The sequence below is a fragment of the Perna viridis genome, chromosome 10, assembly GCF_037379345.1.
Source record: "Perna viridis isolate PV_CMFRI_1.1 ecotype Kerala chromosome 10, ASM3737934v1, whole genome shotgun sequence".
NCBI classification, from domain to species: domain Eukaryota; kingdom Metazoa; phylum Mollusca; class Bivalvia; order Mytilida; family Mytilidae; genus Perna; species Perna viridis.
This window is the reverse complement of record NC_142454.1, coordinates 24,934,085-25,418,935: the sequence shown is the minus strand read 5'-3', so window position 1 is coordinate 25,418,935 and position 484,851 is coordinate 24,934,085. Positions and strand designations below refer to the sequence as shown.

Here is a 484,851-nt window from a genome sequence, read left to right as displayed (position 1 = left end):
TGCTTAAAAGTCATCTAGTATGTGACGGTCAAAAAGAGAACGTTACAAATATTTTTTTTGTAAATGGATTATTTCAAATAAAATCGGCATTTACTATCATATAGACCGATGAAAATTTTCCAATGAACGATTTCACTTAAATCAGTTATCAAAGTGTATTGGGGTCGATTGATCTTTGACCCCTCCTCTAATTAATACAAAATAGCAGAAAACTTTACTACTTTTCACTTTAAAAAAGAATGATATTCAAAAACCACATGGATTTATCTTTCCATTGATAAATGATATAGCCGTAAACCCTCTCGGCCTATTAAAGTTCGAAAAATCCTTAGCCGTCCACAGCACTAATAGAAATGAATAAATTGTTTTATTCATTTTGACAAACTATATGCAAGTTAGATAACCAGTAATAAATCAGTTGGCTAAATAGTCTTTATGGAGCACTGACTCTTATATCAGTACACAAATGAGAACGTTTAAATGAATTATATGTCTTCGTATTTTGCAAGATAATAAAAGTTATATAATCAAGCTGTATTCAAATTGAACACGCCTCATATTTTTACACTTTATGATAAAATTAGAAAACGTGATACTACAGATACTGCGAAAACATCCTTATATTTTAGCCTACACTTAGCGATTGGTCGTAAACTATTCATCAACCTATACGACAAATGCGTTTTCTTTTCATTCTGTATTGTCACCTATACGACAAATGCGATTTCTTTTCATTCTGTATTGTCACCTTTCTTGTCATCAGTGGCAACACGCCATCAGTATGGAGTTTTCATACGTTATGCCAGAGCTTGCCGTAACTACGCAGACTTTTGTATCGCGCTAGACTTCTTACAACTATGTTTCTGGAACATGTTATGTTGCCACTAGATTGAAGTAATTACTATGGAAGTTTTATGGATGTCATCATGAACTTGTGGATCATTACGGTGTTTCCATCTGCACCATGAAAACTGATTGTTAGAAACTAACACTTGTTATGCCAGTTACAAAGGCTTCAAGTGTAATTTATGTTTGACTCGACTGCTACATGTATTCGGCAAGTTTAAATGTAATTTAATATGTGAATATCGGCTGACATGGTATCATTTATTGCAGAAAATGTATCTAAAATGTAATTTAGGTGTCAAAAATCACATGTAATTTCATAACTTGATATTGAAAAAAAATTGTATTGGCGTTAAAAATAAAAATGTCAATATAAGGCTTCAAATATTCTATGGATCCAAGCTCATTAAAATAACAGTATGAAGTATAAAAAACTGCACTCATGTTTAAAGTCGTTGATCGTTACACGGTGTATCCATCTACACCATGCAAACTTATTTGTTCAACGTGTCATAGTTTTACTTTCCTCTTTTACCTATCCTGGACTTGCTTTTTTATGAGCCTTTTGGTTTATATTTTGTATTGATTTCTTGATCCATACTTCCTTTGACACCGTTGCTTCTTTTAAATGCTTTTGTTTTGTTCTACGCGTCGAATTTTTCATAAGAAATTGTTTTGCAACTTGCAATGTAATAAAACAAGTTGACTTTTCCTGTAGTGTATATAGAACATGTTTAACTTTAATACGACTTTTATTTACATAGTGGGGTTATATACAATCATGAAAAAGTTATAACAGTTAGATAATTTTTTTTATCAAAGCTGGGAAATCTGCCTGGCATGTTCAGATAAACAGTTAGAAAACTTATAAAATAAAGTATATATACATATGAAAACAGAGAGGAGGAAACAAACCTGTAATGATACACAAACGTAATCTATGTTAGGAGAATTGATAAGGTGAATATGTCAGAGACAACAACACAGCGGGATTAAAAACGTCAGCACATTGGTCTTTAATGAACGCCGATTTTTTTTTCGAGGAAACCCTCAAACCACAGGACAGGCTGTAGCTGGCCCAAAAAAAAACATTATAAACAGATACAACAAAATAAATGCCTCTTTATATCTCAGCAAAATAAATGTAAACTGAAACAAGACATAGAGAGAACAGATATTTCTTACTTGGGAGAGGTGCAAAAATGCAGCGGGATTATATTTTAAAATACTTTGGTGTGTTCACAACCTTCCCATTTTAAAACTGGCCACTGTTGAAAAAAATATTACAAAACTAAACATACCTAATTATCCGTGCAAAAAAATTCTGAGTCTCTTGTTAAAACAAATAAAGAGACGTATTAAAAGTTACACCAATGCACAAACAAAGGACTACAGCAGTTAATGACATGCCAGCTCCAGACCAGTTAGAATCTACAAAAAGTTATATCTTCGTCGTACGTAATATCAATCCCAAAATCTTCCCCTTGTGGTGTTGAGAACCACGTTTCATCATTAGTCATACAATAAGGACACAACCCATGTCATACCGAAAACGTCTTTTGAATATAGTGTGTTAGTTTCTATGTACCGTCCCTATCAGAGAATCAATGTTAACAAAAAGATGTTATCTTTAACAATTTGATTACAATATAAGTTATATCTCTTACGAATTAGCCTATTCAGGGTTTAAAACTTTTTTGATAAGTATTAAGCGTTCAATGTTTTGTGAAGAATGTTGTCATAAAATATGGGGTGGCAGCTACCAGCACGTCCTATTCGTTTACAGTACATCTGTATTTGAGAATTAGTTTCTTGTATCGGTTGAAACAAATTGTGAATGTTTTTACGAAAATGTGATATCGAAAACCTTGATATAAGTTCTCGGCTAGGATTTCTTCCATTAAACCGAAATATTGTTACAAATACGAACAAATCGAACCAATTATGATATTAAACATCATATGATGTCGTTATCTAAAAACGAATATTAACATTAGGGAATGAAAAATCATCCCTTTTCATAAATTGTGAACAAATGTCTAACGTTCTTTTATCAATGTCACCAATTTAATCTACAAAAACAGAAAACGTCTGCCCTGGAATTTAGTCCAAATGTTATCTTCATATAGGCGACTTTTATAAAATTTTAGTTTACTTTGGGAACTTTGGTCTAGTACACTTTTCCTTGAAATTACGTCTACGAGCTCAGCTTTATACATCGACTTTCTGAAATTGAAGGCTGAATTATAATAAAAAAAAATAGCGTATTTTTTTAAGTTCTCCATACATAGATGAAGGTTTTAATATTAAAATAATAGTACAGTGTTTTAATGAAAGTGTTATCTTATTTTACATTGAAAGAATGGAAAATGTACTAGATGAAAAGAATGCATTCATTTAATATTTGAAGAAGTTTAAATACTTTTTATTTTATTTTATTTTATCTTTCCACCAAACGGAGAAATTATTCTAATGTAGTTCTTAAAAAATAATTTAGAATAGTTGATTAATGAAAACTTCTTACTACGAATTTATTGAGTACATTCTTTAACATCCATCGTGCATAACTGTGAATTCCGGTTTCCGTATCCACTCTGTCATTGTTGATATCAACCCCCAACAGGTAGGCAATCCCGAGAGGAAGGAATCCAAGATGGCCTATTGTATGCGTTGATAGCATATCGCTTCCAAATATTTTGAAAGTGTTTAAATATACGTCGCAATAGCAACTAACAGCAACACCATCAAGAACGAGTCGGCCACTATAAGTGAATGGTGCTTACAGTCCGGTTCCTTGCTTTGCATTTACTGACAGGACTGTCACTAGTGTGGACATTTTTTTGTTGTGATTAAAGTCGACAAAACTTATTTTTCTCCAGGATTAAGATCCCCTGCCCGACATGATACTCTTCTTTTCCAACCAAGATGATATGCTCGGACGACATTGTTATTTTTCCAGATTCGTGATATGTTTCTAAGAATGTGTATTGGCCTCTCTCTACCCGATGTTACCAAGTCACCATTGTATCTTCTTTGACAAAGCCATTCTCGTCCAGAGATAGAATTCCATCCCCGGGTTTTATATCCTTTACATGTTTATTTTTTCCATTCATAAGTGTGATCATAGCGTCTTCATGGAAGCATTTAAATAGGTCCAGAGACTTTCCAACAGTTTGTCTGTTATCGTCTTCCGGTACAATAAATAAATCCGAAGTTTCATTTATCGCATGTTTCCATGCCTCTTTCATTGCCCTACCCTTGGTGTTATCAATCTTCGATACAAGTTCATATGTAGGGAATAGCGTTAACTTCTGAGAAAGCGAAATCGGGGCAATTTCTAAAGAGTTAACCCATTCATTCCAGTTTTGTGTATCTAAATCATCAAGAGTGGTCTTGCAAAAACTTTGGTCTCCTCCCGTCCACTCCAAGCACGTGTGAACGTTTATTAAACTTTCCTCAAGTATGGTATGAAATATGTCTGAGTCATCACCTTGATTCAAGAAATAGAACTTAGACCATAAATACTCCAAAGTTTTCTCAAAAGTATTCTGATCTAAAGTCTTTTCGTCAGTGTGAATATTTCTCTTCAAATATCCACCTAAGTATGCATGAATGACAATATGAGTTCCCCATTTTCGCATAAATGCCCTCCAACGTGTTATGTTTGTTGTATCTGATAAATTGAAGGTTGGTGGGAGTGATTTTAATTCATCCCGAAAAGATTTGTTAGTTTTGTAAGGCGTTTTAAGTTTCACCTCTTTTATTCTTTGTTCAACTAAAAATGAGGATTGGTTTTCCTTCTGATCAGGTGACTTTAAATTGTACCCACATCTGACTGGCGTTTTGAATTCATTATAATTTTGTACATTTCCTACAACTGACAGTTGTTGCAGCCTGGCCTCTACATATTGTACCGGGCTTTTAATTTTGGTATACACTACTTCATTACTTGAACAACTATTGACGTCAACCTCAGGTGGTAAACAGCAAGTTCCTTTACATTCAAGTAGCATTAGTGGGGACAATTCTGTTGAGGAGTCAGAGAAAATATCATACCCTTTTCCGACCAATGTGTTAAAAGGAAACCAATTCTTAAATTCATAATCAAACACTTCTTTCATTATTGTTTGCATCTCAAAGGTAATTGGAATTGGATATAATTTGTTTTGCAGCTCATGGGGTTTCATTGTCTGTACGTCTTTGACCTTTGAAATACCACATTCCTTAAACTTCACCTGCAATATCAGGACATTGTTAAAAAGGCCATTGTTATTCTGTTTGGATTTGAACTGTTCAAGCTTTTGAATCACCTCGGATTCTTCATCAGTAGTTAAAGACTTTTCCATGGCTTTACGCATACAAATAACTTCTCGAGCATCTAATTTTGAGGTGTCAACTTTGTTCTTTTGTTCCACTTTCTTGTCTTTGCCTTGTCGAAAACATACAGCAATTGCTTCGTGTCCTATGTAATCATGTGATAATTCGAGGAGCTTTGCGTACGCCAAATAAAGGATCTTTGGTTGTTTTTCGATATTGGGTAAATAAGCCAGTCACCCTCTTGCTTAAGATCGTTTTCTTGTGGTTTATTTTCCTGTATGATAACCTCAGGAGAAACTCCTAAGTGAATTTTTATGAGTGCTTGACCTTCTAGTTTCTTCTTATCAACCTTCTCTTGTCAGATTTGTGGATTCCTAGCAATAGAGGATGCATGCGTTAAGACAACTACAACATTAGATTTTTGCGCATCAACTACATTTAAAGTTCGTAGCCCTTTCAGCATTTTAGCAAAATTTGAATTTTGCTCACTCAACCGATTTTCCATGATGCTTAATACTATCATAACAATGTTAGGGTATTTGTCTTCCGAAAATGATTGCAGATTTAAAAATTCCATGATTGACACCATGTTTCTTGCATCTTGCTCTAACCGAAGGTATCGTTAAAACCTGGTGTATCGATGAAGGATAATTGTAAATCTTTGTATTCATCAGATTTCATATTAATTGAAAACTCTTCTGTATATCTAGTTTTAGATTCTGTCTCGCATGTTTCTGCAATATCCCTTTCAAATACGTAGTTGATTGTAGAACTCTTTCCTCCACCTGTCAACCCAACAAGTAATATGAAAACTTGGTTTGGACATCTCTTCATTTTTATAGCATCATAGACAATCTTCATGACAGGATGCCTTATTTCCCTTAAAAATAGCTCTCTAATACCCTTTTTATTTGTTGGTAAAGACATCCATATTGATAATCTGCAAATAAAAAATAAGCCATGTTCATCAGCTGAAATTTGACTTTAATTCAGATAAATGTATATAAGGACTTGACATACCCAACGAAATAACCTAATACTTACAGCATGTTGAAACAGTCCAAACAATGAATAATAAAATAAAATCCTCTTGAGGATTGATGCGGGTTAAATAGAATACCAAAATACAAATATGTAAAATAAAGTATAAATTTCGAAGTGATTTTGACCAATATTTTCTCATCAAAAAATTAATTTGTATATTTTTACACACTTCAACATTCATAATGTTATTTTAAGTTTAATCTGACATATTTTAATGTACATATATACATTACAAACTTATTTCCCAATCCTCCCTATTCTTAATCCTTATCACCCAAACCCTATCCCCATTTCCAATCTCTTCATTCCACATTCATCATCTCCCATATACCATAAAATTAGAAGAATTCTCCATACACGTAACATACAATGTAAATGCAAATTTAAAACTTTAGTTTCTCTATGAAGTCAGAATATTCTCTTGGTATCAGCCAAATAGTAAAATGAGTTTTAAAATTAGTGAGTAGCCTGTGGCGATAATGAACATGTCACTATTCAGTGTTTCAGGAACAAACGCAAAAGGAATTATTGATTGACTAAATTCGCCCAACACGTACATCATTGGTTATCTATGGGGTTTACTCTATACGAGTCGTATTTCAAAAAGGATGTGGAACATCATACATTTAGTTTATAGGATTATAATATGTTTTCTATAAACTTAATAGAAATACGTAGATGCTGCAACAATCTGGGAGCTTTCATATTATATTTCATTTTAACCTTTTTAAGTGATTTAGTGTTTTCGTGTTCTATAAGATTTTATTGTTGAATGGTGGGTGGTGAAAAGGTTTTACTAGTTTTATTTTTCAGTCTACAAAATGGTATAATACTATCGTCGATAAGCACTTTGGTTCTAGACTTTAGAGTATTATAAGCGTCGACAGATACTTAGGAGCTTTGATGTAGTAAATGATATATTATATTATTAACCAAGTACCCAAAGTACGTTAAAATATGTCAAAAACTGACCAATAGATATGAATTCAAACCGGGCATCTATACGGGGCCAATACGAAAAAAGAAGGCCAATATGGATCAAACCAGGGCCAATACGGCATCAGAACTTCCGGTCGTTTGAAACCGCCAGTGCGAATTAGATATTCTCACTTCATTATCCTGCTGGATTATTGATGCATATGTACCTTAACATGTATATAATTTACCAAACAAATAAGAAACTTAGAATAAGGTAAGAAAACTTTATTTTGATTTGGCTTATGATTCAAATACAATCACAAGCTTTAAGTAGCTTCAGACCAAATATAAAAACATACATTATGTAACATAAACAAGACAAACTAGAATCAAAGGATGTGCACATAGAAAACCCCCCAAAAAAAAGGAATCCAAAGTAATTATGATGTGCAAACCAATAATTTATTACACATTGCAAGCCTATTGTAATGTCTAAAACAAAAGAGCATGATATATCTTCAATTGCACATTTGTATATCTAAAATGTGCTTTCAGAATTGTGTTATTTCGGGAATTTAGTTCATAATGGCCCCGTATTGATGCCCTATTTTGAAATTCGTAATTCATGGCTGTGATTTCATAATGACCGGCTGTAATAATTTCCGGTTCGTAATGATCAGTTGTCGAAATTTTCGGTTCATGAAAGATGGGCATTTCTATACATACTGTAGTAAGTTGGTTAATAAAACATTTGTAATGTGTGTATTCTTCTTCCAACCTGACAAAGACTCCCACCGAGCCAAAGATTGAATATGTTCAGATTTAGTAAAAGATAGAAGACATGTTACAAATTGGGCTGGCTCATGTTGTATTTTTTGTTTAATTTCAAGCAGTTAACACGTGATGGATTTCAGAAACTTTAAGAACATATTTAAAGATTGATCTGGCATTAACTAGTTTTATTTTCGGAGGTCTTTTCTTCATAATTTGTATTTAAGATTTCAGAATACATTTAAATGTTTCGTTACACTTTAAATAATAGTCATAAATAAATAAAATTGACATAAATATTCCGGTTACCATTAATATAACATGTGACACCAAAACGTTTGCCGTAAGTTTGTATTCAGACGTTTTGAAATGGAACGATGACAAAACTCAAAACATTTACACCTTTTCTTTCTATGAGATTAAGAGTACAGTTTCAAGTTAAGGTTAGATATGGTAGCAAAATACATTGAGAAGAGTACGCACATTAGGTATTTTTAATCTGTATTACATTTAATATAGTTTTCATATTTTTCTAGTTTTTTTCTAAAATTATATTGTCCTTTTTTAAAATCTTTTCCTTTCTGTCTTTTTTTAAAATTATTTAAATATGCTTTATCGTGTTTTCTGAAATAATTTTCTTTGTTTGTAAGCTTTCTCACAATGCGCATGAAATTATTGTTAAACGTTTTCTGGTAAAAATTCGAACTAATCGAATTTCGCATTACTATGAATAATTGTCTGTCAAATCCATACTTCATGCTGTAAGGTTGATGAAATCAACGTCTCCAAATAATGATTAAACATACAGGACCCGACTGACCAATAATTGTATAAGTTGGTAAGAATATCCGAAAATGGGCTCATGAGTATGTCACGTATACTTTGTACTAAGAATGTGCTACTATTGCCAGTCAGTCTAGTAGGTTTTTAATAAGGTTTCTTAAATTGAACAAATCAATTGTTGGTTAGATTACTTTTAATGGTCAAAGGTCAAACACCCGCGCCCACACCTTAAAAAATCTGAATTCATAGGTGGAATAGAGATAGCTCAAAGAGGGGCTGTTGCCCATAGGATGACAACGGTGTGCTTTTTTCTATAATGAAATTTATTGAATGATATATCAATCACCAATCACAACACTGATCTATTAAAAAAAAGAGATGATACAAACTCCACTTTACTTGGAAAACATTCTCGAAAAGCGGAGTTAGTTACATGTTCTCAATGTTCTTAATTTTCCATTGCAAATAGCACAGATAATATATAACATGGAAGTAGACTAATTTTCCTTGTCAAAAAGAAGCTGTTTTTTTTGTGTCAAACTGTAACAATACAGTGTTTACATAATTTTCTGGCAGGAAAAAAAATCATTCGGAAATATCAAATTTTGCAAATTTGCTTACATGTAGCTATTAAATGGTCACCCATTCAAAGACTTTTTGCTATCAGTTGAATATCCTTTTTATCTACTTTCCTATCTATCCATCTTCAATTTCAATACATATTCTTTATTCAACCCTTACATTTCCAATAGATACTTGTATCAAAGATACATAATTATACAAGAGCATGCTATTATTGTCTTAAGATAGTTCTTTGTTTATTAGGAGACGGATCAGCATAAGCTTCAACTTGTTACGAATCATTGTGTTGTATTATAATATCGTCATATGATATATTGATGTATTCTTTGAAATAAAATAATTTTAAATTAAAAGAAGATATTCCAATGATAAAGAGTAGACAGGGAAAACAAACACACAAAACACAGAATAATCAAAATAACGCATACAAAGAAGCAGCAGAAGCTAATGACCAACTTGGACTACTGAAAAAAAAAAAACAGGATTAGGATCAGATGTACCTGTGGCGTAATCGTATTTTGCTATGCTAGAAACGCCCGCCTAGTAGCTATTAAAATGTCACGTCCGGTGTAGAGGAAATAAAAATAGTAAACTATAACACAGTGAACAGGACTGCTCTCACGGTGCAGATGGATACAACATAACGATCCAAGGGTCCATGATGACAATAAAACCTCTGTATTATTAAGTTCAATTTTGTAGTAACCGTGTTCTGGAGGCCTAATCGGAAGAAGTCTTGCATGGTACAAAATGTCCGCGTAGTTTCGGCACCCAATGGTATAATGTATGTGCTGTGATATAAAATGTCACAATTCATTTTTGAATTAATGCAAATTTTAAGTTAAGAACAATAACTCCTTTGCCATTTAAGACGATTCGGAAGAACAATCTACATATTACAGTATTCATTCCTGCTTTAATAGAAATGATTGATTGACTTACAGGCGAGCTTTTGTGTCTCTTTCATAAATATCATTTCCATCCTGTTTCGAGTTCCCAATGGGGAAGTTACTGCAATCATAATATTAAAAAAAAATAAACAAGCATGAAATGTAACCAAGTTCTTTAATCATAGCCCTCTGTTGAGCAGACAATAATATATTAAATGAAAATATAATCATGGGTAAAAATATGATATGAAATAAAATAACTTACTTGTAAATTTCAATGATTTTTTTTTTTAATTTGAAAGTGTTGTAGCTATCTTTCTGCTTACCACCGCTGGTAGATTTTTAAAGCAAATTATTATTTTACAATTTTTACAAACACGGTGTTATACTTCAACGATTATGAAATCCACCTGTACATTAAAGGCCTGTTCAGATGTTAAGATGTTAAGAATTAATTGTATTTTGCCATTCAGGACAACTTACATATGACAACAAAACTTACTGTATTGATAATTCCTGCTCGAAACGAATGCTAAATTGACTTACTTGTGAGTTTTTATTTCATTTTTCTCAATAGTTTCAACGCCAGAAAATACGAAGTCGTAGTTACTGCAATCATATATACAACAAATCAAAAAACAATACGTATGAAAGAATACTACATTAAACTGAAATAGCTTAAGTGCGTATTCAATCTTTTCTTTTGGATTTTGGTAAATCTAGACCTTTACAGAGAGCATCATTGATGGTATTTCTTGTTAATAGTAAACAGTTATTGACTGAGTTTAAGGATAATAGCAGTTTTATTTCCCCGAGGTAGTAACTATTGTCCAAGGCAACGCCGAGGACAATAAATAGTACAGAGAGGGCAATAAAACTGATATTACTCTCGCATCAAGTTGTCCTTTAGCAGTCAAGGACGTTAAAAACCCTAAGTGGTGTTTTTGTAAATGGGTAAATTTATATTTTGGAAGATGATTAGGTTGATATACAATTGAAAAGAGATACAAATTAACTAAAAGCGCCTTGCAAGTCGGTGAAGAACATATATATATATATATATGTTATTCGGAATGTTGTCCTAAAGTACGTGTACAAGTAAAACACATACAAGCACATCTTTCTAAAGTGCATAGTAGAAGGAGTAATCAAGGGAACCAAGGTTATAGCGGTAATCAAAAGAATATAATCCAGGGACAAAGACTTGACATGGAAAACAGATACACACAACAAAGAACATAAAGTAACTAAAATCATACATACAAAGTAACAAAAGTAAATGAGCAACTCGGACTCCACTAAAAACTGGGAGCATGGACCATGTGCACCGGTAGGGTAAGCGTCCTCTGCTTTTCTAGAAACATCCGCCGAGTTTCTCATAAAAAGTCAAGTCCCGGGTAGACAAACGAGGAAAGGTAATCTATGACCCGTTGATTAAATCAGTTTTCATGATGCTGATGGATACATCATAACGATCCACGAAATCATGATGACGACCATAAAACTTCTGTAGCGATGTATTCAATCTTGTAGCAACATAACCCTGTTCCAGAAGCCTATTTGTTAGAGTTCTAGCGCGATACAAAAAGTCTGCGTAGTTTCGGCAAGGTCTGGCATAACGTATGAGTTGTGATATGAACAAGCCATATGCAGGTGATGAAGGGATGTTGCCACAGATGAAAGGAAAGTTGACAATTCTGAATGAAAAGTCATCACGTTTGTCGTAAAGTTTGGTTAATAGTTTTCCTTTACCATCGATTTCTAAGTGTAGGTGAAGATATGAGGCTGACTTCACAGTGTCTGTAGTATCCTTTATCTCACGTTCTTTTGGGTACATGCGATGTATCAAATCTGCGAAATTAGGATTGTTTAAAGATAATACGTCATCAATATAGCGGAAACTGAGATTGAAGGATCTAGCCAAACGGTATTCTTTAAAGTCAGCCTCATAAAGTCAGCCTCATAAGAGTGAAGAAATAGGTCAGCAAGTAAAGGAGCACAATTTGTTCCCATTGGAATGCCGACCATTTGTTGAAAAACACGTCCACCACACTGGACAGATATGTTGTCGATTAAAAATTCCATCATTTTGTAAACATCTTCCTCTATATATTTGGAAGATGATTTGGAATTATTTCTAATGCGGAATCTCTACCAAGAACTATATATTTGTATCTAGGTGTACCATCTTTTTTCGAAAAACAACGATGTATAATGTTTTTAAGTCGGGATTTTAACTGAGTATGGGGAATAGAAATATACAGTGTTGAAAATTCATAAGTTTTAATGCTATTATATTCAGATAATAGTCTTGAACTGATTGTCTCCAAAAGATCTTTCGAATTTTTCAGGATCCACATTGAATTAATACCACTACGGGAGTAACAAGTGTTGTGGTAGGACTGCGGACCCTCTTTGACAGTTGTGAGTATAGAAGTTAAAAGTTTTGAAAGAGGTTTGGTGGTACATTTTGCAGATCCAGCTACGAAACGTTGTTTGTATGGATTCTTGTGGAGTTTAGGAATCCAGTACATAGACGGTAAATCACAATTATCGTCCTTGGTAGAGAGACCAAAAGAGGATAGCACAGATTTATGATTTTCCACAATCTCTTCTTTGGAGAGAGTGGTAGCAGTAGAGGTCTTATCACTGCTATTATTTTCTACGTCTCCCTCTTATAATAAACATTGGATATAAAACGTTTTGCAGACAAAAACAATGTTGTTTTGGGCTTTGTCTGCTGGTACGACAACATATTTGTCATGTATAGTAGACAATGTTTTTGCTACATCGGGGTCTTTGAAAACTGATGTAGCCTTGGCACTCATTGACCTACTTAAAACTTTCATTCGTTTCAAAATTAAAGACCTCACAGCCTTAAACCACTCTGACAGAGAATCAATGTCTTCTTGTTCTCGTTTTATCCATTTTCTTGCATAGTCCTCGACGGCATCCATAAGAACTTTAAAGTTATAAGTCCAATTTATGGAGCGTGGTTCACGGTACTTGGGACCTTTAGAAAGGATATTACGTAGAGAATCGTTTTCGATAATGGTTAAATCTCCCGTAACGACGTGACCAGAAGGACCATATTTGAATGGAGAGGTTTTGCAAGAACAGTCAGGTGGTTTAGCCTTGAAGTCCTCAATCTCGAGGTTCTGCAATAGCCTTTTATAATTGAAAATTTTAGATGCAATGGGTGAAGTATAGAAATATGAAATAATTGGTATGGATTTGTCTTTGAAATATAGGGGAATTTTGTTGGTAACGTATTTGTGATGGAGGATGTTAGACAAATTAATTACATCTATACCTTTGTTGACAAACGGTAGTGGAGGAAATGATCGTTTTTCGTCATCTTGACTTTTCACACAAACTGGTTTAAAGAGTCTGTGGAAACCAATATCCAAAATGATGGCAACAAGTCTGTATAATGATGAGGTGGAGTCAGAAACAGGAGTGTCAAGACTTGTTTTGTAAAGGGAGTGTAGTAGAGTGAGAGGTATAGAATAAAGTTTGGTTCTAATGCGATGACGTCCATGATGTTTTTGTATGAAAGGAAGGAGACCATCTATGGAGACATCATGTAACTTAGGTGACGTATAGTGGCGATGGCCATGGCTCCTTTCCCGTCTTGGATTTTTTTCAAATAAATTCATCACATTCATGTTATTGTTGTATTGGCTTGAAAGGTTTCCTATACTTTTGATGTTGTCATTGCATCCGTAAGGTATTGCAGTACCTAGTCTGCGTATCCAGTACTCCTTTCTTTCCCTACGATAGTTTTACTTAGAACGGGACTGTTCGTAGGATGGTATTTTTTTTTCTAAAATACGAACTTTCATGGAGAGGATTGAATGATCTTGTTGATTAAAGTGTTGATAAACTGTCGGGAATTTGGTGGTGTTAATACCCGAACGATGACCGCACATTCTTTTATTTAATTGTTCTTGCGTTTCTCCAACATATATTAAACTACATAGGTTGCATTCTAATCCATATATTAAGTTTGTTGATTTGCAACTTAAGTCATCGTGACTTCTTGTATGGAAGGTTTTGTTTGTAAAGGAACTGGAGAAGTAAGGGTCGATTATAAGAATGTTGCATGTTTTGCAATTTTGAATACCACATATTGATATGGTACAATGTGGTTCGTCATCGTTGTAGTCAAATATATCGTTTAAAGTGATGGAACATGGTTTGATTATTTTAAAATAGTCAGAATTTTTGTACTGGAATAGATGGTCTGCAGACTGAACGTGTGATTGGGTACTTTTAGTTGAATTGGTCGGGGCACTTTCCATACCAGATGTGACTGTGCTAAGAATCCCATCTGGGGACACCACATACTTACAAGACAACAGAGTGTCCGATCTGCTGTCAGGTTCGGACCTTTTTATACTGGGCGACGTCCGAACCAGTTTTTCTTTCATTCCTCTTGTTAAAACCATTAATTTTAGAAATTGTATTACTGGGTTGATGATACCCTCGGGGACAAAATCCACCAGCAGAGGTATCGACCCAGTGGTGTGAAAGAGTAATCAAGGGAACCAAGGTTATAGCGGTAATCAAAAGAATGTAATCCAGGGACAAAGACCAGACATGGAAAACAGACACACACAACAAAGAACATAAAGTAACTAAAATCATACATACAAAGTAACAAAAGTAAATGAGCAACTCGGACTCTACTAAAAACTGGGAGCATGGACCAGGTGCACCGGTATGGTAAGCGTCCTCTGCTTTTCTAGAAACACCCGCCGAATTGCTCATAAAAAGTCAAGTCCGGGGTAGACAAACGAGGAAAGGTAAACTATGACCCGTTGAATAAATCAGTTTTCATGATGTTGATGGATACTTCATAACGATCCACGAGAAGGGATTGAAATACATGTATCACATCTCACGACATTTTGTTGTACGGGTCCGGATTATAGGAGGCCGGACCCGGAGAACACTCTAAGATCGGACATTTTCTTCGCATGAGTTCTTGATTTATGCTAATTGTCCCGTATAATCATGTTTCTGGGTATCGGACCCTTCATTACTAGCACTCTCAGACTCGAAGACCACATTTCTTTGACTGAGCTTAACCAAGTCATGCATTCAGGATGTCTCACCCTTTTAGTATTACTTAAATTTACTATTATGACTGTGATAATTGGTAATTAATTGTAAAAATTACCGTCGGTTTGATTGTATTTTAGACACATTAATGAGTCAATCAACTTCCAATCGTCTTTCAAATTGTCATCATGTAATTAAGAGTCAGCAAGTCATTTATAATATTTTTAATATACATTTATTATTTCTGTAAAACCATAGTTATGAATAATAAGTTATATCATTTCATATAAAAATATTTTTTTTTTTAAATTTCATGAATACAAATATATCAATTAACATATATTTTAGCAATGTACAAATGGTCCAAAAAAAGAACAAAAACAGAAAAAGTGCAAATTTATTTTTCACGATAACAACAGCTTGTATATTTCGGCAACATCGACCTTATCTTGTTCAACTAATTATTCGATTTTTAGATTATGTAGTATTATGGAGAGTTTTACAAGAGCTATCTCAGTGATTGTGATGCCATAAACATAAAGAATGGCGGACGAAATCGCAAAAGAAAAAAGCCAGTATTCTGTTTTACCTTTTCTTGGCGATGTAATACTTTGCATAGTTACTTTTTTCGAATCCCTGAATCAATTTACCCTACCTGTGAAAATCGCGAACTTACACTTTAATATTCCTGTCATAACTTTCGAAATAGGAACTACAATACAGTGATAAACTTAAATCAATGTTTTTGCATGTATTCAGGGATCTTCATGGATCAAACTAAATACATGGCTCACTCTCCTGTCGTGTCGCGAGTCATTTCACCCAGAAAATAAATTGCCAAAGAAAGTATGATAAGGTTGAATGAGACATATTTAATAGCACAAGCTACAACATAGAAATTAACAATCAACAATGGTAAATCTTTCTATCTGTATTGTTTATTTTTATACCAAGGTAAAGTTTTGTCTTCCCTAGGCTTGACCATACTTTCACAGCTCTGGTAGGTGCGATCATTTTGTTGATACAGGCATACCATTAAACAAGTTTTGTTTATAATTAAAGCACAAGAACTTACACAGTCAAACGTCGGTTCGTCCGAATCTGTGTCAATAAACAATCTTTTAGAGTTTCTGGGAGTCGATCCATCGCCCTTTCAAAAACGTTTGCTGATGACAGGTATAGGTGGTTAATAAGCTAGAGTAATTAGGAAATACAGTGCCGATTTGTAATGCATGACACAAATTTGAATACATGACACACACCAATTGAACACATGACGCTCGTTTTGAATTCTTTGCTCTAGGAACGAAACACATGGCACAGCGCCATGCAAATAGAAGTCATTGAGAATCCTGGTGTAAGGGTTTGTATCCACATCATAAGAGAAGAACATTTTCTATTTTCGTTTACTTCGTAGACTTGATAGCTGTTATAAAATGCATTAAAAACAATATTTAATGTTAAAACGTCAAACTGTTATCAAAGAGATGATGACCAATGATACTGAACAGAACTTTCTCTAGAGTTGTGTTCGCATATAGAGACAGACTAGCCATGACAGGGGCATAAATAACTTTTGAATCTTAAACCTTAGTTGATTTGACTTGAAACATCGGATCATATTGATTATAGATAAATATTTTACCGTCCGTTTTCTGATACTTTAATTACATCTTACAATAAATTCATAAACTTTGATGATTTAATTATTATATTTCTTAATAATTATTGCATTCGCCTGGCATATAATTTGAAGTTATTACTTTGTGCCTTTCCCGTTTTCTCATTTTGGTACTTTTTCCTTCGAAATCCTTTCCTCTTGCTCTTTTTTCTGAATACTACCTTTGGAAGGATACATATGACAGTTAAGAAAATTATTCATTATTTGTACTGAAACATAAGTCAATTAGTCATACTTTTTACAGCTCACGTTAATATACTGGTAGTTGTTTCAGGTTTTATATAATAAGTTTTTAAGCGAAAAAAGTATATAATATTATTATGTTTATTGTCTTTTTGTGTGTTTGCGTCAGTGATAGTATATTTATTGCACGACATTTAAAAGGACTTACTTAATAATGAAAGTAATTAAAATACTAAGGCTTAATATCATTCGGATTTAGCGTTTGGTTGTTTTTAGTTCTTAGTTTATTTACTTATAAGTAATGAAGCATTTTATTTTATCACCCTCTATCCTATCATTTCTCATCAACAGCTGAAGTACTGTTTAAATATGGATCTTCATCAGATGCTGGTTTTTTTCAAGAAAAATAGAAAACGGAGGTATCATTACCTAAATTTAGGTCAGGATAATGCCTACTATGTTTATTGTAACTCAAAATCCCAAAATATACAAAGATGATGAAATAATCATAGTGTACAATTTCTTTATTGACAATATATATTTTCAGTATTTTTCAAAAGAAAATCAGAATACCAATAAGCACAATTTGCGCAACTTTTCTGGCCAGATTGCTTCTAAATTCCTACGAAGCCGAGTTCATCTATAGTTTACTTCATGTAAGGATTAGATGTTTCTGACAGAAACTATTTCACCAAGAATGTATTGTCAAAAAATCTTAAGAAGTACTTCTCTGTCTAGGAACAATCAGTAAAAAATCGTGTTATAATGGAAAAAAAACTGTGATTTTTATTGCATTATCCACGTATTTTTACCGCATACCATCATAGTACTTGTAAAGTTTGTTTTCCTAAGATATTTAACAGTCAAATTTAGCTGAAATTCCCCATGGATAATTGGCGGGAAAATTTTCCCTACACTTTTCACCATATAAGCAGTCAAAAATATCTACATCATTGATGCTTCAGAATTCATTGAAGTAGATTTCCTGTTGTTTTCTTCGTAATTGAATATATTTGGACAAAAAGGATCAAATAGAGGAAATGGTATGCAACCAATTGGCTGATTCATAAACAATTTGGTACTTATATTTTAGTTTCAAAAGCTTGATCTAGGTGATCGTTTTGTCGTATGCGTTACTTAAATGACCACTAAACAAGGAAAGAAAGGCAGGTGTCTTGAAAAAATAAGGAACTGTTCACTCTACCAGAGCTTCTGAATACTCAACCAGTTTTTTGTATTCCGTGTTAGATTATATGTTCTTGAACGTGTTTTCATTTATGAATTTCCTGCTTCTTTGATACCCCTAATTTTCATTGCGCGTTGACATCTTCGATTTACCTTGCTAAGTGTTATGAACATCTTAACCACCGTATTATTTACACATACTATGAGCATATGCAATAAGCTTTACAATTTTGTTAAGAAAGATGCTCCTCGAAATGTTCTACTAATGGAACGGTCAAGTTGTTAAAGGGCTTTATCTTAAAAATTTAATTATCCCGTAACACACATAATGGTACCTGAGGATACAATCGTGCCAAAATTAAGGGATGTCGTAAATGATTTATATGCTCCATTTTGGGTTATCCTTAATCAAGAGACTATAAAATTAATTTTGGAATGAGAATAATATTAAGATACAAAATATCTCAGTAGTATGACTTGAAAATTTTGAGTTGTCATTTATTTGTGAAACAAACAAAAGATATTTCGATTTCAACATTTTAAACATGCTTGTCTTCACAATCAGACCTGAAGAATGATTTATCACATTTTAAAGTCTTCTGTGATACAGGAATAAACTATGTGAACATGGCAAGAAAAAGGACCATTTACTGCATAAACCAAAATAGAATATCTTCCTTAAACTATTATTTTAAAGGGAAAGACCACCTTTGCATTAAGTTAGGCTCTTATGATAAATCATACCCACGTTAACAAAAATAAATAACCTTTAATGCAAAATGTTCAAGGCTATGCAAAGTTCGACATCCTTGAAATATAAGTGGATAGACGTCTTGCAGAACTCTCCTATCTGAAGAACGAGCATAGCCAGATACTTTTGATTTTTACCGATAGCTTCCGATTGGCTTGTGACGTCACTAAGTCGATTTGGTACTGTTACAAGTACTGCAAATATTATGTAAACAAAGAATATTCCGTAAGTGTTTCTACGATCATGTTTATCTAATCACTAAAACACAATGACTTGTCAAGCTTACGATTGCACGAATGATAAAAGAGAAATGTTCTAAAAGTTTTTTTTTTTTTACATTCTTCGGAAGTAGCCATAAGATTTTCCTTACAAATACTAGTCATCTGGCAGCAAATCCCGTTGTTCGTCAATGAAGTCTGACATTTGCTTCCATGTTGTGCCTCAATTTCTTCTTATTTATTTTGGGTTGAAATTATAGGAAAAGTCCCAAATTTGCGATTTCTTCGGACATTCTAATCAATTACCTATGTACTTTCACTTAACAAACCGACTTCGTGACGTCACAGTTCAACCGATCAGGGTGAAATTCAAATTTCCTAATTATAAATCTTGATTAATTAATTAAGAAAAGGAAATTATTTTGTTCCAATTTAAGTTTCATGAATATTTAACAGATTAGTTTCGTTATTTATGACTTGCACAATAACATGGTCTTCTCCTTTAAATTTGTGTACCTGTTTTACAGTTCTCTACAAGTTACATCTCGAACATCAATTTTCAAATTTATTCGTACATTAGTTACAATGTACCACTGATTGTTCGAATCGTTAAATTTAGAAAATATTCAATATCATTCACAATGATAGATATTTTGTTTCGCTTACTATTTTAATTTTTAATATATATCTCACTTTCAACTGTTGGAAACGCATGAAAACTATTCTTTAACTAGGTTTTTGTACGATTTTCGTGTTGGATGTCTTTGATTTGGAGTTAAAAATCGAAATGTGTATCAAAATAAAAAGAAGGTGTATACAAACTAGAGGCGCCAAAGGGCCTGAATCGCTCACATGATACGATAAGCAACATTCTATTCTTGTAAAAGCAGCAAAATCTTTCTTGAATAAACATTCTCATGCCTATGAAACAATCACATCACTGTCCAGTTTGTGAGAAGATTTTTGAAAGAAATTTAAGTAGGGAAAAAAGCGTCGAAAATGTGCAATTACTCCAATATGGCTGTACAGACTAAAACAATAAATTAACCATAAGTAGCTATCACCATGCAATGTACTTGTACCTATGCCATAATTTTGCTAAACATAAAGGTTTGAAGATATATGCGAAAAAATTTTGTCTGACCCCTTATGTTCTATTTTCAGGAAAAGCGGCCATATTTTTCGACAGATAAAATTAACCACTATTGTTCTATGCAGAATACCATTGGGAACAGTCATACCATTTCATTCTATTTGTCAAGTAGTGTCAGAGGAGAAGATTTTTGAAATTGAATAACTTTTTAACGTGAGCAATCATAATAACTCTGAAGTCATATAGTGTCTAACACATTCCTCTATTTTCGAAACTAACAATTTTAATCAATAATGTCTAACCACTGTCCTATCACAAAATCGATGTCTGAAAACAAGAATTTCATTTTGAATTATTTTCCCTCAAACATATAATGTAGCCAGCTGGGAATTTAGACTAACAAACGTAGACGTGTCGTATTTATGGCATAGTAGCAACTGTAAATAAAACTAAAAACTAAAGAGAATAGAGTGTAACGTCGTCAAATCAAAATAATAAAACGTAGAATAGTTTTTACTTTGAAAACGTAATTGACCATTCAGTTGATTTAAGGGAGAGCTAGCTAAATGGACGTCTACTTTGACGTGCTTCAAATTGAAAGTTTGTGTTGTTTGTACATGCAGGAACAGTATAAATACTATAATTCAACTCCAATCTTAGGGAGAGATAGCTAAATGGGCGTCTACTTTGACGTGCTTCAAATTGAAAGTTTGTGTTGTTTGTACAATTCAACTCCAATCTTATTATTGAAATGTATTATAAATGATACTTTAGACATTTATTTTCAATACTATATCTCAAATCTCGAGATTAGATTTGGGGCGATTGCCTTGCCATTGGACGTTTAAAAAGTGACAAAACAAGAAAATTTACTTTTAACGGCATTTTAGAATTTGCATTACGTCATTAAAAGGGACAAAATAGCCAGTGCTTCATAAAAATCTGCTTTATTCTATACAACATAACCAGTTAACAGCCATTCTCTGTATGCATTTGATATTTTGAATAGGGGATGTGGCATGCATGGTCTCGGATTTTCTTTTAACTTGCAAAAATAGTAAAGACCTATGAGTATATAAGCAGTCGACTTTCTTTTCATTTTTTTTAAACTGATGGTTGCCATGGTAACGTACATCCGCTTTTTCCCGCCCAAAATATTTCACCTGAAAGTTAAGGTATTTTAGCCTTTATTAACTTTAAATTGTTCTATGATATGATCATATTATTTCCTAATTGCTAAACTGTAACGTTTCAAGCATGGATTAAGAACAGACATATTCTCCATCAATAACATATGATAGGTGCATCTTGAGATAAAAAAAAAGTCGGATCTGAGCCATGCGGCAAATATCTCATTTGTGCATTTTTTTTAGATCCGTTTACATTTATGCAGCAGTTTAGCATCTAAGAATGACTACAGAATTGTGATATGATATCTATTCTTCCGCAAAATGCAAAAACATGTTTGGGAACGTTGGTTATATTTGTTTTTGACGCATAACGAAACATATGGAAAACTTGTATAAATGTGTGTTAGAATGAACACATGCATTTGCTTGTCAAGCAAACCACAAAGTTTTAGTGCATGAAAAAAAAAATCAACCCTCCCTCGTCTAGACGAATTTTTGCAGACATTTGTTAAATGTTTGTTTCTTCGAAACATCAGTGTGTCATTTTGCCAAAACAGTGCAATAGTGCAGCGTTGTCAAGGGAAACTAGGATAGAAAAGTGTGAAAAGGTTATTTCTTGATATTTGATTGCGAAATATTTTTTCTTAATTATTTTGCTTTATTTATAAAGAATAATCAAGGGAACCAAGTATATAGCGGTAATAAAAAGAATTAACCCAGGGACAAAGACCAGACATGGAAAGCAGACAAACACAACATTGAACATAAAGTAACTAAAATCATACATACAAAGTAAAATACCAAATATAGCAACTCGAATTCCACTTAAAACTGGGAGCATGGACCAGGTGCGCCGTTAGGGTAAGCATTCTCTGCTTTTATAAAAATACCACCCGAGTTGCTCATAACAAGTCCGGAGTAGACGAAAGAGCAAAGGAAAACTATGGCACTTTGAATAAATCAGTTTTCATGGCGCAGATGGATACACCGTAACGATCCACAAGTTCATGATGAAAATCGTAACACTTTCTTCTCCAGAAGCCTATTTGTTAGAATTCTAGCGCGATACAAAAAGTCTGCGTAGTTTCGGCAAGCTCTGGCATAACGTACGAGTTGTGATATGAACAAGCCATACGCAGGTGATGAAGGGATGTTGCCACAGATGAAAGGAAAGTTGACAATTTTGAATGAAAAGTCATCACGTTTGTCGTAAAGTTTGGTCAATAGATTTCCTTTACCACTGATTTCTAAGTGTAGGTATATATGAATCAGTTGGGTACCCCAACAAATTATTCAAACCAAAGCGTAGATGAGAACCATTATTTTTTTTGGCCAATCAACCTATTTGACCCAAAGTATGATGAACTATTTGCTATACAATACCTTTTGTATGTAGTTTACTCTAAAGTATGCATGTGGAAGAAGCGAGAAAAACATACATGACTTTTTTTTAATATAGACATAACATTCTTGATTTGACAGTAGGGCAGTCAATATGACGTTATATGGACAGGCAGAAATATCGTCAAAATTAACAAAACTCATTTAATAAATTTATATTTATTTATAGTCTTAAAAATACAAAATACGTTTCTAGAATGATAAAGAAAAAATACACTTACAAATAAAATAACCTATGTTGTAACTTACTACATTTACTTTATGAAAAAACTCTTGTTTCACAAACTAAGTAGTCAATTGGTCAATTAAATGGTATGTTACGTGTTAAAATAAAATGATACGTTTTCAGAAAACACCTGGTAAAGACAGGCCTCTGATTTGTTTCAGAGCTCAATTATAACAAGATTCATCGTAAAATGCACTACTTCAATTTAAAAAAATATATTCACTTCTTCTTATGCATGAACAAACAAAGAAAATAAGAATTGAAAAAGAGCAAGTGAACAATTATAATTGGCAAATGCCATAATCAAAAGTAGTATGTCTAGGGTTGAAACTGACTGGACAAACATTCGGTACTACAAGTGTATATCTCCACTTTTTCAAAAGGGCATGAAATTCAGCCAATTCCCCGAATTTTCAAGTCCTTAACTTTTAGTAATCTTTGTAGAAAAATCTGACAACACATGACACATACCCACTCTTTTCCCAACAATATATGCAAATGCCTCAAAACAATAACAGCATTTACAGAATAAGATTAAAATGATTCAAAAAACAAATTATCATGTACACTTTATGTGCCCAGATTTTGTTGAAACAGCATTGAAAATGCAGCAGTTATGTGTTTGAGCTTTCCTAAGCCGATCCTAGTTGATATGCGCCCTCTTTTCGCATGCAGTTGCTGAAGTAAGTTTATTGATTGAAAATACCTAACGCAATATCCACGATCTGAATACGTTTTAATCAATATGTTTTTTGTTCATCTGCTCTGGGAAATATTACATCAAAGTGAGTTCGAGTTAATGCTCGAACCAGTTTCTAAGTAGTCTGGCGTTAGTGCGGCAGCAATGGAAACGACAAATTGAATCATGTGTTCGTAAAAGGCTGCTGACACGGTGACATTTGATTCGATGGCCGTGGTATGAATTTCCTAGCAGGATCTTATATGAAACCAAATTCAGCACAAATATTGGTAACTGTCTGACCTTTTGCAACATTATACTAAAAAATTCAACATGACCGCCGGTTTAAGACGAAAAAAAGGCATACAAATAGGTCAAAATAATATTTGGTTGGAAAATAGGTCACTTCAAGGACTTCTGAACTGACCATATTAAAAATGAAAAAAAATGGTAGGAATAGCCATCGGTCGAAAGATGTTTGAAAAAAATTAACGCATAGTCGTAGGAACAAATTTTCGGATCCCTGTGAAAATGGGGGCCATCTGTGTTAGTGACAAACACAAGATAAGCACTAGTTCGAGATTAACATAAAGTGAAAAACAGGAAAAAAAGAAAGTTTAAAAAATACAATTTACAGTCTCAATAAAACTTTAGATTTCTATAGTCATTCTAATATTCATTTACAAAATTTTATCAGTTGGCGTAGATTAGTAAAACACGTGTTTGGGTACTGCGGAAATGTTTTAAAATTTATCATAAAGTTGTTATATTGTTTACTTAATGAAAATCTATATAAGTAAATGGATATTTATAACTTGTCATCTGAAATGACAGGGTCAAGAATGAAAGTGTAATGTACTGATAACCTATGTATTTTTTTTTCTTTTTCATTTACATTTTTAAAATGAAATCCTTCGCAGGTCACAACTTGAAACGACCGCGGAGGTCAAACCCTGAATAATTGGAACAAGTATGGACACACCTTTCAAACTTTTTGAAATTTTGAAAACAATAAAACATCTGAAACAGGATATGAATTTGACTAGCATCAAGATGGTCAATTTGTTTTACTGAAAACTGTTATACTATACTTTAATAATAATTTCTCTATTCACAAATCGGTATTTTATCTAGATATTTTAACATTTTATGTACTATTCTTGATATTCTTTAGACTTTATCCTTTTGAATCAACATTTCCAATAATTAATCGACTTTTTCATAGTATGTTTGTGTGTGTTGAATACTAGAAAGCTACTGCCATTCTACCTTTGTTTTATTTTTTTTATTTACTTGCTTAGTTTTGTGTATGTTTGTTTATTGTCTGTTTGTTTGGTGTGTGTTTATTTATTTTTTTCATAAGTCTTGTAATTGTGCTCATTTGAAAAAAGTCTATCCCTTCCACCAATCACATCGTTTGATGTTTTGCATTTCTGTATTTGAATTTTACCTACTTATACTTTGCTAGTTCAGAGAAACCTTTCTAAATGTAATGCAGTCATACCATCAAGTATATTACGTCATGCATGTTTATCTTCCCACATTAGTAAGGAGATGCCCACAAAATCAAAGAAAAACTTGAAACCCTGAGATTTATAGGAGGTTTTTGGTCAAAATTACTATATTTTCTGTGAAAAATACTTAAAGTTAAATTTTTACATAGAAATTTTTTTTTTCATTGATATCCCCCACTTCAGACAGTGTCAATGAGGGAGAACCTCCCACATAAACTTTTCCCAAGTGTAAACAGTTACATGTATATTAATGTTTTAGTGAAATAAATCAACTTGACTATCAGGTTGAAGTCATAGTAACTGCAGGACTTTGATTGAACGTAAGACTTGAGATGATATTCCCTAAAGCTTGCATGTTGAAATTATAAATTCTACAATCTCGAGTGGTGTACGAATTTGAACCACTCACCACTAAAGGAATTTTTAGTGATTAATTTGTAAGAATGTAAAAAGTAAGTTATTTGCAAGGTTCATACTATGAAATGCTTAGGGGAAAATAGAACTAACATTACAACTTATGTTATTAATTGTACCATACAGCTATTAAAACAGTCACTGCTTTCATAGTTATTCTGCATTAATGAAAATAGAAAATACATTTCTAATATAGCAGAGTCAAATTAAACATATAATATAACCCATGTTATAATTTTCTACATTGTCATTTAATATATGAAAAAAAATATCATTTCACAAACTTTCTGGTCTATGGAATGGTTTGGCATATGAAAGTGAAACCGGTCAAAATGCACGAAGATGTGGGACTTCAGGAGACTGGTTACTGCTTGATTCTGCGAGCAATATTTGCATGATAGAAGCATTCGTTTCAACCCACGATAGGAGGGTTCGTTTAAAGGAACAATAGAAGGTTTCTTTTTAAAGCACGATACAAGCGTTTGTTAAAATGCACGATATTTAAACTCACGGTAGAAGCTTAATATTTGCTTTTTTCTAATATTATTTGCTTTTATTCAACTATAACTTTTTTGTAATATTTTTGTAAAAATATTTTTTATTATTTTTTGATTATTTTTCATTAATTGTAATTATCATTTTTTTTCATCGTTTGTCTATCGTGCTTTAATTGCACACTTTCAGCTTTCGTTTGAATGTATGCTAAGAGAGTTCATTTCTCGTGTCTTTAAACGCACAATAGGAGCGTTCGTTTATATGCACGATAGGAGCATTTGATTATCGTGTTTGGTGTACGCTTTGTGTGTGTATCCTACGAGCGGGAAACCTCAATTTTACCTTGAAATGATAATGAAAGGATAATCAAGGAAACCAAGATTCTAGCGGAAATAAAAAAAAATGTAATCCAAAAGTAAATGAGCAATTCGGACTCCACTAAAAAACTTCAGTAAATTTAATGAATTTTCAAATCTTTAATAATCAGTAAACACAAGATCTAAAAGCAACACATGAAACATGCCTACTATTGTCATATTATTGATACTGTTTTATAGAAATATTTATTAAATGTAAATATGAAACTGACAAAAAAAAAACACATGTACCAATAAGACCGAAATGATTGATTACCGGTAATGTTTTGGAACCTTAAATAAATAGATATGTACAAGGAACCAAAATTTATGTTCGAATGCCTCATACCTTTAACATAATTTAATATAGAAGATTAAAGTTATTTAAATCTCAATGATCTGCCAGAATGAAATAAAAGAAAATAGAGAAAGATGACCAACAATACACTAAAACAACATTTACAAGATGAAATAGCGGAATACTTACCACACTACAACAACTATAAATGCAATATATCACATCCAAACTGACATCAAAACAAAATAATGTACATTACAATACAATATTTCACTCAATACATTTCTTTTTCATTTACAGTAATAAAACCTACAATTATAATACATGTATACCAATTACCAATTAGATAAATTCGTTTGTTTCTGTAAAGATTTCCTCTATCAAAATTTTAAAGTGGTTTATTCCTCTTTGCCACTTTCCGTCCCTGTAAGGTAGTAAAAAATAGCTAAGCCACAGAAAAGACTTACTGCCATATTTCTGTGTAGAAAAGATGACTTGATAAGGACAAACACAAAATTTGTGACAACATTAGGTGTCAAAATGGATCACTAAGTATCAATTAATGCAATTTAATGCAACTTAATTAAACAACATCTAATGAAATGCGGAGGTGTGTAGGTGTTTTTTACTGTCCTTATATATTGGCAACATGCTGCGACAAACTTAATATTTTGTCAAAACATTGATATAATCGGATTTTCATTGTTGGAATATCAAAGTTGTCTATCAATGTGCTCAATACGAGTATCTCCTTCGATGAAAAATGTAATAACATTCAGTGTTTTTCGCCGGTTGGCAGAATGAATAAGTTTAGGTCCACTTTGCACATGCATTTCATCTATGGATGAACACTCAAAAAAAAAGTTTTGTTAGCAAAGTATGCATATATTTACTTATATCGTATGTAAAATACATGCTACTTGTAGAGACTAATTTGATATATTCCAAACATATTACTTCAATAGGATCTATACTTATAATGGGTGGAACTATCATTTTTAAATCTGCAAAAAGCAGATTTTTCTGCTATTTAATATAACTTAGTTTATATAAAAATTGTTCTCTACATATGTTATGCAAGATGTATGTTAGTCAGAACTACTTCTCATGGCATCAGAATAAATATAATACAGGAATTCCTTGTGACTTCAATGTTGTTGAGGACTTTTTTTTACAAAAGAACTTATTTATATAAAGATGCACTGTATATTACTTATAAAGTCCCTGATATAAATTAAAAACTTTTTTTTAAATTTTAACTATTCCACAGAATATTGACATACAGAAAACTGATGAAGCAACTACATTCATCATTCTCAATGTGAAAATGTTCATCAAAAATAAAATAGAAAAAGTACTGTAATTTGCGTCATCAACATGAACACGTAACTACAATAAACAAAAAAATATATATATTGATATTTATTAATACTCAAATTTAAAAAGTACAAAATACAATTCTAGAATAATGCAGTATAAAAAACACTTATACAATAATCTAAACTATGTTGTATTTTCCTATATTTATACTAGATGAACATTTTGTTTTACAAATGTTTGTGGTCTATAATATGGTTCCGCGCATTATGATCTATGAACTACTTGAGGTTTTCTTTTTAATGTTTTATAGCGCTTAAAACAGTTTACTTTAAGTAGACAATTGAGAAAGAAATTCATACTTTTTACCAGATATTGACTTCATTTTTTATGGAAGATCTCTCTTGAACTGTCCAGTTAGCAACCTGTGGAAGTAAAAATCGCCCTTTCAACTGTCCAGTTAGCTACCTGGGGAAGTTCGTATGTAATGGTCATTCAATTGAAAGAAGATCAACCTTTGTGAAGTGAATGGTTTTTTTTCTGCTATTTTTTAAAAAATTCATATTTAAAATCATTTAAATATTTCAATCATTCAAGTTCAGGAACAAAAATCAACGAAAAGGCGTTCATTATGAAATCAAGGTCTACACAATAGCCAGATGTATCATCTATAACTCAGGGTCAGTTCTTAGTACAAATGTTACCGACTTCTGTATGTGCAAGGCAATTTAGTCCACTGTAAATACATTATTTCTAGACCAGAAGTTCAGTAGTACTCCAGATTAGAATCATGCAAAATGTGTTTCATGGTTGGAAAGTCTACATATTTTTATTTTTGGATGTTTTGTCTAAAATATTAAAAGTTAGCAGAAACTAACATGAGGCTTTTCATTCTTTTTATTGTAGATTCCATTTGCTTATAAATTAACCTAATTAATTAAAAATTCTAGAAATATTGTTTTTAATCCACCATACTTTCTTGAACAATTATACCTATGAAAAGTAATTGATGCAAGTGCATATCAGTTCAAAACAATTGTTAAACACATTGCAGAACCAAACACATATTCTGGATGGCAAAATATTTTAACATATACCAAATCATAAATTAATTTTCAGAGTAATCTATGCAACAAACTCAATTATTGAATAAGATGGAACTAATTAAAATCTAAATAATCTGCAAGAATGAGAAGATATCTAACTTCTTATAGAATTGTGAAAACATTATGCTATAACAACATTCTAAGGCTAAATACTTATCACAATGAAACAACTATAAATGCATTTTTTAACATAGCAAGGGAATATACTGACATCTTAACAAAATAATGTACACTGCTCTACAATATTTTACTCATTACAATTTAATTCATAATAATAACAGTAATAAAATAAATGATAATCCAAACAATATACATATTAACCTAAAACTAATTGCAACAGAAAATGTTTTAATACAAATCCATAGCATTTTGCCTTCTACGTTCAAAGAAAATAAGTCAAAAAATATTTGTAGAAAACTCAAAACGAAAATTTCAAAATTCCTATGGATATTTACCAAGGGGAGATAACCAAATAAATCCTATTCTTGTCAGGTTTTTGTTCCATTTTGTTAATTTCAAGTATTAATTGATGCTTTGATGTAGCAATTTGTTTCTTATTGATTATCTCACAATTTATGCTGCCCATTATTTGAAACACATTTGAAAAAAAAAATGGGTACATTTAAGTCTTGGGTAATTTCCAATTGCAGATAAAGCTTATTATATGGCACTTCGATCATCTTGACTTTTTTATTTGGCATTGTTACTGTCTGTAAATAATTTATCAACATATTACTTTTACCGCATAAAGTAGAATATTTATTTCATCATTTTTATCAAAAATGGATTCCTTGGACTTCATTTTTCGATGAACATAAGGTTTACTATTCAATATCTAAATACTAAATCTAGGTTATCTTGAAAAATAGATATGAAAACTCTGTTTAAATCAAAGATGATTCTCTATGCAGCGAAAAATCAACAAGTAGGTACCAATCCCAAACCATATCATATCAACAAGTAAGTACCAATCCCAAACCATATCAAAATCAACAAGTAAGTACCAATCCCAAACCATATCAAAATCAACAAGTAAGAACCAATCCCAAACCATATCATATCAACAAGTAAGTACCAATCCCAAACCATATCATATCAACAAGTAAGTACCAATCCCAAACCATATCAAAATCAACAAGTAAGTACCAATCCCAAACCATATCAATTTCAGACATGCTAAAGGTTGAAAAATCCACCAAATAAAAGGTGACTTTTTTTTCAGTCTACATATGCTATATTTTATGAATCAATAGATCATAGTTCTTTCAGCATACAGATTTGTATTTGTGAGAAAACTATATATTCATCTCACACAAAAATCAAGCAATTCAAGAACAATAACTCTTGCAATTTCATACAGAATGCTTAAGATTTTTTATCCCAAAAGTGCAATAACAGAATGACAGAGACTTGTTATTAATCTGTATCCATTTTCTGCGAGAAATAAATATAAATTCTGTAGGTTTCTGCATTATTCACCTCCTGTCTGACTTTTAAAAAGACTACTACTTAATTCCCTTAAAGCATTTTTTATTATTCAATGGTGTGTAAAACACACTTGTTTAAATAAGCAATGGCATACTATTCTTCTCAAGAATTATAAAATAATGGACAATGGAACAAAATGATGATTATGGTTTTATTGGATTTTTTTATTTTTTTTCCAGAATAATCAGAAATGTGTTTTATTATTTTATTTGTGAAAATGCCATGTTTGAAACTTAGATGAAATATTTAGGCATTTATTCCCTTTATTCTAATGGTTTCTACTACTAATGTAAATAAATGCATGCTCATACAATACTTTCAAAAAAATACTGTATAAATGAAAAACATGACATTATTGGAATGTAAATGTCCACTAAATAAAGGACAATATGTACCACAGTTACTTGGTAGTAAATAATGGGATGAATGATGAGGTTTGGGAAATACAATTTGCTTTACTTTGTTGGAAAAAAATGGTGTATGTTGCCATGACAACTGACAGTTCAAATAATGAAAGAAAAGTTGATTGCTAATTTACTCATACATAATATTTCTGCAGGTTTAAAAAAAAATCTTAAGACAATGCATTCCACATCGCCTATTTTAATAAAATATTAAATACTTCCAGAGAGCTACCTTTCCAAAATGACCATCCAGGATAAAACAAATGTTAAATAGGTGGTCTCTTTATTTTATTTTATTTTAATTGATAAAATTTGATGAAATTAAACCACCTTTATGTTTATTTCTATATATTTTTTATTAGAAGCATTTATATGTCATTTTGTTTGTAATTTGTCTTTGAAGTTATTAAAATTAAATTTGAGATTAATGAGGCAATATGTGTTTAGCTTATTGACTAGAAAGGACCCAGAAAGTCAACTTTTCATTTTATTTGTTTGAAAATGATAAAAACAAGTACACGACTAGGCACCTAAAAACTGACGTGGCTGGATTAGAGGAAACCGAAAATTATTTATGTTTGGCTTAACTACTCTTATAAAGCCAACTCCACAAGAAAATTTAGAATATTTTGAAAATTAAAGATTGACAAACTACAAAAGATTAATACCAGTTATCATTTATCACAAAAAAATCATTATTTTTTAAAAAAAATTCATAATTGCCATTTAATCACTTTTGACATTTTTAAGATAGTTCTTCCTTTTGTGATCCATTAAAAAACGCAAATGAAAAATTAGTTCCAAGTCATCACTGAAAAATCATAGTGACATCATAAACTTGCAATCAATTGTTGATCAGAAGTTCAAATAACGTCTTGTCCTCAATCACAAAACTATTGATGCCATATTATAGCACTACAGTATAACACTACATTTTCTTTTCATTAAAACTATTGTTGAGTTAGTTCATTGCCAATTTTATTGTCAATTTAGAGTATTGCAAATATATCTGTAAGATTTTTAAATGGGTTTTGATTAGCAAATTACAACAAATAATCACAACATTAATTAAATCAAACTGCTCCTTATTTACAGGGCAATTTAGTACATATGCCCTTGAATTCACATTCACTTCTTTGGAATAGGTTGCACAACCCCTTTATTTAAAACTGGTCCATCTTTGTGTAGATACAACACAGGCCACACAATAAAGTCTACAATCTCTCCTGCTTTTGTGTAGGACCTTAAAATGTTTGTGTCTATTTTTGTCTCTTTTGGAAATTCCCATTCTATAAATACAGGTGGATCCTGTAACTGCATCATCCAGGCATACTTGATACAATCATTGACAAAGTCCTTACAACCATTGAGTTGTTCATCTGTTAGGTTTCTTTTCTCCTTCAGATAATTTGGTAAAATCTGTAAAAAATGAAAGAACTAGGAACAGTGAACACACTTCCATACCCCATGCCCCTATATTGAAGGAGGAGCAGTTTTAAAGTTGTTTTTTATAACTTGATGATGAAAATAAAAACACATTTTGGCCAACTTTGAATGCTAATTGCAGGAGTTTTCCTAAAGAAATGTCTCTGTAGAGCATTTCAAAAGGGGCATAACTACTATAAAATAATATATATTGCTTCCATACACAAAAGACATGATATTTTGTCTGATAGTTTGATTAGAATTGTGATCCAACGATATTTCAATGGTGCACTCTAAGAAACATGTCAAAGGACATAATTCCAAACAAAATTTGGGGGATCAAATTTTTTTGCAATATCCACAGCTACATAGTGTGCCATTACTACATACCAAGTATCAAGAAGATCTGTTTAGTGGTTTGAAAGATGCACTTCTGGAGAATTCTTTTCAGGGGCATAACATGAACAAAATATGAGGGAAACAAATTTTCTGGTAAAATGCAAAATTACATATCTTGCTCTTACTACACATCAAGTTTCATGAAGTCATGCCAGTATTTTGAGAGGAGTAGTAATGATAAGTTGTTTCAGTCACAAAACTCAGTTCAAGGGGTACAACATGATACGACCGCAGTGGTCGATCCCTAAACAGTTTGGGCAAGTGTGGATACAATATTAGTTTTTGACACACTTGAGCATAAGGGCTTACAATTGATTATGGACACATCAGATGGTTTGGACACTATATTGCACAAAATTTTGAATTAAATTGAAAAAAAATTCAAAATTTCAAAATCATACCAAAAATTTTTGTCAGGTTTGCCCCCTTCAACCCCTTGCAATTTGAAAACTGTAAGAGATATCTAAAATCTGATTAAAACATGCTGGCAGGAATTTTAATGGGAAAACAAATTGAAAAATTTCGAAATCAGACCAAAAATAAAAAAGTCCGGTTTTTTTGTTTGTTTTTTTTTTTTTTTTGGCATTGCACATTTTTGATCCCCTATAACTTAAAAATGGTCTAAAACATATAAAATCTGCTGATACAAATGTTTACCAGAATTAAAAAAGGAACACAATGAAAAAAATTTAAAATCAGAAAAAAAACAAACATTTTACATGGGGTTTAATAAAACACCTCTTTAATATACTTTTTGGCTGCTTTTTCTAAGATAGTAGGGGCCACATGGCCTTATTAAATAGGAACCCTCTTTTAGTGGTTAGTAAAATAATATTGAAATTTCCCTTGATTACTCTTTCAAGTTTCAAAAATACATTGACGAATTTTGAAAATATTTGGTTAACATTATTTTTCAAGTATAAACTTAAAGTGACAAATGGAAATACATATAACCCTTATCACTCAGCTAGAATACCAAACAGAAAATCACAAAACAAAATAAAAAGATACAACTAAGATATATAAAAATAAGACCTTTTGTAACACATCAATGTTATTTTGTGTTAACTTTCTCCTCAAGTCTTTAATTGGTTTAGATAGTTCAGCAGGAATGTCTTGACTTTCATCACTAGCATCACCAGATTCTGTAGCCTGAAAGAAATTGTAACATCTAAATACATGTGTATCATATTTTAATATATAGACAGCAGTGTTTTATCGAATGTTCCCAGTGTAATTAATTTCGATAATTCACACTGTGAAATAATATCTGTAATTTCACTTTTGGACTTCCTCCCACAAAAACGCCACAACTTTGATATTAATTGACCAATCACAGAATTTATAAATTCATGTTGAAAATATCAATAAATTATAAAGAAAATCTATATAATAAACAGGATAATCAATTGGTTATCGTGAATTACCAAAATATGATCACTCATGCCGAGAATGCTTGAAGATTTAATTCATAACAAGTTCCTCACACCTGTTCAATCTAGACATTATTCAGCACTCCTTATTATATTACGGTTATTCACTCTTTCCAGTCAATTACCCTATTTATCATGTTTGTAAACTAATACATGAAGTTGCATAAGATACGCTGCTACCTTCACTCATAAGTTGCCATTGGACAAAATCTTTTACAAATTGTGTGCCCCATCTATATAAAACAATTTGAATTAAATCCATTGAGTAAGAGCTTGGATTTTTGTAATGAAAATTTTTCCTATCAATCCATGTAATGAAAAATAGCGAACACCCACAAAAGAGGAAGTTGATACAGGAGGACACCTAAAATTGCAAAAAACAATACCTTATCTATATGAAGCCACACACCAAATTTGAAATATATTCGGGAATTGGGAACCAAAATTTTCATATAATTTTGCCAGTTGTCTTGTAAGTCAAGGCAAGCAATATCACCTCAAATGCAGGCAAAACCATGTCATTAGTTATACCAACTCTGATTAGGCAGTAACAATATAAGAGCATAGTATTGCTGATCCATGGCATGATTTTGCCTGCGACTGACGTGCAGTATCACAATACTGACTGGAGAATTTTGGAGAATTTCACTCATACACGTAGAAGAAATACTGCAAAAATAATGTAAGTTAAGTTATCACCACTACTAAATCATTAATGTTACTTGTATTTACTTTGATATGAAATAAACATAAATATAAGGAATTGGGAATGGTACACATTTTGGTTTAATACCTACAATTAATGTTATATGTGCTCCAAAGGAAAATACCAAGAAAATTCAGCAAGATGGCTGAATATGGTTTTAAGTACATGAATTTTCTCCAACTCTTGGATATTAAGACTTCTACTCCAGCAATGCTAGAAATTGTCTGGCAAGCTATTTTCTTGGTGTCATCATAAATATATAGGAAAAGACCTCACTTCTTACATTTTAAGAGTATTCAAAGAATATGTCAAAGGTAAAACCAAGACTTGATTAGACTGCAGCTGTGAGGAAATTTGGAGTATTTTGAAGAGTGTTCCAGGTTTTACCCATCTCATATGAATCACTATACCTGACTAACACATTTGAAAGAGTAATCAAGGAAACCAAAGACCTGACATGGAAAACAGACATACTCAACAAAGAACATAAAGTAACTAAAATCATACATACAAAGTAACAAAAGCAAATGAGCAACTCGGACTCCACTAAAAACTGGGAGCATGGACCACGTGCACCGGTAGGGTAGTTGAAGTAACTTTTATACACACCTTTGAATCAGCTGAAGGCAGTAAAACAGCTTGTCCTATGAAGTTGTCCAATTGAGTCACTCTTCTTCCACATTCTTCATAAGAATCCTTGAAGATAAAACAATGTAAAAGAACTTTATTTCATTGTGTATCTATTAAAACCATTTTTGCTAGTTTTCTGAGCAGGCTCAGTTAGTACTCCAATGAGCTAAATGCTACTATCACATTAAAGCCAGTTTTCAATCAACTTTTTACATGAATGTGTTTCACCTTCCCCATCAAAGTACCAACTGAGGCCAGAAAATTAGCAATTTTCTGAGCTGAGTTTGAATTTCTGTTTACTATGGCAATTTAAACAAAATATCAAAAATAAAAATATGTACGCTTTTCAGCCATGAATCACATTTTGCATGATTCTTACCTGGAGTGCTACTTCAGCAATTAAAACAGGACATTCTCAAGATATGGTTCAACATGTGAAAAACCACATTTAGGTGTAAGTATTTATAAGAATCAGGCAAAATGGGAAAAATCAGAAACATGCATGTCAAAAACCCACCAATCTGACAATGAAATATTACTCAAGGATGATTTATTTGAAAAGACCATTATTTGACATTTGCATCATTGGATTTACACAGAAATTTTTCAATAGAATCTTAGAAAATGAGGTTTTTGACAGAGTTATTTGCCCTTGAAATGTCCATTTCAGTGCATTTCAATGAAATTGTTACTCAATGGTCCAGCATGATATGGAAAATCTTGTCTGTTTTCCTTGATTCTGATGGTGCAAATAGTCAAATTACACTAACAAACAGATGTTTTTTTTCATAACATGTTTCACCGACTGCCTGATTCTGACACTTAAATATTCAATATTTACCCTAGAAAGATAATAAATGGTAATTTCACCAAAAATACAGACCTTCAAACAATTATAATGAACAACTGTGTAAAGATTGGTGCAAATACAAACAGGGCATTCATGATATGATACGACACATAAAATCATAAACCTCTCCATTTATTTAAGTATATTTTCATAACTCTGAAACTAAATATAGAAGTTTCTACCAAAGTATACGTGAAACAGAATAGCGATCAGGTGACTTGCGTTTCCATAGAAGAGCGCATAGGCTTCAAAATTATCAGTAACATCTATTAGTCCCAAATAACCTAATACTAGTATGGAATGCTGAAACTTACTGTTAGAAAGTGAAGTAAAATCTCCACACATTTTTCCTCTTCCAATCCCTGATCTTCTAAAGCCTCCATGGCATCTGCCCAATCATTGTCGTACATCTCTGTAAACTTTTCTGCTATTTTCATTGGTCGATTAGGGTCACATAAATCTGTAATTCCAGGGTTGTTGTTCCGCAACCTGTCTCCAGCTATGGCACTTAACCTATAAAATGATTTAAAAAAATACTGCCATGAAGATAAGATTTGTTCTGTTTTCCTTATTAAAAACTTCCTCTTTCTGATAAAACATGATTTGTCTCCCTTTTAGAAAATTTTGTGTATCCATTAGTACATAATATAAACAACTCAGCTAGTATTATCAAAACAATGACTTTGAACAGACTTAAAATGATACCAATTTATTTCATTACGCTCATAACATGACAAACCAAAAGCAGAATAATCTTCCCTTGCAAAAGCAACTGTCGAGATTCATCTTCCTTTATATGCTTTCTCATGCGATGCCTTACAATAATATGAAGTTTCATCAAAATCAATTCAAGGATCTTTGCTGGTCTATTTAAGAATAACAAAGATTTCAAAGGGTTGTAATATCTTTTAAGATCTTTCATGCATGAACAATATAAGAAGAAAAATAGATGGGGCAGTATGCTCATATATGAGATATAAGTATTTGAAAATTTGGCAGGAAAAAAATTTAGCTAGATCTTACATAGGACAGGTCTTGGTAGCTTTTATCTATTAAAACAACTGAAGAAATAACAAGAATATCATAAAAACTTTCCAAATAACATTTTAAGGTGGGTTTAATGAAACTATGAAAAGAAAAGTGGGGATCACTGGGTAAAAATGCTATGAAATGGATAAAACCAGAAGAGTCAGAAAATCTGACAAAAATGGCTGAACATGACCAGGTAAAATCCTTATTGAGGTTAAAGTTTAAACAAGAGTGATGGAAAGATAGTCAAAAAGATGATGTTTCCAATTCATCCTGTTGACATTTCAATTGCTTGTTTTCTAATTTTCGCAGATTATATCAAAAAACCTCTTTTTGTGGGAGGGAGGTTTACAAATGATAGCAGCAGTTTTTAAGGTACAACAAGGATCACCAGTTTCATGTCCAGCCAAAATGAGTGAGATATTACACTTGTGTAACTTGGTATGAAGATATTCTAATGTAACAAGTTGGAATTGTCCTAAAGGAGACACATTTTTCTGATTTTGTATGGCAATCCAATAAAACAGGCAACTGATATCAGAAAGCAACCAAAATGACAATGTACATGTACATGTATGCCCATGATTTGTCTATGTTTTGTATACATGTAATTGGTGAATAGGTTGTATTTTACAGATTTCAAGTGAGGTTTTCAATTTCATCTAGAAAAATCATGTTCAATATCAACATTGCTGATTAAAATAAACTTCTATGATTCAATCTAGATTTTTTTTTACCAAATTACTTGTAATCCATGAAGTGAGAATACATAAACAAATTGATTTTACCAACCAGGAGTTACCTATCTTGTTAGAGCTTCATCTTTTTGTTTGTTTTTTTTTCTTATTCTCTACCAACCAAGAGTTACTTACCTTGTCAGATCTTCATCTTTTTGTTTCTTCTCATCAGTTACCAACCAAGAGTTACCTACCTTGTTAGAGCTTCATCCTTTTGTTTCTTCTCATTCTCTACCAACCAAGAGTTACCTACCTAGTCAGAACTTCATCCTTTTGTTTCTTCTCATCATCTACCAACCAGAACTTCATTGATTTTTTTTTATCTTATCATCTACCAATCAAGAGTTACCTACCTTGTTAGAGCTTCATCTGTCTGTTTCATCTCATCAGTTACCAACCAAGAGTTACCTTCCTTGTTAGATCTTCCTCGGTTTGGTTTACCTTATCGTGTACTACTCAAGAGTTAGATCTTCATCGATTTGTTTTATCTTATCGTCTTCCAATCAAGAGTTACCTACCTGTTACAACAAGAAATCTGTGAAATCAAGTGATACCCCCATTTTCCATCATGATATAATGAAATTAAACAAATAAAAATCCATGGTAGGCAGGATTTTGTTGTATTTTTTTCCAAAAATAGATCCCACCATATAGGAAAAAGTGTTAAAAAATTTCAAGCCACTATGATGAGTAAGTTGCTAAGAAAAGTGTGGCAAAAAAATTGTAACACACAAACAAACAGACAAGGGTAGAACAGTCTACTCCTGCTCCAATGGATATCAAAAAGTGTGATGGACAGACTGAAAAGAGTAAAACAGTATACCTCCCCACCACCCTTTTCCAAGTGGGGGTATAAATAGTGATTATTGAATTTGTAAACATCACTCATACAAATGTGATAACATACCACTATTGAGTAAAGGTATGAAAGGTGAATGTATGTTTGGTTATTTTCAGTGTGAACTTTCGTTTTCATTCTTAGTTGCTAGTATTTCATATTGAAAACAAAAATGGTATGGATAGAGAAATAAATGTTTGATAAAGACACAACTTCTCAGGGTTTTCTGTATAAACTGAAATGTAACTGTTTCAATGATGAAAATCAGTGTTTTTATATTATTTTAAATTGGTGTTGGTGTTCATGAAAAATTATCATCTCAATATAGACATGTATGAGAAATATCAGTACCTGCAAAAGACTGAGTATCTTGTGTTGACTGTGACTTTGCCAATAAACAATTTTTAACCCTTCACAAAAATTATGGGTGTTGAAGTATTAGATTAACTGTTATACCCAGATATTGCCAATACAGCAAGCACGGATCCAATGACTGGCATGCTGTGTGTACACCTCCTCTTAATCGGTAAGAAAAAAAATTTTTACCACAAGTTTCACCCCATAATATTTTTTTGCCTTGCTCTGCATGGCATTTAATTCAAATAACAGCCCCCTAAACTCCAATCCTGGATCCGCCCCTGTATAGGGCTTGTAAAACTGTAGCCCAATTTATTTTTTATCCAGAATTTTTACTGTTCAAAAAATTCAAAAATGAAGTCTGATTTTAGTTAGCTACTTCTGGGTACATAAACGTGATGCATATTATCACTTTTCTATTATTTGTTGTTACTGAACTCATTATAGTGTAGAAATAGTTAATCATCATATTTTATTATCCTATTTATGCAAAAAAGGTTTTGTTAATCAGATTGTAGTCTTTATCCCATAACAACCACTCCCTATCCTTTTTAATGTTGTAATTAACTTCTGGTCAAATGAACTTTGTATGTCTAACTCATATAACTGCATTTGGATATTTATATATGATCTGTTGAAAATAACAGTGAAAAAAAATGTTAAAATTAACATGTATGGTTAACCATGTAGCTCTTTTTGGTATTCGATATTCGGTACTGCTTACATTTAATTGGTTAACCATTTCCCTAATTTCATCGCTTTTATTAAACTATTTGTTTACAATACCTCTGCATCTGTGTAGACTGTTCTTGGTATGCTCTTTGGAAATTCCCAAAGTCATTTCTCAAACTGAAATTCAAAAAGAGACATACAACTGATTTATAACCACAACATACCAGTATTACAAACTGATTTAAAAGGTGGGACATTCAAGTACAATAAAACCTGTCTAAACCAAACCCTGAATAATCTGACAACATGTCTTAACCAAACCCTTGATAATCTGACAACCTGTCTAAACCCAACCATAAAATAATCTGACAACCTGTTTAAACCCAACATGAATAATCTGACAACCTGTCTAAACCAAACTGAATAATCTGACAATCTGTCTAAACCCAACCCTGAATGATCTGACAACCTGTCTAAACCAAACTGAATGATCTGACAATCTGTCTAAACCCAACCCTGAACAATCTGACCTGTTTAAACCCAACCATGAACAATCTGATAACCTGTCTATACCAAACTCTGAATAATCTCAAAACCTGTCTAAACCCAGCCTGAATACTCTGACAACCTGTCTAAACCCAACCATGAATAATCTGACAACCTATCTCAACCCAGCCCTGAATACTGACAACCTGTCTAAACCAAATCCTGGATAATCTGACAACCTGTCTAAAGCCAAGACTGAATAATCTGACCTGTCTAAACCCAACCCTGAATAATCTGACAACCTGTCTAAACCAAATCCTGGATAATCTGACAACCTGTCTAAAGCAAAGACTGAATAATCTGACCTGTCTAAACCCAACCCTGAATACTCTGACAACCTGTCTGAACCAACCATGAATAATCTCACCTGTCTAATCCCAACTATGAATAATCTGAAAAACTGTCTGAACACAGCTCCCAGGAGCCTGAATTGCTCACCTTGTTGAATTTTGTCTTTCAAAAGCAGTAAATTTAAGAAGAATTTCTATCATAGTTTTCAAGGTATCAGCTGAAAACTGTAAAAAAAAAAATGGCATTTTTCATTTTTCAAGGGCAATAACTCTTACAAGGAATTGTCTGACTTTTATCCCTGAAGACTTTTGTAGTCTAATAATATGGATCATTTAAGCTATTGTAAGAATTTGGCTAAACCTAATGGTTTTGGAGATTTATGCACAAAATTACTGTCTGACCTCTATGTTCTATATTTAGTAATTGTGGTCATGTTTATCAACCAATCAAAAATCTCCACATCAGTTCTATGCAAGATACCCAAAGAAAGTACTATACTGAGTTTGGTTCCAATGGCCTTCATGCAGATGAGCTAAAAAGGCATGAAAAAATGTGACAGGAAAAATATTCAGTTTTAATTAGTTACCTATGAGCTTCTTTTTGACTGTTGTGCATATCCCGTTCAATCTTAGCAGCATGCTGCTTTAAGGCATAATACTCCTGATCTTTTTTCTGGTTTTCCTGTCTTAGTTTCTCATTTTCCTTCTCTAAGGCAGTAATTGTATGGTTTGTACTGAAAATATATATATATATTTTTTTTCAAAAGGTCAAATGCATCTTTCAATTTCAATAAGTGACTATCATCTGCAAGTATACACTTTAAGTGTAAAAGTTTGTAGGAATCAGGCAAAATGGGAAAAATTATAAACATGCATGTCAAAACTCCACCTATCTGACAATAAAATATCACTCAAGGATGCTTCCTCTATTTGAAAAGACCATTATTTGATCTCTGCATCATTGGATTTTCTGAGAAATGTTCATTTTTAGTGCATTTCAATGAAATTGTAACTCAAAGGTCCAGCATGATATTGAAAATCTTGTCTTGTTTTCCTTGATTCTGTTGGTGCAAATAGTTAAATAGGGTATGTAATTCTTGTTCTAGTTTCATTTTCTTTACCAGAATTTCCGATGTAGAACGTATTGAAATCCGGAGACCGATCTGTATTTTACTGTTTATTTCCGGGTACTCGAAACTCTGTATAACAATGCAAAATCTTCCAATTTATGTATTTTCTTACTTCATTTATCGTGTAGAAATAGTTATTTGTCATTTTTATTAGTATTTTTTACACAGAAAGTTTTTACCCTCAACACTGAACCCAATGCTCTCTAAATGAAAAAATCTCTATGCTTTTGAATGGTAAACTATGACCCATTCTTGTGAAATCTCGGGGTCACATGCCGAGACTTACACACCCTATTACACTATCAAAATGATAGTTTTTTCCACACCATGTTTCACCTAATGCCTGGTTCTTACAGGGACTGACACTTAACAACCAAAAATGGTTCATACAAGAACAAGTTACACAAATCTGACATGGATGAGGGGCTTAAATATAGAACATTGTTCAAGTCTATTAAGTATAGAAAAATTATGGCATATTCTGCTGATTTAGCTCAATTTGATGATGCAGCTTAAACATATTTATTGCACTGCTTTAAAAAGTTTGACCATACTTTATCTTATACTTCTTCTTAGAAGTGTTTGAAAGACGGAGATCTCTCACGTGATGACTTCAAAAGGTTAACAGGTATGCAGCCTAATTTTTTTCAACTATTTCCAAGATAAGTACAATTCAAATTTTAAGATGGAAAGTTATTCATAATAATAAATACAGGTACATGGATTGTAATTTACGCAGTAAGACCATCCATAAAAATTCTTGGTTTATCAATCAACTTACAAAAAAAATCCATATCCCTGTTAAGGTATAGATAAGGTCACAAGGCCCTTTTTAGTCTTAGAAAACCATTACGTCAAAAAATGGGAAGTTAATGTCACTTGAGTCTGAAACTGATTTCCACAATATGGCATACTTATATAAAGCTTTCTCTCAAAATATCAAATGGCTGTGACAAGTACTTGCAGAGACAACTGTTACATGAAAGGTGTAGACTGACAAATGGACAAACAGATGTAGAACAGACAGACAGACACCATAATAACTATCAACCACCCACTTCCTAAGCGGGGGTAAAATAATGTTCACCTAACTGTCTTCTGAAATCTGAATGAACGGAAACAGCAGATCAACATTTTTTAAAGAATTGCATAGTAAATATAACATGGTATAGTGTCCAACACCCTTTTTGACTGGTTGAACCAGTACACCAAACAATACTATTATTCTGTCTAATTGTGCAAAATAAATTCTACAGTTCTTTCTAAACTTGGCTTTGACTAAAGGACTTACTTTTTCTCTTTTTCCTTTGTAACATTTTCCAACTCTGCACTCAGATTTTTCACCTGGTTTTGCCTGAATAAAGAAAAATATGTTATATTCTAATTATTGGCATGTTCCTTACAATGTATTTCAACTTTTCACAATGAGTGAGAATACTATTCTGTAATAAAGATTAAAATTTGGTGGTGGGCAAAATAACATATGATATCTGTAGGAAAACTGGCTGGTCTAGTTTGGCCATATCAGCATTCACAAAGAAATATCACCAAAAAATTTCAATTTTAAAAACCATTAATTTGACAACTGCAACTTTAATACTTAACAGACAAACAACTTAACATGAAGAAGTTGGTCTATTATCAAAGTTCAAGAGGAAAAAGTGATAAAAAAACAGGGATCATTCCTAATATAACACATTTTAAAACATACCCAAACATTTTAGGCAAGCTTGCTGCAATCACTCACTCTAAAACTTAATATTCTGTCCTATATGCTGCTATTTGTCAATATATTTCTTTCATACAAAAATCACTTATTTCTTTTGGATAAGAATTATGTATTATTTGGTCTAATCCTTATCTAGCTCCTCCCCTAAAACACGATTGGTATTTTTTACCATGGTACATACATGTAACCCCTATAATCACCCTCATAACAATATATCTCCTTCTTTCACAGTGAATTTTCGTTTAAGATTCTAATTAGAAAAATGAAGAGTTGAAGTGTTCATTTTTCTTCTATGCTATAACAGCATAAAAGAAAAATGAACACTTCCACTATTTCCTCTTTGAAAATGAAAAACCATCATTTTTCAACTTACAAGGGCAATAACTCTAACAAGGAGTCATCCGACAACTTTGATCCCACTGCATACTTTTGTATACTTTATTATAAGGATCAATTCAGCAATGGAAAGAATTATGCTAAACCTAACGGTTTTGGAGGTATGTGCAAAAAAGCTTCTGACTGACCCGTTTGTTCTATATTTAGTAATGGCAGCCATGCACGATAACCAGAGGAACATTCATACCAAGTTTGGTTCCAATTGGTCAAGAAGTGTCAGAGGAGAAGAGTTTTGCAAAATTGTTGACGACGACAGACAATGACAAAGTCAACGGACGTCAACGATGGGCAACGATGACAACAACTGATGCAAAGTCATAGCAATAGCTCACATGGTCTTTGGCCAGGTGAGCTAAAAAGTGGATCCAGGTTTAAATAAAAGAAGTCAATGAAGCATCACAGTGAACCTCTTCGGTCAGTCAGCATGCCCTCCCATTCTTCAATTCCAGTATCTACCCAGATAAATACTCTACAAATATTTACCTTTCTTTCACTTTCTGTTTATAGTTTTTCATTTCATCATAATGTTCCTTTCTAATTCTGTCTATTTCAATTTTGTGTCGTCTATTTAAGTAATCAATGTCATCATTCAGTTTAGCTATTTCATCACTATGTTTAACCTTTAATCTCTCAATTTCATCTTCCAGTTTTTTTCTTTCCTCCTTAACTTCATCAAATTCAATGCCCAGTTCCTGGAAGAAAATAACATGCTTATACATGAGAAAAATGTCCATGGTACAATAACCCCAGCAGTAAAATTATCTTATAAACCAGAAAACTAGATGCCTCCCCATTCATTATTAATTGAAGCATGCACCTTAAATTAAAACTAGAAAAACTGTGAGCAATGCTCACAAACTTGATACCTCCCTGACTCCCCCATTTGACAACATGCCCCTTTTTAACCTCCATTTTAATTTGGATCAAAATCAAAAATAAAAGGTGCACAATTGGAACATGTAATAGATTCTGTGAAGGTTTCATTCAATTTAATTCAGTGGTATAGGAGAAATAACTAATGAGAGATGAGTCCCCTGTCCCCATATTGACAAATGACAAATACCGTGTTTTGCTACGCAAAAACCCTCAAATTGACCGAGATCAAACTAAAAAATAAGAGGTTTTCAATGGGAACATGTAATAAAGATTCTGTGAAATTTTCATTCAGTTTCATTCAGTGACAGAAGAGAAGTAACAGATAAAGATGGGTTCCTACATTTGCCCATATAAACTAAAGTCCATGTTTTTATATGTGAAAGCCCCAAATTGATTAATATCAAATTCTAAAATTGGAGGTGCACAATGGGAAAATGTAATAAAGATTCTGTGAAAGTTTCATTCAATTCTATACAGTGGTGTTGGAGGAGTAAGGGACTAGAGATGTGGCCCCCATGTAGCGGAAGGACAGACGAACAAAAGGACAGATGGAAAGAAGGACAGGCGGAAGAATAGATGGGCACCCCACCACTATATACTTTGCAAGTGGGGAGTATAAAAAACTTGTATTAAGACTGTATCATGAACCTGTTTCTGGTATGACCATATTTGTATAATATAATATACTTTATCAAAAATAGTGCATTTATGCCATGTAACCTTATAGAATACTGAACTTTATAATTCTAAATATTCTTTATTTTTTGCATGTTTTTAAACAATCATCTTTGGCCCTACACATCTCCATTACATGCTTTTAAAAACATCATACAAAATTCAAAATTTAGTTTAAAAACTGTGGAAAGAGGTAGCTGGACAAACCATGTACCCCCTATTTTGCAATTTTTAAGTTCAACATTCTATCACTTTACCATTTTATTTACAAAATCCAACTTCATAGGACCTACACATATCCCCATAATGAGTTTAAACATCCTACAAAATTTCAACCTTATAACTCAAAAACTGTGGGAGAAGATACCTGGACAAACCCTGGATCCCCTATTACTCCTATGGAGTATTGAAAGGTTGAGGTACCTTTAAGGCTGAAATTCTCACCTTTATTTTTTGTGAAATTTGATGTTTGAATCATAGAAAACTTTTAATTGTTGAACTAAAGTGATAAGTCTAGAAATTTCCTATATTTATAACTTATCTGTACTGCACATTTTGATCACAATCATCGGTCAAAATAGCTAGTGTGTTTAAATTTGACAAAAACAGGAAGTAATGTATACAGTCCATATGAAATACAAATGTCTGTGCCAATAAATGCCCAGGTAATATCTTGATATTCTGAAGCATTTTTGTCTCTTTTATCGGAATTCCTGAAGATTTGGTGGGTCTACATTGGTGCATGTATCATATTTTGTACCAAATTTAGCTATTTTTGCCAAACCTTGAGTTTTCAACTACATTCAACTTAACATTACTCAACCAGAACTAACTACAGAATTTAATATGGTAAAGTTGTTGTAATTCATTAAGTCCTGAACAAAAATGCAGATTGGTAACCTTCTATTGCCATATTTAAAAATTCAACCTAGTAGGGAGCCCAAAACACTCCTAAGTGTACCCAGTCCTTTCTAACAACCTTTTATGTCATCAAATCAAACTCCTATGACCCTACACAACTGTAATATCTGTATAAACAAGCTACAAACAATATTGAATGTGAAATTTTGAAATGTCATAGTTTGACAATCTCTAATTTTACACAATATTTTACAAAAATAAAACTCAATTTGCCCCTGCAAATCTCCATTGTGCACATAAACATCCTAAACAATTATATAGCTGTAGCTAAAAATAGCTGGATGAATCAGGTACCCCTATAAGGATGAATGAATAAATGGACAGGGGTAAATTAATATGCCCCTTTTTTGGTTGCAAGGGCATTTAAAATCTAGCCGTCAAAAAGGGAGAAAACTCACAATAAAAATGGATTAACAACAACCTAACACAGATACTGCAATGCATTTCTTGTATTTACTTCTGACCAAAATTAACTTTTCAAGTAAACCTACCACTCTCTATAAGTTCTCAACAAATTGCTGGCTTGGGAATACCTTGATTTCAAGGGGTATATAAAGATATCCACACAATCTTCATTTGGCATGCTCGGGTCAAACAATTAGCAAAGTATATTATGATATACACAGGCTAATATTGTTCATGTGAAATTCATGTGAATTGAGCTTCACATGAAATACACTTAACTTGAATTTCATGTGATACTTTAATTCAGATGGATTTCAAAAGTGTTGCATCCCCTCATAGGAATATATAACCAACTTTTTGCTATTTTAAATCTTTTTAAGTGTCCTGTCAAATGGGTCATTTGTCAATTAATTTAAGTGTTACTCAATTGGAGCTGGGGCAGTTCTAACAATCTATTGTTCAATCATTGTTCATTGACTTAACTGTATGAAAAAAATACTATGGAACCTGACTAAGACAATCCATGCTATATATTTGTATTTATGACTATACATATACATACCAGTTAACCACTGGATAGTTCATTTTGGAAATTCTCCTCCATTGACACGATCTTATGTGGAATATTTTTACTTCAGAGGATCTTTTATGTAAAAATTTAATTATTTAATGTGCATTCAAAGAAATGAATTAATTTTATCCAAAAACTTCCAACAAATCTTATATTTTTATATGGGAGATTCTAAATTTTTCATTAATTTTGTGCCATTCTCCCCAATCCCCAATGGGGGAGGGGTTAACAGGTATGTCATATACCTTCATGTGCTTAAACTCTAGTTGTTTGTTTTATGTTTGAATCAAGCTATCATACAAGAAAAGTATGACTGAAGGGTTATCTAAACTGTTAGCAAGAATAGTCAAAATTTATCAGAGGTATTTTTCGATTGCAAAGTAACTTTCTCAGCAAAGGGATATATTCTAACATGATGCTTCGAAGTTCTTTAGACCACAGCCATGGTGCAAAAGTGATAAATACATGCCAAACATTTCGTGCAGCACATAAGCAGGGTAATTCAAAAATATGAAGAAACTAGTCCTATTAGGATTGTGGTAAAACAACGATAAAATGGAGTTCCTGTGATTTGTTTCTGAATTTGATTTTGATTTCGGAAAAAGCCTCTACAGTAGCTTACATGATTTAATTTAGATGCATGCTTGAGATAAGCGTTTAAGACATATGCTAGGACGTCCTGAAGATTGATTGGCTGTTCTGGATTACGTGGTTTACAACTTTTTAGTAGTTTTGTGATCACTTTCATATCTTTCCAAACTTCAAAAAATGCATTCTTCAAGTCATCATATTTCACCTCTTTATGTTCTTCACTGCTGGGATTCTTTCTACAAAAAAATCAAACTTTTATTAAATATATCTATTAAATTACATTTAATTGACCAAAAAATTTATTTAAGCACATAACCTTAAAATTAAAAGTTTAAATTCCATAGCCTAATCAAATATATAAATTAGAAATACTGTGAGCAAGCTCACAAAGAGAATACCCCCACTTAAGAAGGAAATTGCTGGTTGGAATATATCCTTCTGGAGTCATTCAACAGTACTTTTATTTCTTTATGCACAGCTACATATGACACTCAACCTATCTATCAAATTTCTTAAAGATCCCTTCAGTGATTTTGGAGCAGTTACATTTACAAGGTTTAAACATGCACACCCCTTAATATGGATTATCTCCCTTTGAAGTTCTCCAACAGTAATTATATTCCTTCATGCACATCTGCAAAGATACCCAATCTATGTATAAAATTTTATCAAAATCCCAGTCTTCGAAATTTAGCCAGGGACCCAGTGGGCCAGGCACTTTAAATCTGCCTCAGGCTCCTAATATTATGTTCTTAGGAAGCCAGACGGACTCCCAAAAATTTTGGGGTATTGTAGTGTTCTGTTTATTTTGGGGTTCTTAGACATATCTAAATAGTCTGAATCGAATGAGCATTTTTTGTTATGTAATTTCATTATAACAGATATTCTTATTACACAGATTCAGATGATTTGGGAAATTTATTTCGGGCCACTGAAAAATCATTCGGACTTCCAATTTGTGTAACTTTGGAAGTCCAAATGGCTTCTGTCTGAGAACTTAACCGTAAAGACTGAAATCCCTTGAGCGATTTACGAGGAGTTCCACTTATGAAGTTTTAACATGTAAAACTCTAAATTTGGATTATCTCCCTTTGGAGTCCTCTAACAGTAATTATATTCCTTCGTGCACATTTATATATGATAACCAACTTACCTTTAATATATCATTAAAATCTTTGAGCGGTTTAGAAAAAGTTGCACTAACAAGATTTTAACATGTAAAATCCTTAATTTTAATTATCTCCCTTTGAGTTCTCCGATAGTAATTATATCACCTTAAGCACAACTGCCTTTGATACCCAACCTTCCAATAAAATTTCATCAAAATCCCTTAAGCACTTTAGGAGGAATTGCGCTTACAAGAAATGGAGACAGACATATGGACAATGGACAGACAGACAGACAGGGTGATTTTATATACACCCCAACTTTGTTTGCGGGGGTGTTACAAAGTTTTGTATTACTAGAAGTTTGAATTTAAACAGTTGCCAAACCAGTTAACTCTCCCACATTAGGGGAGACTTCACAAATTCAATAAAAATTCAGAATCTCTAACATAAAAATGTTGCACCTATGGAAGGTTCTTGGTCAGAATTACTTTATGTTCTGTGAAAATACTTTAATACCGGTAATTGATGTTTTACATACAAATTTTGCTTTTACACATAGAAGGTGTCAACAGAGAAAAATCTCCCAAATGAACTGTTTCAAAGGTTAATTAGCCTTTGGTACTTTTGTATTTATTGTGCTTTGATATTAGCCCCCAAAATTGAACATTTTGATACAATTTTAGATCCAGTTTAAAAAAGATCTATACACTTTTGTTAAGTTCATAAAAATCTTATTGTCAGGAAACATGTAAAATTTTTCTTTTAGCCCTTTTCAGTCCCTATAAATTCCTAAACTGTACAGGAAAAATCCTCAAAATTAATCAGTCTGACCTTTAGAACCTTATGGTACAATTTCACAGAAACCCATACTTATTCACTCCCCGAGACCATCATGTTTCCTGCACACACAGTACCTAAACACACACAAAACACTCACTAAATGCACAATAAACGACCGCCCCTTTTGTGCGTTTAAAACAAACACTCCTATCATGCTTTAAAACACACAAAATCGCTTTTAAGTTACTTTATGTTCTTTGTTGTATATGTCTGTTTTCCATGTCTGGTCTTTTTCCCTGGATTATATTCTTTTTATTACTGCTATAACCTTGGTTCCACTGATTACTCCTTTTTACCAGTATAGCTCATGCCCATGCATCTTTAGACTTGAAGTTAATTCTCAGCTACACTTAAAATAGGAGCTTGGGTGTGCTGATTGTTCGATTCAAAGCTTGCTTGTTTTTATTGAATGGTATATGCACCAAATAAACCTAAACTGTGAGTAATTAAGAGACTCAGCGTTGTGCACTTTTTTCTACTTTCGTTTTCAACCGAATTATCGAAAGTTCATGTTCACAAGCATTTTATCGTGCTGTACAGAAATTACCTTTCCTTTGCACTTTTTCTAAGACCATTTGCCCGGAAGAAACTCATGATTACTGTTCTCTGTGAGGATGCACTTTGTTCATTCGAAATAAGGAACTGAAATACCGCTTCAAATTATAATTATCCGATCTCGTTCCGGAAACTATAATTCTGAGTTCCGATAAGTTCAATGTGAAAAGATTGAAAATATCGATGTGAAAAGTCAGGTAATTTGGAACTTAACGACTTAGAATCATTTCAAGCGTTTGCTTTTATATTTTTGATTTCATGCATGTACAATTTTGTTGTCATTAAAGTTGCATATTTGTAACTTTGAAATTCTACTTTCACTTTCAACAATTTTTATCATACCCCATTTAACCCTTTGAGTGCCAAGGCTATTCCTTTATTTTGCCAAGGAAAAATTTGAAGATTCAAATTCAACAGTCCTGCATATGACGTTGACAATAACCTTACGTCACCAGAAAGGGCGGGGTGACAGAAGGCAGAAAGAAATAGACATAAAATATTCATCATTTGGATGGTTTTTAATATATATTATATAAGTTTTAGTACATATACGCATTGATGTACTTACTTACATAAAAATGTACCCAAAAGTCAAGTTTTAGTACATATCCGCATTGATGTACTTATATAAAAATGTACCCAAAAATTGGAAGGAAAAATTTTTTTAAATATTGTAAAAAGAATATAATTAGACATTTCATGAGAAATGTCTTCAACTTGTCGATTTTTTCTAAATAAATCTAATTTACCACACTAAACCTTTTTAATGCTTAAACCTATAGTTAGAACACAAAAAGATTTCACAAGCCGCTATATTTACACTGATAATGATTTGAAAAGAATATAATAAGCTATTAAAACATCTAAAAAGAAGTAACTTGAATTTCATACACTCATGTATCCATTCTCCTTAAACAAGTACAGTTTAAAAAACAAATAGAAGTAAAAGCGTACGTACTATCAAGATAAACAACCTAATTATTGTATTACAAATCCTACACCCCATGCAGGTCCGGGTCTTAAAAGAATAGGCCTGCAGCAGCGCTAAGCTTGTCGTATAAGGCGACTAAATAGTGCTTAGAAACCTAGCCGGGGGCTAGGCGCTCTGCCCACAGAGCAACTGGGATGTGTGCCCCAGGTGGTGGAATGGGGTACCCCTGGCGTATTACATGCTGGGGTTGTCAGGCTATAATACGGAAAACCTGACCGCAAACCATAGTGGTGCACCGTGTTGGGAAAGATGCCACGTTCCTCGCACGTTAAAGAACCCTGTTGTGGTATTCGATAGGAGTAGGAACCTTTGCGCTCCGCCACAGGAGGCTAAATTGCCCGACCTTACCCACCTCTCCCTATTTCCAGTGGCAATCAAAATTTGTCGACCCCATTGTCCTTGTGTCCCATCCCTTTTTCATTTCATCATCATTTCATGTTCATTTTATCATCAATTTCATGTTCATCGTCTGAATATAGCTGAAATATTGCTGCTCGGACGTTAAACACCAACAAACAAAACAAACAAACTTTTTATTTTATATGTTTTATTGTGATGTTGTTGTTGTTGTTTCTGTTGTTTTGTTTTTGTTTGAATGCTTGTTTTTCATGTTTTTTAAGCCCTGACGTTTATATTGATAATTCATTATTAGAATGACTAAATATTCCATGTATTTTGATGCAAATATTATGTAATTTTATGGAGGGATACTAGATTTGATATGTGTCAAAGTTTTCTTTTCTCTCTTTCTACCCCGGACTTGACATTTTATGAGCAACTCGGCGGGTGTTTCTAGAAAAGCAGAGGACGCTTACCCTACCGGTGCATCTGGTCCATGCTCGCAGTTTTTAGTGGAGTCCGAGTTGCTCATTTGCTTTTGTTACTTTGTATGTATGCTTTTAGTTACTCTATGTTCTCTGTGTGTGTGTGTGTTTTCCATGTCGGGTCTTTGTCCCTGGATTACATTCTTTTGATTACCGCTATAACCTTGGTTCCCTTGATTACTCTTTGACAAAAGCCACATGCTTTACTTTATTATCGCCTATCAAACAGCTTTAATAAAACCGTTAATGTCAGAAAACAAATGATGCAGGACAAGACAGTTGAGAGCCTAAACCAAGTCATGAAAACGTAAACAGCCTTGATGCTCCCAATGTTGTTTTAGTCTCTGCAATGCAACTTTGCAACCAAATGAATATACATGTACATGTAAGTGTGGCGGAACATTAAAAAATACAAAAGCTCTTTTAAGAACGTCGCTATGGATAATATATCTAACTAACAGATTTATAGTTTGTTTAATCTAGGAGAGGGAGCATTAGTCTACGTTTTAAATGGAGAAAGTTGGGACGATTAAGCAATAAGGTGAATATATAAATTATTCTTGGTTCCATTTAAGCCCATAGTGGGTATCTACAAATATAATATTATATAATACTAATAAAAACCGAAGAAAAGCAAAAAGGATCAATTTGTTATACATGAGAAAAATATTTTCAGCGAATGCATTCTTTTTTAGCTTAAATAAAAAAAATGATGATCTGAAGGAGGACAAGAAAAATCTTCAACAAGAAACCAGACGGAAGGATAAAGATTTGGATGCTCTTAGGCTTACTGCTGCTAAGACAAATCAAGAGTCACAGAACAAACAGAAAGAAATTGTCGCGTAACCTTTTTACTTGAGTTCAATTTTTATGATGAACAACATAACCAAATGAGATATTAAACAAAGCTTACATTTATTTTTTTTATTGGAATGAATCATATTGCTAAATCATAAACAAAGCAGCATTCATATTGTAAGCTACATCGACGATAAAGAAATTAACTACATGTAATAACAATTTTATGCGTATATCAGAAGGCTTGCAAACATCAATCATTAGGTTATGACTTGCTAGAACCGCGACGATAACAGTTTCTTTTTCCGCCGCAGTCGGAATAGTTTCGCTTTTTACCATTTGACCTTAAAGACACTATTCCATGGAAACACAAGTCACCTGATCACAATTCTGCTTCACAATTGGCCAAATACTGATAACTTAGTGGTGTTCGAAAAAGTGATATCAAAAATTAAAATTGCGTGCCATGTGTTATGTTCTGAATAAAATGTAGAAAATCATAAATAAAAAGATAATACTTACTGCGTCGGCTATCTTTTTTTAAAGACAGTACCTGTTTTAATATATCAACAAACTTATACATGTATCACGTGTTCAAAAGCAAATTGTTATCAATACAATTGCACAATTGCAGAAAGCAGTTCTAGTTTGTCAATATCTATAATTTGACATTATGTTAACTTTTCACTCATTTTAAGAACTAACTTCTTATTGAATAAAATAATATTGATTGAATAATCAGTTATAGAGATTTCTTTTGCAGTTTGAGACGAGAAGTCCAGTGGTTACGTTTGGAAATTGACGCCTTAAAACAGCACTCTAATAAAACAAATTAAGAGTAATAACGCTGATAAATTCGTTAGATACTCACTTTTAGTCTTCCTTCTTCAGTGACTTTTATAAGGAGTTTTCAGAATGTACTATAGATTACAATAATTTAACAACAAGACATGTTTGAAATATTTGTATGTATAAAGAGTTTTTTTTTATCAACTTTTCTATTCTTCTTATTCAATATTCATTTTTTACTAGACACAGACATACACAACAAAGAACATAAAGTAACTAAAATCATACATACAAAGTAACAAAAGTAAATGAGCGACTCGGACTCCACTAAAAACTGCGAGCAAGGACCAGGTGCACCAGTAGGGTAAGCGTCCTCTGCTTTTCTAGTGATGTTATTCAAAATAATACTAGTATGTTTTAATATTCCGAACAGTTGTGGTATCCCCGTTTCCACCCACCCTCTCATTTAGAAATGTCAAACGTTATTATCCACCGTCTTTCAGAGTGTTATGATATTGAAACTGGAAAACACTCGCCTGAAATGAGAATATATGTTGAATACATTGATAATTAAAACAATAGTACCCAACATGTCTATTATACACCGTTTATATGCCAAAAATTAATATTTTAGTTCATGTTGAGGGTTTTTTTCAAGGGTATGGGTGGCAGTTTTTTGACTTGGAAAAGTTCAAATATTTATTACTTGGGCTCATTTGAAAGCTAAGACAATATGTTAATGTACATGTACCATATCTTACAAAAGCTTGTTTAAACTACGGTATTCTGAAAAAAATGATTATAACGGGGACTATAAAAAAAAACTAATAGTAATTGTCACACCTAAACGAAAATCTAAACGCCTGAATTGATCAGGTATGTTGGGCACACCATTATCTTAATTAGGAATGCCTAATTAAAATTATGAGTTGTACGGTATCAGTATGCAGAGAATGAGGATTCTGCTTGATACTGAGATCATTTTTCTATGAGTATATGTAATATTTTTAATATATTTTTTAAAATTTTTTTATTGAAAATTAGTTTTTCGTGGTTCATTTATGTAGAAAATTAAATTATCTATCGCATGACACCAAATTTGAGACGTTTAAGTTGAGACATAACTTGAAGAGTCGAATTTATATGACTTTTTTCGGAAAAATCGAAAATCTAATTTTTCGCAAATTTTTTTTTTTTATAAATTCTGACTACGAAAGTCGTCAACATTCATTGAAAGAACCCCAGAAGTATTAATTGTGATAATACTAAACAGAAAATACCAATTTAGCCATTCTTTACTGAAGCATACATGTAAATACTCTAGGGGTTTTGACATGGAAAAATATGACAATTAAAGCAATTATTCGGAGGAGTAGGGATTTTTTTTCATTTTTCTTTCAAGCTCAAGTGTTATCGCAATTTTCTGGGTACAGTTGTAACGCGAGTTATTGGGCTATATGATGATAAATTTTTTTAGTCTGTTCCCCAGGAAGACTTAGACAGCTTTTTGACCCAGTGGGGTACAAATATAGGCTTATACGAAAAAGAATTCGAGAATATTATTTCGCGACAAAATAAAGTAACTTCAAATCACCATGAAGTTGATGAGTGGGGGTGCACGGTGGACCATCTCAGCTCATGGACTAATTGGTTTGGATGAGAATAAAGTTTCTATTTTATCTTAATGTATTATTTGTTACGTTACTATTTCAGTTAATTCTTCTGCAAACTCGTCCATGATTTTTTCGGACTTTAATAAGAGAAAAGGAAACAAACTAAAGAAAAAACTGTTAAATTGTCAAGTTATTCTTCAACCAAAGCAAAATTACGTTTTTAATCTAGTAAAATATTATCATCCATAAATTTCCTTCGTAAATCTTTGATTGATTTTGAAGTTTCAACAGTAACATTCTCACAATCTTCTACAGCATGCATATGATAAATCTTATGTAAATCTTAAACAATGAAGCGCATAGTACATTAATTAACTACATCTAAGATCCTATGACGCATTTCGAATCCTAATCTGCTTGTGAAAGGTTTTAGCTTGAAACACGTGAACAGCATAACGAAATTTTCAATACTAATATGAGTGAAATTTTGTATGTATTTAACCATTGCCATAAAATGGTATGTCAAGAGTACTGATGGATATTTTCTAATTGTGACTAATATGCGTGTAAATTATTCTTCCTTACAATGACAGCCCTAAAACAAAAAACATAAGATGTTACAAAATTTGTTTTGATCTTTTTTTCTATGATTGTTACTTTCTTTGCCTTTTTAAACCTAGTTTTTTTTTTGTTGTATATTATGTATTTTGTTACCTTTTTACCATTTTAAGATTTGTTTTTTGGGGTTTTTTTTGTTTTTTTTTTTTTTGTTTTGTTTTTTTTTTTCTTCTTTTTTTTTTGTATATCAAATCATGTATTTTGATTGTGCTACACTAAATGTTATTACATTTTACATTGAAGCAGATACTAGAATTGAGAAAATAGACAGACAACGTAGATATTTCGACAATGAAATCCGTTTGTATCAGACAAGACAATTTGTGACGAAATATTTAATGTGTCGCAGCATATGGCCAATATATATATGTATCAGGATAGACAAAACACTTACGAACCTCCGCATTTCATCAGAAATTATTGTATGTTGCATTAAAGGATACTAAGTACATGTAATGCCATTTTAACACCTAATGTTGTCACAAATTTGTGTTACTGTGTCCAGATTAAGTCATCCTTTCAACACAGATATATGGTAATAAGTCTTAGTTTTTCTTTAATGTTATTTGTAGTGATGTGACCACAGATTTACCGATTATGACAATAGCATGAGAATGCTATTTAAACACCACCGGTATTCACGCCAGAGCGGAAAAGGGGGGGGGTCTAACACGCTGTAAAACCTAGATTTAACCTACCGTTTTGTTTGAAAAGCCTGTACCAAGTCAGGACCATTGCGGTAACGCTTGTATAAAATGAAAATTTTTCAATATATTTCTTTTTTTCGCCCGAAATATATGAAACTATTGTTGTTTTTTTTCTGGTACATTTATTAATGTGATTTTTCCCTAAAAAATGCACTGGCAAAAATATAAAAAATGCGTATTATTTCGCAGCAAAATATATATAAAAGTCTCTCTTAATATCGTATTGAGGACCTCCCAATGTTAGATTAATAAAAATATTGCATCAATATAAAATAATTAGATATTGTTTCTTATGTTTCTGCAACGTGGAAATGTACTACCTGCCCAAATTTAAATGTATTTCCCCATACAAGAAGATCGTCAAGATATCGACAAGATATCAAAGGATCAGCTAGCTCGTGAACTAACTATTCCCCTTGCCTATGTATTTAAAAAGATCTAGAATGACTAAAACTTTATGTGCATGAAAAAAACAATTTTACACCTATTTTTGAGAAAGTCAAGAAATGCACTATGGAGTATGTAACGTACGAACATTTTCAGTGAGGAAAATTATGTAAAGAAAAGATTATTGTTCTTACGACTTGAACAATGAACATATAGTGCTGTGGACAGGTATCAAAAAGTGCTCCATTTTTCGAGTTTAATGGGCCTAGTGGGTATACGGCTGTAACATATATCAAAGGAAAGATAAATCAATGTAGTTTTTGAATATAGTACTTATCAAAGTGAAAAACGGTAAAGTTTTTCTGCTATTTTGGCATTTATTAGAGGAGGGGTCAAAGATCAATCGACCCCAATACACTTTGATAAGTAATTTAAGTGGAATCGTTCATTGTAGGTACTGGGAAACAAATAACATGTAAAGATCACATGTATACAATTTCAAAAAGGTTAAAAAGAACTTTTGTCGACAAAAGTTGACTATTAAATCACAGAACAAAGTTGCCCCTCAAAATGGTTGCATTTTAGCGCATTTTCAATGATTAAGAGATAATATGACACCGTAGAATATTACAATGTATATCTAAATTTTCTTTTACTGAATAACAAATAAAATAAACACAACGTTCTCGATTCGACCTGCAATATGGGCTTTGCAAAATGAGTTTGAATTTGCAAAATTTTCACAAATTTTAACTACTAATTATACTAAAATTGTAAAATACGAAATCATTTACCGGACAACCTGTTCTGTTTCCGAACTGTTGGTACAACAGAAAAAGCATGAATATCATCCAGTTTAAAGTGATTTATTTTTTGACATGATCAAGATTTTAAGTGCTTTTTAAGCAGATATGTAAAAGTTTGACAAATTTTTTTATGTTATTCAATAATCGAGCGCTCAACAATGTTCGTTTTCAAGAAAATTGGAAAGAAGAATAAGATATCCATATAGTAAAGACAAAGAATTAAATAGACCAAAATAGTCATTAGGATTAACAAATATAAATTTAATGAATTAACTAACAAGCCAGGCTTGATAAAAAAACTGGGGATTTGGACCAGGTTCATTGCTAGGATATTAATTTTAATGCCTTTTCTCTGTTTTTCCTTAAGCGCCCGTCGATCTGTTCATATAAAAGTGATGCCATTCCAGTTTAAACGAAGGAGTGAAACTCTGGCATTGCTTAAAAGTCATCTAGTATATGACGGTCAAAAAGAGAACGTTACAAATATTTTTTGTAAATGGATTATTTCAAATAAAATCGGCATTTACTATCATATAGACCGATGAAAATTTTCCAAATTATGAATGGCTTATTTCCGATTCCTATATTTTACAGCATCTTCGTTATGCAAGGGTTACAGTCCTGCCCCTCCCATTGGGTGAAGAGAGGGGGCAAGACCGTAACCCTTGGGTAGCGAAGATACTTTTACAGTTGTGATCCCATATTCAGTGTAATTCTTATTGGTATTTAGAATATAATAAACAGGGGCGTAGCTGCCTACACGCAAATACGCAGTTGCGTACTTCCGGAAAAAGTAACAAAGACAAAAACACACATTTTAAAGATGAAATAAAGGTTTTATGCAATGACAAATCCTTTTTACTACATAATGATACTCCAATATACACCATGAAGTAATTCGCGATATCAAAAACCATCAATTCCGGAAATTTTGTACTTTTCCACATCGCAAAATTTATCACATATGCAAACTATGAACGTAGTGTAGGCTCTGAAAAACTGGCTCCAAAATCGTTAAAATTCAGGAGTTTCCCTCAGGGCTTTGCCTTGCCGGACTCACTGGGGGTCTTGAGCGACCCCCCCCCCCAAAGACCCCTCGCCATAATTTTGTGTACAACTAAAACAGGCCTAGCTACGCCCCTGATAAATCAGAATTAGAGTGAACCATAAAGAGGCTCACTTATTCATTCTTTGCGTGAAGTATACAGACATGATTACCTGACCGAAAATTAAAACTATGATATTGTAAATGTTCAAAACAACTTTTCCAAATTGTCAACATATGACGCACAATTCAATGCACAAACCACTTACTGCAACTGTTCTGTACATGTATATTTACGCCGCAAAAAAAAAGAAAGTTTATAACAACTTACAGACAGTAAATATAGCAAACGATAGATTGTATCCCCTGTTTTTAAACGTCTTGATCAGAGCCCCTCTCTTTTTTTTTTAATATTCTTGATCCGCCCCTGGCCTGGACAATGATGTTTCCTTTGAACTAATATTCTATAACAACTATTATGAATGTGTGTTTGATAAAAAAATCTACATACCAAAAAGCACTGATATAGAAATTAAAAAAGCAGAGATTACTATTTAATACATTGTAATGTATCTATCAAGGTTTCTCACTTTCTGTTGGCTACTTCTGCTACCACTGGGATATGATTATTTTTGGCAGATTCATCCTTAAATATCTGTATTTTACTGTTATGATTTTTTATTTGACTCATTATTTACTTCTGATTTAACCAATTTCCACTTCCATATTGTTCCCCACTTGAGTATTTGAGGCATATCAATAAGTACTAGCAAAATCAAGCTATACTTTCTTAGTTTTATTCATAATTTTAACATATAACATCATATGATCTCTTTACGTCAAAATATGATCAATCAACTATCATATAAATAAGAATTTTTAAGCAATACAAATTTCTTAAATACAACCTTAGAACATGAGATAAATTTCAAGTGGACAATTATCTAAATAGGAGAATTCTATCTGAGCATTCTCCTTTTTGCCTACTAATTTAGCAAAGGAAAGTTGGTTTTTTTTCTGGAAGAGTATTCATCTACAATTTGCAATAATTGTCCTATCCATACGGCTACTAAAACTGGAGTCTTTTTGAGAGGTAAAAATAAATCTTAGAAGTTTTTATTGCGTCTGAACTTCTTACTTATTTTTGCGCTAGAATTAATATTTTTACAAGGAATCTGGTTTATTTCTATCATCTAGTTTAGAATAATCCGTTCAGAGCAGCGGCGGATCCCGAGGGGGTGCATGGGATTAGCTTCCCGATTTTTATTGGAAAATTTGTCATTTTCATGTGTAAAATTGACAAAAATACTAAATAATATCCTAGCACACACACCCTTTTCTGAGGAACCCCGGCTGGAATCCTCCTTTTTACAGTGTGGTTCCGCAGAGGATATTGCATTACAACCATCAGCCTGGCGCACAGATAAACATCATAAGACATTAAATGTTGTGACATGATAATGTACATGTTTGCTTCCATGTAAAGTTCAAAGTTCACAGTTTATGTATTGACAAATTTATTCAGCCTTATCATGAACCCCCGAGTCGCATTTTTTGTTTGAGAATCCCTGATTCATGGTTAAATCTTGAAGGTTTCATTTGAAGTCTAAGCATATAAAGACAAATGCAACCAATATATATATGTGTGTGTGTGTGTGTGTGTGTGTGTGTGTGTGTGTGTGTGTGTGTGTGTGCAAAAATAACCCTCAAAACCTTAAGTCTTTTCATCGAAAGGTAAGGTAGACTCGATACTTTACATGTGTCTGTTCATAAAACAGTCCGGAAACTAGACCTATTGCACGGAAACAATTCCGTGTTATATAATTTTAGTGCAATTAATAGTTTACTATGATGCAGATCGAATCAAGAACTTTGTGTTTATTTTATTCCTTATTCAGTAAAGAATACTAAGATTTACATTGTAATTCTCTACGGTGTCTTATTATCTCTTAATCATTGAAAATGCACTCAAATGCAGCCATTTTTAGGAGCATTTTGTTCTGTGATTAAATAGTCAACTTTTGTCGACAAAAGTTCTTTTTTATATTTTTGAAATTCTATACATATCATTTTTACATCTTACTTATTTTCCATTACCTACAATGAACGATTTCACTTAAATCAGTTATCAAAGTGTATTGGGGTCGATTGATCTTTGACCCCTCCTCTAATTAATACAAAATAGCAGAAAACTTTACAACTTTTCAGTTTAAAAAAGAATGATATTCAAAAACCACATTGATTTATCTTTCCATTGACATATGATACAGCCGTAAACCCTCTCGGCCTATTAAAGTTCGAAAAATCCTTAGCCGTCCACAGCACTAATAGAAATGAATAAATTGTTTTATTCAACATTTTGACAAACTATATGCAAGTTAGATAACCAGTAATAAATCAGTTGGTTAAATAGGCTTATGGAGCACTGACTCTTATATCAGTACACAAATGAGAACGCTTAAATGAATTATATGTCTTCGTATTTTGCAAGATAATAAAAGTTATATAATCAAGCTGTATTCAAATTGAACACGCCTCATATTTTTACACTTCATGATAAAATTGGAAAACGTGATACTACAGATACTGCGAAATCAGCCTTATATCTTAGCCTACACTTAGCGATCGGTCGTAAACTATTCACCAACATATACGACAAATGCGTTTTCTTTTCATTCTGTATTGTCACCTTTCTTTTCATCAGTGGCAACACGCCATCAGTATGGAGTTTTCATACGTTATGCCAGAGCTTGCCGTAACTACGCAGACTTTTGTATCGCGCTAGACTTCTTACAACTATGTTTCTGGAACATGTTATGTTGCCACTAGATTGAAGTAATCACTATGGAAGTTTTATGGACGTCATCATGAACTTGTGGATCATTACGGTGTTTCCATCTGCACCATGAAAACTGATTGTTAGAAACTAACGCGTGTTATGCCAGTTACAATGGCTTCAAGTGTGATTTATGTTTGACTCGACCGCTACATGTATTCGGCAAGTTTAAATGTAATTTAATATGTGAATATCGGCTGACATGGTATCATTTATTGCAGAAAATGTATCTAAAATGTAATTTAGGTGTCAAAAATCACATGTAATTTCATAACTTGATATTGAAAAAAAAATTGTATTGGCGTCAAAAATAAAAATGTCAATATAGGGCTTCAAATATTCTATGGATCCAAGCTCATTAAAATAACAGTATGAAGTATAAAAAACTGCACTCATGTTTAAAGTCGTTGATCGTTACACGGTGTATCCATCTACACCATGCAAACTTATTTGTTCAACGTGTCATAGTTTTACTTTCCTCTTTTACCTATCCTGGACTTGCTTTTTTATGAGCCTTTTGGTTTATATTTTGTATTGATTTCTTGATCCATACTTCCTTTGACACCGTTGCTTCTTTTAAATGCTTTTGTTTTGTTCTACGCGTCGAATTTTTCATAAGAAATTGTTTTGCAACTTGCAATGTAATAAAACAAGTTGACTTTTCCTGTAGTGTATATAGAACATGTTTAACTTTAATACGACTTTTATTTACGTAGTGGGGTTATATACAATCATGAAAAAGTTATAACAGTTAGATAATTTTTTTATCAAAGCTGGGAAATCTGCCTTGCATGTTCAGATAAACAGTTAGAAAACTTATAAAATAAAGTATATATACATATGAGAGGAGGAAACAAACCTGTAATGATACACAAACGTAATCTATGTTAGGAGAATTGATAAGGTGAATATGTCAGAGACAACAACACAGCGGGATTAAAAACGTCAGCACATTGGTCTTTAATGAACGCCGATTTTTTTTCGAGGAAACCCTCAAACCACAGGACAGGCTGTAGCTGGCCCCAAAAAAAAACATTATAAACAGGTACAACAAAATAAATGCCTCTTTATATCTCAGCAAAATAAATGTAAACTGAAACAAGACATAGAGAGAACAGATATTTCTGACTTGGGAGAGGTGCAAAAATGCAGCGGGATTATATTTTAAAATACTTTGGTGTGTTCACAACCTTCCCATTTTAAAACTGGCCACTGTTGAAAAAAATATTACAAAACTAAACATACCTAATTATCCGTGCAAAAATGTCTGAGTCTCTTGTTAAAAAAAATAAAGAGACGTATTAAAAGTTACACCAATGCACAAACAAAGGACTACAGCAGTTAATGACATGCCAGCTCCAGACCAGTTAGAATCTACAAAAGGTTATATCTTCGTCGTACGTAATATCAATCCCAAAATCTTCCCCTTGTGGTGTTGAGAACCATGTTTCATCATTAGTCATACAATAAGGACACAACCCATGTCATACCGAAAACGTCTTTTGAATATAGTGTGTTAGTTTCTATGTACCGTCCCTATCAGAGAATCAATGTTAACAAAAAGATGTTATCTTTAACAATTTGATTACAATATAAGTTATATCTCTTACGAATTAGCCTATTCAGGGTTTAAAACTTTTTTGATAAGTATTAAGCGTTCAATGTTTTGTGAAGAATGTTGTCATAAAATATGGGGTGGCAGCTACCAGCACGTCCTAATCGTTTACAGTACATCTGTATTTGAGAATTAGTTTCTTGTATCGGTTGAAACAAATTGTGAATGTTTTTACGAAAATGTGATATCGAAAACCTTGATATAATTTCTCGGCTAGGATTTCTTCCATTAAACCGAAATATTGTTACAAATACGAACAAATCGAACCAATTATGATATTAAACATCATATGATGTCGTTATCTAAAAACGAATATTAACATTAGGGAATGAAAAATCATCCCTTTTCATAAATTGTGAACAAATGTCTAACGTTCTTTTATCAATGTCACCAATTTAATCTACAAAAACAAAAAACGTCTGCCCTGGAATTTAGTCCAAATGTTATCTTCATATAGGCGACTTTTATAACATTTTAGTTTACTTTGGGAACTTTGGTCTAGTACACTTTTCCTTGAAATTACGTCTACGAGCTCAGCTTTATACATCGACTTTCTGAAATTGAAGGCTGAATTATAATAAAAAAAAATAGCGTATTTTTTTTAAGTTCTCAATACATAGATGGAGGTTTTAATATTAAAATAATAGTACAGTGTTTTAATGAAAGTGTTATCTTATTTTACATTGAAAGAATGGAAAATGTACTAGATGAAAAGAATACATTCATTTAATATTTGAAGAAGTTTAAATACTTTTTATTTTATTTTATTTTATCTTTCCACCAAACGGAGAAATTATTCTAATGTAGTTCTTAAAAAATAATTTAGAATAGTTGATTAATGAAAACTTCTTACTACGAATTTATTGAGTACATTCTTTAACATCCATCGTGCATAACTGTGAATTCCGGTTTCCGTATCCACTCTGTCATTGTTGATATCAACCCCCAACAGGTAGGCAATCCCGAGAGGAAGGAATCCAAGATGGCCTATTGTATGCGTTGATAGCATATCGCTTCCAAATATTTTGAAAGTGTTTAAATATACGTCGCAATAGCAACTAACAGCAACACCATCAAGAACGAGTCGGCCACTATAAGTGAATGGTGCTTACAGTCCGGTTCCTTGCTTTGCATTTACTGACAGGACTGTCACTAGTGTGGACATTTTTTTGTTGTGATTAAAGTCGACAAAACTTATTTTATCTCCAGGATTAAGATCCCCTGCCCGACATGATACTCTTCTTTTCCAACCAAGATGATATGCTCGGACGACTTTGTTATTTTTCCAGATTCGTGATATGTTTCTAAGAATGTGTATTGGCCTCTCTCTACCCGATGTTACCAAGTCACCATTGTATCTTCTTTGACAAAGCCATTCTCGTCCAGTGATAGAATTCCATCCCCGGGTTTTATATCCTTTACATGTTTATTTTTTCCATTCATAAGTGTGATCATAGCGTCTTCATGGAAGCATTTAAATAGGTCCAGAGACTTTCCAACAGTTTGTCTGTTATCGTCTTCCGGTACAATAAATAAATCCGAAGTTTCATTTATCGCATGTTTCCATGCCTCTTTCATTGCCCTACCCTTGGTGTTATCAATCTTCGATACAAGTTCATATGTAGGGAATAGCGTTAACTTCTGAGAAAGCGAAATCGGGGCAATTTCTAAAGACTTAACCCATTCATTCCAGTTTTGTGTATCTAAATCATCAAGAGTGGTCTTGCAAAAACTTTGGTCTCCTCCCGTCCACTCCAAGCACGTGTGAACGTTTATTAAACTTTCCTCAAGTATGGTATGAAATATGTCTGAGTCATCACCTTGATTCAAGAAATAGAACTTAGAACATAAATACTCCAAAGTTTTCTCAAAAGTATTCTGATCTAAAGTCTTTTCGTCAGTGTGAATATTTCTCTTCAAATATCCACCTAAGTATGCATGAATGACAATATGAGTTCCCCATTTTCGCATAAATGCCCTCCAACGTGTTATGTTTGTTGTATCTGATAAATTGAAGGTTGGTGGGAGTGATTTTAATTCATCCCGAAAAGATTTGTTAGTTATGTAAGGCGTTTTAAGTTTCACCTCTTTTATTCTTTGTTCAACTAAAAATGAGGATTGGTTTTCCTTCTGATCAGGTGACTTTAAATTGTACCCACATCTGACTGGCGTTTTGAATTCATTATAATTTTGTACATTTCCTACAACTGACAGTTGTTGCAGCCTGGCCTCTACATATTGTACCGGGCTTTTAATTTTGGTATACACTACTTCATTACTTGAACAACTATTGACGTCAACCTCAGGTGGTAAACTGCAAGTTCCTTTACATTCAAGTAGCATTAGTGGGGACAATTCTGTTGAGGAGTCAGAGAAAATATCATACCCTTTTCCGACCAATGTGTTAAAAGGAAACCAATTCTTAAATTCATAATCAAACACTTCTTTCATTATTGTTTGCATCTCAAAGGTAATTGGAATAGGATATAATTTGTCTTGCAGCTCATGAGGTTTCATTGTCTGTACGTCTTTGACCTTTGAAATACCACATTCCTTAAACTTCACCTGCAATATCAGGACATTGTTAAAAAGGCCATTGTTATTCTGTTTGGATTTGAACTGTTCAAGCTTTTGAATCACCTCGGATTCTTCATCAGTAGTTAAAGACTTTTCCATGGCTTTACGCATACAAATAACTTCTCGAGCATCTAATTTTGAGGTGTCAACTTTGTTCTTTTGTTCCACTTTCTTGTCTTTGCCTTGTCGAAAACATACAGCGATTGCTTCGTGTCCTATGTAATCATGTGATAATTCGAGGAGCTTTGCGTACGCCAAATAAAGGATCTTTGGATGTTTTTCGATATTGGGTAAATATGCCAGTCACCCTCTTGCTTAAGATCGTTTTCTTGTGGTTTATTTTCCTGTATGATAACCTCAGGAGAAACTCCTAAGTGAATTTTTATGAGTGCTTGACCTTCTAGTTTCTTCTTATCAACCTTCTCTTGTCAGATTTGTGCTTTCCTAGCAATAGAGGATGCATGCGTTAAGACAACTACAACATTAGATTTTTGCGCATCAACTACATTTAAAGTTCGTAGCCCTTTCAGCATTTTAGCAAAATTTGAATTTTGCTCACTCAACCGATTTTCCATGATGCTTAATACTATCATAACAATGTTAGGGTATTTGTCTTCCGAAAATGATTGCAGATTTAAAAATTCCATGATTGACACCATGTTTCTTGCATCTTGCTCTAACCGAAGGTATCGTTAAAACCTGGTGTATCGATGAAGGATAATTGTAAATCTTTGTATTCATCAGATTTCATATTAATTGAAAACTCTTCTGTATATCTAGTTTTAGATTCTGTCTCGCATGTTTCTGCAATATCCCTTTCAAATACGTAGTTGATTGTAGAACTCTTTCCTCCACCTGTCAACCCAACAAGTAATATGAAAACTTGGTTTGGACATCTCTTCATTTTTATAGCATCATAGACAATCTTCATGACAGGATGCCTTATTTCCCTAAAAAATAGCTCTCTAATACCCTTTTTATTTGTTGGTAAAGACATCCATTTTGATAATCTGCAAATAAAAAATAAGCCATGTTCATCAGCTGAAATTTGACTTTAATTCAGATAAATGTATATAAGGACTTGACATACCCAACGAAATAACCTAATACTTACAGCATGTTGAAACAGGAATAAAATAAAATCCTCTTGAGGATTGATGCGGGTTAAATAGAATACCAAAATACAAATATGTAAAATAAAGTATAAATTTCGAAGTGATTTTGACCAATATTTTCTCATCAAAAAATTAATTTGTATATTTTTACTCACTTCAACATTCATAATTTTATTTTAAGTTTAATCTGACATATTTTAATGTACATATATACATTACAAACTTATTTCCCAATCCTCCCCATTCTTAATCCTTATCACCCAAACCCTATCCCCATTTCCAATCTCTTCATTCCACATTCATCATCTCCCATATACCATAAAATTAGAAGAATTCTCCATACACGTAACATACAATGTAAATGCAAATTTAAAACTTTAGTTTCTCTATGAAGTCAGAATATTCTGTTGGTATCAGCCAAATAGTAAAATGAGTTTTAAAATTAGTGAGTAGCCTGTGGCGATAATGAACATGTCACTATTCAGTGTTTCAGGAACAAACGCAAAAGGAATTATTGATTGACTAAATTCGCCCAACACGTACATCATTGGTTATCTATGGGGTTTACTCTATACGAGTTGTATTTCAAAAAGGATGTGGAACATCATACATTTAGTTTATAGGATTATAATATGTTTTCTATAAACTTAATAGAAATACGTAGATGCTGCAACAATCTGGGAGCTTTCATATTATATTTCATTTTAACCTTTTTAAGTGATTTAGTGTTTTCGTGTTCTATAAGATTTTATTGTTGAATGGTGGGTGGTGAAAAGGTTTTACTAGTTTTATTTTTCAGTCTACAAAATGGTATAATACTATCGTCGATAAGCACTTTGGTTCTAGACCTTAGAGTATTATAAGCGTCGACAGATACTTAGGAGCTTTATTGTAGTAAATGATATATTATATTATTAACCAAGTACCCAAAGTACGTTAAAATATGTCAAAAACTGACCAATAGATATGAATTCAAACCGGGCATCTATACGGGGCCAATACGAAAAAAGAAGGCCAATATGGATCAAACCAGGGCCAATACGGCATCAGAACTTCCGGTCGGTTGAAACCGCCATTGCGAATTAGATATTCTCACTTCATTATCCTGCTGGATTATTGATGCATATGTACCTTAACATGTATATAATTTACCAAACAAATAAGAAACTTAGAATAAGGTAAGAAAACTTTATTTTGATTTGGCTTATGATTCAAATACAATCACAAGCTTTAAGTAGCTTCAGACCAAATATAAAAACATACATTATGTAACATAAACAAGACAAACTAGAATCAAAGGATGTGCACATAGAAAACCAAAAAAAAAAAAAGGAATCCAAAATAATTATGATGTGCAAACCAATAATTTATTACACATTGCAAGCCTATTGTAATGTCTAAAACAAAAGAGCATGATATATCTTCAATTGCACATTTGTATATCTAAAATGTGCTTTCAGAATTGTGTTATTTCGGGAATTTAGTTCATAATGGCCCCGTATTGATGCCCTATTTTGAAATTCGTAATTCATGGCTGTGATTTCATAATGACCGGCCGTAATAATTTCCGGTTCGTAATGATCAGTTGTCGAAATTTTCGGTTCATAAAAGATGGGCATTTCTATACATACTGTAGTAAATTGGTTAATAAAACATTTGTAATGTGTGTATTCTTCTTCCAACCTGACAAAGACTCCCACCGAGCCAAAGATTGAATATGTTCAGATTTAGTAAAAGATAGAAGACATGTTACAAATTGGGCTGGCTCATGTTGTATTTTTTGTTTAATTTCAAGCAGTTAACACGTGATGGATTTCAGAAACTTTAAGAACATATTTAAAGATTGATCTGGCATTAACTAGTTTTATTTTCGGGGGTCTTTTCTTCATAATTTGTATTTAAGATTTCAGAATACATTTAAATGTTTCGTTACACTTTAAATAATAGTCATAAATAAATAAAATTGACATAAATATTCCGGTTACCATTAATATAACATGTGACACCAAAACGTTTGTCGTAAGTTTGTATTCAGACGTTTTGAAATGGCACGATGACAAAACTCAAAACATTTACACCTTTTCGTTCTATCAGATTAAGAGCACAGTTTCAAGTTAAGGTTAGATATGGTAGCAAAATACATTTAGAAGAGTACGCACATTAGGTATTTTTAATCTGTATTACATTTAATATAGTTTTCATATTTTTCTAGTTTTTTTCTAAAATTATATTGTCCTTTTTTAAAATCTTTTCTTTTCTGTCTTTTTTTAAAATTATTTAAGTATGCTTTATCGTGTTTTCTGAAATAATTTTCTTTGTTTGTAAGCTTTCTCACAATGCGCATGAAATTATTGTTAAACGTTTTCTGGTAAAAATTCGAACTAATCGAATTTCGCATTACTATGAATAATTGTCTGTCAAATCCATACTTCATGCTGTAAGGTTGATGAAATCATCGTCTCCAAATAATGATTAAACATACAGGACCCGACTGACCAATAATTGTATAAGTTGGTAAGAATATCCGAAAATGGGCTCATGAGTATGTCACGTATACTTTGTACTAAGAATGTGCTACTATTGCCAGTCAGTCTAGTAGGTTTTTAATAAGGTTTCTTAAATTGAACAAATCAATTGTTGGTTAGATTACTTTTAATGGTCAAAGGTCAAACACCCGCGCCCACACCTTAAAAAATCTGAATTCATAGGTGGAATAGAGATAGCTCAAAGAGGGGCTGTTGCCCATAGGATGACAACGGTGTGCTTTTTTCTATAATGAAATTTATTGAATGATATATCAATCACCAATCACAACACTGATCTATTAAAAAAAAGAGATGATACAAACTCCACTTTAGTTGGAAAACATTCTCGAAAAGCGGAGTTAGTTACATGTTCTCAATGTTCTTAATTTTCCATTGCAAATAGCACAGATAATATATAACATGGAAGTAGACTAATTTTCCTTGTCAAAAAGAAGCTGTTTTTTTTTGTGTCAAACTCTAACAATACAGTGTTTACATAATTTTCTGGCAGGAAAAAAATCATTCGGAAATATCAAATTTTGTAAATTTGCTTACATGTAGCTATCAAATGGTCACCCATTCAAAGACTTTTTGCTATCAGTTGAATATCCTTTTTATCTACTTTCCTATCTATCCATCTTCAATTTCAATACATATTCTTTATTCAACCCTTACATTTCCAATAGATACTTGTATCAAAGATACATAATTATACAAGAGCATGCTATTATTGTCCTAAGATAGTTCTTTGTTTATTAGGAGACGGATCAGCATAAGCTTCAACTTGTTACGAATCATTGTGTTGTATTATAATATCGTCATATGATATATTGATGTATTCTTTGAAATAAAATAATTTTAAATTAAAAGAAGATATTCCAATGATAAAGAGTAGACAGGGAAAACGAACACACAAAACACAGAATAATCAAAATAACGCATACAAAGAAGCAGCAGAAGCTAATGAGCAACTTGGACTCTACTGAAGAAAAAAACAGGATTAGGATCAGATGTACCTGTGGCGTAATCGTATTCTGCTATGCTAGAAACGCCCGCCTAGTAGCTATTAAAATGTCACGTCCGGTGTAGAGGAAATAAAAATAGTAAACTATGACACAGTGAACAGGACTGTTCTCACGGTGTAGATGGATACAACATAACGATCCAAGGGTCCATGATGACAATAAAACCTCTGTATTATTAAGTTTAATTATGTAGTAACCCTGTTCTGGAGGCCTAATCGGAAGAAGTCTTGCATGGTACAAAATGTCCGCGTAGTTTCGGCACCCAATGGTATAATGTATGTGCTGTGATATAAAATGTCACAATTCATTTTTGAATTAATGCAAATTTTAAGTTAAGAACAATAACTCCTTTGCCATTTAAGACGATTCGGAAGAACAATCTACATATTACAGTATTCATTCCTGCTTTAATAGAAATGATTGATTGACTTACAGGCGAGCTTTTGTGTCTCTTTCATAAATATCATTTCCATCCTGTTTCGAGTTCCCAATGGGGAAGTTACTGCAATCATAATATTAAAAAAAAATAAACAAGCATGAAATGTAACCAAGTTCTTTAATCATAGCCCTCTGTTGAGCAGACAATAATATATTAAATGAAAATATAATCATGGGTAAAAATATGATATGAAATAAAATAACTTACTTGTAAATTTCAATGATTTTTATTTAATTTGAAAGTGTTGTAGCTATCTTTCTGCATACCACCGCTGGTAGATTTTTAAAGCAAATTATTATTTTACAATTTTTACAAACACGGTGTTATACTTCAACGATTATGAAATCCACCTGTACATTAAAGGCCTGTTCAGATGTTAAGGTGTTAAGAATTAATTGTCTTTTGCCATTCAGGACAACTTACATATGACAACCAAACTTACTGTATTGATAATTCCTGCTCGAAACGAATGCTAAATTGACTTACTTGTGAGTTTTTATTTCATTTTTCTCAATAGTTTCAACGCCAGAAAATACGAAGTCGTAGTTACTGCAATCATATATACAACAAATCAAAAAACAATACGTATGAAAGAATACTACATTAAACTGAAATAGCTTAAGTGCGTATTCTATCTTTTCTTTTGGATTTTGGTAAATCTAGACCTTTACAGAGAGCATCATTGATGGTATTTCTTGTTAATAGTAAACAGTTATTGACTGAGTTTAAGGATAATAGCAGTTTTATTTCCCCGAGGTAGTAACTATTGTCCAAGGCAACGCCGAGGACAATAAATAGTACAGAGAGGGCAATAAAACTGATATTACTCTCGCATCAAGTTGTCATTTAGCAGTCAAGGACGTTAAAAACCCTAAGTGGTGTTTTTGTAAATGGGTAAATTTATATTTTGGAAGATGATTAGGTTGATATACAACTGAAAAGAGATACAAATGAACTAAAAGCGCCTTGCAAGTTGGTGAAGAACATATATATATATATATATATATATATATATATATATATATATATATATATATATATATATATATATATATATATATATATATATATATATGTTATTCGGAATGTTGTCCTAAAGTACGTGTACAAGTAAAACACATACAAGCACATCTTTCTAAAGTGCATAGTAGAAGGAGTAATCAAGGGAACCAAGGTTATAGCGGTAATCAAAAGAATATAATCCAGGGACAAAGACCAGACATGGAAAACAGATACACACAACAAAGAACATAAAGTAACTAAAATCATACATACAAAGTAACAAAAGTAAATGAGCAACTCGGACTCCACTAAAAACTGGGAGCATGGACCATGTGCACCGGTAGGGTAAGCGTCCTCTGCTTTTCTAGAAAGACCCGCCGAGTTTCTCATAAAAAGTCAAGTCCCGGGTAGACAAACGAGGAAAGGTAATCTATGACCCGTTGATTAAATCAGTTTTCATGATGCTGATGGATACATCATAACGATCCACGAGTTCATGATGACGACCATAAAACTTCTGTAGCGATGTATTCAATCTTGTAGCAACATAACCCTGTTCCAGAAGCCTATTTGTTAGAGTTCTAGCGCGATACAAAAAGTCTGCGTAGTTTCAGCAAGCTCTGGCATAACGTATGAGTTGTGATATGAACAAGCCATACGCAGGTGATGAAGGGATGTTGCCACAGATGAAAGGAAAGTTGACAATTCTGAATGAAAAGTCATTACGTTTGTCGTAAAGTTTGGTTAATAGTTTTCCTTTACCATCGATTTCTAAGTGTAGGTGAAGATATGAGGCTGACTTCACAGTGTCTGTAGTATCCTTTATCTCACGTTCTTTTGGGTACATGCGATGTATCAAATCCGCGAAATTAGGATTGTTTAAAGATAATACGTCATCAATATAGCGGAAACTGAGATTGAAGGATCTAGCCAAACGATATTCTTTCTTTCTGATCAAATCAGCTATAAAGTCAGCCTCATAAGAGTGAAGAAATAGGTCAGCAAGTAAAGGAGCACAATTTGTTCCCATTGGAATGCCGACCGTTTGTTGAAAAACACGTCCACCACACTGGACAGATATGTTGTCGATTAAAAATTCCATCATTTTGTAAACATCTTCCTCTATATATTTGGAAGATGATTTGGAATTATTTCTAATGAAGAATCTCTACCAAGAACTATATATTTGTATCTAGGTGTACCATCTTTTTTCGAAAAACAACGATGTATAATGTTTTTAAGTCGGGATTTTAACTGAGTATGGGGAATAGAAATATACAGTGTTGAAAATTCATAAGTTTTAATGCTATTATATTCAGATAATAGTCTTGAACTGATTGTCTCCAAAAGATCTTTCGAATTTTTCAGGATCCACATTGAATTAATACCACTACGGGAGTAACAAGTGTTGTGGTAGGACTGCGGACCCTCTTTGACAGTTGTGAGTATAGAAGTTAAAAGTTTTGAAAGAGGTTTGGTGGTACATTTTGCAGATCCAGCTATGAAACGTTGTTTGTATGGATTCTTGTGGAGTTTAGGAATCCAGTACATAGACGGTAAATCACAATTATCGTCCTTGGTAGAGAGACCAAAAGAGGATAGCACAGATTTATGATTTTCCACAATCTCTTCTTTGGAGAGAGTGGTAGCAGTAGAGGTCTTATCACTGCTATTATTTTCTACGTCTCCCTCTTATAATAAACATTGGATATAAAACGTTTTGCAGACAAAAACAATGTTGTTTTGGGCTTTGTCTGCTGGTACGACAACATATTTGTCATGTATAGTAGACAATGTTTTTGCTACATCGGGGTCTTTGAAAACTGATGTAGCCTTGGCACTCATTGACCTACTTAAAACTTTCATTCGTTTCAAAATTAAAGACCTCACAGCCTTAAACCACTCTGACAGAGAATCAATGTCTTCTTGTTCTCGTTTTATCCATTTTCTTGCATAGTCCTCGACGGCATCCATAAGAACTTTAAAGTTATAAGTCCAATTTATGGAGCGTGGTTCACGGTACTTGGGACCTTTAGAAAGGATATTACGTAGAGAATCGTTTTCGATAACGGTTAAATCTCCCGTAACGACGTGACCAGAAGGACCATATTTGAATGGAGAGGTTTTGCAAGAACAGTCAGGTGGTTTAGCCTTGAAGTCCTCAATCTCGAGGTTCTGCAATAACCTTTTATAATTGAAAATTTTAGATGCAATGGGTGAAGTATAGAAATATGAAATAATTGGTATGGATTTGTCTTTGAAATATAGGGGAATTTTGTTGGTAACGTATTTGTGATGGAGGATGTTAGCCAAATTAATTGCATCTATACCTTTGTTGACAAACGGTAGTGGAGGAAATGATCGTTTTTCGTCATCTTGACTTTTCACACAAACTGGTTTAAAGAGTCTGTGGAAACCAATATCCAAAATGATGGCAACAAGTCTGTATAATGATGAGGTGGAGTCAGAAACAGGAGTGTCAAGACTTGTTTTGTAAAGGGAGTGTAGTAGAGTGAGAGGTATAGAATAAAGTTTGGTTCTAATGCGATGACGTCCATGATGTTTTTGTATGAAAGGAAGGAGACCATCTATGGAGACATCATGTAACTTAGGTGACGTATAGTGGCGATGGCCATGGCTCCTTTCCCGTCTTGGATTTTTTTCAAATAAATTCATCACATTCATGTTATTGTTGTATTGGCTTGAAAGGTTTCCTATACTTTTGATGTTGTCATTGCATCCGTAAGGTATAGCAGTACCTAGTCTGCGTATCCAGTACTCCTCTCTTTCCCTACGATAGTTTTTACTTAGAACGGGACTGTTCGTAGGATGGTATTTTTTTTTCTAAAATACGAACTTTCATGGAGAGGATTGAATGATCTTGTTGATTAAAGTGTTGATAAACTGTCGGGAATTTGGTGGTGTTAATACCCGAACGATGACCGCACATTCTTTTATTTAATCGTTCTTGCGTTTCTCCAACATATATTAAACCACATAGGTTGCATTCTAATCCATATATTAAGTTTGTTGATTTGCAACTTAAGTCATCGTGACTTCTTGTATGGAAGGTTTTGTTTGTAAAGGAACTGGAGAAGTAAGGGTCGATTATAAGAATGTTGCATGTTTTGCAATTTTGAATACCACATTTTGATGTGGTACAATGTGGTTCGTCATCGTTGTAGTCAAATATATCGTTTAAAGTGATGGAACATGGTTTGATTATTTTAAAATAGTCAGAATTTTTGTACTGGAATAGATGGTCTGCAGACTGAACGTGTGATTGGGTACTTTTAGTTGAATTGGTCGGGGCACTTTCCATACCAGATGTGACTGTGCTAAGAATCCCATCTGGGGACACCACATACTTACAAGACAACAGAGTGTCCAATCTGCTGTCAGGTTCGGACCTTTTTATACTGGGCGACGTCCGAATCAGTTGTTCCATCATTCCTCTTGTTAAAACCATTAATTTTAGAAATTGTATTACTGGGTTGATGATACCCTCGGGGACAAAATCCACCAGCAGAGGTATCGACCCAGTGGTGTGAAAGAGTAATCAAGGGAACCAAGGTTATAGCGGTAATCAAAAGAATGTAATCCAGGGACAAAGACCAGACATGGAAAACAGACACACACAACAAAGAACATAAAGTAACTAAAATCATACATACAAAGTAACAAAAGTAAATGAGCAACTCGGACTCTACTAAAAACTGGGAGCATGGACCAGGTGCACCGGTATGGTAAGCGTCCTCTGCTTTTCTAGAAACACCCGCCGAATTGCTCATAAAAAGTCAAGTCCGGGGTAGACAAACGAGGAAAGGTAAACTATGACCCGTTGAATAAATCAGTTTTCATGATGTTGATGGATACATCATAACGATCCACGAGAAGGGATTGAAATACATGTATCACATCTCACGACATTTTGTTGTACAGGTCCGGATTATAGGAGGCCGGACCCGAAGAACACTCTAAGATCGGACATTTTCTTCGCATGAGTTCTTGATTTATGCTAATTGTCCCGTATAATCATGTTTCTGGGTATCGGACCCTTCATTACTAGCACTCTCAGACTCGAAGACCACATTTCTTTGACTGAGCTTAACCAAGTCATGCATTCAGGATGTCTCACCCTTTTAGTATTACTCAAATTTACTATCATGACTGTGATAATTGGTAATTAATTGTAAAAATTACCGTCGGTTTGATTGTATTTTAGACACATTAATGAGTCAATCAACTTCCAATCGTCTTTCAAATTGTCATCATGTAATTAAGAGTCAGCAAGTCATTTATAATATTTTTAATATGCATTTATTATTTCTGTAAAACCATAGTTATTAATAATAAGTTATATCATTTCATATCAAAATATTTTTTTTTTAAATTTCATGAATACAAATATATCAATTAACATATATTTTAGCAATGTACAAATGGTCCAAAAAAAGAACAAAAACAGAAAAAGTGCAAATTTATTTTTCACGATAACAACAGCTTGTATATTTCGGCAACATCGACCTTATCTTGTTCAACTAATTATTCGATTTTTAGATTATGTAGTATTATGGAGAGTTTTACAAGAGCTATCTCAGTGATTGTGATGCCATAAACATAAAGAATGGCGGACGAAATCGCAAAAGAAAAAAGCCAGTATTCTGTTTTACCTTTTCTTGGCGATGTAATACTTTGCATAGTTACTTTTTTCGAATCCCTGAATCAATTTACCCTACCTGTGAAAATCGCGAACTTACACTTTAATATTCCTGTCATAACTTTCGAAATAGGAACTACAATACAGTGATAAACTTAAATCAATGTTTTTGCATGTATTCAGGGATCTTCATGGATCAAACTAAATACATGGCTCACTCTCCTGTCGTGTCGCGAGTCATTTCACCCAGAAAATAAATTGCCAAAGAAAGTATGATAAGGTTGAATGAGACATATTTAATAGCACAAGCTACAACATAGAAATTAACAATCAACAATGGTAAATCTTTCTATCTGTATTGTTTATTTTTATACCAAGGTAAAGTTTTGTCTTCCCTAGGCTTGACCATACTTTCACAGCTCTGGTAGGTGCGGTCATTTTGTTGATACAGGCATACCATTAAACAAGTTTTGTTTATAATTAAAGCACAAGAACTTACACAGTCAAACGTCGGTTCGTCCGAATCTGTGTCAATAAACAATCTTTTAGAGTTTCTGGGAGTCGATCCATCACCCTTTCAAAAACGATTGCTGATGACAGGTATAGATGGTTAGTAAGCTAGAGTAATTGGGAAATACAGTGCCGATTTGTAATGCATGACGCAAATTTGAATACATGACACACACCAATTGAACACATGACGCTCGTTTTGAATTCGTTGCTCTAGGAAAGAAACACATGGCAAGGCACCATGCAAATAGAAGTCATTGAGAATCCTTTCCCGTTTTCTCTCCAATCCTCTTGCTTTTTTTCTGAATACTACCTTTGGAAGGACACATATGACAGCTAAGAAAATTATTCATTATTTGTACTGAAACATAAGTCAATTAGTCATACTTTTTATAGCTCACGTTAATATACTGGTAGTTGTTTCAGGCTTTATATAATAAGTTTTTAAGCGAAAAAAGTATATAATATTATTATGTTTATTGTCTTTTTGTGTGTTTGCGTCAGTGATAGTATATTTATTGCACGACATTTAAAAGGACTTACTTAATAATATAAGTAATTAAAATACTAAGGCTTAATATCATTCGGATTTAGCGTTTGGTTGTTTTTAGTTCTTAGTTTATTTACTTATAAGTAATGAAGCATTTTATTTTATCACCCTCTATCCTATCATTTCTCATCAACAGCTGAAGTACTGTTTAAATATGGATCTTCATCAGATGCTGGTTTTTTCAAGAAAAATAGAAAACGGAGGTATCATTACCTAAATTTAGGTCAGGATAATGCCTACTATGTTCATTGTAACTCAAAATCCCAAAATATACAAAGATGATGAAATAATCATAGTGTACAATTTCTTTATTGACAAAATATATTTTCAGTATTTTTCAAAAGAAAATCATAATACCAATAAGCACAATTTGCGCAACTTTTCTGGCCAGATTGCTTCTAAATTCCTACGAAGCCGGGTTCATCTATAGTTTATTTCATGTAAGGGTTAGATGTTTCTGACAGAAACTATTGCACCAAGAATATATTGTCAAAAAATCTTAAGAAGTACTTCTCTGTCTAGGAACAATCAGGAAAAATCGTGTTATGAAGGAAAAAACTGCATTTTTATTGCATTATCCAAGTATTTTTACCGCATACCATCATAGTGCTTGTAAAGTTTGTTTTCCTAAGATATTTAACAGTCAAATTTAGCTGAAATTCCCTATGGATAATTGGCGGGAAAATTGTCCCTACACTTTTCACCATATAAGCAGTCACAAATATCTACATCATTGATGCTTCAGAATTCATTGAAGTAGATTTTCTGTTGTTTTCTACGTAATTGAATATATTTGGACAAAAAGGATCAAATTGAGGAAATGGTATGCAACCAATTGGCTGATTCATAAACAATTTGGTACTTATATTTTCGTTTCAAAAGCTTGATCTAGGTGATCGTTTTGTCGTATGCGTTACTTAGATGACCACTAAACAAGGAAAGAAATGCATTACAATTTTGTTAAGTAAGATGCTCCTCCGAATGTTCTACTAATGGAACGGTCAAGCTGTTAAAGGGCTTTATCTCAAAAATTTAATTATCCCGTAACACACATAATGGTACCTGAGGATACAATCGTGCCAAAATTAAGGGATGTCGTAAATGATTTATATGCTCCATTTTGGGTTATCCTGAATCAAGAGACTATAAAATTAGTTTTGAAATGAGAATAATATTAAGATACAAAATATATCAGTAGTATGACTTGACAATTTTGAGTTGTCATTTATTTGTGAAACAAACAAAAGATCATTCGATTTCAACATTTTAAACATGCTTGTCTTCACAATCAGACCTGAAGAATGATTTATCGCATTTTAAAGTCTACTGTGATACAGGAATAAACTATGTGAACATGGCAATAAAAAGGACCATTTACTGCATAAACCAAAATAGAATATCTTCCTTAAACTTTTATTTTAAAGGGAAGGGCCACCTGTGTATTAAGTTCGGCTCTTATGATAAATCATACCTACGTTAACAAAAATAAATAACCTTTAATGCAAAATGCGCTTTTATAAAATGCTCAAGGCTATGCAAAGTTCGACAATGAAATATAAGTGGATAGACGTCTTGCAGAACTCTCCTATCTGAAGAACGAGCATAGCCAGATACTTTTGATTTTTACCGATAGCTTCCGATTGGCTTGTGACGTCACTAAGTCGATTTGGTAGTGTTACAAGTACTGCAAATAATATGTAAACAAAGAATATTCCGTAAGTATTTCTACGATCATGTTTATCTAATCACTAAAATCCAATGACTTGTCAAGCTTACGATTGCACGAATGATAAAAGAGAAATGTTCTAAAAGTTTTTTTTTACCAGCAACACGAACATTCTTCGGAAGTAGCCATACGATTTTCCTAATAAATACTAGTCATCTGGCAGCAAATCCCGTTGTTCGTCAATGAAATCTGACATTTTCTTTCATGTTGTGCCTCAACTTCTTCTTATTTATTTTGGGTTGAAATTATAGGAAAAGTCCCAAATTTGCGATTTCTTCGGACATTCTAATCATTTACCTATTTACTTTCACTTAACAAACCGACTTCGTGACGTTACAGTTCAACCGATCATGGTGAAATTCAAATTTCCTAATTATAAATCTTGATTAATTAATTAAGAAAAGGAAATTATTTTGTTCCAATTTAAGTTTCATGAATATTTAACAGATTAGTTTCGTTATTTATGACTTGCACAACAACATGGTCTTCTCCTTTAAATTTGTGTACCTGTTTTACAGTTCTCTACAAGTTACATCTCGAACATCAATTTTCAAATTTATTCGTACATTAGTTACATTGTACCACTGATTGTTCGAATCGTTAAATTTAGAAAATATTCAATATCATTCACAATGATATATATTTTGTTTCGCTTACTATTTTAATTTTTAATATATATCTCACTTTCAACTGTTGGAAACGCATGAAAACTATTCTTTAACTACGTTTTTTTACGATTTGCGTGTTGGATGTCTTTGATTTTGAGTTAAAAATCGAAATGTTATCAAAATAAAAAGAAGGTGTATACAAACTAGAGGCGCCAAAGGGCCTGAATCGCTCACATGATACGATAAGCAACATTCTATTCTTGTAAAAGCAGCCATATTTTTTCTTGAATAAACATTCTCATGCCTATGAAACAATCACATCACTGTCCAGTTTGTGAGAAGATTTTTGAAAGAAATTTAAGTAGGGAAAAAAGCGTCGAAAAGGTGCAATTACTCCAATATGGCTGTACAGACTTAAACAATAAATTAACCATAAGTAGCTATCACCATGCAATGTACTTGTACCTATGCCATAATTTTGCTTAACATAAAGGTTTGAAGATATATGCGAAAAAAAATTTGTCTGACCCCTTATGTTCTATTTGCAGGAAATAATAACTCTGAAGTCATATAGTGTCTAACACATTGCTCTATTTTCGAAACTAACAATTTTAATCAATAATGTCTAACCACTGTCCTATCACAAAATCGATGTCTGAAAACAAGAATTTCATTTTGAATTATTTTCCCTCAAACATGTAGTGTAGCCAGCTGGGAAATTAGACTAACAAACGTAGACGTGTCGTATTTATGGCATAGTAGCAACTGTAAATAAAACTAAAAACTAAAGAGAATAGAGTGTAACGTCGTCAAATCAAATAATAAAACGTGGAATAGTTTTTACTTTGAACACGTAATTGAACATTTACTTGATTTAAGGGAGAGCTAGCTAAATGGACGTCTACTTTGACGTGTTTCAAATTGAAAGTTTGTGTTGTTTGTACAATTCAACTCCAATCTTATTATTGAAATGTATTATAAATGATACTTGAGACAAGTTTATTTTCAATACTATATCTCAAATCTCGAGATGAGATTTGGGGCGATTGCCTTGGCATTGGACGTTTAAAAAGTGACAAAACAAGAAAATTTACTTTTAACGGCATTTTAGAATTTGCATTACGTCATTAAAAGGGACAAAATAGCCAGTGCTTCATAAAAATCTGCTTTATTCTATACAACATAACCAGTTAACAGCCATTCTCTGTATGCATTTGATATTTTGAATAGGGAATGTGGCATGCATGGTCTCGGATTTTCTTTTAACTTGCAAAAATAGTAAAGACCTATGAGTATATAAGCAGTCGACTTTCTTTTTATTTTTTTTAAACTGATGGTTGCCATGGTAACGTACATCCGCTTTTTCCCGCCCAAAATATTTCACCTGAAAGTTAAGGTATTTTAGCCTTTATTAACTTTAAATTGTTCTATGATATGATCATATTATTTCCTAATTGCTAAACTGTAACGTTTCAAGCATGGATTAAGAACAGGCATATTCTCCATCAATAACATATGATAGGTGCATCTTGAGATAAAAAAAGTCGGATCTGAGCCATGCGGCAAATATCTCATTTGTGCATTTTTTTTAGACCCGTTTACATTTATGCAGCAGTTTAGCATCTAAGAATGACTACAGAATTGTGATATGATATCTATTCTTCCGCAAAATGCAAAAACATGTTTGGAAACGTTGGTTATATTTGTTTTTGACGCATAACGAAACATATGGAAAACTTGTATAAATGTGTGTTAGAATGAACACATGCATTTGCTTGTCAAGCAAACCACAAAGTTTTAGTGCATGAAAAGAAAAATCAACCCTCCCTCGTCTAGACGAATTTTTGCAGACATTTGTTAAATGTTTGTTTCTTCGAAACATTAGTGTGTCATTTTGCCAAAACAGCGCAGTAGGGCAGCGTTGTCAGGGGAAACTAGGATAGAAAAGTGTGAAAAGGTTATTTCTTGATATTTGATTGCGAAATATTTTTTCTTAATTATTTTGCTTTATTTATAAAGAATAATCAAGGGAACCAAGTATATAGCGGTAATAAAAAGAATTAACCCAGGGACAAAGACCAGACATGGAAAACAGACAAACACAACAATGAACATAAAGTAACTAAAATCATAAATACAAAGTAAAAAACAAATGAGCAACTCGAATTCCACTTAAAATTGGGAGCATGGACCAGGTGCGCCGGTAGGGTAAGCATTCTCTGCTTTTATAGAAATACCACCCGAGTTGCTCATAACAATCCGAGTAGACGAAAGAGCAAAGGAAAACTATGGCACTTTGAATAAATCAGTTTTCATGGCGCAGATGGATACACCGTAACGATCCACAAGTTCATGATGAAAATCGTAACACTTTCTGCTCCAGAAGCCTATTTGTTAGAATTCTAGCGCGATACAAAAAGTCTGCGTAGTTTCGGCAAGCTCTGGCATAACGTACGAGTTGTGATATGAACAAGCCATACGCAGGTGATAAAGGGATGTTGCCACAGATGAAAGGAAAGTTGACAATTTTGAATGAAAAGTCATCACGTTTGTCGTAAAGTTTGGTCAATAGATTTCCTTTACCACTGATTTCTAAGTGTAGGTATATATGAATCAGTTGGGTACCCGAACAAATTATTCAAACCAAAGCGTAGATGAGAACCATTAATTTGTTTGGCCAATCAACCTATTTGACCCAAAGTATGATGAACTATTTGCTATACAATACCTTTTGTATGTAGTTTACTCTAAAGTATGCATGTGGAAGAAGCGAGAAAAACATACATGACTTTTTTTTAATTTAGACATAACATTCTTGATTTGATAGTAGGGCAGTCCATATGACGTTATATGGACAGGCAAAATATCGTCAAAATTAACAAAACTCATTTAATAAATTTATATTTATTTATAGTCTTAAAAATACAAAATACGTTTCTAAAATGATAAAGAAAAAATACACTTACAAATAAAATAACCTATGTTGTAACTTACTACATCTACTTTATGAAAAAAACTCTTGTTTCACAAACTAAGTAGTCAATTGGTCAATTAAATGGTATGTTACGTGTTAAAATAAAATGATACGTTTTCAGAAAACACCTGGTAAAGACAGGTCTCCGATTTGTTTTAGAGCTCAATTATAACAAGATTCATCGTAAAATGCACTACTTCAATTTAAAAATTTATATATACACTTCTTATGCATGAACAAACAAAGAAAATAAGAATTGAAAAAGAGCAAGTGAACAATTATAATTGGCTAATGCCATAATCAAAAGTAGTATGTCTAGGGTTGAAACTGACTGGACAAACATTCGGTACTACAAGTGTATATCTCCACTTTTTCAAAAGGGCATGAAATTCAGCCAATTCCCCGAATTTTCAAGTCCTTACTTTTAGTAATGACATGACATATACCCACTCTTTTCCCAACAATATATGCAAATGCAAATGCCTCAAAACAATAACAGCATTTACAGAATAAGATTAAAGTGATTCAAAAAACAAATTATCATGTACACTTTATGTGCCCAGATTTTGTTGAAACGGCATTGAAAATGCAGCAGTTATGTGTTTGAGCTTTCCTAAGCCGATCCTAGTTGATATGCGCCCTCTTTTGACCATATTAAAAATGAAAAAAATGGTAGGAATAGCCATCGGTCGAAAGATGTTTGAAAAAAATTAACGCATAGTCGTAGGAACAAATTTTCGGATCCCTGTGAAAATGGGGGCCATCTGTGTTAGTGACAAACACAAGATAAACACTAGTTCGAGATTAACATAAAGTGAAAAACAGGAAAAAAGGAAAGTTTTAAAAAATACAATTTACAGTCTCAATAAAACTCTAGATTTCTATAGTCATTCTAATATTCATTTACAAAATTTTATCAGTTGGCGTAGATTAGTAAAACACGTGTTTGGGTACTGCGGAAATGTTTTAAAATCTATCTTGTTTACTTAATGAAAATCTATATCAGTAAATGGATATTTATAACTTGTCATCTGAAATGACAGGGTCAAGAATGAAAGTGTAATGTACTGATAACCTATGTATTTTTTTTCTTTTTCATTTACATTTTTAAAATGAAATCCTTCGCAGGTCACAACTTCAAACGACCGCGGAGGTCAAACCCTGAATAATTGGAACTTTTTGAAATTTTGAAAACAATAAAACATCTGAAACAGGATATGAATTTGACTAGCATCAAGATGGTCACATTTTTTACTGAAAACTGTTGTACTATACTTTAATAATAATTTCTCTATTCACAAATCGGTATTTTATCTAGATATGTTAACATTTTATGTACTATTCTTGATATTCTTTAGACTTTAACCTTTTGAATCAACATTTCCAATAATTAATCGACTTTTTCATAGTATGTTTGTGTGTGTTGAATACTAGAAAACTACTGCCATTCTACCTTTATTTTATTTTTTTATTTACTTGCTTAGTTTTGTGTATGTTTGTTTATTGTCTGTTTGTTTGTTGTGTGTTTATTTATTTTTTTTTCATAGGTCTTGTAATTGTGCTCATTTGAAAAAGTCTATCCCTTCCACCCATCACATCGTTTGATGTTTTGCATTTCCGTATTTGAATTTTATCTACTTATACTTTGCTAATTCAGAGGAACCTTTCTAAATGTAATGCAGTCATACCTTGAAGTACAGTACGTCATGCATGTTTATCCTCCCACATTAGTACGGAGATGCCCACAAAAACAAAGAAAAACTTGAAATCCTGAGATTAATGGGAGGTTTTTGGTCAAAATTACTATATTTTCTGTGAAAAATACTTAAAGTTAATTTTTTACATAGAAATTTTTTTTTCATTGATATCTCCCACTTCAGACAGTGTCAATGACGGAGAACCTCCCACATAAACTTTTCCCAAGTGTAAACAGTTACATGTATATTAATGTTTTAGTGAAATAAATCAACTTGACTATCAAGTTGAAGTCATAGTAACTGCAGGACTTTGATTGAACGTAAGACTTGAGATGATATTCCCTAAAGCTTGCATGTTGAAATTATAAATTCTACAATCTCGAGTGGTGTACGAATTTGAACCACTCACCACTAAAGGAATTTTTAGTGATTAATTTGTAAGAATGTAAAAAGTAAGTTATTTGCAAGGTTCATACTATGAAATGCTTTAGGGGAAAATAGAACTAACATTACAACTTATGTTATTAATTGTACCATACAACTATTAAAAACAGTCACTGCTTTCATAGTTATTCTGCATTAATGAAAATAGAAAATACATTTCTAATATAGCAGAGTCAAATTAAACATATAATATAACCCATGTTATAATTTTCTACATTGTCAGTTAATATATGAAAAAAATATCATTTCACAAACTTTCTGGTCTATGGAATGGTTTGGCATATGAAAGTGAAACCGGTCAAAATGCACGAAGATGTGGGACTTCAGGAGACTGGTTACTGCTTGATTCTGCGAGCAATATTTGCACGATAGAAGCATTCGTTTCAACCCACGATAGGAGGGTTCGTTTAAAGGAACAATAGAAGGTTTCTTTTTAAAGCACGATACAAGCGTTTGTTAAAATGCACGATATTTAAACTCACGGTAGAAGCTTAATATTTGCTTTTTTCTAATATTATTTGCTTTTATTCAACTATAACTTTTTTGTAATATTTTTGTAAAAATATTTTTTATTATTTTTTGATTATTTTTCATTAATTGTAAGTATCATTTTTTTTCATCGTTTGTCTATTGTGCTTTAATTGCACACTTTCAGCTTTCGTTTGAACGTATGCTAAGAGAATTTATTTCTCGTGTCTTTAAACGCACAATAGGAGCGTTCGTTTATATGCACGATAGGAGCATTTGATTATCGTGTTTGGTGTACGCTTTGTGTGTGTATCCTACGAGCGGGAAACCTCAATTTTACCTTGAAATGATAATGAAAGGATAATCAAGGGAACCAAGATTCTAGCGGAAATAAAAAAAAATGTAATCCAAAAGTAAATGAGCAATTCGGACTCCACTAAAAAACTTCAGTAAATTTAATGAATTTTCAAATCTTCAATAATCAGTAAACACAAGATCTAAAAGCAACACATGAAACATGCCTACTATTGTCATATTATTGATACTGTTTTATAGAAATATTTATATAAAAAACACATGTACCAATAAGACCGAAATGATTGATTACCGGTAATGTTTTGGAACCTTAAATAAATAGATATGTACAAGGAACCAAAATTTATGTTCGAATGCCTCATACCTTTAACATAATTTAATATAGAAGATTAAAGTTATTTAAATCTCAATGATCTGCCAGAATGAAATAAAAGAAAATAGAGAAAGATGACCAACAATACACTAAAACAACATTTACAAGATGAAATAGCGGAATACTTACCACACTACAACAACTATAAATGCAATATATCACATCCAAACTGACATCAAAACAAAATAATGTACATTACAATACAATATTTCACTCAATACATTTCTTTTTCATTTACAGTAATAAAACCTACAATTATAATACATGTATACCAATTACCAATTAGATAAATTCGTTTGTTTCTGTAAAGATTTCCTCTATCAAAATTTTAAAGTGGTTTATTCCTCTTTGCCACTTTCCGTCCCTGTAAGGTAGTAAAAAATAGCTAAGCCACAGAAAAGACTTACTGCCATATTTCTGTGTAGAAAAGATGACTTGATAAGGACAAACACAAAATTTGTGACAACATTAGGTGTCAAAATGGATCACTAAGTATCAATTAATGCAATTTAATGCAACTTAATTAAACAACATCTAATGAAATGCGGAGGTGTGTAGGTGTTTTTTACTGTCCTTATATATTGGCAACATGCTGCGACAAACTTAATATTTTGTCAAAACATTGATATAATCGGATTTTCATTGTTGGAATATCAAAGTTGTCTATCAATGTGCTCAATACGAGTATCTCCTTCGATGAAAAATGTAATAACATTCAGTGTTTTTCGCCGGTTGGCAGAATGAATAAGTTTAGGTCCACTTTGCACATGCATTTCATCTATGGATGAACACTCAAAAAAAAAGTTTTGTTAGCAAAGTATGCATATATTTACTTATATCGTATGTAAAATACATGCTACTTGTAGAGACTAATTTGATATATTCCAAACATATTACTTCAATAGGATCTATACTTATAATGGGTGGAACTATCATTTTTAAATCTGCAAAAAGCTGATTTTTCTGCTATTTAATATAACTTAGTTTATATAAAAATTGTTCTCTACATATATTATGCAAGATGTATGTTAGTCAGAACTACTTCTCATGGCATCAGAATAAATATAATACAGGAATTCCTTGTGACTTCAATGTTGTTGAGGACTTTTTTTTACAAAAGAACTATTTATATAAAGATGCACTGTATATTACTTATAAAGTCCCTGATATAAATTAAAAACTTTTTTTTAAATTTTAACTATTCCACAGAATATTGACATACAGAAAATTGATGAAGCAACTACATTCATCATTCTCAATGTGAAAATGTTCATCAAAAATAAAATAGAAAAAGTACTGTAATTTGCGTCATCAACATGAACACGTAACTACAATAAACAAAAAAATATATATATTGATATTTAAAAAGTACAAAATACAATTCTAGAATAATGCAGTATAAAAAACACTTATACAATAATCTAAACTATGTTGTATTTTCCTATATTTATACTAGATGAACATTTTGTTTTACAAATGTTTGTGGTCTATAATATGGTTCCGCGCATTATGATCTATGAACTACTTGGGGTTTTCTTTTTAATGTTTTATAGCGCTTAAAACAGTTTACTTTAAGTAGACAATTGAGAAAGAAATTCATACTTTTTACCAGATATTGACTTCATTTTTTATGGAAGATCTCTCTTGAACTGTCCAGTTAGCAACCTGTGGAAGTAAAAATCGCCCTTTCAACTGTCCAGTTAGCTACCTGGGGAAGTTCGTATGTAATGGTCATTCAATTGAAAGAAGATCAACCTTTGTGAAGTGAATGGTTTTTTTTCTGCTATTTTTAAAAAAATTCATATTTAAAATCATTTAAATATTTCAATCATTCAAGTTCAGGAACAAAAATCAACGAAAAGGCGTTCATTATGAAATCAAGGTCTACACAATAGCCTGATGTATCATCTATAACTCAGGGTCAGTTCTTAGTACAAATGTTACCGACTTCTGTATGTGCAAGGCAATTTAGTCCCCTGTAAATACATTATTTCTAGACCAGAAGTTCAGTAGTACTCCAGATTAGAATCATGCAAAATGTGTTTCATGGTTGGAAAGTCTACATATTTTTATTTTTGGATGTTTTGTCTAAAATATTAAAAGTTAGCAGAAACTAACATGAGGCTTTTCATTCTTTTTATTGTAGATTCCATTTGCTTATAAATTAACCTAATTAATTAAAAATTCTAGAAATATTGTTTTTAATCCACTATACTTTCTTGAACAATTATACCTATGAAAAGTAATTGATGCAAGCGCATATCAGTTCAAAACAATTGTTAAACACATTGCAGAACCAAACACATATTCTGGATGGCAAAATATTTTAACATATACCAAATCATAAATTAATTTTCAGAGTAATCTATGCAACAAACTCAATTATTGAATAAGATGGAACTAATTAAAATCTAAATAATCTGCAAGAATGAGAAGATATCTAACTTCTTATAGAATTGTGAAAACATTATGCTATAACAACATTCTAAGGCTAAATACTTATCACAATGAAACAACTATAAATGCATTTTTTAACATAGCAAGGGAATATACTGACATCTTAACAAAATAATGTACACTGCTCTACAATATTTTACTCCTTACAATTTAATTCATAATAATAACAGTAATAAAATAAATGATAATCCAAACAATATACATATTAACCTAAAACTAATTGCAACAGAAAATGTTTTAATACAAATCCATAGCATTTTGCCTTCTACGTTCAAAGAAAATAAGTCAAAAAATATTTGTAGAAAACTCAAAACGAAAATTTCAAAATTCCTATGGATATTTACCAAGGGGAGATAACCAAATAAATCCTATTCTTGTCAGGTTTTTGTGCCATTTCAAGTATTAATTGATGCTTTGATGTAGCAATTTGTTTCTTATTGATTATCTCACAATTTATGCTGCCCATTATTTGAAACACATTTGAAAAAAAAATGGGTACATTTAAGTCTTGGGTAATTTCCAATTGCAGATAAAGCTTATTATATGGCACTTCGATCATCTTGACTTTTTTATTTGGCATTGTTACTGTCTGTAAATAATTTATCAACATATTACTTTTACCGCATAAAGTAGAATATTTATTTCATCATTTTTATCAAAAATGGATTCCTTGGACTTCATTTTTCGATGAACATAAGGTTTACTATTCAATATCTAAATACTAAATCTAGGTTATCTTGAAAAATAGATATGAAAACTCTGTTTAAATCAAAGATGATTCTCTATGCAGCGAAAAATCAACAAGTAGGTACCAATCCCAAACCACATCATATCAACAAGTAAGTACCAATCCCAAACCATATCAATTTCAGACACTGCTAAAGGTTGAAAAATCCACCAAATAAAAGATGACTTTTTTTTCAGTCTACATATGCTATATTTTATGAATCAATAGATCATAGTTCTTTCAGCATACAGGTTTGTATTTTTGAGAAAACTATATATTCATCTCGCACAAAAATCAACCAATTCAAGAACAATAACTCTTGCAAAATGGCAATTTCATACAGAATACTTAAGATTTTTTATCCCAAAAGTGCAATAACAGAATGACAGAGACTTGTTATGAATCTGTATCCATTTTCTGCGAGAAATAAATATAAATTCTGTAGGTTTCGGACATGCATTATTCACCTCCTGTCTGACTTTTAAAAAGACTACTACTTAATTCCCTTAAAGCATTTTTTATTATTCAATGGTGTGTATAACACACTTGTTTAAATAAGCAATGGCATACTATTCTTCTCAAGAATTATAAAATAATGGACAATGGAACAAAATGATATGATTATGGTTTTATTGGGTTTTTTTTCCAGAATAATCAGAAATGTGTTTTATTATTTTATTTGTGAAAATGGCATGTTTGAAACTTAGATGAAATATTTAGGCATTTATTCCCTTTATTCTAATGGTTTCTACTACTAATGTAAATAAATGCATGTTCATACAATACTTTCAAAAAAATACTGTATAAATGATAAACATGACATTATTGGAATGTAAATGTCCACTAAATAAAGGACAATATGTACCACAGTTACTTGGTAGTAAATAATGGGATGATTGATGAGGTTTGGGAAATACAATTTGCTTTACTTTGTTGGAAAAAAAATGGTGTATGTTGCCATGACAACTGACAGTTCAAATAATGAAAGGAAAGTTGATTGCTAATTTACTCATACATAATATTTCTGCAGGTTTAAAAAAAAAATCTTAGACAATGCATTCCACATCGCCTATTTTAATAAAATATTAAATACTTCCAGAGAGCTACCTTTCCAAAATGACCATCCAGGATAAAACAAATGTTAGATAGGTGGTCTCTTTATTTTATTTTATTTTAATTGATAAAATTTGATGAAATTAAACCACCTTTATGTTTATTTCTATATATTTTTTTATTAGAAGCATTTATATGTCATTTTGTTTGTAATTTGTCTTTGAAGTTATTAAAATTAAATTTGAGATTAATGAGGCAATATGTGTTTAGCTAATTGACTAGAGAGGACCCAGAAAGTCAACTTTTCATTTTATTTGTTTGAAAATGATAAAAAAAAAAAAAGTACACGACTAGGCACCTAAAAACTGACGTGGCTGGATTAGAGGAAACCAAAAATTATTTATGTTTGGCTTAACTACTCTTATAAAGCCAACTCCACAAGAAAATTTAGAATATTTTGAAAATTAAAGATTGACAAACTACAAAAGATTAATACTAGTTATCATTGATCACAAAAAAATCATGATTTTTAAAAAAATTTTCATAATTGCCATTTAATCACTTTTGACATTTTTAAGATAGTTCTTACTTTTGTGATCCATTAAAAAACGCAAATGAAAAATTAGTTGCAAGTCATTACTGAAAAATCATTGTGACATCATAAACTTGCAATCAATTGTTGATCAGAAGTTCAAATAACGTCTTGTCCTCAATCACAAAAATATTGATGCCATATCATGGCACTACAGTATAACACTACATTTTCTTTTCATTAAAACTATTGTTGAGTTAGTTCATTGCCAATTTTATTGTCAATTTAGAGTATTGCAAATATATCTGTAAGATTTTTAAATGGGTTTTGATTATCAAATTACAACAAATAATTACAACATTAATTAAATCAAACTGCTCCTTATTTACAGGGCAATTTAGTACGTATGCCCTTGAATTCACATTCACTTCTTTGGAATAGGTTGCACAACCCCTTTATTTAAAACTGGTCCATCTTTGTGTAGATACAACACAGGCCACACAATAAAGTCTACAATCTCTCCTGCTTTTGTGTAGGACCTTAAAATGTTTGTGTCTATTTTTGTCTCTTTTGGAAATTCCCATTCTATAAATACAGGTGGATCCTGTATCTGCATCATCCAGGCATACTTGATACAATCATTGACAAAATCCTTACAACCATTGAGTTGTTCTAATGTTAGGTTTCTTTTCTCCTTCAGATAATTTGGTAAAATCTGTAAAAAATGAAAGAACTAGGAACAGTGAACACACTTCCATACCCCATGCCCCTATATTGAAAGAGGAGCAGTTTTAAAGTTGATTTTCATAACTTGATGATGAAAATAAAAACGCATTTTGGCCAACTTTGAATGCTAACTGCAGGAGTTTTCCTAAAGAAATGTCTCTGTAGAGCATTTCAAAAGAGGCATAACTACTATAAAATAATATATATTGCTTCCATACACAAAAGACATGATATTTTGTCTGATAGTTTGATTAGAATTGTGATCCAACGATATTTCAATGGTGCACTCTAACAAACATGTCAAAGGACATAATTCCAAACAAAATTTGGGAGATCAAATTTTTTTCCAATATCCACAGCTACATAGTGTGCCATTACTACATACCAAGTATCAAGAAGATCTGTTTAGTGGTTTGAAAGATGCACTTCTGGAGAATTCTTTTCAGGGGCATAACATGAACAAAATATGAGGGAAACAAATTTTCTGGTAAAATGTAAAACTACATATCTTGCTCTTACTACACATCAAGTTTCATGAAGTTATGCCAGTATTTTGAGAGGAGTAGTAATGATAAGTTGTTTCAGTCACAAAACACAGTTCAAGGGGTACAACATGATACGACCGCAGTGGTCGATCCCTAAACAGTTTGGGCAAGTGTGGATACAATATTAGTTTTTGACACACTTGACCATAAAGGCTTACAATTGATTATGGACACATCAGATGGTTTGGACACTATATTGCACAAAATTTTGAATTAAATTGAAAAAAAATTCAAAATTTCAAAATCATACCAAAAATTTTTTTCAGGTTTGCCCCCTTCAACCCCTTGTAATTTGGAAACTGTAAGAGATATCTAAAATCTGATTAAAACATGCTGGCAGGAATTTTAATGGGAAAACAAATTGAAAAATTTCGAAATCAGACCAAAAATAAAAAAGTCCGGTTTTTTTGTTTGGTTTTTTTTTTTGGCATTGCACATTTTTGATCCCCTATAACTTAAAAATGATCTAAAACATATAAAATCTGCTGATACATATGTTTACCAGAATTAAAAAAGGAACACAACGAAAAAAAATTAAAATCAGAAAAAAAACAAACATTTTACATGGGGTTTAATAAAACACCTCTTTAATATCCTTTTTGGCTGCTTTTTCTAAGATGGTAGGGGCCACATGGCCTTATTAAATAGGAACCCTCTTTTAGTGGTTAGTAAAATAATATTAAAATTTAAAAATAATTGGTCAACCACAACTTAAGTTATTGCAGGGAAACAAAGTGTCCCCTGATGACAATGATGCTACTGACAACTGCACCATTACATTATAGGACCACAATATTTTTGCAATAGTATAAAAATGAAATTTGTCATATCATACTTTAAAGTATTTAACAAGGCAGCAATCATTACAGAAAGAAAATGGAGATCAAGCATTTAAGGATTTTACATAATGATAAAACTGTCAATAAACATTTTTTATCAAATTACTATTATAAATGTACATGACCTGAGTTGCTCATTTACTTTTGTTACTTTGTATGTATGATTTTAGTTACTTTATGTTCTTTGTTGTGTATGTCTGTTTTCCATGTCTGTTCTTTGTCCCTGGATTACATTCTTTTGATTATCGCTATAACCTTGGTTCCCTTGATTACTCTTTCAAGTTTCAAAAATACATTGACGAATTTTGAAAATATTTGGTTAACATTATTTTTCAAGTATAAACTTAAAGTGACAAATGGAAATACATATAACCCTTATCACTCAGCTAGAATACCAAACAGAAAATCACAAAACATAATTAAAAGATACAACTAAGATATATAAAAATAAGACCTTTTGTAACACATCAATGTTATTTTGTGTTAACTTTCTCCTCAAGTCTTTAATTGGTTTAGATAGTTCAGCAGGAATGTCTTGACTTTCATCACTAGCATCACCAGATTCTGTAGCCTGAAAAAATTGTAACATCTTAATACATGTGTATCATATTTCAATATATAGACAGCAGTGTTTTATCGAATGTTCCAAGTGTAATTAATTTCGATAATTCACACTGTGAAATAATATCTGTAATTTCACTTTTGGACTTCCTCCCACAAAAACGCCACAACTTTGATATTAATTGACCAATCACAGAATTTATAAATTCATGTTGAAAATATCAATAAATTATAAAGAAAATCTATATAATAAACAGGATAATCAATTGGTTATCGTGAATTACCAAAATATGATCAGTCATGCCAAGAATGCTTGAAGATTTAATTCATAACAAGTTCCTCACACCTGTTCAATCTAGGCATTATTCAGCACTCCTTATTATATTACGGTTATTCACTCTTTCCAGTCAATTACCCTTTTTATCATGTTTGTAAACTAATACATGAAGTTGCATAAGATACGCTGCTACCTTCGCTCAGAAGTTGCCATTGGACAAAATCTTTTACAAAGTGTGTGCCCCATCTATATAAAACAATTTGAATTAAATCCATTGAGTAAGAGCTTGGATTTTTGTAATGAAAATTTTTCCTATCATTCCATGTAATGAAAAATGGCGAAGTCCCGCAAAAGAGGAAGTTGATACAGGAGGACACCTAAAATTGCTAAAAACAATACCTTATCTATATGAAGCCACACACCAAACTTGAAATGTATTTGGGAATTGGGAACCAAAATTTTCATAACAAAAAATGTTTCATATAATTTTGCCAGTTGTCTTGTAAGTCAAGGCAAGCCATATCACCTCAAATGCAGGCAAAACCATGCCATTAGTAATACCAACTCTGATTAGGCAGTAACAATATAAGAGCATAGTAATGCTGATCCATGGCATGATTTTGCCTGCGACTGACGTGCAGTATCACAATACTGACTGGAGAATTTTGGAGAATTTCACTCATACATGTAGAAGAAATACTGCAAAAATAATGTAAGTTAAGTTATCACCACTCCTAAATCATTAATGTTACTTGTATTTACTTTGATATGAAATAAACATAAATATAAGGAATTGGGAATGGTACACATTTTGGTTTAATACCTACAATTAATGTTATATGTGCTACAAAGGAAAATACCAAGAAAATTCAGCAAGATGGCTGAATATGGTTTTAAGTACATGAATTTACTCCAACTCTTGGATATTAAGACTTCTACTCCAGCAATGCTAGAAATTGTCTGGCAAGCTATTTTCTTGGTGTCATCATAAATATATAGGAAAAGACCTCACTTCTTACATTTTAAGAGTATTCAAAGAATATGTCAAAGGTAAAACCAAGACTTGATTAGACTGCAGCTGTGAGGAAATTTGGAGTATTTTGAAGAGTGTTCCAGGTTTTACCCATCTCATATGAATCACTATACCTGACTAACACATTTGAAAGAGTAATCAAGGAAACCAAGGTTATAGCTGTAATCAAAAGAATGTAATCCAGGAACAAAGACCTGACATGGAAAACAGACATACTCAACAAAGAACGTAAAGTAACTAAAATCATACATACAAAGTAACAAAAGCAAATGAGCAACTCTGGGAGCATGGACCAGGTGCACCGGTAGGGTAGTTGAAGTAACTTTTATACACACCTTTGAATCAGCTGAAGGCAGTAAAACAGCTTGTCCTATGAAGTTGTCCAATTGAGTCACTCTTCTTCCACATTCTTCATAAGAATCCTTGAAGATAAAACAATGTTAAAGAACTTTATTTCATTGTGTATTTATTAAAACCATTTTTGCTAGTTTTCTGAGCAGGCTCAGTTAGTACTCCAGTGAGCTAAATGCTACTATCACATTAAAGTCAGTTTTCAATCAACTTTTTACATGAATGTGTTTCACCTTCCCCATCAAAGTACCAACTGAGGCCAGAAAATTAGCAATTTTCTGAGCTGAGTTTGAATTTCTGTTTACTATGGCAATTTAAACAAAATATCAAAAATAAAAATATGTAGGCTTTTCAGCGATGAATCACATTTTGCATGATTCTTACCTGGAGTGCTACTTCAGCAATTAAAACAGGACATTCTCAAGATATGGTTCAACATGTGAAAAACCACATTTAGGTGTAAGTATTTATAAGAATCAGGCAAAATGGGAAAAATCAGAAACATGCATGTCAAAAACCCACCAATCTGACAATGAAATATTACTCAAGGATGATTTATTTGAAAAGACCATTATTTGACATTTGCATCATTGGATTTACACAGAAATTTTTCAATAGAATCTTAGAAAATGAGGTTTTTGACAGAGTTATTTGCCCTTGAAATGTCCATTTCAGTGCATTTCAATGAAATTGTTACTCAATGGTCCAGCATGATATGGAAAATCTTGTCTGTTTTCCTTGATTCTGATGGTGCAAATAGTCAAATTACACTAACAAATAGATGGTTTTTTTTCATAACATGTTTCACCGACTGCCTGATTCTTAGATGGACTGACACTTAAATATTCAATATTTACCCTAGAAAGATAATAAATGGTAATTTCACCAAAAATACAGACCTTCAAACAATTATAATGAACAACTGTGTAAAGATTGGAGCAAATACAAACAGGGCATTCATGATATGATACTACACATAAAATCATAAACCTCTCCATTTATTTAAATATATTTTCATAACTCTGAAACTAAATATAGAAGTTTCTACCAAAGTATACGTGAAACAGAATAGCGATCAGGTGACTTGCGTTTCCATAGAAGAGTGCATAGGCTTCAAAATGATCAGTAACATCTATTAGTCCCAAATAACCTAATACTAGTATGGAATGCTGAAACTTACTGTTAGAAAGTGAAGTAAAATCTCCACACATTTTTCCTCTTCCAATCCCTGATCTTCTAAAGCCTCCATGGCATCTGTCCAATCATTGTCGTACATCTCTGTAAACTTTTCTGCTATTTTCATTGGTCGATTAGGGTCAGATAAATCTGTAATTCCAGGGTTGTTGTTCCGCAACCTGTCTCCAGCTATGGCACTTAACCTATAAAATGATTTAAAAAAATACTGCCATGAAGATAAGATTTGTTTTGTTTTCCTTATTAAAAACTTCCTCTTTCTGATAAAACATGATTTGTCTCCCTTTTAGAAAATTTTGTGTATCCATTAGTACATAATATAAACAACTCAGCTAGTATTATCAAAACAATGACTTTGAACAGACTTAAAATGATACCAATTTATTTCATTACGCTCATAACATGAAAAACCAAAAGCAGAATAATCTTCCCTTGCAAAAGCAACTGTCGAGATTCATCTTCCTTTATATGCTTTCTCATGCGATGCCTTACAATAATATGAAGTTTCATCAAAATCAATTCAAGGATCTTTGCTGGTCTATTTAAGAATAACAAAGGGTTGTACTATCTTTTAAGATCTTTCATGCATGAACAATAAAAGAAGAAAAATAGATGGGGCAGTGTGCTCATATATGAGATATAAGTATTTGAAAATTTGGCGGGAAAAAAATTTAGCTAGATCTTACATAGGACGGGTCTTGGTAGCTTTTATCTATTAAAACAACTGAAGAAATAACAAAAATATCATAAAAACTTTCCAAGTAACATTTTAAGGTGGGCTTAATGAAACTATGAAAAGAAAAGTGGGGATCACTGGGTAAAAATGCTATGAAATGGATAAAACCAGAAGAGTCAGAAAATCTGACAAAAATGGCTGAACATGACCAGGTAAAATCCTTATTGAGGTTAAAGTCTAAACAAGAGTGATGGAAAGATAGTCAAAAAGATGATGTTTCCAATTCATCCTGTTGACATTTCAATTGCTTGTTTTCTAATTTTCGCAGATTATATCAAAAAACCTCTTTTTGTGGGAGGGAGGTTTACAAATGATAGCAGCAGTTTTTAAGGTACAACAAAGATCACCAGTTTCATGTCCAGCCAAAATGAGTGAGATATTACACTTGTGTAACTTGGTATGAAGATATTCTAATGTAACAAGTTGGAATTGTCCTAAAGGAGACACATTTTTCTGATTTTGTATGGCAATCCAATAAAACAGGCAACTGATATCAGAAAGCAACCAAAATGACAATGTACATGTACATGTATGCCCATGATTTGTCTATGTTTTGTATACATGTAATTGGTGAATAGGTTGTATTTTACAGATTTCAAGTGAGGTTTTCAATTTCATCTAGAAAAATCATGTTCAATATCAACATTGCTGATTAAAATAAACTTCTATGATTCAATCTAGATTTTTTTTTTACCAAATTACTTGTAATCCATGAAGTGAGAATACATAAACAAATTGATTTTACCAACCAGGAGTTACCTATCTTGTTAGAGCTTCATCTTTTTGTTTGTTTTTTTTTCTTATTCTCTACCAACCAAGAGTTACTTACCTTGTCAGATCTTCATCTTTTTGTTTCTTCTCATCAGTTACCAACCAAGAGTTACCTACCTTGTTAGAGCTTCATCTTTTGTTTCTTCTCATTCTCTACCAACCAAGAGTTACCTACCTAGTCAGAACTTCATCCTTTTGTTTCTTCTCATCATCTACCAACCAGAACTTCATTGATTTTTTTTTATCTTATCATCTACCAATCAAGAGTTACCTACCTTGTTAGAGCTTCATCTGTCTGTTTCATCTCATCAGTTACCAACCAAGAGTTACCTTCCTTGTTAGATCTTCCTCGGTTTGGTTTACCTTATCGTGTACTACTCAAGAGTTACCTACAATGTTAGATCTTCATCGATTTGTTTTATCTTATCGTCTTCCAATCAAGAGTTACCTACCTTGTTAGAGCTTCATCTTTTTGTTTCTTCTCATTCTCTACCAACCAAGAGTTACCTACCTAGTCAGAACTTCATCCTTTTGTTTCTTCTCATCATCTACCAACCAGAACTTCATTGATTTTTTTTTATCTTATCATCTACCAATCAAGAGTTACCTACCTTGTTAGAGCTTCATCTATCTGTTTCATCTCATCAGTTACCAACCAAGAGTTACCTTTCTTGTTAGATCTTCCTTGGTTTGGTTTACCTTATCGTGTACTACTCAAGAGTTACCTACAATGTTAGATCTTCATCGATTTGTTTTATCTTATCGTCTTCCAATCAAGAGTTACCTACCTTGTTAGAGCTTCATCTTTTTGTTTCTTCTCATCCTCTTTTAAGTCTCGCTCTTCATTTAATTGTGTTGTTAACTGTTGTATGTTCCTGTTTTTCCTATTATTTTCATCTTGTAGGCTTAAAAGATACAAGTGTTTCATGTAGATCATAGTAAGCCACTATGTATAAACAAGAATGTGCGAGTCATTTCTAATTACTACTGCACCCCAGTTTTAGTAGATGGTCCAAAATATAAACTTAGCCCTCAAACAGAAATTTGTTGATGCCAAAGCTGCATTAAATCAAATCCCAAAATATCACACACATATGTAAAGCTTGTGTCAAAATATCGTCCGACTGTGAAAAGTAGTTGCAGAGAAAACTGTTACAAATTTTTTTATATTCAAACCGTATGATCAAAATATAAACAAAGTCATCAAACAGGAATTTATTGTTGCCTTGACCTGAAATGAAATCCCACAATATGGTACACCTATATAAAGCTTGTGTCAAAATATCTAGTGGCAGTGACAAGTAGTTGCTGTCACTGTTACAACAAGAAATCTGTGAAATCAAGTGATACCCCCATTTTCCATCATGATATAATGAAATTAAACAAATAAAAATCCATGGTAGGCAGGATTTTGTTGTATTTTTTTCCAAAAATAGATCCCACCATATAGGAAAAAGTGTTAAAAAATTTCAAGCCACTGTGATGAGTAAGTTGCTAAGAAAAGTGTGGCAAATTTGTAACAGACAGACAAACAGACAAGGGTAGAACAGTCTACTCCTGCTCCAATGGATATCAAAAAGTGTGATGGACAGACTGAAAAGAGTAAAACAGTATACCTCCCCACCACCCTTTTCCAAGTGGGGGTATAAATAGTGATTATTGAATTTGTAAACATCACTCATACAAATGTGATAACATACCACTATTGAGTAAAGGTATGAAAGGTGAATGTATGTTTGGTTATTTTCAGTGTGAACTTTCGTTTTCATTCTTAGTTGCTAGTATTTCATATTGAAAACAAAAATGGTATGGATAGAGAAATAAATGTTTGATAAAAACACAACTTCTCAGGGTTTTCTGTATAAACTGAAATGTAACTGTTTCAATGATGAAAATCAGTGTTTTCATATTATTTTAAATTGGTGTTGGTGTTCATAAAAATTATCATCTCAATATAGACATGTATGAGAAATATCAGTACCTGCAAAAGACTGAGTATCTTGTGTTGACTGTGACTTTGCCAATAAACAATTTTTAACCCTTCACAAAAATTATGGGTGTTGAAGTATTAGATTAACTGTTATACCCAGATATTGCCAATACAGCAAGCACGGATCCAATGACTGGCATGCTGTGTGTACACCTCCTCTTAATCGGTAAGAAAAAAAATTTTTACCACAAGTTTCACCCCATAATATTTTTTTGCCTTGCTCTGCATGGCATTTAATTCAAATAACAGCCCCCTAAACTCCAATCCTGGATCCGCCCCTGTATAGGGCTTGTAAAACTGTAGCCCAATTTATTTTTTATCCAGAATTTTTACTGTTCAAAAAATTCAAAAATGAAGTCTGATTTTAGTTAGCTACTTCTGGGTACATAAACGTGATGCATATTATCACTTTTCTATTATTTGTTGTTACTGAACTCATTATAGTGTAGAAATAGTTAATCATCATATTTTATTATCCTATTTATGCAAAAAAGGTTTTGTTAATCAGATTGTAGTCTTTATCCCATAACAACCACTCCCTATCCTTTTTAATGTTGTAATTAACTTCTGGTCAAATGAACTTTGTATGTCTAACTCATATAACTGCATTTGGATATTTATATATGATCTGTTGAAAATAACAGTGAAAAAAAATGTTAAAATTAACATGTATGGTTAACCATGTAGCTCTTTTTGGTATTCGATATTCGGTACTGCTTACATTTAATTGGTTAACCATTTCCCTAATTTCATCGCTTTTATTAAACTATTTGTTTACAATACCTCTGCATCTGTGTAAACTGTTCTTGGTATGCTCTTTGGAAATTTTCTAAGTCAATTCTCAAACAGAAATTCAAAAAGAGACATACAACTGATTTATAACCACAACATACCAGTATTACAAACTGATTTAAAAGGTGGGACATTCAAGTACAATAAAACCTGTCTAAACCAAACCCTGAATAATCTGACAACATGTCTAAACCAAACCCTTGATAATCTGACAACCTGTCTAAACCCAACCATAAAATTATCTGACAACCTGTCTAAACCCAACATGAATAATCTGACAACCTGTCTAAACCAAACTGAATAATCTGACAATCTGTCTAAACCCAACCCTGAATAATCTGACAACCTGTCTAAACCAAACTGAATAATTTCAAAACCCATCTAAACCCAGCCTGAATACTCTGACAACCTGCCTAAACCAAACTCTGAATAATCTGACAACCTGTCTAAACCCAACCATGAATAATCTGACAACCTATCTCAACCCAGCCCTGAATACTCTGACAACCTGTCTAAACCAAACCCTGGATAATCTGACAACCTGTCTAAAGTCAAGACTGAATAATCTGACCTGTCTAAACACAAACCTGAATAATCTGACAACCTGTCTAAAACTAACCCTGAATACTCTGACAACCTGTCTGAACCAACCATGAATAATCTGACCTGTCTAATCCCAACTATGAATAATCTGAAAAACTGTCTGAACACAGCTCCCAGGAGCCTGAATTGCTCACCTTGTTGAATTTTGTCTTTCAAGAGCAGTAAATTTAAGAAGAATTTCTATCATAGTTTTCAAGGTATCAGCTGAAAACTGTAAAAAAAAAAAAAAAAAAAAAAATTTCATTTTTCATTTATCAATTGTCTGACTTCTATCCCTGAAGACTTTTGTAGTCTAATAATATGGATCATTTAAGCTATTGTAAGAATTTGGCTAAACCTAATGGTTTTGGAGATTTATGCACAAAATTACTGTCTGACCTCTATGTTCTATATTTAGTAATTGTGGCCATGTTTATCAACCAATCAAAAATATCCACATCAGTTCTATGCAAGATACCCAAAAAAAGTACTATACTGAGTTTGGTTCCAATGGCCTTCGTGCAGATGAGCTAAAAAGGCATGAAAAAATGTGACAGGAAAAATATTCAGATTTAATTAGTTACCTATGAGCTTCTTTTTGACTGTTGTGCATATTCTGTTCAATCTTAGCAGCATGCTGCTTTAAGGCATAATACTCCTGATCTTTTTTCTGGTTTTCCTGTCTTAGTTTCTCATTTTCTTTCTCTAAGGCAGTAATTGTATGGTTTGTACTGAAAATTATATATATATTTTTTTTTCAAAAGGTCAAATGTATCTTTCAATTTCAATAAGCAACTGTGACTATCATCTGCAAGTATACACTTTAAGTGTAAAAGTTTGTAGGAATCAGGCAAAATGGGAAAAATTATAAACATGCATGTCAAAACTCCACCTATCTGACAATAAAATATCACTCAAGGATGCTTTCTCTATTTGAAAAGACCATTATTTGATCTCTGCATCACTGGATTTTCTGAGAAATGTTCATTTTTAGTGCATTTCAATGAAATTGTAACTCAAAGGTCCAGCATGATATTGAAAATCTTGTCTTGTTTTCCTTGATTCTGTTGGTGCAAATAGTCAAATAGTGTATGTAATTCTTGTTCTAGTTTCATTTTCTTCACCAGAATTTCCGATGTAGAACGTATTGAAATCCAGAGACCGATCTGTATTTTACTGTTTATTTCCAGGTACTCGAAACTCTGTATTACAATGCAAAATCTTCCAATTTATGTATTTTCTTACTTCATTTATCATGTAGAAATAGTTATTGGTCATTTTTATTAGTATTTTTTACACCGAAAGTTTTTTACCCTCAACACTGAACCCAATGCTCTCTAAATGAAAAATCCCTATGCTTTTGAATGGTAAACTATGACCCATTCTTGTGAAATCATGGGGTCACATGCCGAGACTTACACACCCTATTACACTATCAAAATGATAGTTTTTTCCACACCATGTTTCACCTACTGCCTGGTTCTTACAGGGACTGACACTTAACAACCAAAAATGGTTCATACAAGAACAAGTTACACAAATCTGACTTGTATGAGGGGCTTAAATATAGAACATTGTTCAAGTCTATTTAGTATAGAAAAATTATGGCATATTCTGCTGATTTAGCTCAATTTGATGATGCAGCTTAAACATATTTTTTGCACTGCTTTAAAAAGTTTGACCATACTTTATCTTATTCTTCTTCTTAGAAGTGTTTGAAAGACGGAGATCTCTAACGTGATGACTTCAAAAGGTTAACAGGTATGCAGCCTAATTTTTTTCAACTATTTCCAAGATAAGTACAATTCAAATTTTAAGATGGAAAGTTATTCATAATAATATATACAGGTACATGGATTGTAATTTATGCAGTAAGACCATCCATAAAAATTCTTGGTTTATCAATCAACTTACAAAAAAAATCCATATCCCTGTTAAGGTATAGATAAGGTCACAAGGCCCTTTTTAGTCTTAGAAAACCATTACGTCAAAAAATGAAAATAAGTCATAAAATAGGAAGTTAATGTCACTTGAGTCTGAAACTGATTTCCACAATATGGCATACTTATATAAAGCTTTCTCTCAAAATATCAAATGGCTGTGATAAGTACTTGCAGAGACAACTGTTACATGAAAGGTGTAGACTGACAAATGGACAAACAGATGTAGAACAGACAGACAGACACCATAATAACTATCAACCACCCACTTCCTAAGCAGGAGTAAAATAATATTCACCTAACTGTCTTCTGAAATCTGAATGAACGGAAACAGTAGATCAACATTTTTTAAAGAATTGCATAGTAAATATAACATGGTATAATGTCCAACACCCTTTTTGACTGGTTGAACCAGTACACCAAACAATACTATTATTCTGTCTAATTGTGCAAAATAAATTCTACAGTTCTTTCTAAACTTGGCTTTGACTAAAGGACTTACTTTTTCTCTTTTTCCTTTGTAACATTTTCCAACTCTGCACTCAGATTTTTCACCTGGTTTTGCCTGAATAAAGAAAAATATGTTATATTCTAATTATTGGCATGTTCCTTACAATGTACTTCAACTTCCAAGATCTTCTTAGATATTTTTCACAATGAGTGAGAATACTATTCTGTAATAAAGGTTAAAATTTTGTGGTGGGCAAAATAACATATGATATCTGTAGGAAAACTGGCTGGTCTAGTTTGGCCATATCAGCATTCACAAAGAAATATCACCAAAAAATTTCACTTTTAAAAACCATTAATTTGACAACTGCAACTTTAATACTTAACAGACAAACAACTTAACATGAACTTCAAGAGGAAAAAGTGATTAAAAAAAAACAGGGATCATTCCTAATATAACACATTTTAAAAAATACCCAAAACATTTTAGGCAAGCTTGCTGCAATCACTCACTCTAAAACTTAATATTCTGTCCTATATGCTGCTACTTGTCAATATATTTCTTTCATACAAAAATCACTTATTTCTTTTGGATAAGAATTATGTATTTTATTTGGTCTAATCCTTATCTAGCTCCTCCCCTAAAACATGTTTTGTATTTTTTTACCTTGGTACATACATTTAACCCCTATAATCAACCTCATAACAATATATCTCCTTCTTTCACAGATAATTTTGGTTTAAGATTATTCTAATTAGAAAAATGAAGAGTTGAAGTGTTCATTTTTCTACTATGCTATAACAGCATAAAAGAAAAATGAACACTTCCACTATCTCCTCTTTGAAATAAAAAACCATCATTTTTCACCTTACAAGGGCAATAACTCTAACAAGGAGTCATCCAACAACTTTGATCTCCCTGCACACTCTTGTATACTTTATTATAAGGATCAATTCAGCAATTAAAAGAATTATGCTAAACCTAACAGTTTTGGAGGTATGTGCAAAAAAACTTCTGACTGACCCCCCTTGTTCTATATTTAGTAACGGCGGCCATGTTTATCGACAGATCGAAAATTCAATAAATCATTAAAGGTGACAACAACACAAGACAAAAACTACAAGGAAAACAATGACAACAGAAGCCAGATGATGGTAGTAGTTAACAACTAATAAAAATGATACATACAAATTACCAATAATATTGTATTATTCAATGTGAAAATAAATCCATTGTAGATAGGTTTTTAGTTTTATATGGGAGCAAGTTTTTGTGATGAAAATGTTCTCTATCATTCCATATGGTGAAAAATGACATAATCCAGGACAGCACCAAAATTGCTTACAATGTATTCCCAATCTGTATAAAGCCTCTCACCAAATTTGAAATTAATCCACCCATTGAAAACCAAGATAATTGCTACTAAATTCAGACAGATGGAATGACAGACTGTGATTGAGGTGTATAATTATCACATCTAACAAAATATAACAAATTTCTATATAAATGTTGTGGTACAGGTGTTCCAAGACATTACGTCTGATCAGTAGCATTTGAACCAAATACAGTGTACATATGATTTATATCTAGATCCAAACATAAATTGTATTCTAGAAGAAGTACTCTAAACAAAAATTAGAATCAAATCCAAAATCTATTAAAAAACACTTATGAAGAATTTCTTAACTTCATAAAAAGATTACTATTGTCACAGTCTCTCACTTTTTTGCAAAAGAAAAAGAGATTATTTTCTTGATATTTTCAAAAAAAAACTTTTGTAATAAAAATTTCCATTAAATTTCTTTAGGACTTTTTCTCACCAATTATCTCCCTCTTGACAAAGGCTATCTACATGATCTAGAATAAATGTTTGTAGTATTACCCTATGTAGTTTTATGTTGAAATTTCTCTTAAAATTATTTAAAAACAAGATTGCTACGCATAGCCATATGTCCTCCACTGCCACAAAAAAATAGATGTGCAAAAGCCCCATATCTCCTGTAAAATTTAAGACTTGTCAAAACAAAATTGCCGAGCAATATGATCATATATGTATGGTGACTATTAATCCTACAAAATTTTAACAAAATCTGAAGAGCAGTTTCTAAGAAGTTGCGACCACAAAGTGTTCCAATAGGTAACATGTAAAAAATCAACAGTCCCATAACTCCAATAAAATATGCCAAATCAAATCTCCCATGCAATATGATCAACTACATATGGTTACTAACAATCCTAAATAATTAAAACAAAATTAATTCAGTGGTTTCCAAGAAGTTGTGACCACAATTTGTCATTATAGTAAACCATGTAAAAAATCAACAAAGTCCCATAACTACCCTAAAATATGCCACAACAAAATGGCAGTTCAATATAATCAACTACATATGTTGAATAACAACCCTAGAAAGTTTGAACAAAATCCATTCAGCAGTCTCCAAGAAATTGCGCCCATCAAGTGTCCCTTAAGTGAACCATTTCAAAATCAACAAAATCCCATAACTCCCCTAAAATATGCCACATCAAAATGGTAGTTTGATATGATCAACTACATATGGTGACTAACAACCCTTTAAAGTTTGAACAAAACCTGTCCAGCGGTCCGAGAGGAGTTGCATCCACGAATCGTGAACAAAGTAAAAAATCAACAAAGTCCCATAACACCCGTAAAATTTGCTGAATCAAAAATGGTGGTTAAATATGATCAACTATATATGGTAACTAACAAACCTACAAAATTTGAACAAAATCCGTTCAGTGGCCTATAAGGAGTTGCATCCATAAAGTGTTCCTAAAGTGAACCATGAAAAAAAATCAACGAAGTCCCATAACTCCCATAAAACTTGCTGAATCAAAATGGCGGTCAAATATGATCAACTATATATATGGTGACTAACAACCCTACAAAGTTTGAACAAAATCCATTCAGCCGTCTCTGAGAAGCTGCATCCACAAGGTTTGGACGCATGCCTGCACACAGCACAGACACTGGTTTTTATAAGTCCCCTCTCGTGTTGAGGCAGGGGATAATAACATTTTATACCATAACAAAAACATTTAACTCATGAAAAATACTTGTGTTACCGGCTGATTCTGCCTTGGACATGGTATTAATTCAAGTACGGCTGTATAGGTCCCAAGATCCTTATGTCCAAGGGTCAATACAGCGAACCAGGATTCAATACAAGGCCAAAACAGAATCAGCCAGTCAGTAACACTTTTATCAAATAATTCAACAAGTCTGTACACCTGGTTGGTATAACCATTTTGTGTGGAAATCCATATTTGCCCTTTGATGAACCAGACACAGGAAGTGGATATAAAAAAGGCCAATGAATTCTTGGGTATTGGACAGGGCCAAAAATTGGGAAAATTATTAACCAGGAAGATTTTCATGACTATTCACATATCTATATGGACTAGGGCAACTTGAAACATATTTGTATAAATATAAGTATAATCCACCTTAATGTTACTGTAATATTTAAGGTTATAAGGCTATCCATGCATATAGAGTATTTTAATTGAAATAAACATAATAATCATAATAGGTTTACATTTATTTCCATCTAAACTTTGCTTTAATTAAAGGACTTACTGTTTTTCTTTTTCATCTGTTACTTTTTTCACCATTGCCTCAAGACTTTTTATTCTTTCTTGACTGAATAAAAGAACATAGTTTGTTACATTTTTACCATATGCAAGAACCTCTTCTTTACCTCAATTCTCTACACACTCCACAAAGAATGAAATTTTTATAACTTAATCTACAGAAAGAACTATAATTGTTGAGATTAAACAAGAAAAAAATATTACATTAGGTTGACTATTCCCAGGACAGAATTAGTATACACCACCTGAAATTGGGAAACCACTTCTGTTTTACATGAAATCTTGATTATTCACCTATACAACCCTCAAAAAGCCTGGCTTCACTTGACCTTAAATTCTATCATTTTGTAATGATACAGTTACATACAGGACTGTTTCAATGTAGAGGTAAAAATACTCCTCCAATCTGCTGCGATCTAGACCAACAGCGTATGACACTTTGAAGCATTTGAAGAAACATAAACATATACAGTACCAAAATCAATCCATGCTTCCAATAGAGGACAAAAATATTGATTTGATTTATACAATCGAATTTACATATGATATCTGTAGGAAAACTGGCTGGTCTAGTTTGGCCATATCAGCATTCACAAAGAAATATCACCAAAAAATTTCAATTTTAAAAACCATTAATTTGACAACTGCAACTTTAATACTTAACAGACAAACAACTTAACATGAAGAAGTTGGTCTATTATCAAAGTTCAAGAGGAAAAAGTGATAAAAAAACAGGGATCATTCCTAATATAACACATTTTAAAACATACCCAAACATTTTAGGCAAGCTTGCTGCAATCACTCACTCTAAAACTTAATATTCTGTCCTATATGCTGCTATTTGTCAATATATTTCTTTCATACAAAAATCACTTATTTCTTTTGGATAAGAATTATGTATTATTTGGTCTAATCCTTATCTAGCTCCTCCCCTAAAACACGATTGGTATTTTTTACCATGGTACATACATGTAACCCCTATAATCACCCTCATAACAATATATCTCCTTCTTTCACAGTGAATTTTCGTTTAAGATTCTAATTAGAAAAATGAAGAGTTGAAGTGTTCATTTTTCTTCTATGCTATAACAGCATAAAAGAAAAATGAACACTTCCACTATTTCCTCTTTGAAAATGAAAAACCATCATTTTTCAACTTACAAGGGCAATAACTCTAACAAGGAGTCATCCGACAACTTTGATCCCACTGCATACTTTTGTATACTTTATTATAAGGATCAATTCAGCAATGGAAAGAATTATGCTAAACCTAACGGTTTTGGAGGTATGTGCAAAAAAGCTTCTGACTGACCCGTTTGTTCTATATTTAGTAATGGCAGCCATGCACGATAACCAGAGGAACATTCATACCAAGTTTGGTTCCAATTGGTCAAGAAGTGTCAGAGGAGAAGAGTTTTGCAAAATTGTTGACGACGACAGACAATGACAAAGTCAACGGACGTCAACGATGGGCAACGATGACAACAACTGATGCAAAGTCATAGCAATAGCTCACATGGCCTTTGGCCAGGTGAGCTAAAAAGTGGATCCAGGTTTAAATAAAAGAATTCAATGAAGCATCACAGTGAACCTCTTCGGTCAGTCAGCATGCCCTCCCATTCTTCAATTCCAGTATCTACCCAGATAAATACTCTACAAATATTTACCTTTCTTTCACTTTCTGTTTATAGTTTTTCATTTCATCATAATGTTCCTTTCTAATTCTGTCTATTTCAATTTTGTGTTGTCTATTTAAGTAATCAATGTCATCATTCAGTTTAGCTATTTCATCACTATGTTTAACCTTTAATCTCTCAATTTCATCTTCCAGTTTTTTTCTTTCCTCCTTAACTTCATCAAATTCAATGCCCAGTTCCTGGAAGAAAATAACATGCTTATACATGAGAAAAATGTCCATGGTACAATAACCCCAGCAGTAAAATTATCTTATAAACCAGAAAACTAGATGCCTCCCCATTCATTATTAATTGAAGCATGCACCTTAAATTAAAACTAGAAAAACTGTGAGCAATGCTCACAAACTTGATACCTCCCTGACTCCCCCATTTGACAACATGCCCCTTTTTAACCTCCATTTTAATTTGGATCAAAATCAAAAATAAAAGGTGCACAATTGGAACATGTAATAGATTCTGTGAAGGTTTCATTCAATTTAATTCAGTGGTATAGGAGAAATAACTAATGAGAGATGGGTCCCCTGTCCCCATATTGACAAATGACAAATACCGTGTTTTGCTACGCAAAAACCCTCAAATTGACCGAGATCAAACTAAAAAATAAGAGGTTTTCAATGGGAACATGTAATAAAGATTCTGTGAAATTTTCATTCAGTTTCATTCAGTGACAGAAGAGAAGTAACAGATAAAGATGGGTTCCTACATTTGCCCATATAAACTAAAGTCCATGTTTTTATATGTGAAAGCCCCAAATTGATTAATATCAAATTCTAAAATTGGAGGTGCACAATGGGAAAATGTAATAAAGATTCTGTGAAAGTTTCATTCAATTCTATACAGTGGTGTTGGAGGAGTAAGGGACTAGAGATGTGGCCCCCATGTAGCGGAAGGACAGACGAACAAAAGGACAGATGGAAAGAAGGACAGGCGGAAGAATAGATGGGCACCCCACCACTATATACTTTGCAAGTGGGGAGTATAAAAAACTTGTATTAAGACTGTATCATGAACCTGTTTCTGGTATGACCATATTTGTATAATATAATATACTTTATCAAAAATAGTGCATTTATGCCATGTAACCTTATAGAATACTGAACTTTATAATTCTAAATATTCTTTATTTTTTGCATGTTTTTAAACAATCATCTTTGGCCCTACACATCTCCATTACATGCTTTTAAAAACATCATACAAAATTCAAAATTTAGTTTAAAAACTGTGGAAAGAGGTAGCTGGACAAACCATGTACCCCCTATTTTGCAATTTTTAAGTTCAACATTCTATCACTTTACCATTTTATTTACAAAATCCAACTTCATAGGACCTACACATATCCCCATAATGAGTTTAAACATCCTACAAAATTTCAACCTTATAACTCAAAAACTGTGGGAGAAGATACCTGGACAAACCCTGGATCCCCTATTACTCCTATGGAATATTGAAAGGTTGAGGTACCTTTAAGGCTGAAATTCTCACCTTTATTTTTTGTGAAATTTGATGTTTGAATCATAGAAAACTTTTAATTGTTGAACTAAAGTGATAAGTCTAGAAATTTCCTATATTTATAACTTATCTGTACTGCACATTTTGATCACAATCATCGGTCAAAATAGCTAGTGTGTTTAAATTTTACAAAAACAGGAAGTAATGTATACAGTCCATATGAAATACAAATGTCTGTGCCAATAAATGCCCAGGTAATATCTTGATATTCTGAAGCATTTTTGTCTCTTTTATCGGAATTCCTGAAGATTTGGTGGGTCTACATTGGTGCATGTATCATATTTTGTACCAAATTTAGCTATTTTTGCCAAACCTTGAGTTTTCAACTACATTCAACTTAACATTACTCAACCAGAACTAACTACAGAATTTAATATGGTAAAGTTGTTGTAATTCATTAAGTCCTGAACAAAAATGCAGATTGGTAACCTTCTATTGCCATATTTAAAAATTCAACCTAGTAGGGAGCCCAAAACACTCCTAAGTGTACCCAGTCCTTTCTAACAACCTTTTATGTCATCAAATCAAACTCCTATGACCCTACACAACTGTAATATCTGTATAAACAAGCTACAAACAATATTGAATGTGAAATTTTGAAATGTCATAGTTTGACAATCTCTAATTTTACACAATATTTTACAAAAATAAAACTCAATTTGCCCCTGCAAATCACCATTGTGCACATAAACATCCTAAACAATTATATAGCTGTAGCTAAAAATAGCTGGATGAATCATGTACCCCTTTAAGGATGAATGAATAAATGGACAGGGGTAAATTAATATGCCCCTTTTTTGGTTGCAAGGGCATTTAAAATCTAGCCGTCAAAAAGGGAGAAGGACTCACAATAAAAATGGATTAACAACAACCTAACACAGATACTGCAATGCATTTCTTGTATTTACTTCTGACCAAAATTAACTTTTCAAGTAAACCTACCACTCTCAATAAGTTCTCAACAAATTGCTGGCTTGGGAATACCTTGATTTCAAGGGGTATATAAAGATATCCACACAATCTTCATTTGGCATGCTCGGGTCAAACAATTAGCAAAGTATATTATGATATACACAGCTAATATTGTTCATGTGAAATTCATGTGAATTGAGCTTCACATGAAATACACTTAACTTGAATTTCATGTGATGCTTTAATTCAGATGGATTTCACTTGAATATATAATGTTTGCCAAATTCAAAAGTGTTGCATCCCCTCATAGGAATATATAACCAACTTTTTGCTATTTTAAATCTTTTTAAGTGTCCTGTCAAATGGGTCATTTGTCAATTAATTTAAGTGTTACTCAATTGGAGCTGGGGCAGTTCTAACAATCTATTGTTCAATCATTGTTCATTGACTTAACTGTATGAAAAAAATATTATGGAACCTGACTAAGACAATCCATGCTATATATTTGTATTTATGACTATACATATACATACCAGTTAACCACTGGATAGTTCATTTTGGAAATTCTCCTCCATTGACACGATCTTATGTGGAATATTTTTACTTCAGAGGATCTTTTATGTAAAAATTTAATTATTTAATGTGCATTCAAAGAAATGAATTAATTTTATCCAAAAACTTCCAACAAATCTTATATTTTTATATGGGAGATTCTAAATTTTTCATTAATTTTGTGCCATTCTCCCCAATCCCCAATGGGGGAAGGGTTAACAGGTATGTCATATACCTTCATGTGCTTAAACTCTAGTTGTTTGTTTTATGTTTGAATCAAGCTATCATACAAGAAAAGTACGACTGAAGGGTTATCTAAACTGTTAGCAAGAATAGTCAAAATTTATCAGAGGTATTTTTCGATTGCAAAGTAACTTTCTCAGCAAAGGGATATATTCTAACATGATGCTTCGAAGTTCTTTAGACCACAGCCATGGTGAAAAAGTGATAAATACATGCCAAACATTTCGTGCAGCACATAAGCAGGGTAATTCAAAAATATGAAGAAATTAGTCCTATTAGGATTGTGGTAAAACAACGATAAAATGGAGTTCCTGTGATTTGTTTCTGAATTTGATTTTGATTTCGGAAAAAGCCTCTACAGTAGCTTACATGATTTAATTTAGATGCATGCTTGAGATAAGTGTTTAAGACATATGCTAGGACGTCCTGAAGATTGATTGGCTGTTCTGGATTACGTGGTTTACAACTTTTTAGTAGTTTTGTGTTCACTTTCATATCTTTCCAAACTTCAAAAAATGCATTCTTCAAGTCATCATATTTCACCTCTTTATGTTCTTCACTGCTGGGATACTTTCTACAAAAAAATCAAACTTTTATTAAATATATCTATTAAATTACATTTAACTGACCAAAAAATTTATTTAAGCACATAACCTTAAAATTAAAAGTTTAAATTCCATAGCCTAATCAAATATATAAATTAGAAATACTGTGAGCAAGCTCACAAAGAGAATACCCCCACTTAAGAAGGAAATTGCTGGTTGGAATATATCCTTCTGGAGTCATTCAACAGTAATTTTATTTCTTTATGCACAGCTACATATGACACTCAACCTATCTATCAAATTTCTTAAAGATCCCTTCAGTGATTTTGGAGCAGTTACATTTACAAGGTTTAAACATGTAAACCCCTTAATATGGATTATCTCCCTTTGAAGTTCTCCAACAGTAATTATATTCCTTCATGCACATCTGCAAAGATACCCAATCTATGTATAAAATTTTATCAAAATCCCAGTCTTCGAAATTTAGCCAGGGACCCAGTGGGCCAGGCACTTTAAATCTGCCTCAGGCTCCTAATATTATGTTCTTAGGAAGCCAGACGGACTCCCAAAAATTTTGGGGTATTGTAGTGTTCTGTTTATTTTGGGGTTCTTAGACATATCTAAATAGGCTGAATCGAATGAGCATTTTTTGTTATGTAATTTCATTATAACAGATATTCTTATTACATAGATTCAGATGATTTGGGAAATTTATTTCGGGCCACTGAAAAATCATTCGGACTTCCAATTTGTGTAACTTTGGAAGTCCAAATGGCTTCTGTCTGAGAACTTAACCGTAAAGACTGAAATCCCTTGAGCGATTTACGAGGAGTTCCACTTATGAAGTTTTAACATGTAAAACTCTAAATTTGGATTATCTCCCTTTGGAGTCCTCTAACAGTAATTATATTCCTTCGTGCACATTTATATATGATAACCAACTTACCTTTAATATATCATTAAAATCTTTGAGCGGTTTAGAAAAAGTTGCACTAACAAGATTTTAACATGTAAAATCCTTAATTTTAATTATCTCCCTTTGAGTTCTCCGATAGTAATTATATCACCTTAAGCACAACTGCCTTTGATACCCAACCTTCCAATAAAATTTCATCAAAATCCCTTAAGCACTTTAGGAGGAATTGCGCTTACAAGAAATGGAGACAGACATATGGACAAATGGACAGACAGACAGACAGGGTGATTTTATATACACCCCAACTTTGTTTGCGGGGGTGTTACAAAGTTTTGTATTACTAGAAGTTTGAATTTAAACAGTTGCCAAACCAGTTAACTCTCCCACATTAGGGGAGACTTCACAAATTCAATAAAAATTCAGAATCTCTAACATAAAAATGTTGCACCTATGGAAGGTTCTTGGTCAGAATTACTTTATGTTCTGTGAAAATACTTTAATACCGGTAATTGATGTTTTACATACAAATTTTGCTTTTACACATAGAAGGTGTCAACAGAGAAAAATCTCCCAAATGAACTGTTTCAAAGGTTAATTAGCCTTTGGTACTTTTGTATTTATTGTGCTTTGATATTAGCCCCCAAAATTGAACATTTTGATACAATTTTAGATCCAGTTTAAAAAAGATCTATACACTTTTGTTAAGTTCATAAAAATCTTATTGTCAGGAAACATGTAAAATGCTTCTTTTAGCCCTTTTCAGTCCCTATAAATTCCTAAACTGTACAGGAAAAATCCTCAAAATTAATCAGTCTGACCTTCAGAACCTTATGGTACAATTTCACAGAAACCCATACTTATTCACTCCCCGAGACCTTCATGTTTCCTGCACACACAATACCTAAACACACACAAAACACTCACTAAATGCACAATAAACGACCGCCCCTTTTGTGCGTTTAAAACAAACACTCCTATCATGCTTTAAAACACAAAAAAACGCTTTTAAGTTACTTTATGTTCTTTGTTGTATATGTCTGTTTTCCATGTCTGGTCTTTTTCCCTGGATTATATTCTTTTTATTACTGCTATAACCTTGGTTCCACTGATTACTCCTTTTTACCAGTATAGCTCATGCCCATGCATCTTTAGACTTGAAGTTAATTCTCAGCTACACTTAAAATAGGAGCTTGGGTGTGCTGATTGTTCGATTCAAAGCTTGCTTGTTTTTATTGAATGGTATATGCACCAAATAAACCTAAAATGTGAGTAATTAAGAGACTCAGCGTTGTGCACTTTTTTCTACTTTCGTTTTCAACCGAATTATCGAAAGTACATGTTCACAAGCATTTCATCGTGCTGTACAGAAATTACCTTTTCTTTGCACTTTTTCTAAGACCATTTCCCCGGAAGAAACTCATGATTACTGTTCTCTGTGAGGATGCACTTTGTTCATTCGAAATAAGGAACTGAAATACCGCTTCAAATTATAATTATCCGATCTCGTTCCGGAAACTATAATTCTGAGTTCCGATAAGTTCAATGTGAAAAGATTGAAAATATCGATGTGAAAAGTCAGGTAATTTGGAACTTAACGACTTAGAATCATTTCAAGCGTTTGCTTTTATATTTTTGATTTCATGCATGTACAATTTTGTTGTCATTAAAGTTGCATATTTGTAACTTTGAAATTCTACTTTCACTTTCAACAATTTTTATCATACCCCATTTAACCCTTTGAGTGCCAAGGCTATTCCTTTATTTTGCCAAGGAAAAATTTGAAGATTCAAATTCAACAGTCCTGCATATGACGTTGACAATAACCTTACGTCACCAGAAAGGGCGGGGTGACCGAAGGCAGAAAGAAATAGACATAAAATATTCATCATTTGGATGGTTTTTAATATATATTATATGTTATATAAGTTTTAGTACATATACGCATTGATGTACTTACTTACATAAAAATGTACCCAAAAGTCAAGTTTTAGTACATATCCGCATTGATGTACTTATATAAAAATGTACCCAAAAATTGGAAGGAAAAATTTTTTTAAATATTGTAAAAAGAATATAATTAGACATTTCATGAGAAATGTCTTCAACTTGTCGATTTTTTCTAAATAAATCTAATTTACCACACTAAACCTTTTTAATGCTTAAACCTATAGTTAGAACACAAAAAGATTTCACAAGCCGCTATATTTACACTGATAATGATTTGAAAAGAATATAATAAGCTATTAAAACATCTAAAAAGAAGTAACTTGAATTTCATACACTCATGTATCCATTCTCCTTAAACAAGTACAGTTTAAAAAACAAATAGAAGTAAAAGCGTACGTACTATCAAGATAAACAACCTAATTATTGTATTACAAATCCTACACCCCGTGCAGGTCCGGGTGTTAAAAGAATAGGCCTGCAGCAGCACTAAGCTTGTCGTATAAGGCGACTAAATAGTGCTCAGAAACCTAGCCTGGGGCTAGGCGCTCTGCCCACAGAGCAACTGGGATGTGTGCCCCAGGTGGTGGAATGGGGTACCCCTGGCGTATTACATGCTGGGGTTGTCAGGCTATAATACGGAAAACCTGACCGCAAACCATACTGGTGCACCGTGTTGGGAAAGATGCCACGTTCCTCGCACGTTAAAGAACCCTGTTGTGGTATTCGATAGGAGTAGGAACCTTTGCGCTCCGCCACAGGAGGCTAAATTGCCCGACCTTACCCATCCCCCCTTTTTCCAGTGGCAATCAAAATTTGTCGACCCTGTTGTCCTTGTGACCCATCCTTTTTTTTTTTATCATTTCATGTTCATTTTATCATCCATTTCATGTTCATTGTCTGAATATAGCTGAAATATTGCTGCTCGGACGTTAAACCCCAACAAACAAACAAACAAACAAACAAATCCTACATCAGAGAGTTTATTCATTACTTTCATGTATCCAAACTAATGGGACTATGTATGAAATGACACCTTCTGCGTTCTAAAGCTCGAAAAATAGGAGCTGTTTCTTTTTCTTTCTGTACGATGTAGCTTACAATGTTGTGTTTGGTTAAATGGTTTGTTTATGTTAGCAGTAATAAAGTTAATAATCTAATTTTGACAGTCACATTCATTGATTTTATATTTTATTTTGTGTTAGTGGGAGGGGATGAATCTTGCATAGTGCATTCTCTTAGAATCACGTTTTTGATCTTGAACTTAATGAATTAAGCTTATTATTCTGACATTGAAAGAAATCCTGCAAAATTTTGTAAAACCTCTAGGAAATAAATAACCTTCATGCCAATGTTCTCTTTTGCCTAATTAGTGAATACTTGGCGCTAGTACATGTGTACATGTGAGAAAATTAATTATCATAATCACATGATTATGTTCAGCTGACAAAATGTTCCGTGCAATCGATGTCAACTTTGAGAGAAATCATTGTGCATTATTTGCAATTTTATCAATAATAAATACATGTACATAATGTATTATTGAAATTATATGTTTATATACTTTAAAATTTATCATTATTTTTTTCCTTTTTTTTCTTTTTTTTTTTGGTTATTTCTTTTACACGTTTTTCTATTTTTTTCCCTGTATGAAATACTTAAAGAATACATATTGATTTAAGTAGATTGCACTAAAAACAAAGAGAAGTAAGTAAAATGTGAATATTTGATAAATAGATAACAACGAGTAGAAATAAGAACAAAATTTGCAAGAAATTTTGTTTATGTTGTTTTAATATGTACAGTCTACCCTGTGAAGCAACCCACGCATCATCACGTTCAGAACTGTGACATCAATGACATTATTGCAGAACAATCGATTTGCTGAATGTGTATAAAACAGTTGCTAAGCCTATGTATAGGCTCTTGGCAAAATATGGGAGTATGAAAAGCCTATTTATAGGCTCTTTGGCATAGTAAGGGTTAAAAAAGAGACTCCCTCACCACTTCTCAATAACAATAAATACTTTGTTTTGTTTTGTTTTGTTCATAGATAAAAGCATAAACCGTAAACGTATTCTGTTTTTCATGTTCCATTTTCAGTTAAATTTACGGGAAATGTTAGAAATTAGAATTTGTGTGTGCACGATCTGTCACCAACAAGAATTGGTCTTTGCATACATGTTTTCAATCAGCATGTGAAATCAATCCCACATTTAAAAAAAATATGTGCGGGTGCTGAATTACTTTCGTAATTACTTTGTGTACGATTGAAAACACTGTAATGCAGCAGATTTTGTTACTTTATGGCCTTATCAAAGAAAATTTTAGAAATAAAGAGGTTAAACACTTACTGTGAAAGTACTTTAATTCGTGGATATCAATTATGGTGGATTAGGGAAGAAACACATGCTCTTGGATCCTTGAATTTGTGGTTTTGAGGTTTTCAGTATACACATCAATGGAATTCTCCTTTACGCTGAGAACAAAATTTCATTCCTTGGTCTACCCAGGAAAACCATAAAAATTGGTACCCTATGAACAATAGTTAACTTTAACAGTATTTTTATTCTTCCCAAGTGTTTTTACCTCAGTTTACATTAACTGGGTAATGGTATCATAAAATTGTTTTCACCACTCTTATCAGTGAAATTTTCTTTTTTCAACGAGGATCTAAAGGAGAAGAATTTAGATGTGTATACTGTAAACATACTAATTTTCGCTATTTTCGCAGTGGATAGAAAGCTGTAAAAAATAGTACTTTCGAAATGATTTTCAACACCATATAGCACTAAGAATTTTTTTGTAACCTTGAAAATTGATACCCGCAGAAATGTTTATTTGACAGTATCCATTAAAAATTAATTAATAACAGCATTTTATTTGTTTTTGTTATCATTAAATCAAAGTTCATTTTTCAAGTTTAAATGTCAGGTTTCTAGTGAATTATGAGTTACCTAACTTTATTCAAATTTCCTTTATCCTGATCTTAATCCCTAGAAACAAAACAATCTTAATTTAGAAATACAGAAAATTCAAAATAAAAAATTCTTTTATAGTATTTTTGAATTAAAAGACATCTTATTTTGATATCTTGATATTCACTAGACGCACAATTATATTGATTGCAAGTTCATTGCTATTTCAATTGAATTGATGCTAAATCAATGTCTGTTTTTGTAAAATGCCTCATATGGACAAATGGACAGACAGACAGACAGACAGGGCGATTTTATATACACCCCAACTTTGTATGTGGGGTGTTATAAAGTTTTGTATTACTGGAAGTTTGAATTTAAACAGTTACCAAACCAGTTAACTCTCCCACATTAGGGAGATACTTCACAAATTCAATAAAAATTTAGAATCTCTAACATAAAAATGTTGGATCTGTGGAGGGTTCTTGACTATTCATCAGAACCACTCTAAGGTGTTTAAATTCACATTTCAGCAGTATTTGACACACGTTCATATGAGATCCAGGTTGTGTGAATAAAAAAAAAATCATATGCACTAATTCTCATCAACCTATGCAGAAATACTATAAAAAATCTTTAAACAGTTGGCCTCAAACAGGAATAAAATCAATGAAATGCCAAATTATGAAAAAATGATACATTAACTGCTGTTAGGTGATCGAAAACCCATACAACCACCATACATGGTAGTCCACTATAAAAATCCTTGTTTTCACAAAAGGTTCAGGAAAAGTTACACTATGAACCAAAGGAAATGACAGTACCTATAAAGAAGAATTTGCTTAATCATACTTATATATAGCCATCTTTTCTTTCCTATAACTCCCATTTTGTAAAATGATTAAAACAAGTCAGAAGCTAATCGGGTCTGAAGTCTTGTTCTAGTTTCATTTTCCTAACAGGAATTTCCTATGTAAAACATATTGAAATTCAAAGACCGATCTGTATTTTATTGTTTACTTCAATGGTTACAGCAATCTGCTGGATTACAGTAAAAAATCTTCTATTTTTGCTTTTCTGAACGTTTTAAACCTTTTTATCATATAGAAAAGATATTTGTGATTTTTTTATTGGTGAATGTACACAGAAAGATGATTTGTTTTTAATTCTGAACTTAGAGCTCTTTAACTCACAAATTTCTATGCTTTGAACATGTTGAAAGATACATGTAGATCAGGACCCATTCTCATGAAACAACACTGTCACATTACAAGACTTACATACTGCACCCTATTGCTTTGTAAAAAAGTTTTTGTTCTGATGTCTCAAAATTTCAGTTATTCCAAACATAAATAATCTTTATAATACATGGTTTAATTTAATCAGTAAAATGATTATTATAAGTGACTGTCTTCAAGGTTTATTTCTATTATTGAGCACTGGTTAAGTGACACTCTAATTTTTTTAAAATTTTTATGGTCAGGGGCAAATTCAGGCGGGGGCGGGGCGGGCGTGCACCCCCCCTAAAAATTTGCAAAGCATGGGTTGTCATGGGTAGATTTTAGGCGGTTTTAGGTTGAAACTTTGATTGCACGCTAATTTTACCACAAAAGATATTTACATTGCACCCACTCTAGAAGAATATTTCAAAAATATAACCTCAAAAAATTTTGAAGGTACATTTACAAGTGGTAATTGTCTTCATATTATCAATGGTTCTTACACTTCTCTCATAACTGACATTGAATATAGTTCACTTTACTTAAATTACTTGTATGAAAGTTAACAATCTTATTAAAAATAGCTCATAAGATTTGTTCACTGTGTTCCCTTGGATATGGAAATGCAGTGAACAAATTAGAAGAGCAAGTTTAAATTTGATTGGGATATGTTAATGAAGAGGAGGAAAGATTACAAATAAGATATAAGCTTTAAAGTTGTTCAAAGAATTTGAAGAACAACTGAAAAAAATATGAGCCAATTCACAACATATGCTTTTAGAATGCAGGTTTATTGTGGTTGAGGAGGAATCTAGCAGTGGGAAACTGTAGCTGTAGTAACAATTTACAAAATCATTAGTTTTCAAACAAGAAAAAACCTTTTACAGGAAATATCTGTATGGAGTAACAGTAAAAAAAAGTATTGTTACTTGTAAGAGCCATCCAAGTCACTACCTATAAATGTAGAAGAAAAATTACCTGGTTCCCCATTTCCCACATCACTGAGTGCAGGGATAATAGAAAATATTCTCATCCTTATTTCCTAAAAACTTTATTATTTGTAAAAAATACAAATTTATCAACATGTACAGCATACTTTCATAAATTCTTATCAATTAATCATTATTGTGGGTCCAATTTGTTTTGGTATATGTACTCAGTCTAAATAGACTTTGACCAACTTCTCTGTGGGTCAAGTTTGATCATATTCTGCAAAAATAGTTTACATGATAAAATGTAACCTATCGAAAACCAAATCCAAAAATAAATTTATCCAAATCCTGGATAAATAGAAAACTGTGTAAATCGGACATTTTCTGTAGTTCCTTCATTTCAGTATCAATATTTTATTAACGTTTGTAAACCAAAATCCTGTCTTGACCAATCAAACACCTCAGTCCAAAATGGGACCAGTCAAAACATATTTCACAATACATCTTTAACTCTGCCATTGTATGCATCATGGCTTATACAGATCATACCATGCATACGTATAACTACCATTTGATAAATATTGACTGAGATCAGTGCTTTTGAAAATTCTAGAAAATGATGTATACTTGATATTTTCAATGTAGTATTCAAGATTGGATAATCATTTAATTTTTTTTTAGATTTTTTCCATTACCTAGGTTCTTAATGGTATTTTCATTAAGAGCTCTGAATGAAGAGGACTGTTTTCATTTATTTTAAAGGTGGTTTTGCACAGTGAGGACTGAATGTGGCCTGAAATTTCCAACACTGTGAAATTTATATGTTTATAGGGTATTCAAAATTTATTAATACTAACAGCTTTATAATTGTTTGCATTTTATGCTGTAAAGAATTGTTTGAGACCCTCACTGTGTTCTTATGAATTCTGTACTTCATAGAGGGCATTTAACTTTTCATTTAAAATTTGTTGTGACATACCGGTACTATTTAGTAGATTTGTACATGAGATTTGTGAATTCAACAAGGTTTAGGGATTTGAAACAGCTTGCTTCCATAACTCCTGACTATGTGCTGTAATGACTTTTTTTTTATTTTATAGTGACTTTTATGTCCTTGTTGAGTTAGGGAGTCAAAATGAGTCGACTCAATCGAAGTAACTCACAGTCAGGAAAACTTCTTGTAGCAGCTATTGACTTTGGCACGACCTATTCAGGATATGCGTTCTCCTTCCGTCATGATTTTGCGACAGATCCATGTAAAGTATCATCACATAACTGGACTGCAGCTTCGAGAGGCCTGGTTTCACTGAAGACACCAACATCTATTCTAATTAACCCACAACAGGAATTTGAATGCTTTGGATATGATGCAGAGGATCGTTATACTGCATTGGCAAACGAGGACCTCCATCATGATTGGTACTATTTTAGAAGATTCAAAATGATGCTACATGGAAAACTGGTAAGTAATATCATAATGTGTAGTATGATAGGTGTATCCAAGCTACATGGAAAACTGGTTAGTAATACCATAACATGTAGTATGATAGGTACGTTGTATATCTTCTTATACAATTTGTAGAGTGAAATGATAGTTTCTCTTATATATTTGACCTGTTGATATTCTCTATATTTGATAAATATTCAAGACAATTCCAAGGGTGGTTAGTGTAACCCATCCCACCCCCTAAAAATATATAAAATCTTTTTGGCATAAAATCTTCATTCATCATAAAATTGTACTTTGTTAAACTGAGGTGCTTTGGATTTTCTTTTTTCTATTTTTTTTTTTTTTTTGGATGATCCAAGACTAATAGGACAATGAATTGGAGAGAGTGAATAACCAAAATGTGATCATGATTTCTACCCACAAGTTAAATCTAAATGTGTTCTTGGCATGGGTGATTATATTTTTGTTATTCACAATAACCAATTGATTATCCTATTTATTATATAGATTTTTTTCATTATTTGTTGCTATTTTCAACATAAACTTCAAATTTTGTGAACAGCAGATTGACATTCATGTTGTCATGTTTTGACAGTGTGAAATAAATCAAAAAATTATATACAGGGATCTTTGGTAAATCATTGCTATCTATATAATAAAGAGGTATACTTATCCTCTTTTTCTTAAAGAGGAAACAGGTGCTGTTTTTTTCTGGTAATGGATGAGCCTTTCAAATGGTTGATCGTAAAGAGCTACTCAAAGTTTCTTTTCGTCTTCCAGGGTGTAAAGAAAGATGTAAATGTCAAAACCCATGATAACAAAAAAGAGTTGCCAGCTTTGACAGTATTTTCTTTGGCTATACGCTACCTCAAAGACCACCTTTTGACTGCACTCAATAAAAGCAGTACAGGGATTGGAATTTTAGAATCAGATATCCAATGGGTACTAACTGTGCCAGCAATCTGGAATGATTCTGCAAAACAATTCATGAGGAAAGCAGCCAAGAAGGTAAGAACCGCAGAAATCTCAAGTACATTTGAACTTCAGTGGTTAGATAACTACGTACATGTAACTTAAGCAATTGTGCACACTAACCCAAAATTGATAGAATCTACAGAAAAAGCTACATTGAAAAAAAAACGATCTTATTTGGACAAGACCTACTAATTGTTTCATTCAGTCGATACATGTAGGATCTAATAACATACCATTCTGCTTTCTGTTAGGATGACCTTTTCAGATTTCTTGCATTATACCGTTTTCAGAATGTTTCAGAATCAGGAAAGCTGAAATGTGATTGGTTGATTAGAAAGGTCATCATATTTGCTCTGGACCTAAGCACTTAGTGCAACAGTAAGCATCCGCCAAAATTAGGATGGCCAAAATTTGTTTACACCTTTTTACATCAAAATTCCAAAATTTTCCTCCCACCAAAATAACTAATCATAGAGTATACCTAGTATCTGTGTATATGAAACATGTATTTTTTTTATTATATCCAAGGAACATTATACTTGTTGATACTTATTAGGTTGGAAAGTGGATGAAAAATATCAGGATTCATTATTTTCATGATAATTACCCATATGTTTATAGTTGTTAAAAAATCATTTCAATATTTGTTGATTTCAGGCAGGTATAGAAGATAACGACTTACTGATAGCATTGGAACCAGAAGCTGCATCAGTATTTTGTAAACACATGCCTGTAGAGAAGGGAGATAAATCTTTCAAAAGCTTTGGTCCTGGTACCAAATATATGGTTCTTGATTGTGGAGGTATGTCATAATGATAGTATTTGAAATTTCAAAGATGGATCCTTGGACCCCCCCCCTACCTTTTGTTTGAAAATTTTGTAAAATTGACCAATAATAGCCTGGAACCCTCTCAGGCCCCTCACAGGATCCGCCACTGAATTACTTCTCCGAGTGAATCTCTGGCTTTTAATTCATTCTTGTGCCTTTGAAGCTTTTTTGACATCCTGATTTGGTCTTAGTTATTCAATAAGCCTTCTTCTTAGTAATGAATTATGTCCTTTTAAGATATAGTTTGATGGCAGTTGCTTTTATGTTTTTCGGTTCAATATGTGTTTTGAAAATGAATTGGGATAGCAACTGCTTTTCACCAACAATAAGAATGAAAGGTTAAGATTCCCATGCCTTACTATAAATTTGCAAATTTTTGTTCTTTTTTTTAGGATTGAAAAATAATTGTGAAACAGTGAAAATAGTACCTTCACATTTGATTATTTGTATTATGGAACAAAAATTTAATACCTACAAAGATGTCCATGGAACAGAGTCCACAAAAATTAGCAACTGTGAACATTTCTATACTTACACTTTTCTACATGTATTCAGAACTAAAAAATAGTAGCCTGCATGGCAGCCCGAGACTTGCTATTTTTTGGCAGGGCTGGCTAATTTTAGCAAAAATTGATATAGCCATATAGTAAATATATTGCTATAAAATTGTATTCAGGACGGGCTAGAATTTGAGTGAGTTTCTTACCCTGATGTATTTAGGAAACATGTATTTTGTCATTATCAATAAGCTTGTTAGACAATGTTTAAAAAAAAGTAGAAGAAAATATTTTTTTTTCAAATTTAAATCTCTTATAGGTGGCACAGTTGACATTACTGTACACAAGGTAGGACAGGACAATTCCCTGCAAGAGCTTTACAAGGCAAGCGGTGGAGCTTGGGGCGGAACCCAGGTTGATGAAGCCTTCAAACAACTTATCATCAAAATAATAGGCAACAATATCTACCTTCAGTTCTGTGATAAAAATGCTGCTGACCTTGTTGACATGAATCGAGAATTTGAACTGAAAAAGCGAGAGTTTAAAGGGGGTGAAGGTGCTAAACTGATTACAATCAAAGTGCCGGTGTCACTGAAGGAGACCTTTGAAGAAGAAACAGGAGAAACCATTGCTGAAGCCTTAAGAGATACACCTTATTCCACAAAAATGAAATGGACTGCTGATAAGTTGAGAATTAGTAGTAGCATTTTTAATCAGCTTTTTGAAAATGCTACTATAAACATTATAGAACATATTAAAAAGCTCCTCAAGGAGCCAGAGGTCTCAGGAACAAATAATATTATCATGGTCGGTGGATTCTCTGAATCACTTATGTTACAGGCAAAAGTAAGAGAAACATTCCAAGATATGACTGTGATCATTCCAGCTGAGGCTGGACTTTCTGTTCTCAAAGGAGCTGTGATTTTTGGACATTTGCCTAAAACAATTTCGTCCCGAAAGGCTAAATTTACATACGGCTTGGCAACCATGACAAATTTTGTGAAAGGTAAACATAGTGATGAAAAGAAAGAAATGGTAGGAGGTCAGTTGAAATGCAAAGACATTTTCAGTGTTCATGTTGAAAAAGGACAAACTTTAGAAGTTGATGAGGCACAAAGTGAGAAAACCTACACACCAGTTGAACCTGACCAAGATGTAATTGACTTCCAGTTTTATACTTGTGAAGAACAATATCCAATGTATGTTACAGATGAAGGGTGTCAAAAAATTGGTAAACTATTGGTAAAACTGCCAGACACAGGTGGACTTGACAGACCAGTAACTGTTCAACTCATTTTTGGCGGAACTGAAATTCAAATCAAGGCTATTGAACAGAAGACAAAGAAAGAAACTACAGCAAAGTTAAAGTTACTCAATACGGACTAGTGAATTTCTAGAACACTTGTTCAAGTTAAGTAAACTATAGAACAGTGTGATTGCTGCTAACAGCAGAAATACTGATGTAAAAACAGGTTTATTCAGAGTTGAAACAGGTTTCTGTGCAATGCCCTTTTTTCAAAACAAATTTATAATCAACGATTGCTCACTGTATATTTAAAATTTGTAGAAAAAGTAAAAAGCAGTTTCTTTATTTGTTTATTTGTTTTTCATTTTATCCAAATAAGTCTTTAATTGTATCTGTATGTATTTTTTAAAAAAGAAATGAAAGTTGTGCATCAGCAATGCAGAATTTTCATGGTGTTTTTAAGATGACTGCCAAAGGCTTTTGATAAACACCTGGCAGAGTTATCCCTTAAAGTTGAAAGTCACTGCTTATCACAAGACAAAGATTTAGGATACTAGGAGATTTCCTTCCTGTTAGTTGTTGCTTCTGTGACAGCAAACCTTTTATTGGATATTATATTGGAATAGGCAGTAATACTTACCAAACCACAAAAATTGATACTCAGAAATGATCATATATTTATCTCAGTAGTACACTGTTTAAAAGTTATGGTATGATAAAATTTGTGTTGTTTCTTATACAAGTTCCAGTGCCATAATTAAGTGAATGTTTTTGTAAGAATCAGGTAAAATGGGAAAAATCTGAAATCCCACCAATCTGACAATATGATTTTATTCAAAGATGCTTTCTGTCTTTGAAAAGATCTGCATCTCCGGATTTGCTCAGAAATTTTTCAAATGACAGAGATATCTGCCATTGAAATGTTCATTTTCAGTGTATTTCAATGAAATTATAAAGCAGTTTACTAAAAGAATATGGAAAATCTTGTCTTTTTTCCATGATTCTGATGTGCCAATAGTCAAATTAAACTTTCAAAATGGAGGGTTTTTTTTCATGCCATGATTCACCCACTGCCTGACATGTAAGCATAATATCCTCTTGTATTATTGTTTACTATGACTGGTGTTTTAAATTTCCTCATTATTTTTCCTGGCTACAATCAAACCAAATATTCAATGTTTCTATCTATTTTTGTCAAATTGTTGAAAATCTGAGGAATGCCCTTTTTGGCGAATTTCACAGGGGTTCTTGTTTTGTTTTGTTTTGGTGGGGGGGGTTGGTTTTGTTTGTTTGTTTGGTTTTTTTTTTTTTTGTTGGTTTTTGTACGGCAAAATTTTACTTTTTGGTCAGAAACACTTTAGGAAGGAAGCATACATTTTACTACAAAATAAGTTAAGAGGTAATTCAAGGCCTAATTGTAATTTTATACTCATAGTAAAAAATGGCAATAGATGACTTCATCATATCAACATATATTGTGTTTGATATTTGAATCATGTAATAGTACATTCCTGTCGTAAAGTCCATTATTTTAGTGCTACTCAATAAAAGAATATGGCAGAGAGATATATACATGAAATCTTTTATATTAGATTTTATGTACAAAGATCAAATCCATACAAGTGAATGTTGCATCGAAGTGCAATTTAGTCATAGTTTCTGGATGAGAATATAAAAAATACTAAATGCTACATAAGTATTGATTTTTAGATTTTTTTTTTTTTGTAGTCATTTGTCTTTACTTTAAACTAGGCAAAAGTTATTCTTCATGGCATTTATTTAAAAAAAAAAAGATAACTCTGTACAGACAATTTTAATAGATTTATGTTAAAGCTGAAAAGAGATTTGATGTGTCACTGTTTCTGTCATGGGCACCACAAAACGTTAGAATTTTCTCAGTCTTCAAATATTCTAAATTTCCATGGTAACTTCAATCAAATATTTGTAAAAGATGACATTACAAAAACGACGAGTAAATTTCAAGTTTTGTGGCAGTGGGGCCAGATTTTTACATGGAGAAGTATTCAAAAGATGATTGACCTATATATAATCATATTCATTATATACATTTACCTTAAGTAGTAGTCTTTCTAAAAATCAGACAGAAGATGATTCATGCTTATCAAAAACCAACCGAATTCAGTTTTATTTATTGTTCAGAAACAGTTACTGATCACATAACCAGTCTTACTTTTTCATTTCGCTGTTGCACTTTTGAGATAAAAATTGTATAGATTGTACATGAAATTTTTGCAAGAGTCATGATTCTTGATTTGGTGTGAGTTGGTTGATTTTAGTGGGGGGATAAATGTATGATTTTCCAAAAAGTGCAGATCTGAATGATGAAATGATTATTGTTATATGAATGTATAGCATACGTAGACTGAAAAGGCATCATTTGTTTGGTGGGTTTTTCTTGACCTTGAATCACTTTACCATTGGTAGTGTCTGAATTTTATGTGGACTGGTACCGGTACTTAAAAGTTGTTTCATGGACATTAAAACTGAGTACTGTCTTATTTTGGCTAAGTTGGACAATAACTCTAAAAAGTTGACCTCTGATTCAAACCAAACATTAGGATATTGTTACATGCCAGACAAGTGAGGTACCTATTGATTTGGGAGAACTTTTGGTCAAGGTCAAGGTCAAGTATGCCAAAAAGAATTACATTTTTGCATAAAAAATAGGATTTGACAAGAACTTAAAAGTTTACATCTGAATGAAATGGAACCCTGGGATATTGTTACATACCAGTTAAATGAAAACACTATTGATTTTGGGCGAATTTCGTCTACAATCAAGGTCACAATTTTCACAAAGAGTTTCTTTTTTTTTTCTGTAAAAATTAAGTTTCTGGACGATAACTCAGAATGTTAGCATCCGATTCAAATGGAATTATGGGATATTGTTACATATCCGGTACATTACCTGAACTGATCCACTCTACTAAAATTGGTATCAGTAATTGATCACCAATCAGATTCCGATCAGTCATCAATCCGTCAAAACAGATCCATTAAACCGGTGATTGCATCACGTGACTACAAAGTGGTCAATATATTTTCAGATTCCGTTGTTTCATTTGTGAATTTTTACACATATTTATATTATGCCATAGATTTAAACATTAAAATCATTTAATCATTTTTATTTTACATTTGTTTTATTTTTATCAAGATACAATATGTGGATTTAGTAACTTAAGTCTAAGGCAAATACAATATAGTTGTATATTGCATTTGTTCCAATGGAAACTCTTGAATTTACAATAACTGATAATTTTTCATTTTACATAACAAAACTGCAATCAGATCGATCATAAGTCATCACTTATCGATTTATCAGCGATCAATCAGTCATCGATCTGTCAAATAGTTGCGCGGATTGCTTCAGGGACTGTGTATGAGAACCCTATTGATTTAAAATATCTAAAATATTTCTTTTTCTTAAATGGGGCCGAGGGGATGCAACTTGGCTTGTTCTCCCAGGTACATTTCGATTTTTTCAATTAGGTTGATATTTTTTATGCTACTTGTTGTTTTCTTAACCTTGAAAATGGACTTTATATTGTTATATAGGAGTTTTAAAAAATGGGGAAAAGATGTATTATTTGATATGTAAATCACAGACTTTGAGAAAAAAGGCATAACTGCTTGTTACATTTTTGTTTTTGAAAGTGATCTGCAAGAATGCTATTATCATGAGATATTTTTTTGATGTTGAAATTTTTAAAACATGTAAAATGTCAGACTTGTCATAAAATTTGAATAAATAGAATGTGAAAATAAGTACTTCAATATATAATAAATACTGTCTGAATTCTTTTGAATACTGGCTGAAATATTCTGAATAATTATTGGCTGAATATTTCTGAATAATAGCTGAATTCTTCTGAATACTGACTGAATTCTTCTGAATACTGGCTGAATTCTTCTAAATTAAGGCTGAATATTTCTGAATACTTAGTACCTGAATATTTCTGAACACTTGATGAATACTTGCTGAATATTTCTGAATACTAGCTGAGTATTTCTGAACACTCGCTGAATACTGTCTGAATACTTGCTGAATGACATAACAAATGCTGAGGCTCCATATTTCTGAATTCTGAATAATGTCTGTATTAGTTGGAAGTCAGTAAAAATTCAGAAATAAGTTCTATGTTACCTTCAGACATAATTCAGACAGTCATTAAGACATTCTTCAGAAAAGTGTCAGACAACTTTCAGACATAACTATGATAGTATCCTTTAATTTAATTGTATTTGAGGTAAATAGCAATTAAATTATTTTCAGTATTATATTGAAACTTGTAATGATGTTAGTTTTGTATGATTATTCATTGTAATTTTGTATAGCAGTATATCTTTGTTGTTGTAACTCTATTGCAGATTTTGGCATGTCTTTTTTTCCATGTCTTTATCATGTTTAAATCTGGAGTGGACAAGTAATCACAATAAGCAGAGATGAAATTTTAAAATTTTAAAATACTAAATTTTTTTTCAAATCAGCTAAAATTGATTTCAACAAATATGTTCACTAGCCTGAAAAAAAGGTACCTGTGAAAGTTACTATGTGTACAGTATTGTAAATTGTGAAATTTTCACCTTATTTTTATTTTCCCTATTTTCAGAGTTAGATGCTAAAATTATCACATCAGCTGCAAAAAAAAAAATGGTGTGAAAATTTCCCAGTTTAAAATCATCTCAATATCATTAACTGCAATTTGTTTTTTCTGAAGACTAGTAATAAGTTTGAATTAACAAAAATCGTCATGTTTCTACAGTAGTTTTATATTTTTCCAAGACATTTTTTGTATTTTGCATAAGTTATGACTTATTTGTTTACATTAACTAGAATTGTCATGATTGTATAGTTTTCTAGAAAAGCAGAGGACGCTTACCCTACCGGTGCACCTGGTCCATGCTCCCAGTTTTTACTGGAGTCCGAGTTGCTCATTTACTTTTGTTACTATGTATGTATGATTTTAGTTACTTTATGTTCTTTGTTGTGTGTGTCTGTTTTCCATGTCTGGTCTTTGTCCCTGGATTACATTCTTTTGATTACCGCTATAACCTGATTCCCTTGATTACTCTTTCAAATACATTTTTGCATTAGTTATGACTGAATTACTTCCCTTTAGAAAGATACTTTGTTATTAACATAATTTGTATGATTTGACACAACGGTAACAGTACTATTATGTACCAGTTTAAAAAAAAGGTCAGTTTATTGATTCTTGAATTCATATTTTGTTCTCTTTCTCTTATAAGTTTTTCATTTTATTGGAATGAAGCTTCACACAGTAATTCAATACAATGTATACATATACATGTGCAGGGTACATTTCAATTCTTAATATGACTTAATTGCCGCATAGTATTCACAAGTAATATCATCCCAAATCCAAAATAAAATAGGTTTTTGAGGCAGTATTAGATAAATGTCTTAATTTCTGAAAAGGAAAAGGACTCAAATTAATGAATTGGATATCCATTTCCGGGAAACAGACCATGTTCTCTCATTGCACTGACTTGAAATAAGAAAATCTTCAAAATACTACATCAAACTTTCTTTGAAAAAAAAAGCAAGATTGCTAGAAGAGAGTATATTAGTTTATCAGATGCCTTTGTTATGCAGTGAAACCTAGCTAAACCAAACATCTTTTGGACTGAGAGATTTATTCCTTGAAGGCAGGTGTTCCCTTTATACAGGTTCAAAATGTATTGAATATATAAGATATGAATTTACTACAGAAGTCTGTGTTATACAGGTTACTGGTTTACCCAGGGTTGATTTAGATAGGTTTCACTAGTCTGTGTTACACAGGTTACTGGTTTACCCAGGGTTGATATAGATAGGTTTCACTAGTCTGTGTTACACAGGTTACTGGTTTACCCAGGGTTGATTTAGATAGGTTTCACTAGTCTGTATTACACAGGTTACTGGTTTACCCAGGATTGATTTAGATAGGTTTGACTAGTCTGTGGTACACAGGTTACTGGTTTACCCAGGGTTGATTTAGATAAGTTTCACTGTAGTTGACAGGTACTCCGTATGTTAGAAAAACTATATCAGATACTCATATACCCGTTAACTTTGGAACAGTTCATATGGGAGATTGTCCCCCATTCTCGCTGTCTCATTTCAGGGATTTTTTTATAAAAGCAAACTTTTTATGTACCACAGAAAGTATACATGTAGTAATTTTAACAAAAAATCTTCCACAAATCTTACATTTTTATGTGGGAGATTCTTAATTGATTTTGTGGGAGTCTTCCACTAATGTGGGACATGGGCTAACAGGTATGGATACTCTATCAAAAAATAAAATATATCTATACATTTTTCACTGAAACAAATTTCTGTGATAATAAGGTCAAAGAATTAAGCTTATTTTGCTCTCTCCATGTGAGATATTGCAGCCCTTTTCACAAAAAATCATAAGATAAAATTTGTCGTAAGTTATGACTTAACAATACTTTGATCCGTTATTACATCATAAGTTACGACTTACTTTACATTTACCTTTTTTTTGTGAAAAGGACTGCAGGTTTTTCAGAAAATGGAACCATTTTTTAATATACAGCATTTATGATTACATGTAGTCACTCAAATGTAATTCTTATGAAGTCACATATTTTCATTACTGTCACTGAAAGAAGAAATATTACAGTGTCATGTATATGTATATTACATGTATTGAGAATTATTTTTTTCTGTTCTTTTATTTTTTAAACCCTACAAGCGAAGTTTGGGAGGAATATAGGAATTACCCAGTCTATCCATCCATCTGTCCATTCCTCCATTACTGATATTATCTCTTCAGAAATTCATTGAAACTACAACAGTTAGCTCATAGAAGGCAAATGTGAATTGTATACCGGTAAAATTCAGGCAGTTTTGAGCCGCTTGTTTATATGTTTCATTGTAGTAATATAAAACATGAGAAAAATATTGAGATAACCTAAAAAAAAGATTGTTTTCAATAGATGCTGACAAAAAATATTTGTTTTTGATTGGCCCTGGCAAAAATTACAAGTTGTTTATACTCAAGGTAATTTACAAGTTAGTTTTGCTCAAGATAAAAGAAAAAAATCCATAGCCCCACCCCCTTACCCCCAAAGAAAATCAAATGGTTGCGGCCTATTGCTACCTAACTGAACTCCTTTGTTCCGTTAGACAGATGATTGATTTACTCAGGATCAAAATATATTTAAACTAATACATGTACAAAGGTATTCAAAAAGTGTCTGTTGTAGGGAGGTTTTTGGTTTATTCAGAGTTCAGTTCAGGTTTGTATTAAATAAGTGAATGGATTCTAATGCAATTGAACTACTCGGCCATTTCTGCTACACTAAAAAATAATTTTGTGTAACTAGAGAGGCTGAGGTATTCCGATTGGATTCTAATGTACTTTTGGAATACAATAATAAGTATATGTACATGTCTGTTTATTGTCATGAAAGAGAGTTACACTTCTGATTTAATGACAATTAGGCAAAATTACGGCAGTGGGTCTGGGGGCCGCTTAAGGCCCCCAGCAGGTCCAGGGCAGAGCCCCCCCCCCCCCCAAAGCTCCGTGGAGATAGCGTTTTAGAGCATCATTTATGCCTCTCCTGGATGTATTTCATTTAAAAAAAATGGCAAAATTAAGTGCATGCAAAAGTGCATGCAATCTGTCTGATCTTAGGAGATAATCCACATGGAAAACCCAACAGTCTTTGATTGAATTTTAGTGTCATTTACAGAGTTATTTATCTTAATTTTGAATTCTACGGTGCATTCTATATATTTTTTATCTCATAAGAACATGGTTTCTATGAAAAGCCATATAGTATTTTCTGTTTACTTCAGCATTTTAAATAAAATATCAGAAATAAAAATCTGCAGATTTCCCAACCATGTATCACCTGTATGATTCTTAGCTGGAGTGGTATACACTTAATATTAAGGGCCTGTTTTTCATACTTATTCAATACATTTTGTACTTTTCAATGTCACAAAATGAATTTTTGATATCAGAAATTCAATTTTGATGTTGTAAAAATTATTATTTGATATCATAAATGATTGATATAAAATAAACTTTTAAAGAATGACTTTTATTATTCAATCGCATGCAATCTCATGTTTTCTAAAAAATGAAAGATTAGTTATTTGGATTTTTTAAAGGGAGTATTCCCAGGTCCCCACTCAAATCCATTTCCTTCATAATAAAATAAATGCCTTTTTAAATTGATTGATGAGTTGCTTATAAATGGACACCCAGTCATCTCTGTCCGTGGGTCGGGGCTATCGTAATTATCAGCAAAAAAAAACACTGAAGTATAAAAACAGGACAACTTGAAGCCAGAGATACATGGCCAAATCATAAAAAGAAGAAGCAGGAAGATCCACATACACAACAAAATACAAAATAAGAAAAAAAGAAGACAACACATGGAAAAAACATTTTGCAATATCAACAGGGAGTGACATCATTTTGCACCAAAAGGGTAATTAAGATCCGTTCGAGTGTTGCGTGGAGTTTGAAATCCGCTAAGCATCAAGTTTGGTGCGTTGTGAATCCGGCAAGATGTGAATTATTTTCTCATCTGTGATAAATTAGATAGAAACTTCATATTGTCGAAATCTAATTGTGATTTTAGCGCGAAGGCTGAGCTTATCCCTGTCTCAAAACTTATTTAACGTTTACAATGTGAAAGTCAAAATAATCACCTGTCTCGTGGAGTGGCCCTGTTTCATCATTGTATAGTTTATGGAGCAGGTGAATGTGTATCACTTGTCTATTGTGTAGTTCAAATCTAAGTAATCCTTTAAAAGTTAGTAATATTCTGAGACAATGCATCATCGATATAACGAAAAATGAAATTGAAAAACTGCATGGGCTAGTCGTTTCTTGTTTTTTTTTTCCTGTGCTAAAATATACGAATATAGAAGAAGATTGATCAAGAGTGGAGCACATTTTGTTCCCATAGGTTTCCTGGTGGTCTACTGGAATATTGGTCTTTTAGACAAAAATATTGTCGACCAGAAATTCCAGCATTTTACCAATACAATGATACAATCACGCAATCATGCACACACAATTCATTTTAACATGATCTTAAAAAAATTTAAATGAATACTGTTTGAAAATGTGATTATACAACTTCAATTAATTTAGAAAAAAATCCACTAATACATGTAAAAGGGGTCATATTTAAATAAACCTGCATATGCCTGCCAGGTTAAAACAGGCCTGTATAAGAAAAGCATATACCTGTAGCATAAATATTGTGCTTTCTGTGAAAATAATGTTATATTAGCATAATAAGATGCATTTTGTTGAAATAAATTATACTTTCAGGAAAGGCAGCTGGCGTATACATTTCTTCTACAGGCGCATTTAAGTAGGAGCAAAGGATAAAAAAGGATACGCAATAAAATTTTACAATAAATTAGTACAATTTTGCAATATATAAACTAGAATTTAAAAGTATACTATAAAAATCCTAGATATAATCAAATCAGGGACATATAGTACGAAGTTATTATATTTTCTTCAGATATTTAATAATAAAAGTATCCTTGAAAGGGGATGTTTGGCAGCAAACAATGAAGAAAACTAAGAAAATTTGATTTAAAAGGGGGAAAAATCATATTTACTTTCATTCCCCATCTTTGAACTTAAAACAAAAAAAGGAAAAAATGGTTTTCTTTGAGATGGCCCAAAATATTTTCCGGATAATCAAACAGCGCCGTCATGTTTCTTTTTTCGTGATCGAACTGGATACCACAGGTACCAGATACTGTCAAAATAGACAAGTTCGTCTTTTTTTAGTTGATTCAAGTAAACTTACCAAGACCATCAGGGGCTAAATGAAGACTGGACAGATATACATAAATTAAAAGGTAATGTTCATTTGGAACTAACTAAGTTGTCATTTTATGTTGTACTCATAGACTGTCATAGTTCTTGATCTTTTTCTTTTTTTTTCTGATTTTGCGGATAACGTTAAAATCACAAAAAGTAGTTAGTGCGACGTTTCGCAGCTAGTTCTCACAATGCTTTTACAGGATCGTTGTTTACAGCAGTTGACACTGTGCAAGAGTATATTTCTACAAAAAAAAAAAGAGAAAAAAAGGGAATTTCCATCATGTAAGTTTGATGGAAAGATCTTGAAGTAAATGTATTGAATTGTCAAATAACTCGTTTTTAAATATTTTGCAAATGTGCCTCCCACCATAGGTGCTTGTGTACAGTGAATTTTCAAGACCACCAGATCCAACCTCTCTCCTCTTTCAAAGACAAAGAGGAGAGGGAGGAAAGGTTGCAATCTTGAATACTCACTGTACACAAGCCCCTGTGCTCCAACCTAGCTGATACAAATCTAAAAATGAAAACTGCAAAACTATATAAGTTTTATAAAATTAATTTTTATCATGCAAGATTGATGCTTGTTTTAGTAAATAAAATAATTGATGAAATATGATGCAGAGTTCTCGACAAGGCACATACACACGTCCTGGACACGCCAAGTTAAAACTTTGTGCGTTTACTTGACGCGTCTTCACATTGTCAGCTGCGTCCTAACGTCGGTAATTTATTTAAATATTTTTGCAATACTCTGTTTTTTGACAACCCGGACAACTGGAAGTTCACAAAGTTATTCATCATACGATTTTTTTACAAAACGAAATTAAGTTACGAAGTATATGATAAAAACTAGTGACAAATAATTTCAATCTCATTTCTTTAATTAGAAGAGACATAAATCTGAAAAAAGGTTAATTGCTGCCTTAACAGGTAAGGGTATGTTTCATGACGGGTAAATAATCTCCGAGGAGCAATCAGCTGACTAGCCCCACTAGGGTTTGACAATTAGAAAATGAATCCAGATTGGATATACCACTATTTTGTGAACATCCAATCATTTTCTAAAGATTAATTTATACTCCAGAATTAATTTGACAATACTGTCATTTTAATAGGTCTCAAATTGTGTAAACCGATTTTAAAATTATCATTGTTTATACAAAATGAGTTACCTCCCCTGCAGTCATCACATTTCCTGCAATTTCAACAGTGCATTATTTTGCCATGTTTTGTTTGCAGTAGTAAAAGAAATATTCTTCCTTTAAAATTGGGAGGATTTTGGAAATTCGGTATCAACATTCTTGAGTTTGTTACATTTCCTCATACATGTACACTGCACCTTATGGTATGCATTTAAAGAAAAGTAAGATTTGCCCAAGTTTCCTTCTGACTATTTTCAAGGATCTAAACAGCAACACACTGTCACTGTAATTCTTCAACTTCAAAACTTGAATACTAACTCCTCTTCATCTGACACCAATGGAATGAAGGAAATATTTGCTCAATGTATTTTCAAATAGTAGAAATGAATTTGAATGTAAATAAAAGTTTTCTCATTTACTTTTGTTGAATTTGATGAAACTTAGGAATTTTAATAAGGTTTGGAGGAATCCAACGCAAAAAAGGGGACTTACAAACTTCAATCTATTATAGTGCATGCACATGTTGTTCAACTGAAAAAGGTCCTTTAATGCTATAGAGATTGTTTCATTCATGTATTACTACAGTTAATATTCCATGCAATTTGCAAAATATGTCCCGAAAATGTCGGTTCACACATTGTCCCGCATAAAAACCCCCATAGAGATTTTCAAAAGTTGGCAGGTATTAAGTATTATAAAAGTAGTTACAGTACATGTAGGTACATGGAACTAAATACACATTATGTATTAAGTTATGTCATGAAGCCAGCAAACAGGATAAATTTGTTTTCAGATAAAAAAAAGATGCTGAGTTTACTCTACACAAACTAATATGGATGACATGTATAATTGCAGTCAGATATGGTTTTGTATAATTGTACATATGTGTATGTAGTTCTGTTTACACACTGAAATAATGAATGTAGCATTCAAACCGGTTTTAAATCAGGAAAAGGGTGGGACCCACCAAGTTCATCTGGGACTCACCTTTCCAAAAGGTGATGAGTCCCAGGACTCTTCATGTAAAAATCCTAGTGAGAACCCTTATGATGGGCTTAAAAGGATTATACAGGTAAAAAAAAAAACTGTCAGAGTGCCCTGAACCTATGTGTATTATAATACTCTTTTCTGAACATCTTCATGTTCAAAAACTAAGAGATATAGCTTTGTAAATTTATGCATCTACCTACATTTGTAACTTTCGTAGAATTCTGAAAGCTAATTTAGAATCAGTTAAAATCTATGAATTTTTCTGCTTGTGTCATCTGTAACCATCATATAAGAAGAGTAAACATATTTACTGTGCTTTTGAATGATTCATTTGTATACATTTGTATTTGAAGATACATTGGCACTGTATTTACAGTGTGCAATTGAAAAATAAGGATTTATACATCATTGCATAAAGCCTTGCTATTTTCAAGTTGATTCTGGTAATTTTGAATTCCCTTGATTTACCAATCAAATACAATTGTGATGTCACATTGAAAAGTAGAATTTGCTAAACTATACATGTACATGTACAATGTATAACAAGACTGAAAATAGTGAATATGTCAAAGAGACAACAACCCTACTGGGATTAAAAATGTCAGCTCAAGGCCACTCATTGAATGAATGAGGAGGAAACCCTCACACCACAGGGCAGGTGACAGCTTTCCTCAAAACATCATTATACACAAGTACAGCAAAATAGTTGTCTCTTTATACTCCAGCAAGATAAAAGTAAACTGAAAGTGATTACAAAACATAACATACAGAGGCCATAAATTCCTGACTTGGGACGGGGGCAAAAATATGTGGCAGGGTTAATTTTACTTTTGCCTGATCACAATCCTCTCCTTTTAAATCTAGTTACTGTGGAAAAAATATAACACATTTTAATCCTGCCACATATTTTTGCCCCTGTCCCAAATCAGGAATTTCTGTCCTCTGTATGTCTTGTTTCGTTTTCACCTTAAGTTTATTTTTATGTTACTTAAGTATATAAGGGCAACACTTTCGCTGTACCTGTGTACATGTATGATGTTTTGCAGCCTGTTCTGTTGTATGAGGATTTCCTTGTCATTCATCGAAGACTAATGGGTGGCCTTTGGCAGATATTTTTATCCTGGTGGGGTTGTTGTCTCTTTGAAATATACAGCATACCAGTTCTCGTTATATGTACATGTACATGGTATATCTGTTTGACAAATTTAAAAGCTTTAAGAACAGTTTATATTTATTTTACGGTCATAACATTTTTATAAATTTGACTTTTTAATATGATGTTTAGGTTGAACAAACATCTAGATGTACACTTGGTAGATGGTAAACTTGCAAAAATACATACATGTACATGTACAAATAATCATACAGCTGCAGCCTGCCCTGTGGCGTGAGAGTTTCCTCAACGTTCTTTGAAGACCCATGAGTGGCCATGAGTTGTCTTTATTCATCCTGGTGGGGTTGTTCACCATATCCATTCTTATTATACATGTACTAAATTGTCAAGGTTTCTGCTCAATGTATAACATACAGTGTTCTAGCTAGGATTTGAAAATAGAGGGGCGCAGGGAGGAGGGCACTTTAACATGTAGCATTTTTTTACAACCAAAAAAAGACATTGATCTTGTATGTTTGCGTTAAGTCAGAAATATCTTCCTTCATTCTTGTCTTTCCTCGTATGTTTGTATTCTTATTGCATACCTGCAATGTGTGAATGGACAGTGTCCTGTCATTTTTAGCAAACTGAGTAAGTTTGTCTTCATTAATATATGCATGACACCCTTATTGTATTAAATAACCTTTCTCAGTTGACCAAGAAAGCACATGCATGTTATATAAAAATTAGAAGTGTGTATGCCATAAATGTTTTACTGAAGTTTTAAGTTCCTGTGTCCACTTTAAAATAGTTGACAACACATTTTCAAAATGATCAGACTGACCTGTAGATGATATTTTACACACTCAGTCAATATCTGCATCCTCTTGTTAATATTTTATGATTAATGAACAGGGATTTCAACCAAGAAAAATTGATGGGAAAATTCAAATTGATAAAAAGTGTCTAAATTTGGAAAATTTTGTGTTCATTGAGGAAATTATTTTCTTAAGTACAATATATAATTGTTTTTATTTGAGTATAATTTAAGTGTAGGAGAAATACTCAGTAAGAATAGTTTTTGAATGTAAATGCAAACTACTTGGACAGGTTTAAAAATTTAGGAGAAAGGTAAAATGGAACAAAATTATGTAAATGTGTGTGAAGTGGGATACTGTTCAATTATTGATTGCATTCAATACTTCAGAAATCACATTCAGTTCTTAAATATTAGAAAAAAAATAGTTCCAAATAATAAGGGAAACACAATGTATGATTACAGTTTTATTTTACATCGTGTTTCGGTAATCTTTGAAAGTTTGTTGATGCTACAATTTCACCCGAATTATAAACCTTCAGTGCTAACAGCACATTGATTTCATCCCCTGCTGGTGAAGCCGAAAGAGACTATAGTTTTATGTTCTGTCTTATCAGCTGTCCGTTACGTTGATTGTCCAGACTTTGTTTAAAAATCCTTTGAGATTATAATTGACTTGATTATTGTTAACACTTGTACATGTAGCTACATGTATAAGGAAACGAGTTACAGTTGAAGACTTAAAGTTTAAATTATGCTGCAGTTAAACGATTTTTAGACCCAGCCACTCAAATACGTTGTTTACACTTATTGAAGACCTTTTTGGGATCTTTGAAAGCATATTCTATTTTGTACGCATTGTATTTATGTTAAACGCTGGTGCATTGGTTACATTTCACCATGTCCATTCTTTTCTGTTGTCTATAAATACTTGTATTACATCACTACAAGTATATATTAAAATTCTATTGAGTCATTACATGACTACAAATATTAAGTTAATGTAGGCATACAAGTGCTTGTACTTTGATGTCACTGACACTGTTATCATTTGATGAAACATTTTGAATTAAGGTCATTGACTCATGACCTTTAGAATCTTGTATCCTGTTATAAAATTTCAAAAAATCAAGACCATACAATTTCTAAAATATTTTCTCTATAAAGAAAGAGGTTTTACAGTTCTAATACCTGTATTAACCTGACTCTTTTATATAAATAGCTTTCACTACATGTACATGTATAAATGATTGTACAGTATACATGTACATACATCTACATGTATTTGTACTCATCTTTAAATATTGTGATGTCACTGAAATTAATTATCATTTGATAAAACATTTTGTTATCCATTTTTTTTTTTAATTTAAAAAAAAAGATGGATGTACTGATATATGGTGGTAATAAAATGAAATTTGCAGATATATAATGGTATGATGTGATGCTGGCATTCATGTTAAACTTATATAAATAATTTAGTTATATGCAGATGGATTGCTGTGAAATTTTATCACAGGGTTCCATGCGATGAAATACTCAATTATTACATATCTATTTGATACACCTTGTTTTGACAGGTTTTATTGTGTATTTTATAGCAATGATGGAAGAGGATGAATATCAGAGAATAGTACCATCAGGGGATGGAGATAGTGATCAGAATTCATTAACACAATCAGGGATGATGTACAGTTATATGGCTGAAGATGTACCACACAGCAGTCAAAGCAACCAGAGTGCTGAACAGGAAAGAGTTGGGTAAGTCCGATATGTTATTTTGGGTTTTGTGCCTACATGTAGCTTTATTGCTTAAGAATTGAGTACTCTGTCGTACTCATAGCAGCCAGGATGCTGGTAGGGGAAGAGTTGGGTAAGCTAGACATGGCTGGTTTAGGTTTGATGTCTTTCACCTGGGTTGCCACAACAGGGTTGAGTAATGAAGACACAAGTTAGGAGTGTTGTACACCTTATTGTAACTATACCTCAGAGTAGCAAAAGTAATCAGAGTGCCAAACAGGAAATAGTTGGGTAAGTCTGACAATTATTCAATAGTGAGGATATTGGGTAAATTGTAAGTCAGACATTACTCTCTAAGGAGCGAGGGTAATGGGTAAGTTGTAAGTCAGACATTACTCTCTAAAGAGCAAGCGTAATGGGTAAGTTGTAAGTCAGACATTACTCTCTAAGGAGCAGGGGTAATGGGTAAGTTGTAAGTCAGACATGCTAGTTTAAGAGATTTGTACAGCTTGTAAACAGTAAACCACAAGATTACAAAAGCAATCAGAGTGTCAGACAGGAAAGAGTTTGGTAAGTTGGAGCTGCTTTTCAGTGGTTTTATGTTGAAATTAAACACTGAATAGTTGCAATAATCAAAGTGCTGAGCAAAAGAGAGTTTGGGAAGTTGAACATATCTTTTTTTGTTCCTTCAGCTTAATTCAGAGGACTGCCAAAGTCTTCTGATAATTCATGAAGCCTCAGGCTTCCTCTTAACTCTTTCACATCTTGACACACTACCATGTACTTAATAAAACAGATTTAAGTTCATGCATACTTAAGATTAAGCTTAAGAAATTAATTAGATACATGTTCAGTTGAACAAATTCTTCTTTTGTAAAAAATTATGCCTCATTCTTATATCCCCTTTATGTTGTAGTAGCACTCCAGCCAAGAATCTTGCAAAATGTGATTCATGGCTGAAAAGCCTACATATTTTTATTTTTGATATTTTGTTTAAATTGCCGTAGTAAACAGAAATTAACATTTTGTTTTTCATATAACCCATGCTCTTTGGAGATAAAAATTATATAGAATGCACTATAGATTTCAAAATTAAGGGAGATAACTCTGTAAGTAACACACAACTACAATAGAATCTATTGAATTTTCAATGTTGATTATCTCCTAAGAGTCAACAAATTTGAATGAATAGTTACATATTTCATAATATAGACTCATAAAACAACTTAATTGCAAAAATAAAAATATGTAGCCTTTTTTTGGGTGTATCAGATTTTTCAGATTTTGCATGATTCTTACAAAGACTACTACTTAAGTATTACTGTTTGTATGCAATAAATAATTCTTTCTTTCAGAAATTGTATGAGTTTGATGCACTTACTTAAAGGAAACATTGGGACAGGAGTTTTAGCTATGCCATCTGCTGTAAAGAATGCTGGATTATGGGTAAAATATTACAACTTATCATTGCAATGGTTGATTAGGCTATTCTTTGTTCAAAAAGTTGACAAGAGGCTATTTTATAATTAGGGGAGGTTGTAAAGATAGAATTCACTTTGCCTTTTTCATTATCATTGTGTTACATATAGCTTTTGTACATTTTTAATGTGTCGTACTTGTATGTACAGATTACAAATGACAACAAATATTCAAGTATTCGAGTACTACTTGTTTGTGTTTTAAACATCTTAAAACATTTCCCTGTGCAATGTACCCTTCATTATACTAATTAATATCTATAAGCATCTTTAATACATTTTACACATTGATCAGAGATTATGTAACAGTTTTTATGCTTGAATCAACACTTTCATAGATCATTTACTCACTAGCTGTAAACTCATGTTTGGTTGTAAATCAACGTGGTTGGTATGAAATGAACATTTAAAATTCTCTCATTTTAGATGAAATCTCACGTAGTACACGTAGTAATAAGTTCTATTTGTAATGAGACAAGTTGTAACAACCATAACAACAAATAATATTTTATTAAAGTGTTACCATCATTTAAATTACATATTACGCATCAAAAAAGAAAACAGTAATCATAAAAGATGCCAGCAGATAATGGCTTATGAGACACTACGAATAAAACATACCACAGAAAGCATGATAAAAAATATATATATACTATAACGCTTCAAACATTTTACTAAATGAATGCATGTTTTTATTGTCTATAAAACATTTTATGTACACAAGTGGCTAAAATTGGAACAATTTCTTTGTTTGAGTTTGTTATTGATATCTGAAAGGTAAAAGTCTGTATTAAAAGCGCAGGCATTGGTGAATAAATCTTCTCGAAAATCTCATGAGAAGTATTATCAAAATAAGAATTAACTCCACAGTACAAACAATACAAATTGTCTATCAAATCTAACTGTATTAACTTGATGATTACTTTTTGTCGTGTGCCTTATTGGTACATAAACACACTGAAAAAAGTTGCTTTTATGAAGGATAATTTTTAAAAACAGTGGTTACCAGTAGTTATTTATTGTTCATTTGACACAAAAAAAGGATAGTGATACACATGCCAATGGTCATGATGCAAGTTCTATTTTGCAGTCATCGGGGTTGAATTCTACAATGCTGTGAAAGTACTATTGTTCATGGGATACCAATTTTCGTGGTTTTCGTGGGTAGGCCAAACCATGAAAAATATAAGTGTATACCACAACCCCTCCAAAAAAAACAACAACAAAAAACAATCAAATGATTCTTACTTTTAATAGGAAAGATGCAATAACTTCACATTTAAATTAAAAAAATCAAAACAAGTTATTTGTAACCCTTTAACTTTTTCTATTTATATTTTAGGTTGGTAGTATAGGGATCCTGGCTATTGGTGGTATAGCTATACATTGTATGCATATGTTGCTAAAATGTAGTCATATTTTACGGGTTAGGTAAGTTAGTACTATACAGTATTTAACTTTTAGATTATAACTTTCACCTTATTTTGATAGAATAAATCTGTTTTTTAAACATTCAAAAAAGTCTATCAAATTGTTTTTCTGATGACGATAGATGTTTTGAATAGCTTGAAATGTGGAAATTAAAGAATGGAGATTATTTTCTAAGGCAAACTAAACTTAACTTGTAGATTCTCATCCAACCTTCACAAAAAATATGGGATGGTTGGGAGGATTTTATTTTTAGCTCACCTGGTCATAGGCCATGTGAGCTATTACCAATACATCGCATCCATCATTGTTGTCTTTGTCGTTAAAATTTTTTTTAAACATCTTCTCTAAAACTACTGAATGGATTTGAATGAAACTTTATGTGATTGTTTTTAAAGGTATCATGCACAAAATAGTTGTTTGGATTTTTGATCTGTGAAAAAACATGGCCACAGTTATTAAAAATGGAACATAGGGGTCAGACAGCAGTGTTTTGCATATATCTTCAAAACCATGAGGTTTAGCCTAACTCTGTCATAGATAAATGTTTAGCATGATGAGATCAAATTTTGGTGAAAATATGTTGAACTATGTTGGAATAATTGTCCTTTTTGGGCATTTTTTTTGCTGTTTTTGATGTTATTACTTTAAAAAATCTTCTCCTCAGAATCAATGATTTTTCCTTGTGATTATGATTATGAATATTTTGGTGAAAATGTGTTAAACTGTGTTGGAATTATTGCCCTTTTTTGACATTTTTTTTTTGCTGTTTTTTGTTATTACTTTAAAAAATCTTCTCCTCAGAAACTACTGTACAGAATTCAATGAAAGTTTGTATGATTGTTCCTTAGGGTATCCTGCACAAAATGGCCATTTGGACGTTTCTAGAAATAGAACATGAGTGGTCAAGATACAGATATTTTGCAAATAACTCAAAATTGTTGAATTTAGCAAATATCTGATGCCGGTAATATAGTTCACCATCAGAAGATGGACCTATGCTGAAATTTTCAAAATAATTTGTTGCCCGATGTACATTATATGTAGGAGTTATGGCCCCTGTAACAGATTTTTTTGTCATTTTTCCATGTGTACAACTTTGAAAAAGCATTGTTTAAGTCACTGAAAATGAAAGATTTGTGTGTTATAGTTTCCCAATATTAGAAACTGAAGCCAAAAAAGTCCTGATTTTAAATTTCCCACCTCAATTTTTTTTTATTTGTCAATTTTTTAGGTGCAGTAGGGGATGAGAATCTACAAATTAATTTTATTTTGCCAAATTCAGACCCTCCCTTATCTCTTTTCCTAATTACCCATTTGTACTAACATAATCTAACAAAATAAAACACACAAACAATTTGAAAAAAACACCTTGTTACTTGTTTGGGCAATAATGAATTGTGTGCCTCCTTAATTGATCTAAAAAAATTGCCCAATAACCAAGAAATAAACTTTGAATAGCCTTGATAGTTTAAAAAAAATATTACTTTGTAGGGCAAATAGATCTAGCCTAGATTATGCCAGTATACTTGAAGTAGCATTAGAAACAGGACCAGAGAGGTTAAGGAGATGGTCAAAGGTTGGAAGGTATTTTATTAATATTATTGGTTTTAGTTTTGATATGGCTATGTCTAGTTTTTCATAGTTGATGCCCTTAATTGCCCCATTAATATTTTTTTTAAAAAATGTTTAAAAGATAAAGGTTGTTTTTTTTTATGAACTACTGTACATGCTTACCATTTATAATTCTCCTGCAAATCAAGTTAGGGGGTACAGTCATGGACTGTAACCCCCCCCCCTTTTTTAGCATTCCTGGCCTAAAAGGCATTGTGAGCTTTTCTCATCACTTGGCGTCATCTTCATTGTCATCATCCGTCATTAACTTTTCTTTGAAAATCTTCTCTAAAACCACTGAACAGAATTTGATAAAACTTGGTGACAATCATTCTTGGCATGTTTCCTCCCAAAATTGTATCCATAATGGTCCATCGCCAAAACATATTGCCGCTGTTACTAAAAATAGAACATAGAGGGTATTACCATACATTTCTGTTTATATCTGAAAAACTCCAGAAAGTGTCATTTTGACCATTTTCCATGTTTTTGCTTGTTGTTAACAACAAGATAGCAGATTGATAATTGATGTTAATTTAAAAAAATATATATGTAAAAGCATAGACCTGTAACTAAAGAGATTTGCAGCTAACTGAAATCTCACATTATCACTTGACGGGAAACGAAATCTTGCACCGGTACTTAATTAATTGACAAAGACAATTTGATTTTAAACAATCAAAACCAAAAAACGTATTGCAAATATTGAAATAAAAACTTCAATTTCCTATTCTACAATATCTTAGCTTTATGTTCATACCACGTTTTTCCTTCTACCAAAACAAACAAAAAAGAAGTATTGAACACCTACCACCAATTTTTACAAAAACGAAAATAATTCAAAATTAATTCCATTATTTTCACATTAACCTATCAGAACAATTTTGTTTTTAAAAATAATTGACTAAAATCTTCAGGTTCCCATTTTTAAGTCTTCTGGGCTACAATTTATTTCAGATCATTTCATCCAAAGTGGAAAATGTAGTTTGATAAAAAGTGGAAAGGTCAGGGAATCTTGTTCTCCACCGCATGATAATTTCATCGAAAAATTGGCTAACTAACTAGATTCCTTTCTCTTTAAGTATAGGTTTCTGGTAAAAGTATGTAAAGATATATGATTGCTGCAAATTCGGGGAAATCTGTTGATTGCATTTTTAATGATTTTTTGCACTTCAAACATGTTATTCGGTTAACATAAGTAGAATTATGATTAATGTTTAAATGTTAAGTTCAATAACAAATATCATCATAATTGGTCTTGAGAGTCTTTTGTTCTTACTTCTATGCAAATTTAGAGAAAAATGAGTAAATTATAGCCTGGATGTACATGTAGTTTCCATTTCAAAATATTTAGATCTATGTCAGGGATATATTGGAGTAAAATGTCCTCCTGACTCTCTGTTCTGCTATCTGTCCTCCCATGTACATGATGTAGAGTGTAAATATGGGAAACAACCCAACTTCAAGATTTTCAATGTTCAAAAACTAAGTGGATATCACTCAGTGAGATACATGTTGCATAAAGTTCTTGTTTACATTAAATAAGGGAACCTCCTTGGAAAGGTTTTTGTATTCATGACCAGCTTTGTCAAAAATTTTTCTTCTTTATGCCACAAGTTTCCTTTTTTTAAAACATTTTTTATCAACTTCAAAATTCTCATTTTTTTACATTGATGAAAAGCTATTCAGCTTTGGGACTTGATATGGCTTACTATAGTAAATAAGGAAATACATGTATCATGAATATATCATTGTTGTCTCTTTGACCCATTCCCAGTTTCCATTTTTTTCCTTATTGTGGTACATGTACTATGTAATATACTTAACTTTCCTTTTATCCATATGATACAAAAATTACCAGGAAGCAGAATGCTTAACAACCTTTATTCTGCTGTCAACAAGCTTGATTTTGGACGATATTAAAAATTTATTTGCTTGCTGTTTGTTTTACTTCTTATAAAAAGCCTCCTACTCAAAAATGTAATCAGCTTTTTAATACAAATTCTATTTTATTTTTCTGCCCTTGGTGTAATTGCTAGTACCCATGAATGATACTGTTTTAGTGATTTAAGGAGGTGGACCTAGGGTAAGGGACATAACTCATGAAGTCAGTGATATGTTTGTATCATATTGAATTTCACCAAAGGCTGTCAAGCTTTCATTTGACACAGAATGAAATCAATATAAGTTTCTTTGATGCTTACATGACATTGATGTAAAATGCTGAATACAAACGTTCCAATGATTTGTAAGGGTTGTGTCCCTTACCCTAGATCTACATCCTTAAAAAGTTTTGGATGTTTGTTTATCAAGTAAATTTTTATTCCTTCTTATCTACCCATGTTCTGAGCTTTTAGTAGAAGAACATATAATTAACATATTATCATGCTTCCTCTGTCTGTCTGACTGTTCATTCTACTGTCCCCATTTCCTCTTAGTATTTATCAACTCAAGGGATTTTGCTGAAGCTTAATAGGAGGAAAAGGTATCATATCTAAATAAGAATGAAGGAATATTATTTATTTATGAGGATTCCAAAGGGAGATAATCCACTTAAAGGGTTTTACATTTTATGAAGAATGCAGGACTACCAGCAGTCCCTGACAATCTGTTTTACTGTATAAAAATAGTGGGTGGAGTATTGGAATAATTAAATGTACTTGAACTTACAATGAACAATTTTAATTTGCACTAGTGGGCTCTAGATGCCTGAATTCATTTACATTATCTCATTGCAGAATGACTGTAAATGTCTTCCTAGTGATGACACAGATTGGATTCTGTTGTGTGTATCTTGTGTTCATAGCTAAAAATGTTAAACAGGTAATTGCCCAGTAATGTTTATCACAGTATCTTGGCAAGTTTTAAATTTCAAAAGTCTTAAGAGAAATTTATTGAAAATTTGTTTGTTTTATTGAGTTTATTTCTCTAATTATAGTTATTTTCATGGTTTAAAGAAGGAAGTAGGTACACTTGAGGATGTGTTTGGACCCCTTATTGTCTGAATTTCAAAACATGATCACAGATTATTACCTATTTACATATTTGTAAAGGACTTGATCTTTCACAACATTATCATATTGGAATTTATTTGTTAGTTATTTTAGTAAATTAAGATGAGTTGAATATCTTGTCATCAGGTATGATTAAATTTAAAGAAACGCTGAAGAATATTGAGGTACTGTGAAAGTAATATTGTTCGTGGGGTACCAATTTTCGTGCTTTTCGTGTGTAGGTCATACCACGAAATTTGGTTCCCAATGAAAAGTAGATCCCCATTGATGTGTGCACTGAAAACTTCCAAACCACAAATTCAAGAATCCACGATCATGTGTTTCTTCTCTGATCCACAAAAATTGGTATCTATGAATTCAAGTACCTCCACAGTATTACATTAGTGTACTTTAGTGGACACTTATGGTTTACTAATATATCAAAAGTTGTCTATTTTGACTGGTAACTATGACCAAATAATCATTTCAGATAGTTCTTAAGTACAATCAATTTAACTTCAAGTTTAACATATTTATTCAGCATTTGAAACCTTGCTTCAACACAAAACATTAGTTTTCAGATAAATAAAGGGGACATTTTTTATGGATAAGTGTACCTTAGCCTTTTGTTGATTCACTTGGTATTTCAACTTGCAAATTTAAAGATGCTCTTTGCCAACTTCATAAACAGTTTGAGTTTTTTGTTTCTTTTTAAGTAAGTTAGACTTAATTTATGTAGCTCATCATATTTAGTAGCATTTTTACTCTTTCAAATACTTCTTTTACAGGTGATAGATAATTTCCATCCAGGCAGCCTCTCACAGTTTGTTTACATTGTTATCACAACAGCACTGATCATACCCTATACGTTTGTTAGGGACCTGAAGAAATTAGCACCATTTTCAACCTTTGCTAATGTACTCAATTTTGTTGGACTTGCAATAATTTTTCAAGATCTCTTCCAAGGGCTACCTGATACCAGTCATAGAGATGCATACAAGCCAGTAAGGCAATTGCCATTGTACTTTGGTACTGCTATTTATGCCTTTGAAGGTATTGGATTGGTAAGTCATTTTAGCTTTCTGATATTTATGCTTTGAAGGTATTGGATTGATGAGTCATTTTAGCTTTCTGATATTTATGCCTTTGACGGTACTGGATTGGTGAGTCATTTTAGCTTTCTGATAGTTATGCCTTTGAAGGTATTGGATTGATGAGTCATTTAAGCTTTCTGATATTCATGGCTTTGACAGTATTGGATTGGTGAGTCATTTTAGCTTTCTGATATTTATGCCTTTGAAGGTATTGGATTGGTGAGTCATTTTAGCTTTCTGATATTTATGCCTTTGAAGGTATTGGATTGGTGAGTCATTTTAGCTTTCTGATATTTATGCCTTTGTAGGTTTTGGATTTCTGAGTCATTTTAGTATACTCAGTGGCAGATCCAGATAATCACCTAGGATTGGGGGAGGGGGGTGGGGGCACAAAAAAATTAAAATACTTTTTAATGTGCGCATATACACACAAAAATATTTTATTTTTATGAATTTTCGAAGTCATACGGGTGGCCCCTCTTGGACTTATATATATGGTGTGAAAAGATGGCCTGGGCTTGCTCCCATTAAAACTGAATAATTCTTAATACTGAAATTCTAGATTTTGAACATTTTTAAGTTAACAAAAACTGTAATTTGCTTGGTTTTTATATTTATATATTTTACTGCAAATATGTTAACAGTGGTCCTCCATAAATTGGTAATTGTTATGATAAACATAATAAAACCATGATAATTTTGTGTATGCACCAAATATTTTGCTACATTTTAAACCCTGTTTTACCTGATTTATAGAGTTAATAGCATTGTCAAATTTGAAGTCTTTGTTTTGGACCAATAAACAAAGATCAAGCTTGTGTATTGTGTATTTTGGAGATGTCATTCAGGGTTGGGACACTTTTTTCACTGAAAAATTTTAGAATGCTATGGAGACTGTGATCATGTGATCAATCACTTGTCAACTTTTATATTATTCATGACCTATTAGTGGCTGAGTGCCACAAAACTTGAAAATTATGTAAGTCTGAGAAAAGTCTCAACTGAGTTGGCATCAATTTCAAAGACGCTGATTGGAGTTACCGTAGAAGTTAAGAATATTCTTTGACTTAAGATTTTTTTAAGTATTGTGGCGCTAAAGCAATGCTCAGACATAAAAATGAAGGTTTCATTTCCAAAACGTATTGTGCTTCAACATTTTAACCTTTACCTATCCAGCTGAGAATAACTTTCCTTTCTTAATATCAGGTTATGCCAATAGAAAACAGAATGAGCCATCCTGAAGATTTTGGTGGGCACACAGGTGTTTTAAATTTAGGGATGGTGATTGTTACATGTCTGTATACTGCCACTGGTTTCTATGGTTACCTCAAATTTGGTGATGATGCTTTGGGGAGTGTTACTTTGAACTTGCCACCAAAAGACTGGTAAGTGTAATAATAGCTGTGTAAATAATTGCATGAAGAAGACAAGGACATGTATATGTAGTGTGTTACATGTATATGTACCTGTAATATAAGGACTATTCAACATACAAGTTAAGCAAGTTGAAAACATTCACAAAGCAACTGTAAAATGTCAATGATTTACCATGTACATGTACCATGCCATTTTAGTAGTAAAAAATTCTTTTGATGTTTGGGGAACATATTGTTTTCATTTCTGTTTTAAAATTCTTCTTCCTTCTTACCTCTGTCTTGTCTGTGCATCTATTCAGAAATTACTATATGGATTGAAACCAAATTCAGCACAAAAATAGACCACCATTTGTAGATGTGCACAAATGTTTTGAAATTTCAAACATGACTGCTGTCCAAACTTTCAAAAAAATTTTCGAAAAATTACATTTAATTTTGGAAGGTCCATGCTTGGTTTAAAAATAGGTCATCGCAAAGTCTTCCCATTGGCTTTATGAAAAATTAAAAAGTTGCCGCCATTCCAAGATGGGCGCCACTCAAGAATGTTAAAAATTTTTTAAAAAATCATAAAATTCATAGAACCACAGAAACTAATTTAAATGCTCTTGTGACAATGGGGTGGTGGCTGGGAGAACATCCTGTTATGTTGTGCGTAACAATTATATCTAGTTACATGTGTATTTTACTTAGGAGTCTTACTGACATTTTATTCTTTCTATATCCACAGTTATTGAATTATTTTTTTTCAATGAACTATATTTTTTTTTAAATTTTTATCACTTATGAACTACGGTTTTTGTACTCATCAGAATTTAGTAGTTAGTGATGTCATTTGCTTACTGATATTTTGTTCTATAGATATTAATGAATACCCGGTAGGTTTGAACCAATTTACTAGACCACCTCAGAGGTGATTTGTTAGCATACTCACCTGGAGTGTGGCAAGTCATGGGTTCTATGCCTGGCTAAGTCATACCAAAGACTTTAAAATTAGTAGTCAGTGCTTCTCTACCAAGTATACAGCATATATAAAATAGAGTGAGGATTGGTTGGCTTAGAGTTAAAACAATGTGTCCAAGTGATGTGACACGCCTCTTTGTGGGCTGTTGCTTCAGTGAGCTAGCACCTCGAAAATCTTGTTCAGTGTGTTGGACTAATATGAAGCAGGGTCTGTTTGATAGAGATGACATTCTTGTCCTGAAATCCATGAAATATCTACCATAGCAGGGTTGTCCTCAAGGGCCTGTTGCTACAGATTTTTTTCTGCTACATGATACTGAAAAACCGGCTGCTTCATTATTTTACTGGTGATGTATGTGGTATTGATTCATACAATTTCCAGTTTCTTTCATCTATCACCCGTCTGTCCCAAAACTTGAAGAGAACCCTGCCATAGAACAAAACTATAATTAAACAATCAATAAGTTTACTATATTTCAGGCTGTATATATCAGTGAATCTGATTTTCTCTCTGTCATTATTCATCACCTATGGGCTACAGTTTTACGTTCCCATCAAAATCACATGGCCATATATAAGAAATAGAATTGAGGCAGAAAGTTGGCAGGATTATGCAGAATATATTTATAGAGTTTTATTAGTACTTGTGACATGTAAGTATGAAGGTTTATCATATTTTGTTATTGATTGATAAATTAATTGTTAGTCAGATTATCTTTCTGGTTCTTAAATTAAGTTATAAGCCTGATCTAACAAGTCCAGGCCCCATTGCCATACAACCTGAATAATTACTTAAGTATGAGAAAATTCTTAACAGTTTGTGACATCGATAACTCTGAAGAGTTTGGTTGGAGTTAGCTTGGAAACAAGTCCCTGTTTTATTTTTGAAAAACATATGAGCAAAAATGAGTTAATTTAGAAATTATTGTATGCATTTATTTACAAAAAGGTGAATTTTTACCAAATACAATTTTTTTTTGTCATATCTAGTTGAAATATTAATTATTCTAATTAGAAAATCTTTTATTAAAATATCAACTATTTAGATAACATATTTTGATTCTTTAGATGAAAATGAAATGTTTAGTAAAAATCCTACTTTAATTCTCAGTACATATATATACATACAGGAATGATGATATGCGACTGGTATGTTTATATCTTGATCCTCCCCCTAATCCTAACACTTTTCTTTCACTTAAAGCTTTCAATATTAGTTTAATACTCCACAAACATTTCCTTCACCATGAGCAACCCAATAAAATTCCTTTATCTTGCAGCAGTCTATTTGTATTTATCCTGATTTTTGGCAGTAAGCTAGGCTATTGATTGAAACAGGAGCTCCTGTTTTCGGCTGTGAGCTAGGCTATCGATTGTTTGAGAGCTCCTGTTTTTGGCAGTGAGCTAGGGTATTGATTGACTGGGAGCTCCTGTTTTCGGCAGTAAGCTAGGCTATTGATTAACTGGGAGCTCCTGTTTTTGGCAGTAAGCTAGGTTATTGATTGACTGGAAGTTCCTGTTTTTTGGCAGTGAGCTAGGCTATTGATTGCCTGAGAGCTCCTGTTTTTAGCTGTGAGCTACGCTGTTGATTGCCTTAAAGCTTCTGCTTTTGGCAGTGAGCAGGACTATTGACTGACTGAGAGGTCCTGTTTTCGGTAGCTTGTCAAGAATTATAAGAGTGTGTATCTTAAATATTCAGTCTTCATAGTATACTTTTTAAACCACACATTTAAACCATATGGTAAATTTTTCATATACAATACATAAATGCACACTATACACACCAAAATACTGTAGATATAACTAGCCTGTAAGTGAATTTTAACCGGTCCACCAGTATTTTAACCAGTCTTTTAACCAGTCATGGGCTTTTGACTAATGATTTATCGTGAATTCTGTCAAAAGATTTTAACATTCCTGGAGTTTCTTTGGCCGAAAGGTGTCTTACGACTCCTTAGTTTATTAAGGATTAACCATTAATGGATATGATATCTTTCTTCTATTTTCAGTTGGAATAGCATCAGCAGTACCACAGTTAGATCTTCTTATTTCATTTGTTGGAGCTTTTGCAAGTTGTGCCTTAGCCCTGATGCTGCCACCTGTAATTGACCTTTTGACCTTGTCAGTAGAAGGTGGAAGATTAAAATGGTGGATAGTAATAAAAAATGCATTAATTATGATTTTTGGTTTAATAGGATTTTTGACTGGTTCTTACTCCTCTCTTAACGCAATTGTTGAAAAGTTTAAAAATGGAAGTTGATCGTTTGTGTCGATAGTCAGAAGATTATTTTTGTCGATATGAAGTGAACCATTAATTGAAGGTTATAATTCAGAAGGAGAAATACTAATTGATTCAGATTGAAAAATTGTCTTCAAAGGAAAATGCATGTACAAAAATTTGAAGCAATGTATTTTACTCACTTGTCAAAAATTACTATGTATTTTTTTTCAAATTTTTATTGCCAAAGATATTATAAATGACATTTAAAGCTGGTAAATAATAACTTTTTTAAGGCATGTTTAAATTGATATTCTTGTAATTAAGTGTCAGTCCCTGTAAAAATCAGGCAGTCAGTGGTATGAGAAAATCTCATTTTGATCATTGAATTTGACTATTTTCACCTTCAGAATCATTGAAATGCACTGAAAATTAACATTTCAAGGGCAGATAACTCTCTCAAAAACCTCATTTTTCTAAAATTCTGTTGAAACATTTCTTAGTAAAGCCATAATGCAGAGATTAAATAATGGTCTTTTCAAATAGAGAAGGTATCCTTGAGTGATATTACATAGTCAGATTGGTGGGCTTTTGACATGCATGTTTCTGATTTTTTCCCATTTGCCTGATTCTTACAAACTCTTACAATTAACGCATGTTTAAAATTGATATTCATGTAAATAATGAATATACTGTTTTTTATAATTCTGTGAGCTAAATTCATATATTTTAAGTGTAGAAAGAAAAATTATCTGCTGGCAAATACCAGGTAGATTCTACAAAATCTGTTGTGCCATTTTTTCTCCCACTGCTGAGAATAATAGACTAATTAATAAAAAATTGTTGTTGTAATAGGCGTTATAAAAATAATTTATGATTCTCAGGCTGATCCCTTCTCAGGAGGTTTTATTCCCCTTTTTATCAGCACACATAAAAAATAATACAATTATTTTTCTGTCTATGAACAACGTAAATTCATCATCACATCATTTTTTTTTTTTTTTTTTTTTTTTTTTTGGGGGGGGGAGGTCAATTAGTTGGTATAGAGAAAGGCTTTCCTGTCTCATTGGTTTTAATGAAAATAGGCCCTAGAACCTATAAATCAACTTCCTTCTCACCAGATAACCACCTATGGAAATTTATGAAAGTCTAACTCAATCCACTTAACATCATCATTGTGACCCCTGAAAATTTCAGTATTAAATTTTTGCCTATAAACAAATAATTTCATAATGCTAATGTTCAAACTTGTATTTTGAAGAATAATTAGAGCTATTGCATTAAAATGGAAATTGAAAAAAAAAATGGTTAATATGAAAATTAGAATTACTATCATTTGAATTTGAATAGGTTTGCAATAAAACCTTCATTACTTGTGAACAAGTTTGCAGATTTGAATTTGACTTCAATTTCCACTGAATATGCATTACCAGTACATGTATGTATATAAACAAGGCATTACCTGTAGTTGCTAGGACATTTTTATACTTGTAACCCTCTTACATCCATTTTAAAGGGAATGCCTCTCCGTGAACACAGTGTTTGATTGATTTGACTGTGGGCTTGTGCAATTTTGATATTATTTTTGACCACTGCTCAAGCTCAATTTGGTTTTTTTGTCCTTGTTTCTTGTTTTCACATGCTGGCAATGTATTTGGATTTTTACATATATGAATTGTCCCATTGATCACTCAAATAACTTTACAAATTTTTGTATGACTTGTTATGAGTCACTGCATTGATATTTAAGTGTCAGTCTCTGTAAGAATCGGGCAGTCAGAATGGATAGGGCATATGGGTATTGGATGTACATTTTGGTGAAATAATGATGCTATGCCTTTTCAAATTTTTCTTACTTTCTGGAAGCACTTCAGAGTGGATAAATATGGATTCTCCTTTAGTCTCAAGGGGATTACAAGTTTTCTTCACTCAAGATAGTTAAAGTTTAGATTTTAACCCACAAGCTTGTAATCCCAGAGAGCAATAATAATCTATTTCTCCCATGAAATCTACAAAACTCTGAAATGTAAAATAGAGGGAAAAACTCTCTTCTGAATGACAGAGGTACTGATGAAATGGAAGGATATACACTGTGTCTTTTATTTTCACCTACATGTAGCTGGGACACTGTTGACTGTTATCTACAATACATATATGTACATATATTCTAACGAGTTAACCCTTCCATATGAGGATGAAGACTCTCACACAATCCATAAAAACTTCAAAAACCTCCATATTAAAATGTAAGATTTTTGGAAGGTTTTTGTTTGAAATTACTCTATTTTCTATTAAATATACTAAATAATTGTATTTTTACAAAAAAAAAAACTTGCTTTAATTAAAAAAAATCTCCACATGTTACAGTTTCAATGGGGGATAATATTCAATATGAACTGTTCCCAAGGTTAACAGGTATGGTTTAAGTTACCATTGTATTGTTGTACATGTCCACTTAAGAGTCATGCATAATTTTATTAGTAGTGTATTCACATTTATTGTGTATTGTAAAAGTATTAGTTTTTGCGATGTATAAATTTTGCTATTTTCTTGGTGGACAGAAAAGCAAGAAAAATAGCATCCACAAAATTGACTTATAACACTATATTATTCTTATCATATTTTGAAACCTTGAATATGTTCACTTGACAGAATTCGCAAAAAAATAGCAGTGGCATAAATTAATATGTTTACAGTAAGTCTCTTAGTAATTTGAGAACCAATGAAAGGAATCAAAAGGAATGTCAAAGTGGAGGAAAAAACCTGACTGATGATATATTGATCTAACATGAACAAATTTGGCCTAAAAATGTATTTCAGTGGAATTCAACTATAAAACTGATCAAGGATTTTTATTTTTATTTTACATATTTCTGTATGTATCTCCTTGAACTGATATAATTGCTTGTATTACTGTTCCAACTGATGGCTATTTTTCTCATTAATGTGACTTTCAAGATTAAGATTACTTAGAAAGTTAATAAGAAAATTTACTTTTATCTGCATGGTTCTTAGGTGAGGCTGTATTAATTGGTGCAGGCTTTTTATGTGATATAATATATGTTATACATTTTTGTTTTGTTTTTTTTTCAGCTTTTTTGTATGATGAGAGAATAATGTCATAATAAACTATTCCAATTTTGTCTTGCTCTGATGAAAGTTATTTAATTTGATTTCAAAGTCATATTCATTTTAGAATGTTTCCAAATTTTTAGCTCACCTGGCCATTGCCCATGTGTGCTATTGCCATCACTTGGCAACTGTTGTCATTGTTAACAATTTTTTGAAACTCTTCTTCTCTGAAACCAATAGACCAATAAGAATCTAACTTGGTATAAATGTTTCCTGGGTATTCTGCATAGAACTGATGTATGGATTTTTGATCCGTCGAAAAATGTGGCCGCCATTACTGAACATAGAACATAGGTGTAAAACAGAAGATTTTCACACATATCTCCTCAACCATTAAGTTTAGCCAAATTATGACATGGGCTAAAGGTGATCAGCGTAATCAGATCTATCTGAGGGTAAATTTTTTTTAATCAGTTGTTGTCTTTTTTTAACATTTTATCCCCTTTTAATGTTATTTTTTTCAAAAATCTTCATAACTACCAGACCAATTAGAACCAAACTTGATGTAAATATTTCTTAGGGTATTCTGCATAGAGCTGATATGAGGATTTTTGATCTGTCAAAAAACATTTAATCTCCAAAACTGTTAGGTTTAGCCAAATTTTGACATGAGCTAAGTGTTCAGCATGATGAGATCTATCTGTGGGTAAATTTTAATCTGTTTAGCCATGTAAGAGTTATTGGCCTTTTTCGACATTTTTCTTTTTCTTTGTAAGTTTCTTCTCTGACATTATTTGACCAATTGATAAGTTAAGCCAAATTCTGACATTCGATAAAAGTGTTCAGCATGATGAGATCTGTCTCTGGTCAATTTATAGTTTAAATCTGTTTAGCTATGTTGGAGTCATTGCCCTTTTTCAATGTTTTATCCATATTTCAATTGTTATTTCTTTCATAAATCTCCTCTGAATATTTCATAGGATATTCTGCATAGATCTGATGTTGGAATTTTGATATGTCGAAAAACATGGTGCTGTTACTAAAAATAGAACAAATGAGTCAGTCAAAAGTTTTTCTTACATATCACAAAAACTGTAAGGTATAGCTTTAATTCTTTCAATTGCTGAAATAATCTATATTATAAGCCCTACTAAAGTCTGCTGGGAATCAAAGTTTTCAGACAACTCCTTGTTAGAGTAATTGCCCTTAAAAGGTCATGAAAACTGATATATAGAAAGAAACTTTCAATAGCTGAAATGATCCTTATGATGAGTCTTACCAAAGTCTTCTTGGAATCAAAATTGTCAGATAGGCTTATTGTCATTGAAAGGCAAACATTTAGCCAAATGAGCAATTCAGACTTCTGGGAGCCTCTTTTTTATTTGAATTTTACAGATTAAATGCTCAGACATAGCTTTAATTTTGTTGGCCATACATTCTTACCATAAATTGGTATAAAGTATAAAAAAGGCAACAAGTTCAGCAACATCTCATATGTATATTTTCATTTATTATACCCCCCTTAAATGAAGTTTAGGGGTATATAGGTTTCACCCTTTGTATCTATCTGTCTGTCGGTCTGTCTGTCTGTTCAAACTTTTTCCTAAAAAGCTTGTAGCATTGTTATAAAACTTTTTGGTATGTAAAATAACCACATGGAAATGTTCATACTGTCAAGAATTTGTGTTTGGACAAAAATTGTAGAAATGGCAGCCGCTGAATATTTTTCAGCAACTTTGGTCTTATGCACTGTACACAACTCCTCCTCAATGACTTGGAGGATTATTATGAAACTAAATGGGGTGTTAGATTACCATATTGGGATTTGCATATTGACAGGAATTTATGTTTAAAGTAAATTTGCAGTCATATTCTGTCATTGTGTTGTCAACAACAAAAAAGTACTGATTGTGGCATGGAGTTCAGTGTTTTCAAAATGGCAGCAAAGTTACTTGTTAGGGACAATGTCTTCTTGTCTCTGTAGCTCAAACATTTTTTTTATTTGAATCTGGCATCAGGTAACTCAACTAAATCTATATCACTTAGTTTACCAACATTATTCAGAGACTGTTGTGGACATTGCCAAAATAGTCAATGAGGAGGAATCCCCTGGATGAAACGAGTGAAAACACTATTACGGTATTGCTTTAGTTCAGTTTCTGGTGGTAAAACTATATTCATGTAAATCATCAACATTTATTTACAAAAAAAAAACATTTATTTATAAAAAAAAAACATTTTACTTGCAAATAAAAATGAACATTAATAAAGCATCTCACTTCACATTAGAATGTATTAATAATCTCTTTCAAAGCAGAATAAGTTCCGGTCACAAATCCTAAAAATCCAAATAGCACTATTAGTACATCTTTAATAAGTTTCCACCATGGCAGCTGGTTGTCTTCCACAGATAGTGTCAGTATTTCTATAATGGGAGGTAGCATAAGAGCTAGGGAGCAGCTGGCAAAGGCACCCAGTAGGGAAATGAGTAAATCTAAATGTGGAACTAGCGCTGCTACTCCAACTAAAAAAAAACAACATTTGTTTTCAAGCCATGTAGTCAAAGTATTAACAGAGTTGTCAAACAGGACGTTGATATCTATACACTGTGGGTTATTCATTCCCACAATATGGCATGTCCGTATAATGATAAAAAAAAATCTGTGAGATATATTCACATGAATTGAAATACATTTTTGTATGGTTGTAACTAAGCCGTTCTCTAAATTTTTTAATCCCAATTCCCTCTTATTCATTTGATAGCTTCCTAAATGTTTTATGTAACTCAGTGGCAGATCCAGGAGTTCCCTTTTTGTTAATTATGAGCCAACATTTTTCAAATAATAGCTTAAAATTCACCAATGTTTCTTGAACCTCCCTTTTGATGGAAATTGTGTTCATTTCATGCATAATTTGGATGAAATCCTCGAAACCCCCCTTTTTTCTGGAAACCCCACTTTCTAAAGTTTCTGGATCTCCCCCTGTAACTGGTTTCCATCACCTCTTTAAGAACTAATATACTTCTATAATAACATTTTTAAGAAGTCCTTCTAATACAGATTTTTTTTATTTCAAAAACCTGTGTAATTTAAACAAAATTTGGAACATTAGGTCTCACATTCATCAAAAAATGTTTACCCTTTATTAATTCCACTTACACAGGAACTACTTACATGTAAATATAACTATTGCAATTCTGTAGGGATATTCTGCATATAATCTCAGTTTTCTAGAGCTGATTTTCTGTGATATGTATGGCCATGTTATTTTCATCGGAACATAGAACATTAGCCCATATGATATGAAAAGTGAAACTGCAAACATCAAATTCACTGACAAATATAACCTACAACATAATAACAAATGAACACTTTAGAGAGTACAATGCAGGTGTGGATACAAGGACAGACGTACCAGGCGTACGCCCCCCTCCTAAATCAATAAGAAAAAAATTTTTAATTCAAGTTTCACCCCATAATATTTTTGCCTTGCTTTGCACTGCATTTAAATCAATTAATAGCCCCCCCCCCCCAAACTCAAATTCTGGATCTGCCCCTACAATGTTATCAATAATATATGACTTAAACTGTAAACTGTCCTGGGAAATCATGAAAAAATGTGAACTGATTGTAATCTACAAGTAAAAGTGAATGAATCTGTTTCTAAAATGGCAAGGTACTGATACATAAATATAGTTTTCTATTGTTATTTAACAAAAATATGAATTTTTAATAACTGTATTACTGTCGTGATTAGCTTGGTTAAAGTATTTGTAACTCCTTTCTTTCTAAAATCAGTATTTTTTCTAGGATCACTTTAGTCACTTTAGCATTAGATTTTGTTTTTGTTTGTTTTTGGTTTTTTTTATGTTTTTTTTTCTTCTTTTTGTTTGTTTTGTTTTGTTTTTGTTTTTTTTTATGTTTTTTTCTTGTATTTTGTTTGTGTGGGATTTTTTTGGGGGGGTGTTTCTTGTTCTGTGCCTGTTTTTTTGTTTTTTGGTTTTTTTTTTTACTTTACTACAGTCCTATCTTACTTGTCCAAACTTACCACTCTTTCTGAGGCAAATTCAGTGTAATGCTTCCAAGTGCCCCTTCTCCAAATTTTAGGTACCCATAAAATCCCATTGATGTATAGAGGCTTGTAACTATGGCCATTCCTAAGTTCATTACTCCGGCTAACCCAGGAAAGTCCTCAGGTGTTCTCATTTTATTTTCTATTGGCATTACCTAAAGTTATCAGAACAATTAAATATAAAATGGAGAACATGATATCTTAAAATATAGTTTTTATATTTGTTTACTAAATGTCATGCTTTTGGGTATTGAAAAAAAAACGACATTAAAGCATCAAGTGTTTTTGATGCAAACTAGTACTTCGAATTCCGAATATAACAAATCACGGTCATGTCAAGTCCTTTGAAGCTTCATACATAATCCCATTTAGATGTGCTTAGTCAGAATAGACTATTGTTTTACATAACCTGTTTGAGGGTCGTTAGGAAATAAATCTTAAAATCTCTTCCTTGTCGGGTCATTAGATCCACTGGTTGCATTGTGATGTAATAGTTTTGGTTGTTACGTCTTGTGCTCTACCTTTGTTTGCCAATTGCTTTAACCATTTTAACCAATTCACTTACCAATTAATTAAAAGGACTAATCGAGCATAATTTCAAAATGATTGTTTCCTTAATCATTTAATTAATTACATTGCTTTTCGTAACATCAACCAAAATAATTTGCAAGGTCATAAATGGTTACTTACCAACCCTATTCCTTCATAAGAAAATATCACAGTTCCAAAATACAATGGCAGGTTAGTAAATGAACTTGTTACAGACGGACGGACGTCAGTATTAGGTAGTCCACGGAATAGATATTGGTATATGATAGCTAGTCCAAAAAAATTCATTATGTTCGCTAGCACAGAAAATGGAGCTAAATGTTTCAAGTCCTTAATGAATGTATATGGTATCAATGATACTGTCACTATGATGATATAGACAAATGTTGATAAGCTGTCTGGATGGAAAGAGTCTACAAACTGAAAAATGTACAACTCGTAAGGAACTTTTGAACCTGGATAAACAATGGATAAAAATAATGGCCTATCAATTGTATGTATATGCAAGGGTATAGTGTTTGAAAAAAAATTGTTATTGAACTTTCTCTATTCTGACTGTCCCAAATCATTTATGCATACTTTTTTTTCTATTCTGACTGTCCCAAATTATTCATGCATTTATTTTGCTGTGCCGGATATGCAGTGATTTCAGGTTGGCTTGTGGAAAATGAACATTACTCTCATGATTATTATGACTTGTTTTATTTATTAAGTATTATTGGATTGCTTTTCTGATTTATTTGTGTTTGTTTTTTTTTTTGTGTCGCGTGGGGCGGGGGTGGGGGTCTTCGGTTAATTTTTTTTTTTTTTTTTTTTTTTTTAGTTACATTGTTGCAATATAAAGCCATGCCGTAATATACATTTTAGACATTTTGGAAATTGTAAACATTGTCACTTCTAAATAAAAAATAAGCCAAAAAGATAACCTTACATGCTTTATATTCTGTGCTACAAATAACAGGTATATACAGCAGAATCCCAGCTGAGTGATTATGAGAAATATGTTGACAAGAGCACTACAAAATAATTTTTTCAAGTGATAAGTAGTTGCAGAGAATGCTCCTCTTGGTCCACAAAATTAAAACGTTCGAGTTTGACATTAAGAGGCATCACGTGACAAAGAATGTTTGACAATTTCAGCGAGTTTTGAACAGCGGTTTCAAAGAAGCTATTGGATGGGAAGATGGTCTCCCTCGGTCAACGAATGACAAAATCTCCGTTTTGCATAAGGAAATCCAAATGTCATGCAAAATGGGAGGAACACAACTTCATCGTTTGAATAAGTCTTAGAATAAGGTATGAAAGTTTCAGCGAATTTTATTCTGGGCAGTTGCAGATGGGAACTATATAAAGCATCAAATGACATTGTAGACTATCTTCAAAAATTTTGGTATATTGTCGTCTGCTATTTCTTTGATTCTTGTATAAAAAAAATCCGCAAAATCACTTATGTATCTATATTAAAGAATAATAAACCTTCCCCCTCCGGCAAAGCGTTGAAGCTTCTTAGGTCCAGTCTTTATGGAGATTTCTAGAGTTCTTGCATAGTCCAATGTTGATATATTCGACCTGTGTTTAATGAAAGTTAATATCAAAGTGAAAGTTTGTAGCACATTCTTTGTTAGTTTTTGTCTGTAATTTCGTTCACATTACAATGCAGTCATGGAACCGAACAAAAAGGAATTTATTGGTACATTTTAACCTTAATGTCTTTTGTACGATTAAAACTAAAATATGCTTCCAACTTGAATCGGGTGTTTTTGACAAAGCAGATTACATACCACTGAAAATTTTTAAATTGTGAATCTTTTAGAAAAAAATCTTAGTTTGTGCTCCTAGCGTTTGTAATGGAAAATTACACTATTGTTTGTTCGAGTATCGATATAGCAGCATTTTGTTGAAATTACTTTCGTTTCTTCTTTTTTTCTACATATTTGTATGATGTAAACAAGAGTATATTAAATTGAGGTAGCAGCCGATAGAGTCGCCGTACCAATATTTTTTTCGTGCCTAAAATGTACATTAAAAATTGGAATAAAAAGATTTTTTAACCCAGCATGTATGCATTCGGACTTTCCTTTTTTAGCGAACTGAGCTGAACGCGATGCTTTGTTTGGTGTAATGATAATTTACCTTTTTCGTAAAATGTGGCTACAGTTTAACAACATGTGCATACAATGAACTGCTATCCCACCAATCAGTAAGATACCTACTGTTCCTAACTTGAATAAAATATATGCATGTAAGTCTACGATAAATATACCGACAAAAATTATCAGAATCAAGAGGTTGAGGTCCAGGTGAGGGCGTAATGAGCGTACCCTTCCTTTTTTCAAAGCAAAAAAAAAACAATAAAAACTATCATAGTCACTAAATATTGTATTGAATATGCCATTTTATCATATTCATTAATTAAGCATGTCATAATCTGGTTTCCTTTTATACTGAATCTTGTAATTACGCCTCCCCTTCATAAAATCCCGGATCCTTCATATAAAGACGTGGCGCGCGCTACCGGCAGTTTCTCTTTTCTTCATTTGTTTTTTTGCATATTTTAGCGTTCATTGTGATGTTGGTGGTAGTTCGTTCGCTCATGTTTTTATTTTTATTAGTGCTCATAATATTAGTATAAATATGTTATTTCGTCGTTTCTTTGTGTGTTAATCTGTTGTCATTTAAAAAAAATAAGAGGCATATGTATCCATTAATGTTCATCTTAATGTGATATAATAAATTACACTTTCTTGAATAAAACGGCGTTCATGTATTATAAATAAACAAATTCTCATGGTGTACGATTATCGATATTCTCCCCGGCGAAGTCAAGGTTCTGATTCCATCTTTGCTTCCTCAAAACGACCCTAACTTTGGAGAAGGACGCCAAAGTTCGGGACCAAAGGCAGAAAACTTATCATACTTACCCATAGACCAGCATTGTTAACAGCATTTGGCATAGCCAATATTCCCGTGCCGACATTGCCTTTTACAAGGTGCATTAAACTGGCCATATTTCTAGAAAAAAAAGAGTCAGAATATCTGATACTTAGATAAGTGGGTGTCCGTCTTATTTTTGGATATCATAGAAATGTATAAAAGAAAAAAAAAAAGAAAATTCTAGAAATACCATCCCTCCGTATAGTCGGCGAATACCGTTACATACATGATAAAGTGAGAATTTTCTCAATTGTTCTATTGCATATCAACAGTTCAAATGTAATACTTTCATTTCCATTACATCGTTTAATAATGTGGGTTCAGATTTATTTATACTGAGCTTCTTCACACGGAGACTTACCCAACTTTAAGATTTTGAGGTGTATCACTCTCTGTATAGACCGTGCTTTGGCTGAGGGGAACATAGTCTGTACGATTGGCCTGTATTTCTGTCGATGATGTTAACGATGATGTTAACGAAGATTGATTTTTTTCGTCGGGAGTGTATTCGCTGAAAGATCTTAAAAGTTTTGTTTGTTCTTCGGGTTCACCCATCTCCTGAAACAAAGGTATCCTTTTCAAAATTTTAAACATGGACTGTGCCTTGCGACAGAGGATGTGTCCTGTAAAGCCCATATCATAGTGTGTATAGCCGAGGTTTATATTTTAAAAAATGTTCAAAGGAAAGGGGTTGAACAAAAATTGCAGGCTTTACCCCGACCGTTGCCCAAAATTTCTCAATACAACCTGATATACTATTGTTCAAAGTCAAATTTCATTATTCCAACCATGGATTCTCAGGGGGCATTTGCATTCAACATTAATATATCATTATTTTATTTCCTTGAATATGAATTGTAATTTAAAGACGCTGTGCTATTTCTTCCGCTGTATGCTATATATACTGGAATCTGAGTCGTTTACCGCAAAAATTCAAGTAGATACAACTTAATTATTACATTGATTAAAATAAAGTATACATGTATGAGTATCAAATTTTAAAATTCACCATTATAACTTAAGAGTGAACTCAATTCTTTTCCTACAAACCCAAAGCATGAACGTGGTACATAATCGCAGTTTCTGTCATCCATATGATGTCATAATGTGTGTTTTTTTTCAATTCTAATCTGTAAAAAAATATATATATAAAAAGTAACTTACGAGCTAAAGAAATATGACTGGATAGATCCATATGACTATATATAGGTAGGTCAAAATGAAGCTCGTTGTCAAATATTATGTAGGTAGAGTTTATCTGTTCGACGATGCTTTGATAACACACATCGAGTATATCAGTCTTTTATATCAATAAGTAAATACAACCATCCAAATATACCACATCTGAAATTTGTCTTTAAATTTGCTGATAGCGACCGAGGGCCATATTTCGCGAGGTCAGTATGCCCTATTGTTATTCTGGTAGTAAAATAATCGCGAACAGGTATTTTTTTTGTAATATTTAGAAATATATCAAGTATATATGATTTAAAAATTAGAGCAAGTATGCATTTTAAATGTTTTTAGAGTTGAATACGGATACAAATACTTTATTGGCACAAACTCGTAAAGGAAATATGTCTATGACCCAATTGCAGCATATACAAATAACTTGGTATTCAAGGGAACCAAGATTCTAGCGGAAATGAAAAGAATGTAATCCAACGACAATGACCAGACAGGGAAAACAGACAAACACAACAAACCACATAAAATAACCAAAATAATACGTGAAAAATATATAGGGTAAACATCCTCTGCTTATCTAGAAACACCCACCGAGTTCCTCGAGTCCGGGGTAGACGAAAGAGGAAAGGAAAACTATGACACATTGAACAAATCGGTTCTCGTGATACAAATGGATGCGTCGTAACGATCCACGAGTTCATGATGACGACCATGAAACTTCTGTAATGATGACTTCAACTTTGTAGCAACATAGCCCTGTTCCAGATGCCTGAATGTAAGGAAAAAAACAAAAAATTCTTCGTAGTTAAAGCATACTTTGACAACGTATGAGCTGTGATATGAAAACCCAATATGCAGGTGCTGAAAGGATGTTGCAACAGATAAAAGGAAAGTCAATAAAACGGAACGGAAAGTCATCGCGTTTGTCGTGTAGATTGGTCAATAGTTTCCCTTTGCCATTGATTTCTATAAGTGTAGGTCAAGATATGAGGCTGACTTTACAGTGAGGTATTCTTTATCTCAAGTTCTTTGGGGGTAGATGGGATGTATAAAATCCCCGGAACTATCATTGTTTAACGATAATACGTCATCTATATAGCGGAAAATGAGATCAAAGGATCTTCCTTTGGATCGGACCAGTCATAAAGCCAGTCTAATAAGAGTGAAGGAAAAGGTCAACGAGTAAAGGAACACAATTTGTTCCCATTGGAATGCTGACCGCTTGTTGGGTTTTGAAAAACGCGTCCACCACACTAGACAGATATTTTCCCGATAAAAAAAATTCCAGCATGTTGAAAACATATTCTTCGGTATATTTGGAAGATGATTCGGAATCATTTTTTATAAAGTATGAGGAATCTCTACCAAGTACTACATACCTGTATCTAAGTGCACCGTCTTTTTTGGAGGAACAACGATGTATAATGATTTTGAGCCGGTATTTTAACTGAGTATGGGGAATAGAAGTATATAGAGTTGAAAAAATCATAGGTTTTAATGCAATTTTATTCTGATAATAGTCTTGAATTGAGGGTTTCTAGACGATCTTTCGAATTTTCAGGATCCACAATGAATTAATACCACTACGGGAGTAACAAGTGTCGTAGTAGGACTAGTGACCCACTGTGACAGCCGTAAGAATAGAAGTTCAAAAGTTTTGAAAGAGGTTTGGAGGTACATTTTGCAGATCCAGTTATGTAGCTTTGTTTTTATGGATTCTTATGGAGTTTAGGAAGGAATCCAGAATTCTTCTCTTAAGCGTAAGAGGTTGGAATTTCGTTCCTCCAGGATGGCACCAAGTCAGAAAATAGCTTGCCTGACAACCTCTAGCACTGCTGGAGTACCAGAACATAGACGGTAGATCACAATCATCGTCTTTGGTAGAGAGACCAAATATGGTTTTCCACTATAACAAGTTACAAATATTATAAATGTTAACATAATATTATACGGCATAAAATCAAATCAATATGTTTCTTATTTCGAAGCATTTTAATACATATAAAAAAAGTCATTTTTAGGCAATGTACTGACTTAGTATTATTAAAACATGATCTTTTCAGTTAAGATGAAATTGTTGTTTTTGTATATTTTATTGTAATTATTTGTTTGCGTTAGAGTTAAGCTGTTTACTGTGTGTGTCAATTGTTTTTCTTCTTCTTAATTACTTGCAAATTTTGGGCTTTCTATCTACTTTTTCTATGTCAAGATCTTTGTCCTTTTCTATCATTATGAGCGCTAATACGAATCTTAGCAGTTGCTCGATCCTTTAAAAGTTCAGGTGTATAAGGTGGTCTATAACACAGGTACTTGGGTATTAGGAAACTTCATATGGACAGTATAAGTGCACTATTCGCTGTTAAAACACATGATTTCGTTTTTTTTTCCTTTTTAACAAAAAAAATCCCAACCCCAAATACCTGTGGGTTGAACCGGTCCATTCATTCATCTTCATGTAAGATCCTTGTTAAGACTAAATGGCCTAATCAATGTTATATCCAGTAACTTCAATTTATTTAAATTATATCAACTGCACTAAGCCACATAAATGATAAACGAAAACAATTGTTTTGAGATTGTCCAATAAATTTTCTTCCAAACGGAAGTTTACAAGAATTATCTCCCTTGGATTGGAAAAACGTCAACAAAGAAGAATGGCATCAGATGAAGTTAGTATTTCAATGTTGTTGACCACCTATTCATAAAAAATGCATATTTGTTTCAGTTTATGCAAAACTTTACCTTTATTTTACTTCATTTGTGGTGTCTTGATATGTTCTACCAGTAAATAATTCGATTCTGTTGCTTTTGACAGCCGTAATGACTATTGAGAAAGTACAAATACATGTTACATCCTAACTTACGTTTCTATATCTACTGTATTTTAGTGTATACTAGAACTAATAATGTAAAATGCCATTTGGATGGTTTAAAAGATCACAGAATCATGCCATATAAGATGTTAATGGGTGAGACTACAGGGTCGTAGACTCGTAGCCAGGTTTTCTGAATGGGGGTACGAACTGATCACTGATAAGCAATTTTACTTGGTTATGTGGTATGATTTCTCTTTAATTACAGGCTAAGATATAAATAATTTCTTTTTTATTTCTAAAGGGGGATGCACCCCCTGGCTACATGGTCTTGGACTACACTCGTTTCTATTTTAAAATCCTTGTGAAACAGTACATATCATAGGTTTAATGGTTGATACATATACATTTTGTACATTGAATCGGAGCAACTTTTATGCACATAGGTTGATTTTATTCTGCTTCAAATGAAAGCTTGAGAGGCTTTGGTGAAATTGAATATGATACAAACATCACTGATTTCAGGAGTTATGTCCCTTACCATAGGTCTACCACCTTAAGAACAGTTCAAGGAAAAAAAAGTACAGATTAAGTTAAATTTTAAGCAAAATTCAAAATGTTGTTTTAGAGTTAGGCCATTTTGAACATTTTGCCATCTCCCTTTTTTTTCACCAAATACTTTACAGATTTTCACTTAATGCTCCAGTAATGTTTCTACAAAATATCTTATTTACAAAACCAAAAAATTAATATTTTTAGCATGACTGAATTTGAAAACTTTTTATCTTTGATTTTAAGTATTTACAAATTCCAATGAACTGAACTAAAAATTGTAAATATGTATACATGTGTGGCACATTTTTTTTTATTTTTCTGAAGGGTACTAGATGTTAGCAACTGCATCTCATTTTTGTTTGGCTACCTTAAAGACTAATCATGACGTAAAGTTGAAAATTTGTGTCAGCTTGTGTTAGACACACCATGTTCGGTTTTATCCTACAGGCCTTAAGTTGTAGCATTGGTACAGTGACCCAAATTATCTTGTTTTCAGTCTTTCTCCAATGGGGACTTTAGGTATGATTTCCATCTGTCAGTCAGTCTAACAAATCATTTTTTGGTACATTGCTTTCAAATACATGTACCATTACAAGTTAAAAAAAACAAGTTCTAATTTTGTTCAGGTCAGTTGATTGTTTGCTGAGTTAATGCTCTTGGGTTTTGACGAAGTGCAGACTTAGTTTTCTGCACTTTCTAATTAACAAATTATGCATGAAGTTTGCATTCTGTTCTCTTCAACATAATTTTCTTCCAGTAAAGGACTTGGTATCACTATGCAATACTCTCAGAATGCTTGTTACATTGTATGTAGTAAAAGAAATGTTTCTTATCTTACCTTCAGATTTTTTATCATGGCATACTAGTACTGAAATGTCTGTAGTAAAATTTAACTTAGACAAAATAGAACAACTAGAGCTAAAATTAGCCCACTTACATGATGCCACCTTACTTCATTTAGAATTTTCCAACAGTATTCAACCTTCAGACATTTCTACATATAAAGGTACAAGGCATAACCAACCTTCATATAAGGTTTCATTAGAATCTGTTCTGTAGTTTAGGGGAATTTACATACATGGTACATTGACAGACAGGTCAGGAAGATGTAAAAATTGTTAATTTGACCTGAATTGATTCTCTGACCCCTCCCCCCCAAAAAAAAAGAGGGGTCACCCAGTTTACATCTTGGCACCATGTGTTTCTATTTCAGTACATGTACATTTTCACAGATCATATAATACATGTAATCTTACCTTTTTCAATCAATAACTCTTTTGTTTAACCACTACAAAGTATCTATTGTGTGCCTTATTTTTTCCCAAGATGGCTGGGATGTTACGAGATCTTGTGGGCACCATTTTTTTTTTCAATTAAGAGCACTTGCTCTACCTTCTAGATCAGTTTATCTTATCATCTATAACATAGTTTCAATAGTGACAGTACAAAAAATGTAGCTGAGTGTCTGTTGAGTTTTCCTCCCAAAAATTGAGAAAGCACCACTTCTTCTTTAAATTGCAGCATCTCCACCATAAAGTTAAGATAATACTAATCTTATTGTTGTCTCTCAATAACACAGTTGTTAATTTGACTATAGGAGAGTGGCTATTGATTCATCATCATGGTAAAGTAAAACCTGTCGAAACAGAACCCAAAATAAACGGATTATCTGTCCAAGCCAGATTTCTTCTGAAGTTTGTTCACATCAATTTCAATACATTTTGAATCTGTATAGACCAAACAACTCCCTAAACCAAACAGCTCCCTAAACCAAACCAATTTTTAAATCCCAAAAGGTTCAGTTCATTGAAGTTTCACTGTATATGTCTAATATAGGTTTGTATTTCTTTGTTCCCTATAGGTGGACCATGGCTATGTTATAATTCTGTCATTATTAAGAGCAATTTGATGGAAAAGTAATCTAGTTTGCTATGTAGCTTATTGTAATTGTATCAGAAGACTAAACTAATAACCTTGGAATTATTAATTGATTCAGTTTTATGAGGAAAAAAATCTCAATTGTTGTCATGTTATTTGATAATCAATGAAGTATCCGAAAGTATATGGTTCCATCAATTTTAGAAGTACAGTGTGCTGCCTTGATGGTTTAGTGGTGGCATGTTGGCCTTAGAGGGGTCATTGGTTATCTCCCATGCTGCATCTTACCAGAACCAGAAGTAGATAAATGACAAACCTGAAAAAGGGATGCACTGTACAAGTCGTAATTGCAATGATTGTGCAAAAGCAATCTACCAAATATCTACGCAATATTACGGAGAGTTTAGTGTTTGAACTTACTGTTTGTTTGTTTGTTTGTTTGTTGGGGTTTAATGTCCGAGCAGCAATATTTCAGCTATATTCAGATGCTTGAACTGACTGAAATAAAAGGCAAAGTAAATGTATTGGTACTAAATACATGTCACAGTATACTGTAATACATGTATAATGAATAATAATGTCTTAATGTAAGACTTTTTGATGTTTCTTGATTACAAAAAATAACTCATTGGCAGAACCTGGATTTTAGTTAAAGTCAGATAAAATTGATTAGTAGATTTTTATCCCTCTCTTCCCTAAAAAATTGACAAAAATAAAAAAAAAATTGGGAGGGAATTTCAAAATCAGGACTTCAATTTCTAGTATTTAGGTACTATAACATATATCTTTCTTTTCTTGGTGAATTAAATGGTGTTTCTTCTCTGAAACTGATGTGGCTATGGATTTTGAACATTTCTTTATTTCAAATAGCAAAAATTAGGCTAGCAAACTAAATAAAAAATAAAAAATAAAATCCACCAAACCACCCCATATTTTTTATGAAGGTTGGATGAAAATCTACCATTCAAGTTTACTTGACCTAAAGGTTGGCATAATATTGAATTAAAGGCTGAGCTAAGCAAGGCAAGACAATTTTTATGGAGTAGAATTTGTGAGGAAACATTTTACCCAATTTTAGGGTGTGTATGCCAGGTACACTCCCATGAATCAGCGCCTATAACTATTCATGAGATACATACTAATGATGGTATAATTTAGTGCTCATGTACTTAAAAATGTAGGTCATGTTTTAATTGGTCTAGACCTTAAAATACTGGGTCAATGATTAGTGTCACTGTGATACATTGGTACATTTTCTTTTTTAACAAACATATAAATAAATAATGATCCAAATCGGGTAATAATGACCTAAATTGAATGAAACATTTTATATATGTACAAGTACATCTTTGATTAAATAAGAGTGAAGAAAAAACCATGTTCCCCTCTGTTCAAAATTTGGACCAAGGTCATCACCACATATCGAGGATTATATTGAACAAAGGTGGTCAAGTTGTTTCTCTTGAGATGTGCCATTATTAACCTCTAAATGCATAATTTATAATGTTGTTCCACATTCCCATCTGTTACATAACAAAAACATATATTTGTTTGGTTTGCCTGGGGTTCTAGAAGGGAAATTATAAAAATGTTGTTTTGATGTTTTACGAAGGATTATGATACATGTCATTGAAATTCCTCGAAAGAAAATTAATTTAACAAAAATTTTTCTCAATTTATTTATTTATTAAGTTTTTTTTTGTTTTCAGTTTCATTTTTTTTATTATTAAGCTCCATGTACATGTTTATGTGAACTTACTAAGCACAAATATTTTTTCAAATACAAATTTTAATTTACTCAATATCTTTCTTCTTTTTTCTTTCTATATACAGAAAGTGCACAGTTTTATTCTTATCTAGGTTATATTTAAAGAGAACCATGTGAAATTGTCGCATTGGGATAGAAAAAATCAAAATCCCCCCCTGTGTACGATATATTTTCATAGAACTCACTTTTATCAATATTTACAATTGAATTTAAAATTTATGAATTCCTATCTCATGTTGACACTGACATAATGAAATTTGTTTTTATGATGTACATGTAGAAAATTACATGAATAATTTAATAGTACATGTAGTGCTAATGAGATCATATAATTTTTGTTTAATTTCTAAACCAATCAACACAAATCCAATGAAAGGTTGATAATTAAAAAATAAAAAAAAAGAACGATCTGATTTCTTGAAACCTATCATTATATTGACATGTACTTTTATCAAATTTGAAATTGATGTGAATTTTAGTTTGACATTTAACAGAAATTATGATTGATGGTCACACTTCTTATACATACCCTTAATATCCAATCATTACGCCCATGTGACTTTATATTACATCGCCCATAAAAGTAAAATGAATTATAATTACCCTACAGCCGTGAAAGGCCTCAGCAATTGTTCGATAGATTGACAACACACAACATATTTTTATAATCAGCTGAAATGTTGACAGGTGCTAACTGTAGAAGGTAAGACAAGTTTAAAGTTTTTCTTTTGTTATTTTTTACAGGATGCTGACGTGTTTGAAATTACGGATTTTACAACTGCATCGGATTGGGAGAGGTAAAATGTTAATTTAGTAAAAAAAACTGATTTTATTGATAGGGATTCATTTTTTAGAGGTATAGAAAAAGAATGGAAAGTGGTGGGGGAGGGGTAAACATCCGAAAATGATTGTAAGATTTATTGGGCAAAACTTTATAGATTTGTTGTTTGGAAGAGTAATCAAGGGAACCAGGGTTATAGCGGTAATCAAAAGAATGTAATCCAGGGACAAGGACCAGACATAGAAAAGAGACATACACAACAAAGAACATAAAGTAACTAAAATCATACATTCAAAGTAACAAAAGCAAATGAGCAACTCGGACTTAAAACTGGGAGCATGGACCAGGTGCACTGGTAGGGTAAACGTCCGAAGAAAGGTATAGTGAATAATTTTTAAGTTTGGCAATCTTTTAGGTGAAAGGGTATATATAATGTACTGTGGACCCTAATGGTGTTAAAAGTCCATTCAGTAGACCTAAAACCATAGACACTTACATGATTGAAGAATATAATGAAACCAAGTCAAGAATTTGTTTATGAAGCAATAGACCCTTTTTTGCTAACATTGGGGTAGTCAATGAGCATGCGTAGAGCATGCTCAATATACACTTCTGCAAGGAAAATTCTTTTGTTCTACCCAAGCTCTACTTGGCAGAAGTGTATATTGAGCATGCTCACCAACTTACCACAAAAGGGTCAATTACATCATTGTGAGTTTCTAGGATTATTGTTTAATCAGTTTTTTTCACTTTTTGACTGTCTTATTAAACATTTTTTGTACTCAAAGATTTTATATGGATGCATTGTTTCAAAAGACTCTACAACAGGGTCTTTGTCAGCAGTTATATTTAAAAATTCTACTTGTATTACTGTGTAATCAAGTCATTACTGTGGAGGCATTATTGTTCATGGGTTACCAATTTTTGTGGTTTTCATGAAAAAGAAATTTCCATTCATTTGTAGGACTTGTTTGTCCAATATATGAGTTTAAGAATCTGTGAACTGATGCTTTAACCATGATGTAATTGTATGGATTTGTTTTCTGTCAAATTCTGGAGCTCATTTAATTTAAAATAATAAACTGTTGAAAAAAACCTTTGATTTTGGAATTCGGTACTTACATGTTCATACAGAATAAACAAGTCGAACTTTTTTCATTTATTCCAGTAATTTCATTGCTTCTCATCTCTAGCTCTTTCCTCTTTAAAAGCCATTTATTAGGCAAAGAAATGAGTAGGAGCAAAAAAAAGATTCATTCATGTTAGTCTTGAATTTTAACTTTTTCTGGATTAGGCCCTTCAAAGTCAATTTATTGGTTCTCAGACCATTTTTTTATGAAAACCATTGAGGGAGTGAGGCATTTTTTACCATTTGTTGCTCCCAGTATGTGCTGAGGGTGCTTTTTGTATTGTTCATACATTGAAAAAAAGGAATGTTGCTTTTTTTTAATCATTTTATTGTTATGGCAATAAAATTAGGAAATGAGGCACTTTCAAGAGAGATGAAGAAGTGCATTAACATTGATTGGCCTTGTATGTTCATCAATATCCATATTATCTATGAAATGGTTACATCTGCCTTTGAAGTGAAAAAAATAGTATTAAGTTCTCTTTATTTACAAATAAATTTATTCTGAGGATATGTTTTTTATGATTTTATAGGGAACAAAGTAAATGATGATAAAAATAGGTTATTCACAAGAAGCTTTTGGTAAACGTTGGGGCCAAAAATGTTTTCCTATTGTCAAGAAAATTACTTTTTTCTTTTTGGTCCGATTTCAATTTTTTTTCATTGGATTCTTTGATATTCTCTGACTGCATTTGTCAGATTTCAGATAATTCCTCCAGTTTTCTAGTTTTAAAGGGTCAAGAGGCCACACCCGGGAATTCAACTTTTTTATTTTTGGTCTGATTTCAAAACTTTTAAATTGAATTTCAAATTTTTTGCTATTTTGTATGCAAACCAGTTGTTGCATCCATAGTGAATTGAAAGACCCTATGCTTAAGTGTGTCAAAAACTAATATTGTCAGGGGCTTAGCTAGGCCTAAATGATGTGTACCCAAAGCAAATCATCAGGGTAGTGTCCACCTCAGAGAGATAGCATTACGACAGGGGGGTCCGGGGGGCCCAGAAGCTCTGGAAAAAGTTGTTAAATCCCACACTCTTACCATTTTCTGGCACTTCAATTGCTGTTAGAAAAAAACATATTTCATGAGGCCCATTTTGAATTTTGACTGATACTGGTATATTAGTATATTAAGGCTCTGACTGAACTGAATGTTATCTTGTCTATACGCACAATTTCAATGACTTTGCCTACCTTGTCCAAGAGGCTCCAATGAGCTTTGTTACTTTTCCATCAATCCATGTTTTAAACTATGGGTCACCTGTAGCTGCAAACAACCAGGGCAAAAAATATTAATCAATGGCAACAAACATGACATGTCATCAATGAACAGCGGCTTTGCCAATGATAGTTTCATGACAAAGGATAACATTGCACGCAGGCCCAGCAAAATACTTGCACATGCATTTTCAGACTACATTAGCATTTTTAGACTCTATTAGCAACGTGAAAGAAGACTGAAGTAGTAAAAAAGACTAACAGGGACCAGACAAACCTGATTTGGGACAGGTGTAAAAAAGCAAATACAACAGGTAGATGGACCTATGCCGGCAAAACTGAGAATGTGACTTGTAGGTCCTACAAAAGAAGCATACGTCTTTCATGTAATAAATATCTCTATCTGTATTGGGCAATGATCCAATGATATCCATCTCATGAATGAGTTGTATTCTACAGCAAAAGAAATTCTTTCTTATTTTTTGCTGATTTTTTCCATGTGTACGCATGTGCATTTTTGCGTATAGAGAGGTATGCCCCTGATTGTGTCCACACTTGCCCCAACTTTTGCTGATTTTTTCCATGTGTACGCAAGTGCATTTTTGCATATAGGGAGGTACACCCCTGACTGTGTCCACACTTGCCCCAACTTTTGCTGATTTTTTCCATGTGTACGCATGTGCATTTTTTGCGTATAGGGAGGTACACTCCTGATTGTGTCCACACTTGCTCCAACTGTTCAGGGTTTGACCTTTGTGGTTATATCATGCTGCGCTCTTATTTTTTTTATTTCAATATATGTACAGTGTAATGTGAGATGAACCTAACATATTTAATCCCTGAACTATTCCTTCTTTGGTGATTTAGTTGTTACTGGAACACTAGTACTATCTTTAAAAAAAGATAGCTGATGCATTTTCTTGTTTTGTCAATTACAAAAATAATATGATAGCTCCAGTTCAAATGTGTGGTACTTAACAGAAAAATAAATCATATTTACACCTCAATTTACCAACACTTACTCTATAAAAGTGAGCCAAACATTACAACAGTTTGTCATAAGTGTTAGAAATATGAACTATTTATCACATTGTTGGCCAAGTGTCTGTCAAAATATTATAAATTTTTCTCTGGATAGGTATTTAAGTAGAATAAAATTCTATAAATGTACGTGAAAAATAAACTGATATCATTTTCTTCTAACACCTTTAAATTACTTCTACTGGTTAAAGTTGAAAGAAATTCTATACATGTACAAGAAAAACAAATTTATATAATTTTTGTCTAATTGGATCAGAGCACTTCATCATTACCTTTATTGTCTTTATTGGTTATTTAGGGACATTTCATCTGATATTATCATGTCGCCTATTATGGATAATTTGAAAGAAAAGTCAGAAATTTGATACAAACAGGAAAAATACCATCACTATTCTAAATTGACAAGATGAAAAGGTACTTTATGAAGGTTTGATCAGATAAAAACAGGATTGACATTGCTGTTGTCAATGTTGGTATTGATTGAGCTGCTGCTGTGTTTCTACGACAAGGCTCCATGGACAACACGCCTTTTGCTCTCTGATGCATTTCATTCATTTTATTGCTAATAAAGATTCCTGTAAACTCTCATTGCTATCAAAATGTCAAGCCAACATTACCATTATTGACAAAGTGATTAATATGGACCTCCAATGAAACAAAATAGAGGGGAATCTAAATTGAGATTGCATTTTAACTGATGCCTGTAACCTTATATAGAATGTCTGTATATGTTACGTAATTTTTTTTTGCGTCATTAAAAACTGATGCTGTGAATAATGTGATATAAATTAAAGTTTATTGATTGAATTTGTGAACAAATTGAAATTAGTCATTCAACACTAGGATACTGCTAATATGCAAACTATGATTTTTGGAAAAGAGGTAAAGTGGATTCTGCATAATCATACATCTGTTAATTGCATATTCCTTTAAATTGCATATAAACTCAAAGAAAAAACGTTTCCCATCTTATCTGTGTAAAAAATTTTTTGCATAATATTAGACCAAAATTTAACAAATTCCTCTTAATTGCATAAATATTTTTCTAAAATTTATTAAAAAATGTACCTAAATGGATAAAATAACAATACATCATTAGTGAAACACCTCAGTTTCTTAAGAAATTCCTTTTACAACAATGTTTTCTCTTTCTTTTAACTGGACACTATGGCAGGAATCTTAAAGACATGAGACAGGAATATAATACTTAAATATTGAATTTCTTGAAAATGATAATTTCTGTTAATTGCATATTCCTGCTTTTTCTGACAAATACACTATGTGATTAACAGGAACCCACTGTACATGTAGAAAATATACTGGTACTTATGAAGTCATAACTGCACCTTGTGACTTAGCAATCTAATGAGGATTGAAGTCATAACTTCACCTTGTGACTTAGTAATCTAATGAGGATTGAAGTCACAACTTCATCTTGTGACTTGACAATCTAATGAGGATTGAAGTCATAACTTCACCTTGTGACTTTGCAATCTAATGAGGATTGAAGTCATAACTCCACCTTGTGACTTGGCAATCTAATGAGGATTGAAGTCATAACTTCACCTTGTGACTTAGTAATCTAATGAGGATTGAAGTCATAACTCCACCTTGTGACTTAGCAATCTAATGAGGATTATATCTTTTGGTTTTGAAGTATATTGTTTGATTTTGAAAATTAAAATATTGTCTACATATAGACTGACAACTTAAACAACAAATAGGTACTTGTTGAAAACATTTACTTTGATTTTAGATTTAATCCCTTTTTTTTTTTTATAATTTTATAAGCGGAACTACAGAAACCTAGTATGGGATCCAACCATATTTTTAGCAACAATTCATTTTTTAGTGATGGATGATAACCCTACTGCATGGGAGGTGGTGTAGGCTACGTTAAAAAAATATGAATAAGTTTAGAAATATTTGAAGAAAAAATTTGAATTAAGAAATTTTTTTATGAAATTAAGGCCAGCACTCTTTAGTGTACGCTTCTGACCAAGCATCAGTTTTACCATACTGTACAACATCTATATACCCCCAGCACCCAAACCCAAACCTGCTGATAGCAAACAAATTTTGTTTGCTATAAAAAGCCCATCTTGTCCTCCTTACCATCTTTTCATATACATACAGGCACAGCTCCATCAAGTATTACGAAGTTAAATATAATGAAACTTGATATGAAGGTTAGGCCTGATGTAAGAAGAAGAAGATAATCCAACTTGGGTGTTTTACATGTTGCAAGTAGGGGGCATAACACTTAAAATGAGCTGAATCACAATGACAGTTCTAGTTTTCTACTTGGCTAAAACTTTTCAGTTTTTGTTAGACAGAACAGATGAAAGCTTTTCTTTTTCTTACTGTTGATCTATTATTCAATGTGACATTAAAGAAATTAAAATTGTTTGAAGCAAATTAGAAACAAGTTTGACATTTAAGTTAAAATTTTATTATAGCTTTCTTAACCTGGAGCCTTATAGAATGTCAATTAACACATGGAAACATTGATCTTAAGGTACAGTTTCTATCACAGTTTTAAGTCCTTATAAGACTCAAGCTTGAAATCTTGTTTATAAATAAATTTGTAGATATGTTAACTCTACATTTATATGTAAATGTAGATGTAGGCCTCCATCCAACAATATTCAAAGAGGATAGAGGATGTACATGTAGTTTTAAAAAAATTGGGGGATTAGTTTTTATATCCCATGCAAACAAAAGTTGGGGTATATAGGAAATCCCCCTGTCTGTCTTTCTGTCTGTCCTTCCTTATTTTTTGTTAGTGCAACTCCTCCTGAACTGCTCTAGGGACTTGGAGAAATTTTATGAGAAGGTTGAGCATCATTAAAAGTTGAGCATGAAGAATTATAATTACCGGTACTGCCAGAGGACTTGTAAGGGATAATTGAACTTAAGGGTAATACATTGAACTCCATTTAAATCAGGGGTATTCTCTTTGTGACCTTCCTCACAGTGTTTCATTTTTATAACTTTGACAACAAGGTCGAAGGAAATTGAGGAGTTTTCAAAAAGAGGGGAATGCATGGTTTCATCTGCTTATGTAGGAAGCAGGAAAATTTTTCTATGGTGCATTTTAACCTAAACTGATCAATATCAATATCTGAAGAAGGCAAATTTTACTAACACTTTTATTGTTTTTTTTCTGGAAATTATGAGATTTAAATTCTTGGATAATGCAAAAAAATGTCTGTTTTTGTCTCTACGGTGCGACACTGTATACATATTTTGCCCGATTAGTACTTAATACCGCAATTCATTTTGGTTGAAATCTGAACTTCATTTTGCTTTATGAAATTGATAAGGTTGTATATGTCATATATGATGTGAACTTTGGTTCAACCTATATCAAAATGTTAATTACTGTTATAAGTTGCTTGGTATACTGTGAAGGCAATCTTATACTATTGATTTCATCTATTCAGTAGTAATATAACAAATGGAATATGATTTAATTCTTAATAATTGTATTCATTTCACCTGATGATGGTTCTTACAAGGAAATATTGAAAATTATGAAGCCAAACATCTGTCCATGTGGTATTAGAGTTCTAGAATGTTTTTATAATGATAATAATTAGTAGATTTTTAAAAAAAATATTGTATTCCCTCTCATAAAAAACATCAGGTATTAATGTTTCTGTTTTCATGATAATTACATGTAACCATGTTTTTTTTTCATTCAAATAGAGGACTAAGTCCTCATAACAGTAATCAACACTAATTTAACCTTGGACCTTAGATGCACTAAGAGCCCGAATTTAGTAGATCAGGAATTGATCTTGTAATACAGAGCAAAGATCTTAACCTAAGTTTTGAATCTTTGATAAAAATAATTTTTTTATCTGTTAATAGCTCACATCTTAAAGTTTTGTTAAATTATGAAAAATAATAAACACTAGTTGATATAAAATTATATAAGGCATGATTATTTTTTAAAATATCAAATATATTCTAGTTTGTCGTCTGACATGTTATACCAGCCATATGTTAATAATAACACATGCATTTTTTTCCGTTTACATGGTATATGCACTGGTACATGTATTGCTGTGTTTTGATATACTATTTTATGGTTTAGAAAAACAGTCTGAGTTGACACTGTTAAGAGCTAATTTTACTATGCATGAAAACTACATCCATGTCTTCGAATACCAAATGTCATACTTTATTGTACTGTTAAGACTAACTTTTTTTACCTGTAATCCTTATTTTTCTCCTACATGTACCCATCGTGTGATTTAAATAAATACAGTGAAAAAATCATGAGAAAACATCCATATATAATTGCGAGATCTCTTGTCATATTTTGGGTGTCAGATTGTATTTTTTCATGTTGGCAGGTACCGATATTACTTCTTTAAATCTAACAATAATGCATTGATCAGATATTGAATTCTCACTACCTTTTCAGATTTATTGCCAGATTAGAAGAGGTCTTACATGAATGGAAACTGGTCAACAACAAACCCAAATCTCCAGCACCTAAGGTAAAGTTTTATTATAATCTCCTTTAGTAAGAGGGGCCATACTATGACCATTTCGTACATAATGTCAATCACATTTTTCTCAGCCTTGGTAGACAATATAATATCATTTGATGTATGTAGTTTTGAAAGTTGGAAAAAATAAGTTGTATGAATTCTATCATTCAGAATTATTCAGGGTCTTCAGCTTCATATTTGATGAACTTAATAAGATTAAAACCCTTGAATTAGGAAGGTTGTCTAAATATACTAAGTTGTTTTTCAGTTTTGCGATCATTGTAGTTAGAAATACAACAAATGTTAAATTTTCTGTAAAATGTATTAATTTTCCATGGACTCTTTTAAATGAGCAGATTCACATTTATCAATTTTCATGGTTTTAAAAATAATAAGCATCTCATGGCAAATAAAATCAGTTTTTGAGTAAGTTTTTTCCCTCTTGCTTATTAAGTAGCACACCAGCTAAAAATCTTGCAAAATGTGATACATGGTTGATAAGCCTTCATGTTTTTTTATATAAATAGATATAAATTATATAGAATGTATTGTAGAATTAAGAATTGAGATAGACAGATCTGTAAATTACAATAGAAACTATTTTATTTTTTTTATTTGAACTATCTTTTGAGACCAGACAGATTGGAATGAATAATTATACATTTTATCTTATAGACCCATAGAAGCAATTTAATTACAAAGATTAAAAGGTGTGGCTTTTCTTGCCACGTATCACATATCACAAAATATACATGATTCTGACAAAGAATGCTACTTAATATCGGAAATAAGTTTACAATAATGATCTGCTATGAAAATTATGGTACCACCCAAAGAAATTTAACAGAAAAAAGACATGATGTTTGTGTTGTCTTACTGAGTTCAAATGTTTATGCATCTTATCTGTTTTACAAGTTCTCACATTTTTGTTTTCTAATATTTAGAAATCCACATGTTATTGGTGCTGGATTACTAGCACTTTTTATAATCTGTGAAAATTGTTTACGGAAAAAAGCAAAATATATCCGCAATCATGTATGACCTGATTAGATACCTTTTTAAGCAGTAAATGAGGATTACAATATCTGTGAATTATTTAATACTTCACCCACCCACCTACCAATTAAATAAATCATGACTAATACATGGTCTTAAATGAGGTCTAATTATCATAGATTGTGTTAGGCCAAATGAAGTAAATTTTTATGTTTTCACTTTTTAGAGCCTCACTAAGTGTTATCAGCATCTAAATTATTTTGTTTTCGTTCTTTTTGGCTTTTAAAATGGTGAATGGTGGGTAGGCAGGCAAAATATTTTCGTACTGTTTTTCTCAGCAACTATAATTCACAGCCACTAGATATTTGGTACACAATTTCAGTATAGGGTTCCATTTTGTGGGATGCTATTTTAGGTTGTCACTGTTTGGCTTTCCTGTTTTCTGGGACCTTGCCATTTCTGTCTTTGACAGATCTTTTTAAAGAATTGTATCATAGGAATCTTGAATCCAAACTAAGCTGTACTAGATATTATGGCCTTTCCGAAGAGTTGCATAGGGTTTAAAAGTAACAAAATAAAAAAACATAACACATATTAAAATTTCACATAAACTTAAAAAATATTTAGCAAAGATATCTATTATACTATGCAGTAATTAAAATCAAGACATGAAAACTATTAATTTTGTAAATCTAAGCACTGAGGTACTGAATCAATAAAGATCAATTAAGCAATTTATGAATAAACTTATTGACTATTGCACTTGATTTACCATAATTAAATTATTTGTCACAATAAGATGATGAGATAGGTTTATTGGTAAGTAAAGTAATTACTTTCTGTCGATGAATTCAGAATGAAAGAAGATACTTGGAATAGAAATGGGGCATATATCAAAGGTTTTGGTTGATTGATTATGTTTAAACATTGTGTGGCAGGTATTTCATGTCTTTCAGGATAAGAATGATTTACTGATCAAACAGACCATGCCTTGTGATAATCTAAGACGCTGAGCCGGATTTTAATTGTACTAGCTCACACAAGCTATAGCCAGCAGATAGCTGTAGCATACTCTCTCAGACACATTACTTTGACTCTGAGCAAACCAATTGTCACTCTATTCCCTTAAATGTGGGCTTGGTGGAGAATCCCCTTAAATGTGGGCTTGGTGGAGAAGCAGTGACTACCAATTTTAATGTCTTTGGTTTGATTCAGTAGGGGTCAAAGCCAAAACCTTTTGCACTTGAGGCCAGCGCACTACTAGGCGGTTCATATTTCAAAGAGACAACAAACCAACCAAACAGCCAAAAGCAGTCTAAATGTCTCCAATGAATGCTGAAAAATCTCAACACTTGTAGTCTCCAGCTTACATCAGACACTGTTATAAAAGCTTCAACGGGAATTAAACTTTTTTAATGTACCAAAATTATACAAAGTCTTATTATAAACATCATGACAATCTGTTAATCTTTTTTCTAGGATGAATTTTCTAAAGGAGTTTGGTTAGAGAAAAAGGAGGGGATTAGTTTTGCTGATTTTAGATTTCTGATTACTTACTTTTATCTGAATGTGACTGGTAGTAAGACTAATTCTGTAGATAGACAGAGTCCAGACAATGATGTGGAAGAGGAAGAAAGGAGAGAGGGTAAGAAAAGATCTTTTATGGACATAAGAAGGAGGGAAGGGGGTATATGATAATCAAGTTCAGATAATGATTTGTAGAGATGGAGGAGGAGGAGGAGGAGGAGGATAGAAGTAAGGGTATAATAAGCTCCACAATGAGAGAGATAGATTGGGGAGGGACTTATAATAATTAAGTGGATAGGCAGAATCCAGATGATGGAGAAAAAGTGGACGACTTAAAATTTGAACATGGAATTAATAATCATGTTTAGAATAAAGGTCAGTTTGCATTATATAAATATATCTTGCATTAAAATAGCATTTGAATTTTTTATTGGAGGGTACCTATAATTTTCTCATAAATCCTCATGCAACATGAATAAGTCCTCTGTTTGAATCAGGTTTAATATATTTTTTTTATCAATTTTAAATTAAGTCCTTCAATAATTCAATTAATGTCATGGTTTTGTAGATGAAGTACCAACAGTGTTGACTGATTTAATGAGTACAGATAATGACTTCCCATCTAAAGCTCACTGTATCAGCAGGCTGTAAGTATACTGTTATCTAATGAGTACAGATAATGACTTCCCATCTAAAGGTCATTGTATCAGCAGGCTTTAAGTATACTGTTATCTAATGAGTACAGATAATGACTTCCCATCTAAAGGTCATTGTATCAGCAGGCTTTAAGTATACTGTTATCTAATGAGTACAGATAATGTCTTCCTTTCTAAAGCTCACTGAATCTGCAGGTTGTAAGTGTGCTGTAATCTGTATTTCTGTATGATTTCTATTAAAGTCATGTTAAATTAATACCCCACACAAAGCATTGCAGAAGTGTAATATTTTGACCTGTTTGTCCATCTCTCCATGCATCCATCATATCATATTGTCACTTGGATAGCACCTCCAGTTTTTTTACCTATTTCTTTTAAAGTTTGCTTATTGGTTTTAGGCTAAAAACCACTAATTCCACTTCCCATAGGCTTCTATGCTAATTTCACAATATTCAATGGCTTCTCTGGACTTTACCTTAACTTTAACCTGCAGAGAACTATATATCAGCATGATTCTACATATGTCAGCTCACAATCCTCAGAATGGCATGTGGGGTTAGCAGACTTGCAGTGCAGTACTGGTCACTGGAAGTGAAGTGTCTATAAATAGCATGGGAAATCCCAGTGTTTTCACAAGATAGGGGTATATTTAGAAATCATTATGGAGATTAGGCTTCACATCACAAGAAGCAAAATGCACCTATAAAATGTACAGAAATGTTTTTCCTTTCAGAAACTGTTTAAATTTTTTAAATGAGATGAGAACTTTTTTCACAGCACTATGAGGAACAGGGGTAATTTCTGTGTAGGACTATTTTTGCGTACGTTCCAAATGCTCATTGGTTGAATTGGTGGTCTGTAACCTTTAAAAGCTTGGATTGGATTGATTTTCACAGAAACCAGTCACAGAGGACCACTTTTTTGGTTGGGGACTTAATTAAAAAATAAGATTTAGGCTTGTCGTCTTCATAGCACCTCCATTTTTTTATGGATTTCCTTCAAATTTGGTGAATGGGTATAGGGAATGGATAAAGTTGTTCTCATGTATGTTTTTTTTAAAGATTTAGGAAACACCCTGAGTTCTTTTTCATTTTAAAAAATATATCAAGATGATATATTTTATGTAATGTTATACATTTGTATATGTATTGTGGCTTTCTATTCAGATATGGTCTACAAGAATTTATGGTGATATCACCTGCAGACAGAAACAAGATCATAGATAATGAGAGCAGAGCCAAAGTTCTACTTAGTTCAGTTTCCATAGCCCTTGCCAATGCATCAAGGTACAAAACTAATTTTAGGAATAAGCCTTTACAATATCTTTTAGGTTCTCCTTTGTAGAAGGCGTCAAAGGAGATAAAGAATGCCTTAGTTGTTTATCAAGTAAATATGAGTATACATAACACATTAGTCTGACCTTTCTTACTGCCAGTGTTTATGTAGGTTGAGCGACTGTGGTGCTGGATGTATTTTCTGATCAATGTGGAGTCTATTTGACCTTACTTTCACTTTCTACTTTCAGTTCACTTCCAGTGTTTATACAAGTTCAGCAACCATGGCGACAGATGTATTGTGGGACCAGTGTGATGCCTGAGATGTCAATAGAGTTTGATGTATTACATCTTAGTAGAATACCACAGCAGTACTCTCACTTAGCTGGACTACTGGATGTGTTCAAGTCAAAATTGGTAGGCTGCAATTCACATTGACGTATACTTTTCATTGTTTTAATGAGATTAGAAATCTTAGTAAGATGTGGTTTGTCATATATGTACAAAACAAATACAAATGCACATTGTCATCACAAGTTGTTTTTATGTAACAAATAGATCACAGTGTTGAGAGTCTTACGGCAGTTTATGAACTAGCTGGTTGTCTCAAAAATTATCTGGACAGAAGCATAGCTGAGGCTAGCTTAAAAAATATTTTTTGGTGACTAACCAGTCCATATATTGCGGTATGACCCTGGGCATAATGATTTTTTTGTTATATTATACTTTTCAAATGAAGCTTAATCTGGATTATTTAGATTAAAGAAAAGAGAAAATCATACATCACTTCAAGTTCTTAGCTTGTAAGCAATTCAGTCCATATAACATTACCGGGTTTTACAGTTTAGCAGTTCTAGAATTAGCAAAAAAAATGCCTTTTCTTACCATAACCCTACATAGATTTTTTTGAAAATATCTGAGGAGATCCAACCAAATAACATCTGCATCTTTGAAATGTTTTTCCTAGGTGGTGTTTTGATTACAATTCAAAGCTTCATTGGTTAGAGATGTAGCATTTTGCCTTGACAAAAGTTTCTCAGTTGGTCAATATGAACATGAGCTTCACTCGTTTATAATTTTTGTTTTTACTTGTATTATTTAAAACTTACAGGCCACCCAGGCAACACCAAGACCAACTGTTGATGTGGCTGTCAGATTTACTTACCAGTTGCAGGAGTGGGTTAACTCCCCTTGGCCACAAGAACCACCAGGTTAGTACATTGTATTATTTATTATAATCAAAGCTCATTTTTTTTTTATAAAATTTTAACATACAAATAACTAGAATTATGATATTTACTTTGTATTTATATGCACTAACAAATATATGATATGTTGTCAATGTTCTTTGTGAGATATTATGTAACAGTCTTTATAAAAATCAGACTGGAGAGGATATATGCATATCAAAAACCTACTGAATTCATTTTTAGTTTCTCATTTAGAGGCAGTTACAGACCACATAACCAGTCTTAGTTTGTCATTTGGTTGTTGTACTTTCAATATATAAATTATATAGATTGTGTATGGAATTGACACTTTGCAAGGGTTATTGTTCTTGATTTGGTTTCATTTGGGAAAATAATGTATGGTTTCCTCAGAAATACAGATCTGAATACATAAAGAACTATTATTATATAAAATATTAGAGAAAAGTATCATTTTTTGTTTGGTTTTTCTACACCATAGGTTGTGCCAGAACTTTATATGGACTGGTACATAAATTTGTTATAGGTTTTGATGTTACATGTAGTCAACTTGAAAATCAATAAATTCATTCGGTTTATCAAATCTATGAATCTTTGACTGTACAATATAGTAGCATCAAATTTACAAGCTGTGACTTATTTACGATGATGAGTAAATAGGAGAGAGCAAAATTGGAATAAAACCGGACAGATGACATCCCATAACTGTAAACCATGTAAAAAATAAAAATTTGTTTCCCATGAGCTGTGAATCATATGGTTATTACATCACTATTACGTGATGACATGAAACCATTTTATTTATGCTATTTGCATATGAAGCCAAAACATGTTTTGAAATACTGAATTGATAAAGTGGCACTTTAAAGAATGAAACAAATTAGTTTGATTTATCATTACATTATATTATCTTGTTGATACAGTGAGAGGAAAGGATGGTAAGTTGTGATGGAGAATGGCTGAAATACATGTTAATTAACATTCCCTAATGATAACACTGGCCAACCAACTAACACTAACAATTTCAGATAAGCTATAAATTTATTTTATAACCATTGTCAAGGAATGTGATTTTATATCCCCTGTTAGCATGTGTTTTTTTTTCAAATTACAGCAAAATTTGGCCTAAAAGTTGTTTTAAAAGTAATTAATCTGAATGCTGTACATACATCCTGCAATGCTTATGTAAACAAATTACCGGTATGTTGTTTATAAGCATGACCGTGATACTAAACTTTTTTAGGTTGTAGGTAAAATTTATTTAGGAAAATAGATTTAGTTTCCTGTCATTTACAAGGTTGGGTAAACATTGAAAAATGTCTGGTTAACCTTGGTTGGTTAGGGAAAGTTATTCAACAGCTGTAACAATTTAATATTAACTTATAATGACAAATTTACTATTCAAAAAGTTCTTGGTTTTTAAAATTATTTTTGATTTCTCATTATGGAAATGGAATGATTAATGAGTGGAGTGTGTTTCTGGTACACCCTCTTTCCATTGAATCTGTAATTGGTCTCTATATTAAACTGTAGGCGTCTTGTACCCTATCTTAATTCCTGGTTAATTACAGTCTTTTTGGTGGTTTGCAGATTTTATATCTGGAAAAAAATAATACTGTCAACCCCATTTCTTAAAAAGGAGTTCATGCTGAAAACTTACCTGATTAAAGCCTTGATCTTTCATCATCTCTTAGATATGTAGTTGTGCAATTCCAACTTTCAGATTAAAATGAATGAGATTTACTTTTTATTTTTTTGTGACAGACCTATCATCACCGATGGAAGATGAGATTGGTTGTTCATCATTTGGTTGTCTCCCCTTTGGCGCCACAGAAGATCCCATTAGGTTTGTTATAATTAAAGGTTTTGTCAGTGATTTAGATATTTTTGCTTTCATACAGGATGTTATTACCTGCCTGATATTTAACATTATCAGGTTAATGTACATGGTCTTATGCAATATCATCAACTTATATTGAGCACATATCCATTAACATTGTCAGCAATTTTACATTGAGCACACATCCATTAATATTGTCAGCAATTTACATTGAGCACACATCCATAAACATTGTCAGCAATTTACATTGAGCACACATCCATAAACATTGTCAGCAATTTACATTGAGCACACATCCATAACATTGTCAGCAATTGATATCAAGATTAAAGCACACTTTAATAAAGATTGTCGGCAATTTAGGTTGAGCACACAATGTCATAAACTTTTCAGCATTGATTTTACATTGATTGTGTAAAATCTGTCAGATTGTGACCTCACCCATTACTTAACTTATGTTTATATTCCTGAAGGTATTGACTGAAAATGTCACAAGTTTTACATATCACCTGTTAGGGCTTGCTGCCATAATGAAGATTTACTTATATTTTCAGCTGTTTGCAGTTGAATTGTACATGGTCTAGTTTATCAGAAGATATGATTGTTGAAAATCAAAACTACAGGTAATTTATTTCCATCCATTTCCTAAGAGACAGTGCAATTGAGTGTATTTTGAAACAAAATACGAAATTTAGTGAAGTATTTAACTAAAACTTTGGACTTCAGTAGAATGGAAGTAGCATATTGATTTTTTCCAAAAATAGTGTATGATAGTTATCTTTAAAAAATGATGCAATACCTTCATAATAGCAAGGACACTGAAACAAATAAACACCATTATTTAAGTCCCCTAATTATTGATATGATCATTATACATGTACATAATTTGAATTCCGTTTTTATGTATATTTCCAGTGATTTAGATCCACTGCAGGCTCCTCAATGGACTGCTAAGATCCAGAAGACAGAGGATCCAGATTGTCTACTTGGTAAAAATAAGGATATTTTATATCTTTTTTGGGGGGTAGTCCACATTAATACATACATTAATACCAGTATTGTTATTGTCTCAAGTTTTAATTAAGAAATAAATCATGAGAAAGATCCCTTTTATCCTTGTTATACCACAGGCTGGCCATTTATGTTGCATTGTTTTACCCTGAGCAATACTGAGGTGTTAAATAACAACAGAAATGGCCAGCCCATGGTAAAACAATGATAGATAACAACAGAAATGGCCAGCCCATGGTAAAACAATGATAAATAACAACAGAAATGGCCAGCCCATGGTAAAACAATGATAAATAACAACAGAAATGGCCAGCCCATGGTAAAATAATGATAAATAACAACAGAAATGGCCAGCCCATGGTAAAACAGGGATAAATAACAACAGAAATGGCCAGCTCATGGTAAAACAATGATAAAATAGAGTTTTTGTGAATTATTTCAATTCTAATTGGTCTAGTTTCTTCATATTTTTTAAAAGATGCAACTTATGAGTGGCATGAAATGTTGGTCATCTGTTTACCATTTTTTGCCATGGATGTGGTCTAAAGAGCTATGAAGCATGTCACATTAGAATTTAATTTTAATTATATTTAGATCTGTCTTATCTAACCCAATAATTTTCCTTACATTAGTGTTGTTTTCAATGCAGTTATAGAATTTTTTGACATATGCCAGTATCATGTAGAACAAACCATAGGATGTCATTCACTTCAATATATTGTACTTTTTCCTGAAAAATTCTGGTAATTTAGTTTAATCCACTTGTATTGTCCCTTTGAAACTTGTCTGTTATAATAGGGTTTGTAAGTCTCGTTCTAGTTTTAGTTTTCCTTCCGGAATTTTAGATGTAGAACGTATTGAAATTTGAAGACCTGTCTGCATTTTATTGTTCACTTCCGGGAAATGAAAACGCTGTATCACTATGCAAAATCTTCTCTTTCTATGCTTTTCTTAACATTTTTATCCAGTTTAACTAGATATTTTTCATTTTTTATCAGTATTTTTTTCACCAAAATATATTTTGCTTTTAACATTGAACTCAATGCTATGTTAATGACAAATCTCTATGCATTTGAATGGGAGATGAGGACCCATTCTCATGAAATCACGGAGTCACGTGATGAGACTTATATACCTTATTTACATTGTACAGTGAAACCCTGAATAAACCAAAACTCTGTCTAAACCAGATACTTTTAAAAGTGTCACTCCAGCTAAGAATCATGCAAAATGTGATACATGGTTGGAAAGCCTATATATTTTTATTTTGGTATTTTGTTTAAAATGTTACAGTAAACTGAAAATAACAAGTGGATTTTCATACAACCCTTGTTCGTAAGAGATATACATTATATAGACTGTACTGTAGAATTCATAATTAAGGGAAGTAACTCTGTAAATGACACTAAAATACAGTAGAAACCAGTGAATTAGGTCTCACTAACCACTTCTAACGTTTCCATTACTTTACATGTTAAAAAAGTAATTTTCAAAGTCTCACTGTGAATTCCCAGGACAAATGACATCTTAAAGCTGCATACCGTTGCGAAGCTTGGAAAATAAGGCTTCCAAAATCATTATGCTAATGGTACGATCATAGTAGAAATTCTTCACAAAATTTACTTGAATAAATAATACTGAAAATCCACATTTTTACCTGTTCTGCTAACTGACAGCATGGAGGCAAATTACTCACACATGTAAACAATATTCATACACTTTTGTAGTTAATTACATATATGATTTTAAAGTACACATTCTCAGCTTTATTTTGACTACTTTTAATCATAATACACACAAATAATGCACTTACAATGCATATGTCTAGGTTCAGTGTGTTTTTGGTACTACATAGGGGGGTGGCCATTTGACCCGGAAGTGGTTAGTGAGACCTTAAAAACATTTTATGAGTTTTTATGTTTTTCTGTTTTTACATTTTATGAAAGCTTGTGGTATTGTGAGTCTAATAAGACCAAAACTATCAAAATCAGACATAGGACTACAAAGAAATGGTCATTTTTATATCATGCCCCTCAGTGATATTTTCCCTAAATTACTAAAAAATTACAATTTTAACTAACTTGTCACACCAAATTGATACCTATGATAATTCAAGAAGTTGTAATAGTAAATATCATTTATCATTATGAAAAAAGAACAGATTTCAACAATTTATATCATACCTATTTCATTACTGTGTGATTCTTAGTCTGTGCTGTGTGACTATTTGAGTACTTTGAATATCCCAAGCAGTGACGTTGTGTATTTCATGGATGACGTCAAGTTATGAGTCACTGTTACTGATAAAAATCTTGTTGCTATGGTGTTTTTTAAATTACCTTGCACAATGCACATCTTAAAATATAGCCAGATTACCAATATCACTATACTGATTTTATGGGAAAATGGAAATAATGACCAGGAAAGGCAATTTTCCTCAAATTATGCATTTCTCTGAAATATGCCATAATTTAATTTATGGTCTCACTAAACACTTCTAACGTTTCCATTACTTTACATGTTAAAAAAGTAATTTTCAAAGTCTCACTGTGAATTATCAGGACAAATGACATCTTAAAGCTGCATACCGTTGCGAAGCTTGGAAAATAAGGCTTCCAAAATCATTATGCTAATGGTACGATCATAGTAGATATTCTTCACAAAATTTACTTGAATAAATAATACTGAAAATCCACATTTTTACCTGTTCTGCTAACTGACAGCATGGAGGCAAATTACTCACACATGTACACAATATTCATACACTTTTGTAGTTAATTACATATATGATTTTAAAGTACACATTCTCAGCTTTATTTTGACTACTTTTAATCATAATACACACAAATAATGCACTTACAATGCATATGTCTAGGTTCAGTGTGTTTTTGGTACTACATAGGGGGGTGGCCATTTGACCCGGAAGTGGTTAGTGAGACCTTAAAAACATTTTATGAGTTTTTATGTTTTTCTGTTTTTACATTTTATGAAAGCTTGTGGTATTGTGAGTCTAATAAGACCAAAACTATCAAAATCAGACATAGGACTACAAAGAAATGGTCATTTTTATATCATGCCCCTCAGTGATATTTTCCCTAAATTACTAAAAAATTACAATTTTAACTAACTTGTCACACCAAATTGATACCTATGATAATTCAAGAAGTTGTAATAGTAAATATCATTTATCATTATGAAAAAAGAACAGATTTCAACAATTTATATCATACCTATTTCATTACTGTGTGATTCTTAGTCTGTGCTGTGTGACTATTTGAGTACTTTGAATATCCCAAGCAGTGACGTTGTGTATTTCATGGATGACGTCAAGTTATGAGTCACTGTTACTGATAAAAATCTTGTTGCTATGGTGTTTTTTAAATTACCTTGCACAATGCACATCTTAAAATATAGCCAGATTACCAATATCACTATACTGATTTTATGGGAAAATGGAAATAATGACCAGGAAAGGCAATTTTCCTCAAATTATGCATTTCTCTGAAATATGCCATAATTTAATTTATGGTCTCACTAACCACTTCTAACGTTTCCATTACTTTACATGTTAAAAAAGTAATTTTCAAAGTCTCACTGTGAATTCCCAGGACAAATGACATCTTAAAGCTGCATACCGTTGCGAAGCTTGGAAAATAAGGCTTCCAAAATCATTATGCTAATGGTACGATCATAGTAGAAATTCTTCACAAAATTTACTTGAATAAATAATACTGAAAATCCACATTTTTACCTGTTCTGCTAACTGACAGCATGGAGGCAAATTACTCACACATGTACACAATATTCATACACTTTTGTAGTTAATTACATATATGATTTTAAAGTACACATTCTCAGCTTTATTTTGACTACTTTTAATCATAATACACACAAATAATGCACTTACAATGCATATGTCTAGGTTCAGTGTGTTTTTGGTACTACATAGGGGGGTGGCCATTTGACCCGGAAGTGGTTAGTGAGACCTTATCAAGGTGAATTATCTCCCAAAAGCGGACAGATTGGAATGAATGATTATACTGGTACATTTCATCATATAGACCTAAAAAACTACTTAATAGCAAAAATGATATGTAGCCTTTTTTTTTTGGGGTGCATCACATATTACAGAATTTGCATAATTATTACTAAGACTGATACTTAATTCCTTAAAACCAGTTAAATTGTATTTTGAACCTGAGAATAAAATTAAATATCTGTTTACCAGTAAGCTGACAATTTTACAGCCCATTAGGAGGTCAGTCTAGACAGGTTTCACCAATGAATGATTATACTTACATACTTGTTTTTTACCTACAGGTACCTATCTACAAAAGTTCTTGAAACACTGCTATAGTAAAGAGACTACTAAAGATCTTCTGTGGAATATTCTCTCAGATGAAGTGGAAAACGGTAAGCATTTATATTAATCATGATTAAAAATTATTCTACTTGAAGTAAGTAATTGAATATCTTTCGTATACTTTAATTTGAATCAATAAGAAGATCCATGTTTATAGTTATGTTTTTTATTTACATGTACATGCACATGATGCCACCTATATATAGTATTATTTTAATCAATGAATGGCTTGCAAGTGCAGGGAAACTTAAAAAAAATACTTTTATTTAAGATTTATGGTGAAAGGATATGCATTTCAATGTATTAACCGGAATCTTTTTATCTCAATGTGGTCTTCTGCTGGTGATTTGTCCTTGCTTGCCAATAGGCATTGTACAAGGAAAATAGTTTTTTAATTTTTTTTGTCAATCTCTCTTGCTAAGAAGGGGTGCACGGTTTACACAAATGCGCAGAAAACACAGAAGAATACTGAAATCTGTGGTCTTTCATTGGTCAATATAGAACTGTGCTTTACAGTGCTTTCATTTTTAACACAGTAATAAATGCAATTGAAATCAATGTAGTTAGAATGCACTATTGCTAGTATTGCATAAGTTTTTGAAAAAAAAAAATGTTGAAAGTTCATTAAGGAGGTAGTCCGAGGGTAAGGGACATAACTTTTGAAATCAGTGATATGTTTGTATCATGTTCAATTTCTTCAAAGCCTATCAAGCTTTCAATTGAAACAGAAATCAGTCCAAATTACTTTGATGCTTACATGAGATTGATGTAAAATGCTGAATGCAAATGTTCCAATTATTTGTAAGAGTTGTATCCCTTACCCTTGGTTTACTTCCTTAAATTCATGGGGATCCCATTGGTTTTCATTTTTGAGTTTGCAAAAGCTCAAATCACTATGATATACTTGTTAACTTATCTTTTTTAAGAATAAAAACAAATGGACAAAAACCAGCAAATTTATTGTATGAATTTTCAAATGGCTTTTCCCTTTTGATGCCTAATTCCAAAATGATGTGGCAACACACCCTTAAGCATTTCTTTTGTAGTTTTAAACCTTATATTAAAACCTAATATGAATCCATTCACTGCTACTTAGAGTAATGAGAAATAAGTTGCATATTTACAAAAAAAATTGTTAAAATATGGCTACAAAGTATTGAGATAGCAAAAACTGATTTCATGATATGTTATTGCAATTTTCTTTCCATTTAATTTTAGACCACTCTGCTGATATAAGTCAAGCATTACAAAGACTGACAGAGAATAAAGTTGGCTATAACATACCATCCCTGAGTAATGTGGTGTCTAAAGCAGGAAGTAGATTAGCTGTCAAACAGGAGGAGGCACCAATCTCACAAGACAACATCAGTGATATCCTACTGGTAAGTGCAATAATAGAGCATGATGTATCTTCTCCTATGCTTAGTTTTATAAGTTCTACTAGTAAGTACAATAATAGAGCATGATGTATCTTCTCCTATGCTTACTTTCACAAGTCCTACTGATAAGTACAATAATGGAGTATGATGTATCTTCTCATGTGTAAGTGTCAAAACCACTATAAGACAGCTGAACGCTTTTTGAAACTATAAGAAACATAAGAATTAACCAATACTTTAATTTTCGGGCAGGTTGTACTCATGCATATCAGCTTACAGAATGGTTAATGTTGGTTAGGCTGGCAGGGAAAATATTTTGTAACATTTTTCTCAGTAACTATAAATCACAGCCACTAGATATTTAGTACACGGCATCAGTATGTGGTCCCATATCATGGGGTACGATTTCAGGTTTGTCACCTTTCTGTTTACCAAATTTATTGCAGTCAGCCATTTCTATCTTTGAACCATTTTTTAATGTTTTTCATAGTTTTGGTTGCAGATTGAAGTGTTTGTATTTTTTTTCTACTTTCAGTTTCTGTTTCCAGATGCTAAAGATCCATTAGAGAAAGCCAATGATGAAGTGGATATTACTTGTGAAAATAATAATAATCCTAAATTTGCTGAATTACTTGAGGTTCATATATGTAAAATTATAGTATTGCATACTTTTTGTACTTCCAAATTTCCTGACTTTTTATTTTAACATAAACCTATAAAATCAGGTTTCGAGTTGCAGTGACAGAGCAAGGTCCACGCAGCGGTAGTTGTTTGTTTCTTCTCTTACTAACTGCTGCAGACAGAAATTCTCTGACATAATTCAAATCAAACATTGTTTGACAATTGAATTAAGTCTCTTAATCATTAAATTTTTCCTGACTTTTCAAAATTCTTGGAATTTTTTAGAAAGGCTGGCTGCAGCATCTAGAGTGAATTTCAAACGTCAGATGCTGTTTTGAAGTTTGGTGAAGGAGCTGTAGTTATTATTGTTTTGTTTCTCTTTTGGAAAGGATTTTTTATTTTAGGCCATTCAAAGATAATTTGTATGTTCTCAGACCACTTTGCATAGAAACCTTTAAGAGAGGGAGGCATTTCTTTTTCTCTTCTATTTATCCCCCCAAAAAACTTATGAAGGTGCTCTTTTTATTGTTCATTGGCAGAAGGAAAAAATTATTAGGGGTGAGTTTTGTTTTTGTTTATATGGCAATTAAAAAATGGAAGTGATGCTACATTAAAGGAGATTTGGGAGGGCCTAGAAATAATTAATTAATTATAGTTTGCTTTATTAATCAAGGCTTTTAGAGTCTGGAAAATAAAATATGAGCCAAATTTGTAAACTTTTTGTCAAGTCAGTGTACTGTTATTGTCTGTATACTGCATTTTTGTTTTAAAAGAATGATGTTTTAAGTTATTGTCTTTATACTGCAAAATTAAAAAAAAAAAAGAATGATGTTTTAAGCAAGAAAACCATGGGCAACAGTCTGGCAACTTCAAAACAATGTAACACTTGTGATATCACATCTGAAAATTATATTCAGTCAGTGACCATAGAGCACTAATATCAGTGTATTTTGACTGTTGCAGTATAAAGATGCACTAGTATCAGTGTATTTTGACTGTTGCAGTATAACGATGCACTAATATCAGTGTATTTTGACTGTTGCAGTATAAAGATGCACTAGTATCAGTGTATTTTGACTGTTGCAGTATAAAGATGCACTAATATCAGTGTATTTTGACTGTTGCAGTATAAAGATGCACTAATATCAGTGTATTTTGACTGTTGCAGTATAAAGATGCACTATTATCAGTGTATTTTGACTGTTGCAGTATGAAGATATTTTAAAATATTTTTTCAATGTAACTAACAGATCATTTACATTAGTATTGATTTAATTCTATTTTTAGTCATTACCAAAGAGATTGAAAACAGCCCCTACGGACAGTCTTGTGTATAGATTAGCAGTGTGTTTGTGTATACTTAACAAAAATTATGGAGGTCTCAAAGGGATAGCTCAAATGTGGCAGGAGTTTGTTCTAGAGATGAGGTACAGATGGGAGAATAAATATGAAATAGAAGGGTGAGTTTATTGCAATCAAATTTGAAAAACACATATATATAATTTTACTGTCTTTTACTCTCTTATCAGTGTAATCATATTGTAATATCTGTACATACATATATTGTAAATTTTAGAAATTGTACATGCTTGAATCATTGCAGTTTTGTCATTTTCATGAAAAATGCAATTTCAATATTTTTAGCTGTAGAAGTTATACTTCAAATTTATTGCATTTTTCACAATAATTTCAAAATTAAACAATAGATCTTTTATGCAATTCTGCCAGATAAATGATAATTCATGAAGGAGATAAAAAGAGACTGTGTAAGACTAGAACAAGATCTCCTGTTTTATTTCTTATGTTTGTATAACTCACCTCCCCTGTAAAGAAGTTTGTGGATATATGGGATGTTATATATACATTTTTCCCGTAACTGTTGAACAGAAAATAGACTACTACTCGTGTTTCAGTTGTTTGATTTTCATGAACTTAATCAAGAGTTAGGTTGCTCAATGTAGAAGGGCATATTTTCATGAATTTAGATTTTAACAAGATTTGTAAAAAAAATTTGTTTACGGACTTTGTATCACTGGTGCAATAGTGTGGATACAAGTTCCTATAGGGATATAACTAACTACTCTTGTGTCATAGGTTCAAGACACATTGTCCTTTGATTATAATGCTTTACTGTCACTGTATTAAATTAAATTTATTGGTATATTACTGTGAAAGTACTACTGATCAGGGGATACCAATTTTTGTGGTTTTCGTGGGTAGACCAAAGCAAAAAATTTGGTTCCCAACATAAAGAAGATTCCCATTTATGTGTATCCTGAAAATCTCAAAACCATGAATGCAAGAATCCAGGAACTTCTGTTTCTTCTGTAATCCACGAAAATTGCTATTCATGAATTAAAGTATTTTCACAGTAAAAATTTGAATCCTTCTTCTTAGAGTCAACAAAACAGCACCACATCTGGGATCATGTTTATTATACCAAAAGTTACAAGTAAGTATGTTTACTGGCTATTAAACTTTAACAGAAAGTATTTACTGAATGAAAACAGACCTGTTTTTGACAAAACCATCTTTGCAGAGGTGATTCTTGCACTTTCTGTGTCAGAGAGTTGTTTAGCAGATGGATATTTGGACTTAGAAGATAGTTTTCGAAGAAAAAACAGGGCTTTCAGTAGTTCACAGTATTCACAAGTGGGAGTCAGCATGGAAGTTTTACTGCTGTCCATTGTTTGTTTGTTGGATAGGTTTTTTACTACTATGGGGTCCTTTTAGGGAATTTTTTGATTATTGGTATGCAGCTTGATCATTCTCTGTGTACCATATTGACTTGCATTACTTCAACTTTGTGTTTTTACAATGTATACTTTAGCTTATTGATTTTAAGAGGCAAGGACATTTATATTTTGTAGATACATTTATTGCAGCTTTAGTTTGTTTTACTGAATATCATTTTTTTCTCTTCAGATGCTGAATTGTTGTATACAGAAAAAAATTCAGAGAGAAACATTATACAAAGGTTATACTAGTCAATCTAACTTAGACTTGAACTCTTCTGAAATAGAGGCAGAAAACAATAGTGACTCAAATGATCAAAGTGAAAGTAGAACTAGGTCATCAAGTGAAAATACAGGTCAAAGACTGAATAGTGAAAGTAGTTCTGCTGATGAAGAATTTTATGAATGTGAAGATTCACCTTCAAAATCTCGAACAGAGTTGGAAAAAGATGTTGATGAGAAAGAAAGTGAATCAATGGACACATCACAATCTTCAGAGTTTAGGGATTCTGTGTCCCACAAGCCTGAAGGGAGACTTTCTCCATGTAGCAATATAAAGTTGTTGAACCATAATGAACCTTTATTTATTCCTATTACACAGGAACCAGCTCCCATGACAGAGGATATGTTGGAAGAACATGCTGAAATCCTAGCTAAGTAAGAACAAATTTTAAGTATACTGTTTATGGAAGGTTTATTGTAAAGATTCATTGGCAAAACACCACCTTGGTTGTCTTGAGGAAGCATGCTGGTCTTGAGTATTGAAGTGGGTGGGTTCAATCCCAGACCAAGTCACACCAAAGACTTTAAAAAATGGCAGTCATTGCTTCTTTGCTTCGAAGCATGCAGCATATAGAGGACGGATAACTGGTTGGTTCAAAGTCAGAATAATGTGTCCAAGTGAGGTGGCATGCCTACCTGCAGGCTGTTGCTTCTAGCACTGTAAAGATCCTAGTCAGCGTGACTCACTAGTATAAAGCAGGGTCTGTTCAATTAGTCTGTCTGCCACAGGATATTAAACCTTAATCAATCAACCAATCATTGGCTAAACAAAACCAATCTTGCTGGTTAATCTATATGTACAGTCATAACGCTGCATCTTCATCTTTTAATTTTAAACAAGTATTTACATTATACTATATTTCAGTACTTGCTGGGGAGAATTTTTAACTAGTCTTTTAATCTGTTTCTCTAATCCGAAGTGAATTATCCTCAATTTTCAGAAGTTGATGATATTTGGAGAAATTTTCACTTGTTCAAAAGGGGATGATAAGTACAAAACAAAACTAGCTTGAAAAACTATTATACATGTACATATTGTTTTAAAGCAAAAAAGCTTGAATATTTCTTAATTACACATGTTTGTTATTCTAGACTTGGTACTTCTGCAGAGGGAGCCCAGCTCAGAGCCAGAATGCAAAGTGCATGTCTCATATCTGATATGGAGTCTTTTAAAGTAAGGAATTCATCAATTAGTATAGGACAAGGACTTTCAGATGCATAGCATTAGTATGATTTACTGCTTTTTAAGTAGTACTCCAGCTAAGAATCATGCAAAATGTGATTCATGGTTGGAAAGCCTACATATTTTTATTTTTAATATTTTGTTTAAATGTCATATTGAATAGAAAGTAATATGTGTCTTTTCACATAATCCTTGTTCATAGGAGATAAAAATTGTAAAGAATGTACTGTAGAATTTAAAATTACGGGAGATAACTCTGTAAATGACACTAAAATACAATAGAAACTATTGGATTTTCCATGTGGATTATCTCCTAAGAGCAGATACATTGGAATGAAACATTATACATATCACCATATAGACCTACGAAGCAACTTAACAACAAAAATAAAAATATGTAGCTTTTTTTTTAGGGGTATCACATTTTACAGAATTTGCATAATTTTTTAAAAGACTGGTACTTAAGTATAGGTTCATCTTTTTATCATAAATTTGACTGAATTTTTAAACTATCAGTTTGTAGAAAGTTTTTAAAGATGTTGACTGATCACCTTTTTCTTTGTTTGCATGATTCTTAGTTGAGCCTGTACTTAGAAAGATTGCCCTGTGAAAAATGATTTTTATGACTTTGAAAGCAATCATTTTTTGAGGAATACTGAAAAGCAGAGTATTGTTCTACAACTATAATCACGACCAGATTGTGGTGTCTTAAATGTAAAATACCTTTTTGAAATATTTAATTATCAAAGTCCTTTGATAATATAGGTTCCATAATGAGTGAAAGTTAAATATAGCAAAATCTCACCTCTAGTGATTAAATTGCAACATCATAACAGTTGTGGAAATTTTAGCAATGGTCCATCTATGATGTCACCAATTGTTACTGGAGAACGAAACAAAAAATGTCACAATGTGGATTTCGACCAATCAGGTGTTTATCAACTGATATGTCACAATCACACAACAACCATTGATAATTGTAAACTTTAATTTCACTAGTTCATATTACATTGCCTAATCTGTCATATCAATGTAAAATTGTACTTTGAAAAAGTTAATTATTTCACAAACACTTTTTTCCTTGTACAGGCAGCCAATCCAGGATGTGTACTAGAAGATTTTGTACGATGGTACTCCCCTAGAGATTGGATAGAAGATACTTCTAATGATAACTCTCCAAGTAAGATTATTATAACTCACCAAGTACAATAATGATAGTTCACAAAGTAAGATAATAATAACTCACCTAGTAAGATAATGATAACTCACCAAGTGAGGTAATGATAGTTCACCAAGTAAGATAATGATAACTCAACAAGTAAGATAATGATAATTCATTATGTAAGATAATGATAACTCAACAAGTAAGTAATGATAACTCACCAAGTAAGATCATGATAACTCAACAAGTAAGATAATGATAACTCACCATGTAAGATAATGATAATAACTTCACAGACGACTTTTCTTCATATGAATAATACATACTGAAATAAAAACTTAATAAGTGCTTCGATGATGACATTGTCGGAGAGGAAGGCTTATTTTCTCTTTGATATTTCTTCATTATAGAAGAAAAAAGCATGTGACTATTTATGTAGAACTCAATTTTAAAAATGTTTTTGTGATATAAAAATATTTTAATGGGAATTTAAATCCTTATTTCCCTTTAATAATTCCACTTAAGTCTGGGATATGTGTACACATATTTTTACGTACTTCAGATCAAGGCCACCTTAGCCAGAGAATGCTGATTCCAGGAAATGTTTGGGTAGAAGCTTGGCAGAGTGCCAAAGCTGTCCCAGCTCACAGACAGAAAAGATTGTTTGATGATACGAAAGAAGCTGAAAAGGTAATTACAAATTCCATTTGATTTTATTTTTAATGTTCTCACATACTTTAACTGTAATGGTACTTATTTTCACAAGTATATGAGCTCACAGTATGTTAAAAGTTATCATAAATTTAACACTTTACATGCATATTTTTGTAAGTGCTTTGACATTGAACACAGTTTTGCTTAATTACGTGTCAGTATCTGTTAGAATAAGGCGGTGGGTGAAACATGGTATAAAAAAAAAAACATCATTTTTAAAGTTTAATTTGACTATATTCACCATAAGAATCAAGATTTTCCATATCATGCTGGCCCATTGAGTTACAATTTACATTGAAATACACTGAAAATGAACATTTCAAGGGCAGGTAACTCTGTCAGAAACCTCATTTTTCTATCATTCTATTGAAAAATTTCTGAGCAAGCTAGTGATGCACAGGTTAAATAATGATCTTTTCAAATAGAAAAGGTATCCTAACATTGTCAGATTGTTGGGTTTTTGACATGCATGTTTCTGATTTTCCCATTTTGCCTGATTCTAGCACACTTACACTTAACTGCTATTATTTATAAAAAAAAACAACAAAAAAACATTGATTTAAACATTAGAAGATACCGAACATTTATCAAATGTTATTGTTAATGTTATTATGTCGTTTTTGATTTTAGTTTTTTGTTTTGCCTTTAAAGTTTACCCATATTATATATGTATTTCTTAGAAAATTGAAACAAATAAGATCTCCCATGTGAAATCTTCAAAGGATAATCAGTATAAAAACATTGAAAACTGAATCACCTATACATGGCATAACATACATCATTAGTACCACATGCCTTTATAATCAAGTCTAATGTGCCTGTTTGTTTGTAGGTATTACATTTTCTGTCTGCAATGAAGCCATCAGAGATCATACTTCAGCTGATGCCCTGTTTAATTCATGCAGCTGTTATAAAAGTGGTAGAAAATGGTGAGCAATTTATTCCTGTTAAGAGTAGTTGATAGTTTGACTTCAAATAGGAGGGCTTTTACACTGTTGTTTTGTGGCAAGATTTTAGGGGAAAATACCATAGCTTATGGTTTTCACAGATTTTCCATTATGGAATTTTGTGCTTTCCTCCACCATGAAATTCTGGGACAGATTAAGGCCTAAAATTTTAAGTGAGATCATCATCAGCCACCTACTACATGAACTGGGTGATTTACAAAAGGACCTATTGTAATTCCTTTTAAGGGTTTAATATCATAAATGTATTTCCCACTTTGGATAAATATAGTAATGCACAAACACTGATGTTGGAATCTGTTTCACTACTGACATTTGAGGTGGATTGAAAGTTGTATTTGATTACATAATGCATATCTTTTCTGTTTCAGATGATTCAGACATACCCAGGCTAAAGGAAATCTTAGAACAAGTGATCACTAGGGCTTCAAAGGTCACGAGGGCATTCAATCAGAATGCTAAACAGTATGAGGTAAGCTCGTTTAGAAGTAGCTGTTTATGGCAGAGAAAAAGCATCAACATTTTTTTGTTGGTATAACTTGATATATGTGAAATTTTGAATTCCTTTGCCCAATAGACAAGAATACATTAACTAAGCCAGTGAAGCATTAAGGCCAAAAAGTATTTGTGTTTCAGTTTCCCTATGTACCTTATTTTTGCTTTCAACTGTAATGTTTCTATTATCATTTTTTAATATGCTCAGATGGAAACAAATAAATGTGCTATAGAAACAAGGTAAAATGATTTGAGGAAAATGTTTCTACCTACCTCTTCTAATATTTGAAAGAATGGCCCTAATTTTTTTATAGGTAAATTTTCTTGATTTGTAAACAGATTTCAGCTGTTTCTATTGCATTTTAGGATCTTTTGAGACTTATAACAATGCTTGAAAATATGATAGCACAAGCTAAATCACTGAGGTCGAAGTTCACAAAAGATTTGCTGAAGGGAAATAATGCAAGTAGAGAAGAGGAATTGTCCCAGTTTTTGACACAAATGCTACAGAAACCTGAGGTGGAAATAGATGGTGGTTCCCAAGGAACTGTTGGATCTTGTCTTCATCAGTTGTTTATTGCTCAGCAAAAGGTGAGGTTTTACATATTCCAGAATTTACTACTGTGTGAAGGAAATTATAGGCAGATCTGAAGGGAATCGTCTCCTTATAATTCTGAATAAAAGACAGGAAATCACTGGAGCATGCCCACCTTTAAGCCATTCCACCCACCACCCCCCAAATTGGAATTTATGAATCCACTACAGACACAATTTTGTTTTTTGAAGGGTAGTTAATAGTTACTTGCCTCTGAATTGTGCAATTGCTAATCATTTAAATCAAGACAGTAAAAGAGTAATCAAGGGAACCAAGGTTATAGCGGTAATCAAAAGAATGTAATCCAGGGACAAAGACCAGACATGGAAAACAGACACACACAACAAAGAACATAAAGTAACTAAAATCATACATACAAAGTAACAAAAGTAAATGAGCAACTCGGACTCCACTAAAAACTGGAAGCATGGACCAGGTGCACCGGTAGGGTAAGCGTCCTCTGTTTTTCTAGAAACACCCGCCGAGTTGCTCATAAAAAGTCAAGTCCGGGAAGGCAAACTATGACCCGTTGAATAAATCAGTTTTCATGGTGCTGATGAAAAAATATGGCATCAAGTTACAATATCCAAAGTCAATTGGTACTAGCCAATTTAACTACATTGCCTGGTGTTCATGGGCTTTTTTTCCCATGTTTAATCCTCTTGTCTTGTTCTATAGTGTCTGGCAAGTAAACATTGTATCTTCAATAACAGAATATTTTGTTTGATTTCAGGAAGTGAACATGATAAGCGAAGAAGAAGCTTCACCAGAAAATAAAAACAGTGCAATATCAGACTTTCCACAGCCATCGGCTAGGGAATATATTTTACGGACAATGGCACCGCGGCCTGCACCTTACTCCAAGTCACTGCCACAGAAAATGTTCTGTAGTATTGTGATTGGTCATCACTTTCAGTTAGCTGGGGCTTTCACTTCAGATACACTGTTTCAGTAATTTATGAAACCTTAGGATCTTCAAATTAATTGTTATGTCTGCTAATATGTTGTTATCGTCTTTCTTCTATTTATGGATCAATTTTAAACTTAAAATAAATGATGAGACTTATATACTGTGTTACAATTTGTGAAATAAAATCATTAAATTGATATTTTACCAGGTCAATTGCAACAAGCATTCAATATAATACATGTACTTACATTTTATTTTTTCTTATTACATGTAGTATATTTAGAGTTAATGTAAGCATTTTTTGGGTTAAAACATGTTGAAATGAGATATGATTAGAATACTTCAAAGACGCAATACCCTACCAGTGCACCTGGTCCATGCTCCCAGTTTTTAGTGGAGTCCGAGTTGCTCATTTGCTTTTGTTACTTAATATGTAGTATTTTAGTTACTTAATGTTCTTTGTTGTGTATGTCTATTTTCCATGCTTGGTCTTTGCCCCTGGATTGTTTTCTTTTGATGTCCGCTAGAACCTTAATTTCCTCGATAACTCTTTGGTTCAACCCCCGAGCTTCACCCCAGAACACATGGGGCAAATATGGATGCACCTTTCAAGCTTGGTACAGCTCTAAATGTTGATTGTGATAACATATTTGACAGAAGGAAAGAATTTGACAGTGGCCCCTTATTCCTCAATAAGCACAACCTATTCTTTTGAGGATATGGCACATTTGGTACAATTTCAAGAGACCCATTCACTTTCACTGAAGTTGATATCTGTACACTAGTAAAATGCTAGCTTCTAGCCCTTCAGTCGGTATCAGTTCAAGTTACAATACCCAAAATCAATCCCAGCTATCCTTTCATGGTATGGCACCTTGTGCAACAATTTCAGATCTATTTACTTAAAGTTATTTTCTGGACACCATGAAAATGGTGGTCTCTAGTCCCTAATTTATAAACAGTTCAAGTAATAACCCCCAAAACCAATCCAACCTTCCTTTGATGGTATAGCACCCTGTGGTATCATGAAAAAAGCTTGTTTCTGGCACCTAATTCCTAAACTGTTTGAGTCGCTACTCCCAAAAGCAATCTCAGGCTTCCTTTCATGGTATAACACTTTGTGTTACAATTTTAGAGATCCATTCTTGTTTCTAGCCTCTAATTCCGACGCAGTTTTGAGTCACAATCGCCAAAATCAAGCCCATACATCCATTAAGGCATGAGACTTTGTGGTACAATTTCAAAGAGATCCATTTACATTTACTCAAATAAATGTCCGGATGTCATGAAAATGCTTATTTTTGGCCCTTACGGTTCAAGTCAAGATTATTTAAAATGAAGCCCTTTTTCTACCCTGCATATGACAGTGTCCTCCTATCAAAGTGTAATCTTTTAGTAGTTCTGCCAGCCCCAGCTTTCATGATCACCCTCTCAATACATATGATGAATGTGCAAAATTGTGAAGCAATAATCACTGTCAGTGTAACCAGTCACTACAAACCCCTTTCAGATTTGAGAGTGTTTGAAGATCAACAGCTTGTGGTTTAATATCGGAAGTAAGATTTTTCATGCGTTTCAGGACAGGAACACTTAACCAATTGAACAGACCATGCTTTGTAAATTCTACTGGTCTGACACACTGTTTGTTAGCTCACTGAAGTAGATAGGCATGTTTACCCACTTGGATTCTAAACCAACCAGTCACCACTCTATCCTCTAGCCGACAAAACCACACACATTACCTACATGCTTCCCGGTGATGATTGAGAGGGCTGTCTGATCAAGAATTGTTTTTTAATGCATTTAAAAAGTTTTTTTTTTATTCTACGAAGGTACTCCAGAGTATATCTTGGTATTGACAGTTGTTAACTTTAATCAGTTCAGTTTAGACATGTTCGACTATTGCCACTTCAAGTAAACAGTTTGAATATTGTTTTATCATCTTTTATGGCTCTTTCGGATGTTCACAATCATTCTTAAATCATGTACATTGTACTAAATATGGTTTTCCTACGTAAAATCTCCTCACTGTTTGGATTATGACTGTGATGGTTGTCTTTTCTAATAGTTAGTATACTACATGTATTTCAATCCATCACTAAACTACATATTTCAAGTGAAATCATTGATTTAACTTTAAAAGGAGTTTGAAGTTATATTTGTTAAGCTAATGGATCAATTTCTTTTGAAACGGGTTCAATTAATTGTTTTTCTTGTAATATTTAAAGTATAATAGATAATTTTGTGCACTTTGACTATTTCAGTACTGAGAATACATACATGTACACCTTAATTTCATGCACTCCCAAATGTTTATTACCTGTATTAAGGGAATCCGATAATTATTCTGTGATTTAGATTTTAGGAAGAGATAGCAGTTAAGGTGTATGGATCTTAATTCCAAGTCACTCAAATACACGTTAAGTTCCCTTTTCAACACTTTACCAGAACCAACATTTTTTTCCCTTATACCCGAATAAGCAAACAATTTCATTCCATTTCTACCACTATGAATTAACGTTTACTGTCATAAATAAAGGGTAAGGCTCAAAAATGAAGAAAAACAATAAGATTTGAAGGTAAATTATATTAATTTACAGACAGTTAGTTTGAATTTTCTTTCAATAAATAACAATAAATGCCAAGCATTCCTGATAAAACCATTAATCTACAGATACACATGTAAATGATGTTTAGTACCCTTGCATGTACAATTCATAAATAAAAAGACCTAAAAATGAGACAAAATGGCATAAAACCTACATGTAGTTCAAAATTCATTAATAAAAATTAGTACACACTGAAGGGACTACTAAACAGAGCTCCTAACATGTGAAGTGAACTAGCAATAAAAATCTGATAAGTTAAAGGAAGAAATTTGCTCCAAGATAAGTTTTACATTTCTGATGGCAATTAAAAAATCTAACAGAATAATTTATAGGGCAAACAAAAAACTAATACATCCCTCAATTAATGCCACACAACTATCCAATGGAGAATGAGAAATTCACAATGAAATAGGTTGATTAGATATTTACATTTTTACAAAGGTGAAAGTTCCACACACAATTCAGCACACGCACATACACACTACACATATACAGTGAATAGTCAGTCACAATAAGAACGACACTAAGGAGAAGCACTATTAATGACTCTTTTAAATGAAAGATGATGACTTATGTCCGTGTGATGTGGTCAACTTCCTCCCCATTTTCATATTTCCTCCACATTTCTTTGAACAGTTTTTCCATATTATTGGCATAATGTCTACAACTAAACAGTGGACTTGATGTTCTTGCTTTCCACACTTTTGCTCTCATTTTTCTCAAACTGTAAAAAAGAAAAAACATTTACTAACAGTAATGAATGCATTTTATCATTACAGCATCTGAAAGACATACGCATTTAAAACAAAAATATATATCAGCCATGATGTCAATGTCAAAATGTTTCAATTAAAAGAGTGGATTTTCTTCTATCATAATTCAGATTATATCAATCCCTACCAAATACAATGAATAAGGCCTCCTATCATCACACAAAAAATGCTCCAACTTAAAATCATGTAATGATTTACAATCTACAATGTATCATTCTTGGCAGGGCATTGGAACTAGACAATATATAATAGTTGACCTGCATGAAATATCATATACATGCAACTTTACTTACTATTGTGCATCATTTCCTAGTCTAGTTGCAATTTTGACATATTCTTCCCTTGTGTTTGCTACCAATTCAGGACAGCCTAATGTATGGAGCTGTGAGGAAGCCACTCTAGATGCTAAGGTTTCTCCTGAAAAAAAATTCATATTAAGTTATAGCCCATTAATATAAACAAACATACTGAAGTTCTTTAATGCTGAATAAAGCAAACTATGGACTTGTTCAATACACAAGATGCATCTCAGTTATTCTAGTTTCCAGTGATTGTTACTTCAAAATGCAAGTGCATGTCTTGTTTAGTTTATTCTCTATCAATGCCTTTTCAATCATCTGAAGTAGACAATAAGGAGTTACTTTACATTTCAACAATTTATGTGGAAATAATACTACTCAATTGGACTGCTTCACATTATAATAAAAAAATTTTCTGAACTTCCATTTCTATTCCAAAAATAAACGTATGGAGGGTCAAGAGGCACTTTTATTTGACCCCACCATGCATACAATAATAATTTATAATTTTCTTAAATTGTACTGGCTAACTATTTTAAATAACCACTCATCAAATTTTATTAGAGATGCCTCCTGCTCCTAACCCATCCCCTTACAATTAATTCTGGGATAGTCCTTAGATTGGTACACACAAATCTTTTCAAAACAACCACCACAGCAAAGAAAGTTCATGTTTATTTACTGCTAAAAATTCTCTTATCTGAACAGTTTTGGCAAAAAGTTTAAAATCTGACATATCAAACAAAATATCAGTTAAGGAGAAATTTTCATTATATTAGAAATTTTGACTTGTTGCAAACCAATTTTGCCAAGACTGCTTAATCTCTATTTTGTTGTTTTCTCACCATTTAAATACAAACCTGGCAGAGTTATCATAGGAGTACCAGCCCACAGTACATCCATGCCTGTTGTATGACCGTTACATAATGGGGTATCTAGACATAAATCTGCCAACTGTCCTCTCCTTACATGCTCCTCCTGAAATATAGCACATTTGTTATAACCTCCAAAATACACTTGACCTTGCAATGATACAATTTTAGGATAAGCTTCTTTGTTAGAGTACTTGATAGGATAGGAGTGACAGGAGACAGCATTACATACACAAATATAAATATGATCCATTTTTACATTTTACAATTCCGACAGGGCTTATGAGAATGACAAATGTCTATAGCAAGACAGTTTACAGATAAGATATTTCCATAGAGCATACCTTTGGAGCAACATGAGAGAAGACAATCCTCTCTGATGGAAGACCACTAGCAGCAGCTCTTTTTACAACATTAGCCTCTCCAACAGCTGGAAATCTCAGCAGCCATAAAACACTGTTGGGAACATTCTTCAGAATTTCAATCCACATGTCAAGTGTTGCTGGATCTATCTTATATAGTTGGTTAAAGTTACAATAGACGATAGCATCTTCAGGCAAATTATATTGACACCTAGCACTAATGATAATGTTCTGTGGTATTTCCTCACCAGTAGCCGCTTTGTTGTTAGTCTGGTTAGTGGTGACACCATTCTGAACCACGACATCATTGATCATAGAATGAGACAAACCGGTCTGGATCATTGTCTGTATGATGTTCTGAACATTGAAGTCCATCACATCAAATGTGACCTTGGCTGGAGATCCATCAGCTTCATCAGTTGTCTCACCATGTTCAGCCTCATACTGAACTCTCTGTAAATAGTGAATGTTAATTTAGAATAACTTCAATTGAAGCTGACCTTTGTTGTCATCTGAGTTAAATAAACAAGGTTTTATGATTACACAAAGGCAAGCTTCTATCTAAAAAAAAAATATCTTATTAGGTCATACTTTTCAAACTAACATACCTGTGGATATGTAACAATGGCAATTGTGTTTTTTTAGTTTCAAAAGAAAGTTCAGGGAGGATTTGCCATACTTACTCCTGCTATCACACTTGTGGAAATACAACAAAAGGTTTTTAATTTAAGTTCAGAATATCATTCTCAAAATATCAGAGATGGTTTTACGAGGTCTACAAACAAAGCAGAAGTTGGCAAAATCTGAAGTAAATATACAGTAAAAAATAATCGTAATGGTAAAATAAGGACTTGAAATAGCAGAATTAAGCTAATAAGCGGAAAAAGATCATGTCTGAAATATGTAGCTTGTAATTATGGGAGTATTACCTTTATTTCTCCAGTCCTCTTTAAAACATCCAGATCAACACCATTTAACACAATGTTATTGTCAGATATCTTGCCATTAACTTCAATTAACAATTTCTCTTTAATATGTGGGAACATTTGTTGATGGTCTCCAATGAAGAAGGTGTCTGCCATGAATGCCAATTTCTCTGAGTATTGATCAGCCAGCTCTATGGGTGAAGTGATCTTGTCTGTCAGGATGTAGTCCATAAACGAAGCACCGCTTGTACCAGGGTATCCAAGCCACATAACCTTTTGAAGCCATACAAAAAATGAACTTGACATTCAAATTCTTTGTACATGCAATATTCTTTAGAAAAACACACAAAATACACAATTTTATCTTTGACAGCTAAATTCTGTTCTAAATCAGAAGAAAATGATATCTAGGTACAGAAATTAATGGTCGTGTACATGGATTAAATTAAAATAAAAAACACCTGCTTCTTAGTGGAGGTATAAACCTTCAATGAAAGAAAATTAAAAAGTAGCATTTCATCCAAGATTGCAAACACAGAAACCATACCTGAACAGGTGCAGGTCTGAGGGCAAACAACTCATTTCTTGCTCCCTTTGTATAACCATTCATATTGACTAAGATCTGAATACCATCAGCAAATATTCTATCAGCAGCTTTTCCATTACATGGGACCTGTAAATTTATATCAACAATTTTACGAACTTTCAAGAGTCATTTCTATCCTAAGAGTTGTTAAGATCTAGTTACTTTTGAAGACATTATGGCTGTAGATTCAGTTTACAACGTATAGATATTTTAATAAACATATCTAAAAAAGAACGACTATCAAACTTCATTTTGTTTTGGATGTTTACAAAAATGCTTTTAAACTTCATTTGACATAGCAAAAACAATAATCTTTACCTGTGACAGATCTATGAAGTGTTCTGCTTCACTTGCTATCTTATTTCTGAATGTTGTTCCATCATCTGGACTTAGTGAATAACAGAATATCTGTAAAAATTTCAAAATATGAACATTTAGTCACAGATAGCATAGGGTTTCTCAAGTAAACCTTTGGCTACCTAAGGGCTATTCCGGAATTAATTGTGAAAGGGGGAGGGGTCGGGAGGCACATCTAATAAAATTTGATGGGTGGTTTTTATTTAAGATTGTGAGCCATATAGCATAGGGTTTCTCAAGAAAAATCTTATTGGTACTTAAAAATTCAAAGTTTATCAACAACTATTTCGTAAACACCGGTAAAAATTAACACCACTCTGATTCAAGAATAACAAAATGTACAAAGGGAGTTAATCCAAAATACAAAACACTTACCTCTACTTGACTCTTATCGTGCATTCCAGGTATACTCTGCATTAGATGGGATGTAGGATGATTACAGAAATCAGAGCTGACATATCCAACTTTCAATCGTGCTGTAGGGTCAGCTTGAGTGTGGGGATGTTCAAATGGGGGCTTATGTAATACATTTATCTGAAGAAAAAAAAAAATCACTCATAAAAATGTATATGAAACTGAATTTTTACTTTGCAGGTTTAACATTACCTTATACAAAAGATATTTTTCTTTTCCTTTCTCTGTAGTATTTTTAGTTCTCTATTTTTTTCCTTGTATCACTTTTTTTATGTTAACTGTCAAATAAATCATTTTTGTTATCATTTAATTAACTAATTCATTGTACCTTTTCTAGACAAAGACTGGCATGTCTAGCTGCAATAGCTTTCCTCATGGAGTGAGAAAGTGGGTATAACATGCTGTGATGTGGATGAACTGATGGTAATCTGTTCTTCTCCAGCTGGTCTTGGACAATTGTAACCAACCGCTTCATTCTGGCAGGGTATTCACTCCAGTCACATACTATCTGTAAACATTTGATAATCATTCACTAGAAGGAAATTTGTGTTGCATGTAAAATGGTCATGGCATTTCATTAAGTATTCAAAAATAGCATAATATTGCAAGTTTATAATTAAGCTAATATTAATTAAAGATAGATTTCCTTTTTTTAACATATAAGATCTTTCTTACTGTAATAAGTTCATGCCAGTATTTTTCACCGAACTATTTACAAGTAGAAAAATTAATGGTTAACAATCACTGAAACAAGGACACTATAATGTACATCGTAAGAAGTTCTCAATCTGTAATAACACCAGAAAGGCAATTTCATAAGATTATAATAAGATCATGTTAAACCTACCTGTAAGCAGTGAGCCAAGTTACAGTATGCATCAGGGAAGTCAGGTTTCAATTTTAGTGCTGTTCTATATGATGAAATAGCTTCTGGTATATTTCCAGAATCCTAAAAATACAGAATTGTACTATTAACTTTTTCACTTCATATTGAAAACAAAATCAAATACTAAATACATTCCGTTTAAATCATAAATACTTTGAAAACAAACAGAACTGGCTCATTTGGTAGGATTTGGGATATAAAATTGCAAAAGTATCATTTACAGCAAGATATGTGTTTTTTTTCTTCTTCCTATATTCATCAGTACACTTACTGTCTCAATACTTTAGTAACTTTTTAAGTATACCTTGTGAATAGATGCTAGATTGCTATGTGCATCTGCAAAGGCTGGGTTAATCTGAATAGCTCTGGTATAACACTGTAATGCTCCTTGTATATCCTGCATTTCTTTTAATGTGTTTCCCATGTTAGAGTAGGCATCAGCAAATGTCGGAGAAATTCTGAAATAAGTCAATTATACACATATAAATAAAATTTGAAATACAGAAGATTTTTCACAATTCCAAAATATTGAATAAGATACATGTAATTACAAGCTACTGTTGACTTTAATAGCTTATCCTGATCTCAATATCATTTTACTGAAATGTATTAAGTCTGTAAATATGACATTTTACAAACTTTAATCAATAAATGTGTTAAAAGACCCCTACCTTAAGATGTACTTCAAATATCATTGTGTGACTTTAAGTTCCAGAGAAAAAAAGCCAAGAAATATTTTTCAGAGATATCGGGGTTTATGAGAATATTAAAATATATCACAGGGTTCTCGAGTTTCGTTGCTTTGGCCTAACAGAAATAAGGTATGGAAAAAAAAAACACACACACACAACAGAATAATAATGAAAACAAAAATATTTCTGAAAGTAAAAAAAACATTTTCAAAACATATTTTTATTGACATTAAAATTGTGTATAATATTAACCTGATAGCCTCCTTGTAATGTAGTAAAGCTTCATGAAGCTTCCCTTGCTGTTGAAGAACACTGGCAAGATTAGAATGGGCAACAGCAAACTCTGGGTACACTTCTAAAGCTTTCAAATATAGTCGAACAGCCTCTTCTGTAAAACCCTGCTCCCTTTTGATGTTAGCCAGATTGTTGAGGGAATCTGCATGGGTTGGACATAGCTTGAGGGCCGTGTTGTAACATTCTTCAGCATCAGCAACCTGATCGTGAATAACTAGTATTAACTTGGCATTTGGCTAAGAATAGTTAGAGCTAAAGAAGTATATCTCACAAAGTTTTAAATAAAATATAATTTCATATCTGTAGTTTACAATTCAGACTGAAGAACTATAATAATATTTGACTTCACAAATTTTGGGAAATCAACTTTGACAAGAGAAAAGCTCGCTTACTTTTCCTTTTTCTTTCAAGGCATTTGCTAAATTACAATATGCATCTGGGAAGTTAGGTTGTAATTCTATTGCTCTTTTGTAGGTATCAATGGCAAGATCTATCAATCTGAAACAGAGAAAAATAAAATAACCAATAAAAAAATAAAATCAAAAATTGAAATCAAAAATTTGTGTTGAAACCTAATATTTCCAGATAAATTTGTCAAAAAAAAAAATGTTTAACGAGTATTATTCTAATATTTACCATTATTTCTGTTTTTAGTCTCATAATTTGGCTATTTTCCTTGTTTTTCTTTTCTATCAATAAGGAATTTTTGAAAAGGTTGTTTCAAAATGAATGACTCGTGACATAAGAATCAATGTTAAGGACTAGTTCCATGGGAATCAAACAGAATGACTTCTGACATACCCTTGTTCATAGTAGACACAGGCAAGATTTCCATGAACAACAGCATGGTTTGGACTCAGGTTCAGGGCTCTCAAATAAGCTGCAACAGCTCTGTAAGAAACCAGATTAGATTTTAGAGAACAAACTTGTACAAGTATAAAATAAAAATGATATCTGGTAAAAAAAAACTAGTACACTTTTTTAAGTTTTAACACTACTTTAAATACTAGTTCTGAATGCACGAAAATAAATATTTTTCAATAATATCAATTATTTATTTAAGATATTCATATAAGGTAATTAATATATCTTTTTTTATTAAGTACCAGTAAGCTGCATATGTAATGATTGTGTTAAAATGGGGCAGCTGGAAATATTCCAATGTCATTCTCAAAATATTTATCTAAATCACTGCCTGGAAATATTTCCATAAAAATACCACCATGTTGTATTTCCTTTAAATATGTTTCCTCATACCTGTCAAATATCCTAGCTTCTTTCAGTACATTTCCTAAGTTAATGTATGCATCCAGGAAGTTGGAATCCAGTGCAACAGCCTGAAAAGTTCAGTGATCTACATTGCAAGTATTTGAATTAACTGTACAACTTCTTATAACACTTCATTGTCATTTATCCTAAAGTGCAGTGCCATTCCTTTACGATTTTCTAGTGAAAACAAGTATGTTACCAATTTCATATGAGGATTGGAACAACAAAATAATCTATAAATTGAGTCGCAAGCAGACTTACCTTTTCAAAATGGTGGATGGCTAACCATATTTCACCTTGTGCATTGAACACACATCCTAAATTACTCCATGCAACAGCAAAATTTGGCTGAGTCTCTATGGCTTTCAAATAGCATGCCTAAAAAATCAGAAAATAACATTATCCAATTCTGTGTCAACACCAACGCTATCGCCTTGATTTGCCATGTGCCAGCTCTGCTGCGCTCCTACGCTAGCGCTGGATGTGGCATGAATTTCTGACAGAGGAACCCCGATGCTCATCATCTCATGTAGTCATAAATATCAAAGTAAAATTAGGTCAAACATGTCGCAAGTTGAAATACTTGCAAGAGAACAACACTTGAGATTTTATTATAATTTTTAACAGTAGCACATGATTTTGAACCACAAAGTTTCCTTGTCAATGAAACTGCAAGCAAGACATAAAATCCCTTCAATACTGATAGCATGTCTTTCAAATAACACAGCCAAAGAAGTAAACATAAATTACATATATATCAGCTACTATCATGATTGTTGACAGTCAATCATGACTTTGCCAAACTAATTCAATTCTTTATAATAATTTTGTAACGAATTCATTTGGTTTGAAGTTTTTGCAGCAGTGAAGTTCAATTATTCATGGTCAGAATTCCATTTTAAAAATTCAGCCACCTAAGATATATTTTTCAGTGAGTGACTTTCAACAATGACAAAACATTTTCATATCATTTAAAAGCTTAATATGCAGATGAATTTAAGACAATTTCATACAAGACTTTGCTGAAAGTAGCATAATGTCTCAATATAGAAGGAGCATTAAATCTAAATAACAGTCAACATATCTGAAAGTCTGCTTGAACTGAAAAATACATCTCTGCAGCGACCGCAAGCGCCCGCAAAGCGCGTGCTTGGAAGCGCTTCCAAGACTTCAACATGAACCTTTCAAAACTTCATCTTCCAACCTTTTACAGTGTTGATAAGAAATTTGATTTCAGGCCAAAACTTCCATTATTATTTTAGTAAAATAGAAAACTGTCAATTTGGAACAGTTGAGTTCAAATAATGGAGCCTTCCTGTCAAACAGTCAAGCTTAAATAATTTTCATCCAAATGTTCTACAGTATTCTTCATTATTCTAAATCAAAATTGGATGCCAGATACTTGCCAAAGTCAGTATAGAGCCTAATGAAAGTTGATGAACAACTTTTTTTAGAATTCCCTTTATACAATACCTCATTTTACCTCAGTGAATTTGCCGTATTTACCATTGAAAGGTCACACTGAATTCCAAGTGTCTTGTTCCATAAACTGTGCCCTCGTGGTACGATTAAGTTACCAGCATTCTATTTCTATTATAGAAATGATAAAAAAGATGATTCATTAGTATCTAATAAAGTAAGTATTAGTAGCTCTTGTTTAGTAATATAGTCTCAAGCATGAGCAGTTTGTACAAAGATGCAAAAGTTCTGTACATTTCAAACAGCTTCATAATTACTCCATTCAAAGCATGTCTACTTTTAGCTACCAGTGCATAAACACATGTGAATTTTTTTACATTAATAATGAAGATTTAAATTCATAACTGAATCTTTAACATTGCACAATACCAGTAAGCTATTTGAAACATACAGTAAATATTCAAAAAAATCTACTTCCCCAAGAATCAGCAGTTAACTGCAATGCAAGAATAAGAAGGCATTTCACAGGTTACACATCAATTAATATCTCCACCTAAAAAGATCATTAATTTTGTACCATGCGTAGCTAACTGTTTATTTGTCAAAGCTCACATCTCAATTTGATTACTTAAAAATTGATTCAAACAAATTGCAATTACTCATGAAGAACACAGAATTGACTACTTCATAAAAATTGATTTTTAATAAATTGCAATTACTCAAGAAGAACAGATAAATGTGAGCTATAATTTTTCTTATATACAACAAAAATTCATGCATGGAACTGTATTACTGAGCTTTTTATTTTCTTTGATTCTGTAAAAATGAAAAATTCTCCAGAAAACAGAATGTCAAATACAATCGACAGAATTTTGTACACATATCTCACTAATTGTAATAGTACAGCAGTGTTTGATATACATTTCTAGCTTCTCCCTAAATATTTCACCTCATAGTTCTGTACAATGACAACAGGAGAGAATGTTAGGAAAATTCTATGTGTTCTATTGACATTTTGTTCATTCTTTCTGAAATATGTTGCATTTATCACACAAATAAAGGACGCCTTAAAAGACAATCTCTTGCAAGTTCATGCTTCTATTTAGCTTTAAAAAAAAAATCTGCCCCATGCCAGAAGAGAAAGTATTGTGAAAAACCATATTGCTTTCTTGATTTCTTCCACATGAACTTGCATTTAAAATGTCTTCAAAGGTATAAATACCTGTAAAAATGCCTTTTTATTCCTTTATCCCCTGACACTTACTAAAGAGATTTTCTTAAAATGTTCACCATTGCTCATTAAATATTTTATAATCTTTATACCTTAGCTTCATCCAATCTTCCAAGAGCTTTTAATAAATTCCCAAGATCACTTCTCACACAGTAAAGGTCCTGAAAGAACACAAGTATAATGAAATTTAATTGAAAGTAAAGAATAAAATAAGACATAGTGATGTTAATATCAAAACTAATGAAGGTACCTTGTATTTTTATGTTTAAATACAACCACATTTCAAGTTTATATATAAATATAAGCAAGTATGGTAGCAGAATTAAATTTGTTATCTTACAAACAACCAAGTCAGGTAAATGACATCAAGTATATTAATGTGCAAAAAAAAAGGTTTACATTAGAGGGTCTGAGATACGTGACCTTAATCATATGCAGACACCCTCTTGAAAGTTTGAATTTTTATTAGGTGCTTCATTCACTTAATCCTAATCTTAACTGCTTCTGAACTGATCTGTCTTGGAATCCTATTTGAACCCCCAAAACATTGATCAGCTACATTATGTAGTTTTTAATGTTCAGATCAGAGGGTTAAGAAGTACCAATAATACTTACAGGGTTATACTGAAGAGCTGTAACATAGGCTTGAACTGCTTGTTCCAAATCACCAGCTGCTACAAGGGCTGCTGCTAAGTTGATGTATCCATCAATGAAGTCTGGCTTTAACCTAACAGCATGTCTGTAATTTTCTAAGGCTTCCTGTAACTGTCCACGTTCTTTGTATACATTTCCTAGATTTGAATATGCTTCTGCCAACATTGGGTTTTGTTTAATGGCTAACTGACTGAAATAAGCTGACCTGCAATTGAAAAAGAATCGTTTTTATATAGAAATACAGCATTGGAACAGTAAGTTACATTCAGTCAATCAGATTCAACATTTTCCTAACAAAAACTTAATTCACAACTCACTAATGAAAAAAAGCTGTTGTGATTTTTGTTAGAATTGTTGTACATGTAATTTGTGGAAATTCCCAATCAGGAAGGGCAAAAATTCCAAAATACAAGTTTTAAATATAGCTATCAAAACTTAAAACTGTGCAGTTTTCTGTAATAACTTAAAACTATAACCTGTAGTTTTTTTAAAATTTTGCCCAAATGAGAAAATGGCTGCTCACATACAAAGGAAATCTGACTTTTCAAAATGAAATATTTTGACATCAAGAAGAGCTACAATACCTATCCAGCCTTCTGCACTGAAAATGTGTAGAACTGAGTAACAATAGAACACCCGTGTTATCAGGCTCTTGTCTCCACAACTGCATACATAACTGTTCTGCATTTTCATAATTTCCTGCTTGGTATTCTCTATGAGCTAATTCAGCAAGACCTGTAATGGAATCACACGAACTTTTACATTTAGGTCCATAATATTCAATAGAATCACGTTTAGGTTCATGCAATCCCATTTCGAAATCATCAACAAGGAATATAACAGCTTTAGTCTTCATAGATACAAAGTTAAAAAGAACACTGTGCAGATTGCATTATATTACTGGAAGTATATTTCTAGTTGATAAACCAGTATTTTCTAGTTTTATAGAAAACTTCCACCAAGTTTTAACTGGTTATAACTGGAATTTTACCAATAAGGGTTTTAAATAAAAGCACCCATTTTATCACGTGAAACTAGTTAAAGACACCCTTTAATACTAAAGGGTGTACAATCATATTCATTGTATCGGGAAGCATAACTTCTTGGACGGAAAACGAGGGATGAACTGTAAGGAAACATTTTTTTAGACTTCTGCTCTTCAAAGTCGTTAAATCAGCAATGATATACTGTGTCATCGATTTTGTCTTCATGATATTAAAAGAAGTGTATTACCTGTAACGTCTGACACTGTAATATGTTGTATCGCTGGAATTTCCTTCATCTTTTCAACTTCAAGAACAAATATGGCGTGGCGAGTCTTTCTCTTTGTACAAAGAACGACTCAATTTCGCCGTTCGATCCGTATTTGCTTCCAGTAACTACTCAGCGACAAAAGTGCAACTTACAAAATTAAATAGCTAATTATTTAAATAAAAGATTGACGCGTTCTCAATGATAAAGCACAGTTTTCGGGCACATCCCAGACTGCCCGACAAAATTTTCCTTGATGACGTCAATCGCACTGAGGCGGATCGGCCAAGGTCGTTTAAAAAATTCACACTTCGATTGGTCAAAACCAATCAGTCAGTGTGGGGCCCAATAAAGGGTGATTAGAAGAGAAGAATTTCGTAGCATAATATTAGCCCTTTATTGCTCATTTACAACATAAATTGTTTATGATAATTTATTTTCCATTGATAAAAGTGTTGATAGCAAAAAAAAATAGCCAGTGTAATAAGTAAGCATTCATTCGATGACAAGATAGCAATGATTCCAAAAAAAAAACAAACTAAACATTCAGATCTATGACAAGCCAAAGTGGACAAATATACCTATTAATTAATATTTATAAATAACATCATCATTATAAATATTTATAAATGAATTATAAATAGTTATAATTAGGCATTTTTGTACACTTTGACTTACCATGCAGATCAACAATTTAATTTAGTCAAGGATTTGCTACATGTAAAGCTGTCACAGTTAAAAACACATTAATGCATAAGCTAAACAATCTTTTTTAATTTTAAAATACAATTTATTTATTTGGAATATTGATGCTCATTTTTGGAGATTTAGTATTCCAATTATTTCAATCATTTCATAAATGTTAACATTTTACAATAAGCAGCAGTTAATGCACTGACCAGTTTAATTTACCAGGACTTTTTTTCAATTTGTTTAATTTGTTCTCATTCTTCAACTGTATCTCTGTAATACGACAAAAAGCTTTTTTGTCCTGTTAATGTCGCATGTTCTGGTTCCATCTTAATTTCAAAATATACATTTGTATTAATACAGTCCCAAATAAATGAAATCATTTTGACTTACTAAAAACTTAAATGTTTAAGTTTTTCCTTCCTTTTTATTTGATAGACAACCAAGAGAAGATAGTATATCCATAGCCTATTCATATGTGGCATAGTACATGCATTTATCAAAGTGCTGAAAGCACTGTAGGGGTGAGATTAATTAATAAATTTCGGTTCACATTGTAAACTTTACCAAAACTTTTTGTAAACTTTATCATAATAGCAAACTTTATACAAATGCAGTCCCAATGATAAGTATAGTTAAAGAATCAAGTATGAAATTCTTTTTTTTTTTCACAGCAAATAATACTTATTAAACATAAGATAATTCAGGGTTCGCCTAACTCATCCAAATAAGTGACAATAGCAAATGTCTGTTTAGTGATCTGATTTAATAGTCAAGTAAATGCCATTATGCATCAAGGCATTGGTTAAGTCTGAATGGCATATGGTTTTCTTGTCACTATTTTTTTCAATTGCTTAGCTGTTCACTATCTGCCTAAAGACTACTAAGATGCACTGTTTGCCAATTGGTTGTAGTTTGATGTCCTATGGCAGGTTTTTCATGCATTTCATAACAGTATTTGATCAAACACTGTTCTGTACTTGTCCAAAATGCTTAGTCAAATCTGATGTGCTAGCACACAGAACCAACAACAAGCAGAGGGCATGCCACCTTGTTCAGACTGATTATTCTGACCCTTAAGCAACCAGTCATCATTCTATTTACAAGCAGTGAGTACCAATTTTAGTATTTGGTACCACCTGGCTGGTGATATAATTCATGATCCATTCTGTTTAACTTTTCTTGCTTTTCTTTTCTATTTCTTGAATTCAATTTTATAATTCATGCTAACATGGCATCTCAAGTGAAAAATTAGTATATCTCAAAGTAACTTGCCATCTGGACAAAAGATTTAAAATTTTGAACATGGAGCAAATATTAAAAGTGGTTACACCATTTTACGGCAAGTTGAAAATGATCAACTTGTGACTTAGTCACCTATAACAAAAAATTCTTATTAACACTGATTTTGAAGCTTTAAAATTGTTCCATTCACTTTCCATATGATACATTAAAATTATTGATTAGCATTGTTGATCTTTGAACAATGTAGTGACATAGTTATGTGTTTCAGTCTCCATTTCTTTTGATTGGTCAACATCTTAACTATTAAAATCGTTGTACATGTTTTGTTAGTTCTCTGTAAGACACATTCATTTTAAATTGTGATACACATATTTTCCCTTCAGAAACTACACACTGCATGCATGGATACCAGGGTTAAAGATTTAGGGTTGAACCTTTACAAAAAAAATCTGGGTAGCTTGACTTTTTCATAAAATTCTGTATTTTTTCTGCTTATAAACTTCGGCTTATACTAGTATTTTTAAGCTTTTGGGCAACTTCATACATTCACACCTGTTTAATCCTGCAAACACTGTCAAAATAATCATATCAAAAAGATAGTGTAACACCACTTGCTCTTTCCAAGAAATCTGATACATGAAGTACTGAATGGAGTAAAATAAAACAGCATAATCATGTTTGTATAAAGAATTTAATTTATCACTGATTTTATATACAATGGATTTTGAATGTGAAAAAGGCAAAATAATCTTAAGGAGGTAGACCAAGGGTAAGGGACACAACCCTTACAAATCATTGGAACGTTTGTATTCAGCATTTTACATCAATGTCATGTAAGCATCAAAGTAACTTAGATTGATTTCATTCTGAGTCAAATGAAAACTTGATAGCCTTTGGTAAAATTGAATATGATACAAACATATCACTGACTTCATGAGTTATGTCCCTTACCCTAGGTCTACCTCCTTAAATGATAATGACTGGCCACTGTACAATATTTACAAGTAAGATATGCAGTTCTGAACACAAGATGGAAATTAAAAACACATGATTTATCACAGAATAACATAACCCTTAGGTTTTTCAAAACGATACATATAAAGCAAAATTTACAGATTCATGGATATGAAATAGATGAAATGAGTTTACAGCAAAAACAATAGCTAACTTCAGGGGATACAGTAGGTCTTCCCTTGATTGAATTGCCACTACATGATGAACTGCCTTGGGTAGTTATATGGACAACTGAAAAGGAGATTTAAATTTGCTATTATTTCATAGGTATTTCAACCTATGTCTGGTGGAAAATTTAAATCTCCATCTTTGTTGACCAATTAACTACCTAAAGAAGTTTCATCAGGTCAATCAGTCAAAGGAATATGAACTATATGATCTAAAGTTAACTGTTTTATTCACTATAATATTTGTTATCCTGTTTCAAAATCAACATCCCTGCAAGTTTCAGGAAGAAAACTTCATAATTATTATTGACATTTTCAAATCTAAAGGACTTAGGTAACATGCTACAACATGAAAATTTTACAAGGTTCGGATAATTTTGCAAAGAAAAAAAAAACAACAATTATTTAAAGGTATATTATATGCATCAAAAACAGTGCGCTATTTTTTTCCTGAAAACATCAAAATACATGTCATGTATTGACAATTCAAATATTTCAACATAATCAGATTGATAAAGACAACTGGAATGATAATATATTAACGAGTTAACATTTCTCCAAATTAGCAAGCCACACTCAGGGATCTGGGAAAATTTTTTATTAATAGTCAACTTCATGACCATTACTATAAACTATATCTCATCAGGATCTCATATAAATGTATGCAAAGTACATAAATTTTGAAAGCATTCATGAAATTAATTTTTAAGTCCTTCCAGAAATTACTATAATTATACCAATATTTTGCTCTTAAAATTTCTGTATGTAAAATAAGTTGCATGCTAATTTAAAAAAGGAAACAATTTGCATGTACTGAGTCAAATAATTGACTGAAATTGATAAATGCAATGCATAAGGCCATCCTAAATAAAAAAAATTAGGCTGCTACTAAGGTCATATAAATTGGTTGGTCTATGCTGTCATTTCATAAAATATATATTCATTTAACGCAAATTTGAATTTAAAACCAAAAGAACACTTCGTCTCAATGACAAAAAAAATATTTCCTAATTGGGACAATGATATAATAAAAGTTGTATAATCTCAGTTATGTACCAGCACAAAATGAACTTGGATATAATTAGGACTATGTATACTTAAAGTGCTATTATTGAACAGATTGATTTATTATAAACTAAAGAATCTCAATGCTGCTTAAACTATTTTCTGTTTTTCCAACAATCTAACATCAATTGTTCCATTCAGTCACTGCATGTAGGATCTAACAACATTTTATATTTCTTTCTGTTCAGCTGACCTTCCTGATCAACCCATCAGAATTAATCTGACATGATTTTGATAGTATTATTCAAAGGGAAAACACCAGAGGATTCCGAAAAGATCATCTGAACAGAAAGTAGAATGGAGTGTTGTTAGATCCTATGTGCAGTTACTGATTGAAACAATTGATGGGTCTAATTTTAATTAGATTGTTTCTCCAACAGAATAAGGACTACTACCAAAACACTGTACAAGAACACAGGCTTTCATAACACACAAATCCAAAGGGCAAAACCTTGTAAACAAACATCAAAAATGCATTCTAGATTCAGAAAAAAAACTTACATACATGAAAAATACTTGATTCTTACTACATGAAAAGACCAAATAATAACTTGAAACATAAAAATTAACAAAATCTCATGATTAATATCTGCTATGCAAATTATTTACATATTTTAACAAAACTAAAAATCTTAACAAGAACTTAATTTCAATAGACGCTATGAAGATTCACTGTTTTCTCGTTGATTTGTGTCATCAACATCACTAAGATTACTGGCGATGACATCAGAAATAGACATTACAGAGACAACTTTAGGACTGCGTGGCATACCAAGATTGTCATCTATATCGCCAGCTATGCTGACATTTCCGTCAGAGTCCTCCATGTAAACGTTTGTTCTAGCACTATTATTAGAATCAGCATCCGATAGGTTTCCATGATTACCTATTTCTTTATTGTCAGGTAAGTTAAATAGGCCACCATCAACTTGATCAAGTTTTTTATCCTCCAAAGTTTCTGTACATGACAGTTCAATCTCAGCTTGTTTTGATATATCAACCCCAGTAAAAGATTTTGAAGGAGAGATTTTAGCATCACCGTCATCCTCCTGACTTAGTGCTCTTATGTCATCAAGTAACGATTCAATATTTGGTTCATCATCTTTAGCCTCAGCCTCATTTGATTTTGAATTAGTCTTTTCATCTTCTTGTAAAGTTTTTTCAAGATTATTTGAAATTTCCTCAACTTCCATGCTCTTTAAGTCATCATCATCATTGCTAGAAGCTTCAGAGAAATGATCTTTGACCTCCGAAGTATTAGAACATTCAGAGTTTTTCTCAGAACTATTGCTATTTTCATTTCCCTCATCATTTAAGACTACATTAATTATTTCACCCGTTGTGTCATCAAGAATTTGATCTTTTAAAAGATTTTCATCAAATGATGGAAAATTATTCTCAAAGTGCTTTTCAGCTTGACTCTGTTGTAGGCTAGAGCTACCGGTACTATCTTTTTCATCTTGAGATGCGATAACATTTTTCTGGATTATTTTTCCAATAATGGATCTAAAATCGGTTGGTGATTGCTGCGGTGAAGAATGAGCTTCTGATGATTTTTTTAAATCAGTTTGCTGTGATGAGGATGTGCTGACGGTCTTTTGGGATAAGCTACTCAGTGAAGTAACACTGTCTTCCAGCAATACAGGAAGAGATTCAATGGGTGAAGATGGAACATTGATAGGTATTGAAAAGGACTGAACATTGCTAGATTTAGAATTTCCAGTACTACTTGTCACAAGCTGGTTAACACCCTTATAATAGGAAGTCCCTTTGATGACTTGAGGCTCTAAAATAAGAGATTGAACAGCGGGCTTTATTCCTCCAACAGGCACATTGACTACTGTTGGCCCAACAGCTCGGATTGGGGTTTGGACAAAACTAGGAGTGTTCTGAACAGAAGAAATAGGACATCTCACCACCCTCATCGGCACTTGTATAACAGGTTGTGACACCATATTGGCAGTTGTTGGTTTAGGTCGTATATGTACCGGAGAGGAATATGTGCCTGGTAGCGAGGACAATGATGTACCAGTAGCAATTCGAGTTGTAGGCCTAGATGATCCCTTATCATAATCTTCAGGGTTATCAATGTATACATCTGTCACCTTTGGCAATGATTTAGTCCGTTTTCCCTTCCTTGCTTGTTGTCTTTGGGACATGTTTTGATAAGGGGGTTTCACCTGCCCAAGTTGGGCAACATGAGGAGGTGTTTTGGCCCCAACTATTCTAGCAGGTCTAGGAGATTTCTGTTGGGGAGTTCCATCCCCTTCCTTTTTACTTTTTATGTGCTGTTTTATCTCTGGCAAGTGATCATAGATTCTATCACAAACAACTGCTATTTTATCCAACTGGAAATCTAGTTTCTCCTTACTGATTCCCCTCTGAATATGGAAGTCTGAATAAAAAAAAATTAAAATCAATTTACTGTTATACATGAATAACTTTTCTTAGTTTTAATGAAAACTTTTGTCATCTCTATTGTTACCTTTATCCTCTAGTATAGACTATCTACACAGTTCTCCTAGGTGTAATAGGTTACCTTTAACCTCTAGTATAGACTATCTACACAGTTCTCCTAGGTGTAATAGGTTACCTTTAATCTCTAGTATAGACTATAGGTGTAATAGATAAAAGAATACTTCATTGCAAAATAAATCCTTTACAGGTTAGGCAAGTAAACAGGACATACAATAAAATTGAAACAAATTACAATGAATCTAAAATAATTATTACATAGATCACATAGATACAATGTAAATTTTTTAAAAATGTTCACAGAGATAGAAAATTAATTCAAAAATAATCATGGACCCATAAGAGCAGTCAAACAGACAAACAGACGAGGATTTGTGCCCTTTGTTTATACGGGATATAATGAAAGGGAGCATCCATCTATCAATTCATTCTATCAAAATATATTAAAACCCACACTGTTTTCAATTTACGGGTTAATATGTGGACAGAGTGACAGACACAAAGACAAAAACAAGCATGCAGATTGTAATTTACTATAATATGTTAGTCACTGGACAGATGTGTGGTAAAAAATCAAATACTGGTAATCATTTCATTTGACAATTTCTCTAATTTTGCACTAGATATATTGACAGACCTAATTGCACTAATTCAATATAGCAGAAATTGACCAAAATTCAACTGTAAAGCAGAGGAAATTTTACTCCCGGACTTAAATCAACAAGTTCCAGACTTCCTAACTTCTCAATTATATCTTTATCAGACACCACTACCTAATAATGCAATTTGTTGTATTCTGCTGTAGTTAAATTTTTTACCTTTAAGATCTTCTAATTTTGACTGCAGCTTTTCTTGATATTGTTTAAATGTTTTTACTTTATTCTCCAATTGTTTTGTTTTTGGAACTTCAGCTCGTAGGAACTCTAATGCCTAAAATATAAACCAATGGCACAAATGGTAAATTTATATTAAATAATATATCTTATGAAAATGTATTTCATTTAAGTATAAGTGATGACCAAATGAAATTAAACAATTATCGTGATCAATGTACCAATAGTTTAAGGAGGTAGACCTAGGGCAAGGGACATAACACAATGGAAATCAGTGATATGTTTGTATTATATTCAATTTCACTAAACCTTTCAAGCTTTCCTTTGAAAAAGAATAAAATCAGTCCAAGTTACTTTGATGCTTACTTGAGATTGATGTAAAATGGTGAATACAACAAACGTTCCAATGATTTGTAAGAGGCATCCCTTACTCTAGGTCAACCTCCTTAAGAAAAACTTTCGATTGTTTCATACCAAATTTTTTGCTTATAGTTAATCAATCATACCATGAATCAAAGTTCCCAACAATGAGTGAAATTTCTTTCCATGAATTAAAAGGCGTTAACTTCTTTTTTAAGTGTCAGTAATTTGAGATATAAATAATATGAAATGCATTGCAGTTTTATCATCAAAGGGAAATAAATCACTTTCCCCCATCATTCTATTGTAACTTAAAATTTGCTTTTCTGCAATTGACACTAATAAGAAGAACAAACTGTAAATTCATGTTCATTAGACCACAAGTTATAAGACTGTCTGTTTCTTTTGAGCACGATTCATTATTTTCCAACTTTGCCAGATTCTCACAGATTCCAGCACTTTAATACCAAGGCATGAAGTATCTTCCATGCCCTGTATAAATATTCACCAAGTTATTGTAAATGTACACACCATTTTTACATAGTAACATCATCTACAGACAACAAGAATGTCATATCATAATATGACCATAAACTTTTGCAGTCATAAAAAATGGATGCCATGCTCTGATTTTGTTGCCATGACAATTAAAATTGGGAATATGGTAAAAGGACTCTGAGAATCAAGAAATTCTTTTTCTTGGCCTTATGTTTAAGATTTACTAACCTTATCAAGAACAGCAGTTTTAGAAATCCCAGGTAAAGCTTCAGAGCCAGGTAAAACTACTGATGCTATGTTTTTGAGTTGATTGTGTTCTTCTAGTCTCATTTTCCTATTACTAAAAAAAAAAAAAGAAAAAAAACATGTTCTGTAGGCAATATATTTTTGATAAATATTTTGATTTTTATCATAATGTTTCTGCATAGGTAGTTGTTCCATGGAAATTTTTCCTATACCAATGAATGATATATAAGATAAATATTAATCTTCCTAAAATACAAAGTTTTGCTACTTTAATAAGACATTGGTGTAACATTATTAAATTAGTCAATATGACAACAGAGGTCCAAATTTTACTTCTGAAAGTGAAACGTTCTGAACTTTTTTCGCATCCTTAATGCAAGATCCACCAGAAAAAAGTGAAAGGTCCTCAATAGGAGTAAATGTTAAGTATGGTAAGGTCAGGACCTTAAATAAATGAAATAACAATGGTCCTGCATCAGATATTGAGTGTTCCAGATCTGACTGACAATAATAAACCAGATAACGGTGAAGGTAAAATAAATGTGCAAATTCATTACATTGTATTTAAAAAAAAAAAAAAAGAAAACAATACATCAGTCTTCTCTTGGCCACTTAATTTTTCCCAGGTTTTTTTTTTACTATTTTATAGGAAAATACTTCATTCTTCAGTAAAATACATGTATATCAGTTTCATTCATCAAAAATCAGAATTTTATCAGTGGCAGAGGATAAATTACTTGAACACATAGTTTTTGCCACCAACTTAACAAAATTTTGCATTACAGAGTATGGAAAGGAAACTCCCTAATTTATGTTTGGCTACTCCTAGAACTTTTGAAAGTAGTGCACTCATACATGAAGGAGAATGTATATTTAATTAAATAATTGTGCATATCATTAGATATCTATGGATTATCAATTTCAAACATGTACTCATTAAAAAATACATTTATTTTTTTACTTACTTTTCCTTTCTGGACTTTTTGCTCACATCAGCACTTTTATCATGTTTGTGATTCTGAAATATGAATAATTATTCAATGTAAAAGTTCTACCATTTATTGGTTTTCCATGGTAATCAAGATCAGAACCCCCTTGTATTGTCAATGTTCTAGGATTCCATCTTCCTGTCACCCGGAGCAAGTGCAATTTCAGTATGGGAAAGTTGATTATTATGCCCCACTTTCCCTTTGGCAAGTAGAAAGCTTGCATTTTTTTTGGAAGCAAACTTCAAGCACAGGAAAGTTAATCTTCATTTAGAGTTTTCCAATGGAAACCTAAAATTTTTTAAAATCCTAGAACATGACTGTAAAGAAAAATCACCATGACCTTGACCTTTGAACAAGTAGATATACAGTTCATTTTCCTGTTTGTACCCAGTTTTTATTAATCTATTGATGGGTGTTAATTTGAGAGTGTTCACCAAGGTGCTGAATATTTCAAAAGTCACAGTTACTCTGACCTTTCACCTTTTGCAATTGATAAAAATACACACCTCTCTAATCTCCACTTGGTTGACCATGGAATTATAGATAATATCTAACTCAGCCTTTCTTTTCCTTCTTGTTATATTGTTTAGTGAACATGACCTGCTGTGCCACTTGGATGTAGGTAAAGGGTCACTGTCTGGGACAATGTTAATGGTGTCAGTCTGAAAAAAAATTGAATATATTAGTTATTGAATCATGTATGATTTAGTTAATGAGATTAAAAAAATGCATCAGACTGTTCAAAATCAATAGTAACTTGACAACTGGTGCAAGCTTAAACTAGAAATACTATACACAAGTTTAAATAGAGAATCAACCCTACCTGCTTCAAATGGAGAATCAACCCTACCTGCTTCACATGGAATTAAATCAAATGTAACCCTTAAGTAAAGGTAATCAAGGGAACCAAGGTTACAGCGGTAATCAAAAGAATGCAATCCAGGGACAAAGACCAGACATGGAATACAGACATACACAACAAAGAACATAAAGTAACTAAAATCATGCATACAAAGTAACAAAAGCAAATGAGCAACTCGGACTCCACGAAAAACTGGGAGCATGGACCAGGTACACCGGTAGGGTAAGCGTCCTCTGCTTTTCTAGAAACACCCACCGAGTTGCTCATAAAAAGTCAAGTCCAGGGTAGACAAACAAGGAAAGGAAAACTGAATAGCTCTCTTTCTTCATACACATCTACATATGATTCCAAACCTTCAAATAAAATATCATTAAAATATCTAGACCTGTAAAAGAGAAGCTGCACTCACAAGAAATGTGGTCAGACCAGACCGTGTGAATCCTATGTACACCCAAACTTGGTTTCTAGGGATATCATTAGTTTTGATATTATCTATTCCATTCAAATGACTACAATTTTGTAACCAACAATTATATCAAAAGCCAATATTTATCACACCTCCAAAACATACAAGCTATTTAAATGGTAGTCTCTGTAAGAATCAGGCAGATGGTGAAACATGGAATGAAAAAACCCACCATTTTGAAAGTTTAATTTGACAACTTGCACCATTTGAATCAAGGGAAAAAGACAAGATTGTCCATATCAGTTTGGTACATTAAGTTATAATATCATTGAAATGCACTGAAAATGAACATTTCAACAGCAGATAACTCTGTCAAAAACTTAATTTTTCTAACATTCTATATAAAAATTTCTGAGCAAATCCAGTGATGCAGAGATCAAATATAGAAAGCATAGTTGAATGAAACTATATTGTCAGATCGGTGGGATTTTGACATGCATGTTTCTCATTTTCCCATTTTGCATGATTCTTACCAGAACTTATACTTAACTAGCTTGAAACAGCTCTTTCCAAAAACTCAGTAAAAATAGCAAAAAAGTTGTCCATCACCAATTTTACAAGGAATATGCAAATTTAAGGTACACCAATCTTATTGAACTATTTTCCCTTTGTTCCGTTTAAGTGGCTTTTGATGTTCCAATATATTACATAAATTCATTTTCAAAATTTGAAATGAGTCGCATTAGAAGAGAACTTGAATGAGTTGTTTGTAAATTTCAAACACATACCTCAGAAAAGCTTGTAACATCAATATCATCCTCTTCCTCCATATTCTTCTCATTTTCAGCAGTAACTCCATCATCTTCATCTTCAATAACAATGACATTAGATTTCTGTGATGCAGCATCCTGCATGTCGTCATCACTCAGACTATGAGCAATATTATCCTCATCTTGAGCATCAAGTACAGCAGCTTCATATTCATCCTCAGTGTCAGCTTTTAAATTAATATCTTTATCACTACCCTCGGGCTTAGACTCGGACACTTTGGTTATATTGCCTAAACTGATATCACCTTCTGCCTGAGTATCTGATGACTGACTTGATTTGGCACTCTGAGAGTCTTTTGCACAAACATCTGAGTCATCAACTTTAGAGAGGACAGATTTGTCCTTGTTATCCTTTTCAGTACATTTCTCCGTTTTTAATTGAACAATAATAGATTCTGTTTCATCAGCGCTATTTTTTCTATCATCAGCTTTCAACTCATCATTGTTTTCATCACTTAAATCAATAATAGGCTCAGAAACTGGGTTTTGACTTGATGAATCTGATTTGCTGCATTCCAAAGATGTGATAGATGAATCATCTACATCATGAACAATATTCCTTATCTTATTCGCTTCATCTTCAACAGATTTTATTAGTTCAGATCCATCCGTAAGGTCTATACATGGAGATTCTGAACTTTTTGTAATGTCACTGGATTTATTCATAGAAGTGTCACTATTGCCGACCCCTTTATGTCCAGCTCGGCTCAGTTGAGTTATAATTTTTGGCTGAACAATATTTGGTTTCACACCACGACATTTAACACATATTTTTTCTGATATGCTATCTTGAGAGAGAACCCAGCTAGTTATATCCTCAGTTGTTAAGATTGTATTACATCGCACACAACGTAAAACAGCAACTGGTTCAAGTGGATCACCAGGAAGAGGAATAGGTTGAGCTATTATACCTTGACCTTCAACCCCTTGTAATGAACTATCAACTTTTGACTTTTTTACATCAGAGTTCACAGCCTGCCAAGAAGCTTTTCGTTTTGCTTGACCATCATTGATCTGCCCTGAGATAACTTGTTGCTGCTGAGTTTCAGGTTTGAGAACATTACCTGTATGTTTTGGATGAATGGGTTGAGCTACGGCATTAGTATTTGATACATCTCCTTGGCTTCCTACTACGGAGGTAGATCCCACTCCAGGTAATGGAACACCTACTAGCGATGTCTTCATGCCAACAGTATTACCTTTGAGAACATTACTGGACTCCTGGACAAGTAGAATTGATTGATTTGCCATGCTGGTAACAGAAGTACCAGTTGTATTTGACGAGGAGGCAGCAACATTAATTGGTTGACTGATATTTATTGCTGTTGTGCTGCCAATAAAACTAGTTTGTGTATGGGGCACAAGTAAAACTGATCCAGGAGGTATTTTTGACTTATCTACAACCGTAAAAACTTGACCCGTAGTGATTTTTGGAATGACTGGCCCAGATACCAAATTTTGTTCAGAGGAATTTTTTTCTTGTCCTGTCGGGCAAGAAATCTGTAAACGACTGAGGCCTGAGATTCCACCAGGTACAATTGAAGTTGATGATGGTGCACTCTGAAGACGTTTAGCTAGTTCTGACTGGTGAAGCTCTGCTTTAACAGCAATCTCCTTTTTCTTTTTCTTTGTTTCTGCTTTAACCTCAATAACATCATCATCATTGTCATTGGTAAGATTTATAACAGGGGATTCCCTTTTTGAGGTTTTAGGTTGCTTGATAATTTGTACTCTGATAGAATAAACAGAGTCTGGGAGTTTTGCCTTTACTTCGGGAGGAATGATGGCAGGAGAATTAGACTTCGGTAATATAGAGACACAGAAATTCCCAATGTTGAAAGTCCTCAATGGTGGATAGTTTGAAAGAGCTATGCAAGTTGTTAAGCTTGAGAGAATTTTTGCTTTCATGTCCTCGTAATCACAGTTTGATATTACTTCTAACAGACGGAGATTCTCTAAATATTTGTCATCCACTGAATGTCCTTTGCTGCGTAAACATATCCACTGAGTATGCCACTTTCCACTTAGTAAAATCTGAAAAAAGAATCAAAAGTCATTTAAGCACATCAAACCTTTATATTTTAAGATTCATATAATATGAAAGTACTTTATTGATGGTAACAATTGCATGGTTTGGGAAAGAAATAAAAGTTCACATTGGTTTCCACAAATTCCTATCAACCAAATTAATGGAAAATTATGTTTTTGTTGGGAACCAAATTTCGCCGTTTTGCCAAACCAATGAAAGCCATGGAAGGAAGTCATGGAATTTTTTACCCCAGGAACAATAATACTCCTACAAAATCCATTTTCAAACTTTATGGATCAATAAAACTTAAAAATGTCACGAAAATCATCCTTACAAAATGACATTATTGGTTTTACTTTTTCCTTAAAGTCAATGCTCAAGAGTGTAAGGTTTAAAACATAATCTCTCAATGTCCCATCATGCCAGACAGGTCCAGATTGTTTTGTTTATGAATGCTGGTGAGATCTATCAGTAAAATAAATGTTAAAACAATTACTTTCATCCCTTGTGACAACATAATTAGTTGTTAAGACTATTAAAGTTTCATCATGTTTTATTTGAATTTGATTGTAGTCAACTACACATGAAGTGTTTTCTTGCTTATCAGACAGATGTACTATAAAGTTTAAAAAATCTCATGAAAAATTGAATTCCATAGAAAACAAAAGTGAGCATCCTTTGATTAGAACAAAAGAAACTATCAAAACATTATTTAAATCCCTCAAAGCCCTTTTGAGTTATAATATTAGATGAGACAGACGGAGGACAACTGTATGCCATAAAAGGTCCATGAAGAAATGGGCACAAAAAATATCAAATGAATATCTGAATACATGTATATAAAAAAGTACAGAAATTTAATTTGCTGGATGACGGACAGACTGTCAGGAAAACTATATTACTCTTCCATGAAAGTTGCAGACATGGGACTACTAGTTGACAGATGGCAAGATACTGTACACTCCATGTCTTTATTCTAAATGACGGAAAATAATAATGAACTGATAATGAATAATAATGAAAATAATAATTAATTACCTCTTTTGGTATGTTAAATTTGCCGTCTTCATGAGTACTGTGTTTAGTGCTGAATTTCTCAGAGCCACATGTACATCCACTAGCACAATGTTTATCTCTGAAATATTCAAGTATTGATAGTGTTACACATTGTATCCATTGTACAATATAATTTATAAACACTAAAACCTAAAAATATTAAAAGCAATGGTATTCAAAGTATTCTTATATCAGTGTGCAGTCCTTCCACAGCTCATGTAGATTGATTTAGTTGCCAATACCTAAACCATAAAACACATTCATTGCACTTTTCAGATTTAAAAAAAACAACCGTATTCTAAACTAGATATAATTGTGATGGAATCCATGTCTGATGGCCTTGATGTGGTAAAATGTTATATGTTAATCATGTATAAAAACCAATAACTTGACCCTAAGATCAAAGTTCAAAGTCAAAAATCAATCATGATATGTTACAAATCTATCTACACATATGCCAAATATCAAAAGCCTACACTGTCCAGAAACAATTCAGACGGACAGATTGATAACTATAAGGGTGCCCACCACTTTTCAGGGCAAGGCCCTAATGCATATTTACACTAATTTGTACTGCAAAAAGTAAAAAAAAGTAAAACACTTTCAAGTATTTTAACGGATTTTGCAATCTGATAGGACTTCTTAATTCAAATTAGACAACTATGTATAGAAACCATCTCAATAGATACCAATGGCAATTGCTGTATCTTAAATTTCTAACCTTGACCTGTGACCTACAGATATATACATTTATGACAATACACCCTGACATAAAATCAAGTTCATGTATCAAGTCTATATTTAAACAGATGTTATAAACAACAGCAAGATTACTCACAGGAACATACATGCAATTTATTTCAGATAGCCAAGTAAATTGGACGTAACAAAGGCCTGACTAGAACATTATTTATGACTTACAGGAAGAAGTAAAGTTAATTTCAGGGAAAAGAGTTAATCTTCCCTTGAGTTGATTGAATGATTACAACCTGATGAAATATCTTAGATTGTTAACTTGACAATTAACAATGAGATTTAAAATTTTTATCTTTTCAAATTTACTTTAATCTAAGTTAATCTTAAATTTTTATGTAAATAGTAAATTTACCTATGGAAGTTTATCAGGTCAATTTCTTTTAATTAAAACTAACCAAAGTTAACTACATAACTTGCAGTAAAAAATTGAGGTCAATGAAACCATGCTCTTACCTATGATAAATGTTATACACAGTTGTACGGGCACATGTCGAACTTTCATCATCTGACAGAATCTCAACACCTTCATACTCATCTGACAATTCATCTACATTCCATGACCCCTGACTGGATATCTCAGATCTAATATTGCTGAAGTCAGTCTAAAAGAATAAACAAAATGATTTTTGAATCTTCGCTAACCCATTCCCACTAGAGGACCTCTTGTCTCTTTGAAACATTATTAAACCTATTACTACTAATGAATTTATTGATATTTTTTTCAATTGTATGATATGGACTTCATAATAACTATGTGGCTGATAAAACCCTTCCTTCTCATAATCCTGAGTATGGCAATTTAATCTATGCATCACTAACTAGTAATTCCTACAGAAAATTTTGGGTGGTAGTGGGTGCCCTGCTCTTTTTTTCATAAGCACCCTGCACTTTTCTATCAATTTTCACTACATGCTTGGAAGATTAGCCTTCAATTTTGCCTCTAACATGCTTGAGTGCCCTTTTTGACCAGGATTACCCTGCCCTTTTTAAAAGCTGCAGGGAATACTACAAACAGATTCTGTTAAACATATAAAAAGCTAAAAATTAAATAACATGAGGACAAATCCTGAAACATTTCAAGTATCAGCTGTTGGAAAAAAAAAATTCAAAACGATGTTTAAATATTCAAGCTCAAGCATATCTTATTATTCACTGTTAAATTTTTAGTTTAAAAGATCATTAATATGATTAACTCCACTATGATACACATTTAGGTAGGATCTGAAAGAAGGCACCACAACAGCTATGGGCTATTCCAGAATAAATTGCAGAAGGGGGGGTGTTGGGAGGCACCTCTATCAAATTTTGATGGGTGATCATTATTTAAAATAGTAAACCTTATCAAAGAAAGAAACAATTAAAATTGTATGGATGGGGGTGGGGAGGGGGGGGTGTCAAATGACCCCTACTCCTCCCCCCTCACACTTATTTCTGGCATAGCCCTAAAACATTTTAAATATTTTGGGAATTATTTACATTATTTGGTTCATTGCCCAACTAACCGCATGTCATTTGTAATCCACTTACCATATCTTTCTTTGGTTGTTTGAATGCACCAGTGGTCATCAGAGATTTTGGTTTGAAAGGAGTTGGTTTCTTCAACTGAGCTTCCAACCTTGTTGTGGGTGCAGTGTCTGTTAAAATAAAACATATCTGATCGATATTCTCATAAAATGAAAGGTCTATTTTTTCAAAGTTTTAAAACTAGGGGTAATATAAAAAAAGTGTAACAATGACATCGACGTAAGCCAGAAAGACCTAATCGATATCATTGACAGTCAAACCTGTCTTAAGGAGGTAGACCAAGGGTAAGGGACACAACTGTTACAAATCTTTTGTATTCAGCATTTGACATCAATCTCAGGTAAGCATGACAGTAACTTGGAGTGATTTCGTTTTGTTTCAAATGAAAGCTTGAGCGGCTATAGTGAAATTGAATATGATACAAACATATCACTGATTTCAAGAGTTATGTCCTTTACCCTAGGTCTACCTCCTTAAGTGACATGCCAAGGAAGAGACAAATAATGGTCATATAATACAAGTAGTCTTTATATACAGGTTGGTTCTAAATAGAATGTACTACAAAGGGATACTATAATCATAGATAATTAAGATGGGATCAATACAGGAGGTGGCTCAGATAGGTTTGACTGTAGATCCACACAAATACTAAGTGTCTAAGGCAATGATAACATTCATAATATTTACACTGACAATAGTGTAATACTTTTGCAAACAAGAGGCTCCGTGGAGCCTGAATCACTCACCTGGTTGAATTTTGCCATTCAAGGACAATAAATTAAACAAGAAGTTGTCCAACAATTTTGACTCAAGAAAACTTTGATAGGACTTATCATAAGGATCATTTCAGTATATGAAAGTCTAAATCTATGATAGTCTTCAAGACATTGGCTGAAAACTATAAAAAAAAAAAAAAAAAACCCTGTCAAGGGCAATAACTCTTATAAGAAAGCGTCTGACAAATTTTATGCCTGAAGACTTTTGTACTCCTAAAAATAAGGATCATTTCAGCTATTGAAAGAATTTGGCTAAACCTACAATTTTGGAGATATATGCAAAAAACTACTGTCTGACCCCTATGTTCCATTTTTATTAACAGTGGCCATGTTTTTCGATGGATCAAAAAACCCCACTTCAATTCTATGCAAGATACCCAACAGAACACTTCTAATGAGTTTTGTTTCAATTGGTAAAATAGTGTCAGTGGAGAAGATTTTTGAAAGAAATAACATAAAAAATAGTTGAAAAAGGGCAATAAGCCCAACATGGCTTAATTGAGATATATGCGAAAAACTATTGTCTGACCCAAATGTTCTGTTTTTAGTAATGGCGGCCATGTTTTTCGATGGATCAAAAATCCCCACATCAGTTCTATGCAGGATACCCCAAGGAACATTCTTACCAAGTTTGGTTCAAATTGGTCAAGTAGTGTCAGAGGAGAAGATTTTTGAAAGAAATAACATTAAAAATAGCAAAAAAACGTTGAAAAAGGGCAATAAGCCCAATATGGCTTAATAGATCAAAATGAAAATTTGACCGCAGATAGATCTCATCATGCTGAACACTTTTACCAGGTCAGAATTTGGCTAAACCTAACCGTTTTGAAGATATATGCGAAAAACAATTGTCTGACCCCTATGTTCCATGTTTAATAACGGCGGCCATGTTTTTCAACGGTTCTATGCAGGGTACCCCAAGGAACATTCATACCAAGTTTGGTTCCAATTGGTGAAGTAGTTTCAGAGGAGAAGAGTTTTGAAAAATTGTTAACTGCAACGACGACAACGGACGCCAAGTGATGGCAATAGCTCACCTGGCCTTCGGCGAGGTGAGCTAAAAATGACGAAAAACAATAACAGATCTTTAATTATTTTTTATCTATTTTAGAATATTTAACATATTTTTCATGGCTATAGTTGCTGCTTAAAAATATAAGAGAGATTTAAAAATATACCAGTGATAGGAACTGACAAATTGTGCCAATTCATGTTCCTACAGAAAATGGATGAATCTACAATTACTAGTAAGATCCGAACATCATTATTTTAGATTACTGACCTGTTTGAAACTGTTCAGGTTCATAGTCATCAATATCTACATCCATATATACTTGGGGTGCTGATTCTAAAGAATCCTACAAAATAAAACAAAATTTTGAAATCAACAAATTACAGTCTTATTCTAATTATTATAGAACATCATTCATGGCTAGTACTTAAGTAGCTGTCTTTGTAAGAATCATGCAAAATCTGAAAAATGTGATACACCCCAAAAAAGGCTACATATTTTAATTTTTGTAATTAAATTGTTTTATGGGTCTATACTATGAAATGTGTAATTATTCATTCAAATCTGTCTGCTCTTAGCAGATAATCAACAATGAAAATCCAATAGATTCTATTGTATTTGAGTGTCATTTACAGAGTTATCTCCCTTAATTTTGAACTCTACAGTGCATTTTATATAATTTTTATCTTTTAAGAACACGGGTTATATGAAAAAATGAATATTCTGTTCACTATGGCAATTTAAACAAAATATCAAAAATAAAAATATGTAGGCTTTTTGTCTATGAATCACATTTTGCATGATTCTTAGCTCGAGCGCTACTTAAGTATAGTGCGAGTTTTAATTTTTTTTAACATACAAAAGATAAAATAAACTGTTACTTATAAATTATCAGTATACAGAATTTTAGGCAACTGGTTTTAAATACTGGTTTTCTCACAAAATATCTCAGGTGAAGTTAAATTGTGTATCAATTTTTCTTCAATTTTTTTTTTTATCAAATGGACAACTTTGATAATGTGAAATCTGTCTAAACCATAAATAATCAGAAAGCCTATCTATACCAGACACTCTTTGAATTTCTTTAATATCAATTTAAATATATTTTGAATCTTAGTGAACTGAACATCTGTTTAAACTGAACCAATGTTAAAAGTCCAAAAAAGCTTTGGTTAGGACAGGTTTCAATGCATTAAATGTTTCAGTAACTAATGTTTTAGGAGAAACTGGTATTTATACCTTGCTCCTTCTCCTTCTAGCCTTCTTCTGGTCTGCATACATCTCACTTGACTCATAATACAGCAAAGCCTTTCTACTGACAGCATCAAGATTCTTGGCAAGCCTGTATGTTGACTCACGCCTAGGCAATGCTGCATATTTTGGATTACCCTTTTGAACTGACGGTACATAATCTTTGTCATATTTTTCACACCTCTTTTTATTAGAGCTAAGATCATCACAAGTACATTCTGGGGCACAGCCAGGCTTTCCACAGTTAGTGAGTTTCCCCTTATCCTTCCTTCCTTCTATACTGTCACATATGCAGCCAAGACGACAATATTCCTTCTCACATTTGACAACTCTCTGATCAGCTTCTGGACTTTGTTCAGTAAACATACAGAGATGACAAATGCATCCATATCGACAGCCTGAAATAAAATCATCCAACTGAAACCTATGCTCATTTGAAATCTTATCATCAAAGATTCTCAAAATGACAAAGAGAGTTGAGAAAGAAACATTGCATAATGTAATGTTTATCACTGCATTAAGGAACAAAAGCAGGGACCTGCACCTTCTTTAGCTTCTAACCATAAGCTTGTGATGTTCATTGCCATTATGATTTACAAAACTGCTTTGTTATTCATGATTTAGAAGAAGTTCAACAAACCAGGCTATAACTTTATTTGTCTCAGTACTGTAAAGGAACACTTGTTTAAAGTGTGCCATTTTTTTGTGGTTTGGTAAAACCATAGTATCAAAATTACTAACAAAACTAAATTTTTATGGTCTAATAAAATCCACAGAAAAAGAATCCATAAAATAGAGAAATTTTGACAAAACAAAAATTAATATCCATGAATAAAAGTATTGTCTCACAGTGAAGATTTTAACTTAATAATCAAGTAAACACTGATTATAAACTAGAATTACTATGACAGAAACCCCCTTCCCCAACTTCAAATAGAATCATACGTAAAAACCCATTAGCTTGATTCTTTCCCTTTGGTCCTCTGACAATGATTATCTAAAATCTATGCAAATCTTTATAATTAGAAAAACCTTCCTTAAAAATTTCATAAAAATGCCTGAAAGTGGTTTTAGAGAATTTGCAATTACATGAAATGTGGACAGATGAATGGACGGACAGACAGACAGACTAGGTGATTCCTATATATCCCCAAACTTTGAAGGGTGTATAATGAATCCTATACTACACTTGAGTACAAATCACTGAAATATATTCATTTGAACGATTCAATAAATGATGTGTTTTCATAACTTATATGTTGATCTTCTGAGAAAAAGTTCACCAAATATGAAGGCACACCAGATATAAAACATGTATGCAGAATGTTGACCCTTTTTTAAAGGTATATTTGAATATCTTAGATAGTTGTATATGTACATAAAATCAGTTTGTCCAGATGTTTACTGATGTATTCTGGATGCATATTTAAAACACCTAATGAAATTATCTTTAAATCACTACCAGTACATAAACATGTGAAGACAAATTTGGCATGATGAGTTCTATAAAATAACTTGTTGGCAACTTATGCAAATATAATACTTTGAAATCAGCTTAAAAATAACCTTTATAAACAAATGAACAAAATACAAGTTTCAAAAGATAAAAATAAAGAAACGAAAACATAATTAATCAATTCTAAAAGCTTTTAATAAAATCTGATGTTACATTATATCTCTGACTTACTCATAAAAGCCAGTGGGTGACTTCACAAATAAAATTGAAAAAAATTATCTCAAGTACTTGGTAATGATGTCACGGTGGTTTTTACTATTACATGTATAATATTACAACTTATGATCAATTTTACACTGATGACTTTTTGTGAAAAAGACAATAGGTTTCAGAAGTCAATTTCACAAAAGTTGCAAGTTAAAATTAATCGTAAGATATGATGTTATAATGGTAAATAGCACTGTGAAGTCATAAACTACTGTAAATGTTTAGCTTCTTTTGGAATTTTTGTCCACTGGCATTTAAAAAAAAAATTTAAAAAAGGCTATGCATCAAAAATATATCAGTGTTATTTCGTGCCACCAATAAACCCATATGAACTAATTTGAATGCAGCATGCAGAATTAATAATTACAGATATACATTCGTAAGTAAACAGAATGAATGAATCATATTGATAATCATATTTTTTCTTGAATCATAATACATCAAAATGGGCTTTTAAGATATTGGTGTGTAACGAGTTATTCAGCACAAACAGTATCAATTAAGTGAAAAGTAACTTACTCCTTACATAAAAAGGGACTCACAAAAGACTAGAAGATATTATCAATTCAAAATTTGACACAGAAAATACCGTTCTTGCTAAAACATCTCACTGATCCTGGAAGATCATTACATGTAACTTCAATCCATCTGGTAACTTTCTTTTTTTTCCCTTTGTTTTAATTTTGTTTATTTTGGGGGGCAGTTTAGTGTTGAACATAATAAAATTCTACCACACCTTAAATTACTTACTTTCATTTTTAGATGATGCAGTATCTGTGAAAGTAAAACAACAAAATAAGGGGAAAGACCTCATGCAGAAAGAATATTGTTCATGAAATTAATGTGCAAGTTATTTTGAAATTAGGGTAAACTAAGAACACTGTAGTTTGATTTAGTAACCATATTAGGACAAAAAATGAATATGTCAGTCTGTTTCCTGCTACCCTATCTACCCTATTTTTTTTTTTTTTTTTTTTTTTTTTGGTGCCTACCCTGCATATATCGTATGGCCATATTGGCTTAAGCACTGAAAAAGTCTAGATTGTTTCTGCACTAACTCAATGTAAAATGTCCTTGAAAAATAAATCATTTCCATACCTACCTACCCTATTTTTATCTTGTTGGTAGCTGGAAACAAGAGTATTACATTTTTGACCTTCAAAAGTGACTGGCACAAAATAAAGTGCAATTAAATACCCTTTACTTATTTATGTCAGTACTTTCTGCATTATATACTAGAAAATTAGATTTTGAGAAAAGAAGTGACCCATAAAAGGACATAAAATTTATCCTGATGAAGTTCACTTAAAATATCAAATACAATGGAATCCTTCAATGAGCAAGTAAAAAATTGCATCTAGATGTAAATTATTTTCTCTGTGGAGATGGGTCACTTAAATCAAAGAAAATAATAATATGTAATTTACTATAATGTTAACAGAAATTGAAATATCTGCACATTATTTCCTGAACAATAAACTTTCCCAATATCTTTCAAAGCACCAGCACCAAACTAATATAAAAGTTAATATGTTTTAACTTGTAATCAATCGAGGCATGATGGAAAATGTTTATGGTCACTGGTAAATAAGGATTCAGAATTAAAATACTCAGGTAGAATATTATGGGTATGGTTCACATGCTATATGTAACTTCATGGATGAGTTGACCTTGTAAACTATTGATAAATGATCATTTTTGTTGATCATGAATGAAATTCATAGATTTAAAAACTAACAATGTTAAACCAAGCTTTCAAAAGTTCAAGGCATGGGTTTTCAATTTCTTTCCATAATTAAATTCAATTGCTGTGCGATACACATAATATGTGTGTTCCTTTCTTTTAGATGCCTTAAGTCCCACAATTCTGAAACAAAATTTTAATTAAAGAATGCTTGTTTTCATAATGACATAAATTTACCAAAAACACCCCCCTCCACCGAAAAAAAAATACCATTAAATTGGGTTGAGGAGTTTTCGAGTTATTGTATGACAGGCATAATAACAAATCTCATAAAGTAACTTTTGTGAAGAAAAGCTCTGTTCTGAATACTTATACCATATGACAACATAAAAAAAGGGGCATTATATTGGTCAGGTATTTTCGTAAGAAAATAGGACTTAACAAGTAGATTCAATAGTTTACATGCTGCCATTAATACAAAGCTTGAAATTAAAGATTAACAGAATGTTAGTCAACTGAGTGCTACCTTTTGAGCCAACATTCCCTATTACACTGAGTACATGCATGGAAAGCAGTATTTAAATGAACATTTCAAAACTACATATAATCCCAAATGATTAAAGATAAAAAAAATTTATAAAAACTGTCTTTAGAACATACCTGGTTTGTCACATGTGACAGCTTGACCTGGGTCAGGTGACCTGGTAGGTGTTGTAAGAATCTCCTTAGTCTTTGGTTTCTTTCTCACAAACTGCTTTGATAAAGCGGTACTAGCTGCAATGGCCATATTAGATGTTATTATCATCATCGTTGTCTCTTTAGCCCTGGCACCTCCTCTTTTTGAAGGAGTCTCCACCTCTTCCTGCTGAGTCATGTCAGGAGTTGATGGCCTACTTCCCTTCTCATCCATGACAATATAATCACCTTTGTATTCCCCATCAGCATTTTTTCTTCTTCTAATGTTGTGACCACCTAGTTTACGTATAACTTGGATGTCTTGGAGATTGTAGTTCATTCTCTTTTTCAACATGGTAGTTTTGAATATAATTCTATTCCTTTCACGAGTTTTACGATGTTCATCCTCTTTCAAGAGTTCTCTCTCTTGGATTCTGATTAGTTCTTCATCTTGAACAGTATCATCTGGGTCAAAAACAATAGCATCATCTTCCTCTCCAATATCTTCTTTTTCTATCATTTGACTATCATCCATTTCATCAGCCTGTCCCTCAAGCATCTCCACCTCATCATCTACAAATTGTATTGGACTGCCTCCTCCTCGAGATATATCATCTTCTATATCATCCTTCAAATTATCTGTCCTCATTGATCGATCACCCTTGGACATTCCCTTCCGCTGAGTATATATTATGTTTTTCCTACGCTTTCTCTTCAACCCAATTTCCTTAAGCTCATCGGGTTTTAGATTTTTTGCCAGTCTTGCTTCAGTTCTCCAATGCAGCTTTCCTCCATTTTCAATTTCAGCCTTAGCCTGCTCTACATCATCATTAACAGAGCCCACCTTATTTTTCCATCCTTTTATCTTGGTAATATCATTTGTCTTTTGCCTGCTAGAGCTTGAACAATCCTGCGGATGATCAAGCCAGTATAACTCCTGCTTGTACAATCTTTGATATTTAGCTAAAGTTTTATGCATTCCTCTCAAATTTTGACTGATATTGTCCTGTTTCTTGAAAAATTCATTTCCAACTTTTTTATTGTATTTAGACAGAAGGTATCCTTGCTTGCGTCGAAGGTTTCTCATTCTTGCCATGCCCAGCAGCATATTTTCGTCCGTTCCTAATTTGGTTCTCCTTTCAACATGTACATGAGCATTGAGAGCATTTTTTGATGGAAATGACATAAACAGTATACCATCAATTTCTTCAAAGTCTGGTTCATTTTCATCCATGGACATATCACTCATATTATCATCTAAGTTTTCATCATCATCTTCATTTTCATCTTCTTCTTCTTCATCATCATCTTCATCATCCTCATTATCAGCTTCAACAGAGTTCTGATGAATTAGGAAGTTATCCAGATATTCACTATGGAATGCTGAAAGGCTGTCTCTAACTTCTCGTTCTGGTTTTAATAATACATCCATTGGTAAGGGCTCCTTGATTTCTCTTTGGGTTGAATACATCGAAACAAAGCGTCCATCTACTTTCCTCATATTCGTCTTCTTTTTTCGACCATGAGAAGACACAATAATAGACTTGTCAGGACTACTAGTAATTTTCAGCTTGAGAGGTTGCTTTGTAGGAGTTTTCATCAAATTATTCTCCTCTTCCTCCCATTTTTTAAACTTTGCTATTAGTTTATCAGCAATGGTCATTTTTTCTTCTTCTTTCTCATCTTCTTTTTCATTGTCACTTTCATTAGCTTCTTGTACTTTGATAATCTGAATGTCACTATCATTACCATCATCATCAGATAATACTAATGGAGACGATGAACAATTTTTTTCTAATAGCTCATTCATAAGAGGTGTATCCTCTACTTTGCATGTATTACTTTCAGAGTTTAACAAATCTGGACTTTCTGACTCTCCCCAATTTTGATCTGATTTTGACTCGTCAATCTTATCATCAGTAGAGACCTCATTTAAATTGTCAGACTCTTTTTTAGATTTAGCTTGTAGACCAATATCAAGTAACTTTCCATCTGATTTTTCATTGTTGACATATTCTGCAGACATTTTCAAAGAGCATTCTTTTTCATCTCCATGCTCTTCAGACCTATCAGATGTTTTTCCATCTTTGTTTGGAGACTGATAATCCTTCATCATCACATCGAATATATTACGCCTTTCATTATGATCCTCAAGATCAGATAAATTTCCTGAGACAGATTCTGAGTCTTTAGCAGAATTTTCTGCTATTTCAATGTTTTGTTCTTTACTATGTACTGCTTCCAAATCACTGGCTGTTGAAGATTCATTTTGAATAGGTTCTGATTTAAGTTTGGCTGCTTCATGTTTTGCTACCAGTAAAGATTTAACATTGGATAATGATTCCATTGCTTTTTTCAGTTTACTTTGCAATATCTTTGATTGGTCTTTAGATGTATCCTGTCCATCTGCTGACTTTGGCTTTTCAAGATTATTATCATCAGTTTCAATATCCTCTGATTTGTCTCCTGATGATATTTGTGAATCATGCCAAGACTTTTCATTTTTGGCGAGTATTTGCTTATCAACAATTTCAGACTGTTGAGTTTCTGATTCAGTTTTCATGTGTTCAATGCTCTGAGAATCAACATCATTGTTCTTTATGTTTTTAACTTGGGTTCTTTCAAACTTCTCTGACAAGTTTGATTTATCATTATCCATGTCTGTATCATTCACACTTGTTGCTTTTACATCATCACTTCCCTGTCTACTTTCTAAATCTTCAAACTCATTTTGTATTTCTGATTCTATTGACCTTTCCATTACCTCTAAGACTGATTTCTTCTTAATACTTTGTTCATTTTGCTCCAGACTTTGACTACTAGAAATTGAAGCCGAGTCCACATTGGAACAATCTTTGTCATTATCCTTGTCATCATCAGAGTCGCTATCAATATTTGAATGATCTATTTCCTCCTCGCTGTCTGATTCCATTTCAACCTCAGTTCCAGATGATGAAGAATGCAAGTCATCTTTCAAACAATCAGGTAGTTCTGGCACTAATAACATGTGGGACTGTATTTTAGAGATCAGATTAGTAAGCACAACATTATCCTTCTTTGGCATTGGGGTTTTCGGTGGAGATTGTTTAGATTCAGTCAGTTCAGTTTCAGGTGGAGAATTTACTGCATTCGAAGCAACCTGCGGTCCAGTTTCAGAAGACGTGACTCCAGTGATAGAAACTGATACTTCAGCTTCAGATGTCGAAGTGACTCCAATCTTAGATACTGTTTGTTCATTTGCAGATGAAGATGTAATCCCAGCTGGTAGTCCAGTTTCAGATGGAGAAGAGATTCCAACCTTGGAATTTTTATGCCCATGTTCAGAAGGAGAGGTAATTCCAATTTTAGGCTGAATTGAGGGAGCTATTGACCTAACTGGGGACTTTTGTCCACTGCTAATAGACCCACTAGATACTACTGCTGAGACTTGTACAGATATTGCTTTGGACGTGTTAATGTCAGATTTTTTCAGAATGAGAACTTTCTGACTAGGGCCCAGCCCTTTACTAGTTGTTACACCTAAAGAGTTTTGATTAGTAAGCAATGTTGTTTGGGTACAAGGAACATTTCCAACTATACCTGGCTGAACTTTGGTTGACAATAAGGGTTGTCCTGATGATGAAATGAGTTGACCACTGGATGATAAACGGAACACCGTCCCTTGTACAGGTCTTGGAGATCCATTACTTGACACAGGTGAGCACGGTGCTATCAGAGTCCTAATTTGTGTGCCTGGTGACGGCACTTTAGATTGAGTTGTCGATGAACTTGTTGATACACCAGCTCGAATTGCTAGTGAAGATCCTTGTAACATAGAAACCATATTGGTTGATTGTGATTGTGGATTAGCAACTCTAACAGAAGCAGAAGAAGGCATCAAACTTATTGGACTTGCAGGTATTAGAATATTGCTTTTTGAAGTCAGTCCACTAGAAACAGGCAATGTAATCAGTGTTTGTTTTTGAGTTGATGCTGGTACTAGAACACAAGGTAGGTTTTGAGATCCAGATACTAATGTTGCTTTGGTTACAAATCCTGCATTTCCAACTATTGCCTGAGGTCCTATGAGTTTTATTTGAGATTGTGTCGTGACAGGTTTTGATACAGTTACTGTAGAGGAATGTGTTTTTGATATAGCAGTGGCATTAACAGTTCTAGGTGGCAGTAAACTTTGAAGTTTCTGTGTACTGTCTATATTAGAATGACTTTTCTCTTTCTCAAAACTATCATCCTTTATAAGAGGAATTCTTCCCGCCCCAATCTTTATTTCCATGTTATCTTTATTCACTACATCTGGTACCCATGTACCTTGTGCCTTTCCTTTGCTCCATCCTCTTTGTTTCTTTCTCTTATGAAGTACCATAAATCCTTCCTCATCATGGCCTACAAGAACACCTAGAGCTGGTGTCATTCTTATCATTGAGCTCTTAGATATTGGTCGTGTCAATCTACGTTTTCCACCATCATCTGAATCATCTCCATCTCTAGAGAGACTATCATCTTCATGGTCATCATCTAATCCACCTTTTGAGCCTGCTTTTTTATCTCTTACCAGTTTTACCATTTTCCTTGGTTTTGTCTTATATTTTTCACTAATATCATCATACAATGCCCATTGTGGTGTTTCTTCTTGAACAGCCTCTACCAAGATTTGTTCAATTACTTTGTTTACATTAGCTAATGGATCAGGACTATTTGCCGAGCCCATTTTATCTTCATGCGGATCAAGTTTATCATTAGGACTATTTGCATTGCTAGTTATTTCTTTTTCATCAGAATTACAATTGATGTCAACATCATTTTTCATTGAAGTGTCATGTTCAGAATTTTGAGGAGAACCTGGTACATTATTCAATGATTCTTTAAAATCACTTTTTGAATCATTGTTTGCATTCATATCATTTGTTAAATTATCAGCACTAGCAAGTTCCATTGATGGAACAATGTTTGAGTCTGCATTTTCACATTTTTCCTCGAACTCAGACCCTCCTTTCTTCTCATTTAATTCATTGTTCTCCTCTTTACTACCTGATTTGATAACAATTTTTTCTTCTTTTTTGTCTTTTTTAGAGAGTGCTTTTTCATTTTCAATTTTACCCCCAGTACTAGTTGGTGCATTGACTACAGTCCCTGTAAGTAAAGAATACAGCTGTGATGTTTGACACTCACTTGACAAATTATTGGGAGACTTTGATTGCTGCACTATAGTATTGCTCTTGTTTTCACTATTTTCTTTTTTTAGTATCTGTCTTTTTGGTGATTTCAATGGAAACATTACCATATCATCAGCATATCTAAGATTTGGTGATCTTTGACGATTTCCAGTCCTTGGTGAGCTTGGAGTTGGTACTGCTAAACTTTCTGGTGATTTAGACAGCCTTATTTTCTTGCCTGAGGTATTGTCAGCTCCATTTTCTACAATAAGAGTCTCTTGTTTACCTTTTTTGGTTGGACTTGACTTCTTCCTTGGAGATGGAGACTTTTTATCTCCTGCACCATCTCCAGAAGCAGTGACATGCAATTCTGCTGGTGTAATTTCTGTTCTTGTATCAATCATTTTCTTTCTTGGAGACCTATTTCCCCGAGGAGAAGAAGTACTACTTTTCACAGGTGATGAACCCTTTATACCCTGTGATGTAATATCAGACAACAGATACTTTTTCAGTTCTTTGAACTTTGAATCATCTTGTTCCCCTTCGTTCTCAACATTGTCATCATTTACTTGGGAACCCTGAACTTTATTCTTACTCTTAAAGACCTCCTTTCGGTACTGTTCTCTGGCCTTCTTTGAAGTGTCTTCCTTCGGTGCCACAGGATTTTCTTCTCCAGTGGATTTTGAATTTGACTTCTTCATCTGATTGGCATTTCAGTAAATTGGTTATTTTTCCTCCTCCTTGCTACCATAGCAACAATTCCTTTTTGTATACAGTTCTGAAAAAGATTAATATTTTTTAGAAAACAATGAGACTAGAGCTGTATGGCCTACAATGTTTTGATACAAACATTTCACCACCTTGCATTCCTTTGGTTAAATAGTTTCAACACCCCCTTATTTACATTGTAAACTTACTTCCAGTAAATCATCAAGAAATTACAAATAATGTTTTAAGGAGGTACTGTAGACCTAGGGTAAGGGACACAACTCTTCTAAATCATTGAAACGTTTGTATTCAGTATTTTACATCAATCTCATGTAAGTATTAAAGTAAGTAGGACTGATTTCATTCTGTTTCCATTGAAAAGCTTTATAGGCTTTGGTGAAATTGAATATAATACAAACATTAATTGTGTGTTTCTTATTTCACCTTCTAAAAATTTTAGATAGGGTAAAGTTAGTAAAAAATTCTATTTCTATCTATTGTTTCTTTCCAATGGATCACACAACAATTGCAGAACTCAAAACAAGAACAAACAAAAAATCCTGATTTTTTTTAATTGTCAATAAAATGTTTAGGCTGAAGGTCTGAAAATTATGAACAGACAATTAATTAATTTTGATCAAACTTTCATTGTATTCCACTAAGAGGTGTAGAAGCAGTGTTCTATGATTCCCATTTCCAACTGTCAGGGGCAGGTACAATTTGGTAAAGAAAAGTTATTTATTTCACAACCTTCAACTTGCATATAATTATACTTTTTAAGAAGTCAATATCCCTTATAAATTGTTTCATTTTCAATAGTCTAACAATTTATCTCAGCTGAAAACAAAATCAGTTTTCATCCCAATTTTTTTTACAATGTTCTTATTTGTTCTACAATTTAAGTGTCAGTCTCTGTAAGTGGGTGAAACATGATATGAAAAAAACATCATTTTGATAGTGTAATTTGACTATTTGTACCATAAGAATCAAGGAAAAGAAACAATATTTTCCATATCATGTTCTAATTTCATTGAAATGCACTGAAAATGAACATTTCAAGGGCAGACAACTCTGTCAAAAACCTCATTTTTCTAACAGTAACATTCTATTGAAAAATTTCTGAGCAAAGTCAGTAATGCAGAGATTAAACAATGGTCTTTTCATATAGAGAAGGCATCCTTCAGTGATATTACATTGTCAGATCAGTGGGGTTTTGACATACATGTTTCTGATTGTTACCCATCTTGCCTGATTCTTACAAACACTTACACTTAATGCAAATAAATAGACCAAGACCATTTCAGGAATCCACAAAGTTTAAAATAATGGTTATAGTGACAACAACACTGTGGGGATTGAATTCCTTCCTAAGCAAGATTTTTATATCATGGAAAAATCAATTTCATAAAGACCGCTTAGCATAGATTACAGGTATTTTTTTATGAAAAGCCACTTTACTATACTTTTATTTTAATGGAGCAATATTAAAGTCTAGAAATTTTTAATAAAATGATTTTACCTAACTATCTACCTTATTTTTTCATCCAATGTAACCTTAATCAGACATTTATTTTTTCTTGGTCTAAGCTTGTTAAGAATCAAAATTTTGTTCACTGTTAATCAGTTGCTTTATAGGTCTATATGATGAAATGTATCATTATTCATTTCAATCTGCCAGCTCTTAGGAGACAATCCATATTGAAAGTCCAATAGTTTATATTGTATTTCAGTCTCATGTACAGAGTTTTCTACCTTAGTTGTGAATTCTACAGTATATTCTATATAACAAAGTATTATTTGAATTTGGACTTATTTTTGATTTAAGAAAATAAGTAAAATAATTATTTAAAGAACTTACTCTACTAAGGGGTTAGTCATGTCATCATGAATAAGGGAGGTTAGTATGTTTCCTTGCTTTTTGTTATCCAACAAACTTTACCCCTTAGCCATGTCGACATGACTCATTCCTTAGCAAGGGTTAGTTTTTGTCATTTTCTAAATTCCAATAGAATTCCAAATTCAAATAATACCTTGTTATATAATATTTATCTCGTATGAACAAGGGTTATATGAAAAGCATCTTAAAAAAAATATTTTCATTCATGGATACTTTCATTGATTATTAAAGCTTCTTGTATAATATAATCAAAATCCATTGAATAGTTCAGGAGTTCTGTTAACAAGATATGCAGCATAAAACCTTAAGTTTGTCTGGGTCATATGATAAAAATCTTACGCTAAAACCACAAACATACATTGTACAGTGTAATGCATGACCCTGGCTGCTAACAAGATGGGAACATGTAAAATACTTCAGTTGGATTATCTCCCATTGATATGATCCAACATAATTTTCTTCCTCTATATATTTGTGCCTTGTCTGCTTAGTAAAAATCTGTCAAGGGATTAAGGAGTTGACTGTTGCTTTTACAAGAAGCGTGTGGACAGAAAGACTGATGAATGCTTCTTATATGCACATTGAAACCTCAAAACTTTAATTTGCAGTGGTATAAAAATAAATTGCTCCCATGTCAAGGTACAGTTTCTTGTGCAACATCTTTCTCAAGAATGAGTTCCCTCAAAATGGAGAAATATCTTAAATATTTTCAGAAAAAAAAACCAACATTGGTAGAAAAGCATTGTGTATTGTGTAAAATTTCAAAGTTCAAAGTGCACTATACATGTATACTATAGTGGTTAGAATTTTATCAAGGACACTATGATAAAATATGGTGAAAGTCTAGTTGGATGTGCAATGAAGAGCTATGTTGTTTCAAATAAAATCTATAAAAAACTATTAATCTGTACTGATAAAAATAGTGATCTAGCTAAAAATTAAAAAAAGATTGGCCATATTTTTGAAAAGAGGGCAAGTTTGTGCAAACAAATAGAATCTTAACACACTATATACATTTTAGATAAACTATGAAAAAATTATAAATGCTTTTATAATTTGACTTATATTTGTTTGAGCAATTTAATACATGTGTAAGATACAATGAAAACTGGTTTTTTTATGAATAAATAGATCAAAACAGTTTTGCCTGAAATGTCCTTTTTTAATGGGGCCAATTATGTTAATAGTGAAACTGATTCATAATCCTCTCAACACCATTATTATATAAAATTCTATACTCAAATTGTTCTGTAGGTCTGTCCATAATTTCTTCAATTGTTGTTCTTTACAAATGGTTATATCTTTGCTGAAAAAAAAAACAATAGTTTTACATTTGTACTAAAGCTACAAAAATGTAGTTAGCGCATTGCAGCATTACAAGGGTAACATGTATATTGAATGTTGTAACACCTCACAATTATTGCTGCGAGCAACTAAACCTAATCACATTAGTTTTCTACGTTATGCCCTTATGAGATAGAAATGTTTTGAATGTTAGAATATGGCTATGGTTGAAGGTTCGAAACTAGATATGGTTGAATGTAACAAAATATAAATCAATTTGGATATTGAATGTACAACATACACATGTATGTAGTAGAGATATGGGTAGTCATCATGCATATGAATTAAGAATGAAATACTTTTAATTCGGAAGAGCTTAACAGGCAGACAAACAGAATTGCTTCTAATACAACATAACTCATTAGAGCAGAGTTAGAGGTAGTAGACTGCCCGCCAGCTGAGACAGGCAATATTTTGGCAGGGCTGGCTAATTATAACAAAATTTATATAGCCATACAGTAAACATACTGAAAATTTTTTTTAAGGACTGTCTAGAATTTTAGTGCGTTTCCTACCCTGAATTAGAGTAAGAAAATTTACTCAGCTGTTTAAAAAATACAGGTTAAATTAGTACCTCAATATTTGTGCTAAATATTCTATGCGACTCTAATCATGTACAACAATGTATATCATACAGTATGAAAAAATCTTAACTGATTTCATAACGTAATATTGAATATTAATTGAAGTACTTGAAGAATAATTATGTCTGTTTAAGGTCACACTGGATGAAAAAATAGGGTGGGTAGGTAGGTACATGTAAAATATTTTTATTCATATAGATGCTCAGGGAAGGATCTTGACTTTAATAGTGCTCAACAAAAAATGATGGTTTACTGGTATTTTGTAAAAAAAAAATACCAATAAAATGTGCAAGGGTAGGCACAGTAGCCTAAAATATTTTTTTTTGTCTGGCATAAGTTGTTTAGCATAAACTCATGTCCTGCAGAAACACACACATTGGATATTGAAGGATATTTGTGTATGCAAGTATGCAAATCCTTCAGTGGTGCTGGTATATCAAAATAAATTTAAGTTTCATTTATGCCACTTTTAGTATTAAAATTAGAACATACAGAGGTATAGTAAAAAACTAACCCTACTAAGGGGGTAAGTCATGCTGTCATGACTAAGGGAGTTAGAAACTGATCATCCTTCAGTTAACCAAAACCTTAAGCGCTAAGACAAACTGGAATGACTGTCCCCCTCAGTTAGGATTAATTTTAAAATGATGCTTTTACTCCTTTTCTAAATTAAAAAAAAAAATGTTCTAAACTCATATAGTAACTTGCTGGTCGTAATATATAGTGCTTTTTCCTAATACGGTACTTATCTAAACTTTATTATACTAAAAATTGCAATTTTATGTCATTTCAATATAAAGTTTTTTAATTGGAAAATGATAAAATTTGTAAATTAGCTTTACAGAAATAGACTGATGGATAGCCCAATTCATATCTTGTATTCCCTTAAGGAGGTAGATCTAGGGTAAGGGACATAACTATTGAAATCAGTGATATGTTTGCATCATATTCAATTTCATCAAAGCCTACCCAGCTTTCGTTTGAAATAAAATGAAATAAATCAGTTATTTTGATGCTTGGATGTGATTGATGTAAAATGCTTTACACAAATGTTCCAATGATTTGTAAGAGTTATGTCCCTTACCCTAGGTCTACCTCCTTAAACTACATTTCTAGGTGCACTACTGCATTTGTAATTAAGTGTCAAACAGATATTCTGGGGTTTCATAATTTTTTGCAATGCAAGTACCTTTGGATTTCTAGGAGGTACTTTTTATCATTTTGTTAAATAATGTATGAAATTTTAAAATTCTGGAGGTACCTTTCAGTAGTTTAGAAGGGTAAAAGTACCTGGAACCGCCTCTTAATTAAAGGTCTGGATTTTGCAATTAAATTTCACATATACTACATGAATCTTCACAACTACATACACACACATGAATGATTAACTTGTACATCACAGTACATTAATGTATTCTAAGGTAATATATTTTTTTATTTTACTTCAAGGTCATAAAAGAAAAAATATTGTAACAAGATTTTCCTGCAAATTAATATATCAACATGAGGTAATATGTAATTAAATGCGTGCAGTTAGTTAAAGAAAATCTAGATTCACATGTTCTTCTGGATAATTTCATATATATCACTCATATAAGCTCAAGTTTGTGGATCCTTGAATTCATGGTCTTGATGATCCTGTCATACAATTTAAAGTAAATAATCCCTTTCGTTGGGAACCAAATTTTGTGGTTAACCTTCCCCACAAAATCAAAAATAGCTGGTATCCAACGAACTATAGTACTTTCACAGCAGTTCATACCAATTGAAAGATTTTTAGATTTATCTTTCCTGGTTTTATCTTTAAAACATGTTTTGATATAATGAAGTCAGATAGCACCCAGCATTCTAGTCTACACCTTATTATATTATATGTTTATTTTTGTTTCATGAAAACAATACAGGACAATTAAAATTACCATTCAGGCAAGTATAAGTTAAATTACTCTTGCCTGAAAGACAACCATTATTTTTGTATTTTTAAACATGCATTAAACAAAGGAAAACCTAGTTTGGGCAACTTGAAATTTCATCAAATTGCCCAATAATGTTCACAAGGTTCACAAAATATTAAAGTTAATCCCTGCAACACATATTATGATCTAAGAATTACCAAGTTTTTACCAAAGTCATGACTTGTTTCACAATGTACATTCATAACTTTATTTTAAAAGTCAATTGAGATATTCCATTTAAAAAAATTTTAAAGGCAAAAATTCCATGAGTTCTGGGATTCAAATTTCCAATATACTAGCACATGTACATTTAGAATTAATAATTAAAAAAATTAGGATCTTGAAAAACTATGATAGCTTTTTAGTAACTCCTGTACTTTTATCATTACTAGTATTTAATGTAGAATACAGAGAGAAAAAAATATGTGACTTTTTAACACTTAAGCTCCATTCCTTGTATTAAACATGGGCTACAGTCAATGTAGTAGCTCCTTTTACATACTCTGGTAGAATCCATGGTGCTGGTTTTGGCTTTTCTTTTCAATATTGTTGGAATTGAATACTTCTTCAAGTTGTTGTACATGAGTAATCAAGGGAACCAAGGTTATAGCAGTAATCAAAAGAATGTAATCCAGGGACAAAGACCAGACATGGAAAACAGACATACACAACAAAGAACGTAAAGTAACTAAAATCATACATACAAAGTAACAAAAGCAAATGAGCAACTCGGACTCCACTAAAAACTGGGAGCATGGACCAGGTGTACCGGTAGGGTAAGTGTCCTCTGCTTTTCTAGAAACACCCGCTGAGTTGGTCATAAAAAGTCATGTCCGGGGTAGACAAACGAGGACAGGAAAACTATGACCCATTGAATAAATCAGTTTTCATGGTGCAGATGGATACGCCATAATGATCTACAAGTTCATGATGACTACCATAAAATTTCTGTAGTGATGACTTCAATCTTGTAGCAACATAACCCTGTTCCAGAAGCCTATTTGTTAAGAGTTCTAGCCCGATACAAGAAGTCTGCATTGTCTTGGCAAGCTCTGGCATAACATAGGAGTTGTGATATGAACACTCCATACGCAGGCAGGGCCTAATCTAGATATTGATAAGGAGACGTTTTTGTAAATTCTGTTTGAAAAATAATAATATTGACATTTATGTCTATGTTATCTAATACAAAAACTTCTCCCTCTAAAAGACAAATGGGAGAAGTGAGCACAAACAAGGAGAAGTTTTTGTCCATTTCTCCCTCGAGATTAGGCCCTGCACTCAGGTGCTGAAGAGATGTTGCCACAGATGAAAGGGAAGTTGACAATTCTGAATGAAAAGTCATCACGTTTGTCGTAAAGTTTGGTCAATAGTTTTCCTTTACAATTGATTTCTAAGTGTAGGTCAAGATATGAGGCTGACTTCACAGTGTCTGTGGTATCCTTTATCTCACGTTCTTTGGGGTAGGTGTGATGTATCAAATACCCGAAATTAGGATTGTTCAAAGATAATACATCATCTATATAGCAGAAACTGAGATTAAAGGATCTAGCCAAACGATTTTCTTTCTTTCAGATCAGATCAGCTATAAAATCAGCCTCGTAAGAGTGAAGGAATAGGTCAGCAAGTAAAGGAGCACAATTTGTTCCCACTGGAATGCCGACTGTTTGTTGAAAAACATGTCCACCACACTGGACAAATATGTTGTTGATTAAATAATCCATCATTTTGTAAACATCTTCCTCTGTATATTTGAAAGATGATTTGGAATTATTTCTTACAAAGTATGAGGAATCTCTACCAAGAACTATATATTTGTATCTATGTGTACCATCTTTTTTTCGAAAAACAATGATGTACATGTATAATGTTTTAAGTCAGGATTTTAACTGAGTATGGGGAATAGAAGTATACATTGTATATAATTTAATTTTAAATCTTGATCTTCCCATGTATTTTGTTCTAATGATGCTGATGAGATGTTACTACTTGAATCACATGTGTAGCATATAGAAATGTGTAATATTTATATGATTGGTACATGTATTTTTGTATTTTAGCTTTCAACACACTAAATAATCCTCATTAAAAGTAGATTAACAATTAAAATACAATTAAAATAAGTTCCATGAAAATTGGTTGAACTGAAATTATTGTTCAGATATGGGAAATCCCCTTTTCTATCACTATAATCCAAAAACTCAAAAACAGAAAATCAGAAATCAATAACAATTTAAACAGCATACCATAATGTCTCATCGAGACAGGCATATAAAAACCAGTCATTTCTCAAAGTCTCTAAAGCCTGACTGAATGACATTACTTGAACTATAAAAGCAGGGTCTGAAATTCAAGGTTGTCCTTATTTAGAAACAACCTCACTCTATATCCACCTGGAAACATGTTTATTTTCTCATAAAATGCAGCACTATTCTTTAGAAAATTCCTGGAAAGAACTTTCAAGTTTCCTGATTTCTGACAACCTCATTACTAAATCTGTTTCTAACCTTGCTGATCTCTATGTGTATTACATGACATACATGTATTTCATTTTCTACAAGCACATGTATGCATTTGCGCAGCATGTAATTAATGACTTCATACCATTATAATGTTACATTGATTAGAAGTTAAAAATAATAGAGTCTACATGTATATTTACTTAGATACAAGAAATATGCATGTAGGTCCTTGCTTGATATTTAAAGAGTAAATGTAACAGTTCTTAAAACACGCAAGATATTGTACCTGCATAGCCAGCCATAAATTTCTAATCTTTATTTTGTAATGTTTGCAGTATAAAAAAATTAAAAAAATACATGTATATATGCATGTACAATGTATCTTATTGTGAAGATATGCTGTCCCTTTAAATTTATGATTTTTGTTAATGAAGTGAAGCAGTGTTTTATTTGCAATACAGATCTGGTTTACTGCCTAGAATTTGGGTTTTGTTGAGGCTCTATTTATAAATGTGCTGTACTAGATTCCAAGCTTCAATTTGCATAATGCATTACATTTAGTTGGCATAAATTGAGGACAAACAGCTATTGATTATTGTGCTAATATTAGAATAACTTTCTACATAGGTTGCATATACTGAAGACTTCTTCAAGACTGCATTTCAAACAATTGTGTTCTAATGAATGCATAAAAGTTTCCTTACATACATGTATATAGCTATAAGCAATGTTTGTCAACTGACAACAATGAAAACGTGACGAGATACATAAATGTAGGCATGTTACTAAGAATATCGTATAAAATGAATTATTTATACAGAAGCACTGTTGTATCCCCAAAACGATTCGGTCTGTGGGTAACACTCTAAACTCAGCTCACACACCTTATTGTTGTATAAACAAATCAAACACAAACGTGTCTATTAAACATGACCGGAAGTAATATCTTTAATACCCGTACACAATATAAACAAAGACTGAATTTCAATAATGTTAATAAACAATTAGAAAATCAAAAGTTACTCTGGAATGGTGACAGCTGTAATCTGAAATTGTGTCGCTGTCAAGGTCAAATAAAACACGGACGTCGCCAGAGCAAAAATGTTAAAAATTGCGTAAAAAGATCAAAACAAAGTTCATTTGATATGTTACAAATGACAAATCAATTTCTTGTAACAAAGTCACATAACCGCAAGGCAAAAACGAGTTTTTTTTTCTTGCAAAGCTTTGCGTGTAATTGCCGTATACGTCTGTTGCTACAATAAACTAAACTGTCTGCTTTATTCCGCTAACCATGGATTTTAAAGATAGATTTACGCACTTGACTCAATTTCAGATACTTAATATACATTCAAATGATAATACTAACGATATTGGGTCTTGACTACAGACCCAGATTAAGAAATATAAGGTGGAATTTTATATCGCCCTAACTTACATTTTTCCGCCATCTTATATGGGTACAAATGCATGAGGACGCGATGCAACATGGGAAATATCCGCGCGACAAAGCCACGTGTTCAGAATGTATAATCACATGACCTTAGCATTAGTGATCGATCTGTACTATTTTGACCGTTCTGTGAATTATTCCCAAAATTCTGTAAGTAGCTAAGATTTTGATACTATTTCATTAACCATTTGTTTTTGCAACGTTGCGAGTTCATGAAAATAGCATTGACGCTTCTACACAACACAGCTTGGACTCGTAATTAAAGGGTATATCATTTGACCTAATTACTTACATGTAAACAAATCTTATACAAGCAGTTTTGTACCAAACAGTAAACACTGTCTCTTCTGAAAACGTTCACGCCCTTCTTTGTATACAAATGATTCTTTTAAACTGGTTACTACTTGCTTATGTTCGACCATTCATTGAATTATGACTGGTTGTCACAACACATTAGTTATCAGCTGTGTGTGTTAGCCCGTATAACTAAGCAGGGCATCAGTCAAATTTCCTTTTTTTGTAGCTTTTATAGTTTTGATGTACATGGAAGAGGTATTTTCACGACCTGTATGAATAGCATCTTGTATGCTTTGACTTCGCGCTCATGTCAGTAAGTGCACATGTCTCGTGAAGATGATTTAGTCTTATATAATCGTAAACTTGAACATATGAATATATTTTATATAAGATACGATGAAACAGTAATAATATTGATAGAAACTAACATGCTTGATGAAAGTAGTGATGACCTTGGCTACAAAACGTTTGTTCTAGATTTTGACACTGATGTTCCCGCGAAAGTACAAAAACTTCTTAATGTGCATTGAACATCTATTACATTTAGAAATCCTATGCTATACATAGATATTTCATAATCAGGTTATAAAACTTACAATCTAAACTTTCAGGTTGTGTTTACAAATTATTTGTATCACCCGATAAGCGAAATGTTCGGGTTTTTTAATGCTTACATTACCGGTTATTAACGGTGTCACATGTATTTAAAATAATTCACAGTATCAAGCAAAGCCAACACAAATAAATAAAAACTAAATTACAATGAAACGCAAGAACGTATCTCGAAAAAAAATAAAGTTTTGGACTTATGAACGACCAGAAGCTCACTTCTCTTGTGGTTAAACAAATATAACAGTCATCTATGGCAAGCCAAAGTGGACAAAAATGAGCATGTTCTAATATTAAAAAATGATGTTTTCATATTACACATTCATTTTCTAATATTACAAATTAGATTTCTTATATCACAAAACACTTTTTTTAATATTAAAAAATCATTTTTTTAAATACATGTATTGACAATTCCATTGAATTTCTAATATTAAAAAAAACGATTTTTGAAGGTAAGAAATTTATTTTCTAATATTACAAATTCAATTTGTAATATTACAAAATGTGTGATATTTTATAATATTACTAAATCAGGAATCTGTAATATTATAAGATGACTTTTTAATATTACAAAATGAATTTCTAATATTAAAAAATCTTTTGTAATATTTAAAAAAATGATTTTGTAATATTAAAAATTCATGTTCTAATATTACAAAATATTGATTTTGTTCCACTTTGGCTTGCCATAGTCATCATTGAATACAGGAACATCTTAAGATTTATAAAGACCAAAATGAATGAAACATGACATGTATCTGTTATATTATGGTCACTGCATTTACTCATGCTTTTAATCTATATTTATTTTAGGTAACAAGATTTGGATTTCACTTAAAGTCACAACAGAGAAGAGCAAAGACTTTACAATAAAATGAATGGTTCAAATACACACCAAAAACATAACTTCCAAGAAAATAAAAATGTTTTTATACTTTGTATACACAAATACAAGAATTATTCTCCAAGAAGCTTTAGACAGACAACATTTTCACAAATCTTCCTTGTACTTTTGGATTAAAGGGATATCATTTTTAAAGTAAATTTTTAGATAGAATCAGCATGACTGGTGAACGCTCAAACCACTCCATTCAAATTTTCTGCAAGTATTGTTCTTTACTGTATGTCAAAATGAGAACTTCAGAAAGGGAAAGGTGTCAAATTTTAACTCTACAAGACTTCATAAAATTTCTTAAATTGGTTGAATGTTGGACATCTATTGGGTAAAACGGTGACTGATATAAACTGACTAAAATGTTGATAATTCTACCTAAATTCCTATCTTTTGTTCAAAAAATAATTAATGTAATTTCCTCTTAATTTCGTCACTGTTATATCATTATCGGTTTTAATTTTAAATTTCCTGACTCCGTACATCATCTTGCCACCAACTATCATTTATATTTTAATCCCCTTGAGGCATTATTCAATAACAAAAATTGGAGGGCTTGCTATGATAAACTTCGGATTTGGTGTAATATGGAACATTTTTTATATTATTTTCTCCTGAAACATTTTTTAGGTACGTTTTGGATAATTTTAAAAGTTAACATCGTTTACTTCGTGAAAATTATACGTGTAAGATGTGCTCTTTTTTTGCAGTGAATATTATTTCTTATTTTAAATTTTAAAGCCGGATCACTGTCCGCAAAACGAATGCGGTTAAGATCGTTTTGTTTAGAAAATGTATCCATCCAAAAATATCAGTAAATGTGCACGGTGAAACAGCATATTTCAGGAATTCGATTTATATTTTGATTGAAAATGAACATGTTTTAATTTAAAATCAAGTGTTTTAAAATATCAAATTTATATTAATAAGGATAAAAATTGAATAAGGCAACTGACTAGGTTGTTAAAAGTACATTTCCTACTTGATAAAAGCATTCTTCAGTTTATTCTCTATCAGATTTTATCTCGAAACTAATTTTCGTAAAAATACAAAACAATTACCAATCTCGTGCTTATCGGAACGATGTCGATACTCAATAGAAAATTAACCTCACTGGCGAAGTTGTGGCGGGAATATTGTCAGCCCAAAGCTACCTATTGGTAGACAATGAAGGACGAGGAAATCCTCATACCACAGGGCAGGCTGCGGCTGTCCAAAAACAATTATACACAGGCACAGCGAAAGAATTGCCCTTGTATACTCAAGTAACAAAAAAAAATTAACTAAAGGTGAAAACGAAATAACACATACAGAGGCCAGAAATTCCTGACTTGGGACAGGCGCAAAAAATGCGGCGGGGTTAAAGAACTTGGGCGTGACCACAATCCTCCCTTTAAAATCTGGTCACTGCGGGAAATATATTACACAATTAAAAACGCCTAAAATCAGTTAAAAAGGGTCGGAGTCCCTTGTTGCAACGGAAATGAAGGACTACTAGTAGTTACCTGTCATGCCAGCTCCAGACCAGTTTAAACGTACCCATCGTATGTAAATTCAGTCGCAATTCTTCCCATGCGGGGTTGAGCACCACGGTGCATCATAAGTCATCCGTCTGTCAGCCCGGAAAAAAGTTTTCCGCACTTTTTTTTCCTAAATGCATGCAGATATTGGGCTGATTTTTGGTATGAAAGTCTACATTGATGAGGTACAGATCAAATTTACGTTTCGTTCCGCTCCGCTGAGTTATGGCCCTTAAAACTTTGGAAATTTGCCGAAATTTAAGTTTTCCGTACGGTTTTTTTTTATAAACGCTTGCAGATATTGAGCTGGTTTTGTAGTATTTGAGTCTATCCTGATGAGTTATAGATCAAGTGTAGATTTCATTCCGCTTCGCTGATTTTTGTCCGAGTTGTGTCCCTTTAATTTACCGAAATTTAAGTTTTCCTCACTTTTTTCTAAACGCTTGCAGATATTAAGCTGACTTTTGGTATGTGAGTCTACCTTGATGAATTACAGATCAAGCTAGCATTTGTTCCGCTTTGCTGATTTTGTCCAAAGTTTCAAAACCAAGGTCATTTCCTCAGTTTGTCATTTAAACTTGATGATCCTAGGTAGTACTTGGGTCAGTGATATAAACAGCCGGTAGGGGACTCCGTATTGTTTTGCAATATTCTCAGAATGCTTGCTATTCTTAAAGTCTGAGTAAGTTTGATTTTGGAGTGGATTTCTTAAATGTTTAGGAATTTGACACCAAAATGGGGAAAAAAGGTCATTTGTCTGATTTTTACATAACCTATAAAAGTGTATGGACCTCTATGAAACTGTACCTCAGGGTTCCATACCATGAATAGTTGGGATTGGTATTTGTTAAATTGTTATAAACCCTAGGGGTTGGGCGATTGTGGGCAAACAAGGACAAAACAAACATTTGTATGTGTTGATTTTTTTTACAATAAGTTATAAGTGTTCGATTCTAAATAAAACTGTGCCAATACTACAGAAGTTAGATTGGTGTTATTGTTGGTAAATACCCCAACTTTTTTGAATTAAGGATCCGAAAGGAGGGAAACAAGCAGTTTTCTGATTAACGCACAAATATTTCGAAAGAATATCCTACCTCCATTATTTTCCTCATATATTTGTCAACTTTTAGTGCTTCTCTTAGATTTTATTGACCTTTACGCAGTCCTTCAAGTCGATAATTCCTGTCAAATGCATGCTAATCGCAACTTCCAAGAAATCACTGATTTATCCAATATAACAAGGATAGAAATACTGTGTGAACTTAAAAATGTTCACCCATCCTACCATTGCATTGACGAATTTATTGACAAAACAGTACATACAACAGAAGAATTTATAACAGCAAGAAACCCACTGAAATGCCTATATTTTTATTAACAGCCCCCGCCCCAAAATACCGAGAGTTTGGATCCGCCCTAGTGAATTGACACCAACTGCTTGCCTAGGAGTTATTTCTCTTCTTGCAACAATTGCAGTTTAAAAAGACAAGATACAAATGAATCATGTTCTTCAAAATTGGACAGAGGCCACGTTTGTACCAATATAAACGTGGTTTGTGTATGAAACCTTTCATTGAAGGCTGGGTGCACATGCCCTTGGGACCAGGATTTTTTAAATCAAGAAATATATCATTAAATCATTTTGTTTCCATATTTGCAGGTTAGAGACTCGGAAGTATATAGACGGAAAACTGGGCATAATATAAACAGCAATAATTAGCAAGCGAACGCCAGAGAACGCACGCATAATAGCTCAAATATGGAAACAAAATGATTTAATGATATTATTTTAGATAAAAAAAAATCCTGGTTCCAAGGGCCTGTGGCTGGATGGACGGTTAAGCATACACTCCTTTTTGGGCTAGTTGTGTAATTTCTGTCTCAGAATAGTTATATGTTGTTTTTTTTTGTTTTTTTTTTTGACAGAAATTCACTAATCATTTGGAAATCGTTCAAGATAAGTGCGTAATATGTGCGACAGGAACGTTATAAATAATACCATTTTGTTTGATTCCGGTGACACTGTAAAGATCATTCATTGTCTCACATTTTCTTATAGATTATATTGACTATCATTTTTTTTTTTCATGTTAATTTTGTTTTTTATATGATGAGGTGTTCGGTTGTGGTACAATTCCATATTTTTAGTGTTGAATAAATACGTGTCTTTTTTTCTCATTTTATGGTGACAGATTATGTTCGGTCATGCCAGGTTTTATTTATTTGTTTGAGGAGACTGGATAATTTGTCTTAGCCTCAATTTAAGTCGCTCGGTTAATCTTACAGAATTAGGTATATATACATTATATTTATGTAACATGACACTCAAACATAAGTTTATAATGTACTTGAGCAAATATTCTTAAGACTAGTATTGGTGTCGACTTTTTGAAAGAAGACGTCAAATAATTAAATACACGCACGCCATCGATGCGACTTGGCAAACTGCCTTTTTTTTTTCTTTTCTTTTTTTCTCTTTTGACAATATTAAAAGATGACGTATACCTTACACAATTACAGTTTTTAGCAATAAACATGTACATTAGCAATATGGATACGTATAAAAAATATAGTACAAACCAGATATCCTATTCTCAAGAAGGAAGTATTAATATGTGACCTATTATCGCTCTAGACTTACTTCCGTCTTGTATAGGATACACGGGATCGAAAATCCTGTAGATAACATATAATTAAACCTGTTGTTTTTGTTACCTACCTGCATGTATGGAACCCGAAGTATCATATGCACCAACCATATATTTTTTTTGTTCAGTTGGTCGATTGTTCTACTTTCCAGTGTTGAACTTCCGTCTGTTGTCCTGTTAATTTTAAAATTACATTACACACGAATCGTTATTTGAGAATACTTATTTTGAATATGTTCAGTGGACATTCTGTATCTTAATTCCAGTCAAAGGCACATAGGGAACGTGTGGTGCCAACCACTCTCCATGCGCTCCGCATCTTCTTGAGAGCAACTCTTCTGGGACTTGAAGTTTCAAAGTATTAAAACTGTGGCAAGCAAGTTACCATAAAATATTATTTAATCCTGTATAGTCTGCAAACTGGTGGGTTTAATTGATGTAACGGATCTTAATTACTGTCCTTATATTTCAGACGTATGTACAGAGATTAAATTGGAAAAGGGATTCCAGAAGAGAGAGCTATAGACTCTTATTGGTCGATTTGTGCACAGAAAAAGCACGAAATTAACGAAATATGCCGACAAAATGGAGAGTTCTAATAGCCTGACACTTTCTTGATACATCTATTATTTTATTTTGGGATTCAGAAGTTGATTGTATTAGCAGTGTGATCAATTTTAGGAATAAAGCACATGCCCCTGAATCATTCAAATGAGAGTGGTTTAGCGATAGTACTCGACCAAAATGCCGTGTACTCTGTTTTACTGATATATGTGTTGGCTTAAGACAGGGACTATATAATATTTAGTAATATAAAGTCCCTGGTTAGGAAATTATGCAAGTGTTATAGGCAATGTTTAATGCTTATATATTTTTGTTTTTCTTTACGCTTATTTACTCGTGTTTTGTTGTTTAATTTAATTTTTATTTTTCATTCATGGCCCATGGTAATGTCGTGTGTTTTTTTTTTTGGTTTGTTTTTTGTTTATTGGTTTTGATCAAAATTTATATAAGATGTATTTTATCCGACAAAACAAATAAAGCAGGTCAAAGTTCATGAATGCATGATTGTCAAGCAAAATTGCAATTGTAAAGTCTAGCCGCAAATCTCAACTGGAATTGAGCTAGTTCAAACTTTAAATTGCATGATGGTTATAATTTCAAGAGAAAAGATGAAAGATACCACAACTTTGTTCACTTTTGGTTTCCTGACATTATAATATGCTCACTATCTTGGCGAGTTCGTTACAAACAGTCCCTGAAGTTGGTCGGAGAGATCACGTGCTATTCGTAAACACACAACCTTTGATAAGTAAGTTCCCATTTCTATAGTCAAATAAAGCAGGCCATACGAAAAAGTCTATTTCGGACGCACGTGATTGGTCACATGACCACCAAAGTTTGTGCTGATCGTCATTAAATTTGGCATCGTCAACTGAAAGGTTCATTGGTGGCTGTTGTATCACCATTTGCCAAGCTATCGAAGCACTTTCCTTGGCGTAAGTTTGGACAAACTTGTGGTTTAAACATGTTTCGTCCATGTCATTGAATTCTTTAACGACTCTCGACAGAGCGATCTGGAAAAAAAAGAACAGAAAAAAATTCAGGCTAGAGTATCGTATTTATCAATATGCCTTCAGATTTAGTACATTTTTGTTTTTATGTAATTTGATGAAACGGCTAAAATTTCTATTTAACCAGCCTGCATTCGAGACGAATAGCAGTATGCTTTTTTTACGTTCTGTCTTTTGACGTAAATATGCTAAGGCTAAGTTTACACACTGTGAGTTTACAAATCAGTATTTCATTAGCTTACAAGGATACAACAGGATTCACCAGAACCAGTTTTTCTTGAAAAAAATAATACACGAAGACAAGATGGTTTAATTTTACGTATTGACTCTTTACCAAAGCACCGACTCCGAAAATCTATTTTACTCACTCGACTTATAACATCGACATCTATACTATCACATTGTTTTCTAAATAGCTGCCCGACTAGATCTGATATATCGTCTGGTAACTTGTTCTTCCCATTAGTAGCTGCGTGAAGATCTGAAACCTGAAACAAAACTTTCATCAATTATCACGGTACTGTGAAACATGCAGTTTAAACAGAATCCTGCATAACTTGTATGCTGCCCAGTACCAAACGATTCTGAAACTCATCTTTGCGGTTTCTATTTTAAATAAAAATCCAACACTTGTCTTTTAAGGAGGTAGACCAAGGGTAAGGGATATAACTCTTGAAATCAGTGATATGTTTGTATCATATTCAATTTCAATAAAGCCTATCAAACTTTCACATAAATGAGAATAGAATCAGTCAAAGTTATTTTGATGCTTACACGAGATTGATGTAAAATGGTGAATACAAACTTCAAATGATTTGTAAGAGTTGTGTCCCTTACACAGGTAAAATTATTCCACATGATTTTCACACGAATTTCACATGATTTTCACTTGATTTGAGCAAATAAACTAAGTGACAGAGTTCACGTGAAATTTGGGTGAATGGAGCCTTCACGTGAAATTAACACGAAATGTTCACATGAAATTCTTGTTTAGTGAATTTCACATGAAAATCATGTTAATTTCACGTGAATTTCATGTGAAGCTCGATTAACATGAATTTCACGTGAAAAGTATTTGCCTGTGTATCCTAGGTCTACCTCTTTAAAATCTTTTTCTCAAACCATTGCTTGAGGTTCACCGTCAAATGCCATATACAGTTCTTTACAAACACAATTGTTAGGATGATAAGAATTTTTAAACTTGAATATGTTCAAACTTATCCATCCTTCAAATGCATTAAAGTGCTATCCATTTGACTGCATATTCCTAAGACGTACATGTACCGGTATATTTAAACTATACACCACTGTATTGTTCGGAACATTAATACGATAAACTGTCGGTCTCTGTTAGAATCAGGCAATGGATGAAACATTATATGAAAAACCTATCAGTTTGAAAGTTTACTTTGACTAACTGCATCACCAGAATCAAGGAAAAAAGACTAGATTTTCCATATCATTTTTAGTAAATTGGTTATAATTTCATTGAAATGCACTAAAAAATTAACATTTCAATGACAGACACGGGACTTATCATTTTTACCGGCAGGAGGACTCTTTATCTCTGACCATTGAAAACAGAAAAACATGTATCCCCCCTCTAAAGCTGATTACAAAAAAAATGACTCCCCTCTTTATTTCTTCCACGAAATCCAAACCCTTTACTTTCTTGTGTACGTTCTTTACATGAAATATACTCTTCATGTTTAAATACCATTTATTTATTGTAATATATTTAAATAACACGTTTCGAGATCCCTGCTGTCCTCCCTGAACGAGTTGCCACATAAGTTTATTCATCATCATCATCATCATCATGGTCATTTGCAAAGTTTTGGTTTCAGTGATATGTTTTGACAAAAAATTGAAGTACTTGATATGATTTTACTAAAAATTTAAGTTAACAGGGAAATTTTTCACAAATTTGGCTAAATCTCCTGGAGCAGCTTTGACACGAGCAGTAAACGCGAGACTGTTAATTTTTTCATGAAATATGGGGGGACTCCCGCCTGAAGTGAGAAACTTAACGCTTATGCATCAATATCATTCTTATCTTTCCTAAATACTTCATCTGCAATTTCTGTGTTTAAATCATGATTTATACTAAAATTCCTACACCAAGTAACTAACTACACACAAAAAGTGCCCCTCTTTTTGTAATTTTCTTCATTAAAGATTGATCTCACTCTTTTCATTTTCAACAGAAAAAAAATATTCCCCTCAGATATGAGAAGTTTTCCCTGCCAGTAAAAAACTCTGTCAAAATCCTCATTTTTTTCTAACATTCTAATGAAAAATTTCTGAGTAAATCCAGGGATAATCAAATAATGGTCTTTTTAAATAGAGAAATTTAAGCATCATTGAGTGAAATAATATTCGGTGGGTTTTTACATACATTTTTTTGTACATGATTCTGATTTTTCCCATTTTGCCTGATTCGTGCAATAAAGAGTGATGCAGCGCCTGGGCACAACATGATACGACCGCGGTGGTCGAATCCTGAATAATTGGGGCAGGTGTGGACCCAATATCTGTTTTTGACACACTTAAGCATATAGACTTAAAGTTCATTATGGACACAATAAATGGTCTGGATACAATTTTAAAATTTCAAAAAGACTGGAAAAGTTTTGCTTAATTTTTCGTTAATAAATCAAAGTTGACGACTCCGACGAATCCGACAGTGTGATACCATTAAACGACGAAAACATGTAGCGGTCGTATAAAAACTTACACTTAATGGGTTACTAGCACCATTTCCTTTCAATAGCATCAGTACCTATTACTGAATTATTAACTTACCACAGTCGTTGGTCGTCTTATAATTTCTGCTATAGTTGATTTGGTTATTTCTTTAATTTCTTTACAACATTCGTATGTCGTCTGAAAATAAATAAGACGATCCTGGAGTGCACGTAAATATAAAAAATAGCCACGTTTCCTTGTTTTACCATAGATTTTCATTCTGATGGTTCGGATAATCATTGCAAACAAGATCTGAAGTTTGAAGGTTTGAACAAATACCCAGTTGTATTGTTTTGAAATCTTTCAATATCCCCAAATTATAGCCCATGGGCATTGACCGAGTCTCTTTACTTAAGAGACTTAATGACATTGAAGCATTTTTTGTTACTAAAAATGCTTCTTTACAGTGGCATGTGATTGGGTTGACATTGAAATGAAGAATTAAGTAATGCAAGGGGAGAAGCAGTGGACGCAAACCACAAGTTCCATCCCAAGCCTCTTCACCTACCATTAATATGGCACATAGTATCCTCAATATCGTTTCTTCGTCATATTCTGTATTGTCCTCTAGAGTTTCTTTCGCTTCTATCCATTGCTGACTCTCCAGTGAGTTGTAGGCTACAGCAATGTTACTGGGTCGACATTTCTCAGATAAATTTTCAACCTGTCTGTTGTCCATACGTGGCAGAGGTTTAACTGGTCTGGTCACCCTGTTGAAGAATAAAACTCTATTACAGTGGAATCATTGACCTTTGACCTTCATCCTTCCACGTCTACCTTTCCTCATTCAGACACCAACTATTATTTGGAAATTTGACTCGAATTAATTATCCATAACTTCATACAAGATAATTTTATTGTAAAATAAAGCAATGATACCTAAGAGGGAAACAAATAAGCGTACAGGTCAATAATGATTTCAGAAGGAAGCACCAAAGTACATAGCGTATTGGGGACTTGTATTTATTAGGAAATTAGCATTTCCTTTAGAATTAATTTTGTTGTTCGAGCATAAACCTTTTCTAATAAGAATATTGTAAAACAAAATTCATGTTTGAAGCATTATTCTTTAAGTTTCGTTTATACAGACCTTTGTTTTAGGTTATCGTTTTCAGATTTAATGCTTTTTACACTATCTTCCATCATTCTATATTCCTTAAGCACTGTCTCCATTGATTTCTGTGTGGCATCAAGAGCAGCTTTCGAACTCTTGTACTGATCCTGAACGTTGGAATTGATAACCTCCATTTCTTTAATGGTCTTTTCTAGTTTCGCCACTTTTGATTTAAACATTTCATTCTCCTGTCTTATCTTATTCAGTTCTGCCCCTGGTCCATGTTGCGTTTTAGGTTGCGTGGATCTATCTTCATGGGCCAGACCCTTCTGTTTGCGGAGTTCTTCATTTTCGCGTTTGAGTTCGTCTAACTTGACCCACAATTGTCCCATTCCCCCGGTTCTTGACGGAGCTGCATGACCACCTGGTGACTTCTTTAGTTGATCGGCACACAGCGATTCGATTATCCTCTTTGCTGTTTCTAACAGGTTTCGCGATTGTGGATCTCTTTTCTTCATAAGAAACACGTTCGACAACCCATCACAAAATGACTTTGCTTCAGCGAGCAGGTCTTGCTTCTTTGCTGAGGCCGACATTTTTCCTTTAAATAAAAAAAATCATAATAAGAAACGGTCGTAAATGTTGTTTTTTTCTTCTTTTTTTTTCGGATTGTTGTTTCGTGAGCATTTTTCCACATCGCACACTGTTTTACTATAAAACATAGATATTTTAATATACTTTAGCAATACATTTGTCAGGTCTCTTTATGCAACTTTGAAATATGAAACGCCATCGACCACAACGGTTCAATTAATATGTTGATTAAATCATCAAAATTGTATTAAGCTCTTGCAATCTGTTCGTTTTGAAGTATAATGAAATAAATTATATAGAATTCAATCCATGTATACTGCCTTGATAATGATTTAGCATCGTACTCTTATGGTTGAAAATCATGCCATAAATAAAAGACTCAAATACGAAGGCCTTACCTTTTTGTCGTTTCTGAGGAGTTGTCTCAGGAGATAATGTTTCTACATGGAATCACGGAATAATCAATATCACGCGACATGAGTCATTCCTTTTAGCTCCATTTTAACAATTAACATAATATTGCTCACTACTAATCGATGCATTAAAAATAATATATGTCAATATTTAATATATTTGGTAGATAAGCATAATATTGAATAGTAAATCTCCTTTCATGCTATTACGACATATCTTCAAATTCTCTACAATTTTGTATTAATTTAACACAACAGAGAGGACTGATTATGTATGGCCATGTTCTATATTGACATCGTGTATTAAACTCCATCCAATATTCATCAATTGGTTGTCTGCGATCGATACGCTATACGGCATATAGTGTCCTTATTTAGCGGAATTTCCTGGAACAAAGAGGACAGTTGCTTTTAACATGGCGGACTCAGAAGCACAAGAAGCAACTGATGCTTTGGAGGAATCGACAAGCACGGAGGCTGAGCCAATGTCACCTAAGCTTTTACAAGATGAAGCCGTTTCATCGACTCTAGAGATGGCAGCGGATGCTTACAAGATTGTCTCTGCGATTGATTTTGGAACCACCTTTAGCGGATATGCGTATACGTTTCTTCCAAATAAGGAGAAAATTTACACTAACAGAAATTGGGGGCAAACGCAAGGATTTCTACTGCATAAAACTCCGACATGTCTGTTGTTGAAGCCTGATGGAGAATTTGAAGCGTTTGGTTTTGAAGCGGTCCTTAAGTACAACGATCTGTCAGAGGATGAAGCTGCCAATCATTACTACTTTGACAAGTTCAAGATGAAATTGTATGAAAATAAGGTACGTTCCTAAGTTTACTTCTTTTTAAGTATATAAAGAAATTGTTGACACCGCTCGGTTTAATATAAAATATCTTTATGCATACAAGTTACATACGATGGGGACATAACTTTTTGTAGGTTTAAAATGTTTCGGAGCTGGCAAGTCAGTTAGCTGCTATAGTAGTCCTTAGTTTGTACATTTGTGTAATTTATATTCAGTCTTTATTTGCGTTGTAATAAGGAAGTCAGACCTTTTTGAACTGATTTTTAGGTGTTTTATTGAGTAATATTTTTTCCACAGTGGCCAGATTTTATAGGGGGAGGTTTTTTTTTTTTTGGGGGGGGGGGCTGTCCCAAGTCAGGAATTTCTGGCCTTTGTGTGTCTTATTTCGTTTTCACCTTTAGTTTATTTTTATGTTACTTGAGTATATAGGGCAACTCTTTCGCTGTACCTGTGTATAATGATGTCTGGGACCAGCATCAGCCTGTCCTGTGGTGTGAGGATTTCATAGTCGTTCATTGAAGACCAATGGATGGCCTTGGGCCGACATTTTCATCCCGGCGGGGTTGTTGTCTCTTTGACATATTCACCATACTCATTCTTATTATTAATGTACTTTGAACCTTAAAGTGACTAGAAGTTAACATTTAAACTTATGAATACAAATTAACATTGAAAACAAATATAATTTAATATATACTTTGTATTTTTGTACAATTTTAGGTACTAAACACAGAAATTGTAATTGAGGACGCTAGTGGCAAAACGAAACTGGCAGTAGACGTGTTCGCCAAATCATTATGGTTCATGAAGCGCCATCTTTTGAAGCATTTATCTGGGACCCTGGGCTATGAACCAGACGAGAAATCTATCCGATGGTGTCTTACTGTCCCTGCAATCTGGGACGAGAACGCCAAACAGTTCATGAGAGAAGCTGCCCACAAGGTTATCGTTTACTTCATGTTTATCTTTGATTTGATGAATTAAGACATCGTTTTAAGACGATATTACTTTCAGGTACCGTATCATAAAGAATATACTTCGTACCAAAATTGAAGGCTGAGATTTAGTTATATCCATGCTAAACACTTTGAAGAAATAGTTTTATGCAAGTTAAACATTTTTTAAGAAATATTTCATGCAAGATAATCACTTTGAAGAAATAGTGTTTATGCATATTTTTATTTACCAAAGTCATATTAACTATTGATTTCATAATTATAAAACAATTTAACAGTTCAAGGATAAAACATAAGTAATTTAAACACCTACTTTTTTCCAAACAGTAATGTTTTATGAAATATATAGGAACGGAAGCCTTAGTACATAGGACAATTATATTAAGATAAAACGCATCTCATCCCCAATGTCATGTTTAGAAAATTTACATTATCTGTTATTTCTACAAACAGCATAAAAACGAACACATACGGCTAAATTATGACTACTATGTCTCAAACTTGTTAGCGAAAATATGTATCACTTTGTAATGTTAACACTTTACAGAAATAACTTTTTTTGCACGTTAAACATTGTAGAGAAATTTAAAAATATAGTTTTGCTCGTAATGCATACAATGACCAAAGCATGCTATGATAGGTATAAAATTTTGAAGACAAGTTTGTTGTTAACAGGGTGGTCTGATCGACACAACTTATAGTAACCAACTGTTAATTGCTTTGGAACCAGAGGCAGCCTCCTTACATTGTAAACTATTACCAGCTGAAACCTTCATGGGAAACACTGAGGAGTTACTGACCAAACCTACGTTTGAACCAGGGACGAAATATTTGGTTGTGGATGCTGGAGGTAATGCATTATTTAGACAAATTTAATTCGAAATATTATAAAGTTATGGTGATTGAAAAACCCAAAACAAGCAAACACGACGCATCACAACAACATACTTTAAATCAAAAAACGCGATTGAGGGTTTTAAAAGTCAAAATATATTGACTATATGAGCCCATTGATTTATTTTCAGGCGGAACTATCGATATCGTTGCACACAAAATCCGAAAGGATGGTAGGATACGAGAATTATTCCGTGCCACGGGTGGTGCTTGGGGAGGGACTGTAATTGACAGACAATTCTTGAATCTTATGGAAAGGATTTTTGGTGAAGATTTCATGGAATCTTTTCAGAAAGAATTTCCGAAAGACTTCGTCGAACTTTTGCAAGATTTCGAAATAAAGAAACGTGGAGAGTGTGGAACCGTCAGAGTCTCGTTGCCTTATAACTTTTGTAATTATAAACATGATGGAAAATGTGTTCAAGAAATTATAAAGAGATACTCAGAAACGTCAAAGAAGCAAGTAAAGTTTTCATCGGGAAAACTTGTACTGTCTTCTGAGATTGTTGACTCCTTGTTTGCAGACACTTTAAAGCAAATAAACGACCATATTGGCACTCTTTTGCAAAAGAACAAGCTGAAGGATATAAGTTACATTTTTCTTGTTGGGGGCTTCGCAGAATCCGTAAAACTTCAACAAGCAATCAAAAACGAGTTTGAAACACGAGTAACAGTACTGATACCGGAAGAAGCAAGTTTAGCTGTAGTGAAGGGAGCGGTGACATTCGGTTGTGACCCAAGTGCCATATGTCAACGAATTTGTCGGTTCACCTACGGCGTTGGGTCGTACCTCCCTTTCGAAGAAGGTGTACATCGTGAGGATCTGAAATGTGTATCAGATGGCATGGTTCTTTGTAAGAAAATATTTCAGCCTTGGGTTGAAGCAAGTGAGATGATAGGACACAACGAAGTTTGGCGAGAAACGTACACTCCAATCATAACAAATCAAAAAGGCATCATATTTGAATTTTTCAAATCTGCCAAGCGAAACGTGAAGTACGTAGATGAAGATTCTGTCGAAAAATGTGGCTCACTGGTTGTTGAAATGCCTGACATGACGGGCGACAAAGACAGAGCAGTTGACCTTGAAGTTATTTTTGGAGGAACTGAGATCAGAGTAATCGGGTACGACCACACAAGTCAAACACAAAGAGAAACTTACATAGATTTTCTATCGGTATAGTGGCTATACTATTTGCAGTTTGGAAATAAGATCTGGTTGGCAAATAAAAGTGGATCGATGGTCTCTCATTCTCAGAGGGCTAGTTATGCAATAAATGAACGAGCCATTATGATATAAATGGAAATATCGGAGAAACTGATAAGCATCATACAATCAGTATTACAATTGAATTGGAATAGAATCATGTTTCTGGTACGTTTGGCGAACTGTGTGAAAACATCGTGTGCTGATGAAACAGATTTTGAATTGATTGACATGGAAGTACATGTATTCTATTCTATTCTTCTATTCTATATTGATTTTGAAAAATGCATCAAATTCTAAGCATGTTATGCCTTTTGACTGGTCTTTGATCATTTCGAGCTTATAAATGTGTCTTTTTTTTTCCATTTGCTATATGGATCGAAGCACTGAAAAGAAAGAAAAAACCGCGGAATTCGTGCTCTCATCATACAATTCTTCCACGTACGGTTTTGTGCTTTGGTAGTTCGGTGGTAGGGGTTAAGGGGTAAAGTGATTTTAGGAAATCGGAAAATGAGGGCCAATTGAATGATTTGGACAATAACTAGAAATAAGGCGAATTTAACCATGTTTAATCTCCAAATATACCAGGTCTCGCTCTTCTATTCACTGAATTGCTTTTAGGGGATACAACGGAGAAAAGCGATATCTGTAGTATGGAATATATTTAAAGATAAAATAAGTTTTAAGAATATCAGACAGGAGGTGATTCATGCATGTCAAAACGCACGGAATTTGTATTCTTATTCAGAAACAGTTACAAACTACATAAGCAGTCATACTCAGACTGTTCTCATTTAATTGTTACACTTTTGAGATAAAAAAAAGTGTATAAAAATGGCACTTTGCAAGAGCGATTATTCTTCATTTGGTTTGATTTTAGTAGGATAAATATGCAAGGTTTTAACAAAAAAAATACAAATTCTAAATACAGAAAGGACTATCGTTACTTGAATACATCTAGAGCATATTTAGACCGAAAAGGCGTCATTTGTTCGGTGGGTTAATACACACCATGAATCAACTCTACCTTGGGCAGTGTCTGAATTTTATGTAGATTTGTTCTTAAATATTGGCATGTCTGTGACATTAGACCTTTACGGTTTTAATGGAGCTTCTAGAGCCATGACTTAAATTATTTTGAAATGAAATCAGTAACCAGCCCTTCATGTGTACCTGTAAGTATAAAAGGTCAACTTTTTTTCACAAAACTTTACAAAACTACAGCGACTGCTTTACCCAATATGTGATATCTCCGACGTGATATCTAAAAACGGGTGCTTCTTGTTTGACACGTATATTTTGAGTTGTGCTGTCTTCTTGGTTGTGTTTCTTGTGTTGTGATTTTTATGCAAAATAAAAAAAAATAAAGTTACAATTCTCATTTTCAATTGCTCCTAGAGCAGATTGACAGAGTAACAACTCCTTAAGATTCTGTTGGACTTCATAAAGGCAAGACAGACCAGATGCTAAGTTTAACCATATCTGACAATTCACCAAATCACTGAGCAGCCCAGTATAACTGTCGATCTCGGGATTCGTGCTGGGTTTCTGTGTTGTTTTTAATTGCCTTTGTATTTTGCTACCTTTCATCCTATGATTGATGTTCCCAGCATCGGGTGCAAACCACTTCATCCTTGATGTTCCAAGCATCAGGGGCAAGCCAGTTCACCTTCAGTGTTCCCAGCATCAGGGACAAGCCCTTCCTATCTCAGTGTTCTCATGATTGTTTTGCCAATACCTTTGGTATTGCTTCTTCTTGTAAAAAAACAGACACAGACACAGTGACACACGGTAGTAGGGTTTAACAATATGCTTTGGTCATTTTATTGAAGGATTGAAACAAAAAGACAAGGCATTATATGACTCTACAGCTTTCCTTGATGCCAGCTTAATATATGAAATTGGGACCAAAATCAATCTAATTCTCCTTTTAATGTCAAAGAACCTGATACCAACTATCATATTGAGTCATTGACTTTATGTACTGATGTTATTGAACAAAAAAAAAAAACAAAACAAAACAAAACAAAACAAATGTCTGTGGTCATTGACACACCATACTTCCTCTCCAATGGCGATTCTCTACTCTACCTTTAGTGGTGGTATTTTAATAGTGCTGTGACAATAACAACATAACAATGATATACTGGCAATATTTATTGAAATTATGCAGTTCTTACTACAATAAGCACTAAATGGCAATAAATGAATGGTAATGTGGTACATATTTCCATTGGATTAATACTAATGGTTATTATGCATATAAAAGTTATTGGTCTTAACAATTTCTCCGTCTGACAACACAAATAGAAAATTTACAAAGAGTAATGTTTTTACATTATTGCTTAATCATTTGAAGGCTGGTTTATTGCCCTGTTTCTTACAAAAAAAAAGTTCTATTCTACAAATTATAGCAAGTTAAGCAGTAAACTTCAGAGGACAGACTTGGTCTTCCTTTAATTGAATGATCACTACCTGCTGAACTTCCTTTTGGTAGTTACTGGGAATTACAGTAGAAATTGTAACTTTTCCACCAGTCATAGATTCAAGCACTCAAGGAATATTAGAAAGTTTGAATCTCCTTTTTAATTGTTTTCCAGTTAAATACCAAAAAAGTTTATCAAATAACTATCAATCAATCCAAGGAAGGTTAATTCTTTTCCATTAAATTTACTATTTCACTCGCTGTAACAACATTTAAAGGAATGAAGGCAATGTGGAATCCTGTACATGATATTTAAATGGTCCCAAAAAATATGATTTACAAAAATATAGTACTTTCTACAAAACAAAGAAACCATTTTTTTCACAACAGTTTAAAATATCGCTAACAAAAGGCAAGGTTTATGCTTGTCTTAATCTTAGAACTTCAATATAGGCACAGGAAGCAATGAAATAAATGTAATTTCCTTAAAGAGCTATTTCCTGCACTAAAAAAAAAATAATTTGTCAATTTATGAAAATGAATTTTAATGAAAAATTCAATTTAGGGAATCTAATTAGACACTTTTATTTAAATATCCATTATACATCTTACCTTTTCAAAGGTATTTATGCCAATATAAATCTATTGCCAAAACATTATTATGAACAAATATCACAAAATTCTACAGATCTAAAATTCTGTGGCTGAACAAAAAGCGTGAAAACAAATAATGGTACTAAAGCTGAGATACTACAAATCACTTATAAAAATATAAATTATCTTAAAAAAGACTTATTGCTTTTAAAATTACACCTTGAAAAATAAACAGGATCATTAAAAAGTGTATATTTTATTTTTTAGCTTAGGCATTATGAAACCCAGATACTTATTTTTACGATAAATTTATGGACTAAGAACCAAATCCTTAAGGGAAATAACTTTGTATTGACAACAGAATAAGACCACAAGGTTACAAATAGAAGACTACAATGGGTTTTGTTTTATAATATATTGCACTATATACAAAACTGAACTTAACTGGTTCTTGGCATAATAAATATCCTTAGAAAACATTTTTAAAATAATTTTGCAAACATCAATACATACGAAATGTTGATAACCTTATCTATGAACAAATAAAAAAAAATGTGAACACAGATTTTTAATTTAGATATCATTTCACCCACTTAAATCTTTTATAACTGCGTAATGTACACTGTATTGTTCTATAAATCAGAATTGTAGAACCTGGCAATTTCTAGCAAGAGTAAGCTTAGCCAAATCCAGCATAGCCCAGAATTTTTTCCATGGCATTGAAGTTACATGTTTTATTTACAAATCAACAAAATTGTTCAATATCAGATACACCTGTTTTATTTTCCTGCGGTCTTCTTCTCTTCTTCAATATCTAGAAAAAAATAAGACTTTAGTTTATTTTATGCTGATGACATTAAAATTAATTATTTATAAACTCTGTATCAATATTGTGATAGTTATGTTCCCAAAGGCAGCTCAATGACAGAGAAACCAACAAATGGTAAAATAGAAATTATGGATCTGACATATTACTGTCCAAAAAAAATTTCTGCAAGAAGATGGTAAAGAGGTCTTGGGTTCATAAAAGTCATGATGTCATAACTGAACATGTGAAATTTCTGACCAATATTGGACCAATCAGCTCCAAGCTTTCAGAATTGTGGTTATGAATTCATTATCAGGAGTGTTTCAAGTACATGTATCACCTGTCTCGTATTAACACTAAATGGATGGAATTAAGAGAGCCCCATGTACCGTTAATCACTAGATCATTTTTTATTCACAATAACGTTTAAAAGATGACCCCAATGAAAATCATTTATCACTGAAAAATGGCCTTTACTAAAAACGTTAATCAAAGAAATTGCAAAGATATTTCATTTGTTTTTTTTTTCTTACGGTAAATCAACATAATTTTGGTAATGTTCAGAGCAAGGGAAAAACTGAAAAATGAATTTCTTTGGGAAAAAAAAAAAAAAAAAAGCCTTTTCTTATAGAATACAAGTTATGCTATTATTCACAAAATCAAATAGCTGCAAAATTGAAATGATGTCCTTTGGTAGTTAGTAAAATCATATCAAAATTTCATAACAACTGGTCAACTACAACTGAAGTTATCCAACAGAAATGAAATGTCCACAGACGCTGACGACTGAACCTTATACAACCCCAAATTTTTACGGTCAAATAAAAATGATGAAGAAAAAAAAATTATCATTCCATGAAAACAAACATTGAATTTAAAAATTAGCAAACTTCCTCAGTACTTTTGAGTTACTGTTCAAATTTTGGATAGATACACTGACCAAAATGGGTCCATCAATAAGGCTGAAAAATAATCACAGCAGTTTTTTTTTTTTTTTTTAAATAATATTTTTAAGGTCAACAAACCTTTCGGTGACGGAAGTGTATTCTTTTCTGCTGTTTCTGTCTTTTTCAGACTGTTTCGGTTGAACTTTGTCAATTGATCTTTCAATTCTTGTTCTTTCTTCTCAGCATCCAATGCTAAAATAAAATAAGTTTAAACATGATTCAATTAGAATTATTATAATTTACTCACTATCAGAAATATCATCAAAAACTTAACAGTAACAGAAATTGTTGCAGTGAAATTAAATATTCTGTAACATTTGTTTTTTTCATGTTCAGAAAAGGAAGTTTAACTTGACACATTTTGCTCTTTTTATCATTGGGATTGCTTTAACATTTTACCTCTTATTGTACTAATAAAAATTTTCCATAAAATTTCGAGGATTTTCTTAACTTGTAAATAAATTGCTTCTACAGACACAGCTTGATAAAACCACACATTTTGTACTAGTTTTGACTATGATAAGCAAAATACTTTAACTTGATACAGCTTTAAATCACAGCTTCAGCATGACTGTTCTGGTGCAAGTTTTTTGAAATGTTTGTACTTTGTACAACATATAAAAGGAATCACAGCTTCAACATGACAGGCAAATTTTCTAGAGGGGATTTTGCTCTATCAACAATTTAAAAAAGCAGAGGTTTTATTAAGAACTGGCTACTGTCAAAATGTAGACAGTTCAAACAGTGAAAACGGATGGTTCAAAATCACAATGGGCCCCATTCCCCCTTTGATACATTTTGAAGGTGTAGACAGTCCATTTTCTCCATTAAGCCTGTTGACTGAAAAGACAATGAAAGCCCTGAAAAAGATTACAGCTTTAGCATGACTGGGTTCAGATGTAAGTTTTATGAAGTGGATTATACTGTACTGTTACAAATACATACTATTTTTATCAGGCAGTGTATTCTTGACATCTGGTTCTGTATGTTTCAATTTGTCTTTTTGGAAGTTTTCTATTTCTTGTTTTTTCTCCACTTCTTGTTTCTCAGTGGCAATAGCTAAAAATAGAAAACAGGAAGTGAAAATAAAATTAGTTATGTTGTTAACAATAATCAGGTAGCCATTTTGAATTGACTATATATACCATACTCTAAATTAGAACCCTCATTTTTGAAAGCGTTTGTACACTTATCAATGTTTGACCATAACAAAATCCAATCCAAGTCTGGTTTCATAATCCATTTAAATGTAAATTCTTCAACTTAAATACTTGCAACTGAAGAAATGAGGGAAATGTCAATTAAAAACCTGCTACATAAACAAAAATAAAAAAAAAAAACCAAATCATAAGAACTCAAAATCTTGACTATTATCTGTTGATCCATGAAACCAGTCATAAAAATCATTAAAAGGGAGATCTTTCCAGTGAACAAATACAACAATACACAGCATACTAATTAAGGAAGTTGACCTAGGGTAAGGGACATAACTCTTGAAATCAGTGATATGTTTGTATCATTTTCAATTTTACCAAAGCCAATCAAGCTTTCATTTGAACCAGACTGAAATCAATCCAAGTTACTTTAAAGCTTACATGAGATTGATGTAAAATGCTGAATACAAACGTTCCAATAATTTATAAGAGTTGTGTCCCTTACCCTAGGTCTACCTCCTTAAGTACACAAAAGCATACCACAAAACGTGAAGAATGGACAATTTTATTGTTATTAATGCTGCACATTATAGGCCTATTTCAAAAATATTATTCTTAATGCTGAGCATACACATGTGATCATTTGTATTAAAATCAAACTGAAAGCAAAGTAAGAAATATATTCATATTCCATATGAACAATATTTCAATAACAAATCCACATTCAAGATTCGTGTATCTACCTAAAATTTTATAGCAAGTAAAATTGAAAACTTCAAGGGGATAGAGATGGTCGATTACCTGATAAACTGCCATTAGTACATAACTGGACAATTGAAATTGAGGTTTAACATTTCTACCAAACACAGATTCAAGAACTATGGAATAGTAGAAAGTCTAAATCTCATTTTAACTGTCTAGTCATGAGGAAGGCATCAGATGACATTCATACAACCAAAACAAAACCAACTCCATCCCCAGGCGTCCATTTCTCAAAAAGTTGTGTGAAACTGATCATAAATTATGACATCACAATGCTATTTTAGGTTATGACGTCATTACTTACGATCAACTTTACACTTATGACTTTTTGTGAAATCAATGTCAGAAGTTCAATATAATATTTGCAGTAAAAAAGTTAGTTACTGGCTGCACATTTCAGTATTTCATAGGGTCAATTAAGCTCCAAATACAATTAGAGGTATGGCTATAAATGTCACCCAAAACTAGTGATATATTCATGTAGGAAAGTTATTCATCATATTCCATTTTCTTTTTGACAAGTAAAAAGCTTTGAATTTCAGAAAGAATTTGTTTACTTAAATTGCTTGTACCCATGGAGGCCTGAAATTAAAATCAAATTGTTAAACGATATCCTATTTCACACATCTATAAATTTTGTTTCATTTCACTTTTTTTCAGTTTTTAAAATTTGTCAAATGCATTTATTCCAAAACTCTGCTTATGAAAATAATTTCCTAGATAGATGCTTTGAATCAGTTTAAATTTTCCCACCAATTTTACTTGGCTAAAATTACTGCTCTTTACTTCCTGTTTATCAATTATAAAATATTGATGAGAGGATTAGGCTGGCAAGTGAGTAAAATAAAGCATGTTTAATACATCAAATACTTCATGACATATTTTGCCAAAACAATTTCTGAACAGCAAATTTAACTAACATCTTAATTTCAAGGCCAAAGTTTAAATAAGAAGTTCCTAAAATCTTCATTTGTGTTTAAGTCTAGATGTTAATTATACTTGCAGCAATGATAGAATATTATTAAGCTGAATGACTGCCTAAAATTGAAAGATTTTAATTGATATAAAAGGCATTATATATGGACTTTATTGTGTGAATTGTTCAGAATCAGTAGAGAAATTCCTAACAGAAACTGGTGACATAAGGTAAATCGAAAAAATGAATGGCTTAAGTAATTGTGACTTTGGCACAAAAACAATGAATTAAACTGTAAGTTCTTTTTATGAGCAACGCGTCGGTTGTTTGTAGAAAAGCAGTGGACGCTTACCCTACCGGTGCACCTGGTCCAAGCTCCCAGTTTTAAGTGGAGTCAGAATTGCTCATTCACTTTTGTTACTTTGTATGTATTATTTTGGTTATTGTATTTTCTTTGTCGTGTATGTCTGTTTTCCACATCTGGTCTTTGTCCTTGGATTACATTCTTTTGATTTCTGCTACAATCTTGGTTCCCATGATTTCTATTTCAAGAAAAAAATGAACTTTTAGCAAACTGATACAGTTAAACCAGGATAATTAGCACCTCCTTAAAATAGGTTTTGTTTACCAAGGTTCAAAATGTATTTAAACTAATATTAGGTGCAAGTTTTTGTAAGAATCAGGCTAAATGGGAATAATCAGAAACATGCATGCCAAAAACCCACCAATCTGACAATATAATTTCACTAAGAATGCCCTCTCCAATTGAAATTGCCATTATTGATCTCTCCATAACTGCCTTTGCTCAGAAATTTTTCAATAGAATGTTAGAAAAATGAGATTTTTGACAGAGTTGTGTGCCCTTGAAATGTTCATTTTCAGTGCATATCAATGAAACCATGACTCAATTTACCAAAGTGATATGGAAAATTTTGTCTTTAACCTTGATTCTGATGATGAAAATACATTTGTAGTCAAATTACATTTCCAAAATGTTGAGGTTTTTCATATCATGTTTCACCCACTGCCTGATTTTTAGAGAGACAGACACCTAAAGGACTATAAAAACTGTCTGGTTTAGACAGGTCTTTGGATTATTCAGGGTTCAGCGTAGGCAGGTGTCACTGCATCTACAAAGTTCTTCTTCTTTATTCATTGAACGCATTACATGAAAATTTAAAAAAAATCACATGAATGAATCATTACATGAATAAATGTTGAAATAAATAGAGAAATGCCTTGTAAGGTAGCATACAATAATAAGAAACATATTTACCAAGCAAAGCAAAAGATGACACTACATTGTGTATGATATATTTAGTCTAAAAATGAATCATGTATTTAGAGAACTAGGGAAAGGTTTCTAGTATTACATAATCATCATATCTACTACATCACATCCATTAACCATTTATATGGACCAACATACATCAACAAATAACTACATGTAGTAAAAATAAAAAATAAAATACATGTACTATGAAGAATAACCCTGGCTAAACCAAAGCTCTGCACAGGTCTCACTAACCACTTCCTGGTCAAATGGCCACCCCCTATGTAGTATCAAAAACAAACTGAACCTAGATCTATGCATTGTAAGTGCATTATTTGTGTGTATTCTGATCAAAAGTAGTCAAAATAAAGCAGAGAATGTGTACTTTAAAATCATATTTGTAATTTACTACAAAAGTGTATGAATATTGTTTACATGTGTGAGTAATTTGCCTCTGTGCTGTCAGTTAGCATAAAAGGTAAAAATGTGGATTTTCAGTGTTATTTATTCAAGTAAATTTTGTGAAGAATATCTACAATCATTGTACATTGTACCATTAGCATAATGATTTTGAAAGCCTAATTTTCCATGCTTTGCAATGATATGCAACTTTAAGATGTCATTTGTCCTAGAAATTGTCAGTAAAACTTCAGAAATTATTTTTTAAACATGTAAAGTAATGGAAACGCTAAATGTGGTTAGTGAGACCACATATTAATCTTTGGATTATTTCCCTTTTCAAGCCACTTTCAAAAATATTTTGCTTTATCCCAATAGACCCATTAAAAAACCTTTATGCCAAGTTCCATAAATTGGATTGGATGGTTTAATCAAAAGCATTTCATTAACAAAGCTAAGTGAAACAAATAAACAATGTGAAAAAACTAGTGATATCTATTGTACTTATGTGAAAAAAAAAAAAAAAATGATTTTCTAACATAACCTGGTCAAATATCTGGTATTCATTCCCAAACCAAATGTCTATGTTGTCTGATTCATATTAAAGGGTTATAACATAGACTCACACAGTAAAATCTAACTTAACCCTGAAATAAAAAAACTGGAAACCAGTCTAAATGTAACCCAGAATAAACAGGAAACCTGACTATATGTAACTCTAAATTAACTGGAAATCTGTCTAACTTTGACCCTGAATAAACTGAAAACTTGTCTGAATGTAACCTTGAATAAACTGGACACCTGTTTGAATATAACCTTGAATTAACTGGAAACGTGTCTACATGTAACCTTAAATAAACTGGAAACCTGTGTAAATGTAACCCTGAATAAACTGGAAACCTGTCTAAAAGTAACCCTGAATAAACTGGAAACTTGTCTGAATGGAACTATGAATAAACAGGAAACCTGTCTATGTGTTACCCTAAATAAACTGGAAACCTGTCTGAATGTAACCCTGAACAAACTGGAAACCTGTCTGAATGTAATCCTGAACAAACTGGAAACCTGTCTGAATGTAACCCTGAACAAACTGGAAACCTGTCTAAATGTAACCCTGAATAAACTGGAAACATGTCTGAATGTAACCCTGAATAAACTAAAAACCTGTCTGAATGTAACCATGAATAAACTGGAAACCTGTCTATATGTTACCCTAAATAAACTGGAAACCTGTCTGAATGTAACCCTGAATAAACTACAAAACTGTCTGAATGTAACCCTGAACAAACTGGAAACCTGTCTGAATGTAACCGTAAATAAACTGGAAACCTGTCTATATGTTACCCTGAATAAACTGGAAACCTGTCTGAACGTAACCCTGCATATACTGAAAACCTGTCTATACCTAACCCAAATACAGTCTATTTCTCTCACTATGAATAGATCATAAATCACAAATACTATATCTTCTAACCTTGTAAAAATTCAAATAAAATATTTTTGAACTTTTGATTTATACCAAGAGACCAGTATTTGAATGTCCTTCATGAGGAGGACCCATCACCTAACACACAAGGAGAAAGAAGAAACAAAGTTGCCAATTTGCTGTTAGTGAGTTATTTGGCAATGAAAAGATTATATATACATGTGTATACAATGTATGTGCCTAAAGTTACAAGAAGTAAAAAGCAAAGAGTGGACTTCAGCCTAGAAATAATTGCCTCTACAAGTGTATTGTTTATATCCCAGGATGCATTACAGAAACCTGTAACCATGGTTACCTTCTGAACTAGGTAATGGATTCTTGACTTCAGTTTGTGAATGTCTTAACTTAGTTTTGTTAAAATCACCAATAGAGTGTCTAAGTTGAACTTCCTGCTTCTCCTGTTCAATCACTATAGGAATCATAAAAATAAACAACAAATAATCAACCTTGGAAGAAAAAACAAAAAAACAAAAAAAAAACAAAACAAAAACAAAAACAAATTAAAACATGTTGCCAAAATGATTGTGCTGTTCCTCGTTCACAGATAAGTTAAAACCTGAAACTACATTACTGTTGTCTTTTTCACAAAAAATCATTAATGTTGAATTAACATTAAGTTTTGATGTCCTAAAAGATAAAGAAGTGACATCATAACTTAGGTCTCGTTTCTCTTACAATTGTTTGTGAAAAAGGCTGCTGGTACTTTGACTATAGTGCGAATGATGCTCATCAATTCAGACTGGTATTAATAGTTAAGTAGTACTCCAGCTACGAATCATGCAAAATGTGACTCATGGTTGGAAAGGCTACATATTTTTATTTTTTATATTTTGTTTAAAATGTTATAGTTAGCAGAAACATCAATGTGGTTTTCCATATAACCCCTGTTCAAAGGAGATTACAAAGAATGTACTAAAAAATTACACATTATAGGAGATAACTCTGAAAATGACACTGATATACAATAGAAACTATTGAATTCTAAATGTGCATTATCGCATAAGAGCAGACAGATTGGAATGAATGGTTATACATTTCATCATTAAGACTCACAAAACAACAATAACAAAATAAAAATATGGAACCTTTTTTGGGGTGTATCACATGTTACATAATTTGTACGGTTCTTATGAAGACTGTTACTTAATTTTCAGCTCAACTGGTGGTGAAAACTTGCAGATCAGTAAAAAGAGAACAATACCAAAACTTTGTTAATCAATGAAATTTTGGAGAAACAGATTTTCAAATCTCTTAAAATGAATTCTCTGATATCTTCAATCTACTTTTAACTAAGGTAGAATCCATATTTCTTTATTAAATCTTGACTGTATCGGTTAAAATTCCCTTGGGAAAATAATTATCAATATCTACATCTGAAGAAGGAGCATTACCGTTACCTCAATTATTATGTTTTTAAGCCAATTAGTGACTTCTTGCACTCGTCATTTCAGTATTTTAAATTTGCATATGATTCGCATAATTATACATTACTACTCCACATAAAGCTGCTGATCGGTACCATGTTAACCATCAATTATAGCTTTGTACGAGATTAAAATTTACCTCTTAAATATCATACACCTGTTCTATGTGTGTTTTTTGCTTGTATGAGAACGGGAAGTTTACATTAAGACGATATGATCGGTTAGCATTGAATAAGACCTAGTTTCCAATTAGGACAGAGGGGCTTGTTACAATTGACTATATAGACCATATACATTGCCAGTTGATTAATCTGGTTCCTAATCTGGTTCCCTGGTCAATATCATAAGCGACCCAAAGATAGCTAAAAATTCAAGAGTTGATTGAAAAACATTCGGGTCATTATGGTAAGGAAAGAATAATAATATCAAGGGGAACCAAGATTCTAGCGGAAGTCACCCAATTTTAGAGCATATCACATTTGTGCTGTTGCGGATGTTGAAAGCAAGCCAAAGTCAGTGGCACAGAATATTTGACAATTAGCCACTTTAAAGACTTTTAGTCTTTGATTTTAAAAATGTTTTTGTCTCCAACCTTTTTTTCTTTAACTTTTATGCAATTTATCAATTTATCAACCTAATACATAAATTTGCATAAGTCATATATTTTTGGAATGTTCTAACTCAGCCTAAAGCACACTTTATACTCTTCAACTACTATAGAAATAAGTTCAAGTATGACAAAATTATTTTAGTACAGCATAACAAAATATGTGTTAACATAGCCATTGTGCACAAAGAAAGACAACTGAAAAATCTTTGGTATATTCAGGTAACATAGAGTATTGGAATATTTGCATGCATCAAATATTATTGGGGAATATTGTTAGAGTGAATAATATAACACTCTTAAATATATAATATAGTAGATAATAAAATTAATATAATATTAATTAAGAGATTTAAAAGTACATGTAATTTAACTGACTTTTCAATCTTGAAGCGAGTCATGCAAAAACATGAGGGATTCAAGACAGCATGCGAAGGAGTTTTTACCTTCTTGATTAGGTAATGTATTTTTCTCCTCAGTGTTTGCCCGCTTTAATTTCTTTTTGTTAAATTCTTCTATTGACTGTTTGCGATATCTTTGTGCTTTCTCTGCCTCTATTGCTAATGTCCATAACAGAAAATTTATTTAAACTATTTTCTTTCAAAATTAATAACATGCAGGGGCATTACCTCAGCAACATCACTTACACATAGACTCGCTGAATCATAATCTACATTTAATGCATTTCAACATTGTCTACATCAATATAAATCAAATGCAAATGGAATAACATATATTTCACAATACTTGTTGGTCGACATTCACATTATAATTAAGTGTCAGTCCTTGTAGGAATCAGGCAGTGGGTGAAACATAGTACAAAAAAAAAAACCACCATCATTTTGATAGTGTAATTTGACTATTTGCATCATCAGAATCAAGGAAAACAGACAAGATTTTCCATATCATGCTGATAACGGTCAAAAACCTAATTTTCTAAGATTTTATTGAAAAATTTCTGAGTGAATCCAGTGATGCAGAGATCAATTAATGGTCTTTTCAAATAAAGAAAGCATCCTTGAGTGAAATCATATTGTCAGATCAGCGGGGTTTCGACATGCATGTTTCTGATTTTTCCAATTTTGCCTAATTCTTACAAACATTTACACTTAAATATGTTTCATTAGGGTTGCAAAACTTGGCATTCCACAGGCAATAAAATTCTTAGTATACATGTACTTTGAAAGCATCATTGTTCATGGGTAAGAAATTCCTATTTCATGGACTTATTGATTCAAAAGCTTAAATATTGAAATATTGAGAGATCACTACATTTAAGACAAAAAACAGAAGAAAAACAAAGAGAATTTACATGTAAATTTAAATTACCTATGTTGAACTATAAAATTGTTAGTCATTTTTGTTGCAAAGTACATTGTATATAATTTATATTACTAACACTGACTTGTTACCACATCCAACAACCAACATGCATTTTCATGGTTCAAGAAGGGTGCACTTGTATTAATATTTTACATAAATGGTAAAATACATTATAATAAAATATTTTCAAACTGCTGTTACAAGAAATTTTATACTAAATGGTGCATATAACCTAAGGATATGGTGCTTTTAAACCTAAATTTAGTATACAAATGTATTAGCATTAAAAAAAAACATGAAAATCAAAAATCAATATCTGGCAATGAGCAAGTTCATGTCTGAATAAAAGTTTTCTAAATTTAATATTACGCCCCGTGCAGGTCTGGGTGTTAAAAGAATAGGCCTGCAGCAGCGCTAAGCACCCTAGCTGGGGGCTAGGGCGCTCTGCCCACAAAGCAACTGGGATGTGTGCCCCAGGTGGTGGAATGGGGTACCCCTGGCGTGTTACATGCTGGGGTTGTCAGGCTATAATACGGAAAACCTGACCGCAAACCATAGTGGTGCACCGTGTTGGGAAAGATGCCACGTTCCTCGCACGTTAAAGAACCCTACTGTGGTATTCTCCCGGAGTAGGAACCATAGGGCTCCGCCACAGGAGGCTAAATTGCCCGACCCTACCCACCTCTCCCTATTTCCAGTGGCAATCAAAATTTGTCGACCCCATTATCCTTGTGTCCCATCCGTTTTTCATTTCATCATCATTTAATGTTCATTTTATCATCAATTTCATGTTTTTCGTCTGAATATAGCTGAAATATTGCTGCTCGGACGTTAAACCCCAACAAACAAACAAACAAAATGTTTTTACACATCCTAAGAACAAAATATCTTAGTTTAGTTATTCAGCAAATTCATGCCATGAGAAATTAATTTTTTTTTAAATTGCCTTTTGTTAAAAAGGTTTTTGAATATACAGAGTTGTATGTTTACTAAGTTTGTTTAAACTCTCAATACTTTTCAATAAAATATGTTGTCATGGTTGCATACAATGAAACTTTACAAGGAAGAAACACACCAGTAAATCTAAATGTCAGTTATAAAGTACTTTTTTGTAATCACTTAGGTATCAGTTTTTATAAAAATCAGGAGGTTATTCATAGAAGTTGAAAACTCATCAAATTCACTATTCATCTATTTTTCAGAAAGTTACAAACCACATAACCAGTCTCAGTTAATCTTTCGCCTGTTGCACTTTTAAGATAAAGATCAATAATACAGACTGTAAATGAAGTAGGCAATTTGCAAGAGTTATCATTCTTTATTTTATTCCTTTAATTAGGAGGTTATTATACAATTTTCTCAGATCTGAATACAGACAGGAGTATTGTTAACTTAAAGTATAGAATATACACACCAAAAAAAAAGCATCATTTGTTTAGTGGGTTTTTCAATACATTGCACCTCAAATCACCTCTATCACTGACATTGTCTGACTTTTATACGGAATGGTACTTGGTCAAGTACCTGCAGATACATTACTACAATACTGTAATTAAATCTACCATGGCATATAAATTTTGAATACACTATAAAAAGTTAACTTCCCCATTTTTCTTTTATTTATCTCCATCTATCTTTCTGTGAAAATAACAATTTGAAAAAGAACCTATTCTACACAAGGAAGAAATTATGACAAATATATCATATATTGTTCTTTTAGCTAGGTGATTAAAACATCTGGACAGGGAAGTATTTGTCTGTGTTTTATGTACTACTCTAGAAGCTAGAGAAAAAAAAACTTGTTACACTTGCCAATAGGCCTTCTCTTTCTCAAAAAATGGCAGAATGTAAAGCAAAACTAAAGTCAACAATTCCCAACAAGTGGTCTGCAGGCCTTCTGACTTTCTGAGGGAGTTTGGGATGTTGCTCTGATAATGATATCAGGAAATGTCTAGTTTTAAATAAGTTATTGTATGAAAATTTATGCAAATATTTTTAGCCATGAAAATATTATTTTACTGCATTCCCTATATTTCAGCTCTGATTATGTCTTCCCCCGGAGTTATTCTATAAAATGTCATTTGTAGTTTAGACCATTGATGTGGCCTCCATTAACAAAAAGGTTGGTACTATTTCAAAACAGACAAATCTGCTATCTTTCATGTTTCAAAAGATCATATAACATCAAATTTCATCATGCTTTTATGACTTTTTCAATTTTAACATTACTGGTGACGTGACCCAATCAAGACCATTCCTGCTGATATTATCTGTAATCTACTCAGTTACCATATCAATACTATCGATACATAGGTTAACAACATGTGATATTGATCAACTGTACCAGTATTACCTGAGGGATCTGGAAGAGGGTTCTTTTCTTGTGTTTCAGCATGTTTCAATTTAGCAGCATCGAAACCTTCAATACCAGATCGTAGCTCCTGCTCTGTTTTTTCTTGAGCAATTGCTGAAAAAAAAAAACAAGACAGAAGATCTTTATAAACAATAGGTATGAGATGAAATTTTATCAGTTCTAGGAAAGAAATAAGACAACTGTCCTGCTGTAAAGCTGGCAATTTTTGCCAAAACTGAACTTGCCCAGAGTGACATTTACTCATTCTACTATATGTTAACCAGACATATCTGCCATAAATTTTTGGAATGCCACAGCAAGCAGGAGAGTAGATCTACTTATTTCTAACCCTATAAGTTCATTGTTAGCGTAAGATATTACATTGTTGATAACTTTAATAGGGTAATACCATTGTACAACTGAAAACATTTTTGTGGTCATATGAAAATACATACAGAATATAAAAAGCTCAGCAAATGCGCATAATAATTGTAAAAAAGGTTATTGGGCTTTTTATCAAATACAGGCTTAAAGTATACATAGTTCTGTCAAGCTAGGGCATTCTACTTGAATTTTACACTTTTTAAAAATTGTACTTTTAAAAGTTGAAATTGTAAAAAGCCTTTTCATGTTAATGAATTTTTTTTTCCAGGAAGTAATTTTAAATATTTACTTCAAGCAGTAGTACGTTTTATGGAGGTGAATTCCATTTGCGACACTGGTACTTGATCCCACTTCATGGTGACCCGAGTTGTTAACCCATCAATATGATACACATTTTATAATAGATATACATTAATAGCAAAATATGGTCACATGGAGTGACAAGTTAACACAAGTTGAAACCATAAATACTAGTTCAACCATTTTATGTATGTCAACATCAAAATGCCATATAACAGGCAGAGTATAAAATCTGTATAAGAGGGAGTGCTTTTGCAGAATAGAACAGGTCTATAATTAATTATTTTTTATTTCTTAAAAGAAATCAGTATCAAAATATGTTTAAAAACTTGTAGGTCATTTCAACATCGTTTTCTGATTCTAGGACAAGAAATCCTAAACAAAAGACTCCAAAGAACCTGAATCATTCACCTGGTTAAATTTTTTGCCTTTCAAGGGGAAACATTCAAATAAGGAGATGTCCAAAAATTTTGTTTGTTTGTTTGTTGGGGTTTAATGTCCAAGCAGCAATATTTCAGCTATATTCAGACGATGAACATGAAATTGATGATATAATGAACATGAAATGATGATGAAATGAAAAATGGGATGGGACATACGGACAATGGGGTTGAAAAATTTTGATTGCCACTGGAAATAGGGAGAGGTGGGTAGGGTCGGGCAATTTAGCCTCCTGTGGCGGAGCCCTATGGTTCCTACTCCGGGAGAATACCACAGTAGGGTTCTTTAATGTGCGAGGAACGTGGCATCTTTCCCAACACGGTGCACCACTATGGTTTGCGGTCAGGTTTTCCGTATTATAGCCTGACAACCCCAGCATGTAACACGCCAGGGGTACCCCATTCCACCACCTGGGGCACACATCCCAGTTGCTCTGTGGGCAGAGCGCCCTAGCCCCTGGCTAGGGTTCTGAGCACTATTTAGTCGCCTTTTATGACAAGCTTAGCGCTGCTGCAGGCCTATTCTTTTAAGACCCGAACCTGCACGGGGCCCAAAAATTTTGACTCGTGTAGACTTTGTTGGACTTATCATGAGGATAATTTCATCAAATAAAAGTTTCTATCTATTTATCTATTATAGTTTTCAAAATATTCCTGACAATGATTTCATTCTCTTAAATTATGACATAGTTGATGAGATAACTGCAAAAAACATCATTTTTCGCCTGTCAAGGGCAATAACACTAAAAAGGAGTTGTCCAACAGTTTTGAACTCTTGCAGACTTTAGAAGGCCTTATAATAAGGATCATTTCGGCAATTGAAAGAATTTTGTTAAAACTAACAGTTTTGGAGATGTATGAGAAAAACTTTTGACTGACCCCTTTGTTCTATTTTCAGTAAAAGCAGCCATGTTTTTTTGTAGGATAAAAAATCCACACATCAGTTCTATGCAGAATACCCTAAGGAACATTCATATCAAAATTGGTTCAAATTGGTCAAAAATATCAGAGAAGCAGGTTTTTCAAAGAAAAAAACAGTAAAAAGGGCAAAAACAAAAAACAGAACCAAACAAACATCAAATAGGGCAATCATTCCAACATGGCTTAACTGATCATAACAAAAATTTATATACAGATAAATTTTATCATACTGAACATGTTTACCCTTGTCAAAATTTGGCTAACCCTAACAATTTTGGAAAAAAAAATGCAAAAAAAACTTCTGTCTAACCGCTGTCATATTTTTAGTAATGACGGCCATGTTTTTCGACTGATAAAAAAAAAAAAACCCACATCAGTTTTAAGGATACCCCAAGAAACATTCATATCAAGTTTGGTTCTAATTGATCAAGTAGTGTCTGAGGAGAAGAATTTTTAAAAATTGTTAACTTAAAGCAAGAAAAATCATGAATTTCTTGATTTTTTCACAACAGATTACAACATTAGAAAGAAAATAAACAATGCATTAAATCTGTAATAATTTACAATGTTCAGGCCAGCAAATAAACATTTTTGAGCCCAGTATATTCACGAAGTTAAAGTCAAAGACTAATATGCTGGCAGTGTTTTAAAAGTCCACTTCAGTAGTCCCGACATATTTTTATGCTTTGCCATACAACAGACAGCAATCCTAGTTTAATTGCACTCCCTCCAGTATTTACAATTTGATAAAGACTGTTTACTGCATTTTGAAACAAACAATATCTGAGATAAACCAAGCCTAATAAACAATAGGGACAGATACCCTTTACAAAATATCCTGGTTAAAATCATGATTTAATGACATCCCATACCATAATAACACCCACTTAAGTATGTTTTGACTGCAAATTCTAAAATTATGACACAGCCTGGAAAAAAAGATTACCAATTTAACCATGAGAAGGGGTTAAAGTTCAGCTATTTACATTTTCTGTTAACAAGGTTATTCCTTTTTACTCCCAAGCCACACAGTGTATGTTACTTACCTGGGATTGCCAATGATAGGATTTTAGCATTGGTAATCCATAATAATTTTGACCGGCTCTAAAAATCCTACTGCTTGTTACCCATTCAGTGTAAAACACAAGGAGAACAATATTCACAAATTTTACAAATTGGTCTGTGGTAGGAAAGTTAACTTTCATGATAAACTTTCCTGCAGACGGCAGACAAATGTTACAGTCCTTGAACCGATCCACGCAACGATTTGACAGATTGATAACTTATGACCAGTAACTGATCTGTGATCAATGACTGACAATTTTTGTTGCCAGATAGGTTCAGGTACTGTAAAATTCTAGAACTCTGTTTTGCTCTGTGCATAAGAGGTAACAGGAACACAAATATACAGTGAAACCCATCTTCAGGAGGTAGACCTAGGGTAAGGGACACAACTCTTACAAATCACTGAACGTTTGTATTCAGCATTTTACATCAATCTCATGTAAGCATCAAACAACTTGGACTGATTTCATTCTGTTTCAAATGAAAGTTTGATAGGCTTTGATGAACTTGAATATGATACAAACATATAGATTTCAAGAGTTATTTCTCTTACCCCAGGTCTACCTCCTTAACTGAACCCTTTGTTTGGTTTACACAGGTATTTGGCTTACACAGGTAATATTGCAACATATGTTTTTCATATGATTCTGAAAAATATCCAAAAACATGAAAATCTTGTTTTTTGAATTAAAATAAAAATATATGATACTCTCTCATTAAAATAATATAATAAAATAGGTAAACAAATGTTTTTCTGGATGATTTCAATCATTAAAAACATGTTTCATTTGAATTTAATTTGGGCAAAATATACAGATCACGAGTTTGAGATAAATTTCCATACCCATCCTATGCTTTGAAACAAAGGAAACCACAAGTTGCAATTCTTCTGTACCAAGGTTAAAATAAATCTATAATGATTTTTAGAGACTTTTAAAATGTCTGGTATAGATGGGTTTTCAGGTTACTTAGGGTTAGATTTCACTGTATTTGGGGTTCAAGGATCATTCAACTATGACACAATCATAAAGCATACTGTTTATTTTCTAATTAAACATCCAATCTCTCTTTTTATATTTAAACCAATTTTTCAATTGTAAAATATTTTCATTAAAACCAGTGCCCAATAACAGGTTTCATAAAAAAATCTCAAATACTTCCTCAAATTTCAAGCGATTAGATCACTTGAAACTCAACATTTGAGGAATAAATAAGGATTTGAAGAAATTATCAACTTGAAATTTTTTTTTCAATGAAACCCAGGGCAGGATAATTTTATTACAAAGGTACCAAGTGCATTCACAAATACCTACTCTCTGCTCCAGGTAGAACTATTTTTTCTGTCAACTCTGTTGGTTTTAGTCCTGTTTTGGTAAAACTGCTGATATTTGTCAGATGATTGAATCTCAGTCTTTCTTCAGCTAGCACTACGAGACAGATATAGCCATGCATAAAAAGCAAGCGACCCACAAGCATAAAAAGTCAGATTGTGTTGAACAATACATAGAGGCACTGTGCAGAATAAGAAAAGGTTGAGTAATAAGATAAATGAGATTTTTTTAAACACATCACAATGACTCCTTGATTCCCCAATTTCAGTAAATCTTTTTTTTTAACGAAACAAAGCTTGAATTGAAACCTTACAATATTAAAGAACTCCAAGTACAGTAAAAATTAAAAATGCACATTAACATTAAATTAAAAAATTTCCTCATTTGGTCATTTTTCGCTGAAAACTTTTCTTTCCTTATCAAAACTTTATATTACACAACTAAACTATCATTACTTCATATGTTAAAAATTGAGAATAAGTGATATAATACTTTTTTTTTAAAGGAAATAGCCACTTTGTTAACTGGTACACTGTACTAAAATGTAGAAAGTTTTATGATATAAATATGGCAAATGACATTTACAGTCAAACCCCTCTTAAAGGGACCTCCAAAGCCAAAACAAAATCATTGCCACATAATGACAGGTGGTCTTCATCTATTCTTTATAACATTTTACATAGAATGCACTACTCAACTTCAAACATCATCTTTTCAGTATCAGTCTTTATAAAACTCAGACATGAGGTGATTCATGCATGTCAAAAACCAATGAAATTCAGTTGATTTCTTGTTCAGACACTGTTCCTGATCACATAACCAGCCTTACTCTTTCATTTTGTGGTGCACTCTTGAGATAAAAGTTATATAGATTGTACATGAAATTGGCAGTTTGCAAGAGTTATTGTTCTTGATTTTGTTTGATTTCGTTGATTTTAGTGGGAGATCAATGTAATATTTTCTCATAAGTGCAGATCTAAATGAAAAAAATAAATATTGCTATGTAAATGTATAGTGTATGTAGATTGACAAAGCATTGTTTGTTAGGTGGGTTTTTCTACATCATGAATCACTTTACTATTTGAATTGTCTGAATTTTATGTGGGCTAGTACTTAAATCAAGTTATTGATGAATACAGGTGATTACTAAGATTGGTCTGACTGTATACAGCCTAAAACTTTAGGTACCTGGTATGTTTACTAAAAGTACTTTCATTTGTGAGTGTTAATTTCAGTGTTGTGGTAAAACTTCACTACATTGACAAATCTATGGCCCCTTTTAAGGTCATTTGTATAAACAGAATTGTCATTTATTAACATTTTCAAGCTGTGGTATGCCAAACCCATAAACCTCTGAAATGTTTATTTTGCAAACAAAAGTACTTATACAGCTAGAAAATGATATTAAACTGTAAAAAATTCAACACAACAGACAGTACTAAATAGCAAAACATTAAAAAAAAAAATAAAAGCACTACAGCTAAGCACATTATAATTGGCAAACCTAGCTAGCCAGATAGAGCAAAGCATAGTACATGCGAATAAACATCACTCAGTGAAGCAAATCAGGATTCACAACACACTTGAAACAACACTAGAACTCACTAGTTGTATCAGGTAAAAGGTGTCGTTCCCGCGTATTGGCATGATGCAATTTAGAAGCATCGAAATCTTCGACATTATGCAGCAAAGTCACATGTGTTTTCTCCTGTTTTATATCTACAATAATAGAAGCATGCAATAGACATGTGCTCAGATTAAAATGACATGCAAACATACTGTTAAGAAATATGAGTGATATTTTAGGCTTTGTGTATACATAAAAATAAAGCAGAATGTTATAAATGGGCCATCATGCTTTTAGTAAACTGTGGTCAATAGTGGAATTTTTCTGCATTTAGTAAAATGTCATCAATAGTCACATTTTTTTCAAAGGTAATTTTTTAACTCTTAGTGACTTCCTGTGATAAGTATTTAATCAACTGGCTGCTGTGCAGAGATACAGTGTACAATGTTAGTGTGTCCAACCAGATCCATTTTCATGATTTGTGCATTTTAGGCAATGGTTAGTTCATGTGGTAGTAAGCATTGATAGTGTATATAGTTTGGAGAATGAACCATTGATTGTCCTTCCTTATAAAAATTCTGATTTCCATTGGCAATTTTCATCTGGAATGTGATAAATGGTGCATGGCACTCTCAAACTCTAAAATCTTGTACTCTAACTGTTAAGGGTACCATGCACTAAAATCCTGTACTCTTAACTGTTAAGGGTACCATGCACTAAAATCCTATACTCTAACTGTTAAGGGTACAATGCACCCAATTATCTTCTAGTTGTACGCAAAATTTTTTTAAATCCAAAAACAGGACATTGCTTTCTTTGCTAGTGCGTCCTCATCTGCTGACTTAAAATTTTATGAAGAAAATAAACCAGAGACCATAAAATGTTAAAATAAAGACATTTGCAAAGTTAAAGAAATATCTATGCATGAATGATCTTAATCATGGGTTAATATTCTACATGCATCATCAATTTCCAATAAATCACAAAGAAATGTCCTATACAACACCAGGTGGAGGAATCACACTTTATTAACGACAAATCAATACCTAACTTGGTATCTATGCCCTGAGGGCTAATGTCTTCCCATACATTGTGGAATGGATTGAACTTTGAGATTTGTCACCCATATTCAACATTAGCAAACGATGATGCCAATAATAAGACCAAAATTCATATGGTGACCATTTCCCAAATCCTATGTCCTACAAAGTTAAGTGGAAGCAGGTTGATAGGGCAGTACATTTGTAATCCTTTTCTTTTTTAATAGAAAAGTGGAAAGAATGTCAGTCAAGGCAAGACAGGGAAAGAAAAAAAAAGCCATAAAGCTCTCATATCAACTCCAGAATCAAACCAAACATAAAAAGATGTTGTCCAAAGTGTTCATCTTACTGCATTTGATAAATCTTAATTTTAGTCCTGTATTGATTGAAGAGCTATATATATAGGATACCCCTACTTGACTCCATCTCAATATTTAAGAGTGTCATGTGCTAAATCTTGTGCTAGTCCTTACCTCTAAGTTCATCAGAAACAGAATGATCACATTCTTAATACTCTTAAGTTTTGCAGGAGGGCCCCTGCTAGTCTGGGCTCCAGTTGAAGATTCAGGTCTTACTATAATTAATTGTTACAAAATAAATTCCTGATAAAACAATAATAGAACAAGGGCAACAATAACATTGGGCAACCCCATGATGTGTACAAATAGGGACTATTTGACATGACCTTCAACTGACAATCTATATGGTTCCAGATATTCATATGCAACTTTATCAGATTACTTAACACTTAAGACTGCTTTAAAAAGACACTCATTTCCAATGAAGCCACCTACCCCAAATGAAGTACTCTAAAAACCATTCCTATCAAAGCTTTTACTTTTACCAACATTCCAAGAAAGTTTTTAAAAAATGAGGGTGCTATCTATTCAACCATATAGAAATGATAGATTGACATACAGACCAGTCAAAAACATGATACCATCTGCACTTTAAATATCGGTATTAAATCAATTTAAAAACCCACCTATAATACCAAAGGGATAAATATAAGTAACAACACAACCCAAACTGCTGTTAGAATTAAAAAAAAAAATTATATTGAATTTGATAGTCAGCCGAAGAAGCAGATTTGAAGTAAATATCATCCTCTGATAAGTGTGGCTGGCATTATCCTATTTCACATTCAAGTATATCTTCAGCTGTATCATGACATTCAGCATGTATACATTTTAAGAACTTCAAACATCTTGACAACAAAGTATATAATTTCTCCCTTTTTGCCCGAATATGCGACTACTATCACATATGAAGCATTTATCGATAACCTCAAGTTTCCAACCATGATAAATTGAATCATTGTTTGATCAAAGCTTGAACTAGGTTAATCCCAACACCCACAATATAATCTTTATAGTTGTGAGTAAATTTCGTTCAATTTGTTTCATTATTGCATTTTCAATCACGATTTCAAGTTTCAGTAGTATTAAAATACTTGAAAGGAACAAAACGAGATATGATAGGGTCAACTATAGTTTTTTCTCAAGCTTGTTTCCAATCAGCTATCAACACCAAGTATCAACTATGCCTGTCCCTCATGAGGCTTTTTTTTTAATTGATTCAACCCACAGTCCATTTTGATCCTCTGCTTTTTTTCTTGTTACAATCTATAGAAATATTTTCTCTGGTTTTAATCCTATCCAATTTGTCGAATTTCAACCCCCTGTTAATATTTCTCTCTCGTTTTGATCCTCTACTGTTTTTTCCACATTAAACATGCTCAATTGACAAGATGCAATAACACAGCATCAGAGAGTATTTAATCAACAGATTCAATAATGTAACAAACAACTAAACACCATTTGAAGGACATTTAGAAGTCAAAGGGTGTCAAAAACAGAGAAATTTTACACAAGATGTCTGGAAACAGATAAACAAGTAATGATTGAAGGAACTTTGGAGGTCAATATACTAAATAGAAGCCTAAGATTAATATTCTGTGAGTTGGAAATATAGGTTGTCAAATTTTGACAGTTCACGAGTGCGTGAGTCCTAGAGAAGACAACTGAAATATTAAATAAATATAATATTAAAATAAAAGCACAAAACATAACCTAAACACTTCAGGTTAGAAGTAACATGAATATTGCAAGTTAAAGAAAACATCTTTCAGGGGTAAAAAATAGGAAATACAAGTTGGTAGCCCTGACCATATTTTGTTTAATATTTTCTATATGCTCAACTAAATTTTACCCAAAAGTTTGGTAGCCCAGCTCAAAATCTAATAGCCATAAGTTAATGGGCGACTGCTAATTCTATCCATGTTGTTTCAACATATAATTAACTAACGTCATTAGATAAGAAAGCATATGAGCACTTAGGAAGACAGATTGCCATAGCATATATATGACACATAGTCCTACAGGCAACTATTTATACACTCTGGATTCAAAGTCATAAAAACAAGTTTCCGTGTAGACATGAAATATTACAGGCATATACATTAACAATAGCATTTAGTTGCCTACTAAATTTTAAACTACACTGAACATGTTGAAAGTGTTCTTAATTCAGGTAGGAAATCATCTGCTTTCCTTAAGAACTGCATACTGTAAACATCAATTTTTTTGTGAATTCTGTAAAGTGAACATATTTACAGATATAAATTTTATCAGTTTTAAAAAATGATTAACATTGTATAGTGTTAGGGTCTCACTAACCACTTCCGGGTCAAATGGCCACCCCTCCTATGTAGTACCAAAAACACACTGAACCTAGACATACGCATTGTAAGTGCATTATTTGCGTGTATTATGATTAAAAGTAGTCAAAATAAAGCCGAGAATGTGTACTTTAAAATCATATTTGTAATTTACTACAAAAGCGTATGAATATTGTTTACATGTGTGAGTAATTTGCCTCCATGCTGTCAGTTAGCAGAAAAGGTAAAAATGTGGATTTTCAGTATTATTTATTCAAGTAAATTTTGCGAAGAATTTCTACAATCATCGTACCATTAACATAATGATTTTGGAAGCCTTATTTTCCAAGCTTTGCAACGGTATGCAACTTTAAGATGTCATTTGTCCTGGGAATTCACAGTGAAACTTTGAAAATTACTTTTTTAACATGTAAAGTAATGGAAACGTTAGAAGTGGTTAGTGAGACCTAGATATCAATTTTACAGGTACTATTTTTTTGCACTGTCTGTTCAGTGTAAAAATAGTGAAAATCAGTACACTGGGTTTAAAGTACAAATGTATTTAACTTTGAAATGACAAAATATTCTTCTTCCCAACCATCAAATATTTGTATTATGTATTATATCTGTCAACTACAAAGGCATTACCATTGATATTTGATATACATGTAATTCAGTTGAACCCGACATATAAAGTCAATGATTACATGTAATATAACTACATGTACAGTGTTCTGAAAAAGGTCAGACATGTGGTATAGACTAGCATGGTCTCATCATCGGGCTACAATCCAGCTGCTTGATGGAGCATGCAATATAAACAACTGATGTTATCTTCAATGATATACTTAGAAATGTCATTGATTGTTGAAGACCCCTCTTTTTTACATCACTGTGTAAATGGACAATTATGAAAGGAAAAAAAAATTTTTCAAACCATATATCAGATGTCCCCACTCCTTTCCTTCAAAATTCTAAACAACTAGCCCGAATAATAGAGGACTGACTGTATAAGACTGAACTAGCCCGAAACAAGAAAAGTACACATCATTTCACTAGCCTGAATCAATTTTTATTTGCCCCGGGCCCCGGGCTTCGGGCTAGCACTGTGTACAAGCATTGACCATGATGTACTGCTTTCAGGGTAGTACATTGTCTTAGAAATGTCTTCTTAAATAAAAGATATATGTGGACAGGATTGACAACAGTAGTTTTTAGTCATAGAATAAGACTAGAAAACTTGAAATTTTACAGTTCAATAAAACACACTGAATTCCAACCATTGTAACTTGACAATATTTCCTTGCTGAAGTTATTCTACCAAACAATTGTATTGCAAAGTCAGCTTTTCTCAGTATGTGAAAAATTTTCCTCAAAAATGTTGAAATCGATTTCCTTTTCAACAGGACATAACACTTACAAGTACATGACCAAGAATTACTACATGTAAAAATGTCGTAAAAAAGTACATGTATAATTTTTTTAGGAGATGGACATTGTTAACATGACTAGGGAGTATTTCATTCACCATTAACATTAATTTAGAATTTTAATAGGGGATCCTACAAAGATTAAGTGACCACCCATTAAACCTAGACAAGTATCATCGACAACAGATGACAAAAATCATGGTGGGTAAATAGGAAGGGGGGTCCCAGTGGTTGAAACCCCTTTTGTTATTAATGATTGCCCCCCCCCACCCCCCACTAACCACCGTGTGTAAGAATTTCTAGATCCTAAGAGTGCTATTCACACCAAGGTCCAAACTAGCAACAAGAAAATATTGGCTATGTGGAAACAATTCTATCAAATTTCAGATCAAAGTTTAATTTTCAAGGTATCTTGTTACTGAATCCCTGCAAAACTTATTCAAATGTTTGGGAGGTACCCTAAAATAAGTTTCTCCTTTTTATTTTTTTAAATAAATTTGTTCTTTACAACATCTGACAAGGTTCATGACTGTATGAAGCACTGCAAATACGGCTGTTTAAAAGGAGGCCAAAATCTGGTTGATATTGAACAGAACCTAATGTATTTACACTTCCTAACACTGTTCATCATATCAAGTTTTGAACATGGTGAATGAATCACCCTTGTCAAAAGTGCATTAGTGAGATTAGGTGATAGGCTACTCCTTGATTTTTGTATGGTATCAAATGCACTTTAAATTTTTAAAACTTTATAAGTTTTTCACCAATGGGGCCCATGTACATTTGTACATTGATGATAAAATGTGAATTTTTGTTAGGTAGCCTAAATATGTATTTAAGGACCAACTATTTCAATCAGAGGGAAGTTTTTTTCAGACTTAGGTCAGAAAATGGTCAACCCTGCCAAAAATAAATCCTTGTCCCCTTACAGCAGATGTTAAACCATGGGCAAATATTTTCATCAAAGTCTTTTCTTTGCACATGATATCAGCGGAGTGACCTATCTCGCCAAAATTCCAGAGAGCTTCAATTTCAATGAGGAAACAGCATAATAAAATCACATTATCGTAGACACTTGTCCCAATCTATCAATTTATGAGCAGGCTCAATCAGTACATTCTCAAGGTATATTTAATCCTTTCCTGTAAAAAAAAATCTATCCATATTCCAATATTTATGGAATACTGTCACATTTTTTCACTGAAGTACCTACCAAGCAGAAATTAGGTCTATTAGGGTTTTTACCATTGTATGTGTCTGAATATTTACAAGTCAACATTTCATGCTAGATGTACTGTATAATTAACTGTATTCTGTGGTGAAACTCTATCCTCATTATATAGACTAAGTCAAGGTCACTGCGTTCTTTTTCTAACTTTAAAATGCATTGGAGTTTAACAGCTGTTTATAAAAGTCTAGTCTTTAAATAATATAAATCTATATTGTTCAACAATCACTTTTTTTCTGAACTTTTCAGTTCTAAATGAACTATGTTATACATGTACCACAACACATATTAATCAGTAAAGATTTAAAGATATAATTAATTTTTATTAATGTTTATGTTAAAGAAGACAAGCCAAAGTTCAGAGGTTGAAGAGCAAACCTAATATGAAACAGATTACAAGCTCTCCACTGGTTAACAATCAAATCATAAAACGTAAGTTTATGAAGGCTATTTGGGACTTAAGACCCCATTTTCCTGTTACCGACGGCAAGCACAATTTAGCCCAAGGAAACTAAACATTTTTAAGTTTTGCAAGTCGATTACTGTTGAGAGAAAGTTTATATTCATGATAAACATTCCTGCAGACAATTTCTAAAATTCTTATGTATTCAAGCAAAATATCTTCAAAGTTCAATGAACCCAACTTTTGTTCACTATCATGCTACATCATACAAAATATGGTTCCATGGATAATTTCTGAATTTTTAGTGACCTGAACACTATGATGTCTTGTATCTAAAGACAGCGATTGAATGGGTGAAGAGTGATCTATGATTCCACATTCCTGTCGCCAAGCGAAAGGGAAATTTTGGTGAGGGAAAGTTATTTATCATGTCCCACTTTCCTTTTTTGCCAATTATAGTAGTACATGTAGTAAACTTAGTATTTGAAACAGGATTGGCTAATTTATGAATGGTTGGAAAGTTAATTTTTATTGCGAACTTTTCCCTGGAATCATACAATTTTCAAAAATCTTTTAACACAGGTGTAAAACAAATTCTTAGATAAAAGGAGCTCAGACCTAGGGTAAGGGACTATACTCTTAAAATCAGTGATATGTTTGTATCATATTCAATTTCACCAAAGCCTATCAAGCTTTCATTTGAAACAGAATGAAATCATTCCAAGTTACATTGATCCTCACATGAGTTTGATGTAAAATGCCGTATACAAATGTTCCAATGATTTGTAAAAGTTGTGTCCCTTAACCTAGGTCAACCTCCTTAAATCATCAGTGCTAGATGTGTTGTCCTATTTCAATGTTTTTGGTTTTGAATATTAGAACTTCCTAAGTTTGTTTTGTTCTAATGCTTCAGATGAGAGATTACTCCTGGAAATATATGTACAGCATACCAAAATTTGTAGTTTCTAAATGATTGGTATTTTTGTCTTTACTAAAGTTTTTTTTTTTTTTTTTTTTTTTTTTTTAGAACACTCATCTGAAACCCAAATTTAAACAGGCCTACAGTATTTTTCTTCCTTAATCTAAACAATATAACATTATTTTTAATGCTTGATGGTTGACATACCTCGGAATCATTAAACCATACACAGTTATTCATATTAGTATCACTTGATCAGAAATAATTCAGTTAGAGATGGTGACAGGTGTGTTAATACTGACAGGTTAATGACAAAATTGATACTGGGTCTACACCTGGAAATGTATATCTGGTGATTGGGGATGAATAATGATCCACAAGTACTTCCTGAGTGATTGAACATGACTGGAAAATGACAGACATCTTGCTATTGTTGGTTTTACATTTATCAGATAAAACTGATTCAAATTGATTCAGGGCTTTTATCATCCTTGGAAAAGTTCAAATGTTCAGGGCTTTGTAGATACAAGGACACTTAACTTGACCCATAAGTTCAATGGCCATACATATTTTTCTTTTTTTTTTTTGTTACATGTAGGTGGGTTTTAGATGATAAAGACCAATTGATTTCAAAATAGAATATAAGAAGTTAAGCTATTTAGACAGCTCAGAATCTTAAGTAAACAATTGGCAAATACCAACTGGCAAGTCTTATACTACTACCTGTAAAGACAAAAGCCAAAACATCATGTCATGCTATTGAAGTTGTTTCTTTCGTGCAACTGCATACATGTACCATATACTTAACCACATTTGTTTTCAGTCTCTTCAGTCACAAGGTCAGACAAAGGACTGATTTGTTCAAGTCATCAAAAATCATGAGATTAATCATGGCAAGTATCAAGATATTTTTAAAAGGTACCACTTTTTGCTTACTCTAAAAATCAAATTTTTAATGTTTTTTTTAAACAAAAAGGGGGGAGGTCCCATGCTAGAACCCCCTTAGAATCAACCCATGTAGTCGGGGTTTGTGTAAAACCTTAAAAAGATTATTAAGTAAGACAGACCATTAGACCTAACAATAGGAAACATTTGTGCAGTGGAAGAATATAGAGGAAAATTCTAAGCTCAAAACTGTATCAATGAGATTAAAGCATTCGTGTCAATGTATGATACTAACAAATTTTCTTCTTTTTTCGGTTACACAAATCATGAAATAACAAATTTCCTTTTTATTTGGCCTACACAAACTGTTAAGTGCTAGCATGTTTATGCATTCAAATCTTTATAGATTAACATTAAATCTCAAGCAAACCCTTGTTCAACAATCCTATTCCTGTAAACTATTTCCATGTAGTTTTTACTAGACTTGCATTAATTTCTGTAGAAGAGAATATTACTTGAAATATAATATCCATAAATTTAATTCAATTAAACTAGTTAAACTGACCTCTAAATTATCCCCTTCTCATGTGACATCTCGTTATATTAGGATAAAATAACAGAAATTTAATCTGGGGTCTGCCATTCTATGCCACAAAATTGGGTTTAACCCTTTTGTTGAAGGATTACTCCAGATAAGGAATTTGGTGTAATAGTAAAAATTCATATACACACCCATATGTTTATGTGTACAAAGCTTCTGTTAAAAAATGATAAAATGATGCAGATGTACGTACAGATCCATGTAAAAATAAGGCAAGTCCTGTAGAAACAAAGACAGATGAAAAAAAAAAGAAAAGAAACATTTCATTGCTGAAAAAATTTAATAGCACACCCTGGACATTCCTTTCATACTTTTCAAAAGAATGAAACTGATTAAAGTGCAATCAGTTCCTGTCTTTTTTATTCCTATACAAAAAGTCAAACAATATCATACTACCATGCTATTTTTGCAATATTTTAGTATTTTCAAGGTAAGTTAAATGCAAATTTCAGCTATTTTATTTGCAACAAAATGTTTAACGACCTGCCTGAAACTTACATGGACAAATGCTTTAAACTTTGTGCTCTGAAGCATACACACTGCACTTAAAGATCTTAGTGTCAATGTGAAAGCCTTATAATGCCTTTTACATGTGTATTATGACTAACATTGAAATCATAATATTAGCAAGCTGTGCAGTAACATTTGCAAATCCTGAAGCAGTTGCTGTTTTGCTGAAGGCTCATACAAACATGTTGGTACTTTTCAAGCATTTATAGCATACCTGTCTTTTGGAACTATCTTCATCAGTCAAATTGCAGTGCATGCTATGAAAATATTTTTCAAGTTTCAAAATTGAAAGTTGGATAGGTGTTGGTAAGTTTCTCAACACCATGCAGCAGCACTGTTATTTCCACGATCCTAAAAAAACCTGGGTCTAAAAATACTCTATGAACTCAGCTCAAAGTGAGGCCTGTTCTAATTCTAACCATTGGGAAAATTGAAGACCAGTGAGTTAGTCAAAGTAATTTTATCAAGGAGGAATTTTTACCTTCTGTGCTGGGTAATGGGTTCTTTTCCTCTGTCTTGACATGGTGAAGAGCCTGTGGACTGGCCTTGGCAATGTCTCCCAACAGAGCGTTGTCAAGTTTAGTTGCAGTAGTTGCCATGACTAGGTATTATCTGAAATAAAAATAAATATAAGGTTTAGTATGGATGTGCACAATAAAAAATTTTCTAACCACTATTAACTTCTTATATCATGCTACAATCATAGAGTCTGATCTTGTTGATGGCATATTTTCTGACATTCTTACCTACATGTACATGTATTGTGAAGCAAAACGAGTTCAAGAGCATCTACCTATTCGGTACCTTTCACCACTCTTTTGTGCAATCTAATTTCCAAGGACAGAATACACGTATAATACATTCTACATGTAAATAGGTATACAAATGCCTGATGATATCATTCACATTTAAATGTGTTTTTTGCTCTTTCCATAAGTTAACTTATTTGTTGAGGTATTCCTGTTATGGTTTGATTCTATAAATCACATGTATATGTTAATTCCAGTACTATACCTGTACCAATATACATGTATATACAATGATACATGTGCATGTATGAGAGGTAGTGAGTCATGAATGAAGAACAAAATATAATAGATATATTTACTATAGAGAACGACTAAGCTTGCTTCCAGCTATATGTACATGTAACATTTAATATTTTTTGTACTTAAACATCAGTTTTCAAATGTTCACTTAACCGCATAAAATGAAATGCTTTATTACCCCTTTTCTTCATTGTTTCAAATCCACACTTTAAACAGGAACAAACAATGCAGTGCATAAAATGTATTACAAGAATATTTAATTCAATTCCTTCCAAAAAGGATCAAATACACTTATTAAGTAGCACTCCAGCTAAGAATCATGCAAAATGTGATTCATGGGTAAAAAGCCTACATATTTTTATTTTTGATATTTTGTTCGAATTGCCATAGTAAACAGAAACTAACATTTTGTTTTTCATATAACCCGTGTTCTTAGGAGATAAAAATTATATAGAATGCACTGTAGATTTCAAAATTAAGGGAGACAACTCTATAAATGACACTCAAATATAATAGAATCTATTGGATTTTCAATGTTGATTATCTCCTAAGAGCAGGCAGATTTGAATAAATAATTACACATTTCTTAAAATAGACCCATAAAACAACTTAATTACAAAAATAAAAATACGTAGCCTTTTTTGGGGTGTATCACGTTTTTCAGATTTTGCATGATTCTTACAAAGACTGCTACTTAAGACTTCAATACTTCTCTTTTTTTTTTTTTTTTTTACCGACTACTCATAATACTTCCTACTAACAGAGTTATCAAGGGAACTAAGATTCTCACAGAAATCAAAAGAATGTAATCCAGGGACAAAGACCAGACATGGAATTCATATACAACACTTAAATGCAATTTTGTTCAGTAGTTAGAGAGGAAATGCAACAAGATGCTTCATTTATGTACATTTATTTCTAAGGTGCATAACTCCAATAAAATTTGAGGAATAAACATTTTCAGGTAATATGCAAAACCAGACATTGTGTTCTAACTACATACCAAGGTACAACACAAAAACCAATAAAACATATTTTGCCTTTACTATATACCAAATTTCATGAAATTATGTTCAGTAATTTTAAAAGAGTGACTGATTGATAGACCCAAAAGTTAATATTATATACTCTGCAACTTTATTTCATGGGGTACAAAAACTATCATGAGTTTTGTCTGCTAATGTAGCAGATCTGTTTATACAACTTGATGACAATCTTATTTTTCACAGTATTCTATGGAATGATTTGTAAAAGCCTGAACTCCGTTAAGTTTTAACATATTGAGATATTCACAATCTGTAGAGCGTAATTTGCAGTCAAAATTCATAGAAGATACGCAGAATCTGTGCAAGTTAACACCTCTGCTGCAGTTATTTTGTAAACCATTCATATGACATAACATATTACATCAGTTTATGTAGACCTTTACAGTTGTCAGTACATTTTTCTCAACTTTGAAACATTTAAATAATTATATTTAAATGATATAATATACATGTACTATACAATAATAGGAGATTTTTGGCATGATAAAGATATCATCATAATAGACCAATTTAGAAATTATATAATTTTCATCATGACCTTGACAAATAGCTTTAGGACAGGTTCATTAACAAGGCTCATCTGGATCTTATGAAGACTGGTGGAGTAAGCATCCCCTGCTTTTCTAGAAATACCTGCCAAGTTGCTTATAAAATGTCATGTCTGGGGTAGAAGAAAGAGGAATGGAGAACTATGACACAGTGAAGAAATCTGTTGTCATGGAATAAAAAAATTACAAAAGAACCTTTCTATTCTGTATAAAAATAAACTACCAATCTGTACAAACCAGTCATTCAGCCTTCATAACTGATTCTATTTAAAATTCAATTCATGTTATACAAAACAGTCCGTCCTAAAGAGGTATGGTTTGGATAAGTTTATTTAACTGCAACTTGAACTTAGTGATGCACCAGTGTTCTAGGATTCCTATTTCCCGTTACCCAGGGCAAGTGAAATTTGGGTCAGGGAAAGTTAGGTACTTAGTTACACTTTCCTGTGCAGAGTTGAAAACTTAATATGCTGTAAGGATTTGTTTTGTTAGGCAAGCAGTCATTGACTGTGGGAAAGTTTATTTTATATGGATTTTTCCTGAGGAAACCTCAATTTCTGAAAAATCCTAGAACACTGTGGACAAACCAGCAATATCAGCTGCAAAAAGGATAGAAATATTACACAGAATTTCTTTTGCAACTTAGTTATGCAATAATCATCCGAGTTGCTCATTTGCTTTTGTTACTTTGTATGTATGATTTTAGTTACTTTATGTTCTTTGTTGTGTATGTCTATTTTCCATGTCGGGTCTTTGTCCCTGGATTACATTCTTTTGATTACCGCTATAACCTTGGTTCCCTTGATTACTCTTTCAGAAATATCAGTTTATAATATTGTTTTCAATCGAAATGTTTCAGAGGTGGATAAAAAAATTCTGAAAGGGAAGAGGAGAAGGGAGTTCCAGACAGGTATCATGCTATTTTTTGCCCAAACTTAGCACAAAACAAACAAATTTTCCAATATAAGGGCAAGTCTCATAATCCCAAACCCAACCTGAATCAGCCATTGACTTAGTGATGTGATAATCAAACTGTGACTAACTTAAGTGTAACTATGCATCAACGAACAGCCCTACAAAAACTTGTTCTCTTTAATTGGGGTTAATATCATTAAATAGCATTTTGAAGAATCTTGTTTGGACTGACTGTAAGTCTAGACAAGATAACACATAATCTAATTAATGATCCTTTAATTCACATTTTTTGGCCATCAATCCAGTGTACTGTGTGATCTCTTATTACTGTTTTTTTTTTTAATAAATGGGCAACAAATACTCATATCCAAACAATAAAATATCAGTACTCTCAGCAAGAATAGGTCATCACTTCATGTACATTTCATTCAAAATAATTAATGGGTCAAACATAGATAATCAACTTCAATTTGAATTCTATTCCTGAACTTTGGTGTCTTGCAAAAACAGAAACTGCTTAACACTCAAAAGCACCTGAGTTTACCCATTTAAGGAGGTAGACATTGGTTAAGGGACACAACTCTCACAAATCATTGGAACGTTTGTATACAGCATTTTACATAAATCTTATGCAAGCATCAAAGAAACGGACTGATTTCATTCTGTTTCAAATGAAAGTTTGATAGGCTTTGGTGAAATTTAATGATACAAACATATCACTGATTCGACGAATTACATCCCTTACCACTGGTCTACCTCCTTGATATCTAAGAATGCATTTTATACTATGTTAAAAGACTTTTGAAAATTGTATGACTCCTGGGGAAAGCTTCAACTTTCTAACCATTCATAAATTAACCAATCCTATTTCAAGTAGTGCATTCCATGTAAAGTTATATTGTATATAATGACCACCTATCTCATGCAACCAGGATTTTGCTCTCCCTGAGAAATTCACTGGGCTGTTTGCAGAGCAAAATTACAAAATTATAAATATTACCACAACATCAAGATAAACTCAAGCAAAACAAACAGTGCTTATGCACATACAGTATGAATTTTATCAACTTTAAAACTGATGACCTTTTGAGAACTTTAAATCAATTAACTTGAAAAAATGAACACCAGACAGCAGTACATTGAAAAATAATAGATGTCGTTATATTACTGACAAACAAAATCATTCATATCATACACGCTCTCCCATTTACAAACTGTTTTTCATAGAACACCTTTTTTCACTTTAAAATAAGTTTTAAAGACATACACTATGCATACATGTAAAAATCATGTACACTGTTTAATACCACATAAAAATAAAAGGAAATGAATACCTCTAACTTTTCATAAAGTTTTACACATAAAATGTAATATTATGTGATGTAATGTAATATGTGCCAAAATAGCTGAAATACTTTAAGTATAGGTGGGTGTTGTAAGTGATGTGTATTCCCTGTTAGTGATGTGTATTATGTGACCAATATAACAATGGAGTGTTTTTAAAATAATCTTACAAAGAGGGAGAAATTGGAGATGTTATAAAAATTGTGTTCTTATAATTTTACATTTAAAACAAAAAACTACGTACTAAAAATCTTATGAGGTACAAAATACAAGTAAAGTATATATATATTTAACCATTTTGATCATTAAATTCAAAAACCCACTTTTGGTTCAACTTTTCCTAAAATACAGAACAAAATAAGTTTTTTTTTTATTATTGTACTGGGAACAGCTATTGGACTTTTCTGAATGTCTCAAGTTATAAGACCTTATAAAAGGACGTTACTCCCATTGTGTTGAATAAATCTTAATCATAAAGCTCATTTTCCCGTAAATCAAAAAAAATTAATTCATACCAACTATTCACAGGTAAACAATTGTTGAAAATCTAGGAAAAATATACTTACTTTTATTTTTTGGAAATAAAACTGTAATCGTAACACAATGAATAAGAACAAGCAATATTTCCTATTTGTAAATACTTTAAGCTGTATCTCATCTACTTTTATATCCTAAAGTTTGTCAACAGGAAGTAACCCACTCTAACTAAGGTAATATTGTATTAGATCGAGGCTCAGGTAGGGTAAACCAGTGTACTACATTTGATGTTACAAGTTGTCTATTAGAAAATAAGATATAAAATATCTATGGAAATCGAGCCAATAAACATTCAATGTAAATCTGTCAATATTTAAACTAAGGCCATAAACCTTTTGGGTAAATATGATGATAGTTTAGTTTGATATTCAATAGCATCAATGTATATTTATCCCAATGTACAATCTGACTTAACTCAGTTCATTCTTAATCTGTGGAGAGGAATATGAAAATAACCATTCTTAGAAATTCTATATTTTTGCAACAAAAACTGTTAAGTCATCAGTAAATTTGATCAAAATGATTGGAACTTTATCTCAGTAGAGGAACTAGTATAACATGAATTGCTATAAAATAAGTGCAGAAATGAGGAAGACAAATAAGAAACTAGACCTACAGGGATCTAGAATTCCCCTTCTCCATCACCTGGCAGTTGCAAGCTCAATATACATGGGTGTAGCCCCTGATATGGCAGGTACTGCTGGTGTAGTTCCAACAATTTACAGGGGCGCAGCTCCTGGTACGGCAGGTACTGCTGGAGAAGTTCCAACAATATACAGGGGTGCAGCATCTGATATAGCAGGTACTGCTGGAGCAGTTCAAACAATTTTTGTTGGTACAACATGCAGTACCTAAAATTCTTCTTAAAATTAAAAATACTGGATATTTTACTAGGAAACTAATTAGGGCAGTGGAGGTAGGGAGTTCCCAGGACCAGACCCCCCTTCCATGTTGGAAATTATTTTGTTAACTTAGTGTAAATTTTGTGCAAAAGTTCACAAGTAATAGTCTGATGCCCACCCCCTTTCAAGATCTTTGATCTGCCTCTGCATGGAAAGATTCATTTGTAAATACAGCTTTTCAGTTTCTATTGAGGGAAAATTTATGCCTTAATTTCCTTTGGAAAGAAGAAAATTTGAAGAGTTCTTGAGCTCTTATCTGTTTTTATTGATAGACATGCAGCAAACCAGAAAGTGGTCAGGTTTCCATGACATCTTCACTTTCGTCAACTTAAAATCACATGAACATTTTCAAAAGCCTTGGTACAGTTGTTTTTAAGATAAATGGGTTATGGGTCTTTGAAGCAATATTGCATGTGCTATTCTAAAAGCCTTAATAACCATGAGTGGATAATGGAAGGAAATGTGGTTAATGAAACTGTAACTCATTTTACCGAAATGATGTAAAAAAAAAAAAAACTTGAATCTAATGGCGCAAATTTTAGTCAAGTGGTGGTTTATTTCATACCATGTTTCGCTCACTGCATAATTCATATTACACTTTAGTTGGAAACGAAGCCAAAAAGCCATACTATGTTTCACTCACTGCATAATTCATATTACACTTTAGTTGGAAACAAAGCCAAAAAGCCATACCATGTTTCACTCACTGCATAATCAATATTACACTTTAATTGGAAACAAAGTCAAAAAGCCATCCTAAACTGAGCTCCCATTATCTTTTACCCTTAGAAAAATCTCACATAAAAGTTCAAATTCAAAAATTATCCCCTTCAAAAGGCCTTATTGTATAAAATATTACATTAACACAAATCAATCTTATTTTTGGCCTGAACTGGGTACATGTTCATGAAGCTGCATCCTTTTAAAGCAGGATATTTGTAGTAGGACAAAATGACAACAAAATCCTCTCTAATTTTTTACTTGTATAAATACAAAGATAAGGGGATTAGGAACCCAATACATGTACCAAGTCAGCACTTCTCCTCCTAATCCTATCAATAAATGGTCAAAAAGTTGGTCTTAAGACCCAATAATTATTTGTCTACAAGATTATCTTGTGTTGATAATTGACTTTTAATGGTTTTTATATATGTACCTCACCATATGACAGGGTAGGAAACTCACTTAAATTCTAGCCAGTCCTGAATGCAATTTTTTCAATATATTTACTATTTGCTAAATAAATTTTTGCTACAATTAGCCAGCTCTGCCAAAAAATAGCCAGTCTCAGGCTGGCGGGCAAGCTATTATTTCTAACTGCATATGAAGTGGTACGGTATTACGTGATACCTTGTGAAAAGTTGTGTGGCAGTCCATCTGTCAGTCTGTCTGTCTGTCCCCTGATGGTTTCCAGATGATAACTTGAGAAGGAATCAGTAAATCTGACATTTATTTAACTTGGCACGGTTGTTCAGTAACATTAAATACAGGTTAAGTTTTAATTTTCAGCAATATCGAAGAGTAATCAAGGGAATCAAGATTCTATCGCATATCAAAAGAATGCAATCCCAGGCTAAAAACCAGACATGGGAAACAGACACACACAACAAAGCACATAAAATAATAAAAAAAAAAAATACAAAGTAACAAAAGTAAATGAGCATCTCAGACTCCACTAAAAAAATACTGTAGATTCCTAGTAAGGCTAATTTGAAAATTTTCCCATCCCCTTTTTATCACCATTTATAGCAGGGTATTGCTTAAGTGTCAGTATTTGTAAGAATCATGCAGTGGGTGTAACGTAGTAGGACAAAAATCAAACCATTTTAATTTGACTATTTTCACCATCAGAATCAAGGAAAACAAGAAAAGAATTTCCATAACATGCTGGACTATGGAGTTAGTTTCATTGAAATGCACTGAAAATAAAATATTTCAAGGGGCAGACAACTCTGTCAAAACCCTCATTTTTCTAAGATTCTACAGAAGAATTTCTCAGCAAATCCAATGATGCAGAGATCAAATAATGGTCTTTTCAAAGAGAAAAAGCATCCTTAAGTGACATTTCATTGTCAGATTGTTGGGTTTTTGACATGCATGTTGCTGATTTTTCCCATTTTGCCAGATTCTTACAAACACTTACCACGTACAATTAATGATACATTAATGGCCAATTTTCATTTGTGTCTCATTTTGGTAAAATACTACAAGTACCTTGCTGTAAACTACATGTTTGCATTGAATTAGAATGTACAAGACTCACAAATATCAATAAAACATGTACTTGTATACAGTCTAACTTTACTTGCTCAAACTCGGATGGCTCAAGCGCCAGGGATATCTAGAACACAATCCAAAGTACCAAACTTTTCTCCTATATAATCAAAAGAAATAACCTTGGATTTCTTGGAACTCCGATTTCTTGAACACTAGAACTGACTTGTTGGTCTGTTCAGTAATAAACTTTCGAGAATAACCTCACTAACTCAAACTCGTCAGCCACTTTGTCAGCTTGGGTAATAAAAGGTGTAATAAACTGAAACCATATCGCTTATCAGTGTCATTTTAGTTAATTACAGGTAATACTTAAGATTCCACTAATTAGGTAGTTTTAATCTAACATAGTACTGATTGAAGTTTGAGAAGTCTCTAAGTCGGCATAATGAAGGCATTAAAGAAAATTAGATGAAAAAAAATTATTGACCAAGAATTTGAACTCTGAAAATTTTTTAAAAGCAAACACATCAATTTTAATGATCACACATGAATATAACCTTCCCAAAATGAATGAAAAATATCTGAGAACTAATAAAAAAATTTGTAGGAAGTAAGCAATTTCTAACGATTAAGTCGAACTCAGACCGACAATGAAAGAAATCCGGAAAAACATGAAACTCCCGATTGCTGAAACACATTTTAATGGTCCAATGGAGTGTGAGCTACCGAGGTTTGACTGTACATGAAAGAGTACACATGTATAACATTGTGTAAAATATCAATATCTCTTGCTTTCAAATGCACCCTTAATTTATAATATGTATTTCTCAATGGTCATAACTAGTTTCAATTTACTAAGTTTCAATGTTTTAGTCCTTTTATATTAAAAATATTGCTTGAATACATGAAATTGTTAATGACATTTCATCTTAATTTATAGGAACAATCCCAATAATACTTCATAATAAATTTCATCAAAATTAGAAAAATAAAGCATAATGTTATAACTTTATCCAAAAGTTGCTTGTGTGTTTTTAATATAGATGTTTTCATTAACTGAACTTTTCCTTTAAGCAGTTTTGCAAACAAAAATATCCCACAGTTTTAAATCTCCTTTGTTCCACTATATGCACATAGACCAAAACATTTAACTTACCCTAAACAATAATTACACCATCAATAAACAGTCTAAAAATAACCCACAATTGACATAATTTTAAAGCCCTACAAATACAATACTCACATTGGTATAAGTATCAGAACTAATCAAAACAAATTGTGTTAACTGTCCGATTTAAAATCGACAATCGTCTAAAGCTTCAGTGACAGATGTCTCGTCCTTTTGTTAACGTGTACAATAGTGTGCAAGTGTGTGACTAACGCTCAGTCACTTCCTAAACAGGATAGAGGGACAAACAATGTACAAACATGGTCATGACGTTATATTACCTTAAATTGTATGAGGGGAAGTAACGACCCGAATAATTGCCAATCATTCATGAAGGGTCATAAACAAAATAAATGGAATTGATGTAATAACAACTTGTATATATCTCTTGCCCACAAGCATATTTGGAATAAATATGTAACAATTTATTGTATACTCAACTGTCAGTTGCGTCACTTCTTTTCAATAAAAATGAATCCTTTACCATAACAAACACTTTACCATCTACACATACAAGTACTCTTAATCCATAGCCACAAAAAAATGACAGTGTCTGCCTTTTTCAACAGTGCCTTGTCTTCTTTTTATTTGGAAATATGCATCATTTATATAAATTTGGACCAATCAAGTAAATGTACAAAGCTTGAATTTGTGCAACAAACTACATTTGTATTGATATTACAAAGGGTGACCATAAAGAAAGTCAGCAAATAAACTATCCCATATGTAATTCATCTTATATAAATGCAGGATAATTCTTATCCATCTTATTAGGGGATGTTTAATTGGGTAACTTTCATTTATGGAAATAACCTTATTTGGGAGGTAATCAAAAACCTCCCACAAATATAAAATTATTAATATATGAGAGAATCTAAATTTTTCATTGATTTTTCCGGGATTCTACCCATATCGTGGGAGGGTTAACAGGTATGCAGACGTTCATACCTGAAATACATGTAATGCAACAATATAATGTATACTGTATATCTAGAAATGCTTTGGATTAACATGTTTAAAATAATAAGCTATGGGTACAAAACTTGTAAAAATGCTGCTAGCTTTAACAGAATAATATGATAATCAATTAAAAGGTAAATAAATGAAATATGATCACAAGTGCTGAAAAACTTGTTCCACACGTGCATTGAATCTTAATGCATTCTTGGCATGAATGGTCATTTTTTGGTTATTCATGACTATCCTGCAACATGTATTTATCATATAGATTTTTTTCTATCATTTATTGGTATTTTCAACATAAATTTTAAATTTTGTGAAGAGTGATTTGAAATTTGTGTAGTGACATTTTGGCAGAAGAAAGTCAGAGAAAGAATTAACCGAATTTAGTTCACAGTGTGAATTATTCAAAATTTTTACGCTGGGACCATTTGGTAAATCACTGCAACCTACATAATAATAAATAAAATGTTGTTTTGGCACATATACACGACTGTATAGTTATTGTCCTTGAAAGTGCAGGCAAGTAGTCATACCACATAAACAGATTATTCGAAATATCAATGAAAACTGGTATGGCCCTCAATAAAGAAAAGACAGACTTCAAACTGCAAAAGCATAATGGAAATGGTCAGGTAGCACCATTGGTCATATCCAGTAAAAGGTGTAATGGTTCAGAACCAAATAACCAGAATTGTTCAGTTTCAGACATGATTTTACAAGGTCTATAAACAAAGCAGAAATTGGCAAAATCGAAAATTAATATACAATAAAAAAAAATTGTACCGGTTAAATCTGGATTTGAAATAACAGAATTCCACTAAAAAGCAGAAAAAAATCATTTCTGCAGTTTAGGGATTGATTTAATATTTTGGGTCAGGACTGAAATCATTATTAATTGCCAAGATAAGAGACAGAAAAATATTTTGGGTGAAATCTATGAATATTTGATTTCATTAATTTTTGCCTTATTTGAGGGGAAAGGCCCTCTACCCCTTCTGAGTAAGCCACTGGATACATATATTTTATTAGTCCATCATCTATGGAAGGACAAGTAGTCCATAAATGATGGACTAATAAAATCTTGTTCAGTCAAGTAAGAATAGAAATTTTATGACCACAAACTCTGTTAAAAACAAAACTTTCTCAACTTGAATGGTCTGTTGAATTAATGCAATGCAAAACAATATACTTAGTACAAATAGTTAATTGAAATAGGTAGAGGCTATAACAGCCAGAAATTGCCCAAAACTTCCATATTATAGTTTATTTGAGCTGTATCTAGACTTCAGGCAAATTATGAAAAATTGGTGTTGTAACAACTCTTTTGTAAAAATCTGATTTCCTAAATCTGATGCTATGAGGTCATTATGTCATAATAAGGGGTATTTTATTGGAAAAGATGAAAAATTCTTTAAAACACCCTTAATTTACATTGGTTTTTAAAAACAAAAAATAACCTCCACATTCTTCCATCAACAAATTATTTTCATACATTGTGTACAATATGTACAGTATAAGCAAGACATATCAAAAGGACTTATTGATGGAAGGGCGTGGATGTATAAAATTTTGACAATAAAAGACTTAAAATAGCTTTTTCTATCAATTTTTTTAATAAATTGATTCAAAATATCTATATTAGTGATGCCGTTTCACAATTATAGTTTGTAATTTTAAAAATTGTGCATTCAAGTGCATGTGTCTTTTACACTTGCAATACTGTTATAATGTTATCACTTCAGTATGCTGCAAGTCATTTTGTTCTACAGCCATAAATTTATAATTATGGACTTAGTATCTTAGGTCTTGTTCATGCAAATCCATGAGAATCAAGCTCCATTTTTAAGTCATTAGATTTTAAAATCTGTCTGCATCTATCTGGTAAACATATAACTAACAAAGACTTGAATATAATTATATGACATGCAAGTTGGAATTTGAAGAGGTGGTAGCATCTTTTCTACATATTAAATTTTATTTATCATTTATGTTTATATGATAACACATCCTTACTCATTTCATAAAGATCACATATAATTACATTTACAATGATTTGTTTCCACATGAGCAAAATACAAATGCACCAAAGTATCGGTATAACTTAAATCCAACACAGTACCTTCAGAGGATACCATAAGGTCTTCAACAAGAGTATACATACCTTAAAGCATGCTCTGAAAGTCCCTGTAAGCAAGTAGCAAATCCATAAAACAGATCAACACCAAGGAAGCTTTTCAAGGAATTTTTTCTATAAACAACTTGCATGAAAATGTAGATGTTATTGAACCTATATGTAACAACTTGTAAAATGTAGGGAACAAGACATGAATTCAAAATAACATGTAAACCAACCCTCTTTTGAAGAGCTAACACTCATTTACATGCCTAGTATTTTTACCCCTTAATCCTAGAAATGTGAGATGTATGTGATAAAACAATTCCCAGGGTGCAGCTTGCCATATCACAGAGGTTGAATCCTCAACAGTTGGGGCAAGAAGAGACACACCATATGAAATTTAACTGGGATTAGACATTTGACACAGGATAAGAATTTGACAAGAATCAAAGTGGCCCTTTTCTGCACCTAAGCTTACTCTTAAATGGTTCAGGTCATTATCTCCAAAGTCAATCCAAACCTTCCTTTGGGGTACAGCACTTTGTGGTAAAATTTTATAAAGATCCATGGTATTAATTCAATGTGGATCCTGAAAAATTCGAAAGATCTTTTGGAGATAATCAGTTCAAGACTATTATCTGAATATAATAGCATTAAAACCTATGATTTTTCAACACTTTATTCCCCATACCCAGTTAAAATCCCGACTTAAAAACATTATACATCATTGTTTTTCCAAAAAAGATGGTACACCTAGATACAAATATATAGTTCTTGGTAAAGATTCCTCATACTTTGTAAGAAATAATTCCAAATCATTCAGAATTGTCAACTTTCCTTTCATCTGTGGCAACATTCCTTCAGCTCCTGTGTATGGAGTGTTCATATCACAACTCATACGTTATGCCAGAGCTTGCCGAAACTACGCAGACTTTTTGTATCGCGCTAGAAGTCCAACATATAGGCTTCTGGAACAGGGTTATGTTGCTACAAGATTGAAGTCATCACTACAGAAGTTTTATGGTCGTCATCATGAACTCGTGGATCATTATGATGTATCCATCAGCACCATGAAAACTGATTTATTCAACGGGTCATAGTTTACCTTTCCTCGTTTGTCAACCCCGGACTTGACTTTTTTTGGCAACTCGGTGGGTGTTTCTAGAAAAGCAGAGGACGCTTACCCTACTGGTGCACCTGTTCCATGCTCCCAGTTTTTAGAGGAGTCTGAGTTGCTCATTTACTTTTGTTACTTTGTATGTATGATTTTAGTTACTTTGTTTTTTGTTGTGTGTGTCTATTTTCCATGTCTAGTCTTTGTCCCTGGATTACATTCTTTTGATTACTGCTATAACCTTGGTTCCCTTGATTACTCTTAGCAGTAGTAGCAGCATACCTAAATTTGCCGGCGGAGAGCTCTAGGCAACATGCATGTAAGATGGTAAAACACATGTAACAATAGGTTTCCCCAAAAATTATTTTAAAAACTTTTTAAAAAATCTAACTTAAAAAATGTAGCGAAAGAACTATACAGTTTCATACTAGACAAAAGGATACCGGATTCGAAAGCTACACGAACAGCAATAGTTATGGGAAAATACCTCTCTGAATATTAAAATATCAGAAATGTTTCTACAATGTATGCATCATTTAAAAATTCCTGATAGTAATCAAATCAAGTTTGGGTTCCTTTGGCTCCTATTTCAATATCACACTCTTGCTGGCCAAAGTTGACCAAGATATAATTGAAGAACTTTTTGGGAATGTAATGTGAAAGTCCTTTATTCGTCATTTACAATAAAACCTTGAATTGGTCAAAACGAAATGCTGTGCTTGTATATAGGCAATCAAGTTTTACCGTGAAAAGGGAGGTAATTCAACATTACAAAATATTTAAAGTTTCCTTCACATGTTCACCATCCTGAGATTCACATTTTTCCACACACTTAAAATATCTTTGCGTCAAAATATATGCTGTAACAACATAGGTGGAAGCATATTTACCAAGTAAATTTGTTAAAATAAGTTTACTTTTCGCGGGAAATTATGAGCAATATTATTGTGCACTTTCTCTTTAAGATATATGCATTCGAATATAATTTGATAAAACAGTGTGATTGAAACAGACCCTTTAAACGTAAAACAAATGAATGACAATGCATTTGTGTTACCTATTCGAAGGAGATGCACACTGAAGTTTGGTTTAACAGGAGGCGGAAGCTGATGTTGGATCCAGGTGCGCGGGTGAAAGCAAAAGTGGCACTTCGTATCCCGATCATGAAAAAAATCAACGTGCTCATGTACTGAATCAATTTACATCAATTGTTTGAATTTTTTCGTTTAAGAAATCGTCAAATCGCAAGAATCGAAATCAAACGTATTTAAACTCAAGGTTGTTCTTGTAAATTGTTAACATTAAAGCCTTTGATTTTAAATGCACTATTATGAGAACGAATGACATTCAAACATATCTTTATTAAAGCCTTTGATTTTAAAAGCACTATTATGACAACGAGTGACATTCAAACATATCTTTAAAATATCACAAAAACATGCACGTGGCATCATAACAGTGCGTCACTTTGCGTTATATTCAGGCTCTTTTTTTTTTCTTGTTTGCTTGCTTGTTGTTGTTTGTTTGTTTCTCTTGCCATTGGGGCTTGCTCCCAATATCAAATATGCAGCCTGACTAGTATCCGTGTTCATTGACTAATTTTCGAATGAGTACTCAAGGGAACCAAGGTTATAGCGGTAATCAAAAGAATGTAATCCAGGGACAAAGACCAGACATGGAAAACAGACACACAACAAAGAACATAAAGTAACTAAAATCATACATACAAAGTAACAAAAGTAAATGAGCAACTCGGACTCCACTAAAAACTGGGAGCATGGACCAGGTGCACCGGTAGGGTAAGCGTCCTCTGCTTTTCTAGAAACAAACGAGGAAAGGAAAACTATGACCCGTTGAATAAATCAGTTTTCATGGTGCTGATGGATACACCATAACGATCCACTTTTCACACAAACTGGTTTAAAGAGTCAGTGGAAACCAATATCCAAAATGATGGCAACAAGTCTGTATAATGATGAGGTGGGGTCAGAAACAGGAGTGTCATATTAGCCCAAATGTGATCAAAACTGCCAATACAATACAAGATACAAAAGTGCGCCGATACGGGATTTAGCCGTCCAATATGTCATAGTGGCCTGGTTAAAATACATATTGACCGAGGCCAGTATGACGTGTTGGACGAGTTAGTTAATAAAGGTATAATTGCGAAAGGTTTTCCATATTGGCTGAGTTATTGGTTCTCGGCTAGCAGTATTTGACTTCGGCTACGACTCGGACCAATAACAAAGACAATATGGAAAACTTTCCGCAATAATACTACAGTGGAAGAAAGCCCATGTGATTACACTGCCTTGACTTGGCACATGTCAGATCGTGTATATGAAGACAATGCATTTTGACCAGTGACTATACGACACTAACAATAGTAATATTAAGTCTCTGGTTTTGACATAGAAACTGGGGAGCGTAAACTTTGGCAATCCGGCACTCACGAAGGTCGTCTTCACTGTTGCCTAAAGTAGATTTCCAATGTACTTGAAACTGGATTAAGCACTTTATTATGTTGAAATATTGGCCCAGAAAATAAATACGCAACTCAAATAAAATTGTTTAATGAAGAGTTATGTTTGAATCATTACCTTATGATAATGCACTGACAAGATGAACTAAATCATAAGTAGGTTTATAGATACATAAGCCTGTTATTGCAATTTGAACATATAGTATATAAAATACAATATTATACATAACGAGAACGGGTATGTGTATATGTAAAAAGAGACAACAACCCCATCGAGATGAAAATGTCGGTCCAATGCCACCTATTGGTCTTCAACGAACAACGAGGTAACCCTCGTACATCAGGGCAGGCTGCAGCTGGCCCCAAAACATCATTATACACAGGTACAGCGAAAGAGTAGCCCCTATATACTCAAGTAACATAAAAATAAACTAAAGGTGAAGAAGAATCAAGACATACAGAGGCCAGAAATTCCTGACTTGGGACAGGCGCAAAAAATGCGGCGGGTTATTAAAGTATAGTATACTTTTTTTTAAGCCAAACCTTAATCCAGCCAAATCGAAGGAAGTCACTTCGGTCACTTCTAGCATGTCAAAAATGCTGGGAACAACTAGTCAATTGCAGAATTAAAAAAAAACATATATGTATATACATATAAGAGTACACGTCTCGTCATTGCGTTCTTTAATTCTAACTTGCATTTACATAATTTCGACAGGAGCTAACACACAGTCACTAGGATTCCATTGTCAGGGCATTATTACTTCTTAACAATCATTTCATAACACATTAATTGCCATTTAAATTATTTCCGATGTAATCACTAAAAATTTAAACGCTTTATTCACTATAATTGTAGGGATTATAATTCTACTGATATTGTTTGATACCATTATAATCAATACGTGCTGGAAACGAGGCGTTATCGACCGTTCCAAGTCCTACAATGGCATGTTTGCAATTTATGGAATAATATAATGTCCTCTGCAGTTGACTCATCGTGTCTGAAATAGCAGCACTAGAACCGAAGAGTCTGGAAATAATATTCTAAATAAGGTAGAGTATATGTAAATATTTATTTATCTACATTTTCGTTTAATTTTCCAATTCACATGGTAATGATGGTAGTGTGTTTGTTTAATTTATTTAAATAGTTTTATTTTGATAGGCAGCCAAATCACCTTAAGATCATAGAATTAAGATGTATATATTGTGGTATTCTTTTAAAATCTTATTGTTTTGTTCAAATAAAATAGTCAATTGTGTTAAATTTTGAACTTAGATAAATTGTCTATTTGCTTGTGCAGTTTTAATTGTACAATCCCAAAGAAAAAATTGGCACACGACTTAAGTATTTAAAATGTCTATACAAAAATGCTTCAGAGTTGACATTAACATATGTTCTGAAGACTTAAAGTCAAGATCCTACCAAATTAAAATAATTAGTTTTTTTTATGTGACATCTGATGATATAGAACTCGTGTAGTGTAATCTGAATTTGTCTAAATTGATTTAAAACTTCCAGAGGCAGATCCATGAATTTATAAAAATGGGGGTCCAATCAAGAAAGTTAAAAAAAAGGGTTCAAGACATGTATACTATTCTTGCTCAAAATTTTGCAAAAAAATAACAAAATTTTCTATCATTATGGGGGATTGCAACCCTAAAACCCTCCTCCTCCAAAACCTCTACTGTCTTCCTTAACATAGAAGCGATGCATGTACCCATTATGAGCGAAAGTAGTAACCACTACTGGCATCTATGCTTTATAATGGGCTTCACATATTTGTATGTTTGTAAATTTTGTGTTACACGCTTCTAAGAAGTCTCCTTACTGGCAATTGTATATTAGCTACATGTAATTCCAGTCCCCACCTCATTTCTTCCCTCAATGTATAGTGCTATTTGCTATACATGTATTGTAATTCCAGTCCCCATCTCATTTCTTCCATTTATCTAAAGTGCTATTTACTACAAGCAATTCCAACCCCTATATTATATTTCTTACCTCTATATATTAAAGTTGTATTAGCTACATGTATACATGTAATTTCAGTCCTTATCTCATTTCTTCCCTCTCTCTATAGTGCTTTAGTAAAATGTAATTAGCCGCCCGCATCTCATTCCTTCATTCTGTTTTTAGTGATATTAGCTTCATGTACTTCCAGGGTACAATATCTCGCTCGGTCTTAGGGTTAAACGCTATTCCAGTACCCAACACAAAATATACCTCTGTCTACAGTACTATTAGCTACTTATAATGTCAGTCCACATTCCATTGTCTCCCTCAATATAAATTGCTAAGGGAGTAAATCTATTAATTTCTTACAAGGTTACCCGCCATTTGAGGAAACTCCCCGTCAGAATGTATTTTAATGTAATTCTAGACTGATCGAATACAAGGTGTTGAAAAAACACAGTGATTCTGTTTATATGTTAAGCGATCATCTCTTTGTGCAATATTCTTATCGATATGATATGACATGGCACTCGGTTTGGGAAAGGAAGCACTTCTACAAATTATGATCAAAAGATTTGACAATTTTTATCATGATGCCATGGATGAAATGGATTGGAGTGCACCTTCTGACACTTACGTAGCATTGCAAATGTTTATCAGACATATACAACTTATCTCTCCATTAAAGACTGTCTAAATTTGGGTGTTAAAACTTATCAATACACCTCTCAAGGGGTATACTAAAAAGCATTAGTAAAAACTTAGTTAGATATGATTTACTTTAGAAGTGTCAACGTTTCAAGCAGCATTCGATAACACTGGTATATTTTTAACACTTATGTTTGAATTAGATTCAATACATATACATTAAAATTCCTATATGTTGGGTACATAGATTGAAATAGCTTTCAGACAATTATTAGGGTATACTTGTATTTTCAGTCAGTCCAAGTTGTAAGAATTTGAACTTGAAACAAAGCCAGAGGTTTATAAAGTTATTGTAAAGGATTATGTTTAAAATATATACATTTATATATGCATGGTCACAATATTGAAATATTTATTGGCTTTTAAAGTACATTACATGGTATTCAGGCATTTGTCAAGTCGATCGTTTTACGTCTTAAATTTTGACCATTTTTTGAATGAAAGAACCGATGTGATCGAAAAAGGTCCTTTAATTAAATGATCCTAAAGATTTTAGAAGGTCGAATAAACCACATATATTCAAACATTTTTTTCTCATATATTGCCAATACTGTTCAAGTCGAGTTCGTAGAACAAAGGCGTAAAAAATTTAAAAAAAAGTTCAAGAGAAGTTTTGACAACTAAATTAACTAGTAACCACATAAACATTTATCCTCCCACGAGTTCAGTGAAATATTTAATTGAATACATGAACCAGTATCTGTAAGAATCTGGCTGTGGGTGAAGCATATTCATAGCTTAAAATAATACTTCCAGGGCCGGATCCAAACGGGGGGGGGGGGGGTGCCAGCCGAGTTTTCTCAGAAAAAAAAAGGGGTGCTAGGACATTTATTGCCAGTTTTTTTTGTAAATTTTACACATGAAAATGAAAAATTTTCAAACAAAAAGGGGGTCCCAACCCCTGCACCCCGTCTGGATCCGCCACTGACGTCGTAATTTCATTTTTTTTTCGTTCACCGGAAATGAGGAAAGTACAAAAATTACAAGGATTTTCGTACTAGCATTCTTTTGGCAAAATCAGTTCAAAGTAAGAATTCAGGGCAGATGAATCAACCAAAAAATATAACTTACAAATAACTTACAAAGGTCAACTCAGATAAGGATGGCCACTGAGTAACACTATGTTGTCAGCTTTGGAGGGGGGGGGACCAGCATTTTTAATTTTTAAAAATTTTGCCTGATTTTTACCCCCCAAAAAAGATTTTAAATGCAATCTTCCTATAAACAGCAGTTATAAGTCGTATTATATTAATCTGTCTAAATATTTATTTCTGACTAAGGATTAAGTTGTACTGTAAATCTTGACTACTTGCTTTAGTTTTAGGCCCCTGAAGTGTCTTCCCATATATACAATAAAGATCCAAATACACACGAGTGGCTAGATTGGGTCTATTTTCAGGTCCCATAGTACAAAAATGTATATGATCAAGTCAGATTTTCAGAACTGCAAGCATACCTGTGTGGTAAATTGTTGATAAATAGTACGTATTAATAATCAAGGCAACCAAGATTCTAGCGGAAATCAAAGGAATGTAAGCCAGGGACGAAGACCTTATATAGAAAACAGACAAACACGACAAAGAACATACAGTAACTAAAATAATACATACAAAGTAACAAAAGTAAATGAGCAACTCGGACTCCACTAAAAACCGGGAGCATGGTCCAGGTGCACCGGTAGGGTAAGCGTCCTCTGTTTTTCTAGAAACATCCAACGAGTTGCTCATAAAAAGTAAAGTCCGGGGTGGAGGAAAGAGGAAAGGAATACCATGACAAATCAGTTTTCACTCTGCAGATGGATACACCGTAACGATCCACGAGTTCATGACGACGACCATCATGGAATGTGCTTTTTTATGAAAGATACTTACTGACTGACTTATTGCTCTTTGGTCAAATGGTATATGGACAGCGACACACTCCAAATTATCATCTATTCTTGACCATCCTCTGGCAGATAATCGTTTGCTTAGTTTAACTTGAATAATTCGGTTAATATTTAGATGAAGATACTTAGTTCATTTCTGTATGTGATTAAGAGTCTTATTTTTTGCATATAAATTTTATATATATCCCGTGTGTTCTTTTACAGTTAAGTATATACACAGGGGCGGATCTGGCATGCGCCCTCTACAATTGAGAAAAATAAATTTGCATGAAAACTTGATCATTTGTCACAAATGCTATACCCCTCCCCAAAATTTTCATGCCTCACTTGACACAGTCTTTATTTTTTTATGCTCCTAACCTGAAATCCTGGAACGGCTACAGATAAGAATGAATAAATTAGATTCCCCAAATCCGTATTATATGAATGGATATATCGGATTAAAAGCTCTGGTCGCACGTCCGGACCAATATTTGTGAAGCAATTCACTCTGCCCCATCTTAGATATACATTGCGGAAGCCTTATAGATAAGGTATGCGATAAATTCAAGGTTTGCATACTCGGAAATTATGGACATGAATTCTATTGTTTGTAACTACTGGTATCGGGTATGATATGAAAAATTAAGAATCGTTTGATTCGGAGCAAAGCTTGTAAAATGCCGAAGCCATTGATGTATACCAATATTGAACAATTTTATACCTCATTCATGTGTGTCTGAGAAATAAATTTTAATTTGTTTGAAAATATGACTTTAAAGAGGCAAACGTACTTGCAATGAAAAACACAGTATGAAATTCATGCATTAGAAATTTTTCTTTCTTCGGGGAGAAATTTTAAAATTGAGAGAATTCAAAAGAAAGGGGAGCGTAATTAGGAATAATTATATTCATAAATACGATGTTTTCACTCTCAACCATTTAAAGAACAAATTTTAGTCTAGTTTGTTGTTGTTTAAGCATTCTATTCAAAACAACCAAGATGACTTTGTACGAGAGGTTAATGACGGAGTATTTCTATAATCCATGTAAGTATTATGAATGGTGTTGGACTATATACTAGGACATAGCTAACTTTTCTTTCAGGCCTGCTATCTTTAACACTACTTTCGGAAATGCATGCCCGGAAGTGTTTTCTAGTCTAATATGAAAGGTTTTATTGCAACTTATCGACATGTACTAGTCAGGAATACATACAGTATAAGTTAAGGTGCATCTATTTTTCGGTCTGTGCTACCGTCTGTCTGTCCATCTTTTTTTCTTCAAGTCTGGATCTATGTCATTGGCTTTTGTGACAGCTTTCTTATCCTTGGTACAATTTAATCTCTATATGGTAATATATGCGCATATATGACCATTTATGATAACCTAGAACCAATATCTATTTACTGAATAGAATTCTAAGCATCGTTGGAGAAATCGGTTTTATATCGATAGATTTTCAAGTTTTCCTTACTCAACAATAGAAGTATCAATACAGAGTTGTCGACTATGAATCACAAGAAGAATTCAACGATTGATAAGTCTAGCCAAATAAAATCGTATCGAAATAGCAATCGGCGTTAAGGCAAACAGCTATATATCAATTCCAAATTACTCAAACATAAGTGGAAAATGATAGACAGCATTCTTCGAAAAGAGCTATTTATTTGAAAGTTGCATGCATGGAGTAATGGTCAGTTTTCGGGAGCACCAATTTATTAATGCACACAGCACACGTAGCATAAGCATATAGATCATGGTGAAGGTGGCTTAGAAATGGTAACGCGTTGGTATCGTTTAGTCCGTATACACTGCTTGGTATAGGTTGTCAAAAAAAAAGATAAAATAAAATAAAAAAAATAAAAATAAATAAATAAAAAACACACAAACAAAAACGACACAGTTTTGCCTCTTTTCCACAGGCACTTATTTCGACATTTTTATACCATGATTGGATGTATAGTAAACACGATAAAGACACATCTAGAAGCAAATGCCTGTACTTCCTTCCCCACACACTGCACCTATCAAGAGGAAAAAAATCGAACATTTTGTGAATCGGGTAAACTCAGCCAATTTTTTTTTAAATTCACTTACACTGTTTAAGAACAAGATATATTAGATTTTAAATCTATCATAAAATACGCACGAGTACAGTGCTAGAATATTTTCAGACTCTTACGTTTGCAGCCTTCATGCTTTTAAAAGGATCTCTGCTATTGGACTGTTAGCTATGGAGCTTAATATAATACTTTAATGCTTGTGATGCATGTACTTCAGGTTCAATACGTATACATCGAGCAAAACGATTATTATGCTTGGCACGACCAACAAGATGTTTGAGGTTCCTAGGCGTTTATATACCATTATCCACATTAGAATATGTTTATAAGGAAGAAATTAAGTATCCTTCGATGATGTGAACCGACGCATGAAGTGATCGAATCGGTGACAATTTTTCAATCACAAATGGCAAACATTAATTTTTACATTCGTTTTTATAGTTTAAAGAATTCAGCTAAGCACATATAAACACAATAAGCTAATATTGAAACGTTTCACAGCTCTGTAAAATGAATTTAATGTATATCCAATACATGATATGTTTACTCGTACAAGTAAATTTAAACATTTCATTTGAATTTTTGCAGTTGACAAAGAAAACGAGATGGCGGCTGCCGATTTGGTGGCGTTCGATGAACATTTCTCAAATGAAGATCGATTTAAAAGTTCTAGTAGAATAAGTGGAAAGAGTGGTCGAAGTGTAAGTCCAACCCACAGCGCACATGCTAATTTTCTCAGATACAGCATCATGAGATCCTCAGACGAGAAAAAAGCTAGAAAAGTTAGATTTTATAGGAATGGAGATAGGTTTTTTAAAGGAATTGTTTATGCTGTGTCTGCGGAGCGATTTCGGACGCTGGATTCCTTGCTAGTTGATCTCACTGATAGCCCTATTTGTGACAGGAATATTTTACCCAATGGTGTCAGGCATATTTTTACTCTAGATGGTAGCAAAAAAGTTACGAATTTATTAGATCTCGAAGAAGGCGAAAGTTATGTTTGCGCCTCGACTGAAGTTTTCAAAAAGTTGGATTATATAAAAACTTCTAATCCAAACTGGAATGTCAACTCTAAGCCAAAAGAAGACCCCTTAGCAGCAAGCTTTGGAATGGGTGGAGACGGGAAGGAGTTCATTAAACCAAAACTCATAACAGTGATTCGCAATGGATTAAAACCGAGGAAAGCAGTACGCGTTCTCTTGAACAAGAAAACGGCCCACTCGTTTGAACAAGTATTGAATGACATTACAGAAGCAATCAAGTTGGACTCAGGAATCGTTCGAAAAATATTCACAGTAGACGGCAAACCAGTAAGTCGAAATTATCAGGTTTCGTAAAATATTGATAGCTTTAATTAACTATTAAATATTATATTTCCCCCAAGTATTTTCATTTAAAAAAGATAATACATTTAATGTATCTTTTTAATGAGATTATATATCACCACAGTAACTGTTCTTTTTTGCATCACCAATATATGGATGAATACATGATAAAACTATGGACCAAAAAGAAGTACAAATTAAAAAAATAGAAAAAAAATATAAGATCCTTTTTTAGAAATTTTGAAATAGTCTAGTGTCGGATCGGACAAGGTCCATTGAACATAGACTGTGATAAAAACACCCTATTTAAAACATATATAACCACACATGCTTCATCCTTCTTGTTATTTTTCAGAGAAAGAAGGTTTGTAAACAAAATTGCACTTTCTTATTCGTCTGATATTTACTTACACATATTACACGAAGGTCACATTTAAAAGTATAAAGTCATATAAAACACTTTTCAAGTTTATTGTTTGATTTCACCAGTATTTAACAGAAAGTATCACATGTTGTGAATGATAAACATGCAATTTTAAACAAACAAATAGATCTACATGTATATATATATATATAAACGTCTCAGAATGTGACGACTCTATTCGCTACACTGCTCCATCGGATCAAATTGATACAGGGAAGATATGTAAACATATAGAAAGGTCTGAAAAAATCCCAACAATGTTAGAACTGTCAAATTTGCGATGCAAATTTTTGGTCGTTCCCTCCGCAGGACGTGAACTCGTACCGCTGTGACATCTATGGCAACACCACCTGCACAAAGTCCAGCGCCCTAGACCACTCGGCCAGTTAGGCTGCGGAGGGAACGACCAAAAATTTGTATAGCAAATTTGACAGTTCTGACATCGTTGGGAATTTATGTTCTTAAGTAGTTTGTGAGGACCGTTACTAAGAACTTAATAAAGTGTGATCAATATTACGAATGTAATACATGCATTTTTGTTTCTTACATTTTTTTCTGTTCCTTGAGTCTCTATTGCTTGTATTGTCAGCGGTAATCAATTGAAGTATTGTATTTTTATTCTTGTTGTCATTGCTTGAATAAAAGTACTTTTATTTTTTTCATGATTTCTTATACATTTTTTTTGTAATCCGATTATTAACAGACGGACTGTAATATTTTTTTTTAAATCTTTTGCCAATTATTTCAAGTTTCGATTATTACATTGAATTACACTAACGGTCCTTTTTGTGTTCAGGTTCAGCCATGTACGGATATTTTAGAAATAGCCAGTCTCCAAAGGGACCATTTTCAATGATTCTTGTAGTATTCACGCAAGAGTCTTCTTGTAGTTGGATTTATTAGACTTAGAATCAAAATGATGAGGAAATAATTTATATATAAGTTATTCTGTATACTTGTGGGGATACGATTTTTTATGGGCTATGGCTAATACTAAAAAACATCTTAGGGACAGACAGACAAAAATATTTATATAAACGATATCTGACACAACAGTACAAAAATTAGAACCACATTTGGGCCCATATGGCTTGTTTGTGGCTTCACTTGTCTGAAAATATAGATGGTCACTGTGATAGGACAAAATGGTTGTACCAAGTTAAAAACATTTATGCTATGCCTCAGCAGCCAAAACGTGTACGTGTTCATTCTTTAATACTTCAACTTTAGGTTATGAAATATCTCAATTGATCCCTATTACAGCTATATTGAACATCATTTCGTTATTAACACCCATAATATCATAGGGGGACATTAAGATATTGATTTGAGACCATGTCGGTAAAACGTAATGATCGCACAAAAGCACAACATGCATGGTGTGTTTCGCACAAACGTATGTTGGTGGGAAACCTTTCAGAGTGTCTTAAAGACAATGATTTATAGTGCCAGTCGAGATTCCTCAGAAAAGGGTGGTTGCTACAACATTATTTGCCATTTTTGTCAGTTTTACACATGAAAATGACAAATTTTCTAATAAAAAGAGGGTGCCAACTTCTGAATCCGCGACTGATTTTGAGCAATAAAAGTGCCAGTACAAGTTAAATTAAGTCGACATTTAACTATGACAAAGGGCGTAAAAAAAATTTTCCGCCAAAATTTGGACACCCGTCCCTTACTTAGCAACAAAAGCGAACATATCCAAACATATGCCTCCAACAGAGTTATATTGAAGTAACACAAATGACTGAGGTTGTTTCCAACTAAACAGAACCTTTGAAAACAACTCTACTAAATATGGTCTCAGAGCGGAATTGCACAGTCCAGCTTCCATTAATGTAAAGGCGTGTTTGCTTCAAGTTGAACTGAAATATCCCGACCCTACGGTCCTAAACTACCACTGACCTGGTCATCCCTAAACATTAGAATTAACTTAACAATAAACAAATTACCACTAAATGACTACGGCAGTTCTAAGCTTAAATGAAGCACCCTACATATTACGCAGATGCTTCCAATCTGCCAATGACCGGGTCATGCCATAAAAAGTCACTAGACAAGTTTTTGATCCCAGAACCAAATTATACAGTCGAGCTGCCACTAACGAGACTGTTTCTAATCTAGAATGAGATCGGCTTAGTCAGCATGTTGAACATCAGACTTGATTATCAATCTCATTGTTTCTGACTCCGTGATAAATGAGAATGATATTGCAGAACTCATTTCACATGGGCTTCCTTTATCGTTAGAGCCATCGATTGGATTGCAGAAAATTGAAATCAAATATGTCATGGTTGCAGTTTTAGGCTTGTGGTAGTTTACGTAAGATAAACTCTGTTGACTCAAAATAAATAATCTTAAGCCTTGTGTTTACTTGGCAGTTGTACATGTCAAGGAGGTGGAGTATGAATTTCAGATAAAAGGAATGAAAAATGGGTATAAGCCAATTCGTGTATTGCATTTTGATTGCTTATTTGGTGAATAAATTGTTCATTCCATGTTTAAATGGTCACAATTATGAATCAAAACTACACGGGGGTAAATAACACTTTGCGTGATTTTGTGATTTCAAGAGCAAATCCTAACTATTATATAATTTCACTAATTACATAGACCATTCACATTCATTTCCTTTGACGCCTGAAAAATATTGATTCCATTGAAATAAATGTTCCAGTTTTGTAGTTTTTGCTGCTTAGTATTTGTTCAGTAATCTGCATCGACAAGGTACATGTAATTAATTCTATCTAAGCTTGGTAAATGATTTATAAGTATATGTTATATTACTGCACTTAACAGTAATAAACGGTACATGTAAAATGCGAAACGAAATCGAAACGAAACGAAACACATCGCAAATTGAGGATGGCTTTAGTTTGATTTTGAAGTACTAGACATGGGAGTATAAATCAATATAAGATTATCTTTTTTTAACTGTAGCTACTCATTTTACTGAAAATATTCATTGCAGGTCAATTCATTATACGACTTTTTCAAGGATGAAAACTCCGTATTCATTGCATACGGTCATGAAAGGTGCTCTCAGGACGATTTTGACTTGGATGAAAATGGTAGGTAGAAATTAAATTACAACAACTAAAACAGCTAACCTCATTAGATAGAGTTGCATGGTCTTCACTTGATGGAATGACTATCACACATAATAAAATATCTTAGGTATTTATCTGGACAATTGACGAGGATATTCTAACTTTGTACTATATATTAAGTTTAAATCTCCCTCTTGTCCAGTTACTAACCTTCTGTAACTATTCTGTGGACTGTAACATTATAATTTTCTATTAGGCATTATTCGATACTCCACACTAGAATGCAGGTATCGTAATGAAAGATCTGATGTTAATCAGTTTGACGATATTCGACTCAGCTTGTATTGAGTTCTTTTATTCCCCAATTGTATCTTAGAGAATAATCTGTGGCACTGTAATCTCTGGCACGGTGTAATCTCTAGTAAGTGTTATACTGGTCGGAGATGCAAGTGGAAGAAAACAATTGTCTTTCAAATATACGGAAACTTTTATTATGAAGTCCTGTTAGTACATGTATATATATCGTTAATGATCCTGTCATGCAACAAGAACGGATAACATTTTTTTTTCCAAAGTACTACGACAACCCGGGGCGATGGGGTTCTGGCATTGGAACTCGGCTTTTTCTGTTGGAAAATTTGTTACTTTCGTGTAGTTTTGTTGGTGGTAAAATTGACTAGAAATAGCCTGGAACTCCTGCTTGTTTCAATTGGTTTCACCACCAGGTTAACACATTCTCTTTGGATTCTGACCAATAACTAACATGTTCAAAACCAACGAGATATTTCAAATAAGTTAAATATAATCCATTACAAGTCTGACTTGATCCGATTGTTTGCAAAGAAATTGTTTGTTTTGATTTTTAGAGGTAAAATATGTATCCGCGTACAAAACAACATCGTTCAGACAGTCTGAGAGGATAACATTACGATCTCCAAGATCAGCACGCAAATTATCATTATCATCCAGAAGTCTAGACAAATCAGGTATATTTGCTATCTTCTACGTAGAGGTATTTTTGCTTTTCAAAGCTTTAAAAAATACACAGCTATCACATTCAGTGCTTTACCATGTTTTTAGTACATTACATTGGAAACCGATACATAGACTTTGAAAATTTTCAGTCTGGAGCTCATACATGTAAGCTATCGATGTGCTATGTATTTAATCATAAACGGTTGCTTCTTCAGAATTATGGTATATTAATACAACACACATCTAGTGCGATTTGATTAGTTGATATAATATAGCGTTTTGTCAGTGTTATTATTTGTAATATTACCAACGGAAATATTCGATTTCGTACCACTCGTTTTCTAAAGTATTAATGTAAATAGAAGTTTTATTAATCACTACCATAGCATCTGTCGACTCTGAGTGCACTGAAACACTAATTTGTGCAATCTTACTGTAAAATTAGTAAATAGCTGTCCAGGTAAAAACGTCACCAACTAACAAACATGGTGCATATCGTTGAACTGGTTGAATTACAGATAATTTAAAATATTCAACCCAATCAACTATAAGCACCGTTTTTCTAAATAACGCTTCTACCCCAGTTTTCGCGGTGTTATCGAAGAAACTTAAAAGATTAATCAAGACTTTCTGTAAGCTGCAGTTAATCACTTAGGATAACTGTATAAGTTGATGAAATACAAACGGTTTCAAGAAATTCGTTGAGGTTCTCTTCTTTTAGGACATACGAGTATCACTTTTTACTTGTAAGAAATATTTTAGCATCACAAATGTTTATATTTCAGCACCATCATCACCAACAGCATCTCCCAAATCCTCACGCAAACTAAGGGTGGTGTCTGCAGTAAGTATCTTATAGTCTCTCTGAGCTATTTTAGATATAGTGGAAGAAGATATGAAATTCGTAGTGATACTTGTCTTATCCAGTTAGGGCATTTGTTGCATTGTATTAAGGTGTGGCCTATATTGACTTTGAGTGAATATTTCAAATGTCGTTTCCATAACTGCTGCAATACTTGTAAATTGGTTAAAAATAACAATGCGGTTACAAGTTAATTAACTTTATATGTTGAATGCGTGTTTTACATGTTTGCGTCGCTGAATACCAAAATGAATCAAAGACTGATTATCTTCGAAGTTGATAATCGTTAAGTATTCTATGCCACTGATTTTGGTTTACTTTCAACATCCTAAACGACACGAATGCGATGTTCTAAAATCGGGCGACTTCCCCATGAATCTTAGTTCCCTTGATATAATTTCTCTTTCGTAACCCGAAACAATCAAAACAACTGGTTAACAGGAACCAGATTAAAAACTGGAAATGGCTATATATAGATATCGCGGCCTTGATAATCTGTATGACCTATAAAGTCAATTGTAACGAGCCCCTGTGTTTGAATCGGAAAATGGGTAATGTTCAATGCTAACCGTTCATTTCATCTAGATCTTTTAATGTAAAACACGCAAGCGCAGAGAACACATGTTTATGATACTTAAGAGGTACATTTTGATCGGGTATGAAGCTAGAACTACGAAGCTATGACGGTAAACTCGGCACCGATCAGGAGCTTAATGCGGAGTAGCAATATATAATTATGAAAATCATATGCCAATGTAAAATACTGAAATTACAAGTGCAAGAAGTCGCTAACAATATTAGCAACTCAGAAAGGACTATTAGCTATGTTTGTGCACTGTGTGTGTTTGTGTCCAAAATATTAAGGGTTTAATTTAACGCTTTCTCTGTTTGCGTGGCAAATTCATTGGGTCTCATCTTTATTTCAGCCAAAATACAGGACGGCCAACGGACTAGGTTAGTACGCATTAATTTACGCTTCAGAACCCATAAACACACAGAAAGCAAACCGTTTCTTCTTTATAAGAACTATACTCCTGTTGTAACTGATACAACCATATTCAATGTAATTAACAAGATTATTGCATGCCAGACGTTTGAATTTTGATAAGATACGAAACATTCCCTTGTTTGTTTAGTAGATTGACTCAGTTTATTGCAGAAATACAATACCTGATTGTGGAGATCTAATATCAAGTTTTAAGACTTTACATTTCCGTGTCCATCAATATTTCATATAAAACATATTTTTTTATCAAACGCCAGCAGATTCCATACAAATCAATTGTAGCATAAGCTTCCTGATATTTCATTCTGAAGAGGCAAGCAATTTAACAGCAATAATAATGAATGGATTTACGTCCGTTTTATTTGAAGACCCTTTTAGAAATTGCGTTGTGAACAGTAAAACATTTTGCTTTTAGTTAATTGTATTTCTAATTATCTTTAGTAAAACATGTACCAATATTGATAATCATCTTGCAATGAGAATAATCTGAGTGAAAATAGCTGACAGAGAGTAATCGTTATCAGCTGCACAGATGACACTGTAAAGTGTCACGACAAAGTTCCATAAAAATACATCGATCTAAAATTGGAATATGGTGATGTCTCGAGTGTAAAATTAGTTTAAACTAGAAAAACTGTGACCAAGGCACAACAAAAGATGCCCCTGCCCCCTACCAACATTTTATGACCAAACTGTTAGCAAAGTTGTAAAACATGGGAAGTTTGGCGACGCTCTGGTTTTGGAATCGAAATTAATACAGGCATCCGTATATCATTTGTTTTGATGAGTAATTACAGAGAAAAATGTTCCTTTTTGTCGATGAATGACTGAGTGTATGTTTTGCATTAGGCCCCAGAAGCTATTCAGAGAAATGGGCAACACTTGGCATTATGTGATAAAGAATGTGACTGTTAAAATTTCACCGAGTTCCACTCAGCTGTTTTTGAAGGAATTTCGAATTGAAACTGGAGAAAGACGAACCATCACTATATACAAAACACACGACCTTGATTGTCGTAAAAACTGTTGCTTCCTTATAGCATTGTCTTCTGGCAGCAATTTGGCCGAGTAGTTGAGATTGTATTGATTACAGTACGGAAAATGTACACATGCTAAAGGAAGGAAACTGAAACATCCGCAAAATAGGGGATTTTTATTCGAAATGTGCCATATTTATTTTTTTAAAAAAACTTAGTTACTACAATACTCGAAATTAAGCGTAATATAAAATTACACTTTAAACTCTGTCCTCTCCAAAATGAGCTTGAGTTGTCTCACAAAATGTAAATTTCCTATCTGTCAAGTAAATTTAATAAAAAAAAAAGAAAAATAATGTTAAGCAGGATACATGTAAATTTTCAAAACGTAAACTTACCATCCCCCCCACCACCACCCCCCAAAAAATAATAATGAAAAAAAAAACAAAAAACAAAAAACAAAAAAAAAACCCCAGGATTTTAACATGTACAGGGAATTCCACTGTGTTTTCCTGTAATTTATTAACACAAGAAATTGGAGTTTCTTTTGGATGTAAGTTACTTAACATTCATTTATGCTAAAACGGAATTTCTCAAAGATTCAGAATCAATAAAGAAAACCACAGAACCTTTAATTAAAATCGTTAGATTGATGTAATACCTCACAATACGGTCTGACCTTCTGTAACAAAATAAATCAGTCAAATCAACTGTCTGTCGATCACAGCTGGATTCCCATGACTGTAGTCTCCAATAAAATGTATTTTTGACTTGAAATCAATTAGATATTGACGTCATTCCGTGGAGACCAAGATAAGTTACAAAGATTTTGAACAGCTGTCTTAGTTCTATCTTGATTCCGAAAAAAGGTCTTGTGAAATATTTTTGGCGAGAAAAAAACGACAGTGAAAGGGTAGACAAATTAAACCTATGGGTATTATATTTAAAGGGAGATAACTCATAAGACTGATTTTTTTACAAGATGTAGGAAATCTAATTGATAAAGAAAACACGAAATCTTAATAGAAGTTGTTTTTATTAGTATCGCATATTAGGGTTGAATTGAACTGATTGACAAATTAATAGGCAGTATAGGAAATAAAATTTGTAGAGTTATCTACCCTTAAAATTATCATTGTAAAAACAAAATTATATTTAACTTAAAATATATACAAACCTATGCTTAAAACACTATTTCAGACCTGAGTTTAGGTCCAGCATCACTTGTACAGAGATATGAGATTGGAAAGATCATTGGAGAAGGGAATTTTGCTGTTGTCAAAGAATGTACTGACAAGTAAGATGTATAATGTACTGACAAGTAAGATGTTATAATATACCAACAAGTAAGATGTTATGATGTACTGACAAGTAAGATGTTATAACGTACTGACAAGTAAGACATTATAATAGATTTTAATGATCAATGATTTATGTTCTCAGATTGAACAAGACAGCTAGATGAAGTTAAATGTCTCTCGTACAACAATATGACAAAAAAAATCAAGGTTTTCAGGGGAGAGTCCGAGGGGTTTGTACACCCCTTTCTGTTGGAAAACTTTGTTACTAGTGATTTATGCAAACTTGTTTAATATGCTGAAATAAAAAAAGAGGCTTTTGATTCAATACAGAAAAATGCTTACAGTAATGAGAAACTTCATTCATTCCATTACATGAATATCTATGAAATTGATTATTTATATTTCACAGGAAAACTAACAAAAGATATGCACTCAAAGTAATCGATAAAACAAAATGTAAAGGAAAAGTAAGTTTTGAGCACCAATAAAAAATATATATTTATATTTTGTAGTTGCATAAGTCAAAGAATCTCATAGTTAGAAATGATCATCCTTGGCATTTCAACTTTACACTTCAAGTTGAAACACTTCCTATTGCAGAAAAAAATAAAAAGTTTTTTAAAGGAAAATAAGTGTTTATCTTAGTTAACACTGATGGTTAATGTTGCATTTGGCTAAGCAAGGGATGACGTATATGGATACTGATTTTTACTATCTACATTGATAGAGAGATTGCTAAGGGAGGTAACTCATAGTTCTACAGGATAACATTTTATTGATTATTATATGTAATTATCTTATCTACAACATATATATAAACCAGAAAACAGCATAAACAAGTCATTTTATTATGTGAAAAAATACAACATGCATTATATCATTAAATGTGCCTTTTAATCCTTTTATTTACTTTAAGGAACAAATGATTGAGAATGAAGTATCAATATTAAGAAAAGTAGATCATCCTAACATTATTTTACTGAAAGATGAATATGATACAAAAGATGAGCTGTACCTAGTCATGGAGTTGGTCAGGGTAAGTTAAACAGGGGAGATAATCAAGAAAAAATGTTTTTATTTGAACACCTACTTCATTTGGTTATATATCTTAATTGTGTCATGGTATTATCTAGAATTATTAATACCCAAATATTAGTCTTCCTTTTAAAGAATTTCTTTTACTTTCTCTCTTTTTATTCATGAAAACAATGATACTGCATCTAGCATGTATGCATGTAAACACAGTGGCTTGCTCCCACCATCAAATATACAGCCTGACCAGTATATAAACACATCTTTATATATTGGTATGGCTGCATATTTGATAGTTGGAGCAGGCACTGTGCTATGACTAAGTTGATAAAAATAATCTGTTAACATCTTTTCTTCATTCTCAGGGAGGAGACCTTTTTGATGCCATTTCAACAGCCACAAAGTACACAGAGAGGGATGCTAGCAGTATGATACTAAACTTATGTAGTGCTCTGAAATATCTACACAACCTTAACATAGTGCATAGAGATGTTAAGCCTGAAAACCTCCTGGTAAGGCCAGAGAAATGTTTTCAAAAGTTTACCCTTTCGACCCTAGCACATTTTACTGGTATTTGTTATGAAATGCTGCTCAACTATCATTTTAGTTGAACACTATTTAAGTCAAAAAATCCTCAAATAAGTATCTTACCTACTCTATTTTTCCATTCAGTGTAACCTTAAACAAATAAATATTTTTTTTGCCCAAGACTAGTACCGAATTGTCTTCAAGTGAAATTCCTCCAAAAAAATGTATCTGAAATTTACTGGAATAGGATCTGTTGAAAGGAACATTCAAGATAAGTAGAGATTAGCTGTGTAAAATTGATTTTTTGTCCTAGATGAAAATTTAAAGCCTTACATGGTCAGTTTGTGAAGGAGAGCCTGGGATTCTGTATTTCAAAGTATTAATGTGAAATCCTTTGGCAATATTAGTCCCCAGGGACCTTATACAAAATGTACTTGCTGGGATCAAACCCACCAAGTTGCCTTTCCTTGCATTCTAACCACATCCCTTAATAATTTGATTTTAACATGTCTTTAAAATAATGATAAGAATAATCTCATCAACCAATTTTAACCTGGACAGGTAACACAGCATGCTGACAACACCAAGTCTTTGAAGTTGGGAGATTTTGGACTGGCTACACATTGTGATGAGACACTATTCACAGTCTGTGGAACACCTACCTATGTAGCACCAGAAATCCTGTCAGAAGTCGGGTAAAAAAATAATAACAGTGAAACCTGCCTATACCATGATTTAAAATACATTTAAATTGAGGAAAGTGACTTTAAAAGTTTCTTGTTTAGGCAGGTTTAGACAGGTTGTCAGATTATTCAGGTATGGGTTTAGACAGGTTGTCAGTATTCAGGGTTTGGTTTAGACAGGTTGACAGATTACTCATGGTTGGGTTAAGACAGGTTGTCTGATTATTCAGGGCTGGGTTCAGACAGGTTGTCAGAGTATTCAGGGTTGGGTTTAGACAGGTTGTTAGATTATTCAGGGTTGGGTTTAGACAGGTTGTTAGATTATTCTGGGCTGTGTTTAGACAGGTTGTTAGATTATTCTGGGTCTGGTTTAGACAGGTTGTCATATTATTCAGGGTTAGGTTTAGACAGGTTGTCAGATTATTCAGGGTTGGGTTTAGACAGGTTGTCAGATTATTCATGGTTGGGTTAAGACAGGTTGTCAGATTATTCAGGGCTGGGTTTAGACAGGTTGTCAGAGTATTCAGGGTTGGGTGTATACAAGTTGTCAGATTATACAGGGTAGGGTTTAGACAGGGTATTGGATTATTCATTGTAAGGTTTAGACAGGTTTTGTATTATTCAGGATAAGGTTTAGATAGGTTTTAGTGTACTATGAAATTAGGTCATAGTTGCATGAAATAGCTTTTTTTTTTGTTTCTTGGGGTTTAACGTCCGAGCAGCAATATTTCAGCTATATTCAGACAATGAACATGAAATGGATGATAAAATGAACATGAAATAAAAAAAACGATGGGTCACAAGGATAATAGGGTCGACAAATTTTGATTGCCACTGGAAAAAGGGGGATGGGTAAGGTCGGGCAATTTAGCCTCCTGTGGCGGAGCGCAAAGGTTCCTACTCCTATCGAATACCACAGCAGGGTTCTTTAACGTGCGAGGAACGTGGCATCTTTCCCAACACGGTTTACCACTATGGTTTGCGGTCAGGTTTTCTGTATTATAGCCTGACAACCCCAGCATGTAACACGCCAGGGGTACCCCATTCCACCACCTGGGGTACACATCCCAGTTGCTCTGTGGGCAGAGCGCCTAGCCCCCGGCTAGGTTTCTGAGCACTATTTAGTCGCCTTTTACGACAAGCTTAGCGCTGCTGCAGGCCTATTCTTTTAACACCCGGACCTGCACGGGGCGCATGAAATAGCCATCACTATACATGAACAAGTAAAATTAATAGAAAACAGTTGTTGGAAAAAAGAAATTTGATATTAATAAGCATAAAAATTGAATCTATCCAAATATTTAGTTGTTCTTTACATTGCAACATAATAGTAATTATTCAGGAAGACAATCTGTTAATGTTTCTGAAACAGATTTAAGAGAACTACCGTAAGTTTGGTTGGTGTTCATCAATCTAGGACATGAATGTTGCATGAACTATAATTGCATGGTTAAAATATAAATTTCATTACAGATATGGTGTACAGGTGGATGTTTGGGCAGCAGGTATTATACTGTACATTCTATTATGTGGATTCCCTCCCTTCGTAAGGTAAGTAAAGGACAGTCTCTTTAATTTGTTTATGACAAGTCATTATAGGAGACAAAATTATAGAAATATACAAAATACTATTTGAAAAAAATATCATTTTAACTATTACCAGTGTTCGCTATGATAGATCGAAGGCATATATAAATAAGACTAGGCATTTTAGGTTACATTTAATTGTTCTGTAATTCTGGCACAAATACTACCATGATTTTTTGCCAAACTGAATAGGTCACTTTAAAATTTAATTTAAATGCCCCTTGAGGCTTTTTGCTCGCTTATCTTAAAATCATTTATGTATAATTGCAGTGACACAAACAACACAGAGGAGCTTTTTGACAAAATTATTGGCGGCAATTTTGAATTTAACTCGCCATATTGGGATGATATATCAGAACCTGCTATGGAGTTGATTGCCCTGATGTTGGAAGTAGATCCAGAGAAAAGATTAACTGCTGAACAAGTTCTAAGTCATCAATGGATTATTGTAAGTACTTCTATCCTGCAATCTAGGATTTGTGTTTGTCATCCAGAATTGATGGTTTGTGTGAAAAGGTTTGTGAAATGTGACAATTTCCCTCTATAGTTAAAGTAATTATGCCCAACACAACCAGTCCATCCATTGGTCTGTGCATCTGTCATAGAAAGTTGTTGCCCAGATAGCACCTCCATTTTTATACTTCTTTTCTTTAAATTTTGTTGAATGGTTTGTAGCAGTAAAAGCTTGGATGGAGTCAATTTTCATGGAAAATCTGTCAGGGTGACCACTTTTTTTGTGGTATCAGGACAAGACTTTTCTTAACAAATGAAAAATGGGCTTGGGGTATGTGAATATGCTCACTAAGGCTTTTCAATATCATAACTAATTTCGTCAGCTGACCTTATACTAATTCCTGATTTACTATGACTCACCCCACTTGCTTATTAGCTGAGCTAAATAATGATAATCATTTCTGTATTCAGATCTGCACTTTTGAAAAAATCATACATTTATCTCCCACTTCAATCAACCAAATCTAACAAAATCAAGAATGATAACTCTTGCTAAGTTCAAATTTCATTTACAATCTGTATAATTTTTATCACAAAAGCGCAAAGATCAAATGAAAAACTATGAGTGCTTATGAGACTAGTACATGTAACTGTTTCTGAACAAGAAATAAAATTGAAATTGGTGGGTTTTGAAATGCATAAATCATCTCCTGTCTGATTTTTGTAAAGACTGCTACTTAATTAAATGTTAACTGTTGTCACTCCTACACCACAAATGGACTTGCATATCAAACACACAGCTTGAACCATTAATCAAAGTCTAGTTGTTGCATTTTCTTAAATGTACCAAGACCAGATTCAATGACCACCTACTTGCTGTAGGTCGATATCAATCAAAGTTTATCCAGTACCTTGATTAATAATACAGCAGAAACCTTGGATATTAAGGAAGCTAAACTTTATCTCAGGATGCTTTCCTGAATTTTCCTGTACAAATCAAGCTTCTTTATACTAGAAATTCAGATTCAGGTACTATCACGATAAATTGACTACCCTTAGCAGTCCAATAATCTTTCTTTTATAGGATGACAAAGCTAGCGACTCAGATATGCAGATGCAAGTAGCTAAAAAACTAAAGAAACATTTCAGAAGGAGAAGTAAAGCATCACTCAGTATAGCTGGGATCAGATTAGTAGCAGTAAGTTGACTTTTTTTAACAAGTCAGTCCTCTTTTGATTGAATTGAAGGGTCATTTACCAGAGGAACTATTACTAAGTATTAGTAGTTAAGTGGACAATTGGAAAATTTAAACTCTCAGTAAGACAATGATTCTAAATACCTATTGAATGATGTTTAAGTGTCAGTCCCTGTAAGAATCAGGCAATAGGTTAAACATGGTAGGAAAAAGCCCATCATTTTAATAGTGTAATTTGACTATTTGCACCATGGGAATCAAAGAAAAAAGACAAGATTTTCCATATCATGCTGGACCATTGAGTTACAATTTCATTGAAATGTGCTGAAAATGAACATTTCAAGGGCAGATAACTCTGTCAAAAACCTCATTTTTCCATTGAAAAATTTCTCAGTAAATCCAATGATGCAGAGATCAAATAATGGTCTTTTCAAATAGAGAAAGCGTCCTTGAGTGATATTTTATTGTCAGATCGATGGGTTTTGACATGCATGGTTCTGATTTTTCCCATTTTGCCTGATTCTTACATACACTTACACTTAAAAATTCCAGTCAACAACCCAAGGCAGTTCATCAAGTAATGGTCATCCATTAAAAAAACTCTCCTTATGCCATACTAATTTGTTACATACTGGTCCATGAAAATGCCATGGCAACAGAGCTAATGGTTTTCCAACATACTGACAACAATAAACTAAATGTATGAGGAAAATGACAACAGAGGTTTTCACTCCTATATCTATTAAGAAGCAATTCAAGCACTATAATTCCCAACACAGAATGCTAAAATGATTTGCTAATATAAGAGTTGAAACAATTGATTGAAAACTTAAAAATTTGTGCAAAAATGTCATATCCTCATTATTTAATGCATTTATCTAAATGAGAATTCCAAGTGTCTTTGTTTTCTGGCCTTCCTATATAAGTTTCCTATTAAGTTTGATTTCCATTATATACCCAAACTAACACGTTTCGCAGAAAATTATTACAACCCCCAGAGCAACAATTCTGATACAATGTTAAATATACAATCACACAAAATTTTCCATTAACAACTGCAGAGTTATTCTTTAATACTTTAAAAGTTTCTTTAACTAGTCCTTTAGTTGTTTCTTACATTATGTTGTCCACTCATTCCTCCTTATTTGAACATAAGGTATTTCTTCTTTTTACCTCAATGCCTTTTATTGAAATTAGATCAGTGCCTAGTTTCATAAAAAAAAATCAAGTTCTTTTCTCAATTCAAATATCGACCAATCAAATCTCTTGAAATTAAAGATTTGAGGAAAATCTTGATTGAGATTTTTCAATTAAACCCATCCCCCGCTCCCAGAAAAATTACTTAAGTCTGAATATTTTCTTGACTGAAAGTGACGTCGTAATATCCAAAGTAGTTGATTGGAGTTACCATGGTAATTAAGAATATTCTCAGAATTAAGTTTTTTCCAAGTTTTACAGCACCAGGGCCAGGCCTGACATTTAATTCATTCCTCTTTGTATACAAAATACTGATCATTATTACAATTGATAATTAGATACATGTACAGAGTAAAAAATTTTTCCATTACAGAGCACTCCTTTAGATAAAGCATCAAGATATTTTGAAGGAAGAAAACCACCACTTACAGTTCAACAAGATCAAGATGATGATGATGAAGTTTTCTAAAAATCTCAACTTGTGCATGTGAAAAGGCAGCCTCCATGCTTTTTACCACTTACTTCTCCTAAAATTGCCATGTCTCAAGAAATCTGGATACGAGATCCAACAGTCATTTAATATAATCATTTCAGCATGAAGGAGAGCATGTGATATTTTCAAATAAAAAACAACACCAAAAAATCAAGTATTTTCGTATTTTAAGTCGGAAAAATGCCTAAGTTTCAAGTTTTTTAGGTGATATTGTAAATTTGTCAAACTCTCATTTATCATAGAAATACTATATATTTGCATTTCATGCAATTTCATATTTTCAGGTTTTGCTTTGTTGAAATCAACCTTCATCAAAGTAAATCAAACTTACATTATCTGAATTCATTCAACTTTATTTTATTAACTTGGAACCAAGGATATCAAAACAGTGCCTGGTTTCATAAGAATCTCAAAACCTTCCTCAACTCAAATTTTGACCAATCAAATTACTTAAAATTGGAGATTTGAGATCTTTTTTTTAGATTATCCCACACCTGAAGTATTTTAAAATTGATTATAGTATATTTTAACCTTATAGGACAGCATTATAATGTGCTTTTAGTGATACTTTTTGTTGGTGCTTTATGTTGTTTTAAATATTGTTGTGCCTTGATATTAAATCACAACATACATGTATATATATATTACTAATTTATTTACGGCTATGTGGAATTTATGCATATTTGTCCAAGAAACTATAAGAGAAAAGACATGGATAACTAAGATAAAAAAAAGTCTGCAATATATTCACAATGTAATGGGGAAGGTGAAGTTAGTTTTCTAGCTCCCTTACTTGTCAAAAATTCAAGATGTACATGTAGTAGAATTTTGAGATTACTGCTGCAGCATTTTGTTCCATTCTTTTAGCTTCTAAAATGAACTACATGTACATGTAGCCCTGTCAAACCAGGCTTCAAGTCTTCATTATTATGTTATAAAGAAGCTATTAAGCTTTATTGGATTCAGATGTTCAGTCTTTTTCCTAGAAATAAAAACTTACTTTAGTATTTTAACTCCATCTTGATTACCACAATTTTCAACAAATATCATCAAATTTAGGGTCCAAAATATTACCTGTTTGATACATATTTTTCCTTCACATAAACAAATTTATAGTTACAACGACAGTGAGCTTAGCGAACTCATAAAAAGATAATTTTACAACAGAACCACTAAAACAATGTTTCTTTTTATTTTTACTGAAATTTCTAATCACTACACTATCAATTCCAGAGTGCTAAAAATATCCCATCTTCTATGTGATTGTAAATAGCATTACAATATCATGACAAACCATCAATGTTTGTGAAATAACCCACATCAACCAATTGGTATAGTTTATTGGAAATAATGGAACTTGAAACAGTCATACATGTCTTTCATTTCTAAAGTGTAATGTTAATGTATCTGCTGTATTTTGTTGAATTGTACTATACTTGCTATTTATTAAAAAAAGATAATGAAAGTATGTTTTCAAATCATTTGTGTTGCCTTCTTCTTGCTTTAGATTGCAGAGGAAACAAAATGCTAGGAACACAAATTCAGAGATGATTTTAAGAGGGCTTCAAAGAAAGTGGAAATTGGCAAAATTAGAAGTAAATATACAGTAAAAAAGAATCGTAACAGTAAAATCCTGATTTGAAATAGTGGAATTCCCCTAAAAAGCCGAAAAAAAAATCATCCCTGCATACTCTTCTGATGGACAATAATTCAATGACATGTACATAACCAAAATATGCTAAAAGAACCAATAGGGACAGTGTTAAAACATGAACGGCTCAAAATCCTTCTGCAGGAAGTGTTTGTTCATACTTATAACGAAGACACACATCATATGTTGTAGGAATTCTCACATATCCCTGTTGGTATATATTCCAGTGATATAACAACCATACTACTTTATCAATTATAAAGTTAAGTGTAATTTGACTACAAATAGCTCTGTCCAATAAACACAAACCTAAAATCATATCAAAGTTGGTCATCAATTCTGGTATGTGATGCATCATCATGAGGATGTCTACCAACATGCCAAAAACCTATCTTTAATTGAACTACAACAAAGTTACAGCCAGGACAGGATTTATTATGGAAAGACCAATTATTATAGGATGTCCACCACAAAATCAATCCAAACATCTGTAATATAACATTACCCAAAGTTGTTCACTTGAACACACACTCATAGCTGACATCAATGCAAGACCTTGGAAAACTTATCCAATGTTCAAAATAGACAGGGCAATGTTATTTGGCAGTAACCATGGTAACAATGAATGATGATACAAATTGGCTAAGAAAAACACACTTGATGTCATACATGCATTTATTTTATAACTGACCTAGAATTGTTAACAAAATAGCACTCCTTGAAAAAAAAAACAAACAAATCTCATATTTCATATTTATGGCACCATAGGATATACATATAAGGATTTCTATATAATTCACATTAACTGAGCAACAAATTTATCATGATTCACAACCACAATGAGATCATTATTATGCAAATAGAATTACACTTTGAAACAGGAAATTTTGATTGTCATTTTCATTGTTCACATTCGGAAAATATGTATATCAAACATTCCTGAATTATTAACAATTCAAACTAATCATCCATCAAGAACCTGTCAATGCCCATTGACACCATTGGCACACACCGGGACCTGCTGGATTTTCTGATCTGCACGCTTTAGTCCAGTCCATGTGTTGAGTTGAGTGGCTCTCAGCTTGCTCCAGATGACATGCTCATGTAGGGAGAGAATCTGGGCAGCCATAAGGGCAGCTGCCTCTGGAGACATAACAGTACTGCAACCTAGACCTATAAATAAACAGACAGGTCAATTTCACAGCATTTCAGGAAATCAAGAGTTGGTTGGTCATTCTTGATTGAATGATCAGTAAATGATGAAATATCTAAGGTAAATAGCCGGACAACTACTAAAAAGTTCTTCCATTTTATCCATGTTTGATAGAACGCTTACATCTCCCTATCATATGTTCACTTAACCACTTTACACTTTTCTCGTACAGCAACTACATGTAATAATTTTGCCTGTAACTGTAACTTTAAGGCCCTTTAATAAAATCCTTCACAAGTAGTTAATTTATGGTGAGTTCTTTCTTTGTCCCAAAGAACTTTTCCAACTAAAAATCAGGTCATATGACATTCGAAACGATATTTGACTTACTATTCACACATATTGAAGTTGACATGTTAAACTGATAAAACAGCTCTACTTACATCAGGAATGATATAGGAATTACAACAGAGAAGTAAAATAAGGTAAAGGTAAAATTGTATCAATGTGAAAAATCACAAGTCTTTTTATACCTTATTTTGCTTGTTCTACTGTAAGTTTGTATACCCCATGTATTATTACCTGAAGGTAAACGCAGAGAAGACCATACATCCTGTGATCCCCAATCAGCAGACAAGGGAGGACAGTTAATCACTGGCCACACAGCATTACCAGAGAGAACTGGTCCTAAACCATTACTTCTGCCTGCTACTGCTATAAATACTGTAGGAATACCTTGTCCTGAAGAACAAAAATCATTTTGAGTATACCACTAAGAGTTGCCAAAATACTCGAGTTCACCTTACGTTTTCCAGACTGAACTAATTAAGTTTCCTTTTAAAAAAATATTTAAAGGCATTATTTAAATAGTTTACTATAACTTTGAATTCATTACTGACCACAGAGCATTTACAGCCCATCTCCTTTAAAAAAATATCTGAATTCATAAATCTAACCTTCATATTCAGCAAGAATATTCATGGTAGCATCAGTAGCCTTGTGAGCAGATGACACTCTAAGGTCACATGGTACACCATATTTAGAACAAGCTGCTTTGATTTTCTCACAGTGAGGAGTATCAGTGGCTGATCCCATGATAACTACTGCTCTTGCTCGTGGTTTTCTGTTCAGTAACTACAATATACAACATGAAGAAGAAACATTTCAAATCGTATCTACTTCCAGAGTATAAAATGCAAACTTTTTGATCAACAGACCCAAATAATAATTTGAAAATTTTTCATATAAATACTGTAAACGTATCTATTTTCATGGTTGCTAATTTTCGTGAGATCTATCAAATGAACATGTTCATGGTTTCAACAAAAGGTTAAGTGTTGTATAGTGTTAAAATCAATTTTAGCAGGTATTATTTCCACAGATTTCTGTCCAACACAAAAAATTAGTACTTTCTGTAAGTGTAACTTTTACAAGTCTACCAGCATTGCGATAAGCCTCAGGGTTCAGACCACTGGTTTATTGTGAAGACTGCTTTCAATGCATATGTAGGAGGGTTATTATTGCACATTAATGCCAACATTACCATTGCAAATTAAGTGATCTTAACAGAGACAGTCTTTTAAATTGGAATAGCTTGAAGTTTAAGCTTGAAAGACTTGGTCGTGAGAGTTACTTAAACCACCTACATTAAGTTGTATTCAAGTTTAAAAGACAGTTTTGAAAAATTAATTCTCCATTTGGAAACTACTTAGTGCTCCAAATATGATGTACAGGGTTAAAACTGAATTTAATATTTGACTTGCAGTTAAACTAAATTAAAATCACATTTTTAAATGAACCCTGGAAAAATAGGTTTGAATGGTAAAAACTTCAGACCATCTTCGGCTAAAATCTTACAGTAACTTTATCAGCCACCCATTCAAAGTTTCTTTTGACTGTATCAAGAGCTTCCTGTGTTACAATGTCAAGGTTACGGTACACTTGCTTGTCTTTCATCAAACGCTTATCACCAGAGGGCCACAATCTCCAAGAATCACTGTCAATGACATCAGAGAGCAAAATTTCTCCTGAAAATAGTTGAAGGTATGCAAGTATTAATTTTACGAACTTTTTAGTATGTTTGGCCATGTTCATTTGAATATGGAATAAATTTAAATTTACACTAAGATAAGCAAATCACAAATAACAAATATAATTTTTTGGGGCTATTAATATATCCTTCTTACTGACACTTGTTCCTTAGTGTTTATTTTTTTAATTCAACATCTTATTTTGAAATTATACGGTAATACTCAATTGCTTAACATAAAATAAATTATCTTTAATTTTTTTTGGTAAATATAGCATTCTCACAACAATGTTTTAAAGGTTCATACACATCATAAGAGTACCTGTTTGCGAGTCTATACCAAATTCTATTTTCATATCAATTAGGCTACAATCCTGAGATGTCCAACATTTCTCAAGGATTTCGAATACTGTAATTGTGGTCTTTCTCATTATTTCCAGCTCATCTGGGCCTATCAGTACACCACCCAACTTCAGCTCAGCAGCTACACACTGTTCAAAGGACCACTGTGGATCATGGTTGGCATCATCCTACAGAAATTCAACTTGATCAACAAATGGACACTACAAAACACCTGAGTAATAAAAAACTTTGACAACGTAGATGAACTAATGTTTGTTGGGCATCAATTATTTTTGGTTTTTAATTTTGTGATCATGTCAAATTACAATGGTAAAATTATAAACAAAAGTAAAATTTCTCTTTAAAATCTGGCAATTCCCAAATTCACCAATGAAATCTGTAACGAAAATTTCCATCATGCAGCAACTAAATAACTAAGTTGATTGGTAAACCGGAGGTCGAAGAGTGATGAACCTGAAAAGGGGAGACACGGCACAAGTCATCATAAGATAGCAATGTAACAAATATCTAAGCATTCCCTTCTGTAAAAGCTGGCCCCGTGCAGGTCCGGGTGTCAAAAGAATGGGCCTGCAGCATCGCTAAGCTTGTTGTAAAAGGCGACTAAATAGTGCTCAGAAACCTAGCCGGGGGCTAGGCGCTCTGCCCACAGAGCAACTGGGATGTGTGCCCCAGGTGGTGGAATGGGGTACCCCTGGCATGTTACATGCTGGGGTTGTCAGGCTATAATATGGAAAACCTGACCGCAAACCATAGTGGTGCACCGTGTTGGGAAAGATGCCATGTTCCTTGCACGTTAAAGAACCCTGCTGTGGTATTCGATAGGAGTAGGAACCTTTGCGCTCCGCCACAGGAGGCTAAATTGCCCGACCTTACCCATCCCTCCCTTTTTCTAGTGGCAATCAAAATTTATCGACCCTACTGTCCTTGTGTCCCATCCCGTTTTTCATTTCATCATCATTTCATGTTCATTTTATCATCTGTTTCATGTTCATCGTCTGAATATAGCTGAAATATTGCTGCTCGGACGTTAAACCCCAACAATCAATCAATCAATCAATCTGTAAAAGCTGAGAAATATGTTATGAAAAAAATGTAACAGACGAACGAACAGAAGAACAGACAAGGTGATTGTAATATAGCTGCCAATCTAATAAGAGGGGTTTATCTTGTACCCTTAAAATTTAATAGGCAACTAGGTATAATAAAATCAGATAAGCAGTCATCACTAAAAATAAATCCCAATAAACTTGGTCAATAAATAAACTATTTATTTTTGGACCTTTATTCCTACATCAACAATCCTAAAAATGACCCATTAAGTTGTATGGAACCTTTTCTGTAAGGATCCTGAAGCTATTGTCCAGAAGCCAACCACCCTCATTCAACAACATGATTGTCATAATGACACATCCCCACAATTTCTACGCGGCCATATTTAAATATACCATCATATTAAACCAACCTTGAAGAAGGTTTCTTGCTTTGGAGGACAGAATCTATATCCTTCCTTAACTCCTTGGTTCCTTTTCAGAAAGGAACCAGTAGCAATTCTCCTGGTAACCCATTCTATAGGTATCATCTCGCACTTCCTCGTCAATATAGCAGTGGAGCTAACTTGCTTGATGAAATGAGTTTTTACACCTGAAATGTATAATTGAAAATGAAAAATTAATAGGAATGACATTGATTTATTTAATTTAGGGTCTGTATTATTAAGATATTATAAAGTGTATCTAAATCTGTAATAGTGAAATAGAAGAAACCAGTAAGATGAAGGTTAGGTACCAGCCATTCTATTAGCAGATTGTGTGTGTGGGATCTTTTAAAAATTTTGTTTACTCATCCATTAAGAAGAATAAAAAATAATGACTCTATATATTCATAAAAACATTGATTACAGTTGCTGCTGAAATATAAAAAGTGTTTGCATTAGTACGAAAATAAAAGATTCTTCATCAAATCCCAGCCCTTCCTTCCAGATAAAAATGGTCTGTGCCTAATGGGGACATAAGTCATTAAAAATGTAGTAACCTTGAATGCTTTAAAAGTAACATATTTTCAGTTATTTAAAAAAAAAAAATGTCTTACCAACATTATTCAATAACTCAAATATAGCTGAAGTTGTAGCTGTTGAGATGGCAGCTTTTCCTTTCATTTCATGTGCCCTGTCTCCATCTCCTGCTGTAATTTTATCTTTAGATTTCAGTAAGACATGGCCAGGGTGACTGTCAAGGTTGTACACCTGCTTTGTCTTTCCTTCTATCACTAGGGATCCTAGTTTGTATTCACTTGGCACTGAAAGCATTTTTTTCTTCATGGTTGAATTTTTGTAGTGGGAGTTCCTGAGTGAAGATTTGGGGGCCAGCAACCCACCTCTTTAGTTTAATCATTTGGTTAAATTTTGTGAAACAAACATGTATAAGCAACTAGAGGCTCCCATGAGCCTGAATCACTCACCTGGTTCAAGTTTGTCTTTCAAGAGCAATAAATTTAACAAGGAGTAGTCCAACAATTTTGACTCAAAACTTTAGTAGGACTATCTTAAGGATCATTTCAGCGATTGAAAGTTTCATTCTATATATTATAGTTTGCAAGATATTGGCTGAAAACTGTAAAAAAAAGGCATTTTTCATCTTTCAAAGGCAATAACTCTTACAAGGAGTCGCCCGACAACTTTGATCCCTGAAGAGTTTTTAAGCCTTATAATAAGGGTCATTTCAGCAATTGAAATAATTATGCTAAACCTAACAGTTTTGGAGATATATGCGAAACATTACTGTCTGACCCCTACGTTCTATTTTTAGTAACGGCCGCCAAGTTTTTCAAAGGATAAAAAATCCCCACATCAGTTCTATGCGAGATACCCCAAAAAATATTCATACCAAGTTTGGTTCCAATTGGTCCAGTGGTGTCAGAGGAGATGAAAAAATGTGCAAATGATGACTTATATTAGTAACCCCTTTTTAAAAATTATATGTGAAAAGAACCTGCTCTTTATATTTTTATGAAGTCCATAATTAAAACCTGTATTAAACAGCATATATCTGTAAAATTAGAAGTAAATGTTGGCATTCATTATTTCATTAATGCAATTTTTTATATGTACTTGATGTAATTTCTAGAACATTATTGATTTAACCTAATTTTTTCAGCCATTCTATTCTTGAGGCAGAGTAGTCTTTCTTTTTATTTGTTTTGCAGTTATAGGTTTATAAATAGGTAATTAGGGTTGGTGTAATTAGAGTGTAAATCATTGTTTTTTTGTCAAATTACCAACAACCAAAAAAAAAAAGTCTTGGTAACCGAATCTAAGCCAATTTGATAATATAAACATAGTAATGCTGGATTTATATATGTCATCCAAGTTTTAAGGAGGAAACACTCCTTTTTATACTAAAATATAATTTAAACAACCATAGGTGTAAATTAAGTTGTAGACAAATTTTGAATTCAAATTTGAACATTATCTTTGGTAAATGGAGGCAGGTATAATTCCTGATGTGACTTTGAGAAAAATGCTGCATTAGTTATGTTAAAAATCTAATAATTATTTGCAAGTTGTAACAATTGTGATTTACAGTCCGTCACATTACTTGCAATATCAATAATATCTGAATTTACAGTAGAGCAGCTTCACGTTTTCTGATTGTATGCATGTGCACATTCTAGTACTACTTTTTTCTTGTAACTATTAAGTATTTTCACTAGCACTAAAATGTCTAATAAACACACAAACACAAATTAATGACCAAAGTCTCCAGATTGTGGACAGGCACACAGTGTTTCAGCTTGGATTTCCTTGATTCAGGACCTTGTTCGGCTGGAGGTCCTGTGGGCAATGACCCTGTAAGGGTTCAAGCCGACCGAAAATGGATTTCAGAGATTTTGACCCCTTTGGTCTGAAATCCTGATTTCTCCTGATTGCTTTTTTGTTCATTAAATATTGAAAATATAGACTGAGATATAGAAAAATACAGTGGAAGGTTTATAGCGAGTGCCGCGAAGTGGTGTGAGCTCTATGGTTATTACATGTACGTTCTAAATTTCCCTTAAGGTTCCCCAATATACTAACGAAGAAAAAGTCATGTCCCGGTAGTAACAAAAAGTGACTGTCCGTACAGAGAAAATTCATCATTTCCTTCATTCAAACAAATAAAAAAATTTACGTTAAGATTATGTTTCAGTAAAAATAAATTCATCTTATCTGATAGTTTTCATGTCTTTTTCTAATTTGTTACACTTATTTAAAGAAGTGAATGTTATGTTTTTAAAAACTTTGGGAAACATGTGGATGAATGTATACGTGTATCTCCGCTGTTCCACTGTTGCTGTTGTCAAGAACCTAACCCGCCTTGGAAAAAATATAACGGATTATATTATCAAAATCGAAGCATAGCTAATCGAAGCATAGCTTTTATAAGATAGGAAAGGCAACCATTTTCTTGTTTGGAATTTGCTGCTGTCATCTGAATTTTGTTTACGTCACAAGATATGTGTAAAATATTCCCACCATCCATGGAAAACTGTAATACTTACGGTATCTGTACAGATTGATCTGACAGGCCAAAACTGATATGGATGTTGCTAGAGATGCCCTTAAGGAATAATAAATGTAAAGTATTGCAAAGAGCTATAAAGTTATTGATCATTTTGAGAGCGAGGGGAAAAGGGGGGTATGGGATTGGAATTTTGGGGAAAACAAATTTTCAAATAGAAATATTGATTTTGCCTGCTGCTTAAATATAAATATATTGCTTGTGCGAAGCAAAAAATTTGATTTGGGTTGACCCCCCTCTTTGTAATGCCCTTTATTTTTATGAGTCTCACACAAACAGTACATTATGGTAAAACTCATGGTGCTCGCTGATTTAGGCAATGCCTACCCCATATTATTGTACATGTAATAATTCCTGGTCATATATTATCGTGTTGTGGGATTGGAGCCTTCACTTTGTTTTTTGTCGCCCGTTTTTTTTTTAATATTGTTTGTTCGTTTTGCTTTTTTCGTTTGGGTTTTCGTGTAAATATATTAGTCGGACTGCATATTTGATAGTGGGATCAAGCCCCTTTGTAAACAGGACGTCAAAAAAGAAGAGAGAGCAAGCCCCTTTCTAAACAGGACGTCAAAAAAGAAGACATGTCATAGAAATTGTACGCCGTTTGTAAAGTCATTACTCATTACTAGAAAAAAACAATAAATTTAAGTTTATGACACTGAACAGGGGAGCAAAACCTGTAATGACATCTCACCACTTTCATCCATTGTGATTCTGTATTCGAGACTTCCCGCGGTTTCAGTGACTCCACGTGTTTCTTTTGTCCATGTGTTTTCTATTTTTAGCAACATTCTACTTTCGTTTTATCGAATTGGTCGAAATTTGGCGTTGAGAAAATTGCGTCTTAAAATTATTTTTAAAATAAAGACATTAACATTTTGTCTCTTCAATTCTTAAAATAAAGTAAATTTCGTCGGGTTAAAGGTCACTGATCACGATCGTCACTGACCATGACAAGTGTTCAGTTCATGATCAATGCCAATGAAAAGAAAATTGATGAAAGGGGAATGTGTTGTTGTCTGTAGCCTGTAAGTAAAACATAATTTGAGTTTCCAATTTTAATATGATATGATGGCATCATAATTTATGGACCCTTTCTTCAACCTACAGTACCAAGAATCAATCTGAATCATTACAGATGTACACATGTAACTTGTTCATGTTCAGTGGTATGAAATACATGTCTTCAAATATCTGTGCTTGTTAGTTTTGTCATTTTTATTTCAATTGATTGAATTAACTTATTGCAATTGTCATGATTTGCTGTACAAGTTGCCAACCTTGAAAAATATAAAATGTGATTTAATTTGTATGAACAGTGGTTAGATAATAATCTCATCAAGCAGGGGTAATTAATACAAACTGACATAATTTCAATCAATCTGACATCATACTGATTACTGATTCAGTAATCTTGACCAGGTCTTGTGTATAAATATCTAGCTGATACCCCTAAACACTTTTCTGTGCTTGATTTTGGGTGTACAGGTAAGTACTTATACTTGTAATTTTATACTCATGGTTTAATATTTAATCTATATTATTTCTACATGTTTATCAGAATTTTTCTAGCTAAAAATTGAATTGATAATCTTTTGATTATTATTAAAGTGAAATAAAAATCTTTCATATAGTGTTCTTCAAAAATGTACTTTCTGAGCAATAATGATTGATAGCTGTGGCATAAAGAGCAAGTGCTGTCGTTTTTAAATTTAAAAAACAAAAAACAAAAAATAATAACTGCTTGTCACATTGTGCGTTTTAAAATTTATTCAGAGAAAATTATTTTAATCATTATTAAGACTTAGTTTATTTTATTTTATTTGATAAGTGGGTTGAAGTTCAAGATCAGTCCTTTTGGCACAAAAAAGCCCATGCAAATGGCTTGAAATTACCCCCCTCCAAAAATTTTATTTTTTACATTTCTAGTATTATTTAAGGAACAATTTTCATCTGCTTTATGGCAATTCTTTATTTGTATGGGTTTCAAACAGTTTAGTGCTTTACATTTATGGACTACATGTACATGTACCGATTAACATATTGATTTTTGATTTCAGGATTTAATTTTACATAATGGATGACACAGGGATGCATGAAGCATGTGGTGTGTTTGGGTGTGTGGCTGCTAGGGAATGGCCTACTCAGCTTGATGTGGCCCACACGATATACCTTGGGCTTGTTGGGCTCCAACATAGGTAAATTTCTTCCTTAAAAATGAAGTTTCTGTGTAAAAAAGTGTCTTTTTCAGAGATTGGAATTAAAATTTCAATGGACTGTTTTTTTAACACTTTTCATAAACAAATTCTGATTCAAATGGGGCATTTTAAAGTGGAATGTGATAAATGGCCCCCTCTCATCTCAAATACTGCTTTTTCATATTTTGAAATGTAATAGACATAATTTAATGATAGAACCATATGAGGCAAAACATTGTGGTCAACAAGGGTATTTTGATTTCAATATGGAATATGCTATTGGAAAACTTCATTATATATATTCTTCAATAAATATTCCTGTATTTTAAAATTAAATTGCTACATGTGCTTAAATGCCAAAATTTGTTTGAATGAATGAAAAGTCTTGATACTATTGTTATGCTATGAATTGTTATGTAATGTCATAAGTATTTTAGATTTTCGTAAAACTGGGGTAATACTAAAACATTTCAGAGGACAAGAAAGTGCTGGTATAGTAACAAGCTTGGGTTCAGCAGATTCTAAGTTTAAGAAGAAGAAAGGAATGGGATTGGTTACACATATTTATAATGAAGAGGACCTTGGAAAATTGAAAGGCAACCTTGGTATTGGTGAGTAACAGTAAAAGAGCAGCATTATTAATGATAGGATCCAGTGGTTTGGATTATAATTTTTAAATGGGCCATTTTTAATGATATTCAGAATTTCAAAAGTCCATAATATAACATTAATTTATGAACCATAAATTAATGTAGTATAATAATCATTTAAAAAAAAAAGTCTGATTTTAAGGTTCTTGAATGTGGAGGTTAAATAAGTAGCATTGTTACTGTTAGGATCCAGTGGTTTGGATTAACATTATGAGATTATGCCATTTTTAATGATATTCAATATTTCAGTGGGCCATAACAGAACATTGTTATAAAAAATCTGATTTTAATGTGCTTGAATGTGAAGGTTAAATAAGCACCATTGTTACTGCTAGGATCCAGTGACTGGGGTTAACTTTTTAGAATGGTCCATTTGTAATGATATTCAAATTCAGAATGTCAATGGACCATAATGTAAAATGTTTTATAAAAAAAATTAGGTTTTAATAAGACATATTTGAATGCTTGAATGTGATAAATGGTTCATTGCCCCCTCTAGCTCCAGTTAATGAGGAACAAACATGAGTATAGCATTATAGTTTGATATGCATACATATTGGCTTTGAAGGATGAACTCTACCTTTTGGTAGGAGAAATTTAGAAACACTTGGCCAGATTTTAAAAAAAAGATGTCTTTTTCAAAGATTATTTCCTAGGCAGAAATGTCTGAAGATTTTTTTAAAGATTGCAATAAGATAACTTCAATAATATATTTTTCTAAATATGTTTAACATCACCAGAAGATTTTTGTTTGTTTGTTTGTTGGGGTTTAACGTCCGAACAGCAATATGTCAGCTATATTCAGACGATGAACATGAAATTGGTGATAAAATGAACATGAAATGATGAAAGAAAAAGGGATGGGACACAAGGACAATGGGGTCGACAAATTTTGATTGCCACTGGAAATAGGGAGAGGTGGGTAGGGTGGGACAATTTAGCCTCCTGTGGTGGAGCCTATGGTTCCTACTCTGGGAGAATACCACAGTAGGGTTCTTTAACGTGCGAGGAACGTGGCATCTTTCCCAACACGGTGCACCACTATTGTTTGCGGTCAGGTTTTCCGTATTATAGCCTGACAACCCCAGCATGTAACACGCCAGGGGTACCCCATTCAACCACCTGGGGCACGCATCCCAGTTGCTCTGTGGGCAAAGTGCCCTAGCCCCTGGCTAGGGTTCCGAGCACTATTTAGTCGCCTTTTACGACAAGCTTAGTGCTGCTGCAGGCCTATTCTTTTAACACCCGGACCTGCACGGGGTTCATGGTAAAATTTAAATTGAATATTTCGGATAACAGATATCCTTCCTCAGCATAAAACTCATAAAACTTAACGAGCATAAAACTCACAAAGTTCAAGATCAAAACAGATTCAGAAGCTGAATCGCGTACGCTGTGGGTGATTGTACCTTTATCAAAGGCTCACATAAGCAACTGATGAGGAGCCTGAATGAAAATAACAAAGAGGGTCTTTTTATCAAAGTTACAATTAACTGTGGAAAACAATTTAAAAAAATATAGAAAGTCCAAATATAGTAGTACGGCGTATTGATGTATAGCAAGTAGTGCTGTACCAGCCTTAGATCCAAGACCTAAAAATGAATTATTTTTTCTCGTTAATTCCATCTTGTGAAGTTGTTTGCAATTTCTTCATCCAAAAGCTTTCCCAAGATACTCTTTTACATTTTGACCAGTTTTTATTATGTTCTATGATCGTCACAACAATGTTGTGGAGATCCTCCTGGGTGTGTTCGGCAGATCTAAGATGGCGACTCAGAGGGAGGTCTGGTTTGCATTTGTAGTCACTGCGATGACCATTCATACGCCTGTTGAAAGGTTGTTCTGTTTCGCCAACGTACTGCATACCACATCGGCACTGGAGAAGGTATATGGTATTTTCGGTTTTGCAAGTTACGTCGCAAAAAATGGCAAATTCCTTTCCAGTGCAGTAGCTTTTAAAAGTTTTGGTGTGCGGCATCTGGGTACAGGTCTTACATCTCTTATCTCCACATGGTCGACACTGGCCCGTTGTATTTTGTTTAGACTGAGATGAAATCTCTGCTCTTACTAGGGCATCTCTTAGGCTCCTAGGTCTACGGAATGCCAGGACCGGGGCCCCCGGAAAGAGCTTGGAGAGCTTGGGATGTTTTTGAATGTCTTTCCAATTTGAATGCAGTAACTGCGAGAGTTTCCAAAAGGCTGGATGGTACTTAAGTACAAAAGGGACTCTTTTGTTCTTTTTCTTAGGTTTGTACTCGAGGAGATCTTTACGGCTGATTTTGTTAGCACGTTCAAATCCCCGATCTACATCTGTTGATTTATAGCCATGCGATAATAAATGACCACGGAGTTCATCTTGACGTTTGTTGGGGGTATCGTCAGAAGAACAAATACGCCGAATTCGAAGTGCCTGACTGTATGGGATGCTTTTAGTACAATGTTTTGGATGACAACTATTGGGAAATAAGTATTGGTGACTATCAGTTGGTTTGCTGTGAAGATCCATGGACATTTCCCCGTCTTTTACAAACGTAGTAGTATCTAAAAATGTGATTTTAGTGTCAGAAATTTCATGGGTGAATTTGATTGATGGATGAACATTATTGGCATGTGTGATAAAATTGTCTAAGTTTTTTTTTCGACTCAGTCCATTTCATGTCAACATCATCGATGAATCGAAACCAAGAGAGGGGTTTCAATAAAGATGTTGAGATTATTTGATTTTCTAATTTACCCATGAAGATGTTAGCATACGGAGGAGCCATTTTCGTTCCCATAGCTGTACCATTGATTTGAAGGTAGTGTTCGTCGTTGAAAGTGAAGTCGTTACACTTCAAAACTAAAGTGAGTAAATTAACTAGGCAGTCGGTAGGGGGTCAAAAATATCTCTAATTCCCAAGCTTCTCGGCAGGTTTCTATACCGTCATCGTGTGGGATATTAGTATAGAGTGAAGTGACATTAAGGGAGACCAGAAGTGTTTCGGAAGGTAAAGGATTCATTGATTCCATTTTCCTCAGATAGTCCGTGGTGTCTTTTAAATATGACGGGAGCTTTTGAACAAGGGGTCGGAGATGGTAATCCACAAATTCAGAAATTTTTTCGGTTGGGTGACTATTAGCAGAAACTATGGGTCATCCAGGGATATCTTTTTTGTGAATTTTAGGTCGAAGGTAAAAACGTCCGGGTCTTGGATCCTCTGGTTTTAAGTATTTGAACTGTTCTTCTGTAATGCTGCGGTCCTTGAACATTTTGTTCAGTTCTGAAGTGATTTTTTCACTGAAAGATTTAGTAGGGTCACTGGGTAGCTTTTTATAAAATCTTTCATCAGAAAGTTGATGGGTAGCTTCTGAGATGTAGTTATTTTTATCCATAACTACTATGGCGCTGCCTTTGTCTGCTGGTTTTATAAATATATTTTTCTTATATATATATATATATTATATCTGCTTAAAATGAAAACCATCAGAAAGTATTTTAAAAAATATATATTAATGAAGTTATCTTCATATATTATTGAAGGTAGCCCATCAGTTGTGGTCACTTCATCATCTGTTTTGATGAAACAAAATGAAAACCCTGCTTTCTATACTTAAATGACATGAACATTAATACAAAATTCAATCTAATTTAGTAGCTGTCTTTGTAGGAATCATGCAAAATCTGAAAAATGTGATACACCCCAAGAAAGGCTACATATTTTTATTTTTGTAATTAAGTTGTTATATGGGTCTATACTATGAAATGTGTAATTATTCATTCAAATCTGCCTGCTCTTAGGAGATAATCGACATTGAAAATACAGTAGATTCTATTGTTTTTGAGCGCCATTTACAGAGTTATCTCCCTTAATTTTGAAATCTACAGTGCATTCCATATAATTTTTACCTCCTAAGAGCACGGGTTATATGAAAAACCACATGTTTATTTCTGTTTACTATGACATTTCAAACAAAATATCAAAAATAAAAATATGTAGGCTTTTTACCCATGAATCACATTTTACATGATCCTTAGCTGGAGTGCTACTTAAAATAAGACTGCGTTTTTAAATTTTTTCTGTTTGCAATATCAACAGAACTAAATCATGCATCATTTCCAATGAGCAAAAAAAACAGGAACAAGTGTCTATATGTCATTGAAATAACTTATATGACTTTTTATAATGCTATTTGATGTGTATTTGAAGGTCATACCAGATATTCAACTCAAGGAGAATCAGAGATGCAGAATATACAGCCCTTTGTTGTAGAGACGGAACACGGTTTGATAGCTGTCGCTCACAATGGGGAACTTGTTAATGCCAGATCATTGAAGAAAAAGGTGATAAATAAGATAAAAAAGAAGGCTTTTGAATAGAAAAGTCAGCAAATGTTATTAAACAATATTAATTGTTAAAAAAAAAACTCAAAACAAAATGATGAGCATAAAGTAACATTTGCCTGTTCATAATGAACACCTTGAAACTGAGTTAAAATTTGTAACACATTAATGCCAACAAGATAGTAATGTAAATTTGAGCTAAAGCTCAGCTTGTAATTTGAGAGAACAGAAGTAAAATTTTTGAAGGTCTTATTTAAGTTTTCCTTGTTTCTAATACTGGTATTTTTTATTGAATTCAAAGGCCCAACCATGATATGTCTTGTATGGACCAACAAGATTAAGATTAATTCACGCTAATGTCTGCATTTAAAGTATATTTCTTGCTTATGTTAATCTATTTTCAGTTGTTACGGCATGGTGTAGGTTTATCTACAGGTTCTGACAGTGAACTGATCACACAGTTACTGACACACATTCCAGAATGTGGGGAACCACAAGGTGTTGTTAACTGGGTTGGCAGGTAAAGTCAGTTAATGATGCCAGGGAGAGAAAAAAATGAAACTTCAAAAGGAAAATGGTTGCATAGTTCCTTGTTTCACTTTGTGCAATGCACAACCATGAGATAATGTTATTATTTACACTTTTATTAAAAATAAATTATTGAAATAATGTACAGCTGCATGTAGGTCTTTTACTTCATGTTTCGCATATAAAAACAATTGTCATGCAGCTAAAACGTAGGTTTCATCAAATCGCAGGTGGGACATCCCTCAAATAATATAAGAAACAGTAAATTTGTTTAAAGGTTACTGCAAAAGATCAGTACTCGAGTCTTACAGCTGCATTTAGGATTTCTTGAACCACATATGTATCAGTTGTTTTTTAAACACATTGCTTTATTCACAGGATAAAAAGAATAATGGCAGAAACCCTCTCATCTTATTCACTGGTCATAATGCACCACAACAAGATCTATGCTGTTCGAGATCCATTCGGTAATCGCCCACTTTGCCTGGGTAAACTTATTCCTGCAGCAACATTCTCCAGGAACACCACCATCACTGATAATGATATTGATGGTTGGGTGGTGTCCTCGGAATCGTGTAACTTTAACAGTATGGGTGCTAGATATCACAGAGAAGTGCTACCAGGTACAATATCCCCTCGGTACTGTCATATTTATTTTCACAGTTACCAATATTCAGGAATTTGAAAAAATATTTGTGTTTTATAGTACAAACATTTGTCTTAATTGGTGGGATTTAATGGTGTCAATTCATTAGAAAAAACAAGCGAAATTAGCACATCACCAACAATATCATATATTAATGTTATATACAGTTGAGCATTTTATCAACTGCTTGCAAAGGGAAATAATTCAACTTCAGGATTTTTGTGCTTGGATACACAACCAGTTCTCTCTGTAACTTACTGTCATGTGTTTTCTTCTCTACTTCTGTTCATGACATCCCTCATGATTACAAATGTCTATTCTTCTTGACCTCGCTAGGCTATAATCAATTAACTCTGTTCAGCATGTTCAAATTGGTTGTACTGGGGAAGTTATACCTTATTTACATGTCTGCTAAGGATTTCTTGAATTATTGTGACCTATAGTTCCAAAACTGAATCTTGATTCCATTTTAAAGTTCTTCAGTCATATAATATTTCCTTATAAAAAGCTTTGCTTTTGTTTTCTCCATATTACAATATTCCTTCATCAATCTATTTTAGGAGAAGTAGTGGAACTGAGTAAAGAAGGAGTAAAATCAGTATATATAGCTCCCAGACCAAACAAAGCTCCTTCTGCATTCTGTATATTTGAGTATGTTTATTTTGCCAGACCAGACAGTATTTTTGAGGGTATGTATCCTTTTGTGATTTTCCTGAAATCACTGTTTATTTATTTTGAACTATATGGTAATTATATAAAAAAAAGTTCAAAGGATACATGTTTTAGAAAGACATTATATGAAATAAAATTAAATTGACCACTAAAAACACAGAAATTAGTACTTGTAAAGATTATACTTCAGATATTGTTGAATTTTCCACAATGCAAGTCTTTATTATTGGATTAACTTCTTGTAGTCTGGCTGAATTCAAACAATGATAAGTATTACTGTTACAAATATATACACAAATATGATTGGTTGTTTCAGGTCAGATGGTTTACACAGTAAGACAGAGATGCGGTCAACAACTGGCAGAGGAAGCTCCTGTCAATGTAGATATTGTCAGTACCGTTCCCGAGTCGGCTACTCCTGCAGCATTAGCTTATGCTGAAAAGGTAAAATCAGACCTAATTTTCTTGTCTTTTTCAGTGGAATTCTTTTTTTTTCAAGTCTGCATTTTCCATTTTGATACTTTTGTGCCGCTTTATATTTGATCTCAGGTTTTTCAAATTTCTGTTTTGTTGACTTCTTAAATTCAGGTCTATTTTTATTTTAACTCTTTCTTTACCTTTTTATATTGACTAATATCTATATTTTGCATAAATAATATAAGCTTACATATAGGTACAGGTACTTTTGGTTGCGTTCAAGGGAGATAATCTTACTTCACAAAAGCACAATTCCTTAACTGCAAAAAAGATTTTATCGAAACCTCTAAGAAATGTTAATGTCATATGTAGATGCACATTAAGGAAGATAATTCTCTTTACATGCCTGCATGGAGAGATAATCTAACTTTTGATTTGTATCATTTGGACTGCCGATACTCACACTTTCACACTGCACAAAAAGAAGATCTTGCATGCACTAGATGGGAGAACTTGTCCAGATTGTTTTTTTCGATCTGATTTTTTAATTATAACTGAACTTAGTAGAATCTTTACCATCACAATTTTGTTTATTTCTGCATTTGGCCCATAGGTCTCAGTAACCACTTCTGGGTTAAATGGCCATCCCCCTATGTAGTACCAAAAACACACCGAACCTAGAAATATGCATTGTAAGTGTATTATTTGTGTGTATTCTGATCAAAAGTAGTCAAAATAAAGCTGAGAATGTGTACTTAAAAATCATGTTTGTAATTTAATACAAAAGCGTATGAATATTGTTTACATGTGTGAATAATTTGCCTCCATGCTGTCAGCAGAAAAGCTTAAAATGTGGATTTTCAGTAATATTTATTCAAGTAAATTTTGTGAAGAATTTCTATAATCATCGTACCATTAGCATAATGATTTTGAAAGCCTTATTTTCCAAGCTTCACAATGGTCTGCAACTTTAAGATGTCATTTGTCCTAGGAGTTCACAGTGAAATTTTGAAAATTACTTGTTAAACATGTAAAGTAATGGAAATGTTAGAGGTCATTAGCGAGACCATAATTTGGGATAGAGTTATTGTTTTTGATCAGTTGTGAAATATTGAATTCTCTTGATTTCACTATTATATACTGTTTCAGCTTGGAATACTCTACGGTGAGGTATTCTGTAAAAACAGATACATAGGAAGAACATTTATACAGCCAAGCATGAGACTGAGACAGTTAGGTGTGGCTAAGAAGTTTGGTGTGTTGACGGAGAACTTTAAAGGGAAGCGAGTTGTGTTGGTTGATGACTCCATTGTTAGAGGTGTTACCATGGTTCCCATTATAAAACTTCTTAGAGCAGAAGGTGCAGCTGAGGTACTTAAACAAATTTTGAAAATCTTTAGTTAAAATTTTATAGATGTTGTTACTATAAAGAAATAAGGGAAGTAAAGAATATCAATTCAGTGAACAATTTGTTTGCTTTCACACTGTTCTCATTGATGTTTGTAATTTTTCTGGAGATTTTTTTATACTCCCTGCTTGAAAATCATGATATATATGTAATTATCATGGTGTCTCATCTGTAACTAGTTCTAATTCACAACTCTGAAATCGCTGAACAGATTTGATGAACCTTTCATAGATTCTTCATTACATTATGCCATTGTGCATCTCCTATTTTTGTTTTTCCATCAGTATGCCATAAATTGCTTATGGGGTTTCCTATATGGTTTCTGTGGATGATAGCAGGGGTATCACTTAGTAAGCTTTGTTAAATTCTTCAAGTCTTATGAGGCAATTGCTGGTTATTCATCTCTTGTTTAACACTGAAAATGGAATTATTTAACATTCTAGAAACATAAAAAAATACTTTAAATATTGCAGTAATTTGGATTTTTTTGTCTTTACTGGGACTTCTTTTGAATCCACAAAACCTAACATTTTTTTCCATTTGACAAGACCAACATTTGAAAGAAGTTGCAAGGAGTGTTTGCTTTTTTGTGGTGGTTGTAAATTTATATATATTTTATATATTAGAATATAAATTGAAAAATGTTAAAATGCAATTAAAATTTAATTTCTTTACAGATTCACATTAGAATAGCTTCTCCGCCAATCAAGTATCCATGCTACATGGGAATCAATATTCCTACATATCAGGAACTTATAGCTAACAAACTCAAGCTAGAGGACATGGCTGCACATTTTGGTAGGTTAACTTTAAATAAAGATTGAGGTGTTCAGTGTGGACTTGAACATGTTTAATGAAGTAGAGTAAGACCAAATCATATTAACTTGTCGATTCTTATCCCCTCCTTCCCCTAAAAAATTGACAAAAAAAATTGGGGCGGGAATTTCAAAATCAGGAATTTTTTTGCATTACTTTCTAGTATTTGAGACAATATGACACAGAAATCTTTCATTTTTTGGTGACTGAAAGGATGTTTCTTCTCTGAAACTGATGTTGATATGGATTTAGAACATATATATACTTCAGAGAGCTAAAATTAGACTAGCAAATACCTTTGAAGAAAAAAAAAATTAAAAAATAATATCATCCCACCCACCCTGTATTTTCTGTGAAGGCTGGATGAAAACCTACCATTAAAGTTTACTTGGCCTGATAAATACCTGTATTTTGAGGTTATGTTTCAGTGATAACTTCAGGAGGACGTATTACTGGTTTACCAAAGGAATTAGCAACACCTTCAAAACTGTATTTGTACCGTAAATTAAACCCTATTGCTTCAAGGTTTTGTGCTATTAATGGAGACATACAAAAGTTTTAAGATCAGTATTAGGTATATGTGCTAACAAAAGCTTTCAACCATTTTAAATTGGTTATTCCTGGTCAATTCAAAGGAAACTTTCTCACATGCATAATTATCAAATCAATCTTTCCTGAGTTACATATGCTTTACCACTACAGATAAGAAACAGAAATTCTGGCTCCGAGCCTCATCTAGTCTAACCGATGTTTTAATTTTTTTTTCTTTTACACCATAGGAGCTGATAGTTTACAGTACTTGTCTGTAGATGGACTGAAGAAAGCAGTGAGAGAAGGGATAAAGAATGCTAATGGTTCAACAGGACATTGTGTAGCTTGTTTGACAGGAGAGTATCCTGTTAAACTAGATGATTGGTAGAATGAAGTTGTATACTGTTTAAAGGGAGATAACTCTGTTAAACTGGATGATTGGTAGAGTGTGAATATGTTTATTTTTGCTAAAAGGGAGATAACTCTTAATCTTGATTTCATACTTGATATAATCTCCCTAGCTTATAATTAAACTAAATAGGAATCAAATGTGTCATATACATCAATAAATGAGAATTTGATTGAGATACAAAATTTTCAACAAAAGTTTTGTTGTAATTTTCAATTACCAGACATTATTTTATCAATGTGTAAATATGTAATTATAATATTCAGTGCTAAATTTGTACATATGCAATCACCAAGGTGAATAAAAACATTCTGGTACATATTGGATGTTGTAAATTGTACCATATTTTTTATGAATGTGTCAACTGTTTCATACAACAACTCAAATATGAAATGCATGAATTTTAATTCTAGCCAGTTGATTGGTTGAACTTTGAGCTGAGGAAGGATTTGAAGATGCACTTAATTTGATTTTTTTCTTTTATGGAAACTTGATCCTTGATTTCATAATACTATAATATTACCATTGCGAATGATTATTGTCATTAATGTGCAAAATCCTTTTTTAGCGTCCTTTTTTTTGTGTGTTGAAGTGTTTATTTAACTCCATTTTAAATGGAAACCTTGATCTCATAATTAAGTTCAATTTTGACCATGTTTCTAAGGAAACACCTCCAACTGATCGATGTGCCATACAGTGAAGTGATCTCATTTTCTTGTACATGTATATTTTTGTCAAGCCAAAATCAAGTCTATTTTAATGGGTTGTGTCATATATTAATATACCCAAACTGATCTCAATTTTATGTTTTTATTGTAAGTTCAATAGTAGACATTTACAAAACAGAAAATACTAATATCAAATATAATTCTATGACAATAGAAATCAATGACATATATTGTATTCAGAAAAGTACTCATCAATGTTATTAACCAATGATTTACATCTTTACTTACCATTAATATGCGGAAAATGTCTTCATTGTGTTTAATATTTGATATGCAGGTAGAGAAAAGAATTTTTAAGTAGTCTGTAATTATCAATGCTTAATAATTTTCATGGAGAAATGAATCTCTAGCTGCCAAAATACAATAGATACCATACTTTGATATTATAAATGCTTAAAAATTTCCATGCAGAAATGAATCTCTAGCTGCCAAAATACAATAGATGCCATACTTTGATATTATACACACATTTTATGGTTATTTTATTTGTTTGTTTATATTTTTATAAATAAAACGTTTGAATATAATTAAGTCTTGTTGTTTCTTATAGAAATGGTATATCTCTTATGCTAGCTGTTCTACTAAACAGTTTTTTGATCCATTGCAAAAAAAAAATTCTTCCAGTCAGACTTGGAAATTGGTATTCCATGCCTTACTGACCAGTAGTAGTATATTGTATATAGGAGATGGACTGACAACAAGTTAGCTTGGCCTCCAACCTTTAAACTAAATTGTGATGACATTTTGGTCAGCTAAAGTCCAAACAATGTCTGAGTTGGATTTACAACTCTCTTGTAAATGACAAACAGAAAATCGCTTGTATATACGGTATGTATTTTTAAAGATGTTCTAGACCCTATAAAAATAAAGAAAATATAAAATGGAAAACACAAGTGAGAGGCCTTCTACAAAGAACAGATCATTCTATCGAACAATTATAAATACATGTAATGATTTGATCAATGGATGAGTAGTGGTACACGTAGAAAGTTGAGCAAAGAGGAAGGTAAATAAAACAGTATCCGTAAGAAAAAAAGCTAGCAACACTGTATAATGTTGATCTGAAACACATAATTCTTCAATGTTCCTATTCTGCATGCAGTGTACACCATATAAAGATGATTATGATAAATATCGAGATAATAATTCTAATAAGTTTGATCACTTGGAACTTGGAATGATGAGGAAAAACAACTAGGGTCAATAATTGGGACCATTTTGATTAAACACTGCAATTCTTAGTATGAAATAAAGAAAGACTTCAGGTATTAGTTAAGCATATCCATCTACAATCAAGTTTTTGCCATTAATCTCTCTATTTCATCTGCCTCCTTTGGTACATCAGCTGATAATACATCAGGCTTTGATTTTGTAATTAGAATATTGTCTTCAATCCTAATTCCAATTCCTCTGAACTCTGCTGGAATGTCTGTATTTTCTTCCGACAGGTATATACCTACACAAATAAAAGTCTTTCGTCTCTTAAGACATTTTTGATATAATGTACTATTACATGAAAGAGACTCATGCTATTTTTACACACACATTAATTCAAGAAATAGAATTTGTGCTAATTGTGGCATAGTTAATTAGCATGCATAAAGGGTCTGAATCAAAGTGTGTGTCAAAATAGCCTTTTTCATGCGTAGACCATGCTCAATATACACTTCCGTGAGAAAAATTCTTTTGTTCTACCTAAGCCCTATCCATCCTCCCAAGTCAGGGTTTTGAGTCCATCCTCACTCCCTCAAACCCCTGACATCACTCATTCATATTTAGCGGGTATCGTCCAGCTAATACTGATTGGTTGCTTCTCCGGGTGAGAAGCACCAATGAAAGTCGAATTAACATAAAATGTCTGTGGAAAAAATAATACGAGGTAATGGACGATCTGATATAGTAACTGAAAGTTGTATGATGTCACAAATGATGCAATATGAACAAAAAAAAAAATAACTAAATTCTGTTTAGAGCCTTTACTGAAAAAAAATTATGTGATGTGTAGCCACTTATTGAAGAGTTTCCATTACGAGTGATTTGATTGGATTTTGGATCCGGGTTAAATTTAAGTTACTCACTAGATGGCACTGGACGATACCCGCTAAATATGAATGAGTGATGTCAGGGGTTTGAGGGAGTGAAGGTGGACTCAAAACCCTGACTTGGGAGGATGAGCCTATTATGCGGAAGTGTTTATTGAGCACGCTTATCAACTTATCGCGAAAAGGTCTATTCAGATATTTTTGCTTTTTTTCTCCAGATTTACATATCATGAATGTGCTTTTATTTGTGGGCATTAATTTGCATGTTTTGTGAATTTTTTGTTGTATTATGAAAACTAATTTTCATAAATTATTTTAAAGTACACCTTATTTTTTAATTGAAATTAAATATTTCGTAGAGCTTTGGAATCTGTATTGACTAAACAATGAATGTCACAAAAAATGGTACCTGATGCATGTTCTTCAACAGCACGAAACATGTTTTGGTCTAATGATCTAGTTACAATTTTCATAATAGTAATTACAGCAATTTCAGGATTTTCCAGTTTTACAAGCTTAATATTATAAGCTGAATTCATATATCTTATTTACATGTAGTAAAAATGAACAGGTAGTTCATGCAAATATAGGAAAGTATGCGGAGCAAAAGTGTTAAATACCACCAGTGACAAAATTTCATCAATAAATATATTGTCAAGGGATTTTGGTTGCTCAAATAGAATGATTCCAGTATAAAAGGTTTTTACTACATGATATAACTGCATATTTCACTAGCAGGATGATCTAATGGGTACACCAATCTATAGAAACAAATCTTACCTGGTTCTATAGTTATTACCATCCCCGGCTGCAATTTCTCCCCTGTGGAGACACTAGGTGTGTCATGTACATCCATCCCAAGGTAATGACTAACATGGTGAGGGCACAGTAGTTTTGTTGCCTAGAAATAGAGGGAATTTATGTAAAAATACCTAGAATTTACAAAGTTGATATTTCAGTTTAGAACACAAATAAGGCACTGACGACTTTTATAAGTGGGGGCATTACTTTAAAAGAAATAACATTTTTCCATACTTGATCAATTTTTTTTTACTCAGTCATGGACAGAAAAAAAGATATGATTCAATATATCCTTCATTACTTGATAATGCAGATTTTCAAATAACAATTTTTAACTCTGGCTGCTCCTGAAAAAAAAATATTTTCAAGCGTGCACAAAAATTTTTTTCTAACTCAACATAAAATCCAAGGCACCCCTCAAGAAGAAGATGGTCTCTGTCTAATTAATTAGACCTTTTTTTAAACATTTAGCTTACAATCAAAATGAGATAATTTACTACCAAAGCAGTAAAATTCTGCATCTTTGAACATTACAATATTACATTCTTTCATAAATGTCTTCTTTTCAAGTTTGGTCTATCATCCCCACTATGCATCATTATACCCCCACTTCATATATAGTGATGGATATCCATCCTTCTGTCCTCCTTTCTTTCTGTTACATGAAGGGGTACCAATTTGTTATCCATTACTCCTCCTAAATCACTGCACAGAATTTAATGAAATTTTCACAGATCCCCATTGTGCACCCTCTTTAACGACTTCATTCCAAATCAGAGGTCAAAAAGTACACCTTATCAAGTGGAAGAGTGTGAGTGGGGGTATCATTTTAGTGACCATTTTTTAATGTTCTAGTTATAAACAAAAATGAAAAACTAGTATCACCCCTGCCCCAACATGATTCTCAGTCCAAGAGAGTGCCCTCCCCTTTCAAACATATGGTAGAGAACAATCTCATTCTGGCTTGAAAAGTTACCAACACTTCATTCAAGTTTCAAGAAAACTCCACTCAAGTACCTAAGAATAAAAAGCCTAGAAATCAAGTACAGGTGGTTTTTATGAAAGTAGCATACAAAAAATAAAATACAACAGAAGACTTATTATTATTAGTACAAAACAAACATGTAGCCACATTTTTATGTTAATTTATAAGTTTAACATTCATTCTTTCAACAAAACAAAACTGATACATGTAATACCTACCTCTGTAACATTTTTACAGTTTTTTGGAAATATTCCGAGATCTTGTAGAGCATCTCCTAACAATTTCAGCATATAGGTATAAATAGAGTCCATTGTCTGTCCGGGAATACATTGATCTATACACTTCTTCTGAATGTCTAGAACTCGATCATATAAACATCTCTGAGCTGGAGTAAATTTACCTACAAACAAAATATTTTCAGATCGAAAAATATGTATGTTACATAAAACATTATGCTCAGGTTACTTAAGATAAGCCTTGAAAAATTCAAAATATAATACACAAAAGAAGTACTGGTATGTGTATCATAAATGCTCCTGTTTTCAGATTCCATTATATACTTACTGAGAAAATAAGCAGGTTGTGATAGGACAGTGCTTAGACATTATTGATTAAATTGTTATTTTTGAGAAAGGGAGGAATGTGTAATGACTTTAAGAAATAATATTGTTCATGTTAACTATAAATTGAATTACATGCATGTACAGGTATAAAACAACCAAAAAGGCTTACGGGTATAAAACAACCAAAATGGGGAAGTAAAAGAACATGTTTTGAAAAACAACAAGTAACAAGTAATAAGCAAGTCAAACGAAATACCTGGAGGACAAAAATACTTGTACACAAATAAGAAATGGGCGGGTAAACAGGACACATAGAATGTTTATGTCCAGATTCACATTGATTGATGGATGTGTCTTATATAATTAAATAGTATATATGTTTGAACATGTTGTATATTGAGAAAGGTCGCTTTTACTCTTGTAATAAACATTAGTCAGTTTTACACGTCTTTGGAATTATTAATCTGTGCTAGACCCTACCACAAGGTTGGCTATGCAAATCTCAAGATAAATTAATGTTTTATTACAAAAAAATAAAGAGCTGTATAACAAACTACAAATAACTTTTGGATCAGGTGGTTCAGGTTTGAGAAGCAAGTGGAACATGGGGAAACCGTGGTTGGTTCAGCATCATGGTTTCATAGTCTATTTAAGGAAAAAGTGGTTACAAAATGTTATCTTGTTATTTCTCAAAGAAAATAATGCTTCCCGTCATGATTTATCAATTCATGTTCTACATGTATGTATATGTAAATTAGTCAAAAGCCAAAAGCATCAAAACTTTAATTTATTTATTATGCAAATATAGCGGCCATATAAGAATTCAAAGTAAAAGTACTAAATCCAGGACAAGAAATTGTTTCCAAACAAAACGACTTTATGTAGATTAAAAAAATATCAGAACAAATACACACAAATAAAAAAGCAAGTCAGAGATAACAAAAATGAATGATACAGCCTTTTCTCCCAAAAAAAGTTAGCTCCCTAACCTGCTATACCTACCAGTGACCGGCCATGTCCTGGTAATGTCACTAACATAACCATTATATTCACATCCAGCATCCATTAACACTAATTCTCCACCATGTACTATCTTATTATTGTTCACATAGTGTATTATATTGGCTCTGTTTCCTCCTAAATCAAAAATGGTAAACATTATGATAGCTTAAAGTCGGACAAAATAATTTTTAAATGAGTACATTTCATACAATAAGTCATGAGTTTTATTAAAATCTCCATGGTATACATGGTATATCATTATGGATATTCTTCTTGAAATGGTCCTGTGCAAGATGAGGTCACACGTGTCATACTTTGCTGTATACTATGTTTCCAGGAATGGCAGCACTTGTCTAGGAGAAGGGAACAAATTATACCTTTCACGGCAGAAAAAGGTACTTCTACATCTTGAAGATAGAAGATTATGGTAAGTTATCTTTCACATAATAGAGAAATTCTTGATCTTTTCACTCATTCTGCTACGCTTCACAAGTAAAAAAAGACTTGAATTTCTCAAACTTGTGAAAGACAAACCCAATCTTTAACCTTAACTCATATAAGAACCTATTAATCTTTAACTTATGCTCACTGTGCTCATTTCTTGAATTTTTAAATATTTTTATCCATGATTGTAATTATGAGATAACAGTTAAATGGAAAAAGGAACAGATATGGTGAAATACAATAAATACACAAGCCTAAAACCTAAATCAAAAATAGTAAATACGTTCACAGACCCAAAAAGTTTTTCAACAACCTTAAAAAGTAATAAAATCCACTGTAAACAGAACAATGAAAAGCAGTTTTATAATCTGTTTGAATGACTAATTGAAGTAGTTACAAATTTAATTGAAGTCTCATTTGTCTGTTCATCTTCAACCAATGGGAATTTAAGTCATAATGTAGTTATTTTTATGGACTTTTAACAGTAAAATTGTTCTCACCTGTTAGTTTTGGCATTTGTAGCCTAAATAAAAAAAAAGTAAAAGAGTACATGTACCTGCAACAACAGGAGGATAAGCTAAGATTTGTGCATTTCTCATTCTACATTCATAATCTATCATGGCATATAAATAGTGCTCATTTACCTGAAAAAAAAAATGAAGCTTGACATTAATGCTTAGTGTGACTTTGATATACCTGTAAATAAATTGATACAATATTGAAATGTTCAGTAATGATTCTTTTGCTCCATAAACAATCATTGTTTTCTACTGTAAATGTACATGTTCAAATACATACAAAACACAACATGAACAATGAATAAATAAAATGTTTTATAGTAGAAAGGAATACTTCATAAATAAAAAGTTATTGTCTCACTTAGTTGTTTTAAACTATGCAACAAACAGTTGTTATATGCTTGTTACAATATCCCAAGATTTTTGTAGATGTAAACTGCAAATACATGTACATGTATGTATGTTTGCAACTTTTTCCATTGACTGTCTACTTCAATCACTGCTAACAAAATAGACATTAGATATTTTTCATTAGGATAATAGCAAAATTACTGAACTCATAATAAACACAAATTGGAATGACATATTAAATATACATGAACTGGCTTAGTCAAGAATAAACGGGTAAACAAGTTCTGATGTAGGCTTGTGTTGTATAAATGTCAAAATTGGTAAAACAGTGGTCAACTCAGTTTTAAACTTAACCATTGTACCCTCATCATGTTAGTCATTACCTTGGGATGGATGTACATGACACATCAAGTGTCTCCACAGGGGAGCAATTATAGCCGGGGATGGTAATAACTAGGTAAGATTTGTTTCTATAGATTGATGTTCCCATTAGATTATCTTTTATTATTTGTTCTGTATTTGTGTGTAATGTAACATACCCCTGGATAAGAGCTCTTCATGACTTCTTTAAAAGCTTCTCCAGTTATTGAGCAAGCCTTCCTCATCAGCTCTACTTCGACAGGTGACTTAAATGCCTTTAAAGCCTGCAGGTAGGCTGACCAGCTTTCAATCTTAGAATGCTTATCCTCTTTCAGAAATGTTTTCAAAGCTCCTTCTTGAATTGTTGGATTTATAACAGATTTATCATTATACCACAAAACAAAGTCTGAACTATCACATAAGTAGCCTCTAAGAAAATCGTCAATTTCATCATTGTTATATGCACTATCCACCCCAGTTAATAGAGGGGTTCCATCAACCCCAGATCTAGGACCATCCCACTTTTCTCTATGAACATCTCTTTTTGGTACAAACAAGGTTGTGATTGGTGCATGTTTGTTATTGAATTGCATCACAAGTAAACTATCAGGTTCCAGAAAACCACAAAGGTACAGAAAATCTGTATTTTGATGGAATGGGTAAGGAATAACATTAGACATAAACTGTTTTGTAGCTGAAGGGATAAGCATTATATGATTTTTATTACTATCTGTTTGTAATGCAAGAGCAGAAAGATTTTCTCTCCTCTTTTTGTATTCCTCTTTTGTAATTCCTGGAGTTACTTCCCCTTCTTTGATTAGATGAGGGTGTGTTTGAGCTGCTGGCTGACCAAACCATCTCTTTGGACAAGTTAAGAGGCATGGTAGTACAGAAGATTGTCTTTGTCTGAGGTATGAATCTAAAAAAAAAAAATGAAAGAATACTGTAAACATGTACATTTCTTCACAACATTCAAAATAAGGAAAATTCTAACCATATGCATGAAAATGACCCATTTTAAAACTTGCTTATTCGCCTGTCCCAAGCCAGGAACCTGTAGTCCAATGGTTGTCATTGCTTTTTATGTTCATTGTTATTCGTTTTTACTATAGATTAGGTGGATTTTTGTCTTTTATGAATAGTTTCACATCATTTACTTTATGGCCTCTTACATGTACAGCTTGTTTTATGGTATGTATTTTGTCTATCGTTGAAGACCGTGTGGTAACCTGTAGAAGTTTACTTGTTCATTACTTGGCACTTGGTGGATGACTATCTCATTGGCAATCATACAACATCTCCTCTTTCTAAATTATTTGATTTTTTTTAGATTGAAGACATCTGACAAGAAAGTCCTCTCTTCCCACATTATGGAGTACTGCAGAAATTTTGTCTTTTTATATTTAGTACACCATTCTAACTCCACACAGACAAATCAGCATCCAAATAAAACAGAACTATCTATAGGAGGGTTGCAGGGTCAGAGGATAATTCTGTCTACCCTCATGTTAGACCTAATATTGTAATAAATCATGCAGTTATGTTCTTTAAAAAAACCAATTTGCATATTCTACATGCACTACAATGTAATAAGCAAGCAAATCTCACTCTTAAGTGCATAAAAATGTGTCTAAAGTCCATCATACTGACCACATGAGATACTTTCATTAATGAGAAAGCAAAATGCGACATCATAATCTATTGAAACTTTGATATATTCAAAAACATCAGCTTGACAAATATGGTACCCAAATATTTATGAAAATGAGGATATCAGCCTAATAAATGAGGAACAATTCTTCCCAAAGACATTTTATACCATGACCATTCGGAGCTGTAATTAGGAAAAGTCAAACCGTATATCAGGACTACTTAAACTGTTTTAGAAAGTGATGAGAATAATATAAATGAGCTGACAAAATGAAAGGTGGTATGAATTTATGTTTCTTCGGGAGTGTTTCAGGTTTCACTACAAAATTCAAATACTTCATTGGCACAAACTCAATTACATGTACAGTGCATGGTTATGGCCTATTACAAAAATAAATATACATTACGGTGAAACATGAAAAATTTAAATATAACATTATAATTGGTTAATATTTCTGTCATATTCAATATTATTGGACACTTGTATCACTAATTTTAAAGCAATTCAGTATAAATGTGGAGGGCATTTTCAAAATAGTTTGTGATTTACTATTTAAAAGAATATTGATTTTGGATCTAGTACTGTGATCTGTAAAGTCAGGAACAAAAGTATTTACTTTATCGATTAATTTCTGTCTTTCTTGGTCATAATGAGGACAATAAAGTAAGAAATGATTTTCATTTTCAACATGACTTAAATTGCATACATACATAAACGCTCTGAAACTGTCGTCCCTTTTCTATTATAAGATTAAGATAATGGGAGCTTGTCCACATTATCATAATAGGTTTAAAAAAAAAAACAAAAACAAAAACAACAAAACAAAACAAAACAAAAACAAAACAAAACAAACACATTTTTTAAAAATTTTTGAGACTGGACAGTCTTTACAAACCAAAATTTGTATAGAAGAACTTAAACAGATGAATGGGTCTGTGAGGGCATGAATCATGATAAATTACAATTTATACATGATGTATTAAAACATCGCATTACATTGAATCTACATTTTAAGCACATAACAAAGATCTACAATGATATCTACAGTACAATTTAAAAATTAGGAGGCACATTCACAATAAGCTAAAAATTTCGAATCCACATATATTTCTTAAAATTACCAACTAAAATCCTTCCAACTTTCATTTTTCTAATATGTCGCTTACAACGCTGAATGTCAATGTCAAATTGAACTGGAAATTTTCATAACTTTGGACGCGTCATTTTTGCTAGTGATTTTTAGTTCAAACCATACAAAATATAAAAGCACGAGGAAAAACTTGATTATAATGAACTGATATTCCATATTTTTCTACTTTCGGTTTACTTTTTTTCGTGTCCGTAAGGAGCATAAAATGTCAAGGACGTGACCGATTTATCCTGACTAGAAATTTCTTCGGCGTGGTAAGTAATAAATGCTAGAGAGAGATGCAAGCCTATTGAAACCTCTCATCATTGCTCAAATGCCCCATAATTTTATACGGTAATTACATAACTGTGCATTGGCACCATATTATGCAGTTTCAGGTTCCTTATTTTGTCTACTTTCATTTTCTTACATCTGCATATGCTGTCTGCTACAAAGCTTACATGCTAGCCTACCCCAGGAGCTTGAAATCATATCATTATATACTGTATATTATCTGCAAAATATGTGCTTTGAGAAAAGCTCCGAAAAATGAATCCATCATTTATAGGATATGCAGGCAGCAGCATTTCATACTGCCATTACTAGGCATTACTGCCTAAATACTGGCGATACATGTAATACATAAATTGTTCATTGCCGTATGGCATACCTGCCAACTTTTAAAATTCGGTGGTTTTATTTAGGCGTGACATCATATGAACGTACATTTTGGGACATATTTTGCAAATTGGAAGGGTTTAACTGTAGTGATGTATGAATGAGACAACCACTATAGTATTAAAATGGCCTTTTTCAGTTGAATGTGTATGCAGTAATATAGATTGAAGTTTGTTAGCCCTTTTTGTGATGGAATCCTCCAAACCTAAATGAAATTCTGAAGTCACAGTTTCATTAAAAAAAAATAGATTAGAAAACTTACTTGCATTCAAATGAAGTTCTTCTATTATTAAATACATTGAGCACATCATTTCTTCTTTCTATTAATAACATTAGAAGGAGAGTGGATGTTCAGTTTTGAATTGTTTGGGGTTATCTCCTAACATTACTCTGGCCGAAACAACCCAGTCTTGATTTATGGAATAGAATGATGCTGTGTAGTAATGTGAAATCAGGAAGAAGAAAACTTGGGCAACTCATTCTTTTCATTAAATGAATACCGTGAGATTCAGTACATGAGGAAATGTAAAAAATATTAAAAAAATGTTGCTACAAAATTTCTAATATCATCACTATTTAAAAGGAATAGTATTTCTTTTAACTATTGCAAACAAAACTTTTGGGAAATATACTGCACTGTTGATATCTGAGGGGGTAACTCATTTTGTATTAACAATGGTAATTTTTTAATTTGTTTACATAGGTGGTTCTACAAATTTTAGACCTGTTAAATTGACGGAATTAGTAAAAATTAATTGTGGAGTAGAAATTTATCTTAAGAAAATGATTGGCTGTTCATAAAATATTGTTAGATCCAATCAGGATTAATTTTTGAATCATCAGTCATCATCGATAACCCTTATCAGCTGATTGCACCTTGGAGATCATTTACCGGTCATGAAACGTACCCTAAATAACACCTGTTGTGAGATTTATGACTCTTCTAATCAAAGAAATAAGATTGAAACAAGAATTAAGGGTTTCAATTCAGAGTTTTTTTAGGTTACATATATTTGACAAAATCAGATTTTGGGATGAAGTTGACATGAAAAATCGTGTTAGCTGGACAAATGGTCAAAATCATGAAAACACCATTAAATTGTTTAAGTCGGCAGGTACGCATTGCCTTTGCACTTATTGCTGCTGCTTGAGCTTTTTTTTTTTTTTAAGATGGGTGCTTTATAAAAAAAAAGGAGGAAACAGGTCTTTCATCGTTGCATAATATACTTACAGTTTATAATTATGGGCATTTGTAACAGCTAGGAGAACATGTTTCACCTCACAATTTTGTATCTTTGTCACCTAGAATTGACCCTTACTCTCCTCAGTAACCACCGATTTTCCTATTCTTATTTGGGTCTGAATTTCTACCCCATTCTTAAAGAGAGATGTGCTTCAAATTTCCCAAATTTAAGCAGTGAAATTTCCTATTTTGACTTGAAATGTCATCTGCAAATATTTATATGATTTACATGATTTCACTGAACAGTTGTAAGATTTTCAAAATCATTTCTTTTCTCTATTAGATCTTTTTGGTTATAAAAGGGTCACAACTCTTAAAAATCATTGGAACGTTTGTATGCAGCATTTTACATCCATCTTATGCAAGCATCAAATGAACGTGGATTGATTTCATTCTGATTGGTCTATCTCTTTAATATGAATATTCCTTATGGAATTCGATACAATTAATGGAAATTGTAATGGCCTCATCATAGAGTTTTCATACACTTTCCACTTCTGCATGGCCCCCTTCCCTGCAAAAAACGACTGGTAACAAGTTTGTGATAAATCAAATCGGCTGTAGAATGAATCCTTTAGCATGTATAGTTAGTTAACTTTGGTTGGGTTGGGTATAAGTTTGATGCTGAAAGTACAGTAGCAGGAGAACATGTAATTGTGCCTTTGCCAATGATTAAACCCTTGACTCTTCAGTATCAGGTCAGTGACAAACCATTATGGCAAATTTATTTCTTTAGTAGAATCTGTTATAAATGCCTGTCACAATGCAGGTAGGTCATTGTGTTACACATTTAAAAATAGCGAAGGGTTTCTAGGTGCTATACTCCACGAGTGGAACACTGCTCTCAAACCAGTGGATGAATTAAACCTTGAATGGTTTAAACTATACAGATGTTTTATATTGAACAAGGTCTAGGCATTAGAAAATAACTAAAAGTTGATTTTTTTTTTCATTTAGCTCTTTCTAATTGGATATAATTTTGTTAATATTCTCGAATCCTCATTTTCAGTGAAACAGACAATAGAAGTAAAATGGATCAGCAACAGTTGACTTTGCTGAAAGAATTTGTAAACACATTGAAGAAAGACACAGATATTTTGTATATACCAGAGTTGGGATTTTTTAAAGATTGGCTTGAAAGGTAAAGTATGTTGTAATTGATGTATACTCCACAATAATAATTTTTCAAACTGAATACAATGGAGATTATTGGAATTTATAGAAGAAAAAAATCAAGTTTAAGACCCAAAAACATTATGAAACTCAAATCTTATACTTTCTGCAATGAATTCTAGGGGGTAACAATCCACTGGTGCATTGGTGCATCAGGATCTTTTCAGTTCCGACCTGGAATTTGATACAGTGCCATTTTTAGCTCACCTGGCCATAGGCCAAGTGAGCTTGTGCCATCACTTGGCTTCTGTCGTCGTCGTGGACAAATTTTCAAAAAACTTCTTCTCTGAAACTACTGGACAGACAGGTTTTAAACTTGGCATGATTGTTCCTTAGGGTGTTCTGCACAAAGTAATGATTGGGATGTTTGATCCATGAAAAAATATGGCCGCCATTACTAAAAATAGAACTTAGGGGTCAGAAGGCAGTTTTTTTGCAAATGACTCAAAAACTGCTGCCTTTACCAAAATTCTGGCAGGGTAAAACTGTTCAACATCATGAGATGGACCTATGCCGATATTTTCAAAACAATTTGTCAACTGATGCAGGAGTTATGGCTCGTGAAACGGTTTTTTTGTTTGGTTTTTTTTTGCATTTTTTGCATGTGCAACTTTGAAAATCTTCTTCACAAAATCCATTGCACAGAATTCACTGAAAGTTAGCATATATGTCCCTTAGTGTATCCCACACAAAATGACCGTTGGGATTTTTGATTTGTGAAAAAAACATGGCTGCTGTTACTTAAGATAGAACATAGGAGTCAGAAGGCAGTTTTTCGCAGATAACTCAAAAACCATTGCCTTTAGCAAATTTCTGGCACAGGTAAAATTGTTAAGCATCATGAGAAGGACCTATGTCGAAATTTTCAAAACCGTTCATTGACTGATGTAGGAGTTACGGCCCCTGAAACAGTTTTTTTGTTGTTTTTTTTCACATGTTCAACTTGAAAATCTTCTTCTCTAAAACCATTTAAGATTATTGAATGAAAATAAGAATAATAGTTCTTTAGTGTATTGTGCTCAAAATGACTGTTGTGATTTTTAATCCATGAATGGTTATAGCTGCCTATACTAAAATGGAACTTAAGGGATGGCAGACAGGTTTTTGAAAATAATTCAAAAATTGTTGCCTTTAGCAAAATTCTGGTTCAGGTCATGAAAATGCTATTAAATTGACAATTTAGTTGATTTTAACTTAGCCTGTCTCATTCCTCAAGTTTTTCAAATAAGCAAATGGTTAACCAGGTGAGCGATTCAGGCTCTCTTGAGCCTCTAGTTTCAATCCTGATCTGATTCCTCATTTAGCTTAACCGTAAGTCAGAAACGAAGTAATAATAAAAATTATGTTCCTCAACCACAAACCAATTTATCTGCTGTTTTGAACTCTTAGATTTGCTAAAAATGCAATATATAAAGGCTAGTCAGTACCTATGAATGTGACTATGTGTCATTTTTTTTGTAATTTGTTAAAATGTAAAAACCCAACAAGACAGGTCTGTAAAAATCTGGAGACAGATTGAATCGTCAGCCTAGAATCATGATATGTACTAGATTACGATAGCGTGGAATTGTATGTACTACCCTAACTAGAATTAAGATATTTTGATATTGTATTCATTTTGAAGAAAAAAAACCATTTTTTATTCAAAGTGGCCCTTAACTTTTTTGTTGAGTAGAAAATTTGAATGTCAGAAAAATTTGTTATATTTTGTGAATCATTTTTAAAACCTATTAAACATTGCAAAGGGATATTTAATTTCATGCACAATTGAATAATGAATATATGTATAATTTATAATAGATATCCAAACATTTTTTTTAGGAGGTAGACCTAAGGTAAAGGACACAACTCTTACAAATCACTGGAATGTTTGTATTCTGCATTTTGTATCAATCTCATGTATGTATCAAAATAACTTGGATTGATTTCATTCTGTGTGAAATGAAAGCTTGATAGGCTTTGGTGAAATTGAATATGATACAAACATATCACTGATTTTAAGAGTTATGTCCCTTACCCTAGACCTACCTCCTTAATGAAAAAACCATCTACATGAATTATTTTTTTTTACTAAAAGAACTTCCTATAAGGTATGTTACCTTGCTCTGACATTTTTCATCTTGGCGGAGTTGTTGTTTCCTTGACATGTTCACCATTTCCATTCTTGTTATATATGGTACATAATTTAATTGGTTGCAGTTGCTAAACTTATTAAGTATACTGATATTAATACAATTCTTGTTTATAAACAGCTTTATTTAAACTATTTGTTTGTTTCAGCCTTGGTGCAAAGGTACCTCCAAAGAAACCAGAACCAGCAAAAGATGAACCCAAATCAGAACCAGAGCCAGCAAAACCTCCTGAAGTAAGTGTTGATGAAAAAAAAATGAGGGCTGATTAAAATTCAGCATTTCTTATAACATGGTCTTATTATTCTCTTGCATTCCCTTTACATTCAATGAATTTTTAATATTAAGGATGTAGACCTAGGGTAAGGGACATAACTCTCGAAATCAATGATATGTTTGTATCATATTCAATTTCACTAAAGCCTCTCAAGCTTTTGTTTGAAGCAGAATGAAATCAATCCACGTTAATTTGATGCTTGCATAAGATGGATGTAAAATGCTGCATACAAACGTTCCAATGAGTTGTGTCCCTTACCCTTGGTCTATCTCTTTAATATGAATATACCAATCATACAAATATTGCAAATTTTGGTACATGTGTATGCTGCATATGTGTTTCAAGTAGTAACATCTTATCAGCAGCATTAGGAAGATCTAAATCCTTAAATAAAATGTGTACAAAGAATTAAGTGTATTTTTTTTAGAAATTCTCCTTGAGCATGTAAATCAAATTTTGTTTTGAAAAACACTCATATTTTATGCCCGAGGCACACTGTTGGATGGATATATACTTTAACCCTTGTCTGTGCTCTTGCCATTCACATAAATACAGCCTTTCAAGACTTCTTAATTGCCTCGCTATGGATGGTCGTGGGTTCAATCCCCTGCCAAGTCATGCCAAAGACTTAAATTGATAGTCTTTGCTTCTTTACCAAGAATGTGATGTTTAAAAGTCAGAATAATGTATCCCACTGGGTTGACATGCCTACCTGTAGGCTGTTGCTTCAGTGAGTTAGCACAATAAAAATCAGGTTCAACCTGTCCAACTAGTACAAGGCAGTGTCTGTTTGATTTGTCAATCATTCTTTTACTGCCATAGAATGTTAAACCATAATCAATCAATTAATTAATCAATCAATCTATCAATCAATCAATTAATCTAGCCTTCTTACCTTAATGTTTGTAGTTATTTAGTTGATATTTGGTTTATAATCATGAATTTCGATGATGTAAGAAACATAGATAAACTTGCATGTTGGCAGTTACATAACTTGTAACAAAAGTAATTGACTACCTAGGCATTAGCATTTGTTCTGGTTCTGCTTTCTATGGATTTTTCTGATCTAAAAAGTGCAGACCTCATCAGACCTCTCTTGTAATATTCTGTAGAACCAAGATAAGAAAAAATCAGTATTTGGGTTTAGAAAGTGCGTTTTCATAATGTATTAAACAAATTTAGGAATCATTTTTTTAACATTTCTGTAAAATTCCTGCTTTCAATGTATCATTTTCTGCTTATAGTTATAAATACTTAAATCCCACTGGGAATAATATTATGAAAACAAATATATCATGGACTACCTGACTTTTTCTTATTCTGTCTACTTTGTTGACATTCTAATTTACTATTGTTTTTTTTCAGCCTGAGCCAGAACCTGAACTAGAGGTTGAGAGTGAAGAAAGTGATGTAGGTAAGTATCAGGGAGTCTTTTTTACTGAAGGTCAAAGGTCATAGATTTGTTTATAACATATTAAACTTATAATTCTATACATAATGTCCATTATTTTTGCGGTAAGATCATTTGTTTTAAAATGGAACTTAGAGTTGCGGAAAGACTCTCAAAAGATCTCAAAGGAGTTAAGTGGTACAAATGTTTTAACTAAGACACATTGTTTACATGTAGGGATTTATTTTTTCTCATTGAAGTAAAACAGTAGTTATGTTTCAGTTTCAATATGTCATGTGTAATGCCATTAGTTGCTTTGGAAACAAATCCTGAACATTTTGTTAGAATTCACATTAAATTTTTACTACATTTTAAACTTTTAATAGAGCTAGATGATAGTGGTGTGATAGCAGATGATGATGAAGATCCACCAGAATATGCAGATGAAGGGATAGAGGTAACTGAGGAAATGATGGATGCTGCCGATGAAAAGAGATCAGCTGCTATGTCAGCAATGTCAGAAGGTATATATTCAAAAATTGTTTCAATATTTGAAAATATATACATCACAGCCAGATATGTTGACTGCTTTGGCTTTACTTTATAAAGTCAATACATTGATGGAGCTGAAAATCATGGAAAATTATGCGACCCCACTGCACATATTCTCTGATGCATACCAAATTATTGTATTGGTAGTTAAAGTTAATCATTGCACCCTTTTTGACTTATGGGCATGGATAGCAAAGTTCTGAGGATTAGAAATTCTTGTATAACAATCAGTTTAACAGATTCAAATCATATCGTATCACATATCAGTTTAGCAGTACCTAATTATTTTGCAATTTTACAATTGAGAAAAAACCAATAACTCATTTTCATTATTTGTTTAATACCAGTCTAAATGACTTTCGGCATTGTAATTAACCAATATTGATTTTCCAAGTTATATACAACATAAATTATAGTTTTAAAATAGGTTGGACAAACAAATACTTTTTCACAATGTATTTTGTTTTATTTCAGGAAATTTAGAAGAAGCTGTTACAATGTTTACAGAAGCCATTAAATCTAACCCAATGTCTGCTTTATTGTATGCAAAAAGAGCTAGGTAATTTGTTTTACATGTGCCTAAATTCATATATCATCTAAGAATTTTTCCTTGAATCTTGTATTGTATTGTATTTATAAGCCATCAAGCTAATTTGAATTAGACCTATCAATGATTCTATTCAGTCACTGCATGTAGGATCTAACAACACTCCATTCTACTTTCTGTTCAGAGGAATTTTTCAGAATCCTCTGGGTTTTTTTCCTTTGATTATTGCTTTCAAAATTATGAAAGAAGAAATCTGATTGGCTGATGAATAAGTCATTAGAACAGAAAGTAGAGTTGTTAGATCCTGCATGCAGTGACTGAATGGAATCATTGGTAAGTCTTGTCCAAACTTGATTGATTGTTTATCAATACAATATAAGATTCAAGGAAACATTCTTTGATGTTACAAAACTGAATGAAGTTAACTCCAGTTAGCATCTTTAAGTGATGACTATAGTAAAAGTACATGTATTAATTTCTTGTCTCTTGTAGCAGTGTTAACTTGAAGAGAATAGTTTTGTCATGTTTTGTAAAGTGAAACTTTATTTTCTGTAAGTCATGGCACTGTTTACATGTAGACAATGTTAGTAAAATATAAACTAGGTGTTATTTTTCAAAACTTTCAAATGTTTACTTTATGTATTTATGATACATTTTGAACATGTTGATCTATGTTAACCCATTGTTGCACATTGTCTGTACACTTATTTTTATACTCATACATGTATTGATTTAGTTTTTAACATCTGTCCAACAGTGCTTATATTAAGCTTAAGAAATTAAAGAAAGCCATACTTGACTGTAATAAAGCTATTGAACTGAATCCAGATTCTGCACAGGGTTACAAATGGAGAGGAATGGCTAAAAGGTTGGTATCATACATGTATCAATATTAAGCTCTTGAGGAAATGTTTTTCATGTAATGTTATATCATATTGATATAGAGTGATTCCAATTTCGGTACAAATCAAGATAGACTACTGAGTAATTTATATAGCTCTCTAGGTAGAAATCTACCCTACTTTATACCATTTAACACTGAATACCTGTGTGATCTTTTGGGCTCTGTCTTTAAAGTTTCAATAAATGTCAATGAGGGTAGATTTTTACCTAGACAGCTAATTAAATTACTTGGTAGTGAATCTATATTTGTATTAAAATTGGAATCAGTTCATTTTAAGCTGTTGTGAAGTTCACCTATTATTCTGTATTATTTTGTTGTAGGATAGGGCTTTGATACCACAAGTATGGTAACTATTCAATAAGGTGATTTTGATGTGCAAAAATTCTTGTGTCTGCAAATGAAGCGAAAATTAGGGGATATGAAAGTGTTTAATATAAAAAACAGAAGATGTGGTATGTTGCCAATTAGACAGTCATCCACAAAAAGCCTAGCAACAAACAAATTTCACAGTTCACCACAGGGTCTTCAATTATGGGCAAAACCCATATCATTAAGCAAGTTGTAAACGGCCCCATAATAAATGAAGTGAAGCTATTCCTAGAAGACCACAATCAACCTAATATAAAGAAAAAACATTATAAAAACAAAAAACAATTAACATAAAAAAAAAAATGAAAACCAGTGGATTACAGGTTCCTGGCTCGGGCAAAAATAACAATAGTTGTGAAAATTGTGTGAAACCTTATAGGAAGTGCTAAGATGGTGAACAGTACACATTAACATATTTTTGTTTCCAGAAAACTTGGTCAGTGGGAAGATGCTTATCATGATTTGACCATGGCATGTAAGCTGGACTATGATGATATTGCTAATGAGCTGTTACATGAAGTAACACCAAATGTAAGTTCAAACTTATTTTGCATTAAAAACACATCTTGGCCTGGTTTTATAAAAAAAAAATTCATCAAATTGAGATTTCAAACGATCTAATTGCTTGATGTTTGAGTTGAAGAAAATCTCATTTTGAGATTTTTTAAAACCAGCCTCTGGATATCAATTTGAAATGTAAATAGACTGATATTTTTTTTAATTTATTACTATACATGTTATGTTATATTCCATTACAATGGAAGTCACCAGATATTTATACAATGTACTTTTTTAACTGAAGTTTGCAGGTGTATTAGTAATAGAAGGTAGTTACATAGCCAAACACTAGATGAGCTTGAATGTGGCTAATTAAATTTTGAGGATGGCCATTCAAATACATTTGACATTAGCCTGGCATTTGCCTTTTTTTCTATAACAAATTCTCTACTATGAATAACACAGCTTTCTCATATCAAGCTGTTTTTCAACAGGCCAAAAAACTAATGGAGCATAGGAGAAAGTATGAGAGAAAGAGGGAGGAAAAAGAATTGAATGCCAGAAAGGAGAGAATAAGGAGAGCAAAGGAAGAATACGAAAAACAAAAACAGGTAATTAAGCTACACTGTTATCTCCTTAATTATTGATTAATTTGCTTTATCTACTAGGTCAGTGTCATTTCTTTATCTATGTGCTAAATACAGTAGACTACTATGGAATTATATTACATATGTAACTGGTTTTTTTTCAACTTTTTATGAACTGTTTATAAGGGATGATTGTTTTTCATTATGTTCAGCTGATTTCCACTTAAAATTTTGCACTAGGACTTTTCTTTTTTGTGATGTCCAAAAAAAGTACATTTTCAATTTATTTGTTGTAATTTCAACTTTTTGCCACTTTTTCCTAAAGTGGAGGTTTGAATGTGATTGTTCATGTTAAAAATATATTTTGTAGTATTGATGCATGTTTTAATCATAAAATTGATTCTATTTTTTCCTTTAATTTACATAGATAGGCAGAAAGACTGGCTTTCATAATCTGTGGAACTTTGCAGTTTGCCAGTCCGTTTGGCCAAATGTGGAGTTTTCATATTTAACAAATTTCTGCTTCCCTTTTGTTTCTTGTACAATCATCCATGACTATAGCTTTTGGTTTTTGAAATTGGCAAAATTGATAAATGTAGAGATTAAAAAGGATAAAATGAAATAAAAATTAACCCGCTCAAGTTGAACAAACTCCAAGTGAATTATAAATTCAGCACGTAGAATGTTGTCATCTTCAGGTATCTGACAAAGATATCTTAGCATCAATTTTAACTGTATCTATCTTTTTATAGTACTTTTCTCTAGTCAGCAGTGTTGTCAGAACAACTTTCAGTGTTTAATATTGAAAAATTTATTTCTTGTAAAGGAACAAAGTCAGCACAGTAATGCATCATCAGGAGGGTTTCCTGGAGGATTCCCTGGTGGTTTCCCTGGCAGTTTCCCAGGAGCTGCAGGAAGTGGATTTCCAGGTAAAAGATTGTGGATTTTTTGATAATTCAATTTAATTTGTAACAATTTTCTGATTGGTTGGTTCTCTGGTTGGTTCTCTTTGAGTGTACAAGGTTATCTTGTATACCCTGGTTTGGTACTTGGATGTCAGAAATGCTTGGTTCACAGCTGACAATTCAAATTATCTTTCAAAAAAATGCTTGATTACAAATCAATTCCAAATAGTTGAATCCATTAATAATTTAATGAATGGAATGTTTTTAATTTTTGAACATGTTATACCAAGTATGGGTCCAGTTTACACTTTGTTAACTGCTATTACTGGTAGGTCTACATAAATAATAAATAATAACTTTTGTAATTATACTGTCTACTTTTACAGGAGGTATGGGTGGAATGGGAGGAGGTATGCCAGGTGCAGGCATGGGTGGTGGAATGCCTGGAGCAGGAGGTATGCCAGGAGCAGGTGGCATGCCTGGAGCAGGCGGCATGCCTGACTTATCTAAGTTGCTCAGTGATCCTGAAATATTGACTGCTTTCCAGGTAAGATGGCTGTGAAACACAAATTGTGAAGTTGTTTTGTCTAAATATATTATCTGCACTTTTAAATTGGTTTGTTAATGTTATTACTGTAAGAAGATTCTTAAGAGAGGTAATTGAATTTAGGGATCTTAAATTTAATTTCAACTCAATTTATACAAGGGGATTTTCTTTTTGTGACCTTGTTCACAGTATTTCTAATTTTGGATTTTCACTCCTTTAAATATTTCACTTCTAATACATGCAAGTCTCTGTACTCATCAGACTTTCATCAATGCATGCATCATTCATCAGTATAAAACTATGTAGTAAATGAATGTATTACATGATATCTTTATATTTGCATTATCAGGTAGTGAAGGCCAATCGATTAAAAAGCTGAATTTTGTCATGTTTTATATAAGAGGTTAAATATATGTATATAATATTGTAAACCGACTAATTTCACTATTTTCATGGTAGACAGAAAATCATGATAAAAAGTACACGCGAAATTGATTTGTAAGACTTTATAAAGCTAATAATTTTTTGAAACGGCGAAAATTGATACCCATGAATATGTTCACTTGACAGAATCTGTGAAAATTAGCAACAGCAAAATAAATATGTTTATAGTAATTCAGAATATCCAGAGAGTGGTTTGGAGGGGTTATTTAGACAAAATTTTAAGTAGTGCTTAACCAATTTGTAATTGTTTCTAACAGTTTTTAATTTTAATGATTTTTGGGTGTTTCACCCTTGTAGGGGTTTTATCATAACCCCCAAACTAACCAGCTACAGGTCTGTTTTTCAAGAGAATAAAACTAGCATATAAGCAAATAATCTTTTTGTAGGATCCTGAGGTATCAGCAGCATTCCAGGACATCAGTACTAACCCAGCAAATATCTCCAAGTACCAAAATAATCCCAAAGTACAAACCCTTATTAACAAGATGGCAACAAAGTTTGGACAAGCACCTCCTGAATAGTAAGAAACAAGGTATCTTGTAAACATTGATGGTTAAGGTATGATACTCTCTTTGTTCATTTTAACAATGAAAAGTTGTATGATGTTCGTGTTTGCTAAGCTCAGTGATTCGGGTTAGGGTAAGGGTATGCAGATTTATCACATTCCTGTTGAAAATGTCCCATAAATATCATAATTTTCTACAAAGACAGGTAAAGAATGGCCCTTTAAAATCTGTACATGTATTAAAAAAATAACTGTCCATTCTCATAATTTAAATTCCAATCACTCCAAGCAAACACATTCATGTAAAAAATATACTATAATTGCCTACATTTAAATTATTGCAATCTTTTGGCGAAAATGTTTGTGAGAAAATAACCCAATCTGTTAAATTCTTGTATGAGTTTGCAGTCTAGCCTTCAACTTGGAGTACATGGCACTAAGGAATACAAAAGATCTTTGTGTGATGTTTGTTATTTTTCAAAGCATGTAAGTTATTGGTAAATAAAGTAAGAAGTACCATGGTTTCTGATTGAATTAAAAAATTTGTTTATCACCTCATAGACCAAATTTTATAATGTCTGTGTCATCATCAAACTTTTTTAATGATTTACTCCTTGAATTTTGGTACTTAATCAAAATTATAAGGAATGACTGTTATATTTTTTTGGTGTATTTGAAATAAACTCAAGGCCCGTCATGCACACTTTAGAATAACCTGCTACGCAGGTTATTAAGTGTGCACCATGTGATTGAGGTTATTTCTTTATAGACTGACAAATATAAGTAATTCTTTAAATAACTGCTATTTTGTAGAACATATTTGGGTGAAAATGTCCATTAGAATATAGCCCAAACTGTAAAACAGAAGGTGAAGTCTAGCTTTTTACTTAGAGTTGCACTCCAGAAAAGTTAAGATCTTAATTTTCTTTGTAAAAATGGTCAAATAAGTGTGATGTCAATGAAGTTTTTTTTTTCTATTTTCAGAAAATGATCAAATCACAACATGACCATGGGAGAATGTATGCTACAGAAAGAGTTGACTATTATGGCTCATAATTCATTTAATGTTTTGTTTGTTTTCATGTTTTGTTGAAGTATGATTTGTTTCAAAGAGAAGCCGTTTTTATACATATTATTTTGCCCTATTGTCTCCCCTGAATAAGCTAATAATCAGTGCTTTCTTGGAAAAAAAGGAGAAAGTGAAAAATTCATCAAATCTTGCTCTCATTACATGTATTTCAAAGTTCATGTGCATGAATTGTTATAGTAAAATATTTACAGACTGTATTTTGAAATCCTATCAAAATGGTGAAAATCCTGTTTTCTTTGCTTTGCAAGTGGTTATATCTTGACCAGTATTGAGTAAATATAAAGAATTTGTACATTTTAAGTCAAATACATGTACTGAAAATAATGAAGTTGAAAAACATTTCCTTTCGTTTTCATATTTTCACATTGGTCTGATATTCATTTCTCAAGCTACTGCCATTAAATTGAAAATGCTGGTAATATCTTGATAGTGTTTTGTCATTTGCTTGTCATGTTGTCAGTCAGCAGTTATTCATGTCTGGACAGAACAGCACGTCCCCCTCTGTTGGAGTCATGTGAAATTTTCTGTCTCGGCTTCGACAATGACATCATTCTGTATATCAAACAAAAAATTTTCAGAGTGTTATACATGTAATATGAAATAACATGACTTGTGGGAAAAATATCTCCTCTTTGAATATTTTGGACAGAACAATTGCAAAATTGTAAACTAGAACTGGAATTCAAGAAACATTGGAATAATTAATTTTTGGCAAATTATTTTGGTTTTATATACCTATACTCTATTAGAAGTCATCGAGGTTGTGTGAAAATGTATATCACATATTCCATTATAATGTAACTTTCTTTAAGCATTTTATATACATGTTATGATTTATATGTAAGTTAAAATTTAATAACATTTTTATACAAAAATCATGGTAATACAATGAAGTTTTCTGAACTTTTGAACTGAACCAGGTTTATGTTTTTGACAAGTCTAAAATACATCAAAACTTTTGGGTTTTGACAGGTTACTTATTAATTAAGGGTTTGGATTAAGCAAGTTTCTTATTAATTTAGGGTTTGGTTTAGGCAAGTTTCTTATTAATTCAACAAGTTAAATTGTTTGGTAAATGTGTTTTATTGTCGTAGAATTGTTTTTTGTCAGTTCTAAGCTGACCAATTAAGTATCAAGTCTCTGTAAGAATCAGGCAGTTAGTGAAACATGGTATGAAAAAAACACCATTTTGAATGTTTAATTTGGTTATTTGCTCCATCAGAATCAAGGCAAAAAAAAACCAGATTTTCCATATTTTGGTAAATTGAGTTATAATTTCATTGAAATGCACTGAAAATTAACATTTCAAGGCAGATAACACTGTCAGAAAAACTCATTTTTCTAACATTCTATTGAAAAATTTCTGGGCAAATTCATTGATGCAGAGATCAAATAATGGTCCTTTCAAATAAAGAAATTATCCTTGAGTGAAATTATATTGTGAGATCAGTGGGTTTTTGACATGCACGTTCCTGATTTTTCCCATTTTGCCTTATTCTTACAAATTTTTAGACTGAACAACTTGTCTTTAATGTTGAGAGCATTTCAATTTTAGTTTATTTATGAGGCCATGTAAGGTTATCTGTGTTTCACCTAATCCTTAATGATGTCATATTTTCAATTGTGTCTATTGCCTCTTTGAAGCTTAGAAAATCTTCTCACCAAATCAGCTTGGTGTATATACTGCTTACATTAGTAGAAAATCAGAATCTCACAATTTTTAATGGAAGAGTTTTTTTTTTTTTTCATTTCTTTCAACTTTGAGGGGTCAAATTGCAAATTTGAGTGTTACGGGCTAATTTGTCTTAAATGTGGTCATTTTTTATATCCAAATCTTGTACTGCTGTTTTGACCTACGTAATTCAATCGGTACTACAGAGTTATTTCAATATTACTATTAAAAAATAAACTTGGAATCCCCTTTTTTTTGTCAAAACTTATTTTGTACAAAATTTGGATATGAATGATCAAATGATATCCTGACCCCTCATAATATAAACTTTTGAATCAGAAACCCCTTTTATAAATTTCTGGACAGCCCCCGACTTATTGACACAAAATAAACGGGGTATGTTTACTAGTGGAAACAGATACCTTTCGTGGCCTATGTAGATTAATCATATACTTCAGTGCACACATATGATATGGGTATCTTTTTGCATGTTTATGTATCAATTGTAAGGTTTTTTTTTTTAAATAAAACACTGTATAATTTAAAAACTGATTTATTCAAAGGGTCATAGTTTCCCTTTCCTTGTTTGTCTACCCCGGACTTGACTTTTTATGAGCAACTCGGCGGGTGTTTCTAGAAAAGCAGAGGACGCTTACTCTACCGGTGCACCTAGTCCATGCCCCCAGTTTTTAGTGGAGTCCGAGTTGCTCATTTGCTTTTGTTACTTTGTATGTTTGATTTTAGTTACTTTATGTTCTTTGTTGTGTATGTCCGTTTTCAATGTCTGGTTTTTGTCCCTGGATTGCATTCTTTTGATTACCGCTATAACCTTGGTTCCCTTGATTACTCTTTCAATAGAAACAATTTGGTATTTAGATGGTTCTTAATACTCAGGCTAATAAGCAGACATTTTGTAGGGGCATTGTGGGTGTGGATGGTTTTTATTTGTTATTACTTTTCTCTTGAATATTGCTTAACCAATTTTAAACTTGTTTCTAATAGTAAGCTTTTTTGCTACCAAAAGGGGCATGGGGGTAACTTCTAACTCCCTCAGCTACTGGTCTTACACATTCTGCATTGTTGGTTGCCAAATTAAAAATTCTAAGAACTAGTTTTTTTAGCTTGTTTCTACAAAAAATGCAGGGGGGGGGGGATTGGGGACTTCTGAACTCCCGTGGCTACGGACCTGACACATTCTGAATTGTTAATTGCCAAATTAAAGTTGCTAAGAATTAGTATGGCACTATATTTATGTAAAATAAAACATAAGGAAAAAATGGATACACAACTCTACATTAATAGACCATTTACCATTTTGATTTTATATTTTTTATTTTTTGCACTAAAAAGTTCAACATCAAACTATTTGATGAATTTCATAATGCTACCTGGGGTAAAATTTCTGTTCTAAATGATAACTCCAAACTAGGGTTACTTTTTTTCTTTTTTTCAAACCAGTGATTCACAAGAGATTTTGCATGGTCATCATACAAAGTTTCAGGAACACTAAAAGAGAAAAGTTTGTGTTTGTTATTTTGGAACTCTGATGTTTTTAGATGAAGTGGTTGGTGAACTTCAAAACATTTTAATTCTTCCATTGATAGATTGTTGTTGTGAGATTCACTGTTGAACCAATACACATATGGATATCCTAGTAATAATCCAAATACTGTTGTCAAATTGATATTTTCTACTTCAATATTATACAATGTTACTTCATCTAAGTTTATGGGAAGCATTTGAATAAACTTGGAGTATTCTTTGATTGTAGAACAACAGTCCTGAATTTTTTCTGGTTTGTCGATACTGGATGAAACATCAATGAAAACAAACTCTAATTTCAGATCTGTAATCTGTTGGAGTTCACAAATGTTAGTTTGATTTAAAATGAGTAAGTCTGTTCCCATTTGGTAGATATTTAAAGGTGAAGTTATTAATCTTGAACCGTAAAGTTCCTTTACAAGTTCTACAAGTTTATGTGGTTGAAAGCCAAAGTCAAGAAGGTAGGCTGGTTTAACTGCACTGTCAACAGCTACAATGTTATAGAATAGCTCTGTAGCTAATGTCCTATTATGCTTCCTTTTTCCCAAGTGCTTGTTCAGCAAAATATTCCACTGGTCATTTGATTGCAATGTTGCCATGTTTCTGAAAAACACAAAATGGAATCAGAAATATTGAGAGCAGGCTCAAAGAGAGAATACCCCTCCACTTCAAATATAATTAAATGTTAAATGTACAAAAATTGGAGTATCATTTGTTATTCCTATACACCCCACGTGCGTTTGCAATGGCCATAATAAAGTTAAAAACACTTAAGTTCATTCACTTTAGTTTTCAATAAACAAAGACTTGCTATTCCAAAATATATTCTTTTTGAATTTTATACAACCTGAAATAATCTTATTAGCTCACCTGGCCAGCTAAACTCTTCTCCTCTGAACTACTTGACCAATTTGTACCAATATTAGTATGAATATTTCGTAGGGTATTCTGCATAAAAATGAAGTGAGGATTTTTGATCCATCGAGAAACATGGCCACTGTTACTAAAAATATAACATAGGGGTCAGACAGAAGTTTTTGCATATATCTCCAAAACTGTTAGGTTTAGCCAAAAATGAGGAGATCTATCTCTGGTTAAATTTTCACGTAAATTTGTTAAGCCATGTTCAAGTTATTGCCCTTTTTCAATGTTTTTTGGCTTCTTTTAATGTTATATCTTTCAAAAATCTTCTCCACTGAAACTAGTTACCAATTCTTGGTATGAATGTTTCTTAGGGTATTCTGCATAGAAATAATGTTAGGATTTTTGATCTGTTGAAAAACATGCCTTCTTGACTATAAAAAGGACAAAGGGGTTAAACAGAAGTTTTTCTAATAAATTCCCAAAACATTAGGTTTAGCCAAATTCTTTCAATTGCCTAAATGATCCTTATTATAAGGCCTACAAAAGTCTGCATTGGAACAAAGTTGTTGGATGACTCCCTGTTAGAGTTATTGCCCTTGAAAGATGAAAAATGATGGTTTTTTTTTTAAAACTATGATACATGTAGATAGACAGAAACTTCCAATTACTTAAATGATCCTTATGGTAAGGCCTACCAAAATCTATGAGTCAAAAGTTTTGGACAACTTGTTATTGCCCTTGAAAGGCAACAATTTAACCAGGTGAGCAATGCAGGCTCCTGGGAGCCTCTTGTTTATTTATATTCTACCAGTAGTTATAGCTTTAACACAGAAGAAGAAAGTGTTCTTTATTTTTGATTTGCCTTGAATAGAAAATAGTGCAAAAAAAAAATAGTAGTCTTAAATTAATAGCATGACATTTTATTTTTTATATTTTGCCATAGCCTACGTTACTACTGGGGTATGTTGTACAGTGGTGGATCCATGGGAGGGTCCTGAGACTTAATACTCCTATTGGTGGAAACATTTTTACTACGTATGGGGTTAAATGAGCTAATAATAGCCTTGAAGCCCCATTTCAAAGATAAGTTAATGAATCAGACTCTCCCCTCTTTTATGAATCTCTGGACCAGCCCAAGATGAAGAATTGGTTGATGTATAATTTTCAGTAATGTTTTAGGCCACCTTGCAATGTGTTTTATGAATACAATTATGCAAAACTGAAAAATTAAAGCACCTTGTTAGTACTAGTAGTAGTTTTGTAACAGTTTACTCTGCATTGTTATACTGTTATGTGTAGTGGCACATAACACAACTACAGTATGGAGCTACAAGTAGTCTGAATTGTTATTGTAATCAGCCGCAATATTTTTTTTTTTTTGAAAATCAACTGAGTTAACTTGGAAGTAATTAATAACAATGTTTTTTTATGTAATAATGAATTACTCTTTAATTACATTGGTGATGGGTTCAATATTTTACAAGGGTATTCCCATTCATTTATAACATTAATTGTGAACTCTGGACTTAGAAGAATTGCTTCAGTTTTATGTTTTTAAGTATAGTATTGATTTAACATGTGAATTATTACTGTCAAAGCTTGAAAATGCCTGTCAGAGGAGTCAATGGAAAGTGACAATTTAATATTCTGGCACTGCTGCAGTAAATGAAAACAGTTGTTGAAAAACTTGTCATCATTCCCTAGTATTTAACAACTATTTCTAATTGAGACCTGATAGATGCTCAAACATTTGAAGACCTCATGATGAAGACTTATTCAAAGTGTTTAGATTCATTTGTTTCTTACTTGCAGAGAAGAAAACTGCAACAGGGAATGTGTCAAAGAGACCAGACCCAAACTAAAGAAGTTGTTTTTTTCTGTAAATGGAACAAAAAAACTTCCTTAACATATATTATCTTCATTGGCTAAGTAAATGAAAAATAAATATTGCAAAGCAAATGTAAAGGTCGTGTAAATAATAATTAGTAATTTAATGAAAAAAAATGCATGTAATATTGGGATGTAATTTTACTTTTTATTTTAACAAGTAATTAGCCATAGCCCTGCGAAAATCTGATCCTGCAAAGCCTCCTCTTTTGTTTTTGGATATTATTGACCCATTTAATAACAAAGAAATTTAAGCACGTGTCTGCTTTAGCTTTTTGTCTTGTGACACAAACAAGACAAAAACAAGTTGTGTTGTTTATTATTAACACACATTATGGTATCGCCCACACAAAAATCATAAACTTCATTAGCTGCTGAGTTATCATTGAACTGTATTTTAGCTTAAATATATATCTTTTTGGAAATCCGTGTACACATGCCAAAACACTACTTTTATCTACTGTAAATATTACATTACTGTGCTTTTATTCAATCGATATCCACTGAGAATCGCATAATTATTTTACCTTTTTCGTGGGCGTGGTCCCATCTCACTTTGCAATTGAGAGTAGAGGGGGATATAATTTTACTTTTGGTAACCTGCAAACAGGGAACCTAAAATTATACTTCTTGAAACAAATCGGTAACTGACCAGTAACTTTCCGCACTCGATATATATTCAATGCCCCAGCAATGATAGATCCTGATTTTTTATTTTTTCTTACCGGTTATCTTGTCTTTTATTTCTTGAAAATTTTAATCTAGCTTTTATATTTCAAATTTGATCCAGCCCCAATAGATTCCTAAAAGCACGCTTAACACTATAGTTACAATTGTATTATTTATGTTGGGTTTTCATACGAGGTTGGCAAAGGATGGCTAGCTAGATAGATAGATAGATCCTTTCGGAGTGTTTTCATGTCAAAACATGAATTATTATATTAATTTCAGAGGCGGATCCAGGTGCAGGGGTTTGATACCCCTCCTTTTTATCGAAACATTTATCATTTTCATGTATGAAATCGACAAAAAAATGGTAAATAATGTTCTAGCACCCGACTTTTTCCTGAGGAACCCGACTGGCACCCTCTTTTCAAAGTATCTGGATCCGCTCTTGATTTTAACAGACTCCAATTTCATAAAGTACAATGTATTAGATTCGCATACATGTGCCAACTTATTGTATAGCTCGGACCCGAGTTCGGATATTCCAAGGCAGAATATCAGACTTTCCTCTAGACCTTTCCCATTCACATTTAAAGACTGTGAGACGACTCTGCAAGGTCTAGCATGGACAGTGGGGTATAGTTACTGCCTCGGCTTGAGGGCACATTACCACAGTGAGACCCTCTGATCTGGCGAGACCAGTACCTTTGAGGTATTCAGGGAACGACCATTTGATTTTAATGGGGCGGAGGTGGGTCGGGGTAGAATCGCGGCCTGGAAAAAATGGAAATAAAATAATATATTCTTGCCTCCGCTACAAAAAAAAATCTGACCTCCATATTCCAATTAAAATAAATAATCTAGCCATATTTCATTTAAAAAATAGTGATCAAGGGAACCAAGATTCTAGCAGAAATCAAAAGAATGTAAACCAGGGACAGAGACCAGACATGGAAAACAGACAAACACGACAAAGAAGATAAAGTAACTAATATAATACATACAAAGTAACAAAAGTAAATGAGCAACTCGGACTCCACTACAAACTGGGAGCATGGACCATGTGTACCGGTAGGGTAAGCGGCCTCTGCTTTTCTAGAAACACCCTCGGAGTTGCTCATAAAAGTAATGTCCGGGGTAGACAAACGAGGAAAGGAAAACTATAATAGATACGCTGAACAAATCAGTTTTCATGGTGCAAATGGATACACCATAACGATTCACGAGTTCATGATGACGACCATAAATCTTCTGTAGTGATGACTTCAATCTTGTAGCAACATGACCCTGTTCCAGAAGCCTAATTGTGAGAATTCTAGCGCGATACAAAAAGCCCGCGTAGTTACGGCAAGCTCTGGACAAAATTATGAGTTGTGATATGAACTCCATACGCAGGTGCTGAAGGGTTGTTGCCTCTGATGAGAGGAAAGTTGACAATTCTGAATGAAACGTCATCACATGTGTCGTAAAGTTTGATCAATAGTTTTCCTTTTCCATCGATCTCTAAGTTTGATCAATAGTTTTCCTTTACCATCGATCTCTAATTATGTGTAGATCAAGATATGAGACTGACTTCACAGTGTCCGTAGTATCCTTTATCTCAAGTTCTTTGGAGGTAGATGCGATGTACTAAGTCCCCGAAACTAGGATTGTTTAACAATAATACGTCATCTATATAGCGGAAACTGAGATTAAATGATCTTTCTTTCGGATCAGATCAGCTATAAAGTCAGCCTCATAAGAAATCTTCTGATTCGAAAATTTTTGGAAATATATTTTCTGCCCTGCCCAAAACAGCTCGGTATTCCTCAGAATCGAATGGTCGTCCACGAACACAGTTAGTGCCGATGTTTCCGGCCATGCGAGACCTGGTCCTTACTATTACTTTCCATATTACCCCCCCCCTTTTTCAACCCCCTAAAAAAATACGAGATTTATCATCAGTGTATATACATGTACCTATGCTAGAACTTTTTTACAGAAATGGTAGAACATAAATTGAAAGTATATGAAAGTTCAACATAAAACTACTTATAACAATGTAGAGTATTGTATTACCGTTTAGTTTAGAGAAAAAATATATGCAAAAATGAGGGCGAGGAATTTAAACGACATTCGTCGTGTGTTTCGAGAGCTGTATTCACAATGAACACTTCACAATAAATTATTCTTGATACGCATGATCAATTTCTCCTCTTGAGATCTTTTGATCCAATTCTGTTTGTCTCATACTGTCTGTGTGAATTTTATAACTACACGAATTACAAAAACATTAACCTTCATCGAAATGCCAATTTTTTACATCTTTGAGGGAATCTTAATTCAGTACATTCATAAGTTAAAATCTATCCGAATTTCTTTTGATCCTAATGTTAAGTAACCCGTCATGTTTGTATGAAAACGAATTGGGGAAATCAATGGAAATTCAGTTTCAGACACAAAACAAAAAAGTATCGCACAAAACACACATCTTTTAGTTGTGACGAAGAGTTATGTGAAGAAACCCAAAATGTGCTGAAATGATATCATTAATATAATTCTTAACTTGCATGGTGCACACTCATGCTATGTATATAGTTGACAGAGCGACGTTGAATCAACATTGTATAATCAAAGCTAATACAAATCTAGCGATTCGCATAAGAAGTCATGGCGTTCGATTTTTCTGTTTGTTTTGAAACAAATTATGATATGTAATTGACGTCAGTTCAAGCTCGGTAATGATTTAATCATATTATTTTTCAGTCGCTATTCTCGAGGCAGAATAGTCTTCCTTTTTTATTTATACGCTTCTCGGTTCACACGAACTAAGCATTAATATAATAATAAAAAAAAGATTTCCATAATTCCTTACGAGAAATACCATTGTAATTTCGCCGTTTTTGTTGCTATGTCCCGATTGTCGACAAGTACTGATAATTGGTGTTTAACTTTTCGTGTTGACAAAAATGTAATTTCTCACAAACATTACTCTAGAGCTTGCCAAAAAAAACCTACAGACTTCCCGTATCATGCTAGACTTTTTACAGTTAGGCTTCCGGAACTTGGTTACGTTGTTACACGATTAAAATGCAGAGGACGATTACCCTACCGGTACACATGGTCCATGCTCCCAGTTTGTTGTGAAGTCCGGGTTGCTCATTTACTTTCATTATGTTCTTTGTTGTGTGTCTATTTTCCCTGCATGTCTTGTATAATATGTTCTTTTGGTGGTTGCTGCTTGAATCTTGGTTCTCTCATTATTCTTTGATAATAAACAAATGTTTGGTAAGAATGATAACCTTCAAAAGAATTTTTGACACGAATATGGTTTTCATCAAATATACAAAAAACCGAAAAATAGTCGAGTTAATGCCAATGATGTTGTTTCATGTAACTTACATGTATAAGTACTATTACTATTTTAAAAGTACTATTATCTATGGGCAGCAATTTGGGGTGATCAATTGTATCAATTCCGTACAACATAAAGCAATTCGTTTCTTTATGGGAGTGGGCCGCTATACGCCACATGCACAGTAAACGGAGATTCGGTATCGAAACCAGCATTCACCAGACGGTAGCATACCGTTGTCAATAATTGGAACCGAATGCGATTTATGGACAATGACCGATTAAACAAAAGAACCGACGATTGGCCAAACCATTAACACCAGGTGTTACAAGATATGCAAAAACGCGAATTATAGACTCTACCAACAATTTGAAAAATGTAATATCGGCAATTACAGTAGCACGAACGTTCATAACCTGATTGTAATCAACGTAATAGAGAACAAACTTTTACATGATTTTAACTATAAGAGGTAGAATGATATGAATCCTGATACTTCAAGACGTGGTGTTAGTACTGGTAATAAACTTAGAACATATAGAACATTCAAAACTGATAAAGGATGCGAACCTTTAAGTTATCTCAAAGCTATACCATCACCTGCTGAACGTAGACTATATGCTTAATTCAGATGTGAGGGTTGCATCACTACGGATTAAAACAGGACGCCTTGAACGTTTACAACTGAATGAAAAGAGCTTGCTTTGTGTGCAGTGATATTATCGAAACCGAAGAACACGTCCTGCTTGAATGTCCATTGTATGACGATATTAGATGAGAACTTTTTAACACCATTACTGATACATTTCAGCTCTTTAATGACCTGACTAATTTAGAAAAACTGTCAAATGTTCTTGCGTACCAAGATGTAATATTGATTTAAGCTTGTGCCAAAACCTGCAAACTGATTTTAGATAGGCGTGAACGATTTTTATACCCCTGATTTTATTGATTCAAATAATTTGTGTCAGAATATTTTTACTATCTACTTATTTTTTAACCAGAGAATTTTTAAGTTTGTTAAATTCCCGATTATGATTTGAAGGATTTTAATTTCAAGTACTTCTTTTTAATTTTGGAATGTAAAATGTTAAAAGAGTTCTATTTAAGTTTTTAATCGTCTTTAATAATTACTTTAAGAATGGCATCAATATATTTTTTGTACTATTATCCATGTGTCTTTTGTGAATATATTAATGGCGAGACATTAATAAACGATCTATATATCTATCTATCCATTTTTTTTTATATTTAAGAGTGACGGATGTATTGTATAAACAGACAGTGTGTCCTGATATGGGGATGTATAAAAATGTAGAAGAAAAATTCAAGGCTTGTTTGATTTTGTTCTCGTTTTCATAGAGCATTTAGTTTCCAAATAAAATGACAATGTTTTCACAAGTAAATAAAATGTACAAACATTATGGCAGGGAATTTCTTTATCGTAAAAATTAATTAAAGTATATGATCTCTTGCACGTGAAAAACATAAAAGACACATGCCTCTATAATCATTTTAATATAAATTATCACAACCTTAAATGATATATGGTACCGATTCCAAAACGTACTTTGCCAATAAATATTGCACATCTAGAGTAAGTACCTTTAGCCAGCGTAAACATTACACACTTGTACGTAGCACTCAGCACATATTCAGTCATAATGATTATTCGTTTTGGAATGTTGCATGGTATCTATGAAGGATGAATCCATTATACCGAGTTCAGGGTCGTCTGGAAGCATGGAAGCAGACACTACTGATTCCGTAGAGCCATGGATCTGCCATGGAACAGAAGTTTCAGCTACGCTAAAATCCACGAATAAGTCTACAAAATTGTCGTCTGCTACAGAGTTCAACTCACTTTCATTGACCCCATTTCCATTTTTGTTCTCTTTGTCTTTGTTCTTTCTCTCGGCATTTTCTTTCATGTACTTTTCAAATACGCTTTGCTTCCCCTTATCCTTATCCTTACACTTATCTTTATCTTTGTCCTTAGTTTTGTCGTCATTTTTGCCATCTAGTATCGAATCACAGCTTTGTTTCCTCTCCAGATTTGGACTTCCAACTTTTGACCCAGAAATATCTTCGTTTTCTTCTTCGGCTTCCTCTTCCTTTTCTGGTTCGTCCTTCTCTACCATTAGATCACAAATGGGCCAATTCTGTTTAAATTCACAGATAACTTCATCGATTTGCCCCTTGAAGCTGATTGTTTTCAGATTAAGTTTCACTGCTTTTCGAGGCAAAATATTCTTTAAGAGCATCGGAACGAAGCCCCCTGCTAATGTAGCAAGTGTTTGATTAGTTGATGATATTTGATGCACATTTCCAAACGCCATCACTACTATCATGACAAAAAACAGAAATACAACAATAATAAAAAACTTCCCCGTCGCTGTTAAAAGATTTGTGTATACAGGCCCTGGCGCACCATGTACACGCACCTCACATAACTTCTTGAAAAGCCGAAGTGGAATTCGTGGAGTATCAAAAGAGTCAAGAAACAATAACAGGTGGCCTATACGCCATCTTGGATCAGCTTTGTCAAAAGTAAAAGCAGTTGGAATTTGATCAACAGCTTCGACAGGCTTAACTGTAAAGCCAATATTTTCTTGCATACTTGAAGGTAAACTAGCGACTTTCTTCAAGTCTTCTACTCTGTCCATAATATCATCTATGACAGCTTTATTGAACGTTAAATAGCTTTCATAAACATTGCTGTAACAATCGTGCATGTAGACCAAAACAAGAAGCGCCATTGACACATATCTAAGCGTGCTCCCAGCATTAACAATAATTCCCATCATCGTGAAAGCCATAATTTCTACGACTATTCCTACTGATACCACCACAAGCAAAATCATTGAATATAAACATGCAACACAAAAGGTTCCAACAAAAAACTGAACAATTAAGCGACGCACGCTGTACAGCGTTCCACTTCCCCAAGTGCATGGGAAAACTTGTTCATCATCATCAGTAATAGTTAAAAATCGTGTATTATGGACCGTTTTGTCAATCTTCGTTATATTTTTCTTGAACTTCTTAATCTTGACAGCGCTGTGATTTTTTGCAACTAAAGGAGATTCATCATCTACAGTTTGTTCTTTGTAGTCAATTTTTGTTCGCGCATGATAGTATATTCTATAGGTAAGATATATTGTTGGTAAACAGTATATTGAAAAAATTAATGAGCAAGCTGGTGTCATAACAAAAGCATAAAAAGGTGCTGCTAACAAAGCAAGTAATCCCAGCCTTTTAAAAGGCCACAGACATATACGAAGCATCACTTGCAAAACACTAGTTCTTTCAATATTATTCATATCTTGGAGTGATGATCGTACGATTGTTTTAACTGTTTCACTCACGTTTTTACTCGTCAGACCTATAATTAAGAAAGCCAGAAAATAAAACACATAAGCGGCCACAAACATTCCGTGTGTTGGCGACAAGTGTTGGATTAAGTTTGTCCTGTAAAAATCATAGTATTGTTCCAAGCCCAGCGACTTTGCAAAATCACTTCGACGAGTAAGTTCACCCTCTTCGAATTGATAGTACAGTACTACTCTCAAATAGAAAGGTACTGGAATCAGAAACACCAGGACAACACGGATGAACGTTTGTGCACACATGTGCCAAGTACATTTGTGCTTAAACTGTGGTTCAAATTTAGCATACACGCTACGATCACAGCAATCATGGAAAGGGTCCAAGGCTTTGATTTTACATCTAACAATATTGTCGTAAAGCGTCCTTAATAATCCAGTCGGTGGTTCATTTTCTGGTATAATTCGTTTTCCTTTGACTTTAATTCTTAATTCTGGAATCTTTATTGGAATAATCTCGTCCATTGGAAATTCTCCTAATTTTTCTTGAAATTTCTTCCATTCTGAAATATCTTGAATTGTCAAACGAGTCTTGTACCTCACCGATGTTTGAGCACTATCTGTAATGAATAGTTTCATCTTGATCTCTTTTTCAAGTTTCACTACATACTGCGCAGCCATATAGGACAAATCATACATGTGACTTGGAACCATCAAAGGTCCGAATAAAAATACCATGACTTTAACTAATGTAATACAGACGTAAAGCAAAGATATCCAAGCATCCTCAACTTGATCGGTGCAAGTCATTTTTCCATTTGATTCTAGATTACAACATCTATGAATAAATTTTGCATATCCTTCAAAATTTTTTACTACTGAATTGCATGCAAAAACCACTCTTTCTGTATGAGACTCGTATTCAATTTGAGTACTAGTTTTCTTAGTGACATAAAAGTCGTTAAGAATAAGTTGTCGGACTAAGAAGCCCTTTTCTTCGAGTGTACTATTTCCAAAACATCCGAAGGGAACATCTTGAAGTAAAACGTCTGAAGGTTCCACTCCGATAGTCAAGATTGTCATCGATAAAACATCGTAATGAAACGATAGCATGAGAAGCGTTCGGCCATGTTGTGTTCTTGTTCTATGCCATCGATACATTTTGTAGTTTTCGCCCGTATCATGGTACAACGGGTCTACTGAGTAATTTTGCAACTTGAAGGAGAATGCGTTTAAAGTGATTCTTGGGTTGTCCATGTATTTGGCGAAACTTTCGTCCACAGGTTTTATTTTGCATTTTGGCTGCGGACTAGCTGTCGAGCTATTCGATAATCCAAACAAACATAAAACAAATAGTTCGACAATTGTTCTTTTGTCATGCATTACCTGAAAATAGAGAATCATCAGTTATTTGACAGATTCGTAACACAAAGAAAGACCTTTTAAAACGTTATGCCAGCTGATCTGTCCTTGCTGGTTCATATTAGTGCATAATCCCTTCCTGTTTGATATCGATTGAACGAAAACTCAAACTTTGTGCAGTCCGATCAACATTTGTGTGATAAAATAATTCAGGAATGAAATAAAGCACGCATTGAACTTAAATCACTATGAATCGCGAAAAGTAATATACGCTGTACATGTCTATCATTTAATTTTCCAAATGTAATAAATGAACCTACTGGAGTGTCATTACTTTGCATGTGTTAGTACGGAAAATTCACACCAACTTTTTGAAGTTTTACAACAAATGCAAATAATATAAACAAGAAAAAACTTACCTAAGAAATTTATTAAAGCACGTTATTGTAAGGTTATTGTACTCAAATATTTTAGTTGTCAAGAATTTATCTATTGAATATAAAGAAGGTGACTGTTTTCTGTATCTAATTTAATCCAGAATTAACGCTCTATTAACGTTCTCTATTGAAAAAAGTTCGGATTCGTTGGACTGAATCAAAATTTTATTAAAATATTAAAAAGAAATTTATCCGTTTATTTACAAAGTTTAAATTAACATTAACAAGTGGTCGTAAATCAAGTCTGTGATCGATACGGTGCATGCTCTGATGTTTTTTTTAAGTGGCTTTATCTTTTCAGTTCAAGTATTTTTTCTGTCATGATTCGAAAATAATTTTCTTCAAATTCATTCCCCGCTGATTTTGCTTTTAAGTATATGACCCACGTAATGGGTTAATGACATATACATTCGCTCACGTAAATCTGTGTATTGGGACACCAATGCGACAGACAAGTCCCGGTAAAGTTTTGCAACCTTGTTACATGTACCGCTCACAATAATTGATGTCTCTGTCCCAAGTAATAGTGTTTGTCATATTTGAAATCTAATTCAACCGCAAAGTTAGCTAATGCTTTAACAGTGTGTAATGTAACGTTAGACCATCATGATTATTTACAGGTGGAATGCATTAATTTGTGGTACTACACCGCCAGTTGCATTTATTTTGTTTTATTTTATAGGTTCCTTTGTATTGTGCGACCTTTTCTTCGTTTTCTTCGCTTACTGTTCTAAGCATAATTTAGTACCACAGGATTGTGCATTTGGTATTGCTATTCTTAGAGGCGGATCCAGAAATTTCAGAAAGGGGACACGCTGGCTTTCCCGGGGGCGTTTGGGTTGGGGTACAGTGATTATCAGTGTATTTTACAATGTATACAGGGGCGGATCCAGATACTTTGAAAAGAAGTGGTGCCAGCCGGGGTTCCCAGAAAAGGAGGGTTGTAGGGACATTGTTTGCCATTTTTTTTGTCAATTTTACACATGGAAATAATAATTTTGCGATAAAAAGGGGGTACCAACCCCTGCACGCCCCCCTTGGATCCAAACTGCTTTATAATCAACCAAACTTTTCGACCTGAAGGGACACCCTTTGATCTGCCTTTAAGTCCTGCTATGTTATTGGAACACCATGCATTAAAGTCCTGCTATGTTATTGGAACACCATGCATTAAAGTCCTGCTATGTTATTGGAACACCATGCATTAAACAACTTCAAATCAAATGACAGTAGTGAGGCTTTCGTTCATTTTCATCGAAATTTTCATTGTGTTACTTTAAAAGATACGAATAACTCCCAAACCAAGTCAATGTACGTATCATGAGAAATTTTAATAAGTACTTTAATAAAATGAGCACCACTTATCTAAGTCTGGGGCCTGTAGTTTAGCACTAAGCCTGTATAATTAAGGATATATATGTATATGTTTAATTAGTATATTAAGCTTAACAATTTATCTGACCCCATGGTCAGACTGTCGACATGTTTTGTGCTTTACAAAGGGTATTTTATGAAACGAAATTTGTATTTTTGTCTTTTTTTTTTCGGAATCAACATTTGGAGGTTTGCCTTATGCATGAACTTATGCAGGTTTGATCCGAAACTAATTGCCGTCTGTCCATTTAGTTTAGAAGTGTAATTACATTACTATGGAAGTCTTGAATGATATTAAGTTGAAGAAGTATTTTTGTCTTATCCTTTCAATAAACTTGGGATGTTTTATAAATCTACAAAAAAATATTGATTTCATATCGTATTTTTCCCCGACTACATGTACTGTTACTAATATCCTTGTTTTCATATATAATTATGGTAAGACATCACTATCTATATATGTGACGCTGGTTAATTACTCGTACTCGAAATTGCTTTAAAACTATGATTTTAAAGGGAGAAACTGTTTCGCCCTTTATGGCTAGGCTAATTTTTAAAAAGAGCGCCCCATAACATATTATGGGCTAATGTTTCGCACAAGACTAGCAAATAAAACTGGTTTGAAATAAAACTGCAGCAACGACAGAAATCCACATGCTCAAAATATTAGAATTCTATAATAAACAAAAAGTTGCGCCCACCGGGCGGTGATTAAATTTCTTACATTTAATATATTCCAAGATTTCCGTAAATTTCAAGGGGGTAACCGATTATCCATAAGCCCATTCTTGATTTAAATTATTTTCCCACACTATGGTAAAATCAAGATTTTAACATGATCGCTATAAAGCTCGCATGTTGAAAATTTGAAAGTTACCATATCGAGTGGAGAAATAATCTAAACCACTTATTACTGCGGAAAATCAATATATTTACAAGCAAACTGATATCAGTTAATTAAATAACTTTGGAATTTCGAATAATTCAAAATCTGTGTAATACATGTATACTGGAATATGTTAATGCCAATAACAGGTAACACAGAAACAACATGATTTTTGTTCATTATGTCCAATTTACTTGAACTTTTAATGTTCCGAGAAAAATTAATTCTCCTTCAAGAATAATAAAGAAAGTATGCCGACATTCCAAACCTCCTGACCCCACCAAAATCACAGTGAATCATTTATTGATCAAGAACGAAGACGAAGGAGTTTATCACCATAAATTACAAGAAAACTTGTAATAAGGTCAACGAAAAAATCCGTTCACTACAAATTGGTTATTTGAATAGAAAGTATATTCAAACGTTTAACTTATCTTATAGTAAATGAGGCACAGAAAGCGTTTCCCATTGTCAAAAATGACAAATTACGGCGAAAAGTGAGTTATAATGTTTACAATTTAAAATGCTTCTGATGTCATGAATCCATTCTAAATCAATCTCCTTATAACATATAGAAATATAATGAAGTCTTGACAAATAAGAAATGGAAAGAAATGCATTCCTTTCTGTCAAAATACTATTGTAAAATATTTATGATGGATTGAGTCAGCATCATAGGTGATCATTTGTACCCATATCAGGAAACTGGTACGACTTGGTCTCTGCAAATGAAATTTTCGGGGTATGAAATTCTAATAAGTTTACATGCGAAATTCAAGTACTCCAAAAATACTTTGTAAGTATAAGAAGTCTAAACCTTTTTATACATGTACATTTACCTATTTATTCAATAACAGATAAATATGTCTTTTGGTCGGGTGATATAGGCTATAGGGAGACAAAAACCGAACAACCGTAATATTTTAAAATTGAATATGTTGTGTTTTCGTCTTACGATAAAAGTTAAACTTTTAATATTGAACAAAATGCTTTTCTTCCATATCGGTTACATAAGTTTCATGCTACTTATATTGCTTTTTTTTATGTCTTATTGAAGTCCAAGGTTTTACAGATCCATATACATTAAAAGATAAAGAGCAGATACGGATCGAAAGATTTTTAAAGGGTAGTTCCAGACTATCATTTGCTCGATATTGCCCATATTTTAAAGCATGGATTTAAATAACTTTTCCAACAAAAGGGGCCCAACACTTGTATCCAAGACCTCTCCCTGGATCCGCTACTGAAGAGTTAAATGAAATAGATTAGTTGATACCATACGTGAGAATTAATTCGTGTTACCGTCAATGGTAATTCGTTTCATGTGTGCCTCAATCTTGGCTAATTCAAGACAACAGAAGTTTCTCATGAGTCCAGTTTTGGTCATAGTTGCCAGCAAGCTAATTTTTTTCTGGTTAATGCCACACTTAGGTACAAATGACGGATCCAAAAAGGGACACGGTGTTCCTTTTGTTGGAAAAATTTGGCTAATTTGATTCAAAATTAGGCAAATATTAGCAAATAATAGCCTGCAATTTAATTACCTCTCGTTTCTTAAATGAAATATCAGGATCTGGCCTTTTAGTACAGACTGAGAGCCGATATGTTCACTAAATAGTATACAAATAAACTCGCGCAATATTTACTGAAGTCATCACATGTCACATTAACACAATAAACAAATATATTCGTAAATGATATATTGGATTTATAGAGCTTTGCTATGTTATAACATCATTATGGAGGATTATTTATGCATATCAAGCAATTTGTCATAAATTATGACCAAACTTTAAAAATTATTTTAATGTTCTTAGATTATTTATTATCTCTTATTTGGAGACATAAAACCGAATCTTAAACAGTACATGTAAGTCAAATATGAAATGTAAACTGTCTGTTGGGGTTTGGACTTATTTCAAGTGTAAAAGTGTATGGAGATCACATCTCTTTTAATATCTCTTTGTTTTGATAGTACATTATCGTGGGTATCGGTTTGTAGCATTTCCTTCAATGTTTTCTTTTATTTCGCTAATGATTAATTCATAATACTTATTAATGTATGTGTTATATATGATATATTATGTCCCACTAGTACAACTTTAAAATAAGATTTTTCTTAAAGCTTATTAATTACTTAAGAAATAGGACGTCGGATACCAGTTTTCTAAACTTTTGTATCGCTTTCTTGAGTTCTTTTTGTGTATGGTAAAACGCATAATTTTGAAGTATCCCGAAAGCCGACCAAAGCCTTGCTACTTTTAATAAATCAATAATCAAGGAAAACAAGTGTAACGTAATCTTGAATTATACATACATGCACGGCCATATCGCACGTATGGTTTTATAATTTTAAAGTTTCAATATGATTTAATGAAGGATAAAAGAACCATGAATTTGTAAATTGAATTATTGACGTAACTTTTATTTGAAGTTCAAGTACATTTTAATTTCACGTATGGACCGTGTAAACTAATAAACATATTATAAAACTAAATAATCTTATTTTTTCATAACTCTTCGCTTACCTTGAACAAGTTCATCAATAAAATCTCAAGTATCCCTGAATGAGAGTACTCCCGTTGTGATATTTAAAAAAAGTTTTGGTTGAGAAGATTTATACATTTAGGTTCACCTGAGAATTTATTGTGCGCAAAGATGTATACTTTTCCAAAGTACGGTTAGGATCGCCATATTGATGATGATGACACAAGATAAAGGAAAATGATTACACATGTGATCGAAGAATAATTTGTTTGATCAAAAGATCACCAAAATAATTTAAATTCCGAAAGAATTATTTTCCGGAATTTTGTCCAGTACCGAATCTAATATTAGATTAGATTACCTCGTGTTCTACAGTTTTCGATTGGTCAAAAAGTTACTTTGATATCCAATCAGTGTCTGCAGCTCTTATCCCTGTCTTTGAGAGTCTTGCCAGTTCTAAAAACAAGTTTAAAGGAAACAATATGACTTAAAAGCGACAAAACCATTGGAAAAGTTGAAAGTTTGAAAGGTATTTCTTTCCCAATTGGTCTTTGCGCTGTGGATGCCAAAAAATCAAAATTTGTCTGTAATCTCTTGTTATTTACTAGCAGACGATTTTTCAATGTATCCACCCCTTTACATCTGAAAATTTGTTTTGTCTACATTTTCAGGTGTCAGTTTAATTTAATGTCGAATGTTTACTCAACCCTCTTGACTGGTAAGATGAAAATGTAATGTTTTAGTATAGACGTAAACGACTTGGGCCAGCATTGAAAATAGAGCCGTCTTGCTATTTTGAATTTCTATATCGCCCATAAATACAGTAGTATTTAAACATGTCACAATGGGCTAACAACGGTTGGAACTGAAAAGTTCTCAACCTGAAGAAAAAATGAGAATTTCATACACCTGACCCCAGCTCCACAAAACTTGAAAAATTACTTATTAGTCTGAGAAAATTCATAACAGAGACTTCAACAATTCCATGGACTTTGATTGGAGCTATCATGGAAGTTAAGAATATTTTCAGACTTAACTATTTTATAAATTTTGTGGTGCCAGGGCTAAATTTCCTTTATATTCTGTGTCAGAATTTTGTATGCTGAAAAAGGCATTGGCTCCCTGTCCCCAACTTAGGGATTGGGAGTTTAGTGGCTTATCTTACCCAAGTTCTGGTTGCAATTATCCCCATAGGAAAACAGTCTATTAACGTTGGAAAGGATGCAAATTTTATTGAATACATCACATAAAAATCATCAATGAAACATTTGATATGGTATTTGACACTTAAAACAGGATAATGTTATTGAGATACTAGTTAAAAGTGTTTAAATTATTACTTAACATTCACAGAGTTTAAAAGGTAATCACATTGATAAAATACCTTTAATTTCTATAGCACTAGCCCAGTGTGAGTTTGGATGTCAAAAGAATAGGCCTGCAGAAGCACTTAGCTTGTCTTAAATGGCGACTTATAGTGCTCAGAACCCTGGCCAGAGGCTAGGGTACTCTGCTCACAGAGCAACTTGGTTATGTGCCCCAGGTGCTGAAATGGGGTATCCCTGGCATGCTGCATGCCGAGGTCATCAGGCCATAATACGTAAACGTAGACCGCAAACCATAGTGGTGCAACATGTTCCTTGCATGTTAAAGAACCCTGCTGTGGTATTGGATAGGAGTAGGAACCTTTGCCCTCCGCCACAGGAGGCTAAATTGCTTGACCTGAACCACTTCTCCCTATTTCCAGTGGCAATCAAAATTTGTCAACCTTATCCTTGTGTCCCATCCCATATTTCATTTGATCATCATCTCATGTTCATTTTATCATCCATTTCATGTTCATCGCCTGGATATAGCTGGAATTTTGCTGCTCGGGCGTTAAACACCAACAATCAATCAATCAATCTATTGCATGATTTGCACATCAAATACAAGGAAAAGACTTAAGGCCAGCACACTTAAGGTGTTGCCATGTAAGACAATCATCACATTAGACACTCTGAGCACTGCATGTGCATGCAAATCCTAGTGACATGTTGAATTTGTACACAAATTTGCACAATTCTTTTTTTCATTAGAATTATTTTATTTATAGTTCAGACAAACACTGTGGGTTAAAATACTTCTAGATCCACTGCAAATTAACATTTTAGTCTAGAATTTTATCATTTATTTGTTCAATGTCTAGAATAAATTAACTCTATATTTTGAATCCTTCATCTATCAATTTGTTTTCTGTTTGTAATTGAGGGATCCGTGTCAACATGGCTAAAAATAAAAATGAAAACAATTTTTTTTTTAACTATATGTAAAATATTACCAATTTCTGAAATTTGTACTTATCATATTTGTGTCCTTTCTTGTACATTTAACCAATTTTCATGTGGTTACCTTAGTGAAATAGATAGTTGTCACTGGTTGACTTGGAGTCTGAATGAAGTGTTAGTGGGGTGACATGCCTTCCTGTTGCAGTGTGAGAAACCATTTTTTTTCACAACTTGCCATACTGGCTAGTGGAATATTGATCTTGCTAGTCAAATAGAAATTTAACTAGCCAATTTTTTTTTGTTTTTTGTCTGTACTATCATCTGTTTTCTCTTGGATTTGACTATCCTCTGCCTTTCTTTTTGTTTCTTCAAGTATCTTTTCATTTGTTTCTATCCTTTGCCTTTCTTTTGCTTTCTTCAAATATCTTCATTTGTTTCTAAATTTATCAACAACTTTTCCATTTTCGAATATTCCCTCCCATTGAAGTTTTTCAAGTATACTTAAAGTACTCCATTTCTGAACCCATATTTAAAAAATAAAATTACATTTCAACAGATACATCATTATGAAACAAGAAAATGTTTATCATTTGCTTCTTGTTCAATTTTATTTTGACAATAAACAACTAATTTGCAAGGTAACATTTCATAAATTACCAAGATAATTTCATTTGACTACTAATAAGAGATTGGGACCGTCGCATAGGTTTTGGCATCTCCCATTTACTGGAAATTAAAATGGCAGATTGTAAACAATGCTTTACCAATTAATAAAATTGTGCAAAATTCACTTGACATATTCAAGCTAAACTTCTTAAATATGTAGGGAACATATTTTTATTGTATAATATTAAGGGATGTTCAACTAAATAAGCTGTTGGCTGGTTAACTTTCCTTGGAACTCGCCAATCAAATGACGGTCAACAAATTGACGAGTGTAAGCTATTAAAAACTCGCCATATTACACATCTACTTGTATTTGGCAAGCTGGCGAGCGGTGGTTTCCCACACTGCTGTTGGAAGTTACACATGAACGTTTGGGCTAAAGTTAATGGTCAGGTGTAAAGTAGGGTCAGTTTGATCATCGAACATTTTCCACCATAATGAATGAAATATCTGTTATTTGACATTAAACCACAATCAATACAATTAAGTAAAGTATTGGTATGTAAACAACAATGGAACATAATTCGATCAATTTCTTCATTTTAAACAGGATAAGATGAGTAACTATGAGAAATTTGGTGAAAATGCATCAACCAACAGCCATACCTCGGTTGACTTACAAGTTGCCGATGGTCAGACCTCAAACTTAAAAGATATTCATATAAAAGTCGATAAGGATGGTGAGGAAAATGAGGGGACCTTGAAAATATACACCACAGAGAAGAAGGGTGTAGAATTTATTGATGACCCTTCAGCCTTAGAAAATCTCACTGTTTCTGAGTAAGTACATTGTATTATACATGTAGGTAACAAATATGGGACATTGGTAATATCATTAAAACTGCCAGTTCATAGACATCACAGCAAAGAACTCAGTTTAGTGAAAAATGAATATTATCAAAGCTCTATCAAGTCGCCTGTGTTCAGGGGTAAAAATTAAGAAATACAAGCTGGTAGCCCAGACCATATTTTGTTTAATATTTTCTATATCTTCAGCTAAATTTTACCCAAAAGTTTGGTAGCTCAGATCAAAATCTAGTAGCCATGGGCTACTGGGTGACTCGTAAATGTTATCCCTGGTGTTTGTAGGGTGAGCATTTTACATGTGCTTTACATACTAGTACTTTATATCAAAGAATGATTAGCTAGTGTATGATCATTTACAGCAGGCATTTTATATGCAGTGAAATTGATTAACACTTAAGTGAAAAAGATCTACACTTGTACCAGAAGATGATTTTTTTTTCTCTGTCTCCATACTAAAACCTCCTGAAAGTGAAACGTTAATGATGTCAAAATTGTTCCCATGACATCAAGAGGTCATTCAGAGACAATTCTTTTGTCAAAAGTCATTTGTCAATTGGGGTATATGAAAATATAATTACAGTTTTTAACTTTCAGGTCTTTACAGACAAAGGTGAAGAAAGTAATTGAGCATGTCGTTTTTCGTATTGTTCTGATGCTTCTTATCCTCTTGGACTTTATACTGGTAATCATTGACTTAGCTGATAGCAAGTGTAGCAGTAATGATGTCCTGGAAAATATTTCTCATGCCATTATCAGTTTCTTTTTACTGGAGGTGTTTGCCAGATTATTTTATCAAGGGTAAGTCTTCAAAATCTCTTATTCTTCTCACCAAATTGGCAAGAAACTTTTTTATTTCAATGTGCCAAAATATAATTTCACTAGCCATTCTGGTTTAATCACAACCCTTAAACATTGAACATAACATGCCAGCAGGGCAAAAATGGTGAGGTATATTTTAGATAAAAAAATGTAATTTTTACTTTCCTTTGATGAATTAGCTTGTGGAGGTTTTTCGCACTGATTACAATGCAACATACTCAAAAATTTAAAGGCCATTATTTTTTTACATTATTAATTTAGTGGTTCATATGTAACTAGCTATTTACACAAATGTATTTTAATTTTTGAAATAGTTCATGCACCATATAGTTAAAAAAGTTTAATTATGCAATCAGCCGTGACATAGGGTGTATTTGTCTTTGACAACTATTGTTTTGCAGGATGATTTTGAATGACCATTAAGGCTCATTTCCCCAGAATTATTAGATTGTAATTTGTCCCAAATCCCCCTAAAAATATTGAGTAAAGCACTTTGATTGTGGTAAATAAACTTTCAAAAAACTTAATTTTTCAAAAGTTTAAGGAGAAACACTAATATGAAATATTACACATGTAAAAAAACATTTTCTAATATTACTTTTTTTTCTTATTTTTTGCATGAAGTGTGCTACTGAGTTTTAAATGCACAGAGCATGTTTATGCATAAAAGTGCATTTGTCCTACCCCCAGTGCAAAGATTTTGATTTGTGATTTGATTGATGGTGAAAATTAAATTATCATTTAATTGAACATAAAATGGGAGAATGAGTTTTACATTAACATAAGACCATTCAATTTAATCAGGTTATGTAGCCTAAATTACCTGATATCTTATAATTGATATGTATCTACCATATCTAATTTGGCTGTGTAATCATCTATACTATCCATTTGTTATAGTAAGGCATTCAAACTGAAAAAAAAATATACCTAAATAGATTGAAATATGAACCTGCCTGTACAGGAGAAAGCTAATTAGCACAGTATTACTTACTTGTCCACTCTTATTTTTACAAGTTTTTTTGAAGTGTCATCCAGGCACTAGTTTCTCTAAGACCCAGGCAAAAAATCAAGAATCAAAGTTATATTTGTAAATTTGACTGGTAAATATTTTTGTTGTTGGGAAGTAAATTTCCATGCCAAACTTTATGCCACAGCATATTGAACCAGTTAGAATTTATAATTCCCGTTCAAAAGCATTGGAAGTTGTTTGTTATGGATCAGCAGAGGTAACTTTCTTACAAATTAAAACATCTTATGCAATGTTATGATGAAAGGGAAATCAAGGGAACCAGGATTCAAACAGTAATCATGAAGATCATAATCTAGGGACAATGACTACATTATTGTAGACCAAAAACACACACACAAGATAGAACATGAACACACACATAGGAAAAATGTAAACCAGCAACCCAGACTCCTATAAAAACTGGGATCATGGACAGGGAGCATGGGTAGGGTTAGTGTCTTCTTTTGAAGAAACACTGGCAGAGTTGTTTTTAATCTGTCATGTCCAGAGATGTAACAGTGATACTATTACAAGCTGAACAAATTGGTTCTCATGGTGTGTTTTGATACACCATTTCTAAACAAAAGGAAGTTAACTGATACCAAAAAATAGAATGTTCTGATATCAATGGATCATAATGTGGTACCTGAAATTAGTGAATATAATGTGCATCAGTCTTTGGTTTTGAATTATTTCAACAATTAGAAATTCTGGATCAAATGATAGATTATTACATAATTCAATGTTTGATTTCTGTTGAAACCTTAACTTTTTATACTCTATTGATATTTTTTGAAATTCTTTTTTGAATTTGAGAGTTTTTGAAATAAACTAGTGCAAAATTGTTGACAATTTATATTAGCACTTTACCAATTTGCTTACTGTGTCAGAGTTTCTTGTCTCAGTGCTAAAGTTTGCTTGTGATGTAATTGATGTAAAAGTTAATTGAAAGTCATACATGTATTTGGAAGATCCATTTGGCTAATTTCTTGTAAAAAACAACTTTTAGTGAATGTTAGAGCATAGGGCAAAGGTCAAGATTAATTATTCAAATTCGCATTCAGAACATCTATGTGAACACTCTGGAATTATCAAACTTCGACAGATTTTGTATGTATCTTGTTCTTTTAACAGACTAGAACCCAGTTGAGTCAAGGTCACAGTGACAATAATAAATTTTATGCTAGTGTGAAATGCCATAAGTGATATTGTTTGCCTTGTCCAAAACAACCTCATTGCTTATTGGGAAAATATGAGTCATTTTTTTTTTAAACTGGGAAATTTTGAATAACGTTAGCAAACCTCGAATTTGTAGTTAAAATGATTAATTTTTAAAGTGGATGTCAAGAAAAAGATGTCTCAAACAATCAATGTAATTTTGAACAGAAACACCATATACTACCTTTTAACTACCAATTGGGAAGTAGTTTATCGTATTTGAGGTTATTTTTTAGCCATTTTTTCAACAAATTGGAAAACTTCATCAGAGGAAACAACCAGATTTTGGAGGTAAATTAAGGCAAACAATATCACTGGCCATATGCCTTGTGTAGCCTTAAATCATGCAGCTTTTATGACAGATTCTTTTGGATACTTGTATTTAATATGCAAACACTGCATTTTATTAAAAAATAATAATTATACCCCCAAGTTTTTATTTCACAATAGCAGTAATATGTTCTCATTACAAAATTTCATGCAAAAGATTGTGTAATTTATTCTGAGGATTATTTATTTGACACTACATCATCTTTAAAATACTTAAAAATATGTACCCCAATATATTATTTAATAAATGGGGTAATATGTTCTCATTTCAAATCTTCATGCAAAGATCATGAAAAATGTGTGCTCAGTATTATATTATCATTTGACACTACATGGTATTTAAAAACTACTTAAAAATATCCCTGTATATCTGATTTTTTATTTGTTAAATGGGGTAATATGTTCTCAATGCAAATCTTTTTTTGCAGAGGACCATGAAAAATATTCTCACTATTGTTAGTTTGACACTTACGATACCACCCAAGGTATTCAATATGCATTGATAATAAAATTCTAATTTATACTCTGGCAGTGAGTGGGTTAATCTATTTAACCTTACCTATATGATAAATGCATGATTTCAGATTCATTGAAACCAATAGGTTTTGGCTCATTCAAAATGTATGCACTCGTTTCTTTATTTATTTTTCAATGAGTGTAGGTGTTTGTATATATAGTTCAATGCTCTTATTACTAAACATGTACTTGATTGGATCAGATGCACCAAGGCTGAATTGAAAAAAGGGATGATTAAAAATAAATATATTTTTGAAATTTTGAAAAGCTATGTAAACAAATGAAAAATGATCAGTCTTTGTGGAATTTTAAATTTTCAAAATTCGAAAACTATAAATTCTATTTTTGAAGTACCCTGGTAAATAAGAAGAGACACTTGAAGTAGAATAAGAATATGAAAATTTGAACAAATGAAATATGAAAGCATGCATTTTGACAACGTACTGTCTGGTTGTGATTCAAGTTACTTGATGAAAGAATTTTCTAGTTACATCAGGGATTGAAATGATTTGCTATTTTATTAAAAACAAAAAACAGGTTGTCCATGGTCCTGCATAAATTTTGTACGCCCATCAATTTTGACGGAACGTATTTAGGTATACAAATGTCTGGCTTCCATCTGTCAGTCTGTTGTAAATACGTCACACTGTAACTTGAGAACAACTTACCCAAATTTCGTGAAACTTAAGATAGTTGTTTCTTATGATGATCGAACAGTCTGTATTATTTTTTGTGAAAATTAGATTAAAACTTTTCGAGTTATGGGACTTTGTAACTAAAATGAAGGTGTTTTTTTCATATGTCAAATTGCATCTCAGAAACTATGATTGTTGCATAAGACTTTACACACTTGTTAGTTATATTAATCTGAAGATCTGTATACTTTTTTGTGATGATTCTTATTTCGTTTTTGAGTTATTGAATTTTTTGGGTAAAAGGGGGGTGTTTTTTTTCACATTTCGCACCATATGAGGGGAATTCAGGATGTGCATTATTCCTTAAAAATATGTATGTGTGGTTGGTTCACAAAAAATTTTCTTCCAATTCTCCCATACATTTATTGATGGAATAGTTCTTAAAAAAAATCCAATATTGAAACAATGTTGTAATAATTTTTGTTTCACTTTTTCATCAACTTCTGTTTTATGGAACTTTGAAATTTTCAATTTATGTATTGGAATGCAAAATTTTTGCTGCAAAAATCTGCTCCCGTAATCAGAATTATTGCTTCAATTTGGTATTATATAAAACATGTTGATAGCAATTTTGTCAGTCCTTTATTTAAATGTTCTATTGAGCGGCAATAAGGAATGAGTCAGGATATACTTAACATCTTGTACAACCCCGTTTTATTCCGAAATCATTTATTTTTCACAAGACGATGGGCGTATCATGTTCTATTGAGCGGCAATAAGGAATGAGTCAAGATATACTTAACATAACATCTTGTACAACCCCGTTTTATTCCGAAATCATTTATTTTTCACAAGACGATGGGCGTATCATGTGCTCGTGGCACAGGTTTTTATTTGATTTGATATACATTGTACGTTCTGTCTTGAAAAACTTGTTTTCATAAAAATGACTATCTTTGTTATCTGGCATTTTTAGGAAGTAAATGTTTCTTCTGTCTTGAAAAACTTGTTTTCATAAAAATGACTATCTTTGTTATCTGGCATTTTTAGGAAGTAAATGTTTCTTTTAGACTTTACAGCTTGAAAAAAATATATCTGTATTTGTACCATCTTATACTCAGTGATTTTATTACTCATTTTAAAAATTTCCCCTCCTGTTGGATTTGGGAAAATTAACCTATTTGTAATCTTAAAAGCAGAGGCATACTGTGATCATTTGGGAATTTTGCATGATTTTGTGATAATTTCGCTAGGGGAAACAGCCTACGGAATATCACATATTTTTGAAAGTTTTTTGCAATTATCTATGAGATATTGTTAAAAGCAGAAGGTTAAAATCCTGCATTTATTTTAACAGCCAAAAACCTTGGATGAATCCTTACAGCTTCAATCTGTCAAATACATGTATGTGAAAAAGACAGAAATTCTCAACCTTAGAGTATATGATTAATTGTTGTGCCTTACAAACTGTATTGTCAGTCTAATTAAAATAAGGCCTTGCATATTTGTATTTTTTTTAATTGCGAGCCACTGGCAAAAGAAAAAGATATTGGTGGGGCTAGTTTTGATGAGACTGACTGTATGCATTTTAAGATTTTGTGGTATCAATCTGGGTACTGACTGTCACAAATTCTGTTTACTGGCAATGTGTAAAAAATATTGTTACCTCTAGTTAAATGCAACTATGATAAAGAGAAAAAATTATGTGCATGGATTAAACAAATTTTGAGGGATGTAAAGTGGAATTTATTCCCTGATATTTCTGATTTTATCCAAAGAATTTGAAAAAAACATCAAATGTTGCATTAGAATGTTAATTGTCTTAACATGCATTGTAAACTGTGGTTGATGGACATACATGTACTTGTAGTAAAAACAGGGAGGTATTTGATTTCTTTTTCAGGAGAGAATTTTACGTAGCATATGACGATATAGATTGTAATGTTGAAATTGTTTCCTTTATAGTAGACATGGTGTTTTTTTCTTTTTCAGGAGAGAGTTTTTCCGTAACATTGTGGACATTATTGATGGTGTTGTTGTGATTGTTTCCTTCATAGTTGACATGGTATTTGTTGGTCTTGCTGACACATCCTCTTGTAAATCAAACTATGCAAGGTTTGTTTCACTGTGTTTAGAGCCAAAGATTCTTAAAGTGTTAGTCTCCGTTAGAATCGGGCAATTGATGAAACATAGATTGAAATAACCCCCCACTTTGACATTGTAATTAGCCTGTTTGTACCATTTAAATTGACGAATATAGACAAAATTTTTCAAAAAATATCAAGTGCAGATGTCAAATAGTTAATATATACGTTTTTTAATAAAGACTTCTTGAAGTGGATTCATATTGTCAGATCAAGGAGTTTTAGGTGTGAGGGTTTCCTCATTATTCATTTAAGACCAATGAGTGGGCTTGTGCTGACATTTTCATCCTAGTGGGGTTGTTGTCTCTTTGATATGTTTCATCATATCCATTCTGGTTTTATGTTTCAGATTTTTTGTCTTGCCCAATTTTTACATTCCAACATGTAGTTTTTTCATAGATATTTTTTGTTGAAGCTTTTGTCATTTGTTTTTTTTTTTATATATGCTACTGTGAAAGTACTATTGTTTGTGGGGTACCTATTTTCGTGGTTTTTGTGGGTAGACTAAACCATGAAATTTGGTCCTTAACGAAAAGGAGATTTCCATTGATGTGTATACTAAAAACATCAAAACCACAAATTCAAAAACCACAAACTTGTGTTCTTCCCTAATCCAAGAAAATTTGTATCCATGAATTAAAGAACTTTCACAGTATAATATAGGGCCATTTTAAACAACTTGCATGAACTTTACACACTAATTAATAACATTGACCTGTTTTAAATGCATTTTCTTTCTTTAAATAATGTGAAAATTTTATAAAAAGTTCCTCTTTAATTAGTAGCTAACATCAGGGTCAAAATAGGATTTAAATGCTTACAGTGCTGAGGTTGTGAAATTACATACAAGTTTGGGGTCTTTTCATAAAACACAGCCTTAACATTCACTACTTTTAAAACTTACAGTTTTTGCTTTTGAGCAATTTAGGCAATTTTGTATTATTACAAGTGTCTTATCTAGCCTAAATTTTGATATATAATGTATGTGCACAAAATAATGTAACTGACATACTCCCAAACAGTTAGAGTGGGGAAACGCTCTTGGACCCATGTTGGGTCTGGGAGTAGGCCAGAGCGTCAACACAGCAGCCCAGCTGCTAGTAGGACATACTGTGACTGAGTTCTTTGGTCAGGCTGGGCGCCACTATCTCCCACTACTAACCGGAATTACTAACAGAATTCCCGTAAGGAACGGTTGTGCGAGATCCGTAAGGATAGTCAAGACCGTAAAAACCCCCAATCATCATAATGTAACTATAAAGAATGTTTAAGTAAATTGAATTTGAAGGTAAGTCTTCATGGTATATGTGTATGTAAGAGTAGATTGATAAAATTTTTACATAATTGATATTTCAAATATTTACCTTGCTGATATAAATGTCACCAAGAAAAGTGCATAAAAATTTGTCTTATGTGAAAATATAGTATGATTATTATTATGAAATGTCAGTTTGTATTTTGGATTAAAAAGAATTAAATATTAAATTCCCTTTTTAAGGCATTTACATTATCAAAACATTCATTGATGAATCTGCTAAAGTTTGATTTAAAGTGTAATCTGTTATAATAATGTTTGATATTTGTTTTTGACACATTGGGCTTTGGTTGTCAAGTTCTTAATGCTTAAAGGACCTTATGAAATTCAAAGGTCCTGTACCAAACTCAGTCACTTTTAAGTGCATCCCTAATTTAAGTTCAGTGAAGTAGATAGCAACTTAGCTTGAACTAGATTAACTGGAGAACCTGTTCTTGCTAGACCTGACAGGGCAGTCAAGGACATTAAAACCCCCCCTTCAGTCTGTCAACTTGGGAATGTTATTCTTCTGTTTTGTCACTTACACTTTGTGAACTAACGTAGGAATAAGGCTGTTTGAAAAAAAAATAAATGTAAAATTGATACCTTCTTTTCCACTATTAAAATTAGGAGATAAGGGTTAGGGAATTTTTTAATGCGCAATTAAATTAAATATTATTGCATGAAACTTTGAGTTATAGTGGCTGATTGCTTTGAATCATAGTTATTGCATGGTACCTTAGCATATGTCAATTAAGGTTTGTCTGTTTGTCTGCCTGTTTGTCTGTCCACATTTCTTGTAAGTGTAAGTAGACATGCATGAAGGAATGTAATTACTGTTGGAGCACTCCAAAGAAGATAAATGGTTTTATTTTTAATATTTAATTCCATTTTGAAAGGGGTTATTTTCTTTGTAATTTTGCCCTAAGTATTTCTATTTTTACTATGTATCTTTATCAATATTCACCTCTGCTATCTTGGAAATGAAAAACTTTACTGTTTTATTTTATACTTATTTTTTATTGTGTAAGTACAGTGTACTGTACTGAGTTATCTGAAAAGGTAGTGTTTACTACTGACCATGGCTGAATTGTAAGCATTTGCTAAGAGTACTTTCAACAAAGAATAGTAAAGATTGCTGCAGAACCTGAATGACCCTATTGGCACAAATGTTGCTTGATTATGTACTTAAGTCCTCAATCCATTGTCTTTATTGCTATACTTGAAAAAAAAAGTTCTATATAATGACCATGCAGTTAGTCAGTTCAAGAACTAAAACTTAGAAGTAATATTTCTATGTGTGTACAAAGAACTTGACAGTCCCATGCTAGTTATACTGTGGTGATATCTTCAGATTAAATGTTTTCTTTATAAATTACTTTTAAGTAGTTTGAATAAACACTTGGTATTATATTTTAATTGGTTCATCAGTGATTATTTTTACATTGAAATTACTTCAAAAATAAATTTAAAAACTTTAATCACATTCATTCTGATCAAATAGTAATAGAATTTGGATGGATCTATCAAAATCAAGTACCATTTACTATTTGTCTGACAAAATATTTCATTAATTTTGTAAGGTGGCATTTAATTCAGCATTTTATATATTTTATTATTTAGTTAATATCTATTAAATTGATTTTGATAAAATTTTATACTTAGACAGGTTATACACATTTGGTAATTTTACAGCTAGTTAAAATAGACCAGTTCCAATTTCAATACAAATCTAACTAGGCTAGTGAGTAATTTAAATAGCTTTTTAGGTACTTAACTACCACAGAACACCCGTGTGATCTTTTGGACACTGTCTTTTAATTTTGAATAGCTGTCAATTATGATGTCCCTAACCTTTAAATTTACCATTTACCATCATAATTGACAGCTATTCATACTTAAAAGGCAGTGTCCAAAAGATCACACAGGTGTTCTGTAGTAGTTAAGTAGGACACATTGGTATAATGTAGGGCAAATTTCTTCATAAAGAGATATTTAAATTACTCAATGGCCTGCCTAAATTTGTATTGAAATTGGAACTGGTCTATTTCAACTAGCTGTAATGTACTATTAGATACATGGTATTAAGATTTAAATAAATTTTACACTCTCATGGATGAGTGGTCAGTTTTTAGTATTCTTCTTGCATGTTTTTGTCTATTTGTTTGACTGACATATGTTTCATGAGGATTTAACCAAATCTTGACAGTTTTTCACAATTTTCTGTTCTGTTTTTGCTTTTTAAATAAGAGTTACTAAAAATGAGTATTTACAAAAATACTTGAGTATTTTGGTTTATACCATATTTTGTCCATCCATCTGTATCACTTTCTATAGGCCAACATTTTTTTAGTGAACTCAAAAATGCTCTGATGGAATCTAATATTTTTTTTATTTGTTTGTCATCACTAAATGAAGTTTGTTTCTGATTTTCTCTGTTTTGCCAATTTTCCTTTCCATGTAGTAGGACTTTGGCCACTAGAAATTGTAGGATGGGTATATCAACTGTTCACTGTTCTAGGATTTTGGGAAATTTTATGTTTCCACAGGAAAACTCCAAATTAAGATTAACATTCTAACAGACAAAGTCTGCTTCCTGAACTTAACAAATCCTTCAAAATTGAAGTTTTCTGCTTGCCAAAGTGAAAGTAGAACTAGTTGTATAACTTAACAACACTTAATTTGCAGTTGCCCAGGGTGACAGAAAATTGGAATCCTAGAACCCTGCCTGTTTATTATACATTGTACATAAAGGTATTGCAGGAATCCCATAGTTCAGTAAAAACAGGTTGAATGTTCAGTATTTTAAAAGCATTCAGCCCAGTATTACATGTATCTTGAGGTTTCTGCATTCAAATAATTTGTAACTTTTTACCTTGTCAAATATTTAATAAGACAGAGAAAAAAATACCTCTGTTTCTGCTAACATGCTATAAAAAACTAGGGTTGGTAGGTAGGCAAAGGTTTTTATTTTTTTTTCAAAAGTTTTGACTGGTCTATTTTGGCGACACATTCAGACTTTAATAGTGCTTGTCAGAAAATGGCAAAAAAAAACCTTAAGGTTATGCAGTAAAATAAGGTTGAGCAGGGTTGGTGGAGACACAGGTAATTTTTTTTAGGCCTAAGAAAAAACTTGCATGAATTCATGGTTATATGGGGAAAATTAGCTGATGTTGTTTGTACGTATGGAACAAAAAATTATTATATCATGGTCTAAGAAGAAGACTCTTATTAGTAAATTTTAAATTATTCAATTACAGGTTGGTAGTGATAGGAAGATTTTTTCGAATTGTCAGAATACTGCGAATCCTGTACATTATGGTCCAACAGAAAAGACATGTGGCCACAGCATCAAGGAGAGTGGTCTCTCAGAATAAAAGAAGATATCAAAAGGATGGCTTTGACCTTGACTTATGTTATATCACTGGTGAGTATTCTGGGGCTTTCAATTCTTTCAGACTTAATTGGCATTCACCACTAAAATTGTTACTGTAGATATCTTTCTTCCAATGAAAAAAGTCTTTATTTCTTTAAAATGAAAGTATGAAGTTTTCTACTTACTGTAGGTACAATTGCAGGATATTGTAGATGGCTTCACAGCCAATCCTTTTCTAATTATTTCTTCTGTTGCCAAGTTTGTATTAATGGACTAGTATTTTATTTTCAGAGAGGATTATTGCAATGTCTTTCCCATCCAAAGGAATGATGGCTATGTATAGGAACCCAGTTGAGGTACATTTACTGTAAAAGAACTGTTGTTTGTGGTACCTATTTTCATGGTTTTTGGGAAGGCCAAACCATGAAATTATATTACCAACAAAAAGGTTGTTTCCATTTATGTGTTTACTGAAAACCTCAAAACCACAAATTCAAGAATCCACAAACTTGTGTTTCTTCAGTTATCCACGGATATTGATATCCACAAATAAAAGTACTTTCACAGTATTCTAATATATTATGATTAACTTTGATTGATTCAGTTTCTGCAAATGACTGTTCAAATGTATGGCACGTAAAGCTACATATTGATGTAATTTCAGCAGAGTTAATATAAAGGAACTTTTTTATTACACCTGTCAGTTAAATCATCTTCTTGTATCTAATCTGAATTTCTTCCAGACTGTTGTGTAAGGTCACATTAAAGGAAAGTTCTAATTTTTTAAAAGGAATAGAAATATTGTTTGTTAGACTTATAACAGCTCTTTTTAACTTTTCTTTATTTCACAGGAAGTTGCCAGATTTTTCAATACCAAACATAAAGACCATTACAGGATATATAACCTTTGTAGTAAGTTGATAAAAGCTGTTTTCCTTCCATATGATAAAGGGGATACTACAGTGAAATACTGTTAGCCTACCAATTAAACTTTCCACTTGGTCAAATAAACATGAAAAATAAAGCCTTTTAATATTTGATTTTTACTCTTTAAAAAGTAATAATTTGTCAAAACCACTAAAATTTATACATAAGAATACATCAGTTTTACCAAATCTACAAAATGTTTTCAAAAACTTCATTTATCTGAAGTTTTCATTGAGGTATGAGTAAGTGTTTGAACTTTTCACAATGATACAATTTTCATATACTTGTTTTTTAAAAAGTTTTACTCTAATTTTATATGGCCATCTATACCTCTTGGTTCACTGTTAAATCATTGGCTAGAATATGTTAAATTAGAATTGATCAAAATAGCTTTATTGAAAACTGTTGTATGTTTTTGTCCCCTGCCGCTATATGGAAGGGGACATAGAAATGCCAGTGTCTGTCCATCTGGTCACACTTGTGGATGCAACTCCTCAGAAACCACTTGACAGATTTTGTTCAAATTTAGTAGGATTGTTACTCACCATTTGTAGTAAGACAAATTTTACAGGAGTTATGGGACTTTTGCCTTTCAACTTTTTAGCACCAGCGGCAGACATATGGCTACTAGTTGCTCGTTTCAGTATAATCTTGGGTATTGTAACATGTATTAATCAAACTGAATCTGACAAATTAAATTTATGTTCTAATATTATTTTCTAGGTGAAAGAGACTATGATGAAACCCTGTTCCACAATAGAGTTGAGAGAGTGTTTATTGATGACCACAATGTACCAAGAGTAAGGTAAATTACATAGTACAGTTGTTCTTTGGAAGTACTTCTCTTTTAAAGTTCAAAGTTTTAATGGTTTGGCAAGGTTTATTATCTCTTTTGATATAGAACATGTGGGGGCCATGTTGTCTTTTGTAAATGAAAAATTCATTTTTTGTTCCCATTTCCAAATGACAAAAGGACTTTATGCCTTTAAGTCTCTTACAGGTTGTCATGAATATTGGGGCAAGACGGTAGGATTTTCTGAATGCACTAAATCTCCCTCTTTGACACTGCCATGTAATCGAGACTTTGTTAGGCACCACACTACCTTAAACGTATAAAAACAAAATTTCATAATCTCTCAATTACTAACAAAGGTAGAGGTTCCTGATACAAAAGATCCAGTGGGGTTGGACTAGTTCTCATCCCTGACCTACCTCTGACAAATGTAGACAAAAAAAGAAATCAAAGACTGAAGTCTTCAAAGTCGCTAATCATCACATATTCACTGTCACTGATTTTGGCTTACTTGCAACATCCGAAATGATACAAATGCAATATGCTCTAAAATCGGGTGACTTCCACTGGAATCTTTGTTCCCTTGATATTATTGCATACTCTTTCCTAACCGTTATGGCCTGACTGTTTTCAATTAATCATCCGAAATGTTAACTGGTAAAAAGCTATATATAGATATCATGTCCCGATAATATATATGACCGTTATGTTATCAGTATGTAACGAAAGCCTATGGTTGAATCGGAAACTGGGCAATATTACATTAATTCTATGCTTACCAATCATTTATCTTTTAATGTAAACTTCCTGTTCTAATACAAACAAAAAACACACATAGACATCTGCATGATATGTTTTAAAAAATAGGTAATTTGAAGCGATCTTTGGGTCGCTTATGATATTGACCAGAGAACTAGCTTATGAACCAGATTAAGCAGCTGGCAATGAATATTCATGAATATTGGGGCATGCTAATGTATATGGCCTATACAGTCTGAATTGGAAACTGGGTAATGTTCAAAGCTAACCCGATCATTTCATGTAAACTTCCCGTTCTTGTACAAGCAAGAAACACACATAGATCATACATTTATGATACTTAAGAGGTATTTTTTTTACCTCCAATGAAGCTAGAACTGTGACGCTATAGCGGTGAACATGGCGAGGATCTGCAGCATTTAGAGGCGTATAACTACATATTTATGCAAATCATATGCCAATATTAAGTACTGAAATTACTAGTGCAAGAAGTTGCTAACACTATTATCAACTTAAAATCACCAGATAAAACTCAATTCAAAGGAAGTCTTTGTCTATCTGTTACATATGGCAAATTAGAGTGAATACCCAATTCATCAAGCAACATGATAAAATAAAGAACTCGGTCACATTTTTTTTCAGAGAAATGGTTGACTTTTGTGCCAATGTCCGTGAGTTCATGTCCCAGGACAAACAGAATGTGATAGCTATACATTGTAAAGGTGGAAAGGGGAGAACGGGGACAATGATCTGTGTCTGGCTTATTGACTGTGGACTGTTTGGAGATGCTGAGGTACGGTATGGATGAGGAGTAGTAAAATAAATATGGGGAGGTGGGGTTTGTCCATTGGAATCCAACCAGCCAGTAAAATCTTGAATGTAAATAGTATACTGTGGAACAATACTTTAAGGAGGTAAACCTAGGGTAAGGAACATAACTCATGAAGTCAGTGATATGTTTGTATCGCATTCAATTTCAATTAAGTCTTTCAAGCTCTCATTTGAAACAGAATGAAATCAGTAGAAGTTACTTTGATGCTTACATGAGATTGTTGTAAAATGGTGAATACAAACTTTCCAATGATTTTTAAGAGTTGTGTCCCTTACCCTAGGTCTACCTTCTTAAATGTATTAATTTATGCTGTTGCTTATTTTAATGGATTCTGTCAGTTTGTTGCTATAGTAAACATTTTCAGTTGTATTGACATATTTTCAGGAAAGTTTAGAGTATTTTGGTGATAGAAGAACAGATCTAACAGTTGGTAAAAAATTCCAAGGAGTTGAAACTCCAAGTCAGGTAACAGTTAATTCAACTATATGGCTATCTTTTAATGGATGTTTTATGGTACAATGTATGTCACAGTCTGTTTTGGAATGGGGTTGAAATTTGCACTAACCTGATGCCTGGGGCCAGTCATTTTTCTGACGGGCTACTGAAATTTACTGTATTGAAAGCCTGATGGGCTAGTAAAAATTTCGTCAGGGAAATAGACTAAAATTATTGTTGGTATTTCCCTATTCCTAAAAATAGCAATGGTAATAATAGTTGACCAATCGTAACCGTTATTTCCGGAAGTTATTTATTGATAGCAATTGGGATGCCGATAATGATCAATGTCTTATTCCTAGTTGATCTGGGTCACGGTTGTTTGATGAGCAATCTTTTGCTGAACTTCAGGGTAACAGTAGAATAATTCATCAACAAAATTGGCCAGCCAAGTTTGTTTGCCTGTGGTTTTTGTGTTTCGTTAACAAACAAGAATAACAAAAATATGACGGACCGCTGTTCATATGGGGCAACAACTTAATTCAAAGTGAAGAATGCTTAATGCTCAAAGTGAAAACGGACTTTTCAATCCCATTGGGATAAGTGAATCGTTTCCCTAATGACAATGGTGTATATCTTGTTGAATTCCAAACATTGTAAGATGTTTTTAAAATTTAAGATGAAATTTTACAAACTGCAATTTGTAATGTATTTGTTCAGTTTGAATTACAGATATCTTTGAGTTATAGTTTATTCAAATTAATAAACAAATTAAAATTCAAATATCTTTATTGCCATATCCTAAATACAAAAAAAACCCAAAAATACTCAATATCATATAGAAGTAAGAGAGGATATGAGGAAATACTACAAACACAAAAATATGATCTACCATTGAAACGGTAAATTTCATTCAGAGGCCACACCAGTAGTCCTGGGCTAGTACAATGACCTGCAGGGCTAACAACTTTTTGTAGCTGAAAAGCCCTTGGCTAGTATGTGCATCTAGAAAATTTCAATCCCTGATATGATAATCCAAAATTGATTTCACAAATGTATTATGCATTTTTTGTTATAATGTCTAATAGTTTTGTCTTAATTGATTTTAAGATATAAAAAAAAATAAAATACTTATTTGAATTCATTTTGCTCTTTTATGTTAACTGAAAAGTCTATTTTTAAAGATCTTCATGCTTTATTTTGTTTAATATTAAATACTCACTCATCATCTTTTCCACCTCTACCAGAATTATACTGCATATATAAAACATATCATTTTTCATTCATGTACATGTACCTATTATTTAGGTAGCAGCCAATTATCAAATGTTCTTGTATAATAAAATTTGATAAATGTGAAATTTTGGTAATTTCTTTTTTGGGGGGTTTCTCCTGCCAAAACATCACAACACAGATATCAATCACTGATCACAGAATTTAAGTAACTGTCTTTGTAAGAATCATGCAAAATCAGAAAAATGTGATACACCCCAAAAAAGGCTACATATTTTTATTTTTGTAATTATTATAAAGTTGTTTTATGGGTCTATACTATGAAATGTGTAATTATTCATTCAAATCTGCCTGCTCTTAGGAGATAATCTACATTGAAAATACAGTAGATTCTATTGTATTTGAGTGCCATTTACAGAGTTATTTCCCTTAATTTTGAAATCTACAGTGCATTCTATATAATTTTTATCTCCTAAGAGCAAAGTTTATATGAAAAACCACATGTTTATTTTTGTTTACTATGACATTTCAAACAAAATATCAAAAATAAAAATATGTAGGCTTTTTACCGATGAATCACATTTTGCATGATCCTTAGTTGGAGTGCTACTTAAAAATAATGTTTAGAGTAGCAATAAATAATTGACAAAATAATTTGGTTGTTGTGAATAACCAAAATATAATTACTTGTGTCAAGAATGCTTTAAGATGAACTCATGCTCGGAACAAGTTCCATGCAATTGTTAAATCTGGTTGATTGTCGACACATATGATCATATTTTGTTTATTCACATTTTCTAATTTATTATTCTATTTTTATGTACTTGGAAATGATGAAAGAAATTGATAAGCATGTGAGGTGTTTACTTTACAGAGCAGATATGTTGGTTACTATGAGAAAGTAAAGAAGAACCTTGGAGGTGTTGTTCCTAAACCTGTTCCTAAGATAATTTCTACAATCAAGATTTACAACTTAACAGGTAAAAAAAAACATTTTGATGAATTTAGTAAGTGGCCTTACCAATGGAAAAATTGTATCATGCAGTAATCAAAGTGAAAAGTTAAACATTTTGGATGCATGTAAAAATTAATAAAAAGTTTAACATTCAAATGAAACTTTCAAGAATGGAAAGTCCTGGACTTTTCAAGTGTGAAAGCAATGATTCATTGCAGAAAAACCAAAAACCCACAACTAATTGTCAAGGTCCAGGACCTAAATAAATGAAATGTTAAAGGTCCATGGTCAGAAATAAATGGTCTGGGACCTTGGACTTTGAATGGATTTGAACCCTTGAAAGTGGAAACAATTTTGTCAACAGGCTTTTGATGGTGTAAATAAAACATCCACTTTGTCTACATGGCTACACATTTGATTTCTCTCTTTAACAAGAATTAAGTGAACTGAACTAATTTGAAATCTATAAAAGGTTCTTTTGGTAAGGTCAATAGTTAATAAACTTGTATGGACAAAACCATTTTAATGAAGTATTTTGCAAAACAAGCTGTTGGAAGTAGGTGTAATCCAGGCCCTACTGCGAAAATTTTCATAACCTCCTTTCTGATATAATATATTTCAAATGCAGCTAGGGGAGGTAATTCATCTTTCTGACGGTAGCTACACATTTTGTTGATTTAGCTCGCACTTTTTAATACAAATAACTGTTATTCAGACTTAATTAAAGTAGGATCTAAGCTTTTTTCTGTAAGATTTGATTGTAATGTTACAAATATTGAATGTATATATGTATATATATTTCCAACTTTTGTCAACTTTTGCATTTTGTTTACCCTGTCTTTTTACTTGAAAAAAAAAAACCTAATGAAGAAAGATGTTGTTACTTATTTTACTACTTACATTTTAAATAGGTGTAGGCAATGCAGATGGTAAAGATTTAAGTATGGAAGTCAGAGTTGATGGCTTACTGATATATGAATGTAACTTTGGTCAGAATATCAACTGTTCAGTAAGTAATAAGGCAATATTTTACTTCTGGTAAAAAAAAAGTATACGAATTATTGTCATACATTTATTAGTAACTTATTTTGAAGATATTCTAAAAAAGCAGAAAGTAACTATTGACGAGTCTTCTAGCAAAAATATGTATTTTTATTATTAATTGCTATCATTTTCTTTATTTCTTGAAGGCCATTTAAGATTGGTATCTTTCAATTAGATGTGCTCTCAAAGTAAAAGGATTTTTATGCTTCCCAATTAATGTGAACTGCTGTCTGTCTTTTTCCGTGTCTTGAAATAACTTAAGAATGTTTGATAGATTTTAATATTTTTGTGGTATTATTTTTATCTTCATTTAGGAACAAAGCTCTTTTGTATTTTTTTGTTTTTTCTTCTTCAAAATTTAGTTAAGAATTATGGGACTTTGAATACCAAAACAAAAACCAAAGGAAAAACAAAACAGATCTAGAGGAGTTAGGCATGTCATGTGCCTAAACGTAGCTGCTCATTCCATGTTGTTTCTCTTTTCAGTTGTCCAAACTTCCAGATGGTGATGATATTGAGGTCAAATTGGAGAATCTTCCCACATTAACTGATGATGTAAAAGTTAGATTCTTCTCAAGTGCTGTATGTACAACATACTTTATAAGATTTTAGGTGGTTTTGTCAATAACACATGAAAGAATGTTGAAGCATTTAAATATGTACACTCTTCAATTATTCTTCTACAGGTACAAAAAAATAACAAATTAAAAAAAAAATCACAGTACTACAAAATACAAAAAAAAACCCTAATTTTTGTGGTTTGTCAAATTTTTTTTTGTCTGTTGTGAATTCATTGATTAGAGAGTAGGCTCTGTTTTCAAATGAAATGTTACATTCTCTTGAGAATTTGTAAATAAGTGGTTTGACCAGAAACCATGAAAAATAGTTTAAGCTTTCATAGTTTCATACATTTGTATAATAGAATCACTGTCTCAGTCCATGTAGGCAACTCCTCCTAAACCTTTCAATGGATTTTGGTGAATCTTTATATGAATGTTGATACATTTGGAGAAGTATGTGAAGCAAGATGATGTTTACCGAAATGCTTGCTAAGGAAGATGATTAGACTTTCATGATAAGAGCGTGATAAGTACAGCATCTCTAAACTATTTCTTAGATTTTAATTAAATGTCTAGAAAATGATTTTGTTAGCTTGTTTGATAATATTTCAGAAAAATGTGCCAAAGATCTATGACCACTGTGCCTTTTTCTTTTGGTTTCATACTGCATTTATTGAAGATAACAGGTGAGAAAGTTTTATTTTGTTTTAAAGGTATATTTAGATGAATGAAAATTATTACAGTCATACTTTTTTAGGATTACTGAACTTCCATGAGAAAGTTCTTTTTTGAATTTTTACATTTTTTTTCTTGTAAATACAATAGTTTTAAATATTTCTGTATGCCTTATTTTTTGTGTCTTTTAGGACTTGCAATGAATTTTTCAGTCTGGTTAGAACTATATAAATTATGCAATTTTGAAATCACAACAGTTTTAATTCAGTTTATTTCATTATGAATATATTTGCTGAATTCATACATCAACATACTTTGCATCATTTTTCTTGGTAATTCACTGTACGGTTAACTAGTCCATTTTAATTTCATGTTCAAATGATACAAAAATAAATTTAAAATTATTTTGCCATTTACTATTTAAAAAGTATGGTATTGTTAATAATATGTTGACAAGGGCCATTACAGTCTTCCTGTTGCCATTAGTACAGTACTTGGACATTGAATGGCCCATTTTGGAAAAAATAGTATTAATACTCTTGTTAAACTTTGTTGACTTTGCTATTTTCAGGTTGTATCTGTGTAGAGAAGAAATAGATAATCCTCACAAGAAAGAGGGGAAGAAATTTTATCATGAGAAGTTTGCTATTGAAGTTTTCTTTGAAGATGTAAATGAAGACTTAATCTAAAAGTGAAATCAAAATACGTAACTTTTGTGGATGAAAGACTTTTAGTTTATGTTTCAATTTTTTGCCATTAGAATTTCTTGTCATTTCTGTTACTATTTTTTTATTAAATGCTATATGATAGATTGTACTCCAAATGAAGGCATTGTGCATATTATGATAGCGTATAGCAGGTAATTTTTGTGAAGTTTTTATTTTTGATGAATTTGCAAGGTTTTGGGAAAGATGAAAAACTTAACATATAATTTCCATTCCAGTAAATCTGAAGTTGAAAATTTAATACCCCTTTTCATAGAGCAATTCAGAAAATTAACTGCTACATGGTATTAAATAGTGATTTCTTTTTTCTTAGATTCTAACTTGAGTATTACATAGTTCGGTCAAAACAGGAAATAATATTGATGCCTTGATAAATAAAGCTCAGAAACAAATATTTTTATTTACTATGTAGATAATGAATTTATTAATCAAAAATGAAACAAAAATACTAGAATATTTCTGTAGTATATAAATCAGGCCAGTTTTTATTATATTTGATGCATTAATATTCAAAATGATACCTAAAGATTATTTAAGGTTGTTAATTTTTCAACAACAATGGTGCTTGAATCAATAATATTTTAGTATTTGTTTACATTATATTTTTGTAATAAGCTGAACATGTTAATTGTAGCAATAATTTTATTGGGCTTTAAATCACTCTATATTTTTATCAAGTCATGTTGTGTTTTTAAACTAGTCAATAGTGCTAAAAAACATACCCTTTGTTTACTACTTGTCTAAATTTTATTGTGAGTTGTTTTTTGTTTTTATGTAGTCTGCAGTGATGGAACAGGACAAAAAATTTGTGCAATATATTAGAGTTATTAATAAAAATCTAGTCAGTCATGTTAAAATTGGACAAAACTGTGTGCAATATTTAGGGATTTTAATCAGAATTCTAATGTTTTTTTTTGGAGTTTATGTTATGTGCAATTTAAGCCTGATACACAAGATATGACTTGTCTTTTATATTGTACCTGTATACTTGCATGCTAACTGCATGCTTTTTTGTCATTGTGATATTTATGGCACAGAGTTGCTTAATACTCTACAATAATTCCTTGAATATTGTATTGAAAATCTTTAAAATTTTTGGTACGAAGGTCACATATTTGAAAATGGAGAATGCAACTGTACAACATGCTGTATTTTGGTTGATAAAATGATATTCCTGATGTTAGGTCATAGTGTTTGTATGGCTTATCAAATGACACAGAAAATATAAGAAATTGTACCTGGCTTATTTAGGGTTGCAAGTCTCATTCTTGATTTATTATCCAGAATGTCTACCATTGAAATCATTTGCAACTAAAGACCAATTTATACTTACATTTATACTTACTTTGCTACTTCCAGGTACATCAATATGATGCATAGTTATCAGAATGTTCATTATAACATTGACACATAAGAGGTTTGATTAAAATTAAAAAGATTGTAGTCTTAACTGAATAAACTACCACTTGATATGCATTTGGGGCCCATTCTGGAGGAATCAACAGGGTCATGTGACGAGACTTACAACCTGTTTAATAATGTTGTTTAAGTTTTTCTTGCCATTCGTTAAGAATTGATTTTTCCAAGATTACTTCCATTTGGTTTCCTGTTAGTTATTGAATATATTTATCAGTTTTATTAATGAATATTGATATTCATGGTTTTAAAGTATGTACATGTATATTGCAAATAAGGTTTTCATAATTTCAGTTACATGGCAAATATTGAGTCACTATAACGTATAAAAAAAATTAGTGGTAAACATAAAATACTCAACAGTTAATGAAGCTAAAATTAGAGTTAGGTTTGTTTCCTCTTACCCTACATGCCTATAAAAATTGACCCTTACCCTACCTTCCCATAAAAATTGGGCCAACCTAAATAATTTTATTGCCATTCTTTGACAAGATTTAAAAAAATTCCAAAGCAATATTTTTCACTTCTTTGATCATGTTTTTACAGAATCAGATGAACTTTCAGTGGAAAAAAATTTCACTACCTACCTACCCAAAGCCAGGAGCTAAGGTCAGGGAAGCAAACATTTTAAGTGTGGCCAAATATTCTGGTATTATTTTTTGATGATTCATGTATATTCCACCTTTATTATATTATGACCTAGGGCTAATTAACATTCTATTATTTGCTCACGATACATGCATCATATATACAAAATATCAAATACAAAGAAAGATGTTATCTATCTTTGGAGTCTAATATTATAGAGTTGTATTTTTATGCTGTATCAATTTACCAAGCTGGTCTTGGATTCTGTTTTTTTATTACTTTATATACACATGTCAGATCAAGGTTGTTGAATAAGATACATTTTTTTAACTGCATTAAATTTACAAATAGATATGATTTTATACACAGTTATTGTACACTTTTGAAATACAAAGTGTTTAATATTAAATTACTAAATGACATTCCTGTTGATTTTGACTAATTTATGTACTATGTATAACATTCCTTGATTTGATAGCAGTAACTTGCATTTTTTTTTGCATTTTCTGCTTTTTGCACTAATAAAAATAAATAGATATATTTCCTATAGTATCTTTGTTATTTTCTAGTTAAGGGTAATATTTTTACTACCACCTATGAATAAAACCAGATTTTGACAGATCTTAGCTTATGCTTGAAGAGATATCTCGTGTTGTCTGGGCATTGAGTTTTTACATTTGAAAGTGATTAATTTGCTTTGTCTTGGTTATTTTTTTTGTTTGCTTCTCGTGGTACAATTTCAAAGGGATAGTTATTGTCTGGACATTAGGACAATGAGTGTTTCTAACCCCTGATTCCTGAATGGTTCAAGTCTTAACCTCAAAATCAATCCCACTATGATCTTTTTGTGTAGAATGTTGTGGAACAATATCATAGACATCCATATGCTTTCACTGGAGTTCTATAGTTAAAATATATGAAATGCTTGTTTTTGGCCCCTAATTCCAAAACATTTAGGGAAATAACCCCTAAAATCAATACCTACCTTCCTTTTGTTACTCAAGTTATTGCATGAAAACCAAGTGTCTACGGACTACATCGTGTGCTTATCATTTGCTTTTAGATTTTGAACTAGCTTACACAAAAACGAGTACTCTTTCGAGGTAGATGCATCTAGTTGTGCTTTGTCCTATTTATGAAAGTGATTGTACTCTGTATCAATCTCAAGAGTTAAATCAGAATTCAACAGATTTTTATAGTCCGTTTTACTGTATTTTTCAACCTCTTTTCAAGGTTGGGGGGAGGGTTGAACACTCACAAAAAATGTTTAACCCTGCTACATACTTAATGTGCCTGTCCCAAGCCATGCACCTGATGTCCAGTGCTTGTTGTTATATTATTGTTATTCGTTTAACATTTTTTCTATAGATAAGGTCGATTTTTGTTTTTTTTTTATTAGTTTCACTTTATTTATTTTGGGACCTTTCATAGCTTGCTTTATGGTATGGGTTTTGCCCATCATTGATGACCCTGCGGTGACCTGTAGGAGTTTGATTGTTTGTTGCTTGGCTTTTGGTGGATGACTGTCTCATTTGCAATCATACCACATCTCATATTTATATATCGATAGTGCCATACCATTATATGACTGCAAATTTTTTTGCCATCATGTAAAAATTATGCTGCCTAGTGTGATTCACCAGAATTCATACAGAAGGTATAAACAGGAAATGGATACACAATTCATAAAGTACAACCTGCAAAACTGAAGTTTCTTCATTTAAATCATCCCCATTTAAATTTGATGGAATACTGATGCAACATAAATTCACTATTTATGAAAATTTTTGAAGTTTTGAAATAAGCAGATGGCAGACAACAACTCGGGAAGTATTGAACACTATCATACTAATTCCAATTAGTGCCTTCGTTTCAAATATTATGACAGTAATATATGCATGTTGTAATTAAATATTGTAATGATGTTGTTTTGATAACAGTAAAACTGACTACCATCAACACCAAGCAAGGTGTAAAAAATTAAAACAAAAATAAACCATAGAAAACATAATTATACATGAATCTTTTCTAAAACATTTACATGTACATGTATCCAGACCTTTAAAGCAAAAGGGAAGCTAAGTACATGGATGCATGTTTTGGCTGTTTTTTTGCTGTTAAATATATGCAAGAATATGGTACACAAATCTGACAGATAGAATGACTATAATGTTTTTATTTACATCAAATTAGTACATCGATAAAAATAGTAATTTAAAGATCCCATCCATGGGAGCTTGAGACTTCACTGACATGTTCCCTTACTGTTCTATCTAACACAGTATACACATCTTTACAACTCTTTACAGCCATGTCTATTACTTTGCTAAGGTTATCTTCATGGAGTCGAGAATTCATTTCCAAGAACACAATTTGGTCTGATTTTGGAAGTGTGGCTACAATCAACTCGGGTCCTCCAGAAGATTCTTCTAAATAATTTATATCAGCTATAGGACTGTCATTTACAAAGCCTGCTGAACAAGCACAGACAAAGTCTTTCATTGGAATGCCAGCATCGATCAGTGCTAAAGTTGCAGCATTCACACTTGCACAATAGTTTCCTCCATCAGACTGGAGTACTTCAACGAAGATGTCTATTTGTGATCTTGGGTAGAGATTTGTAAGGATTGCAGCATCAAAAGTTTGCTTCAAATGCATTGTCATTTCTTGTGATTTTCTGTCCCCTCTTGGACGCCTTTTTCTCTCACCAGTGCTAAATGTAGCCATACTGTACTGACAATTAACTAGAACTCTGTCCTGTAAAAGCTTAGCCCTGCTTCCCCTTATTTCATGGGGTCCATAAACTGTGGCTAAAACTTTTGTGTTTCCTTGTTCAATGTAAGCTGATCCATCTGCTTGTTTGAAAACTCCTTTTAAAAAATTAAAAAAGAAAAAGCTAAATAAACTAATGGTGCACATTTAAAAGTATAGTGTACATACCAAATTTTGCTCTCAGCACACTATCGGGTAATTTATGCTTGCTGCAAAAATGATTTTAACATAAGATCAGGGCCTTTATATTTCAGCATTTAATGTAATTCTTGGCTATGTAAGATCAAAGTTCATGACATGTATAAAATGTATTTTGGACTACAGTTTTAACATCATTAAAATTATTAACACTTTGGGGTGTCATAAATCATAAAGCAAAATTCATCTCCTAAATTCAGATTAATTTTTTAGTCACTATTACTGTTAGCGACTTCTTGCACTCATAATTTCAGTACTCTTAGTACATACATACACATATGATTTGTATAAGTATATATTACTACTCCATGTTTACCCTCATAGCTTCGTACTGGTACATGTAGCTTCATACAAGATCAAAATGTTCCTCTTAAATATCATACACGTGTTCTACATGTGTTTTTTGCTTGTATAAGAACTGGAAGTTTGCTTTAAAAGATGAAATGATCGGTTAGCACTGAACATTACCCAGTTTTGGATTCAGATACAGGCTTGTTACAATTGACTATAGGTCATATACATTATCATGGCCCTGATTTATGTATACAAAATGTATTATAGCCATTTCCAGTTGTTTAATGTGGTTCCCTTATCAATATCATAAGCGACCCAAAGATTGCTAAAAAATGAGAGAACCTTGTGGAAGGAAAATCTTACCCGCACTTCCTGGTAACCAGTTGTTTACTAAAAGAGTAATTATATCAAAGATTCTAGCGGAAGTAACCCAGTTTTAGAGCATATTGCATTTGTGCCATTTTGGATGTTGAAAGCAAGCCAAAATCAGCAACACAGAATATTAGCGACTTTGTAGACTTCAGTCTTGAACTGCGTGTTATGCTGTTTTTCATCACAATTCAATTGACTGATGTGAAATTTCTGTCTCACAGATGAGACAAGAAACTACAGTTAGGTTTCACATCTTACTGGACTGACAACTCACTGAACCAGGTGCTTAAGTTATCTGATTTTACTCAGTTGCAATGTGACAGGAGCCACTACTAGCAGAACATGCTTAGCCTTCTTGCCTTCTGGAGTACCTGATGTCACCCCTGTTTTTTTTTATCAGAGTTCATAACACAATTGATTATGATCTTTTGTGTGCTGTTTTGCTTCCATTTTTATAAACAGAAAATTCATTCAACTTAACTGAAAGAAGTAACATGTACCTGTAGATGTACAAGTATACTTTGTCACAAGTTAGTGGATTTTTTTATCAGAATTGCCTTTGCCCATAGATCTCCCGATTATCATTCTACATAAGAGCTACTCCAGATAATCACCTAGTTTGCACTGTATTCGTCTTAATTCATTAGGTCTTCTGCCATCAATCCGAAAGCCTTGATCTGACAACAGATTCAAGCCAGCCATGCTGATATTAACGTCCTAAATAATGACACTAGCGAAGTGTTAAATAAAATTTCATTGGTTGATGTTGATATTGTATCCAATCAAATCACAGATATTCTCTCAATGACGGTATTCCCTCCAAGATGGCGGGAGGAGAGAAATTTCTCTTTCCGCACGAAATTTCGAGTTATAATGCACTAGATTGGTCCGAAGATGGCACAATAGCCATAGCCACAGATGGAGGCATTCTTTTGTTGGTATGGAGCATTAAAGTTGATAGTTTTACCCGACTTTTGTCATGGTTATGTCGAAAGAAAAATACTTAAGAAAATGCTTCACAGAGCACAGCTTGATAAGACCTGAATTTTTTACATCAACTAGTTTGACAAGTATAAGACTTAAATTTGCCTTCTAATTGACTTGAGTATTGAGACAAGTGAATACTGTAGACACTTATTAACACATCAACCATTTTAACCAGGGTGGGCCAGGGATTTGTTGTTGGATAAGAATTTTTTCCCTGCACAAGTGCTATTTTTTAAAATTTAAATTTTAACAGCAACCTAAATCAATATTTGTATTTAAAAATCTGCCATGTTAAGTAATGGGGAAAATGTAGAATCATTTCAATTTTTTTCAATAGGTGAGTAAAAAAAAAATATTCACAAAATTTTGAATGTTTATTTTTTTGTAAAAAGACCTAGACCCCTACCCCCAAATAAAATGTTCAGTGCCAAAGAAACATACATTTATACCCTTGAGCCCCATCAATGTACTGTACTTTTCTGTTGTGATGCCATATCAGATGATAAAATTGGTTTCAAACAATTCGTTCCTTCTTTTCATTTCAACTACCATGCCCTAGCATAAAAGATGTCTAGGGGTGATAATGTCAAATCATAAAATATTTTTTAGTACTACATGCATGTAAGGCAGCAATTTTGTTAGCTTGGAGACCATAGATAAAAAAAAATATTTGATCTGCAAAGAGTGAAAATAAACTATTGATCCATGCAATGCTTCCTGTCCATATGAAAAAATATATTATGAATTTAAAATGCATTGGTTTTTTAAATTTTCACAATTCACTATACACAACGATTAAAATAGAAAAACATATTAAAGAACTTGTTGTCTGAACTAAAATGTTTATAAAATTTGATTGTCGATCTCCATACCAGGCATTTGAAAATGATCGATTGATAGGAAAAAGAACAGATATGGTGATATGCAACAAAAATGTGAACTTTTCAGGGGAGCGTTTAAAAAAAGTGTATGTTTTGCACACTTTGGAAAATGGTTGACAATTATGGATGACCCCTAACAAACTTTGGCTTTAAATGATATTCAAGTGAATCACAACATCAGACAGGATAATTCAAGAACTTTTCATCAAATTTATGGTTGATGAAGGTGTTTTGCATTTTGCAATAATGTACGCATTGTATGAGAAATTCAAGTCAGTCCTGTTAAAAAACTAATACAACTTTGACTTTTGGTTACATACGTGAATCATTTCAGCAATTTTCTATGCATACTTGTAAATATGTTGGTTTCTTTTGACTTTTTTTATTTTTATACAACCCAAAAATTTCATTTTGGTCGTAGAATGGTAAAGGAAAAGTTTATTGTTGATCAGATTTTTATGCTATAGATGTCAATGTGTTCCTTTTGAAATTGTTTTTTTTTTCTAAAGTTTTTTCACAGGGTGGGCTTTCTTTAACCATTGAAGGAGTACAAAATTAGGCCATGCTAAAAAAATCCCCTTTTTCAATTTTCAATTTTTTGATCTGATTTTGAATTTTTTTTTTGATTCCTTATGAAAATGCCTGCCTGTGTTTTTCAATAAGATTTCAGATACAATGTATCGTATGATTTTTGAATTATAAGGCAGCATAGGGGCCACTACATGTACTTCAAAAGAATGACTTTTACGATTAGTCTGATAATGAAAATTTTCATTTGAATTTCAAATTTTGTGCCCAATACATGTTGTTGGTTCATAATGAACTGCTTAGGTGTGTCAGAAGGTAATGTGTCCACACTTGTCTAAATAAACAGAGTATGACATGCTCTAGTTGTATTATGCTGCATTCTGTGAAGCTCTTTTTTATTTTTGTCCAGTAAATCTTCATTTTTCGTCATTCATTATACCTTTCTCTAGGCCTGTTTTCTGTAAGTTTGCATTGAAAATGTGCACTTTAAGGATTAGCACCTTGCCCTTATGAAATCCTAGCTGGAACACTTACTTAACATGAATCAATGATTATTGAATATAATTTATTCTTATCATTACAGACTCTGCAATGGTCGCCAACAGCAGTAGATTCCAAACCAATTTTTCATCAATCAGTTGTACCATGTCCGTTAGAGGTTAATAATATGCTTGGTTTAACCATTGCACAGTATGAAAGATTGATTAAAGAATCTACAGCTAACCAGGCGCAAGAGTTAGCACTGGACAAAACAATTTGTCCTATTACCATAAGTTCAATTTCATTTGTGAACTTCAGATATGCAAAATGGTCACCTCGAGGAGGAGATGTTGATGGAAAATGTATTTTGGCTGGGTTGACATTAGACCATAGACTTAGCTTATACTACACAGGGTTAGGAAACTCTAACTTTGAGGTACTCGCAGAGTTATCATCAATTTATGCAGAAAAAGTGAAATTAGAAGATTTAACCTTTGTTTGTGTTAAAGAAACTGCCTATAGAATTTCGGCTGTTGAATTGGCCTGGTCACCAGTAGTATCTGTCAAAAATATTCAGTTTTCAATACTGTCTGTAGGAATGTATAATGGTGATGTAGTATTATGGAAAATAAAATTCCCTTGTAGTGGAGTAAATGACTGTAGCATGATAACCGTTATTAAGTTAGGCTCAGGGATGCCTTCTGCTATGGGATGGTGCAATAAGCTCTTAACAAGTAATGTTGCATGTTGCGTTGTTGGATTCGACTCTGGCATTGTTCAAGCCATTTCTGTTAACATTAATATCCCAAGTAAAACAACAACGATAAATTTGTTTGACCAATCAGATAACATGAAAGTCACTACTGTCAATGCACATGGTGTAGATGATGATAAATTGACAGTGCTGGCGACTAAGGAAGTGTTTATAATGACTTTTGAAGTTGAAGTAGTTTACAAAATCTTACGTCTCTTTTCTTCATCTCACACAACAGGAGATTACAACTGTTATGCATCAGGGCTGAGTTACAATGATGGACAGTTTCTTCTAAGCAGTTCTGATGGAACAATTCTTAAGTACTCGAAAGGAACATCAAGCAATTGGACACCGGTAGATTACAAGCACTGTGGTGGTGATATCCAGACCACGTGGGCTTGTTTTGGTGTGGCATGGTCACATTATGGCTTATTCAGTGTAGCAGCTTTCAAGCCATCATGTGTGAGTGATGACAGACAGCTTAGACCTGGAACACTGGAAGTTCAAATCCTACCAATGGATACAGAAAGCCATGAAAGAAAATTGAAGAAGTACCTCCTTAATGACTTAAGTTTAAACAAAATTCCTGAATGTTTAGAAGTTTTCAGAGAATATCTCTGGGAAGGAAAAAATCCTTTGCCTGAAGTTAATGATCTTTTTAGCAAAGAGAAAAAATGGTTCGAGTTCCCATCCAAAAACCTTCAGATTCTTCGGTACTTTCTATTAGCTGTTCAGGTTCGCATTCCACGATTAGAGAAGAACAAAACTGAGGAACTGCTTTTGTCTGAACGTAATATCTGCAAAATAACAGACATTCTACTTTGCAAGCACATAAGTGTGTGTTTAAACAAAGTTATTGAGTCAAAATCCAGTTTAAAAAATAATGATTTGATAGTTCTTTTATCCATGGTAAATTGGATGGAAAAGAAAGTAGAAATGATTAAACTTACTCCTCTTGGACTAACGGTAAAGAAAATCAAAGCTGTTTTAAGCAACTTAAATCATAAATTTACATGTTGTATATGTGAAAATGAATTCCAAATTGAGGACAATCTATACAAGTGTTCTGATGGCCATGTTTTTGGAATGTGTTGTCAAACAACTTTGCCATGCATGTACACTGTAAGAAAGTGTAGTGTGTGTTATTCTGTGGCTACAGACAAGGAGGAAGTACAGTTGCTCTCATGGCTTGACATGCATGTGTCACACTGTACTTTTTGTGATGGATTTTTAGTGTGATAAGTTTGTGAATATGTGATAATAAGTTTGTAAATATTTCATTGTGAATGAAGTACATAGTTCTAAATAGCCAAATTAAAAAAAGAGAGATACAATTTGAGTCCATAATGTCAATTAAAATTTTGCCAAGTCATTAATTTGGCAAATAAAAAGCATCCACACTTTAAAAAACTATTGCATGAGTATATAAATCTACAAGAAGGGAAAACTGATGTCCATGCTCTAAGTGGTATGAACTTGTTGTAAGCAAAGTTAAAAAGCTATTAACAAAAGAATCTACTGGCAGTAACTTCATTTTCAGAACCATTATAAGAATTTTTACAAACGATCTGTTTTTGACAAATTAAGCTAAATTAAAAATGTCTAAAATTTGACCTTGACACTGTGACATTATGATAAATATATACCTGTATAATGATGATCAAGCTAGGATCCATGCTTCTTTGACTAAATCCAATCAATTGTCACTAAATAACGATAAACCTGTCATATTCCAAATGTAATAAATGGGCAATAATACCTACCAGTACATGTAGAAGGCAACTCTTGTTAAGCAAAGAAAAGTGAGCAATACTTGATGCCACAAATACATGTACCAATAGGGGAACCATGGGTAGATACAGAAATCGAAGCACAATATGGTATGCTGACTGACCAAAGAGGGGTATTGACCCTCTTACTTCAGTGATTATCTTTCAATTCTACCAATTTTTTTGCCAAAAAAAAAAAGCATGGCCATGCAAGGCATTTTATCCAATTTGTCAGGAAGATTCATTGCAACAACCTTAAGCATAATCCAAATCCATTGATAATTGTAGACTTGTTCGTGGTTCCTAAACAAATTTTTAAGAAAATTCCAATTTCAAAGGGAGATAAATCACAATACTAGCCAGTTAAGACTTTTGAACTTGACTGATTCCTCATCAAAATTGAAATTATTGGTATAAATTATATTGAAATCTGTTGAGAAATGTACGTCAGGTGTGACAAATGAATACCTGGTTTTGTGGGTAGGGATAAAAACAGGAGTATAACTGACCAGTCAAAACAAGTACATCCAGGTGTCAAAAGAATAGGCCTGCAGCAGTGCTAAGCTTGTTGTAAAAGGCGACTAAATAGTGCTCAGAAATCTAGCCGGGGGCTAGGTGCTCTGCCCACAGAGTAACTGGGATGTGTGCCCCAGGTGGTGGAATGGGGTACCCCTGGCGTGTTACGTGCTAGGGTTGTCAGGCTATAATATGGAAAACCTGACTGCAAACCACAGTGGTGCACCATGTTGGGAAACATGTCATGTTCCTCGCACGTTAAAGAACCCTGCTGTGGTATTCGATAGGAATAGGAACCTTTGCTCTCCACCACAGGAGGCTAAATTGCCCGATCCTACCCATCCCTCCCTTTTTCTTGTGACAATCAAAATTTGTCGACCCTATTATCCTTGTGTCCCACCCTTTTTTTCATTTCATCATCATCGTCACTTCATGTTCATTTTATCATCCCTTTCATGTTCATCGCCTGAATATAGCTGAAATATTGCTGCTCGGGCGTTAAACCCCAACAAACAAACAAATAAAAGTACAACAGGGTCACAAATCTGAACAAAAAGTGGAAAAATGCATAGCCACAAACAAGGCAACAACAATGTATTAATAAAATGTTTTGCAGGACACAGCTTGATATGCCAACATAATTCAAACCATGAACAGTTAGGACAATTTAGGGATGTAACATTCAAACTTGATACAGCTCTTAAATTGGATTGTGATTAAATGTTTCCATGGTCAAGATATTCAGATAGAGTGGTGTCAAATAACTTTAAAATTTGCAACTATACAATAGAAATAATATATAGTTATACACATGCAGTTTATTTTTTGACATCTATTCGACTCGTTAATTCTAATCAAAGTGCTGTCAGCACTTGAGGTTTTTGATTCTTGTGAAAATTGTAGCATGAACAAAATTTCAAAGATTACATGATGTAAAATTACTAAAAATTGTGATCATACATTTGCATTTTTCACATTTAATATCAAGAATTGTTTTTTCCCTAATACGTAAAAACTGGATGTCAATCCATACTTCTGATCGAATTTCAAACACAAATACAAATGTTGTTCCATTTCACCTTTTCCCTAAATTTTTAAAACTGTTCAAAAGTTAATTTTTATTAACATTAAAAAACTACAGTAACAGATTATTTATTATACAATGTACTCAATTAAAACCAATTACAGCTTAAGAAAAAAATTTCCTTGATGAACATAAGATTTCCAAAAACTTGACGCTTTTTATCATTTTGAATTCTCCTGCCAATTTTACTTAATTAAAATCACTGCTCTTCATTTCCTGATTATTAATGATAATGTGGATTGTTATGGTGTATCCATCTGCACCATGAAAACTGATTCATTCAACGTTTCATAGTTTTCCTTTCCTCGTTTGTCTACCCCATACTTGACTTTTTATGAGCAACTTGGCGGGTGTTTCTAGAAAAGCAGAGGACGCCTACCCTACCAGTGCTCCTGGTCCATGCTCCCAGTTTTTAGTGGAGTTCGAGTTGCTCATTTGCTTTGTTATTTTGTATGTATGATTTTAGTTACTTTATGTTCTTTGTTGTGTATGTCTGTTTTCCATGTCTGGTCTTTGTCCCTGGATTACATTCTTTTGATTGCCGCTATAACCTTGGTTCGCTTGATTACTCTTTTAATGAAAGGATGGATAATTTGACTGACAAGTGTGTTCAATGAAACATGCATAACACAATTTATGCTTCTTGACACACTACTGCAAGAATTAAATTTCCTAAATACAAATTTATTACTAAATATGATCTTTCCAGGCCAAAAAGGAGTCCTTCAAATCTTCAGTTGATATGAAGACTAGATCTCAATTTTATTTGCAAAAATAATAGAATATTATTGAGCTGAATAATTGCAAGAAACATATTTACTGGTTATAGAAGAAGTATTGAATGATATAAAAAGGAATTACATTTAGACTATATTTTTGTGTAGTGTTCAGAAATAGAGGGAAGTTCCAGTGAAAGACCGGGGACATAAGGTATTTTGATAAATCAAAAACCTAGAAAGGTTAGGGCAATAACTCTTTAAAGCCTCTGAAACCTCCCTTTTGTAGTATTACCTGGTAATACAGTTTCATAGAGAATGATATACTTTTACTAAAGTTGGTGCTGCAAACCCGAAAATGTTTATTTTTTATCCCTAATTTCCACATGGATACAGTTATCACCAGCAAGATCAACCCCAACCTAAACTTTGGTGGAAGTTATGGAAAAGTAAGGGCTATAAACAAAAAAAAGAAATCACAAATGGTGAAAGTAGGTCTAGCACCTGAAGATTCCCTCCAACTGGCTGTCTAAATAATCATAAACAGTTATGGGTGGCCGGTGCTTATAACATTTTGTATGATTTTGCTGATCTATATTACGAGGAAATGAATTAATCCTAGTATTGAACTATACCTTTTTTTTTGAAAGTCATTTGGCTGTTGAAAGGAAAAATCTGTTTTTGTCTTGGTGACCAGGTCAAATTTTTGAAATTACACACTGGCTGGTGGTATGAATGAACAATATTTGTCACGACATTCAGGTCAATTTGTTTGAAAGTGCACACTTCGCGTGTTTCATCATCATTGATTGAGCCATATAAGTCTCATCGTCAATGACCAATTATTAAATAATAGACTGAATCTACAATTATCATTGGTGGATTAGTTTTCCCTTTATGGAAATATTTCAATTGTTCATTCAAATATTTTCCTCAATGGTAGATGGGTTTTCTATGTATCATCTTCATTTTCATGTTTTAGTTTGAAAAATGTTTTTTTTCTAATCAAAAGTGGTCAACACAAAGCAAAATTGTACAAAGAAAATTGTATCACAATGTCATACAGATCCAATTACATTTTGGTCACTTTAATAATTATACATTTTATATTATTTACCTTTATGAAATGCTTATTCTTCGTCAAAATTTTGACTCCTAATTCCAAAATGGTTGGAGTCATAACCCCAAAATCAATAAAAGTCCTTCCTTTTGATGTTTTGGAAACTGGTTGTAAAATTTTATCAAGATCCAGGTACTACTAATGAAGTAACCACACAAAAATAAGTGGCTACAGACTATGACACTGACAAGGACAATAATGCTGAGGACAAGGTAGGACAAGGCTCAATATTCGGTTCTCTATATGACTGGAAAATAGAAACTTGATATAGAGAAGTTGTATTCAGTTGTTTAAAAGATTAATTGAATATGATGAATAAATATTGTTGTACAACAGGAAATTTTTTAAAAGTGTGCAATACAAACTAAAAAATTAATTTTTTTAATCTTCAGCATTAAAACGTAATTTAATCTTCATCATCATGGACTTCATCATCTTTGCTCCCTTTTGCTAGATTTCTTGGTGTGAACAGTATTTCTGACCTTGATCCTGAGGTTTTTGAATGTTGTATGTATCCAACTGGATCTAAAGTCTCTGAAATCTGCTTCACAATAGAAACGATGTCTGCCTGAAAAAAATTAAGTCTGTATGTACATGATGTAAATTCAAACTATTTATTTAGCCAATCATGGACCACGAACGGAAGGCAACAAAAAATAACAATGGAGATCATTGATACAAAGGTTAAAAAAAATTTCATTCAGTGCATAAAAGCAATTACATAATAATATAGCACTATTTGCAGTCCAGGGATCTTAGGCACCAACCATATTTTTCTCTAGGGGGCCTGGGATTTTATGTTGAGCAAGCCCAAATTTTTTTCCCTGCAGCAGCTAGAGTTAAAAATTATTGTTAAGTAATGGAGGAAATATTGAATCATAATTTTTTGTGGTCCATAGCCAAGAAAAAAAGCCATTTTGCTCAAATTCAGCATTTGTTTTTAAATAATCCCAAGCTCCTCCGTATAAAAAATGCCTTATTAGGAGGGAAAGAAGTACAAAGTATTCGGCCAGGTGAGCTAAAAACTACTGTCTGACCCCTAAGTTCTATTTTTAGTAACAGCGGCCATGTTTTTTAATGGATCAAAAATCCTCAGATCAGTTCTATGCATAATACCCTAAGGAACATTCAAACCAAGTTTGGTTCCAATTGGTCAAGTGGTGTCAGAGGAGAAGAGTTTTGAAAAATTGTTGACAATGACGACGATGCCAAGTGATGGCAACAACTCACATGGCCTTTGGCCAGGTGAGCTAATAAAAGGGCTTCAAATAAATAGCAAATAAGCATCAATGAATGTGTACACTGAATAATCAAGAGATTCATTAACAATTAATCAAGTTATTGTCCAGACATCATTCGGAAAATGTCAATTCATGACTCCTTTTTGGCTCCTAATTCTTAAACCCTTCAAATTAAACCCTCCTTATCAATGCTAGGCTTCCTTTAGTTGGATGGTACCTTGTGGTACGATTTATGCTCTTATTCACAAGTTATTGTCCAGAGCATAGTTTCACAAAATTTGTAAGACTTGCATACACGTAAATCCTTAACGAATCAATGAGACTTATGTGCAATGAAGTCTTTGCGTAAACACAAAGCATCTATGGACGACAATAACCACAACATGATATCATTATACAACCACAATTTTTTTTGTGGCAGTTCAAAAGTTTTGGGTGATATACCATTGTAGAAAACTTTCCTACCTGAAAAGGGAAATTATTTTTGTGTAGTGCAAAGGGGGAAGCACTTGCTAAATTCAAGTTAAAATTTAATTTATTTCCTCTGTTTAAAATTTGCTTGTACATGTAGAATTCCATAAATTTAGTTCAGAAAAGCCAAGAAAATTAGATTTATTGACAGTACTTGTTGAAAAATTTCTTCAATTCAGTCCATGCCATCATGCTCACACATGCTTCATGAAAGTATATATAACTTGGAAATATATATAATTTGGAATTATTTTGGATTTAAGAAAATAAGTGAAAAATTATTTATAAAACTTACCCCTACTAAGAAGGTTAGTAAGTTTCCTTGACTTTTGTTAACCTACTTACCGTATCTCTTAGCCATGCCGGCATGAGTAACCCCCTTAGTAAAAGTTGGTTTTACAAATTTTATTTTTGGTCATTTTCTTAATTCCAAAATAATTCCAAATTCAAACAATACCAGGGTGGATTCTGGCGGAGGTGTGGCGGGTGTGTGCGTGCCCCCTCCCCCTAAAATTTGCAAATCATGGGTTGTCAGGTGTAGATTTAGGCGTTTTAGGTTGAAACTTTAATTTCACACTAATTTTACGACAAAAGATATCTACATTGTACCCACTCTAGAAGAATATTTTAAAAATTTAACCAATAAAAATTTTAACTGTACGCTCCCACCCTCCAATCTAAAATCCTGGATCCGCCCCTGATAATTTGTTGACTATACAGTTTTACATAAATATTTGACCTCTGTAAAAGTTGAACTTGTCATAATTTTGATCTTATTCATTCAATACAAAGAGTACTATATAAAACCTACTGTATCCTCATTTTTCTTTCCAGTAATAATCACTTTCACAGGCGTTGATTTATTTAGATGACCTATCATTTGTGCTATTCTATGTTCTAGATCATGGGAGCTTATCTTTGAACCAATGTCATACTGCTTTGGACTTTTCTTTTTTGTTGCTTTCTCTGCCATTAATGATTCCAACAACATTTCCTTAGACATGAGTTTATATGAGGGAATCTTAGAAGCAACGCTTCCCTTCAGCTTTTTTAATTGCAACCCTTCTTCTTTTGCATATTCTTTAGCTTCAGCAAGTGTACGAACACCCATTAGCATATCTTGTGGAGAAAAAATCTTTACCATATCAGTTTCTTTCACTATTTGGATCTTAAGCTTTGTTGGGATTACATGGTTTTCTGTTTCTAATGCAATGGCTCTGTTTTTATTTTTTTTCTCATTTTTTTTAGTTTTGTTGCGACGATTAGCTAAACACTGACAACTCTGGTGGATAGGTTTCCGATCTCCAAAACTTTGAACAACATTATTTGAATTGCCAACAAAAAGACTGTAACAGCACTTTGGTTGGATGATTAGTCCTATATATTTTGAAGTACTGTTCTGCAGTAGTCTTCCTTTGGAACAAGAAAATGACAAGCCATGTATTGGTACCTGGACATTGGTTATAACCTTTGTCCTGTGCAAAGCCAATACTAATTTTTGGAATAATGCAGACCTCATTATACTAATATGTCCTGACCTTTCGACTGTTCTGAAAAAAAGGGAAAAGAAACATCTGAAATAACAAACATCTATGTTAACTATTTGATTTTATAAGAGAAATACATGTATCAGTTAATTTTTATGGGTAGGGCTAAGATGAACTTGAAATAAACAATCACTAGAAAAAGCACTAGAAAAAAATAAAGTCTGAATCTGTTATTGTCTTAATAAATTGTCTATATAAAAAATGAAATTGGTGCTTTGCTTCAAAGAAAAAAAAAAGCACAAACTATATTTTCTCATATAATATGGATTGGGAGGATTTAAAATTTCATCCTAGCCACCCCATTTAAATAAAACGTTTGCTCTTTGTTGTGATAGGATCGATCTTTAAGGGATTTCCATTACTTACAAGTACTCAGCTCCTTCAACATTGTGTGTACTTAAGGGCAATGTGTACTTATTTGAAACTGCAAGAGCTGGAAAATAGGATGTCACTTAGGTCTAGGATTTCCTTTTGTGTGAAATATCAAATTTATCATTATCTTCCCTATATTAAAATGATGAAAATATAATATAGAAATTTGAAATATTTTACATAGTGTATGAAAATTCTAGACCAACATGCCTATTTTTTTTTAAGTTGCACTTACTTGGACATTATAAAAAAATAGTCCTACAGACCAGATGTAGAAATTTGAATTATCAAAGTGAAATATTTGTTTAACTTATACAGATGCCAAAGAAACATGAACATGATGAGGTACATGTAAGAGTACATTTCCTATACTACAAGTATTGATACCATATTTTTGTGCAAAACTGAACAAAATGCATTCACTTCAAGGCACTGGTTTTCTGTACGGTGCATTGATAGAATGTTTGGTTTTAACATTAAATCAAAACATTAAAAACCAGTTAGACGATTGTGCATGTGTGATACTATACTTGGTGTCACATACAATGTATACACATGTATACAACAAATATAAAACAAAGAATACTTGATCAAGCTATCCAAAATCAATATAGCTGCTTAAGAGAAAATAATAAACCCTGCTTTTATAAAAGTTTATACAAATCAAATTGCAGACCTGCTTACAACAATGTATGCAAATTTAAATCTGACAGATCCACAATTTGTAAATTTAGGATTAGTGCTCACTCTCTTGCAATTGAGAGGGGATGCTACCAAAATTTCCCCAGAAGTAACCGTATTTGCACTTCATGCAATACTTCACAAACTGAATATGAAGTGCATTTTTTCATACACTGTCCTGCCTATAAAGTCTTTTCAATAACAGAAAATAATATATCTTTAACATTAAACAGTTACTGTTTGATTATTCTAAAAGCCTTAACTGAATATATAAATAAATGTTTAGCCTTGTCAATTAAATAAATTAATTAAACTAATTAACTAATTAAAATATTAGTTTAAGGCACCTCAGCTCAAGATTTTCAATATGGTTTTTATTAGAACTGTCATTTTTTGTATGTTTGGATAAATGTGTGTATTGTATCATAACCATTTACAGGGGCGTAGCTGCCTATACGCAAATATGCAGTTGCGTACTTTTGGAAAAAGTAACAAAAATAAAAACATACATTTTAAAGATGAAATAAAGGTTTTATGCAATGACAAATCCTTTTTAATACATAATGATACTCCAATATACACCATAAAGTAATTCGCGATATCAAAACCATCAATTCCGGAAACTTTGTACTTTTCCGCGACCATCCCCCCCCCCCCCCCCCCCGCAAGACCCCTCGTCATAATTTTGTGTAAAACTGAATTAGGCCTAGCTATGCCCCTGATTTATTGTAAATGTGTTTGAACGAATAAATATATGTATTTGTATTTGTATAAGACAATGCTCAAATTTGAATTTAAAATGGCAACCTACTGTTGTTTAAGTTGAATTAAATAACTTGCATATTCCTATCATATAAAAACTTCTCCATAAAATTTGAATTGTTCATATCTGTTGATATTTGAATAAATCCAGCATCACAATGTTTACATTGTGAAATCAACCTTGATACGGATAATTTTCAGTTGTTTGTAATTGGACTTAAACCATAAATTATCCCCTAATTTTATGTCAAAAACCTTTTGAAGAATATTGTTTGTTTATTTTCAAAATCATGAGAAATTTCATATTTGAAGACTACAATGATTAGCATTTGTCAACACATGGCACTTATTTTTTTGGCAACAAAAATGGCTCAATTACGATGGAATGTCTTGTAAGGAGTATGAAAATTCTTTTTAATTAAGCACTGATGTTTGGATATTGTATTTATAACAAATAAAAAGAAAGATAACTCTGCCTCAAGAATACAACGGCTGAAAAAAAAATTATGGTTAAATCAATAGTGGGCTAAATACTAATTACATTGTTAGAACAAACTCACCAACAATATTTATAGATATATTTTTAAAGAGATTTCAGATCAAAGTGTTAGTAACTTTTTATTTCAGAATATCAACAGTTGTCCAAAAAAATAGTTATCATGAATCAATTAATATTAGTTCAGGAAATTTTAAGTTTAACTGTAAATAATATTACATCAAAGTTATCTGATAGAATGGCTAATGTATCTGTACTGCTTAAAGTTAAATGTGCACAAAATTAGTCAAAGGCTCCAAATGTTGATATTCAGCAGATTGAAACGCTTTATGTAAAATATGAATTAGTTCTCATTTATTGATAAATAAATGAGGTAGACATTTAAATATAAGACACAGTTTATCTAGAAATGAAGATACTGCTACAAAAATATGTTGCTCAAATGCATTTGAAAATGAGAAACATTTTCTTCTAAAATGTAAATCTTTTGATGATCAAAGAGTTACTTTAAATAAAAAAATATTGAACATACACAAACAATGTAATAGAAAATAAAAATACAGGCAGCATGTCTTTTTTTTTTTTAATATTATTAACAAAATTGATATAAATCTCCAGACTGACTACCTCTTTCATATCAGAGTAATCAAGTGAACCAAGGTTATAGCAGTAATCAATAGACTGTTTGAAGATTACGAAGAGTCTACTATAGTTAAACATACATACAAGTATTATTAATAATGTTTTAATTGCCATATCAATTGAATAGTTTATTATATATGTGCAATAATAGTCTGTATTGGGCCTTAACCATTTATTGTTGACGAGTTTGTGCCAAGAAAGAACATAATTAAGCATTTTAAAAATGTGCTTTCTTAGAAATGATACTTCAAATACAATATGTATTTCAACTTTATAACTAAAATTTATCACTTTCCAGACTTCTTATTTTTATAATGGGTGAAAAACCCACCATACGAGGGGTCTTTAACCCTAGTTACTAGTATCTGTATCTGAATGTATATAATGAAGAATCCAAATCTGGCATATACTCAACGGGGTCAGAGAGCAACCACTTCAGTGGCTGCTGGTGATAGCAGATTCAAAGCTCTTTAGCCTAGGCTGGTGGAATTCCCAACCTGATTAAGTTGAGCCTGAGGCCATGTGGGTATGGACTATTTTACCACAAATATTAAAATACCAATATATATAACCGAGTATTCAGTAAGACTTTTTTGTTTGCACTAGAAAACTAGCCATTGTCTTGAAATTACGTATTATGCCTTGTTCATGATTTGTTTAAAATTAAACTTTACAAATGCATGTGAATCTCCTGTTCTTATAAAAATGTACTATATCCATTTAACATGACAAGTTTATTTGAGACATAACTGACAGAACCAGAGTAGATGTAAGTTTTAAATAAAGAAAAAGAGCACATAGTTAACTATATACATGAAATATAGCCTTGGGTTTACCTGTCTTTTTTTGGGGTTTTTAGTTAAATTAGATCTTCTCTATAGTTTCGTAAAAAAAACATGAATGGAATAATTTAAATGAATTTTTAAAGTGAATATAATAAATAAGGTTAAAACATAGTTTAAAGAGCTCTTTGATGACTTTCATATCTAAAAATATTAGTCGACATATATCCGAAAATATGGACATTTCATGATGGCCGCTGCAGCGGTGTCCGCACCACAGACTGCCACAGAAGATGACGAAGCGTGGCTATATGGTGGTACGTTTCTTGATTAATTTCACATCATACTTTGTTCCTCTTTTAGTTTAAATGGAATATGTCGCCTATGATATGAGAAAGTAAATATTGCAACCGTCCCATTGATTTATTTTGGCATTCAAGACCATACATTCACCGATTATTTACATTTTGTACACATAAAATGTCGTTGTAATATCATGGATGTGACAGCCTTGATTGTGAGTAACTGAAGCAATTCAATCTTAAGCAAAATTAGATGTTGTGTCGCAGGACAGTCAACTTCTTGGTTCCCTTGATTACTCTTTCATGTGCTTGCAGCAGAGGGACAGACAGAAACTTAAAAAAAAAGGGACCATCTATGGTTGTATGATCAGCTTTGTTCTGCATACTTATGGCCATACATTGTATAAAAAGCATCAGTACCTCCATTTTCAGGAGCTTAAAAACAGCATTGTGGTAGCTTCATTTGCATATTTTTTTCAAATGTGAATGACTCAGTGAGAACTGAACCAGTCTCAGAAAATATTCACTAGTTTCGATGATTAAATACAAATCAAATTATAGCTTTTTGATAGGGTTGGCCATAATAGTCTTCAGTTTGGTGCCCAGATGATTTACGGAAATTACATAAACATTACCCATAGTTCTTGGGTACTTGAAAATTGTGAAACAATAAAAAAAAACGAAACGAAAAGAATCCATATGAAAGAATCAAAATGAAACAATTCGAAAAAATGAATCAAAACAAAATAAAAAATGAAAATAAAATGATACAAATTGAAACAGAATAAAATGAATCAAAATGAAATGAAAGAAATGTTGGAAGACGCAGTTTATAAGAACCATGATATTTACTTATGCCGAACAATTAGACCCATAGACATTGCAGACCATGACAATTAGCATAATGCTTCAGGATAATTAAAACTGTTAAACATGACAAAATTTACCATATTGGAAGGTTATAAGTGTATTATATTAAATTAGAGCTGATGAAAATTATCAAAGGTGTTTTTAATTAATGTTTCCTCGGAAGTGTTAAAAAGTTTCACCTTCCTCATATTAAATACAAATACAAGCTCTGTAGAGCTTTTTCTCAACTTAAATAACAATTACACATTACAAACATACAAGATCAGGAGGATAAATATAAAAGCTATTATATATGCTCATCAGGTTTCTCGATAAGTCGCATAAGGATGCAAGAAAAACTTGCTGGATGCGCCAAGTTAAAACATTGTGCATCCACAGGATGCGTTTTCACAATATCAGCTGCATACTAACATCATTAATTCATTTAAAAATCATTAAAACTATCCTAAAGATCGGTGAAAAACTCTGTTTTTTTTGTTTGTTTTTTTTTTTTGACAACCAGAAGTTTACAAAGTTAATTACATATGATTTTTATCATACAATTTTTAAAAAAACAAAATTAAGGTATGAAGTTTATGATAAAAAATTGTGACAAATAATTTCAATCTCATTTCTTTAATTAGAAAAGTCATAAATATGACAAAAGGTGTTAATTGCCAGGGTTTGGCAATTAGAAAATGAATCCAGATTGGCTGTACCACTATTTTGTGAACATGCAGTCATTTTCTAAAGATTAATTTCTACTCCACAATTAATTTGACAATACTGTCATTTTAACAGGTTTCAAATTTGTAGAAACATGTGTTTAAACAAATTTTTAAATTGTTACTGGTTATACAAAATGAGTTACCTCCCTTGCAGTCTTCGCATTTCTTGCAATTTCAACAGTGCATTATTTTCCCCTTAAGTTTTATTTGCAATAATTTAAAGAAATACTATTCCGTTAAAAAATTGTGATGATTTTGGAAATTTAGTATCAACATTCTTGAATATTTGTTAGATTTCCTCATATACTGCATCTCATGGTATGCATTTAATGAATTGTAAGAGATGCCTAAGTTTCCATCTATCTATACAGTATCACATTGTCACAATATCCAAGTTATGCTAATATTGACAAACAAACTCACTGTACTGTCATTCTTCAATTTCAAAATTTGCATACTAACCCCCTTCAACTGACATCAATGGGAAGAAGGAGAGATTTCCTCAATGTATTCTCAAAAAATTGAAATGAATTTGAATGAAAATAAGTTTTTTTCATTTATTTTTTAATTTGATAAAACTTAGTAATTTTAGTTAGGTTTTGGGGAATCCAACACCAAAAAGAAGGCTAACAAACTTCAATCTATTATAGTGCATGCACATATTGTTCAACTAAAAAAGGCACTATAATGCTATAGTGATTATCTCATTCATACATTACTATTGTAAAACCCATGCAATTTGCAAAATATGTCCCAAAAATGTCAGTTCACACGTCCCACATAAAACCCCCATGGGGATTTTCAAAAGTTGGCAGGTATGTTAGTATTATAAATGTAGTTACATGTACATGTACATTTAGGTACATGGTACATAATACACATTATGTATTGAATTATGTCATGAAGCCAGCAAACAGAATAAGTTTGTTTTCAAATAAAAAAAAAGATGCTTAGTTTACTCTACACAAATTAATATGGATGATATCAGTGATTTAGCTAGCGCTCATCACTTTTGCCATTTACGAAAGGATTTCATAAATGACGAAAATGTTTAAGATGGTTTTCGTCACTTAAAATTTGAAAAGTGTATAAAAAAAATTCCATTCAAAAAGTATTTCAGATAAATTTTTGTCACCTTAAATAAAAATATTGTTTAAAACTGTCAATCGTCACCCGGCCTTATGCTCTGACAAGTTTATGACCCCAAGCTTGGTAATTACCTGGTCAACCAGGTGTGAAATACATTTTATTGTTGTTAACCTGGCATCCCTGATATGTGCATCGATAATAATCCTTTAAAATAAAAATTTATCAATCGTTTGATCATTAGGACCACAAAAGATAATGCCAGGGTTCTCACTCAACTTCAGCTGGTTTTTTTCGACCGCTGAAAAAAGCCTCAAGTTGATTCGCGACATTTCTGCTTTTAAGTACGTTTAAAATATAATTTATATATATCCTTATTTTTGAGGATTAGTCGTGTTAAACGATTTCGATCTTTAATGGATACCGACCAATTTTACTCCCATAAGTCACTAAAAAATTACCTCCCAACAGTAAGATATCACGCAGCAACTGCTTACAGAGTCCAACATTCTACAGTTGACTATGTCAATGTGGCCAACCTCCTGTCTATCTGTCTAGTTTCTACATTATCTCCTGGTGACTGAGAGGGGATTAAGTAGGTACTATCTGATCAAGACCTATCTTAGGAACAGGCTCAAGGTTTCATCAATCAATTCTCTTCTAAAGATCTGTCTCCATCCTTCTGATTTGAGGAGTTTTAGGTTGAAGAGGGCTTTTGAGGTGTGGTGTTTGGCAAAGGACAAGAGGATTTTCTCTTATTAGTTGAGTGTCAGATCATACCATAATAGTAGCTTATGTCAAATAGTAGCTATTTTTAGACTGAATGCATCAAAGCTTTGTCATGATGTTAACAAATTTTTATTTTACTATTTTTATAATAGTAACTATTTTATTTTGTTAAGTAACACATGTTTTCTTATAGAAAATAATTTTTATTTTGTTGTAATATTTATTGTTTTGCCTGTATCTGTAAACTTAAAATGAATACATTAAGAATGTTTATATTTTTAGTTTATGATACTACTGACCATTTACAAAACTCTGCTGCCCATAATATGTTGTTCGTGCTCTACGCAAAAGTGACTAAAGCCCTCAAAATCCTAGCTAAAACCCTGATGACATGCATAATTGCAGTGGGGTATGGTTTTGTATGATTGTACATACATGTATGTAGTACTATGTACATGTACTAAAATAATGAATGTAGGGTTTGAACTGGTTTTAAACAGGAAAAGGATTGGACCCACCAAGTTCATCTGGGACACACCTTTCCAAAAAGTGATGAGTCCCAGGACTCACCATGTAAAAATCCTAGTGAGAGCTCTGTGCTCATATAGGGTGATTTGACTGGTTATACTACAGACAAATTGTCCTGTATTGATAAGCTGATTACGTCATTTTCATAAAGATGCAGGTGTCACATTTTAAACATCTTTAACTCTTTTTTATGTACTCACCTTTAACATAGACTGCACAGGAACCAATCTAAAACTTTACTAGTATATTGATGTAAAGACTTTAAGGTTTGCAGAGTTATAATACAATGTAGCAAACTGATTGGCTTAGCTTGAAAAAAATTATCTTTAGGGGAATAGATTTGTTACCTGCCTGTTACTGAGGAGATTGTTTCACTCAGAACTCGAGTCTATGGAATTGACGAATCACAGAAAAGTGTATTTTTGTGAGTTGAGTCATACTTTCTTGTTACAGAAAATACCAAATTTGTCAGATTCAGTTAATATGTGACCATCTTTAGTTTGAATAGCTGTTAATTGTGATAATCTTGTTAGATTTATCAGGAATTTGACAGGTACATTTGTACTTAAACTTGAAAGGCAGTGTCCTAAAGATTACACAGGTGCTTGTGTGGTAACATAATGAAGTAGGACACATTGGTATACAGAATGTATTGTAGGGCAGATTTCTACCAGGAGAGCTATTAAATTCACTCAAAAGCCCAGCTACGTGTAGATTTGTATTTAAATCAGCATCACTCCATTTCAATTTGCTAGAAACAGCCTTAGATTAAACCTGTGTTTGTTCATTATTTTTTTCAGATGACAATAAAGAATCACAAGGAAAGGGGAGTGGGTAAGTGAATAGTTACTAATAATGCTTTAAAGAAATACATTTTTCATGTTCTCAAACCCAACAAGCTCATGAAAAACAGTACAGCTTTTAAGTCTTAAACTTCTGTGATGAAACTAAATTAGACATTAATATTAGAATTCATTTCCAATTTTTAGGGCTTGTCAGTTTGATCAGCATTGTATTAACTTTTGTTAAAAGTATAATTATTGCCCTATCTACATGTACATGTATACCTACATGTATATTTACAGTAAATTACCTATCCAGACTTGGCTTGGTAGGATTGTATTGAAGAAACAAACAATATATTAAATTAGGCCTAACAACAGATGTCAGGAAACATTAATAGAATTTGTGTGCCTTCAATGGGAAAGTTTCTTACAACATACCTTTTATTGAACATGCAAAACTTTTAAGTAGCACTCCAGCTAAGACTCATGCAAAATGTGATTCATGGGTAAAAAGCCTACATATTTTTATTTTTGATATTTTGTTTGAATTGCCATAGTAAACGGAAATTATCATTCAGTTTTTCATATAACCTGTGTTCTTATGAGAAAAAAATTATATAGAATGTTCTGTAGATTTCAAAATTAAGGGAGATAACTCGGTAAATGGCACTCAAACATGAGATAATCTACTGGATTTTCAATGTGGATTATCTCCTAAAAGCAGGCAGATTTGAATGAATAATTACACATTTCATAGTATAGACTCATAAAACAACCTAATTACAAAAATAAAAATATGTAGCCTTTTTTGGGTGTATCACATTTTTCAGATTTTGCATGATTCTTACAAAAACAGCTACTTAATCATTGTAACTTTCCAAGCACCAAGTTACTAGACTAATGGAAAATGGGAATTCTAGAGCCCTGAGTAGTACATTATAAAACTTTCATTAATTTATTTATTTATTCTGATATTTGGGGTATTAAGTCTTTGATATACATGTAAGATGTGTGAAATATAACTAAGATATTGTATGTTTGATATTTGGTGAAGTATTGATGCAAGATGACACAGCCCAGAACAAAATAAAAGACAATCAAATTCAGATGTTTATAACATTGTACAGTAAACAGTTTTTCATTTTGTGTTTGTTCTTGGGTGCAGTCAGTCATTTAGTGTTTATTTTTCTTTCACTATCTTTGATTTTACTTTTATAACTACTGTAGATGACTTACAAAATATTAAGCCATGCATATACAAAAGTACAGTGTTCTCCAAAATTCATATAGCATCCTGGCGAATTAGATAATTTTGATAGCAACTTTTCCTTAAGAATTATAACATCATATTTGTAACGTTGTTTACAGGAAAATCAGTTTGTATAGCATTGCAACTAATCAAAATAGCATCACATTATTATGATGCTTGAAGATCTTAGGGAGAACACTGATGATACATGTACATGTATATTTTATTCTTATTTTGTCTAAACAATTTTATTTTTCAGAGCATCTGAACCACAAAAACGTGGAAAAAAGGATGATAGAGAGGCTGGTGAATTGGTAAAAAAACTTTTTTTTGGTCTTTTTAATTTATTAATAAATGATTATTAAGAGGAATAGGTTAATGAGTTACATGTATTTGACCCTGATTTTCTTCCACCTTAAAGCAGAGTTCTGCTTTTTCAAATTCAGATTTTATGGTATAATTTTTTTTACTGTATATTTACTTCAGATTTTACCAATTTCTGCTTTGTTGACCTCTTAAAATCAGGTCTGGTCATTATGATTTGTCCCAAATAGATTTTGAAATCTAAAATATAACATCAAATCACTTTTAAGAAAGATTCAGACCAGGAAGTTTATATAAATATATTTGACATTTGGAGTCCTTGTCTTAAGAGAGCTTAAAACAAATTAAATTTCTACTCATATTACTCTAGAGTGGGGAAGAAGAATCACAAGGCAAAGAAAACACAGCTGAGAAAGAATCAGAAGATGATGACGATGATTCTGATGATGATGTTCAGGTTACAATTGGAGACATCCAGACATTTCCTATGAATGAGTATGTGTAATCATGTTTATGTTTCTGAATGCTTTAGAATATATTTACTGTTTTCAATTATAAACTATGACTGATAAGAATCAGATAATGGACAAATTTTGACAGGCATGCTGACTAGCATATATCCATTCACTGAACCAGGGGCAGATCCAGGATTTTAGATTAGGGGGTGCACATTTAAATTTTTTGAGGTTAAATTTTTGAAATATTCTTCTAGAGTGGGTGCAATGTAGATATTTTTTTGTGGTAAAATTAGCGAGAAGTTAAAGTTTCAGCCTAAAACCGCCTAAATCTACCCAGGACAACCCATGCTTTACAAATTTTAGGGGGGCACACGCCGCCACGCCCCTGCCTAAATCCTCCCCTGCACTGAACTATATTGAAAAGTAAACATGTACTGTTCCTAGCCTGTTAAAAATTTGATTTCATATATAATAGTATTATTTTTAAGCAAAAATTTTTCAAAACAACTATAATTATGCTTGGAAAAACACTAGTCGTGTTTAATTTAAACCTTAAATTTGTAATTACAACATACACAAACAAAATGAAGCACCTAAAAACTGAAAAAAAAAAAATTGTAAAGATGTGTAGAGTACTGTATTAAAGTGGAACCATTCTTATTGATGCTAGAGAAATGTAGTATTTTGCAGTTATATGTTTCATATTCCTACGAAAGTACTGAACTACATTTATCTACCAGTTTCTAATATTTTTATGGACTTTCTAAAAATCTTTTATATATATTTCTGTTTTACAGTGCCTCTAGAAATTTATTTAAAACACAGGGAGGTTATCAAAGAGGAGCAGGAGCTAGTAAGTAGATAATAGTTTTTTTATATGTGAAATTAAGCATTCTGTGGGCTTGTTCAATGATCTTTTGGAGAAAAAAAACATAGTTAAAAGTTCAAATAATATAGTTTTTGTGCATTGTAATTTGTTTCAATTATATTGTACTATTTCGTTTGTAATGAGCTTCCTGGTTGGTTTGCTGTCTTGAGAAATCCAGGTTATTTTGTAGAATCTGGTTTGGCACTGTGAAGTCTAATGTCATTTGGTCCACATTCAGCAATTCAAATACATGTACTCCCAAACAAATTGATGCTTTGATTATTAATAAATTCTTAATATTTGGACTGGAATTCTTTAGAAATTATAAGTTAGGTTTGTAATGTTTGAACAGGTTATACAAATGATCTGGTTTGGGCAAGTTACACGTTTTGTATAAACCGCCTCTTAGTTTAAAAGTATAATACTGTTGCAAACCAGGTTTATCTAATATGACCTGTTCAAAAGTTGAAGACTTTTCTTAAACACCTTCATTTGTTACACCCCTTCTCTCACTTTCGTATACTGTGAGGAAATTCATGTTAATCCTCACAAAAACTGTAGTTACTTTGTTATTTAAGGTTATAACCTTATTTGATCATATTTTAGGTGGAGCAAGCCGAGGCACAACATCCACTGGGACTACTAAAGGTGTTGATGTTGATGCTGTAGGGACAATTAATGGTGTACCAACTTATGATTTTGACTTGGATGGTCTTCAGGCTGATGATAAGCCTTGGAGAAAGCCTGGTAAGTTGTTGAAATGACCTTTGTGTCATCCAAGCTGATGATTAGCCTTGAAAAGAAGGTCTGGTAAGTTTGTTGTGAGGACCTTGATGGTCTTCAGACAGGTGATGAGCCTTGTAGGGAAAGCCTGTGGGGAGGAACTTGTACGGCTCTAGTCTAATGATAAATCTTGGAGGAAAGGCCTGGTAAGTTTTGTGGAGAGGAACATGTAAGGCTTCAGACTGATAAGCCATTGAGAAGATTTTGACAGTCGTATTAAAAATCTCAATCGATATGAAAAATCAGTTTTGATTGTGTATATATGGGACAAAGAAGGTTAAAAAAGGTACCAATCAGGGGTTTATATTAGTGTTGATGCAGGGATTTGGACTCTCAGTTTCTGACCTTTGAAATTTCAATTACTTAGGTTCTTCAATTTTTAATGGACACTTGATTGTGGACTTTTGGTTTTCCTGAAGTGGACCAATTATTTGAAACATGGAAAATTTCAGGACTTTCTGCCTCTGGAGGTAAATGTGAACCACTGGTCCTTTTATAAGAAAGTTTTTATAAATACTTTCTATTTTTTTTCTTAGGTGCTGATATAACAGATTATTTTAACTATGGTTTTAATGAAGATACATGGAGGCTGTATTGTGATCGACAGAGACGGATGAGGAATGAATCTGGAACCAGTAATAGAGTATATGTAAGTTGACTGGAAATTTTTGTGAAAAATCGACACAAGTGATATAAGCAAATTATGGTAAAATTTGGTAATGGTAAAAAAGCAGGGAAAAACATGGTTCATTACTTTTTTATTCTGACATATTTCAGAAGCCCAACAGTATCAACGAAACATCAATAAAAATGAACTTATACATTTTTTTTGGCCAAATTGTATTTTGCTAGAATTTTGTATTTGACATTTAGCCTACTTCTGTATAGTAATATATGAGTTGATTAGAACTTAGTTATATTAAATACTTGTACATGTATACTCTTTTGTAGTCTACAATAAGAACAACAGGGGATCCAAAGAAAGATATGTTAGGTAAGTTTCTAACAGTCAGTACTATTTGTCGCTTTCACAGAATAGATTGTATGACCATTACCTGATGAACTGCCTTATGTAGTTAACTGGACAATCAACAACTTTCTATCAGACACAGATTAAATACCTGTGTCATGAAATAATAGAAAGTTTAAGTGTAAGTTTTTGTAAGAATCAGGCAAAATGGGAAAAACCAGAAACATGCATGTCAAAAACCTACCAATCTGACAATATAATTTCACTCGTGGATGCTTTCTCTATTTGAAAAGACCATTATTTGATCATTTCAAAAGAATGATAAAAAATGAGTTATCTGCCCTTGAAATGTTCGTTTTCGGTGTATTTCAATGAAATTATAACTCAATTATTCAAAGTGATGTGGAGAATCTTGTTTTTTTCTCTTTGATTCTGATGGTGCTAAAAGTCTAACTTTCAAAATGGTAGGTTTTTTCATATTATGTTTTACCCACTGCCTGATTCTTACAGAGACTGACATTTAAATCCCCTTGTCCATTCATTGTTCGGTTAACTAGTATGAAATGGGAATTTAATCAATGGGAGACCAACTCTATTACCTGACATTTACCATGTTACTTGCTGTAAATAAACAGACAATTTGATGTGTATTGTGAAATTATAATTAGATTTAGAATTTAGATTTGTGTCATTTCTGTAAGTTTGTTTTTGTCTTTATCTGAAGTATGTAAGGTGCTGTAAAGAATTCCAGTAAAATCTCTATTTTCATTGTTTTTATGCAACACTTCAGTTTAAGGTTGTAATGAACCTGAGGAAGTCATGATTTTTTCCTTTTTGATAATTAGTAGGAGTAGACCCAGGATTTCAGGTTGGGTTAAAGTGAGGCATGACAATTTTTGGAAGTGGAATTTGTGAAAAATCAAGATTTCATGCAAAAAAAACCCCACCCCTCAAATATTTAGGGGGAGGGCACCAGTTGTGCCTCCGTCTGAATCCGTGTCTGACTAGTATCTTTATTAATCTTGATTTGTAAGTAATGGGATTAGAATATAAGTGTAACATTATTTATGGCATTTCTTCCAATTTATAGGGGATTCAGTAAGATCTGTACCTGTACTGGAAAACAGGAAACCAGTCACAAACAGAAAAACAGGTGGTACCATTGATGTAATAGGGAGTACAGCTCGAGATTCTCGGAGACCTGATGCAGGTGATCCCATTCCTACTACAGGGTAAATATGCTCACAAATTGACAGTATCTTAAAAAAAGATTTTTTATTGTGTTATTTTATCTGCATTCCCTCTGTCTAAATTTTGTGAATATTTTTACTCTATCATGGATGAAAAATGTGTTACATACTTTTTAGAATTGTTTTCTTCCATTTGAATAACCAAAGTAAAACTATAGCCAATATCCAATATGAATAAAAGGATAGTTAATTAGAAATAGTGAATAACCAAAATATGATCACAAGTGCCGAAGAATGCTTAGATTTAACTTGTGTGCGGGCGAGTTTAATCCTCAAGCGTTCTTAGCAAGCGTGGTCATATTTTGGTTATTCATGATAACCAATTGATTATCTTATTTATTATATAGATTTTCTTTATAATTTATCAATATTTTCAACATGAATTTTAAATTCTGTGATTGGTGGATTAATATCAAAGTTGTGACATTTTGACGGGAGAATGTGCGAGAATGAAATTACCAAACTTATTTCACAGTGTGATTTATCGAAGTTTATTACACTCAGAACATTCGATAAAACACTGCTATCTATACAATAAATGATTTTATTATTATTTTTACACTACAGAAGAATCTTTGTAGCAGGATAATCAACCCCAATATTCAATCAATATAATGCTTGTGTGTCCTTTTCCATAGGTTCAGATAACTTACGTATGTGTTGACATGAAATGGAGCATTCATGTACTTTGAAAGGTTTCTGGTTTACACAGGTTTTCAATTTATTCAGTGTTTGGTTAAACAAGTTTTAAGGTTTTTTTGTTGATTTGCTGAATCTAAGATTCAAATTTTAGACAAATTAAAATTTTCTTGTGAAAAAAATAGGTAGTGAGATAAAGGTCCCTTTAAACCTACAAAATTATGACAATCCAATAAAAAAATGTTACCTATGAATTAAAAGACTTACACCTTCGAAGTAATTTTAAAATCAAATGAATTCTGACTGAATCATTATTGGTTACATATGTATTTGTTTTGTTGTAAAATTTATTTCATTGTAGGAAAACTTATGCTACCACACAAGCATCTATACCTGGATTACCGCCAGGAATCCCTCCTCCAGATTATTCAGTACCACCCCCTGGATTACCTCCTCCTGGCTTTCCCCCACCTGGTAAGTATACTTTCTTATGATTCAATAGTAAAGAAAGAAATTATTGTATTATCAGTTTATATGAATGAGTTGTAAAACAGGTAATGCTTGTCATGTGACTGTATGTACATTGAATTTCACAGGAAGTATCTCCTGATTGTTTCACTTTCTTGCTCGCCTATGACAGGGTAACAAAGTTCATTTTCAATGTAGATTATTATAAGGAAACTAACTTGATTGTCTAATATTCCTTATATTTATGTTTGCTGGACAATCAGCAAAATGTATATTTAATCAATTTGCATTTCAATTATTTGTGGTCACATTAAATTCAATCTGCCCATATCAAATCCACTATTGATGCCTTCCAATCTTCAAATACAAAATAATGATCTCTATATTTTTGGTATGGTTATTATTTAGAAACAGAATAAATCAGGTAGGAGGTATCATAGCATAACATTACAAACAAAAAGATTAGTTTTCCAAGACACATAAGTGAAACTATAGTGTTTTCCCCAGAAATTTGTGAAGGCATAATACTTTATGTATTTTAGGGCCTTAAATCGATACAAGAGGTTGTGGCGGGGGCAATTTATTTTCTTAAACCTGCAATAAATAACCTTCACCTGAGTTTGATGTTTTTAAAAGTGTCATAAATTGGTGCTAACATAATAATATAATGCGTTCTGTTGCAAATCAGTTAAAAAAAAAAATATAAATCTAAAACTGAAAACTGGGTTTGGCCTACTGGGGAACACATTGTAAAATTCATGATGAGGACAGAAAATGTACCAGAATTCATCTTATATTCACATATTTTGACTTGAAATACTTAATACTTACATTTCTTTGTTATTTTTAGGTGTGCCATTAACTAGTGTTCCACCTCCAGGAGCCATTCCACCTGGCTATGAACGTAAGTATTCATGTTTGTTATATAATTTGGTTTGAGTCATGATTTGTGAAGTTTTTTAAGTACAGTACCCGGAGTACTTTATCTACAATACATGTTTTCCAGTTCACTTTTTTTTAATGAATCAAAATGGATAATTTGTAATTGATAATTCATGTTTGTTCATTTAATTTTCTGATAAGACCATTCAATATCAGTTCTTTGTTTTCAGGTTTTTTTTTTAAATGAAAACTAAATAGGAAAGGAGGTTTTTTTTGTTAACCTTATTGTTTCTCTAATGCAAATAGTGAGGGTGTTTTTTACATTGTTCTTAGTCATGATAATGATTTTACATTCTAATCTTTATGATTGCTTTGGTGATTGGCAATGAAACCAGGGGCGGATCCAGGATTTGAGTTTGGGGGGGGTGGGGGGGGCGTAAATTGAATTAAATGCCATGCAAACCAAGGCAAAAAATATTGTGCGGTGAAACTTGTGAAATTTTTTTTTCTTACCGATTTTGGGGGGGGGGGTGTATGCCAGGTACACCAGTCCTTGGATCTGCGCCTGGAAACACCCACAAAAGAGACTTGGAGGATCCGATAACCAAGAAATTACTTAAGTCAGCCTAATTTGTCAAGATCAGATCTGTTATTTGGTGATTGTACAGTTTTAATCAACAACATTTTTGAATTATTTCATAAAAAACCCTGTCTCTATGACTGCCTTAAAAGACTTTTATTCAGACATCTCTTTATGTAATATAAATTTGTATTTCAGATTTCTATCCTCCACCCACTACAAGGTAAGTTAATGGCAAACTTGAAAATCTAGCAGGAAAATACAACTTGATCTGTTAAAAATCTACTAGCTTTTTCTTTATTGTGTTTCCCCCCTTTTTTTTTACTTATTTGAATCAAGTATTTTTTTATAAATAACCTCATATTAGTCATATTTTTTTTCATGTTAGATGCTTTCAAATGCACTTCATAAAACAAATGATAGAATTTTATGCTTATGGTTTTTCTTTTTTAGAACCTAGAACCATATGCTGCATTTTCTAAATTTAGCAATACGAAAAATCCATGTTTTTTTTTAATTCAATTTTTCATAGTTCATTATGTTTTGAAGGCTTTGTTTTTTTGGTTTGAATAAGATTTTTCTGTCACTTTTTGCCTAGTTTGTACTCACACATGCTTATTCTAAGAAGTTGTAACATTAACTTGCAAAGGTTTGAAACAAAATATTGATACTTACTGATAATGACAGTAGAGAGCTTTGTTCTTTGTTTATTTGAAACTTCTCTTCATAAATATCTTTTCTTATTTGTTAGGACTGTTCCAGATGTAAATGATATGGTGGGTGGGTGTGAGACACTTTTTTTCTCAATCTACCATCCACAAATTTAAATTGAATTTTTTTTCTTGTTCAATACAAAAGAATTTGACTCCAGTAATCATGTTTTCTAGAAGTGCCTTCCATAACACCCCCACCAATTCATTCTGGAACAGTTTTTTTTTTAATTGAATAAGTTAAAATAGCTTGAATTTACTGTAAAATACTGAATTGAAACACTATATTGATGCAGAGGTGATATCACTGTATTTTGTTTCAGTCTGTTAATGCTTATATGTAGATATTAATATATGGTCTTACTGTTGAAATGAATACACTAGCATACTTTAAGATGATATAACCAGCAGCAGAAAATTTTTTCTTATGGGTTATAAAGGATAATTATTTCATACAAATAACGAGTAACAAAGGCCTAAAAAACTTAACTGACTCAGTAAATATTGGTGTGTTGCAAGAAAAGTTATTGTCAAAATTGAATATCATTTAATGTCATACCTGATTTTTGGCCAATCTTAGGTTAGAAAAAAAAAAAAAAAAAATTCTTGACCTAAATTGTACCTACACACACCAGTCTTGGTAGGGTTTGATTTTGGAAACAAACAATTTGTTAGTTATGGCCTAAACTTCAGCCTAGATGCTTATTTTGTCAGTAGAATTCTCAATGTCTGTTGGTTTTCTTCCTATTTGTGTTCGTAACCGCCGCAATATCTCATTGTAGTGTGCTAACATCAAGTGCAGTAGGTCTAGGGTTCAATCCTAAAGACTTTAAACCTGGTAGCCACTGCTTTTTCCACTACACACATGGTTAATGGGAGATAGATTGACAAGTAGTTGACTTAGTGTCAGAATTATGTGTCTTGGTTGAGGAACATGCCCTCCCTGTGTGCTGTACTTTCAATCTGTTAGCACATTAAAAAATCCTGCTAAGCGTATTGATCTAGTACAAGACAGGATTGATTTGATTTGTCTACCGTTCTCATCCTGATATGCATGGAATACCTGCAGCAGCAGGCCTTTCATTAAGAGGCGGTACCGGGTACTTTTACCCTTCTAAACTACTGAAAGGTACCTCCAGAATTTTTAAATTTCATACATTTTTATTACACAAAATGATGAAAAGTACCTCCTGCAAAACCAAAGGTACCTTCATTGCCAAAAAAAAATAATGAAACCCTTGCCTGCTAAAAGACATTAAATTAAATCAATCAATTAATCAGCATCTATATATGTTCATTATGAAAATATATGATTTCCAGAAATTCAAGGAGGTGAGGATACTAAAAATTTATGTATTTTGCATCTAATTGTTTAAGAACCAAATCATCGAAAAACGATCAAAAGTTCAGTTCTGTCGCTATGGTGAAATATGAGCATGATATACATGAATGCGCCAAAAATCAGTAAAAATGTGAATAAAAGAACTTGTTATCAATACAGAAATCATTTGTAACTATAAAACCTTTTTATTTATGTTTGATATTGTAAACATATTAATTTCTGTGGAGTCTATCAAGTGTTCATGGGTATCAATTTTCATGATCTCCAAAAAATGATAAGCATTCAATAGTGTAAAATATCAACTTTGCGGGTACTGTTTTTAGTGCTTATCTGTCAACCGTGAAAATAGTGAAAATTATTGTACCGCAAAAAATAATACTTTTACAGTATTTCATATCATAGGTAAAATACACACAATTTTCAATCTTTATTGAAATTCATATTTCACAAAAATTAGAAAACTTATTGATAAAATTTATGTAATTGTAATTTTGACAATTTAGTGAACGAAAGCGGTATGTGAAGCTAATGTACATTTGTATAATGAATACTATTTTCTCTCTGCATGGGTGGGTGTTGGTGAATTGTGATAAGTGTATACAATGAATTCAGTAAAATTATCTCAATGATCATTGCTATACACTTGTCAATTATAGGTTGTGGATTGTTAGGTAGATGCTACTTGCATTTGGTGATTTGTGAATGAAATACAAAGGACCAATTTCTATTTTATTGAATATTTTTTTCTGATGGGTACAAGTGTTCGTAACTGTTTAAAAAATAATAATTTTGATTGTGAGGAAAGACTCAGTAATGGAACTTTTAGTTCAGTGTTTTTTTTTTCAAGTAAAACTTTAATTATGTCATATTTTCTACACATGACCTTGTTTTCAGGATATTAAACAATCGATATAAACCATTTGAACACAGGTGAAAGTTAAAAATACAGTGTCCTTATATTATTATGTATCAATTAAAATCCTGCTGAATGCCAGAAATACTGTTATTTTTTTTTTTTTTTAGAAAACATCAGTTTTGAGCTTATTGTGAATGGTATATTTAATGAGGTTCCAAGACTTAGTATTTTTTAAACATAACCAGCTTGCCTCTATAGATTTTAATTCTTATAGATTAGAATTTACTCTACCCAAATATGATTACAATGATCAGACATATGGAAAATGACCTACCCAGTGCAATTACAAAAAAATTGCTGTGATGAATTGTTTTTCACTTTTCTTGGGTAACAGGAAATGGACATTAAACATCCCCTACGTTATTTCTTGGGTAACAGGAAATGGACATTAAAAATTCCCTACGTTATTTCTCAAATAATTGCATTGTTTTGCTGCTTTATATTACAGATTTGATGAACGAGGATCCAATTATTATGATTCACAGAACTATAGTTCATCTTTCACAGATTCACATGCTACCTGGGATAATAGGTAAATAGGTCATAGACACTCACACATGAACTAAAGCCAGGCAGGTTCTAGTTATTAGAGTAATTGATAATATTCTATTGTTTAGTATACCTCCTGCAAACCATGTTGGGGTATAAAAATTACCATATTTGTCTGTCTGTCCATATACCTTATAAGCAGTGCAACTCCTTGACTATCTAAAAAATATGACACTTATGTTGGTTTGGCATTATATGTAGATGTGCATGAAGCAAGGGAATAACTGCTGGATGCTTGCAAAGGGAGAAAATCCAACTGAATGGTTTTACATGGGATTTATATACATTGTATTTGAAAGTTTGTAAGTAAGACTCCTCCTGAACTATTCTATGGATATTGATGAAACTTTCAGCAAAGGTTGGACATCATATGTAGATGTATATGAAGCAGTATGATTACTATTGTATGCTTGCAAAGGGAGATAAAGCAGCTGAATGGTTTTTCATGTAGCAAGCAGGTGTATCATTTATTAAGCCCACTAATTAACCTTATTACTTTACTTAAAAGCTTCTATTACAATAAGTACTTGATGTCTCATACAACATGCAGATGATATAATGCATTGTACTCACTTAATCATCTTTATAAACTAGGGTACCTGCCTGGCAATGCTTTGTTTGTAATCAGTTTGTACAAGGAATGTTCATAGTCTATACTAATATGTCTGTTTTGTTAACAATCAATATAATGTATATCTCACAAATATCCAGCAAAGGCAAGTGATTTAATCCATACCCTTTTATCAGTATACATGTACATATAAGCAGTTCAGGTATGGATCTAATTTCATTGGGGGGATCCAAGGGAGTGCTCTGGGGTCCCTTTTTGTTTGAATGTTTTCTTAATTTTGTTAAATGATCAAAAATGAAAAAATGATAGCCTGGAACCCTCCTTGCATAATTATCTGTATTAACCCCTTTTACTATAGAAGAATTTTAGTTAGGTTATTCACTAGAAAAGACCATAAAAACTTTCATTTGTTTACCTATTATTTAGTTTTGGATATCTGTTAATTTAAACATGTTATATAAGCTCAAGTAATATTGTTATTGTGTTTTTCTAATCTTTTCATGCATTCTCTTTCTCAATGGACAGCAAGTATGTTTTAATACAGTTAGTTATTTGAATGAACATCAATCAGCCGTCAAGTAAGGGACCACTAACTTCATTCCGTTATGTGTTGCATGTAAATGTAAAGTGTAATGGACAAGATCAAATGTTTGAAGTGGAAATATCATAATCCAAGATCATTCAGAGCAAAAACTAAATTGTCTTAGGCATTGACTTTAGTGATCCTGAACTTAAAGCTGAGTGTTCACCCTACTGATAATAATTTAATGTTTATCTGACTCTTGTGACAGTTTCTCAATTTTTCGTCAAGGCTGTTCCAATAAAAGATATGAGGTACCTGGGGAAGGCACTTTTTCACCAATGGAGCCACTCATAGAAGTTCTATTGATGTTTTGTATAAACTTTACATTTTGTCAAGAGACCTGAACATCCACCTATATACAAAGAATAAAAGTGGCTTTCCCCCGTCCCTCATATGTTTTACTGGAACAGCCATCACCTATAAACTAAATTAACTATAATTAGGACCAGAAAACAAGAAACTTGTTAGAAGAAAAAATATTTTGATATTATACATTTGTTTTAAGTCGACCTACAAATCCTTTCAGCTTTAAATCACAATGTATTACATGTATATATAGTGAAACTGCTTTATTAGATACCAGTGGGCTGAAATGTTTTTGTAATGAACACAATTTTGAAAAGCATCAAACGGGTTTGATTCAGTGACAAAATGTAGAATTGTTAGGATTGGTACTTTAGGGTTTAGTGAAGGCATTAATTGGGAATATTTAGGGTTTGTTTTTATAATTTTCACTGTGTCCTCCATTTATGATTTATCTTAGTACTTACATCTAACATTCACTAAAACAGAAAGAAAAAGTGAGTAGTTTTATCCCTAAAGCCTGCTATGTATCTGGTTGCATGATGAAATATGCATGTGGTGTTTGGTATATTGGCAACTCCTGCTTCTATTGCGAATCACCTTGAGCTGATTCCAATGACCTTGCATATAACTCATTGGTGCTAGGTTTATATTTGAATTAATTGTCAATGTTTGTGAATCTATTTAAGTAGTTTATCAGAAAATCTTTTTATTTGTATACAATAACGTTACAGTTTTGTCTGCACTTAGCCACTTGAGTTTCATGATATTGAGAAAATCTCTCTCCAACAATGTAATGATATTAGTACATTGCTTTGAAAATGTGGTTACTCAATTTGAAGAAATAAAGAATATTGAGACAATTTCTGAACTTTAAGTAACCCTTACAAACCTGAAGAAAAATCACAGTTATTTTTTTGTATTGTCTTTAATAATGAGATATGAAGGGAAATGACTTGCAGTAAGGCCTGTAAAAATTGATTCTCATCTCTACTTCCTCTCTTCTAGAATGACAAAATGATTCAATGAAAATGTATAAGAACTTCACCTTATTTTTCTATTGCTATTTATCTAATTGATGTGAAAAATCGCATTGCTCATTTTTCAGGCTGTTAATATTTCAAAAGGAATGTCTCTTTCTTATTGGTTTTTCACGAAAATGACCTGAGATAAAAAAAATTACCTTTGATTGGCCTATTCAATTGTATTTGCTGCTGAATGTTGAATAACTGATATACCTCTATTGTTTATCTTCCTATTTTGTCAGAAGTTCTGGTTATAGATGGGAAGGAGGAAGAGACAGAAGTCCGGCCAGATCTGAATCAGACTTCAGCAGGTATGACTTACCTGACTTATATACCGGTACCTTTTATCTAGTGGTAGACATAGAGTGACAACATAAGCTCTCCATCCATTCCTATCCTTATGCTTTTCAGGTTTTAGTCAGCAGTCTTTTTCTGTCCTTAAGTATTCCAGTGTAGTTTTTGCCATATAAAACTATTGTCTTTCTTTTTCAAGATATGAACTACCCACTTCCATTTCCTTTCTGTCTGTTATAGTTGATTTCCCAACTCTTGTATTTTTGCCCAAACTTCTTTACTAGCTCAACCATATAATCATATTTATGATAGGATGAAAGTGACCCAGAAAGGATAATCTGAATATGGTTGAATTATTTTACTCTTTTTATTTTATATTTGTGTATATCATGGTGTTATAAGATATCTCTTTATTTTCTTTCACAGTCAGAACTATATAAGTCTGAGAAAAAAATGTTATTGTATGAATTTGGAATTTCCTTAAAGAGCCCTTCAAATATCTTTGTAGATTTTACTCCTGATTCCTTGGACCATAGCTATAACAAGATAAGGTTTCATTGTTTATTTGTTTTAGTTCTGGGAGTGAGAGAGATTACAGATACAGAGAAAGAAGAGACTACAGAGACCGAGATCGTGATAGAGACAGGTAAACTTGTTATTATTGTTTATTGCTTGCACTTCTTTAATTTGTCATTTAAACCATTATATAATGTTCCCTGTAGCTTTTGAAAAGGGCTGGGTAATTCAAGAAAAGGTTACGCTTAGTATATAGGAAAAAATGACAGAAAATGGCAAGGCAATTATAAAACCTATAAAAAAGGGCTGGGCACCTGCACCCTTTCAAAACTGTCTGAAATACTTTTAGGGACATATGATTTGGCATATCTCTGTGCTATTGATTTTTTATACCAAGGTTAAAAGGTCTTAGCAGAAATGGTCTAAGGAGGAAAACTTTCTTAAAGGAACTTTTTAAAATGACTTTTTTGGTTTTACTTGATCAAATGACATAGTCACCAGACTTCGGATTTTCTAGGTTAGGAATTTTTGGTTCTTCAGAGCCTCTAGTTGTGGTTATTTATGATTTATTGAAGATTTCAATTTTTACAGGAGTCCATACAGAAAAGATAGAGATCGCTACAGAGATAGAGACCGTGACCGGGACAGGGATCGCAATAGGGATAGGGACCGAGAGAGGGATCGGGACAGGGATAGGGACCGTTATAGAGAGAGGGATTCATCACGGACTAGAGAAGGATCCAGGGATATCAGAATCAAAGAGGAAAAAGATAAAGACAGAGATAGACATAAATCATCCAGAAGGTAATGTATGGGTTAATTTTGGAAGGTTCATAGTTCTTAGGGACATCAGTGCAAGAAATTGTTGGTTCTAACTCCATTTTGTTCCTAACAAAACTATTCAACATGTTTTTACTATTGTATTGCATATGAAGAGAGGGAGATGAAATATTGGTTTAGAGTTGAATTACTGTATTAATGATTGTTGTTATATCTTCTATATGACTTACAGTTTTGATAAATTGTTCATGAAAATTCTAGATTTGGATGTCTGTAAAGTAAAAAGCTGATCCATTCAATGTATATTAATCTAAGTTCTTAAATTGTAAATGCTTAAATTTAGTGACACAGTTTAATTTTAAACATAGAAATAAAACAAAAATTAACCAGGAAGGAACTTAATGTGAAATAGAGACACTGTTGAACTATTTCAATATTATTTTGTTTAATGTAGAAACTTTTGTATTTTATCAGCTAATTTTATACATTATACTTTGTTTAAACTAAATGAAGTTATGTGCTTTTTGAAAATGAACACTAGAATACAAAAAAAAACAGTACCTGCTATAGTCATTCTTCATACTATAAACTCTTTCATTTTCTCAGAAGCTGAAAACTAATACATGTAAATACATGTATGGTCATTGAACAGAATCAGTAAAAACAAGCAATCACAAGAATCTAATATGTTTTTAGTATTTTAATGCTTTTTTAAATTAATTAAAAAAACAAAACAAAAACAAATGGTTTTAAAAAACAATAAGCAGAACTCACATTGTAGTACAGTGGTACTCCAGTTTAGAATAATGCAAAATATAATTCATGGTTGGAAAGCCTATATATTTTTATTTTTGACATTTTATTTAATATGTTAAAATGAACAGAAATTATCATATGGATTTTCATATAACTTATATTCATAGGAGACAAAAATTATAAAGAATGTACAATAGAATTCAAAATTGAGGGAGATGACTCTGTAAAGACACTGAAACAAAATAGAAACTATCAAATTTTCAATGCCTGAATGTAGTTGAAATATTGTTGATCGGGCATTAAAGCCCTACAATCAATCAATCAATCAATCAAATTTTCAATGTGAATTATCTCCTAAGAGCAGACAAATTAGAATGAATAATTAAACATTTGATCAAATAGACCCAGGGGTATACCACATATTACAGAATTTGCATGATTATTATGGACTGCTACTTAACCACTGTTCTTGATATCACAAAAACATAAACAACATTTTATGACTTGAATGAAAGATAATATCTCTAAAGTTAATGCACCCAGTATTTTGAATTGACACTATTTAATAACCCCAAAAAAAAAAACAAATTTATTGACTGAAATATTTCTAATTGTAGGAAAAAGGATGATGAAGAATCAGATAATCATAAAAGTAAACACAAGAAGAAAAAAATCAAGAAAGAAAAAGACGATGATGACCAGTATCCTCCCGCTCTGTCACAGGAAACACCCGTTAAATCTGAACCCATGTAGACTTGTACATTTAATGCTTATTCATAAGAATCATTGTCATTATAATATCCGTCAAAATAAATGTAAAAAACTTGAAATTTGTGGAAAGATTTTTATTTAAGTTTTATTGTAGTTTATATGAGCCCTCTGCATAGGACAATTGCAAGTTACGAAGGCATGTGAATGAATTTATATTTACAATACGTGTATATACATATATACCCCTAGTTTACATATATATTTTGCCAAGCTGGTCAGTTATCAAGGTTGTCATTTTTTCTGTTTTTGTTTTGTTTTTGTCAAGCTATAAGAGATGAAAACCTGAAACTTAGTAAAATAACATAATCATGCCACACATATGCAGTGCCACTCTTTCTAAATATATCTTAAATTAGATGAGCAATAAAAAATAAAAAAAAGTTATGGTATGAAAGGAGACCATTGATG

The 484,851-nt window shown here is 32.6% G+C and overlaps 22 protein-coding genes, 2 long non-coding RNA genes and 1 pseudogene across 68 annotated transcripts; 12 read left to right on the top strand and 13 right to left on the bottom strand.

Annotated features, from left to right (window-relative positions):
- Positions 1-26,856: 26,856 nt before the first annotated feature.
- Positions 26,857-50,996, bottom strand: LOC148605118 (uncharacterized). Of its 2 annotated transcripts, none has more exons than XM_088548122.1 (10): positions 50,860-50,996; positions 48,395-48,599; positions 44,808-45,016; positions 43,491-43,553; positions 41,657-41,803; positions 40,348-40,410; positions 36,915-37,113; positions 35,730-35,816; positions 34,017-34,133; positions 26,857-32,576 (listed from the first exon to the last, which is right to left on the bottom strand). In XM_088548122.1, exons 1-10 carry the CDS (start codon positions 50,904-50,906, stop codon positions 32,286-32,288), a joined length of 1,428 nt encoding a protein of 475 aa, XP_088404248.1. In that variant the 5' UTR covers positions 50,907-50,996; the 3' UTR covers positions 26,857-32,285. The 2 variants fall into 2 exon arrangements, with proteins under 2 accessions (XP_088404248.1, XP_088404249.1); XM_088548123.1 differs by having other exon boundaries at positions 48,569-48,599.
- Positions 50,925-54,473, top strand: LOC148605117 (uncharacterized). Of its 2 annotated transcripts, XR_015915817.1 has the most exons (4): positions 50,925-51,064; positions 53,166-53,223; positions 53,378-53,524; positions 54,244-54,473. It is a non-coding gene; the product is annotated as an uncharacterized LOC148605117 (long non-coding RNA). The 2 variants fall into 2 exon arrangements; XR_015915816.1 differs by lacking the exon at positions 53,166-53,223 and having other exon boundaries at positions 50,928-51,064.
- Positions 54,474-62,898: 8,425 nt separating this feature from the next.
- LOC148605116 (uncharacterized) lies at positions 62,899-67,901 on the bottom strand (annotated as a pseudogene). Its single transcript, XR_015915760.1, has 3 exons — positions 67,855-67,901; positions 64,750-67,483; positions 62,899-64,450 (listed from the first exon to the last, which is right to left on the bottom strand). The product of XR_015915760.1 is annotated as an uncharacterized LOC148605116 (transcript).
- Positions 67,902-86,345: 18,444 nt separating this feature from the next.
- Positions 86,346-115,957, bottom strand: LOC148605115 (uncharacterized). 5 transcript variants are annotated; one of them, XM_088550606.1, is made up of 12 exons: positions 115,822-115,957; positions 113,356-113,560; positions 109,741-109,949; positions 108,060-108,122; positions 104,513-104,575; positions 102,656-102,801; positions 101,480-101,543; positions 99,495-99,611; positions 97,186-97,384; positions 95,990-96,076; positions 94,238-94,354; positions 86,346-92,388 (listed from the first exon to the last, which is right to left on the bottom strand). In XM_088550606.1, exons 1-12 carry the CDS (start codon positions 115,866-115,868, stop codon positions 92,098-92,100), a joined length of 1,608 nt encoding a protein of 535 aa, XP_088406732.1. In that variant the 5' UTR covers positions 115,869-115,957; the 3' UTR covers positions 86,346-92,097. The 5 variants fall into 5 exon arrangements, with proteins under 5 accessions (XP_088406732.1, XP_088406735.1, XP_088406733.1 ...); XM_088550609.1 differs by having other exon boundaries at positions 113,530-113,560; XM_088550607.1 differs by lacking the exon at positions 101,480-101,543 and having other exon boundaries at positions 102,655-102,801.
- Positions 115,891-133,171, top strand: LOC148605114 (heat shock 70 kDa protein 12B-like). 2 transcript variants are annotated; one of them, XM_088550603.1, is made up of 5 exons: positions 115,891-116,026; positions 122,562-122,923; positions 123,692-123,919; positions 124,544-124,688; positions 125,532-133,171. In XM_088550603.1, the coding sequence occupies exons 2-5, from the start codon at positions 122,597-122,599 to the stop codon at positions 126,596-126,598; spliced, it is 1,767 nt and encodes a 588-aa protein (XP_088406729.1). In that variant the 5' UTR covers positions 115,891-116,026; positions 122,562-122,596; the 3' UTR covers positions 126,599-133,171. The 2 variants fall into 2 exon arrangements, with proteins under 2 accessions (XP_088406729.1, XP_088406730.1); XM_088550604.1 differs by lacking the exon at positions 115,891-116,026 and adding an exon at positions 122,149-122,293.
- Positions 133,172-136,220: 3,049 nt separating this feature from the next.
- LOC148605113 (neutral amino acid uniporter 4-like) lies at positions 136,221-158,407 on the top strand. 2 transcript variants are annotated; one of them, XM_088548411.1, is made up of 11 exons: positions 136,221-136,356; positions 141,965-142,124; positions 143,459-143,549; positions 144,924-145,012; positions 146,504-146,596; positions 149,362-149,446; positions 150,405-150,680; positions 151,917-152,095; positions 153,527-153,699; positions 154,177-154,195; positions 155,056-155,196. In XM_088548411.1, coding segments are annotated over exons 2-10 (1,146 nt in total). In that variant the 5' UTR covers positions 136,221-136,356; positions 141,965-141,966; the 3' UTR covers positions 154,179-154,195; positions 155,056-155,196. The 2 variants fall into 2 exon arrangements, with proteins under 2 accessions (XP_088404537.1, XP_088404536.1); XM_088548410.1 differs by lacking the exon at positions 154,177-154,195 and having other exon boundaries at positions 155,056-158,407.
- A 2,109-nt stretch (positions 158,408-160,516) lies between these two features.
- LOC148605112 (neutral amino acid uniporter 4-like) lies at positions 160,517-167,187 on the bottom strand. 2 transcript variants are annotated; one of them, XM_088548408.1, is made up of 10 exons: positions 167,055-167,187; positions 166,252-166,448; positions 165,878-165,968; positions 165,090-165,178; positions 164,433-164,525; positions 163,888-163,972; positions 163,098-163,376; positions 162,384-162,562; positions 161,510-161,682; positions 160,517-160,860 (listed from the first exon to the last, which is right to left on the bottom strand). In XM_088548408.1, the coding sequence occupies exons 2-10, from the start codon at positions 166,443-166,445 to the stop codon at positions 160,622-160,624; spliced, it is 1,422 nt and encodes a 473-aa protein (XP_088404534.1). In that variant the 5' UTR covers positions 166,446-166,448; positions 167,055-167,187; the 3' UTR covers positions 160,517-160,621. The 2 variants fall into 2 exon arrangements, with proteins under 2 accessions (XP_088404534.1, XP_088404533.1); XM_088548407.1 differs by lacking the exon at positions 167,055-167,187 and adding an exon at positions 166,941-167,002.
- Positions 167,188-169,693: 2,506 nt separating this feature from the next.
- Positions 169,694-206,836, top strand: LOC148605111 (rab3 GTPase-activating protein catalytic subunit-like). 5 transcript variants are annotated; one of them, XM_088548708.1, is made up of 25 exons: positions 169,694-169,747; positions 174,837-174,889; positions 182,695-182,770; positions 185,240-185,405; positions 185,856-185,934; positions 187,110-187,229; positions 187,469-187,634; positions 188,329-188,428; positions 189,349-189,363; positions 190,190-190,271; positions 190,820-190,888; positions 191,181-191,254; positions 195,597-195,689; positions 196,858-197,021; positions 197,554-197,655; positions 198,927-199,099; positions 200,037-200,091; positions 200,565-201,031; positions 201,749-201,830; positions 202,929-203,019; positions 203,564-203,691; positions 204,548-204,644; positions 205,052-205,152; positions 205,542-205,766; positions 206,504-206,836. In XM_088548708.1, exons 1-25 carry the CDS (start codon positions 169,733-169,735, stop codon positions 206,723-206,725), a joined length of 3,015 nt encoding a protein of 1,004 aa, XP_088404834.1. In that variant the 5' UTR covers positions 169,694-169,732; the 3' UTR covers positions 206,726-206,836. The 5 variants fall into 5 exon arrangements, with proteins under 5 accessions (XP_088404834.1, XP_088404835.1, XP_088404832.1 ...); XM_088548706.1 differs by lacking the exon at positions 169,694-169,747 and adding an exon at positions 172,759-172,839; XM_088548709.1 differs by lacking the exon at positions 189,349-189,363.
- Positions 206,837-209,252: 2,416 nt separating this feature from the next.
- LOC148605110 (UDP-N-acetylglucosamine--peptide N-acetylglucosaminyltransferase 110 kDa subunit-like) lies at positions 209,253-221,852 on the bottom strand. 5 transcript variants are annotated; one of them, XM_088549558.1, is made up of 20 exons: positions 221,557-221,852; positions 220,908-221,058; positions 220,285-220,528; positions 219,762-219,830; positions 217,281-217,397; positions 217,008-217,087; positions 216,552-216,641; positions 216,143-216,248; positions 215,709-215,950; positions 215,069-215,222; positions 214,726-214,827; positions 214,207-214,386; positions 213,840-213,998; positions 213,426-213,515; positions 213,069-213,194; positions 212,525-212,794; positions 211,578-212,048; positions 211,207-211,339; positions 210,356-210,479; positions 209,253-210,013 (listed from the first exon to the last, which is right to left on the bottom strand). In XM_088549558.1, exons 1-20 carry the CDS (start codon positions 221,603-221,605, stop codon positions 209,860-209,862), a joined length of 3,111 nt encoding a protein of 1,036 aa, XP_088405684.1. In that variant the 5' UTR covers positions 221,606-221,852; the 3' UTR covers positions 209,253-209,859. The 5 variants fall into 5 exon arrangements, with proteins under 5 accessions (XP_088405684.1, XP_088405685.1, XP_088405682.1 ...); XM_088549559.1 differs by having other exon boundaries at positions 211,222-211,339; XM_088549556.1 differs by lacking the exon at positions 221,557-221,852 and having other exon boundaries at positions 220,908-221,205.
- A 2,329-nt stretch (positions 221,853-224,181) lies between these two features.
- LOC148605109 (uncharacterized) lies at positions 224,182-267,742 on the bottom strand. 3 transcript variants are annotated; one of them, XM_088549554.1, is made up of 15 exons: positions 267,340-267,742; positions 254,737-254,804; positions 245,726-251,671; positions 244,132-244,155; positions 241,647-242,056; positions 240,678-240,753; positions 238,623-238,729; positions 237,549-237,697; positions 236,322-236,418; positions 233,213-235,288; positions 231,663-231,818; positions 231,133-231,185; positions 230,150-230,261; positions 229,049-229,160; positions 224,182-228,150 (listed from the first exon to the last, which is right to left on the bottom strand). In XM_088549554.1, exons 3-15 carry the CDS (start codon positions 251,592-251,594, stop codon positions 226,415-226,417), a joined length of 10,977 nt encoding a protein of 3,658 aa, XP_088405680.1. In that variant the 5' UTR covers positions 251,595-251,671; positions 254,737-254,804; positions 267,340-267,742; the 3' UTR covers positions 224,182-226,414. The 3 variants fall into 3 exon arrangements, with proteins under 3 accessions (XP_088405680.1, XP_088405679.1, XP_088405681.1); XM_088549553.1 differs by lacking the exon at positions 267,340-267,742 and adding an exon at positions 261,282-261,323; XM_088549555.1 differs by lacking the exons at positions 244,132-244,155; positions 267,340-267,742 and adding an exon at positions 261,282-261,323.
- LOC148605108 (uncharacterized) lies at positions 261,311-267,758 on the top strand. 2 transcript variants are annotated; one of them, XR_015916014.1, is made up of 4 exons: positions 261,311-261,446; positions 261,820-261,906; positions 263,019-263,244; positions 267,741-267,758. It is a non-coding gene; the product is annotated as an uncharacterized LOC148605108 (long non-coding RNA). The 2 variants fall into 2 exon arrangements; XR_015916013.1 differs by lacking the exon at positions 267,741-267,758 and having other exon boundaries at positions 263,019-263,265.
- Positions 267,759-273,871: 6,113 nt separating this feature from the next.
- On the top strand, positions 273,872-278,892 carry LOC148605107 (heat shock 70 kDa protein 12A-like). The gene is made up of 4 exons (XM_088549561.1): positions 273,872-274,475; positions 275,181-275,402; positions 276,092-276,266; positions 276,442-278,892. Exons 1-4 carry the CDS (start codon positions 274,068-274,070, stop codon positions 277,491-277,493), a joined length of 1,857 nt encoding a protein of 618 aa, XP_088405687.1. The 5' UTR covers positions 273,872-274,067; the 3' UTR covers positions 277,494-278,892.
- Positions 278,893-279,661: 769 nt separating this feature from the next.
- On the bottom strand, positions 279,662-324,762 carry LOC148605106 (uncharacterized). Of its 10 annotated transcripts, none has more exons than XM_088549565.1 (10): positions 324,648-324,762; positions 310,153-310,283; positions 300,035-300,148; positions 298,412-298,525; positions 293,989-294,102; positions 290,759-290,872; positions 288,577-288,690; positions 283,237-283,350; positions 282,370-282,483; positions 279,662-281,350 (listed from the first exon to the last, which is right to left on the bottom strand). In XM_088549565.1, the coding sequence occupies exons 2-10, from the start codon at positions 310,268-310,270 to the stop codon at positions 281,316-281,318; spliced, it is 951 nt and encodes a 316-aa protein (XP_088405691.1). In that variant the 5' UTR covers positions 310,271-310,283; positions 324,648-324,762; the 3' UTR covers positions 279,662-281,315. The 10 variants fall into 10 exon arrangements, with proteins under 10 accessions (XP_088405691.1, XP_088405690.1, XP_088405689.1 ...); XM_088549564.1 differs by lacking the exon at positions 324,648-324,762 and adding an exon at positions 319,473-319,593; XM_088549563.1 differs by lacking the exon at positions 324,648-324,762 and adding an exon at positions 315,140-315,259.
- Positions 324,763-326,949: 2,187 nt separating this feature from the next.
- LOC148605105 (serine/threonine-protein kinase DCLK1-like) lies at positions 326,950-351,226 on the top strand. Of its 2 annotated transcripts, XM_088550631.1 has the most exons (16): positions 326,950-327,128; positions 331,589-331,656; positions 333,262-333,983; positions 337,394-337,493; positions 338,339-338,458; positions 339,233-339,291; positions 340,236-340,263; positions 342,493-342,589; positions 343,003-343,060; positions 343,510-343,629; positions 343,991-344,137; positions 344,715-344,848; positions 346,310-346,387; positions 346,694-346,871; positions 347,961-348,074; positions 349,642-351,226. In XM_088550631.1, exons 2-16 carry the CDS (start codon positions 331,611-331,613, stop codon positions 349,735-349,737), a joined length of 2,097 nt encoding a protein of 698 aa, XP_088406757.1. In that variant the 5' UTR covers positions 326,950-327,128; positions 331,589-331,610; the 3' UTR covers positions 349,738-351,226. The 2 variants fall into 2 exon arrangements, with proteins under 2 accessions (XP_088406757.1, XP_088406758.1); XM_088550632.1 differs by lacking the exon at positions 331,589-331,656 and having other exon boundaries at positions 326,951-327,128.
- Positions 351,227-352,073: 847 nt separating this feature from the next.
- On the bottom strand, positions 352,074-360,367 carry LOC148605104 (multifunctional protein ADE2-like). Its single transcript, XM_088550638.1, has 8 exons — positions 360,208-360,367; positions 357,046-357,252; positions 356,420-356,598; positions 354,917-355,124; positions 354,423-354,592; positions 353,522-353,699; positions 353,148-353,306; positions 352,074-352,585 (listed from the first exon to the last, which is right to left on the bottom strand). The coding sequence occupies exons 1-8, from the start codon at positions 360,302-360,304 to the stop codon at positions 352,395-352,397; spliced, it is 1,389 nt and encodes a 462-aa protein (XP_088406764.1). The 5' UTR covers positions 360,305-360,367; the 3' UTR covers positions 352,074-352,394.
- A 20-nt stretch (positions 360,368-360,387) lies between these two features.
- LOC148605103 (amidophosphoribosyltransferase-like) lies at positions 360,388-373,364 on the top strand. The gene is made up of 11 exons (XM_088550633.1): positions 360,388-360,541; positions 361,574-361,711; positions 362,186-362,322; positions 366,549-366,682; positions 367,087-367,202; positions 367,589-367,833; positions 368,417-368,545; positions 368,845-368,972; positions 370,095-370,316; positions 371,031-371,151; positions 371,949-373,364. The coding sequence occupies exons 2-11, from the start codon at positions 361,590-361,592 to the stop codon at positions 372,086-372,088; spliced, it is 1,494 nt and encodes a 497-aa protein (XP_088406759.1). The 5' UTR covers positions 360,388-360,541; positions 361,574-361,589; the 3' UTR covers positions 372,089-373,364.
- Positions 372,906-382,733, bottom strand: LOC148605102 (xaa-Pro aminopeptidase 3-like). Of its 3 annotated transcripts, none has more exons than XM_088550636.1 (7): positions 382,676-382,733; positions 380,083-380,822; positions 379,231-379,318; positions 378,231-378,365; positions 376,884-377,065; positions 375,660-375,780; positions 372,906-374,293 (listed from the first exon to the last, which is right to left on the bottom strand). In XM_088550636.1, the coding sequence occupies exons 1-7, from the start codon at positions 382,698-382,700 to the stop codon at positions 374,130-374,132; spliced, it is 1,455 nt and encodes a 484-aa protein (XP_088406762.1). In that variant the 5' UTR covers positions 382,701-382,733; the 3' UTR covers positions 372,906-374,129. The 3 variants fall into 3 exon arrangements, with proteins under 3 accessions (XP_088406762.1, XP_088406763.1, XP_088406761.1); XM_088550637.1 differs by having other exon boundaries at positions 382,680-382,723; XM_088550635.1 differs by lacking the exon at positions 382,676-382,733 and adding an exon at positions 381,158-381,547.
- Positions 382,734-382,911: 178 nt separating this feature from the next.
- On the top strand, positions 382,912-398,713 carry LOC148605101 (putative protein FAM10A4). Of its 4 annotated transcripts, none has more exons than XM_088547837.1 (13): positions 382,912-382,958; positions 385,614-385,745; positions 388,058-388,142; positions 389,549-389,597; positions 389,960-390,097; positions 390,600-390,684; positions 391,430-391,540; positions 392,374-392,476; positions 392,938-393,054; positions 393,857-393,959; positions 394,322-394,482; positions 395,313-395,446; positions 396,416-398,713. In XM_088547837.1, coding segments are annotated over exons 2-13 (1,197 nt in total). In that variant the 5' UTR covers positions 382,912-382,958; positions 385,614-385,635; the 3' UTR covers positions 396,417-398,713. The 4 variants fall into 4 exon arrangements, with proteins under 4 accessions (XP_088403963.1, XP_088403962.1, XP_088403961.1 ...); XM_088547836.1 differs by having other exon boundaries at positions 395,313-395,458; XM_088547835.1 differs by having other exon boundaries at positions 382,932-383,037.
- A 710-nt stretch (positions 398,714-399,423) lies between these two features.
- Positions 399,424-403,120, bottom strand: LOC148605100 (UPF0739 protein C1orf74-like). Of its 7 annotated transcripts, XM_088547840.1 has the most exons (4): positions 403,014-403,046; positions 402,406-402,476; positions 400,606-400,738; positions 399,424-400,338 (listed from the first exon to the last, which is right to left on the bottom strand). In XM_088547840.1, exon 4 carries the CDS (start codon positions 400,332-400,334, stop codon positions 399,570-399,572), a length of 765 nt encoding a protein of 254 aa, XP_088403966.1. In that variant the 5' UTR covers positions 400,335-400,338; positions 400,606-400,738; positions 402,406-402,476; positions 403,014-403,046; the 3' UTR covers positions 399,424-399,569. The 7 variants fall into 7 exon arrangements, with proteins under 7 accessions (XP_088403966.1, XP_088403968.1, XP_088403965.1 ...); XM_088547842.1 differs by lacking the exon at positions 402,406-402,476 and having other exon boundaries at positions 400,606-400,683; positions 403,014-403,096; XM_088547839.1 differs by lacking the exon at positions 402,406-402,476 and having other exon boundaries at positions 403,014-403,088.
- Positions 403,121-407,985: 4,865 nt separating this feature from the next.
- On the bottom strand, positions 407,986-416,616 carry LOC148605099 (uncharacterized). 2 transcript variants are annotated; one of them, XM_088549957.1, is made up of 2 exons: positions 416,400-416,616; positions 407,986-411,198 (listed from the first exon to the last, which is right to left on the bottom strand). In XM_088549957.1, exons 1-2 carry the CDS (start codon positions 416,412-416,414, stop codon positions 408,142-408,144), a joined length of 3,072 nt encoding a protein of 1,023 aa, XP_088406083.1. In that variant the 5' UTR covers positions 416,415-416,616; the 3' UTR covers positions 407,986-408,141. The 2 variants fall into 2 exon arrangements, with proteins under 2 accessions (XP_088406083.1, XP_088406084.1); XM_088549958.1 differs by lacking the exon at positions 416,400-416,616 and adding an exon at positions 411,594-411,646.
- A 134-nt stretch (positions 416,617-416,750) lies between these two features.
- Positions 416,751-442,931, top strand: LOC148605098 (phosphatidylinositol 3,4,5-trisphosphate 3-phosphatase TPTE2-like). Of its 2 annotated transcripts, none has more exons than XM_088548959.1 (15): positions 416,751-416,887; positions 419,842-420,071; positions 420,693-420,896; positions 426,621-426,743; positions 431,327-431,493; positions 431,734-431,798; positions 432,294-432,354; positions 433,093-433,174; positions 434,564-434,714; positions 435,138-435,218; positions 437,296-437,401; positions 438,288-438,385; positions 438,907-439,002; positions 439,593-439,666; positions 440,227-442,931. In XM_088548959.1, the coding sequence occupies exons 2-15, from the start codon at positions 419,848-419,850 to the stop codon at positions 440,342-440,344; spliced, it is 1,650 nt and encodes a 549-aa protein (XP_088405085.1). In that variant the 5' UTR covers positions 416,751-416,887; positions 419,842-419,847; the 3' UTR covers positions 440,345-442,931. The 2 variants fall into 2 exon arrangements, with proteins under 2 accessions (XP_088405085.1, XP_088405086.1); XM_088548960.1 differs by lacking the exon at positions 416,751-416,887 and adding an exon at positions 416,971-417,076 and having other exon boundaries at positions 440,227-440,491.
- Positions 442,932-444,540: 1,609 nt separating this feature from the next.
- LOC148605097 (exosome complex component RRP41-like) lies at positions 444,541-446,764 on the bottom strand. Its single transcript, XM_088548980.1, has 2 exons — positions 446,635-446,764; positions 444,541-445,254 (listed from the first exon to the last, which is right to left on the bottom strand). Exons 1-2 carry the CDS (start codon positions 446,720-446,722, stop codon positions 444,599-444,601), a joined length of 744 nt encoding a protein of 247 aa, XP_088405106.1. The 5' UTR covers positions 446,723-446,764; the 3' UTR covers positions 444,541-444,598.
- Positions 446,765-446,833: 69 nt separating this feature from the next.
- LOC148605096 (uncharacterized) lies at positions 446,834-450,997 on the top strand. The gene is made up of 2 exons (XM_088548970.1): positions 446,834-446,958; positions 449,000-450,997. The coding sequence occupies exons 1-2, from the start codon at positions 446,845-446,847 to the stop codon at positions 450,887-450,889; spliced, it is 2,004 nt and encodes a 667-aa protein (XP_088405096.1). The 5' UTR covers positions 446,834-446,844; the 3' UTR covers positions 450,890-450,997.
- A 4,223-nt stretch (positions 450,998-455,220) lies between these two features.
- Positions 455,221-461,927, bottom strand: LOC148605095 (uncharacterized). The gene is made up of 3 exons (XM_088548979.1): positions 461,904-461,927; positions 457,379-458,117; positions 455,221-455,423 (listed from the first exon to the last, which is right to left on the bottom strand). The coding sequence occupies exons 2-3, from the start codon at positions 458,084-458,086 to the stop codon at positions 455,262-455,264; spliced, it is 870 nt and encodes a 289-aa protein (XP_088405105.1). The 5' UTR covers positions 458,087-458,117; positions 461,904-461,927; the 3' UTR covers positions 455,221-455,261.
- A 157-nt stretch (positions 461,928-462,084) lies between these two features.
- Positions 462,085-484,502, top strand: LOC148605094 (uncharacterized). Its single transcript, XM_088548971.1, has 17 exons — positions 462,085-462,166; positions 466,872-466,905; positions 468,365-468,419; positions 468,800-468,924; positions 469,685-469,740; positions 470,362-470,502; positions 471,075-471,187; positions 471,490-471,532; positions 472,599-472,740; positions 473,759-473,871; positions 474,716-474,769; positions 475,526-475,550; positions 478,744-478,827; positions 481,569-481,637; positions 482,195-482,266; positions 482,728-482,940; positions 484,290-484,502. Exons 1-17 carry the CDS (start codon positions 462,097-462,099, stop codon positions 484,423-484,425), a joined length of 1,545 nt encoding a protein of 514 aa, XP_088405097.1. The 5' UTR covers positions 462,085-462,096; the 3' UTR covers positions 484,426-484,502.
- The last annotated feature ends 349 nt before the right edge of the window (positions 484,503-484,851 follow it).

Coding starts and splice junctions, on each gene's coding strand:
- LOC148605104 (XM_088550638.1), bottom strand. CDS start 360,304: ATGTTGCTAAAAATAGAAAACACATGGACAAAAGAAACACGTGGAGTC. Junction 357,253..360,207: donor AATCACAATGGATGAAAGTG/GTGAGATGTCAT, acceptor AAATGCTTTCAG/TGCCAAGTGAATACAAACTA. Junction 354,593..354,916: donor TGGTATAGACTCGCAAACAG/GTACTCTTATGA, acceptor AACTATTTTCAG/GAGAAATTTTGCTCTCTGAT.
- LOC148605107 (XM_088549561.1), top strand. CDS start 274,068: ATGGCGGACTCAGAAGCACAAGAAGCAACTGATGCTTTGGAGGAATCG. Junction 274,476..275,180: donor TGAAATTGTATGAAAATAAG/GTACGTTCCTAA, acceptor GTACAATTTTAG/GTACTAAACACAGAAATTGT. Junction 276,267..276,441: donor TTTGGTTGTGGATGCTGGAG/GTAATGCATTAT, acceptor ATTTATTTTCAG/GCGGAACTATCGATATCGTT.
- LOC148605097 (XM_088548980.1), bottom strand. CDS start 446,722: ATGGCTGGCTTGAATCTGTTGTCAGATCAAGGCTTTCGGATTGATGGC. Junction 445,255..446,634: donor ACGAATACAGTGCAAACTAG/GTGATTATCTGG, acceptor ATTTTTTAAAAG/GAGTTTTCAAACAAGCAGAT.
- LOC148605114 (XM_088550603.1), top strand. CDS start 122,597: ATGAGTCGACTCAATCGAAGTAACTCACAGTCAGGAAAACTTCTTGTA. Junction 123,920..124,543: donor TGAGGAAAGCAGCCAAGAAG/GTAAGAACCGCA, acceptor TGTTGATTTCAG/GCAGGTATAGAAGATAACGA. Junction 124,689..125,531: donor TATGGTTCTTGATTGTGGAG/GTATGTCATAAT, acceptor AATCTCTTATAG/GTGGCACAGTTGACATTACT.
- LOC148605102 (XM_088550635.1), bottom strand. CDS start 381,194: ATGATTGCCAATGAGATAGTCATCCACCAAGTGCCAA. Junction 379,319..380,082: donor TGAAGAGCTCTTATCCAGGG/GTATGTTACATT, acceptor TTTTTTTTTCAG/GTAAATGAGCACTATTTATA. Junction 374,294..375,659: donor GGTAATAACTATAGAACCAG/GTAAGATTTGTT, acceptor TTATTTGTGTAG/GTATATACCTGTCGGAAGAA.
- LOC148605111 (XM_088548706.1), top strand. CDS start 172,777: ATGTCCGAGCAGCAATATTTCAGCTATATTCAGATGCTTGAACTGACT. Junction 182,771..185,239: donor CCAAATCTCCAGCACCTAAG/GTAAAGTTTTAT, acceptor TCTTTTTTCTAG/GATGAATTTTCTAAAGGAGT. Junction 197,022..197,553: donor ACATCAGTGATATCCTACTG/GTAAGTGCAATA, acceptor TTCTACTTTCAG/TTTCTGTTTCCAGATGCTAA.
- LOC148605109 (XM_088549554.1), bottom strand. CDS start 251,594: ATGAAGAAGTCAAATTCAAAATCCACTGGAGAAGAAAATCCTGTGGCA. Junction 244,156..245,725: donor TGTCACATGTGACAAACCAG/GTATGTTCTAAA, acceptor TTACTTTCACAG/ATACTGCATCATCTAAAAAT. Junction 231,186..231,662: donor ACCAAGTGGAGATTAGAGAG/GTGTGTATTTTT, acceptor TTCATATTTCAG/AATCACAAACATGATAAAAG.
- LOC148605101 (XM_088547835.1), top strand. CDS start 382,970: ATGCTAGAGAGAGATGCAAGCCTATTGAAACCTCTCATCATTGCTCAA. Junction 389,598..389,959: donor GAGTGAAGAAAGTGATGTAG/GTAAGTATCAGG, acceptor AACTTTTAATAG/AGCTAGATGATAGTGGTGTG. Junction 391,541..392,373: donor TGGAGAGGAATGGCTAAAAG/GTTGGTATCATA, acceptor TTTTGTTTCCAG/AAAACTTGGTCAGTGGGAAG.
- LOC148605105 (XM_088550631.1), top strand. CDS start 331,611: ATGACTTTGTACGAGAGGTTAATGACGGAGTATTTCTATAATCCAT. Junction 338,459..339,232: donor CAGAAGTCTAGACAAATCAG/GTATATTTGCTA, acceptor TTTATATTTCAG/CACCATCATCACCAACAGCA. Junction 343,061..343,509: donor AAACAAAATGTAAAGGAAAA/GTAAGTTTTGAG, acceptor ATTTACTTTAAG/GAACAAATGATTGAGAATGA.
- LOC148605094 (XM_088548971.1), top strand. CDS start 462,097: ATGATGGCCGCTGCAGCGGTGTCCGCACCACAGACTGCCACAGAAGAT. Junction 470,503..471,074: donor TAAGCCTTGGAGAAAGCCTG/GTAAGTTGTTGA, acceptor TTTTTTTCTTAG/GTGCTGATATAACAGATTAT. Junction 482,941..484,289: donor AGACATAAATCATCCAGAAG/GTAATGTATGGG, acceptor TTCTAATTGTAG/GAAAAAGGATGATGAAGAAT.
- LOC148605110 (XM_088549556.1), bottom strand. CDS start 221,179: ATGAAGACTAAAGCTGTTATATTCCTTGTTGATGATTTCGAAATGGGA. Junction 220,529..220,907: donor CAGTGCAGAAGGCTGGATAG/GTATTGTAGCTC, acceptor TTTCAATTGCAG/GTCAGCTTATTTCAGTCAGT. Junction 213,516..213,839: donor ACGATAAGAGTCAAGTAGAG/GTAAGTGTTTTG, acceptor AAATTTTTACAG/ATATTCTGTTATTCACTAAG.
- LOC148605095 (XM_088548979.1), bottom strand. CDS start 458,086: ATGAGGTCTGCATTATTCCAAAAATTAGTATTGGCTTTGCACAGGACA. Junction 455,424..457,378: donor GAAAGAAAAATGAGGATACA/GTAGGTTTTATA, acceptor AATTTTTTTCAG/GCAGACATCGTTTCTATTGT.
- LOC148605115 (XM_088550606.1), bottom strand. CDS start 115,868: ATGAGTTTCTTCCGGGGAAATGGTCTTAGAAAAAGTGCAAAGAAAAG. Junction 94,355..95,989: donor TGCCTTCAGCTGATTCAAAG/GTGTGTATAAAA, acceptor CAATTTTTTCAG/GCTACAGAATCTGGTGATGC. Junction 92,389..94,237: donor ACATTGATGTGTTACAAAAG/GTCTTATTTTTA, acceptor CATTTTTTACAG/ATTTTACCAAATTATCTGAA.
- LOC148605103 (XM_088550633.1), top strand. CDS start 361,590: ATGGATGACACAGGGATGCATGAAGCATGTGGTGTGTTTGGGTGTGTG. Junction 362,323..366,548: donor GAAAGGCAACCTTGGTATTG/GTGAGTAACAGT, acceptor GTGTATTTGAAG/GTCATACCAGATATTCAACT. Junction 367,203..367,588: donor GTTGTTAACTGGGTTGGCAG/GTAAAGTCAGTT, acceptor CTTTATTCACAG/GATAAAAAGAATAATGGCAG.
- LOC148605118 (XM_088548122.1), bottom strand. CDS start 50,906: ATGAGTTTCTTCCGGGCAAATGGTCTTAGAAAAAGTGCAAAGGAAAG. Junction 45,017..48,394: donor ATGCATCTAAATTAAATCAT/GTAAGCTACTGT, acceptor ATTTTCTTCCAG/GAACTGGGCATTGAATTTGA. Junction 35,817..36,914: donor TTTTACTTCACTTTCTAACA/GTAAGTTTCAGC, acceptor TTTATCTTCAAG/GATTCTTATGAAGAATGTGG.
- LOC148605096 (XM_088548970.1), top strand. CDS start 446,845: ATGGCGGGAGGAGAGAAATTTCTCTTTCCGCACGAAATTTCGAGTTAT. Junction 446,959..448,999: donor ATGGAGGCATTCTTTTGTTG/GTATGGAGCATT, acceptor TTATCATTACAG/ACTCTGCAATGGTCGCCAAC.
- LOC148605100 (XM_088547838.1), bottom strand. CDS start 403,036: ATGGGACCACGCCCACGAAAAAG. Junction 400,339..403,013: donor GGACCACGCCCACGAAAAAG/GTAAAATAATTA, acceptor TGTGTTTTTCAG/AAACATGGCAACATTGCAAT.
- LOC148605098 (XM_088548959.1), top strand. CDS start 419,848: ATGAGTAACTATGAGAAATTTGGTGAAAATGCATCAACCAACAGCCAT. Junction 420,072..420,692: donor GAAAATCTCACTGTTTCTGA/GTAAGTACATTG, acceptor TTTAACTTTCAG/GTCTTTACAGACAAAGGTGA. Junction 432,355..433,092: donor CAGGATATATAACCTTTGTA/GTAAGTTGATAA, acceptor ATTATTTTCTAG/GTGAAAGAGACTATGATGAA.
- LOC148605106 (XM_088549565.1), bottom strand. CDS start 310,270: ATGGCAACTACTGCAACTAAACTTGACAACGCTCTGTTGGGAGACATT. Junction 290,873..293,988: donor CCCTCTTCCAGATCCCTCAG/GTAATACTGGTA, acceptor TATGGACATTAG/CAATAGAGGCAGAGAAAGCA. Junction 281,351..282,369: donor TACACTTCCGTCACCGAAAG/GTTTGTTGACCT, acceptor ATTTTTTTCTAG/ATATTGAAGAAGAGAAGAAG.
- LOC148605113 (XM_088548410.1), top strand. CDS start 141,967: ATGATGGAAGAGGATGAATATCAGAGAATAGTACCATCAGGGGATGGA. Junction 142,125..143,458: donor GCTGAACAGGAAAGAGTTGG/GTAAGTCCGATA, acceptor TCTTTCTTTCAG/AAATTGTATGAGTTTGATGC. Junction 143,550..144,923: donor TAAAGAATGCTGGATTATGG/GTAAAATATTAC, acceptor TTTATATTTTAG/GTTGGTAGTATAGGGATCCT.
- LOC148605112 (XM_088548407.1), bottom strand. Junction 165,179..165,877: donor TTAACAATGCTGGTCTATGG/GTAAGTATGATA, acceptor ATTTTATTCAAG/TTAGGAACAGTAGGTATCTT. Junction 162,563..163,097: donor CTTATGAAGGAATAGGGTTG/GTAAGTAACCAT, acceptor TGATAACTTTAG/GTAATGCCAATAGAAAATAA.